The sequence below is a fragment of the Lissotriton helveticus genome, chromosome 8, assembly GCF_964261635.1.
Source record: "Lissotriton helveticus chromosome 8, aLisHel1.1, whole genome shotgun sequence".
Lineage (NCBI taxonomy): Eukaryota > Metazoa > Chordata > Amphibia > Caudata > Salamandridae > Lissotriton > Lissotriton helveticus.
In genome coordinates this window covers 252721608-253298323 of record NC_136069.1, presented here as the reverse complement: position 1 = coordinate 253298323, position 576716 = coordinate 252721608, and the positions used below count along the sequence as shown (strand labels likewise).

The 576716-nt window shown below is 45.1% G+C and overlaps 2 protein-coding genes across 2 annotated transcripts; one reads left to right on the top strand and one right to left on the bottom strand.

Moving 5' to 3' along the window:
• Positions 1–222267: 222267 nt before the first annotated feature.
• TMEM123 (transmembrane protein 123) lies at positions 222268–538742 on the top strand. The gene is made up of 6 exons (XM_078657007.1): positions 222268–222570; positions 324583–324732; positions 339027–339068; positions 465835–465924; positions 499642–499792; positions 536657–538742. The coding sequence occupies exons 1-6, from the start codon at positions 222474–222476 to the stop codon at positions 536679–536681; spliced, it is 555 nt and encodes a 184-aa protein (XP_078513133.1). The 5' UTR covers positions 222268–222473; the 3' UTR covers positions 536682–538742.
• LOC144772577 (uncharacterized) lies at positions 223628–230191 on the bottom strand. Its single transcript, XM_078657006.1, has 2 exons — positions 228377–230191; positions 223628–224850 (listed from the first exon to the last, which is right to left on the bottom strand). The coding sequence occupies exons 1-2, from the start codon at positions 229926–229928 to the stop codon at positions 224228–224230; spliced, it is 2175 nt and encodes a 724-aa protein (XP_078513132.1). The 5' UTR covers positions 229929–230191; the 3' UTR covers positions 223628–224227.
• Positions 538743–576716: the final 37974 nt, after the last annotated feature.

The window sequence follows — 576716 nt, the reverse complement described above, 5'->3', positions numbered from 1 at the left end:
CCAAAAACAAACATGTGGTCTACCTGTTATAGTAGCCTGCATGGAACAGGGGGATCAGGTTCCATTATCCACACAGCTCAACATCCTGTGATTCTGGACAAATCACATAATCTCCCTGTGTCAGAGCTATTGACACTGTAAATTGCAGTGTCTTTTACCCATGTTTTTTGGTTTGAAGTGGAGTGGATGTATCTGTTGTGGAGTGAAATTGTTTGGGTTAGATTGGAATTTTAGTTGTGGAATTGTGTGGGGTGGAATTGTGTGGTGTGGTGTTGATGTGTGTTCTTGTTTGGTTATTAACGCCTTAACGGCGGACGCGATTTTGTGGAAGTGCGGCACTACCGCAAAACGGAACGGGTTAAAATGGACGTAAATAAATCACAACAACTTTGAAGGGCAAGGCTGATACTATTCAACTAATGCCACCAAGAAAAGATAGTCAGGGACTAAGGAAGTGTGTACAACAGAAACAAGGTAATTTTGAGCAGCAATGGAATCATTTACTTACTGCAAAAAACATTTTCTCATAAACATGACAAAATTGTGCTGAAAAGACGGCACTGTGATAACTTTTTCCACATGAATATATCACATAGTCAAAGTGGACCTTTAAAATCTATATCATCTCTACTTTGGTGAATAGTTAATATTTTATGATAGAGCCATCATGACTCTTTGATGATAGGTACAAGTCTAAAATTCAAGGATAAATGTCAATAGGCCAAAAGAAAACAGAACAAGAAGTTACATTATTTCATTTACATGGAGTGGGAGAAATAGGTGAATAAATGTTTGATAAATCAATCAATCAATCAGGGGTTAGTAAGCGCGCTACTCACCCGTGAGGGTCTCAAGGCGCTGGTCTTGAGGGCTTGCTAAAGGTGTTCAGGGAGGGGGCGAGTCTGATGCCTGCCTTGAACTCGTTCCAGGTTTTGGGCGCAATGTGTGAGAAGGATCTTCTACCTGCTCTGGCCCTGCAAATGAGCAGGGTTTTGGTCAGTGCGAGGTTGGAAGATTGGAGGTTTCTTTTGGGTACGTGGAAGTTGATTCTGTCGTTGAGGTATTTGGGCTCGGTGTTGTCTAGGTATTTGTAGGCGTGGGTGAGGATTTTGAAGGTGACTCTTTTCTCCAGGGGGAGCCAGTGGAGCCTTTGAAGGTGTTGGCTGATGTGTTTGTGCCAGGGGGTGCTGAGGACGAGTCGGGCGACGGTATTTTGTATCTGTATCATCTGTAGTTTTCGGAGTAGGGACTTGTTTATGCTGGCGTATAAAGCATTTCCATAGTCCAGTCTGCTGGTGATGAGTGCGTGGGTGACTGTCTTCCTTGACTACGGGGGATCCATTCGAAGGTCTTGGGGAGGATGCAGAGTTTGTTGAAGCAGCTGGAGGTGACAGCGTTGATCTGTCGGTTCATGGTGAGGGATGAGTCGAGTACAATGCCTTGGTTTTTGGCATGGTTCGAGGGGGTCGGTGGGGTTCTGAGGGATGTCGTCCACCAGGTGTTGTCCCATGCTGAAGGGGTGGTTCCAAGGATGAGGACTTCTGATTTCTTGGCGTTGAGCTTAAGGTAGATGTTGATTATCCAGACTGTGACCTCCTGCATTCCTTTCTGGAAGTTGAGTCTGGTGGAGGTGGGGTCTTTGGTGAAGTAGAGGATGAGCTGTGTGTCGTCAGCGTAGGAGATGATGTTGAGGCGGTGTTGTTGGACCATGGCGGCGAGGGGAGCCATGTAGATGTTGAAGAGGGCCGGGCGCAGTGATTAGCCCCGTAGGACTCCGCAGGTGATATCCATGGGGTCGGAGAGTAAGGGCGGAAGTCTGAACCTTTGGCTTCTTCCAGTTAGGAATGATCAGAACCAGTCAAGGGCTGTTCCTTGTATGCCGGCGTTGTGTAGTCTGGTGACGAGTGTGCGGTGGGAGACGGTGTTGAAGGCTGCTGATCGGGTAGGATGAGGGCTGCAGAGTGTCTTTGGTCCAGGAGGGTGCCGATGTCATCTGTGGCGGCAAGTAGTGCAGTCTCTGTGATGTGGTTGTTTCGGAATCCGGATTGGGACGGGTCGAGGATGGCGTTGTCTTCGATGAATTGTGACAGCTCCCTGTAGACTGTTTTCTCTGCAGTTTTCGCCAAGAAGAGGAGGAGCGAGATGGGCCGGTAGTTCTTGAGGTCCGGGAGGTCTGCTGTCGGCTTCTTGAGGAGGGCCTGACTTCTGTGCGTTTCCAGACATCTGGGAAGGTGCCTGTTTTGTGGGTGGTGTTGATGGTGTGTTGTAGTTCAGGTGTGATGGTGTTGGCTGCTCTGTGGTAGATGTGTGGGGGGCAGGGGTTGGTGGGGGCCCCTGAGTGGATGCCTTTCATGCTTGTTGTGGTGTCTTCAGCTGTGATTGGCGTCCATGTGGAGATGGAACACTGACTGGTGCATCTGGGGGCAGGCTGTGGCGTCCGGTGGAAGGTCGACAAAGTTGTCATAGAGGTTTTTGATTTTGAGGTGGAAGCAGGTTCCAAGCTTGTCGCAGAGGTCTTGGGACGGGGTGATGTCTGTGGCTTCGGTGTGAGGGTTGGTGAATTCCTGGATGAGCATGAAGAGGTCCTTGGAGTTGGCGAGGATTTTGTTGTAGATGAAGTCCTCTTGGTGGTTCTGATTTGGTTGTGGTAGTCCGTCATGGCATCCATGTAGATGGCGTGGTTTTCGGGGGTCTTGGTGTTTCTCCAGTTCTTCTCCAGGCGTCTGCAGGTGCGTCTGGCTTCTTGGAGATCGGTGGTGAACCAGGTGGCTTTCCTGGGGCACTGTTTCTCGGGGTTGCGTAGCGGGCGAGCTTGTCTGCGCATTTGGAGATCCAGGTGTGGAGTTCTCTGGCTGCGATTTTGGCGTCGAATGCTGAAGTGTAGTTATTTCGGGTGAGAATGGAGTTGAGTTGGTCGTCGTTGACCTTGTCCCAGTTCCTTCGTGGTGGGCGTGTGGCTGGTCTGGGTGCCCTGGATTTGTCAACGGTGAAATGTACGCAGTAGTGGTCGGTCCACGGGGGTTACGTTGTGTGGCTGAAGTGAACGCTGTTACCTGCTGCGAAGATGGGGTCGAGGGTGTGTCATGCACAGTGGGTCGGTGTGGAGACAAGTTGTTTGAGTCCAATGTTGGCGAGCTTGTCACAAAGGGTGATGGTGTTGGAGTCGCTGGCGGTCTTGAGGTGAAAGTTCAGGTCTCCGATGAGTATGTAGTTCATTGTGGCGATGGCGTGGGTTGCGATGAGGTTGGCGATGGTGGAGGCGAAGGGAGCCCGGGTGTCAAGGGGTCTGTAGACGAGGGTTCCGCGGAGCGTGGAGTTGGGGCTGGTCTGGATCTGGAAGTGCAGGTGTTTGGCGGAGGGGAGGATTTCACTGGAGGTGGTAAGCCAGTGGATGTTCTTGTGGGCGATGGCGAGCCCCCCTCCCTGTTGGTTGGGGCGATCCCTCCTCTGGATCTTGTATCCGTCCCGGATGGCGGTGTTGATGTCAGTGGCGGAGAAGGCTTTGGTCCAGGTCTTTGTAAAGAAGGCAATGTCGGGCGAGAGTCGAGCAGATTCCAGATCTCCATGGCATGTTTGTGTATGGAGCGCACGTTGAGGAGGATACATCTTAGGGTTTCGCCGGTGTTGGTTTCTGTGGTGGTGAAGGTCTGGCGGCAGCGGAGGCAGGAGAATTGTCCGTGGGTAGTGTTAGGCGTGGCCTGTTGGCAGTCCCTACGGGGAAACACCGGTTGCAACGACGGTGTTTCCACGCGGTGCCATCGCAACGCGACTTTCACATCGCAGGCGGCTTTACAATGCATGCATTCATAACACATGCTACAACGGCGCAGTGAGATTTACATCGCTAGCAATTACATCGCTAGCGCTGACAACGGGGACACGGCTGCTGAAGACATGGAGGGGAGGCGAGGCAGAAAAATGCCAGTGTGCGCGGAAGGAGAAATGCTGCGATAACAATGGGGACACGGCTGCTGAAGACATGGAGGGGAGGCAGAGAAATGCCAGTGTGGGCGGAACATTTGTTTTTCATAAAAAGCGATATGACGCCTAAAGCATGGTTCAAAGTAAAAACAGTTGTTTTTCAGAAAAAGCGATATGACGCCTTATTTCAAGGACAAAAACCTCAGCACTTGAAGCATGCTTCAAAGTAAGAACAATTGTTTTTAAATGCCAGTGTGCGCGGAAGGAGAAATAGGCAGAGAAATGCCAGTGTGTGCAGAAGGAGAAATGCTGCGATGACAACGGGGACACGGCTGCTGAAGACATGGAGGGGAGGCAGAGAGATGCCAGTGTGTGCAGAATATTTGTTTTTCATAAAGTTTGGTAGTTAAATGCTCATTTTGGTAGTATAATGTATACTCCACCTAAATGGATGGGTGGATGGGGGAAATTTGTAGATGGGTGCATGATGGATGATGGGATGGATGGAGAAAAGTGTCAATGGATGGATGGATGAATGAATGGTGGAAATTGTTGATGGATGCATGATAGATGGGTGGATGGATGGATGGATGGGTGGATGGCAGCATAGATGACCAAATTTGTGGATGGATGCATGATGGGTGGATGGATGGATGGATGGATGGATGGATGGCTGGATGGCGGAAATTGTTGATGGATGCATGATGGATGGGTGGATGGATGGATGTATGGATGGATGGATGTTATTATAAAAGAGTGCTTGGTATTGCCATATGGTCAAGAATCAAGGAAGGCTGTGCGCGACATGTAAAATGTGCAGGCTGTGTATATTCCACCTAAAGCACATTTTGGTAGATGGCTGCACGGTGGGTGGATTGATGGATGGATGCATGCATGGCTACAAGTGTGGATGGGTGCATGATGAGTGGATGGATGGATGGATGGCAGGATGGTGGAAATTGTTGATGGATGCATGATGGATGGGTGGATGGATGGATGGAAGCATGGATGACCAAAATTGTGGATGGATGCATGATGGGTGCATGATGGGTGGATGGATGGATGGATGTATGGATGGATGGCTGTTATTATGGATGAATGGATGGATGAATGGATGGCTAAAAGTGTCGATGGGTGCATGATGGGTGGTTGGGTGTATGGATGAATGGGTGGGTGGGAGGCATAATTGTGGAGGATTGAAAAGTACTGAAGGGCAGCAGGTTTATAGACTTGCAAATTGTCTCTTGGCACCAGTGTGTTAGAATGTAAAGACATTGCTACAATCTAACAAGATAACAATCTTCTTGTATTCCTCTCTGAAACAGGGGTTTACATTTCCACAGTCTTATTGTGTTACATTTGGCTGATGCTTATCTTTTTTCAATTGTTCTGCTTAATGATTTGTACACATTTGAGTGAGTTTCCATACTGCATTTGATAGTGCACATAAAGAGTGTCCCTATTTAACATGTTACCTATCTCTTCAACTCTAGATAGAGTGCTCGAGGGGCCATGTATTAGAATGAATAATAGGTAGCCAGTCAAAATAGGTGTAGGAAAAGGCTAAAGATAAAGGTTGGAATAGTTAACTTCAATCGTCCTCAGGAGAGGTCCTGTCGTCAGAGATCCTCGCTGCTGTTTAGGGGGTCTCAAATTAAGTCATATCAACATAATAACAGTTTAGGTTGCTGTAGTTTTTTATTAAAATAAGCAATTCGTCTGAGCACTGAAGAAGGAAGGTTGCGAGGGTGGCATTAATTCTAGAGCTTTGGGCTCTGTTTGCTCAACGATCGCCAACGTTTTAATGGTTTGGACTTTGTTTTAGTCAGAAATCACAGCACAAAACTGTTATGCTGAAGAAATAGCATTTTTTGTTGTTCTGTAAATTAGCCCTTTGACTTCTCATAATGTAAACTTTTCATCGATAAACAGATAAACTACAATGATTACAGATAGTTTCTTCAACTAGAAAAGCAAGCAACAGTTTTCGTTTGCAAGCTTCAGTGATGCATGGAAGAGAAGCAACTGCTGCTTTAAAGATGTATTTATTTTATCAATACAGGTTCCACATGTATTACTACAATCAAAATATCTCTAATTTAAAAAAGCAGGAGACAACAGATTAACTGGGGGATTGGAATTGCGATTTATGATACCATCATGTATTATGACGTAAAAAGGAATTCCTGCCTTAAATAAAGAAATTGCAGGTCAGCCTGTAGTTCTGTCATCTTATAAAGTACATGCGTTCCTACATTTACTCACAGCAGACCTCTTTGTGACTTGTCAGATGATTAGAACGCATGGTAACCAGTTTGTCATTCCATAAATGACAAGCGAGTTCTCATGTTAGAACTACTTTTAATAAGAAACAATAAGCAAATGTCCAAAGAAAAGAAAATGGCTTCACACTGACAGACTGCTCGGAAACGGTACTGTCTTATTACAGGCAGGTTCGTTACAAAAGCACACAGCCCGGACCCATTTTGTTTCCAATTATCATGTATTTTAATTAGGCATCTCTGAATTTCAAGCCCAAATTACCCAGCCTATGGCAGAGCAGCTAACCAAAAAACGCGTTGTTAGTTTGTGTGATTTAGTGGTCTGCGAAGTGAGTTACTGCCCAATAGCAATCAACGCATTCGCGTTGCAACAACGTTGGTTGTAAAAGGTGATGATGTAAAGGACTTTGCGATGTGAAATACGCGTGGTAAACGCACACGATGGTATGGTGCGCGATGTTTTGACATACATCCGTCGCTGAGTCTTCTGGGGTTGAGTGCGTGGAGGGCGACTATGCTGCAGCAGTGGGTGGGACGAGATGCAGGCTCTCTGGTGCTGGTCGCAGTCGGGTCACGGACGGGCGCAGATGGGCTTACCTTAGTCACGCCTTCGGCGCACCAGCTACGCACCAGCTGAGCGTGTCCGCTGCACGACTGCGCAGTGGCCGCCATTGAGTAGGGAACGGGGGGAGGGACGAGAGGCTGGGAGGCAGGAGCGGTGGCTGTCTGGGGGGGAGGGGCTACAGGGGCAGCAGCGGCGGAGGCAGGCACCAAAGAAAACAGAGGGGAAAAATAAAATGAATTAAATTAAACACACAGGTGGCACAACGTTGAAATGTTACACAAATTACACAATTACACACATGAAGAGCGGATGAATAGTTACAGTGGCGGCTGATGGCAGGCTGGTTCTAGGGTGAAGCTGGCAACAGGCGCGGGCAGCAGCCTCAAACCTCCCAAGGAGGAGGTCTGGGTCATGAGGGCAGGAGACGGTGTGGCACGGCGGAGCTGCGGGGAGAGAGTGGACCTAGACCGAGGTCAGAGGTCTTGGTCCACCTAGCTTCAATAATATCCACAGAAAGGTGAAAAGGGCACAACGACATCCACTGACCAACATCCTGTCCAAAGAGGTATGTATTTGAATTGCAAACATTTTTTGTTTTTGTTTTTTAGTAAGTATTATTACAGCTCAATGTCATTTTCCTTACACTGGTTTGCCCAGAGCTCAAATATACAGCAACGCACCATATACATTAACATATATGTGCAGTAAGATAAGCACAGTTATGTATTTTACCTTCACTGCTCAAAAATCAAAAATCTGAAGTCCTTGAAAACTGAAAAGGACACGCTTCCTTCTAAATCTGGCAAGGTGAATGACAACATGCACACACATATATGCGACAAAGCAGAGACACTCTGCCACTCTGTCAAGGACATAAACTTGGATGCACTCGCATTAGCGTGATGGCTTTTAACTCCGTAGGGCCCCTTTTGATAGGTAGAAGAATGGGCTTTCTGACTAATCAGTCATTGATTGAAAAAGGGAACGTGTGCAACAACCCTCTTTTCAGCACACTGAAGAATGTTTCTGTATTGAGGGGACAAACACAGGAAGGCCGCTTGACAGGTTATTCTTAAGAATCAAATGCACGGCAATGCACCTGAGTTAAAACATGTAAATAAATATTCGATTCTATGTCAGGCCCGGAGGCTCCGATTCTTCATCTTATTTCTTTACTTAGAAATCTCAGCAGCCAATCAGATAGCAGTCAAATAAAAATAACACTACAATACCCATGAGCATACTGGGTATCACCTGACAACCATAGAGTAACCCCTATAAAAGGTCCATAAGAGAATACCATATCCTCTTTCTTTGCTGCTCCGCAGACACTTAAGTGCATTGACTTTCAATTGCCTTATTATATTGTCGATTTGCTTTGCAGTGCATTTGATGTCATTTTATTACTGTAATATGCTCTGTGTATGATTAATGCGCTTTATTGTACCTGTATCAGCGCTTTTGTAGGCGCTCTGCACGTTGCTGTGGTGCTGGTTCAACTCTTTGGCTTTGTTAAACGTTCGGTGCTCATCGCGCTTTGTGTTCTCCTTTGTCCCTGGTTTTTTGCCGCTTGATGCTGGTGGCAGGGAGCGTGTGTTCGCCTCCCCGGATTGGCCGCTTTGCGCCCGCGCTTGTATTTAGTGGATTGAGAGCACGGGGCTGAAGGACTACGCGCATCTATGTCGTGTAGTCCTTTTTCTATTGTAAACAGGCGGCCGGTACCGCGCATGCGCGGTGGCCATTATTAATGTTTATTTTCTATGCTCACATCGCATTATTCAGCGCGGGAGCACCGTTTCAAATGCTCATTGCCCACAAGCCTGTTTCGAGCCCTATTTATGCCCAACTGCAATATTTACCTGTTTGGGCTGCATAATAGTTGCATAGGCTCTGCCTAGAGTGGGTTTTTCCTGGCAAGCCTTCCCTCCACATTTAAATTGTGTATACTGGTTACTTTGTTACTATATTATTTGGATTGCCTGGGGTTTACCACTCCCCCTTTCATTTGCCTTTGGCATTACACTTGGCTACAGTGTTTCTACTTCCTCTTGTGGGCGTTATTGATGCTTTTTAGTGTCGATGTGGCTGAATACTATGATGAGGAAGGATAATTGTATGATGAAGAGGCCTCTGGCTCCATGCAGCAAGAGTTGGTTGAAGCTCTTGACGTGGGTGTTCAACACTCAGTAAATAATGTGCTGGTCTGCGCTATTAAGCCCTGGAAACGTCACCTCTCTAATTTTGCTTTGCAGCAGGGCTGGCTACCTTCGTCTTCTGGACGTTCTTCCTCAAATGCTGCCAAAGGTGCGAATCCTCACAAGTCAGACTTTGTAAAGTTAGCTAAGGCTCTCTCTAATGACCATTCCTATGGTCAGTCTTCTAAGGAGTCTCTGTCCTCTCAGTCTCGCCAGACGGACGATGGTGACACTTCTTCTACCACGTCCTCGGACCATGATGTCTCTCCTCTTCCTACTAAGAAGGCTCGTAAGGAACATTTTGTGGATGCGCCTCCACATCCCCAACTCCTTACATTTGACCCTTCCGACATTGTGCACCCTAACTCTACTTCTTGGCTTCCGTCTGCTGAAGTGGCGGAGTATGTCCAGTCACATATTTGTCAACCGTTTGACAAAGAGGTGCAGACGCGTCTTCGGTCTGAATGTCCTCGGCCCGATTTAGCTGATAAATTGGCTAACACTCTGGATGTTGATCCAACTATGGTTACATACCTTAAAAAATATGCTAAAGATCCTAAAAAAGGTATTGATAGAGCATGGCGCTCGTGTCAGGACAAATTGTTGGATTTACTGGGTCCCCTCACCAAAATTTAGGACTTAGGTTTTCGAGCTAAAGAGTCTTCCACCGCCATTGACCCGGATGAGTTAATTGGGTGGTCTCAGAGCGCCATTTGTCAATTGGGAAACAACAATTGTGCTATGTCCTGTGAGCGTAGATGCTCTATTCTTTTGAAGTTGGACCCTAAATTAGCAGAATTGTCCACTTCTGAGTCTGGCCCTTTGGCTCAGGGATTGTTGTTTGGTCAATCTTTTCTTAAAGAGTTGACTAAATTTGTTGCCACGTTCTGTGGACTAGACAAAGCTCAGCCCTCCCTTAGACAGGCTTTTCGCTCGTTTTTTGGACGGGCCGTACGATATAGGGGACGACACCCAGCATGGTTATCAGTCCCATCATGGAGGTTACCAGGACTCAGGCTATAACAATAAATCCTCCTTCTACCCCACTCGCAAGGGACGAAACCAATTCAAAAATGGACGCTATGGTGGAAATCAAGGAGACATCCCAATTCCTCAGCTTCAGGTGAGCCTAATCTCAGCTTCAGTGGTTGTGTTGGGGGGGCAGAATAAAACATTTTCTTCCCAGTTGGCAATTGATCTCAAGCGATGCATGGGTGTTGGAGACTTGCAAAGGTTACACAATAGAGTTCTTCAGTTGTTCGATTCAACCTCATCCTCCTTCGCCCCTGTTTTTTTACCTACAAGACTAAAATGTAGTTTCCGCTGGAATAGACTCTCTTCTAAGAAAAGGGGCCATAGTTCAGACCACCCGTCATCCTCAGGGTTTCTCCAGCAACGTCTTTCTGGCTCAGAAAAAAGGGGGTGGTTCCAGACTAGTTCTCAACCTCAAGAACTTCCATGGCTGGGTTGTTTACCGCCACTTCAAGATGGAGGGCATCCATCTTCTGCAGGACCTTCTTCAGGAAGGGGACTGGATGGTCCGTCTAGACCTGAAGGATGCATATTTGTCGATTCCCATTTACCGCCCTCTGCAGTTCCAATGGCGGGGAGTCTGGTTCGAATACAAAGTACTCCCTTTCGGCATCTCGTCAGCACTTTGGTGCTTCACGAAACTCCTGAGGCCTGTCGTGGAATCTCTGCGGGCCCGGGGTGTTCGTCTGATCATTTATCCAGACGATATTCTCATCATGGCCAATTGCCCTCGTCTGTTAATGACTCATTTGGAGTGGTCAATAGATCTTTTACAGTCACTCGGATATCTGGTGACTCCTCAGAAGCCAGTTTTCATTCCGTCTCAATCGATGGAATTCCTCGGTTTTCTCGTCAATTCCCTCGCCAACTCCTGTTGCCCAGTCAGAAGGTCAGATCTATCAAGAGGGAGTTGAAATTGATTTTATACAAACAGATTGCATCATTGAGGTCTGTAGCTCGGATAGTCGGTCTATTAGCTTCCTCGATCCGAGCAATATTCCCGGGTCGTCTCCATTATCGGGCACTTCAGCGAATCAAAATCCGCCATCTCCAGAAAGACCTCAAGTATTCAGATCAGATTCCTCTTTCAGAGGAGGCGAGGTAGGAGATGTTGTGGTGGTTAGAACACATGGAGTCTTGGAATGGTCGAGCCCTGTTCGGAGTGTCTCCAGAAGTGAAGTGGTGATAGAGTCCAACGCCAGTCGGTGGGGCTGGGGAGCCCGTTGCGGTCAGATAACCACGGGGAGCCGGTGGTCTCAGGACGAATTGTCTCTCCATATCAATTGTCTGGAGCTTCTGGCAGGGTCTTTTGCGATTTGTTGCTTGTCTCCATGCATGGCGAACTGTTGCATACTGCTCCGCATGGACAATGTGTCAGCGGTTCGGTATGTCAACAAATTGGGGGAACAAGGTCCAAGTTCTGTCAGAAATCGCCAAGGATTTCTGGAACTTTTTTCTTCAGGGAAACATCACAGTGATTGTGGAGTATCTTCCCGGGTGCAACAATCTGGTTGCAGACTGGAATTCTTGTCACCTCTGAGATTTAAGCGATTGAGGCTTCATCCTCGTGTATTCAGGTCCCTAACTCACTTATGGGGTCAATCAATCAATCAATCAATCAATCAATCAAGGACATTTGTAGAGCGCACTACTCACCCGGAGGGTCTCAAGGCGCTTGGGAGGGGGGGGGTGCTGCTACTGCTCGAACAGCCAGGTCTTGAGCATCTTCCTGAAGGAGAGGTGGTCTTGGGTCAGGCGCAGGTCGGTCGGGAGGGAGTTCCAGGTCTTGGCGGTCAGGTAGGAGAAGGACCTTCCTCCTGTTGTCGTTCTTCGGATGCGGGGGACGGCGGCGAGGGCGTGACTGGCTGATCGGAGGTGGCGCTTGGGAGCGTAGAAGTTGATGCGGTTGTTGAGGTAGCTCGGGCCTTGATCGTGCAGGGCTTTGTGTGCGTGGGTGAGGAGACGGAAGGTGATTCTCTTGTTGACGGGGAGCCAGTGCAGGTCTCTCAGATGTCCGGAGATGTGGCTGCGTCGGGGGATGTCGAGGATGAGTCTGGCTGAGGCGTTCTGGATCCGCTGGAGTCTCTTCTGGAGCTTGGCGGTGGTTCCAGCGTAAAGGGCGTTGCCGTAGTCCAGTCGGCTGGTGACGAGGGCCTGGGTGACCGTCTTCCTGGTTTCGGTGGGGATCCACCGGAAGATCTTCCGTAGCATGCGCAGGATGTTGAAGCACGACGAGGAGACGGCGTTGACTTGTCTGGTCATGGAGAGGGAGGAGTCCAGGATGAAGCCCAGGTTGCGTGCGTGGTCTGTCGGTGTGGGTGCGGTGCCCAGGGCGGGGGGCCACCAGGAGTCGTCCCAGGCGGAGGGCGAGGAACCCAGGATGAGGACTTCCGTCTTGTCTGAGTTCAGTTTCAGGCGGCTGGTCGTCATCCACTCGGCTACATCTTTCATCCCTTCGTGAAGGTTGGCTCTGGCAGCGGCGGGGTCGTTGGTCAGGGAGAGGATCAGCTGGGTGTCATCGGCGTAGGAGATGATGTTCAGGTTGTGTTGGCGTGCGATGCTCGCGAGGGGGCTCATGTAGACGTTGAAGAGGGTGGGGCTCAGGGAGGATCCTTGAGGGACGCCGCAGATGACTCCGGTGGCCTCTGACTTGTACGGTGGTAGACGGACTCTCTGTGTTCTTCCGTCGAGGAAGGAGACGATCCATTCCAGTGCCTTCTCCTGAATTCCGACGTTGCTGAGGCGCTGCACTAGGGTGCGGTGGCAGACAGTGTCGAAAGCCGCGGAGAGGTCTAGGAGGATGAGGGCCGCTGTTTCTCCGTTGTCCATCAGGGCTCGGATGTCATCGGTGGCAGCGATGAGGGCGGTCTCGGTGCTGTGGTTGGCACGGAAGCCAGACTGTGAGGGGTCGAGGGATCCATTCGTCTCAAGGAGGGCGGCCAGCTGTTTGTTGACGGTCTTCTCGATGACTTTAGCTGGGAACGGGAGGAGCGAGATAGGGCGGTAATTCTTGAGTTCGGTGGGGTCCGCAGTGGGTTTCTTTAGTAGAGCGCTGAGCTCGGCGTGCTTCCAGCCCTCCGGGAAGGTGGCGGTGTCGAAGGAGGTGTTGATGATGTCCCGCAGGTGGGGTGCGATGACAGCGTCGGCCTTGTTGAAGACGTGGTGAGGGCAGGGGTCGGTCGGAGATCCGGAGTGGATGGAGTTCATCATGCGGACGGTGTCATCGGTGCTGATCGGAGTCCAGGCGCGGAGGGTGGTGGTGGGCGGCGTTGCAGCGGTCGTTGTGTGCGATGGTTGAATGCTGAAGCTGTTGTGAATGTCCGTGATCTTGTTGTGGAAGTAGGAGGCGAGGGAGTTGCAGAGGTCTTGCGATGGGGTGATGTCGTTGTTTCCGGCGCTGGGGTTGGAGAGCTCTTTCACGATGTTGAAGAGTTCCTTGCAGTTGTGTGCGTTGTTGTCCACCCGGTCCTGGAATGCAGTTCTCTTGGTGGCGCGGATCAGTTGGTGGTGCTTCCGGGTGGCGAGCTTGAGGGTGGTCATGTTGTCCGGTGTTGGTTCCCTCCTCCAGACTTTCTCGAGGGCTCGGCAGTCCTTCTTGGAGCTCTTGAGTTCGTCGGTGAACCATGGGGCTTTCTTGCTGCCGGGTCTGCTGGGCGGGGTCCTCAAAGGGGCGAGTTCGTCCGCGCAGTTGCTGATCCACTTCGTGAGGTTGTCGGGTCAGTGCCAGATCGATCTGTTTGCCTCTCAGCTCAACCGGCAACTTCCAATGTTTTTCAGTTAGCACCCGGATCCGGAAGCTCTGGCCACGGATGCTTTTCTGCAGGTTTGGCCGTCTCTAATGTGTTATGCCTTTCCCCTGTTTGTAATGATCCCCCAGGTCTTAGCACGCACAAAGCGTTATCAGTCGGAATTGATTCTGATCACTCCTCTGTGGAGGGCTCAGGCTTGGTTCCCGGTTCCTCTGGAGATGATTTGTGCAGTGCCGCTCCTTCTTCCCCAGCGTTGGAATCTGTTGCTGGACCCTCTCAACAACCTGCATCCTCTGATAGACTCTGGTCTACTCCTTCTACTTGCATGGCGGGTTTCGGGGATCGCTGGAAAATCCCAGGCCTTTTGCGAGACGCTACCAGATTTATCAGCGCGGCTTGGTCTCCCAACACACACAAACGTTATGCTGCAGCTTGGAAGCGATGGTGTTGTTGGTGCGATCAACGGGAGGTGGATCCCACTTCAGCAGACATCTCTTTGATTGGGAATTTTCTTGCATCAATTGCTTCCTCCGGTCTTGCTTATAGAACGGTTAATAATTCACGATCTGCCATTTCTGCAGGCCATAAAACAATCAATGGTAAACCTGCTGGTGAGCACCCATTAGTTTGCAAGTTACTCAGGGGAATCAGGTTGGTAAAACCACCTTGTCCAAAGTATGTTGGTTTATGGGATGTTTCTACTGTTTTGCAATTCTTAGAGGCTTGGCCCTCCAATAATTCTCTATTCCGCACACAGCTTTCAGCAAAACTAACTATGTTATTATGCTTGGTTCTTGTAAACGCGTTTCTGATATCCGTGCTCTGGATCTTGCAGGTCGTAGATTTTCACCTGAAGGTGTCTCTTTTGCTATATCCAGACGCACTAAGTGTAATACTAGCTCTGTTAATTACCTGAGTTTTCCCAATAATCCAAAACTTTGTGTAGTGCAATGTATTTAGGAGTATGAGGTAAGTACAGCTCAATTTCGACAAGATTTGCATGGTCAATTGTTGATTGCTCTTCAAAAACCTTTTCGCCCTGTGCCCCCAGCTACATTAGAAAGATGGGTGAGATGGCTCATGGGTGAGGCAGGTATTGATGTTGCAACATTTGTTGCACATTCAGCTCGTGAAGCTATGGCTTCCAAAGTTTTTTCTATGGGAGTGAGTTTAATGGACATTATAAAGGCAGATGATTGGTCAACTGATTCTATTCTTAAGACTTTTTTATTATAAACCAATTGTGGATATTGCATCTTTTGTGGTGGCGCAGCTTTGTACAAGCATAATCGGAGCCTCCGGTCCTGCCATAGAATTCAAAATTTGCGAACAAACGTGGCAAGAATTTTCAATACTATTAAGGACACGGAGGCGAGGATTTTTCTGAAGATGCAAGCATCGAATCTTCTGTTCCAGCCCGTGGACTGCTGTTTTCAGTGATTGAACTTCTTTTCTCCCACGTTCTTCATGTTAGACTGTTTTCTTCACTTTAACTGTTGTATTTTACCAAAGAAAGCGGATATGGTATTCTCTTATGGACCTTTCATAGGGGTTACTGTATGGTTGTCAGGTGATACCCAGTATGCTCATGGGTATTGTAGTGTTATTTCTATTTTACTGTTATATAATTGGCTGCTGAGATTTCCAAGTAAAGAAATGAGAAGCATAATCCCCGCCTCCGTAGCCTTAATAGAATTGAAATTTTTTGTCACGTATGTTCGCAAATTTTTAATTGATCATAGATTCTATATAACTGCACATGCATTTACACCAGAATATTTGACTGAGTCTGTGGCTGAACCAGAAAACTAATGGTCAACAGCTATGGTATCGGAACAGAAAAGTGTTTACCAATATGGGAGGGAGGAGCAAAATTCCTGCCTATTGCACAGGTATTTTCTGGATACTTTGCAAGGTGTTTTTGGGAGATGTAGCGCCTGTAAATGACCACACTGTATGTGTCTGTAAGGAATGTAGAAACACCTGTAATGGAAGCTTCCACCAGGTCCAAATCTGCGATGGAAGCAGTTCTTGATGAATTCCATGAGTACAGGCTGGGTGGCTTAAGTCTCTTCAAAGCACCAAATGCTGTAAAATCACAGCAGCCAGGTTTGAGTCTTGACATCGGTTCAACATCCAGCAACTGTGAATACACTACCTAATCGCATGCAGCATAAATAATAACAAATGTGCCTCTGTGCCTAAATCAATGAATAATAAGACAATGCAGTAAACAGAAAAAAGCAGATTGGAAACCAGCTCTGTCAAATTGCACAGCCAGCCAGGTTTGAGTCTCAACATTAGCTCAACATCCTGCAATTGCTAGTAAATCACCTAATCGCATGTGTCGTAAACAAAACAAAAAATACAATGGAATGTAACAAATGTGTTTCCCTGCCTATGCCAAATGCCAATACAATTTAAAAAACATGCTGATCAGAATTAAAAGAATAATGCAGATGCAAGCACTACACAATCGTTGTTGAAACTGACATTCCGAACACATGGCTAGTCTAAAATAGCAGGGCTGGACTGGCTATCAGGCGTTTTGGTGTGCTGCCATGCTGGGGGCTAATTTCACTGCAGTGGGGGCTGATTTCGTTGATGGGGACCTGCATGTATTTAGAAATAAACAAAGCAAAACAAATATTTGTTCAGCACACGCAGGTCCCCATCAACAAAATCAGCCCCCAGCTCGGCCAAACGCCCGGTAGCCAGTCCGTCCCTGTAAAATAGCCTAAAGAAAAAACGAGTGTGCAGTAAAAAGACATAAATAAACAGAAGTGTAGGAGGACATGTAACAGGGGCAGTAGCCATGAAGTGATAAACGCACCCAAAGGTGGGAAACATAAAGCCAACTCCCCACTAAAAAGCAAGGATTTCCAAATGGTAGAAATGAGCCAATGAAAATAGTGGGTGTGTTTGAAGCCCATAGATGAAATGCAGCACGTCTCGAAGAGACAGCTAATGCGCTGCCTAGGTGAGAATGAAAATAAGTCAGTCATTGTGTAATGTAGCCAGTCCTCATGTAAAGGGCTCCAATAACTTCAGGTTAAGTTTGCTCTACATAAAACTGCCAAAAAACAAACATCCCTCGCACGGGCGCCATTAAAAAGGTACCACCTGCGACCACACGAAAAGATGGAATAATTTTGGAAGGATCATCATTTTAATGAGAATGATCAGAAGTATAAAAGTGAGTGCCAAATTTTCTAATTTTTTCAGGAACCACAAGCACTTACTGAAGACTGTTGTAGTTTTCTGTGAATAAGGTTGCAAACCTGATTGTAAGGTTAAAACGTAAGTGCATTTTATTCGTGTTCAACTTGTAGCCAGCCCCTGCTATAAGACATAACTTCAATAAAGGCATTCTCTCAAACCTCCGAGGGAATGTCCATCTGCTAAAATGAGTGCAGGTAAGAGGTCCATCAAGAGAGGCATACAGCAGATAGAGAGAGGGCAGCCCTCACATGTCCCTCTTGCAATCGAGAAAGAGGGAGAAGTGAATGAATGAATGAATTAAAGTTTATTTGTATTGCGCAAACTTAGCCCAAAGGGTATCAAGGCGCAGTCCACACATAAAAGTATATGAAAATAAAAGAAGAGAATGAGCTAGTAAGCCTGAGAGAAGAGCCAAGTCTTCAGGAGCTTCCGGAAAGTCGTCAAAGAGGGTTGGCTGGAGAGTTCGGGGGCGGGAGGTTATTCCACAGTTTAGGGGCCAGAATGAAGAAGGCTCTTCCTCCCCATTTCGCCTTTTTAAATCTGGGCACAGCAAGCAGATTTCTTGAGGATGAACGGAGGGTTCTCTTGGGAGAGTAGGAGCTAATAAGAGTCTTTATACCTTCAGGACCAGATCCAAACACAGCCCTGTGAGCCAAACAGATGAGCTTGAAGGAAATCTTGGCATGTATAGGTAGCCAGTGGAGATCCTTCCTGGCCTAGGTTGCAGATGATAACCTGGGTAGATTTAGGACCATCCTAGCTGCAGAATTTTGAACCATCTGAAGGCGATGGAGTAATTTCTCATTTATTCCCCCATACAGCGCGTTGCAGTAGTCGAGCCTGGACGATACCAGGGCAACTGTTGACTGCTTGCGGGCGTCAAATGACAGGTAGGGGGCGATCTTTTTCAGCATGCGGATGGTATTACAGCAGGTGGATACTGTTCTGTTAACCTGAAGGTCGAAGGAGAGGGCTGAATCTATGAGAACGCCTAGGTTCCTGGCCCGAGTTGGTGGGTTGGGGGCAATCTCCCAAAGAAGGGGGCCACCAGTCTTCCGACCAGATGTTATCGTTTCCTCCAAAGACTAGGACCTCTATCTTCTCCCTGTTAAGCTTTAGGTAGTTACGCACCATCCATTGCGAGACTGCTTCCATGCACGTTCGAAATTTGGAGGCAGCCTCTTTAGTCGATGAGGTGGTGGAAATGATAATTTGGGTATCGTCTGCATAGGACAGTATTTGGTACCCAAAAGATCTTATTACCTCGGCAAGTGGGGTTACATAGACGTTAAATAGCAAAGGGCTCAGGGAGGAGCCCTGAGGAACCCCCCATTGCACGGCCTGAGAGGGAGACAGAAAGCTACCGAGCTTGACCCTTTGCTGTCTTTGACAGAGGAAGGAAGATAGGAGACTCAGGGCACTTCCCCCCACCCCTATCCCCTTCAGCCGGTCTACCAGAATTGAAGGGGACAGGGTATCAAATGCTGCAGTAAGGTCAAGCAGCACCAATAAAGTGGTCTGCCCTCTGTCCACCTCAGAGCAGATGTTGTTAACTACGACAGTGAGGGCAGACTCGGTGCTGTGAGCATCACGAAACCCATGTTGGGAAATATCCAGAAGACCCATCTTTTCTAAATACGTAGTCAGATGAGAATTAAGGTGGGCCTCGAGTATCTTTGCCGGGGCTGGAAGCAGAGATATTGGCCGGAAGTTTTTTAAGACTTCAGAATTTAGGGAAGGCTTCTTTAGAAGCGGCTTAACAACTGCCGATTTCCATGGAGTTGGAAAGGACCCCTCATTGATGGCCATGTTCATAACCTGCAAGAGAGGGGGAAGGACAGTCTCTCTGCAGGACTTCAAGATTCTTAGAGGGCAGGGATCAAGAGGTGAGCATGATTTAGTTGCATCAAGAAGGCAATTTAATTCGTCCTGCGTCAGATGAGGGAAGCTGGAAAAATTGGGAGAGGAGCCCACTTCAAGGGTCTCATTGTGGGAAAAGGAGGGGGGAGGGGGCAGGAGTGCCCTGTTGTTATCCAATTCAGTATTAAGGGATTTAAGAGAAGTATAAATGTCAGAAATTTTGGAGTGGAAGAAGCTTGCGTTATCATCGCAGAGCTCCTGCGACACATTAACTGAATCGGTGACTTTAGGTGATGACAAAGTGTCGATGATTTTAAAAAGCTCTCTCGATGATTTCAATGAGGTGGTAATCTTGCTAAAGTAGTTCTTTTTTTCTTCAGCTATGGCCTTTTTGTATTCTCTCAAGGCTGACTTATGTAGATTTTTCCCCTGGGGGTCAGGACAGGCATACCAGGCTTTCTCCTTCTGTCTACATTTCTGCCGTAGTAGTCTTAGATGTTCCGAGAACCAGGGCGACGAGGGACTTTTACTGGCCGAGTAATGTTTTTTAGGGGGTGCTAGCCTGTCCAGAGCGTTAGAGAGAGTGGCCGACAGACTCAGAGCCGCTTCGTTTGCGTAATGCAGAGAAGGGGGAACAGATATCTGTCTGGAAGGGGGTGAGTGTAGTATTGGATATATTATTGTAGTTCCTCCTAATCTCCCATCCTTTCCTATTGGTTTGATCAGAACCAGAGGAAGTCATGTTGAGATAAAATGGTATTGCCCTATGATCGGACCAGGATAGGGGGGATCGGAGTTCCGATCGCCAGTCGGATGTCATTAGAAAAGATACCATCTAAGGTATGTCCGGCAGTGTGAGTAGGGCAGTCAACAAGTTGGCTAAGCCCTCAACAAGTTGGCTAAGCCCACAAGAAGTTAGACCCTCAATTAAAGATTTGGTGTTACTGTCTTCGTGTAATTCCAAATTAAAATTAAAATCACCAAGAAGGGTGAGCTTAGACCTACTGATGAAAGGTTCCAGTAGTGTAAGTAAGTTATGACAGAAATTTGTCCTTAGGCCAGGAGGCCTATAGCAAAGGATACCAGCAAAAGAAACAGAGGGATCCAACTGTATGGTAAAATACAGTGCCTCATCGTTTTCCGAGGAGGATGAGAGGGGGTCAATACGACAGGTAAAACAATCTCTGCAGACAATTCCCAATCCTCCACCCCTGCGCCCAGTTCGGTCCATTCTAGTCAGGGCATTGCCATCGGGAATAGCCTTGACTAGATCAGGGCCAGATGAAACAGAACTCCAGGTCTCTGTTATAAAGACCCAGGAAGGCTTCCTCTGTGCTACAAATTCATTAAATGCTGTCTTATTTTTAATCAAAGATCTGGCGTTTATAAGAAAGCCAGCTAGCTTTTCTGGAGGTTCAAAGGACTTAGCTTTGGCCTGGCGTTTTTTAGGTAGCCTGGGACGAGCGGTTATGGAAGGGTTGCAGCCACACTTGTTGATGAATATACCCTCCGGTGGTATAGTATGATGGCAGGGCAAAGGGGGGGTCTCAGTGAAAGTAGGGTGGTAAAAATACCTGACTCCTGCTTAGTGGAGGAGCGAGGGAGACCGCCCTGCCCGTCCTGCAGCGCGTCCTCAGCGCGGACGGGCGCAGACGGGCTGGACTCTGGCGTGACTCCGGCGATGATCCGGCACGTCCGCTTCGCGGAGGCATCACCATTTCTTTTGTGGGCTTGATGACTAGAGCGCTGCAGGAGAATCCTCCCACCCACCTAAGATGGCCGCCGCTAGTCTGAAGGTCCGTGTGCCTCAGCCCCAAATCGGCTGGGCACCAGTGATGCGGATTAGGTGACTTAGCGATATGGGAAGCTGGCTGGTCGATAGCAGGGCGGGTCAGTAGTTGGCTTTCCAGGTGCGTTTTAATGTAAGTCTTAAAAACACGACAAAGTTAAAAAAGTATTTGGCTTTTCAGTCAGGCAAATAAACATAAAAGCCAGATTGGCTTAGCACACACCACACCACCTCCCATGAGACCATTCATTGAAACAACTGCCTTATGTTAAAATTGAGAGCTTGAACTCACTTGATAAATTTGAGTTGAACAGGAGCATTTTTTGCCAGACCCAGACAAATTATTTCTCAGCATCCAATGGGATAATCACCTTTGGATACTGGATTGCTTCAGTCCTGGCAATGATGGCAGAAGCAGTGTTTGACAAGAGTGGTGGTGTTTCTTGAACCATTGTAAATTGATGCTTCCAGTGAGAAATCAAGAGAGGCCTGACTTGGCCATGGTCTTGGTAATACAGTATTAGGGGCCAGATGTAGGTCGGTCAGTAACGGCCGAAAATCGGTATTTTCGGCCGTTACCGACCGGTAAGTAAGAATTGGTATGTAGGGGCATAATTTTACAGAATCGGTAAATTTACCGATTCGGTAAATTTACCGATTCTGTAAAGTACCGAATCGGTATTTTTTACCGATTCGGTATATCCAAATGTAGGTGGCACTCCTGAGAGTGCCACAGGCCTTACAGATTCGGTATTTTACCACACAATCCAATTGTGTGGTAAAATACCGAATCCAGGTGTGCATGCACATGTGTGCATGCACACCCTAGCCAGGTGACAGACAGACATGCCCTTAGGGCATGTCTGTGTGGCACATGGCTCATATGCCCGTCTTTGGGGTGCTAGAGGGTGTCAAAGTGACACCCCCTGCACCCTTGCTAAAATCGTTATTTACCGATTCTGTAATTACAGAATCGGTATTGCCCATTGATTCCTATGGGCTTCAAGGCCCATAGGAATCAATGGGCAATACCGATTCGGTATTTACAGAATCGGTAAATACCGAATCTTAAAGATTCGGTATTTACAGATTCTGTAATACCTACATCTCCCCCTTCATATTTACCGACTCTTAAATACCGAATCGGTAAAATTCGGTATTTAAGAGACGGTAAATATGAATTACCTACATCTGGCCCTAGGTCCCTAAGCCTTCTCCTGCACCCCCCGTGTGCCAGCAGCCCCTGACCCTGCACCACTGCTTTTCCCGCCACTGACCCCCGCCGTTTTTTCCCGGCACTGACCCCCCCCGGGGCACCGCCCCCCGTGCCCATTGGCAGCCTGCCCTCTCGCATCCCAGCTGACCCCAGTTAAAGGGAGGCTGCTGCGTGACGGAGACAGCGACCCTTGACCCTCGGGTAGGTCGCTTCCCCGCCGCTACAGCGCCTCCTCAGCCTGCCAGCCTTGTCCTGCAACCCCCGTGTGCCAGCAGCCACTGACCCCGCGCCACCGCTTTTCCCGCCGCTGACCCCTGCCGTTTCTTACCACCACTGACCCCCATGCCGCCACGCCCCCTGTGCCCATTGGCAGCCTGCCCTCCCGCCTACCAACTGACCCCTCCTCCCCCTCCCACTTATGGAGACCACGCAGCGACCGCGCAGCGGGCGCCCCAATTGTGCGCCGAAGGCACGCCAAAGACAAGCCTGTCTGCGCCTGGACCGCGCCCAGCGCCAGGACCGCGCCCAGCGCCAGGAGCCCTGGCCCCCAAAGATGCCAGCCAACACAATGGATGTACGATGCCACTACCCTCAACACACTCAAACCCGACCGGAACCCCGCCTGCTACCGAGCCACACCGAAACGCACCCATGGACCCTTCACCTGCCAAGCCTGCAAGTTCACCTGCCTCCGGACCATCACCGCACCCGAAAGGCCAGGCACCAGCAACAACCACCTCAAGTGCATCCTGCTCAACACCCGCTCCGTCCACAGATACGCCGTCGAACTCTGGAACCTGCTCGGCTCAACATCTCCAGACGTCGCCTTCCTCGTGGAAACATGGATCAACGCCTCCTCAGCACCCGACATCACCATAGCCATCCCGGACGGATTCAAGATCACCCGGAAGGACCGCGTCAACCAGACCGGAGGAGGCATCACCACCGTCCACAGGAACACCATCCGCATCATGACCAACTCCGACGACACCCTCACCGCCGCCGAGCACCTCCACTTCCAGATGCACACCGACCCCAAGACCACCCTCAGAGGCACTCTCATCTACAGACCCCCGGGACCACGCACACAATTCAGCGAAGCCATCGCAGATTTCATCAGCCCGCACGCCCTCACCTCCTCTGACTACATCCTCCTAGGGGACCTCAACTTCCACCTGGAGAACAACAACGACAGCAACACCACTACCCTGGTGGACAACCTCGCCAACCTCGGACTCAAGCAACTGGTGAACACCCCCACCCACCGTTTGACCCCGTCTTCTCCTCCAGCAAGCACATCGCCTTCAGCCACTCCACCGAACTTCACTGGACCGATCACAGCTGCGTCCACTTCAGCTTCAAGAGAACCACGACCCACCACCACCTGCAACAAGTTCCCCGCAGGAGCTGGAGCAAGATCACCGCCGACCAGCTCACCACCTCCCTCAGCCAGAACCCTCCCACCAACACGACGGACCCCAACAAAGCAGGCGCATCTTCACACAGTGGCTCATCAACTGCGCCGACGACCTCGCACCACTGAAGAACCCTCCCAGCAGACACGGCAGCAAAAAAGCCTCGTGGTTCACCAACGAACTCAAAACATCCAAGAAAAACTGCTGCACCTTCAAAAAAGCCTGGCGCCACGACCAGACCACAGAAAACATGACCGCCCTCAAGAACGCCACCCGCATACACCACCAGCTGATCCGCACCACCAAAAGGACATCATTCAAAGAACGCCTGGACAACAACACCCACAACAGCAAGGAACTCTTCAGCATCGTCAAAGAGCTCTCCAACCCCAGCGCCGGAAACAACGACATCACACCTTCGCAAGACCTCTGCGACTCACTCGCCTCCTTCTTCCACCGAAAGATCGCCGACATACACAACAGCTTCGATGCACCAACCACGCACCCAACCACCGAAACAACGCCCCCCCACCACCACCCTCTGCAACTGGACCCCGGTCAGCACCGAAGACACCACCCGCACGATGAACACTATTCACTCCGAATCCCCTACCGATCGGAATCCAAGGGAAAGCACTGGAGTGGATCACCTCGTTCCTCGCCGGAAGAACCCAGAAAGTCCGCCTCCCCCCGTTCCGTTCCGCAGCCACCGAAGTCATCTGCGGCGTACCTCAAGGATCCTCGCTCAGCCCCACCCTCTTCAACGTCTACATGAGCCCCTCGCAGCCATCGCATGCCAACACGACCTTAACATCATCTCATACACCCAGCTGATCCTCTCCCTCACCAATGATCCGGCAAACGCCAGAGCCAGCATACACGAGGGAATGAAGGACGTTGCCAAATGGATGAAGAACAGCCGCCTGAAGCTGAACTCAGACAAGACGGAAGTCCTCATCCTGGGATCATCACCCTCCGCCTGGGACGACTCCTGGTGGCCCCCTGCCCTGGGCACCACCCCCAAGCCAACGGACCACGCACAAAACCTTGGCTTTATCCTGGACTCCGCCCTCGCAATGACCTGACCAGTCAACGCCGTATCGTCATCCTGCTTCAACACCCTGCGCATGCTCCGTAAGATCTTCCGATGGATCCCCACCGAAACCAGGAAGACGGTCATCCAGGCACTCGTCACCAGCCGAATGGACTACGGGAACACCCTCTACGCGGGAACCACTGCCAAACTACAGAAAAGACTTCAACGCATACAGAATGCCTCTGCACGACTCGTCCTGGACATCCCCCGCCACAACCACATCTCCGCCCATCTGAGAGACCTGCACTGGCTCCCCATTAGCAAGAGGATCACGTTCAGACTCCTCACCCACGCACACAAAGCTCTCCATGACCTGGGCCCCAAATACCTCAACAACCGCCTCACTTTCTACACGCCCACCCGCCAGCTGCGATCGCCCAGCCTCGCCCTCGCCACCGTACCACGCATCCGCAGAGCCACCGCTGGAGGAAGATCCTTCTCCTACCTGGCGGCCAAGACATGGAACTCCCTCCCCATCCACCTATGGCTGACCCAGGACCATCTCTCCTTCAGGAAGCAACTCAAGACCTGGCTTTTCGAGCAGTAACGGAACCCCCCCCCCAGCGCCTTGAGACCCTTCCGGGTGAGTAGCGCGCTTTACAAATTGTTCTGATTGATTGATTGATTGATTGAATTATGAGTTTAACTGATTTTAATACTGGAGTGCCAGAATTCCCAATTGTAATGAATATACCATCACAGAGATCTGTTGAGTATAAGTTTTCTCGCCAGATTGGGGAATAGCAAGACAAATCTGGAGTTACCTGGTCCGTAACCATATGTTTTTCCCAGATTTTTGCTCTGACGAGGCACAAGGTGTTATCAGGAGGGACAGAGAAGGACGTCAGGGGTCAGTGAAGGCTTGTGTCTGTCTGGAGGGATCATTGTCTGCTCCCCTATTGTGCTGCAGGAGTTGGGCAGGGACTGGGTTGTGCTGCTGACTACATTCATTGCCCCTGCAGGATCAAATGTTTTTCCGGGCCTGGAATGATCAAGTCTGGAATGTAACAACCATATTATCCTAGGAATAGACACTGTAGAACCCTCCCCAGCCTCCTGGTAGCAGGTAAAAGAGCTACGCCTCACAGAGCTCAGTTTACTCATCTCTATTCTTCAGAGTGTAACCGTAAAACTGTTAACTGTCACATACTGCATCATGAACATTTAATAACCACACCCAATCACTTATGTCACTAGAATATGGAGTCCATTAGGGGCCATAGGGGTCCCATGCTCTATTATACACAAGACACTACAAACACTTGAAATTGCAGGTGGCAGGATTTCACCCTACTTACCAACTCCTCTGTCTTCCTTGCTACAGTCCTTACCAGTGAGCACTCTGTGTTCAATGGACAGAATTTACCCAAAGAAGTAAAAACAAAAACGTTCGCACCCAATATGGCCTCATAGGAAGTTTCTCTTATGTGACCCATAAAGGTGAGCTGAGCCTGAAGCATACCCTGCTTTTTAGTTCTGTGTGCGTGTAATGTCACAACCATTTGAAGTAATTCGTACGTATATTTATTTTTGTTTTATTGTAATTCACTTGATAGTCTAATTGTATCTGCTTGTCATAGCAGTCGTTATTTTGCTACTTACAATAGGCTGTCTCCTCCACTAAGTGTTGGAGTCAGCCTCTGTTGACGGGATGACTGCCTCTCACACTGAGCGACTAGGAGGCAATTGTTGTTCCTGCCTGTTCTGCAGGTGCTTTGTGCTAGCTCTCACGCAGAGCAACAGAGGGGCACCCAGTCACTCGCTGATCTTGGGCTGCCTCTCACACAGATCGACTGACGGGACAGCTGGTCTCCCGCTAGTCTTGGGCTGCCTCTCACAAAGAGCAACAAAGAATTTTCCATCTTCCTTTTAAGCCTGTTTTCTAACGAAAATCTTTCACCTTGTGATAGAAAGCTGAAAGTTGGTACAGACATTTGTAATCATATAAGACCAAGATCCCAAGTGGATGTTGCCTATGACATCATATAGTCTAATCAAAATTCAAGATGGTCAAAACATATAAAAAATCATTTTAGATCTTCCGATTTGTGTCAAATTTAACACAAACATTCATGTGTACACACACGCCAGTGCATGCCATGTGCATGCCCACGTTGGATCTAGACTGTGACGTAAAACATATAAACAAAAATGGCAGTTAAAATCATGTTGAAAATTTTAAAATTCAAATCTGTTAGAAATTCAAAATAAATATTCATACTTATTGCTATTATGAACATTTATTAATATGTATTAAATATTAATATGTACCTTTCTTTTTTTTCAGCTTCAACACGTCTTCTGCAACTTCTGAAAATTAGTAGCATTTCGAAACAATAACCAGTGGTTGAGCTGTCTAGCACGATGATGTTGTTGCAGCAAATTGGCCCATCTGTGTTCTGTGTCAGGAAAGCATTTCAAAAAGACTTATCAGCCCAGCTAATGCTGCATGCAAACATTATGGGTCTGAATATAGTGTTTTAGAACAGAACCTGAAGAAATTAATTATTGGAATGCATACCTATGAATATTGAATTAGAACGGTTAAATAATATGAGGAAAAGGGCAAAAAGTTTGGGGTAACCCTGCAAAAAAGGGCCTTTCCAACAAATACTAATGCGAATCCTAAGTAGTCTTCCAAAACTAAGAGGACATCTCTTCCTTTTTTGTATGCCTCAAACCTCTTGTATTTCTGAGAATTCTCTCTTTTAGTCTTGTCGAATCATGAAATAATCATGAATGCCAAAAAAAAACGATTGTCATAATAAGCAAAGACCTAGTGTAAAAACAGCTTTTGCAAAAGATGTAAAATCTGTACTGTACACAATTGAAGAAGTTGGCAATCCGTTTATGGAGGACAACGGTGATCTATTCAATATGGACAGCAATGAATGCTTGCTACAGTTATCATGTCGGTGAAAATAGCATGAAATAGACCGCAGTACAACTCCTATTTTCAGGTGTTGCAAACCTATTCGAAGCCCATAACAGATACAATACCAAGGAACAAACTTCAATTACTCAGCACTAGCCTGCGTAAAACTTCTGAGTCCAAAGTTATAATTTCCTCATTAAAAAGTTATTGCAATCTGTTTGTTACATTATCTATTGGGTGTCAGACAAGAAATGGTCATTGGAATAATTTTTAAAGCATGAGTGTCAGACTTTTCCGACATCTATATCTGTGAATGGAAAACTCAGACAAGGACAGAAGTTGCAGCTATTGGACTGCATTACCGGAAATACCACCATACACAATACTGCTCCAGAGATGGATGTAAATATATTAGATGGTTCAGCTACTGAAAATATGTGGCCTCCAAGGTCTTGTTAAACATTTGATGATTACACTTCAACAGTTTTTATACCCTACATAGAAACTCAAGCAAGTAATGTGAAACAATTGGATCATGTGTGGCATATATATGTTCTGGAAGCGTCAACCAAAGTGCTAGAGAAAAAAATAAACACTTATGTACCCAAAGATTGGCATAGTATCCTTAGACGAGATGAAAATATGCCAGAGTTGTTTGGTTTACTGATTAGGTGTGTGCAACTTAACTTATTAACATAGAAAGGAAGCAAGTGATTGCCACCTGTCAGGATAAAGTTTCAAGTTCCACACCAATTACAAATTTTGAAATGATATTGATAGAGCGCGCGAGGCCACCCGACCAATAGTTTTCGCCGTTTCCGGCTTCAGGGCCCATATACTTTTCAAATCACCATATACATCGATCAGGTGACTTCACGAGCTCTATCAAGTTGGTGTGTGTGTGTTCCCTGCTACCAAATTTCGGTGCACCCGACTTACCATCCACCGATGCGGGTGCCTAATGACCACAATGAATCAGGGAGCTAGCTGTAAAGGAAAGGCAGCAAAATACAAACCCAACCAATAACATTCAAATACTGTTTAAAATGACCACGGACAACTGGAAGTTTTAAAATGTTTATCTAAAGTTCAATATTTTCTTGCATGAGGTACAGTAAAATAAGGCAATCAATAACCAAGATAACGTAAATCACATAAGCATGAAGAAATAATGACAGAGTAATCATCAAGGTACTAAATAAAATGTAACGAGAAAAGATACTATGCAAGTCAGTATTATCTAGACAGGGATAGACTAAGTGTGGGTGACTATAGGAGAGTTTATAATGAATAACACGCTTCACTTAAGGTGTAGGGGCCTTTGAACAATCTAGGCAACGAAGTTCTAGACCATATCAGGAAATGACACACTGCTATGCAAAATATAATTTTTAACAAATGAGAAGGCATAGGAATAAACTTTATGGAAAAATATAAATGACTTTCAATAGTTGCGGAAAGGCATGGAAAATATAACATATGCAATGTTGAACTTTATTAAAGCAAAAGTTAGAAATTCAGAAGGTGCAAGAATTTCAAGAGGTTCAGAGCAATATTTACCTAGAAAGGTGTGGAAACCAAACCCTGGCCACGGGTCAGTTAAGGACAGGAAACCCTCAAGGAAGGATACCCCTCAAAGGACAGCAGGTGCAGAATGGACACCCAGGACAGGACAGGATACCCTCGAAATAGGAATCAGGACAGGACCCTCAGGACAGGACAGCAAACCCTCAGGACAGGACCCTCTTCAGGACAGGACCGGAACCCACAGTTCGGAAGCAACGCCTGCGCTCCACCCGCTCTGCAGCTATCGATCAAGACCCCGATTGGGTCAGCGAACTCCCAGCTAAGTGCTTTGCCAGCACTTTAAGGTTCAGTAGAACCTTAGTCTATGGTCAAATTCGGACAGAGTGCTCCGCAGCGCTCTGTATCTTCAGTCACCTATTGAGTGCGTTGGGTCAGTGACAGGTCAGCTAAACCAGACAAGTCGGACGGTTCACTAGGTGAACCCAGGGTAGATATACAGTTTGGGGACAGTGTACCACCCCCCAATGTTGCAAAGTGTCAGAATCCCTCAATTTCGATTGGTCCTAAGGTAGGGTTTGGGTAACACACCAATCACAATACACGATTTGAAGCCTTCATTAACATATTTGGGTACCGCCTAGCAGGTTTGGGGTTCCCATGAGAAGTTACACGGCAAACAGTAGCGCAATATTACAATGTATCATATAAGGAGCCACATTCGCTGTTCTCGCAGGGCAGAGGTGACTTTCTCAGGAGCATCTCGCCCATCACTGCCAACTGGCTATGTTCCATCAGCCAAGGTCCCTCGTGCTGCCGAATGTCGCACAGGCGCAGAAGGGACCTCCAATATGGCTCTCCTCTCACTCAGACCCCCATTTCCCGCGGTACATGAAAAGTAAGCGAAAACAAATTAATACATAATAATGTCATTATGGAAACACATCACAGGGTTTGTACTTTTAACTCATCATCAAGAAATAAACTTATTGCATCTAAATGTTAGCTACATTGATACGGACACAAGAGCAGTGGCACGAGCAGTACCACATGATAAGCACAGCTATGAATTACGCATGCGCATAACTTTCCCTCCACTTCTGCAGACGCGTCAGGACACGTGAGTGTGGCTGACGCATGCGCAGTAACTAAAATACAAGCGGCGGCCATTTTTAGGGACACGGATTAATTCATTAGAAATACACATAGGCAAGCTTCGGGAACTTTGCTTAAACAAAATAAATGTTAGTAAAACATACATTTTTGTTACCTTATTACACATAAACGAGGTTCTTGATTTCGGCAAGCCGCAAAATATGCGAAGCTTTGCTTCATCAATCCCCTCTTTGATGATATCTACTATCATCACAAATTATAATGGAACCAGATGCCAACTTTCTTTCACACTTTATAAAGTTCTATTTCTTCCAGCAACCGTTCTAATTTTTCTCTTTCAGTTTTAGCCGGGTGAGAAGTCTTCACCTTTTTGTATATCTGATCATTCACTTCCTCTAATTCAATCTCATCCACACTTCGTTTCACCCCTCTTGCATTTACCTCGTGCTTTTTGGTGCGCTTGCGGTATTTACAGCATAAGAAAATGGAAAGTATAATAAGACCTATAATACCAATTGGCATCAGAATTTTGAATAATAAGCTTTTACCTATGCTAGCAAACCAATGACCTACATTTGAGAGACCATCTACCAGTCTCTTCCAGGCACTATCAACCTCGAGTGGTTTGAGTTCCTTTGCCAAATTAGTAATGTTTTTCACATATCTTTTGATCTGTACACTTTTATCCGGAATATAAGTGCAACAATGTTGCGCCTTCAACATCCGGCAGACTCCGCCCTCTTTCGCTAATAAGGTGTCAAGAGCAAGTCGATTTTGTAAAACCATTGATCTGATCGCCACCATTTCGGTATTGACCAGCAGAAATCCATGAGCTGTTTCAGTAGACAGCACATCTACTATAGTAGACAATTTGCAAATTCTGTGAGTGTTCAGAACCACTCCCACTCCAGGTATCAGTGCACTGAAAATACTACCCATAATTTCACCTATACTCTCTCTTTTACTACGCACTAAGCCATTAGTATCTTCATTGCTTCCAGCTTTTCCATTCACATGGTATATTTTCGGGAAAACAATGCCAAAGTAGCAGCTCCCATACCAGTGATCCGGTAATTTGAAATAAGCCTTGTCCCCACAAATATAATAAATTCCAGGAAACACAGGCTCTGACCCATTTTTGAAACCCCAACCTCCAATTACCTTGTAATTATGTTCGCATTCACTGGAACCAATGAAAACATTATTATAATAGCTAGTCTTCTCGCGGTGAAGACATAGCTTGCCTTTCTTTTCAAAATCCAGCAACAGAGCAGGACCCGCTCCACCAGATGATGTGCCTTCCATGTTTTCTGCCCACTTTGGCTTTTTCTGACTTTCGTCATTAGCCTTCTTCTGAATTTTAATTCTCCTTTTCTCTGCCATGTTCAGGAACATCTTTTCCTGCTCACGCAAAGAACAAGTCAAGTTATCTCTGTGTGCGTCTGCTATGTCAATGTTCCCTATAGTCAGAAAGTAGTCTCCCATATATCTTATGGTGTCAGTTTTGGTATGTACAGGATTCAAGTTCCCACGTATAGGAAGTTCAGAAAAGATCACGTCATTGTTAGAGTAATAATACTGTAACGGTCCCCTTTTGTAAAATAAACTAGCTAAAATGCTACAGGAAATTCCATATGTCAATGGCAGATGATGGTATGTCACGCCTTCAGCCACCGAAGTAGGTAGCTTCATGCAGACATAGCAATCTTCAATTTCCATAGTCTCTACATAGTGTATTAACAAGTTTGCGAAAACATTTAAATGTGTCCTGTTCTTCATTCCATGATAATGTAGTCCTCCCTCATCTGATGCTTCTAAGTCTCGTTTAGTTTGTCTCAATGCTCTCTCATGTCTTTCTACACTCTGTGTTGTTAGCTCCTCATTGTCAGTATTTACAACTTCAGTAGGGACAATGTTAGTATCTTTACTTACAGCAAAGGGAATGAAAATTGTTAATCCTATCCAAATAACTATCAGTACTACTACACTACATATACACACCTTGCAACACGTCTTAAAACGGCTGCAACTGGGTCTACCATTCACTGTTGAATCAGACATTTTGGCTCAGAAGGAGTGTTCTCACCCCTCTTTTTTGCTTTTTTACACAACTAGCTTACTTTGTGCAAAATCACGGTGGTTCGTCTTCCTCTTCAGCTGAGTACTCTGGGACAGGTTCTCCGTCGCTCACGTCAGTTATATCAAGATCTTCAAGTTCTTCCAAAACCAGTGTCCATTCAGGAGACTTGTACTTTTTGTTTTGTCTTTTTATTCGCTCACTCCTTCTTTTGGAAGAGTCTTCTTCTTGCTCTGCTATTCGAGCACTTCTCCTTGCTTCTGCACGTTTCTCTTCCACCGTCTTTATCCTTAGTCTCAATCTTTTTACAAACCTAGGCTCAAGGTTGTTTCTTTTCTTTAGTCTCTTAGTCGGTACTTGGACTTCACTTTCTTTTCTTATTCTCTTGTTCTCTCTATCTTGTGGTAATTCTTCTCCACGTTCTTCTCCTACTTCCCTTATCTGGCTAGTTCCAGGGCTAGCATCTAATTCTTCTGCCTGGTTGCTAATCTGGCCTTGTTCAGGAATATTTTGTTTTTGGCTTTCGATTGTCTTTATTTCTGTTTCTGTTTCCTGAACCCGTTCTTCTAACCCTTTCTGATCCTGTTCAAGCACTTCGATCTCTTGATCTTCTTCTGCTCGAACTATCACTCTGTTTCTAGTCTCTCCCTTATCTGCATCAGGTGTTCGCGGTGGTGTATCGAATACCTGCTCTGTCCCTGTCTGACCTTCTCCTTCCTCAGTTTTGATTTGAATCTCAAGCGGCTGAGGTTCTTCGCCTGTGCCTTGCTTTTCCTGACTAGTCCACTCTCTACCTTCACTAAGTCGTTCTCTTGTTCTGATAGGATCTTCGGTCAGATCAATCATCGGTATCCATTCTTCTGGCCATATGCTTGGCAGCTCGTCTTCAGCTACTCCTGGCTCAGTTTCCTGGACCTCTTCAGCAGGCTGGATTCTTGGCAGTTTGTAGTCAACTACTCCTGGGCCAACGTCTGCTGTTCCTGCAACCTGACTGGTGCTGGGCTGCTCGTTGTCAGTTGCTTCTGGTCTGGCTCCTTCAGGGTCCTCTGCCGGTTGCCCTTCTTCTTCAAATCCTTTGTCTGGCAATACCTTCTGGGTGTGTCCAGCGTGGATCCACTGAGGAACACCTGCGACCTTCACTGCAGTGGTTGTCACCAGGATTACTTGGCGTTTCTTTCCCCACCTTGGTGCCAGACAGCTTGATCGAGTGTGCTTCTTTATTTTGACCCAATCTCCTGGAACCAAGCTGTGGAGAGGAGTCGTTGGATTGAGGATGCCGTCGTCTCCAATCTGGCGAGAGATAGAACGCACTTGGTCACCCAATCTTCTGCAGTATTCAAGCACCAAATCATCAGTAATACTCAACAGTTTGCTTCCTGGCACCCATGCTTGTCTCATCACTCTTCCCATAATGATTTCATGGGGACTTAGGCCTGTCTTGCGGTCTGGAACACTTCTTAGTCCCATCAGGACCAGGGGCAGGGCCTTCACCCAGGTCATGCCAGTAGCATCTGTCAGCTTTGCTAGTCTGTTTTTGATAGTTCCATTTACTTGTTCCACTATTCCAGAAGCCTCTGGGTGGTATGCACAATGGAGTTTCTGCCTTATTCCGAAGGCCTTACAGAGTTCAGCCAGTATGTCATTCTGGAAATGTCCACCCTTATCTGATTCAATAATGCATGGTATTCCGAACCTAGGTATCAGTTCTTTTAGTAAACACTTCGCTACTGTCAGTGCGTCACTTTGAGGAGTAGGGTAAGCTTCTACCCATTTTGAAAATACGCAAACAATGACAAGGACATATCGTTTCCCTTCACAACGGGGCATGGTGATAAAATCAACCTGTATCCTTATAAAGGGACCCCCTGATCTCCCAATCTTGCTCAGTTCAACCATTGTCCTCTTGCCTGGGTTCATCTGTTGACATGACAGGCACCTCTGGCAGAGGGACTCTGCTACCTTCCTGAACTTTTTACTGTACCAAGTCTGTTGAAATACCAGAATCATGGCATCCCTACCAATGTGTGATCCTTCATGTATCAATCTTGCCATTGTGCCAAGCAAGTGTCGGGGTAACACAGGCATACCAGTTGGGCCCAAAATCACACCATCCACACGTCTCGGTCTACACCCATCCTCCTTCCATTTCTCTCTTTCTTGCCAAGGAGCCGACTCCTGCCACTCTCTCACCTCATCCCATGTAGGCACTTCCTCAAACACCTGAAGCTGGCAGCTGGTTCCTGGCCCCCCTCGTTTTGGATTTACAATATACCGATCTTTGGCACACCATTGAGCCACTCGATCAGCATAATCGTTTCCCAGTGATACTCTGTCCATGCTCCTTTGATGAGCAGTACATTTTACCACTGCCAGTTCTTTGGGCAACTGGATGGCCTCTAAAAGGTCATGAACAACCTTTGCATTCCGAATGGGAGTACCTGAGGAAGTCATGAATTCCCTCTGTAGCCATAATTGGCCAAAGTCATGCACAACGCCATAACAGTACTGACTGTCAGTATACACTGTTATGCGTAAGTCCTTCCCAATTTTGCAAGCCTTTATCATGGCTATCAATTCGGCTACTTGTGCAGACTTGATGTTATATAGGTAACCTGCTTGTTCAATTTTTGTGAAAGACACTACTGCATAAGCAGCACTCAAGCCTCCTAATTCATGTCTTAGACAGGAACCATCCACAAATAGTTCTTTATCATGCTCAGGCAATGGTACTTCTTTTATGTCTGGGCGTGGCTTAGTACTGAACTCTGTCAGGTCAATACAATCATGTTCATCATCATCCCCACCTTCTATTTCCAAGGGGTCGGGGAGTAAGGTGGCAGGGTTCAAAATACCGCACCTAACAATGCTTACATTTGCTGCACCCACAAGAATCCTCTCGTATTTAGTCAGCCGACTAGGGGTGAGATACTGTGTTTTAGTTCTGGTCAATAGAATTACCACTCCATGTGAAACATACACGGTCACAGGATGTCCCATGACAATGGACTCACTCTGTTCCAAACTTGCACAGGTAGCAGCTACTGCTTTCAGACAGCCTGGTAACCCAGCAGCTACTGGGTCCAGTGTGGCAGAGAAATAAGCCACAGGCCTTCTGGTCGTGCCATGTTCTTGAGTCAGGACAGACAATGCGCAATTATCGCGAGTGTCACAGAAAAGGGCAAACTCTTTGGAATAATCTGGCATTCCCAACGCAGGGGCTGTACACAGGCAGTTCTTCAATCTTGTGAAAGCCATTAGACTTTCATCGTCCCACTCTACAACATCTGGCATTCCTCTCGTGGTCATTTTTATCAAGGGCCTGGCTAAGGCTGCAAATCCCAGAATCCACTGCCTGCAGTACCCTAATACACCCAGGAACATTCTGACATCCTTTTGAGTACGGGGCAACTGCATTTTTTGAATTATTCTCACTCTTTCTGATGTGACTTTTCTGACACCCTTTTCTATTTGGTGTCCCAGATATTTTACAGATTTCGCACAGAACTGTAGTTTGTCTGGGGCTACTTTATGCCCTTTCTCACACAGATGATTTAGGAGGGCAATGGTGTCAACCACACAGTCCCGGTGACTTTTAGACGCCAGTAGAAGGTCGTCTATGTACTGTACTAACACAGAATTCCCAGGTAAGATCAAAGTCTCTAGACATTTTTTCAAGATCTGATTAAAGATAGAGGGGCTCTCTGTATACCCCTGAGGGACCCTGTTCCAACAATACACGTGACCCTCAAAAGCAAATGAGAAAAGAAATTTGCTGTCGGGGTGCAGGGGTATCGAAAAGAATGCATGACACAAATCAATCACAGTGAACCATTCAGCATCCCAAGGAATCTGGTATAATATCACTGCAGGGTTTGGGACAATAGGGCAGCAAGGAACTACAATTTTGTTAACCTTTCTCAGGTCCTGCACTACCCTATACTTGCCACTAGGCTTTTTGATACCCATAATTGGTGAGTTGCATGGGCTGCTCATCACTTCCTGTATGATGTTTCCTTCCAATAATTTTTGTATTTCCAGAGTGACACCTGCTTTCACTTCAGCATTCATTCGGTAGGGCCTAGTGTTAGGTTATACTGCATTGTCCTTGATGGCTATCTGTATGGGGTCCACATCTTTCATCAAACCCACATCTTTTCCAGTGAAATCCCACACTTCTGGCTTTACGGCTTCCTGGAGTTCTTGGGGCAAGTCCTGCAGGGTCAATCTTTTAATTTCTGAGTCAGGTCTAAGCAACAATAATTTATAAATGCCGTCTTCATCTGGGGTCTGTATTTCAACACCCTTTGGTGTGCAAAAGATGGTACAGTTCATTTTGCACAGCAAATCACGACCCAGTAGATTCACTGGACTGGTGTCACAGACGACAAATCTATGCATCTGTTTAAAATTTCCAATTGAAATCTCCATTGGTTCGGTAACAGGAGTACTAATCAATTTATTAGATACACCCACTACTTGGATATTTTCTCCCGAGAGGGGTAGGTTTGGAACGTCCACTGTTCTTACAGTAGAACGGGTAGCGCCAGTGTCCAACAGAAAGGTGACATCATTTCCATCAACCTTTCCTTCAATATATGGTCCAGACTGGTCTACCGGCAAGGAAGCGCCAAGTACGCACTCCCCATCCTCCCCTCTCAGGCCCCGTCAGTCCTGATCATTACAAAGGAAGGTATCATTCAGCAGATACTGCGAAGTTGCTGTATTTCTGTTCTCCCCGCTTTCCCAAACCTCTATCTCTTCATTTTCTGCCTGTCTTCCCCTGTATACCTGCTTGGGTGCTCGAGGCACCTGAACTGTTTTTACCTGGGGTTGAGTCTTTCTTGGTCTTTCTTTCTGCGTCTGTGGAGTTAAATCAGGAGTTTTCTCATTAACATCGACTAATTGGGGACACTCGTTTCGCCAGTGTCCTATTTCGCCGCACTGATGGCAGGGAAATTTTTTCATAGCCTCTTCCCTGCTAAATTTGGGCCGGGGCTTTCCTCCACCCCCTCCCCCAGGACCTTTGTTCTCAGCATTTTTAACCATGTTACTCAATTGTTTTTCCTGTTGTTCTGCGAGCTTCACCTGAGCCCACATAACCTTCTCCTTAAGGGCCTTTTTCTTTTCTGCCATCTCGTCCTCGCAGTACTTAGCGTACCGCAGGACCTCATCCATTTTCTTAGTATGCCAACAGATTTTATTATCTTTTATCCACTGACAAATTTCAGGTCTTAAACCATTTACAAACCTGTAAATAAAGTGCGTCATATCCTTCAGGTCGATGTTGTCAATACCACTGTATGTTTTAAATACCTGCAATAACCTCTCATAGAAGGAGTGCACTGTCTCGTCCCTTTCCTGTGTTGTTCTATCTATTTTTGTCCAATCAGTTTCCTTTGCGGGCACCTTTTCTTTCAAATGCTGAATTACCTGCTCATACTTTCGCATGACATCCTTTGATGGCTCTCCAGTTTCCTTGTTTCTGGGATACTCTTCACTGGGCCAATCTATGGCTATTTTACACTGGGTCCATAAATCTACCGGAACCACAATGTCGAAAAACCCATCCAGGTCTTTCCACAGACATTTCTGTACCTTCACGAACCTCTCCACCTGCCTGTACCAGTCAACTGGTTTCTCTCGTAATTTTGGAAAATCGTTCGTGAAGGACACAATATCCTGCCTAGACCAGGGGACATGCACATATTTTCCCCCTGGAACTTCGCGCATGGGGCATAACTGCTCAGGTTTTTCTACCTCTCTTAAAGCAAACTCGGGAGTCACTTGTCGGGAGCGAACCTCTTCCCTCTTTTTCGCCCACCTGCTTCTCCATTTTTCCACATCTCCCCATTTCTGCAGTACCCCCATTAATTCTTTAATCTGCAACTTCTTCCCTGCCACATTCAGGTGTTCTATATCTTTGTCTGAGAAGTCTGCTCTGTACGGTTTCTGTAAGGGCTTGGATTTTGAGATATCTACCCCCATACTAGCTGCTGTTTCGGTCAGTTTTTCATGGAGCACTCTGGTGTTCCTTGTAAAGCTTTTACATATGAACGACAATTCTTCTTCAGAGTAGGTATTCAATCGATCCAACCCCACATTTCCTGCCATTAATTCTTCTATTTCGACCCTCAGCTTGTAGAGGTCTAAAGGCTTTGTTTGCGGAGTCTGCTTCTCTAATTCACGACTCCAACTCTCAATTTCATCCGGAGTTACCAGAGAGACATTCCTAGTACCTGTTGCTGTCTCTAATTTAATTTCTTTTGTATTAAAAGGGTTATACCTCTGCTGTGTTCCCTTTCCAGTCTGTTTGTTTGGCAATTCCAAAAACGCAACTTCAGACTCGCACTCACTGGACTGATCATCTATAATGATCGGTTCCTGTCTCGGGGTTGCCATGACTGGGGTCATAACTAGAGTAATCGGATTTCCCTGACCATTTCCATATAACGGGACCACCGGTCCAATAGTTACTGGAATAGTCAATGCCTCAGGACTGGTATTTAACTGAGAAATTTTCTGAATTATTTCTGTTCTTTGTCTAGCTAGAGCCTCTTGCTCCTTTTCCACTAGTACCCTTCTTAGAGTTGTGTCATGTAATATCTGGGGGGTCAATGGAGGAGTAAAACTCGGGGCAGTAGGATGCGTTTCACTTGGTCCTCCCCCATAATTTGGTTTCGGGAATAAAGTTCCAGTATTAAAGGACCTGCGCTCTTCCCCATATGGAGGTTGAACAAAAGGCAGTCCTGAATTCGAGGGTTTCTCTTCGCTTTCATACAAGGGTCTGGGAAAAAAGGTTTTCGTACGTGAATAATTTTCTTCCTGACTTGCGGGCACTTTGGGATATATATCCCTTGTTTCCGTCAGTTCGGGTTTTTCAGGATAGGGCAATACTTGACCACCCCCTCCCAGTCCCAGGGACCTGTCTTCTTCTTTTAGGAAGTGGCGTCGGGGAACATCTCCTACACTGGAAGGTCGGGTTCCCTCATTGTAAGGTGGCGGACTTCTGGTACAGATGTCATCTATTAGTTCATCATCTGAATCCCCCAGGGCCCCCCAATGCTTACATTTTTCAGTACTTTTCTCACCCGCTCCAATGTTATGACATGCAGGCATCATGGGAAACAGACCCTCAACAATCATGCTCTGCCTCCACTGTTTCATCCTTTTATCCCTGGATTCCTGTTTCTGCCTGGGGTACCACTTGGTCAAACCCTTGTCCATTCGGGGTCTTTCTCTTTCAAAAGCCTCAATCTCCCATTCCTCTAATGCCTCATACTGCGTTAGTCTCGGTCTGGGATGCAGTTCATTCATTCGGGTTCTTAAATTAAATAAGATCCTACCATTGAAAGTACCATCTAACGGAAAAGCCAATACTCCGTCATCTTTTGTGTACTTCACCCAATTCTCCAGCCACACACAGGTATTGTACCCTCGGTCAAACATCATGAATGAGGCGGGAGTATTGGGTGCTGGGACAAGAACACCTTCTCTAGATTTAATCGGTTTGTCCGTTTTAAAATAATTTTTCACCTTACTTACAAGGGACATTTTTCTCTTGGTTCCGTACATAATATCGTATCTATTAGCCTTCCACTGATCCCTTTCAAACCCTAGATGCCTTGGATCAGGTCGAGTCTCTGTAGTCCGCGAGTGCCACATACGACTTCTGCGCTAACTTTGTTTACAAACTACCTCCAATCAGAACGCGCTTCAGAAAATTCGTGCAACCAATGGGTGCGCGACACTAAATAAGCTCCGCCAATGGGTGCGCGGCCCCTTCGTGAGACAGTTCCCACGCTCCGGCGCTCACCCCTCCTTTACAATTTCAGCTCCGCTACCCGCCCGCTGCTTCTACCAATCCCAGCGCGGCACAGAGTGACGTCAGAGACGCTTCGTGACTGACTCCCTCCCTTCACAAGGTAACGGAAACTTTCTTTCTTTTAAAGTGCTCAGTGCTTGGTTATTTTACAACAAATACACATTCGCCACAGTGCTCAAGTGTCTAGACAGAGAAAGAATTCTTTTACTGCAAGTAAACTACTTCCATTTACTTTTCACGCGCTGCGGGCAGATCTCTTCCGCCTACCCTTCACTCTAGCATCGGTGAACCTGTTATTCCCCTAAACTCATCCACTTCTTTCCGGGATATATTCCGAGTTTAAGGTTTCTCAGCGGACCCCTCTGCTTTCACGCTAGCTCCGAGGAACCTGCTACTCTTCCGATGTGACCCTTACTAGGTTACGCCACTATGGGAATTTTGCCAATGAACCCCGTTACTGTCATTTATTCACACATGTATTCAGAAAACCCTAGTTAGTGCTTCCCGGTTATCTTAACCTGCACCTAACTTTCCTCGAACCTGTGACCTCAGGACAATGGATTCTATTCACCACTTGCCCTTTCAATTCCCCGGGGAGTTCGGACAACACTTAACAATTCGATTTACAAATGCATGGATTAGTACATATAACAATATAAGAACAAGAATAATAACAATACAAAAATTCATGAGTTTCAGCAGCGTATTCACAAGAGAGTGATCAGTTCCCTCAGAACAGCCGCTCTTATAGCAGCATTAATATAATAGCAGCTTCCGACTTAACTAGTCCAACTAATCCCTGCCTTACTCTCAACTAGTCCCTAACCATCCTCTAGCTACCAGAAAACTGATAGAGCGCGCGAGGCCACCCGACCAATAGTTTTCGCCGTTTCCGGCTTCAGGGCCCATATACTTTTCAAATCACCATATACATCGATCAGGTGACTTCACGAGCTCTATCAAGTTGGTGTGTGTGTGTTCCCTGCTACCAAATTTCGGTGCACCCGACTTACCATCCACCGATGCGGGTGCCTAATGACCACAATGAATCAGGGAGCTAGCTGTAAAGGAAAGGCAGCAAAATACAAACCCAACCAATAACATTCAAATACTGTTTAAAATGACCACGGACAACTGGAAGTTTTAAAATGTTTATCTAAAGTTCAATATTTTCTTGCATGAGGTACAGTAAAATAAGGCAATCAATAACCAAGATAACGTAAATCACATAAGCATGAAGAAATAATGACAGAGTAATCATCAAGGTACTAAATAAAATGTAACGAGAAAAGATACTATGCAAGTCAGTATTATCTAGACAGGGATAGACTAAGTGTGGGTGACTATAGGAGAGTTTATAATGAATAACACGCTTCACTTAAGGTGTAGGGGCCTTTGAACAATCTAGGCAACGAAGTTCTAGACCATATCAGGAAATGACACACTGCTATGCAAAATATAATTTTTAACAAATGAGAAGGCATAGGAATAAACTTTATGGAAAAATATAAATGATTTTCAATAGTTGCGGAAAGGCATGGAAAATATAACATATGCAATGTTGAACTTTATTAAAGCAAAAGTTAGAAATTCAGAAGGTGCAAGAATTTCAAGAGGTTCAGAGCAATATTTACCTAGAAAGGTGTGGAAACCAAACCCTGGCCACGGGTCAGTTAAGGACAGGAAACCCTCAAGGAAGGATACCCCTCAAAGGACAGCAGGTGCAGAATGGACACCCAGGACAGGACAGGATACCCTCGAAATAGGAATCAGGACAGGACCCTCAGGACAGGACAGCAAACCCTCAGGACAGGACCCTCTTCAGGACAGGACCGGAACCCACAGTTCGGAAGCAACGCCTGCGCTCCACCCGCTCTGCAGCTATCGATCAAGACCCCGATTGGGTCAGCGAACTCCCAGCTAAGTGCTTTGCCAGCACTTTAAGGTTCAGTAGAACCTTAGTCTATGGTCAAATTCGGACAGAGTGCTCCGCAGCGCTCTGTATCTTCAGTCACCTATTGAGTGCGTTGGGTCAGTGACAGGTCAGCTAAACCAGACAAGTCGGACGGTTCACTAGGTGAACCCAGGGTAGATATACAGTTTGGGGACAGTGTACCACCCCCCAATGTTGCAAAGTGTCAGAATCCCTCAATTTCGATTGGTCCTAAGGTAGGGTTTGGGTAACACACCAATCACAATACACGATTTGAAGCCTTCATTAACATATTTGGGTACCGCCTAGCAGGTTTGGGGTTCCCATGAGAAGTTACACGGCAAACAGTAGCGCAATATTACAATGTATCATATAAGGAGCCACATTCGCTGTTCTCGCAGGGCAGAGGTGACTTTCTCAGGAGCATCTCGCCCATCACTGCCAACTGGCTATGTTCCATCAGCCAAGGTCCCTCGTGCTGCCGAATGTCGCACAGGCGCAGAAGGGACCTCCAATATGGCTCTCCTCTCACTCAGACCCCCATTTCCCGCGGTACATGAAAAGTAAGCGAAAACAAATTAATACATAATAATGTCATTATGGAAACACATCACAGGGTTTGTACTTTTAACTCATCATCAAGAAATAAACTTATTGCATCTAAATGTTAGCTACATTGATACGGACACAAGAGCAGTGGCACGAGCAGTACCACATGATAAGCACAGCTATGAATTACGCATGCGCATAACTTTCCCTCCACTTCTGCAGACGCGTCAGGACACGTGAGTGTGGCTGACGCATGCGCAGTAACTAAAATACAAGCGGCGGCCATTTTTAGGGACACGGATTAATTCATTAGAAATACACATAGGCAAGCTTCGGGAACTTTGCTTAAACAAAATAAATGTTAGTAAAACATACATTTTTGTTACCTTATTACACATAAACGAGGTTCTTGATTTCGGCAAGCCGCAAAATATGCGAAGCTTTGCTTCATCAATATCACCTTGGAATCATGAGGAACCAGACACACAAGTTATGCTTCATTCTTTCCATGCAGCAACTGAAGGTCATTCTATAATAATGATTTGTTCAGTCGATATCGATGTAGTCGTTCTTGCGATTAGTAATTTTAAAAACGTTGGATTCAAGAATTGTTGTTAGCATTTGTGCAGGAAAAAAGTTCTACTACATACCACATTACATTATTGCAGCAAGCTTGGGCATTTATATATGTGAATCTCTCCCCTTGTTCCAGGTTGTTACCAGTTGCGACACTACGTTGGCTTTTCATGGGAAAGGGAAGAAAGCAACTAATGGATGGCACTATCTTCTGCTACTCCAGCGTTTACATTTCTGTCAGATTGACCAAGTTCTGTTGATTCTGGTCACTTAAAAAATGTTCAGTGATTAATTGTACTAAGGTTTAGCCACACTTATCCCTGCATGAAATAAAAGTGCTCGCCAATTCATGTTTGCAAGTGGCAGCAGAACATCCCAACTACACAAGATGCTATTCTTCAACAATCTGAGTACCAAGGGGGCTATGTTTGGGGTCAGACTTTAGTGCCCATGCAAGAATTGTCAAATTTAAATCATTGGGGCTGGATGCAGATTGATGGAGTAGTGGTACCACACTAGACAACCATTCCGGAGGCATCTAAGGCATGCAAATAACTTATTTGTTGTTGGTGCAAAAAGTTGTGCCAAAATCAATGCAAATGCACAGTGGAAACTGTTATCAAGATTAAGACATTATACAAACCCGAAACAAAATTCAAATGATGCAAATTACAAGTTTACTTTCGCTAAAGTGTGTGTTACTTATTCCTGGTGTCCTTAGTGGCAGCCATTTTGGTTGTATATTTATGATGTCACCGTCTAGATTCAACGTGTGCATGCGCAAGACATGCACTGACCAGTATGCATGAATGTTTGTGCCATATTTGACACAAATCGGGAGCATTTTTAATATTTGTCAGCCGTCTTGGATTTTGATTAGACTATATGACATCAATGTCAAGATCCACTTGGGGTCTTGCTCTTCTATGGTTACTACTACAAAGGTAAATGTCTGTACCAACGTTCAGCTTTCTATCACAAAGTGAACTATTTTTTACAGACTAACAGCTATAATATTTTATTTACCGGGGTCTGCACACCATCCCAAGATGACTGTGGTATTCTAACCTAATGAAGCAGTGCTTCCCGGTTGCTAAGCAACTGGTAAAGTGGGAAATTGCTGCTTATTTTAGCCTGCTTCATGGAGGATAGGCCAGCATCTAAGAGACGATCCACGTCAAATTCAGGCTCTAAGAAGCAGTTTGCTGCATCTGCCTCAAAGCAGGCTGCTGGGATGAAATTAGAGGCCCTCCACAAATTTATAAATAAGGTGGTAGAGGCTGCCTTTTAGGCTAGGTCCCTATGCTTTTGCCTGCTTTGGACTCGGACGCTTCTGACGATGAGGAACAGAGGGGGACATTTCTTAAAGGGACTGAGTTAAAAGAGGTTTTGACACATATAAGGGACAATTTGTCATTTCCGGAGCCTGTTACCCAGACTAGGGAAGATGACTTTTTATCTCCGTTTCGGAATAAAGAGTTTGATGCTCTTCCAGTAACATAAAGAAGGCCATTGTATTGTGTCCAGCGATCAGGCAGAAGCAGAAAAATCGTGTTTTTTTTTAGATTTCTGGCTAAGAAGTATTGTCTCTTGAGCTTCCAGGAGGAATTTCCTTGTACTATTAAAGTGATGGCTTGATTGGTTTCTAGTGGTTCCATTGTTTCAGAAGATAACTCCCCCAGTAGATAGAAAGGTGGACCCTCATAAAGTTAATACACTTTGTAATACAAAGAAGCTGTCTTAAAAATATTTGTTCATCCTATCTTGACAAGCCCACTCTACCTGTGCTTATCCTATAGTCCCTGTTTCAGATCTGTATGCTCCTAGCTTTATTTATTAGAAACTAAGAACCTTGTGCTCCTGTGATGCATTACCTACATGTCTCCATCCTCCAGCAAGGGGCCCATCTTGCTGGAAAATTGTAATAGCACTGCATTTGCAGTCATGTTTTTCTCTAATTGGACCAGTGACTATTGCCCACCAGAGCCAACCTAACTTCCAGTGGATGCTACTGGTTCCTGTGCGTGTCAATAATAGAAAAACTTGATATCAACCTGTTAGAATTTGGTTTCTGTTTTTTTTAGTGTTTTATTATTAAATTAAATTTATGTGTCAGCGCAACAGCTACCCAAAAAGGGTTTCCCGGCGCCGTGAGGGAACAGCACATAGGCGGCAGAGAACTACTGGCCAAAGAGCCAGGTCTTCAGAGATTTGCGGAACAAGAGGAGGTTGGATTGTGTACGGAGATACAAAGGCAGAGCATTCCATAGGACAGGACCCAAGTATGAAAAGGAGCGCCCTCCCATGCGGGAAAGTCTGGTCTTAGGGACTTGGAATTTAGCTAGTGTGGAAGACCGGAGAGTACGCGAAGGGACGTAAAGGTGAGCTAGGCGTTATAAGTAGAGGGAAGACGTGGCATGCTTAATGCAGAACATGTAAGTGTGGCCCTTAAATACAACCCGTTTCTCCACCGAAAGCCAGTGGAGGCTCCCCAGCAGCATGGAGGCCGAAGCGGTTTTGGAAGCACGGCAGAGTAATCTGGCAGCAGAGTTTTGGACTCGCTGCAACTTACGCGTTGCATCCTTATTGACACCCAGACAAAAGGATGTTCCTGTAGTCCAGCCTAGATGTAACGAGGGCCTGGCCTACGGTACGCTGAGTATGAGCAGGTAGCATCCACACAATCTTCCTCAGCCATTTTAAGATGGTAAAACAGGTAGCAGCAACCTTGGTAACTTGCTGACACATGGATAGTGAATCGTCGATGATGAAACCAAGATTTCGTGCCTGCGTTGAGGGTTGCGGGAGCACACTCATTTCCGGGGGCCAATGTTGGGGGCCCCAGAGATCTTTATCTTTGCCCAGGACCAGGACCTCTGTTTTTTCACCATTAAGTTTTAGGAAATTGGCGTTCATCCAGGTCATGACTTTGCTTAGGCCTGTTTTGAGGATAGACGGCTTAGAGCTCTTACCTGCTGAAAGGGAGAAGATGATCTGGGTGTCATCGGCGTATGAGAATAGAGACAACCCAGAATCCTCTACCAACACTGCCAAGGGTCTAATATAAATGTTAAAGAACAGGAGGCTGAGAATTGAACCCAGTGGGACCCCGTAAGGTGAAGAGTAGGGCTTAGATTTAGCAGCAGGTGAAAAGACCTGAAAGGTACGACTGGATAGAAAAGACGAAAGCCATTTCAGGGCTGTCCCATTGACCCCAGAGGAGTGGAGGGCCTTTATTAGTACGGTATGCGAGACCGTATCAAAGGCGGCGCTGAGATCCAGCAATACCAGGACCATAGTTCCACCTGCATCCAGGTTTTGTCGGAGCATTTCAGTCACGCCTAAAAGTGTGGCCTCCGTAGAGTAACCGGTCCTAAAGCTGGATTGGGAAGGATGAAGAAGCTCATTGGTTTCGATGAACCTGGAAAGATGTTCATTTATGTGTCTCTCCAAAAGTTTTGAGAGGGCAGGGAGTAGTGAAATTGGACGGTAATTTGAAGGAAGCGCAGGGTCTGAATTAGGTTTTTTTAATAATGGGACGACCATTGCATGTTTCCAGTCTGGGGGAACCAAGGACTCCCTAACAGAGGAATCAAGAAGGTCAATGATGTAACACAGTGATGGTTGTTCAATTTGCTTTAGTACCGTAACTGGAAGTAAGTCGCAAGGGGATCCCGATTTGGTTTTATTAAGAAGCTGCGTAAGTGTCACCATGTCCAAAAGTGGCCAGACATCTAGTGTATTCTTACATATGTGGTCGGGAGCAAGGGTAGTGCAACATTCAGGTATTGGATCAGATAGGACAGGGATTACAATAGGCACAGGTGTGGAAGGGAGGGTAGATCTAGCCAATGCAGAGTATATTGGTAGTGTTTAAGCTAGGGGGTGCTGGTTAGTTGCTGAGCCCGATAATTCTTTAACCATCTTGAATAAGGTTTTAGGGCAGTTTTTAGCATGGGTGATGGTTGATGAAACAAAATTGGCTTGAGCAGACTTACAGTGGGAGTGGGAGGCCCTTCTGGAAGTGAGATAAACAGTTTTAGCTTCGGACTCATAAATCCTTCGCCACCGCCGTTCCAAATTTTTACATTTGGTCTTCTCCTTTTTTAGTTCTTCGGCGAACCAAGGTGCCTGGGGTAGATGATTATTTAGCTTCGTGACTGTAATGGGAAGGCAGGTGTTTAGTGCCGACTGAATCCAGTCATGGAAAGCCACCAGGTCTAGATTGAAATTATTTTTAAAAATAGGGGCATTAGTGGAGAGAAACCGATTAAAATTAACGATATCAAGATTTTGCCAGTTTCTGGACGGTTTAGCAACGCCATCGCGCATGATGTGGGGGAGACAAGGTGCCTCGATACTGAAGCCTACCAGGAAGTGGTCAGTCCAGCACAAAGGGGTTACCACAGGACAGTGTAGGGAAGGTAGGCTCGAGAAAACGGGGTCGAGGAGATGACCTGCTTTTTGAGTGGGTCCGCTATTGTGAAGTAGAATGTTCATAGCAGCCAGATCAGAGATAAAAGTGTTACTGGTAGTACAGGTGGGGTCCTCAAGATGAAGGTTGAGGTCTTTTGCGGGTCCCTCGCCATAGTCTCGATTGGGGGCCATATTGGGTGAGGGCTGAGCCACCGCGCGGTCTAGTCCTCGTTTAGGAGGCTGGACCAGCTTAAATTGCAGGCAAATTCAGGCGAGTGCCCCTACAGCTTAGCGCATTTCTTCGCAGCGCTCTACCATTGTGCAGCCTGTAATTTTAACTCGTCCCGTTTTGTATCTCTGTTACTACTTTTAATTTGGAGCACTTTTCCCTCGATTTTAAATATTGTTGGCCACGCTCACCTGCACGCTGCAACTCTCACCTGCATTGTAATTTGTGAAACACCGCATTTTGCGGGTCCCTCGCCATAGTCTCGATTGGGGGCCATATTGGGTGAGGGCTGAGCCACCGCGCGGTCTAGTCCTCGTTTAGGAGGCTGGACCAGCTTAAATTGCAGGCAAATTCAGGCGAGTGCCCCTACAGCTTAGCGCATTTCTTCGCAGCGCTCTACCATTGTGCAGCCTGTAATTTTAACTCGTCCCGTTTTGTATCTCTGTTACTACTTTTAATTTGGAGCACTTTTCCCTCGATTTTAAATATTGTTGGCCACGCTCACCTGCACGCTGCCACTCTCACCTGCATTGTAATTTGTGAAACACCGCATTTTGCGGGTCCCTCGCCATAGTCTCGATTGGGGGCCATATTGGGTGAGGGCTGAGCCACCGCGCGGTCTAGTCCTCGTTTAGGAGGCTGGACCAGCTTAAATTGCAGGCAAATTCAGGCGAGTGCCCCTACAGCTTAGCGCATTTCTTCGCAGCGCTCTACCATTGTGCAGCCTGTAATTTTAACTCGTCCCGTTTTGTATCTCTGTTACTACTTTTAATTTGGAGCACTTTTCCCTCGATTTTAAATATTGTTGGCCACGCTCACCTGCACGCTGCCACTCTCACCTGCATTGTAATTTGTGAAACACCGCATTTTGCGGGTCCCTCGCCATAGTCTCGATTGGGGGCCATATTGGGTGAGGGCTGAGCCACCGCGCGGTCTAGTCCTCGTTTAGGAGGCTGGACCAACATAAATTGCAGCCATGCCTACGCGCAGCGTCATCGCGCAGCGGGATCGCCGGATTCCCGCCGGAGTTACGCCTGAGTTCCATCCGTCTGCGCCCGTCCGCGCTGAGGACGGGCTGCGGGACGGGCTGGACACGGTAGGTACCCTCCGTCCATCTTACAAGGTACCCAGGCAATACTCCATGCTGGAACTCAGGGCATTTAGGCCATCACTGCAACGGTGTTCTCACCGCTTTTCACCTGAAGGAATCCTACACTCCCAGCAATGTTTTACATGTAGGACCCCCTTTCGCTGCCCTGATCCTAGCTCTACTAGTTTACATTCTCGCTCAGGGCGTTGCCCTATCCCGATTTCTAAAACTGGGTTCTTAATCAATGCGCGATCGCTGATCAAGCATAATGTCGTCTTTCACGACTTTGTGGAAGAAAGACAGCCGGACTGGGTTTTTATTACTGAGACATACATGGGCCTCGGAGTCCTCTGGACATGAGCTACTCCTGGCCATTCCTGATGGCTATTCGTTTTATAGACAGGACAGACCACTTCGTAGAGGAGGAGGAATTGCTGTCCTCTGTAAGTCATCTCTCTCCTGTACTACCAAACCGCTGTCAAGACCTGGAGATTGCTTTGAGGCACTCTATTTTAGTATATTGTGCGCTTCATCTATCTCTTTTACTGGGATATTGATCTATAGACCGCCTGGCCCGAGGGCGAACTTCTCCTTACAGTTATTGGAAATTCTAGAACCCTATTATGGAAGAACCCATTTCTCTATCTTGGGTGATTTTAATGTTCATTTGGATGACATTAGCTCCAAGGATACCCTGACATTAACTGAATCACTCAGTGCTTTTGACCTTGTTCAGCTAGTGAGTAGTTCAACTCACAAGGCTGGCCATATTCTTGATGGGATTTTTTCGAGTGATTCTAGGATAACTGCTGGCTTGCCTTTGCCTTTAGTCTGGACAGACCATTCTGCTGTGCCATTTGAATTTATTTCCTCTGCCCCCCTTCCAGCCAATTCGGCTGCCTCCTCATTTATTCTCAGAAGAAATTTTAAAAATATTACTGATGATACTATTCTTCCTCATATTCGTACACCAGAATCTATTTCCCTGAAGGGTGTGGATGAGGCAGCTCAAAAACTTACTGATTCCATCACTAGTGCTGTGGAAAAGCTTGCCCCTGCCTCCCTTCGATATGTAGCCCGGCAGAAACCTACCGCACCCTGGTTCTCTGAACGTCTGAGACTTTTAAGGCAGGGTTGCAGGAGCAGTGAGAGAAGATGGAGGAAGTCCTGGGATCCGAAAGACCAAGAGACCCTTAAGTCTGATTTACGAGACTATAAACAGAGAGTTATATTGGAGAAGCAAGAGTATTTTACCAATTTTACAGGTTCCCTAACTTCATCAAGGGAACTATTCAAAATTGCTGACTCACTATGCTCTCTTCAACTCCCTGACCCTGTGGTCAGCTCTCAGGACCTTTGTAACAACATCTCTGACTTCTTTCACAACAAAATTCTGGACATCCATATCGCCTTGGAAGTACAAAGACGTTCCTTGGACAGGGATATCCCTTCCGTCATTTCCAACCTAGACTCCGGGGGCGAAGGTCCTTCCAAACAATTGGGACAATTTCCTTTACTGTCTCTGGAAGGACTGAATCTCCTACTTGATAGGACTAAATCCTCCGCTCCAACGGATCCCTTGCCGCTAAAAACTTTGAAGGAGTGCAGGAACAGTATTCTCCCGCCTTTGTTGGAAGTCATGAATAGTGCCATCATTCAGGGTTCTTTTCCATCTGTCTGGAAAAAGGCGATTGTGAGGCCTCTTTTAAAGAAACCCTCTCTTGACCCTGGCACTCTTAAAAACTTTAGGCCCATCTCCCTGCTCCCGGCGCCTGCGAAAATACTGGAGGCACACCTTAATCTACATCTCTCCACTTTTCTGGAGACCAGTGAGTACCTGGATTGCACTCAGCACGGATTCAGGAAATGTCATAGTACTGAATCCGCTCTCACTGTTGTTGCAGATAACATCCGCCGGAAAGTGGACAGAGGCCAAACTACCATACTTGTCCTATTAGATCTCACAGCCGCGTTCGATACCCTGTCTCCCGCCATTTTAACATCTCGGCTTAGGGAGGCAGGGGTCTCTGGGCCGGCTCTGAATCTTCTTAACTCCTTTCTCACTGGTAGAGAACAGAGAGTAAAGCTTGGAGACTTCCTTTCCCCTGCTAAGTCGTTGCAATGTGGGGTGCCACAGGGGTCGGCTCTTAGCCCGACCCTGTTTAACATCTACGTGGCCCCCCTTGCTAGACTAGTAAGATCGCAGGGGATGGAGGTGGTATCCTACGCCGATGACACCCGTATCATGGTGTCTCTGGCCCATTCCTCTGATCGTCTATCTGCCATTAGCTTTAGGTCATGCATGCAGCATGTAGCTGACTGGATGATCATCAACTCCCTAAAGCTAAATGGCGATAAGACAGAGGTCTTGGTTTTTGGGAAGGACCAAGATGCTTGGTCGAGTGAGTGGTGGCCTCTGTCTCTTGGCACCTGCCCCACTCCCTCCCAATCAGCCAGAAATCTCGGTGTGGTTTTTGACATCTCACTCTCCATGAAGCTCCAAGTGAATAGGACGGTGGCCACCTGCTGGGGTGTGATTAGGATCCTGAATAGGATCCGTCACTATCTCTCTCTCCAGGCCCGCAAGCAGATTGCAGTCGCTCTTGTTGGCTCAAGGCTTGATTATTGCAATTCCTTGTATGCGGAGTCCAACAAGGGTCTCATTCATCGACTGCAAATAGTGCAGAATGCGGCAGCACGTTTTGTGTTGGCCCTTCCCTTGGCATCCTCTGCCACGACTGCCAGGAGAGACCTTCACTGGCTCCCTGTTCAGTATAGAGTCTCTTTTAAGATTTTATGTCTTACATACAGAGCGCTTAAGGCAGGTCCGGATGATTCACTCGGGTCTCTGCTCTCTTATTATATTCCAACTAGATCCTTACGATCTGCTGGTCTTTCCCAATTGGTAGTGCCGCGTATACGGCTAGCCACATGGGGAGCAAGAGCCTTTTCTGTGGTGGCCCCTAAGCTTTGGAACTCTCTCCCAACTGAGGTTAAATCACTTCCCTCAATTGAGCTGTTCAAAAAAGCCCTGAAGACGTGGTACTTCACCAAAGCTTATCAATGATGGATTGCTGGATTGATTCGCTAGCTGCACTATTTGTTTTAGACGCCTTGACGCCCATTGGGCTAAGTTTGCGCATGATAAGACCTACATCATTCATTCATTCAGGTCTCCTAACATAGTCAAATTGGCTTAGCTGAACAAGAAAGGAGTGATGGGAACGGTAAAGTTATTAGTCCATGCGCCAGCCGGCCCGGGAGGGCGATACACCAGCATCCCAGAAAGGGTGAATTGGGGGGTCAGGATACGTTTAAATACTGCTGTTTCCCAGCCGGGGACCAGTAACTCATCACATTTGCAGCTAAGGATTTTTTTTCAATAATGGCAATCCCTCCACCCAACCTATCTTCTCTATCTTTCCTGACAATGGCATAGTTGTGTGGAAGGGCTCTGGCTAAGCCATGTCCCGGTAAGGAAGATGGCGTCTGGGTGTTGGTCCACTAAGAGGTCAAAGATGTCCGCCGGGTGTTTTGGGAGGGAACGACAATTAATGTTACAGAAGGAAAAGTTATTAGAGGTGGTTGAATTGGGTTTATAGTGGCTTTGTGTATGGTGAGGGACAGTATTGGCATTACCTAGTCCTTCTAAGTTCGAATTGACTGAGAAATTGCAGCCAGTGCATGTGGCAGTGGTTCCTTCCGTATTAAGGCGAGTGCAGTTAGGCTGGGGATTCATGCGGAGCTGCAACAACTGGGTGGGGTGAAGTTTTTTTGAACGCTGTGCAAAGGGGAAGGGGTCAGGGCCCCGTGTCCCGGCCTGGCGCAGGCAGGCGCAGACAGGCTTGCCTTTGGCGTGCCTTTGTCACGCCCAGCGCCATGTTGTGTTTAAGTAGCCTGCTGTTGGTGGAGCACTAGAGCATCACCCTGCTACAATGGGGGCTCTGCAAGTGCTCCCCAGGAAGTGAGTGAGATCATGGATCCCTCCACACAAACAGCACGAGATTGCTGCGGTGGACCGGGGAGTACCGATAGAAAGCACAATGCAGGTTGGAAATGAAGAAGAATTAGCAACAGTGCAGTTTTAAAAATGTTAAAATCAATTACAATGCGGTGCTAGCACAGTATCAGCCTTCGCTTGCTGTCCTCTGCACATCGGCGCCGTACTGAATTAAGTAGCCTGCTGCTGGTGGAGCACTAGAGCGTCACCCTGCCACAATGGCCGCTCTGCAAGTGCTAGCCAGGAAGTGAGTGAGACCGTGGTTCCCTCCACACAAACAGCACGAGATTGCTGCGGTGGACCGGGAAGTACCGATAGGACGCACAGTGCAGGTAGGAAAGGAAGAAGACTTAGCAACAGTGCAGTTTTAAAAATGTTAAAATCAGTTACAATGCAGCGCTAGCGCAGTCTCAGCCTTCGCTTGCTGTCCCTGGTTGACTGGAGTGTAAGCCCAGGTCGGGCAGAAACCACAATTCTAGTCAGGGTAAGGTACCAGTAATCCTCAAATTAACCTGTGCTAAACCTCTGGTAGCTTGGCACAGAGCAGTCCAGCTTAACTTTAAGGCAATGTGTAAAATATTTGTGCAACACTTCAAACAGTAAAAACAGTGAAAAGATGACACACATTGGAACAGGAAGAAGTAAAATGTTCAGGCTGACCCGTGATGGAGCACTGGCTGGCTACAGGGACCAGGGTTAGCACGCTGAACAAAAGTACATTTATTCTGGGTGCATCAACGTTGAGGAAAGCGTGGTTCAGTCAAAGCGATACGTCGGTGTCGATCCACTCAGCAGCAGCGATGCATCAGCTCTGATGAGCCCAGGATCTGAAATGCAGAGTTATCATCGTCGCCGTTGAGGCTGCCATTGATGGAGATGCAAAGACCTTGCACCGGTTAGAGCACTGTGTGGTGGTGGTTCTGAAGGCAGAGTGTTTGGGCTGGTATGGACAGGAGCAGTGGGTCGGTTCTGACCCATGTAATGGCACCAATGCCCCGGCTCGAGAGAGGATGCATGGATGTTTGTTGTAGAAAGCACCTGAGGCCTCCCTTGCAAGGGTCCAGGACTGGAGTGGCATCATTAAGCAGGGCAGACTCACAGATGGCAGAGTCAAGGTGCAGGAGCAGGTAAGTTGGAAGCCTTTTATGTCCCTGTGACTTTAGATCAGGAGGACAGTCAGCTAGCCCTTGGAGTCACTCTGGATTCTTGGTTCAAGTGAGGCAAGTCTACTCTTCCTCACCCAGGCAAGAGGGCAGCAGGCACCCCTAAATTATGTTGTTGGAGACACATACTCCTACTGCTTGGCATCAGCACTGGATCTCAGACACCACCACTTTCGTGAAAATCTGGACATGTTGATACTTTTCCTGGAAGAAGGTCTGTTGTGCTGCTGAAAGAACTTCCATTCTGATGGATTGCTACCCTGCTGGACTCCTGCTTCTCTGTGCTGCCCTGCTGCCTACTGCCCTCTTGCCTGTGTGAAAAGGACTGGACCTGCATTACTCGAACCCAGGTCCTAATATTCTGGTAGTGCTGGGATTAAACACAGATCTTTATGACAGAGGGTGAATGCTTGCATTGTTCCTTTTGCATTTGATGCCCTAAGTGGGAAGGGTATGCCCAGACATGGGTCACTGCGCCACTGAATTCAAGCCAGCCTGGCTGAAATGGAGAGATGCCCCGAAACTGGTCCCAGTATGCTTGTTTCTGGTCCAGGGAGGACCTGGCTTGGCAGTTTGGGCTGGACTGTTCCCATGAGGATCAGGGGGAAGACTGATTTGCATATGGCTGGGTCCAAACTGGGGTGGCATGGTGAGCAAAAGAACAATGGATTAAACCCAAATCTTTGTGACTGGGAGTGAACATTTGCATTGTTCAGAATTCCGTTTGCATCAGGCAGTGCAGCTGTGGCACTGCCGAGCACATTAGGAGTTTCCTCACAGCCACAGTTTTCATGGCGGTGAGCCCACAATGAAAACTGTGGGAGTGAGGAAATAAAGTAGGCCCACAGGGCCCCCTGTTGCCTCAGTGCTAAGGGATGCTTGTGGGGGCATATGTTGTGCCCCCAAGTTTGCCTGCACTCCCTGTTCCTGTATTGCAGGGACTTCACAGTCTATGCCCTACAGGAACACGCTTTGACATTCCCATTGCGGTGCCTTTCTAAGGCTCACTAACTGGGATCACCAAACCACCACCCACCAGAAAAGGAGCCAACTCCGAATCTGGCAGAGGGCCGGCAGTGGAGTTTGGCGATGGGGTAGTGGGGCGCTGGCATGGAGGCCTGCTTCCACACCACCAAATCATAATCAGACCCTAAATATTATCCAAATCCTTGCTAAGGCAGAGCTACCACCATGGATGATATTGTTGAAAGTGGGACGCAATTCAATTGCCCACTAAGCATAACTGGAATTTGAGTTAGAAATGTCCTACAAGACTTAAGAGAAGTGAGCATAAGCTCAAAATCCTCAAGTTCCTGAAGAAGCAACTAGATAACTCCCTGTAATAGAAAACCTATAAAGACTAATACGTAGAGCAAGACAAATGACTAGAGAAACACCAAGAGCACTCAAAACATATGATGAAATACAAATACCCAAAGTATATTAACCAATATCTCTAATTGCCTGATAATGAAAATAACAACAAAGAATTGTCTATGTCTATGCAACTACAATATGTTACTAATACTAACAGGGTGCAACACATTGATGGTGGATGGCACATTTAAATAGTGCTACCAATCACTCAAATATACACTATTCAAAGGCAATACTATAACACAAACTTTAATCAAATATACATACCTCTGCTAAACACGATATTGTCTCCCTTCACACGGTTGCCCGGTGAGGACCTGATATGACACGGGGTGCAAACAATTATCTGGGAATCCAGCTAATTGTTTGTTTAAGAGGTGTGAAACTTCCTAAGGACATTGTTGGCAGCCTCAACAGCTTTGCTTTTGGTGTTGGCAGGGTGGAAAATAGGGTGAAGGGGGCCTGTATGGGGTTGTATGTTTAGAGGAAGTTCATTCAAAAGTATCTTGGCTGTGCTCAGCACTAAGCTTTCCCCCTTCAATGCCTCGCACCCTCCCCCAAAGGTGAACAAGTTTCAAAAGTTGGCATGTCTGTAAGTGTTCAAAATAGATTAAAATGAAGCATATCTTTATCAAAGAACAGCAACAAGGAATTGATGCTCTTCACAGCCTCAGGCATACTGAAAACAATGGAAACAGACTACAAAATAAAGCGCTAAAAAAAATGACAGCTAAAAAGACTATCTTACAACGCAAATCAATTGAATAAATAGAGGCAAATAATATATTTCTCAACAAAATGTACAAAATATATGACATCTATGAAATATGTTAAAATATATTAAAACTGTTAAAAAAGTAATGCATATTAAAAATACTGAAAAAGTGCAAAATAATTAATGTACATTATTTTTAGAACATATACATTAAAAAATGGAAAATGTAAATGGAAAAGCTTTCTGTTAACCCCTTGCGTGCTTGTGACGGAACCGTTCCGTCACAAGCCTCGGGTGGGCTGTGCTGGTGACGGAACGGTACCGTCACGGCCCGATCGCCGCACCCGCGCGGCGCGAATTCCGCGCCTGCGCTGAGGGTTCTATTGGGCGGGCGGGGCCGTGACGGAACCGTTCCTTCACAAGCACAGCTCACCCGAGGCTGTGACGGAGCGGTTCCGTCACGAGCACAGGAGCGCCGCGCGGCCCCCCCCCCTCTCCCCTAGCACTGCGGCGGAATAGCCCCCGCAGCTAAGGGGTTAATAAATGTTAACAACAAAATGAATATAAATGTGTATACAAAACTTTACAAAACATATATGATATGTATATATATTAATACACATTTCTAAAAAAATTACTTAAAAGAGAAACATATCTGAATTCCAACAGTCATTGCTACAAATAATTGTTATTAAATAAAACTATAAAAGTGAGAAACATGAAAATATGATAATAAAAGCTTATATCATGACAAAATGGAATAAAACTGTATTAACTTCAAATTAACAACATAACCAAATGAAACACTTAGAAATTCATTACGATGCCGGTCGGTTGGACCGCTGACCCCTATTGCAGCGGTCAGGAAATGGGCGATAAGCATGCAAGGCGATCCGAGCGATGCATTGCGATGCACCCCCCGTGTTGGTGGTCGGAAGTTCAGCGGTACGACAATGGAGGAATATTGCAGCCATGGAAAAAGGCCACAGCACCTGCTGGTGCCGTGCAGCACCTCCTGCACATCCTTCTTAAGTTAAGCCTGCCTGCTCTGTTCCAATCTACCAGAGGGTGAACACAGTTTGATTTATAGTGTGCATTTAGCTTACCCTGACTAGGATTTGTGGTCCCTACTTGGAAAGGGTGCATACCTCTGCCAGCTAGAGACCCAATTTCTAACACTGGTGTTCTGTGGTGAGGATAGGACTTGTGTATGTTCAATACCATATAGTAACTTATTGCACACTATAAATGTATTCTAAGGCCAATTCAAACCTTTTTCAATTCTCCCTAAATTGGCATCTTTAAATTTTTTACAAAAGTCTTTTGCGAAAAGTCAAATTTTTCCTGCAATGTCTGTGTCCCTACCTGGCAAAATGAAATTCGAGCTAGCCAATCTGGAAACCTACACAGTGGCCTACCCAGCTCAAGGGATTCTGCCAGAAGAGAAAGGTTTTCCATAAGGAAAGTGCCCCAAAGGCAGAGCATCAGAAAGCCTTAAGAGCATAGGCAACAGCCCTCCCAGATGGGGAAGATGATGTGAAGGATGTGTCTGAGGAGGAGGAGGAGGAGGAGGAATTGTAGCAGTACCAAGATGCCGGCCATACCATACAGCCTGCTGATGTGGAGGGGGAGGGGTAGCATCCTCCCAGGACTGGAGGTCCGCAGCAGATGAGGTAGCAGTGTGTCTTCAAGAAACCTGTCCCCATAGAAGCTGGCAGACAGGAGGAAGGAGAGGAGACTAAAATGTGATCTTGCAAAATTAGACAAAGAGGAGGCCCTTGTTGAATTGGAGAAGGAGCAGGCTCTTGATTAGAAAAGGCTGACCATAGAAGAAAGAAAAATGGCCCATGAGCAGAGCTTGAGAAAGCTGGACATCAGAGCCCTGAGAAAGAGATCCAGCAACAGTAATGGTGGCAGCATACCTGCAGTATCCACTAGTGCGTCCAGAGTCCAGATACCCAAAGACTTGGTGCTCAGCTATGTGGTGGGGGATGACATAGATAAATAGTTTGCAGCCTATGAAGGTTTGTGGAGGTATATGCCCAAGGTGAGTAGGGACACACTTTGTACACTAGAGGTAGAGGACCAGACATGTTACACTGCTATGAAGGCCATTCTAGTCCATAAGTGTTGACTGACCCATGAGAGGTACATGCTCAGATTCAGGGGTAGCCACAAGAGCTAATCACAGACATGGGTGGATTTCTTGGATTATGCCAGCAAGGCACTGAAGGGCTGGGTGAGGGGCAGCAAGGTTGATGATTATAAAGGGCTGTACAACTTAATTTTAAAGGAGCACATATATGATATTTGTTTTACAGAGCTGGGCCAAAACCTATTTGAGAGCAAGTTAACTGATCCCAGGAAACCTGCTGAGGAGGTGGACATATGGGTCGTCAGCACCAGAGTGTCCAATAAAGTATCTTGGGGAACTCCCAAAAGGGTGGTCAGTATTCTCTAAAGTCCCCCAAAACAACTCATAGGAGAAATAGTCTGGTTCTCATTCCTAACCTGGCCACCAGAAGAAAAGCAAGTCTGACAAATGTCAGAAGCCCAAAAAAGTGCCATGAGTGCTGTGGGTATGGACACTACAAAGGGGATTCAAAGTGTCACAAAAAGCCCCATCTCCCACTGGAGGAAATAATCCAGGGGTTGCTAGTGTAGGCTAGAGGAGGAGTTTGCCCAAGTTAATGGAAGAGAGTTTATTAGGGTTACCCTAGTGTCCCTGGGTGACAGCGCAATGGTTTCTGAGTTCCATGTGCCTCAAGTGCTACTAAGTGTAGGCAATGGGTCACCATAAATGGCCACGGTGTTGAGGCTCTGAGGGATACAGGTGCCAGCATGACTATGGTAAGGAGTCAGCTGGTGTCCCCAGAGCAGGTGATTCCCAATGCATTATACCAAGTTGTGGTACCTGACAATGGAGAAGGTCAATACTCAGTGGCCCGTGTTCCCTTTGAGGTGGGGGGGGTTATAGGTCTTCTAAAGGTTGCTGTGAGCCCTGTCATATCTATGGACTGTTTATTGGGCATTGACTTTGAGCACACTCTCTGGATGGAAGGGTCATGTGGAGATGTGGGGGTTACCTGATAGGATCTGTGCAATGACAAGGTCCATGGCTTACCAGGAGTCAGATGGGAGTCAACAAGTGAGGTGGATGGGGCATCTATGTGGCCACCCCAGAGCCCACTGAGGAGGGCATTGATTCCATTGGTGACCTGCATACACTTGCTGGTTGACATGTAGAATGAGGACCCACAAAGGAGGAGTTCCATAGGGTATAAAGGGAGTGTTCAATTCTTGAGGACATGAGAAAACAGGCTGACACCCAAGCAGCAGTTGATGTCACATTTTCTTGGAGGACAACCTCCTTTACAGTGAGTCTAAGGCTCCTGTGCATGGGTCAACAAGGGCCCTGGTGGTCTTCCAATACTATAGGGCCTTACTAGTGGATCTGGTTCACGAGATTCCCCTCACAGGACACCTGGGCCAAGACTTGTCCTTCACTTTTAATGGCCAAAAATCAAGAATTCCTCAGATGCATTCGCCAGGACTTATGTAACCTGCCAGGCCAGTGAGAAGACAGGGCAGAGGCCAAAAAAAACAATTAATCCCTTGCCTGTTGGTGGCCTGTTGGTGGCACACCCTTTGAGTGGGTAGGCATCAACATTCTAGGGCCTATGGATCCCCAGATTGCATCAAGCAATAGGTTTACCTGATTCTGGTGGATCATGCCACTAGGTCACCAGAGGCCATCTTTCTAAGCACCGTGACTGCATCTGCATTGACAAAGGTCCTGATATGGATATTTACCTGAGTGGGTTTTACCAAGGAAATTGTGTCTGAAAAAGGCACAAATGTTATGTCGGTAGACATGCAGTCAATGTGATAGGAATGTGGGGTAAACTACAAGTTCTACACTCCTTACCACCCCCAAACAAGTGGACTTGCTGAAAGATTCAACAAAACCCTGAAATGCATGATTAGAGGCCTACCTGAGGCCCTTAGGAATACGTGGGACATGTTCTTGCCATCCTGATGTTTACCTACCAGGAGGTACCACAGAAGGGAGTGGGCTTCAGCCCTATGAGATTCTGCATGGGCAAAACACACAAGATGATGGACGGAATGTTGCACAATGGCAAAACATTCAGCCGTCTTCAGCCAGGATAGTTTCACTCCAATGGCGTAGTGCGCACGGGACCCACGTCTGGGCATACCCTTCCCACATAGGGTGAACAGCAAAACACACAAGATGATGGACGGAATGTTGCACAATGGCAAAACATGCACCCCCAGTCATATGGCCATATGCAAATCAGACTTGACCCTGTGCCTCATGGGAACAGTCCAGCCCAAACTGCCAAACCATGTCTTCCCTGGACCGGAATCAAGCATCCTAGGACCGGTTTCTGGCTATCAGCCGTCTTCAGTCAGGATAGCTTGACTCCAGTGGCATAGTGAGCATAGGACCCACGTCTGGGCATAACCTTCCCACATAGGGTGAACAGCAAAACACACAAGATGATGGACGGAAGGTTGCACAATGGCAAAACATTCACCCCCAGTCACAGATCTGGGTTTAATCCATCATTATTTTGCTCATCAAGCCACCCTAGTTCAGACATGGCCATATGCAAATCAGTCTTGGCCCTGTGCCTCATGGGAACAGTCCAGCCCGAACTGCCAAGCCATGTCTTCCCTGGACCGGAATTAAGCATCCTTGGACCGGTTTCTGGCTATCAGCCGTCTTCAGCCAGGATAGTTTGACTCCAGTGGCGTAGTGAGCACGGGACCCACGTTTGGGCATTGTGCAACATTCCGTCCATCATCTTGTGTGTTTTGCTTCTGCATGGGCAACCAGATAGAGGACCTCTGAGTTTGGTAAAGGAGTGATGGGAGCAAGCTTGGACGATTCCCCAGGTTGTAGTACGCTAAGTAGTAAGCTACATACTGGCCTTCGGAAGTCAACTGGCTAAGATGTGGAAGAAAGCGTCTGACAACTTAGAATCCAATCAGGCTGCAATGAAAGAATGGTATGACTAAGATTCTACCACTATGAAAATTGCAGCCTGTGGCAGAAAGTGTGGTTTCTGGAACTTGTGGAACTCAGGGCCATCTAGGACCATTGGGCTGGGTCCTGTGATATGAATGAGAGGAAGGGTATGGCTACCTACCTGATGGTCTTTAAGACCTCTAGGCAGCCCCACATCACGCTTCACATCAGTCGGCTCAAACTCCACTTTGCAAGGTCTCAGCTCACCATGTTGTTGGTGACAGGTGGATAAGAAGAGGAGGACAGTGAATCTCTCACTGACCTCTTAGGCTCCATGGAGAAAGATGAGTCTGTATTTATTTATTTATTTATTATATTTCTAAAGCGCACTGTCACCTGGCAGGCATCCTGGCGCTGGCAGTTCAGAGTCACAACAAGTATTGGGCCGCGCTGCAGAGGACCGTCTAAATCTTTGGAAACAACCATGTTTTTAGTCTTCTTCTAAAAGGGAGAAGGTCACTGACTTGTTTAAGTTCCAGCAGCAGAGCATTCCAAAGCTTCGCAGCTGAGACCCCGAAGGATCTGCCACCTGCTCTCACTTTCCTAAATCTAGGTATCTTCACTAGCTTCACCCCTGAGGAGCGCAGAATTCTAGTAGGAACATACCATTCAAATTTTCTTTGGAAGGAGACAGGCTCCATCCCATGCACTGAACAAGGAGACTTGAACTGAACTCGCTGTGTCAGTGGGAGCCAATGCAATTCGACCAAGGCCAAGGCAGCAGAAGACCTTCTGGACCATCCAAGCACTAATTTGGCTGCTGTTAACTGAATCCTCTGCAGCCTATCAAGAAGGAAGTTTGGAGACTCAAGTAGCAAGGCATTGCAGTAATCTGCTAAGAATTGTACTGAGTGCTATAAGTGCGCGCGCCAAAGGGGGCAGCAGAGGGAAAACCTTCCGCAAAGATCTCATAATGGCTAAACAACAACCCACTGTTTTCGTCACCTGCGCTTCCATAGTAAGTTTACTATTAAATATAACGCCCAGATTACGAACGGTCTTTACAGGCTGAATGACAGTCGGGGTGTCGATGGGCCAAAAATTACTAGGCAGCCCGGAGGGAACCCTTTCCGTAACACAGTAGAGCACCTCCATCTTGTCAGCATTAAATTGCAGCGAATTTTCCCTCAGCCAAACCGCCGTGTCCAGCAGGCAGCTATGAAACACTTCCAATGAAGTTGACTGATCTCCCTCAAGAGAGAGGATCAGCTGCGTGTCATCAGCATAATTAACGATATTAATATTATGTTGTTTGATGACCGCAATTAGAGGTTTCATGTAAATATTAAATAGAATGGGGCTAATGGCAGAGCCCTGTGGTACACCATGCGCGATTTTAGTGAAAGCAGATTGATAAGGAGAGAGGGACACTGCTTGCTGTCGGTCCAGTAGAAAAACCTGAAACCACCTTAGAGCACAGCCCGTGACCCCCACCTCTCTCAACCTTCTCAGCAGGATTCCATGATTGACCTTTTTGAAGGCAGCAGACAGGTCAAGCAGAATAAGTACTGCTGCCTGACCCCTGTATGCCCGCATCCGAAGTTCAGCCATCCCGGTCACCAAGGCCGTCTCGGTGCCATGGGACGGCCGAAATCCAAACTGGACCTCCTTCCATAGATTTTGTTGTTCCAAATGTTTGGAAAGAGTGCTACTCACCACTCGTTCCACAATTTTAGCAGGAAAAGGCAAGAAAGAGATGGGCCTATAGTTTTTAGGACACTCCGGGTCAAGGGAAGGCTCCTTTAACAGGGGTGTCACTACAGCTTGCTTCCACTGAGATGGAACCACTCCGTTAGTAAGCGACTGATTACAGATCTGACGGAGTGTAGGAAACAAATTCTTTCCAGATTTTATAGGGCATCGGATCTAAAGGGTACCCCGAAAGAACACCACACGCCAGTCCATGAAAGTCCTCCGCCTCAAGGGGCAGAAACTCGGATAGGTGATTGGCAAGTCCACCTTCTACATTAACACCCTCTGCCTCCCCACCAGTTACCATCATGTCCTCAGTGCCCGAAGATGTGGTATCTCCCACCTCAAATTGAGGATAAACCCCACCCAAATCATTTATTTATTTATTTATTTATTTACTGACATTTATAAAGCGCGAACGAATACCCGTAGGCGTCTTGGCGCTAGACTACAGTAATGTCCCTCCCTAAAGTGAAGTTCATGCTGGCAGGTGTGCTATGTTATTGGTTGAATAGCCACGTCTTCAACTTTTTCCGAAACTGTAAAAGAGAGGGGCTAGTTTTTATGTGGTGTGGCAGAGTATTCCAGATTTTGGGAGCCGCAACTAGAAAGCGGCGATCGCCCCAGGAGACTGTTTTGCTGCGTGGGACCACTAATTGGTTGAGTGATGTGGATCGGAGCTTTCTGACCGGGTTGTAAGGTATTAATTGGTTTTTAAGAAAGCGAGGCCCTTGACCCTGCATCACTTTATAGACTGTACACAGTGATTTAAATGTTATCTTGTTTTGGATAGTCAGCCAATGGTAGGTCCTCAAGGTATCTGAAATGGGTGCAAATTTAGGCTTTTTGGATAGCAGACGTGCGGCCGCGTTTTGTACTGTCTGCAACTTTTTGGTGACTCTAGTTTGTGCATTGAGGAAGAGTCCGTTGCAATAATCTAGGGATGTTAAAACCAATGAGGTGACCAGGGTTTTGGCGGCCGTGTCTGGCAGAAAAGGAATGATTTTTCTTATCATCCTGAGTTTAAAAATGGGCCGTGGACGCCACCTTATTGGCATGTGCCATGAAGTTGAGCTTATCGTCGAAGATAACTCCCAGATTTCTAACCTTGGCGGTAGGGCAAGGTGGAGTGCCAAAGGCCGATGGCCACCAGGTTGCAGACCAGGCTGGCGAGAGAGTACCAAAGACGACCACCTCTGTTTTATCGGAATTGAGCTTCAGGCAGTTTTCCGCCATCCACTCACCAATAGCAGTCATTCCCTTTTGGAACCGTTCTGCCACCTCCTGCCCATCGTCCCTAATGGCCAACACCAATTGCGTGTCGTCTGCGTATGAGGTTAGGCTCATCCCGTGTGCTTTGATGACACTAGCAAGGTCCGACACATATATAAAGCGCCGGGACACTCTTGTTGAGTAGCCGTGCGCTATATAAATAAAAGTTTAACATAACATAACATAACATAACATATATTAAATAGTGTCGGACTTAGGGATGAGCCTTGAGGAACCCCACACGGTAGCGACAAATTGGCTGATTGAAATGGTTCTAATGTAACTGCCTGAGTTCTATTGGCCAAGAAGGAAGCCAGCAAGTCTCTCGCAGTAGACTGAATGCCCATCTTTCCGACACGGTCGACCAAAGTCTTATGGTCGACCGTGTCGAAGGCGGCCGAGAGATCCAGGAGTACCAGCAGTGCTGTTCCTCCTTGGTCACGGATGAGTCTGATATCATCCGCTGCTTTGATTAGCGCGGTTTCTGTACCATGGTTTTTATGGAAACCAAACTGAGTGTCATCAAGCTGGTTATTTCTTTCAATGTGCTCCGCTAGCTGCTGGTTCATGGCCTTTTCTATCACTTTAGCCAGAAATGGGAGACTTGCTATAGGCCTGTAGTTTTTCAATTCCTGTTTATCGAGATTTAGTTTTTTGAGCAGGGGTTTGATCATCAATGTTTTTGACCTTATCATGAAAGAACTTAGCCAAGTTTTCGCACAGTTCGTGACAGGGGAGAATCACGTTCTTAGAGCACTCTGGGTTGGTCAGGGTGGAGAAATGTTCTGCCTTGGGCTTGTTAATCGCCTTCTTATAGCCCACCATCATGCTTTTCCAGGTGAGACTGTGGAAGGAGTAATTCATTTCCCCCAGCCTAACTCTTGAACAGCAGACAGACTGCCACCAAGTGTTGGGAAAGTACTCCACTCTGTTCCCTCTTCTTCCTGGGACTACCCACCCGTTTACCCATTATGTGAACACAGGGGACTACTTCCCTGTTAAGAATAAGTCTTACAGGTTGCCGGATAAGGTGAGAACCAGCAACAGGAGGGAAGTCTCTAAAATGCTGGTGTTGGGGATGATACAATTTTCCAGTGGCCCCTGGTCCAGTCTTGTGGTTCAAAGCTGCCCCACTGTACACCACACCTGAGCTGATGTTCTGTATGGATTGTAGAGACTAACTTTTGTGACAAAAACTGATGCTCATCCCATCCCGGGGGCAAAAGAGCTGATTGACCAGTTGGGGGCTGGCCAATACTTATGTACCTTTGATATTACATCAGAGTACTGGCAGATAGCCTCAACAGACGGTGCTAAGGAGAGGTCAGCATTTTCCACTCCAGAGGGTCACTTCCAATTTTGTGTGCCACCATTTGGATTAAAAAATGCCCCTGCCACCTTCCAGAGGTTTATGAACCAGGTACTGACTGGCATGAAGGCCTTCTCAGCTACCTATCTGGATGACATAGCTGCCTTAAGTAAAAGTTGGAAGGACCCCCATTTTCACCTTCACAAAGTGTGTATGGCTCGGCAACAGGCAGGCCTGACTATCAAGGCAAAAAATGCCAGATAGGGCAGGGGTCTGTGGTGTATGTAGGACACCTGCTGGGAAGAGGTGAGGTGCAGCTTCTCCATTCCAAGATAGAGACTATTATGGCCTAAGAGCCCCCAAACCCAGACTGATGCCAATGCATTCTCGGGTCTCACTGAGTACTACAGGAAGGTTGTCAAGGGATATGGCACTATTGTTGCCCCTTGACAGAGCTGACGTCCAAGAGGAGCCCAGAAATGTGATTTGGACAGAGGAATGCCAAAGTGCGTTTGACTCCCTGAAGCAGGACATGTGCGCAGCACCTGTGCTCAGGGCCCCTGGCTAAGGAGTTTACCATTCAAACTGATGCCTCAGAACATGGCATGGGGCAGTTTTTTTCTGAGCTAAATAATGAGTGCCTGAGTCAACCTGTAGCCTTTATCTCCAGGAGGATATTCCCCAGGGAAAAGAAGTGGAGTGTTATAGAAAGAGAGGCTTTTGCTGTGGTCTTGGCACTGAAGATGTTGAGGCCTACCTGTATGGTACTCACTTCCTGATTCATACTAACCACAGGCCCCTCAGGTGGCTCATGCAAATGAGGGGTGAGAATCCCAAATTGTTGAAGTAGTCCATTTCTCTATAGGATATGGACTTTAGGGTGTAACACAGACCAGGGGTAGACCATGCAGATGGTGATTGTCTATTCAGATTTTTCTGCCTTAGTGATGAGAACTCCCTAGAGGTTGGGTAGACCTCCCCACTTTTAGCTGGGGAGGACATGTGTTAGACCTGTCATCCTTAGAGTGTCCTTCCCCCCACCTTTTTGCCTGCTTGTCTCCACTTGTTGTTGTATCTTTTGTTGGCCTTAGGACTCTGAGCACGTTACTGCTGCTAACCAAGGCTAAAGTGTATGTGCTCCTCCCCTAAAAATGTGGTGACATTGGTGTATACATGATTGCCATATTTATTCTACTTATAGATTCTTTGTAAATTGGTATACCACATACCCAGGGCCTATAATGTAAATGCACCTATTGGGCCTGGGACACTGGTTATGAGACCCACACTAGCAGCCTTTCAAACCTGTCTTAGGTCTGCAAATGCAAGGCCTGTGTGTGTAGTTTACTGCTACTTCGACTTGGCATTTAAAAACACTTGTTAAGCCTTAAACTCATCTTTTATTACACATACTTCACCTCTAAAACATGTCCTAAATAGCCCATAGGGCAAGACGCTATGTAACTGAAAGGTAGGACATGTAATTTTAAGTTTTACATGTTATGGTAGGGACAAACAGCTAAATTCATTTTTCACTACTGTGAGGCCTACTCCTCTCATAGGCGAGCATTGAGAATTCCTTAAAACACTTTTAAGCTGTAATTTCTGATTAGAAAAGAGTAGCTAAAGTATATTTAATACCTTTGGAAACATAATGATAAAACCTCTTTATGGGTAAAGTTGAATTTCACATTACAGTTTTAGAAATGCCATTTTTAGAAAGTTGACATTTCTCTGCTCATATTGCTCTGTGTGCCTTGCCGCCTGTCTCCAATACATGACTGGGATAGGTCCCAGCGACACTTTGCGCATTCCCTCTAGACAGCCACAAACACAGGTAGGGTGGTTGTGACAGAGAACTCATCTGCATGTATCTATATCCTGGGTAGGAAGAGTGAGGGGGAGCTGCCACTTATATCTGAATAGGCAGTGTCCAGTCTCCTACACAAATGGCTGATTACCTCCTACGGGTATGCTGGCAGACAGGGCTGTGATGAAAGGGGACCTGTCCACTTCAAGAGCTTACTTTTGGGTATAAGTACTGGGGCTCTGACCCTACCAAAAAAGTACACTACTGGAACTGTAAAGAATTCTGCTGAGAGTAAAGACTGCTATGCTACAAGGATTGCCACTCTGCTTGACTGACTGTTCTGAAAGAACTTCTTCTCTGCTTTGATGAGCTGCCCTGCTGCCTGCTGATCTGTGCCCTGCTGAGGACAAGGACCGGCTCCATCTCACTTGAAGCCAGAGTAACTCAAAGCTCTTGCCCCCTGTTTTTGAAGTCTCAGGGCCATCAAAGACTTCCTACAAACTCTGCTACTGCTGGACTCTGCCATTTGTGATTCCTCCCTTGCATGAGGTGGTAATCCAGTTCTAGGCCTAAAAAGTGTGTTCTGCAGATGTTTTCTTCATCAAAATCGATGTAGTGAGGACTTTGCGCCGATTGGAACTGACAAATTGCCCTTCAACGCCAACGCAGGAGCCGATCAACAACACTGCCTCTACCGACTGTGCAGCTCAACGACAACAGACAGATCAGCTCAATGACAACGCAGCTCGTTCGACATAAAGGAATTACTCGACAAGGCCTCTATCACTGATGCAGATCGGTGCTGACACTTTGCCTCCATCCACAGGATCAGCGACGGAACCGAACCTACTCGGCTTTTCACATGGAGTCTTTTACATCAACTCTTGCTCCATCCCAGGTACTTTGTCAGCAGGAGCTGTCTGAGTCCTGTAGCTGGCCAGTCCTTCATCGTGGTTCACCAGAACTTTTAATTTATCCAGGTCGAGCTCAACCCACGTAACCTTTTATCGCTATTGACTTCTAAGCACTATTTTGGTTTATTCTTTAAAAACTCATAACTCCAGTTTTACTTATTGGATTTTTGTCGTTTTTGTCTTGAGTTTCTCCTAAACTTATTCTCTATTTTAATAAACCTGTGTGGAGTCCTTTTGTGGTGTTTTCATTGTGTTACTGTTGTGTGTATTTCACAAATACTGTACACATTGTCTCTTAAGTTAAGCCTGCCTTCTCTGTGCCAAGCTACCAGAGGGCATTCACAGGTTAATTTATAGTGTGGATCTACCTTACCCTGATTAGGATTCTGGTCCCTACTTGGACAGGATGCATACCTTTGCCAACTATAGAGTATCAAGATTGCCAAGGACATTTTTCACCCTATCGCCTTTTTTCTTCCTAATTGGGACCCTCTTAAGGGGGCCTTTGTCAACTTTCACATGTTCTGACAAGTGGCAGGTGCTACAGAGGCTATTTGGAGGAGTTTGCCTTCACTCTGGCAACCAAGGCAATTCAACAGCACTTGTCAGCATTCAGTCCTTGACAATGTATGACTAAAGATAGAGGAACATCACTGTGAGGGCGACAGACAGAACTTGTAGTTATATTTGTAGGGCATCAGTACAGGGAACTACATGGTCGCCTCCGCACACCATCAGTGGAACTCACAAGGTGACCATTTGGTAGGAGCTTATAGATTCTGAAAATTCACTGGGATTTTAGTAGCAAAAGTCAATTAAACCATCCAAAACCCACACTTTCCCTATTGTGGCTCAGTTTCTAGCAGGAATTATAAATCTGACCCTTCCATAGTGCAACACTTTCCCTACTGTTGCTTATGGTGGATTGGGTATAGTAAACCTGACCACTCCAAGGTCCAACAGTTACCCTAAGATGCACTTGCTGGAGTTGAAATAGTAAATATAATTCCTATGAAGTCCAACACTTTCCCAACTGCTTGTTACCTTGGAATGAGACTCGTTAATCTGACCCCTCCAAAGTCTAAGGGGTCGATTACGATGCCGTTCGGAAAGGCTCCGAATCGGATTCGGGTCTGCCGAATCCGATTTGGAAGCCTTGCTTCCGACTGAATCTGAAACCTTTCCGAGTAACCAATTAAGATGCTCGTTCTTTCCCGAATTGGTTACGAATCTGTACCAGACACCATTCAGGAAGTCTGAGTTGTTCGGAGCCAAATTGTGTGTGTTTACGGGCCGCGTTTAAGAACAAGCGATCACGATGTCAGATTCTGACAGCCTTTCCAAATCGGTTGTTCTGTCTTGGATCGACTGTCGGAAACTGACTTTCGTGGCCCATAGCAGGCCCCCGTCACCCGGGGCCTTCTGAATAGGTCCCGTGGGGTTACCCAAGGGACCCCACTGTCCAACCATGCACAGTGTGGTAGGCACCATGGGGTGCCAGCCAAAGGGTGCACAATTTTCCCCAGCCACCCCTTTCTTCAACGGGAGCCTGTGTATTCAGTCGGAACACAGGCTCCCATTTAAGTCAATGGGACTTAAGCACACGGATGCATCGTAATCGGTCGTTCAGACTGCCCAGATCCGATTTGGTCAGAAAACATTCCACGACCATTTCAGTCGGAGTGCTTTCCTAACGGTATAATAATCGACCCCTAAGACTTTTCCTACTGTTGCTCAGGTTGGAGTGTGATTAGTAATTGTGACTTCGCCACGGTCCAACACTTTCCCTCTTTTTGCTTACCCTGGAGATAAAATAATAAATCTGACTCCTCTAAAGTCCAACACTTCCGCGACTGTTGCTTACGGAGGAACAGGAAAAGTAAATCTAACCCTTCCACGAGTCAACACTTGACATACCATTGCCTATATTGAAGTGAGAACATTAAATCTGACCCCTCCAAAGTCCAACACTTTCCCTACTGTTGCACAGGTTGGAGATGGAGTAGAGAATTTTACTTCTCCCAGTCTATTCTTTTTTATTTGTGAAGTTACTTTAATATATATTGTTTTGTTTTGTTCCCATTTAAAAAAATACTTTAATGTAGTTTTATTATTATTTGTTTGCTTTTAGTGATCTTTTATTAATTAATTTTTTATGTTGTAATTGTATCCATTTTTAAATTTTTACTGCCTTGTGTGTGTTACTAGTATTTTTATTGTTTAAATACTTATTTGTATTGAATGTATTTCTATTAATATTATGTTTACAATTATTTTAAAATATTTCTTTTTATTTTGTTTGTAAGTTATTTTTTTTATACGTTTTTATGTTATAAGTATATTTTAAACGTAACATTATCTTTAATAACAATATGTTTTAAAGTTCACATAGTATATATTAGATAACATTTAATATACTTTACCAATTTCTGACGATGTTATAGTCTTCTATATTTTTGTTTTATGAAAAATGTTTGCCCTCACATACAACAGGCCCTATTTATTAAAAAGTAACGCAGCGTAGCAAGTCACCTTGCCCCTATACGTGACAGGGAAAGGGCAGGAATGTGCCATATTTATCACAGTACGTCACACTCCTGTCCTACAGTATTTCAGCGACAGAGACTGTTCCATCTCCATCACAGACATATTCTTCCGACAGAGAAAAGGCAGTCGTGGTTTGGCAATTTGACCGGCTGTTGGATTTGAAGTTCACAGTCAAATGGCCAGTTTTTTTTAGAAGTGGTGGTAAATATAAGTAGAAACTTTTATCAGCTCCCTGCATAAAAGAGAAAAACGTCCATGGTGAGGTGGTCATTAGTTTTTTTATTTTCAAAAACAAAATCACTCTTTGGGATTTGTTCTTTAAAATAAAAAAAAACATTTTCAATACATTGACAGAAACCGCTATCTCTATGGTTTGTGCCAATTGTCAGAGATTTCTGCTGGGCTGGTAGACATCTAAAAATTATGACTATACTTACTCCATTAGGTCGACGGAGTGTCTTTCCAGTGACCTAATGGAGTGAAAGCGTATTCCCTTATTCCCTTGTTTACTACTGACCACTATGACTCTGCTGTGTAGGTTTGGTGGTGGATGCAGTGAGAGTGCATACTCCCATTGTACTCTGAGTACAAGATTTGTGCTTTCTAAAAATTTGAACAGAATTTCTTTTCCATCTATTGTCTTGCCACCAAGACTATGGAATGGCGATGTACTAGTGTACACCCTTGGGGGCCCATTAGGATCATGGGCGGATCGCCACCGCCCGCATGGCGATGGCGATCCGCACGTCATCCAACCCCGCTCGCTACCCATTTCCCCCCGCCATATTACTATGGCCGGGGGACCGCGGTGGACAGAAAGGCCGTCTGCCGCTTTTCCGCCCGGTCATCGAGTTGACCGAGCGGAAAAGGGTTTACTATGGTGGCGGTGTCTGTTAGACACCCGCAACCATATTACCATGGGTGCGGAAAGATGCCTTTCCGTGGTGGCATTGCCGCCACGGAAAGGCATGTGGGAATGGACTGCGGGGGCCCGTTGTGGGCCCTCAGGTATTCTGGGGGGTGCACATGGGGGTACCTATGGTACCCGCCAGCAGTTCGATGCACAACATGGCAGGCACCGCGCGGTGCATGCCATGTTGTGCATGGAAGTGCACAACATGCCTTCCTGGCATTGTGGCGGGCGGTGCTGAGTGCACCGCCCACCACAATGACAGGAATGCAGGATGAGCCCACCGCTGTGGTGGGCGCATCCTAATTGCCCCCACGGGACCCGTGCCCTCATGGTGGCGGTCCTCCACCCGCCATCCTAATGATCCCCTTGGTTCTTCCATAAGTACCATGATTGCCTCTGGAAAGGTCCAAAGAACAGGAAATGAAGCACAGCCTGTATTTTGAAATGTGCAGGGATTGACTGAGAGCAGATCGTAGGGAAGAGAGAGCCTTCTCTCACTCAGCAACCATGTCAAAGAGCAAATCTTGGGAGAAACAGGACCTTGCCATGATTGCTCTGCTGGACATTCCAAAGGTAGTAATCCTTTACCTGTTATTCTCTCTCTCCTCCTTAAGTAGATGTTCCTCAAAATAAAGTGCAACCTAGCAAAAATATTTGTTGGCAAGATGGAAAAATAGTTTTGGCAGTGGCTTTCAATCTTATGTGTGCTCTTAAAGTGTGTGATTGGTTGCTGGTGTGTTAGGTTTCACCTGAATATCAGTGTGGTAGGGTTGTGGCTACGTATTTCTAAAGCCTTTTGCGTTGGCAAGAGTGTTGATTTGGAATGTAGCCCCGTAGTATATGTGTAATCACACAGTTTGCAGTGATTATTTCCTGTTTTCATTAAATGTTGTGTGCTTGTGTATGCTGTGATTTTTTAAAATATATTACTATCTCTGTAGGTGTGTAAATGTAAAGAATGTGCTGAATTGGATATCAACATTTATTCATTTGTTGCTGTTTATCCGGTAATGTTATTCCCTACCTTCACTGAACTGTATATGATTCTCTTCAATAGCCTGAAAACTATACCCCGGGACAAGTCACGTATTGCACAGTGTAGGATCACATATAAAAAGGCGATTAAACGTAGGAAATATTCCCTCCAATCACAAGCCTGGGAGGATCTAAGGGACGCAGCAGACAGAAGGGATATGACTGTGTTCTGGAAAATAATAAACAACCCTTGTTTTCAGGACACTAACGCCCCAGAAATTGGTACTATCATCTTGCCTGAACCATGGTATAACCATTTCAAAAGTTTATATAATCACACTGCTGAGAATAGCCAGGATGATGGGATGGGTCCCCGGTGGGTCGCTATGACTGAATTTACACTGGAGGAAGTTGTTGCGGGCATACAGGGTTTAACACAAAATAAAGCGCCAGGACCAGGTGGTATCCCACCTGACCTCTATTTAAGCAAAGTGGAGCTGTGGGCCCCCATCCTTACAAAGGTGATAAACGTGGCGGTCGCAACTGGACTTCCGCGCTCATGGCCTTCGGCCACAATAGTCCCTATCTTTAAAAAAGGGAATAGGGATAACCCCCAGTGCTATCGCCCCATATCTTTGATTGATGTGACGGCCAAAGTGTTGGGACGAGTGGTCCTTAATCGCCTTATGGACTGGGCCGATGACCACCAAATCATCACAGATATTCAGTACGGGTTCAGGGCAGGGAGATCAACAACGGACCAGTGCCTGAACCTCTACTTATTGGTGGTAAAATACACCTTAGCCAGTAATGAGGCTGTATAATTAGGGTTTATGGATCTCACCGCAGCTTTCCATCACGTCAATAGAGAGAAGTTGTGGGCCCTGATGACCAGATTAGGGGTTGACGTGGGCCTGGTTAACATACTGAGAGCACTGCATTGGAACACCTTCGCTAAAGTACGCTATAATTTGGAAGGGGGTACTACGGCTCCTTTCCCCTGTAATAGCGGGGTTAGACAGGGATGCATTTTGGCTCTGTTTTTGTTTTCCTTATATATTAATAATTTAGATCAGGCATTAGGAAAACTAAAAGTAGATTCCCGCCCTGTCCCTGTGTTGTTGTACGCAGATGATGCGGTGCTTGTAGCCCGCACTCCTAACGGACTTCAGCGTCTGGTAGACAGGTTTGTCAGTTTTATGGACACCTTAGATTTATCGGCAAACCTGGCGAAGTCCTATGTTATGCTGACAGGATCTAAACCGTGCAAGAAGTTTACCTACAGAATAGGCACACATAAACTAGGGCAAGTGCAGACATTTCCCTACCTGGGTTTGTTATTTGATGGGCTTTTAAATTTCAAAATTTTAATCGAAGAGCAGTGTTCCAAACTAGGGGCCTCGACTGGGGCGATAATGAACTATGGACGCAGGCTGGGCCGGTGGTCGCCGGAACAAGTTATGTATTTGTACAGCTCAATTTGTTGCTCAAAGGTGGTATATGGGTCCGAAGTTTGGGGTTATGTAAGCACCCAGCAATTACAGGTTGAGGAGAATAAATTCTTGAGAAAGGTGCTCAAAACCCCGCAAAGTACTCCCACATACATTATCCATGAAGAATTAGGAAGAGTATACACCGAGGACCTCATAAAGGTCAGACCCCTCATTGCTTGGCTTAAGATTTGGACCAACACTGAGGCTGACCTGAGCAGACAAATTATCAGAAACTGTATAGAAAGGGACAAAGGAATGTCTATTCCCTGGCTAAAATACGTGAAGTCCACAGTGGAGGGAATTGGCTGTAAAGATCTTTTTACCAATCCTACGGAAATTATCCCCCAAGATAGACTCAGAGTCAAAAGAGTTTTTTTGAACTTGGTAGCTTCACGTAGAGCAGTGGCAGAAGGAAGTAAAACCTCAGTCTGTGCCTATAGAATGGTGAAAACAGAGGAAGGAATGGAACCTTACCTCGCTCTCATGTATAATGCAAAGGATCAGTTTTTATTCACTCGTTTTAGGCTTAGAGCAGAAGGGTTCCTGCGGCTGCGACAATAGGTCTCCGCAGGATACCCTTCATTTTGTATTATTATGCCCATTTTATGTTTTACCCAGGCGCAGTTTTCTAGTAGGAATTTTAAAACAGGCAAAGTTTAAACATGCTAAGGTTGCCTTATTATTCTTGCAAAGAGCTAACTATCCTTATACTCTGCTCTGTAGTATGAGTTTTACTAAGGTTGCTCTAAGGTTAAGGAATTCAAGAGGGCGGTGTTGAATGGATTTTTTGGTCAATTGTCTCCAATCACGGTGTTATGAATTGTATTTTATTGATTTAAGCTGTATAATATGTCCTTTTATGGTATTTTTTAAATACCGAATAAAGATCTATTGATTGATTGATTGATTGATTGATTGATTCTCTTCAATAGCTACGGCTTGGCATGGGAATTGTTGAGCCTGTTTGGGCTGTGGTACCACTGAATTAAGATATGGATGTAGCTTTGGTGAAAATGCAACAGATGTGTTTTTGTATTTGCATGTCTCTCCGTGTGTCCCTAGTTCATTTTCCCTTTGGCCGTCTATTTTTAGTACATAATCCATATTTCATGCTAGACCACATTCCCACTCTTACATTTGCACCACAAAGCTATACCTACGATTGCAGAGTTTTGTGCACTCATGATATGAGTGTTAGGAAAGACATGAAACAGAATTTTGTAGTTTATAAATGATCGATTAATGTAAAAATGTCATGATAAAAATATGGCTTTTTAGATCAATGCGTTATTTTCTTGTCAATTTAAGAACTGACTTGTGATACACTTTAAATCAGAGCCTATGGGGTGCCACTGGGGACACCATGAGGAGCTGTTGCAAGTTGCCATAAAATGTATTAGTAGTCTTGTTGCATTACTTCTGAAGCTCACAAGTTATTTTTAAATAGGCACATGCTCTTTTTGGATTTCATCTAAGGACTAGTTTCCAGAAAAACTTGTTTGTCGTGACTACATTATTGTCTTTGGCTGGTATGAGCATGAAAAAACAAATACTGCATTCTGCAATCGTAAACATTCTTAACTCCAGTCTCTACAACGTTTTCTGCATATAGATTGATCACTCTTACCACAGAGTCCATATAATAATTTAGAGCCTAATTACAAGTTTGGCAGTCCACAGGACCATCAAACAAACGGTGAAGGTGGGGTGGCGGTTGGGGACCGGCCCATCAGTGGTCAAAAGGCCGTATTACAACAATGGTGATTGGACCACACTAGGAAAGTCGCTTAGGGGCATATTATCTAGATGTGCGTTATATAACGCACATCACGCATTTCCATATCGCCGGATTTTTTCGCCGTGTTAGCGCGTAATTATCAATGCGCAACACGTAGGCGAAATTAAATCCGGCGATAGTCGGCGAATTGGAACATTAGCGCATGAAAACAAACGTTGTTTTCACGCGCTAATGTGTGCCTTGATAATATGGGGGGGTGGATTCAGCGTTATGATCCACACATCCATGTTATCAATGCCTTAACACCTGGTCAGAGCAGGCGTTGGGCCTGCGATAAACGAGTTTATCGCAGGTCTTCTTCTCCCAATGCCTGCCTTGGTAATAGGGTGTTCCCACCTCCAACCACATTTTACATGTGGTTGGACGTGGGAACGCCCACTTTGCATGTCATTAGCGATGTTTCTCGCTGACATGCAAAGTGGGCTTGAGGTAGGCGTTAGCATGCCCTTGTTAATAGGGCGCTGGAAGTATCGCCGCTTTCTCGGCATAATTCGCCGAAAAAGCGGCGATACTTCAGCTTGCTAATATGCCCGTTAGACTTTCCAACAAAAATATTTTTGGGGTAAATCAGAGATTAAGAGTTACTAACTCTAATGCACCACACTTAGTGCAGCTCATGAAAGGCACACTGCAAAGTTGCTGATGGCAATATTTAGCTGTTAAAATGGTACCAATGAGATGAAACCTTTGTCCAGACAGCACAAATCAGTTCTTGGACCCTTTCGACCCAAATGACCTATCTACATATGATTTGACACAGAGGTCCAGATTACGAGTGGGTCAGTGTTTTCAACCAAATTCTGTGTTGTGTGATATTTAATGCACCTGGTAATTAAAAGGGGTGCTAAATAACATACTCTTCTTTAAATTTCGGCAGGTCAATCCTGCCAGAATTTAACAGGGGAAAAGTGTACTGTATTTTCTAATATGCACTGAAATATGCTTGTTGTTCTCCAAAAAACTCAGAATAGGCACTATTTATCGCACTGGAAAAATAAAGTACCCCCAGAGTATCACTAATTTATCAGGTATGATAAATAGCTCCTACTACTTCCTTAAACTCAGAATCAGAGCCATGGAGTGCTACAATACCATGCCATTTTACAAAAGGTATGATGCTTGTCATGTTATTGTGCTATCACAGTCATACCATCGTATGTTTTGTTAAGTTATGTCAAGTCATGGTGTAACGTTTAAGAACTTGGAACTGCCAGCAATCAGCAGCGTTCTTGGAGCCAGAAGACGTCTAGAGCCGAAGAATCCAATAAACAACTGCTGAGGCTTATACGACGGAAGGAGTCTTAAACCTAGCTGCTGCTTATGGAATTTTAGATGATCCTGCAATATACCGAGGCCCACTTTAAAATTTTAGGGCTAAATCCTGATTTCCAACAAGATGCAAACAAGAGTTTACAAAGCAATCACAGTTACAATTTGTGTCATAATTATTACTCCCTAACAGTTTTCCCCTAACAAATTCTGGAAGGTCAGACCTGCCGACTTATATTGGAGAAAAAGCCCATAAAAAGGCAAAACATGAAATGAATTTGATATGTTATATACAGATTTTGCTATGTTATGTTATGTGTATTTGTATATCTCACAACTCACCCAGGAGGTTATCCTGCATGTTGTGCCACATTTTAATGTTGGAAACTCAGAATACGAGATATTTACTAAACATGGTAAATACCTTCCACTTGGGTAATGGTAAACACCTTTCCCTATTCCCTCCAACTTTTGATGACCTTAGGCTCAGGAGTAGATTATTAATCAACTTAACACCTTGAGTGCTGAATAATCGGCCACCATATGTCTTACAACGAGGATCTTCAAAAGATCTTAGAGGAAAACAGAAATAACAGTCCTTGTTCATAAAATGCTTGGTGCAAATTTTTGAAAAAGATTCTTTGAGAGTCATGGAATCAATAAATAAGTTAACATTTTAAGGATATAGAGGCAAACATTTTTTTAGATGAAGTAAGACTCTGATGGCAGTATTCCAAAGATGCTGATGCCGGCCACCAACAGTAAAGAATAGACTTGAGTAGTTACTATTACTGAAATCTTTCCTACATTGGACAAATGTGTTCACTTTACATGACTTTACATGAACAGGAAAGTAAAGGCTGCAACCTACCTAGAAAATGAAGATGTTAAAAACAGCTTTATGATACTGTCTCAATATGTGACTTGGATTTAGAGGAAGATCAACATCCACAAAGAAGGCTAAGTTTCTGATTACCTATGAAGGCCCTGGGAAAAGACCCATCAAGGTGCACCAGTTTGTTTTCCCAAACCTAAGGGGAGCTGATTATTAGGAGACCTTAATATATTGATGGACTACATTTTAGTGAATTGGCTCTCATATACCAACCACCACATGGCCTTCATGGCGACTGAGTTATTGCTGTTTGGGCTTTTTATTCATCTTTATTTTTACCAAGATTTTATAAATCACAGACAAAATATCAAAACAGGAGACAATACACGGTAAAGATATGTACAAAGGAATACACATATTTGGAAATTTAAAGCCAGTCAGTCGGTCTGAAATGTAAAGAATGTTTTCAGAAGAAGAAAGGAGAGAGTGGTTTACCTACAAAACCAAACAGTCATGAATAAACACTTTGGGGTCAAATACAATGACATTCGGAAGGGCATACAAGAGCCTTTCGGAGTCGGACCTTCCGACCGACTCATACTCAGATTCAGTTTTACCGACCAACGCATTATGATGCCCAAAACCCATTACTTACCGACTGACTTGGTCTGAGTTTTACATCCAATTCATCGTAATAGGTCAGTTAGACTCCCCGAATCCGATTTGGCCGGAAACGTTTCCGAAACCGATTCAGTCGGAATGCTTTCTGACCGACATCGTAATCGGCTCCTTTGACATATTTACTTTAAAGCATAGGGCAAAAATGGATAGTGAGAATGTCCTTGAGGTAGCAGAGAGAGATTATCTTGTGATTGTTCAAGTCAATACATATGCTTGCTTTATTCAGATACCAGTATCTTCTTGTATTGTTTGAGGGAACAGGGGAATATTGCAAGATTCAGTGTGGTAAAACTTGCCAGAGGTTCATTCCCAATGAGTCTAAATGTTGGTCTGTTATTGAAGGTAATTTGTCAGCGACATGGTATATGAGTTTTGGATGATTTCTCCATATGATTGTGTATGTGGTCTGTACCGAGTCCCTTCATGAAACCAATAGTTCTAGATATGTATTGAATAAAACTTATAGGGAATGAGGTACAAGATTAAAGCTAGAGGTGAATGTTCATATAATGCATCCTGTTTGAGAGATTAATGAAACCATTTTAGAATAATCCAGTTGAAACCTATTCTTTTTAAGGTGTTTAGGATGATATTTTGATTAACAGAGTCAAAAGCCAATGACAGGTTCACTTGTATTTCGAAATAATTTTTGCTTATTTTTAACATGCAGGGTGCGAGACCTGGCATCCTTGGTGTGGCAGCCCCCTAAACAGTTTGCCTTTACTCACCCTGTTTTCTGAATTTGTTTTTGCTGGCATTAGGACTTTCCCCCTGCTAACTAGTGCTAAAAGGGTGTTTGGACAAAATATTGGCTAAAAAATACCATGATTCAAAAATATTGTGTTAATAATACCAGGATGTCAAAATTATCGTCAATAGGAATTTCGTAAGTAAGAATATTGTTTTAAGTGTTGTTTTTAATATTGTTGTAAAAAATGTTGATTTAGAAAATATCGATGTGAGCCTTATTTTGTATGTAATGTATTGTAGTGTGCTTGATAATATGTGTCTTTTTTTTTTATATTTGTGTTTAGAAGATAATTTATTAAAACTGAAATTGTTGAAATTAGTATTTTTAGTTGTTTTTATGTCCAAAAATAGTCGATTCAAATCTCTTTATTAGCATCATGATATTGGATTTTTAGCGGATAAGGGTCGGGAAATTATTAAAAAGTGTAGCATTTAATTTTAATTATTTTAATGATATGCAAATTAGTATACTACACATTGTTATTTTTTGTTACATTAATAATTTTATTAAATAATAATTTATAATAATTCTGAACGTACAATCATTATATTAAATCAAAACATAATTACTTGTACATTTTAAAATAAGTAATAGCATTATAACACATTTATGAAACTTATTTTAAGAATGTGAAATAAATGTAAGTTGTTTTATAAAATAACATTTTTCATTTGTTGTTTTTTTTAAATATACACACTTTTATTGAATTTAAAATATTGCAATTTTTTCATGTTGAGATTTATAATGCAAATAAAATCATTTTTGGGACAATATTGATTTATATATTTACATTTATTAGATTTGTTTAAAATGTTTAATTATAATATGAAAATAATATAAATATGTATTCATTATAATTTATGCATTTATATTTGATTGTCTATTTATAAGTTACTGGTCTATTTATAAAATAAAATGTGTCAACAAATCAATAATTAGATTTTTATTATGTTTAATATGTGAATCAATTCTGTTATTTGGAATACATTTTCAAACATTATTAAAATGATTTTTGTTTAAATATTACACTTTTTAAAATGTTCATGATTGTTCATTTTAGAGTATGATATTGTTTAAACATTAAAATATTAGAATACTAATAAATGTGTTTACAATATATTAATTATTAATAGTGATAAGAATAACATATTATATGTACATTTCTAATGTTGAATATAAAAGTTTGTATTTTGAGGTTAGCTTATTTCTGAAGTCATTTTTAATTTATTTTAAAGTTTAAAAATAATGCATGAATATGGAGTATGGATTGTGAATAATAAAGTTGTAGTGTGAAGTGCATTGCATAACTTCTTTTAGATTGTAGTGCAAATAGAAAATGTCATCTCTTTAGTGTCCAACACCTTTCCCTTACTGGTATACATTGGAGTGGGACTAGTAAATCTGAGCCCATTAGTGTCCAACACCTACCCTAAATTGGTTTAGAATAGAATGGGAATAGAACATTTTACCCCTTTAGTATCAAATACTTTCTTTAAAATTGTTTATTTGGAGTGAATAGTAAATGTCACCCCTTTAGTGGCAAACAACTTCTCCAAATTGGCTTAGATTGGAGTGGGAATAATACATTCCACCCCTTTAGGCCTGGGAGGAACTATTGCAAACTTGCATGTTAGCTAATTTTGGGAGATTGTAAACAGACTCTTCTTTGCAGGATCTGTAAACAATAGGATGGACTGCACTATTGCTCCTGACAAATGGGTCACCCATTTTGGTGGGATGTACAGCGGGCGGGATGTGGAGGGCCTGAGATCATGGGTGCTAGGGAGCAACATCTCACCAGTGACCTTCTGCATAGATAAAGTATGTAAAGTCATTACTTCCATGGCCGGGGGGGGGGGGGTGGAGCACCGGTCCCAGATGGGGTTCTCTCATATCCTTATAGAGTTGACCTCCAAACCTGCCCAAAGGTGTTGACCTGTGTTTTTAATGCGACCTGTAAGCGGGGTTTCCCTCCCACTTGGTCCAGTGCCATTATATTACCTATTTTTTTTAACAGGACAATACTCTTTGCTACTGCCTTATTTCTCTTTTAGACTCAGCTGCTAAAATCAGGGGTAAAGTTGTTCTGGGGCGTTTAACCTCCTGGCTGAACAACATAAATGTAATATCTGAGCTGCAATACAGTTTTAGGCGGCAATTACGATCTTGTGACCAAATCAGTTTCGGAATCTTAACGACCGATTACAATGCATCCATATGCTTCTGGATACGTTTCGGTTCGACTCCCATTGACTTCAATGGGAATCTGTGTTTCGAACGAGAACACAGGCTCCCATTAAAAAAAGGGGTTATTGGGGAAAACCATGCACCCTGTGATGGGCACCCTATGGTGCATGGTTGGAAAGAGGGGTCGGATGGGTTCCCCCACGGGCCCCAACTGGAGACCTCAGGGTGAAGGGGGCATGCTACAGCCCCCGAAGTCAGATTCCGCAAGCCGTTTTGTGTTGGGCAAACCAAATCTGAACAGCTGTCCGAACACAGGCTCCCATTGATAAAAGGGGCTGTTGGAGAAAACCATGCACCCTCTCACGGGCACCCCATGTTGCATGGCTGGAAAGGGGGGGACCCATGGGTACCCCCACAGGCCCCAACTGGAGACCTCAGGGTGAAGGGGGCATGCTACGGGCCGCCGAAGTCAGGATCCGCCAGCAGTTTCATGTCGGGCAAACCGAATCTGAACTGCTGTCCGTATCGGTCATCGTAATCGCTCGTTTGGAAACCATGTACATAAAGCTGTACGAATTGGCTTCGAATGACTTGGTCCGTTTAAATGCATAGAATGTTTCCTTGCATCGTAATTGGTTGTCCGGAAAGGTGTCAGAAACATAGGTTCCGAATTGGATTAGCCAAATTCGAATCCCGTTAGGAGCCTTTCCGGACGTCATAGTAATCGACCCCTTAGACAGGGGAGAGGGACACTGGAACAGTGCATCAATCTGAAGTTGATTGTGGGTAAAAACACCATAGCCAAGGGCAGATGCATGCACTTGGCTTTTATGGATCTTTCCTCAGCTTTCGAACAAGTTAATACATCAAAGCTTTGGTGTGTTCTCCTGGAATCGGGAATTGAACTTGAGCTAGTGACTTTTTATACAGCTTTCATTCCAATCTATTTGCATTGGTGAGGTATGATGAAAATGGTAGTTTGTCTGCCTCCTGGGGGCTACAGAGAGGGGTAAGGCAGGGTTGCATTCTAGCACCCCTACTATTCACCGAATATATTATGAAACTGGGGGAGGTTTTGACAACTGCCTGTAGGCATACTCCTGGAGTGGGCTCTAAATTAATTCCTGCGCTGCTAGGCAGTTCTTATCGCAAGACCCGCCATGGGCCTCCAGCATCTTTTGAATGGCTTTATAGATTGTATGGATTGTATGGATTTTTTTAGACTTGTTGACTAATTACTCCAAATAACAAACAATGACAATTGGCTGTCAGAAGGCTGCTGGGTCCAAGTTTTTTGCCAATGGGGTTGAACTGACTAATGTTTCAACCATTCCTATCTCAGGGTAATCTTCGATGATAGAGGGTCCTGGTGTGCACAACAATCTCCTAAAAAGAACTCCCTAATGAGGGCTGTAGGTGCTACAATGGGTTTTGCCAAGAGTCTTAGGTCTAAACCAGTGCAAGCCGTGGTAAAGGTATAGTGAGAGAACGTTCCCTTCAGCACTCCATAATTCATGATTCATGAGAAGGTGGGTTTAGATTAGATCACTGACCTCATTGCTCTGGCACCCAACATGCAATGGTTTAGAATTTGGTCTAGTCCTGCCCTCATTCTAAACCAGCTTGTGACTGAGGATTGTAGATCTCTGGAGGGCGCACTACAAATCCCATGGCTAAGGTATGTTAAGACGATGCTGAAGAGAGTGGGATGTATAGAGTCGTTTACCAATCCCAGATAATTATGACCAAGGGAATCACAGGACTTAAAAAATGTATTTTTATCCAGGTGAGAATGTGAAAAAGAGGATAGTGAGCTTCTTAAACCTACTGTTAACCAATACATTTGTCAAAAACATGTGGGGGTACCCGTTTCTGTGGTTTGTTAATAACACCCACCATTGTATCAATAAGGTTTAGGTTTAATATAATACACTGGTCTTTAGCTTTTCCCAAAGGTTTGTATAAGTTGGGTGACCTAAAACTGTGTTCTTGTGACAACTTCTCTAAGCAAGACATTGTACACCCTGTTTTTGGTGATTTTTATCGGGTATTAAGGTCAAGATACATTCTTCCACTGGAAAGAAATAATCAATTTGTACCAGCTTTGCTGCACTTACAAATGCTTTCTACCCCCTTAGTCTGCCTTGGGGTTGCAAGCTTTCTGGCCGGCGCACTTAGAAGTAGGAAAAAGCTATTTAATGACTAGTTGTTATTTTTAATTATACCAGCTGCTTGCAGCTTTTGCCTAAAGGTCACTTTCTGACACTTTTATATTTTTAAGGATAGCGCCATGTAGGGACAGGACAGTGGATGACATTGTGTTTGCACCTCATGTGATAACTACTGTAATGATGCACCTGCACTTCATTTGAAGGTCTGATGTAGTTTACATTCGTGGCGGTATATTGCAATCTTCCTAGAGGTTTTATGGTTGAGATTTTTAATTGATGTAACTAGACTAATGTTTTTAAGGTGGTCCCAACATTGTTTGTTAAAATAGCGGACCCTTAAAAAAAGGTTTTTGTTGCCAGGTTTTCATTTGGGTGAGCTGCCCAATACTATTTATTGAAACCAAGTCTTTTTTTAATTCTTGTTTTATACGTTTTTTAACTTGCGATTTGCACACAAAAACATGGAGTTATGTATGTATGCTTATAATGAATACGTAGTTGATCCTTTGCACCTTGTTCTGTTTTAAATAGCTGCTCGTATATTTATGTTAAGGAATATTTGTTTGCACAAGTGTAACACATACCATCTTGCTTGGTTTTATATTGTGTTTTATATTTTGCTTTTATGGCCTTTTGTGGACGAATAAAGAGCTATTCACTGATTGACAAACACTTTTTCTAATTGTATTTATGTTTTCATAAGCTATTTAACATATACTTCTACTCTTTTAAACATATATATTTCAACTACAAATTAAACTTTTAAACACAAATAAACATTGTTAATACATTTTTCTTATTACATAAAAAATGTAAGTCATATTTAAATTAAATTGTATGATGTACATGTTCCACTTTTTATTACTGTTTAACAGTTTTTTTACATTTCTTAAATTATTTTACATACAGTTTCAACATCATTTTAACTTAGGTTTTTCCAAAACACTATTTTACCTTAAGTTTGTTCAGTATATATTAAATACCTGTATACATTTTATACTATTATTTAAATTATACTTGTCTATGGGGAGAAAGATCTTTTTTTTAGTTTCATTTTAGCGCTTATTTTTTTGCCGCTATCTTTTATTTTGTAGTCTATTCCTGTCTTTTTTACAGTTTATTTTTCAGGATCCAGGTTGCGATAAGGTGCTGCTGTTCATTGGAACAGGTAAGTTCTTTTAAAAGTTTTTTTAAGGGTTTTGATGGTAAGGGGTGAAGGATGGAGGTCTAGAGGTTAGTTATAGTGTCTGGGGGGTTTTCTGTACTTGTACATTAAGGGGCCGATCACAGTTGCGGTCAGACAGCAACCAAGGGACCAGACGAACCGGAGGGAAAGTCTGACATTTTCCGATGGGCTCACGGAGCCGTCGGAAACCCTTCATAGTCCCTTAATGATGACGACTCCGCATTCGGGATTATGATGTCGGAAAGCGCCATTGGGGTCCCTAGCAGGGCCCCCTTGCCACCTGGCCCTCAGCTCTGGGCTCTAGGGGCTACCTATGGTGCCCCCCTAAACATCGCTGAATTGTGTGGCAGGCACAGTGAGGTGCCTGCCACATGATGCAGGGATGGTTGAAAACATACATTTTTCAATGGAAATCCATCCAAATACTGCGGTCAGAACCACCAACCTAAGGTCGGGCAGTTCCCAATTTGCAACAATCGTCAGCCCAACATCGTAATAAGCCCTTAAAATTTATTAATAGCACTGTTTTTCACTAGTGTGTAGTTTTGAGTTTTCATAGACTGGTTTAGTAAAGTATTGTTATGTTACGTTAGACTGTGTTATGTTATTTCTTTTGTGATGATTAAGTGTAATGTATATGTATTTTAAGGAATATAATGCGTTTTGCGAGTAGGTTTTGTTGCTTACATTATATGCTTTTGTCTAAGAATATTTCCTATGGGTATTGGGAATAACCTTTTTTTAGTTTCAAAAGGAAATCATTTTTCGTTTATAATAAACTTTTATTTTTAACTTTGATTTCCTTGTTTTGGGTTTCCAGGAGTGTTTCTTTTTTTCAACACTTTTTCTGGCTTTTTATTGATTTCCCCTCAGAAAAGCACCACGAATTTCACGGAGTGGACCAAACTAATCACAGCGCTAAACTGTATCCCGAACTTTGTAGATTCAACCAAATCCTTGGGGGTTTTGCTAGACAAAAACCTGAACATGCTTGCACATATCAACAGAATGGCAAAAAAGCCCACTTCCATCTAAGCTACCTCAGAAAACTGAAAACTTTCATAAACAACGAAGACCATAAAACTACAGTCAGGCTCTAGTCCAGGATCGAGTACGGTTGCACAACACTAGCCGGTCTTCCTAAGATCCCAACAGCCCCAATAAAAGCTTGTCTCAATGCGGCTACAAGACTTATAACTGGAACCAGAAAATTCGACCACATTACCCCTCATCTGAAATACTCAACCGGCTGCCCTACAAAGCAAGAATACAGCTAAAAACGGCATGTACCACTCACAAAGCGAAACATTACAATACACCCAGGTACCTAGCTAAGAAAATCACTCTATCAGGATGTTGCCGGGTTTCCCGGAGTCATGGAGATCTATTGCTAAAACCGGCCCTCTTCTGAAAGAAAAAACTTATGATCGAGCTTTCTCTGGTGCAGCACCAAGAATTTGGAACGCTCTCTCCCCTAATATTAGAAAAATGTCATCTGTCGCTGCTTTTAAAAGCGCAGCCAAAACCTTTCTTATATGCAAATTCCTGCCATAACTCCAGCGGGCCGGTCATTATCAGAGGAGCCTCTTGTTTAATACAGACACTACCACAAGACCAATAACATCATTCCGATCTCTATTTTGTAAATTTGTATGTCATACACAAATTTCTCTATAACAATATAATGTACAACTAATTTATGACCTTGCAATATAACTGTTGCTAGTAACTTACTTATAATGATTAGTAGCAGTCCCGTCAAATTCAAAAGTTCGGAGGGATATTGGTTGAATCCCTACTGGTAACTCCTCAATAAGAGTTCCAAAGGATTGATTGCAGTTATGGCATTCTCATTCCGTTGTATGATATATAAAATGTCTTATAGGAAGTTCCATCTGGAGGTCTCACAATCAGAGATCCAGTCGAATAGTTCCAGCCCAGACTATCAGCCGGGTTCCACGAACTTCAAAGGCAGGTACGCTATGCAAGGAGCCTTGACAGGACTGTACTAATTACCAATCTTGTTCTGAAGAAGTTCTTTTGTAAAGAACTAAATGCGTTGGCTGATACCTGACTGCATGTCTTATCATACAGAATAAAAGTATTCCAAAGGACTTCCTTATTTACATTTGGACTCCTCTTTCCTGGTGCACCTTCCATTTTTTCGTTAAATTGATTCCAGTGGAGCCCAACTGTGGCAGACTCCGGAAGTGCAATGCACAGGACATTTATATTTATTGAACAGGGATTGATGTGCTGAACCTAGGGTCAGCCGCAGAGTTTGGATTTTGCTACATACAGAACAGTAAGCGCTATTTATTTATTTTTTGCATGGGGAATGTTAGATTTTATCATCTGTGTAAATATTATGCGATTGTTATTTGCACATGTATGGTTAAAGTGTTGTATTTATTTTATGTGATGGATTGCGTTTTTTACTTTGAGCTTTTTGGGTGGTGAGGTTTAGATATTTCATGTAAATACTGAATATATTATTTTATTATCTGAGTCTTATTTAACTTAGGAGTTTTATTTAATGTTTAGATTGATGTAATGAGATATTCTGTTTTTTATCAATATAAAAAATAATTTGCCATGTTCTTTATGATTATGCTATACTTTTCTGGGAGTTTTGTATGTTAGTATTTATTTTATAATATGCTTTTGGCTATTATTTCTAAGTATCTACTTTGTTGTCTATGAAGAATTTTACTTTAAATTGTAGCATGCCGTACATGCTGTTGCTTCGTTTGCTAAGTTTAGGTGCTATTTGGGTTACAGATTGCTCCATTTGTAGTTGTTGGCAGCGTTGCTTTTTTTGTAATGCTTCTATACATTTTTATAATGTAGGTTAGGTTCTGCCTATTGTGAATTAGAAGGCATTGTGCCATCCTCCCACTTCCCAATTTGTTTTGGCTTCCTGTGCCTAAGTGCTGTCATAGACATTCCACCACAGTATTTGGAATTTGGGTTGGCATCTGTGTCCAAAGCAATGTAGTCTGCCAGTCCAAATGTCTTCAAAATAACCCATTAGGGGGTTTAGTTTGTCATTGTTTTGTTGGTAGAAAGGGCTTTCTATTAGTAAATTTTAGTAGTTAACTACGTCTGTGACAGGGATGGTATAATTCTTTTATTTAAAAGGCAAATCGGCTGTTTGTAGCATACTCTAGTGCAGATTGTTGGGGGTGTCTCCATACGCTTTGATTTAATTGGTAGTTACAGCCATAAATGGCTAGGTGGGGATAAGGTTTTTAAATGGTTTGGATCATGGCTTGTTTTTTTGTGGGTAGTAGTTATTTGTTTTATGATTAATGAATTAGGAATTTGTAGTAAGAGCTTTCATGCTTTTTTCGGCAGTGGGCATATATAAAAGGGATATTTGTGTTTGATTTTCACCATGTATGGTGTATATCTGAGTTTGGGACATAATTTGAAGGCCCCATCCATCATCCAGGTTTGACAATGGCTTAGTTTTACTACGCTATCTGCTATAGAAACTATTAGGATTTGTTTATCATTGTTTACGTTGTCATATAACAGGAAAGGTTTGTCATTATGTGTCATTGTTATATGTTCAGGTATTTCTATGTCTTGGTATATTCTAGGGGCAAGAGCAGTATCACTGGAGGCATTTTTACAATTCAACGTTTTAATGTGGGTATAGGTGGTTGCTGGCCTTTGATGTGTTTGGGGTCTTTAGAGAATATATCTTGTGTTGATTGGTTGTGGGCAGCTAGTGCCTGCCTCTCTTTTATCCTGCAATACATCCCTTACTTCTATGTTGGTCACATTGTGGTTGCGCTCCCTTACATTAAATATATCATCTTTTGTTGTGGCTCTCCCATAGCAAGCATTCGAATAATATTTGGGGCATTTCCAAATCACATCTTCTGTCAATGTATTTTCTTGGTTGTAGTTGTAGCCCCTGAGAATTAGGGGCTTATTACGATGGCGGCACCGTACTGGGAAACGGGACTGCACGCCATTGTTGCGGCGGTCCCGCCAGTGGCATTAATATGCGCCCGCCAAACTGGCGGGCGCATCTCGCATATGTCACATCGCGGTGGACGGTGCTGCAAGCAGCACCAGCTGCTATGCGAGAAATGCATGTTGTGCATTTCAATGCACAATGTGACAGGCACCTCGCGCATTCAAATGAGTGCAACCCCAACACCCTGGGGACCCGCAACTGATCCCCAATGTAAAAACGCATGCCTTTCCATGGCGGACACTTCCTCCCCATCATCCTGATATGGATGGCAGTGCCTGCTACGGCAACGCCACCATATTGCTGGGCTTTTCCCTCCAGTAGGCAATTGGGCGGATTGCCTACCGGCAAAATACTGGCGGACGGTCCCCCCGCCATCGTAATGTCCGAGGGGAACAGGTAGGTGGGTGGTGACTTTTGGCGGGTGGATCGCCACCGCTAAACGTGCAATGGCAATTTGCCTGCTATAATAATAGACCCCTTAGGCCCATGCGTTTAAGGCCACTCTTTGGATCAACTTGTACCTGACTTTGAGATCTTAATCAACCTGTCAGCTAAACAGAAAGAAATTGAAGACACAACTCATCAAAGAAATCTGTTGCTGCTTGCATGAAAAAACCTAACACCATAACCTTTCTTTTAAAAGAACTGGGACCTTTCTAGAAAGCTAACAAAACCCTCAGAATACATGCCCCGCTTTATAAGCCACCCATAAAAATAATTGTGAAAACAGTGAAGGTGCAGCGCTGTGGTGAAAGTACAGTGCTGCCTGGTAGTGGTATGCGATGCTAAAGAAGCATAGTAGGGTGCTATTATGCTATCTAGAGAGGTAGAGTGGCACCGAAGGTGGTTGTGTAGCAATGTAGGGAGATAGGAAGTGATGGTAGTGCGCTGAGGAAAGCGGACCCAACTTAGTTCCATGCGCAGAGACCAGCTGATTAGTTGAATGATTGTTTTACCACTCACAATTCCCCCTTCCTGAACAGATTTTTGTATAACTCATATTCAGCAAGGCAGCAGACAGACTCTGGCAATGGTTGAATGGGTTGGCAGTGCGTGCACCCGCCCTTTTTGTGCTGTAAATCACTGTGGCATGGGTCAATGTGTGCATGATTATATTCTTGTTTCAAGCACAAACCTAACCTTGCTTACACCCAGTTTTGCCAGTCATTGTCTTTGTTAGAACAAATTCACAATTGCTTTATTAACCATTCCTGCTTTCTCACATTTACTTGAAAATGCACCATTTGGCCACTATCTTTTCAAAATCTTCTCGGGGGGGATAACCCCCCCCCCGACCGCCTCTTAGGTGGTTCGGATCTCTCGCTACTCTCGCTCGCATTACCGTGTCTCTAATGAAGATTGTCTAAAAGGTGTGCCACCAACATGAAAAGTTTGGAAGCTGTGCCTTAGAGTCTGATTACGATGTTGGGTGGCCCACCACGGACAGGCCACTGGTGGTGGTCTGCCAGACATCTATGGCAGCAGTCCGAGCAGCAGATTAAGATACCGGTGGTCGGAGCGAATCGGGTGGGGGGAAAGGAGACCGCTGGGGCAGAGGTCAGAGCCTAATCTCTACAATGGAGGCAGTGCCTATGGAGGCACCACCATAGGGATTAGGATATCAGTTTCCGATAGCCTTTTCATGCCCACCGGCATGAAAACGCTGTCGGGAAGGGACATTGGAGCCCAAGCAGGGCCCCTATTCCCCATAGACCTTCGCTATGTGGCCAGGGGGCACATGTGGTGCCCCCCAAACATCCATGCACTGTTGCCTGGCACACGGTGCATGGATGTTTACAAAATGCTTTCTACTTTTGCGGCTTGTGCAGCAGCCCTTTTCCTGGGCCGCTGCACGAGCCACAATAGTAAAAAACATTTTACGATCGCATGCACAGCGGTCGTATCATAATTGGGCTATCAGGACCGCCAGCTCCTTGTCGGGCGGTCTCAAGCCCAGAACAATGGTGTCTGGACGCTCGTCCGACCGTCATCATAATGAGGCCCTTAGTAACTCCTTTCCTTTCTGATTTGTTATATATTTAGCACTCTCTGTCATTGTATCTGAAAGTTAATAGTATAAATACATTAAAAAAAATTAAGTTTATATGTTTGCTATATACATATAAAATTATGCAACTACATCTATTATTTATATTTACATGTATGTTCTTTTTAGATTTTTCACACTGTTTGCAGCTTTTCCGTTGTGGGTGTAGTAAAAAGGAGCAAGTGCTTTCTTTTCTGTTGGAAGAAAAAAAACACCAGTTTCATTTAAATGTATATTTGTTGGTAGTTTGTAGAGGTTCAGGGTGTTAGGTTTATTTATTTTTACTCGCTTTTGGGGTGAGTTTATATTTTGTAATAATTTATGTATACTTACTTTGTTATATCATTTTCCTGGTTTGCGATAGGTGTTTTTACTCGTGATGAGGTTCACAGGTGGGCCGGGCTCACTGCTAAACAAAACAAGCCACGAAAGATCTCCGGGGGATGAGCCTCAGACGAGAAAAACGGATAAATTATCCATATGAAAATCGGAGGTGAGCAGGAAAGGGTTGCAAGAGGGAAGTCTTCCACTCGCTGATGGCAGTTTGGTAACATTAGCAAAACGAGGAGAATTGAACATTAAAAGGTTTTAAAATGAACTGTTCATCTACAAACTGTCTTCACGCATTAACATAAAAGCCGCTACAGAGCAAGGGAACGTGAATAAAGTTTTGCCATGCTGCTATTTCTGGTGAAGAGAAAAAAAGAACTCACCTGTTTGTAGTTGGACTCTGCAAAAAGGCATAAAGGAAGTGTGAAAGCAAGAAGCTAGTCAAATGCAGAAAGTCTTCCACCCGTGATCAAGCCTGCAAGAAGGAGAAACGCGTTGGGTGTTTTATGACCGTAGTATCTTCCCGCATGGAATTAAAGCTTTTATTACGAACTAACTGCATTGGGTGTCGGTGTGCCTTTCTACCAAGAAAGGAGGCTGTGTTTGTGTACATTACAGCGGGTGGCTCGGGTCCTGCAGCACTGACCCGCCCTGCAGGGTCTGAGGCTCATCCCCCGGAGCACTTTCGTGGCTTATATATATATATATATCCATTTATTAATATTTAAATTGTTGTACAAATGTTTATAGTTAATCCACTTTTTATGGTTATAATCTTATACATTTTGTCATTTGGGTGAATTGGAAATATTTTGGTGATGTTATATATTTACTTTTTTTATTTGAACATGTGTATAAAAGGTTGTATGCTTATTTTGAATGATTGTTTTCATAAAAAGTGTTTTTTATATTTATTATTGGTAATGTAACTATTTTTGCGATATTATTGAGGTAGATATTTTATGAATCAATATTTTTGACATAGTATATAGTTAATTAAAGGTAAAGTAAAAATCATTATTTTTAACAATGATGTTTCTGTTCTCGATATTCGTGGTTTTCTAGTATCTTAAGTATAAGAAGGCAATATTTTTGTTAACAATATTTATTTTCTGATATTTATGTGCTTCGATATTGTATGCATCGATATTAAGTCACTGATCCATGTGAAAGTGCTTGCGCTCTCACCTTCAAACATGGTAAATTGGACTACACCTAATTGGCATCTTTAATGTACTTGTAATTCCCTACTAAATGTTACTATTTGTACTGAGGGCCTGTAAACTAAATGCTACTAGTGGGCCTTCAACATTCATTGTGCCACCCATTAGCGTAGCCTTTTAAAACACAGGCCTGTCAGTGCATCCTGTAGCATAGTTTTAAACTGTCATTTTGAACTGGCAAAATTCACCTTTTGCCAAGCAAAAACCTTCCTTTTTAATATGTATAAGTTACTCCTTAGGTAGGCCCTAAAGGCTCACTGGGCGAAGAACATTGTGTTTAAAACATAGGACATGAGTACTTACGTTTTCCATGTCCTGGCAGTGTAAAAGTCCTAAAGTAATTTTTCACTGTTGTCTGGCCTAACTCGTCTATTGACTAAAACTGGGTTACCTTATTACTAACTTTAGAATGGGAGCAGCTTGAGGTATGCTGTTTACACTCAAATGAATAGTAATTTAAGATCATCTTCAATGGTAAAGCCGGATTGTAGGTCACAATTCAGAAAATGCCACTTCAAGAAAGTTGAATTTACTTATCCCAACCATCTGTGCCTTCTGCCAGTGTCCTGAGTCACATGACTGTAAATAGCCCTGCTGTTGGGGTTTGTGTCTTCCTTCTAGACAGTGACACTAAGGGGGCTTAGGTCCATCCTGATAGGATGACTGGAGGAGGGGCTGTACTCAGCTCCACTGACACTTTAAAGGGCTTTGTATCCCGCATACCAAGGAGTCTGACACCAGGCCTCCCCTGTCTTTTGGCACTGCCAGACAGTTTGGTGTCTTGACAGGGGAAAAGGAAGACATTTCACCAGATGTGAGGGTAGGACAAGAGGGAGTCCTCTACACAAAGGCTGGCACAAGATATAAATATTGAACCTTCAGAGTCACTGATCAGAACACTCATGCACCTTTTGAAGATTCAGATGAAGGACTGCCCTGCTGCCATGGCATTAATATGTTGCTTGAAGGACTGCCTTGCTGTCTGAAAAGGGAAATTGGACCTGCTTGCCTTCATCCCTTGCCACCCAGAGTGGCTCCAAGGGTCAGTTGGGTCACCTCCTGTGTGAGCTACAAGGATACAGCAAACTTCAGAGGCTTCCCTGCAACTTCCCAGCTGACCTGCTGCTACTGGACCTGCAACTTGACCTGCCCAAGCCCAGCTGCTGGCCTCTTTTGAAGTGAGTCCTGATCCACAAGAAAGCCCTACAAGTCCTTGATCCTTGGTTGGCCTCAGGGAGAACTCCACCCAGCCTAATTGATGGTCCATCAAATCTGACGTGATGCAAGGCCCCACAAAGCCCTGCTGCACAGCTGAAGTAGTTTTCGGGCCAACACCGAGTGATGCAAAGCTCTCCAAAGCCTTAAAGCACATCTGAAAGCTTCTACAGAACAATGCAGAGCGACATGACGCACTTCCAAACAGACCCCAAAACAAGGACATAAGGTACAACTGCCAGAGGGCTAAACTCAGTCCTGTGCCCAATGTGTGCTCCTTTGGGGTCTGCCTGAACTTGTAGCTTTGTCCCGGTCCTGAACGACCAGATACCCTCATTTTGCATTTAGCGCCTTTTTTTACCTGAAACTTTCAATGCAATATCTTGTGTTTTAATGATTGGGTTTCTGGCATTCTATTTATAAAATGTACTCTATTTTTCCAAATTGGTTCGAGATTTCTCGTGTATTGTATTTTCACCTTATTACTGTATGTGTGTTGCATAAGGGCTTTACACATTACCTTTAAATTAAGCCTGACTGCTTTGTGCCAAGCTACAGAGAGTAAGCACAGGTTACTTTAGTGACTGTGGTCACTATGACAGGAATCGTGTTTTTTGTCTGAGTGGGGCTTGCGCCACACTCAAGCCATAACCCAATTTCTTACAAAAAAGTTGTCAGCAACTAGTTTTAACAAATCTTCCTATCTCCTGTGGCCCAGTGCTTAATTTGAACCAGCGGCACCTTTGATAGTCTGCCACATGGTAACGCTGTTTGTCTACTCCCGGATATCTTCATATTTAGCCAACACAGGAATTGTGATTACTCTATACTCAAATGGAATTTTGAAACTAAGCAACAAAGCATTTAACTGCATTGAAAAACATGATAGTTTAACTACAAAGCATAGGATTAAATCTAGACTTTAGGATAATGTGAATGATAACCTGAGATGTCTGTGGAATCTTGCAATGATCTGTTACTCTTGTGGAAGTCACCGAAGCGGATTCGACCACTTGCATGATGTCCTGAATTTGCGTATCCTCCCCAATATTTACAAAATATGTTCAAATGAAACATTATGCATTAGTTGGGCATGGTATTGACTGTAAATGTTTCTCATTGTCACTTTGATTCACTTTGTACTAAATAAAATTCAGCAAAAGAACAACATTTCAAAAAATGTAAAAACAATGCATGAGGGCACAAGCATCAGACAAGCACATAACCCATACCATACACAAACACACCCACCATCGGCCACAACCACACCCATCATCATACATCAACACATTCAATATAACATACCAACGTAATCACTATCACACTTCAACATTACCAACATCATAGAACAACACACCCACTAGCTTGCAACCACAAAGGCATTAGCATATGTCCACATGAGCAGTATATCCACCAGTATACATTATACACCCAAATACCCTCCAGCATACATTCATAAAACCAATATAAGAAACTAATGATCCATCACTATACTTGAATATAACTAACATCATACACCTACACACCCACCAGAATAAACTCATGCCATCATCATCACACAGCCACTATTGAATTGAATTGAATTGAATGTATTTATTGTTTCAATTTACTAAAATTGTTACAAAAGGACTGGGCAGGATATCTCCATCAATGCACCTTCGTTGATCAGGAACAAAACATAATTATATAATTTCTTTTAACAAGTCTACAGTACAGGACATTAAGAAACAGATACAAATAGATGTATATTCCCTCATTTAAAACTGTTTTAGGACTCCAATTCTTGGCTGAGTCTTTACTTATAAGTTCTTTCAAATGGAGTGCAAATTTCGCTAGTCTGGCCAGTTCCATTGGAATCCCAAATTAAAGAGAAGTTTCATTGCATCTGTGCAGGTACGAGGTACGAGTCCCGTATTTAAAAACAGAGGTTTCAATAAAGTGCAATGTGCATGGTTCAATCGATGGCAGATGCAAACCAACTGAGCCATGGATTCCTCGTGCTGGTGACACAATCCGCAGGTGGTAACCGCCTCTAATGTTTTCCAGCTAGTATTTATATCTTTTATTGGCAGTGCCATTAGTCTGACTGACAGAATTTGCTTTAAGGTTGTTTCAAGTCTCAGTCGAGATATGGCTGTCTTAGTTTATCCCAGAAGAAATTAACAAGGAGCCTGATATTGCTACTGGAAGACTCTATTTGTCAAGGTTGGCACTCCGCGGGATCGGTGCGCCGTGATAAAGCTCCACCTCCGGACCTCCCGAACACCCCGATATGTGATCACAGGGTGTTCAGGTGATACGGTGAGGGAAAAAACCCCAAAAGGGGAAAAACCTGGGAAAGGAAAGGAAGGGGACTGCTGGGAAAGGGAAGCTGTAAAACAAAGTGCACACAGGTTAATACAATTCCTTAAACCTACTCTCATTCAATTCTCGCTAAAAAGAAAGATATGTCACCTGCCCTGTTTATGCCTTTTGAGCTTCCAGCCAACACATACTCCTCCTTCTCTCCTTCCTTAAACAACATAAATACCAACATTAGTGTCTATGGTTTATCCTAACATTAATAGGAGCATTAAACACTAGGGAAATGTACATACCCCTGGGGGATTAATCACCCGATCAAAACAACTTTCAAAGTAATCACAAGCCAGCGATATAGATTCCTTCATCCACACCGTTGGAAAGCCAAGTGCAAGAAATGTCATAAGCCACACCAAACACGGCAGGGCGTAGTTCCAACACTACCACCGCCCGCTTTGGTATTTGTAATCCAAAATGGTACTTCCAAATGTCATAAGTTCATGACGGTAATGTGGAGGAGCCCCCCCTACATTCCCCCACTGGACGGATCACCAATCCACTTCACAACAGCCGACTCGCTGTCACACCTCCTCTCACGGAGTCTTTAAGTTCAAATGCCCAAACAAAAAATGAAACCAGAAACAAGCCAAGTCACAGAGCTGAACTGCTCATTAAACAAACACAGTAGCGCCAGCCCAGTAAACGCGGACGTTACCAGAATGATGGTATCGCCAGCCCGCAATAGTTCAGGAAAGACGCTGCCTCCAGAAGTCCTATAGGGAACGCTGATAGAGCTTACGCAGGTAACTGGGTAAAAATCAAGTACACTCGCTCCCGCGCCCGGACTCACTATATCCCATCGTAGCAAAGGATCATGGGAGATGTAGTCCGAGGCTCGAGCGTCATGGGATGTGTAGTTCGGTAGGCGCGAGGTCAATTCCTGACACTATTACCTTCATGTTGTCTTCCTTAAATAATAGTCTAACTTGTTTCTTTAAGATGGATTTTAAAATTACTGGTTGGTAGATAAAATCCTGCCAGTTGGACGACTCAAGATGCAGTTTAGTGCAGGCAGTAAGAAGGCCATTGGCCCAGGAATTTTTACCTTTAGTGAAAATTTCCTTTATATCCTCGTGTTTGGTGGAGCTGCGCAGACGCCTCGATAGTACCGAACGATCGATGACCAATGTTCATAAGATGGTTTATTTAGCCCGAATTCCAGCCGGACCAAGGCGTTCCGGGCATGGGAGGGTATCTGGAAGATCTGTTTGAGTGCTCGGCAGTTGCCAATCTCCATGGTGTTAATTAATACCGCAGGAAATACTAGTTGGCCATATGTAATTGAAGGAAGTAACTTGGCTCTTATGACCTTTGGAATGGGTTCAGTTGTCGGGCTGCACAGTTTGGAGTTCAGTTTACATAGAGCAAACGTCACCGCCTTAGCTTTTGGTTCTAGGGATGTGGTGGGTGCTGTGGGTTTACCATTACTCATGATCCAAACGCCCAAATAATTATATTTAGTTGTTGTTGCTATTTTCAGACTGTGCATTCTCCATTATTGTTTTAGTTTATTGGTGTGCTTCCCAAAAATTACTACCATGGTTTTGCCTGCGTTTGCTGTTAAATCATTTTCATTGTTGTAGATGTTTAATTCATTCAGTTGTCTTTGCATACCCATCCTAGTATGATCCATTAGCACCATGTCATCTGCATACTGCAATAAAAACAGTCTCGTTGACACAATTTTAGGAGCTAGCAAGTTGACTTTTGATATTGGTTTGCCAAGGTCTGCAGTGCATAAATTAAAAGTAAGGGCGCTAATACACAGCCTTGTTTCCGCCCTCGATCCATATAGATTTTTTTGTTTATGTGCTCGAAGACAATTTCACCAATACTCAGGGTCCGGTGCAGAGGGAAATGATACCTTTCAGCAGCATAGTCAGGACCCCCCACTTTTGTAGTTTTTGCCAAAGCAGATTCCTGTTGACAAAGTCGAATGCCGCAGAGTAGTCTACAAAGCAAGCGAAAAACGGGTGCCTTTTTTTCTGAATAGACTGTTCTACAAGATATGCGAGGGCTAAGATGTTGTCCAGTGTTGACTCTCCTGCCCTAAAGCCAGATTGATAGACTGGTAGAATTTTGTTGTTGCTGGCAAAGTTTTGCAGATCTTGCAGGAGGAGGCTTGCATATCCCTTTGCCTTGATATCCAGGAGGGATATCAACCTATAGTTGGTTGGTTCTCCGGTATCACCTTTTTTGTGAATTGGTTGTAACAGGGAACATTTCCAGGCTTCAGGATCGTTGAGTGAGCCATACAGCAGAGTGAATATAGTTCCCCAGAATTCACAGTCTTCTTTGAAAAGGTGTCCCGGTAGGCCATAGGGGCCCAGAGCCCCATCCCTTCTAATGTTCTTCAGTATTAATTGGCTGAATTTTATCGTGGAGTTGAGCCAGCCCCAACACGGAAATAATACTTGATCGTGAAAAGAGGAGGTTATACCAAGTAAGTAGGATATCCTAGATATCGCCGGTATTGCCATTACCATTTACTCTTTTTCATTACTAATTGCCCACGATCATTAAATTACAGCTTGGGCCACCTTCTAGAGAGTGAATGTATACGCTTGGAGCCACTATTGTGTACTCCACTGTAAAGCAGAAGTATCCAGGTCATCACTTGTGAACTCAACAACGTGAGTGTTACCCAATTATCCTTGGGGTGTGCAATGACAATAATATATGTATACCCCACTAAATAAGATATTCCATGATATCAGGTTGGATAACCATTGCTCCTGTTCCCTGATTGATTATCGCGTAGCTCAGCCGTCTCCTGCTTAGAAGTTATGCTCAATGGGAGTAGGAAAGGTGATATCAAGTAAGTGAGCAGTCTTCTATTCTACTGGTATGGACGTGAATTAGTTCACCCCACTCCTGGTACCAATTGCCCCGATCATTATTTTTCAGCGGGGATTATCACTAATACGTGAACATACAAGTGTCGAGCCAACGCTGTGGACTCTACTAATGTCTTGAAGGATCCCAGCCATCAATTGGGACAATAACACTGTGAGTTACCTCCCATTAATCAACTTGGTGTGCACTGAAACTGATATTATTGAACATCTCTAAAATAAGGTTTTCCCTACTTCCGGATTGAATTCTATCATTCCTGTACCTCATTGTTCAACCGACATCCAGGATCTTATTCCGTTACTAGTCTGTGCTGTACTGGTAAGCTACAGTGCTCACTCTCTTCCCCTTGATTAAAGCCCTTATCCTCATAAGTCCTACCATTTATAATTACATCCCCTCTTTTTCTCAGTCCCCAGAAACACAGTCCTGATGAGACCCCGTATTTGGAGAGGGTCGAAACGCCGTCGACGCCATACAAAAGAGAGAGCCTGAATTAAATTAATTTTTTTTGTATTAAGCTTGACCTTTTGAGTTTTACCAATAACCTGTTCCCCTTTTTCACATTGTCACACAGTATTCACTATTATAGGTTATGGTCACTTCACTGGGGTTCACAATATCACTTCAAATGTGCAACGAGATGCAAACATTTCAATGACTTTTGTTCAATTGCAAAATAAAATTACCTACTTCGGCTGAAGTTAGGTATACTTTAAATCAATAAGTTATTGGGCTTTTTATGGAATCCAAATATACGAGTGTGTACAGATACTTTGATATAATTTGTACTGTGACTCGATGGAGGGTCTTGAATGAATAAAGATAATTTTGATTATGATTGAATCAGAGCAACTACTCTAGTTGCAGATTGTGTACTGTTCAATATAAATGAGTTCCTTGTGAACATTGTTTTGTACTTTTATACTTGTAAATGGGCGTTGGTGGTGTGGCAGGATATTGTTGGAAGTTCTGCAGTACAATGAGTTCACATGGTTAATCCATGTGTCACTGGCAACCCCATTGCGCCGGTCATGGTTGTGCCCAGACAGCCTATTAATATAAACTAAGAATTCCGTCTGTCTGCTTAGGGTTAACAGATTGAAAATGTGCAACCATTGGGAGTCTTTCTGTTGCCTTTTATGGTCCCATATATTTTTTCTGTGTAATTTCCTTGCTGTTAGCAGATTTTGGAGTGTTCGGTCGTCTCTCACTCATGTGGTTGTGATTGGCTTGCCTCAAGACCCGCTTGCTTAGTTCTATTCTTTTGCACCTAGGTTGAAATTGGCAATATACCCTTTCCCCGTGTACAGACTGACAGACTGATTATTAGCCTAGGAGGAGATGATACAACTCCGGAACCAATTTTGTCCAATACTCAGGTATATTACCCGCAGTGAAATCTTGGGCAAGTGTAGACCAGTTGTTTTTCCAAGCTGACATACCGGATGTGTCTATCTTATTCCACTTTAGTCTTCTCAAGAGTGTGTGTATTTCTTCCCCATTAGACAAACCCAGGGGGGTGATGTACGGAAGACTGACCGTTTGCAGAGAGATGACTATAGCCAGTGGGAGATGATCGCTGGTCTGCAGCAATGGTTTTGGGAATTCTACCAATTGATCATGCAAGCGATTGCACATAAAAATGTAACATCCACTATCATACACTATTACTCACTGTCATACATCAACACAATCAGGATCATATATCCACTCACCCAATACTTTAATACAATTAGCATCATATGTACCACACATCTACCATCATATGTCAACACAAACTACATAATGCATCCATTATTTGACCACTAAATCAACACCACACTTCAACACAACCTCCATCTTACATAGACACAAACAACATAATATGCCAACATAAAACCACTATCGCACACTAAGACATACAACCATTTGTCTACAAATGAGACATCCACCATCATACTGTAATACACCCACCATCAAACGTCCACACAAGAAACATTGTACACCAAGAGGGCCATGGTCTTACTCCAACACACCCCATCCTATATGAACATAAGCAACATCATATGTCCACCCCCCATTGTATGTCCACACAACCACCAAATGCCAACACCTCCATCATTGTATTCCAACTCACCCATGATCATAGACCTGCACACCCACTACCATACTTCAACACACCAACTATCATACACCAACACAGCCACCATCATATAACCAAATAGGTAACAATATACATAAGCACACACACCTTTCATCATATTCCATCACACCCACCATTATACACCATATTCTCATATGACATACCAAAACCCAAACCATCATACGCTAATACACCCACAAATATACTTCACCACAACCAACATCATACACCAATGCACCCACCTTAATATGATGCAACACTCACCAACATACCACCACACAACCATTATAACTAGGCTTTCATGTATTCAGTTTCTAATTGTTGTGAATTCTGGTGTGACTTTTCAGTGTTTTCCAATGTTTTCAAAAATTGTACACATCGGTGGTTATGAGTGCTTATTCTTTTTTCCTACTTACAGAATCACAGAAATTGTGCTTTTCGGAAAGACATTTGCTTACAGTTCCATCCTTCCCTCATTCATCCCGGTTGTCAGTGATTCTTACATTCTTTACTGCTCCTAACTCCCTTCTTTTTACCCTTTCATCGAAGCTGCTTTTTCAAGTTGTGTTTCATTATTTCCCTGAACTCCCTGCTTGTCTAATTTACCAGTACTCAAATCCCTCTTTCCAGCAGTCTTGTCCCACCCCAGGTCAGGATATGCATGAATGGAGATATGTTTGCATAGTATTAATATTTAATTGTAGCAACTATAAGGTTAATGGTAGGGATTTAACAGTTTTGATTGTAGAAGATAAAAGGTTAATGGTGGGTATTTAGCACACCTTTCTGTTACTATGTTCATCCGATAAATCACAAATATTTCCACCTAGGACATGCAATATATATATATATATATATTGAGATGGTCTGTGCTCAATTAATGCAACTTCATGTCACTCTGTTGTATTCTTTACCTTGACATACCAAGAAAGAACTGGGCCCTCTAAATGTATTTTCACTGTCTTATCTCAGCCTATACCCCCCTACACCGTGATAGGGAGAAACTTGCTACAAAATTAGTATATATGCATACTGTTAGCTACAGGGACTTTGGTGACAATAAAGTGTGCTGCTGCAACAAAAAGCAGCTATGGTAGTGAAGAAGCTTCACAACATGCAGGATAATTTAGGACACTTTAGATGCAGTTCACAACAGAAAGTATGTTTATTTCACATTTTTACATCCAGTCTTAGGGATTTGGGGTTCATTTGAAGATCTGTAAGTACTGATTTTAACAAGTATTGGTAGATCTTTGTTTTTATTAATGTTGTGTGGGGGGAGTTTTCCTGCCAGGTATATGTGACAGTTTCTCAAGGCACAATAATATTGTATTCTGTGTAGGGTGCACTGGTACGGCAGTTTGCATCTTGGGGAAAGAACAAGGGATGCTCAATATGTTCCCAATAGATGAAGTTTCATTCCTTTACACAGGGGATGTTGCCAAGTGTCAAGCTTTGTTTTGGCACCATATGGCTTTTTTGGACATGGAAGCAGTAGGAATCAAAGTTAAACTTGGTTATCCTGAGGCTCTATCTACATCAGTGTGCAGGTTCAGAACAGGTGAATACACCTGTCTTTCCTGAACCTGCACCATCTGCATCACATACTAAGACGTTACTAGCTGTACTATCTACAGTTTATACACTAACACACATTTTCTGAGTAAGTACGCTCTAAAAGCAGTACTGAGCAACCAAAGCCATGGCCCTATTTCCATGTGCATGGACACTGAGCATGCTTATGATAAGTCCTTAATCCTTCTATATGAAGGGATGCAGATCCTAAAGGCATGCATTTTAGACATCACATTGTACACAAACAGGAGTGTTGGGTGGACATTACATCTGGAGTCATCTATTTGTACAGTGATTTTTGTTGGCAAAATCCATTTTTCTGAACTTGCAGGAAGCAAAACTTCTCTGCAATAAGACGGTACTGAGAATGCAGCTGCAAACCTGCTGACCACTAGGCAGCAACATGCAGTGAACAGTGATCTTAAGCCATATGATGTAAACCATTCACCAAAAACAGGAATGGATGTAGGTCCAATTGGATCATGCACTTGTTAAATATCCACAAGGGCCTATTAAGTGGCTTAGCATGACCCGAGTGTCTCATAGTGTGTGCATCCATCACATGAAAGTGCTTAGTGATAATGATTGCATTTATACTTTTTGAGAGCACAGGGTACAAAGCCAGTAAAAGGACAGCAAAATTGAGTGTTTTCCAGTTTCTATGGAAAAACAAATATTCCCTTTGGTGGTGCTTTAGCCAGTTTTAACTGACAACCGGAAACCCTAATTTCATGCAAATACACCTACCATTATACACCAACTCACTGAACATCATAGGCCAGCAAACCAAATACAATACATCCACATAAGAAAGAGCATAGGACAACTTGTCCACCTCTGCACATTCAAAGAACCAACATCTTTAAAAAACACAAGCACACCCACCATCTTATGTCCACATAACCAACTTAAGTCAACATACTCAACATCATACATTCAAACAGCCACACTCCAATACACCTACATATTACGGTAACAAAACCAACATCATACTCCAGCACAACCACACTTACCGGTCTAAAATACAAACAATCAACATCATATGCCACCATACCACCCACCATAGACACCACCATATATCTACAGAACCAACAGCCTACATCATATACCAAAACATCCAACTTCATACACCAACATGGCCACCGTCATAACTCCACCTAAGTAACATCATACATAAAACACTTTGCAAATAACCCCACCACACACCATGAAGCCATTGTCATATGCAACACACCCACCATCATTCGCTAATGCACCCAATATCATACACAATTACACATACCATCCTGTACCCACATAACCAACACTATATTCCAAAATGCCCACCATAATGTGCTGACACCCCCACTAGCATGCATCCATACAACCATTATAAACCAGACACCCTCATACATAACCCCCCCTTATAATACATTCACCCAACATCCTATGGCAGCACAGCCATCATAACATGTCAACACAACCAACATATTACTGCAGCAAACTCACCATCATACACCACTACACCTACCATCATACTCCACACAGCAAATACATACTCCAACACTCCCATATCATAGGTTTCCACAACCAAAATCATATGCTAACACACTCACCACCATATGAAACACAGCCAAATCATACATCTATACAACCAACCTCATACTTCTGCTGCGTCTAACTTGAAATTCACATCTTCAAACTCTTGATCATGCACCACTTTCAGATGCCTTCTCATAGATGACAGCGTCTCCTGTGTCTCCAGCTCAACTGAAGGTCATAGTATTCGCATTTCATCTTTCTTGCATTACATTATTTTCAACTAGCGGGTGTTTAAAACTAGGCAGACAAAGCTGGTTTTCTTACCATGTGTCTCCTGAGGGAAGATAACATCATCTTTCTACTCTTCTGCTGCACCCTAAGATGGCCCAGCTCCATCATATACTTTGTAGCCTCATATTGTTTGGGATCACTTCCTTCCTTTTCCAGATTGCTTTCTCTCTGCTCTCGATATCAGCCATGCAATGTAAAAGGTTGGATTTTTCAGAAACGAAAAACTATTCTGTTCAATATCCGTCATGTTTACAATAGATTAACCTATAATTCGTAGGTCTGTTGTCCTTCAGTCGAGGTCTGCAAACTCAAACTATGTGAGATCTTAAGAGAAGCCGAAAGCAGGAGGCCTCTCTCAGTGTTCCTAGATTGAGTTTCTTTGTGAACTTGAGAAGGTGTTGGAATAGACTACCCCTAAATTATTGGGCCACACTCCTTAGCCCCAAAATGAAATTTCAACCACCAGAAAAGGAAAACTGGCACTCCTCTCCATTGAAATGTATTGTATGGGTAGGAGTGTTGGGAGTCAGATAAATCCTGCCAGTGAATCTCTTTTCTGCAGGTAGTATAGTAGAGGTCCACCCCAATCCCAAAAATCAGAACATAAACACACGTGTTGCTATTTTTTTAATCATTTATTATACACTATTTGTCTACACATAACATGAATAAGAGTAACTGTAAATAACATGAACAGCTCAGCAATATTTACACACATTATGGCAAAGGTTAGATACACCCTAATCACATGTCATCACCCATCTCTAATTATTTAGTCTAATTCCCACCTAAGTTATCACTAGTTGTCTAATTGCATGATTATATTTGTGTGTTACTATACTTAACAGTATGTAGAGTTTCCTCGTACTCGGTGATTCAGCATTTCTAAAGTCACTGGTCAGTGTTTAACTGCACCCTAAACACAATATCTTATGTACCTTTCGTATAGATGGTGCTCTATTGAGAGAAAGGAAGGGTCAGCTCTCACTTTACTTCTGCTTTGATACACAGGAAACAGTGAACAATGCTCTTGTTCAAGTATAGGAAGACCACAGAACCTAGCTCATGTTGTATCTCCGCTTTTTTCTTCAAGAGGAAATTTGCAAAGTTATTTTTCCCCATAGCCTCATTTCAGCTACTGGGTTTCATTAAAGAGTTTCTAAGACTGAAGCAACAGAAAACATGACATTCAGGCACACATTTTGTAAGGTGCACAAATTGAATGGCTCTTGATAGAAAAATAAGCAGGCCAATTTCTAGATCTCATAATTTCATTACTCATTCCAATGCATTCAAAAGGGATCATGATAACGTGCATCAAGGCTTGTGTTCTATGTGACATTACAAAACACAAAAAGAAGCAATACCTCATGTCAAGGTGTCTCAAACTAGGTCCAAAAACCTCACTCAGAGTAGCCACAGAACTTTGAACCCCCCTTTCTCTTCACCATCCCTGCGGATATGCCCTGTTTCAGGATGCTTCCAATGATGATAGCCCCAACTGTCATTTTGCAGTTGTGCAAAAACAGTCAGAGCCTTCAGGTTTGCAGACTGGTCTTGGATTTCGTGAGCCACAAATAGACAACAATAGAAAAGGCTCCCTTTTCCAATAATATTTTGCTATTTTTAAGATTTTGGTCTAATTCCACCCAATATATGTAACCCTAATTTCACATAAACTACTGATTGGATGTAGACTAAATAAAGCCACTACTCTGAGTAAAGCTCTAGTTTAAAGCAAGGTTTGTTGAAACTGCATTCACTGTTTCGCTGTAGCGGCTGATATATGAGTTAAAATGGAAGACACCCATTCTCCCATTCAACTGGTTTGCATGAAATTGGAAATGCTTAAACTTTGTAACTGACGGTATTTGATTGGAAACTTTTGCGCTGATTCATCAAACACCAACAATAAATAAGCAAACTAAAACATAGCGTTCCAATGGAAACTAAATCCTAACTATAAGTAGACAGTAGTTACAGCCACTGTGTAAGATGCGTGTGTATGCCTGTCTAAGTCTGTGCATGTCTGAGTGTGTTTGGTATATTCATGTGTGCATGTGTGTGTGTGACTATGTGGGTAATATTCTATAATATGGGTTTAAAGTTGGTTAATTCGCTGTGTTGGCCTGTAGAGTTAGTGTGCACAATGAACCACAACAAATGCGTTGCTATAAAGAGTGTTCTTAACAACAGGAAGAAAATGTTGCCCAGCCAGTTTTATATTATTTCTTCATGAGCAACCTTGTTTTATCTACTGTTTGTGTTTACTAAGGAGGAGGAATACTTAGGTTATAACATTTCGAATCTGAAAATTTAGCACACAATCAAAGTGTTAGTTCTTCAAATTGCAGGTATCCCAGCATTTAAATGGACAGCCGTTGTGAGTTTTTTAATCTGTAAAAGTCAGAGGAGAGCGGCGTGTCAGAATGATAGCCACACTTGTCACAGAAAGGCCATATGATATATATTTCCTCATCTAAGGTGTGGCTAGATGAACTTTGTGCTTCATTTAGTAGGTTGAGTGAGAAAGGGAAGGGCTCAGTGTCTAAGCACAAAGAAGCATTGCCTTAGACAATATTTCTGGCAGTAAGGTACTAACACAGAATTGATGTACTAACATATGCCAACAAAGGCATGCTCAAATGTGCACACACTATTTGTAGCGTGTGCGTTGTGCTCTACTGAACTTCCCCCTTTCTGTGCATCCAAAGTCTGTGCCCTATTTTTTATTACTTAAGTTTGCGGTACAGCATGTAACTACCTCAGCCATTTGTGTCTCCAGTTTATTATGCGAAGAGTGCATTAAGTTCAGGATTTTTAAAGGAATGACCAAGCAGTCTGGCCAATCCAATATGAGGGTTTGAGATTTCCATGTGGTGTTTCTTTATGAAAAATCAGGTCCAGTGGAAAGCCCCCGTGTGGGGGAAAATTTCTGCTGTAGTACATTGTTGCCTGATAGGAAAGACATAAGGAGGGAAGTGTGGATGTCTCTGTCTTTTTACCATTGGAGGATCACATTTTCGAGGAAATGTGCATCGCCAAAGGAGTTGAGATGATAAATGCTGTAATCAAGGATGCATTAATAAAATAGTTTGCTGCCATGCCAGATGGACGGTAGAGGAGTTTCAGCCCTCAGTAGCTTATTTGTTGTGTTTTTAATCTTCACATTGAGGAACTGGAATAAGGAAGAGTTAGTTTAGTAAATTTGTTTAGATTCATGGCACTTCTTGAATATAAAGGCAATCTGGCAGTTCTTTGTGTTCTGTGCCGATGGTTGATGTTGTGACATAATGCTACAATAGTAGTATGGAAAGTCAGGAGAACTAGTTTTCCAAGAGTGCAGGAGTGTCAATGTCAGAGTCCTGGGTAATGACGGACATGTCAATTCCACTGCAGACAGCAAAGCTACAGTTCAGGAGGTATGTCTTGATTTAATGTATAGAAAGTAAGTGACAGGGTTGAGAGAAGGAGATTCTTCTAAAGTTGTTTTGGTGGGATTGATCCTGATTGTGTTTAGGAGTTTTGGGGCCCGATGTAGGTAATCCTAGATTACCGATTCTTAAATACCGAATCATACCGATTCGGTATTGAAGAACTGGCAATCGGGATGTAGGTATTTTTACCGATTCAATTACCGAATCGGTAAAAATCGGTAATTACCGAATCGGTATTTACAGATTCGGTAATTGCCATTGATTCCTACGGGCCTTGAGGTCCATTGGAATCAATGGCAATTACCGAATCGGTAAATACGGATTCGGTAAAATTACAGAATTTACAAGGGGGACAGGGTGTCACTTTGACACCCTGTTGCACCCCAGATCCTGGCTTGGGTGCAATGTGACACACATACATGCCCTTAGGGCATGTATGTGTGCCACATGGCACCGGTGTACATGCACAGATGTGCATGTACACAGAAATTCATAATTTACCACCAAATAATATTTGGTGGTGAATTATGAATCGGTAATGGCCTGTGGCACTGTTTAAAGTGCCACCTACATCTTGATTTACCGATTCGTAACTTTATCTATTCGGTATTTTACCGAATCGGTAAATTTACCGAATCGGTACAATTCAGGCCACCTACATGTCCAATCCCAAATACCAGTCGGTAACGGCCGAAATCGGCCGTTACCGACCGGTATTTGGCGACCTACATCGGGCCCCTAGTTCTGGAGATTTTGGTAGATGCCCATAGGCAGGCTCTTCAGTGCCCCGTGTGGAGGTAGCATGTTATATTAATGCTGCAGTACAATACAAGTGTTGTGAAATCTGTGATAAACAGAGTGGATCCCAGTCATGGGACCCTAGGACCTAGCTCAGCTCAGGTATGTGATTGTTCTAAATCATAGTACCTTAAAGAAAGAAAAATTTATTTCTAGTGTCCCCTCACTCACCGGGGTTTCCCCACGGTGACATGCTTCATCATTGGGGTCCTCCGAGTTCTCTACGAAAAGGGGCGTGCTGCGACTCACGGACTACGCAGGAGCACTTCAGTGTGAAAGACTATGTGTGGTGCAAAAAAGAATAAGTGGAGTGGGTGTGTGTGAGTATTAAAAATACCATACCTAGTGGGCCTAACTGTTTTATTGAGCTCCTATGCAGGTATATTAAAAGTGGGGTTAATGTCACTGTAGGGCAACCTATAATGTGGTTGACTCAGTGATCAAATATGGTCGACATGTTTCATGCTACCCCTAGCATTTCTTCGGGACCATGCAGGGACCAGCCCTGCATATGCCACTCCTAAATCCCAATAGTGGGGACTGTGAATCTATTACAGTAAAAAAGGTGATAATATTTGCATGCATTTCTAATAAAATACATACTTTTGTTCCTCTCAATTAGTAGGTGCTGTAAAATAAAGCACATTGTTAATGTCAAACCTTCCCCTAGGGAAGGCACACATAGTACATTTGTAAGGCACTCTCATTCTGTGTTTATATAGAATGGTTTGCGCCATATTGGCGCGTGCAGGCTTTCCAAATCCTTGGTCAAAAACTGTCGTGAAATTTGTTCGTGAATTCACATAAATAAACAAGACAGGACTTATTGTGATCAAACATATAACTTACACAACATATACAAAGTACACAGAATAAGAAGAGCTTCAATAGTTACTTTTTAAAGCGAAAATTGACACTTCCTGGTCACTCTGGGGGGTCAATTTCACTTATGGGATACACTGCTGGAAGAACGATATACATATATACATAAATCGTTATGTCGGAATTGCCGCCTTCGTGAATGATCACGATGTAATTTAGAGTGGCTTTCTACATCGGAAGCAGAGATATAATACTTACATCCTGTATTGTGAAATCACGTATTTCTACCTACTCAAACACCTCCCCGGGACCGCATCTTGCCTTGTTCCTGCCGGGCTATGGTTTTTGTTTGTTCCGGTGTTGGAGCCAGATAGAGCACGCCCTCAGCTACTAGACCGGTCCCACTGTGGCGGCCATGTTGGACGTATGCCTCTCTCTGCGTGTAAACGGAAAGAGAAGAGGGCTTGTATTTCGGGATTCCAATCATTTTGTTTGTTGCCGGTTCGAGACTGGCCTTAGTTTATGTTGTATCCATATATTTTGGTGTACAATTGGCGATTTTCATTAGCATAATAGATTTTCAGAATATTATATTTCGGCAGAATTAAATTAAATAGTGACAGAATTAAATTAATCGCCTGAATGAATTTCTACATGATATGCAGAATGTGGCTCAGAAAAGACAAGAGGGGTAATATCATATGTGTTAATGATAGTACCTCTGTCTGGTGATTTTACCACATGTCAAAATAGGGGCATACGTTTTCGGTGTAGGGGCATTTGATACATTCTTATACATTTTTAGGAATTTTTTAGAAATTTTTAGGAAAGACCCATCATAATCAGAACATGGTTGGTGGCATACTGCATCATAATTCAAGATGTGATGGAGCGTGCCAGCTATAGCAAGAAAGTTTCATTTAACTATGTTCTATGGTGATATCAGACTTATTGAGAGAAGTCCCACAGATGGAGGAAAATCATAATCATAAAAAGGCACCCCAGGGAATGTCATCGTTCAACCCATTGGTGTCCGTACGCAATCTGTACACCCATCGTTGTTCACGTTCATGTAGGAACGTTTCTTGGTTTTCTTTGGTTTTTGCAGTTTCCAACACTACCCACCTCATGTCATTGGGGGTGTGATTTGATTCGATGAAATGATTTGTCATTCTCGTAGTGGTTCTTTTGCACCTAATGGTGCTGCGATGTTCCACTATCCTTGTGCTCACCTTGCGTGTGGTCATTCCAATATAATGCAGATTGCAAGTGCATGTAATCATATATACTACGCCACTAGTATTGCAATTTGACATCTGCCTTAATTCCCACTTGGTTCCATCATTGAAGGTTATATTTTTCGTGTTGGTTGTTAAATGGCAGACGCTGCAGTTGTTGCATGCATAGTGGCCAGTGGGTAGGGTCTGTTGTCTGGCTGGAGGCTGGTTGGATTTTGGACGCGTGTGGACTAAATGATCTCTAAGGCTCTTGGCTCGTTGGTGGCTAAACATTGGGACTGGTATGGTTAATTCCCCACTATTAACGATAGACCAGTGTTTTTTCACTATTTTTGTCACTTGATCTGATACCTTAGTGAACGTGGTGATACAGATCGGTCTTTGATTCTCATTAATGTTCCTCATCTTTGGTTCCAACAGTGCATCCCTGTGGTTATTGGATGCCCGTTTTTTTGCCTTTCTTACTAGCTTTTCCGGATAGTGGCGTTCATGCAATTTTACACTCAAGTCATCAGCCTGTATTTTGTAGTCATTTTTACTCGAGCAATTTCTCCTCAACCTCAGAAATTGTCCGAAGGGGAGGTTCTGTTTCAAATGCCTCGGATGGAAACTGTCATACATCAGTAAACAGTTCCTGGCTGTAGACTTGAAATGTGTTGTGGTTTTCAGATGTCCCTCTTCTGCTATGATATTAAGATCCAAGAACACTAATTGGGATCTGCTGAGGGTTATGGTGAATTTGAGGAATCTGTCCTGCTGGTTCAGCCATTCAAAAAAGGAATCTACTTCATCCTCGCTGCCATTCCATATTACCAGAACGTCGTCTATATAACGTTTCCACAGTTTAATATGGTTTCGGTATGGGTTGTTTTCATGCAGTATTTTGTTTTTTTCAAGGTGGTGAACGTATAGGCCTGCTATGCTCGGCGCAAATGTGCTGCCCATACTCGTCCCGTGTAGTTGACGGTACAGCGTGTCCTCAAACCTAAAAAAAAATTCGGTGAGTGCCAAGCGGCAACACTCAAGCACCACATGTCTGGGAGTTTTGTAATCCCACTGGCAATCAAATAGTACTTCCTCAAGAATTTTCAAGGTTTCTTTGTGGGGGAGGCTAGTATATAAGCTCTCAACATCCAGACTTATGATTGGCAGAAATTACAGGCCTCTCTTTTTCGATGTAGTAGACAGAATTATCGCCTCTATATTACCACACGCAGGGGCACCCAATAGGGAAAATAAAGATGCATCCCAGATATGGGATGAACTCACAGAACTCAAACGCAATCAGATTAAGACATTGATTCATGGGGTTATGATGGCGGAATATTTGAAAGTGAGTGCAGCCCCAAGGGGTCTCATTGTCAAGAATGAACCTTTTATCTTTCAACATGACCAACAATTTAAAAAGGATTGGTCACTTATCTCGTGGCACTGTACCAGGGACTGGTTAGTGCTAATAGTGAAGACAGCTGCCCGCCTCTCAGAAACACTACCGGAGGAAATCCATGCCTTAGAGATACGCTTAAAATCTTATCAAACTCCAAGTGAATTGAAAAAGAGACTGGATGAACTTAATAAAAACATGTCAGAATTCGAAATATCCCTGAAAGATACAAAATATGATAAACTCTCCAAAGACCATAAAGCTTTCTCACATGAGAAGGTGTACCCATACATTAGAGTGGACTACAAAGTAAACAGTAGGAATCCTAGGTACAGTACGGATAGCGATGGATCCGATACAGGTTCAAACAGTTTGGGATCTTCATCAAATTACAACTACCCTTCTAACAGGAGACCAAGGAAAGGCAGAGGTAATTCCTTCAGACAAAGAGGGCACCAACAATTCCCCCAATGGCCACCATTTCAAGGACCACAACAATATGGCCCGCAGTATGGCCCTCCACCGGGACCATTTTTTTTATGGACCCCCAATGTATCCACACCAACCACCCATGAATTGGGGCTCAAACCAGGCTAATCAGAATAACCAAGGACGTCCTCCTTTTTTAGGCAGAGGCCAAACCCCCAACAGAGGGCGAAACAAAATAGGACAACAACTGAGATGGGCGCAACCAGTAGCAACAGAGGGACCACACACACGGAGCAAGGGACCACTGGAAGCATCAACAAGCGAACCCCAGATTTAGTAGTTAATTTATCCGACACAGAATTAACACAAATCCAAACCAAGATTCTCAATAAAGGATTAGGATTTGTACCGACTGCCAACGTTGACAAATTCAAATTATGTTGTGAGTTAAAGGAGTTTGTGAGAAAATTAAAACTACAAGTGTTCTTTAAAGACCAAACAATACAGAACAAGACAGACACAGGCCTCAAGAAGAGATCCACCTTTGTCCCACCTTCTGGAAATCTACCAGTTGAAATCCTAGCTTTTGAAAAAGCTATAATGCGGGAAGTAAAGGAACTAGACCCACGAACAGTAAAACATGGATAGTCAGGAAATTCAAGCAATCCAAGAATGATCAAATCTGAGCACCATAACAATAAAACCAGCTGACAAGGGTGGAGCGATAGTGTTACAGAACACTGTGGATTACAGAGAGGAGTGTCTCCGCCTCTTGAGGGACCAAAGAAACTACACCGTCATTAAGGATGACCCGACTGAACGTTTGAGGATATCCATAGCATACCTCACCGAAGAATCCCTGGCGAATGACTTTTTACACGATCCCATAAATACATAAATGCCTAATGAAACCACCTGAAAGACCCATAGTCTCGGGCATTGGATCGATCCTGGAGCCGCTTTCCAAGTTTGCGGATGCTTTCTTGAGGCCGCTGGTACAAAAAACTGACACCTATTTAAGAGACACGAAAGATGTACTTTGCTTACTAAAAGATCTAGCTTTCGAGCCTTCTTCTAACATACTCATAAGTCTGGATGTTGAGAGCTTATATACTAGCCTCCCCCACAAAGAAACCTTGGAAATTCTTGAGGAAGTACTATTTGATTGCCAGTGGGATTACAAAACTCCCAGACATGTGGTACTTGAGTGTTGCCGCTTGGCACTCACCGAAATTTTTTTTAGGTTTGAGGACACGCTGTACCGTCAACTACACGGTACGAGTATGGGCAGCACATTTGCGCCGAGCATAGCAGGCCTATACCTTCACCACCTTGAAAAAAACAAAATACTGCATGAAAACAACCCATACCGAAACCATATTAAACTGTGGAAACGTTATATAGACGACGTTCTGGTAATATGGAATGGCAGCGAGGATGAAGTAGATTCCTTTTTTGAATGGCTGAACCAGCAGGACAGATTCCTCAAATTCACCATAACCCTCAGCAGATCCCAATTAGTGTTCTTGGATCTTAATATCATAGCAGAAGAGGGACATCTGAAAACCACAACACATTTCAAGTCTACAGCCAGGAACTGTTTACTGATGTATGACAGTTTCCATCCGAGGCATTTGAAACAGAACCTCCCCTTCGGACAATTTCTGAGGTTGAGGAGAAATTGCTCGAGTAAAAATGACTACAAAATACAGGCTGATGACTTGAGTGTAAAATTGCATGAACGCAACTATCCGGAAAAGCTAGTAAGAAAGGCAAAAAAACGGGCATCCAATAACCACAGGGATGCACTGTTGGAACCAAAGATGAGGAACATTAATGAGAATCAAAGACCGATCTGTATCACCACGTTCACTAAGGTATCAGATCAAGTGACAAAAATAGTGAAAAAACACTGGCCTATCGTTAATAGTGGGGAATTAACCATACCAGTCCCAATGTTTAGCCACCGACGAGCCAAGAGCCTTAGAGATCATTTAGTCCACACGCGTCCAAAATCCAACCAGCCTCCAGCCAGACAACAGACCCTACCCACTGGCTACTATGCATGCAACAACTGCAGCGTCTGCCATTTAACAACCAACACGAAAAATGTAACCTTCAATGATGGAACCACGTGGGAATTAAGGCAGATATCAAATTGCAATACTAGTGGCGTAGTATATATGATTACATGCACTTGCAATCTGCATTATATTGGAATGACCACACGCAAGGTGAGCACAAGGATAGTGGAACATCGCAGCACCATTAGGTGCAAAAGAACCACTACGAGAATGACAAATCATTTCATCGAATCAAACCACACCCCCAATGACATGAGGTGGGTAGTGTTGGAAACTGCAAAAACCAAAGAAAACCAAGAAAGGTTCCTACATGAACGTGAACAACGATGGGTGTACAGATTGCGTACGGACACCAATGGGTTGAACGATGACATTCCCTGGGGTGCCTTTTTATGATTATGATTTTCCTCCATCTGTGGGACTTCTCTCAATAAGTCTGATATCACCATAGAACATAGTTAAATGAAACTTTCTTGCTATAGCTGGCACGCTCCATCACATCTTGAATTATGATGCAGTATGCCACCAACCATGTTCTGATTATGATGGGTCTTTCCTAAAAATTTCTAAAAAATTCCTAAAAATTTATAAGAATTTATCAAATGCCACTACACCGAAAACGTATGCCCCTATTTTGACATGTGGTAAAAATCACCAGACAGAGGTACTATCATTAACACATATGATATTACCCCTCTTGTCTTTTCTGAGCCACATTCTGCATATCATGTAGAAATTCATTCAGGCGATTAATTTAATTCTGTCACTATTTAATTTAATTCTGCCGAAATATAATATTCTGAAAATCTATTATGCTAATGAAAATCGCCAATTGTACACCAAAATATATGGATATAACATAAACTAAGGCCAGTCTCGAACCGGCAACAAACAAAATGATTGGAATCCCGAAATACAAGCCCTCTTCTCTTTCCGTTTACACGTGGAGAGAGGCATACGTCCAACATGGCCGCCACAGTGGGACCGGTCTAGTAGCTGAGGGCATGCTCTATCTGGCTCCGACACCGGAACAAACAAAAACCATAGCCCGGCAGGAACAAGGCAAGATGCGGTCCCAGGGAGGTGTTTGAGTAGGTAGAAATACGCGATTTCACAATACAGGATGTAAGTATTATATCTCTGCTTCCGATGTAGAAAGCCACTCTAAATTACATTGTGATCATTCACGAAGGCGGCAATTCCGACATAACGATTTATGTATATATGTATATCGTTCTTCCAGCAGTGTATCCCATAAGTGAAATTGACCCCCCAGAGTGACCAGGAAGTGTCAATTTTCGCTTTAAAAAGTAACTATTGAAGCTCTTCTTATTCTGTGTACTTTGTATATGTTGTGTAAGTTATATGTTTGATCACAATAAGTCCTGTCTTGTTTATTTGTGTGAATTCACGAACAAATTTCATGACAGTTTTTGACCAAGGATTTGGAAAGCCTGCACGCGCCAATATGGGGCAAACCATTCTATATAAACACAGAATGAGAGTGGCTTACAAATGTACTATGTGTGCCTTCCCTAGGGGAAGGTTTGTCATTAACAATATGCTTTATTTTACAGCACCTACTAATTGAGAGGAACAAAAGTATGTATTTTATTAGAAATGCATGCAAATAATATCACCTTTTTTACTGTAATAGATTCACAGTCCCCACTATTGGGATTTAGGAGTGGCATATGCAGGGCTGGTCCCTGCATGGTCCCGAAGAAATGCTAGGGGTAGCATGAAACATGTCGACCATATTTGATCACTGAGTCAACCACATTATAGGTTGCCCTACAGTGACATTAACCCCACTTTTAATATACCTGCATAGGAGCTCAATAAAACAGTTAGGCCCACTAAGTATGGTATTTTTAATACTCGCACACACCCACTCCACTTATTCTTTTTTGCACCACACATAGTCTTTCACACTGAAGTGCTCCTGCGTAGTCCGTGAGTCGCAGCACGCCCCTTTTCGTAGAGAACTGGGAGGACCCCAATGATGAAGCATGTCACCGTGGGGAAACCCCGGTGAGTGAGGGGACACTAGAAAGAAATTTTTCTTTCTTTAAGGTACTATGATTTAGAACAATCACATACCTGAGCTGAGCTAGGTCCTAGGGTCCCATGACTGTGATCCACTCTGTTTCTTACTGACCCATAGGAGGACGACCTAGACTCAATTATCCTCCTCTCCCCCTGTTCTTTTGCAGTGAAATCTGTGATCCACAATTTCTGAGTATGTTATGTGTGTTAGAGTTAATGTACATGAAGGAATGTTCTAAAGCCTTCAAGTTGTTGTTCGTGTTGTGGAAATCACAGATAATTTCCTTAGCATAAGATGAAGCCATTTTTGTTGTGCATCAATTTTGTTAGCCATGTGATTTTTCCGTCTTCACTGTTGCTTGCCTATCTATTCTGCTTGAGTCATCAACTATAGTTAACTTCTTCAGTACTGAGCCAGAGCAATGTATGAGCTCAGAAAGGCCTGTAGCTGCTAGAATGCACCTGTCTTAGAATGCAACTGTCAGGCTGTAAAGTAGTTCTGTCTCCCCTCTCACTCTGCTGACAAAGTGGTTTATATCTGTCCATGTTAGTCAATTGCTATGCCTATGTATGCCTGTATCTTTTATTTGAGTCTCCATGCTTACTGTGCAACAAACTGGGAATATAAGACCCTTGGTTTCTGTATTCCATGTACTACCTCATACAGTGCCTGAGGGTGTTGTATTGATGTAGTCCCACTCATGAGTGATTAATAAACTTGTTATTTGATATTCCAGCTTATGTGCCAATCTCTATTTTGTTGGTTTAAGGACCAATGGACAGATAAGGGTGAACCTCTGCACCGGTGGGCCCCTAAAAAGGCTAATTTCTACATTGTTGGTAAATGATACCGATAATGATAGTGATAGTAAGTATATTTCTTTAAGGAATTTTTGTATCCTAGATAGAAGAGAGTAGGTAAGTTTTAATTGAGCCTAGTATGAGGCTAAAATATTTATCACTTATTAAAGTGGCCGGACTGGTGTCAGGGATTGGTGTTTGTAGTATTTGTTGGGAGATTTCATATCCTAATAGGGACAGGATCTGAGGTATTCAATCTGATTGTTTTACATTTAGTGGCTATAATAAGATCACACGAAAACAAGTGTAGGCTTTATAGCTTGAGAAACAGATTGGTTAACCTACAGCAGCAATATGTAGAGAGGAAATGTGATTGTGATTGTTAGATGGCATATTACGGATAAAAGCTGTGCATCAGTCTGACTAACATTTGGTGGATAGCTCATTGAGGTGCAAAATCTTCATCAGTATGAGTGTATCAAATGTTTATGATCCAGTGGTGATGATGCTTTTTATCCAAAGAATTTGCAAAATCACTTTTAGGTGCAAAAATCACTTTTAGGTGCAACCTCAATTTAAGAAGCAAAACCACCCTGCGTGCAAAGTACCCAAGTACCACATGGTATCACATTTAGGTGGAATTTTACCCCAGACGCAAAATCACTTTTAGGTGATAAATCACTCTTGGTGCAAAATAAGCAGGATTACTGAAACACTGGTAGGAGCAACTGATGCAATTAGGTACAGAACTACATGAAGTTGCAAAAACACTCTACGTGCAACATGAGTGCGGGAACACTATTAAAAGTACAAATACACCTCCATTGCAGTGAATCGATGCTTTAGTTCACCATACAAACAGTGAAAAAGAAAACACTCTTAAGAATGACAGACTAGGACACCTTGGAGACTATAGTGAGACCGAAATACTCCGCTGGCTGGATCCAAAATGTGAATGACATTTCCCTTTAGAAATGACTGAAAGAGACAAGCAATCTCAAAAAAGTCTCCGTCAACAATAGTGACAATAAAAGCATTTTCTTTCACCCATCAGGGCAGACTCTTACAGGTCATCTCCTAGAGGCCAGAACAAATACTTCAGTTAGTTTGAGTTTCTCTATGCTTGCTAGCGCTTCAAATATAGCGTTGTTTGTTTGCACAACAAATCTTTCTAAAGGTCATCCAAGACTTTGCCGATGGAGCTCTAGCTTTGAATGCTACTGGCTGTTGTTGATGGTTTCCAAGCTCTTTATAAGCATTTGAGGTGAGAATTGTCATAGCCCCAACAAAATAAGGCCTTAAAGTGGGAGCTTCACCTACAGGGTACCTAATTGATTCTGACAAACATCAGTCCAACCAAACTAGGTTTCTTTCTTTAAGAATCTCCTTAGATTTACAGTAGCTTTATAATTAGTGTTGAATTCTCCAGTATTTCCATTAATATTGAAGGAGACCAGCTTGTTTTTATTGGCTTCTTTATCTCTCTCTGGAACATCCATATTGGTACTTATTTGTTGCCTCTTCGTTGTCACACCTTCACCAGAACTATTATGCTCTAGGTGCTCGAAATTATCCACATCACGCTTCCACTTCAGATGCTAATCTTTTGTCAAGCAAAACGTAAACCACGCTACTAGGTCTATCATCATGGGGGGGGTTTGGCTTCCGCATAGGCCAGTAAGAAAAGAAAACACATGTCTACCTCTAAACCGATTGATCATACCTCCAAGAAATCTACTTCTGTAAACTCAAAGACGAAAGACAACGTTTTAAACTAGTGAGCCTTTCTCAAGTCATAAATCCAGGGAGACCAAAAGAGGAGCGATGCAGTTGCATCTTATAATAGAGAAATATTGTGTGGTAGAGAAAGACAAATACATGACTGTTTGGTCTATATGTAGCAAACGAAACCTAGTAACAATGAAGTTACAGTACCGTGACAAGTCCACACACCACCTGGGATTCGAGGATAGCAGAGCACTTTAGAACTGTTTATGAGTATCTGAAGTAGTATTCTTGTGGATTACTTCACGTGGTTTTGGTGAATTGGTCACAAAACATCTAACATGCAGATCAAATAAGACTTTGCGGTACTATTTAAACAGTTAGTACAAATAAAAAGGGCAATGCCCCTCTTTCCGTTTTTACTACCAAGGAGTGGGACATTTCATGGTGAATTCACAATGGCATTTACCTTTGAAAGTCGGCTCCAACAGGAGTTCCCAAGCACTATGGGCTACATGCATCAAAATGATAAATTGTGAATACCTAAATGCGAATTCCTGAGAATCGCAATTTACAAGGTATGAAACTCAAAGAGTTTCAGATAGTGATACCTAGGGGTTTGCAAATCGCTTTATCTCATTAATATTAATGAGGTAGACCGCAATTTGCAACCCCCTAGGAATCGCAGAAATCACGGTAATGGTGGCCTGCTGAGGTCAGCAGATCATCATGTCCGTGATTGCTTTTAAATAAAGCAATCTTTTTTTTGTAAAGCAGCCCTTTTTCCCTAAAGGAAAACAAGATGCTTTACAAAAAGTAAAATGAAAAGTTTACTTTTCATTTTTTAAGAGTAGGCAGTGGTCCGTGGCACCACTGCCTGCTCTTAAAAAATGCTGTTAACAAACTTTCAAAAAGGGGAAGAGGTCCCTTGGGGACCCCTTCCCATTTGTGAATGGGTTACCACCAACTTAAAGTAGGTGGTAAAATTCAAATATTTTGCAACCACATTTCGGTCACAAAACATTCCTACATACCGATACGAGACGGTATTAGGAAGGGACGCCCTAAACGCGTCCTTTCCTAATAGCGAATCGCAAACCCATTTTGCGAATCTGTAACAGGTTACCAAATCACGAAATAGGGTTTGCTGCATCTGAAAAGCATTTTTTGCGTTTGCAAAGGCAAAAATGCTTGATGCATGTCCCCCAAAGTTTCCAGTTTGCGATCCAAACTTAGAATGCTCAATTCACAAAGACTAGTGATTAAGATTACTTACTCTCAACAATTTCCTGAATGACTCCTAACTTACTCGTGAAACGAAGGAGTACTACAAGAGTAAGTCACAGCACAATCTTTGTGACTGGGGACCACTGTTTGTATTCATTACAATGACCACGATCACTGTACTGTTCTTAATATGCTATTAATAAAATAAGAATTTTAAATCTTCTAAATAGAAGGATCACTATTAGGCTATTGGAGGGAGGGATTCTGACTACTGATGCTCCTGTCAACCTTTATGACTTCCACTGTACTCTCACAGCAAACAAAGCACACATAGTATCTTATGGGATGTAACCTGACTACCTGGGCACCCACAAAAATCATAAGGCCCTAACTATACTATTCACGATCACTAGCTAAATTTATGATAAAAACAAAATATAAAAAATGCAACCCGTTGGGAACTTCTCAGTGATTTATCCACCCAGGATCTCTGCCTAGACTTCTAATTTAGGGTTAGATTTTTCACAGCACCTTCAAAGCTGGATATCTAAAAAAACATCCACAAAGGGCAGAGTTTGACAGTAATCAGGTTGGGGACGGGTCCTAACCCTCGGAAAAAAAATGCTTGGTCACTTTGGGACTCAACTTCTGTAACAAAGGTTACTTAAGGTTTTTTCAGGGCCTTTGTTCAACCCTGTGCTAGACAGATGGTAGAAGGTATCAGTGAATGGTAAGGTGGAGAATTCCAGAGCAGCAAGACAAGTAAGCATTCCCACAGAGAGGCAGTGCGCTTGCCTGGCTCACCACTCAGCCTGAAGGCAGGTGTACCAGAGATGATCGAGATAACTTTTCTACATATACATTTTGAAATGTCTTTGATCATTAATATGATGGTGAACATGTCAGTTCATTAAAAAATCTCTAAAGGTGTTCACTGGACCTAATGTTGAGGTACAATAAGAATGACCCTTGTGTGCAACTCTTGCTCCTAAAAGATATATTCTTGCGGCGACCATCTAAAACCTAGGATAAGGGGTCAGGTGGGATTGCAGGAATTATTTAATTGAAATAACTGTTTTGATAATACTACATTTTCACCCAAATCGTAAAAAGGCAAATTAGGAGAAAAACGTGTTTTGAAGTAAACAAAATGTAGAAAATATGAGAAATAAATCCACTATCACATCTGAGGTCTAGTCACAAGATGGTAACACCTATTTAAAACACAAACAACAAATTCCAATAAGTGGAAAAAAAGGAATTTTAAGTCTATGCAGATTTAAAAAAGACAAGTAAAAAAAAAGAGTAAATTGTAGTGTTTTCGTTTTCTACAGAAACCATAGGAACCTGTAGGAGCATGGCTGGTGGACTACACCAAAAGGAAAACAGGTAAGAAAAAGAGGCAGAGGGAAGAGTAAGAGGGTGGTTGGAAAGGAAGTGATGGAGAAACAAAAAATAACTCCAGGTCCAAGAAGTGGGTCCGTTTAATTAATAAAAGAGGAACGTTGTTCAAAGATAGTTGCGGAAAGGTAAACCAAAAAAATGTAGGTATTTTGGTGGGTGGAAGGGTGTTGAAGCCCAACATTAACATAACGAAAAACAAGCATAGGCTAAGTCAATGGACTCAGGTCTAAAATGCCAAGGTATTAGTAAAGCCCATGCTTTTTGCGAGTGAATGCCAATACATGTGGTATACATGGTTGGCAATTCTTGAAATGGGCTTTCTATTCAAAATAACATATTCCAAGATGGCAGCAAAGAGACACACATGCGTCATGATGTGTGCACAACCACATGCATGTGATGTTCATGCATCAGGGTGCATGGTGGCCCTTTTTAATTTCACATTCTAATATGGTAGATGCCCATGTAAGAACTTTAAATGTACAAAGTGTGAGTGATGCATGAAAAAGGTAGCAGGGGGTCGAGTAGCACTTTGCAGCTGCTGGACTCTAAAAATGAAAATAGCTAAAATAAAATATAAAAATTACACAAGGAGTGGGATATGGAGCGGGGGAGGGAGCAGTTCAAAGACAGTGCATGGCCGCGGTGAAGGGAAGAGGTGCTGGATGAAGAGGAAAAGAGGGTGCTAGTGTGTGTCCATTCCTTGTGAAAGAACAAAAAATACATACAATTTAAAAAAGAACACAAGCAGTCGGATGAGAAGTATCAGGGAGTGGGGTAGGGAGAAGTTAAAACAGACAAGACGAAAAAAGTCATTATTAATATTCATGTATACTTTCTTCTGTGGTATTGCAAACTGTTGCAAGATTGTCTGGGGTAACTATCTTCTCAGAGAAAAAATGCTAACATTACTAAAATGGGCAATTAAAAATAACTCACATTTCCAAACCTTTTAACACTTCAAAACGCTGCAAACATCCTTAGAAGTGCTGTGGCTGAAATTCATGCCAAGACCTATGGGATATTTTCGGATGTTATCCAGAAACTGGTGTTTTAGTTAAATAATTGGGATAGGTACCCAGGTTTCAACATACAGTGCACTGAGTCATCGGATAATGCACATTAGTAGCTGTTGTAGCCATGCTCTCTTTCTTTCGTTACTTATGTTTGCAGTGTCAAAGATGTGCTTCATGTGTGCCGGGCCATGAGAGGGTTATGTAGTTGGCGGAGATGGAGTAGTCTCTGACATCTACATATTAGTCCGCCCAATTCTAAATGAGGTGGGCAAACCTTCAATTTGGCGGAGAGTGTACTTTGTTGTCATTGCAACGGAGTACCCTCTCAACAAACTATAAATCAGACCCATTGTTTGTTCACCTCATGCTGAAGGCCAATTTCAGTTTCATCATGAAATTGTTTGGGGCTTGGGAGATACATTAAAGCAGGTCAACCTGCAATAATCGGTCTGTATTTGTTCAAGGAATGGTGATTCTTCCTGGGCGGGGAGGATGAAAGCCCATTAGGCTTTTGCTAGCGTGTTTATTCGGTTATATCTGTTTCTTGGGAGAGAAGCATAAGGTGTAGCACACTGCTGAAAAACAAAAGTGATTATTTGCTTTGAATCTGGGCTCTGTAATATAGATATCTCTGCTGCATGTTAATTTAAGATTGCCAAGAAAAAGCAGTGCAATTTGTTGATTAATAGATCTTTCTTTATGCACATTTTCTGTTAAATTTTCTGTGTATGATTTAAAAATAAGAAGTCTCCTCTGGTTGCGGTTTCTGAACCCACATGTGGGGGTCCCATTTCCCTTTTATACAGACTATTCGAAAATGTTTACAAATATTGGACGTTTTAAAAGAAATATAGGAAGAGGGAGTTTAAAATCAGTTCCCTAATAGCCATTGGCACATTCAAAAGGCACTGTGAAGGAAATGTTTAATCTTTGTGATTTTGTAGATAATACAGTGTCTAAGTCTTTTTCGGAGGCAGAACCAATTTCATTTAAATCTGTCTTTCATTTAAAACAGTTTGTGGCATCTGCAATACTTAATGGCGGCCGCTGAGCAGCCGTGCAGCGGACACACGCTTCGGGTGTACCGCTGGCGTGCCAATGGCAAGCCCGTCTGCACCTGTCCGCGATCCAACCTCAACCAGTGCCAAGACTGCTGGTCCTCTGACCCACCAACGCTATAGCTCCTCAGCTCTCTACACCCTCAACGTCGGCAAGAACAACAACTGCAAGCTCTCCTCACCTCTCGACACCCACGGACCTTTCACATGCCACAACTCCACCACATTCTAAACCGTGCAATTTATCCTCCTCAATGTCCGCTCCCCCACAGACACGCTGCCGAAACCAGAGACCTCCTCGACAGCACCACCCTGACGTCACCTGTCTCACCGAAACCTGGACGAACGCCGCCTCAGGACCTGACAATGCGACCGCCATCCCCGAAGACTACATGGTCACCCAGAAGGACCGCCCAACCCGCCCATGGGGAGGAATTGCCATAGCCCACAAGGCCAACCTCCGTCTGAGCACCTACACCGACGGGCCCACAGACCTGATAGAACACCTCCATTTCAAGATACAGACAAACCTGTCGACCACCTTCTGAGGTACTCTCATCTACAGACCCTGCACACCTTTCTACGACTCCATCATCAACATCATCACCCCGCAAGCCATCACCTCCACCAATTACACCCTGCTGCAATACCTCAACTTCCAACTTGACAACCATCATGACCCCAACACCACCTCCCTCCTGGACAACCTCCAAAACTTCTGACTCAATAGATCAACCAGAACCTACGCACTCAGCAGGACACACCCTCGACCCCATCTAAACAGCAGGAAACTCCATCACCTTCGCCCACACTTCCGAACTCCCATGGACAGGACACCGATGCATCCACTTCACCTTCAAAGTTAACATCTCCCACAGACACCCACACCAGCTCCAGCGCAGGAATTTGAAAATAATCTCCGACGACCAGCTTCCCGCCTCCCTCAGATGCTCCGTTCCCACCGCCTCAGATGACGACCCTACCATTGCTGCCCATACCCTACACAACTGGATCACTGACTGTGCCAACACCATTGCCCCCACAAGAAAACATCCAACCCACACTCCAAGAAAGCCATTTGGTTCTCCACTGAACTCCGAGATTCTAGACGGACTTACAGATGCCTCAAAAAGCTATGGAGGAACTCCAAAACCCTAGTGGACCCCGACAACTTCAGAGTAGCCATCACCACCCACCACAAACTCATCAGATACTTGAGGAAGACAGCTCTCCAGGACAGAATCTCCTCCCACGCACACAACAACACAGAACTTTTTGGTATCAAATAGTTCGCCCAACCCAACAGTGAGACTACCGACATTCCACCCTCCCAGGACCTCTGCAACAGACTCAGCGCCTTCTTCTATCACAAAATCAAGACAATCTATGACAACTTCAATGACAAGAACCCTCACAAGAAACTGACATCCACCGCTCCCCACATCAAGCAGCCGACACTGGACATCTGGACTGCCCTCAGCATCAACGACACCCGAAAGACATTGAAGACAACCTACTCCGGGGCCCCCATGGACCCCTGCCCCCACCATATCTACTACAGAGCCACAGACATCATTGCCCCTCAGCTTCCTTTGAGTCCGCCTCCTTCCCCGACGTCTGGAAACATGCATAGATCAACCCTCTCCCAAAAAAACCCTCGGTGGACCCCACCGACCTCAAGAACTTCAAACCTATCTCCCTACTCCCATATACGGTGAAAGTCATGGAAAAACAGTCAACAGTCAACTCGCCGCCTTCATAGAAGTAAACAACATCCTCAACCCCTCCCAATCAGGATTCAGGAAGAACCACAGCACCGAAACTGCTGTCCTGCCCACGAAAGATGACATCCGCTCCCTCCTCGACATGGGAGAGACTGTGATCCTCATCTTCCTGGACCTCTACGCTGCCTTCAACACAGTCTCACACCGCACCCTAGCCTGCAGACTTCACGATGATGGAATCCAGAACAAGGTCCTCAACTGGATCCGCTCTTTCCTCTCTGCCAGAAAACAGAGGGTCAGACTCCCTTCTTTCCTCTTAGAACCCACAATAACCACCTGCAGAGTACCCCAAGGGTCCTCCATCAGCCCCACCCTGTTCAACGTATACATGGCACCACTCGCATCCATCATCAGATCACACGGACTCAACATCAATTTGTAATTAGGCGATACCAGCTTATTCTCGCTCTTTCCAACTAACTGAACATCCACAAACACAACTTTCAAGAAGGAATGGAAGCAGTCGCCAGGTGGATGTAGAACAGCTGCCTACTACTCAACATGGACAAAACCGAGATACTCATCATTGGCCCACACCCCGACGCCTGGAACGACACCTGGTGGCCCCTCGCCCTCGGGAATCCGGCCTCCCCACGGACCACGCACGCAATCTCAGAATCATCCTGGACTCCGAACTATAATTGACCCGCAGATCAACGCTGTCACCACCTCATGCTACCACACCCTCTGCATACTCCGAAAGATCTTCAACCCGATTCCCCTTGAACACAGGAAAACTGTTGCATATGCCGTCATCAGCAGCAGACTAGACTATGACAATGCACTCTACGTGGGGATCAACAAAAACCACACCCGTAAAACACCAGAACTTCCAGAACGCTGCTGCCAGACTAGTCCTAAACCAACTGAGTCACTGCGACATCAGCCAACATCTTCGGTCACTCTACTGGCTCCCCGTCGAGAAGAGAATCACCTTCAAGCTTCTCACCCACACACACAAGGCCCTCCACAACACTGGACCCACCAACATGAATCACGGTCTTTCGTTCGACACACCCCAAGGAGCCCTGTGCTCAGCCAAGCTCTCTCTTGCCACGGTACCACACATCAAGAAGACCAGAACAGGAGGATGCTCATTCTCCCTCCTCACGGCCAAGGCATGGAACACCCTGCCTATCCACCACCCACACTCTCCAAATTCTTGAAAGACCTCAAGATCTGCCTCTTCAAAGTACCACTGTGATCACCCAGGAGCGGTACCCCCCCCCACCCCAGCACCTTGAGACCCTTTGGGTGAGTAGCTGTGCTTTACAAACTCCTGATTGATACTAAGGGGTGGTGGGCCAAGCTGTGGTCGGCCAAGTACTGGCTGAATCCCTCATTGATCCCATCTGGTGCCTTTAAAATTGGGAAAACTAGGTATTGCACTTTTTGTTTGCCTTTTGGGCAAGTGATGTTCTATCTGGAAGAGATTATGGATTATGTTAACCCCCCATCGACTAGGGCTTAATGCATTAAAACCAAATATACAGTCTCCCACTCACCTCGTTTAATAGCTTATGGGGCACCAGGAATAATGCAACCAAACTGAGCCCAATGGGGTGTCAGGCAATTGAGAGTAAGGATCATTTATTATTTTTTGTAGGCGATACCAGAAGCAAAGAGCACTCTGGATCACCCCTTTCTGTCAAGTTTTCATAATTAGAAACTACCAACCTGCTCTAAAGATATGTAGAACAATACAAATACTTGTGTAGTTGTTTCTGTATTGAAGCTTGTCCAAGCAGTTTGCCATATAAGGGCTAAAGCTAAGGGGGCAAAGCAATTATAAAAACAGTTTTTTAATCTTGTTAATCAGTTTGTGTATTTTTGTGCATAATCTATTATAGAATTAATGCAGATGTATTGTTTGCAATGAATTGCTGGGTCTTGATTTTGTTTATTAATTCATCTGTGATGTGATGAAGACTTTTTATTGTTTTAATGTGTTGATTTATATTTTTTATCCGATTGAACAAATAAAACCATGAAAGAAGTAAGGTACCTGAATCCACCTAAACCCAGGTATAGAACTAAGCGGGAATTGAACATGGGCCTAAGTTCATTCAAATCACAGGAAGATATGAACTGTCTTTTAAATTATTATCAGCTAAGTTGGTGATGTTACTCTGTCCGGTATCATTCAGAAGGGTGCCAGACCATAGGGTGCTGGATATTTCTAAAATTAGATTTTCCCCAATGGGTGTTCATTTCAATCGTACACGGCTTTACTCTAAGTGTGTGCACTAACCGTAATTTCCGCTATATTCAAAATTGTGCGTAGTAAGATGCCTTAATAATCATGTGAAAGTAACTAAGGGCTTGAGGACTGAAGCCCAATAGTTATTGATAGTGTTGCCTTAGCCTTTTCCCCTGTGTCTTCCGCTATGTTAAGCAGGTGGGTGAAACTGGCAATGCAGTAAGCAGGGGTGGATACAGTTCACTTTATTGCACATTCGGCTAGAACAGTGGTTCCCGAACTGTGTGCCGTAGCTCCCTGGGGAGCGTCAAACCTTACCAGGGGAGCAGCGCACCAAGCACTTTAATGCATTCAATGTTGAAGGGTCTGTTGACTTCAGGTAAACTAAATAGACTCAAACGCATCATGTTGCTGATATGTAAGTAACATGCCTAAAGTTGTAAAGGTTGTGCTTATTTGATGGCATGTCGAGGGAGATGACCTCGATATTTCACTGGATTCCCACAGTCCAACACTCCCAAAAGTTAGCGGAAGATGCCTGATTTATTTTGTTAGATTCGATAATAGTTTTGTTTTTTCCAAATGCATTTTACACCAATGCAAGTTTTCAGGAAAGTACAGTTATCCTGTCTATTAAACACACTAAGTATTATTAAGTATTGACATTTGTACTTGAATCATAGGTATTTCCAGTATTCATTTCTTTCAGTATACACACATTTCCAGACAGGCCTGCTCTCTCCTTCAGCACAGGGAAGTAAAACACCATATACGGCATAATGCCAACATTTGGAAGCAAGAAAGAGAGACGTTTAAAAAAAAATGAAAAATCAGAGGAATTCATTTTGCTTGCATTGATTTGGAGGCAATTTTAGGGAGGAAACAGCAAAAATAAAGCTGTATGTGGTTTAAAAATCGTGAGTCACTCTGCTGAGACAGGTGTTTTGCCACTTATGACATGGGTAGAAATGGAAGGGCATACAAATATTCTTCAAGCACAGAAACACTTTAGCAATGGGCCCTACATGCATATGGGTGCTATCTAGCACTGTAAGTGGGATAAAAAAGTTTGAGAGGGTACTCTAAAAAAGGCATGAGCAAAGAAGTGTAACTAGGAATTTTTCATTAGTTGAGCCGCCTTAGTAATACGAAACACCCTGCGTATATGATTATAATCCCATTAGTTTCAGGGAGAAAAATGCAAGTACTTCCCAGGCCAGGCTTACATCTCCCCCACTCTCCAAATAAAGTAACAGTGGGGAGCCACGGGCAATGCCCAATGGGTCATGGCAGCCACGGGTCGAAAAAGATTGGGAACCACCTGGACTGGAGGCTCAATGGCTTCTAAAGCTTTCTGAGCGGGGCCTTGGTTAGAAGATAGCCTAAAGGCTTAATATTGGTCTAGGGTGCCAAATTTTGAGACCTTTTTATTGTAAAGCAGTAGAATATGCAGTAATTACAATAGTGAATATACTTTTAACATGCATAATAAGAGCCTCTGTCTTGTAATAAAATTGCAGATTCTCAAAGTCTAGCCTACATTGTGAGCTTAATTAAGGGTGGATTTTGTACATTCCTGTTGTAAAAATGCATTATGGTACATGTAGTTCGTTGTCAAAAAACAATAAAAGAGTAAGGGTTTCTCCACAATCAGATCATAAACTTATCATTAAAAATAGCGATCGCTATGGAGAAATCAAGGAAAAGAGCTTACTCGTAAAACGAGTAGACTTTGCCTGATAGGAAAATGGGGTCAGGCTGGATTTCCAAGTCTGTCTGAATGACAAAAAAGAGACAGCGCGTATTGTAAGCACAGATGCCCATATGCGCTAAAGATAAACAATCAGCCGTAGGGAATAGAGGTAATAGCCAGCAGAACCTCAGCGCACTTACTCACTACGACCGGAATACAGAAAAGCCTGTTAACCTAACCGCTGTCCACCGGGTCCTCGAGGATAGCCCGTCGGCAAACTCCATGGAATATGAGGAGACTTCCGGGCATGGGCGTGGCCAGCGAGGTCACATGGTAGAGTGACGAGCACGCTGCGTGGTAGCTATGGAGACTGTGCGTGTGTGGGAAAAGATAGACGCCCTGGATGACGGGCGGAATACTAAACTGGTTGGCGTATTTTGCCTAAAGTATCTGCAATAAAACACTCGAACGTGGCATATCTGTAATACGCGCTATGGTGATTAAAAAGGGGGGGTATTGAAGTGTCATTGAACACTCGAAAGTGGCAGCACACCCGGATGGCAATCGGCTATCCGGGTGGGACCCCGATGATGAAGCATGTCACCAATCAGGTTGGTGAGTGAGGGGTCTTCTAAACAAGGAACATCTTCCATGTGTCTTCATCCATTCCCCCATCTCCATTAGGACCATTACCCGGTTCTTTGGTGAGGTTCTTTGGTGATACTCCTCCTTTTTATTTACATATACTTAGGTCTAAGGGACCAGGAGTACCTCCCTCCACTTTGAGGAGATGCCCTTACTCTCTTTTTGTTTTTTGACATATTTGGCAGCGCATAGCTGCGAGAGCACATAAATAGTTTTTCTGATAATTTTAAACCCATTTTCCATTAAACCTGTGAGAAAACCAAGGATTATCCTACTCTAGCGAGGAGGTAGATGCCATCATGGGAAACCTATCTCTATTTGCTAATGCAAATATCGCCCAAACCATTTCACAGACAGCTGATGGGGACAAACTTTCAGAACTAAAAAGAAACCGTATTAGGACCATCCTACATGGAACCATCATGAAGGAATACATTACCAACAATATGGCACCTAAAGGTCTGCTAGTAACGAATGCTCCATGAATTTTCCTAGATGACCCAGTCTTCAGAAAAGACTGGGCGCTCATTGCCTGGCATTGCACCCATGATTGGATACTACTGATTCTAAAAACAGCATTGCGCCTATCTGAGGCAATCATGGTAGAAATTCAAGTAACAGAGAATCATATAAAAACCACACAGACTGGTTACAAGAAGAAGTTGGAAGAACTTAACAAGGAAATAAATGAATATAGGGACAACCTAACACAACAAAAAGTACAAAAATTTCACAAAGACCTCAAAAGATTTACCTTTGTGAAAGCATATCCCTACTCTGACCCGGACTATACCCCTCAAGCTAAACCTGATGACGACACAGACGCGTCTAACAACTCCTCAACAGCGAGTAGCAACTCAAGCACAGGGAGTAACCGCCAGATACAGAGAGGAAGAAATAGGCAACAGCAGAATTGGCCTACATATAACCCACACCAGCACCCTGGATTCCAACCTCCCTTCAACCAACATCAACAATATCCTATGTACGGGTGGCAACCCCGTTTGTACCTCCCTTCCTTTTTCAACCACCTGGATTCAGGCCCCCTTTTTTAGCCCGGGGCAGAAGAGGAAGGGGAAGAAGAAAACCAACCAACCAAGTTCATTGGGAAGAGGAAGATCCGGTGGGGAGCTACACCCGGAGCAAAGCCCAGGCAGGAACGAGCAGCAGCAAACCCTAGTGACGAATCTATCAAAAAGACCACTCTCCCTGGTTGAAGAGAGAGTATTAAACAAAGGCCTCGGTTTCGTACCTACAGCACGACTTGATAAGTTCCAACTCCATTGCGAATTGGCTGCTTTTTTCAGGAAATTACGACTTAAGGCTTTTTTTGAAAAACAGGGCGACTCTCCTCTTGCTGAAAATCAGAATGAAACAGGCCTACGTGTGAAATCCACCTTCAAACCTTCACCTCATACAATTCCAGTGGAAATTCAAACCTTTAAATAAGCTGTCTTTAATGACATTGAAAACTTACCTGCTACCAAAACCTTTCATAATAATAATAATAATAATAAAGAGCTTGTAAAGCGCACAGTAATGCCATCACGGCATGTCCCCGCGCTAAGCTAGCAGTGAACCAGCAAGAGAGAGAATCCAGAGGTCTATGTTGTGTATAAGTGAGTTTTCAGCAAGGCCCTAAACCGCGCTTCACTACTCTCAAGTCTCAAGGCCAAGGGAAGTTTGTTCCATTGTTGAGCTGCATGGAGCGCAAAAGAGCGACCACCTATTCTGGCCTTCCTCGTCCTGGGGACTGTCAGCAGTCCGGTCCCCTCCGAACGAAGGGTCCTGGAGGGTTCATACCGGCTGACTAGATCCTTTAAATAAGCGGGCGACCTATCCCAGACAATCCGATGACAATGATAATATGAGCAAGGAAGAAAATGTTGCACTGGCTAATTTAAAATCATGTGAAACCATCATTATAAAGCCAGCAGACAAAGGAGTTGGTATAGTAATCCTAGATAAAGAAGCATACCAAACTGAATGCCTACGTCTGCTTTCGGATACTAGAAACTACAGACCCCTTCCCTCTGACCCCACCAATGACCTCCGTTCCGAGATCAAAAGCCTTGTCGACCACGCTGAATCTAGAGGGTACATCTCTAAACAAGAAGCGGATTACCTCTGTAAAAGTGAAGGCAAGATCCCCTATTTCTACATCTTACCCAAGATGCACAAGGGCAAGACTCCACCACCAGGGAGGCCCATCGTATCCGGGATCAATTCCCTCCTGGAACCCTTATCCAGTTTCTGTGATTTCTTTTTCAAAAGTCTGGTCCAAAAAACCTCCACATATCTCCAGGATACCAAGAGCTGTTGAGAATGCTGAAAGACCTTACTACAGATGACAATACCATTCTAGTCAGTTTTGACATTGAGAGCCTATACACAAGCATCCCACAAGATGACACCTTGAAGGTCCTCAAAAAAAACCTAGATGAGACAACATGGGAGTACAAAACACCGAAAAACTTCAACTTGGAGTGTGCCAGACTAGCACTGAAGAAAAACTAGTTTGAGTTTGAGGACACCTTGTACCTCCAGACAGGAGGAACCTCAATGGGAAGCATTTTTGCCCCTGGTGTCGCGGGTCTCTATGTGTACGATTTTTAGAGGAAGTTCATAATTTATGATAACAACCCTTTTTTCTCCAATATTGTTTTTTGGAAAAGGTACATAGACAACGTCTTTGCCATCTGGCAGGGACCACTCGTCACTCTGACTGACTTTACGAACTGGATCAACACTTGTGACCAGAACCTCAGGTTCAGAAACACTATCGACTCTGATAAAATGATTTTCTTGGACATCTGTATAACTAAGGAAAATGGCCATCTGGAAACCAACACACATCACAAACCCACTGCAAAAAACAACTTACTTAGGTTCGATAGCATCCATCCTAGACCATTGAGGGAAAATCTACCCTATGGACAGTACCTGAGACTGCGTCGGAATTGCAGTAAGATCAGCAACTATCGCACTCAGGCAGCCACCCTCACTGAAAAACTGTCATCAAGAGGCTATCCTGAGCAGATCCTGAATAAGTGCCAAAAAAGAGCACGTAATCAGCCCAGAGAAGCGCTACTCGAAGAAACCACGCGCACTGAAGATGAGATTCCCCTGACATGTGTCACAACTTATAACACGCCATCCAACCTGATGACGAAGTCAGTCAACAGACATTGGTCCATTTTGAATACAGGAAACCTGCACTGGGAGAAACCACTTCATTCCTTTAAAAGATCCCGGAGTCTAAAAGACTCACTGGTGAACACACGCCCAAAGATCACAGCCCAGGAACCCATACAAACTATCTCTATGGCCTGGGGTATGCCAAGTGTGGTTGGCCATTTCAAATGTGGGAACTGTAGCGCATGCCACCTTAAAAACAATTCAAAAACATTGGATTTAGAACCCGGCAGAATTTGGAACCAACGGTCACACACTACCTGTCGCAGTGAGAACGTTGTTTATCTCATAAAGTGCCCCTGCAATTTGTCTTATGTGGGTATGACCTGCAGAAAAGTTAAAATGAGAATCTGTTAACATCGCAGTACCATAAGATGCAAAAAAACATGACTAAACTCACAGAACATTTCCTTGAAAAGAACCAACCTACAAATGATCTCCAATGGACAGTGATTGAGCAGATAAAGTCTGGACCCAGAATTCAGCAACGGATGTTCGAAAAAGAACAGCGCTGGATATACAGACTTTCAACCAACAAAATTGGGCTGAATGATAACATTCCATGGAACCCAGTTCTTCAACGCTAAGGGTGACACACTGAACCCCCTTGTACTATCCTTAGTGTGTTCTATACCTCCACAGAATTCATGCTGACTTCCTGTATTCCATTGTGGTCTTCCTATGGTTGTCATTGCGGCACCATTTTTTCCATCAACATTTTTTAATTTTAATCCTCCCCCAGCATTATCACCATGCGCTATAGTAATTCATACCCTTGGTGGTTAATGACACTTTATTATCGCCTTCTTTTCAAACACCATAGCGCGTATTACACAGATGCCCCTTTCGAGTGTTCAATGACACTTCAATACCCCCCTTTTTAATCACCATAGCGCGTATTACAGATATGCCACTTTCGAGTGTTTTATTGCAGATACTTTAGGCACATTACGCCAACCAGTTTAGTATTCCGCCCGTCATCCAGGGCGTCTATCTTTTCCCACACGCGCACAGTCTCCATAGCTAGCAGAAGCGTGCGCGTCACTCTACCATGTGACCTCGCTGGCCACGCCCATACCCGGAAGTCTCCTCATATTCCATGGAGTTTGCCGACGGGGCTATCCTCGAGGACCCGGTGGACAGCGGTTAGATTAACCGGCTTTTCTGTATTCCGGTCGCAGTGAGTAAATGCGCTGAGGTTCTGCTGGCTATTACTTCTATTCCCTACGGCTGATTGTTTATCTTTAGCTCATATGGGCATCTTTACTTACAATACGCGCTGTCTCTTTTTTGTCATTCAGACAGACTTGGAAATCCTGCCTGTCCCCGTTTTCCTATGAGGCAAATTCTACTCGTTTTACGTGTAAGCTCTTTTCCTTGATTTCTCCATAGCGATCGCTATTTTTAATGATAAGTTTATGCTCTAATCAGATTAATTACTTTAATACAGCTCACCATTGATTTGTGAGCAGTCTCCACTGCATGTGAATGCGTGTCAGTGGTATGCTTCAAATAATTACACAGGTGCTATTGATAGTGTACATGTGGCACGTATCTTGTATATATAGCACATTTTGCTCCGAATTGCATATAAAATTGATAGCAGTGTGCACAACAAATATATACTCATATTTGCACACCATTGTTCACATAAGAATCATGCAATTTACTACAGTGATTGGATTCCCAGTTCACCAGAATCATTTCTTCTTATGGGGGCTAGCATGAAGCACCAGATACCTTGGAACCACGTTACAGGCACGTATTAGAATGTTTGTTTTTCTTGTTGTTTCCTTCCACAGGTTATTTTTTTTGCTGACTCCAGACCCTGGAAGTCTACCAGCCTGACTGTGAGCTTACAGCCAGGTTTTGAGGGCCGAGGGTTGGGTGCACCGTAGCGAGTGCATACTGCCCAGGTTCTTCTTTCTTATCACTTTTTGGTCCTGACGAAAACCTGGAAATCCCTTACACAGGTTGAAACATTTAGACCCAAGCACTTTTCATATAGATATAGTCGGTCAATTTAACCCACTTTGATATCTTGACTTTGTTTTTAATATTGTCCAGTACCTTCAGATTAAAGTTTTATTGAAGGTGCACTGCGCCACTTTTTAACATCACTTTTTGCACTACACTCAAAAATTACCCGCTCCACTGTAATTCAGGTGTCGCAGCACAGCCGGATGGCACTCGGCTATCCGGGTGGGACCCCGATGATGAAGCATGTCACCAACCAGGTTGGTGAGTGAGGGGTCTTCTAAACAAGGAACGTCTTCCTTGTGTCTTCATCCATTCCCCCATCTCCATGTAGTTCGCTAACAACAAAAGAGACTGCATATCTTTAATAAAATCTGGTCTCTCCTTAACTACTGGCTAAGAGAATGTGCAATTCTATTCTTTACAATACCAGTTACCAGTAATATTGTCATGCATGGATATCACACTTGTAATTCTGCGTGTAATTTAGATCTCATGTGAATCATTCACAGTGGTTATGCTGTGTGTAATCTAGATGTTGTGCAATTCATGTCTATATCGTTTCACGATTAATGTGGTAAAATATATTTTGGCATAACCATAAGATAATAAGCGTAGTTTCTAAATTTGTGGTTTAGATTTGTACTAAAATGGAAAGCTTGCACTCCTGAGGTTAGGCAAATAGTTCAAGTGTAGTGTCATTATTGTGTAAGGCATTAGGGGCCCGATGTAGGTGGCCATTACCGGTCGGTAACGGCCGAATTCGGCCGTTACCGACCGGTAAATGGGTCATTGAGATGTAGGGGCCAATATTTTAAACACTCGGTAAATTTACCGAATCGGTAAACTTACCGATTCTGTAAAATACCGAATCAATAATTTTACCGATTCGGTAAATTCCAGATGTAGGTAGCACTGTTTACAGTGCTACAGGCCTTCAGAATTCGGTATTTTACCACCCAATATTGGGTGGTAGAATACCGAATACAGGTGTACATGCACATCTGTGCATGTACACCTGTGCCATGTGACACACAGACATGCCCTTAGGGCATGTCTGTGTGTCACATGGCACACAAGCCTGTAATTGGGGTGCTAGAGGGTGTTAAAGTGACACCCCCTGCACCCTTGCAAGAATAGGTAATTACCGAATCGGTAAATACCGATTCGGTATTCCACATTGATTCCTATGGGCTTCAAGGCCCATAAGAATCAATGGGGGATACCGATTCGGTATTTACAGAATCGGTAAATACCGAATCTTACAGATTCGGTATTTACCGATTCAGAATTACCTACATTTCCCCCCCTCTAATTTACCACTTCTTAAATACCGAATCGGTATGATTCGGTATTTTAGAAGTGGTAAATTAGATTTACCTACATCGGGCCCTTTATGTATCATACAAGGTAAAAGTTATACAATAATAATTCACCTTTCTCACTCGGTTGTAATTAAAAAAATGATTTGAGTTAAGCAGTAGTATTCCTCGACCCAAGTAGAGATACCCATTTTGTTGTAATTTATTTGAATCTAATATAGCAGGATTGGATATATCTCAATTCCTTCAGTTATGGTTCACACTGGTGTTCAGACGTGTGGATACTTTACATCTGGGGTAAGACAGTACTCCCATATGCAAGGATCGAGTCGGAAGGAGCTTGGTGAACTGCATGTGGATTTATCAATACAATTTCAGCTGTTTTTGGAAGCTTGATGCCGTAGCCTATGCAGTGTGAAAGTTAGATTGATGGGTGCATTATGGACCCAGTATGCACTGATAATATGAGGAACATTAAGTAACACTGTTGTGTGCAGGAACCATTTGTAGCTCAGTGCAGATTGTTCCACGTGTTTCCTAGCAAATACTGAAGACCCGATTCACAAAGGGCCTCTGCACTTGGGCGGAGGTCCCCCGACACAAGCGTGGAGGACCTTTGTGAATTTGCCCCTGAGGGTGCCTGCCAATGCCGACTTCAGCGCTATTGGTGCCCACTGCAAAAATATTTTTGGGTGCCACCTCAATGACGCCTTCCTCACGGATCCTCTCACTACCACCTCCAACTGCGCCCTTCATCTCTCCATAACCATTCTCTCACATGTGTTTTATTTGTTCTTAGCGTTACTCGTACCAGTTCCAGATCACTTTACATGGCACACACATTGTACAGAGACAACAAATCATACATGAGTAAATAGGTCTATAGGAAATGTTATATAACACAATGAGGATTACAATGTGTAGGAATCACATGTCATCCAGTAGTCAATTATATTTAAAGAGGGTTTGGTCTGGAAAAGCACAAACCCAGGATTTAAAACATACCTCAGTGGTTGGGATTGATTTAGAGCATAATAATGCATTTCTACCTAAAAAAAACTATTTTTAGCAACATTAGGATAATGAAAGACTTTGGAATAAACGTAACGTTCTAACCTATACCATGTAGTTTGCATGCAGCTCTTTGGTGATAGTTAATAGGTCACTGTATTACATTAGGATTGTAACTTGTGAACCGCAAGTAACAAAATGATTTTTGTGACAAAAACATTACAGTAACCCAATGTGCTATCCACATAAAATACAGTGGTGTGCTCTCTCGATGTCACACGCTCTTTGCACCAGGCATATTAACACTCTGTATTACATTACGATGAGTCTAAACTTCGGCTAGAAAAAACTCTCCAAATAAGATCTCTCTCCAGGAGGAACATTAATAACCAGCGTTATCTTGACATTGTTATTGTTGCATGAAAACTGCGAGACATACATGGAACCCTGCAGCAGGTGCTTTTAAACCCATGCGATTTTTAGGTCAAGCCTGACCCAGTGCGCAATCGCTGCTCTGGCGATCTGCTGTAGTAGAGTATGGAAGAGAAGCCCGCCCCCTCCCCGCCCATATTTTTGATTGGCTTGTGTCTTTGTCCTTCGTAAATGCTGGCTTCTGCACCTGTAATTAGCTTGTTAGTCCCTCCTTAGTATGGCCATGTCTTCATTTGTAACGTCCCATGGCTACTAGACCCATTACTAAATATATTTTTGTCTCAGAGAACTAGAGGAAAGACTTGCAACTGGGGAACTCCAGGTGCCGGTTTGAAAACCTCGTGACAACCTTGAAAAGGACCTTTTCTACTTACTTGTCCTTTGGGATAACTGGATAAAATATAGAACATGTTTGGAGACGCAAATGTGTAAATTTAGATTTTGTTTGAGTGCTTTGTAATTTACAATACTCAATGCATGATGTTGCATTGTTTTTTTACCGGCACAGCAAGCCACATGCTCAAAGTGGCCGTCTTGTAAATACTTTTCTATTTCTTTTGTTGCAATCTCTGCACCTTCACGGGTGCCGCAACATCAGCTGGAAGGGGTGAGGAGGTGCGGTGCTGCCATGAGCCCTGGAGAATAACTATGCGAGCGCCAAAACTCTCCCCCCAATGCTTACAGTTTTTTTTTTGTTTACGGGCGCAGCAAGCCGAATGCTGAAAGTGGCCGTCCTGCCAAGTCTTTTCTATTTCTTACTTTTGTTACAATATCGGCACCTGCGTGGGTGCCGCGATTGCATCCAGGCGCCAAAGCTTTCCTCAATGCTTTCATTTATTTTTTAACCGGAGTGGCAAGCCGCATGCTGAAAGCACCCGTCCTGCCAGTCTTTGGCTGCACTGTAATCAGGACTTTACTTACTGCTTGTGTTCCACCATCCTGCAGGACTACCATGGCCGCCATATTCAAACGTGACTGTGTGTCTTCAAGTCTGCAGGGACATGATCACTTGCCACTCTCTGGAATGTGCTTATGTCAACTTTCAGAAGCCGACCATCGTTAGCGCCACACAACTGGCGTAGTATTTTAGCACAAATGTTTTGTACCTGTCCTGATGCACTGTTCCAAAACCCTTGTCCGATAAACGTGTTTACTGCAAGTGGAATGAGCTTGTGTTTTTGCAGACATGAGATACTTTTATAAATGTGATGTTGTCATGGGCGTCCACAGAAATTTTTCCAGGGGGGAGGGGCAAAATTTTAACTTCATCACTCGCCTTCCGGGGGGGGCAACATTTTAACTTCCTCACTCGCCTTCAATGCACGTTTAATGCAGACGGCGCATTGTCATTCTTTATGTGATGATCAGCAGCAGAGAGAATGACAATGGGCCTGTCCACAGTCTGCTCGAGGTCGGGGAGGGGCTGCTGCAGCCTCTAGAGTTCAAAGAGAAGTGCTAGAGGTCCCAAGTTAGAGAACATTTAAACTCCTGGGGCTTCTCGCCGGGGAACAGCCTGCTGTAATCTTGAACATTACGGACCAAAAGGAATGGGATCGGCGATCCAGGAGGGGGCAAGCGCACCCCCTAGCCCTCCCCTGCGGACGCTCATGGATGTTGTTATCTGGGCTGATCAACTCGTTGCCTCTGCTGTTTGCCTTAAGTTGCCTGTTGTACAAGTACTTAGATTAATGGGCAGTTGAGCAGTTGCTCCATGGTGAACCCACTGTGTTTGACAGTTTTGCCACATTAGTGAGTCTTGTGTAGGGTGGCTGATAATTCTTTCGCTTACAGCCCTCAATGTCAAACTAATTCCTGTTATTCTTTATGCATCACCAGCGCTGAAACCAAACTCTGTTAGCAACATCATTAAAGTATACATTCAGAGTATCCAATCTTAGTTAAAATTGCGGCCAGCAACCCACATTATTTAATAACATATACATTGATTTCAATCTACTGTCTTTACGGCACACGTGTTGTCTTTAAATGTTTTTGTGCCTATATGAGTGCTCTGATTAAGGCTTCATCTTTCCCAAACTGAAGGGAAAACAAATTTGTAACTTGGATTTAAATGCAAAAAATATTACCAGCCTCATAAAAGAACACAGCCTCCAATCTTTAGGTCTGTTGTCTTCAAGTATGCAGCCACATAAACTACTTAGAAGGAACACCTTGATAAACAATAACCATCTCAGCAACTTGCGATTCTCTTTAAAATACAAACTCACAGTTACGACTTGACACCTATACCTATAGCCGTCAAGGTTATTTAACTTCTGCTTTAAAACTACATAAAACAAACATTTTTCAAGGCAATAGGTCTTGCATTACTGAAAGTTTGACCTATTGGCGTTGCAAATAATAATGCAACGCCAATAGCTCAAACTTCCAGTAATGCGAGACCTATTGCATTGCAAATGCTTGTTAAACACAGCACTCCACCTCACTTCCTCCCCAAGGTCAGCCTTAGGTGCAAAGGTCGCACCGCCATAAAGCTGGCCCAGGTGTTGCCGTTCTGGTATGACATCTCATGCAGTGGTGTGTGCAGGACGATTGTGTGCTGCTGTTCTATAGGATCAGTTAAACATTGTGCTTGTAAGCCTGCACCAGTTGTCTGATATCCACAAAGGAGTGCATGCAGATTTGTTTACACCAAGTTGTGATGCGTGGTTTGGCTAAAATCTTAGGTGGCTAATGCCTAGTCTTCTTGCTACATGGATTTGAGACTATTGGCTCTACTTCAGGTGTAAATGCTGTTAAGTATGTATCTTTGAGTCAGGAAAACTCAGTTGTTCAACTCTTGTGCATATCCGTTCTAGTTGTGCAGCAGTGTAGAAGGAGTCTACTCAGCGACTTGGACAGCAGCAATCCTGATAGAACTTGAAGTGAAGCCAGTGCATCTGGGGGCATATCAATTAGGTAAATGTGTTCTGGTTAGGCAACTGGTTGCATCCAGCCTTTTTCTCAGAATCTGGCTATGACTCTTGGACGCTGACTGGTAGCTTTAGTAGAAAACATTTAGTTTTATGGCATAGGATTGGCTTTAGAGATTGTATAATAGTCAGATGCTGTACTTTGTACGGGTCTATAAACTTCTTTACAGTTTTATGGTATAAGACCTGTGTTTTATAGCATTGTAACTGTATTGGTGGTGATGTGGTGTTAATGTGTCAGCTTTGGCATCAGCCAATTAAACTGTACATTGCTTATTGACTTGTAATGAACTCTTTCATTGTGTGTAGAGTTGGCTGCTTATTGCAGAATGTAGTGGGTTGTGGTGTGCTTATTTGGCATGGAAATGCACAGCATATCTCACTATCACTATTCCTTTCTAAGCCACGTCTGCCAATACTAATGTAGGATACATTTTGCGGAAGTTGATTGACTTTTCAGATATCACTGAGGAGGACATACAGGCTGAATGTTTGAATGACTTTGAGGTGTGCCTGTTGGATTTCTACATGCATTTTAATTTCCATCTTTATGTGATCACTTTAAGTTAGCATTGTGTTATCAGATAGAAATCAAGTCTATAGATACTACTGTAGAGGACTACCTCATATCTCTATTCTGATTCCTCTTCTTTATTTGAGGATGCACATGATGAACACATGAATGACAAATCCACCGTACACTGATATGGTGCTGGAATAGGACACTTTACACCGCACACTTTTACTCCGCGTGTCATTACCCAGCAGTTTTTACACCGCAACATCTTTTACAATGCAGGGCTTTCCACCGCAAACTATTACAACGCATTCCCGATTACAAAGCAAATTATTATTCTAACTCCACCGTTGCGTTACTTTGGGCAATGCGTTGTAATAGTTTCTGGTGTAAAGCCCTGCATTGTAAAAGATGTTGCTGGATATAAACTGCGGGGTAATTGCACTGCGGAGTAATGCATATGGGGTAAAGGATGTTTCACATGGTGCTGAGAATAACAAATCGATACATACCTACATATACTAACATTCACCATAAAGGGGTAGTTGATATTCTGAGTCGATATGTTGGCAGGAAGATATTACTTACATTGATATTGTTGTGTACAGCCAACTGTGGCGGGTCCAGAATACCAGAATACATTATATTGGGAATGAACTGGGGCCCGGCCTATAACAGGTCAAATTTACCATGCCACTTTGCACATCTCTCAGCTATATGGTTGATACCATGTTTCTGGAAGACTGCAGAGGCTCACATGAAGCATATACAACTTTAAGAGAATTGGACATGATAGCCATGGTGATAATAACTGCTTATACTGGAGGCAAAAATGAGAAGTTTCACATGGTCTAGAAATCAGTTCTAAACTTCAAGGCAAGAGATAACAGAGATAGGATTCGTTCATTCGGCTTGAGAGCACCCCATCTGTTTATTTAAAATTTCAGCGAATAAAAGAGAGGTTGTCCATTTACGTCTGGTGTCCTGGGGCTATCCTTCTATGAGCCCTGAAAACTGAGCCACAAGTAGATTCCTTCAGCAATTGATTATCATAGTACTGGGTTGAACAGTACAAGACATACTCAAGGAGCCAGAGGGTGTTAGAGAATCTGTAACAAACAAGATAGCTCTTAATAAATGGATTATCTGCCCACTGTTTCATTTTAGATAAAAAAAGGTACTTTAGGCTTTACACAATACAGTACTAAACAAGTATGAGGAGAGCAATATAAAAATACCTTAATCAACTGTAGAAAAATAGACAGGAAATGCTTACAGTGATGGAGCCATTCGGTGTCTGTCTAGAACTTCAACAATGGGGTCAATCCATAAGCATCTTGATTAAGCGATTCTGGACTGATACTTTTTCACAGACAAGGCCCAAATTCCTTACCCAACAAGCCCCTTCATGCTGGGTGAGTGAAATACCAAACTTACCAAAATCCAATTTATATCATCGTCTCAATTTGTGGTGATGCAATCTTTATGTTGACAGGGTTTGGCAAATTAATACCTGATTATAATATACTTATAAATCAAGAATAAACACCTCTAATAAAGACAAACTCATTTGTATATTTATAATGCTTAATCTAAATATTATGAAATGCTCATCAATAGCAAATACAGTATGAATCATAGACAATCACGAGAAACAAAAATAGAGATATAACAATAGATCGCATCTCAATAACTGTGCATAAACGAGTGGAAAGGAGAAGAGACAAAAAGGTTCAGAGACAAAATACATTTGCAAATGATTACGCAAATTCAGTTTTCTGTCTATACTAACCCAATAGGAAAATAGGAAAACTACTCTCTGGCCATGAGAGCAGTAAGGTCCTCAAGAAGATTTAAAGAGGCAAAGACTAAGTCAGGAATCAGCAGACAGAGACAGCCAGCTCAAGAATAGGAGACAGCAACACAGCATCCCCTCACGCAGGTATGAATCAGGCATCTCTCTCTAAACCCTCCCACTGGGACCCTCAATTATACCCTAAAACACAAAAGACCAATCCACAATTGTGTCAGAACAGACATATTCTCATCATTCGATTGGTTAAGGAAGGGGGTGTGCTGTCACCCCACTCTCGTCATTTCACTTTAGCTCATCTTATCAACTTCCAGCCCAGGATTCACATTTGAGCCGCTGTCATAGTACTCATTTCCTTCATCCCGGGCATGTAACAACTTTAGTGCCTTGATAGTTCATTTGTGCCGCTTCTCTAAGGAAGTGTTCTTCTTCCGAAGATTATTTTGTTTCTCCATACAAACTCTTGGCAGGCACATAGGACTTGTGAACACCAATTGTCTTCCACCTTCCCCTACAGAGCAGAAAACCATAGTTCTACAGAAAACAAACAAAGTCATTACTAATCACTTATAATGCTTTGCATTACGCACCCACCCTGTGTTGCATCTACTCATGGGTAACCGGAGTTAATATTTTTTTCCTAGCAAACATTAATAAATGCATTAAAGCATCATTAGTCCTTTTACCTTACATTAGTCAACAGCATTTGTGGCCTACTCCTGTGCTTTTTAGTTTGTGCTTGCGCAGTAGCATTTTCTCTCATGTTAGACCCTTTTCGGCATAAGTTTTTCACTGCACATGGTTAATAGGTGTTACTGAGGGTTCAATTTGAGCAGGTTTCATTTCGCGCAAAACCCTGCTCCGTCTCTCTGTTGCATACTACTGTGCCTGTGGTGCACTGAAGTCAGACTGGAAGTGCCAAGCTGTGCCCAAAGTCTTTGTGATAGAACAATGAAGAAGGCAGGGCAACCCAATACACCCTTGTGAGCTTGGGTAACAGTATAAACTAAGGTAGATGACCAACAAGGGGATCAATTACAAAAACAAAGAAATACTATGAATACATATGTATGCATTTGGAAACCTATAATACACGGAACAAACATTCACACTGCAGAGTTTGGGTCGCTGATAATTTTTTGCTAAATCCTCATCTGCTCCGAACATACAGCACCACATACACCTGCAATATCCATGGACATGGGCTGCCACGAAGGACGCAGTTACCAAAAACTGAACAGATAATTCACAAATGCAAGGCCAGAAGGCCACTTGTGGTTAAAGAGCATGTTCCACAACTTATAATTCAATGCTATCAACATTATCAGTCTAGGGCAAGCTGGCTGAGCTGAGAATAATCATGCTCACTATGAAAGGTAAACATGGCACCGCCGACTGGGCCACAGAACCTCTCTTGGGATTGCAAACCATAAACTACAGTGCACCTCAGGGCACACACATGATCATCATCCACATAAAAGCAAAAATAAAGGGTTGAAAATAACAGAGAATCACCTCATGGGTAATTCATGGCATGGGCACACGCTCTAAGGTATCATCTTTGAGTTCACGCTTACAAAACGAAGCAGAGGACCTTGCCATCCCAACATAGTTGAAGAAGGAGGTCTTCGCAAGAGGACATCATGGACACTGAAAGGGAGCACTGGAACTCAGCTTGGAAAGTTGGATATATCTGGTTAGAGGTTCAAAGTTAAAAGGGTGGAGAGGGAGTTGGGAGCGATGAAGTGGGAAGGAAAAGGAACTACAAAAAAGGTTTGATTGATTGATTTTTGGTGTAATGAAGAAATACAATAAAATGTTCTTTAGAAAATACCAGTTAATAACAGAAGTGCAACATTTCTGTCAAGGAGGACCTGTGCACGAGCAAGATCGGCACTTCATGTGTTTGGGTTATTTATTTGACATGTTTTGTATTCAGTTTGATTATAAAATAAAGGCCTGTGCCATGACAATATCAAACATTAGTTTGAGAAGCAGAATGCTCTCTTTCTTGTTTCCTGAAATAGAGAAGTAATTCATAATGCACAGTAAAATAGTGAGTGTTGGAAATGTCTCTTTCTGCAGAGTAATCCCAAAACTTTTTGCCTTCCTTCTCCTACTTTTTGTTGAATTTGTTTTTGTTGGCCTTAGGACTCTGTGCACTTTACTACTCCGAACCAGTGATAAGTGCTTCTGCCCTGGTACCATTGGCTTGTACCCAATTTACATAGTTAATGTACATATAAGTCCCTCGTAAAGTACACTACCTGTGCCCAGGGCGTGTAAATTAAATGCCACTTGTGGGTCTGAACTGAATGTGCCACCCACTTAAGTAGCCCTTTAAACATGTCTCCGGCCTTCCATTGCAGAGCTTTTGTGCGGAGTTTTAACATGCCATGTCGACCTGGCAAAATAAACCTTTTGTCGGGCTCAAACCTTCCTTTTTAAAATGCATAAGTCACCCCTAGTGCAGACACCGGACAGCCCAATGGTAGGGTGCAATGTATTTAAAAATTGGACATGTGCTTTTAATTTTTACCTGTCCTAGTAGTGAAAAACTCTTACATTCGTTTTTCACTACTGCAAGGTCTATCTCTCCCATAGGATAACGCTGAAGTTACCTTATGATATTTTATTTGTGTAATTTCCAAATGGGAAGAGATAACTGGTTCATGGTTGGTGTCTTTGGAATCTTAATTTGAAATCCTACCTTATGGTGGATTCTAAATTACTGTTCTGAAAATGTCACTTTTAAAAAGTTGGCATTTTCTTCCCTCAGCCATTTGCTGCCTGCAGCCTGTCTCTGGTCACATGACAGGTTGTAGTTGCCAGTTGGGCTTTGTGTATTCCTTATAGACAGCCACACACAATGGGATGAGAGGGAGGAGCTATGCCCACCCTCACTCACACTTGAATAGGTTGTGTCCGGTCTCCACACAAAGGGCTTAACAACCAGCCATAGTCACTTCAGCCAGCTTGTAGACAGTGCAGGAGAGGCAGGGAATTTCATGCACTTCAGATGCTCTCCCATGTTCCAGAACCAGTGCACCAGTATTTAAAAGAAGTACTTAAGGCATCACCATTTAAGCATACTTCTGGACCTGTGGGTACTCTGCCAGGAAGGACTGCTGTGCTCCTGCAAGGACTGCGCCTCTGCTGGACTGTTGCTCTACAAGGAACTGCTGACGTGTTGTGCAGATGTGCTGACTGCTGCCCTCTTGCCTGAGGAAGAATAACTGGACCTGTTACTCCATCTTGAAACCAGGACCACAGAGTGACTCAAAGGGCTAGTCTGCTGGCTTCCTGATCTGAGCCTCAGGAACATAACAGGCTGCCCGACAGATCTTGGACCAGTCTTCAGCAAATCCTAACCTCCAAGAGGCACCTTTCAGGTCCCTAGGCTCCTGGTGTGGCTCTTGAGCTCTTAAATTCAAGTTTTTGGGCACTTTGCGACCGTGAATGGGCCTGTTTGCAGCAGTAACCGCGCAGCTCACTCAGAATATTGGCATGAGCCACAAGTTTGTCTCTTTCTACAGCAAGCATCGATCATCCGCATGGACCGCTCCAGCCCGCCCATCTGCGATGCCCGGCTTGCTCCTTGCACCACGCCAACCACCGCCAGCAACACTCTCCTTGCTCCCGGTGAACTTCTTCCACATGAATGGGACACTTGGCCCAAAGCTTGAGACGGTAAACCTTCAGCTGGACTAATCTGGGCCTGTATCTGACGCTTTATCGTTGTCTGCCTGAACTTTTAACTATGACCTGGTACAGCGACCAGGTATCTCCGGTTTGTGCTTTATACAAATAGGTGCTATTTTACAGTTTATTCTTTAAAAAATCATAACTCCGGTTTTACTGATTGGATTTTTGTCATTTTGGTGTTATTTTATTTATTAAATTGTGCTCTATTTCTCAAACCTGGTGTGAGATTTCTTTTAATAAGTTGTTTTAACTGATTTACTGTTTTCAGTGTTGCACAAAGACTTTACACATTACCTTTAAGTTAGGACTGACTGCTCTGTGCTAAACTACTAGGGGTTTGAGCACAGATTAATTTATGGTTTGCTTGTGCCTTGCACTGACTAGAATTATGGTTGCTGCTTTACCACGGCTCACATTAAATCAACAAACTCATTTCTAACAGTGAGTGAGTTGTCTCACTGTGCAGCTTGATAATGCAGCATTCCTGGTCGCAAGATCCATAAGTAATCGAGGGATACCAGATATTTACTATAATTTAGGCACCGGCTATCCCTTTTTTATTGTTTTTAACAGATAAATACAGACAGAAACCCATATATTTCCAGGTCTATGTTTGAGTGATTTTCAATAATCATGAATGGCAGATTAACTATGCAGATTAACAGATAGTGGGCTAGAAAGGGACAGAAGCTTTAATAGCTGCAGATTAGCAGGTTTATTCAATAATGCTGATAGAGCGCGCAGGTCACCCGACTACAATTGACCAATACTCACCTAGGCCCATAATTCAATTTTCACAGTTACTCCATCAGGTAACCCACACTCTACTACCAGTCTATTTTATTCCACTAATTCCTATTGCCACTGGTACCTATGACCACAATGGATCAGGGAGTTAGTTGTAAAGAAAGCAGTCAAATACCAAATAATTTTGCACTCATGTAATAACCACAGACTCGGGAAAGGTTTAAACTCTTTATCTAATTTTCATCAAAGGTCATAATCCAGAGGTTAAAAGCTATCAGACTATTAATAACCAACATTAGAAACAGTGTATAGCTATGCAAAAGAAATATTATGCAACCCATTTAGAATTTAAAGGGAAGGTAAGAACAAGGAACATGCTATTGAAAATTAAAACAGACTTGCACAATTTGTCTAAGGGTGGGAAAAGAAATGGGACATACTATATAACACCACTTTAAGCACTTATCAAAGGGTGGTTTAGAAAGAGGAACATATGCAAACACGAAAAATAATTCAATCATACAACTATAGGGAAGGTAAGAAGATGGAACTCACTATTAAATCAGATGACCAAACTTAAGCATTTTCAAATGGGAGGGTTGGAAAAGGGATCATGAAACATATACTATGCAATCATTAGAAAATGTCAGCATAATCTATAGGAGGGTAAGAAAGTGGAACATACTATACATAAGTGCTTTAAAATTCTTTCAGAGCTGCATGATACAACTCAGGTTAATAACCAATTGAGACTGTCAGAGTCGCAATGACTTACAACAACCTTAAAAGAATTCTAACCAGTCCAGCTTTATCCCTCCGACCTCAGTATTCCTCAGCACAATCATGTTGTGCTGCGAGTGGAATAGCAGGAATGTAGGGGCTTCATTCTCTTGGTTTCTCATGGTTACCTGAGCTCTTTTAGACCGTGATAACCTCAACAAAGGGAGACTCCTCAAAATGGTAAAACACAGATATCAACAATCATAAACAGAAATTAATATAATTTACGAACCTCCATAGAACCTAATTACCTCTAGGCACTATATAGGACAGGTGAACTATTGTCAAGTGCCCCATAGATTACAAACTCTGTGAGAAATAAAGCTACAAACAAAATAATAACAAGAGTAAATAATGCTTCCAGTGAGATTTAGAGACATTTAGTAATCAGGTATAATTTCAATTGGTATTACAATGTACCTATAACCCCCTAGTATATGGTAGGACCTGTAAGTTTAAAGGTCTAGTAGATTTAATACACTTAAGTGTGCACTGTTGTGTTGCCTGCTGTCGTTTTAAAGGCAGCCCTGCTTGGCAGGCTGTTTTTAAAATGAAATCATATGCAAATGTGGACTTCCAAAGTCTTACAATTCCTTATTTTTACATACAAGTCACCCCATGCACTCCCATAAGTGCCCTAGGGGTAGGGTGCTCTCTAGTTATAAGAAACACATTATAAAATATGTCTTATATGCCCTGGTGAAGGAAAAACTGCAATTTTCCTTGTTTCTCATGTAGTACATTAGCTCCGTAGGCTAACATGGAAAGGCTTTATTACACTTTTTTTAAGTCTAACTATTAACAAAAGTGAGCTAAAATGATACATCACAGTGTCTAAGTGATAGAACAACTCTAACAGCTTGCCAAGGATAGATTTATTGTAACAGTAAAGCTAAAGACCTTGCTTTTCTGATGTAACTAAATCCAGCTCTAGAGTAGCTTCTCCTGATTGGCCAGCTTTTGACAGGCTGAGCCACGCTGCTCTGATGAGGTGTGAATTGGCATGGAAGGAAACAAAGAGACATCTGGGGGAGGAGATCTGCAGTGGCAGACAAAAGGCAGGAAGGGGCTTGGTAAGCAAATGGTCTTCAAAAAGAGAAACTCACTTAGGACAGGACACTGGTCCACCCCACTTCCTGTCACCCCAGCCAGGTGGGAGCATCTGTAATTGAATTAGCAGAGGGGCTTGAAGGGGTGTGTTAGGGAAAGTTAGACACACCAGTAGGTTGGGTTGGTCAGACCTTAAGTTCTAGGACAGACTTTCTCCGTTTTGGATTTTGAAGAACAGTGCTTTCCGGGACAAGAATATGCCACACTTTGGAGGAAATTGTCATGCCTGAGGGTGGCACCCTGCACCCCCAGAAGCCTGGATAAATATGGGAGAGCTGCCCCAGCAACTCAGATCCTTGCCTGAATAAACAAGAAGAAGGACTGCCCTGCTGGAACCCTGGGCAACACTAATGGGGCTGCACTCTGCACTCTGAATGACTGCACCAGCTGCACACTTGGAACAGCAGCAAAAGAAGGACTTTGCCTTGCACTGAAAGTTTAAGGAGGGGACTCCCTGAAATCTATAGGTTACTAGATCTCCGCCTCCAGCAAGAAAAAACAGCTGACCATCTTCAGCTAGACTTTAAAGGACTTGGCCAGGTGAATTGTGGGAACTGTAGTCCCAACAATTTAGAGATTTTGGAACCTTGGATTGGTGCTGTGGACACTTTGGAGTCCAAAATGACCTTTTGAAGGCATCTCTAGAAGTTTGAGATAATTTGGAGCATTTTGGCCAAAAACCTCCATAAGGTGACCAACACGTCGTCAAGAGTCAAGCCGCTGTTGTTGAACCGTGTCCCAATCTGGAATTCAGGTTTGCCCTGCTGAAGCTCCAAAGCTCTTTGTCATCAACGAGACTTCAAGTAATCGACAAAGGTATCCAGCTGAAGCAAGCCTCTGCCATTGAACCCTAACCCGGCCTGCCGAGGAGACCAGCTCAACATCGAGAGAAGAAGCGGCAAATAAACGACTACGCTACAAGATAACAGAGCCCTATTGCTCAGTGAATCCGATCCACGCTCCATAGTGGTCTGTCTGAAACTTCGATTTTGTCCCTGTCAAGTGCGACTAGATGTCCCAAGATGGTGCTTTTAGCTTTTAAGCACTAGAAAGTGTTTATTCTTTAAAAATTAATATCTTCAGTTTCATACATTGGATTTTTGTCATTTTGTGTCATTTTATTCATAAATATATTTACTATTTTTATAAATTGGTGTTGGATTTTTATTGTGAGTTGTGTCTTACTTATTTCATGTATTGGTGTGTTTAAATGCTTTACACACTTGTCTCCTAAGTTAAGTCTGCCTGCACACAGCCAGCTATAAGGGTTGAGCAAGGGACACATTTATTGAGGCCGGGACTGATAGTGTGATTGTGGCCTTATTTCTAGTGGTAGGTACCTGCCTACACATATTACTAAACAACCTTCCAACAGATAGATTCAGAAAATTCAAACCCTCACCCTCCTTCCAAGGGCGCTGTCGTTATATACACCAGCAACCCTATCCATCCCACTAATGCCTTCAAATGTGACACCGAAGTGGAAATTGTAGACACCAGATATTGCTTACCTCTGCAATGGTGGCTCTTTGAAGTCAAATGGTATAAATGGTGGGCATCATGCAGAAAAGATAATTCAATCTTTAACATAGATCACTTACTTCCTAAACCTGTTCTACAACTGTCTTGAAGATATGAAAAAACAGAAACAGAAAAGTGTAAGAGTCTTATTTGGGAGACATTCAGGAGGAAGAAAAAAAGAAGAATACAAAGCTATCTATGACCCTGTTTTAAAAAGGGATTATCTTCAATTTTAAGGACTGTGACATGGTTGAGTGGCCAGGAGGTAATGATTTTTAGCAAGGTATGGTATGGTATATGCCAACTTCTTTTGGAGTATCATTTCATTTTTTTTCATTTTCCAATCTTTATTTCGACCATTTGGTCATAAAAGATACACATACAGTAAAATCACATTAATCTATCACAGTCAATCAAACATCAATGCATGATTTTAAAATTAAAAACCCAAACAATACAGGTACTATTAAGAAGTGAGCGATTCTACAGTCTACCCAGCATTTTTTAAAAGACGACTACGCGTATGCCAGACATTCGTAAAGAATTTGGAAAGTGCAAAGACAGTCGGGCCGGAAACATCACATTTTAAAATCCTGTACATCGGTGCATATTCCCTACCACCCAAATTCTTAATCAAAGGCAGCAGCCAGTACTTTCTGGCTGCCTTATATGCTGGGCAGAAAAAAATCACATGCAAATCATTTTCCTCTTTGTCAGCGCAAAGAGGACAGAACTTGGTAGAAGGGACCTGTGACCAAGTGCTGGAAAAGGACCGTAAAGGCAGTGTGCCGTATCTCCACTGGAGAAATAACTTTCTAGTGAGTATGGGATATACGGGATCAAGAGCTTTCTCAAATGTATAGAGATCCTTAGTTTGCAGAAATATGGAGGAAAGGGACCCCTCTGTCTGGGTAGCTAAAGCCCTTACCCTTTTGTGTTCGTGGTACAGATTCGCCAAGACTCTCTTAGAGATTCTTGGTGCTGTATTTGCTGGTTCAGTCCACAATTCAGGGAGCCCCAAATCTGTGCAAACTGACTGGATATTTTGGACCCAGGGAATACTGAGCGCCTTAGGGTGTTTTAGTAGTTCGACCAGTTCTGCCCTGTAATCGACGAGATCGTCGCTGCTCCATAGCCTGCGCCAGAAGGCAATGGGTCTTAGACTTATCTCGTCAGCTAGTGGCCGTAGCCCTAAGTCAAGCCTCAAGGGGAGGAGCGGGGTGCTGGGGGGAAGTGCGGTGATTTGTCTTAAAAACCTATTTTCTGTGCAAGACAAAATCCGGCATGGGGTGTGGCCCCACAATTCAGCCCCGTATAAGATCGCCCCCCTTGCCTGTGCCTTATATATCTGAATTAGGGCCCCCAATGGGCGATAGGTCGACCCGGTCATCATCCGGGAAATACCCCCGGTGATTTGTACTAGTTTGAGGTTAGCCCTGGTTAGATGGCTCTCCCAGGTCATATTTTCATTGAGTGTCATGCCTAGATATTCGAACGTGGCTACTCTTTCCAGTCGCGCTTCTCCCAGTAGGGGATTCGGGCGCTGTTTGGGGCTTGGGTTCAATACCATATATTTGGTTTTTGTGGCATTGATTTCCAGCCCTCTATCCTGACAGAAGGCCACAAAGGCATCAAGTATCCTTTGGATGCCCATAGGTGTTTTGGATACCAACAGTGTGTCGTCCGCAAACATTATTGCGGGCACACTGTTGCCATTCAGTTTGGGGGCATCTGTATAGTCGGTGGCGTTTAGATGAGCGATTACCCCGTTGACGAAGAGGCAAAACAGGGTCGGCGCCAGCACGCAACCCTGTCTTACCCCTCTGCCCACGGGGAATCTATCAGTCAGCTCCCCCGACCTCCCACACCTCACCTGGGCATAATTGTTGTGATGCAGCCTCTGCAGGGTCAATAGAATGTCTGATGGAACGCCCATCCCTGCTAAGATAACCCAGAGTTTTCCCCTGGGCACGAGGTCGAAGGCGGCTCTTAAATCCACGAAAATCGTGTACAGACTACCGCCCTCGAACCTCACTTTCCTCCAGTAGATCAAGTTCAGTCTAAAGACCTGGTCCACAGTCGATACCCCTTTCCTAAAACCTGCCTGATATGGACTGAGGGCGCCCACCTCCTCAATCCATTCCTGAAGCCTGTTCAGAAGAACCCTGCCGAACAGCTTCTGTGCTACATCTATCAGGCTAATTGGTCTGTAGTTGGCTGGGAGCAGGGGGGATCCCTTTTTGAAAATCGGGACCACCTCAGCCCCCAGCCAAGTACTGGGGATTTCCATCCCACCGAGGACACCGTTAAAGAGAGCTGCGAGGTAGGGCGCCCAGACGATGATCTCCTGTTTGTACAGGTCTCCCGGTAGCCCGTCCAGCCCAGGCGCCTTCCCCGAAGCCAGGCCTGAAATAGCAGCAGTAACCTCGCTCAATGTTATTTGGTCCGACTGCAAGCCCTGATACTCTGTATCAATTGACACAGGGAGTTCTCCGGACTCAGCGCTATATAGCGACTGGAAGTGGGCTTGCCACACTCCAGGAGCTATATTAGGCTCCACTGCCGAATGTAGACTCCCTGATCCCCCATTCACCATTCTCCAGAAGAGGCGTTGATCTAGTACTGCTAGGGCCTTTGTGAGCTCTTCCCACTGATTTTCCTCCCATTCTGTTTTGGCCTGTACAAGAAGCTTCTTATAGGCTTGTCTACATTGCTTAAGATGTTCCCCTCCTTTACCCTCCTTAATTACTCCAAGGAGTTCTGTTTTGGCCCGTCTGCAGGCTATGTTATACCATTGTGCTTTGCCTTGGGACCTCTCTCTTGGCTTTCGTGCTTTACGTGTAAAGTGGGGTGCCGCCGCTTTTATGAGTTCTTTATGGGCATCAAACAGTTTACTCCTTATGTCTGTATTGTTTGCCACACTATCCAGGTTCCCAACAATTTCCAGGATGGGGGAAATCTCTGCATAAAGCAGTGGGAGTTTGTCCTTATTTGTGACCATATGCTCCCACCTAATTCTTCTCCTGGTGTTGTCTATAAGGAGTGTGGGATAATTCCCTTCCTCATGGGTCTCTATGCCCTGGGGTGCTGGGTGTACAAGGTCTAACTCGAGGGCATTATGGTCACTATCCATCCTATCAATTACCCTAAAATCCTGTATTGTTGACCACCTCGCTAGTTGAACCAAAATATAGTCCAAGTGTGACTCCCTTCCATGGCGATTATAAGTAATTTTGCCTGGTGTATCGGAGTTGGTTCGCCCATTACACGCTCTGAGTCCGTACCTTAACGTGAGGGCAGTAATTTGCAACGCTAGTGGGGTCCAAGCTTTCGGAGATGGCACATCAACCCCTGGTACTGCCCACCTATCTTCTTCTTCTGATAGGAACCCTTCCTGTAGGCCGGGGAGCGGCTCAAAGTGAGAGTTAAAGTCTCCACCCACCACATAATATGAATCAGTCGACAGTTCAGATAAAAAATTCGAGAGTCCATTAAAAGTCGGTGATTCTTTTGCTTTTCCCATTGGCCTTGAATAGATATTGACCAGCAGGAGGTTAACTTTATTTGGCCATGTTAGTGAGACCACGAGGATGTCATCAGAGCTACATGGGAGCCGTGTTGCCACACAGCCCAGGTGAACAGCAATCCATGTCGCAAGGCCCCCCGATGGTCGACCTTTGCCTTCCCACCTAGCTGGAATAAAAAAGGATGAGTAGCCTTGATGCCCATAGTCCTCTCTGGCCCAGGTTTCCTGGAACATACATATGTCACCAGTTTCTATGTACTTTCCCCAGGCCGGCTCTTCCAATTTATTTGCTAATCCCGCGATGTTCCAGGAGATTATCCTCAGATGTTCGGAGGTGGGAGAAGTCCTAGCATAAGGGATGGAGGGGGTAAGTCCATGGTCCACTTGTGTTGCGGGGCCTGTGGCTGGGGCAGCAAAGAATGCATGTGGCTCCAGGGGTCCCGACTCCCCCTCACCCACAGGGAAGGGAGCCATAGTTATCCGCTCGACAGCAACTACTCCATCAGTGGCTAGGTGGAAGGATTCAATTCGACCGTGGTCTAGGGCAGATGAATCATTCAGTGGGCCGGAGATTGCATCGGGGGACACAGTGGGGGGATCCAGTGGGCCACAGAAGCCCGAAACCCCTGGTACAGACTTGCAGACGGTAAGTCAGTCGACCCCGTCCAACCCGTTTAGACAGTTGAAGCGATTGAAATCGCAGAAAGGTGTGTCAGGCGGTTGATAGTACGGGCGTTGAACAAAGCCTTTATGATTGCGTCTATAATCCACCCTTGTCCAGTCATCGTGTATTGGGGACTGGTGCCTGGGAGTTGGGGGAAAGAAAAAGGATACTCGGAGGGTCTGTATGGTGGAATCAAGGGATCGATTCATTCCTCCACAGATATATCGAACCGTGCCCGGGTCTTTAAAAGTTACCAAGATGCAGTCCCCCACTATGGTTTTCCTGGTCTTCCCTAGCCATGGAACCCTTCTGACCATGATGATCTCGTTATTAAATTGGGGTGGCAGGGGTCGGTTCCAGTTGAGCCATTTAATTACCTTTTTCTTAAGGGATTGATAATCCTCGTTTTCTCCTGATCTTAGATGGGGGGCACCAGCTAGGACCACCATTAATCTGTTAGCCTCAGGTGGGAGGTCTGGCCTCCGTGGTCTGGGAGTTGGGCAAACGGGCGTGTGTGGGGGAGCATTAACCTGATCTGGGTTTGTATGAGTTGGCTCTGTTTGTGAACTATGTGGGGCAGAAACCACCGGATCAATATGTCTGTTACTTTGGTTATTGAGCCGTGCTTGGAGTTGGACCGCCATGAGGGGTTGCAGAGGGACGGCAGGTGTCATGCCACTGGAGGGGGCTTTATTAGCATTAGTTGCGGATTCTAATTTAGAAGGTTCCCCAGCCGAGGAATGAGTTTCCGCTAGCTTAGTCTGCTTGCTTACTAGAGTACTCAGAGTGGTAAGAGAAGTTTCTAGTAAGGTGAGCCTAATCTCGACTTTTTTTAAACTGTCGGTAATGGGCTGCAAAAGGGAGCGGAGTAGAAATTCAATGCTTCCCTTAGCAGAAAGTGAGTGGTTTGAAATCGGCGTGATAGCCTCTGGCTCTTTAGTGGTGGCAGATGTGCTGGGGTTTGAGAGCTTAGGTGGCGGCACTCTCTCCGTAGTTTTCCCCGGTAAGGTGGTGTTAGTGTGTTTTTTGCCAAAGTCCAGATGTGATATTTTGGGTTTCCCCCGCCCCCCTGCTGTTTTCCGAACACGTTTACTGGGTGGGGGCCTGTGTATCTCTGCCAAGACGTTTAATTTAGGCTTGCTCTTAATAGCCACTAGTGTAGGTTGGGGTTACCAAATTAACCGGGGTGTGAGAAATCTCTAGGGGGACTGGCTCTGTGTTTTTGGCAGATGCTAACCCTGAAGTAGAGGGAACTTCCCTTAATAAAACAGGGAAATCCTCTAAAGTAGAATTATCTAAACTAGTGGTTAGCGCACCTACCTCTTGAGTGGTGGGGTAGGGGATGATATCTAGCGAGGGCCTAGTTTTCATAGATTCAATGGAGCGCCTACGCTCCGCCCTACGTTTTTCAAGTGAACCTTCCAAGTCCGCCTCTCCTTTGTTGGGTTTAAAGTAGTTGTCCAAAGTCCCAGAGCTGGAAGCACCATCCCTTAAGGGAGTTTCCCGTAGTGGAGGCGACGGCATAGCCTTAATTTAACGCTAAGGGGAAACAAGAAACAAGAAAGGGGGCCCGGCCCGGCCTCCTGCGGCCCCGGACGGCCACAGACGGTCCCGCCCTTGTCCCGGGCTTCTCCCGGCGCCCTCCCGCGCGCTCCCGCGCAGCAGGGCTCTCAGCTAAAGATGTAGTAGCGGTAAAATAAGGGGAGGAGCCCTGATTATGAGGCGTGTGGGGCTGGGCGGGGCGGTCAGGGAGAGCAGGCCAGCTGTAACGGCCAAGGCAACCCGGGACTCCTGGGAGACTGAGTCCGGGTTGCAGCTCGCAGCCCTGTCGCACACTCACCGCCCAGCAGTACAGCACAGACCTCGTTTGCCCCCTTCTGCGACGCGGGACCCGCGGAGCGGGTTCCGCTAGTTGTGATGGCAGGTAGTTAAGGAGGAGAGAAGTCCGTGGTCCGTAGCAAGCAGCAGGCGTCCTTCAGAGTCCCAATGCAGGTAGGGAATGCAGCCGATTATGAGGCGTGTGGGGCTGGGCGGGGCGGTCAGGGAGAGCAGGCCAGCTGTAACGGCCAAGGCAACCCGGGACTCCTGGGAGACTGAGTCCGGGTTGCAGCTCGCAGCCCTGTCGCACACTCACCGCCCAGCAGTACAGCACAGACCTCGTTTGCCCCCTTCTGCGACGCGGGACCCGCGGAGCGGGTTCCGCTAGCTGTGATGGCAGGTAGTTAAGGAGGAGAGAAGTCCGTGGTCCGTAGCAAGCAGCAGGCGTCCTTCAGAGTCCCAATGCAGGTAGGGAATGCAGCCGATTATGAGGCGTGTGGGGCTGGGCGGGGCGGTCAGGGAGAGCAGGCCAGCTGTAACGGCCAAGGCAACCCGGGACTCCTGGGAGACTGAGTCCGGGTTGCAGCTCGCAGCCCTGTCGCACACTCACCGCCCAGCAGTACAGCACAGACCTCGTTTGCCCCCTTCTGCGACGCGGGACCCGCGGAGCGGGTTCCGCTAGCTGTGATGGCAGGTAGTTAAGGAGGAGAGAAGTCCGTGGTCCGTAGCAAGCAGCAGGCGTCCTTCAGAGTCCCAATGCAGGTAGGGAATGCAGCCGATTATGAGGCGTGTGGGGCTGGGCGGGGCGGTCAGGGAGAGCAGGCCAGCTGTAACGGCCAAGGCAACCCGGGACTCCTGGGAGACTGAGTCCGGGTTGCAGCTCGCAGCCCTGTCGCACACTCACCGCCCAGCAGTACAGCACAGACCTCGTTTGCCCCCTTCTGCGACGCGGGACCCGCGGAGCGGGTTCCGCTAGCTGTGATGGCAGGTAGTTAAGGAGGAGAGAAGTCCGTGGTCCGTAGCAAGCAGCAGGCGTCCTTCAGAGTCCCAATGCAGGTAGGGAATGCAGCCGATTATGAGGCGTGTGGGGCTGGGCGGGGCGGTCAGGGAGAGCAGGCCAGCTGTAACGGCCAAGGCAACCCGGGACTCCTGGGAGACTGAGTCCGGGTTGCAGCTCGCAGCCCTGTCGCACACTCACCGCCCAGCAGTACAGCACAGACCTCGTTTGCCCCCTTCTGCGACGCGGGACCCGCGGAGCGGGTTCCGCTAGCTGTGATGGCAGGTAGTTAAGGAGGAGAGAAGTCCGTGGTCCGTAGCAAGCAGCAGGCGTCCTTCAGAGTCCCAATGCAGGTAGGGAATGCAGCCGATTATGAGGCGTGTGGGGCTGGGCGGGGCGGTCAGGGAGAGCAGGCCAGCTGTAACGGCCAAGGCAACCCGGGACTCCTGGGAGACTGAGTCCGGGTTGCAGCTCGCAGCCCTGTCGCACACTCACCGCCCAGCAGTACAGCACAGACCTCGTTTGCCCCCTTCTGCGACGCGGGACCCGCGGAGCGGGTTCCGCTAGCTGTGATGGCAGGTAGTTAAGGAGGAGAGAAGTCCGTGGTCCGTAGCAAGCAGCAGGCGTCCTTCAGAGTATCATTATTCCAATACCTGGAGACTTTCATCTATACTTTAAGTAAAATTCCAGTGTTCTATTTTCTGTTCTTTCAAAGTATTTACTGTATAGTGGGGCTGTACCAGAACTCACCAGTAACTCAAAGAACTGCAATACTTATAGTTCTTAGCGGAAAAAGTACAACTTCGACCATGTGACGTCAAACACCAATCACTTTTCTTTTTTTCTTAATATTTATGTGTACTTGTAAATAATTGATTGTTCATTTAAAGTCTTGGATTTGGTGGTTTGAGGATTTAGGTCAGCCACCCCACTTCCTCTGTTTTCTTCTCCCTAGGTTTGAGCTGTTTTTGAGTGCTGTGCGCATTTTTCAGTCCCCTCCATAAACAATCTCTTTACAGCGCGTCCACCATTTTGCGGACTTTCACACTCTTAGGACAACAAAGTTAGCTTCCCTAAAACCAGCCCCTTACTGATTTGTCCTGTCATCTGAGGTGTTGAAGCGGCAATGCTAATGTGATAAGATCTACATTCGCTGCTCTTTCCTTTAGCTCCTCCCCCCAACTCTAGTGAATCCCTGTTACTAATCCCACCTCCACTGTTCTGGGGGATCTGTCCTTTCCCTTCAGCTGTAGACCATCTCAGTGGGAGAGAAATACGTGTAAAACGTTCTAAACCCTGTATTTAACCCGTTAGTGGCACCTACTGAGCACATAGAATTGCAACAATAATTGATTGGGTTATTGGAAACTGGGGCTATGTAATCCTCATCTAAACCTTTTCCCTACCAAGCCTGTGTCACACTGGTTGAGGTCCATCCCACATATCACACCTTTAAGGTGGGCAGTAGCAAGCACCCAATATATATTGTGGGTTTTGTGATAGAGATTTAAATTCAGACTATCATATCCCTTTTAATTCAGATGTCTCACAATAATCCTAATAGCAATATTGATTTTACTCTTGACCAATCTATTCAGAATTATGTTCACAAGTCAGTGTCCCCCTACTTGGGACACTAACTCAATAGCTAACAACCTTCTTCTCACTCTTTCTTGGTGCCTGACACTCCAGCTTTTTCCACTCTTACCACCAGGACCTCTCCCTTGGGTAAAGAAGGTGACCCAAAAGCAAAGAAACAATTTAAGGTGGTTGCTTTAGGGAACCTAAAAATAACTATTTAGATTTCTAACTCAAACGGTTGAGAAGGAGGAGTCAGAGGCCATCTCTCTTTATCTGTGACACATGAGCCTGATGAGGGGGATTCAGAGGGTGACTTAAAATGCCTCTGGAATCCTCTACCGAAATTCATTACAGTAAAGGGGGACATTCTCTTACTCCACCCCCCATAATCCTCAATCTCCTGATCTTTATCTTTGACCCTGAGTACATCATCCATCCTCGCTCCTCAGACTGGCTTCATTCAGTCAAGACAGCTGCCCGTGAACAGTCTAGGCTGTAGAAACCCTTTCCAAGGTAGTAATAAACCAACTCAGAGTTAAACTCCCGACTCATCAGAGGAGGGTTAGGTCACCAGAGTTCCAAAGCTTTCCTCTTTTCAAAGACTCCAAGAAAAATATCAACAGGTCCTGGCGGGCCTTTCAAGATAAACTGCTTGACTTCCCTGGACTCCCTATAAGATCCTTTGTACCTGGCCTTCTCAGCCAAGGAAGAGGGCACTCCTATCAACCCTGACCTGTTAGCAGGTTGTACCCAATGAGCCATTTGCTTATTGGACAATGCAAACTGCGTCCTTTGCATGGAGAGGCGCAGATCAATTCTGTTGCTTATAGATCCAAAACTACGTGTTCTAGCAACCAAGTCAAGCTGCTGAAAATCTCCTTTTCGGAGAAGGGATGAAGTTTGTCATTAAATTTACTTCATTGAATAAATTAGAAGCAGCTCTGAAGGAAGTTTTTAATCAAAATGTTTTTAATAGGGTTGGCAGAAGAAGGGGGCACTTTGATGCCCAAGTTTCTTCCCAGCCCCCGTTCAGAGGTTATCGAAGGAAGCAAAGGGTCTGGGTAAACTTTCAGCAGGGAGATGTTTTATTCCCTTCCACGGCAAGGCCATTCAGAGGGTGCGCATACCATGGATATGCCAGAGGAGGTGCATTCTCTTCCACATTTACAGGTGAGCTTCACTATTTCTTCCCCAACAGAACTAGGGGACAGAATGTATCTGTTCCTTCAAAACTGTGCCCACATCACACAAGATGCTTGGATTCTTCAGACCATCTGGGGATTTCAACTAGAGTTTTATGACACTCTGTATCAGACTTCCTACCCTCAATCTTTCCATTTTACCCCGGAGAAGCAAACCTTCATAGATCAAGAGATTCAGTCTTTACTCCAAAAGAGAGCGATTTGTCGCACCTCTTGAAACCCGAATGACTTTCTCAGCAATATCTTCATTGGAGACAAAAAAGGAGGAGGCTTCATATTAGCCTACAACCTCAAAGAATTCAACACATGGACACTCTACAGAAGCTTCAGGATTGAGGGTGTCCGCATATTAAGAGATCTGTTGAGAGAGGGTGAATTCACTGTTCATTTAGTCTTGAAAGACACCTATATCTCAGGCCCTATTTTTCCTCCAAAGAGACATTTCTTATCATTTCTTTGGCAGAACTCTACTTATAAGTTCTTGGTACTTCGCTTTGGGCTCTCTTCAACCACCAAGGGGTTTCACAAATTTGATGAAACCTAAAGTTCAATTCCAGAGGCAATGTGGGGGTTTGGCAAATTATTTATCTCAACATCATTCTGATAATGGCTCAGACCCCAAACCTCTTAGTTCAACAAGCTCATCCTCCAATCTCCCTCTTACAAGAGTTAAGATATGTTATAAACAAATCATGCATGATTCTGCCGACTCGAATAGAATTCTTTCTTTTCCTAATAGGTACAAACTCTGCGACCATGTTTCTTCCAGATCACAAATTCAATGACATCAAAAAAGAAATGTATATAGCTCTTGTGAAAAATGTGATCACCCTACAATGGATCTATCTCCTGGTGGACCTACTAATGGTGTTGCAGTTCTTTAAGTTGCTATATATACATTCATGTGTGCTGGCTGTTAATTAAAGCAAGACGGAGAATGCATAATGTTGGACATGGCCTTTGCTGAAGGATTATCCCCAAACATTTTGCCTTCATCCTCCTTTTTCTGACCCTGTTTTTGATGGCCTGGAGGACTCTCTGCACTTTATCACTGCTAACCAGAGCTAAAGTGCTTGTGCTCTCACCATAAAACATGGTAGAATTGGCTTATCCCAAATTTGCATTTTTAATATACATGTAAGTCCCTCGCAAATGGACACTACCTGTTCCCAGGGCCTGTAAATAAAATTCTACTATTGGGCTCGCAGCATTGATTGTGCCCCCCACTTAAACAGCACTTAAAACATGTCTCAGGTCTGCCATTACAGTCTGTGTGTGACGTTTTGAACTGCCATTTTGATCTAGAAACTAAACCTGTTACCATGCTCAAACCTTCCCTTTTCAATGAATATATGTCTTCCCTAGGGTAGCCATGGAAATCACAGAGCTTGGACATGTACCTTTTAGTTTTACATGTTCTGATAGTGAAAAATTTTTAAATTCCTTTTTTTCATTACTTCAAGGCTTACCTCTCCCATAGTCTAACATTGGGGTCACCTTATTACATTTAATAAGTGATAATTTCCAAATGGGAACAGGCAGCCAGTTAATATTTGGCGTTTTTGGAATTGTAATGAAAAATCCTCTCTCATGGTGAAGTCAGATTTTAAATGATAATTAGCCATTTAGTACCTGCAGCCTGTCTCTGGGTCACATGACTGGTGGAGCTGACAGTTGGGCTTTGTGCATTCCTCCTTGACAGCCACACACAAAAGAGAGCCTAGGTGTGCTGGGGTGGGCCATTACTGGCAGTATGAGAGGATGGAGCTGGGCATAGCCCTATTTAGACTTTAGTAGGCTGTGTCCTGCTTCCCCACAAAGGCCTGCTTACCCCCTGTAGTTGGTCTGGAGCCAGGACAGGGACGGAAGGATGTCTGTGGACTTCAAATGGAAACCTCTAGAAGCTTCAACCACTTCGAAGGAAGGCCCAGGTATAAATATTGGACCTCAGACACCAACCTTTCAGTACACTTCTAGACCAGTGGCTATTCTGCCAGGAAATAGGACTGCTGTGCTGCTGAAAGGACAGCCACTCTGCTGGATTGCTGCTCCGAAGGCCGGCTGCCTTACTATGCAGACCTGTTGCCTGGGTGAAAAGGACTGTATCTGCATATGTTGAGCCCAGGACCCCAGAGTGATTCCAAGGGCTAGGTGACTGACTCCTGACTAGGGTAGGCAGACAAAATATCGAAATTAAAATATCGATATACAATAATATCGATGTTTTAATATCGATGGTATAGTATATCGATGTGCCATAATATCGACAGACAGAATATCGAGATTAAGGTATGTATGTTAGTAATATCGAAATTTTGATGTTTAGTGTTATGTATTTTATTATGTTGTTTATATGTTTGCTAAATATGTTTAGAAATGTATGTTTGAAAATTAGTAATTATGTTAACATTTTGCGTTTTAGTATTAGAGCGGGTTGTGGGTTTATAGGGGAATAGGGTGGGAAGTAATTTAATAATAATTAAATAATTAATATATATTTTTAAATATTTTTTAATTAATAATTAATTTGTAATTAATTGAAACTAATTAGTTAATTACATTAATTAGATTTAATGTGGTAATATATTTAATTTAGTGTTATTGTTAATTAATAATTAATTGGTAATTAATTAATATTAATTAGTTAATTCAATTAATTAGATTTAATGTGCTAAGATATATAATTTATTGTTATTGTTAATTAATAATTAATTGGTAATTAATTAATGTTAATTAGTTAATTATATTAATTAGATTTATTGTGCTAATATATTTAATTTAGTGTTATTGTTAATTAATAATTAATTTGTAATGAAATACTATTAAGTAGTAAATTAAATTAATTAGAGTTAATGTGTTAATATTTTTAATTTATTAATTTTTGATATTGTTAATTAATAATTAATTGGTAATTAATAATTATTAAGTGATTAAATGATTTCATTTATTTATGTGTAGTGGGTTGTGTGTTTATAGGGAAACAACCATTATAACGCAATTTTTACAACGCACTACCATTACAACGAAACTTTTACAACGCAAAAACTATTACAACGCATGCATTTACAACGCATGTTTTTACAACGCAGATACCTTTACAACGCATACCATTACAACGTAAGTATATAATTATATTTAAAATGTTATAGTTTTGGGTTTTTGGGTCAAGGGGTATTTTTAGGGTTCAGGGTCAGTTTTTAGTTTTGGGGTAAAGGGGTATTTTTAGGGTTCAGGGTCAGTTTTTAGTTTTTGGGTAAAGGGGTATTTTTAGGGTTCAGGGTCAGTTTTTAGTTTTTGGGTAAAGGGGTATTTTTAGGGTTCAGGGTCAGTTTTTAGTTTTTGGGTAAAGGGGTATTTTTAGGGCACAGGGTCAGTTTTTAGTTTTTGGGTAAAGGGGTATTTTTAGGGTTCAGGGTCAGTTTTTAGTTTTTGGGTAAAGGGGTATTTTTAGGGTTCAGGGTCAGTTTTTAGTTTTTGGGTAAAGGGGTATTTTTAGGGTTCAGGGTCAGTTTTTAGTTTTTGGGTAAAGGGGTATTTTTAGGGCACAGGGTCAGTTTTTAGTTTTTGGGTAAAGGGGTATTTTTAGGGTTCAGGGTCAGTTTTTGGTTTTTGGTTGAAGGGGTATTTTTAGGGTTCAGGGTCAGTTTTTAGTTTTTGGTTAAAGGGGTATTTTTAGGGGTTAGGGTCAGTTTTTAGTTTTTGGGTTAAGGGGTATTTTTAGGGTTCAGGGTTAGTTTTGGGTTTTTGGGGTACAGGGGTACAGTGTAAAAATTAAAGTAAAATTAAATTAATTAAATTAAATTAAATTAAATTATATTATATTAATTTTTATTAATTTACCTAAAAAAATTATTATATACTTACCAATACTTACGTTGTAATGGTATGCGTTGTAAAAGTATCTGCGTTGTAAAAACATGCGTTAATATTTGTAAAATTATATGTATTTTTAAATTAATTTTAAATTATTATTAATACATTTAAAGAAACAATATTTTTAATTTCGATATTTTTGTACGACGATATTATTTTTTCGATATTTTTGTACTTACCATTATGTAGATATAATTTCGATATTTTTGATTTCGATATTTTTGTGTCGATATTTTTGTATGTAGATATTCTGTCTGTCGATATTATGTCATACAACCCCTGACTAGTACTTAGCAACAGAAGGCTCCAACAATCTTGACCCCAGAACCTGGATTCGGCCATCTGTGAGTCCTACCCTGCCAACTGGTGCCACCCAAGTCCTGGACCCTTCCTAGTGGGTTTAAAAGTGTTTCACCAGCCCATCTGTAGATCCATCAGAACCAATGCATCTCCTCTGCTGCACAGTGCAACCCTGGCCAGAACTTATGCATCATCTCTGCCGCAAAGATTCTCCCAGAGCAAGGACTCTGCATCGACCTCGCAGCCCGACTTGGAACCGCAGCTGATTGACATATTCTCAACGCAAGTACTCATATCGCAGATCTCTCAATGACAGCAGCCTTGATTATGACGTAGGTTCGTGCATCATAGCCTCGCGACTCTTTTGAACCAACGCATTGCCTCGACTGGGTGATTCATCCTCGACGCCAGACTTTGCATTGTAAACGCTCATCGAAGGGATCCGCAACAGTGACGCAAGGCCTCATGTCGCAGCTCCTTTGAACCAAAACATGGCCTCAGCTGTGTGTCACGCCCTCGCAGCACTCCACAGCCAAGATTTAAGTTGGTCTTATTCATTCGACCTACTCATGTCACTGTAGCTGGCCTTCAGTCTATCGCGGTCGATCTGAACTTGTGATGTTGACCCGGTCTGGCATGACTAGATATGCACAGTTGAAGCTTTGTGCTTTTTGGTGCTATATTTAGTGAAATCTTTAAAACTGCATATTTCCAGTTCGACTGATTGGATGTTTGATGCTTTGGTCTTGTTTTATTTATTAAAATGTACTCTATTTTTGTAAATTTATATGCATTTTCACTCTCTTGCTTTTTGAAGTGCTGCATAAATATTTTACACATTGCCTCGAAGTTAAGCCTGACTGCCAAGCTACTCGAGGGTTGAGCACAGATTAATTTGGGTTTGGTTGTGCTTCCCCCTGATAAGGATTGTGGTTGCTGATTGAGTAGGGTTTCACCCCCTTCAACCAATAACCCAATTTCTCTCACATAATCCTTGCCTATGTGTCCTTAATAGAATTAAAAATTCTTGTTCATGAATGCTGGAACCTTTCCCATTCTGTATTTGGAGTCTTGACCCACTTGCTTACCTCACCAATAAGAGGATAAGGGAGAAGATGTAGTGTTATGGTCAGAGCTGGTGACTTTGGAACTGGGAAACCAGGTAAGAGTGTCGAAGTGGGCTCATCATCCTTGTGATTTTGGGCAAGTCAAGTAATTGCCATAAAAAAAGAAAAATTCATGTAACTGGTGCTCATGTAAAGTGCTCCAATACCTTTGGGTCAAGTATTCGCTATATAACACTGCAAAAAATAAACGTGAAAATTAAATACCAGCAATTGAAGCAAGTAAGGTAGTTTAGTTGGTTACTGTACTGACAACCTAGAAGTCATTGTGGGCGATTAATCCTGTCAGCCTTCTGTGGCAGGTAAAATTAAAACCAATGTGTTAGGTAATTATAGCACTCATTATTTACAGTGTGATATATTTGCAAAAATGTCCACTTGTACATGAATTATTTGCCCAAATGGATGCTTCAAAGGGCCATGACACTTTTTCAAATGGGCAGATCTTTTTTTTTTAACTCTTTTTATTAACAATGCTCATGTTATCATTCACATCAATACAATAATCACATAGCATGGGGTAAGATGACATTACCAAATACAATGAAGTGCCAACGCAGACACAGGGAGGTTTGTTCGTATACATTAGTCTGGGTCTAATCCACCCCTCAGTGCCCTGTATTTTATCCATGGTCCCCAGACCTTTTTCCATTTCTTTACACATCTCCTAGATTTGTAGATAGTTTCTTCAGCCCGCTGGCACCAGTCCAGGTCTCGCATCCACTGATCCCACTGCGGGGGTGGCTACGCCCCCCAGCTACTTGCTATGTTCCTTTTTGCCACACCTGCTGCCCTTGCTAGCCAGATCTTGTTGTATCTGGACCAGTGTGTGGCCCCTTTGATCATCAGTAGTAACCACCTAGGCTCCAGCAGGACCGGGGTACCCACCACCGCTGTCATTGTGTCCACTACTTTAGTCCAGAACGGTACAATCTCCGGACAATCCCATAAGATGTGTGATAGAACGTGCCTTCTTCCCTGCAGAGGGCCTATTGACACCTTCCCCATGCGTACGTTCGGGTGTAATAAACCCGGTGGAGAATTTTAAACTGTATCAGCCTAATCTAGCGCGAATGGCTATTTCGCGGGGACTCTGCAGCGCATCCTGAAAGTCGTCGTCCTCCAGGGCTCCTATGTCACCCTCCCATTTTTCCCGCAAGGACACTAGGGGATCAGGCATGTTGTTGATGAGTTTACGATAAATTGTGGACATGGGTTTTTCCACTATGTGGTCTAGGAGGAGCCTGTCCTTCAAGGGGGAGTAGTCCGAAAGCGATGTAACCTCCAGCATATGTGAACAAAGGGTGTGAGTAAGCCGCATGTAGTGATAGTGCTGTGTGTCGTGTAGGTCATATTCCCTTTGGAAGTAGTCAAAGGGCAAATGGGCAGATCTTAAAGACCAGTCCACTCGCAGGGGCAGGAAGGCAGGAAGGCAAGAAGGGCTGCGCCAGACGACCAGTATTTTACTGGATTGATTAGTATGGACAAGTGAAAAAAAGCTGGAACATCATTGTCATTTTCCCCGTTGAAACATAAACGTAAAGCAATGAATACCATATAAATATACATCAAAAAATGACACTGTCCATATTATGCCTAAATGATTTTAAAGGAAACAGAGGTCTAACTTCTGTGTTAAAAAAGAATACAGTCCATTTTATATAAATCGTAATTGCTTTTCCATTTTCAGCTCCTCGCCCTACCAGAACCCCAAAACACACACAAATGGCCTACATTTTTCAATTCATTGAGTGGCAAGTCTAGTTTCTGAGTAAATAGGATATCAACATTTTGTTTTTCATTGATAAACACTTTCTAGCTTGATGTAAAGTTAAGTAAGGTAAGACGGCAACTGAAGGAGACCTGCTTCTCAAAGTAAACCAAGGCTATTTTAAACTTGCATTCTTTTGGCATTCATCGCACTTCCAGGACCCCGTGATACTCTCCCCCAAACCTCAGCCACCCTTTCCTCCCTGAAATCTCCCACAATGTCTATCAATTCAGGGATGCAGAAGTCAATTTATTTAAGATTATACACCCTGTGAATCTCTCCAAAACCTCGGCTCAAAGATTCAAACATAAAATCCTGGAGGAATTCACAGACACTCTCTTTGCCAATTAATAAATGTAAAATGTAAATGTCGGAATTTGTAAAGCGCACAGCTACCTCCACCGGAGGTGTCCCGGCGCTGTCTGTATACCGCTTAAGAACCCTTCCTGGATTTCCTGGGAAATGTCCACTCCTGGGCACCCCCCAGGTGCAGCCAGGCATCCCAGCGCTTTTGGGGCCGTTGTGGAGACTAAGCAAGCTATTGCCCAGAGTTGCAGCGTGGGACCCATGATCAGAACAGGCACTGAGGCGAGAATATCCAGTCAGGGGAATTAATGAGCCAGAGACCCGCCGAAGTGGGAATCGAACCCTGGTCCCTGGCCAGAGCTCTGCATCAAGGTCTGCCTGCTCTAACCATTGAGCCACACTTCTCCACCATAGTGGCCATTATGGGAAGCCTAAAACCGATCTCTTCTTCTCTACTCTTAACACTATGTCCTGCACCAAGATTTTCCACAAGAAACTCAAAGTTATATTTTTGACAAACATTACAAATGCCTGCAAGCTTCGAACTGCACCCTCATCACTATTCATGGACGAATCACCATCTACAATAATGGTAGGATACTGATTCAGTCCACAGAAATATGCCTCTTGTTATCTGACATATTCCCAATCCTGCTCAATGCCCTTCTGACTCTCCTTCTAGCACTCTACCCGACCTGTCATGCACACTTCAAGCCACACTTAATCACTCCATACCCCATTAAAACTCTCTCACCATACCAAACATACCCCCTAATCTCTACTTCACACTTTCAAATTTACATCCTATTTCCTACTCCCTCGTTCTTCCCCAACAATGCACCCCCACTAAACTCCTCACCGCGATTAGCTGGCACTGCTATTGCCCGCTCCCAAGTACCATTTGTTTAACACACTTGAAACTGCCAGCCCTCTAACCAGTCCCCATTGGCCTAACTTCATTCTGCCAGACCACATTAGGACCAACCCACCCTACCAAACCACACCATCCAATGTGAATTCCCACCTCTTCCTATTAAAAACACCTACACACATCACCAACCTACCACGGTTTAGTCCTCTCTGCACCACTTCCACTCTCTTCCATTTCTGCTACAATCCCTCTGGTCTCTCACACCACATACCTCCTCATGTAATGCCCACTCCACCTTGCACCCTTCCCCCTCGATCAACTACACCACAACTCCACTCTCACACTGAATACTAACTTATATAATCAATCCCCCTCATCACCAAATGACACCCACACACCTGAATTATCAATCTCAGTTACCTGGTCTTGATTATGCATACATCCCCTTCATTCACTCAGACTACAATTCCTTGTCTATGGCTCATTTTAGTTTTTCTCCTCACATGATACGAACACTTAGCAACTGGTATCCACCTCCAACTCATCCAGCGACCACCACAAAGTCCATCTTTCACAATTCCACTGAGGACACACATCACTTGACTTTGCTCCTATACCTGTACCTTATACTCCCTTTCGCTTCACATACCGCACAATGTAACCTCCTTCTACACACCAACACCACACATCTTACCGCCCTCCCTCGGAACTCCACTCTTCTCATACATTCATCCCCATGGCCCATTGCCTGTAATGCAAACTAGATCTCCTCTATTCAAAATTCTCCCAGCTAGATAACACTATATCCCATCTAAGACAATCTTCTCTGTTAGACGTTCCTCTCCCTCGGTTGAAGTCACATTATCACTGGCGATCAATAAAAAATGAGTAACAGTCTATCTTGCCCCAAAACATTCTCATCCATTCTCTTCCAAGCTGTCAATGTTAACCTACTTGCAAGGTACAGCACCCCAATACTCCCAGCCTCCTACATCCCCTCAACTCTCAATCCTACCACCTCTGGAGACAACCCCCCATCCTACAGGGAAATCTGACTTTTTCATTAACTTGTCCCAAGCAACAAACCCAGCCAAAGCAGTCACCACCTAAAAGGAATCAATCATACCCAAAAACCCTAACACCTTTCACACCATACCAGTTACCTCAGCTCTATGCAGCATGCTCCACAACTACAGATCTGCAATGAAGCACAAGCTGGACCAGACACCATTATTACAACCTCAATTTCTTAATTTTTACTGAGACCTGGTTCAATAACACATCTCATAATACTTATGATCTTCTACTTCCTCCAAACTACACCATCATCAGAAAGGACTCGGGAAGCTGGGAAGGTATTGCAGCCATCTTTGGAGACTCACTGCAGTGCAAGGAGATATTTGATGTATTTTCTTCCACATTCCAGTGCCTCACTCTGGATCTCTCTACTCAACATAATTCCCCTTTCAGAATAAATGCAATCTACCACCCACAAGGTAATTGTATAGCCTTTTTAGAGGAATGTATTGACCATAGCCTGCAGCAAACCGCGTTGCCTCTATTCTCTCAACTAACAAACTGATCCAACATAACCTAAAACCAACACATACAAAATATTCCACACTTCACCTAATTAACTCCAAAGAAGATGTATTCCTAGTGGATGAACCCACACCAGTAGACTGGTCTGATCATTTCCTTATTCCCTTCACATTACCACTCTCTCATATGGTGGCAATAAGGCAACCTAATAGAACAATTACCTGATTTCGATATACCAAGAAATTGGACGTCAGTTTTCTCAACAACACTGCCCAGAAAGTGCTACCTCCCATCACCCCCATTACAGATGTCAAAAACGTCAACTACCACAGTCTTGGATGTCTCTCAGACCTGCTTGATAATGCCTTGGTTACCTACCTGTAATCTTCATTACCCGAGTCCAAGTCTTCCCTGACACAGTCCTTACCTGCAAGACTTCATCCTCTTCCTGCATAATCTGTTCCCTTGCTGATATCAAAAAACACTCCCATTATTGCTGTGACTACCCATCAGGCAGTAGAAAAGGTGAGGAACCATTACATCACATCCTCTATATGTACAAGCATAGCAAAATAAAATCTAATTTTTCTATAATCAATCCCAACCTCCAACCCCTTAAAGCAGGACTGTATTGGGGAAGACTTGGACTCGGAGTAATAAAGATTAGTGGTAAGTAATCAGGTCATTACCTCCACATCCGTCTTCCCCGTTACAGTCCTTACATGCGAGAGAATACCCAAGAAGAATGGGATTAATTAAAGAAACACCACCAATTACACCAATGTCAAAATCAATCATTTACTAATGGTGAACATTTAAATCATGAATCTGACTTAGCAGATAATACGCAATCTCCAAAAGAAGTAGAGAACTCCCTCTCCCAACTGAACTCTATAATGAGAAAGGAAAGTAGGGTGAATTTGCCACGTACCAGCACAGCAAATGTCTCTCAAAGAAGCTCCTCTAAAAGAAGACCAAGAAGTGGACATTCCTCTGCTCCATTGGTTCTTAACCTTTAGACTTATGTGGACCCCCACTTAATCATTACTGGAACACAGGCACCCCCACTGAATCATTGTTGGAATTCGGGGTCCCCCACTCAGTCATTACTGGAAGCTGGGGACATCACCTAAGCATTTTCCTTGATTTGAACCGCAAAGCAATACACAAAAAATACAGAAACAAACATTCATCAAACAAATACACAAATACTGGAAATCTTTTTTGAATTCACAAGCAAATATAAAACAAAATTGAAAGTTGGATCTTTTCTAGATTCAATTAAAGCCACTTATCATCCTTACTATATTCTGTTTGATGCACTTGGACTGCTCCCACAAATCGATCTTAGGATGCCAACTTAATTTTTAGCCTGCAACTTCAAATTCCTTCACATTTACATAATGTTATAAAATTTCCAGTTTTGCTTCTTTATTTATATACGCTGTATTTATTGGTTAATATCATTTAATTTTCTAAGCAGTCGGGGAACCCCTGAGTAAGCTTTGTGGACCTTCGGGGGCTCCGGACTACAAGTTAAGAACCACTGCTATGGTGGATCTACCCTCAAGTACAGATGGAAGAGGAGGCTGAGGGAATTCATAACACATTAAGATGGTAGATTTGATCCATCTAGATAGGGTTGATGTAGAAGGAAGGGAACATTTATTTGGCAAACCAAAAGGCAACAAATAATGCATGCACTTTAAAAAAAGTTCTAGCCAAATATATATAAAGAGATCTATGCAAATCCAAGGTATGAGGAGCCTCCTCCTCAGCTGAGGAGCGCGCTAGCAATAACATAGGAAAAACAATATCCTAGGAACAATGAAAGGAGAATGGGGCTTTCAACAAAAAAGTAGGGCTTGGACACAACACCACTTTGTCTGTGAAAAACCGGATAAAAGGGGAAACCGAAAGCAAAGCACCTATTTCCTCCACTCTTCATCCTGAGTAAACAGCCACTAAAAATATCACCTTTTTTATCAAACTTTTGAGATCTACTGACTCTAATGGTTCAAACGAATGAATAGAAAGAAGTCAAAATACCAAAGACAAGTCCCAAGGGGGATCCCCTGCAAGAGGCGAGAAGTTAAGGGGCCACTACTCCGTAACCTCACCCATGAATGACTGAATTGCTGCCCACTGAACACGAATAGTGGAGACCGCTAGACCCAACCTTAAACCATCCTGCAGGGAGTCTAAAACCCAACCTGGATCACAAACAAGCCCTGCAAGCCCTAGTATAGGCACCATTATTCAAATTTCTGCCAGTGTTAACTCTATGACTTTGTGTGGAAAGTCTAAGGACTGTTGAATAGCCTTTGCTACTTTTGAAGAACAGGCTTTTGCTAATAAGAATTCCTGTTCAACAGCCAAACCCCCAGATTCAACCGACTGAGACACATGAGAGACAACTGAGGATGGCTCGAAGGGGAAGGTTGGAGAGGAAATATCTACTGAGGAATCACAGCCATTGCCATCAACACTGGAAGCCAAGGTCTCGGCGCCCAGTTTGGAACCACCAAGAAAACCTGAACCTGATCTTCCCGAATCTTTTGTAACAGCCGTGGAATCAAAGCAATTTGTGGGAACTAATACAGAAGACCCTTCAGCTACTTCACTGCGAGAGAGCTATCACCCTTACCTCCCTGGCTTGAACAAGGAAACAGAAATGAGGGAAGAGAGCATTGTCTTTGGTTGTAAATAGGTCTAACCACGGCTGGCCGAACCGGGAACAGATCTGATGAAACACCATGTGTTAAAGACAAAGGGCTACTGTGAAGAGAACCCTCATACTGAGCTGGTCTGCAGGCCCATTCTCCCACACTGGAAGACATCCTGATTTCAGAGACTGGAGACTAAAAGCTGTCCATACAAATATCTCCCTGGAAAGATGATAGAGGGGAAGATCCATCCCCCCACTTGATTGCCTCATTGAAAGCATAATGTATGGTGCTTGATCAGGAAAGAAAGGCTAGTGGTGCTTTGTCAGCAGCCAACTTCCTCCAGCTGTATGAGGATCGAGCCTCCTGAGGTGACCACCAGCCCTGCATGGTACAGGACTCAAATACAGCCCACCACCCCAATTTGCTGGTATCTGTCGCTGTCGACAATGGGGAGGACTGACTTAACTGATGACCCATGGCTAAAGATTCTGGTTTGAGCTACCACTAGATAGCCAATGAAATCAGAGGGATAAGGCTTTGTAATTCTGAAATAGAGGGTTCCAGTGGGACAATACATGATGTACCAAGGTAGAGGTGGCTCCAGGGAACTATGGCCAAAGTTGAAGCTATCTCCCCCTAAATACGCAACCACATCTTACTGAGGCCTGAGGTCGCCGTAACAAGTCCCCTTGATGAGACACCAGTTTTTTAATTCCTTCCGGATAGAGAAATATTCCCCCCCTGTCCATATGGAAGTGGGCTCCGATTAACTGGAGTTGTAGAACTGGCTGAAGGTGGGACTTCTCAACACTGATTAAAAATCCGTAATCCTGAAGAAGACTGCACACATCATGGACATCGTTTTCCGTATTAGAAAAAGAAGAACTGATTAACCAGTCATCAAGATCCAGATATACCTGGATACCTCAAGAGTGTAAAATACCCACCAAAGGAGCCAAGATCTTTGTAAAAACACTTGGGGCAGATGTCAATCCAAATGGAAGAACCTGGAATTGAAAATGTTGAACCTTTGGTGAGATTACAAAAAAGGCAGACGGAGGTAAGCGTCTTTCAAATCAAATGGTTTGAAGGTAGATGCGTGAATTCCAGGTGATATCCCTCTGATACCAAATTGACAGCCAATTGCTCTGACACAGTCTGAGTCCAGATATCCTTGAAGAAAGACAGACGACCCCCAACTGACCTCTGGCTTTGATCGTCATTCCTTCGAGGCATTGGAAGTAACAGTGATGCCTTCATGGTTCTAGGACCGGGATATTTTGGGATTTGGGGCCCCCCAGGCCACGACCCTTGTCCCGAAAAGGCTGCAATCCTCCTTTCCCTGGAGTGACAGGAAAAGCTCTCTTGTAAGTAAACCCCCTGCCCTTAGAATAAAATTTAGCTGGCGCCATCAACGTTTTGTTTTCAACAGGTTTTTTTCACATGTCCTCTAAATGCTGACCAAAAAGAGAACACCCATCAAATGGTAGCTTCATCAGAACTGCTTCTTGAGATGAATCAGATTTCCAATTTTGCATTCACAGGTGATTATGAGCCCACACACCAGCTCCAGATGCAGCCGCAGAAGCACATAGGTTATCATATGATAAGTCAGAGACAGAATGGACCTGTTGTTCCATTATACTCAGAACGGCTCAACAATCAATACTCTCCAACATTCACTCAGCCAACTGGTGACAGTCTTTGAGGAGGGACTGGACCATATAGGTGGTATACATATCAACCCTGAGTGAAAGATTAGAGGCAGCAAATAACCATTTGATGGCCCCTGTAACTTCTTATCAACTGGAGCTGGTGGAGCTACATCTTCTGCCACAATATTACCCTGAGAAGACAGTCCTGCCATGAGGTTATAAACTTTAACAGTCGCTGGGAATTCCCCTGTGAACGTATCCACCTGAAAGCGTGAGGTGCCGGGTTTTTAAGAACCCGGTGGTGTCAGGGGATAACACCCGAAGACCTCTGAGTTCCCCCTTGTTTCGGACCACAGAAACACGGAGTCTTCTAGTCGCAGTCAGAGATCAAATTTTATTGATAGCTACCAAGTAACAGGTGTCCTAGAAGCACGACAAGCACGGGTCATGTGTTCTCAGGAGACTGTTCGTTTTTACAGAACCAGCCTTCTCCTTATATACAAAAATATTAGCTGCAAGCAAGAATTCTTGAGTTTACGATATGGCTATACACATATTTCTACAATAATACAGAAGAGCGAAGTCATGTAGGCAAGCCCGTATTTTAGATGTCCAATTCGTGATAGATTACCTAGCCAGGCCCGGAACTCCCATCAGATATCGGTGAAGCCCCAATAAAAGAAGGCACCTCCTAGTCATAAAACTGGCCATAAACAGGGAGCGTGGACAGGTGTGTATGTGTGTAGAAAACATGATCTGTATGCGGTGAATGGTTTGTGGTATGTTGTGCATTGATGCTATCGTGTTTGGCCACTGGGCGAGGAGCTGCCTAAACAGGTTTGGCTGGAGGCAAGGGAGTCAGTTGGGACAGGTCAGGGGGAAGTCAGGGAAGGTGGACGTGTCCTTTTAGATCAAGCTCGACCTTTAATTGACTTATCATGAGGGCAAGACACAGGATGGATACCGTTTACAAAATGGAGTCTGGGGGGTCGGGACGGAAACTACGATTCAGGGGTGTTAGCATGCCTCGATCATGACGCAAATGCATAGGAATGATGTCCTAATCATTATCGGTTCGCCGACACCAAATTCGTCATGGTACGTTGATGTTTCGGGACACGGGTATTGGACCTCGATACCGGGACAACGGTAGGGTCCAGAATTTCAGAACCACAGACCCTCCTTTTGCCCTCATATATGGCAATAATTCATGTTAATCCAAGTCTAAATCTGTATGAAGGAATTCGTGGAGATGCTGTTGTAGCATCATTCTGTTGCTCAGTTCGTCCCTTGACACAGGCTTCCGTACACATGAGGTAGCACAGAGGCCACATAGTGCAGGAGCGCACTGTACACACAGGCAGAACATAAACAGAAGTGCTAAGATCATCCCAATGAAGATCAGTGTTTTCCATCCCCAGGTAGCGATCAGTTCCCAGAACCACCCTAGTAAGGACCAGTCCCCTTTTTCTACGTGAAGGGAACCAGATATCTCGTGTAACTTAGAGATGGCCTGGTACACCGTCGGTGCGTTATCAGGGATGAAAATGCAACAACTGGATTGGATCACTCTACACACACCACCACGATCGGCGAGTATGATATCTAGGGCAACTCGGTTCTGAAGAGTCATAAGTCGATCCGACTGAAGTTCGGTCGTCAAATTGCCAAGAGCTCCGGCCGTTGTAATCACGGCGGATTCAACTATCCTCGATAACTGGCGAATATTCCTGCTGTTCACCATAGGCCCCCAAAATGGCAGAAAACCCTTTGCGAAGTCAGCGAATTCCTGACCCGCGGTGTCGTCTTTACTCACGACACCTCTAGCTGTCCTTGTCCGATGGTAATCTGCTCTGGCCGTGTAGGTGGGAGGCAGCAGAAATGCGATAAAGCATGTACCTGAGAAGTCAGGGGGCAACCAGGTGTAAGCTTGGTCATGGCAGACGAAATACGTGCCTTTGGCTGCTAACAGTATAGGGGAAGTTCGGGAAGCGAACACATATGTTTCCGCGCATATACTCTTTCCTAATTGTGCTTTGGGATCCCTGCCGATACCTTGTAGACATAAGTGACCTCGGTTGGGTACTATCCAAACTGGGCGGGATTTCTTTGCTGTCTGGCTCTTACTCAGGTAAACCCCATATTTAGTTACGTTCCAACGAGTGTACGGAGTGAGTTCATCTTTGGGAATCGTTAGATATGTGTCGAACTCTCTACTCATATTTCTTATCCCTGCCTTGTTACTGGAATCACTCTCAGTAGAACGGGTCGGGTATGGTTCTAGGGCGAATAGGAACATGGTCTGGAAAGCCCACAGAGAACCATGATAACTGAATGGCAGGATGAAGTATGAGATACCCTTATCAGTCGTGTGCGGCATGAGTCCGCATACCCAACAGTTCGATGTGTTCATTATGGACTGGTGTTGGTGTAGAAGTTGAATGAATGAGTTATTTACAAATTCGAGTCTTCTGGCGGACTCGTGTTCAGGTAGAGGGTGAAAGTAGTGTGGAGAGATAGTAGGAGGAGGCGGTGGCCGGGTGTCATTTGAAAAAGTAACTTGGAATACAAATAGAGTATAACCAGTCAAAAACATCGTTATGCTACACAACATTAAAATACATGTTATCAAAAACCTTCTTTTGGCCAGTACAGTGCATAGTTGTCTTTCAACGTTCGTGAGTCTGGTAGGTCTCTTTACCCTAGGAAACTCCATCCTCTAGTTGCTGCCCGCGGTGGTAGGTTGGTTCTGCCAGGGAGTGCGCTCTGTTCAGTCCGGGGTAACTCCCTTGGACCAACCAGAACCGTTGACCTAAACGTCCCCAGTTGCACTCCCCAGCCTTCAACCGCGACCCTAGCAGCAGAACCGGATGGCGGTTCGAAAATCAAAAATGAGCAAGTTTCCTGAGAGTGAGAGAGCTGAAAAATCAAAAATAGTTCTTGGGGGAAGGGAAATCACATTAGTTTGTTTTTATTAGTCTCTTCGTTTAGACCTTAAATTGTACCGTCGTTTTCCTGGTACGGTGTGGTCTTCAAACAATGTCTCAGGTTCGGTAGTGTCCAACTGCATAGACTGTGGCACAAATCCTTGTAAAATATGATCACTCTCCTTTTCGGTACCAGTTTCTTTTAAACGTGCATCACTGAAAGGGATGAAACGAGGTATGGATTCTGTCTCGGAGTCGGCAATTCCTTCGTTGACCCACCGGTCGTATGGAAGGGGCAGAGGGACCCGTTTACAATGGGTCCCGTGCACCCAGTTCTTTTTGCCTTCCACCCGAACCGCTGATCTCGTGGAAAGAAGTACCAGGTAAGGTCCGGTCCACCTCGGCTGTCCGTTGTTTGTGCGCTGGAAATTCCGCACCAAGACCCATGTGCCGGGTGCGATGGAGTGACCTGGATCGTCAGAGGCTGGCGGAGAGGAACTGTGAACCTGTTGGTGTAAAACACGCAATTTAGTTGTCAATTCGCACAAATAGTCAAGCAGTACGGGGTGCTCTATTTCGCTGAGTTTGTTTGGTCTTGGCACGCCCCAGACGTTGGCTGGGCGGCCAAACACTATCTCATGGGGGCTAAGTCCTAATCTGGAATGGACTGTCATTCTGGTTGACAAGAGTGCTAGGGGCAAGGCGTCAGGCCATTTAAGACCTGTTCAGGCTTGGATCTTGGCTAATTTAAGCTTTAAAGTGCCATTGTAGCACTCTACTAATCCAGCTGATTGGGGGTGATTCGCCGAGTGGAATTTTTGTTGTATGCCTAAACACTCACACACTCTCTTCATCACGCGTCCTACGAATTCACTTCCATTATCACTCCAGACGATTCTAGGCATGCCAAATCTCGGGAAGAACTCTTTGACAAGGGCTTTGGCAGTTGACAAGGCAGTATTGTCTTTAAGGGGGTACGCTTCCACCCACCTGGAGAAAGCGCAAACAACAACGAGCACATACTTCAGATTGTTGCATCTCTCCATGTGAATGAAATCGAGCTGCAAAACCTCGAACGGATACGTTGGAGGCGCAAAATGACCAGCTGGAGTTGGGGTTCCCCTACCGGGATTGTACTTCAAACACACCATACAGTTTCTGACCACATTCTCTGCATATTTCGGAATATTGCTGTTTTGCCATACTGGGGCCAATACTTTACAGATTCCTTTCGAACTGATGTGCGCAAATCAATGAGCATTTGTTACTACTGCAAGTACATATGCGTTAGGTAATAGCCATCGCTGGTATTCTGACAATTCGACCCAACAACCATTCGCATCTAACCTACCCTTACTTTCTCTCCATTCATTCACCTCTTTCTCAGTTGCCTCGGCTTGTATAGATTTCACGCTTTCGATGGTGTCCTCACACATTCCTACATCAGTAATCCATCTAGCGGGACCTACAACATACATTCGACTCATTGTGTTCCTTGCAGTCTCTTTTGCAACCTCGTCTGCAAATGCATTCCCGCGGCCAACATCATCCTGAATCTTTTTGTGTGCACTGCATTTTACAATGGCAACTTGTAGTGGCAAGGTCAGTGACTGGAGGAGCTCATTAACTAGCTGACCATGTTGTATCTTTGCACCATGTGACGTAAGAAACCCACGTTCACGCCACAGTCTCCCAAAACTGTGAGCCACACCAAAGGCGTATTGGCTGTCAGTGTACACATTCACTCGCTTTCCTTTCGCTAACACACAAGCTCTGGTAAGCGCAATTAGCTCTGCAGCTTGTGCAGAATTATGGGAAATGCGCGCGGTCTCTATAATGGTGTGTAATGTCGTTACGGCATATGCTGCAGTCGTATCACCATTCGGCAGCTTGAAACATGAACCATCAACCCATAAAGTATCGTTGCATTCAGGAAGGGGAGTGTCCTGTAAGTCTACTCTCCCTTTTGTCTCTTCTTCTGTCCTAAAACAGCAGTCATGGTTATCAATCTTGTCTGTTTCTGTCGGAATGGGTAATAACGTTGCGGGATTCAGTGTATCGCACCTCTTTATGTGGATGTGACTTGCTAGCAGCGTAAGTTCGTAACTGGATAGTCGAGCGCTAGTAAGGTGTTGTGTCTTCGTCCTGTTTAGTAAAATGTCTACTGCATGCGGAACCATAACGATCAGAGTATTATTCATGACTAATCCAGCGGATTGTCGGATGCAGACAGCTGCTGCGGCGGTAGCCCTCAGACAACTTGGTAGGGCTTTAGCCACAGGGTCTAGAGTTGCCGAAAAATACGCGCATGGGCGCTGTCTGTCCCCAAAATGTTGTGTTAAAACTGATAATGCACAACCTTCCTTCTCATGGGCATATAATGTAAAAGGCTTACTGTAGTTGGGGTTTCCCAACACAGGAGCCGAACACAATGCATCACGCAACTCGTGGAAACTCGTCTGGCAATCTTCAGACCAAGGCATAGGATTTGGCGTGTCTTTACAGAGTAGTGCCAGCAAGGGTTTAGCTAGTAGTGAGAAATTCGGTATCCATTGTCTACAGTACGATGTAATGCCCAAAAAGGCTCGAACCTCTCTCTGTGTTCTTGGGGCACTCAGTTCTGCAATTGCCTGTATTCTTTCTGGTGTCAGTCTCCTTCCCTCCTTCGACAAGATGTGACCTAGGTAGGTTACTTCTTGTCGGCAAAATTGTAGTTTGGAGAGAGAGACTTTGTGCTTCATGTCACATAAGTTACGTAATAATGATAACGTAGCTTTCTTGCAAATCTCTTCAGTGTCTGCAGCGATCAGCAGATCGTCTACGTACTGAATCAGAGTTGAACCATTCGGTAGAACAATCGTGTCTAGTTGTGTTTTCTGGGCCTGACTGAATATTGATGGGCTTTCGCAGTAGCCTTGAGGAGCGCACTTCAAGCGGAAAATTCGTCCTCCTAAATTAAATCCGAAAATATCTCTACTCTCCTCAGCAATCGGGATGCTGAAGAAAGCGTTCTTCAGGTCAATCACCGAGAACCAATTTGCTGAAGCTGGAACCATCGTCAATAAAGCAGTAATGTCGGGGACAACTGGAAATTGTGGGATAACTATCTTGTTCACTTCTCTGAGGTCGATCACGAACCTATACACAGGGGGCTGTGAAGGATCCGTACGCTTTAAAACCGGTAAGACTGGACTGTTACAAACATTTCCTGTCGTTTCTTCAATGACGTCCTTATCAATCAGGTCATAAACAATCGTCAATAACGCCTTTTCACATTCGCTAGATATTTTGTATTGGGGAATGCGTGGCAACCTAACGTTGGCTTTCAATGTTATGACATACGGTGCTATCTCCAAACGACCTACATCATTAGAACCGTTTGCCCAGAGTACATCAGGAAGACACGACAATTCAGTTGCAATATTTTCTTTTGACACATACATTGGAGAAATGACTTTCTTACCTAAAGTAAGTTGTACTCCCAATGGTGAACAGTACAAAGTCGCATATAACCTTTTTAGCAAATCCAAGCCTAACAAATTTTCACCGCAACCTGTTGTCAAAATGAGGGGTGCTTCTTTGTCGCCAGACAAAGGTGTGCCAGGAAGTTTCGAGTGCATGATAGAACTTTTTGTAGCACCAGTATCCAGCAAAAATGGCTCTGACACTCCTGAGGTAATTACCTTGACATAAGGTCCATTCTGATCTACTGGAACTGAAATAACTCCCTCTCTTTGTCCATGGCTGTCCTAGCAATCGTTACCCTCATTTTCGTGTTCGGGGTAATAGTCGTTAGCATAGTACTGAGCTGACCTGGACGACGCATTATTCTGTTGGTCAAAGCTGTTCATCGAATTCTGAGGCGGAAAAGAAGTTGTATGTTGTGTGAAATTTCCACGGCCCCTACCTCTAGGGGCATGTTGAACACCTCTTCCCCTTACACTTGAAGCACCGCTCAAACGTCGCGCAAGAGCCGGACAATTACCTTTAAAGTGACCCTCTTCCTTGCAATACGCACATTGATTCGGGCCATAAGCAATACGCTGATGGGAAAACTCGTTTCCTTGCGCGTTTCTCGAATACTGCTGTTGTGGTTGATAATTGGGCTGACTAGCCGTACGAGGCGGATAAGCTTGCTGGAGAAGAACTTTAGTTTTTAAATCTTTTGTCTTTTTGTCGACTTTATCTAGCTCGTCTTTGCGCCTATTTTCATAGTACTGGGCTGTAGCTAAAATTTGAGCTGACGTAGAGACAGCCCAAGCACTCTCTGAATCTTTCAGTTTATTACACAGTTCAGGGATTAAATTATGTACGAATTTGTCTACAAACAATCTTTGACCACCCTCGGTAGCCATATCCTGACCACTATGATCGGTGAAAGTCTCCTCAAATCTTGTGAAAAAGTCAGACACATTCTCATCTTTCTTCTGCTTGCACGCAGATAGCTTGTCCCAGTTTACGCGTACTTCAGGCATTATCGTTTTCATGTACGCGATAATCCTACCGGGAAGTTCAGCTATTAACGGCTCAGGTTTAGAACCACCAATTTGTCTAGCATCTATAGCGGCAATGTTCGCCCATGAGTCACCTAGTTCTTGGTCATGGTTCGTATGACGTATTTTGCTCCATAGAGGATGTGGAACAACGTTCCCAAACAGCATGTCTATATCCGCTAAATTCATTATACATGAGCTTGCAGTTTGTGATAACTCCTTATAATACCCAGTCAGGTTTTTACGAGGATCAGGCAGTGTCTGCTTGAGTGCTAAGACATCGGATCTTTTCCAAGGGACATGTACCCATACACGGTGGAAATGAGGCAGAATTGGCGGATTCGCGTTCGCATCACCTTCCCTCCAAACCGGAGGAACCTCTCTTATGGGGTACTGTTTCGCTCTTTTCCCGCATGATGCATCGTCTTCGTGACATGATCTAGAGACGTTTCCCTTACACCTATAAGAGAGCAATAACTCTATCGCTTTCTCAACATCTGCACCTATAATCATACCTTCATAGAACTTAAAGCGTGTACGCCATAGTTCGTTCATTGTGTATTTGGGATCATTTGTCTTCACATCTTCGCCCAGATATACACACATTTCTTCGAATACGTATCTCTGAGTGGGTGCATTCCATTGACGGAAAACTTCCATAACAGACTGAACATCATATCTAACAGTATCCGTAATCCATTTACGGGCTAGTTCATTCAGCACTTTTCTTTCCTCGTAATCAGGCAGTTGACTACGTAACTGTCTATGTTCTGTTTTAGGGGTCGTTTTAGGCGACCCGAAGAAAGGTGAAAGCAGACCAGTGACGGTACCTGTCACCCTTTGTCTAATAGAAGGAGAACCTTGCGGAGGAGCAAGTGCATCGGAAAAAACAGGCTGAGGCAAAGAAGAAGTAGAGGCAATAGTAGAGGAAGTAGTAGCAGACGTAGTATCATAGACAATAGCTGGAGCTGTAGGCAAAGTCGTAGAAGTAGATGGAGTATGTAGCAAAGATGGCAGCCTTTGAGAAGGCTGCGCCGGAGAAGTAGGAACCAGCTGAAGAGTAGCTGGCGTGTGTGCAAGAGCTGTGTTTCGTGCGCCGGGGCGCGGTATAGAAAAACGCTTTGGCGTTGTAGTAGCGTCTAACGCATACGGTGGAGGTGAGCTTAATAAGTGGGACATTAATGGATCTTTCTCGGATCTCTCCTCTTGACCTTGTCCCTTATTTGGTAACATCGGGTAGCATTTATCTACTGCTAGTTTCTTGCTCCAAAGTATTTGTTTGTTTTCCTGCTCTTCCTCGTTATCCCTGTATGCAACGGCAGCTTGCACCATTGACATACCTCTTTTATTCTTTTTTGCTAATTTTATTTCTTTCTGTTTGGCTTCTTTGCGCCATAAGCGGAAAGAGTCAAACATCGCCGGCCGGGCTTTTCTCTTGAATAATTTGACCTCTAAGTTATCTAATATTTCTGAGTCGAAACTACCATATTGGGGCCATTTTAAAACACCATCCTTGCGGGTGTATTTTATCCACACTTCATTATATGTGATAGGACCTACGCCGTGCTTTACATAGAGCTCGTATGTTGGAGTTCCAATCGGAGGAACCGGACAGGAATCCTCTAATCGGGAGTCCTTACTATAACCAAGACAAAACAAGTTTCCAAGTCTGCTAAAACCAGGCATCTTTGCTCACTAGTCTAGCTTCAAACTTCAAAGGATTATCTGTTACGATATTTCTCGTGAATACACAAGTCCTTCGGCTTTGGGGCTTGCAAGTACCAAATCAAAGCGTATCTCAAGGATACCAAAAACTAAGGACAAACTAAGGACTGGGAGACGCTCCACTTATACTTAACTGAAGTATTTGAAGATCGGTGACGTCGCTAGAAGACTCGTCTATCGTTTCGCTCTACCAAGGATCACTGGGTCCAAAACAAGGCGATAGTCAGGGCAGCAGTCCTTCGTAGCCGTCGGGACGCGGGGAACCTCGCAGCAAAGACCTTCGGAACCACGTCGACATACAGGGGTCGCTGAAGTGGCTGGCCGTCCTCCGGAATTTTCACACGAAGCTCCTCACGAACATCTGGCTTGGACCGTCGCCGCTTGATACCGCCCCGAGTTGGGCGCCAACTGAGGTGCCGGGTTTTTAAGAACCCGGTGGTGTCAGGGGATAACACCCGAAGACCTCTGAGTTCCCCCTTGTTTCGGACCACAGAAACACGGAGTCTTCTAGTCGCAGTCAGAGATCAAATTTTATTGATAGCTACCAAGTAACAGGTGTCCTAGAAGCACGACAAGCACGGGTCATGTGTTCTCAGGAGACTGTTCGTTTTTACAGAACCAGCCTTCTCCTTATATACAAAAATAATAGCTGCAAGCAAGAATTCTTGAGTTTACGATATGGCTATACACATATTTCTACAATAATACAGAAGAGCGAAGTCATGTAGGCAAGCCCGTATTTTAGATGTCCAATTCGTGATAGATTACCTAGCCAGGCCCGGAACTCCCATCAGATATCGGTGAAGCCCCAATAAAAGAAGGCACCTCCTAGTCATAAAACTGGCCATAAACAGGGAGCGTGGACAGGTGTGTATGTGTGTAGAAAACATGATCTGTATGCGGTGAATGGTTTGTGGTATGTTGTGCATTGATGCTATCGTGTTTGGCCACTGGGCGAGGAGCTGCCTAAACAGGTTTGGCTGGAGGCAAGGGAGTCAGTTGGGACAGGTCAGGGGGAAGTCAGGGAAGGTGGACGTGTCCTTTTAGATCAAGCTCGACCTTTAATTGACTTATCATGAGGGCAAGACACAGGATGGATACCGTTTACAAAATGGAGTCTGGGGGGTCGGGACGGAAACTACGATTCAGGGGTGTTAGCATGCCTCGATCATGACGCAAATGCATAGGAATGATGTCCTAATCATTATCGGTTCGCCGACACCAAATTCGTCATGATACGTTGATGTTTCGGGACACGGGTATTGGACCTCGATACCGGGACAACGGTAGGGTCCAGAATTTCAGAACCACAAGCGTTTAGCTAAAAACAAGGAAAGGATGACTTGTCCACATCTTTCCATTCATGACTCAAGACACTCTTGATAGCAGCATGCGTGTCAGTGACTCAGGCTCTGGCCGCATTTACTGTGATTAAAAAGTCCTCCTCTACAATTGCAGGGTTAGGCACAACAAGACCAATGTTTCTCTTAAATGTGGCAATACCTCAGAGAGCTTGGTACCCTGAACAAACTGGCTCCTCTCCCGCTATTCATCTCCATCACAATCAGAATCCATGCAGTCCTGATACAAGACGAAAATCTCTCAGCAGTTCCCGCGATGTGCCATCTTGAAATGGGCAGTAATAGCAGCATAATGCTCAAAATAACTCATAAAAACCAAACACACTCAACATTCATGGGAGAAGCCTCTGCCTTTGAAGCAGAGGACTGAGAAATACAGCCAAAACTCTGCCAGAACTGAAAAAATGGTATGGCAGACACGGTAAGGCAAAAACATAGTACACAGGTCCTGAACTCGGTCATGCCTGCAGGGGCAAGGCGCTGCTAACCCTAAAACCCTGTAAGTGCTACTAAGGCAAGCCCTCCAAAGAAAAACATTTTAAAGTTTGTAATACACAATAAGCTCACTTATCTGACATCAGCTAAGGTCTCCAGGAAGCAGAAAAAGTAGAACAGGATGTGATGTAATGGTTCCTCCCTTTTTCTACTGCCTGATGGGTAGTGGTAGCTATATTGGGAGGATTAATTGATGTCAACTAGGAAACAGATTCTGCAGGACGGAGATGAAATCTCGCAGGTAAGGACTGTATGTCGAGATATCCTTTGCAATCTGCTGGGGATCTAGCAGGGAACTAGCAGGGTGCTCAGCGGAAGGACTAGCTTGGTGAGACTGGGACAAGACTGGATACTAGATTTGTGTGTGGTCCCTGAAGAGAGTTCTAGATGGCTGGAAAGGAAGCAGGACAGAAACAGAGGACTGAAGCAGATTGGAAACAGGCTGTGACTAAGGCACTGGAAGTCTGCAGTGCAAACACAAGAACACACAAAAGGAATAAAAGCAGGGAAACAATAGACAACTATCATAAATGATAGTTTGTCTGCTCCTCTGAAATGATCTCTCTGTGAGGTAAAAAGATCTTATGCAAAAGCAAGGAGCAGATTAATCTCACAGAATTCTAGGAGACATCCAGCAGCTCCTATGGAGAAGGTTTGCTGCGTGGTTATTTGTGCCAAAGGCACACGCCTTGGAATCTAGCTGCAACCCTTGGAAGCAATGAAAATCCAGATAATAATACAAGACAGGGGAACAGAACAAAGAACACCTAACAGCAACTGGGCTCAGACAAAGCAGGACTGGAAGGCAGGGTCATGAACAGAATTGGAATTATGAGAACGAGGCTAGGAAAGTTCGGCCGCTGTTAGACCTGCCATACTTGGTGCTGTTCCCCATATCGTCATGTACTCTGGGCACTTTACCACTGCTGATCAATGCTAAAGTGGAAGTGCGCCCTGTGTATATTGTGATTAGGATTGGTTATCTATGATTGGCATATTTGATTTTCTGGTAAGCCCCTAATAATAATAATAAAACATTTATTGAGCGCATGGCTGCACAACTGTGTATCCCCGCGCTAATTGCTGAAGACTCTCTTCCAAGAATTAAGTCGAGGGGAAAAAGAGGGCCAGGGTTATTGAGGGAAAAGGTGTGTTTTCAGGTTCGCTCTGAAAAGGGTTTCAGAGGGTTCCATTCTTAAATGAATTGGAAGAGCGTTCCAGAGTTTCACTCCTAGATAACAAAAGGAGCGACCACCGATTTTTGCTTTTTGAACGCGGGGTAGTTTGAAGAGGGACATTCCTGAGGACCTCAGATGACGAGTAGGGCGATGAATGGTCATGAGGCTTCTTAGATATGTGGGGCCCTTGTTGTTGGCTATCCTGTGGACATAGCAGAGGCTCTTGAATTTTATTCTTTCCCTTATGGGGAGCCAGTGCAATTTGGACAATGCTGTCTTGGCTGAGGTTCTTTTCGGCAGGCGTAATACCAATCGGGCGGCTGCGTTTTGTACACATTGCAGCTGGTGAAGAAGTTTTTGGTTAATGCCTAGAAGAAGGGCATTCCCGTAGTCCAGGTGCGGTGTGATAAGAGCATGCACGATGGTTTTCCTGGCTGTAATAGGTATTAGGTCAATGATTTTTCTAAGAATTCTTAGTGTTCCGATACATTTGCCAATGACCTTGTGAACTTGGGATTTGCCTGAAAGATCCGAGTCGATCATGATCCCAAGGTTCTTAACTTTCTCAACAGGTTGAGGGCATGCTCCAAGCGCTGTAGGCCACCACGCTTGAGACCAAAGGGGGGTTTTGTTCCCTATCACTAGTACCTCTGTTTTGTCACTATTTAACCGGAGGCAATTACTGTCCATCCACCTGGCAACAGCAGCCATGCACTCCGAGAAGTTTGAAGCATATTTGTCGGTGTCCGGAGTAAGCTTGAACATGAGCTGCGTATCATCGGCGTAGCTAACTATGCCCACGCCGAAGTTCTCTATGATTTGAGCCAGGGGTTCCATATAGATATTAAACAAAGTAGGGCTCAAACTAGAGCCCTGTGGAACCCCATAGCTCACAGTCCGAGAAGATGATTTAAAAGGCGGGCAATGAAGCTGGAAGGTTCTATTGGTGAGGAAAGATTTAATCCACTCCAATGCATCGTCTTTTACTCCAATGTCGGAGAGCCGGGACAGCAGCGTGGCATGTAGCACCGTATCAAAAGCGGCGCTTAAGTCAAGCATGACCAGCGCTGCTGTTTCACCCTCGTCCACCATCTTGCGGATAAATTCCGTGGAATACAAGACAGCCGTTTCCGTGGAGTATTTGGGTCTAAAACCGGATTGGGTGGGATGGAGGATGTTTGCTTCCTCTAAATACGCCGTGAGTTGGGTGTTCACTATTTTTTCTATTATTTTGGCGCATTGGGGCAGTAGAGATATAGGCCGGAGATTTTGAAATACAGTGATAGGAATATTGGTTTGTTTTTTCAGGGGGATGACTTGAGCGTTTTTCCAAGCCTCCGGAACGTAACATTCTTTGAAGGAGAGGGTGATGAGATGGCTTATTTGATCCATGAAGATGTTGTCCATGATGTCTTTGCATTTGTCTAATGGACACGCATCGTTAGGGGAGCCAGAGTGGATACTGTTAATTATGCTGGACAATTTTGCTTTGTCAGGAGTGAAGAAGTGGGTAAGAGTGGTTTTATGAAGAGGTGAGGATATCATACCAGAAGTGGAGGGAGCGGAGAATGTGGCATGAATTTTATCTACTTTGTTGATAAAGAAATCCGCAATTTCTTCACATAACTCATTAGAGTACGTGTCTTGCGTGTCCAGGCTTGATGAGTCTGTGAGGTCTTTGTAAATCCGAAACAGTTCTTTAGAGGGATTTATAGCCTGTTCAATTCTGTTTTGGAAAAAAAGACTTTTTTCCTCTCTTATGAGTCTCTGATAAGCCTTTAATTCACATTTGTAGTTCTCCTTCAGTTCCGTAGAGTAGTTCTTTCTCCATTTTCTTTCAGTCACTTTGCATCGGGCTTTAGCTGCCTTTAGTTTTTCTGAAAACCACGGTTCAGATTTTGTTCGCCTAGCTGGGGGCTTGCAAGTCCAAGGGGCGATTTTATCCAGTGCCTTGCTCAACCAGAGTTCATAAGAATTCCAGGAGTCTTGAAGGGATTGACCTTGGGGGGGAGGATGCGTTTTTAATTCGTCAGTGAGGCGTTCTGGGGTATAGTTTTTCCAATTGCGACGTTTGACATATACGTGTTTATAGGCATTATTCTTAGTCCTGGTCTTAGGTATGTTGAACATGATCATATGGTGATCTGACCATATGATAGGGACCGGAGGTAGTATGTTAATGCCTTCCCAAGTCGCAAAGATAGGGTCAAGAAGGTGGCCCTGTTTATGAGTGGGTGAAGATGAGAGCAGAGTGATCCCCAGAGCGTGCAAGGCTGTCTTCAGAAGTTGAGCTTCCTTGGCATGTAGATCTTCAAAATGAAGATTGAGATCGCCTAGTATCATGAAGTTGTTATATTTGATAGCTAGTTGCGTCGCCGTTTCAATTAATTGATTACAGAAGGGAGTGGCATTGCCAGGGGGTCGATAAATGAGAAGCCCAGATATGGTCATGTGGGGGGTCACTTTGATGGTGAAAGTGCCGCATTCGCTATTAGTGATGCCTTTATGAGTGAGGGTGCACTCCAATTCTTTTTTAAAGATCATTGCAAGACCACCACCACGCTGTATCGGCCTGTCAATTCTCAGTAAGCTGTAGCTCAGAGGGACAGCCTCGAGTATTTCTGGTGAAGAAGATTCCTCTAGCCAGGTTTCTGTTAAAAATAGTATGTCGAAATCATAATGTAGTAATAGGTCGCGAAGTTCCATTTTGTGTTTGACCATGGATCTACAATTCAGTAGCATCAGTTTAAGACAGGTTACAGGATTATTAGAATTGGGGACATCAGAAAGGCGAAAGTTACAAAAATTGCATTGAGAGGACAGTGCGTTAGGGTCTATGAAGTGATGACATGGAGTAGTGAGGGTCTTACCGATTTCAAGTAGCATCTCGCGAGTATAGCGGATTGGCTTATGGGAGAGCCCTCTCTTGGGTGCCTGCATGTTGACATTGTGGCCAGAGTATCCTGCCCCGCGTCCCGTCTGGTCGCGGACGGGCGCAGACGGGCAGGACTCTGGCTTGACTCCGGCGCGCGATCGGCGCGCCCGCAATGCGCGTCCGCTGCGCGGAGCCATAGATGAGAGGTTTTAAGCGCTCGAAGCGCGACGTGCAGCGCGAGCCCTCACCAAGATGGCCGCTGCCTGACTTCCTTGCCCCTCTGTAGTCCCACCTGGAGCCGGTCTAACAGTCGACCGCTTCCCAGGACAGGCAGAAGTGTAAATACTAAAGACTTTGTCCTAGCTTAGTAAGGGGAGCGGTGCTAAAGTAGCTGAGATAGAGGTTCCGATTTTAAATTTTAAAAGCAGTGCGAGGGGGGGAGCGGACACAAAGGAAGAAAAAGAAGGTACAGCACACAATATTAAAAATCAACCTCCCGGCTCAAGCCTCAGGAGGACAATAACAGCAATCACTGTTTCTGCACTAATTTCCTGCTTTTGAGTGCGCTATGTGTGCCCAGGCCTGTAAATCAAATGCTAGAAATGGGCCTGTGGCACTTGTTGTGCCACCCACATGAGTAGCCCTATAAACATGTCTTGGGCCTGCCATTGCAGTGTCTGTGGGTGCAGTTTTCAACTGGTGTGTCGTGATGGCAAGTGCACCCACTTGGTAGGCCCCAACTTTCCCTTTTATTACATGTAAGGCACCTAAGGTTGGCCCAAGGTACCCCACAGGCAGGGTGTAGTGTATGTGAAAAGTAGGACATGTACTGATGTGCTTTACATGTCCCGATAGTGAAATACTGCCCATTTGGTTTTTTACTATTGCAAGGACTAGCTCACCCATAAGCTATCATTGGACTTGCCTTGTAACAGTTACAAGTTGTTGCAATTGTAAGTTATTACAAATGTAACTTTCAATTGAGAACAGCTAGAGATTTGGAGTTTGGACTCTCTGAGCTCAGACTTTAAAAACACATCTTTTAGGAAATGTGGTTTTTAAATTTTGTGTTTGAAAATGCCACTTTTAGAATGTGCTAAATCAACAAACAAATGCCAATACTAAAGTACATTCATCCAACCACTCACATAGCGAGATCACACACCTTAATTGATATGATCACTTGAATTTATTCAAACTCATTTTTTTTATAGAAAAAAAAATGTGTAGAATTTATTTTTCACAAAAAATATTTTTGAAGATAGAAGGAACTAACAATTTTTAAAATGACCTCAAATCCTAAACATAACAATAGACAGGGGCATACTAATTACAAAATACACAACATGGAATATATCACTCAGACAATTTATACATCACATATAGTTTCGTTATACAGAGAAATATTTCTTCGCTCATGATCTGTAAATATACGATAATACGATAATTCAAACAAGCCCATGATAACCACCTTCCAAAGGACATTTAACTTGTTTGTTAACAAGAGCAATCGCCAAACAGTGACCCTACTGAGCTCATAAACAACCTTTGAAAAATTCTAACTTAATTACACATGAGCAACAGCAGTATTACATATTAAGAACACTTGTTTAGCTGGAAGAAAAACTGTCAACACGTTTCGAACTCTGGCAAGTTTCCTTTAGGCTTCTCCTCAGGACGCAAAACACAAAAGAGCTGGACATTAACAAAAACACACTCATGTTAACAAGAATGCTAATCCAGACATTTTCACCACACTTACATTCATCCCATTCTCACAACGCCCCAATGTATCTCTTTTTCTTATCCAAAGCTGGATGAATGTACATCAGTATTGGCATTTCTTTGTTGATTTAGTATATAATGGCCTAGCCTTACTGATTTTAGAAAGTGGTCATTTTCTTGTTTAACCATCCTGTGCCTCTGCCTGACTTTGGAATCAACGTCTGGTTTACCCTGACAGGGGCCTGTTGTGCATTCACTCTAGACAGTAACACCAAGGGAGTTGAGGTGGGCCTTTCTGATCTAGAGTGGTGGGAGCTTTCACCGGCACCTGAATAGGGTTATGCTTGGCCTCTCACAATGCTGTCTCCAAGCCCCTGCTGTCTGTCTGGAGCCAAGACCAGGCAGGACAAGAACTGGTGCACTACAAAGACAGACAATCCTTTAAAGAATACCTATTTCAAGGCTAAAAGGGGTATAAGTATTGGATCTAAAACCCCAGACTTTTAGAACACTTCTGGAACTGAGAACTCTGCCAAGAAGAAGAGCCTGTTGGTCCGTGGAAAGCTCTATGAACCTCGTCTCACTTCGACCCAGCCAAACTTTTTTCTCTCTAAATTACTATCCCAATATCTACGGACAAAAGGATTTCTGCTGATTACCGACCCAGGTTGCCCCTTTAGTGCCCAACCCTTGTCAACATGGTTGGTCCTGGCCTGACTGCTACTGGGGTAAACTCATACACCCTGGTTTACCCCCACCCTCTACAAAACCGCCGCGAAAAATCTCAAGCACCTCACCATGAAAAATCACCCTGAGATTCTGATATCTGACCTACGCTTCAGTGCAGACAACGGCATAGTCCTCAACGACCTTGTTTTCTACTCCAGAAGAACCCCAGCTTGGCGCAATACCTTTGAGCAACTCCTCAATGTACGCTCAACCAGGAATATTCCCTAGGGCACTAAACTCACAATAGCGCCCTCCGCAACCCTGCGAGCCGACCTTACCATCACCCTCTACAAAAGCGGCATTGTATTGGTCCAAGCCTCAACCAAAAAACCTCAATAAATTTGCTGACCTTTTTACCCTCCTCAGAAACCATGTGCATGACACTAGCAGGGCGACCAACACCCGCCTCGATAACCTTCCGACCTGCCCGCCCCGTATATCTAACCTCCCACAAACCACCTCTCTAAGGTTCTCCAACACTACTCCTCCCAACCCCTCCAGTCCGTTTACCGGCCCTGCCAACACTTCCACCCCGAGAGTAGACCCCTGGTCCCTTCCCCTCCTTCTCCCCTTACGGTATCGGAGGTCTCTAACACAGAGCACCCTAACCCCCTCAGCTCATCTACCGGCCCTGCTAATGCAATCGAACCGAAACACCTGTTCTTCTCCCGTCTAGCTCCCCACTCAGACTCTGAGACCGGTAAACCTCCAATGACCTATGATGCAGGTAAAACTAACCCTGCTAGCCCACAAATCACCCCCCTACTGCTCCCAATACAGCCCATCCTAACTCTCCTAGCACCCCTATCGCGGCTGCTCCCATCACAGCCGATCCTAACCCTCATAACACCCCTACCGCGCCCCCCGTATATGGATATCGATACTCTGCACTCCAGAGCCACCAAAATAATCCAGAGCATCCATTTCTCCATCCTGGATCTAACAAACCTCCTCCACCTCGCTGAACTCTCCTTCGCCAGCCGCAATCCCCGGTTGAACTACACTTCCCCACCTATTACAGAGCTCCCTAAACACCCTCTACCTCCATCCCTGAGGCACCTTCGCTCTCGCAAGCACCTTTGCCACCTATCGGAGGAAGAAACCCTAGCTCTCGCCCTCTCCTATAACACTCCCCTTGCCTCACCAAATCCGCTAGACCTCACTGAAAAATAAATCCTCGCTATTCTACAGGACCACAATGCAGCCCCAGTCATTCCTTGTCCCTCAGATGTGAATGAAGAACATCCCATCTGCACGGTCGCTATCAACCCCTGCAGATCTGCTACCCTCTGCAACAGAAATGTGACTAGAAGCAATCTAACGCCTGTACTCCTGTCTGCCCCGACATCCGAACCCCCCCCCCCAGACCCCTACCGCGCCCCCCGTATATGGATATCGATACTCTGCACTCCAGAGCCACCAAAATAATCCAGAGCATCCATTTCTCCATCCTGGATCTAACAAACCTCCTCCACCTCGCTGAACTCTCCTTCGCCAGCCGCAATCCCCGGTTGAACTACACTTCCCCACCTATTACAGAGCTCCCCAAACACCCTCTACCTCCATCCCTGAGGCACCTTCGCTCTCGCAAGCACCCTTGCCACCTATCGGAGGAAGAAACCCTAGCTCTCGCCCTCTCCTATAACACTCCCCTTGCCTCACCAAATCCGCTAGACCTCACTGAAAAAGAAATCCTCGCCATTCTACAGGACCACAATGCAGCCCCAGTCATTCCTTGTCCCTCAGATGTGAATGAAGAACATCCCATCTGCACGGTCGCTATCAACCCCTGCAGATCTGCTACCCTCTGCAACAGAAGTGTGACTAGAAGCAATCTAACGCCTGTACTCCTGTCTGCCCCGACATCCGAACCCCCCCCCCCGACGGCTACCTGACTGGTCTCTTAATCAACTGCCGATTGGCAGTAAAGCATGCCGCTGATGTTGATGCTCTCATCATGAACAGTAAGGTCGACTTAGCAATCCTAACTGAATAATGGCTAAACGATTCCTCATCCCCATGCCTGGACCTCTTAGTCCCTCCTAACTATAACATTGCGAGGCTGGACAGACAACATAGCAAGAAAGGAGGAGGCATCACCTGCATCTATCGCTCTAACCTTCATGTCACGGAAAGTTTGGCGGATACCACTGACTCCTGTGAATACCTTGCCCTCTCAATTTGCAATAACTCCACCAAACTATGCAACCTCCACATCTTTTACCACCCCCCAGGCATGAACGACTCCTTCACTGACCTCCTCATTAAAATCCTCACAGCAAAGAGTTCCTCCAGCGCTAAAGACATCTTCCTCTGTGACTTCAACTTACACTGGGACGACCTCAAGGATCCTCATGTCAACACCATTAGAGACCTCCTGACCGACCAAGCTCTGACACAATCTTGTTTACTCCCAACCCACTCGAAAGGAGCCACTCTTGACTGGATCATCGCTAAGGAAACAACCGTCAAGCTTTTCTCATTAGACCCATGTGACTGGTCCGACCACCAAGCCTTTGCCTTCCTACTACCTGGCTCCCTCAAGACAAGGGCCCCACAGCCGGTGCTTCCTAAACGATGGGTCAGAGACACTAAGAACCTAGACCACAAGGAACTCGAGGCTCGGTGCAAATCTGACCTCCCCCCTCCCCCGCATATCACAACGGTTAGTGACCTCAACGGCCACTAATCTGCTACTATGTCCAACATTCTGGATGACCTGGACCCACTAAAACTAAAAAGAACTCAAATTAAAGATAGAAACCCCTGCTTCACTGGATCCCTCAACATTGAGATGAGATCCCTCCGACAAGCCGAAAGAATCTGGAGACAGCACCCCTCTGCCGCTCACTTAAAACTTCTCCGCCAGGCCAGAAATACATACAAGAACATTCTCAATTCAAAAAAAGAATTCTTCAGATCGGAACTGGGGAACGCTCAGAACAGGCCCAGCAAACTCTTGAAACTGGTCAAACACCAATCCAACAAGTTGGCCAAAACACCAAAAGAAACCCCCAAGTCTCTAATTTCATCCGAGGAATTCTGCTCGTTTTTTGCGGACAAAATTAAAACCTTAAGTAACAAACTAAGTTCCGCCCCATTCTCTCTACCCTCCCTTGACCTGCCTCCTCCACCCACGCCGCCCCAACAGGCTTCACCCAAGAACCAAGCACACTGGACCAATTTCACACTCTATGACAAAGCCTCTGTCTCCAAAATCCTATCTACCTTAAAGCCGAACAACCACTTCAACGACCCGCTCCCCTCTAAATGCCTAGCTACCGTCGCCCAATCCATTATTCCTAGCTGGACTACGATAATTAATGCATCCCTCCGGCAGGGATCAATTCCTGACTCCCTGAAAGTGGGCCAAGTCCTTCCCAATCTGAAAAAGCCGTCTCTGGATCCAGCCTCACCTGACAATTTCAGACATATTTCCAACATCCCTCTCTTAGCTAAATTGCCGGATAAATGTGTGCAACTGCAGCTTAGTCGTCACATCAACAACTTCCACCTACTCAATGACTTCCAATCTGGATTCAGGCTGGGACACAGCACTGAAACCACCATGACCCACATCGTCAATGATGCCCTCCAAGCCCTTGACCAAGGCAAAACCTGTCTCCTAATTCTCCTAGATCTATCCTCGGCCTTCGACACGGTCAACCATGGGAAACTTCTTGAACGTCTAAAACTTAGGATGGAACTAGATGGCACTGTCCTTGAATGGTTTAGATCCTTCCTCCAAAACCGATCTCAGAGATTCCTAATCAACAGCATCCTGTCCGCTCCCTCTTCGGTCACAGTTGGAGTCGCTCAAGGCTCAACGCTGTCCCCACCCTCTTCAACCTTTATCTAGAACCACTTGCCGAAGTCCTCCGCACTGCAAATGTCTCCTACCATATTTATGCTGATGACACTCAGATCTACATCAAAATCTCATCTCTCCAGGAGGTTCTCTCCCTGAATGAGTCCCTGAAGCAGACCGTCCAATGGCTCGCTTCCAATCAACTCACGCTCAACGCAAAGAAAATGGGATTTCTTCTCATTTCCCCTCCTAAAACCGACCCCGAAACTCAGACCTGGATTAAGGCCATCACAGCCTTAAACTGTCCACCGACCATTGTGAACTCGGCCAAATCGCTGGGAATAACCTTGGACTACAACTTGAACATGCAAGACCACATCAGCTCGATGGCCAAATCTGCCAGATTCCACCCGAGCAACCTATGGAAACTGAAACCCTTCCTGGACGCTCCCGACCTAAAAATGGCAGTCCAAGCACTAGTCATTTCTAGACTGGAATATGGCTGCTCCACCCTCTCTGGCTTACCCAAGATCTCTGTAGCACCCTTAAAAGCCTGCCTCAATGCGGCCGCCAGACTACTCACCGGCACAAGGAAATTTGATCACATTTCTCCACACCTGAAAATGCTGAACTGGCTTCCTCTCAAGGCCAGAATACAGCTTAAGCTGGCTTGCATCACGCACAAGGCCTTATACTCGAACTCCCCTGCATATATGGCACAGAAACTTGTGTTATCTGGAGGAATCAGAAACTCACGGGCTGCCTCCTACTCCAGCCCACACGATTTCGAAAAAAAATAAAATTATAATCGGGCATTCGCTGGGGCTGCGCCAAGAATATGGAACTCCCTTCCACCCGCCATCAACATAATCCCCTCTGTTGCACGTTTCAAAAAGGAGGGCAAAACCTTCCTCATGAGTAAATTCCTCGTCTAAACCCTGTCCCATAACCCCAACAGAGACTATTGCCTCCTTCCGTCGACCTGTCGCCCCACCAAGAAACCCGGGACCAGCAACTATAATGTTAAATATACTTTGTATCCTTCCTTCCCTCCCGTGTCCTCTGCTACTGTAATGCTAACTGTACCTTGTGGTCCTTGCATCCCCTTGTACTCCCGTGATTCCATGCCTTTTGTACAACTCCTTGAATATGTAAAGCGCTCTGATACCCTAACGGGTCATGTTCGCGCTCTATAAAACACAAAAAATAAAATAAATAAATAGGTGAAGAGCTGTCAGCTGTATGTTGCTTTGTTGGGTTGGCTTCCAGTTGCTTCTTCTGTCTGTAGGCAATGAAAGGATTAGACTTTTCTTTGTGTCCTGCTTTTCCAAGTTTCTCCAAGATCTTGTGTGTGCTTGCCACCTGCTGGAACATCATAAACTTCATCTACAGCATCCCCAAAGTCACTGCTGGGAGTTCTGACCTGTCTTGTGGTGACAAAATCAGTTCTGGGCCCTTAGAGGATGCTCCTGATGCAAAGACCTGCTTGAAACAATTAAAATAGACGCATTGGCCTTCCAGTACCTGTTTTTCCGACGCAGCACCGCCAGGCATGAGAACTTTCCACGCACTACCGCAGTGCGGCTGAAAAAACTGACGCATCACCTGTTAGCGGCCGAACAAACCGCCGCAGTCCGAGTTCAGCGCATTCCGTCTCTGAAATTGTAGCACTTTCACAATGTTACTGTATGTGTTATGCACAAATACTTTACACATTGCCTCTGAGATAGTCCTGGCTGCTCGTGCCAAGCTACCAAGTGTGTGAGCAGGGGTTATCTTGGGTGAGTAATCCCCTTATCCTAACTAGAAGGATAGGTCCCTACTTGGACAGGGTGTATGCTACTACCAACTAAAGACCCCCATATCTAACACACTCAAACAAGGCAATACGGAAATATGCAGTCAAACAGAAACCAGAATTCAAGGCAGGGAGTCTGCATAGATATAACAGGGCAGATCTTGAGGAGAGCAGGCAGGAGACTATGAACTATGGATAACACAGGAAAAGTGATGCAGGAAAACTAAAGACAGAAACAGATACCACATGTAGCCGAAACACAGGAAAATAGGTACAGGGAAAAGGGAGAAAGAATCAAAGGTACAGACTGTAGTAACAGCAGCAGGAACACAGAGCACAAGGAGATGCAACAGGAGTCAGTTAGAAAGCTGGCATATGCAGCGCACACAGGGCTGAAATATCTGGAGGCTCATGGGAGGACCACAGGTGCAAGGAATTAACCAGGTGCAGGGAATCAAGGAATCTCCAATAAAGGGAAGGCTGAACTAAGGCGTGTAGGAAGGAAGACCAAGGAAACCATGCCGTGAACCAATACTTTAGCCAACGTGTACATATTTTGTTCCCGCACGCAAAACCAAGGCACTTTTACAATTCAGGCTTGTAACTTTAACTGTCCTGATGATGATTCTACTATTGTTTTAAAAGGATCGAAACGTCGTCAATCAGTGTAAACAGTAAGCACATTAATCCAATGTGATAAAAGTAGTGCATTTACTGTTTGTTCTAAGCTTGCCACAATTATGCTCAATATTCCACAGGCTACCTTTATCTTGCCTGAAATGTTTTTGTCTTAACTGTACTTGTCATGTGTTCGTGTAGGATGCAAGACTGTGTCCCACTATATTGATGTGCTCTTAATTGTGTTTTTGACGTTATTGATTTATTAAATTGAATGTCCGGCTAGACACTCGCAATATAGCACGGATTCTAGTCTATATGTATCCTTCACCATTGTTCTGTTTAAAGGCCACTGAAAAAATATTTAGAGATAAAGGCAGGAGTCCAGAGGGCTTTCGGGAGTGCCGCCTAGTGGCAGGATGGCAGAATCCTGACAGTATCCCCTCCCAAAGGACTGGCCATGGGTGGCCAATTGCAATGAAGAGTCCCAACAAGAAAAATAGTTGACTGTTTAAGGTGGGTACTGCTGCTGTATTTTGGAAAAAGAACGTGGAAGATGTTGATTAACCAGAACTCTCTTCTTTTCAGAATGCCAGAAATCAGTAGTGTCCATGATGACTTGTAGAGACTTTCCATCAGGGTTTCTACTCTCATTGATCAGATTCTTAATGCTCTATCTGTCCTGTAAAAATATCACAGGAGTCAGAATAAGCATTATCTTGGTATTCAGGCTGTTCTCTGGAGATGTCACAAGAGTAAGGACTTTCTTAGAGAGAGGGCTGTGTTTAATAATGGTGATATGCTCATGAATGGGTACGCTCTGGATACACAGCTTCACATTGGATAAATTCGTTTGCGAAATAACGAGCGACTCCTTCAGAACACACAGGTCTGAATGAATAGCAATGTCAGAGCTTCTTCTGTGATGGAAACAATGCTCTCTTGAAGTACAGAGGGCCCAATGTTGGACCTGATACTCGTCAAATAGTGGTTCCTAGAACTTTTTTGCTTTTTTCACCTGGATTTTGCTGATTCTCTTATGTGGCCTCCGGGCTTTGAGCCCTTTCCCACCGCAACTATGGTGTGAATGCACGTGTGCCTTTCCTATACGTGTTGGGAAACGGCGCTGATTCCATGTTCTGAAACACGGGCCGATCTGCCATTGTAGACTGGTGGCTGTGCACTGGTATCTATTGTGTAACTATCATGAGCAGCATGCTAGTGTAGGCCGCTGTGAGTGCTCAACCGCATCTATGGGGCCCGTGATTGCGTGTGCAGCCTGCCAAGGCAGGTTAGTGCGTGTGCACGCACACACGTACTAGTTAAATCCCTGTCCAGTCTAATGCAATGTCATTCAAATAATCAGCTGAGAAGACTTCCATGCCAGCAAGGACCTGGTTCATCAACCTCCTGAAGATGAATGGGGCATTTTTGAGTCCAGTCGGTATTACCCTGAATTGGTAATGCCCTTTCAGAGTAGAGAAGGCAGTTTTCTCCCTGGCTCCCTTGGTGAGGCAGATCTGCCTGTACCCAGAGGTGAGGTTGAAGGTACTTAAATACTGGGCCGCACCCAACCTGTCGATCAACTCATCTGCCTGCAGCGCTGGATCGGTGTCCGTCCGGGTCACCGAGTTCAGCCCCCGTTAGTCCACACAGAGCCTTACTTCAGTTATGGTGTCCGCCGGGGAGGCTTGTGGCCCCAGTACCACTGGATCAGGGGCTGCTGGAGGGTTCTATGATCCCCCAATTCCAGCAACTTAGACACTTACGCCTTGATGCTAGCTCTCACCTTATCCGAAAACCAGTAAGATTTGCTCTTGACAGGGAGGTTGTAGCCCGTGTCCATGTAATGGGTGCACAGGTAGGTCGTCCCAGGGATAAGGGAGAACAGCAAGGGAAACTGTTCTAATATTCTGTGACAATCCCGCTGCTAGTCAGGAGTTAGGACAGGGGATAGGATTATTCCTTCCACCGATCTGTCCATCTCCTGAGAGTGCAGGAGGTTGGGGAGAGGCTCGCACTCATCTTCCTTCTCCCCGTCCGTTACCATTAGCATGGTAACATTGGACCTTGGACCTCTCAAAGTGTGGTTTGAGGGTGACTGATGTGCAGTACCCGAAGGGGCTGTCTTGGGGTCTTGCGATCCACCAGGTAGGTGTCCTCCCCTTCCTCTCGATCACCTTGTAAGGCCTGAACCAACTGTCCTTAAGGGCTCTCGGCTCCACAGCCGCCATCACCCACACTTTCTGACCTGGTATCAATTCCACTGGAGTCGTACCATTTCTTCATGACATCTTGGCTGACTTCTAGATTGTGGGAGGCTTGCTTCCACAACCGGACCAATTGGCTCTGGAAGGCTAGCATGTAGCTTACTATATCCCGGCGAGTTCTCTGGGGAGAATGCTCTCAGTCTTCCTTAACCAAATTTAGGGGTTCCCTGACCGGGTGCCCAAAAAGGAGTTCAAAGGGGCGAAACCATATTCCCTTCTATAGAACCTCCCATCAGGCCACTTTTTCCTCAGAGCCTCTGGCAGGCCTTGGATCATGCCTTTTAGGGTCTTGTTGAACCTTTTCAAAAGCCCATTGGTTTAGGGGTGGTACAGGGTGGAGAACTTATAGGTCACCCCACAATCCCTCCACATAGTCTGCATGTATGCAGACATGAAGTTTGTGCCTCGGTCGGACACAACCTCCTTGGGAGTTCCCACTCAGGTAAAAATCCCCATCAGGGCCTATGCCACCACCAGTGCAGTCGTGGTTGTCAGAAGGATTGCCTCTAGGTCCCATGAGGCATAGTCCCTCAGCATCAGGATGTACCATTGGCATGCAGATGTTGGTGGGTCCATAGGTCCCTTATGTCAATACCCATGTTCATGGGAGTTTTAAGCATCCATCCTGTCTTTGCTCTGGCCTGTCAGGTAACACAGGTTCTACAGTACGCATCTGATTACAACCTGAGTCTAGTCCAATAAAAGTGAGGAGCAAGATGAGCAAAGACCTTGTCCTGTCCCAAATGTCCTGCCAAGGGGATGTCACAAGCCAATTCCAGTAGGACTGACCGATAACACTAGAGGGCCACCAGAGCCCTTTGGACCCCTTGGCCATGAGCCTTAGACTTGTTGTACAGAAGGTCATCACTGGCTGCTTTCGTCCATCAACTGTTGTTTTTGCATGGGACTCAGCTTGTCACTGTAGGCCTTCGAGGGTGGGCCACTCTCTCTGTGCCCCACAGGACTCCTCCCTGGTGGTGTCCCCTTCCAATTGCCAACCGGCAATCTTGGGTAGGACACCAAAGCCAGTAATTCCCTCCTCGATGGATTCTGGGCAGCCTTGGCTGATTCCCCATTCATCTCACCGGAGGTACATTCCAAGGTGGGCCTTCCACGTCCTCAACCTCTCTCCTTCTTAGCAGCAGGGCTGGGTCATTGTCCCAGACTCCAGCCCCCTCTGTCTCCCACCTTGGGTAGCCATGGACCATGTGGTAGCACAGATTAAGTCAGGTAACCCCAGCATCTCCATATGAACCTTGGGCTCCACTTTCTTCCTGATAGTGTACTCCATTCATTACTCAACAGACAAGCCACTGGCATGGCGGAGCTTATCGTGATCTTCAATAGGCCCACATTCCTCCCCATCCAAATGGTACCTGGGTCAACAGGAAACGACCCTCTCTGTTGTTGGCCACCCCCACTTGGTGGGTTGCCTGGGGAATGATCTGCTCCAGGAAGACCAGTTGTCTCCTTACCATAGTCATGCTGGCCCCTGTAGTCCTCAGAGCCTCTACACCCTGCCCATTGATGGTGACCCATTGCCTAGACTTTAGACTTTGCTGTGTTCTCAGGCACTTGGATCGAAGGAAGCAACGCCTTGTCACCAAGGGACACTAGGGTAATACCACCTTCATTGCCTGGTGCTACCTCCTCCCCCAAGGCTATGCTGTCCACCGCTGGAGCCTTTCCTCCAGCAAGCAGGGCCACGTGTTTTGGACACTTGGGGTCTTCCTTTTAGTGCCCAGGCCCATAGCACTAAGAGCACCTAGGGAGCTTTGGTTGCGAACTCTAGTCCAGAGAAGTTTTCTTCGGTGGAATGGACTGGAAACTAGGGTTTGACCCTTTTTCCAAGGACGAGTTCTGGGGGTGATCAGAAGATTCCTTCTTGTAACCAATCAATCAATCAATTTGTAAAGCGTGCTACTCACCCGTGAGGGTCTCAAGGCACTGAGGGAGGGGGGTGAGGGGTGCCGCTACTGCTCGAATAGCCAGGTCTTGAGGTGTTTCCTGAAGGTGAGATGGTCCTGGGTCAGTCATAGGTGTGCGGGGAGGGAGTTCCAAGTCTTGGCTGCCAGGTAGGAGAATGATCTTCCTCCGGTGGTGGTTCTGCGAATCCGAGGGACGGTGGCCAGGGCGAGGCTGGTGGAGCGGAGCTGGCAGGTAGGACTGTAGAACGAGACGTGGTTGTTGAGGTATTCGGGGCCCATGTTGTGGAGCGCTTTGTGTGTGTGGGTGAGCAGCCTGAACGTGATCCTCTTGCTGACGGGGAGCCAGTGCAGGTCTCTCAGGTGGGTAGATATGTGGCTGTGGCGAGGGATGTCGAGGATGAGTCTCACGAAGGCGTTCTGTATGCGTTGGAGGTGTTTCTGAAGTTTGGCTGTGGTTCCAGCGTACAGGGCGTTTCCGTAGTCCAGTCGACTGGTGACGAGGGCCTGGGTGACTGTCTTCCTGGTTTTGTTGGGGATCCACCGGAAGATCTTTCGGAGCATGCGCAGGGTGTTGAAGCATGTGGACGAGACTGCGTTGACTTGCTTGGTCATTGTGAGGGAGGAGTCCAGGATGAGACCCAGGTTGCGTGCGTGGTCCGTGGGTATCGGTGTGGTGCCCAGCGTCGTGGGCCACCAGGAGTCGTCCCAGGTGAATGGGGATTGTCCGAGGATGAGGATCTCCGTCTTGTCCGAGTTGAGTTTCAGACGGCTGAGCTTCCTCCATTCTGCGACATCTTTCATTCCGTCCTGGAGGTTGGTTCTGGAGGTGAGGGGGTCCTTGGTGAGGGAGAGTATCAGCTGGATGTCGTCGGCGTAAGATATGATGTTGATGTTGTGTTTGGGTGCGATGGCGGCGAGGGGGCTCATGTAGATGTTGAAGAGGGTAAGGCTGAGTGAGGAGCCCTGGGGTACGCCACAGATGATCTTGGTCGCCTCGGAGCGGAAGGGTGGGAGGCGGACTCTCTGGGTTCTGTCGCAGAGGAACGATGTGATCCAGTCCAGGGCCTTTCCTTGGATCCAAGTGTTGTAGAGGCGGGTTATTAGGGTGCGGTGGCAGACGGTGTCGAAGGCTGCCGACAGGTCAAGGAGGATGAGTGCGGCTGCCTCTCCATTGTCCATTAGGATCCTGATGTCATCGGTGGCTGCGATGAGGGCGGTCTCGGTCCTGTGGTTGGCTCGGAATCCGGACTGGGATGGGTCGAGCGAGTTGTTTTCTTCGAGGAATGCAGTCAGCTGTTTGTTGACGGTCTTCTCGATGACTTTGAGCCCAGGAGAGACTAGCTAAAGTGTCTCACTTGCTCTCCTACTCACTCACAGAGAAACAAATGATTAGACACCCCAGAACACAACACTCCTGGATCTCTCAGGAATCATGGTAACAAGACATACCCTTTTGCTCGCACTCTTGTACTTGTCCACAATAAGATCTGACAGAGACACAAAACTGTTTAAAATATTCATTTTAACTAACGTGCCCTAACATGCAGTATACGTGCCACAACAAGCAGAATAATGCATAAAACAAATATAGTCAGCATAGCAGCTAGTCCATACATCATGAAGGGAGATATCATCATAGAAAGACAATGGAGAAAAGACTATAGTGCCTAACCTCCCTCCCCTTGCTAAGAAGAAATATTATTATATGATAGAAGATCTCTGGGCTATGTCAGCACACCCCATATCTTAGCCTATAGATGGTAGATCTACATCATAGGTGCTGTCTCGCTCTTCTCCCTGCAAAGGTCCCTCTCCAAGTGTGTGCTACCTATTCATGTATTCTAATAAAACCAAAGTATTGTTGTCCAAACAACAGCTGCATCGGTATGTATTGTCTAAGGGCTAAGGCCTGGCTGGAAAAAAATAACAAGGGGCATTGTTGTTCAACCTTGCACATAATGTTCAGTCAAAATCCCAGGAACATATAGAGAATGAACACAGCGATGAGTTCTCATGTGAAAACAGCCATAGAAATTATTGAAAAAAAATACGTTTTCTCAGTATACAAAAATACTTTCTCTTTTAGTTGTACAAACAGAGATATTTCCTTCTTTTTTGAATTTCTCCTACATGCCAAACATATTCCAATATGATTTTTTTATATAAACAAGTACATCACTTGGTAGTTCCTGTCCCAAAGTGTGCACTGGTACACCCCCACTTACTAGGGTCCCACCCTGTGAATCGGAAGAGCATGCAGTGAGCATGCAGTAGGCGTGTCGCATGAGAGAAATGCAGCACGATCAACGGAACACCCACGCGGGGTCCCGCAACCAGTGAATCCGCTCACCACCACTAGACGCTTATGAGTGTAGCGGGCCCTGCAGTATGGGAACCACACGCCTCAGATGCGGGCAAGATTTTTAAGGCTCCGCATTAGGGTGCTGAGTGCATGTGTGTGTTTAAGAACGTGCTGTGCGGACTGGCTGATACCTGTCGCACCGTGTAGCAGTGAGGAGTGAGTGTGAGTGTGTGTGAGTGTGAGTGATAGTGTGGGGACCGCCGGTGATTCACGACACTGGTCGGCAGTGCCGCATTATAAGTTGATTGGTGCCAAGCGCACAATACCTTTTAACATTGAGTTTCTCCCATGTGGCTTCAGTCTGCAGTGCTGCTAAAATGTGTTCTATTTTTTGTGTATGTACATAATTGTTGGTATCGTGCATGGCATAAGGGATCTCTCCCTCAATTGCGGGGGGGGGGGGCAGGGTAGATTCGAAATTTTCCACAGTGTGCATACTAGTCATATCATAACCATACGAGTGGGCCTAGTACTGTTAGTAATATTTCTGATTGTTTTTTATGCCCATAAGTATATGATGGTCATGTTATAATGATCGAATATGTGTTAGATATAAACACTTTTACATATGTCCTGTGCGAAGCCTCTTTTGTGATGCTCAGTGCATTTATCGCAAGTGGCTACTGTGCCTTTGCTTTACACGTTGCCTCTGTAGTGAGCCTCACTGCTCAGTGCCAAGCTACCCAAGGGTGAGCACAGGTTATACAACAAGTATGATCATGTGCCGTTGACCGGAGCGGTAGTTCTGCCTGGCTGGGGCCTCCCTTCAGCCAACCAGACACTGCTGCTTCCAACACAAGGGTAATTCAAAGTTTTGAATAGCCATTTAGTCAGGTTTAAATGTTCCATGAACATCTGTCATTGGGAAGAGAGGCTATTTCATGGCTGAAGAGGTTATTAGGTCAGCACTGACAGACTGGTATTTTCAGTTCTTCCATGCCAGGACAAATGTCTGGAGTCTTACGAACTTGTGGTTAACTTGTCCTTGTCATCATTGCTTGGCTTAATCAGGTGAGGGTCAGGGTTACAAATAGAATGAAAATCTAACATAGAAGGATCAGCCAACCAGAGGGAATATGTAGCATGTAAAAGTCTATTTTGTTCTATAATCGAGCTCTTGAGTCACAGAACTTTCTAATAGGCTGTAAAGAACTGCACTGCCTTGGGAATAGATGTCTGACAACATACAGAGACTTTCTGGATCTGATGCTAAACATCGTGGCAAGAACTGAATGAGTGGGCTTTGCAATCTGTTGTGGTGTAGCTGGGAACTAGCAAGGTGATCGGTCAGAGGACTAGCTGGGTGAGACTGGATAATGAATGGATACTAGGATTGTATGTGGTCTCTGAAAGGAATACACACAAGAGAGTTCTAGAAAGCTGGAAAGGAAGCAGGACAGAAGCAGAGGACTGTAACAGGTTGGAAACAGGTTGTGACTACAGCACTGGAAGTCTGCAGGGCAAACACAAGAACAAACAATAGGAATATAAGCAGGGAAACAATAGACAACTATCATAAATTATAGTTTGTCTGCTCCTCTGAAATTATCTCTCTGTAAGGTGAAAAGAGCGTATACGAAAGCAAGGAACAGAGTTATAGAAGATGCCCAGCAGCTCCTATTGAGAAGGTATGCTGGTTGGTACTCTATGCCAAAGGCACATGTTTTGGAATCTAAATGGCACCCTTGGAAGCAATGAAAATCCAAATAACAATACAAGACAGAACAACAGGGAACAGAACAAGGAACACCAAACAGAAACTGGGCTCATACAGAGCAGGACTGAAAATCAAGGTCAGGAACAGGACTGGAATTCTGAGACCAAGGCTATGAAAGCTCTGCACTCAAACAAAGGCTAGGAAAGTTCTGCACTCAAACAAGGCAAGATGGAAATATGCAGACAAACAGGAACACATAATGCAAGTGAGTGAGTCAGAATATAACAGGGCAGATCAAGAAGAGTGCAGGAAGTGCAGGCAGAGGACTATGAACTATGGATAACACTGGAACATAGATGCAAGGAAACTAGGGACAGGAACAGGAGAGTATGCCTAACACAAGAACAGAAATGCAGGAAAACTAGAAACAGAAATAGATACTACACAGAGCACAAGGAGATGCAACAGGAGACCGTTGCAAAACCAGCTACTCTGAGCTCACAGGCTGACATTGATGGAGGCTCATTTGAGGACCATATGTGCACTGAGAGAGACAGTTGCAAAACATAACCAGGTGCAGGGAATCAGGGAACCACCAATAAAGTGAGGGATGTACAGAGGCTTGTAGGAAGGAATACCAAGGAACCCAGGAGACACAAGACAGGGAATAGGACAACCTGTAACAAAATGTTGATTGGAGCAAACATAGGGAGAGGCGAGAATACAGAGATAAAGGATTAAAAATAACTGTAGAATTCGGGAACAAATTTAGAAAACAAGAAACCACCACCAGAACATGATCTAGGGAGGGTCTGAAGATAGAGGGAACTACAAGGACCATGGTGATTCAGGACAATGGAGTTGAAGCCTGGACTGGAATACAAAGTATATATAGCAAGAAAGAAGCAGAAGTGTATACTTCATATGTAGAGATAAATGCAGGAGACCAGAGGGCCTTCAGGAGCAATGCCTATTGCAGGATAGCAGAAACCTTAGACTGTAGCAAGGAAGATGGATGAGGAGTTTATGTTGCTCCACTTCAAAGCACGTCCTAAACCATCAGCCACAACAAGGCTTTATATGAGGAAAGGAAAGCCTTAAGTATTCTAGAAAACAAATAGAGACAATCACCTTCTAACAATAACCTTGAATATCTCCATAAAGCAAGGTTCCTGGACAACAGACGTATTTTTTTGCGAGAAATCCAATCACTTTAGAACCCTCCAGGACTCAGCCAAAAACCGACCGAACCAACTCTATGATCTGGTCAAAGCTGCCAACAGCCCATGTACTTCCAGATCCATTAGACTTGCTGAACCGCCAATGGATCAGAAAAGGGGGTGGTGATGAACAGAGTGCCTGAATTAAGCAAACCACTCTTACCCAGTCCAAAGATCAGGGCTTGATCCATCACCGTTTTTTAGCTCACTGCACCATCCCAGCTCAGAACTTGGCTATATGCAAATTAGTCTGTTCCTGTCCCAGTGCATGATGGGAACAGGGCAAACCAAACTACCAAGCCAATTCTTATACTGGGAAGGAAACAAGCTTCCGCGGACCGGTTTCTGCCATTTCAGGCGTCGTCGGCCCGGCTTGCTTGAATCCTGATGGTGCAATGAGCAAGGGACTCACATCTGAGTATACCCTTCCACGCTTATGGTGGACAAAATGATTCAGAAAAGGGGGTGGTGATGAACAGAGTGCCTGAATTAAGCAGGCCACTCTTACCCAGTCCAAAGATCAGGGCTTGATCCATCACCGTTTTTTAGCTCACTGCACCATCCCAGCTCAGAACTTGGCTATATGCAAATTAGTCTGTTCCTGTCCCAGTGCATGATGGGAACAGGGCAAACCAAACTACCAAGCCAATTCTTATACTGGGAAGGAAACAAGCTTCCGGGGACCGGTTTCTGCCATTTCAGGCGTCGTCGGCCCGGCTTGCTTGAATCCTGATGGTGCAATGAGCAAGGGACTCACATCTGAGTATACCCTTCCACGCTTATGGTGGACAAAATGATTCAGAAAAGGGGGTGGTGATGAACAGAGTGCCTGAATTAAGCAGACCACTCTTACCCAGTCCAAAGATCAGGGCTTGATCCATCCCCGTTTTTTAGCTCACTGCACCATCCCAGCTCAGAACTTGGCTATATGCAAATTAGTCTGTTCCTGTCCCAGTGCATGATGGGAACAGGGCAAACCAAACTACCAAGCCAATTCTTATACTGGGAAGGAAACAAGCTTCCGGGGACCGGTTTCTGCCATTTCAGGCGTCGTCGGCCCGGCTTGCTTGAATCCTGATGGTGCAATGAGCAAGCGACTCACATCTGAGTATACCCTTCCACGCTTATGGTGGACAAAATGATTCAGAAAAGGGGGTGGTGATGAACAGAGTGTCTGAATTAAGCAGACCACTCTTACCCAGTCCAAAGATCAGGGCTTGATCATCACCGTTTTTTAGCTCACTGCACCATCCCAGCTCAGAACTTGGCTATATGCAAATTAGTCTGTTCCTGTCCCAGTGCATGATGGGAACAGGGCAAACCAAACTACCAAGCCAATTCTTATACTGGGAAGGAAACAAGCTTCCGGGGAACGGTTTCTGCCATTTCAGGCGTCGTCGGCCCGGCTTGCTTGAATCCTGATGGTGCAATGAGCAAGGGACTCACATCTGAGTATACCCTTCCACGCTTATGGTGGACAAAATGATTCAGAAAAGGGGGTGGTGATGAACAGAGTGCCTGAATTAAGCAGACCACTCTTACCCAGTCCAAAGATCAGGGCTTGATCCATCACCGTTTTTTAGCTCACTGCACCATCCCAGCTCAGAACTTGGCTATATGCAAATTAGTCTGTTCCTGTCCCAGTGCATGATGGGAACAGGGCAAACCAAACTACCAAGCCAATTCTTATACTGGGAAGGAAACAAGCTTCCGGGGACCGGTTTCTGCCATTTCAGGCGTCGTCGGCCCGGCTTGCTTGAATCCTGATGGTGCAATGAGCAAGGGACTCACATCTGAGTATACCCTTCCACGCTTATGGTGGACAAAATGATTCAGAAAAGGGGGTGGTGATGAACAGAGTGCCTGAATTAAGCAGACCACTCTTACCCAGTCCAAAGATCAGGGCTTGATCCATCACCGTTTTTTAGCTCACTGCACCATCCCAGCTCAGAACTTGGCTATATGCAAATTAGTCTGTTCCTGTCCCAGTGCATGATGGGAACAGGGCAAACCAAACTACCAAGCCAATTCTTATACTGGGAAGGAAACAAGCTTCCGGGGACCGGTTTCTGCCATTTCAGGCGTCGTCGGCCCGGCTTGCTTGAATCCTGATGGTGCAATGAGCAAGGGACTCACATCTGAGTATACCCTTCCACGCTTATGGTGGACAAAATGATTCAGAAAAGGGGGTGGTGATGAACAGAGTGCCTGAATTAAGCAGACCACTCTTACCCAGTCCAAAGATCCAAAGGTCCCCGGTAGCTTGTTTCCTTTCCAGTGTAAGAATTGGCTTTGTAGTTTGGTTTGCCCTGTTCCCATCATGCACTGGGACAGGAACAGACTAATTTGCATACAGCCAGGTTCTGAAACTGGGATGATGCAGTGAGCTAAAAAACGGTGTTGGATCTAGCCCTGATCTCTTGACTGGGTGAGAGTTTTCTGCTTAATTCAGAGACTCTGTCCATCACCACCCCTTGTTGTAAATTATTTTGTCCACCCTAAGCGTGGAAGGGTATGCTCAGACATGAGTCCCTTGCTCACTGCACCATCAGGATTCAAGCAAGCCGGGCCGAAGAGGCTGAAATGCCAGAAACCGGTCCCCGGTAGCTTGTTTCCTTTCCAGTGTAAGAATTGGCTTTGTAGTTTGGTTTGCCCTGTTCCCATCATGCACTGGGACAGGAACAGACTAATTTGCATACAGCCAGGTTCTGAAACTGGGATGATGCAGTGAGCTAAAAAACGGTGTTGGATCTAGCCCTGATCTCTTGACTGGGTGAGAGTTTTCTGCTTAATTCAGAGACTCTGTCCATCACCACCCCTTGTTGTAAATTATTTTGTCCACCCTAAGCGTGGAAGGGTATGCTCAGACATGAGTCCCTTGCTCACTGCACCATCAGGATTCAAGCAAGCCGGGCCGAAGAGGCTGAAATGCCAGAAACCGGTCCCCGGTAGCTTGTTTCCTTTCCAGTGTAAGAATTGGCTTTGTAGTTTGGTTTGCCCTGTTCCCATCATGCACTGGGACAGGAACAGACTAATTTGCATACAGCCAGGTTCTGAAACTGGGATGATGCAGTGAGCTAAAAAACGGTGTTGGATCTAGCCCTGATCTCTTGACTGGGTGAGAGTTTTCTGCTTAATTCAGAGACTCTGTCCATCACCACCCCTTGTTGTAAATTATTTTGTCCACCCTAAGCGCGGAAGGGTATGCTCAGACATGAGTCCCTTGCTCACTGCACCATCAGGATTCAAGCAAGCCGGGCCGAAGAGGCTGAAATGCCAGAAACCGGTCCCCGGTAGCTTGTTTCCTTTCCAGTGTAAGAATTGGCTTTGTAGTTTGGTTTGCCCTGTCCCCATCATGCACTGGGACAGGAACAGACTAATTTGCATACAGCCAGGTTCTGAAACTGGGATGATGCAGTGAGCTAAAAAACGGTGTTGGATCTAGCCCTGATCTCTTGACTGGGTGAGAGTTTTCTGCTTAATTCAGAGACTCTGTCCATCACCACCCCTTGTTGTAAATTATTTTGTCCACCCTAAGCGTGGAAGGGTATGCTCAGACATGAGTCCCTTGCTCACTGCACCATCAGGATTCAAGCAAGCCGGGCCGAAGAGGCTGAAATGCCAGAAACCGGTCCCCGGTAGCTTGTTTCCTTTCCAGTGTAAGAATTGGCTTTGTAGTTTGGTTTGCCCTGTTCCCATCATGCACTGGGACAGGAACAGACTAATTTGCATACAGCCAGGTTCTGAAACTGGGATGATGCAGTGAGCTAAAAAACGGTGTTGGATCTAGCCCTGATCTCTTGACTGGGTGAGAGTTTTCTGCTTTATTCAGAGACTCTGTCCATCACCACCCCTTGTTGTAAATTATTTTGTCCACCCTAAACGTGGAAGGGTATGCTCAGACATGAGTCCCGTGCTCACTGCACCATCAGGATTCAAGCAAGCCGGGCCGAAGAGGCTGAAATGCCAGAAACCGGTCCCCGGTAGCTTGTTTCCTTTCCAGTGTAAGAATTGGCTTTGTAGTTTGGTTTGCCCTGTTCCCATCATGCACTGGGACAGGAACAGACTAATTTGCATACAGCCAGGTTCTGAAACTGGGATGATGCAGTGAGCTAAAAACGGTGTTGGATCTAGCCCTGATCTCTTGACTGGGTGAGAGTTTTCTGCTTAATTCAGAGACTCTGTCCATCACCACCCCTTGTTGTAAATTATTTTGTCCACCCTAAGCGTGGAAGGGTATGCTCAGACATGAGTCCCTTGCTCACTGCACCATCAGGATTCAAGCAAGCCGGGCCGAAGAGGCTGAAATGCCAGAAACCGGTCCCCGGTAGCTTGTTTCCTTTCCAGTGTAAGAATTGGCTTTGTAGTTTGGTTTGCCCTGTTCCCATCATGCACTGGGACAGGAACAGACTAATTTGCATACAGCCAGGTTCTGAAACTGGGATTATGCAGTGAGCTAAAAAACGGTGTTGGATCTAGCCCTGATCACTTGACTGGGTGAGAGTTTTCTGCTTAATTCAGAGACTCTGTCCATCACCACCCCTTGTTGTAAATTATTTTGTCCACCCTAAGCGTGGAAGGGTATGCTCAGACATGAGTCCCTTGCTCACTGCACCATCAGGATTCAAGCAAGCCGGGCCGAAGCGGCTGAAATGCCAGAAACCGGTCCCCGGTAGCTTGTTTCCTTTCCAGTGTAAGAATTGGCTTTGTAGTTTGGTTTGCCCTGTTCCCATCATGCACTGGGACAGGAACAGACTAATTTGCATACAGCCAGGTTCTGAAACTGGGATGATGCAGTGAGCTAAAAAACGGTGTTGGATCTAGCCCTGATCTCTTGACTGGGTAAGAGTTTTCTGCTTAATTCAGAGACTCTGTCCATCACCACCCCTTGTTGTAAATTATTTTGTCCACCCTAAGCGTGGAAGGGTATGCTCAGACATGAGTCCCTTGCTCACTGCACCATCAGGATTCAAGCAAGCCGGGCCGAAGAGGCTGAAATGCCAGAAACCGGTCCCCGGTAGCTTGTTTCCTTTCCAGTGTAAGAATTGGCTTTGTAGTTTGGTTTGCCCTGTTCCCATCATGCACTGGGACAGGAACAGACTAATTTGCATACAGCCAGGTTCTGAAACTGGGATGATGCAGTGAGCTAAAAAACGGTGTTGGATCTAGCCCTGATCTCTTGACTGGGTGAGAGTTTTCTGCTTAATTCAGAGACTCTGTCCATCACCACCCCTTGTTGTAAATTATTTTGTCCACCCTAAGCGTGGAAGGGTATGCTCAGACATGAGTCCCTTGCTCACTGCACCATCAGGATTCAAGCAAGCCGGGCCGAAGAGGCTGAAATGCCAGAAACCGGTCCCCGGTAGCTTGTTTCCTTTCCAGTGTAAGAATTGGCTTTGTAGTTTGGTTTGCCCTGTTCCCATCATGCACTGGGACAGGAACAGACTAATTTGCATACAGCCAGGTTCTGAAACTGGGATGATGCAGTGAGCTAAAAAACGGTGTTGGATCTAGCCCTGATCTCTTGACTGGGTGAGAGTTTTCTGCTTAATTCAGAGACTCTGTCCATCACCACCCCTTGTTGTAAATTATTTTGTCCACCCTAAGCGTGGAAGGGTATGCTCAGACATGAGTCCCTTGCTCACTGCACCATCAGGATTCAAGCAAGCCGGGCCGAAGAGGCTGAAATGCCAGAAACCGGTCCCCGGTAGCTTGTTTCCTTTCCAGTGTAAGAATTGGCTTTGTAGTTTGGTTTGCCCTGTTCCCATCATGCACTGGGACAGGAACAGACTAATTTGCATACAGCCAGGTTCTGAAACTGGGATGATGCAGTGAGCTAAAAAACGGTGTTGGATCTAGCCCTGATCTCTTGACTGGGTGAGAGTTTTCTGCTTAATTCAGAGACTCTGTCCATCACCACCCCTTGTTGTAAATTATTTTGTCCACCCTAAGCGTGGAAGGGTATGCTCAGACATGAGTCCCTTGCTCACTGCACCATCAGGATTCAAGCAAGCCGGGCCGAAGAGGCTGAAATGCCAGAAACCGGTCCCCGGTAGCTTGTTTCCTTTCCAGTGTAAGAATTGGCTTTGTAGTTTGGTTTGCCCTGTTCCCATCATGCACTGGGACAGGAACAGACTAATTTGCATACAGCCAGGTTCTGAAACTGGGATGATGCAGTGAGCTAAAAAACGGTGTTGGATCTAGCCCTGATCTCTTGACTGGGTGAGAGTTTTCTGCTTAATTCAGAGACTCTGTCCATCACCACCCCTTGTTGTAAATTATTTTGTCCACCCTAAGCGTGGAAGGGTATGCTCAGACATGAGTCCCTTGCTCACTGCACCATCAGGATTCAAGCAAGCCGGGCCGAAGAGGCTGAAATGCCAGAAACCGGTCCCCGGTAGCTTGTTTCCTTTCCAGTGTAAGAATTGGCTTTGTAGTTTGGTTTGCCCTGTTCCCATCATGCACTGGGACAGGAACAGACTAATTTGCATACAGCCAGGTTCTGAAACTGGGATGATGCAGTGAGCTAAAAAACGGTGTTGGATCTAGCCCTGATCTCTTGACTGGGTGAGAGTTTTCTGCTTAATTCAGAGACTCTGTCCATCACCACCCCTTGTTGTAAATTATTTTGTCCACCCTAAGCGTGGAAGTGTATGCTCAGACATGAGTCCCTTGCTCACTGCACCATCAGGATTCAAGCAAGCCGGGCCGAAGAGGCTGAAATGCCAGAAACCGGTCCCCGGTAGCTTGTTTCCTTTCCAGTGTAAGAATTGGCTTTGTAGTTTGGTTTGCCCTGTTCCCATCATGCACTGGGACAGGAACAGACTAATTTGCATACAGCCAGGTTCTGAAACTGGGATGATGCAGTGAGCTAAAAAACGGTGTTGGATCTAGCCCTGATCTCTTGACTGGGTGAGAGTTTTCTGCTTAATTCAGAGACTCTGTCCATCACCACCCCTTGTTGTAAATTATGAACCGCCAATGGAAGCAGAAGGATTTCTATAGTTCTTCAGCTCCAAAGTAAAATTGCTTCTACGCCAAGACATCCCTCTACTGAGATGCAAATCCAAAGAAACTTGGCAAATATTTAACACCATTATAGAGGAAGATTTACTGTAAATCATCATGAAAACGAATCCCTCAAACAACTTTGTTGGCCCAATCCTGGGTAACATTGCCAAGAACTTTATACTCACATGCTCCCCAATGGACCAAATTGGTGAATCTCTACCTCAGTCAAGGGAAATTTCCTGACTGCCTGAAAACTGGACAAGTCACCCCTCTCTTCAAAAAACCCTCCACAAATACCAATGACCTCAAGAACTATCACCCGATCTCCAACCTACCTTACCTCACAAAAATTATTGAAATGTGCGAAGGGGAGCAGCTCACCCAACACATCAAAGAGAAAAACATCCTTGATGAATACCAATCTGGCTTCAATTAGAGCTACAGCAGAGAAACAACTTTACTACAGGTGGTTGATGATGCACACCGAACCCTAGACTTAAGCATCTCCTGCCTCCTGATTCTTCTTGACCTATCATCAGTCTTCAACACAGTCAACCACCACACGCTCATAGACGCCAAAAAAAAAAGGAATGGGCATTGATGGCGTGGGTTTAATGGTTTGAATCATTCCCCATGGGCAGATCACAGAGAATAAAATTTTATAACTGTATTTCAGTGCCGATGGCAGCTGAGCAAGGGGTTCCCCAATGATCTTTCTTTGCCTAACCCTCTTCAACCTATTAAAGGAGCCACTTGGAGTCCTCCTTAAGAAAGCAGGGGTTTTCTATAATCAATATGCAGATGACACACAACTATATCTAAAGGACTACTTATCAACCCACATCTCACACTTTGCCATCACCCTAAACTCTGTTCAAAACTGGGTGGCTTCTCATCATCTAAAACTTAACCCTTCCAAAACCAAATTTTTCTCATCTCCTCTTCAAAATTAACACTTCCATTTCAATCCTGGATGGACACTCAACATTCTCAACAGTAAACCCACAATAGCTGACAATGCCAACTTCCTAGGCCTACTCTTAGACAAGAAGCTCAGCATACAGTCTCAAATCTGGACCGTGGTCAGAAACGCATGCTATCAACTGTGTCTTCTCTGAGGAATCTGCTGCTAAATTCTAGAGTAAGATTTGAAATCTCTTGCTCATACATTGGAGCTCAAACGAGTTGATTATTGTAACTCCCTCCTAACTTTTCTCTCCAAAACCCATCTCATCTCCTTAAATTGATTCTACGCTCAGCAGCACGTTTCATCTATAGGGCTAAAAGGAGTGACCACATCACACGTATGCTGGTCTCTTTCTGTTGGTTGCCTGTTGAAACCAGGTCCATATACAAGACTGCTTACATCATACATAAGGCCCTACATACATCCACTTACCTGGCAGACAAACTGAAGCTTTAAAGAGGTTATAGGAACGGGAAGGCATTCACATTTTGCGAATTTCAAATTGCGATTCGCTAAATGTGAATGCAATTTCAAGGGTGCAGGGGGGGTCCAAAGAACCCCTCCCTGCACCCCTGAAATGTAACTTTAAATGCAATTTACACACACACATGCCCCAAGGGCATGTGTGTGTGTAAATTAAAACTTTCAAAAATGCAATTTGAGCATATTTGAAAGTTTTCGGTAAATTAGCATGAAGTTCAACTTCATGCTAATTTACCACTTCCAAATTGTGAATTCGCAATTAAAAAATGATCATGCATTGCATTTAAGAAATCTGAAATTGCGATTTCTTAAATGCAATCGCAATTTTAGAAATCGCAACATGGTTGCGATTCCTAAAATTGCGAAATGCATGATGCATTCCAAATTAGTCAATTGCATTCGCAAACGGACGAAAATTACGATTCGCACCGTTTGCGAATGCAAATGACTTTGATGCATGTGGGCAAATATATCTACTACTCAAATTACTTCATATTTATACTATACTAATTTTCAACACTAATTCTTTATGGGTTCGGAGTGGCGTGCTACTCACCAGAAAAGCACTTCAACACCCATCAGGGGTAACAAGTGCTATATGAATGCAAATCTTTCTTCCCCATTTATCCATCCGCTATCCTTCTCACTCCAAGTAACAGACTAATATCCACCACTGAAATTACCTCATATTTCACCATATTAATTCACCACTAATCCTTTATAGGCTTCCTGAATAGCATGCGTCAACAAGCGAGCGATAAATACAAACCTTTGTCCTTCTCTATCCTTCTGCTATCATTCCAAATCCAAATAACTGACAAACCTATCCACCACTTAAAATGTACTTGCATGTTTCACTATAGTAATTCAACACTTCCTCTATGGGTCCCGGAGTAGCGTGCTTTGACGCCTCGTCAGGGGTAGTAAGCGCTATATAAATGCAATTACAATACAATACAATACAATGTTAGGTGTAAGGATGTGTTGTAATAACCACAGCTGTCAACTTTGGAAAAGGGGAACAAGGTTCGAGTCTCAGCGTGGCTCAACATCCTGTGATTCTGGGCTACCAAAAATGAATGTGTCCTTGCGTAATGTAACTGCTGCTCATGTCACGCAATTGCTCATATACCTTCGGCTTGAGTTTGCGCTTCATAAAACTGCAAAAAATGAATAAATAACCTGATACTTTAGATAAGTTGCTGCAGCCAACTCCTCAACATTTAGAAAATGTTCACTCATCTCTTGACACAGAACTGCACTACCTCTACTTCATCAGGTACTTACAAATGTTTCATTGCCTATAAACAAATCAATCAATCAATCATGGCATTTGTATCGCGCGCTACTCACCCGGAAGGGTCTCAAGGCGCTGGGGGGAGGGGGTTGCTACTGCTCGAACAGCCAGGTCTTGAGTTGTTTCCTGAAGGCGAGGTGGTCCTGTGTCAGCTGGAGGTGGATGGGGAGGGAGTTCCATGTCTTGGCTGCCAGGTAGGAGAAGGATCTTCCTCCGGCGGTGGCTCTACGGATGCGTGGTACGGCGGTGAGGGCGAGGTTTGTAGAGCATAGCTGGCGGGTGGATGTGTAGAAGGTCAGGCGGTCGTTGAGGTATTCGGGGCCCAGGTCGTGGAGAGACTTGTGTGCATGGGTGAGCAGCCTGAACGTGATCCTTTTGCTGACGGGGAGCCAGTGCAGGTCCCTCAGGTGTCCGGAGATGTGGCTGCGTCGGGGGATGTCCAAGATGAGTCGGGCGGAGGCGTTCTGTATGCGCTGGAGTTTTTTCTGTAGTTTGGCTGTGGTTCCCGCGTAGAGGGTGTTCCCGTAGTCAAGTCGGCTGGTGACGAGTGCCTGGGTGACGGTCTTCCTGGTCTCGGTGGGAATCCATCGGAAGATCTTACGGAGCATACGCAGGGTGTTGAAGCACGATGAGGAGACGGCGTTGACTTGTCTGGTCATCGAGAGGGAGGAGTCCAGGATGAAGCCCAGGTTGCGTGCGTGGTCTGTTGGCTTGGGAGCGGTGCCCAGGGCGGGAGGCCACCAGGAGTCGTCCCAGGCGGAGGGCGATGGTCCCAGGATGAGGACTTCCGTCTTGTCTGAGTTCAGTTTCAGGCGGCTGTTCTTCATCCATTCGGCGACGTCTTTCATCCCTTCGTGTAGGCTCGTTCTGGCGGTGTCGGGGTCTCGGGTGAGAGAGAGGATCAGCTGTGTGTCGTCGGCGTAGGAGATGATGTTGAGGTTGTGTTGGCGTGCGATGGTTGCAAAAGGTCTCATGTAGACGTTGAAGAGGGTTGGGCTGAGCGAAAATCCTTGGGGTACGCCGCAGATGACTTCGGTGGCCTTGGATCGGAACGGGGGGAGGCGGACTCTTTGTGTTCTTCCGGCGAGGAATGAGATGATCCACTCCAGTGCCTTTTCCTGGATCCAGATGTTGCTGAGGCGTTGCACTAGGGTGCGGTGGCAGACGGTGTCGAACGCTGCAGAGAGGTCCAGGAGGATGAGGGCCGCTGTTTCCCCGTTGTCGAGCAGGGCTCGGATGTCGTCGGTGGCTGCGATGAGGGCGGTCTCAGGGCTGTGGTTGGCTCGGAACCCGGACTGCGAGGGGTCGAAGGATCCGTTCGTCTCGAGGAAGGCTGCAAGCTGTCTGTTGACGGTCTTCTCGATGACTTTGGCAGGAAAGGGGAGGAGCGAGATGGGGCGGAAGTTCTTGAGGTCGGTGGGGTCCGCTGTTGGTTTCTTCAGTAGGGCGCTGAGCTCGGCATGCTTCCAGCTCTCCGGGAAGGTGGCGGTGTTGAAGGATGAGTTGATGACGTCCCGGAGTTGGGGTGCGATGATGGAGTCGGCCTTGTTGAAGACGTGGTGGGGGCAGGGGTCGGTTGGGGATCCGGAGTGGATGGTGTTCATCGTGCGGGCTGTGTCTTCGGTGGTCACCGTGGTCCAGGTGCGGAGGGTGGCGGTGGGGGGCGTTGATTCGATGATTGGGTGCGTGGAAGGTGCGCCGAAGCTGTTGTGGATGTCGGCGATCTTGGGTGGAAGTACGAGGCGAGAGAGTCGCAGAGATCTTGTGAAGGAGTGATGTCGTTGTTGCTGGTGCTGGGATTGGAGAACTCCTTGACGATGTTGAAGAGTTCCTTGCTGTCGTGGGCGTTGTTGTCCAGTCGTTCCTTCAGTGATTTCTTCTTGGTGGTGCGGATGAGTTGGTGGTGCTTGCGGGTGGCGTCTTTGAGGGCGGTCCTGTTGTCTGTGGTCTGGTCGCGGAGCCAGGCTTTCTCGAGGGTGCGGCAGTTCTTCTTGGAATTCTTGAGTTCGTCGGTGAACCAGGAGGCTTTCTTGCTTCTGGGTCTGCTGGGCGGGTTCTTAAGTGGCGCGAGGTAGTCGGCGCAGGCGGTCAGCCATTGTGTGAGGTTGCGGGCTGCTTCGTTGGGATCCGTTGTGCTGGCGGGTGGGTTCTGGCTGAGGGAGGTGGTGAGCTGCTCGGCGGTGATCTTGTTCCAGCTCCTGCGAGGGACCTGTTGCGGGTGGTGGGTCGTGGTTCTTCTGAAGCTGAAGTGGACGCAGCTGTGGTCGGTCCAGTGAAGTCCGGTGGAGTGACTGAAGGTGATGTGCTTGCTGGCTGAGAAGACGGGATCAAGCGTGTGGCCGGCGTAGTGGGTGGGAGTGTTGACAAGTTGCTTGAGTCCGAGGTTGGCGAGGTTGTCCAGCAGGGCGGTGGTGTTGCGGTCCTTGTTGTTCTCCAGGTGGAAGTTGAGGTCCCCTAGGAGGATGTAGTCAGCGGAGCGGAGGGCGTGCGGGCTGATGAAGTCCGTTATGTCTTCGCTGAATTGTGTACGTGGTCCCGGGGTCTGTAGACGAGGGTGCCTCTGAGGGTCGTCTTTGGGTCGGTGTGTATCTGGAAGTGGAGATACTCGGCGGTGGTGAAGAAGGTGTCGTTGGAGTCGGTCGTGATGCGAATGGTGTTCTTGTGTACGATGGCGATGCCTCCTCCAGTCTGGTTGGCGCGGTCTCTTCGGATGATCTTGTATCCGTCTGGGATGGCGATGGCGATGGCGGGTGCTGAGGAGGCGTTCATCCAGGTTTCCGTGAGAAAGGCGACGTCTGGTGAGGTTGTGTCGAGCAGGTTCCAAAGTTCGATGGCGTGTCTGTGGACGGAGCGGGTGTTGAGCAGGATGCACTTGAGGAGGTTGCTGCTGGTGCTTGGCTTGGCGGGTGCGGTGCAGGTCCGGAGGCAGGTGAACTTGCAGGCCTGACAGGTGAAGGGTCCGTGGGTGCGTCTCGGGGTGGCTCGGTGGCAGGCTCTCGGTCGGTTGGGTTTGAGTGCGATGAGGGTGGTGGCGTCGTAGGTCCGTCGAGGGCCAGGGGTCCTGGCATTGTGCACGGTTCAGGCGCGGACGGGCGCAGACGGGCTTGCCTTTGGCGCGCCTTTGGCGCACAAACGGCGCGCCCGCTGCGCGTCAACGCTGCGCGTGCGTGGAGGCGACATAAGAAGGGAGCCGGGAGGGAGGGTCCGCTGGGTGGCGGGAGCGGGGGGGCCAATCGGCTGGCGGGGGGCGGGGCCGCAGGGAGGCAGCGGCGGGAAAAGGCGAGTGGCGAGTGGCGGCAAAAACGTCAACAGGAAACAGCAACAGGAACCAGCAAAAACAGGAGCAGGAGGAGCGTGGGGGCGATCTGGCCTGGCAAGGCACAGTGGTCGCTCCCGAGGTCAGGACGAAGTCCCCTTAAGAAGGGAGCCGGGAGGGAGGGTCCGCTGGGTGGTGGGAGCGGAGGGGCCAATCGGCTGGCGGGGCCGCAGGGAGGCAGCGGCGGGAAAAGGCGAGTGGCGAGTGGCGGCAAAAACGGCAACAGGAAACAGCAACAGGAAACCAGCAAAAACAGGAGCAGGAGGAGCGTGGGGGCGACCTGGCCTGGCAAGGCACAGTGGTCGCTCCCGAGGTCAGGACGAAGTCCCCTTAAGAAGGGAGCCGGGAGGGAGGGTCTGCTGGGTGGCGGGAGCGGGGGGGGGGGGGCAATCGGCTGGCGGGGGGCGGGGCCGCAGGGAGGCAGCGGCGGGAAAAGGCGAGTGGCGAGTGGCGGCAAAAACGGCAACAGGAAACAGCAACAGGAAACCAGCAAAAACAGGAGCAGGAGGAGCGTGGGGGCGACCTGGCCTGGCAAACCGTCTCACTGATGTATAAACCTACTGTACATACCTACAGCATAACGTGCTTCCTTTTGTAATTCTATAATAACTATATTTAGCAACATTAATTGGTCATTCTTGAACTCTCTGTAACTATCCATGTATTAACGATATATCTACTGTAAAGCGCTGGCACCTGCGGGTAATGTGCGCGCTGTATAAAAATGAAAAAAACAAATAAATACATGAGAACTCTTGGGGTTTTTATTTTTGATACGTAGGCATTTCTGGTTTTATACGTACGATAAACATAACAACTTTAAATCTTTTTTGCGGATCATCCTAAAGCATTAGCTCCAACGGAAGTCACACCTCAATTTCTCAAACGGAAGCGGTCGGAATGTATAGAAGGTATAGAATGGGCGGTTATGTGTATGATTCTTACGGGCGTGAACAAATCAGAGAAGCGGCCATGTAAGAATCAGGCAAAACATTTCAGAGTAGTTATTACCTTCGCATGCAAATTTACCCCGTACTGTGCAAGCAACTTTCCTAAAAAAAAAAAAAAAAAACATGTTCGCCTGATCCTAATATGGCCACCGCTGTGCATACGCACTTGCTGTCAGGGCAGTGCTGCAGTCTGTGCCCGTTAGGGCCTTCGCGTGGCGCTGCCACGTGACCAGTGACAGCTCTGGGCTGTTCGCGGAACCGGAGGGAGAGACGCTTCCTGAGTTCAGAGTCAGACACATTTGCGCGTTCGGATTAGCTCTACAGGAAACATGAGGTTGCGCGATCACCCCTGGGGGCTATGGCTACTGTGTGCACTTTTGTCTGCAGCCTGCACTTTCTGCACCGCAACAGGGAATGAGACTGTAGGTAAGTGTCAGCCGCCCGGGAAGCTGTAACACATCTCTTGCCACGCGTGATCATGTGCCCTTAGTTTGTGTCAAACCGTTATTATTTTGTGAGCTACCCTGGCACAGGCCGAGCTACCCTGGCACAGGTCACCCGTTTACTACCTTTGACAGCGTGTGCATGCCTGTGACTGACCCTGAGCGCCATATGGAACTTGAGCTTTGTGTTTCTGTTAGGGTTACTACTAAAATGCTAGATGGTGGTACCTGTCACCACAGAGTACATATTAAAATATTGCTCTTTCATTTGATAAATATTGTTTTCAAGTATCTCAGTTGCATCATAGTGACCCAAAGACTAAACTCCCGGAGTGCGTTACAGTATTCAGAATTGGAACATGCCGCCCCCGGTGAAGTGAAGTATCTGGGACCAAGGGAGCACGTACGACCACGTGTGCCAGTTACCCAGTGTACCCATGTGAAGGGCTGCCTCCAGGCTTTTGGGTCAGTGAGGGCTAGGAAGAAGCATGCGTAGATCCTGAAGCTGCAGGAGCGAGAAACATTTAAGTCAGTTTCCGAGGATGTGCCGTTTTAGATACATATCTGTCCAATTTTGAGTATCCGTAAACAGCAAAATGCACGTGCCTGTGGTAGCTTTGCCCATGAATTCAGACCACTCGCTTTGTTATAGCAGAAAAGGCCACTTTATTCAGGATATAAATAATCATAAAATTTCCCAACAGATCATCAATCATGTAACTTTGGCATTTGAACGCAAACAATTTATTTATTTATTTATTTATTTATCTCATTTCCTTCAAAATTTGGACTTTATACCGAAACCATCAACTAATCATCAATAACTTCCCCAACATTTTCCTTCCATTTTTTCCCCTCCATTGTTGTGTCTAATTCCCCCTATCTAACTACTAACTAGAGGAGCCCGCTCTAGGCTTCTCTTCCCTGGGGATTTTATGCCGCAGCCATCTGTTTGGGAAACGCATCCTGAAGTGGCAACTAAGATTAGAAATCTTAACTCATGAATGTACCAGCCTTTCAACAAGTACATCATGCGTTTTTTTTTTTTTTTTTTTTTTTTTTTTTTTTTGTGAAAGGGGTGGGCGGGTGGGATTCTGTTTTTTACTGAAAAACGCCCTCTCTATCTACCTACGCCTGCTCTCCTCACTAAAAAACGCCGTCTAAACTGCCCTAACGCTCTCCCTGCCTCACGCTCCTGGACCCTACCATCTGTGCAAAAATCCGCAGGGGGAGACGTCTCGCGCCGCTCGCCCCTGCGGAGCCATTGCCCATGAATTCAGACCACTCGCTTTGTTATAGCAGAAAAGGCCACTTTATTCAGGATATAAATAATCATAAAATTTCCCAACAGATCATCAATCATGTAACTTTGGCATTTGAACGCAAACAATTTATTTATTTATTTATTTATCTCATTTCCTTCAAAATTTGGACTTTATACCGAAACCATCAACTAATCATCAATAACTTCCCCAACATTTTCCTTCCATTTTTTCCCCTCCATTGTTGTGTCTAATTCCCCCTATCTAACTACTAACTAGAGGAGCCCGCTCTAGGCTTCTCTTCCCTGGGGATTTTATGCCACCCAGGAAAACCAACGAGTTTTCCTGTCCCCACCTAAAATAGTACAAACATCTTGTTCATAACTTGGAAGTGCACCAAACGTTGACCTGTAGTTCTTGTGCAAGCACGTCTCTTATTTCCACTAAATAGTAGGCCATGCCTATCTGGGACAAATGGACCCCGTCATCCCGGAAAAGGTGGCTCTCGCTACCCGAGATGCTCTCATGTCGCAAAACCCCAATCTTCATAACCTTACAAAAAACTTCCATGGCTTTATTTAGTTTTCTCCTGGCCTTTTCGACTGCTCCATGGGACCTGGCCTGCCGCCACGATTGTCTGTAAACAAACTCAGTCCAAAACACACGAGTGGTCGGCCAATTTATCCTCAAAACTGTCAAGTCAAGTTGCATTTGCTTGATGAGCGTGAGTCCTGACCTTTTAACCAAGTCATTCTCACCCAGATGTATTACCAGTTGATCCGGGCATCCTCGTACGTGGAACATTTGCGATAGAGTAGGAAACAAATCAACCCACCTCATTCCTCCTTTACCCTTCCATACTACCTCGTGCGTCGCGCTAGGGATACCCAATGACCGTCCATAAACCTGCTTCTCCGCAAACAGGGCTGCCCACTTTATGAACGAATGTCCCACCATCCAGGTCTGTTTCTTAAACTTCGAATTTGCACCCCGCACTGTACCTGGAATGAAATGAAAATTAGACCACACAACCTATCATTTTTGTAAAACAACAGCAAAATCATTTTCTAACATAACGTTTGTAGCTGCTAGATTTCCATCTGCCTATGCGTTTTAGCACATCCACACCTAAACCCAACCTGCCAGCCTCTGTAGCCGCCCCTATCCGAAAAGAGTGTGTGGCAAAAAACTGCGGGTTTTCCCCCATAAAGGTCAGCGCTTTTCTTAACACCGCTAAGAATTGAGAACTTGTAATCTTCCTCCCAGATTCATGTATGAAAATCGGTCCCCTCTGAAACTTGTCCCCAGAAACAAAATGAACCCACTCTTGCACCGGGCAACAATCTGCTACCCCACTCTTGCTCAGAAAGACCCACGTCCCTCGGCCTAGCTGATCTGTTTTCGACCTCCTCACCCAAATTCCCAATCTGTGTTCTCTCACCGAAATCTCAGCACTGGATAAACCTGTGTCCTCTCCCACCCCCAAAACTTCCGACACCCTGAAAGCCCCAAAAAACATCCAAATCATAGCTAACCGAAAACGCCCCACCTCCCAAAGATCATAACAAATTAAACCCAACTGATCTAACAACTTCTGCAATAAGTCAAACGTGATGGGAGCTCGCGGCTGCTGAACAACACTTGACCCCCTCTGTACCCCTTTCAACATTCTTCTAACTAATTGGTCCTCAACCGGGTCAAAACCCCAGAACAACTGACCGTAAAATGATAAACCTGACAGTTTTCCTGCTATGGTTGTATGTGACAAACCTTTATCGATGAGAGTCAAAACAAAATCACAGATACTACCTTTGACCTTCCCCACTGACTCAGCTCTGCCCAAACACTGTGTGTACTGTACAAACTCTTGCCACGCCTGCACATAGCTTCTTCTAGTCGAAGGGGCAATGGACTGCTCGACTATCTGACGTATCCTCACTCCCCTAGGGCCCAGATGTTGTGCGGCACTGATGTTTTGTGGAAATCTGCCCCTGGCGCCAGCTCGCGGAACTTCTGCCACTGAAATCGGGAAAGAGCATCAGCGATGGAGTTATTAACCCCTGGGACGTGTTTAGCCTTAAACATCATGTTGAAACTCAGACTTAAAAGCATAAACATCCTCAGTAGTTGCAACACTCTAACATCCTTAGCCTTTTGGTTATTTATCAAGTTCACCACTGCCATGTTGTCAACATGAAATAACACTGACCTGTTCTGAAATTCTTTGCCCCACACTAGCAATGCTACAATCAGTGGAAAGAGCTCCAAAAAAGCTATGCTCCTGCCTCGACTCCTCCAATGTATAGGCCAACCCTCTGCACACCACCTGCCTTCCCAGAAGATACCAAAACCATTAGATCCCGCTGCATCTGAGTATATTTGAACTTGCCAAATGAAGTTGTCATCCACAAACTGTAAAGGTACACCATTAAAATTGTCCAGGAAGCACAGCCACACTCGCAAATCTTCCTTGATGTGTTTCGTCACTCGCACTCTGTGGTGTGGGAGATACGCTCCCGATAAAGCCATGCCTAGACGTCGACAAAACGTCCTCCCTGCCCTCACCACCCGGCAAGCAAAGTTCAGATAACCCAACAAACGCTGCACCTGCCTCACTTCAATCTTATTGGTATCCATAATCGTGAGGAGAAAAGCCTTAATTTCACAAATTTTACTCCGTGGTAGGCGCGCATACATCTGTGTGGTATCCAACTCTATGCCCAAAAAGGTTATGACTGTATGTGGTCCCTCGGTCTTGTCTGGTGCTAACGGGACCCCCAAAACTTCAGCCCATCTCTGAAAATGCATCAATGCCTGTTTACATTGCCCAGTGTTTGCTTTTCCTATGAACAGAAAGTCATCTAAGTAGTGACAACTGACACTCTCAGGACACGTCTGGGAAAAAATCCATTGTATGAATGTGCTGAACATTTCAAAAATCGCACAAGAGGCCGCACAGCCCATTGGCAATACCTTGTCCACAAAATAATGTCCTTCAAAGAACATTCCTAATAGTTCAAAGTCAGTAGGGTGAATTGGCATTAAACGAAAGGCCGATTGAATATCACATTTGGCCATTTCAGCTCCCTTGCCCACTTTCGTCACAAGCTCCATTGCCTCATCTACTGTTGTGTAGGATACTGATGTGTCGACTTCCGATATAAAATCATTGACAGATCCCCCCTCTGGCCAGGATAAATGCTGTATCATCCTATATTCCCCAGCAGCTTTCTTGGGAATAACTCCAATAGGGGAGACCATCAGATTCGGCAAAGGGCAGTGCCGGAAAGGGCCCGCTATTCTACCAACTTCGATTTCAGTTGCAAGCTTCTTACGGACCACCTCCGGCAATTCCTTCGCCGAACGTAAATTGTCAGCCCACCTCTGGTGCCTGGGTCCCTGGTATCCCAATTTAAAACCTTCTTGAAACCCCCAGAACAATCGAGCTGCTGAATCAGTATCAGGATATCTATTCAACCAGGGAACTAAGTTGTTCAATTTAATTGGAGTAGGCGCCTTTCGGGAAAGTATGGAAAGGGGCACCTCTGCCTCTTGTTGCCCAGCCCCCCTGCTCTGGGAACCGCTGCTGGTCACCGCCTCTGTACCCACTGAAATTCCCTGCTGGTGCATTACATTGCGTAAGCGGATGCCGTCCCCCACAATGGGAACAGTCGTGTTTGAAACGGCATAATGGCCTGTTGCACATGCCCCTGTTGTAATTCCAGCAGGCTCCTGTACCTGAAGAGAAACCTCTTCCCCCTGTACCCGCTCCGAATTGAGCGGGACGCCATAGAAAGGGCCGGTATGGGACTGGCAAGCCACTCGCTGTATGCGTCGTAGCTGATGGATGAGACGTGGACATCCATTGAAGCCACAACTCTGAATCCACATCACCCCAAGGCTTTTCTACACAGATGCTAATACGAGCTCTAAATTCCTCGTCATAATTCAGCCAAGAGTATCCACCAAAATGTGAATGTGCCTTCCTAACTATGTCCATATATTTGTACAAGGCCACAGATCTTTCAGGATACCTTTCACAGTATATGCTCGCATAAATCAAGAAAGCTGAGGTCCAGTTCTCAATCGTGCGAGGCACCCTGGGACGTCGCGCCAACTCCCATTCTTCCTCTTTTGACCCCTCTTTTGCCTGTAGATCTCGGTGAAGCAACTTGAATATGTCCACACACTCGTGATTCCAAATTCGCTGTTTAGTTTTTTCTGATAAGTGGGAACCCAAAGGCATCGCCAGACCCATATAGGGAAGCTTCTGCCTAACATTAACAGTTACTCTTTGATCGGACGCCGCCTCCTTCGTATTCCCTCCCACCACGACCGGTAACTCCTGGGGTAAATCTAGCGTGCCTGTTGCTGCACTGGACGGCAGCTTACCTGGAACTGCCGCGGCACGCGGTACCACAATCTTTCTGCCCTCTCCTCCCCCCACAAACTCCACCACAGGTAGTTCCCTGAAATTCACTCTGTCGCTCCTTCCCTCATCCCACACTGCCCACCATTGATGCTTACCGCATGGTAGCTGTCCTGTCCGCCGCTGTAATTCCATCGGAGCCATCCGCTCTTGATAGTCCCGTGGTGTCACATTTTGAACCGAAGAGTCCGCACTTGACCTCTGGAACAACAAAGAAGAATTCGTTGCCCCCTCCCCAATCCTGACCTCTTTCCCCACATTGCCCCCAACACTCTGTTTTGAATTTACACTCTTTTTGCTTTTCTTGAAATTCCTAGTCTGACTCCTGGATGCCTGACTAAACTCACCACTCCCTTGAAAACCAGCACTAGTCCCTGGGCAAGCCCCGTCTCCCACCCCCCCATCAAACTGTGACCAAATCAGACTTGAACTCCGCTCTTGAGGCCTATCTGATCGCACAAAATCCGCTCTGGATTCGCAAGAGTAAACTTGATCAAGCTCCCCAGTATACTTTGACACTATAGGGGCAGCCGCATTAACAAATGGCCCATTCAAAGAATTCACCATTTGCGCTTCAACCATGTCGCGCTGTGCTCTCGAGTTAGCCACCTCTCTGGAAACATGGCGCACATCTTGTTTGTCAGTGAACATTGGGCGCTCCACCCAAAGCAACTGACCGTCTCCGCTCTCGCCCTGCGTGCTCTTCCTGTGTGGAATACCATATGGTGAAGGGCGTGCACATGGAAAAACATATTGAGTGTCCCATTGCCCGGCGTCTTGATCCCTAGACAAAAGTCCATGTCCTTGGTCCTGCTCGCACTCTACTTCTGAGTCAGTCTCTTCATAATAGTCTTCTTCTACCTCAGAATCACTCACATCCTGAGCCCCTTGACCTGAGCCATCTCGCTGACCTGTCTGATGCCCCGCCGCCGCATCCAATGGAGGCTTCCTCGCTCCAGTCGCCACCACTCTTGTCAACCTGGCACTATTCTGAGGTATAGGGATAGGAATCAGCTGAATGAGGGGGGCACTGGTGGGTTGCGTGTCATAAACTATTTCTTCTTCGCTGTCGCTTGAATACGCCACTAAAGAACCCAACCCACCTCTCATGATGAAGTTCTGACTGGCAGAACTCTGCATATAGTCCTTGCCCGTCGCATCCCGCACGGGAAGACAGCTAAAGGGGTGGGAAGGTAATGCTAACCCCTGTTCACCCATTCTGTCTTGCGTAAGGGCCACCTTCTTAATCGCTTTTTCTTTCCCTTTCCTCTTCAGTGCTACCTGTGTACCCTTTGTAGCCGCTCCTGAAGGTACCCCCGCCACTGGCACATTTACCTCAGCTCCAAAGTCACTTGCTGCCTTCTGCCGTGTGAGGGAAGACGCTCTTCGCTCCTCTGTACCCCTTTCTGTCTCCACAGTTCTTAAGGCTGCTTCCGCACTCGCGCTCAAGGACCGAGCTCTCACCTTCTTCTTCTTGACAGAAGCCGGTTGACAGGCTTCAATGGCAATTTGAACCCCTTTTGCCGCTTGTCTCCGTGGTGGGCGCTTCGGGGGGAGCATTTCCTCAAGTGCTGCTTGTGTCAGCATGTCCTCCCTGCCTTCCTGCTGTATTACCCTTAAGGCAGCTATTAAATTTTCACTCATATCCATTTCTCCCCTTCAACAAAAACCTCCCTTTCTCTCACTAAATACACTATTTTCTACCGTAATATAAATATAAACACTATCTATGCTCACTATTCTGTTTTTTACTGAAAAACGCCCTCTCTATCTACCTACGCCTGCTCTCCTCACTAAAAAACGCCGTCTAAACTGCCCTAACGCTCTCCCTGCCTCACGCTCCTGGACCCTACCATCTGTGCAAAAATCCGCAGGGGGAGACGTCTCGCGCCGCTCGCCCCTGCGGAGCCATTAATTTTAATGTGCAACCTGTTTCCTCAGAATTCAGCTTAATGGAAAAAAGTTACTGCGCAAGGGCCAAAGAGAATCTAGGGAGAGGATGTGGCGTAAAGGCCAAGAGCTGGCGACTTTGTAGCTGGGCTGTCTATTTTGGCAGCAGAACCGGGTTCGAGTCTCGCTGTCAGCTCAACATCTTATAATTCTGGGCAAAACATTTAATCACCCCCGGCCTAAAAAAAATGAACGTATCCTTGTGGTAACTGGTGCTCATGTAAAGCGCTCCATCTGCGAATACGGTGCTGAGGACAGGGCATACATATATGTAATGTTCGGTGCCTACTAGCTTCAACCATGGCCAACTTTTTTCGCAGGCAGTGGTTACAGATTGTGTTTGAAATGCGGGAGCTTGGAGATATGGTGCTGTGACCATAGCTAACATAAATAACGAAATACGTTAATTTTAGCTTTTGCATCATAAAAACCCTGCCTTATAATTTCATAAAAGTGAATTGTTTATTTTCACTTGCTAAATTTTACTGTTTTACAACACATTGTGCAGTTTCCAAAAATGTTTAACCATAAAAAATGCTAAAATATAATCACATAATAACAGCATGATAGACGAGTTCTGGTGACAGTTTCAAGCCACGCTGCGTAATGGTTGATTACACACCCCCTTGAGATTGTATGATTTTACATATTAAGGAATATCTAATCTGGCTTATTAAGTCATAACAATAGATAAACCTGACTTCATTTGATAAATAACTTTCACATTTTACTTAATCATATATATATATCTACCATTAACATAGTCCAGATCACGAACGGCGCTCTTAACAGCTGGTGCCTGCGGCAAGGCTGGACTTCACCTTGAAATATGTTTGTCACCAATTTCGAAATATAACGCAGCACTCTCCTTGGGGTTTAACTTTTCTTTATTTATCAAACCGTGTACTCCTTCACCTACGCGTTTCAACCACATAGGTCTTGGTCACGGTGTCTAGCGCTAGTCCATCCATGCTTTCACCTATTTATAGCAACTTCTCTTTTTGCCAATTATGAGGCGTTGTGGGATTGGTAGTTTTGTAAAATGAAACAAAAACAAAACATAATTAAAGACAACATTTTGCAAATTTTCAAGTAGAATTATCGTTGCACAATTTATTAGCGTTGCATATAGTATGACCAATTTCTAGTATGGATGAGAATACTGCTCATTAATTGCCACAACTGTTTCAGTTAGCAAAGCAATGTGTCTTAGTGACATGTGGGATCGTCCACACACTTGTCTCTGCATAACTTCATTGAATCATAGCATTCCTCTGACTTAGTGTCTGTCTCACATTTGTTAATTCCGCAGCTGAGTGCCCTAGTCGCAGTCCATGTTTTATATGATGCTATATTATCCATTATGTAACTTGGGGCCCATTAGGATGGCAGACGGATCGCCCCTGCCAGGCCGGCGGTAGCCACCTCTGGCCTGGCGGGGGCGATCCGCCCGCCATCCGTGCCGGAATGACCCCCGCCATATTAGTATGGCTGGGGGGACCGCGGCGGACGGAAAGACCGTCTGCCGCTTTTCCACCCCAGTCGCCTTGCGACCCAGGAGGAAAAGGGATCATATGGTGGCGGTGTCTATCAGACACCGCCAGCCATATTACAAAGGGCTTTGACAGATGCCGTTCTGTGGCGGCAATGCCACCACGGAAGGGCATGCAGAGTCTGCTTTGGGGGCCCGATGCGTGCCCCCATGGACTCCAGGGGGGGGTGGGGGTGCACATCGGGGGTACCTATGGTACCCCCCCCAGCAGTTCCATGCACAACATGGCAGGCACCGCGCAGTGCCTGCCATGTTGTGCATGGTAGTGCACAACATGCCTCTCTGCCATTGTGGCGGGCGGTGCTGAGTGCACCGCCTGCCACAATGGTAGGAATGCTGGATGCGCCCGCCACTGTGGCGGGGGCATCCTAATGCTGGCCACGGGACCCCCGCCCTTATGGCGGGCGGTCCCTTTCACCGGTAGGATGACGGGCGCACAAATCCGCCCGTCATCTTAATGGGCCCCTTAGTGTTTTATTCATGATTGTTTGACAGTTCAGTGCCCTTCTTGTGTTGGTACTTCTTTGTGGCACTAGCTTATCCATACTCCGGGTCATTCTGTGTTTCCTCCGATTTTTCCTATGCGCCTCACATTTAACATTATTGTAACCAGTCAATTCCTCGGATAATCCCTTAGTTAGACACTAGTTCAAATGTTACTTGCATGGCGTTTTATTTGAGAGCGATGACGCAGATATTCTTCTGCACTCAGTTACAAATGTATATACATTTCTTCGTCCCCATTCAATCCTGTGGGGATCTTTGTTTTTAACCTGATGATGAGTCATGGCTCCAAGCATCTTAATTTCAATGTCCACTCATGTACTGGCACTGTTGTGAGAACTGAGTATGTCATGTCCAACTACGTTTTTCCTTCATGAGTCTTCGTGTATTTAGCCACTGCGTATGTTGTGATCTTATTTTAAGTTGCCCCAATGTGTTCCAGCATCCGTTTTTTCAAGGGGCATATTGTGCTGCCTATGTATCGTTTTCCACATGTGCACTTAATAAGATGTACTACATACGTTGTTTCACAGCTGATTGTTTCATTGATGTTAAATGCCTTTCCCTGTAGATCAGTAATGGTCTTCCTGTTCTTGCCAATTTTACAGGCTTTGCAACTAATGCACTTACTGAATCCATTTTGTAATCCTTGTAATCCTTGAGGCCAGGATTCTGGTTTCCTCAATACGAAGTGACTATTTACCAATTTGTCTGATAAGAGATGGTGCTTTTCTGAATGTTATTTGTGGTTGTTTCCCCAGTTGTTTTCCGATATCCGGGTCTTTGGTTAGAACATTCTAATATTTATTCAATATTCTACGAATTTTGAAACTTTTCTTGCTCTAGGTTAGAACTATTCTTAAAGTATCATCTTTTAGTTTTTTCTCACTTTTCTCTTTTTTTGTTCACCAATGTTTGAGCGAGTGTAAGGCATCTTGCTTTTTACTCTGCACAGTGAATGTTGTATTTATACCCTCTTTGCAGGAATCTTTGTTTAGTTTCTTTGAATTTGGATTACATCTCTTTGGCCTCAGAACATCTTTTCATTCTGATGAATTATCCGTAGGGTATGTTCTTTTTCAATGTATCCAGATGGAAGCTTTATGTCCCACTATGGCATTTCAACAGGATTTAGGGCCAGACTCTGACTTGGTCAATCCAAATCCTGACTCTTTTCTTTTTCATCTAATCAGTTTTATATATACAGGTGTGTTTTTGGATTATCATCTTGCTGCATTATCCACTTTAAGTACATTTTACCTGTTGGACATATGGTGTCATGTTTTTCTCTAGAAAGAGCTCATATAGAAGAACATTTATGATGGAATCAGTGATTGTGAGGCACTCAGGTCACTGAATGCAAAGAAGGCCTAAATCACCACCTGTACTCCAACATTCTTGACAGTTGGTATGTACTTCATGTGGTGACATTTAGTGGTCGTTTATCTACAAAACTGTAGATGTGCATTACAGCCAAACAACTCCACTTTTTTTTGTCTTGTCTGCCCAGGAGGCACTGTTCCAGAGGTCATCATCCAGGTGCTGATTTGCAAACCTAGGTTATGCTGTAATGTTCTTTTCACAGAGCCAGTTTTTATCCTTTCTACCCTTCTGCAAAGTCCATACTTGTTTGGTCTTTCCTAATAGTAGAATTCTGAACTCTTAAGGCCAAATTACCAGAATTGAGTGGAGCGGTGTCGCCACCGCTCTGCCAAAGCTTGCGCTGCCCGCCCGCCAGATTACAATTTACTCGTAGTCTGGCAGGCAGGCAGCATAGCAGTTCCCATTGGGGTGCCCTTTAAAAAGGTGGCGGTGCCTTTTTAAAAAAGCACCGCAATGGTAATGACTCACAAGGTTCCTGCTGGGCATGGGCTCGCATGTCCATGCTGTGCTGGAACCTATGTGCATGCACACAGGGTCGCACATGGTATGCCCCTCTATGTGCATCCATGTTCCCCCCCTGTGTGCATCCACATATGTCTGAGGCACGGGGTCCCTATAGAACCCCCTTTTTTCCTCTCTGCCAAGCTTTTCATGGCGGTAGAACCGCCATGAAAAGCCTGGCAGAGATGAAACTTTTAATATGCTTGGCAGGACCATGGCTGTCCCGCCCAGCATATTGCGGCCTCTGACTGCTGCTCCTATGCCAGGGAGCGGCGGTTCCCTGGCGGAGCCTGCGGTCTTTGTGTGCTCCGACTGCCTGAGTCGTAATCTGGCGGTCATACCGTGGGTGCAGTGGTAGCTGTATCTGCCACCGCCACGCCATTGTAGTGAAAGAGACATGTATTCCTCCTGAGTTTTGGGGTTCTTTGCGATCTCTTTGAGCATCATACGGTCTTACAGTGAAATTGGTGGACGCCTGCTTCTGGGAAGATTGTCAGCCGTATGAACTTTCTCCATTTATAACTCTTTCTCTCTGTTTGCAATTTATCCCTGACAGATAAGCAACACGACTCTTTTTCTGAGACTGTCATAGATATCTTTTGACCTTGGTGTCATGTTTCACAACAAACCTGAATGTTGCAGACCAAACTGAAATTATTTCTGCCTATGTCTACGGTAGCTCATCCTAAGGCTAAAATAGTCATATTGTTTTGTTTTACAGCTCTTGATTGTAATTACTTTCTTAGCTGACGTGGAAGCAGTACGGATGCAGTTACTTTTTCACACAGGCATTAGCTAAGCCAATAGGCTTGATGCTTGCATTTGAATGCTGACAAAAGCAATAAAAAATTACTAAACCAGTTTACCACAATTCAAAAAGCATTGCTTTATATACACAATGCATTGATTAGAGAAGTAATTAAGTGTGCTATTTACTCGTTGTACTTTTCTACTGTAAAATTGTCTCTAATGCTTTCCAGTGGAGGCGAAAGAGCACACCCAAACAGTCAACAGAAAAATGGTAATCGACCTGCAGGCTGAGGCAAGTTGTGATTGTCATCTATTCAGCCAATAAGTTCAGGCTCATGCGCAGAAAAGGCCTGTTGCTTAAGGCAGCTGACCAAAAGACCTTAAAGTAATAATACATTACAGTATGTTGTCAGGAATGGCATAAGTGCCATTATTCGTCAAACCTAACAAGGCTCCAGTCAGTCTGTCCGGAACTGTTAAAAAAATCTAAGCATTATAATTTGAATCGATGTATATTGTTAGTGGCACCGTGAAGAGAAGAGCTACAACAGTTGTTTCAGACAGAATGGTTTTTGGCAATGCAAAGGATTTTCCCCCTTAAATTCTACATGCCCAAATACATATTTAAATATTGCTCTCTTCTTTTTACTTGAGGCAATCAGTATTTTGCTATCCGTCTTCAATAAACATTTCCTGTTTGAAAAACACCTTTTTCATGATAAACATTTAATATAAAAAATGCATACGGAGATACATGCAATATGCTATTTATTACTATTTTTAGAGTAGCTTCAGCCCTAACTCAAAAGGGGCGTAGCATCTAGAAGGTCATGATAGCCATCCCGCCTGATAGCAAAAGTTTATTCTTCACACCCTCTGTGGCAGCAGTCTGACTGTAGTCTGACCACCGTGGCAGCCAAACCGCATCTAATCCCTTACCACTCACTTGCAGCACCATAGGACATCCACCCCTTTAATTATAGAGACACATCTCTTGCTGCTGCCTAGTCAAATAGTTTTTTTATTTCAAAGTATTTTATTAATAATTTTTCCACATACATACATACATCGCTTTTACTTCACGGGGTGACATCCTCAGCTGGTCATACCTGCATGAGGTATTCAATATGTTTCTCAAGAATGGAGCGTATTTAACGCTCCTAGACGGACGCACAGCGGATTCCATTTAAACAAACGATAACTCTGTTTAATTCCAAATAAATCTGTGTGTTTATTTGTCTTCATTCATCCAATGTTCAAAATACTTCAAGTGTGAGTGAACAATCACATATGTGACACTCAAATGCTTATTTCGCTTTACATATGCTGCAGTTTGCCAATGGCCTTTTCTTCCTGCAGCACGGCGGACACATTTAAAAAAACATCCTTAATCCAATGCATTTCGGGCGCATTCTCCGCCCTTCGTCAGGGATTTAACTGCAAGTATTAAAAATAACATCATTACCTCGTGAAACACAATATTGTAATTCTCAGTGCATTAAAAAACGTTACCCATGTCTATAAAACGCGAGTCCTTATTGAACGGTTTCCCTCTATTTGTACATAGCATTGAATTGACCACAGTGTTTCTCGTCCACACTCAGAAGTTACTCCATCTATAACTACCACCCAAATCGTTCCCCTCATTCTATGTTCTAACAAGACCCCTTCATCTGTTCTTCCTACGTACTCACTTCGTTTGTATTTTCAACGCATCCCGCCATATTCCTTTTCCTCCTTGCTTCCACAGTCATCTAAGACTTCTAACTTCCCTTTCTCGCTTTTTATGACCATCATTGCGTGTTCCACCCAGCATATCCTCCAATCATTAAACCCCGTCTTCTCACCAAACTACAATTCCCATCATGCCCCCCCACTATTGAAAAATCTCTGTTAGTCACAATGCATTCAATCGTACTGCTGATGTTCAAAAGTTGACAAGTCTTATTCCCCGCCCTCCCTCAAGTTTGTGATACACGTTCAATCCGAATTTCAGCGCATGACTAGATCAAAGCATAACGTTCAAATGATAACAACTATCGTGATGTTAATCTAACGGATCATTCACGGGTATTTCATGTCCTTTAAAACAATTGCTGATTTTCAACCAGATGTCCATATGTCTCCTATGTGATTGTCCTTAATTCTTGCTGATCCATGAGTGGGTGCAACATGCCAGGTAGGCAAAACTGAATCAATTCCACAAAACAATGACGAAATGCACACCAACATTTATCCTCTTTGATGCTTGTACTTATGTCCATTCGTTGGATTATTCATACTTTTGCGTGCGGCCCGAATGCTGTGGTTGTGCCTTGCAACCAGGGTTAATTCATCTCTCAAAAATGGAGCGTATTTAACGCTCCTAGACGGACGCACAGCGGATTCCATTTAAACAAACGATAACTCTGTTTAATTCCAAATAAATCTGTGTGTTTATTTGTCTTCATTCATCCAATGTTCAAAATACTTCAAGTGTGAGTGAACAATCACATATAAGCGCAATAAGCATTTGAGTGTCACATATACGCTCCATTCTTGAGAGATGAATTAACCCTGGTTGCAAGGCACAACCACAGCATTCGGGCCGCACGCAAAAGTATGAATAATCCAACGAATGGACATAAGTACAAGCATCAAAGAGGATAAATGTTGGTGTGCATTTCGTCATTGTTTTGTGGAATGTATTCAATATGTTTACATGATCAGATGTCCCCCCCTTGTTATTTCAAATTTTTTGCCCATTGAAGTTCACTTTTTAATATTTAATTGTGGCTTGCTATTGTATTATCCAAAGATAGTGGTAGTATATTCCAATACGACTAAAACTGTTATGACACTAAATTACACCAAGATATTAACTGTAATTCTAACCTGTCAGCTTGTATCTTTTCTTAGTTGGGTAACGTCAATAAAGGTTTCAAACATTGGTTCTCCAGATACTGTTACGAGCTAGATTTACTATTTCTGCTCCATGCATTGCTTGTGAAAGAAACTTTGGGGCCCATTATGATGACGGGCGGACTTAGTCCGCCCGCGATCCCATCGTGTGAAGGGGCCGCCCGCCATGAGGGCGAGGGTCCAGTGGGGGGTATTAGGATGTGCCCGCCACAGTGGCGGGCGCATCCCGTATTCTTAGCATTGTGGAGGGTGGTTCTGACAGCACCGCCCCCCACAATGCTAAGAATACATCTTGTGCATTTCAAAACACAACGTGATAGGAACCGCGCAGTGCCTGCCACGTTGTTCCTTAAAATGCAGGGGGATACCATAGGTACCCCCCATGTGCACCCACCACACCTCCGGAGTCCCTGGGGGCCCGCAACGGGCCCCCGTAGGGAGACTCCGCATGCCTTTCCGTGGCAGAATTGCCGCCACGGAAAGGCATTGTTGAATGCCCATTGTAATATGGCTGGCGGTGTCTACACCGCCACCATATACAACCCTTTTCTGCCCCAGTCGCAAGGCGACCGGGGCGGAAAAGCGGCGGACGGTCTTTCCGTCCGCCACGGACCCCCCAGCCATGTTAATATGGCGGTGGGTCTTTGCAGCAAGGATGGCGGGCGGATCGCCCCCGCCAGGCCGGCGGTGGTTACTGCCAGCCTGGCGGGGGTGATCCGCTCGCCATCCTAATGGGCCCCTTAGCCTTATATAAATTTAAAAGAGGAAGATTGTGCATCCCACCATACTCTTTATTAAATTAATGTATTTCCTGCTGTTAAAAACAAGGCTCTTACTTCCCATTGTTTTAGGTCTGTTCATCGTTTTTCTTAAATCGTATCCTGAAATATGTATATGCTGATACTTCCTTGATTTGAATTTTTTCTATATTATGTACCATGTAAATTTACTATCGGTACATCCAAAAATCAGTTTTTTTATCCAAATTTATAATTAAACAATTTTGTATACAATACTTGTGAAACCATTTAGTTTTCTTTGCAACCAATCTGGATACTACACATTATAACCAGGTTGTCCGCATTCAATAGGCACAGCACGAGTCCCTCCGATTCTCCGTGGGCATGAGTTATTTGTACTAGCACATTTGAGAGATATGCTAAAAATAATGATAAATAAAGTTACTGCCAATATGCACCCTTGGCGCAGCCCATATAATTATTGGAATTTAATGAGATGGGCAACCCTCGTAATTAATTTTCATTCAGGTCCAGTTTTGGAAATAGATTTTTTTTCAAAATTGCAAGTAAACAATAGGGATTGCAAAATAAGTACATTTTTCCATAATAAATCTCGATTTACCAAACTGAAAGCGGCTCGATAATCGAGAGAGCAACAAGAAGTTATCTTGCTGCTCTATAGACTCTCTTGCCATTACTCAGGGACTGAAGTGGTGATAAATGGCTGAATGACCATCTCTAAAACACCCCTGTTCTGAAGGGATTATGTTCTTTTCTTCAGTCCATTGTCTTATTGCTTGAATAATTATTTTTGCAAAAATGTGGGCCTCTACATCTTTGAGGTTGATCAGAAGGTAATTTTTGGTAGCATAGGATTATCCAGTTATTTTCAAGTCCTCTGTAAAGGCACTTGATGACAAGTTAGATAGGAAATGTACCCCAAAACAGCAGTCTCTGAAGTTATTACGCGAGAGATTGATACAGGAGCCCACGCTAGGTTACAGAGTTTTATGAAGTTGAAACATTAGCAATCTTATTCTTTGACCAGCCCTGTACATATCTATTCTTGTCCAGACCTCTGCTATGTGGGGAATAAAAACCACCAGAAAGCCTTTTGTGGTGACAGAGCTGTCATGATTAAGATTTAAGTGGTCGGTTATTTGTTGCTCATCCAAATGAACAAAATAATTTTGATTAGGCTAGCACCATAATTTATTTGCAAGCGTTTTGGGTTAGGCTTCCTCCACTGTGAAATGTTATCGCACCATCCCTGGCGCCCGTAACACGTATCCTTGCTGTGCATGCTGCTTTAGAACATGGCTATTTTAGGGTGTTATGCTAAACTTTGCTGCCCATGCTCTGCCTCTTAACCTCTTCCATGCTCATGACGGCTCCCGGCCGTCATGAGTCACGGTGGGCGTGTGCTGATGACGGCCGGGAGCCGTCATGACCACGCCCGCGATCGGAATGTTCAGCACTGAGGTGGAATTCGCGCTGCAGTGATGAGGTTAAGATCTAATGCTTTGAAGTCATGATTCTTAAACACAATACACGTGAAGCGATATTCAGTTCAAAGGCATATAACTACGTATAAGGAAGGGAATATATGCTGTATTTATAAAACTGAAATCATGATCTGTTAAGTTATCTATGAGTTAATTGATGTATATTTAAATATCAGGTGTTATCTCTTTTGGTTTTTTTATAAAAAAAATTGCATTTTATAATATTAAAAAAAATGTGTGGTTGAAATATAAAAATGAAATGAAAATATGTTACACACTTTTTTGTATTGAGGAAAAAAAAGAAAAAAAAAGAAAAAAATTACGAATAAAAAGAAAAAAGAAATTCTCAAATTAAGTTAGTTGGTGGAAATTAATCTATTGAAAAACAACGTCTTGCTTACTTGAGAGTTAATGTGCACGTAACCCGGTGTGTACGGTTCAGTTTTCAAATAATATAACTACGTATAACAAGGACTAGTTCCATGTCTTTCAAATTTTGTCCCCCCTGTTGCCAAATCGTAGTCATGTCCCTTTAAATCCGTTGCATCATAGTTGGGAAGCAGCTATACTCTTCCACTGAGTAGTATCGTGCAATCCAAATGAAAGCATAGTGGACTATTTTTCCACTCTTTCGAATATAGCTGAGATGAATGAGTTGGCCACTGCTTATAAAGGTTTATAATGTTGTAAATGTATAATATTTTCAATAAACTTAAATTGTTTCAACATAAAAAGTACATGAGCCCTTCAGAAGAATTCTGGCGCTGTCTGATCAAATGTAGAGCAGACCTCGTCATAAACGCTGGCACACACATTGTCATAGTAGCTGCAATGCTCAGTAGCACCAATGTTCATTTAAAGTATAGCAGAATTACTCAGAATTTCCGGGACTTTCATATTAAAAATCATTTTTTTAGCCCATTCTACAAGCATTAACAAATTATTGCAACTTACAAAATGGCCAAATGCTGTTCAAGTGTGGAGAGACATTGCTTGTGGAAGAGCAGTGCCACAGCTAAAATTGGTGGCAGGACCCCAAACAGCTACCTGAAATTATGAAGGTGGGAGAATGCCGGGAGACCCCATCCACGACACATCACAGGACTTGATTCCGCTCCCTCTGAGAAGCCTGTGAGTATTGACTGATCAGGAACTAGGAGCAACACTTTTTACCACTTCATCTGTACGTACAAGAAGTTTCAGTATACAGCTAGGATATATGGGATTACCTCCAACTCTTTTATTGAAGCATATCATCACTCTGTTAGTTTCGCCTCGAAATACCACTACTTACACACAAATTTCCCCACATTAAAGTAACGTACTTATACACTATCACTTGAACCTGACCTCAGTACAACACCCTTGACATAATGCTCACTCTAACAGTAATAATAATGAGAACCCTTTTTATAATCACAGCCTTAAAACGAATTCTAAATTAAATAAGAAATAACTAGCCCTACCACAACCCTAATCCTAATTTAATTTTCTTTTTGTAATATAAGTATTTATATTAAGTATATGGCAGTTCTATGGATGTTGCTTTAGAATGACTACCCCTATATTAAATTGATTCCAATCAAAGGAAGCAAAAAAGTTAAAATATCCTACCTAATACCAACAGTAACGTTTAATTATATTGAAACTGGTTGTTAAAACAAACGTTATCCTAAATATTGAAGTTAACCCTCACTCTCAGTTACATTATTTAAAATAGACATCTTATTTTCATGCAATCCATAATCCTAAATATAGTTACTTATTCTGTACATAGCATGCAAAAAGGGTGCTGTTAGTGAGGATACTGTCCTATTCATTTTTCTGGATGCGTTTGATGTGGTGAAATATCACGAGTATGTGTAAAATTATAGTGGGAGGATGTTCTATTTGTATATTGACTATTAAAGCACAGTTTTGAGACTCAAACACAGTGCGATCTGAATCAAGTGTGTGTCCTTTGTCAATTTGTCAACCATAAACAAGTATGACCTGGATAAAACATTACACACATTTACAATTACTTGTATTATCTTATTTTCCATTAATGATGAATTTCCATTTTGAGTACATTATTTGCCACTTTAAAAGTACTTGGTGCCATCTCAAGCCACTTCCTGGCAAGCTCATGCATGTTCGTTAACTGATTGAGGTGTTCTACTATTGCTTTTTTCTTTAAACATTTATTGGCCCCGAATTCTGTTAATTTCCAAACATTTTGAATAGAATGTAATTTGCTGATTTTCTGTTTAAAATGTTACCTGGTGGTTTGCATAGTAGCTTTCAAATGCTACATCGATCAAACAGCATGCAATGTAAATAAAATACTCTAAGAGCTGCTACCTCCTTCAGATATTATTGAGTAAAATAAATGCAGCACATTATAGTCATAGATTTAGAGGCAATAAAAATACAAATTACAAGTTAACTGCATCAGTCAAAGGCAGTAAAATGTGGATAGAGCAAATGCATGGAAACTTGTTTTCTCTCGAAATTTCAATATCAAGCCTAAACGAAACCATGTTTAGACATTTAGATATGCCTGAAAAGCCTCTGAGCACTGACAATTAATGAACCATTGAAGAGAGTTGTGCTGGTTTAAATCCAGTATGTGACCTCCCATAGAGCCAGGGTTTCAATCTAGGAATGGTGTTTTCACAAAGAAAATGCTTTCCGTCATACCAAGGGAAACCAGCATTGGCATAGCCAATTAGCTCACTATTTGCCTGTCAAAGGGAGCTCCATTGGTTTTGCCAATGTTTGTCAGTATTCCCTTGCTACAATCCCCGAACAGGAACATGAACCGTCCTGCCCCATCGATACGTTTTATTAAATGGGACCTATTAATCAGCCTGCTTCCAAATGTCAGTACAAAAACAAGATGACAATGCAAACGTTTGCTAGCCCCACAGACATGCATTTTTTTGGCCAAATACATTTCTTACTTTGAAAAGTGCAAAAAATAGTCATTATCATTATTTAATCAAATAATGTTTATTATTCGCACATCCACTCCTCGTGCATGTTTTTATGGGAAGTGTAGCAAAATAGGCTATGTCTCTGCAACACCTTCGCTCGTTCTTCCTTTTAACTCAAAGATTATTGGACTTTGAGGCTTGAAGTTATATTTTTACCATTGCAAATATGAGTTTAAAAATGCCAGCACCTAAAATATTTTTGCCTAAAACCCCGGACTGACTAAAAGGGTCAAACATGTTCCTACATGTGCGTTCTTCTGTGTTGTGTGTCTGTATGCACCTTTCACTGAATTATTCGTACAGATCTTTCAGTTTATTTCCCTGACTGGGGTACATTGCATGTGTTGTTAGTGTGCAGGGGTACATAAACATGTAATGCGAATACAAAACGCATTTTATGCATTTATTCTGTAGATAATATTAAAGCTACAAAGACGACAGTTGAGTTGATCTGGGTGCTTTATTCTTGCTAGTCAGCATCGAGTTTTGCTTTTATGCTTGGACAGCCAACACTCTTTCGCCCAATTTGTTGGCGCGAAGGCCTAAGGCTTTTTCAACTCATTGAGGTAGTGTCAGTACTTGTAGTAGGCGGTCGGTCCCATGTAGGATGAATATGGAGTTGGTAGGAAAAAGCGTCAAAGAGGAGAGGTTTTTGTATACGTTTGATTGTGGTCTTGTGAGCTGTTTTATCCCGACCGAGGTCATATATGTTGTTGTCCTTGTGGTCTAAATGTCCGATGTTACCCGTGGGGGTTCACGCGCAGTTGTCAGGGTGCATGGGGGTGTGCACAAGTGCATGTTTATTTATTATCTGTGAGCATAGCTTCCTGCATAAGTTATTGACGCCTGCTTTGCTCCCTGCACCTGCTTACTTATATCTTTGCTACGTCCTGTGCATTACCTACTGCCTGTGAACCTGCTTAAGGGACAAGCTCGGGTGAACCGGAGGAGCGACAGAATCCATTTACGGTTTATAGGGATGACACTCCCTCTACCCCTTTACCAGTCCGTGACTGAGGGAACATAGGCCCGAGTCGTAGCTTTACCGGTGACCTGTCTCCAAGACTGTTGACAAGTGAATTCACTCTATACTCTGCTGCAATACACTAGTGTTGTTTTAACTCTTCTTAATCTCCTTAGAAGAACACAGCAAGGAAGTGTCCCTTGAGCTCAGAGAGAACTTCCCACAATGCACATGTTAGTTGTCAAGGAGTTGCAAATGTCTCTTGTGGGTTTTACGAGACGCTTTTGTGTAACGGCTAATTAAAAGCACCATCAGGACTCTATTGCATTTGTGTCAAAACCTTTACCTCTCAAAGTCAAATGCATGCAGCCCATTTCGTTTATTCAATGAACACATATCTACTATCGTTTCTATGAAGTCAGTTTCATGCAACGTTTCGATAGTATAAAAATGTCTGACTGAATGCTAAGCTCAGTTGTCCCTTTATATGTGAGAAATATACAAGCGATGTATAATGAATCTAAACATTTTTTTCTTATTTGTGTTTTGTGAATATTTTATTTGAATTTATATCTAATTTTCATGCAGTCAGGTAGACGAGTACTTAAAGAGGTGTATTTTAATGTATACACTCTACTGCAAAAGTGTACTAGCTCAGTCAAAAGCATAACATGATCACAAACTTCATGTACGATATCGCTTTTTAATTTCTCACCAGTAATTAGTGTCCTCATATGTCACCCCCAACCAGAGTTTGAAATATTAAAGACCCTAGGTGAAGAGTGTATTTCTTAGTTTCATCATACCCTCATTGCATGGCAGAACGTGTAATGTTTGTATACGTATATCATATACGTTAAAAACGGAATAAAAGTTTGGGCTTAAACGTGCAAAAACACATAACAGTATTTAGCATGGGGGGAGGATGGCTTGAGTTATGGCATGCGTTGTTAACCGTTACTGGCAAATTTGAATTTCTCACGATGGTTTCTGTAATGAATTTTTGAGGTTTACATTTAAAAAAACGTTATTACCAGCATCAGCCACACAGTGCCTAATATGTAAAAATTGAAGTGCCAGGACCCTTCTCGGAAGGCCACTGCAGCCTGCTGCCAATGACAGTACCAACATAACACCTAACCATCACACTCCTATCAGTGGGACAATTCAAACAATTTCAGGCCACAGAAAGCTGTAATAATGTTGTGAGAGGCTGGTATTATTCATTTTCAGTGCCATTTCGCTTAATAAACACAGCTGTTCTCATCTCAGACAGTGCCACCATGTGGTGGACTGTCACAGGAGCCTGTGCCGACAATTAAGTGCTGGTGCCGAGCATCGTAAACCACTGCCTCAAACTAAGCATTGCTGCTGCACATGGCCTTTGTAAGGTTTTCCCGTAGGGCCTGGCCTTATTATAGTATTAGCGATTTTCGGACTCGCAGTTTATTGATCCAATCGTAGAATGCCTGATAAGAGTCGCTTGTTTCCGTCCAAAAGATAAGGATGTCGTCGATGAACCTCCTCCACAATCGGATGTTACTGTGGTAGGGGTTCATCTGTTGGTGTATGTGCTTCCCCTCGAAGTCTGCCATGTACAGACAGGTTACCGAAGGGGCAAAAGTACTGCCCATACTGGTGCCCTGTGTCTGGTGAGAAAACTTCCCCATGAACTCAAAATAATTCTCTGTCAGAGCCATAGTTGCGCATTCCATGATGAATGCCGGTGGTGTATTGGACTCCCATAATTCGCTATTGAGAATTTCTTCTATCACCCCTAGTGTGGCCCTCTGTGGGATGTTAGTGTAGAGGGCCTCGACATCCAGGGTGATTAGGAAGAGCATGTCTCCTTGTATGCACCTGGTCACTGTTACTATGTCACTTATGCTCATAATCAGCCTCTTTTGTTCCCCACTGTAGGCAAGGAACAGCACTATTGAGGTAAAATCTCCCTATATATTGATAATGAGCAATACAGTTTGATATAGACACAAGAACAATTTGTTTTGTAGACTATACCATATAGGTCCTGACGAATCGCAAGTCATTGTTACATAGCGAAAAAACATGTCGACCATTTTTATACTTCCTAGCCTAGTCTAGAACAAGGAAACATTATTTTCTAAAAAGCCTAGTCTAGCTTCACCTTTTAATTGTAACGAGGGACCACCCGAATAAAGTAGTCTCGGGTACCCCACGCTACATTTTAAATCACATCTAAGTCTACAACCCCTCTGGCCCCATACCCACACTTCTCCCATAGGCAGTTGGATTCAAAAGATCTCCGCCAAAGAGCCCCTCTTTGAGGTGAGCCCGTTGGGGATTGCACCGCCTACCCAACGAGGAGCAACGCCTATGATGAAGCATGACACCTGCAAGGGTGTGTGAGACAAACATATCCAACACAATGGATACCCAGTGGGAGGCTAATACCCCTTAACCACCATTCCTTCCTTTGACCAGGGCATCACACTATCCTTTCTTCCCGAGGAACAGCCTTGTCCAACTTCTTGTTAATAATACCACTAGGGTAGTCTCTGGACAGGCGAGAGGGCAGAAAGCAGTGAATTTAAAAAGCTGGACATGTATGTTTAAGTTGTACATGTCCTGGTAGTGAAAAACGCTTAAAATTAGTTTTTGACTACTGCAAGGCCTACATCTCCCTTAGACTAACATTGGAGTTACCGTATTACGTTTTATAAGCTATAATTTCAAAATGGGAGCAGGTTCATAGTTCATGTTTGGTGTCCTTAAAAAGGAATGGAAAATCCTAACTATGGTGGAATTGGATTTTTAATTACAGTTTTGAAAATGCCACTTTTAGAACAGAAAGTTAAAAAACAACAATAGGGGGTTGGGCCAGCAGCATATCGCCATTTGCAAATCCAACTGAAGCTGGAGTGAAGGAAAACTGAGGTCTTGTTCACTCGTTTTTCAACGAAAAGTCAAAGGTCTATATTCTTCAAAAGATTTCTTAACGAAGGAATGAAACCCAGTCACCCTGTAGGACTGCATTTCGCTGCCACTGAGTACCATATCTAGATAGAAAACATGGACATAAGCGAAAGAGGCTCCTCCTCTTACATCATATTTGAACATCCAAGAAATCATCCAGCCCTGGTCCTGAGGAGAACCTATAATACATATGGTTCAAAACGCATAGACTATTAATTTGGGGTTTTCATGTTCAAACTACACTATTATGGAGGTCGACTAAGGACCTTCTATGAAAAGCAATTATTTGTCTTCCATTTTCCATATTTGTTGATTTTGGAACCCATTATTGACACCAAGAGCATTAAAAGGGGTCCCTCTAGTTTATAACTTTGGACTGGTTGAACCCTGATTGGTGCTATTTTTGTTTTGTGTCGTCTTGTTTATTGATGTGTGATTTATTTTGGGATATGGAAAATCTGTATAGGTTTGCAATTCTTTTTGTTATCACTCTCTTCTTAAATATTGAGCAATGTTATGTCAGGATGATAAAATGTTATATTTGATTTACAGGTCATGTTTATTAAATAGAATGATCTTGTGTGAAAAGTAAAAAACCAGAAAGAAACACAACCACCATCTGTTTTGGTTTTTGACTTTTAGAAAGCTGTTTTTTTCCTGCATTAGTGCCTGTACCTGAGTCACATGATTGGGGGTAACTGACAGCAGAGCTTTGTGTATTCCTTCTAGACAAACCTACATAGTAGGAAGCTTAGGTGTGCCTGAATGGGCCATCACTGAGGATGAGAGGGTCCCACTTACACTTGAATAGGCCGTGCCCTGGCCCGACGCAAAAGGCTGCATACCCCATGTAGTTAGTCTGGAGCTAATACAGGGGAGGCATGACGCTGTAAGGCCGCCTGCACACTGCTCCCAGGGATCCCCACAGGAACTCCTGCAACTCATACAGGGGGCTCTTCAGAGTGCCCCCTGCAAATGCAATAGGGTCTGCGTCTCGCAGCTCCTCCTGTAGACGGGTCACATCATTCCTTGCAAAAGCCCTCCTCGAGCTGGCCACATCTGCCCTGCGTGACGTTAGCGGGGCACCTCCAGAGCGCCAGCCAAAATCGGCTCTCTTTCCACACTGCTGCCCTTCCTCCAAACAGCTCCGATCTGCCCTTGCTGATTGCAGGCAGCTTCTGGGGTGCGGGGTCTCCTCACAAACCCCTCTGTGAATACTTCACAGGCCGCCTGCACACTGCTCCCAGGGATCCCCACAGGAACTCCTGCAACTCATACAGGGGGCTCTTCAGAGTGCCCCCTGCAAATGCAATAGGGTCTGCGTCTCGCAGCTCCTCCTGTAGACGGGTCACATCATTCCTTGCAAAAGCCCTCCTCGAGCTGGCCACAGCTGCCCTGCGTGACGTTAGCGGGGCACCTCCAGAGCGCCAGCCAAAATCGTCTCTCTTTCCACACTGCTGCCCTTCCTCCGAACAGCTCCGATCTGCCCTTGCTGTTTGCAGGCAGCTTCTGGGGTGCGGGGTCTCCTCACAAACCCCTCTGTGAACACTTCACAGACCCTACAGCAGACCATGCTTGGAGCTTCCAGAGCTGCACGCTACTCGTCTGGCCCTCGTCAGTCACTTTCCTCTTTCGTTAAGTCGTCGTGGCGGTAGCTCAGCCTCCGCCGGGATGTCCCATGTTTGCCAGTAAAGGGAAGCCCACCATGGGACGACCATGCCAACGTACAGGTGTCGTTGCATTTCGCAAGCTCATTTTCTGCGTGGGGTTATGGCGTAGGTCAAACCTCTGCCCCGAATTAATAAACTCAAAGCAAATTTTCCATATCCGCATCAGAAGTTTACACATTGGCACTTCAGAGTCAGGCCGGCTCGCTTTTCCACGAGCCAAAAGATGACACAGAAAGAAGTTTGACTTGCTGGTGTTTATCCCTAGATCAGCAACATGCTAAAATGTAAATATAGTACAAGTGGCATGTTCAGACATGTCTGCAGACTGCTTGTGATTTGTATACATGGCTACCATGGAAGACTAGTTAGAGCGGGAGAAGGCATGAACAACGGGAGGGGGGAGGATGGAAAACACGGACAACGGGAGGTGCGGGAACAAAGGCATAGGGGAAAACAGAACAGGAAACTAACACCAGAGCAGCGCTTGTGCGCTAGCTCGACCCAAAAATAGTACACGTACCGTGTAATAGCAAAGTAAAGGGGTCAGTAGCCATGGGAGGATACCAATGATGTCATGCCGTACTAAGACGGGAATAACAAGCTAATTATGGAATTACACGCCAGCATTTACGAAGGACGATGAACAGCCATTACTTCGTGGCTGTTAGTGCGCATACCGTTACTACGCAAGCGTTACAATGCATGCGTTGTAACAACGCATAGCCATTACTACGCGCGTTGTTACAACGCATGCGTTGTACGTATCGCACTAACTGCCGTGAAGTACTTTCCTACCTGTGTTTCCACTGTTATCACGTGACATCCCAGGCAGGGGGAGTGGTGACAAGGAGCGCCGGATTAAGGATTGTGAGAGCGGGACCAGCCGTCATGGAGGGAGTGTTCAACACCTACGAGGAGGCCGTCAGGAGAGGTAAGCCGGTATTGTAGTGTATTGTAGTGTATTTGTGTTTACAGTAGTGTAGGCAGTCGTGAAGGGTAGTGTTTTGTGTAGTGTAGGGACATGGGCTGGGGGTAGGGGCAGTGTCGTGCTGGGGGTACAGTTTTAGGGTTTAGGGTAGTGTGGAGTTTGAGTAGGGTAGTGTTTTAGGGTTTAGGGTAGTGTTGGGATGTCGTGTAGGGTAGTGTTTGGGAGTAGGGACTGCGGCTAGGGGTAGTGTCGTGCTGGGGGTACTGCTTTAGGGTAGTGTTATTTATTTATTTATTTATTTTATGGAGTTTGTAGAGCGCGCAGCTACCCCCGAGGGGGTGTCCCGGCGCTAAAATCCAGGGGTACCCAAGTGAAAAAAAGGGAAGAGAAAAAGAAGGAAATGAAGGGGAAACTAGAGTCCGGAGAAAAGCCAGGTTTTAAGTTTGGCTCGGAAGATGGTTTCAGAGGGACAAAACCTCAGTTCAAGCGGAAGGGAATTCCAGAGTCTGGCAGCAATGACACCAAAACCTCTGCCACCGGTTCTGGACAGTCTGAAACGGGGCGAGATTAGGAGGCGGAGGTCATTGGATCTCAGGGATCTGGTGGAGCGGGATATCGAGACCCGATTTTGCAGGTAAGTAGGACCGAGGTTGTTGACGGCTCGATAGGTAAGAGTGAGGACCTTAAACTGGATGCGGCTAGCCACAGGGAGCCAGTGGAGTTTCCTCCGGTATGCAGAGACAGATTGACGGTACGGGATATTACCGATCAGTCTGGCTGCAGCATTCTGGACGATCTGCAGCCGACCAATCAGGTACTGGGGGGCCCCTGCATAAAGGCTATTGGCATAGTCCAGGTGGGACGTAATAAGGGCCTGGGTAACTGTGCGGCGGGAATCCATGGGGAGGTACGGGAGGATCTTCTTTATCATGCGAAGTTTCATGAAGCATGCGGAAGTAACTTTGTTGATCTGAATTTTACAAGACAAAGAGTCATCAAATTGGAAGCCAAGGTTCCGAGCCGAGTGAACCGGGGATGGTGCAGGATCAAGAGCCGTAGGCCACCACCAAAAAGAGGGGATAGAGGTTTTCTGATTAAAGAACAGAACCTCTGTTTTGTCTGCGTTCAATCTAAGGTGGTTCGTAGTCATCCAGCCACTGATGTTAAGAAGGCATTGGCGGAAGTTGAGAAATGCGGAGTCAGAGTGGTCCCGAAAGGAAAACACCAGCTGTGTGTCGTCAGCGTAAGAGACCACCCTGACTCCGTAAGATTCCACCACGTCCGCCAAGGGGGCCAGATAGACGTTGAAGAACAGGGGGCTTAGGGCGGAGCCCTGCGGCACCCCACAAGACAGAGGTTTTTTCTCTGACTTAAAAGGGCGTAGCAGTACCCTTTGACTTCTGGATGAGAGGAAGGACTCGATCCAGCCGAGGGCAGTGCCACTGATGCCTATCTGCTTGAGACGATCCAGGAGGATAGGGTGCGAAACCGTGTCAAATGCCGCGGACAGGTCGAGGAGAACCAACATGGCCTCCTCGCCCCTGTCCACGCACTCCCGGATGGTCTCAGACACCTCCAGCAGGGCTGTCTCGGTACTGAATCCTGCTCTGAAACCGGATTGGGATCCATGAAGCAGAGAGTGGTCTTCTAGATAGTCCGTAAGTTGGAGCTGTACGGCTTTCTCCAGGACCTTGGCGGGTTTGGGAAGAAGGGAAATGGGGCGGTAGTTGGAGAAGACAGCGGGGTCTGCGTCTGCCTTTTTTAAAATGGGAATCACCAATGCCTCCTTCCAGGTAGTTGGGAAGAAGCCATGGTGAAGGGAGGCATTCCAGACGGAGAGGAAAGGGCAAGCCAGTGAGGGCGCCAATTCTCCCATGATTTTAGCGGGGATCGGATCGGAGGGGGCACCAGATTTACAGCCGATGAGTAGTCTGATAGCCTCGTCCTGGTTGAGTTTATTGAATGCAAGGAAGGATGGAGACTCAGGGGGACTGATAGGGGAAGATGGAGTGACAGACTCTGTGGGAAAGGAAACACAGAGTTTGTTAATTTTATCCAGAAAGAAATCTGAGAGTCCCTCGCAAAGAACCTGACAGGCGGTATTCTGGGGGGCCCTAGCCGGAGGGTTAATAAAGTCTTTGACGATGTTAAAGAGCGTTTTAGATGAATTTTTGGCTTTATTAATTTGAGCGGCAAAGTGGTCTTTCATCGCGCATTTTTTAAGTTTAAGAAATTGTTTTAGGGCCGTTCTGTAAAGGTGTTTGGCTTCAGGGTCGTAATTAAGTCTCCACTTGCGTTCTAGAGCCTTACATCTGCTTTTCTCCTCCCGAAGGGGGGTGGAGAACCAGGGAGCCGAGGGTCGCGACCTGGTGGAGGAAATGGTTATCTGGGGGGCAATAGAATCAATTGCTTTGATGAGAGTAGAGTTCAACCTGGAGACATTTTCATCAATGTCCGGGGAGAGGTGCTCCGACTGATAGTGGAATAGTGGATCCAGGGTAGCGCAGGTGACCTTATGCCACCTAATTTGGGAGTCTCCTGAGGCGGAAAGCCGGGAGTGAATTATGCTCTTTTAAAAATCTTTCTGTGTGATACTTTGACTTTTAACTTCACTTACCTCTGCACCTAAACAGCGCTCCTAGCGCTGCAACGAACGCTACCTGCCGCCATCACTGAGGGCGAGGCGCCACGGCGGACACTGCCACCTCAGCTGGCCACGCCCCCTCCCTGACACTATAAAGTGCGCGCGATTGGAAGCGCGTTACTCTAATTTGGGAGTCTCCTGAGGCGGAAAGCCGGGAGTGAATTATGCTCTTTTAAAAATCTTTCTGTGTGATACTTTGACTTTTAACTTCACTTACCTCTGCACCTAAACAGCGCTCCTAGCGCTGCAACGAACGCTACCTGCCGCCATCACTGAGGGCGAGGCGCCACGGCGGACACGCCCACCTCAGCTGGCCACGCCCCCTCCCTGACACTATAAAGTGCGCGCGATTGGAAGCGCGTTACTCTAATTTGGGAGTCTCCTGAGGCGGAAAGCCGGGAGTGAATTATGCTCTTTTAAAAATCTTTCTGTGTGATACTTTGACTTTTAACTTCACTTACCTCTGCACCTAAACAGCGCTCCTAGCGCTGCAACGAACGCTACCTGCCGCCATCACTGAGGGCGAGGCGCCACGGCGGACACGCCCACCTCAGCTGGCCACGCCCCCTCCCTGACACTATAAAGTGCGCGCGATTGGAAGCGCGTTACTCTAATTTGGGAGTCTCCTGAGGCGGAAAGCCGGGAGTGAATTATGCTCTTTTAAAAATCTTTCTGTGTGATACTTTGACTTTTAACTTCACTTACCTCTGCACCTAAACAGCGCTCCTAGCGCTGCAACGAACGCTACCTGCCGCCATCACTGAGGGCGAGGCGCCACGGCGGACACGCCCACCTCAGCTGGCCACGCCCCCTCCCTGACACTATAAAGTGCGCGCGATTGGAAGCGCGTTACTCTAATTTGGGAGTCTCCTGAGGCGGAAAGCCGGGAGTGAATTATGCTCTTTTAAAAATCTTTCTGTGTGATACTTTGACTTTTAACTTCACTTACCTCTGCACCTAAACAGCGCTCCTAGCGCTGCAACGAACGCTACCTGCCGCCATCACTGAGGGCGAGGCGCCACGGCGGACACGCCCACCTCAGCTGGCCACGCCCCCTCCCTGACACTATAAAGTGCGCGCGATTGGAAGCGCGTTACTCTAATTTGGGAGTCTCCTGAGGCGGAAAGCCGGGAGTGAATTATGCTCTTTTAAAAATCTTTCTGTGTGATACTTTGACTTTTAACTTCACTTACCTCTGCACCTAAACAGCGCTCCTAGCGCTGCAACGAACGCTACCTGCCGCCATCACTGAGGGCGAGGCGCCACGGCGGACACGCCCACCTCAGCTGGCCACGCCCCCTCCCTGACACTATAAAGTGCGCGCGATTGGAAGCGCGTTACTCTAATTTGGGAGTCTCCTGAGGCGGAAAGCCGGGAGTGAATTATGCTCTTTTAAAAATCTTTCTGTGTGATACTTTGACTTTTAACTTCACTTACCTCTGCACCTAAACAGCGCTCCTAGCGCTGCAACGAACGCTACCTGCCGCCATCACTGAGGGCGAGGCGCCACGGCGGACACGCCCACCTCAGCTGGCCACACCCCCATGCTCCTTCTCTCACGGACATAAAAGATGTGCCTTGCCAGGAAGCGCAGCGGACGGGCGCAGCGGGCGCGCCGTCAGCGCGCCGAGGGCGCGCCAAAGGCAAGCCCGTCTGGGCCCGTCCGGGCCTGGACCGGGCCCAGGGCCTGTCCCCCTGCCTCTTCCTCTAAGTCCACCCGCATTTGCTGGACTACTACCCAACTACACCTACTTAATACGCGCCCATGCCCGACCTGCCCTCGCTGCATCCCCAATCACCTGGAAACTGCTCATTATCTTTGCCCACTTTGCAACTTTACACTCCCGCCCTGCCAACCTCGTCTCTCCCCGTGCCCACCTTCACAGCCATCACCCTCTAATCAGTATACCTTACGAGCAGGTCTGATCAATTGCCGATCCCTTCCCTGTCACGCCAATGACATCTGGATGTCCATCTCGTCTGATGAATGGGATATTCTTTTCCTAACTGAGTCCTGGATCACAGACTCTTCCTCGCCGGATATTTATCTGGCTACCCCCCCAGGTTATGACATCAAATGCCTAAATCGGGCCGGAGGTAAGTCTGGTGGTGGTCTAGCTGTCATATTCAAATCCTCTTTCCAGCTGACTTTCACTAAACTTACTGAAATAGGTACAATCGAAGCTATGTACTTCTCAATCTCCGACTCCGCGTCAGCAATCCTTGCTGGCACTCTAGTTTACTGCCCCCCCCCCGTCACCGCCCCCTCCCTCACTGCCCTGGTCCACTTATTGGCCGATCTATCTATTAAACATCAAAATTTCATTGTCCTGGGCGATTTTAACCTCCACATTGACAACCCGCTCTGCGGCAAGGCTACCAACCTGGTGGACACCATGGATAGCCTCAATCTTAAACAACTGGTTGTAGGTCCCACTCATGTGGCTGGTCACACCCTGGACCTCATATTCGCCAACTTTCCGCTCATCACTGTCCTTCAGCCTCTCCCTCTGACCTGGACCGATCACTACCTCGTCCCATTTTCTTTCACTATAGGACGTAAATCTGCCCCAATGGCCCATAGGAAGGAACTGGGAAGAAAGTGGCATAAGGTGGTGTTAGTGTAGTTTAGTGTTTAAGTGTTAAGCATAGTTTCGGGGGGGTTGTGCAGGGTAGTGTTTGGGAGTAGGGACAGGACTGGGGCTAGGGGCAGTGTCGTGCAGGGGGTAGTGTTTTAGGGTTTAGGGTAGTGTTAGTGTACGGTAGGAGACTGTTGTAGGGTTTAAGGTAATGTCGGGGGTCCTGCAGGGTAATGTTTGAGAGTAGGGACAGGACTGGGGCTAGGGGCAGTGTCGTGCAGGGGGTAGTGTTTTAGGGTTTAGGGTAGTGTTGTAGTGTTAGTGTACGGTAGGAGACTGTTGTAGGGTTTAAGGTAATGTCGGGGGTCCTCCAGGGTAATGTTTGAGAGTAGGGACAGGACTGGGGCTAGGGGCAGGGTCGTGCAGGGGGTAGTGTTTTAGGGTTTAGGGTAGTGTTGTGATGTTAGTGTGGGTTACTGTTTTAGTGTTTAGTGTAGTGTCGGGGGGGGTTGTGATGGGTAGTGAATGGGTGTAGGGACTAGAGTGGAGGAATGCGTATGTTCGTGCAAGGGGGTAGTGATTTCAGGTTTAGGGTAGTGTAGTGGTGTTTCAGTAGTGTAGGGTAGTGTAGTGTTTGAGTGTTTTGGTAGTGTTTTCCATTTTTAGATGTGTAGGGTAGTGTATTTCTATTTATTTATTGTAGTGTTGTGTTTTAAACATTTTTAAAAAAGGGGTTAAATGTCTTTTTTAATATGACACGTTAATCCGCATACCATTTTTATTACTACATAACATATACATTAACACTTTCAATATAATGGTATGCGAACTAAAAACTTGCGTTGTAACGGTTATTGCTAAGTAATAACCGCGTAGTAATGGCATGCGAAGTAATGGCATGCAAAATAACGTGCCATATTCAGGAAGAACAAAGACAGAAGTCAATGAAAAATATGGGCGGAGAGTGATGGCAGCTGGTCTCCCATACTCTACTACAGCAGTCTTGCAGAGCGAGCAGCGCATGCACGCTGCCGCTAAAGCTAGACCTAAAAAGTCAGTCCTTGAAACCAGGAGCATGTTAAAATACAATACATGGAAACAGTGTGTGGGCCTACTGGGCTGTGTTTAGAGTGTACACATAATGGAACGCAAAGATCGGTGTTCTGTTACGGCTTGTCTAGTTGCATTCTTCTAATATCTTACGTCTTACTCTACTTGAAGGGCGTGTGGGAAGGGGGAGGTGGGCCCATGTCTGGGCGGCAGCTACTGTTAGCTGTACAGAGGAAGTGAACATTCTTTACCATACTTAGATGCATGTTCTGTAAGTTTGCACTTTAAGCAACTTGACAGGCATCCCGCACTATCAGACCTATATAGAATATTAGGCAGATTTGTTACACATCAGGAAGTTGTGTCTTCGTATATTTTAAATTCGCAAGTGTGCGTGATCTGCCATCCTTTCCTGATGTGACCTAGAGATGTTTTTTTGTATATATAGTTTCCGGTCGTTGATTTGAAAGCGCATCCGTTCTTGTTCAAAATGGGAAACATCATTTACCACGAAGGCATTACCACTACTAACGTTTACCACGTGACACTTACCACGCAGGGTGCCTTCCACGCAGGGTGCCTTCCACGACGTCTTTACCACGGGCTGGGGGGGAGACGTGGTATTCCTTCAAGTCGTTCTGCGTGGGCTTGGGGGGCAAAGGGGGGGGGCTCGGAGGGGGGCTGGGGGGGGTCTCCCCCCCCAAAAATAACAAGCAGTTTACTTTAAAAAAAAAACGAACATAAATTTAAAAGAAAAAGGAAAGAGCCTCCCCCAAAGACGTGCCGTGTACGTCAAAAAAGCAGTCCTTTTTTTATTTTGGTATACGTGTTTTGACGCTTGTTTCAATGGAGGATGGAAGTAAGGGCTCGTAGAGAAAGACGTGCAGGTAAGACGTTTCTAGGCGTAGTAAAATCCTACGTTGTAAATACCAGCGTGGTAAAGCCACTTGCGATGTAAAATTCGCGTGGTAAAGCCATGCGTGGTAATTGAAATCGTGGTATAATCATATATTCGTTCAAAATAGTCACACATTTCAAAAGCCGGTTCTTCCACTATGTGCAAGGCTTTCCAGCTCATACTGTCGCTCGTTGTGTGATATAGGCTCCTCATTTGGAGACCGCGTGAGCAGAGTAAATATCGTTTGACCTACATTGGCTCGCTTTGTTGGCAGGTCTTTGCACGTGGTGCTTATTACGAAGTACAGTAGGGGCTCAGAGTTAATCTCTGTCACAAACTCAACTGCATCAAGCCTGCTGTTTTTTCGGCCTTACTATTATTATTATTTGACGATTTGTAGAGCGCCTGGTGACCCGAAGGCATCCCCGCGCTGTAATGGTTGTGATATCCAGACTATTTGTGTTATTAAATGATGTGCCTATACTAAAGGTGACTCTCTCTACGGATTTTGGTCGATGGAATGCATTCTCTGCTGAATAAAATACCAATACTGGAATTGCTAATTGAGAAATGTCTCTACCTGAACTGATGGCATAAACTCATGTCTGGACCGTTAGGGCTACTGTGTGATAAAGACCTGTTTCACGGTTACCTGTGATCATAACCATACTGTCAGTGGTGCAGTTACCAGCACTGTCCTACGAGACGTGTGTTATGTTTCCCGATCTGTAATAGACTTTCTCTGTCCTCTCATTCATCCAGCCTTGTGCTAAATCCTCCCACTTTCTTTGACATGTCTAGATCCACAGCTTTTCATTTTGACTTAGTTTTGGGATGCTGTCATTCTTACCCAGAGAGAGCTTTAGCAATGTCACCAGCTTCATCTAATTAAAATTAATAAATGACAAATACTTGCCATATAGGGTCTTAGGATAAAACTTCTTAATCCATTGGTTTATTAAACAGTTTTTCACACTTTGCTCCCACCCATTATGGCATACACCTAGTGGTAATGAGTTCACCCACTTCAGCCTTTAGTTCACTCGGACTCTAAGTGATGGCATTTTTACCTGGTCATTTGCACATCCACTTAAAAACAGAAGTCCACTCCACTGCCATGCTGCTTGGCCAGTAATTTGCTTTACGAATGTTTGTCTCTTTATTTTAATTTATTTTTTTACTTTTTACATTTCACCTGAAGCCCAGGACCTACAGTTTGGGGTCAAGGACAACTAGGCTAGCCTGCTTTGTCCACATAACGGGTACACTTAAACACCTGCAGCGTACACCCTTGAGCTTCGAGTTTTACAGGGGCGCCATACAGCAGAGGGCCAAGAAGACTGGGTAATGTATATGTATGTATATGATGTTTAAAATGGTATATATGATTCATTAACACAAGTCCCTTACTGTTGTGGTGAGCACTGTAAGGAAGTACAGTAAGCTGTAAGCTTGGATTATATTAATGATAGTAGTTCAGTACCAAAATGTGTACATATTTGAACCGTTTAAAAATGTGCTGCTATTTATAATGCTCAGAGAATGATCACCTATTATATGCATATACATGCATCGAATGGCATTTAAAAAAAATATTTTGAAACTAAACAACGTGTCCAATATTTGCAGCTTGAAAAAACTCAAGGCTATAGACTGTTTAGCAAAGTTGTCGTACATTTTGCTTTAAAGACATGAGTACCTCAAAAATATTTCCCTCAAAAAGGGCAAAGGTTACAGACAGTTTTGCTAAACGAGAGTCCTACATAAGGACAACTTTAAATATCATTAATCTAAATCCTCATTTAATTAAACATGTTTGATGCATGTCAATATTAAAAAAAAAATCATAACGGAGGAGAATCAGTGTGAAGTCATTATGGGCATAGTAGAGCAAATATGGGACCTTTTCTGAAACAAAGTCACAAAAGAGCACCCGCAAATCTATGAACATGTTCTGATGCAGATTTAAAACCTTTAGGAATTTTCAAGAATTTACAGAAGTAGGCCTGGAAAGCCGTGACAGTCGCGGGATTCTAGACATATTCCTAGCAAACTTCTGTGAATTCTGTTTACGCCTGAGCAAAGATACATGCCTATTTTACTAAGCAAGTACAGATTCATTGTAAAAACGTTTATTTCTTTTTTTATTCTCCGGGGGGAAAATATTTTCCTCTGTTGAGAAAATCCCTTCCTACCCCGGAAAAGGTTTCACTCATGCCAGGGAGGAGGGGGGGCCACTGGTAATAATGGGTGAACGGCTCTTTTCCCTACAAGTTGTGGGGATGGAGGCGGTCAAGAGTAGCGCAAGTGGCATATCTGGCAGTCGCTGAACAGAGGACTTGGTCAGGATGAAAAAGAGTCAGGTTTGTTTGGAAGGAGGGAGGCAACTGCGCATGTACAAGGTGAAATGGTGATTTGTCCTCCAGGGATAAGCTAAGACAGTTATGTCAGAGTGGTGGGCATGGCTGTTTACAGCTTAGCTCGATATGTTAGCCATGGGAGCTGAATTATGTGACCCATGAAAAAGTCAGCAGAGCCAACTCTGTAGGGTTATGGGGAGGGCAGGCCGGTTGATCAATGTGGGATTGGGAGGCATACGCAGAAGTGTGTGGGTTCCCCTCACCTTATGTTTCAGATGCTGTGGGGGACATTGGGGAGGAGTCCAGCAGCTTCTTCCTCGCCCTTCCTACTGTCTCCTCTCTCTCTTCTGTGACTTGTGCCCTCACCTTCCCTCCTCTCTTCACTGTGACTCTTTCCTCTGTCACTGCTTCTCTCTCCAGAATGACTGTCAACTTATCACTCCAGTGATCCTAACTCCAGGAGGAAACTTAGGATCTGGTGTCCTGTGAAAAGCCTGGGACTCACTAAAGGGCACCTGCCAAATTGTTCAAATGTTTCTGGAGATGTGTTATTACGAACCCTGCATTGAAGGGAAATTTCCACGAATTGAGCAGGTTTGCCGAGTCCCAGGTTGTCTGGTTCAGCAATACCGAGTTAGCCAACTCCTGAACAATTTTAAACAGTTCTTTAGAGGATCCACTGTTTTTCTTAATCATCCTGACAAAATAGTGTTTCTTGGCTTCTTTAAGTTGCTTAAGGTAGGCTTTAAGTGCCTCCTTAAAAATGGCCCAGTCTTTATGGGGTTTGGTGGACTGCCAGCAGCGTTCAAACGGCTTGCACTTCTTTTGCCCTCTCTCAACGCTGCCAAAAACCACTTTGCCGAAATTAATCTTCTTGAGGAATTGATCTCCTTTAGTGGGGCACAGACATCACTGGCCTTGGCCAAAGCGCCTGAGAATTCTGATACTGCTGTCACAACTGAACTACTCTCTGTAACCCCAGGAGGACTGAAATTACTACTAAAATTAGTGGTGTTTTCTTTCTTCTGTGATCTCTGCATTACAAGAGCCGGCCTGCAAGTGAACGAGTGATCACATGGCAGGGAGATAGATAATTTCATCATGGAGTGATCCAACCAGGTGATAGGGTCTTCTGATTGTATTAGCATGGTGTTTTATAGCCCGCAGTATTGATGGGAACTTTGACCTTTTGAGCAAGCTTTAAAATCTGCCCCCATTCTCCAAATTTCTGCTGAAAGAATCCAGCTGATCGTCATAGTGAAGATTAAAGTCTCCAATAAGAAGAAAGTGGTCAAACGTTTTATTGATTTATAAACCCAAGACATTTCCTCTATACTTGTCGATCCAAAGCAAGACAGACTCTAATAAAACAACAACTATAGAGGGAGTACAGAAGAAGAGAAGATGGGAGAAAAGAACACAGCAGTGATCTTTGCATTTCATTCTATAAAAATTACTGCTATAAACGACTTCATAAACACATCCATAAATATCACATATTCAGTAACATATACGATATTACTCAGCATGTACTACAGCATTTTCTACAAAAAGAAAACATTCTAAAAATAAAACCCTCCTAAAAACGAGTAGGATCTAATAGAAGTATAGACATAGTCCCGTAGTGCGGACCTAATCACAAAGCCATGCAAACTTAAAGTGCCACGTGCAATTTTTCACCCTTTACATAGAGCCTCTGCTACCCGTGTCCTACCATTATAATTAAGATACACTTATATTTGTTTGTAGGAGCAGTTATTATTCCAACTTATAATTTCAAACGTTGATCCAGTTGGACATTTTACCCCAAGTTGTTTCCCCTAATCGTCACTTCCTGTGGCTCATCACACTATGCTATACTTTACTAGAGTCCCGAAAATCTAGCTCTCCACATTTCATATGTTGGAGGATCTTATTTCAACCAATCTGAGGCGATACATAATCGAGCTACTGCTGTTGCCACAAAATTCAAATACCCTTCTTTCCTTTAAGTCCTATTCATCTGTGTATGGCGGACCAACCCAAGCAGCATCATTAGAGGTGTATGAATGACCGGTGTACGAATAATATCACTCAGGAATTCCACCATTCCGCGTAATAGAAGTTTTATTTGAGTCATGTAAAAAACATAGTAGGAGTATTTCAGCTTGTTTCCGCACCACATCGCCTACATTTGCCACCCGACTCCCTCCCCATTTATATAGTTTCACTGGGGTATAATAAAGCGTGAAAATTGTCTTAAAATGTTGTGTCTTCAAGTTTGATGATCTTAAAATCTTTTCACCAATTTCAATTGACGCCTGAACAGTACCCCTCTCTTTCTCGAGTCATGAACTTCATTTACGTTTCTGGGCCTCCAAATCATCCGTCTGAGTCTATCATCACATCGTATAAGGTACCTATACTATATGTCCGCCTAAGTGCCTCACTAAGGGGGATCTTAGTCATCATTCTAAGGTAATTTGTCCTTTTAATCATGAAATTCCGAGTCTGTCAAAACTTAATGAAATCTCCCCTTGGCAGCCCATAAGATTCCTGCAGTTGTGGAAAGGAGCTAGTTTGGGATTCTATGTACAAAATCTCCCAAGTATTCTAATACCCTTTTGTCTCTATCTTTCCATAACTCGATCCTGAAAATAAAAGGTAGTAATCGTGACCCGGTCAAACGTCTTCTCTGCATCAATCCAAGAGGCGCTTGTACTTCTGCAAGATCAACTAAATTGATGACCCTCTTAGTATGGCCGACCGTGCCTCGTCTGAAAATATAGCTATGTTGCCTATGAAAAACTAAAGGGGCAATTACCCTCGCAAGTCTGTTTGGTAAGATATTAGCATAGACAATTCAGTAGTGATATAGGCCTGTGCGATACTAGCCGCAGGGGGGACTTACTTTTTTCTTTAAAATGACTATATTAGCTGATGTCCAGGAGAGAGGGATCTGTCCTTGCTGAGCCTGTTGAAATACTAACACCATATGATGTCGTAGTTCTAAAAAAAAAAAGTATTAAACATTTCCAAAGGGAACATATCCGGGCCAGCGGCTTTCCCTGTGGATGAAGAGCTTTTAGCTTCTGGGAGTTTCTCTGGAGTAATAAGGGCATCAAGAGCAGCTTGATAATCTTCTCTTATTTTACTTCTGTCTACATACAGAGGATTTAGAAGCTCCGATTGCGGGTTACGATGGGTTATTCCTTCTGAAAAGATGGATTATTATTATCCCCATCCCCACCCACTCACCTCGTGCTCCCCCCACCTTCCCCTGGCCCTCCCCTCTCTCTTCTCGACCCTCTCCCCACCCTCTCCCTCCCGCACCCACGGGGGCAATAGGACCGACTAGGTCCATTGTGATGGATTGCGGATCTCCAACCCAAAGACCCTTATCTTTAAATTAACAAATCATTTAGCCCCAAAAAAGTAAAAATGAACCAAGAACAAGTAATCCTACTCCTTCCTTCGTCCTAGCATGGCTTTATTACCTAACCTACAGTATCCAGAGCTAACAAAAAATTTTGATAGATACATCTGCCGTGTGGATTCCTCACCTTGTGAATATCCCCTTGCATCAGCAACATTCGGAAATTCTTTTTGTAGCTTCGCGCCGACGTGGACTTGGACGTCATAGAGACACGGCATCGCACGCGACTCCGCTGACGTCACCGACGCCTACAATAGGCCCACGCCGGCGTGATGACATCAGTTCCCTTTTTTCCGCGTCATCGACGCTAACGGTTTCGGGATACTCAGTAGCTTTTGGTAACTCTGTTATTTTTTTCTTCGTTTTCTTTGTTCTCTTGCCTCTTTGTCTCCCTAGAATGTCCACAAAGAAGACTGGATTTAGGCCCTGCAGGGAGTGCGAGAAAATGATGTCCGTTACGGACCCACACCAGGACTGTATTTGGTGTTTAAGCTCCGACCACGACGTGGATGGATGTTCGTCGTGCCAAAAAATTAACCCAAAGGCCCTGCGAGAGAGGGAGACCAAACTTCTTGTGGCAAAGCTGAAAGCCGATAAAGGAAGGAAGACTTCAAGATCCGGCTCGAGCAAGTCGAGATCGAGGTCAAAATCAAGATCAAGATCTCGAGAGGCATCAGCTTCGAAGTCCTCGTCGGATCATGCTTCGAGGTCGCATAAGAAGCACAAGAAAAGGAGGCATGAGTTTCGACGTCATTCGGGTGAGAAGTCGGGCTCGAAGTCGAGGTCGCCCTAGAAGGTTAGATCGAAGGTGATCCCACCGCAAGAGGTTTCGGATCGGGAAGGCGAAGCCTCGCCTTCGGAGTCACAAGTTCAATCTCCGACTCCGATTTCCAATCCGACGCCGTCTCCGGCTCAAGAAGAGGTGGAGGAAGTTCCTAATGAGGAAGAAGAATCGGCGCCTGTTGAAGAGCCGAATTCGAATCTGCCTCGAGATCAGCCTGAGGGTGATCATCCACCTTTTCCTGCACCAGGTCAGGATCCATCAGCGTTCCTGAACGCTATGTATGGGGTATTCTCGATCATGGTACCCCTCTGGTGCACCTTCGGGTCCCATGGGTCCAATGGCATTTAATTTGGGTGTTCCACACTCTTATGCCCCGGCACCTTTCATGCCGTATATGCCAGCCCCGACTCCGCTGTGGCAGTACCCGGCTCCGCCGAGGTCGATGCCTAGATCGATGACTCCGGTACCGGCGTCGCCCGCTCCAAGCAGATCTTTGGAGCATCCATCTAAGCCTTCGGATTCTGTACCGACGTCGGCTCCGGCTCCATCAGAGTCGGTGGTGGATCCGACTGCGATCCGTGTAAAGGAGAGGTCCAGGAGGGAAGCTCAACGCCTCCTGGAGGAACGGAGGTATTACGAGTCTCACCGAGACTTGGAGGAAGGTGAACTGGATGAGGATTGTTTCAAAGAACTGGCTGATGCTAGTGGCCTTGATTTTTCCCCAGAGTGGGAGTTGCCATCAGGTCCGGATACGCCTTCAAAGGATGTCCAGCCATATCACGTGGTAATGGGGAAGGCAGCAGGACTTTTAGGTTTGACATTACCAACTGTTGAGTTTAAGTCAAATCTGCTTACAGAAGTACTCCATTCACCAAGCTCAGCTGTGGAACCGTTACTCCCATTTAATGAGGCATTAACTGAACCTATTATGGAGGTGTGGAAAAAGCCTCTTTCTGCTCCTGCTGTCTCAAAAAGTGTGGCGAGGAGATATTGGGTGGCTCCCGAAGACCCTGCCTTTTTATCATCTCACCCTTCTCCTGAAAGCTTAGTGATTCAGGCTGCGTGCTCTAAAAAGTCGGTTGGTGCTTTTCCCCAAGTGCCTGGTGACAAGGAGGCCAAGAAACAAGATCGAGTGGTCAAGAAAACTTTCTCCTCCGCAAGTATGGCGTTAAAGTCAACGAATGCCACTTGTCTCATGGGGAGGTATGTGCACGCACTTATGGACTCAATGCGTTTGTTGATTCCTAAGGTTCCAGAGGACTGCAGGGGTGACTTTGAAGAGATGTTATCTGATACTCAAGCGGCAGCTCGTCAAGTTATCCAGAGCGGTCTAGATGCTGCAGATTCTGTGGCACGGATCATGGGCACTGAGGTTGCCACAAGAAGCTCAGCTTGGCTGAAATCCTCGGATTTTTCTGCGGATGTGCAGTCTGCACTATTAGATTTACCTTTCGATGGAGTTGGACTCTTTGGCAAGAAGGCAGATACAGCCTTTGAGAGGTTTAAAGACAGCAGAGCAACTGCTAGATCTCTTGGTCTTCAAGTAAGAGGTTCAACGACCAGAAAGTTCAGAGGTTTTGGACGCTCTTCTTTTCGTACCTATAGACAAGGTCAGCAGCAGCAACAACCGCAGCAGCAGCAAAATACCTTGTATAGGTCATACAGGGGAAAGCAAAGGGCACGTCCTCGAGGGCGTCAAGCCTCTTCCTCCTCCACCTCCTCCAACCCCCCAGCCACAGAAAAGCAGCCCTAGATCCGCCATTCAGGATCATGCGGGTCCGGTGGGGGGTCGGCTTACCCACTTTCTACGGGATGGGAATCGGTTACATCAGATCTTTGGGTTCTCAATCTCGTAGAAAATGGGTATGCCCTTCCCTTTCGGGAATTCCCTCCCAATTACCCTCCTTGCCAGGGGTATTGCTCATAGGAACATCTGTTGCTCCTTCAGGAGGAAGTTCAGACTCTATTAAGAAAGGGAGCGATAGAGGTGGTCCCAGAGCAGGAAAGGGTTCAGGGATGCTACTCCCGGTATTTCCTGATTCCCAAGAAGGATGGCAGACTTTGTCCAATCCTGGGTCTCAGGATCTTGAATCTCTATCTGAAACAAGAGAAATTCAAGATGCTCATCCTTGCTCAGGTTCTTCAGGCACTGCTGGAAGAAGACTGGATGGTGTCGCTCGACTTGCAGGATGTGTACTTTCAGATCCCTATCCTGAAGTCGCACAGGAAGTATCTCCGTTTTACAGTGGGATCGCAGCACTATCAGTTTGTAGTCCTTCCGTTTGGGCTTACCACTGCGCCTCGAGTCTTCACCAAGGTGATGGCCGTGGTGGCGGCCCATCTCAGAAGGTCAGGGATTCCTGTATTCCCTTATTTGGACGACTGGCTGATCAAAGCAGAGTCGTCAGAGAGAGTGCTCCATCATCTGCGAGAGACAACCCAGTTGTTGTACAGGTTAGGTTTTTCGATAAATGTACCCAAGTCTCACATGGTGCCCTCCCAGCGCAACCTGTTCATAGGTGCTGTACTGGACACAACTGTATGTCGTGCATTCTCTCCTCCTCAAAGGATTCGCAACATACTGAAAATGATTCCTTTATTTTACAATGGAGCGGTCGTTCCAGTCCTGAAGGTCCTTCGCCTGCTCGGTCTGATGGCTTCATGCATTCTGTTGGTCAACCATGCACGCTGGCACATGAGGGCGCTCCAGTGGTGCCTCCGCAGGCAGTGGTATCAGCACAACGGAGATCTCAGGGAGTCAGTGAGGATCTCCAGAGAAGCTGCGGCGGATCTGTCTTGGTGGGGCGTGGAAGGCAACCTGTCTCGGGGGAAGCCTTTTCAGTTGCCTCCTCCGGTGGCCACAGTGATAACGGATGCATCCACTCTAGGATGGGGTGCTCATCTGGGGGATCTGGAGGTCAAGGGTCTTTGGTCTCCAGAGGAAAGGTTGCTTCACATTAACCTTCTGGAATTGCGGGCGATACGTTTGGCGCTCAAGGCCTTCCTCCCTTCCCTTCGCGGTCGTTCGGTCCAGGTCCTGACGGACAACACGACCGCGATGTGGTACATCAACAAACAGGGAGGAGTGGGGTCACAGTGTCTCTGCAGAGAGGCTCTGCGTCTCTGGTCCTGGGTTCAGGACCATCATATTTGTCTGATGGCAAATCATCTGGCCGGAGTTCTGAACGTTATTGCGGACAGTCTCAGTCGGCAGTTCTCTGCCGACCACGAGTGGAAGCTTCACCCGAAGGTGGTTCACGACATCTTTCAGATGTGGGGGACTCCTCGGGTGGACCTGTTCGCCACTCGCGAGAATGCTCAATGCCTGTCATTCTGCAGTCTCCAGTATCCGATGCAAGGAGCCTTGGGGGACGCGTTTCAGTTGAGTTGGGGAAATCAACTCCTTTACGCGTTTCCTCCCATACCTTTGATTCCTCGGGTTCTGAGGAAGATTCGCCATGACCGGGCCCAAGTCATATTGGTCTCCCCGGACTGGCCAAGAAGGGTGTGGTATACAGATCTTCTCCACCTCTCCTCTCACCCGCCGCTCCGTCTCCCTCTCAGGGCAGACCTCCTCTCTCAGATGGAGGGGCAGGTTCTACACCCCCACCTCCAGACATTACACCTTCATGCCTGGAAATTAAACGGGGCAACCTGAATTCCTTTTCTCTCCCGGCTGACGTGGTGGATGTCATCTTGTCGGCCAGGCGTGACTCCACTAAGTCCATCTATTCATATAGATGGTCAAAATTTGTCACTTAGTGTGGAGGAAAATCTATTGACCCTTTGAGAGCCCATTTGTCTGATGTTCTCCAATTTGCCCTTTCTCTGGCGCAGCAAGGGATTGCTGTTGCTACTGTTAAGGGCTATCTTTCTGCGCTGTCGGCATTTCTCTGCTTGCCTGACCAGCCATCTCTTTTTAAATCTCCTGTAGTTTTAAGGTTTTTGAAGGGTCTCACAAATAAGTTCCCTCCTACTCCTTTTATTGTGCCTCAGTGGGACTTAAATCTTGTCTTGACCTTTTTGATGGGTGCTCCTTTTGAGCCTCTTCACAAATGTCCTTTGAGGCTTTTGACTCTTAAGACAGTCTTCCTCGTTGCAATTACCTCTGCAAGGAGGGTAAGTGAGCTTCAAGCTCTTCGTTCCAAGCCCCCTTTCTTGACCATTCATGCTGATCGAATGGTTTTTAGGACCAGGGCTGCTTTTCTTTTAAAGGTGGTTACTCCTTTCCACCTTGGTCAATCCATTACCCTCCCTACCTTTTATCCTCCCCCCACACCCTTCCAAGGAGGAGGAGAGGTTGCACCGTCTGGACCCCAAAAGGGCGGTGTCCTTTTACTTGGACAGATCTAAAGACTATCGTTTGGATGACCAGCTCTTCATTGGGTTTGCTGGCTGCAAAAGAGGAAGAGTGGTCCTTAAAAGAACTTTGTCAAGATGGATCGTCCTCTGTATAAAGATCTGCTACTCTTTGGCCGGTAAGGAACCACCAGAGGGTATAAGGGCTCATTCTACAAGAGCTAAGTCTTCAACCTCTGCATTGCCTAGAGGTGTTCCTGTAGAGGATATTTGTAGGGCGGCAACTTGGTCTTCTCTCCACACTTTCGCGAAGCATTACTGCTTGGATACCGAAGTGAGGGGGGACGGCCACTTTGCGCGCTCTGTCCTCCAGGATTTCCTGGTTTAGAAGAGTGGACGCCCTCCTCCGGGAGTGGGGACTGCTGTGGGACGCTATTCACAAGGTGAGGAATTCACACGGCAGATGTATCTATCAGAAGAACAAGTTACTTACCTTCGGTAACGCTTTTTCTGGTAGATACAATATCTGCCTGTGGATTCCTCACTGACCCACCCGCCTCCCCGTTGTCCACTCTTCTACAACAGAGTTTCTGTAATGTATTTATTTTATTGTCAAGGAGTTGTTTATTTCAAATGTTTTATTGCATTTGCTTCACACTGTGTGTGTTACCTTGATATTTGTATTGCGTATACTGTGTATATGTCTACTGTCATTGGTCCGTCCGTGTGCCTCGAAGGCACGGAAAAAAGGGCGGAACTGATGTCATCACGCCGGCGTGGGCCTATTGTAGGCGTCGGTGACGTCAGCGGAGTCGCGTGCGATGCCGTGTCTCTATGACGTCCAAGTCCACGTCGGCGCAAAGATACAAAAAGAATTTCCGAATGTTGCTGACGCAAGGGGATATTCACAAGGTGAGGAATCCACAGGCAGATATTGTGTCTACCAGAAAAAGCGTTACCGAAGGTAAGTAACTTGTTCTTCTTCGCCTGTATTCCAGAAAGAAAGAAGTGGGCTTTATCTTTAACAATAACTTTAAGCTTTGGAGGATTTAGTAATCAAACCGGAGTCTCCTTGCTCTGAAACAATGGAATTAGTTATCTAAATTGCCACCTCTTCTCAACGGTAATCTGACAATAATCTGGCCTGATATAGAACTCATAGCCTTTTCCTGTCTGGATGTAAGCGCTGCGAGGCCTCCGGGTAGTCACGCGCTATACAAGTGCAATTTTTCATTTCATTTCATTTCATGTGCCAAATTGCACATGGCTTGATGTATCAAGATGTTCTTCAATCATATTCAAACTGCCCTAGGTTTTACACCCTCCTGGCCAGCCCGTAGGTTCAATTTAAAGGGGAAACAATGCTCCCTCTATACTTCAAGTTCCCAACACCATTGCGATAGTGCGCGAAAAGCATCCTTAAAAAATTCCACAATGAACTTGCGAGCGTCTGCCCCTTCAACCCCTTCTGGGAAACCCCAGTTCTCTGATGTCATTTTGACGGGGTCTTCTCTAAATGGACCAGTTCTACTGGGTATCGTCTTTGTGGGCTCTCAACATATCAATTGCTTCTTCTGTGCTAATAATTCATCTTCCAGTGTTGAAATTCTGTTCTAAGCCTCCCCAATCCTTTCTGAAAATTCTGAGCATGATTTGGCAACCTGACGGCTAGCATTCTGCATTTTACGACAGGCTGTTTGCGTTCTTTGGCTCTCTGTTCTTGTCTCTTCCCGATGTTCCATAATACTTTGATAAATGCTCATCAGTGATATCTCATCCTGTTGGACCTGGCCTTTTTGGCAGGTTCACCCCGAGACTTTTTGCTTTTTCCTAGCCTGTTTCTAGAACCTGGTGTTGGTGATTTTAGGCCTCTGCGCACTTTTTTCACTGTGGTACATTGTAAAGTGCGTGAGCTCTCTGTGTATGTGTGGTGAGTGACCTGCCCTCCCATAGGAATGAATGGGGAATATGTATGCCCATGGTAGTTCCTGATGTGTGGGGAGTGCAGGGTCGAGTTTGATATGTGCGAACTCGTGAGATTGAATGCTGCGTAATGGTGTATGCGGCATGGTTGTGTCTAGTCTAGAAGTGCCACTTTGAGAAGTTGGCATATTTGTGTAGTTTGTGCCTGGCGTGTGATTGGCTGGTGAGCCTGGCCCAGAGTGCCTGGGCCTGCTTGTGGATTGACTGTCTGGTTTGAGGGTGACAGAGACTGCAGAGCCCCAGGAGGTTGTCTGAGTCAGCCCGTGGATGAAAGGCAGCATCTGCTGCCAAGGAAGTGGGTGGAGATAGCACCTAAGAGTGAATGAGGCTGTGCCTGCCTGCCACAATGCTGGCTCCACTTCCCAGCTGGGCGACTGTCACCTCTGTCCCTGATACTGAAAGGACTTCCCTATAACCAGTTCCAGCTGGTTCTCACACTGCCTGCACAAAGACTTCAAAGACTTTTCTGTGTATAAGAAGGAGCTGTGTCCCCTTCCAAAATGTTCTTGTTTCTGACTTGAATCTACCAGGGGCGGGCGCTGCCCAGCCCCTGGATGCCTGGAGGACTTCTGGGGGACCCCTCTGCCTTGCCTGGGCTGAGGGGGGGGGGGGACTTGGCTTTGCCCTGGGCCGTGCCCAGCCCCTGGACACCTGATGGACTTTCATTTTGTTTGGAGCTGCTTTCTCCATCTTTTTGAGACCCAGGACTTAGTGGGTCCCCCCTGCCCTCTTCACCTATGAGGGCTGTGCTTCTGGGACCCTTCTGGTGGTAGGAGTCCTCCCTGTGGGCTTTTCTATGCCCCCAGCGCCTTGAGGGCGCTTTAGCTCTCATTTCGGGGCAGAGCGCTGTCGGTTTCCCGAGGAGGGAAGCGCTCCTGCCCTTTGCGTGCCCATCGCAGGTGCCCACTTTGCGTTTGCAGTAATTGCTTCGTTTTTTTTATATAATGGGTGCCACCCCGTTTATTTGCCCCTTAGTGAGTGTTCACCTCACTACTACGCTTATTGTGGATTTCGAGGGTGCCCACCCCTCGTTAATGCCCCCGAGAGTCACCGCCGCAAGCCGCGGGTAAAAATGAAGTCAGGCACCATAGTGCCTGACGCTGGGCGGGACTTCCGCAAGATGGAGAGTGAGTCGCTAAGAGGGACCAAGATGGCACAGAGGTGCCCGGCCAGTCACAGCTGCGCAGCACTTAGTGCCAGCTGCAGCGTTTAGGCCCTTGTGAATGTTCCCAGGTGCCCAGCAAGTAGTGGGCACCTGCACCGTTTAGGCCCCTGACATTGAGACACAGGGCGTCCTAGCCCCAACAAGGCCAGTTGGCCTAGGGACTGCCACAGGTGGTGGCTTATGTAGGTTTTGCACAATTGTGTGATTATTCCTGCACCTCTGAATGTTTTTAGGCATCATGTGATTTTTGCGCTATTGTATTGTTCTGGCACCTCTGAATGTTTTTAGGCATCATGTGTCTTCCTTTTCCCTGCGCTGCACCTCTGAATGTTTTAGGCATCATGTGTCTTCTTGCGCTGCACCTCTGAATGTGTTTTATTGCATCATGTGCTTTGATCTGAACACCGCTGAATGTGTAGGTTTATGCATCATGTGTTTCCTTTCCTTACACCTCTGAATGTTTTATGCATCATGTGTTTACCTTTTTCTCTACACCGCTGAATGTGTTTTTGATGCATCATGTGTAATGTGTTCTTGCTTCTACCCCTAAATGTATTTTATTCTTAGGTGGTTGTGTTTTGCCTAGTATAGTTTATACTAGAGAGGTTATGTGTCCATGCGTGATCTAGGCCTATGGTTATTAGTATTGCGTAGTGTGTACCTACCTTTACCAGTAGTTACTGGTTGTGATTTATAACTGTTATTTTGTGTTACAGTGATTTTATATCTTATTTTCTATGATCTACAAAGTGTTGATTCTGACAGTGGCCCATGTGGCCCTGTCTTGTAAATAATCCCTTGTGAATATTGCCCGTGCCAGTTGGCACAATGTACATGTATGATTTCTATCTGATGTGGTTTTGACAATACAGAAGTTATTTTTATATAACCTTGTGTGGAGTTCCTTTTGTGGTGTGCCTAGGATGTTGTTGCTGTTGTGCGCTGGCGCAAATGCTTTACACATTGCCTCCACGTTTAGCCTCACTGCTCGTGCCAAGCTACCAAGGGGGTGAGCAGGAGTTATCTTGGCGTGTGACTCCCTCGCCCTGACTAGAATGGTGGTTTCTGCCTGGCTTTGGCGTCAGCCTTAGCCTACCAGAAATAGCCAGTTCTAACACATCATATATATGATGTACCGAGGAGTCCATCGGAGCCACAGCAGACCCCTCCGGGGGCCTCTTTCCAAACTCTCAGCGTGTTGGAGTAAAAGAGTAGTCCCATGATAGCCCGTCAGTCCCCTGTATTTAATTTATCTCGTTTACCAGGCCCTTCCTTCTTCTTTACAGTACCTGCAGCCATTGCACAGGCTGATACACCAACAGGGTTTTTCCCCCTACAAGTAGACTTCTTGAATTACTCCACCCACTACCCAATGACTCCCTTCTTGAGTCTTGCCTAGCTAGGGCAGAGTCCTCTTTGCTAGACCAGTCAGAATGGCCAGAAAGGGAGGAAAACGTGTCCCCGGAGTCTACCTCTGTACCACCACGCCTCGTAGGATCTTGCCGTTCCTGTAGCAGATCCAGGTGGCAGTCTTCCTCCGATGTCCCCTTTAACGTCTTATTTTGTTCATAGACTCACCCTTTATGGCTGGGTTTGTCCCCTCTCCCTTCGATACCTCTAAGGATTTCTGAGGGGTCAGAGAGGGGGCGTGTAGAGATCCTGTTGGATCTGGTACTGGTGTAACCTCCTCCCGCTCCCCCCTCCCAAAATGATCGCTCACTTGTTGTGGGCTCTCTGCCTCCGCCCGCTTGCTAGCAGCAGTTCGTATTGGGCTTCGTTCTGATTCCAAGACTGGAAACGTCTTAGTCACAAATTTCGCCATGATGAGAGCGGCTGCCGCCAGTTTGTTTCCTAACATCAGATTTCTTTATTTGTATTGCTTCTGAATGCAGAGTCCCCCATCTCAGCTTTTGCCATGCACTGTGGGATTCGGGGAGCCACAAGTTTTCAAACCTCTTGCGGCATTCTAGTGTACCAGTAGCACGTATGGCAGCCAAGCCTTGCCGAAGAACCAACAGGGAATACGGGAGACCCGCCAACCAGTAGCCAGTCAAGAGGTAGGAAACTGCAGAAGACGCCATTCAGCAGAAATTAGGCTATAAACATTCCAAAACATCGTCATATAGGCAAATTGCACTGTTAAACTATGCAGCACTCGGAAGGGAAAACAGCGGGGTCTGGTTGGAAGGAACGCGTTGCACAGCCGACTACACGGCCACCATCTTGCCCCTTATGACGAAAATGGTCAAACTTTAATGTGGTCGGTGACCACAATGCAGATAAGTCCACTGCCAGATGGGAGTTATAACCAGGGGGCCTGTAAATTAGTACTCCTCCTAATTTGGAAGTGGTATTGAGCGATAGTTGGAAAATCATAATTCAGAAGACTCCAGCAGGGAGTCACTCAGCCTGATACACCCCACCCATCCCTATAAATAATGGCACTTCCTCACCTCTCCTACCAATATGATCGCACTTTACCACATTGTAGCCTGGCGATTTGCTCCACTGATGAGCAAGAAGCTCTGCTCTTAGCAAAGACCTGAGAGTTCTGCAATCAATATTGTGCTCGGTCATGAACAAAAAAGTCAATGTACCTAGAAGGTATGGTGGAAGGCATATGTTGAATACACGTCTGTACAGAGCAAGAAGCTTTCTTGCTCAAGACTGTTGCACAAGAAGGCTGGTGGTGATTATGGAGCTCCGTACTAAGCTGAGAAGATATGCCCTTGAAATGGGTGAGGAGAGATTTCTCAGAAATGAACTATTCCCTGAATTATAACAAAACAGAAACGGATGGAGAGGAGTTGGCCTAACCTCTAGGGCTGACAAACTCGAATCTGGGTAACTGGGTTTGAGTCTCTGCAATGACGCTGAACATCCTGTGATTCTGGGCAAATCACTTAATCTCCCCGTGACTAACAAAAAAATTAATGTGTCCCCATGTAATGCAACTGGTGCTATGTAAAGCTCTCTGATACCCGATTCGGGTCAAGTTCGTGCTATATAAAACTCTGGAAGAAAAAAAAAGATGCTTACAGTATTTGATACGCTATATTTTTAAAAAGAAAAAAGAAGTAAACCACATATACATTTTCCAATGATTGTGACAGTTGATTTTTTTTTTGATGATGGATAGCTCATTTTTTCACATTGCCTACTTAATTTTTATTAAACATACAAAGGCAAGTTGAGCTGCTTGTAGTTTTCAGGGGTGTGCCAATAAGAATATCGAGGAATTTAGCATTTTCTAGTTATTGTGAAGGAAAGTTTCAATTCTGTTAGGATGCGGAGGCGAGGATTGTGTATGCTTTTTGTAATTTATTTTCTCAGCAGCTAACCATTATAGCAGTGTAATAGGACTACATATACATGATTAATGGAAGAAACTTAACACAGTAACAGTACACATAGTCCACCAATCAGCTTGACATCCTTCCACGTAAAGCAGTCTCCAAGGAACGGTCCTTCCTCTTTCTACTTGCGGAAAACACCCAGCATCCTGTAAAGCCATCATTAATCTTGTTTTTGGCCGGTTCCTGTAAGAGGGAGAAAAAAATTATGAAAACATGTAACACCCTTAATTTTATATTTCAACACCAAAATAGCAAATGCTTTTTATGAAGTGAAGAGCTTACAAATCACTTAAACTTATCAACTACCGAAGTAAGATACCAAATGAGGCTCCCGTGCTCCCATCCGGGTTGGGTTACAACCTGTAGCATACCATGCTGGGTGGATTAATCCTCTCCTTCAGCTCCTTAATAGAACTGAAACTTTCCTTCAAGATAGCTAGGAAATTTTATTTTCTATGTTAGGACCAGAGGCTGAAATTATGTAATGATGCCAGTCACAACACTGGCTTGAAGTAAAATGTTTTACATGTGGAATCTTACAATCAAATGGCTGCCTGAAGAATGTCTTTCAACTGACTTTCCAAAGTGAACGCTTTGGATGCAATAACACGCCTAGCAGAGAAATTTCCAAAGGCTGAGACATTGTTGCACGCTTCAGACAAGATCCACTTTATCCATCTAGCAATTGTGGGACAGGAATCGGGTTTATATGGTTTCTAAATTGCTGTAAAAATGTGTCTGGTGCTCAAAGGTTTTAATTCTTCAGTTACTGCTTCATACTTCCTGATACATAATACCACACATTGCTTTGGATTATCTGGGAAAAGTGACTAATGGACCATCCTGGTATGCAATTTAGATACAGTGAATGTGACCCCTTCAGGGGTAAGATCCTGGATGAAATATCCAAGGCTCCCTCATCCGAGACCCACTTGAATGAAATCAAGCACAGAAGCATAGCCAACTTACCTCACAATTGCTTCCTAGATAAGAATGCATTATCAGGCCAACATTCACGTCCCAGAGATGCGGATATCTTGGTTTTGAACGGAAGGACAGACTACTTTTCATAAGTCATGCATACTACGGGATGCTTTCCTACCTGAAACACTTATAAAAGGTAGGTGGCCTGCCGAAATAGCTGACCTAAATGTGTTGACGGTACCGTAAACCATGCCCCATTTTGTCAACTTCGATAGAAAATTGAGAATGTAGGCTGTAATCCGTCTCCATGGGATCCAGATTCTGTCCCAGACACCAACTGGTCCATCCTATGGCAAGTTGAACCATATTGTTTCGATGTGGAGTCTGCCGATGCCTTCCTAATAAGCGAAAAACCGTATTCTAAAAGTCCTGTGATATTCCAGTGACTCCTGTAATCCACTGCGCCATCAAGTCGAGTGTTCCCTCCATGGCCAGAGGATGTGATCTGCCATACGCATACGGAAAAATACGAGGACTCTGGGGAAGTAGCATCGGAATATCCCAAGAAAGTTCTAGAAGAGCTGGAAACTATGCTTGCAACCTCCATAGCGTGGTGTCACCACGACCACTGTTGACCTTTGCCTCCTGACCTGAACTGTTAGTTTGGTTATCATTGGGAACAGAGGAAACACACCTATATCCAGCTCCAATCCTGGAGAAACGTCCATAGCTTCTACCATCGGGTCCAACATCCACCACTAACTCCTGCTTCATCCGGAATAGATTTCTGACCTTTTTCAGAGTGAGAAGGTATTGGAGGAGAGTTGGTTAATACCCTTAAAATGTAATTTTGGGGTAAAAAAACACACACAACATTCCAGCCATGGAACAACAACTTCCCACCTGCCCACACGAACATCTTCTCTGTGTAAAAGTTATATGTGTAGATAGCCCAGAACATTTTGATTTTGACAAGACTTGACCAAGTTTCTCTAGTTGTAAAATGTAAATGTCAAGTAATTGATATATCACATGGTATGTGCTCAATAGAGTGAGCTGAAGTGAGCTGACCAAGAATTGAATAATGTGAATCTGAGAATGCCAGACTGCAACAATCACTTTGTGAAATTGTGGGAATGCCTAAGGGTAAAGTTGCTGAGCAACACACAAGACTCTTCCTCAGAAACTAAAGAAACAAAGAGAACACTGATATATTGTGAACTCTGCTATAGTCAGAACTCCAGCATGATGAACATGCTGGCATGTTCAGCGAGCACATTTGTAGTGTAGTTCCTATATCCCTGATAGGCTCTGCGCTTTGGAATAATATACACTATAGATTTGACATAGGTCTGAGGTCTGTGTGTCTCTGTTGAGTACATTAAACTTAATTACTTGTGTGTGCCAGCTAACTCAGAGGTGACTAGAAACCTCTCGAACGAATAAGAAGGGATTAGTTTCTGACAACCGCATAAACATGACAACTTTGTTTCCCTTAGAGTCGGAACAATCTCAGAATCGTGGAAACTATAGATAACAGTTTTACTCAGTCAATGATGCATGCTTTGTTTCTACAAAGTTACACAGAAATAGAGAGACTGGCGTTTCAATAAAAAGGGGTTTATTGAACAGTCTTATTTCTCATGCAAGAGATATGAACTGCTACAATCGACAGACAGAATGCGAAGTATAATACGTACAGTGTTAGCAGTAAGATAAAATAATACTGCAATAGCATGGTCTGTAGCTATGACTTATATAAAAAGACATAAATAAATAACACAGGCTAAAATACTCAACTGGTGCTTCTAAAACAATCCTACCCCAGTGTACCTAACCTAAGTATAGTACGAGGGAAGAAGTAGGTGCTGTTTAGCTATAGTCTAGTTTTACTTAAAGTTTAGTTTTAGTTTTAGTTTCGCCAAAAATTGCCAAAAGTTTCTCTAAGTTCTAGTCTGCTCCATACCTTAGAATGTGAGAGGTTGGTATCTCTTTCCAGGGCTCCATCTCTAAAACCCCGCAAGGGGAGTCAGAAACACTGGAGCTGGATTCTCGGCGAGGAGGATGACCGCGTCTGGTCAGTTGTGGACTTGAAGGTATATTTATACCTTGAAGGTGTTTAGGAATGCCGGTATTGACGTGCAAGTCTTGCATATGAACGTCATGAATGAACCCCTAAGGAATAGATGTTCATGCATAATAAATGAGTTCTTGGAGAAATCAATATCCAGGCAAGGGGAAGTCCTAAAGGGTTAAGAGTCTGGTTTTCCAAGAACTCGTGGTGACGAAGAGGAACGGATGTAGTTGACTATGGCTGTATTTGGTTAGTATGAGCAATGCCTAAATAAGGGATGGATTTCTATGCATAGATAAGGGCAATGTGAATTGTACCTATATGAGGGCATGAATCAGGAAATCTATATACAGTATCTAAATCAACACACAACATGTTCAGTGCTCTACTGTGATCAGAAAGTCGGCCTATACAGAGCCTCTGCATATGCAGAGCCTTTGACTCTTAAAAGATGTGAGATGACCATAGAACAGTAACCCCTTCATGGTATTTGTATCTACCTTGGTAAAGCCTTTGCTAAACTCAATTCTAATTGCCTCAGCCCCGTTGTCTCTCAAACAACCCAAAGTTCAGTTTGCAAATTAGTAACCCCTTCTCCGAGCCCTTTAGCTCCTAAACGATTAAACCTTCAGTGCTCACGCTTTATGTTCTATTATGCATGGCTCCCCTTTTCAGACACACTTTAAATCGCCCATTGTACTACTGTTGCAAACAGAAAACCTGCCAGCCTTCCCCTTCATCACCCTACATCTCTTCTCCATTTCTTTTCCAAAGAACTTGAACATCATGTGTCTCACCCATTATCTTTTTAAGCTAGACCTACTAAACCCTCTCCAATATACTTCTGAGCATTTTATTCTACAGAAACTGCTATTACAAATGTGGCGAAATGTATTACCACCCAATACTGTTGACGTCAGTCCTTTCTATTCTATCCTATTTTTCTGGTAATTTTCAATTTTCTGGGACATCTTGGTTTCCAGGCAACTCTACTCACTGTTGTATTCAAGGCTCAGTCCACGTCTGTTTTTTCCTCACATTGCGTTCCTTGGTGACATCATTGTTTTTCATATCACACTCTCGTCGATAATACCCCAATATTTTTCATTTGCAGAATTCCCCTTACACTCCCAGTTGTGTATCTGTTCTCTGATCTATCATGCTGAACTCTTCCAAAACTGAAATTGCATATTTCCATGCTTACAGCACACCATGCCCTATACATAACCCCATATTATTCCTGTCTGACCGCTTATCCCCGCCCCATCTACCAGGAATCTTTGCCTGCTTATTAACTCAATCAGCGTCCACCAGTCTTGCAGTGGTATTCTTCTCTCCCTTCCCACAAAGGCAAACTTATAGTCTGTGCACTAGCTACAAGAAACAAGCATTTGCAATGCAATAGGTCTCTCATTTGGAAGAGTTAGAGCTATTGTCATTGTAAATGATAATGTATTTTATATTTTTATGTGTTTGCCTTTGGAACCTTATAAGTGTTTTAGATATGCAGCACATTATCCATAGCTTCTACACACATCCACAAATGCGGAGGTGCACTGTAGAGGGAGTGTTCCTTCACATACTGGAGCAGGCGATGTCTGCTCAGTGTACAAAGTTGTCTCTTTAAAGAGGCTGCAATGGCACCAATCCACAGATAGATGTCCCTTATGAAAGCGCCCTAAAAGGCGTGCTGCAGCAAACATGGTTGTGTATGTTATAAAGAGGCTGCAATGGCACCAGTCCACCGATAGATGTCCCTTCTGAAAGCTCCCTAAAAGGCGTGCTGCAGCAGTGTTATCCTTTTTCTTCAGAGGTGCGGGGGCTTAAGGAGGGGGTTCTATCAATGTTCAGGTGTTTCTTTCTGCGGATAGAGAAATGCTGGTGCAGTCCCATTAAGAGCATAGCAGCGCCGCAGAGAAGCGATTGGACTCGCCCATTAAAAGTAAAACAGCATGTGGTATCTTCCACTCTCTTCTCCCCCGGCAACTCTGCAGAGAATGGAGCGGCTCACGGTGACATCATTCAGAATGTCACCGCGACCTGCGTTCCAAGCCGAGCGCCTGGAGAGTGCGAAGTGTCACCTGCCGGAGTCGTTGCTGTGGATGAGGTCGTTTATGTTATCTGTTCACGAGAATCCTATTAAACGTCAACCTGACTCCCAGCTGTGTGCTTGGTCATCTTTACGCGGAGTCTACACTCGCGACGAGGGTCATCCATACTAAGCGACCTCAACACGCTACTGAAGTGCGAGATTCTGGAGTAAGAGGAATGTAGTATGCGGTGAATGCAGACTGAAGGGCTGTGGACGCATAAGAAGGAAAGGCGACACCGGCGGCGGAAACTGACTCACTAGCAAGCAGCCTTGAAGAAAGAAAAACGTATTGTGAGTAGTGAAATGTGCGTGCGGGCGGACTGTGCTGTGGGCAGTGTCAGCATTAGTGGCGGACATCACGTGTGATAGTGGCACTAATTTTGGAAGGTAACGGAGGTTCCTCGTCACTTGAAGAAGGAGCGCCTGTGAACAAGCGGGCGGATTGTCGCCTGAGGTGTCTGCCGGTGCCTTGGGACGTTGGCTCAGAGACTGGTGGTGGTGCTGGCAGCGCTGGCGTGAAGCGAACAAGTGCACACGTCGGGGCAGTAACACCTCCCCCCCTCGAGACTGTGTGACCCCACCCCGACAGCGCATAGCGGAGTTGGCCCTGCACGGAGCTTTATGAAGAAAAACCCTCGCTCCTCGTGTGGCGCATAACCTCACCTGTTCCCTCCTTCACCCTTCGCCATCTGCAACTAAGGGAGTAGAACTTGTTTTTGTTGTACCTCCGATGTGGTAAGAAGGAGATCGGGGCTGTAGCCTCCTCAGTACATCCTGTTGTAAGCAACAACTGGGAGAGTTTTAAGATCGCATTCACCTCAAGCAGAATAGACTTGCATGCTACAGTGCCACCCGGTGGTCGATTTTGGAACTGTTTGAATTGCCTGTTGAATGCAGTGAATGTGTATTGCTCAGAGAAACTATCTTATAATGTGCATGTACAGCGTTGGCTTAGGGTAACCAGTCATTTTTATTTCTCTGTGTATCCTCACCGCTCATTGCATTGTATTGTGTACGGTAGCAAGGGAAAGGGAAAAGTTCTCCAGTACAACTGTAAGCATGCAAAGTGTGACGCCCCCACCCTTCTTCCTGACCAACCCAGGAGATCCTGCAATTCAATGGAAAAAATGGAAATAGGTGTTTTTAAATTATGCTACTGTGTGTGGCCCTAATCTTGGGTTAGAGAGGAAGGTTGCACTGTTAGCGTATTACCTGGGAGCAGAGGGGGAAGAGGTTCTTGATCACCTCCCAGACCTAGGTGTGCAAGAAGCGAGAGGTCTAAATGAATTAGAAATAAGTTTGAAAAAACTAGATTTGCACTACCTCCCGAAGACTAGTACCATAATGGAGCGATATCATTTTGGGAAGAGAGTACAGAAGGAAGGGGAATCTATAGAAGATTTTGTCTCTGACCTTAGGAAACTAGCTGCAACATGCAAATTTGGTGGGGCAAGCGAGGAAAGGATCAGGGACCAGTTCGTGTTAGCATGCAGGATGGAGCGGGTACGGAAGGAGTTGTGGCTTAAAGACGACCCACCCCTAAGAGAGGTCCTAATAATAGCCAAGCAGGTGGAACATATGCTAAAGTGCGTGAGTGAGATAAAACAGGACAGTGGGGAGAAGAGGGGCGAAGACAAACCCAAAGTGAGCGAGGTAGTGACTGAGTTGGAGGCTGTGTCTGTGATCAAGGGCCAGAAGACAATGATGAAGGAACAAAAAGAAGACAAACCGGGATGGTCATTTAAGGGTGCCTGTTACAGGTGCGGGAAGCAAGGGCACATGGCCAATGATAAGGAGTGCCCTGCCCTCAAGTTCACATGCAACAAATGCGGGAAGAGGGGCCATTTCAGGCAGTATTGCAAAAGCGGACAGGGATTCAATAGACAGGGTAAGGACAGGACTAACACAGTCTGCGATGAAATAGTTGTGCAAGTAGAGGAAGGCCTGGTCTGCAGCCCTAAAGACACCATAAAAGTAAAAGGCACCGAGTTGGAAGCACTGTTCGATTCCTGTTCAAGGATAACTATTATCAGTGCTAAAGAGTTTTCACGTGTATCCAAAGGGAAGATAATCTTAAAGAAAATGGATGTGAGGCCCGGGGGATATGTGGGTCACCCAATCGCAATGAAAGGATACTTTTGGAACACTATCGAATACAGAGACAGGACAACAACGTCCAAGGTTTACGTGTCCACTGTCGGTGACAACATCTTGGGTTGGCAAGCACAGAAGGAGTTGGGAGTATACCTGAATCCCAACAGCAATCCCCAAATTTTGATACAAGAGCCGGAAGAGGGTTTAGTGACTGAGTTCAAGGAAGTATTCAGAGAAGAGCTGGGTTGCTTGAAGAACTACTGCCACAAGATCACATTGAAGGAAAATGCGAAGCCAGTGGTGGCCAAGGTCAGGAAGCTACCCATTGCCATCCAAGAAGCGGTGAGAGCTGAACTTGAGAAATTGTACAAGGCAGGGGTCATTGAACCGGTTGAAGCTACAGAATGGTTGGCGCCCATCGTGGCCGCACAGAAGAAGGATGGGTCTGTTCGGCTGTGCATCGACCTTAGGGCTTTGAACAAGGAATTGTGGTCGACCGCTTCCCGCTGCCCAATATCACCCAGATGATGAGCATGCTAGAGGGCGCAAGAGTATTCTCCACACTTGACCTCACCTCAGCCTACTTTCAAATCAAACTTCATGAAGAGTCACAAGAACTCACAGCGTTCGTGACACCCATGGGCGCGTACAAGTTCAAAAGGATGCCGTTCGGGTTAGTCTCTGCGGCAGCCGTGTTCCAGAGGCTCATGGGAAACATCTTGAAGGAGATTCCTGGGGTTGTGTGCTACCAAGACGACGTGCTAGTGTTCGCCAGGGATCATGAAGAGCATGATAAGAGACTGAGACAAGTGTTAGCCAGGTTTAGGTCACAAGGACTAAGGAGAGAAAAGTGCGTGTTTAGGTGTGCTGAACTGGACTTCTTGGGACACAAAGTGACGGCGGAAGGAATCCGTCCCAAGACAGAGCTCCAGAACACCATTGTAATTCTGGCGCCCCCGAAGAGCAAGGAAGAGATCAGATCTTTCATGGGTATGCTAGAGTTCTATGGCAAGTTTATACGGAACCTCGCAGGGAGAACGCATGCCATCAGACTGTTGCTGAAAAGGGAGACTGTGTTCATTTGGAGTCAAGAGTGTCAGAGTGAGTTCGAGGACGTGAAGAATGCTCTTGCACAAGCACCCAGTTTGAAGTCGTACATACCCAATCGGACGACAATAGTCACCACGGACGCAAGTGCCAAAGGGCTGGGTGCAGTGCTCACACAAGCAAGCAAGGACGGAGAAGAAACTATAGCCTTCGCCTCAAGATCCCTACAAAAGTCGGAAGACAACTACTCCGTGATCGAAAAAGAAGCCTTGGCAGTATTCTGGGCATTGAGCAAATTTAGGGATTTCCTGTGGGGCACAACGTTCGTCCTTCGTACTGACCACAAGCCATTGGTGGAGGTATTCAGTAAGAAAGGGTTGGATGCGATCTCCAGTAGGATCAGGCGTTGGGTTGTTGGCCTTCAGGAATACACTTTCAATGTGGAGTACGTCCCTGGAACCCGTAATCTGGCGGCCGACTGTTTGTCAAGGCTTGTGAAACAAAGTGATGGGAACGACGTGCATGACAAGATGGAAGAAGAGCTGGAAGATCGCCAAATGGAAAATGTCTGTGCCATCCAGAGAGCGATAGGTGAAGAAACTTGGAAGTGTGCTCTAAAGGATGACGGAGTCCTGGATGAGGTGTGCAGAAGAGTAAAAGACAGGTGGAAACACGAAGATAAACGAGTGGAGGCCCTTCGGCCATTCTGGATGGTAAAGGATGAATTGTCAGTGATCGACGAATGTCTGTTCAGGGGAACTAGGTTAGTACCTCCCGTGACGGTGAGAGAGAATCTCATTGACATGGCTCACAATGGCCACCTGGGCATCACCAAGACCAAGCAAAGGCTGAGAGAAGATTATTGGTGGCCGAGCATGGACCTTGCCATTGAAAGGAAGGTGAGAGACTGCATTCCGTGTGGCATCAGCGACAAGGTACTACAGCAACTGACACCTCCAATGGTGTGCAGACCAACACCAGCCGGACCCTGGGAAGAGTTGGCGTTGGACATTGTTGGTCCGTTGACAGGAGAGGTGTGCACGCCATACATTCTGGTGCTCATGGATCTGTACTGCAGGTGGCCGGAAGTGAAGTTGGTGAGCGAAATCACAACCAAGACCGTCATCGAGTTCCTTCGAGGGCTGTTTGAAAGGGAAGGATTACCCAGCAGCCTACTCACAGACAATGGGGTACAGCTGTGTTCTAAAGAGATGGATGATTTCCTTGAGGAGAGGGGAATCGCACACAAGCGTTGTGCCCCGTATCACCCGGAGACAAATGGCATGGTGGAGCGTTTTAATAAGACCCTCAAGGAGAGTATCCAGTTGGCCAAGGCCAGCAACATGAATTGGAAAGAAGAAGTATGGAAGCGCTTAGAAGCATAAAGGTTCACCCCGCACCAGACGACGGGAGTCACCCCGTTTGAAATGCTCCGAAGAAGGATACCCAACATCAGACTGTCACCAGGGTGGATGGGGTGGAATAAGGGTTGGTCAGACCACTCCAAAGAGGCGAGAGGGTTAGTGAGGCAGAAAGAAGCCATGGGTGAAAGGAAGGAAAGATTCGACAGGCTCCACTCTACACGGGAGGCCGGTTTCAAAGTAGGTGATGACATTAAGATCAGGACACCCACTGGCAGGGCAAGTTGGTCAGAATACAGTAGGCCAACCAAGATCACTAAATTGTTCAGGAATGCTGTAAAGACCCAGGAAGGGCAGATTTGGAACCTGGGGAGAGTAGTGAAGTTTTGCCCATCCGGTCAAAGTTCTGGTAGTGGCGGGGAGGGTGAGGGCGACCCCGAGGGGAACAGTGGTCTCCCTCCCAAGAAACGGTGGCCTGTCTCCCACCCAGGTGGTAGGACCAGCCGGAGAATGATCAGGCCACCCAGGCATTTTGAACAGTATGTGATGATGTAATCTGCCTGTAATATTTTTGTTGCTATGTTCAATGCTTTTATGTCTTTCCGCAGGGGAGGGGGATGTGTGGTATCTTCCACTCTCTTCTCCCCCGGCAACTCTGCAGAGAATGGAGCGGCTCACGCTGACATCATTCAGAATGTCACCGCGACCTGCGTTCCAAGCCGAGCGCCTGGAGAGTGCGAAGTGTCACCCGCCGGAGCCGTTGCTGTGGCTGAGGTAGTTTATCTGTTCACGAGAATCCTATTAAACGTCAACCTGACTCCCAGCTGTGTGCTTGGTCATCTTTACGCGGAGTCTATACAGCAATATAGGACAGTGCTGCAACTGCCCCATTAAATGCTATGCCAGGAAGCGCTACTACTGGTTAATTAGGAGCCTTGGCACATGGTGAGAACTGGTATTGCTGTCCTGACCTGCTGAAAGTGTTGAGACCTTCTTTACCAAGCGCAGATATCTGTACACCAGTCCGGTGTTGTAGCATATGGCTACACAGTAGTCCTGTCCACTTCAGGAGAGTGCAAAGCTCTCTGCTCCACAAGGCAATACATTAATAAAGAACGCAGATTACACGCTGCACGTGGTTCCTGTACCAGAGGTGTCTGCGTGTTGAAGGGAGGCGCGGATCTTATGAAGTCCTAAAGATGGACCACCAGAAGGAACCCTGAGGAGGTGGGGTCATCTCGCGCTGTGCCAGGAGCTGAACAAGTTGACCTAAAGATAATGCAAGAGCACAAAGACAACCTGGAAAAAAACATTGTTACATGTTAAACAATTAGCCAACATGCTCCGTTTATTATATAAAGAAACACTCCCTTCGGCGCCAGCCATAAACAATAAAAACAAGCAGCCAGGCCTGCACAGCGCTTTCTGCCTGTTCAGAAAAGTGCATGCTGTGGGCTCGTGTTTGGTTGTTGTACGTATTTATTGTACTTTGATAATTCCACTGTTGATTGTGTGGGGAATGTTGGGAGAGTTGAGCTGGGATGGGCTGCTGGATGGCAGGAGCAGCTCGACTCTTATCTGAGAAAAGACGCAGGCTGGGAAGGAGGGGGACGAAGGAGATAAACAGAACAAGTGCGAGCGAACGCACATTACAAATCTCATTTCTATACAGAGATCCTATGAAAATTGTTATTAAAAAGAACCCTTCATTGCCTCACGCAGTGCATTTGAAACAAGGCTCTTACATTTCCTTGGTCAGAGCTCCATTCCCTTGGCTAGAGTTGATTACCAAACTATATTAGAGGGACTTCGGCAAATACTTTTGTTTTCGCCATAAAGCAAGATCTAGCTACTGCAGTTTTTTACATTCTATGTAAATCTATGTAGCTTCACTTAAAATAAAGGAGAAAGGTTTGTCGCTGTGCAAAGGATTGTGGGTATGCAGATTGCACGGTAATGTTTCCTGCTTGTTTCCCGACAAGCAGCCAGGCCTGCGCAGCGCTTTCTGCATGTTCAGAAAAGTGCATGCTGTGGGCTTGTGTTTGGTTGTTGTACGTATGTATTGTACTTTGATAATTCCACAGTTGATTGTGTGGGGAACGTTGCGAATGTTGGGAGAGTTGAGCTGGGATGGGCTGCTGGATGGCAGGAGCAGCTTGACTCTTATCTGAGAAAAGAGGCGGGCGGGGAAGGAGTTCTTTAAAAGCTAAACAATAGCTTCAATAAATTAAAATTAAATTAAATATTTGGTCATCGAGACAATGCAGATGTCGGACGAGAACCCCCGCTTACCGTAAAGCCGCACACAAGCAAAGACCATCTATTTTACTTATCACAGAAAAACGACTACCCGTTATCAAACATATATCAGATTGAGAATTATAAAAACGGACGTTAGCGGCTTACAGGTTAAATAAAGAATATCGACATAGACGAGCGAGTCTTCTGCATTTAAAACAAGGCACCGTTAAAGGGTAACAAACATCTTTTAAAATCAGAAGTGCTTTTGCTGAAATTTTCCGAAAAAATATTGCCTAGTGCGCAGACATCCACTAGCTGCAGTGACGTGAAAGTTAATTTTAAAGTAAAAACCAAGTGCTTTCTTGAAGAATAACAATAACGGGGAATACTAAATAGAAGCACCGTTATATACTATACGTATTTGTGTTGCACATTGTCATGTTTATAATCTGCGAATGACGGTCAGCTGACGAAGGCTACTGGCCGAAACGCGCGTAGTTCTATTCCACGGCATTGCCTCCTTTAAATTTTCCAACGACCGAATATGTTGTATAGCACTGTTTTTTCTTTTGTCTTATGTGTTATGTGATTGTATGCGATATATGTAGTTGTATGTAATTTGTTAAATTAATTGCTACTAATGTTGAAAAGATATTTAAAAATGACATAAAATATTTATAACAAATAGAGAAAAATATAAATAAAATGGTTTCTGAATTTAGATATACATCTTTGAAGTTTTTATGAATTGTATAAGGTCGCAAATAATTTGATTATATGTATCAGGGTCTTACAACAATATTGGTTTGCTATTTAGCCTTTTTTCCTACTTGAGGGTGTGGAGGCAGCCATTTTCTCAGCTTGGCAGACTGTGTGCCACTCATGAGGTGGCACACAGTGTGCCCCCGAGGACACCTCTTGGGAGGATGAGCAGAGGTCCCAGGACAAACTGCCTCTGGTTTGGGACGGGAATGCCTCCTGGATGACACACAGTTATGTTCCCCCTGCCCTGAGTGCCGACTGCATCTTTCTTTTATCCTATTGTTTTAATTATGGCCTAGCCTCATGTTAATGTAATGTCTGTGTAGAAGCCTATGCCCGTCACTTGAACTGAGTGAGGTCCTGAGTCTTTCATGTGACCTAGAGGGGTGCACTAAATATGCCTTCATTGAACAGAAAGTGGACTTTTGTAGCGGTCACACATGTAGCACACAGAGCGGTGGTAGCAGCGTAAGATGTTTGTGTATCAATAGCTGTGACCAGACCTCTTTATCTATGTCACTGGAGTGAAGGACTACACACCTGTTTTATAACGTTCTGTTTCTTGTGCTTACCCATATCCTAGCTTTAATATTCTAAGTGTAAGTTGTGCATGTTTGTAAGCTGCGTGGTACATAATAATGAGTCGGAGTAATGAAGGCCTGTGGGATAGATTTTTGACTTCCCCACCCTGGTCTTTGCTCAAGATGTGGGCGAGTTTGATTTTGCAGACAGTGAGAGATTATTGCTGACGTTCCAGAATCTGGAAGGAGGTGAACTGGGCCATAAAATGAAGTAAGAGAAGACAAGGCTTCTTTAGATAGTCCATAAGGCCTTTTGCTGAGCTAGGATCTGTTCATCCTTTTCCCTGTAGCACTGCCTTTAGTAGCAAGTGGGGTGGGAGGTGGGGAGGGAAGGGGGGGTTGAAGGTGGGACTTCAGGCACTGTTGTGCAAGATGAAGTAGACCATTAAGGTGAGGCCCTGCGTTTTGTCTTTCCAAGATGACTCATACAGATGGCTGATGAAAGCTATTTACAGAACCAACAACCTCTGTGTGCTCTGCTGTTGGTGCTCAAGATTGGAGACAACTGTGCTGAGATAAGCATTCCTCTGCACAAGGGCTATGTCTGTGGACCAGCCTGGAAAGGACATTTGAATGTAGAACCACCCCAAACAGGGTCTGATAGTGCAAACAATGGATTCATATATCCTGCCTGCGTTTACTGTATAGCAGTGGGACCCACTGACCCACTTGTTGTTCCAGTTCCACCTTCCCTGTGAACAAGGAAAGGAGTGCTACGTAGAGTGCTCAGAGGACGTCTGTGAAACCGGAGCTGCTGGCTGCTAGCTTCCCAGAGGTATGGGAACATCACCTGAGTCTACCCATTGTTGGAGCAGCGAGTGATACCTTTGAGGGATTTCACTCCCACCTGCGATCGGCTGTGCATGCCTAAATCCCCAGAACGACCTGTATGTGGTTGCAATGACAGTACCTGATTGGCCCAAGTGGGGCAACGCCGATCCAGCGCACCTGCCCACCTGCTCCGTGTGTGAGGATTTATTTTTTTAAAGTAAAGTACTCGGTTGAACCGTCATTTTATTACACTATTATGTGATTGTTGAGTGCTCACCTTGAATATCCACACACTGTCCCTGAGAAGCCTGTGACTGATCACCATCTCTACCACTGAGAACCAAGTGCTGAAGGGGTTGCAATAGGCACTGTTTTTCAGGATGAACCCGGGAACACATATAACATACAGACACAGAAAAGGGCTTTGAACAGCCCCTTTCAACTGTTGGCTACTAAGATTCCTCTGGTATTAGGCATTGGTTGATGGGGTTGTCCATGGATGTTTTAGGATGTAGACTACTTTAAGAAGTGGACCATACTCACTTTGTAATTAATACCCTGCTTTTTACATTTTTCCTTGATTGGTAGGGTTCCCATCCCGTGCTCTCTTTGGGTACTTCAATCCTACTTCCTCCACCCGCTTGTCTGTTTATTTCAAATTGTAAACCTGCTCTAATTATTTTTTGGGGGTGGGCCCGGCAACTGCAGAGTGCTAATGGTTCTCTTGTTTCACTTTCAGGTGCTTGGCATACTTTATTTATAGTTAGCAGTTTGTCCATCACAAAAATGGCTGCCAGTGTTGCTCACACATGTCGTGATGCAGTAGTGACCATTTTGGCTTTGTTCCCTTTGCCATTGCAGCATGGCCCAGAGCCAAGCTTTGGAAGTGAACTTCCAAACGTGAGACTTAATGGCTTTGTCAGTGTTTGTTTTTTAATGTTGCGCACCTTTGAAGGCGATGGGCACCTTTGAAGGTTTGCTAGATCTCATGTCTTCAGTTCTTTGAAAAAAAGTACCCTAGGAAACACTGAGGGAAAGTTGGTTTGGGTCCTTCGCCATCAGCAATTGCCTATCGTGTTTTTCATGTTTGCCATTGTTTAAATGGGATCACAATTAGGGCCATGACATTTTGTGAATGGTTACATTCTCTCTTTCGTGTTTTTGTTGGGTTTTGTTGATTTGGCATGAAGTAGTCCTTTTTGTTAGACAAAAGCCAGTATGTGCTCATTGATATATTAACTTTGCTGCCTCCACGACATTTTAATTGTTGTTTTCTTGCCATTTAGTTCAGGCTTTGCAATGGAGCTGTCTGCAATACTTACTGCTACCATTTTGTTTATTTAGACATACGGTTTGGTTCGACCAGAGGAGTATTGCTCGACAGCTAGGCTCCATCGGAGGAGTATTGCTCCCCAATCTCACGCTTTTGGCTGTTTGGTGTGCCATTACAGAAGGTGCTTCCTATGGAATGCATGAGTGACTATTTTACTTTTGAAAAATACACTGTCATCACGCCGTTGATCATGTTCAATTATTCATCTGCATTGTGCATTCTATACAGAAAGCAATCGTTTGTGTTACTTTTTCCTCAGCATTAGCAAAGTCATTATTCCAGGCTTTAATGTGATAAAAGTTGTCCATTCAACGCTAGTAAAAAGCATTTGTAAATATTTACAGTATTTCCCACATTAATGTCGTACCTGTTGGATTTGTCAGTGTTTGTTTAGGAAGTACTGCTGTTTTGAAGCCTTAGCCTGTCATAAAGATGTAATGCTACTCTCTAATTGCCCTTGTGCCTTCATATGTTTTACTTTGCTGTCATGATAACATTAGATTTACAGCTTTATGTGTTGACAAAGTAAACGCATGCGGCCTTCCTGAAACATGCAGTGGAAGTTCTGGCCCCTTGTCAAAAGTTTCTGACAAACTGTTTTGTGCTGTGTGCCTCTATTTTCACTTACAACTTCACCTTCTGACTCCTTTTCATAACATCAAATTCATGGATGGTAGCTGTTCCTAAGGAAAAGGTAATATTAAATAAAAAATTCTGGTTGGATATATGTTTCCAGATAGTATATAGGTTGGTTCAGTGAAGATTGGGGGAATTCACACACCCTTGCGGGTGACTTGCTTCATCATCAGGCTATGCTCCTCATGGGGGTGGCGCTGCAGTCCCCCACGTGCCCCGCAAGAGGGCTCCTTCTCGGAGATCTTTTTAGGAGGTGCCGCAGTTGTGCATGCGGGTGTGTTGGCTTGGTGAAAGTAAGTGTGTGTGTGTGTGTGTGTGTGTGTGATCTTTAAAGTTATCATAGGCAATGCTCCTCGTTGGGTAGGCAGTGCAATACCCAACGGGCACACCTCAAAGAGGTACTCTTTATCGGAGATCTTTTATCCAACTGCCTATGGGTGAAGTGTGGGTGAGGGGCCAGAACTGCAGAAAGGGCTCGGCTTTGTTCCGACCCCTAAGGTTGACCACTTCCAACAGACTTGTGAAATTCAAAAACTGTTCCGCAAAATCAGGCTTAGGGCCTTCTTTGACGGAAGACCACAAGAGACTCCCGATGACTCAGGTCTCCACAACCCCTCCAACTTTACTTCACATAGTGGGATGGTTCCCAATGAGATACTAACATATGAGCAGGTTGTGCTTAAGGACATTAGGGCCATGAGACCAAGCAAGAAACATCTTAATATCTCCAATGTAGAGATGCAGATGCTAGACTCCTTCGCTAAGGACCAATCCATAACGATTAAACAGGCTGACAAGGGCGGGGCTACTGTCATCATGAATACCACTGATTATGACACTGAATGTCTCAGGCAGCTAGGGGACAGGCGATACTACACCCCCATCCCTTCCAACCCTACTGAGCGCCTAAAAAGAACTATCACTGGTATAGTTGAATCTGCCGAATGCCAGGAGTGGATTAGTAAAAAGGAGGCGGAATTCCAGATCAAAAAAGAACCCAGGGTTCCCTACTTTTATATCCTCCCGAAAATCCATAAGGAGACTACCCCTGTACCAGGACGCCCCATAGTATCGGGCATTGATTCTGTACTGGAGCCTCTGTCACAGTTTTGTGATCACTTCTTACAGCCATTGGTCAAACGGATTCCTTCCTATGTCCAGGACACCACCGATGTCCTACGTCTCTTGGACAATCTACAGGATGATATCCAGGTGGATTTCCTCATCACCCTCGATGTGGAGGCCCTCTACACTAACACCCCCCAGAGGGCCACACTAGGGGTGATAGAGAGGATCCTCCGTGCTGAGGAATGGACCTCCCCCACACCACCTTCTTTCATTATGGAGTGCGCCACTCAAGCCCTTACAGAAAATTATTTTGAATTTAAAGGGCAACACTATCATCAGACCCAGGGCACCTCCATGAGCAGCACATTTGCTCCTTCGGTGGCTTGTTTGTACATGGCTGACTTTGAAGAAAGATACATCAATGGTCTAGTGAATCCCTACCACCTTAACATCAAATTGTGGAAGAGATTCATTGATGATATCCTGGTCCTCTGGGCAGGGACCTCAGACTCATATAAAGAGTTCTTTGATTGGCTCAACACGCTGAATGATTATCTCAACTTCACCATGACGGCCTCCGTCACGAACATCGCCTTTTTGGACTTAACCATTAGGCTAGTAGGGGGTAAAATTGATACCACCGTGTACCGGAAACCCACTGACCGGAATAGCCTTCTCCATTTCACGAGCCACCACCCAAAGGCGCTGAGGCTGAATCTGCCTTTTGGGCAATTCTTGAGGGTCAGGCGTAACTGCACCAACCTGACAGACTACAAAACAGAATCTACCATACTATCCAGAAATCTGACGGATAGGGGTTACCCTACCAAGGAGATCTAAAAAGCACGTAAACGTGCCCAGAACAACCGTAGGGGGGCCCTCCTGGAATACAACACTCCAACCACACAGGGCACAGACCTAATAACCTGTGCAACTACCTTTTCGCCAGCTTCCAATGAAATTAAGAAGATTATCAAACGACACTGGCCGATCCTTAACACAGGTACTCTGAATCTTGAAATACCCAGATTTGCCTCCAAGAGGTCAAGGAATATTAAAGACATCTTGGTTCATACTAGACCTATCAAAGTGGATGCAACCAAACAAACCACCTTGTGGCAATTACCGCCTGTACGGGGACACTACCCATGTGGCTCCTGCAGTGCGTGCCCTTTCACGTCTATATATAAGACGATCCCTTTGACCAATACCTTTACATGGGAACTACGGGGGCACACTAATTGCAATACTTCATATTGTATATATGTGCTGAGATGCCCTTGTGAACTGCAATATGTGGGCATGACCCCCCGCCCCATAAAAACCTGCATCTCTGAACATAGGAGCAACTTCCGTTGCAAGAAAACAAATACCAAAATGTGCAGACACTATGTGGAACAGACCCACACAGCCGACTCAATCTCTTGGCTGGTTCTAGAAGCTACCTCAGACAAATCCAAACACAATTTATTCCTGAAGGAACAGAGGTCGATACACCGATTAGCCACAGACAGCCGCGGGCTGAACGAAGATATTCCATGGAGTGCACTGTAAACACACAACATTGGTCTAGCTTCCATCCTGTTAGCCACTCTCTCAATATTGCTAAACCAGTACCGAAGGGGGCCCAAGGGTGATAATATGGCTATTTTAGGAATCAGGAAAACCCACATGGTACTCACCGTCCCCTGTGACAGACAGCTTTATGTTACTACACTCTGTACCAGTTCATTAGACAGTGTAGGTTGTTTCTCCCTTTCCTCTCCCCCCTCCCCCTCTCTATACCACATACCTACGGTAATAGAAGGCAGACATGAGGATTATTTGTTTTGTCATGACCATTAACTCTCTTTTCCTCATGGTATGGTATTTGAGATCTAACATGGAAGATTCCTCCACCTCTGAACATCCAGCGCCATTCGAAACTAGGGATATTAACTCCACTTAGTTATGGCAGCTTTACTTCAGAAACAATGGCTATTGCCTTACCTAGAACGCTTACTTCCGATAAGTGAGTAGGACAGTACCCGCCCCGTTTTCTCAAACCAACTATACCCTCCCCCCCCCCCCCTTAGTCGTACATGCAATCCCACCCCTGGTGTGTTACGAACCGGGATGTTGTTATTTACCACGCCTTTTGACCAAACAACACTATTTGTCCCCTTTCAATGGCACGTTAACACGTAAATATTGCAGGCCCAGGGCATGTACATATCGCTATGCCTTAAACAATAATACGCCTCTTTCATTATGATTTAGCCCTTGCAATCGAATATGGGCGACACATTCGTGTCTTGATACTAGTTCTCAAGTATTCTTCATGGAAACTCATTCCACTTAGTCATGGCCGCCACATTTGCACTGGTAGTCACATGACCTACCATCAACAGGCGTTTCCGGTTTATGAGTCCAGCGACGCCCCTTCCGCTATTTCTACACGGACGCCGCCTCGGTTCCTCACTATCCGGACCCGGCAGCGAGGGGTAGGCGTGTAATACACTGACACAAGCAGTATGAAGTAAGTGAAACGCAAAGGTAACTTGATTCTAAGACTGTCTCCCTCAACCACGGGGCTTACGGGTTTGTCTACCGGATCCTGATGCTTAATGTAGTGCGGGCTGGACATCAACTTTATAGGACTTTACGGTCCACTTCAGGCCACAGGCATACTCCTGGGGTACGATCCTGATGCTTAATGTAGCGCGGGTTGGACACTAACTCTAAAGGACTTTAACGGTCCGCTTCAGGCCACAGGCATACTCCCCGGTGATCGGTCGAGTGGGCACTACAGTTAAACAGACCTTTGGTTCTCTGTCTTCACCTCATAGCACTTACACAACAACGGGCACCTAATCGACCTGTTTTTTCCAGTCCTATTCAGCTGGCTGGTCCTGCCGCTAGGTAGACTTTTAGTATTACTCTGAATTCACCTGACATTTTGTAGATAGCAACTGGCACAATGTCGAGTCTGGTCCAATCTAATGCAGTCTCTGGATATTTCCATTAGCCTTTACATCCTCTAGCTACGTTACAGATAGTGGTTACTCGGTTGAGATCAGTCAGACTGTCACAAACATACACAGTGGTGACCATTTAATCGTTCACTCCAGACTTGAGTACAATATAGGCTTTCCCATAGACCGTGCACATTGCCCCTATGACCGGCAGCCTATCTGTCCGCTCTGTTATTCACCAAGAATGCCATACATATATCCTAGCTTTTGGCGGAACCTTGAGGCTCTTTAATAGCTCTATACCTCTCCTCAGCCTTATTTACAATGGCTTCTCCCCTGATGTCAGACCTGCCGGGTACTGTTGACACCTATTAACTCTAACTACTAGGTGAGTAAATTGCTCCTACTCGTTTAGTTACCCTGCTAGGTATGAATACTGCTGCTATCAATTGGTTTTATTACTTTTAAGATATCCAACTTTGGATTTGCCACTTTGGTTTTTAGCCACATACTAGTCACACCTTTCACTAGTATGTCACTATTTCACTTTGTGCTCACGGTCACTACAGGGAATGCATTTTGCCACTTACCTGTGGTAATGGTCTCTTTTGTCTCCCAATTTAGGCAAGAGCAGGTGTTAAACAGGTAGTACAACTTGTGTGCTTTTTGTAAACTGACACTTTTGTAGGTCATGTTTCTGTAGATAGTAGTTTTGATATATATTAGGTCCTGAAGAATCGCATGTCAATGAACCTTTAGCGAGAAACATGTTGACCACACCTTTCACCCCTTAGTACTGTCCTGCTCTTGGAAACTTAAGTTCCAGCGAGTACAGACTAATTCTCATTTTAATTGCGGCAGAGGACCACCAGAATAAAATTGTTTTCCGGTACCTTGTGCCTCATTTTACTCTCACCCACACCGTCTACTCTGTTCTGGCCCCTCATCCACACTTCACCCATAGGCAGTTGGATAAAAGATCTCCGATAAAGAGCCCCTCTTTGAGGAGTGCCCGTTGGGTATTGCACCGCCTACCGAACGAGAAGCATTGCCTATGATGAAGCATGACACTCGCAAGGGTGTGTGAGGCCATTATATCCAACAAAATGGATATGTGTGTGAGGCCATTATATCCAACAAAATGGATATCCAGGGTTAGCTCTCCAACGAGCACTATCCCTTGCACCTTAGTGACCGTCCCTTCCTCTTTTTAGGAACAGCCCAGCCTCTTTTTTGTTGACCGCTATTCTCAGGGCTGCGACTGTGGCTGGACCTTCCACTCGCCCTCCTCGAGTGGTAATCTCAGCCCTTTTGGATCATAACCGATCCTTTCTCTCCCCTCCTTTTGTTACATCTTTAAAATTATCTCACCAGATCCCCAAAGTAAGTTTATTCCAGGGTCTGGAGGATAAATTAAAACATTAAGAACTGGAGTGAATCCTACACAGCAGATAAGTAAGGGGGGGGGGGGGGGGGTTGAGTATGCTCCCGCTGTTCTCAGTCTGTGAAAGTGAAGTGCACGTGATGTGGGGTAAACATGTTTTGTGCAAGTGGTGGATCCCTAGTGGATCCTCTATGCACTTCGTCAGGACTGTGAATAAGGTGATGTAAAATGATACGACTGTGGTAGTCAGGAAAAAACACCCTGTACTACCACCAAACGTATATTAAGGTAGTTATGCATATCAGCGCTAAGGAATACGTTTTATTCGTATTAATGTTATCCCAACCTGCCTTCTTGACAGGGAATGCCGTGGCAGCGAGTACTGCGCGCTTGCTGAGCACAAGATGGCGGAGTGCTCCTCGATGCTCTGACTGCGTCCCCCCTCCGACCCCACTAAATGGAACTCTGCTCTCATGAGCACAAGATGGCGGAATGCTCCTCGGTGCTCTAACTGCATCCCCCCCTCTGACCCCACTTAATGGAACTCTGCTCTCCTGGTTCTTGGGTCCTGACCTGGGTGCTTCCTGCCATTTTGAGATGGTTTTCATCGATGCCCACGACCCGGGTCCGCCATTTTGTGCATTCTTGTCCTTTCCTTTGGTCCATTGGATTCCATCCTGCCGACCTTCAGTCATTTCTCTTTTGCTGGACTGCCTTATCTCTTTCTCCTCCTCAGATCCCCCTCTCTCCTCTCACCAATCTCAGCCTCCGACTCTTCTCCCCCACCTACCGCTCTCTACCCCTTTTTATTTTTTTTTATTTCCCTGTTAACTCTGTAAATATGTGATATATACTTGTCCAGCCTAATCGCTAGTAAAATATAATCCTGAGCAAATCTACTATTTGTATATATATGTATATAGAGATAACTCTAACCACTAGTATATGTAGTAGACCCTTGTACTCACTACCATTCCTATGTGATTCTTGGAGTTTATCCATTTGTATCTCTTACTTGAGTGACTTACAACTTGTATATTTACAATTTTCTCTGTATCTCTTCCTTGTGTGACTTTACAACTTGTACATTTGCATTTTTTTCTGTTTGTATCTTTAATGTAGCTCATGTAATCCTAAGTCCTTATGTATCGCAACTGGTTCTTTTGTAAAGCGCTCTGACACCTTCTTGTAATGTTCGCGCTATATTAAATCGCATTAAATAAAATAAATAAATAAAAGAGGGGACCAAAATGTGTCCCTCGTTAGGGATCGCGTCTCAACCTGCCCTTTCCGATCAGGATTGTCAGATATACTATCTGGAAACATATATCCAACCAGAATTGGTTGTTTAATATTACCTTTTCCTTAGGAACAGCTACCATCCATGTATTTGATACTTAACCTTGGGAGCATTGGTACTGGACCTTTGTTTTCTTTATAATTCTCTCCCTGTTCCCCCTCTTTTGATATTTTGGTCCTTTTCATAACACTTCGAGGGTACAGCTTAAATATGCTGATGCAGTCTTTTCAGGAAAAAGGCTCTGTTCATACCTTCCGAAGTGTTGTAGCCAAAAATGTTTAATCATTATGGGACTTACTTTCTAGAGTAGCTAAGATAATCACTCACAGTCGCCCAACTATTACAAACCCTTCTAGGACTCCTGTTTTCCCAATAATTGTTTTATGTTTGTTATTGTATTATCTACATAGGTAATAGATTCATGTTTTGTGTTATGCACCTTAACGGTACTTAAGTTGAAACGTTGAGAGTGGATGGTGTATACTGAATGCGTGAAGGTTACCACATAAGCCGTTGGTTACAAAAAGTCTAGTAGAAATGCAGTGTCACAAAGAGTAAATCCTAGCTGGTGTTTACTGTTAAGTAAAGAGATGGGCAATATCTCCAGGGGCCCGTGAATTGGTAAATCTGGTAATGCAACTCTATTTCGAAAATAAACAAAAAAGTGACCCTCGGCACTTCTTGCTTAAGACAACTGGAATAACACTATTTTTCTTTGACGAGCAAATGTAAAATCTATATCTCCACGTATAAATCGTTTTGAATGTCAAGTTAAACACGGGCCTTTATTGTGTTGTAGCTTGAGTTTGATCGCATTATTTTGTAGATGTGCAAAGAAAATTACAAACTTCACGTGATGTTTAGAACAACGATTTATCTCATTCACTTCACGTACGCTACACTCAATTGCGCTCTCTCGTTTTTAATTCTTTAAAAAGTTTTTATATTGAAGTGATGTATTTTTTGCGGGTGTCTACTCGGCCGCCGCGATATACAGTTAACCCAAATCGGAGCATAAACTATACTAAAGGTGTCCAACTTTCACAACTAGCAGTAAAACGCGCCTTCTCAGCAGTCCTGTTGTACGATAAAACACACACGGGTGTTCAGTCAATCAACTTCTGCGACACCCGTGACCCTTTAATAACAACTTTGTTACATTTCAGTGTTGCACATCAACTCTCAGCACAGCTTTTCCTATTGTGGACGGCCTCAATTCTCCACCAATCCGTTGTCTGTCAGACGAGTTTTTTTTCCTCCACGTGACTGCCTGGCAAATAGTTCCCTAGGGCACAGCTTTCCAAACTTTTCATGTTGGTGACACACTTTTTGGAGATGCATAATTTTGGGACACAGTAAGGCAGTGTAGTGAGCGATCGAGCGAGCGAGCCCGAACCACCTAAGGGGGGTTCAGGGAGGTTCTCACTCACTCTGTCTGTCTCCCTCTCTCTCTCTCTCTAACTGTCTCCCTCTCTCTGTCTCCCTTCCTCTCTCTCTCTCTGGCTGTCTCCCTCTGTCTACCTCCCTCTGTCTCGCTCTGTCTGTCTCGCTCTCTCTGTCGCACTCCTCCCTCTGTCTGTCTCCCTCTGTCTCCCACTCTCCATCTCCCTCGCTCTGTCTCCCTCTGTTTCCGTCCCTCTATCTCCCACCCTCTGTCACCCTCCATCTGTCACCCTCTCTCCCTCTCCCTCCCTCTCCCTCTGTCTCCCTCTCCCTCTGTCTCCCTCTCCCTCTGTCTCCCTCTCCCTCTGTCTCCCTCTCCCTCTGTCTCCCTCTCCCTCTGTCTCCCTCTCCCTCTGTCTCCGTCTCCCTCTCCCTCTGTCTCCCTCTCTCTCTGCCTCCCTCTCCCTCTGCCTCCCTCTCCCTCTGCCTCCCTCTGCCTCCCTCTGCCTCCCTCTGTCTCCCTCTCTCTCTCCCTCTGTCTCCCTCTCTCCCTGTCTCTCTCTGTCTCCCTCCCTCTCTCTCCCTCCCTCTCCCTCCCTCTCCCTCCCCCTCCCTCTCTCTCCATTCCTCTCCCTCTCCCTCCCTCTCCCTCTCTGTCTCCCTCCCTCTGTCTCCCTCCCTCTGTCTCCCTCCCTCTGTCTCCCTCCCTCTGTCTCCCTCCCTCTGTCTCCTCCCTCTGTCTCCTCCCTCTGTCTCCTCCCTCTGTCTCCTCCCTCTGTCTCCTCCCTCTGTCTCCTCCCTCTGTCCATCTCCCTCTGTCTCCCTCCCTCTGTCTCCCTCCCTCTGTCTCCCTCCCTCTCTCTCCCTCCCTCTGTCTCCCTCCCTCTGTCTCCCTCCCTCTGTCTCCCTCCCCCTGTCTCCCTCCCCCTGTCTCCCTCCCCCTGTCTCCCTCTCCCTCTGTCTCCCTCTCCCTCTGTCTCCCTCTCCCTCTGTCTCCCTCTCCCTCTGTCTCCGTCTCCCTCTCCCTCTGTCTCCCTCTCCCTCTGTATCTCTCCCTCTGTCTCCCTCCCTTCCTCTATCTGTCTCCCTTCCTCTATCTGTCTCCCTTCCTCTATCTGTCTCCCTCCCTCTATCTGTCTCCCTCCCTCTATCGGTCTCCCTCCCTCTATCGGTCTCCCTCCCTCTATCGGTCTCCCTCCCTCTATCGGTCTCGCTTCCTCTATCTGTCTCCCTTCCTCTATCTGTCTCCCTTCCTCTATCTGTCTCCCTTCCTCTATCTGTCTCCCTCCCTCTATCTGTCTCCCTCCCTCTATCTGTCTCCCTCCCTCTATCTGCCTCCCTCCCTCTATCTGCCTCCCTCCCTCTATCTGCCTCCCTCCCTCTATCTGCCTCCCTCCCTCTATCTGTCTCCCTCCCTCTATCTGTCTCCCTCCCTGTCTCCCTCCCTCTGTCTCCCTCCCTCTGTCTCCCTCCCTCTGTCCCCCTCCCTCTGTCTCCCGCCCTCTGTCTCCCGCCCTCTGTCTCCCGCCCTCTGTCTCCCGCCCTCTGTCTCCCGCCCTCTGTCTCCCGCCCTCTGTCTCCCGCCCTCTGTCTCCCGCCCTCTGTCTCCCGCCCTCTGTCTCCCGCCCTCTGTCTCCCGCCCTCTGTCTCCCGCCCTCCCTGTCTCCCGCCCTCCCTGTCTCCCGCCCTCTGTCTCCCGCCCTCTGTCTCCCGCCCTCCCTGTCTCCCGCCCTCTGTCTCCCGCCCTCTGTCTCCCGCCCTCTGTCTCCCGCCCTCCCTCTGCAATCTGTCTCCCTCCCTCTGCAATCTGTCTCCCTCCCTCTGCAATCTGTCTCCCTCCCTCTATCTGTCTCCCTCCCTCTATCTGCCTCCCTCCCTCTATCTGCCTCCCTCCCTCTATCTGCCTCCCTCCCTCTATCTGTCTCCCTTCCTTTATCGGTCTCCCTCCCTCTATCTGTCGCCCTCCTACCTCTGTCGCCCTCCTACCTCTGTCGCCCTCCTACCTCTGTCGCCCTCCTACCTCTGTCGCCCTCCTACCTCTGTCGCCCTCCTACCTCTGTCGCCCTCCTACCTCTGTCGCCCTCCTACCTCTGTCGCCCTCCTACCTCTGTCGCCCTCCTACCTCTGTCGCCCTCCTACCTCTGTCGCCCTCCTACCTCTGTCGCCCTCCTACCTCTGTCGCCCTCCTACCTCTGTCGCCCTCCTACCTCTGTCGCCCTCCTACCTCTGTCGCCCTCCTACCTCTGTCGCCCTCCTACCTCTGTCGCCCTCCTACCTCTGTCGCCCTCCTACCTCTGTCGCCCTCCTACCTCTGTCGCCCTCCTACCTCTGTCGCCCTCCTACCTCTGTCGCCCTCCTACCTCTGTCGCCCTCCTACCTCTGTCGCCCTCCTACCTCTGTCGCCCTCCTACCTCTGTCGCCCTCCTACCTCTGTCGCCCTCCTACCTCTGTCATTCTCCCTCCCTCTGTCTCCCTCTCTCTGTCTCCCTCCCTCTGTCTCCCTCTCCCTCTTTCTCCCTCTCCCTCTTTCTCCCTCCCTCCCTCCCTCTCTCGCTCTCCTTGTCTCCCTCCCGCTGTCTCCCTCTCTCGCTCTCCTTGTCTCCCTCCCGCTGTCTCCCTCTCTCTGTCTCCCTCTCCATCCCTCTGTCTACCCCGGACTCCCTCCCTCTGTCTCCCAAGGTTTCCCTCTCTCCCTCTGTCTTCCTCCCTCTGTCTGTCTCCCTCTATCTGTCTCCTTCCATCCATCGGTCTGTCTGTCTCCCTCCCCCTGTCTCCCTCCCCCCGTCTCCCTCCCCCTGTCTCCCTCCCCCTGTCTCCCTCCCCCTGCCTCCCTCCCCCTGCCTCCCTCCCCCTGCCTCCCTCCCCCACTCTCCCTCCCTCTGTCTCCCTCCCTCTGTCACTCCCTCCCTCTGTCACTCCCTCCCTCTGTCACTCCCTCCCTCTGTCTCTCCCTCCCTCTGTCTCTCCCTCCATCTGTCTCTCCCTCCATCTGTCTCTCCCTCTATCTCCTTCCCTCTATCTCCTTCCCTCTATCTCCTTCCCTCTATCTCCTTCCCTCTGCCCCCTTCCCTCGCTCTCTCTCCCTCGCTCTCTCTCCCTCTCTGTCTCCCTCTCTGTCTCCCTCCCTCTCTGTTCCCCTCGGTCTCCGTCCCTCTGTCTCCCTCGCTGTCTCCCTCCCTCTCTGTCTCCCTCCCTCTCTCCCTCCCTCTGTCTGACTCCCTCTGTCTCCCTCTGTCTACCCTGGACTCCCTCCCTCTGTCTCCCTCTCTCTCTGTCTCCCACGGTTTCCGTCTCTCTGTCTCCCTCTCTCTCTTTCTGTCGCCCTCTGTCTCCCTCTGTCTCCTTCCCTCTGTCTCCCTCCCTCTCTCCCCCTCTCTGTCTCCCTCCCTCTCTGTCTCCCTCTATCTCTCCCGCGCTCTGTCTTCCTCCCTCTCTCCCTCTGTCTGTCAACCTGTCACCTCACCCCCCCCCCGTGTGGCAGCCTGAGCAGAGACCGCTTCCTGGACACACACACAGCTGCACCAGTTACTTGTTAATGAGGCATTGTTGTGAATCTCCTGGCCCCTATAGAGCAGTGTGTCTCAGAGTCTGTGGTGCTGCGGTGGTGTTTGCTGACACTCTTTCAAAGGAATGCCTCTTAATTAGCAGCAGTTATGTGCTAAGTGGCCATTAATACCGGTGTCCTCCCACGACACACCCACCATTTGCAGGCGACACAGTACTGTGTCGGGACACACAGTTTGGAAAGCTCTGCCCTAGGGTGTACCCTTTGGTTCGGCCAAAGAAGCCCACATAGCCTTTGTCCTTCCCATCTGTATTCCCTGGGTACAGAAAGGTGCCATACTTCAGTGCCTGGTCAGGGCTACTAAGCGCTGTATACACGTAATTTCACTTTCAGTAGTGTACGAGAGCCCTGCCCACCAGATAATCAGCAGATAATCACCACGTATATTGAGTATTCAGAATGGATCCTTCCATTCCTGATTTATGTAAGCTAGGAAGAGCATGGTCAAATAAAGTGAAAGCCCATTGTTTAAAAATTAAGCACATCCTTTCCTTTCACTGACACGTTTCCCTATGGACCTAACTCCGGCAGTGCGATATTCAGTGAGCAGTAAAAGGAGGAAACAAGGGCGTACCCTGCATATTAGAACCTATAACTACCCTCTTTTCTTGAAGCCGCGGTCGAAAAGATAAAACAGTCACATGTCTTGGAGGTTTGAGGTGAACCTGGTTTCTGATTTGCCCCTTTTAGGAGCAGACGTTGCCTATAATAGGAGTGGGGATTAGGGTGGTTTGCATTGACTGTTTATGTATTACAAATTATAACTTAGGAATGTTGGGATCTCCATTGATTACAGTGGAGTGGCTCTCAAGTGATAAAGGCTGGCAAAGGCCTTCTGCTCCTACATTCTAATGTTAGTTCCTACGTTTCTCGCTTTTTAATTCAGTGTTGTACCCTCGGTGGGTGGGAAGTTCTAATAACCTTATAGCCCTTGTGCCTCAAGCTACACTGGTTGTTAAACTCCCGCCCCATCTGTATAAGCCGTCTCCTGCAGCTCAGGCCTAAAACTCTATGTCGATGCCTTTAACCCCTTCCACGCTCATGACGAGCTGGGCTCGTCATGCAGTAGCCTCCTGCTACACTGATGACGAGCCCAGCTCGTCATGAAGAGTGATGTTCTGGATTTTCCAGCACAGGGGAAAAATCCCCATAGCGTTCAAGTGGTTAACAACCAGTATAGCCTTTGGCAGCAGGCTATAAGGACAAAATGTCATTTGTTCCGTATACATTCTCAGCTTGCTGGCTGTAGACTATACGTTCTGCGTAATAACGGAGTTAACTCCTTATTTGAAGGATTTAATTAAGTGAATTAGTTATCCCTGCCTAACCACTTACCCAGCATAATTGTTTTTTGTCAGTTTGTTATTAAGCCGCTCCTTTGAGCAGAATGCTTACTGTATCTAGAAAACGGCCACGAGTGAAACGTCAATGGTGTTTCTGAAGTGCAGTCCGAGGGACTGCTCAAAGAACAGGGCATACAGAAGGGCCTTACCCTAAGCATCAAGCCACCATTTTGCCCTACAAGCAATATGAGCTGCACCATTTGCAAATCCATCCTCACAACATTCATTAATGAAGAAAGTAACTTTGTTACAATGAGCTGAGAGGATCTTACACAGAGTGTCTGTAGATTTCTATCTTTGAGGTTGTGACATAAATGTCTGTGCCCCTGCTATCGACCACCAGTCCCCTGTAGCTTGGTGACTGGTGCAGGAGCTACTCTCCACTATGGGTAGTTTACATGTAACCACAGTCGAGCAGTCTGATGTTTTGCTGATGAGGAACACAGAAATACTAGGGGCACCCCCAATGAGCTCAAAGTTTTTTTTTTTTTATTGTCCTCATTTTGCCTGGTATCTTGATGGGTTTATACTCTCGTCTGTCTATGTCTTCTTTAGTGGGAGCTGGGACCGGGCCAAAGACCATAGAGCTAGACCATTGCACTATCTCCCACAAGTATACTATTGCTTCCAATTCCATCTCCAAACTCACTATGCCAGCCCTGGAAAATAAGGAGATAATTTGATGAATGGAGTAGATGGCATAATCATCGGACTCCTGTTTCTTTTTCTCTCCACTTTATCAACGGAGCCCACACTCTTTCTTTACTTTTTTGATCGCACGCCATGTCTGATTGACTAATGTAAACAACACTCCTCAAATATTCAGGAAAAGTCGGCGGATTCTGAGCTTTCCATAGTTTACATATTTCCCGCCTTGCTAGGAGAACCACGTAAAATAAAAATTGGTATTCTATTGCAGAGATTTGCGTTTCTTGATCCAAAACAGATTCAAAAAAGATTAAGCAAATTGTTATGTTTAATTGTATTACTATTATTTCATCTAAGGAAACCTTGATCGCGTTCCAAAAAGAAGTAATTTTTGGACACAACATAAATACTTGTATGTCGTTCGCCTCCGTCCGGGCACATCTGGGACATGTATATTCTTTACCAGTAACCTTCAATAGTTTTTCCGGGGACCAATATATCCGATGAGTACTGAGCAGATGATTTTGTTTTTAATATTGCGGGTTTTACTACTTTACGCAGTGCAGCATATGAATTGCCCCATATTTACATCAGGTCTTGATTGGCCAGCTCTTTGCCCCATAACTTATAAACGTCAGTTTCAATATTTCCGTCCGACTCAACAAAAACCCAATACCAAAATGAAGTTTCCTTATGCCACTGTCCGAATCTTACTACTTGATCGGAACTATCATCTTCCCTTTCTGACCAATCCTGCCTTGCCCACCAGGCACTGAGTTGATAATATTTAAACCTGGTCAGCAAGCCATTAGTACAATCCCTCAACGCGTCCCAGCTCATCAAGTTATTTCCAACCTTGAGGTCTCCCCAGTGAGAGATACCACATCTTTTCAGTGGTTGACTCAATTGATCCCTCAAACACTCCGGTGTCCCAGGAGAGTCCCGGATTGGTGCCCATGTTGAAAAATAAGGAATTCTCAATTGTTTTCGGATGTACATCCATGTCTTTAGGGCAGCCTTTAAAATCTTAAGCCGCACTTATTTATAACAATTTGGGTCTCCGTACTTGAAAAGAAAACCAACTTGACTGTCCGATACATCAGTCAAATAAGGCCTCAAAAAGCATGCCTATTGGTGAGTTGTCTTCTTTGTTGGCCAACATACGCACATTCTTTAAATTGGAAGGCATAGCAGTAAGCAAAAATGTCTGTAATGCCAGACCTCCATTATCTAAACTCTTGCGCAATTTTTTCTCCTTGGACCTTTAGATGCCCAGATAAAACTCCCTATCCTCTCCTGTAGGTTTGCTTTATGCTTCTTTTGGAATGGCAATGGAATTGTATTTTTTTTTAAAAGTCACTTTTGGCAGAATAGTCATTTTTATGAGATTAAGCCTACCATAGATGTTGAGAGGTAGGTTTACCCACTTTGAAAGTAGACCTCACCACTGATCTTCTTCCAATTTACTTTTGTTATATCTTCGATCTTCTGAGTTATTTGTATTCCAAGATATCTTCTTTGGTTCTTAGCACCATGGCTTACCACCTCCTGATTCCTGTTCATAATTTCTGTTTGCCCCGAATTCACTTTGTATTGAGAAATATAGCCAAAATCTTCCGCCTTCCCCATCAAATTAGGTATTGCTTCATGAGGGTTGCTTGTATAAAGCAATAGGTCATCGGCATAGAGCCCTAACTTAGCTTCAAAAGTGCCTGATTTAAAAGGAATAATAGCCAGGTCAGACCTAATCAAATTAGCTAGGGGTTCAATATATACGTTAAAGAGAAGCGGGGAAAGGGGCAGCCCTGCCATGTACCTCTTGAGATTTCAAACCATTCTGACAGCCTCCCATTTATTAAAACTCTAGCTCTAGGACAATGGTACAGAGTCTGAATTGCCGATACCATATTTTTTGGAAAACCAAATCTTCGCAGGGCCTCCCAGAGGTAGGGCCAATGTACCTGGTGAAAGGCCTTTGCTGCGTCTACTGCCAATATCGTTAGTGGTAGTTTCCGAGCCTCTGCCAAGTCGATAACTCCTAATAGCTGGAAGGTAAGTTCATTCAGTTGTCACCCGGGTATAAAACCTCTTTGGTTAGGGTGGATAACCTCCCGTATTGCTTTAGACAGCCGAGCTGCAATAACCCCAGAAAAGATCCTATAATCTGTGTTTAGTAGCGAAATCGGCCTTTAGAATCTATCTTTCGTGGATCTTTGTGAGGCTTCTGAATCATAGTAACTGTAGCTTCTAGCCAAGATTGAGGAACCCTGTTTCCGCCCAAGTAAACCTTATTCAATAAAACATGAATAGCAGGGGTTACAATGTCTAAAATACAAAGATAGTCTTCTACGGGGAGACCATCCGGCCCAGCTGCCTTTCCCTTAACCATTCTTTTACACTCAATGAGCTCAAAGTTGATGAATAACAAAGTCATCTAGAGAGTCAAAGGAATGTGAAGGCTGATACAATCCACTGTTTATTGTGAGGACTGTAGCCCTCTGCCCCATCTGACTTCTGTCCTGTTGTCTGGGGTGACTCTCTCAGATTCAGCTGCTATGTCTTAGTTGCTTGAGATGTGGCGGCTGCATCAGATTAGAGAGAGTTTCCTCAATTCAGTAAAAGTGTTTACCTGTTGAACCTGGTGTGGAACTCTCTAGCTGATTTTAAAGCCAGAGTCATGACCAGTCGCCATTTTCTGAATGAAGGGGTGGGGAGACAGCACAATCCTCCATAGAAGTAGAGACTTCTTTTAAGTCGTAGTAGCCATGTTGAAGGAATGCAGCATCATTTTGTAACTGACAACCTGTTTTAAGCTATAATGCTAAATCTGTCCATTAAGTCAAAGGGTAGTAGACTAGGCCGATCAGTACAGAGAATGTAAGGTAGAGACTTGCATTTATTGCATAAAAGCATCTTCCAAACTGCATTTAATATTTGGTTATTTGCCGTTTAATATAGCGCACACTAGACCCGTGGCTGTCAAAGAGGTTTATAGGAGGAAAGGAAAATGTCCTTGAAAATAAATCAATGGAAATAAAGGAATATCATTATTAGACAGAAAAACTCCTTTTCCCAAAAATACACCATTTGCTTATATCGGTAAATTTCTATTTACAGTGGACCGGACATAAAATTAATACTTCAAGCCAGCAGTAGAAATTGTACAAATATATAGAAGGAGGTAATCTGATTGCCTCTCTGTAGGCAGGTGGTAAAATATACTCTATCAGGCACGAAGTTCTCATTATAAATGCCTTTAGAACAATAGATATTTTCTTTTCTTTTTACATTTCTAAAAATAGGGCTTTGCATATTGCAGAGGGGCATAGAGTATCAAATCTTTGAACATAGTTGGGATATGGGACTTCATTCCATTTACCAGGGCAGGTCCAGTAGCGTGCATTCAGAAGTTCATGGAGAGCAGGTGCTTGCTTTTTTGTGTCCATTATTTCAGGATGCCAAGATGCATGGCTTTGTGTGTACTGCAGGCTATTCATTCTTCAATAAGAAGTCATTTGAGGATATTGAGTACTGGGGTGTTGTGATTCAAGTCTTTTTCTCCTGAGACCTTACTTGCTGCAGCGTGTGGGTCTGTCTTTAGAGGAGCCAGATGAAACTCGAATATATCTGTGAGAAAAGCATTCCCTTAGGCTGGTGTTCAGGTCTGGAAAAAGTTGAAGTTGGTGTTATGTTATGTTATGTTACTGTTTGTTTTATAGAGCGCTCAGCTGCTCCGGAGATCGTCCCGGCGCTACGAGCGTTGAGAGTACTTTGCTGTGGTGCTTGTGTGCATGTAGGTTTAGCTTTTTACATAGGATGAGACCCAGTTGTGTTTTTGCATTCAGTAATGTGAGGTTTGCAGTACAGCATATTTAGTGAGTGCAACCATGATTGGACTCTGAACAAGCTCTGAGTTGGGGACTTGTTTAGGAATTCGGCCTTAAGTGGGTTTAATGTTAAGTGTTTAGTACCAAGACACCTCAGGGTGGTATACGTGCACTCAATACATTCAAATAACATAACATCAAAGGACATGAATGAATGTCTTGTAGAATCTACCCTGGAAGGAGCATGTCTTCTAGTGAGGCGCCTTTAACCCCTTGCATGCTCGGGACGGCCCCTGGCCGTCATGCGTCACAGTGGGTGTGTGCGGAGGACATCCGGGGGCCGTCCAAATCCCACCCACTATTCAAATTGCCTGCACAGCGTGAAAATTCACGCCGCATGCAAGGGGTTAAGGCATAACTGGGCATCATCATCATGGAAATTATACATAATGTTCGCTTTTTTGAGAAGCACAGTCAGAAGAATGAATTATAAAAGTTGAGTAAAAGAACGGAGCACGGAGATTTTTATGACCAAGAGAGAAAGTCCAAGAGATTATTGTTCAATTTACATTTTTGGAATCCATTTTTCATGCACGAGTACAGTCCTTTTAGTACTGTGGCTTTTATGTGTATTTGTAGCTTGAGAGCATTAAGCAGGGTGTTGTGGTTCAAGTTGAATAAAGACACCCATGTGTTGTACACTCTGCCCTAGAATGACTATATCCCTTGCAGAGAAGACTTTATATGGTATAAAGGTGTATTATCGTCACAGACATGATATATGATGAATTCATGTTTGAGCAGCAAGGTCAGAGGTACAGGTTAGAAAAGGGTGAGCGATACAATGAAGTCTTTCCGCTCTATCTGGGCAGAAAGGAAAGGGACAGTGAGGTTATGGCTCATTTTTTTTCTTTTTTTTTTGTGGGACTCAGTTTACGAGACAATATTATACCTGTCATTTATACCCATTCATTAATTGAGTGTGTTTAGTAGGGTGTTGTGATTCACTGTATCAAACTTTGACGAGAGCGTGAAGAGGAGGAGTGTGCAAATGTGATCCTTGTCCAGAAAGAGTAGGTCATCATTGTTAGACCTGGCATCTTTGGCGTGGTTTCCCCTATCTTTTTGCCTCTACCTCCTGTATTTTTGATGCTGTGCTGGATTTCGTTTTTGCTGGTTTAGATGCTTTGGACACTCTGCCACTGATGACCAGAGCCAAGAGTGTAAGTGCTCCCTGTGTAAATTGTTATTCTGATTGAATATACATGTTTGGCATATTTGTATCACCATGAAGTCCCTAGTAAAGTGCACTGGGTGTGCCAGGGCTGGTGATGACAAATGCTACTAGTGGGCCTGCAGCACTGATTGTGCCACCTACATGAGTAGCTCTAAAATGGTGTCTCAGGCCTGCCACTGCAGTGCCTATGGGCAGTTTAGAACTGCCATGTCCTCCTGGTCAGTGTCCCCACTGACCAGGCCTAACCCTTCCCTTTTTGTGCACATCAGTCACCCCTATGGAAGGCCCAAGGTACCCCCCTGGGCAGGGTGCAGTGTATGTAAAAGGTAGAGCATGTACTGGTGCAGGTAACATGTTCTGGTAGTGAATTACAGCCATTTTCGTTTTTCACTATTGTAAGGCTATCTTGCTCCATAGATTAACATGGGGGATGCTGGCTACAGTGGTTAACAGCCTTTCTTCCCATAGGAACAAGATAGGACATAAGTATCTAGTATCCCTGAACTCAGAATTTAATAACACATCTTTTAGGAAAGGTTGTTTTTAAATCCTGTGTTTGAGAACAGCACTTTTAGAAAGTTGCTGTTCTCTTGTCTGAACCTTCTGTGTGCCTGGGCCTGTTTGTGTATTGACTGTCTGGTTTGTGAGTGACAGGGGCTGGGGAACTCCCCGGCAGGATGGATGAGTCAGCACTAGGCTGAATGACTTGAGTGGTGGGAGGAGTTAGCACCTGGGCTGAATAGGGCTGTGCCTGCCTTCCACAATGCTGGCTCCACCCCCCTGCTGGGCGGCTGAGGACCCTGCCCCTCACTCTGAAAGGAAAGATGCAGCCACCAAAACAAAGTGCTCAGGATCCACCCAGAACTGGTTCAGACCGGGCACAGGGCCCACATGCACCAAGAGAACAAAGACTTTAGGGGTATAAGTACAGGACCCCTGACAACAGAAAATTAGATCATCCTGGAAATCAAGAAGGAACCTCTGCCAAGGAGAAAGCTGACTCTGAAGAAGGAAGATTGTCTTGCTGTTGCTCTGCTGGACTGACCTGCTGTTGCTTTGCTGCCAAGGAGAGGGGAAGGACTTTGCTGTGAGCTGTGTCCCCTGTCTTGAAAGGAATCTCCAAGGGCCTGAGAAGAGCTGGCTCCCTGTTTTGAAGTCCCAGGAACAAAAGGACTTCACCCCCAGCTTCCCTGAACTCTGCTGAGTGAGTTCTGTCCCTCCTAGAGTGCTTGATCCAGTTGTGGGGCCTCTGGAGGTTGGACCTGTGCTGGGAAGCTTGAGACTAAAGCTTGAGAGACTTTTGAAATTGAAAAGTGTCGCATCGCTCGCTTGCGGAGCGCATCCCCGACAGTGCGAGAAGTTTCCCGCCGCTACGGAGGTCGAGATCGTCGCAGCGCCTGACGCCGCTGCCAGAGACGTCGCATCCTCCGTTTGCGGGACGCACCAGACCGGTGCGGGAGAATCGAACATCGCTGCGAGTATCGTCGCAGAGCCTGTCGTCGCTGGGTGAGAACGCCGCACCGCTTGCTTGCGGACCGCATCACGTCGCTGCGAGTGTCGTCGCAGAATCATCGCATCGAGGAGCTGCGAGAGAAAGGATCACCGCTGGACCGCGCATCGTCGCCCCGGAGATTGTCGCAGCACCTACGAGATCGTCGCATCGTGCCTTTGCGAGAACAGACTTCCTACGGAACCTACGCACCGGAATCCATACAAGTGGCCTTCCTCCCCATACAGACCGGATTCGTCGCAACACGCCCGCTGCTGCAGCGGGGCTGTCGCATCGCCTCCCCAGGGTCTCAGGAGCAACGCATCGCTTGTTTTCCACCGCACCAGCTTCTGCTTTTGGAACTTTGTTGCAACTAAAGGTACTGTGAGTAAACGTGACGCAACTGTGAACTTTTCACGCAACTGTGGTTTATTTTTACTGCAACTTGAATAACTTTAACGCAACCTTAAGAACTCTTTGAAACCATATTCTTGAACCGTGTATGTTGGATTTTTATCGTTTTGGTCTTGTGTAGTTTTAGAATAAATACCTTTATTTTTCTAAACTGTTGTGGAATCAGTTTGTGGTGTTTTCACTGTGTTACTGTGAGTGTTGGTACAAATACTTTACGCATTGCCTCTGATTAGCCTAGACTGCTCAGGCCAAGCTACCTAGAGGGCGAGCAGGGGTTATCTCAGAGAGTTATCTCCTTGTCCTGACTAGAAGCAAGGGTCCCTATTTGGACAGTGGTACCTACCTCTGCCAACTAGAGACCCCCAGATCTAACGTTGGTGGTCAGGCGGTGGGATTTGAACTTGTATTTGTACTTGACCCACAGTAATTGGTGTACATCATTAGTGAGTGCAGACCACTACGCCACCGCATACTACTGGTTTTTGGTTTTGATTTTTCTATTTTTGAGTAACTCTTCAACACATCATGTCTGTGCATGGGAAGGCACCCAGTAAAGAGGCAGAAGTAGAGATGGAGTTTGCCATTGGAGATTTGTATTCATACAAAGTTGAGCAACTTAGGAAATTCTGCCTTGAGTTTGAGTGCCCCATAAAAAGCGCCTACAGAAAGGAGGAGCTGCAGAAAATCTTGATGGCCCATTGGGAGGCACAAGAGGGAGAAGATGATGTGGATGTAGAAAATGGTTTTCAAATCAAAGATCTGCCAGTGGGCAGAGTAGGCTCAGGAGCTGGCAGCAACCACTCCGGTAGGGGCCTCACCCCAGAAGAGTTACAAGAAAATCAGAGAGTAAGAGAATATGAATTGGAAGTCATGAAAATGAGAATGCAAATGAAGCAATTTGAAATGGATAAAGAGAGAGAAAAGGCGGCGGAGGAGAGCAAAAGTGCCCGCGCCTTAGAAGAGAAGAAATTGCTTTTGGCTCATGAGTTGAGCATGAGAGAACTGGATCTTAAAGCCAAGGAGGTGGATGCCAGTTCTAATGGTGGCAGCGCGCAGCCAGTGCATGGGGGTAAAGTATATATTCCCAAGGACCTGGTACAGAATTACCATAGGGGTGAGGATATTTATGCCTGGTTCACTTCGTATGAAATTGCATTGAAGATGAATGGTGTGCCTGATCAGCATTGGGGGGCGGGCCTGTGGAAACATTTTGAGGCATCTGGGAGGAGTGCTCTAGAGCCCTTAGAATTAGCAGGTGCCATGACCTACCCCAATATGAAGGAGGCCTTATGTCTCAGGTATGGCCTTACCCCAGAGCAGTACAGACTGCAGTTTAGGAACTCCAAGAAGAAAGAGTCTGAGACTTGGATGGAGTGTGTGAATTTGTACTCGCGTGCACTGGAAGGTTGGATGAAGGGCAGTAAAGTAACTGATTTTAAGGGGTTGTTGCATTTAATCAGTTGGGAGCACTTGAGTAGTCTTTGTGTTCCAGAGCTGCGCCAGCATCTTTTAGACAGCAAGCTGACAGACCCCATTGAGCTTGCTAAGGAGGCGGACCGCTGGACCAGTACCAGGGTCCACAGAGGAATTGTGGGTACCACAGCCAAAGGTGGGCAGGGTCCCCAGCAGAAGAGTGGGGGGGACAAGGGTAACCAAAAGGAGTTCTCAGAAGGGCCCCAAAATAGTTCCCAGGGAAAGGAATCCCAAACCCCCAAACCTAAGCAGCCATGGCCCTCTAAGGGCAGGCGGGACAATAAAGACAACAGGGGCCCACCTACCTGCTATCACTGCAATGAGGTGGGCCACATAGCTCCAAAATGTCCCAAGAAGAAGCAAGCACCCACTGGTGCCCCCACCCCAGCGTTAGCTAGTGTAGCTTTGGGAGGGGATTTGGTTTCTAGTGATTGGGGGGAGTTAGCGGTTATGACCCTTGTCTCTCTAGGAGACCAAGAGATGGTCCAGGAAACCTTACTGCCCTCTAACACTAAGAAATATGGGCAGAAGGTGACCATCAATGGGAGGGAGGTTGAGGCTTTGAGAGACACAGGAGCCAGCGTGACATCCGTGAGGCGTCAGTGGGTGTCTGAAGAGCAAATCATCCCTGGTGTACTCCGCCCTGTAGTGGCAGCTGACAGTTCAGTGCGCCTCTGCAAGCTGGCGAAAGTTCCCTTTGCATGGGGAGGAGTCTCTGGTCTTTTGGAGGTAGTTGTCAGTGATGCCTTGCCTGTAGACTGTCTGTTAGGTAACGACCTGGAGAGTTCTCCATGGAAGGATGTAGAACACAGAACTCACTTGGAGATGTTGGGTCTGCCTGCGTGGATCTGTGTGACCACGCGTGCTATGGCAGCCAGTAAGGGTGATTCAGCAGAACTGGAGCCTGAAACAGTGGCCCAGAGACCTGCCAGGAGAGGAAGAGGCCGAGGGCGCGGGAAACCAGCCCCAGCCGTTCCCACGGTCCAGGAAGGAGCAGAACCTGAGGGGGATGCCCTGGAACCTACAGGGGAACAGGTAGCCGAACTGGGAGAATTGCCTGAGCTGACCCATTGGCAGCAAGAAGGTGGTCCCTCCAGGGAGGAATTCTGCCAGGCGCAGAAAGAATGCCCTTCCCTCGAGGGTCTGCGGCAACAGGCTGTAGACCAGGCAGCAGGTGGAGCAGCCAGAGATCACTTTATCTACTGGGAAGATGACTTGTTGTATAGTGAGCCTAAGTTTGCTGAGCCCGGTGCAGCCCGTGTGCTGGTGGTACCCGAGCGCTTCAGAAACTTCCTAATGGGTCTGGCTCATGACGTGCCTCTTGCAGGACATCTGGGGCAAGACAAGACCCTAAACCGGCTTGTCACCCACTTTCACTGGCCCCAGATGAGAAAGCACGTTGGTTCCTTTTGCAGATCTTGCCAAACCTGTCAAGCCAGTGGCAAGACTGGAATGAAGCTGAAGGCCCCCCTTCAGCCCTTCCCAGTGGTGAGCACCCCTTTCGAGCGGGTGGGCATAGACATCGTAGGGCCCCTGGATCCCAAGACAGCCTTAGGCAACAGGTTCATCCTGGTCTTGGTGGACCATGCCACTCGGTACCCGGAAGCAGTCCCTCTCCGGACAATCACAGCACCCGTGGTGGGCCGTGCATTGATGGGGATCTTTTCCCGTGTGGGGTTCCCCAGAGAGGTGGTCTCCGACCGGGGTACCAACTTCATCTCTAGGTATATGAAGTCTCTGTGGGAGGAGTGTGGGGTAACTTATAAGTTCACCACTCCTTACCACCCGCAAGGAAATGGGTTGGTTGAAAGGTTCAACCGGACCCTGAAAGGTATGATTATGGGCCTAGCGGAGCCCATGAGACGTAAGTGGGACGTCTTGTTACCATGCCTGTTGTTTGCCTACAGGGAGGTGCCTCAGAAGTCCTTAGGGTTCAGTCCCTTCGAACTCCTGTATGGCCACCCTGTTAGAGGACCTCTCTCACTGGTGAAGGAGGGTTGGGAAAAGTCCCGTGGGAAAACCCCCCAGGATGTGTTCAGCTATGTGCTGGCCATCCGCAACCAGACACAACGCTTCAGGAAGCTCGCTCAGGCGAACCTGGAAGCAAGCCAGGAAGAAATGAAGAGATGGTATGACCAGAATACCACTCTGGTCGAATTTCAACCTGGGCAGGAAGTGTGGGTGATGGCACCAGTGGAGCCTTGTGCGCTCCAAGACAAGTGGACTGGGCCATATGAGGTGGTGGAAAGGAAGAGCGAGGTAACCTACCTGGTTGACATGAAGACTCCCAGGCAGCCCCTGAGAGTCTTGCACGTGAACCGCCTCAAACCCCACTTTAAGAGGTCTGAAGTAACCATGCTCCTGGCTACAGATGCAGGAATGGAAGAGGATAGTGATCCTCTCCCGGACCTCCTGGCAGTTAAGGAGCAAGATGGGTCAGTGGATGGTGTGGTCCTCTCGCCCACCCTGACCCCAGAACAGCAGAGTGACTGTCGCCAAGTGTTGGGTCAGTTCTCCTCCCTGTTCTCCCTGACCCCAGGAGTCACCAACTGGTGCGTCCATGATGTGGACACTGGAGATAGTCTGCCTGTGAAACAGAAATTTTACAGGGTAGCTGACAAGGTCAGGGCCAGCATCAAGGAAGAGGTTTCCAAGATGTTGGCGCTAGGGGTGATTGAGCCCTCCAGCAGCCCCTGGGCTAGCCCAGTGGTCTTGGTCCCCAAGAAAGCTGCTACCCCCGGTGGCCCCACAGAACTCCGGTTTTGCGTGGACTACCGTGGGCTCAATGCGGTCACGAAGACTGACGCACACCCCATCCCCAGAGCTGATGAGCTCGTGGATCGGTTAGGAGCTGCCCGCTACCTCAGTACATTTGATTTGACTTCGGGGTACTGGCAGATTGCCTTAACTGATGGGGCCAAAGAGAGGTCTGCATTTTCAACGCCAGAGGGGCACTTCCAGTTCCGTGTCATGCCCTTTGGGTTGAAGAATGCCCCTGCCACATTCCAGAGGCTGGTTAACCAGGTACTGACCGGGCTGGAGGAATTCAGCGCCGCATACCTGGATGACATTGCTGTGTTCAGCTCCACGTGGGAGGAACATCTGCAACACCTCTGCGAAGTGTTGAAGGCTCTGCAAAGGGCAGGCCTCACTATCAAGGCCAGCAAGTGCCAGATAGGGCAGGGATCTGTGGTGTATTTGGGACACCAGGTGGGGAGCGGCCAGGTGGCGCCCCTACAGGCCAAGATTGATACCATTCTGGCTTGGGAGCCCCCCAAGACCCAGACAGAGGTGAGAGCCTTTTTAGGACTCACCGGGTATTACAGGCGTTTTGTCAAGGGCTACGGCACCATTGTCGCCCCTTTGACAGAACTCACTTCCAAGAAGTTGCCCAAAAGAGTTGACTGGACTGACGCCTGCCAAACTGCTTTTGAAACCCTGAAAACTGCTATGTGCACAGCGCCGGTGCTCAAGGCACCTGACTTTTCTCGTGAGTTCATAGTTCAGACAGACGCTTCAGAGCATGGTGTGGGAGCAGTACTCTCACAGATCACTGAGGAGGGAGGAGACCAGCCGGTAGCCTTCATTAGCAGGAGACTACTCCCCAGGGAACAGAGGTGGAGTGCGATTGAGAGAGAAGCATTTGCTGTGGTCTGGGCTCTGAAAAAGTTGAGGCCCTACCTGTTTGGGACTCACTTCCGTGTTCAGACCGACCACAGGCCCCTCAGATGGTTAATGCATATGAGGGGTGAGAACCCAAAGCTGTTGAGGTGGTCCATCTCCCTACAGGGAATGGACTTTACGGTGGAACACCGCCCTGGTACGGAACACGCCAACGCTGATGGTCTGTCCAGGTTTTTCCGCCTTAGTGAAGAGAACTCCCAAGAGGGTGGGTAGTTCTCCCCATTTTCAGCTGGAGGGGACACGTGTTAGACCTGGCATCTTTGGCGTGGTTTCCCCTATCTTTTTGCCTCTACCTCCTGTATTTTTGATGCTGTGCTGGATTTCGTTTTTGCTGGTTTAGATGCTTTGGACACTCTGCCACTGATGACCAGTGCCAGAGTGTAAGTGCTCCCTGTGTAAATTGTTATTCTGATTGAATATACATGTTTGGCATATTTGTATCACCATGAAGTCCCTAGTAAAGTGCACTGGGTGTGCCAGGGCTGGTGATGACAAATGCTACTAGTGGGCCTGCAGCACTGATTGTGCCACCTACATGAGTAGCTCTAAAATGGTGTCTCAGGCCTGCCACTGCAGTGCCTATGGGCAGTTTAGAACTGCCATGTCCTCCTGGTCAGTGTCCCCACTGACCAGGCCTAACCCTTCCCTTTTTGTGCACATCAGTCACCCCTATGGAAGGCCCAAGGTACCCCCCTGGGCAGGGTGCAGTGTATGTAAAAGGTAGAGCATGTACTGGTGCAGGTAACATGTTCTGGTAGTGAATTACAGCCATTTTCGTTTTTCACTATTGTAAGGCTATCTTGCTCCATAGATTAACATGGGGGATGCTGGCTACAGTGGTTATCAGCCTTTCTTCCCATAGGAACAAGATAGGACATAAGTATCTAGTATCCCTGAACTCAGAATTTAATAACACATCTTTTAGGAAAGGTTGTTTTTAAATCCTGTGTTTGAGAACAGCACTTTTAGAAAGTTGCTGTTCTCTTGTCTGAACCTTCTGTGTGCCTGGGCCTGTTTGTGTATTGACTGTCTGGTTTGTGAGTGACAGGGGCTGGGGAACTCCCCGGCAGGATGGATGAGTCAGCACTAGGCTGAATGACTTGAGTGGTGGGAGGAGTTAGCACCTGGGCTGAATAGGGCTGTGCCTGCCTTCCACAATGCTGGCTCCACCCCCCTGCTGGGCGGCTGAGGACCCTGCCCCTCACTCTGAAAGGAAAGATGCAGCCACCAAAACAAAGTGCTCAGGATCCACCCAGAACTGGTTCAGACCGGGCACAGGGCCCACATGCACCAAGAGAACAAAGACTTTAGGGGTATAAGTACAGGACCCCTGACAACAGAAAATTAGATCATCCTGGAAATCAAGAAGGAACCTCTGCCAAGGAGAAAGCTGACTCTGAAGAAGGAAGATTGTCTTGCTGTTGCTCTGCTGGACTGACCTGCTGTTGCTTTGCTGCCAAGGAGAGGGGAAGGACTTTGCTGTGAGCTGTGTCCCCTGTCTTGAAAGGAATCTCCAAGGGCCTGAGAAGAGCTGGCTCCCTGTTTTGAAGTCCCAGGAACAAAAGGACTTCACCCCCAGCTTCCCTGAACTCTGCTGAGTGAGTTCTGTCCCTCCTAGAGTGCTTGATCCAGTTGTGGGGCCTCTGGAGGTTGGACCTGTGCTGGGAAGCTTGAGACTAAAGCTTGAGAGACTTTTGAAATTGAAAAGTGTCGCATCGCTCGCTTGCGGAGCGCATCCCCGACAGTGCGAGAAGTTTCCCGCCGCTACGGAGGTCGAGATCGTCGCAGCGCCTGACGCCGCTGCCAGAGACGTCGCATCCTCCGTTTGCGGGACGCACCAGACCGGTGCGGGAGAATCGAACATCGCTGCGAGTATCATCGCAGAGCCTGTCGTCGCTGGGTGAGAACGCCGCACCGCTTGCTTGCGGACCGCATCACGTCGCTGCGAGTGTCGTCGCAGAATCATCGCATCGAGGAGCTGCGAGAGAAAGGATCACCGCTGGACCGCGCATCGTCGCCCCGGAGATTGTCGCAGCACCTACGAGATCGTCGCATCGTGCCTTTGCGAGAACAGACTTCCTACGGAACCTACGCACCGGAATCCATACAAGTGGCCTTCCTCCCCATACAGACCGGATTCGTCGCAACACGCCCGCTGCTGCAGCGGGGCTGTCGCATCGCCTCCCCAGGGTCTCAGGAGCAACGCATCGCTTGTTTTCCACCGCACCAGCTTCTGCTTTTGGAACTTTGTTGCAACTAAAGGTACTGTGAGTAAACGTGACGCAACTGTGAACTTTTCACGCAACTGTGGTTTATTTTTACTGCAACTTGAATAACTTTAACGCAACCTTAAGAACTCTTTGAAACCATATTCTTGAACCGTGTATGTTGGATTTTTATCGTTTTGGTCTTGTGTAGTTTTAGAATAAATACCTTTATTTTTCTAAACTGTTGTGGAATCAGTTTGTGGTGTTTTCACTGTGTTACTGTGAGTGTTGGTACAAATACTTTACGCATTGCCTCTGATTAGCCTAGACTGCTCAGGCCAAGCTACCTAGAGGGCGAGCAGGGGTTATCTCAGAGAGTTATCTCCTTGTCCTGACTAGAAGCAAGGGTCCCTATTTGGACAGTGGTACCTACCTCTGCCAACTAGAGACCCCCAGATCTAACAATCATTAACAATTTTAAGGGTAAATAGCTATTTCCAGTTCACATCTGGGTCCAAATCCAAAATGTAGTTGATGAAACACGTCATAGTGTTAAATGAATTGTTTGGGACACTACACAGCGTTCTACCATTTTCGCTAAACATAGAAGATTTGTTATTGTTACAGGATGGAAATGATATAGAACTATGAGATAAGCTCCTGATTTATTTTTATTTATTTGTGACCAATCTCCTTTTAAGACCGTCTGGGACCTCTCATACAGTCACTGGAATTTGATCGATCTCATTATAATCTTTCATGAGTTCTTTTTGAGTAAATGTTCTGATGCGGTTCTAGATGCAGTGTCAATTTGTGCCGGGCGTTTGCCAGAGCTCAGCGCTGGCACTTATTTCGTAACACAAGCATTTATTTCTGACAATCACCAACATGGTGACACTGTCTGTCTGTTTTTCAGCTGTGCACTTTAGCAGCAGTGTGTAACAATGTAATGTATTAGAAAACATACAACTACCAGGTCACCCAGGCCATTCTCACAGCTTTGGGTTACACAGAATCATCCAATTTGTCACATCTGTTAGAGTGTGATGTTTGATAGGTATATATGGCACTGGCGTTTAGCAGCAGTGTTTGTGGCTGTGAATGTGCAAGCTGCAGTCACTTTCTACGAAATACCTAGGAACTGTACTTTATTTTGTATTGTCTTGTTTTTACAAAGTAAGCACTGTGACAAGACCTTAGTGTTTTTAGGAATTGGAGTGAGGAGTGGTTTGTCAACTGATTGTATGAGTAGAAAGAGTGCTGTCTTTAAAATCTTTTCATCAAAGAATTGCTCAGCCCATCTTCCAACTGTCAACACTCACACCAGGCACACAAGCCTTCCACTCATGTCCATCACACCAACGTTCCATACAGAACACTCACACTGGCTGAGCAGCTAGCAACCAGGTAACAGGAAACATTGTAAACACAACAGGAAGCTACTACACCTTTCTTTTCTATTTTTAGCATCAGGTTTGTATGTTGTTTCACAGTGTCAAAATGTATCTTGGGATGGTTAATGACGTGGACCAGTTAAGGTCTGAAGAAAGAGGCCCTCTCCGCAAAGAAGTTGTTTTTATACTACTTACTCTCTGTTCGCATTCTCAGAGAAGCAGATGGTTCTTGCTGCTGTATAGTTATGCTATGTTGACGATTCTTGTTATATCGCAGAAAATCATCCCCGGAGGCATATCTCAGCACTTAGCTGAATACAGAAAAGTAAAACTAACTAAATCTGAAATAACCTGCTAAGACAACCAAGTTTTTAGAAGTTTTTGTAAACTTTCCAAAATCCTTAAATAAATGGAGCTTCAGAGGTAGTTTGTTCTAGTGGATGGGGGCAAGATAGGAGAAAGGCCTCCTGCCAATTCCAGCAGTACGAATACACAAAATTAGCAAAAAAGCCTTGTGTTTAGATTTTAACAGTCTGGTCGGGCAATAGAGTCTTAAGCCTATTTAGCAAATAGGATGGAGCATTGTCATTTAGTGACTTGTGGATCAGGCAGCATAACTTGAAGATGAGCCTTCTCCTAATGAGTAGCCAGTGCAGAGAGTTCAAAATCGGAGCAGAGGAGGAACCCAGATTGAAAATTCCAAAGTAGTCTGGCTGCCGTATTCTGCTCTACCTGCATTTTAGATTGCAAAATCTCAGTTACCGCTACCAATAGAGCTTTGCCATAGTCTAGGTGACTTATGATTAGGGCTTGAACTAGAGTTTTTCTCAAATTGGAGGGAGCCAAGGAAATGCTTTGTTCAGTATTCTCATGTTGGCAAAGCAAAATCCGCAAATCGAGGATACATGTTCTTTCATTGACAAAATGAGGTATAACTTTACGCCTAGATTTTGACTACTTGCTTAGGGGACGGGGCTGACCCCAATTCGGGAGGCCACCAGTCCGACTTACACAGCTCCTGAGCCTTACAAAATAGAATTATCTGAGTTTTGTCTCCTTTTAACTGAAGACATTTACTGGACATCTAGAGAGCTATTTCCTTCATATAGTCAGAGAAGCAGGATTTCACCCCTTCTAAATCATGGCCAAAAGAGATAATCAATTGTGTCATTGTCATATGAAAGAGTCTCAAACTCGCATGCCTTGAAGATCTGTGCCAAGGGGCAACATAGATATTGAATAAAGTGGGGCTTAGCGTGGAACCCTGCAGTACCCATGTGTCAACAGGCATGGTACGAGATTTAAAGGGATTCAGAGAGTTGATTTGAGTACGATCTTCAGGAAGTCAATAAACATTTGAGCACTTTGCCATAGACCTCTATGGCATGCAATCTGCGAATAGGAATACCATGGGAGACTGTGTCGAAGGCCGCTGTCAGGTCTAGAAGCACTAGCATCGCTGGTGGACCTGCATCTAGGGATGATCTAATGATGTCTGTGACTGCAACTAATGCCGGCCCTGTGCTGTGGAATAATGTGAAACCCGATTGAGAGAGGTCAAGGAGCCTGTGCTCTTCCAAGAATGCATAAAGCAGCTTGTTTGACGTTCTCTAGAAGTTTGCTAAAGAGAGGGAGTAGTGAAATGGCCCGGTACCTGGAGGGAATGCCAGGGTTACCATTGTACTTCTTTCAAATGGGGGAGTCTAAGGCTGTTTTCCGAGCAGTGGGGACTGAAGCTAAGTCCATAGAAAGGTTCAATAGAGACATGATAGGGGGGTGAATAAGCTGGAAATACTCTCCATAATACTCGGTGGGCATAGGTCTCGTGGATATACTGATTTAGCTGATTCTAGCAGCCTCAGGGTTTGTTCTAAGGTGCAAAGCTCTCCAGCTGAAAAGAACAAAATTCATCAATTTATGATCCAGTTCAAGTCATGCCGATTGTCTGATTGAAATGGCAGTTGCTGCCACAGCCTTCAGACAACCAGGGAGTGCCCTGGTCACATATACATTTTGCATTTAAAGTTTAACCCTTCTCTCATCACTTTCTACACTCTCTTCTTGTGCTTTTAATTGGAAATCTTTCATTTTCTGTACAATAGGCTGTTCTTCAAATTTCTTCCTATCCCTTTCTTCTTTAATCTATTTTTGTTTAATTTATTTTCTCCATAACCCTACGACATCAAATATACTCTGCCTACTTTTTCTCTTAAAGAGCTGCTCTTCTACATATTGCAGTTTATTTAAATCAAAGGTACCATTTTAGTGGCCACTGTAAACTGGCATCTGCCTTTTTATATTTGTTCCTCAATGTGCTAAACAATATGGAAGAAATAATGTATTTAATGTGCATTTCATAATTCAGAGTGCCTTCTAGAGGCGCTGGCTGTCTTTCCTCCAAAATTCTATTTTTGTTGCAACAACAACATAATGCACAAAGTGTACTCAAAACAGGCATGTTTACCAAATTTTTACTCAACAATGTGGTCATGAAACTCTTATACCAAAACTGAGAAAAAATTTCCCACATTGCCTTACAAAAACATTTGCAAATGTTCTTTTTGAAAAACAAAAGCCAAAAAGGTAACCAATTCGATCCTATCTGATCGCAATTTTCCAATTCTCACCTGCTGATCCTCAGATCAATAGATCACCTCCAAAATGCCAACCGAAGAGCCCCAGTTGAGACACACAGCGCCACGAAGGTCAGGTCGATTAGCTGAAAGTCACCTCGGCCGCAAGAACCAAGTCTCCTCTGCGGGGCGTCCCTTGGTGTTTCTGTCTTGAGAAGTGACCTCCTTCTGGTCAAGGTGTAGCCCTTTTCCTGTTTCCAAACTACTAGCTCATTCCTTGCACTAGAGGATCATTGTGGGAGAGATCTTTGCACTCCATATATGTCAGCATGCTTTACTGTCAGGATAGTAAGGGATCCTGTAGTTCAGATTGAATTCCTTAATAGCCCCATGATGACAGAGGAGTGTTTTCAAGTCATCCGCCTCACAGGTTGCTTCACGTATGTTGTTTCTGTATGAGGAATTGATTTAACATGGTATTCTTTAACTGTCCTCAAAGTGTTTGGATCCATGGGAGCAGCGCAGACCCCACAATATGAGTTTAGTCTTCACAGACCTATTGTTTGCTTCTCAATTTGAATAGTGTGCTGAAGACATGCCCTAGGGATATGTAGCTGGAATACGGTAGATTGGGGTTGAACCTGCAATGTTGGGCGTAATAAAGGAGGCTGAGATGTCATAACTGTTAACACCAGTGTTTATTCATCAGTAGTCACTTTTAAGCCAAAACTGACTTGCTACAAAAGTGGAGATTGTGACAACATGATGAGTTCTGAAGGCAATAGAAGAGCTAAACTGGCTGTACCTCACAGTATAGTTTGGTGTTATCTTGAAGGATGTAAACACATAGGTGGGAATTGCAACTGGCATAACCTGATACTGAGCGCTATGGTATGTTTTATAAATCTACTTCTATGTAACTCAGAATAATTAGTTCCAGTGATTTTTTTTTTTGTCCATGGCTTCCCATTGGAACCTATGACTGGAATCCAAGAATCAGTCCCTGAAAGTTTTTGGAAATCTGGAGCACTAGAACAGAAGATTCAGAAGATTTTCTGCAAATTCTGAATGTTTCAACTTTTATTTTCAACTCCGCTTACATGTAGATGAAAATATGTTTTATAGAACACCATTTTTCCAAGATCTGTTCTTTACAAAACTAATGGGATGCAGTTTTCTATGAGGACAACATATCATGTGTCCAGTTATGAAGTATAACCTTGGTTGCCTGACAGAAACATGTTTTCATTTTTAGATGATAGATGACTGTGTGAGAGCTGAGTCACAGATCATATCTGGAGTGAATCCGCTCTCTCTCATAATCAAAAAATCCAGTTTCCTACATTCTAGGAGATCCCTAGTGTCACTGAGGTAAACGGTGCCCACTAGCGGAACCACTCCTCATTAATCTTCAAATCAAGTTGATAACATCGGCAGCACTGTTTTGCACTTTTCTTGCATCCGCGCTTTATTTTACCATACATACATTTTAGGCCCACAACCAAGACCAAGTATTGGCACAGTCAGTGCGGTGTGGTACCCCACCAGTGGAGCCATCCATCTACACTCAAATCTCTTTACAAAATAACATTGGTCGCACCCTCTTGGCACTTGCACTTTATTACAAACACACCACCATTCATAGCATGGACAAAGTGTTGATCAGAACAATTTACCTTTGAAGGCATAGATAGAACAGGCGAGGACTAATGATCTTAAAGTGTTTATTCTTGCGCATGTGTGTTTTATACTCGTGATATTACACTCACTTTTACTGTGTATTTATGTAATATGTATCTTGTATTTTAAAATTTGGTGTTTTACCGCAATGGTTTTAAGTCACCATGCAATTTACTAATAAACTAAAACTAACGTCATAATGCATTTTGCTAGTTTGCAGGCTATTCGTGCTATTTTGTTTCAGCTGAGTGCAAAACATGAATTTATCAATTAATTTACAAAGTAATCACATCTATTCAATTTATTACAGATCAAAAAATAATCTGTGATCCAAATAAAACTGGAAAGTGCAAATGGTGGTGGTATGGTGAAGCAAGAATGTGTTTATGAAAGAGGGAAACCTACCTTTAAACACCTGCTGAAGGGGTGAATTTTAAGAAAGTTCAAAAAATGTAGGGAACAAATACTGAGAGGAATTACAGAGCTATGAAAGAAAAGGATTTCTGCCTAGAGAAGTGCATGGCGGCGAAGGCTGCACCAATCATTTTCGAGAGGTGGGAAACAAGGGACAGGCAGGAATATATAAAAGGAAGAGAAGAAAAAAGGGGACGTATCAGGGACAGTACCTTTAAATACTACAAGTGCACAGATTCCTAATGTCCCTGTGTTTTTTCATTTGATAAGATGGTTGCTGCCCTGAGGTGGACTCCTGTATGCTGCTCTTCTTTATTTACTTGATTATGCTTTCTGTGTGTTCCTTTCTCCATGCTTTGCCTTTTGGTTAGGTGCCATTACTATGTACTGCTTCTTTGTTCATCCTACATGCTGCTGTGCTGTGTTCACTCTAGCATGCTATCCGCCTTTGCTAGTAGGAATTATACAATGTACTGTTTTTGTATTGGGATGGAAAGAGATAAGAAAGGCGTTAGTATTTACTGCCTTTTTTTTTAGTCTTAACTACAGGTCATCCAACTATCAGTATAAATACTACAACAAATGCCACGGTTGCTCCTGAAGTGACGACTCATGATAATAAAACTGCAGTCACTAATGAAACCACTCCAACTCAGGTTAATGCCACAACACCAAGCACACCAAGCAGTAAGTAATGCTTCTGTATTCCAAAAATATCACTTCTGTTGTAACTTTATCTTTATAAAATGTACTAAATTACCATTTTCTAAATGGAAAGGTTTAAAATTCAGTATAACACAGACATGTTTTCGCTTTCCTCACTTGTTTGTGTACGTTATAAGAATGTACATTTACATTCAATATTGCATGGACTGATGGATTAATAACATATGAAACATGCATAGTGCTTTTATCCCCAGTGTTCAAACAAAGAACCACGCAGTGCCCAAACTTAAGGATTGTCACAATGCAAATTCATTAGGGCAGCAAGACAGAGTCTGAATGACTTTTTTGTTAACGGAGGAAAACAGAGGTAAACGGATAAGCATGTGATCCTTTATGAACACTTGTCAGAATTGTTGAACCGCGGATCCCTTCAGGCAAATCTTAATCGGGTTTTGTAGAAAACGTTCAAGCGTGACAGAATAAGTATCTAAGTCACGTTTGACAACAGTAAAATGTTGCAAAGGTGTAATATTTTGTTTTTTTAAGTTATGCAACTTAATGCTGCTAATAAAAGCGACAGAAAAGATGTGCTTGTGAAATGGGAGAGCTGAAGTTAATGCCTATGTAATGAGCACCTGTGGCAAGAATGTCAGAAGATGGATACGTGAAAATATAGGAAGGAAGGAGGACGTGGAGAAAATGCAAGAAAGAAGAGCATTTTAGTCTTTGAAGGGTTAAGGCATGGAGAGTCAGTCCCAGACTACAACTCAAAGAATGCACTACATCCTATATGTCCATTTATTTCCTTGTAATTACTGATGTTTTTTCTGATGTCTTGTTCAAGCTATATTACAGTAAAGTGAAAGGCTTATCCACACAATACATCTTTTTTCTGAAACAATTCATTGCCTTGCCGTGATGTGGCAACCTAACTGTCCGGAAGAAGCCTGTTGTGTCGTGTCCCTCAGTACAGCCTGGAAAGGTAACCAGGTTTTCCCCAACGGTATCCTTGGCACACCTTTAGTAACACGACATGAGTTTAAAAGTAATACTGTTAAGGAAAGGTACTTGGGGCATTTAGACGGAGACCTATTGAATAATTATTTGGGAGTCAAAACAAAGTTAAATTAGAGGAGAGAGTTGCAATCAGAAAAAGTGGTCATAAATTGAAATAAAAGGGCGAGGCTAATCAAGTATTTAAATGCCGGAATAGGTTAGTGGATACAAAAATAACAAAAAGAGTCACTTTGTATGATTGTAAAACCCCCTTTGAATTGGTAGAAAAACTGGTGATCTTTGGTTCATGTGCTGGAGTATCAAATCTGCAGTGAGGAACAACATGTGCAGCTGATGTAAGGTGCTATGTTGAGTCATTGGCAGAAGGATCGCTTTGAGATGTAAAGAGGCCTGGGAAGTAGAATAGGTGTGGGCGGGTCAAACCTGCATTTGTTTGTATGTGTTGAGCAATACTAGTGTGGGGTGAGATTTGTAAAATGTATCTGAAAGAAACAGGTTAGTATTAGATTCCTTACCTTAGAATATCCCCAAGCGTCAGTCTGGATCCGGAAACTTTTGCGTAGCAGTACCCCTGCGCGTCGGTAGGCGTCGTCTGCAGGCGTCCCCTGCGGCTCCACGTCCGTCGTCGGCGTCGTGCGCCGTGATGACGTCGCTGGAGTATATAGACGCCGCCTCCGAGCACTGACGTCAGTTCTTCTTTTTTCCGCGCCAGTTAGCGCAGATCCGAAGAGCAGTACTCCGGTCTTTTGACCAAAGTTTTTTGATTCTTTCTAACTCTAAGGTGCCGATAGGATGCCCGGGTTTAAGAATTGTGACGGGTGTGACCACACGATGTCGGTCACGGACCACCACCGACTCTGCCTCCGGTGCCTGGGCGCGGACCACGACGTGGAGTCCTGCGTCGACTGCCGGGCCTTGACGAGTAAGGCTAGACGGGAGCGGTCCCGCAAGCTACTCGAGCTCCGGGTGTCGGCCCCGCGTCAGGAGCGGTCCTGGTCCGGCCGGAGGTCGAGGGAGCGGTCGAGGGAGCGGTCGCGGAGCCACCACGAGCGCTCCGGAAGTCGTCACCATTCCTCTGGTTCCTCAGGTAAGAGGCACAAGAAGTCGGGGCGTCGTCATCGTACCCCCGACTCCCCCCGACGCTCGCGCGATGCGGCCGGGGGTTCGGGTGGCCCCACCCCCGCGGCTCCGCGTGGGTCGCCGGCGCTGCCTGCTCCATACCCGACGGTCCCTGGGCAAGGCGCGTCGCGCGAGGAGATAGAGGAGTTCCTCATGGCCATGAGGGCGCTGTCTCCTCCGCCGGGGCCTACGGCGCCTGCGGGCCCGGTGGTCCCGTCCGGGGGCCCGAGCGGTTCGGGTGCTCCTGCCCCGACGCCGTCGGGTGCTCCGGCCCCGACGCCGCCGGCGGCTCCGGCCCCGGCGCCGCTGGGCCCTTCAGGGTCGACGCCAGCTGGTCCACCGGCCTCTCTGGCGCCGATTCCATCGGGGCAACCCATGGTGCCGCCTCCGCGCGGTGCCGGGACTCCGACGCCGGCTCCGGCCGGCGTCGGGGCTCCGGCGCCGGCTCCGGGCGGCGCCACCCCCATTCCCTCTCCTACTCCGGACGCGGAGTCCGGCGCCGATGGGGCCCATTGACCCCGAGGAGCCGGTCTACATCATTGACTCAGAATATGGTGAGGATGCAGATTATGGAGAGGGTTGGGAGGGGTCTGAGGACCCTCTGTCACGCGAGTGTCAGTACGACGTGGACTGGACAGGTGACTTGGGTGATGCCAGTGGTCTGGACGATTCTCCTAACCCTGGTTTTGTCTCGCCTCCTACTGTGGCCTCGGAGGCTGGGGCTGCTTATTCAGTGGTGTTGATGAGGGCTGCCAAGGCCTTGCGCCTTGAGCTCCCCGTCGCGGTCGTGAGGCCTAACATCCTCACTGAGGTCTTCAAACCGCAGTCATGCCCACAGGAGCCTCTGCTGCCGTTCAACGAAGCCTTGACAGACGTTCTTTTGGGCACGTGATCCAGGCCCGCTTCAGGTTCGCCTGTTGATAGGAACGTGGCCAGACGCCACCGTCCGTGTCCGGATGACCCCAAGTTCCTGTCCACCCATCCCACCCCTGAGAGTCTGGTGATCCAGGCCTCAACTTCCCAAACCGTATTCCCGTCGGCCCCGCCCGACCGGGAATCTAAGAGGTACGACCAGTATGGGAAGAAGGTCTTCTCGTCCCTGAGTCTGGGACTGCGGTCTTGCAACACCGCATGCCTCTTGGGCCGCTACACCCACTCTCTGTGGGATACGGTCGCGGAGTGTCTGCCACAATGCCCGCAGGAGGTACGGGCAAAGCTCGGTCAGGCTATGATTGAAGGCCGAGACGCAGCACGATATTCCATCAGGTGTGGTCTCGATACGACCGACTCGCTAGGCAGAGCGATGTCCACGACGGTGGCGATTCGTCGCCACGCCTGGCTGAGATACGCCAACTTTTCGCCGGATGTGCAAAATACTTTGATGGACATGCCGTTCGATGGCAGTCGCCTGTTTGGCGACAAAGCGGACCACGCGCTGGAGCGCTTCAAGGACTCCAGGGTCACGGCCAAGTCCTTGGGTCTCTCGACCCAGCGCCAGCAAACGGGTTCGTTTCGCTCCTTTCGTGGCCACGGAAGGGGCGGTCCCACACGTGCTGCCAGCCACGCACCGCAGAACACTTCTCAACGCGGTGGCGGCCGTGGATTCCGCCGTGGAGGCGGTCGGGGACAGCGGCGAGGTCAGGCCACACCTCCCCCCGCAGCATCAGCCTCCAAATCCTCCTAGTCCGAGCTTTCAGGCCCATGTGACGCCAGTGGGTGGCAGGGTTCGCCATCACCACTCCCGCTGGCGCACCGTCACATCGGACAGGTGGGTGCTGCAGCTCGTCCGAAGGGGCTACTCCCTCCCCTTCGAGAGCACTCCTCCAGCCATGCCACCGCAGAACCACCGTGTGTCGGGGGACCACTTGACACTTCTGCAGGAGGAAGTTACGGCCCTCTTGGCCAAGGGGGCCATCGAGCGCGTTCCTGGGCCAGAAGTAGTGTGTGGTTGCTATTCCCACTACTTTCTGGTACCCAAGAAGGACAAGGGGGGCCTACGTCCTATCTTGGACCTACGGAACGTCAACGGCTTCCTCCGGAAGGAGAAGTTCAAGATGTTGACTTTGGCTCAGGTCTTGGCTGCTCTGGACCCACAAGACTGGATGGTGGCGTTGGACTTGCAGGATGCGTATTTTCACATCCCCGTCCTGCCGGCCCACCGACGTTACCTGCGGTTCACGGTAGGCCACGAGCACTTTCAGTATATCGTGCTCCCATTCGGCCTTACCAGCGCCCCACGGGTGTTCACGAAAGTGATGGCGGTGGTCGCAGCTCATCTGCGCCGGTTAGGGGTTTCAGTCTTCCCCTACCTCGACGACTGGTTGTTGAAGGCGGGCTCGCCCCAGACAGTCGTCCACCACCTTCAGATGACGGCAGACCTCCTGCACGAGCTGGGGTTTTCCATCAATGTGCCGAAATCACACCTGTGTCCCTCTCAAAAGCTCCTTTTCATCGGAGCGGTTCTCGACTCGGCGCAGTTTCGGGTTTATCCTCCGGAACGGCGGGTCCGGGATATTCAGGCTCTGATTCCAATCTTTCAGCCGTTATCCCGGGTTTCGGTCAGGTTGACGCTGCGGCTGCTGGGGCTGATGGCTTCCTGCATCCTTCTGGTGCATCACGCCCGGTGGCGGATGCGGGCTCTGCAGTGGGACCTGAAGTTTCAGTGGGCCCAGCATCAAGGCAACCTATCCGACCATGTCCTGATCTCGGAGGGCACTGCGAGACAGTTGCAGTGGTGGCTTACGGACCGCGATTGGGTCAGAGGCAGATCCCTCTCCCTTCCCCAACCGGAGCACGTAGTTGTGACGGACGCGTCCCTCCAGGGCTGGGGAGGCCACTTGGGAGAGGCGGAGATCAGAGGCATCTGGTCTCCGGCGGAGTCCCGGCTCCATATCAACATGTTGGAGCTGCGGGCGATTCGCCTAGCACTGAAGGCATTCCTCCCCTTTGTCAACGGGAGTGTAGTGCAGGTGTTCACGGACAACACCACCGCCATGTGGTACTGCAACAAGCAGGGCGGAGTGGGGTCGTGGACCCTTTGCCAGGAGGCTCTGCGTCTCTGGCAATGGCTGGAACGTCAGGGTGTGACTCTGACGGTTCAACACCTGGCAGGTTCTCTGAACGCCAGGGCGGACGAACTCAGCCGTCGGTGCTCGGTGGATCACTAATGGCGTCTGAACTCGGCCGTGGCGAAAGGCCTCTTTCTGCAATGGGGAGAGCCTTGGTTAGATCTATTCGCCACAGAAGAGAACGCGCAATGTCATCAGTTCTGCGCGTTGGAGTTTCCAAGACGGCACTCGCTCGGCGACGCCTTTCGGCGCGAGTGGAGTTGCGGTCTATTGTACGCCTTTCCGCCTATACCACTTCTGCCCAGAGTGCTGAAGAAGATCAGGCGCGACCGGGCCCAAGTTATCCTTGTGGCTCCGGACTGGGCTCGAAGGTACTGGTATCCCGAGCTACTCAGCATGTCAGTCGGTCCCTCGATCCGCCTGCCCCTTCAGGAGGACCTTCTGTCGCAGCAGCAGGGGACGGTCCTCCACCCGAACCTGTCCAGTCTCCACCTCCATGCGTGGAGATTGAGCGGCGACAGTTGAGGCCATTTGACTTGCCTCCTGAGGTTTGTGATGTGATTCTGGCAGCCAGGCGTCCCTCCACAAAGTCGGTATACGCCTGCCGGTGGAACAGATTTGTGGCATGGTGCACAGCAAAGGCTGTGGACCCTCTTTCTGCCCCTCTTTCCGAGGTTCTCCTCTTTCTTCTCTGCTCTGGGCACTATCAAGGGCTACCTTTCTGCCCTTTCGGCCTTTCTACGGCTGCCTGATCAACCTTCTTTGTTCAGGTCCCCTATTGTAACAAGATTCTTGAAGGGCATCACGCACATGTATCCACCTGTTCCGTTCGTGATGCCTCAGTGGGATTTGAACCTGGTTCTGACTTTCTTGATGTGCGCTCCCTTTGAGCCGCTTCATTCCTGTCCTCTCCGTCTCCTGACTTTAAAGACGGCCTTCCTGGTTGCCATCACCTCTGCCAGGAGGGTGAGTGAGCTCCAGGCTCTTTCTGTCAAACCTCCTTTCCTGTCAATTCATCCAGACAAGGTGGTTCTGAGAACTAGACCTTCTTTCCTGCCCAAAGTAGTCTCTGCTTTTCACATCGGGCAGTCCATCACCTTACCCTCCTTCTTCCCGCCTCCGCATCCTTCAAAGGATGAAGAGCGGCTCCATCGTCTGGACCCAAAACGTGCGCTTTCATTTTATATGGATCGCACACGCCAGTTCCGGGTGGATGACCAACTGTTTGTTGGCTACGTGGGTGCGAAGAAGGGAAGGGCGGTACATAAACGGACCATCTCTCGGTGGGTCGTTCTGTGCATCAAAGCGTGCTACTCTTTGGCTCGGAAGGAGCCTCCGGTTGGGCTGAGGGCCCATTCCACTCGGGCCACGGCGGCTACTACTGCCCTGGGCCGGGGAGTCCCTTTGGAGGACATTTGCCAGGCGGCTACGTGGGCCTCGCTGCACACCTTTGCGAGGCACTACTGCCTGGACAGTCAAGTCCGGAGGGATGGCTTCTTTGGCCGTTCGGTCCTCCAGGACTTTCTGGTGTAGGATTGTATTGGTTCGCAGACCCACCACCGGGGTTGGTATTGCTGGGGTATCTATTCTAAGGTAAGGAATCTAATACTAACCTGTTTCTTTCAGATGAACAAGTTACTTACCTTCGGTAACGATATATCTGTAAGAAACAGTAGTTAGTATTAGATTCCTTACCGCCCCACCCATCCTCCCCGTTCTGCGAACTGATACCTAGGGTTAAGGACATCCCTTTCAGGGCCCTAGTTTCAAATGGCACCAGTGTTAGTTCTCACATGGCTCTGCGTGTTCTGGCGCGGAAAAGCTGTGTACAAAGAACTGACGTCAGCGCGCGGAGGCGGCGTCTATATACTCCAGCGACGTCATCACGGCGCACGACGGACGCGGAGCCGCAGGGGACGCCTGCAGACGACGCCTACCGACGCGCAGGGGTACTGCTACGCAAAAGTTTCCGGATCCAGACTGACGCCTGGGGATATTCTAAGGTAAGGATTCTAATACTAACTACTGTTTCTTACAGATATATCGTTACCGAAGGTAAGTAACTTGTTCTTCAAGAATGTTTTATGTTGTTTCATATTCCCAGGCCAGTTTCACAGGCACTGACCCCTTGATGGTTAGTTTCAGGAGCCTTCACAACAAAACACTGCCTGACACACTCTATTCCCTACCATCAGACCACCATAAAGGCATTACATGAGGATCAGTTCTTTTCAAAAGCCATACATTGTTCTTGTGGGCTGTTAGAGCTGGTACCATTGGCGTGAGTTTCCCTTCCATTTTTTTTGGCTGTTGTCTCCTCTGTTTTATACATGTTTTTGCTGGTTCAACGCTTTGGGCACTGTGCCACTGCTATTCCGTGCCACAGTGCAAGTGCTCCCTATGTTAAATTGATGTAATGGATTAGTAACTCCATGATTGGCTTATTTGATTTACTTGTCAGACCCTAGTACAGTGCACCATGTGTGCCCTGGGCCTGTAGATCAAATGTTGCTAGTGGGGTTGCAGCACTGATTGTGCCACCCCCAGAAGCAGCTTGTAAAGTTTGTCTCAAGCCTGCCATTGCAGAGCCTGTGTGCAGTCTAGTACTGCCATGTCGACTTGGTAAGTGCACCCACTTACCAGTCCCTAAACCTCCCCTTTTCTACATATTAGAGATCCCTAAGGTAGGCCCTCGGGCAGGGTGCATTGTATGTGAAAGTTAGGACATGCCCTGATGTGCGTAGCATGTCCTGATAGTGAATTACAGCCCATTTCGTTTTTTACTATTGCAAGGCTAGTTGTCCCCATAGGCCAGAATGGGCAGTTTGATTATAACACCTTATAATCCTAACTGACTCAGGGAACATGGTAGGAATTAGAGTTTAGTATGACTGAACTCAGAATGGAAAAATGCATCTTTTAGTGAAGTTGGTTTTAACATTCTGTGTTTGAAAATACCACTTTTAGAAAGTAGGTATTTTCTTGCCTAACCATCCAAGCCTGCCTGCTAGGTTGTGTATTGCATGTCTGGTTTGTGAGTGACAGGGACTGGGGAGGCTCCAGGAGACAGGGTGAGTCAGCACAAGGCTGAATAGACCTATCTGCATGTAGAGTGCTGGAAGGAGTAGCACCTGGGCCTGAATAGGACTGTGCCTGCCTTCCACAATGCTTGCTCCACCTCCTGTGGTGTGTCTGAGGACCCTGGCCCACACTGACAAAGGAAGAAGGTGTACACTGGCAGAATGAACCCTGAACTGGTTTGGACTAGTACAGGACCCTCTGCCTTCAGAGAACAAAGGATTTACTGGTATACATATTGGGGCCCAGACTCCAGGACTTTAGATCACTTCTGGGAAAACAAGACAAACCTTTGCCAAGGAGAAGAACCAAGGAAGCTGCAGGAGTTTGGACTGCCCCTCTGCCAGTGTGCTGTTTGCTGGGTTGGCCTGCAGCGGTTACTTTATTGCCAAGGAAAGGAGAAGAAACTTTCATCATCTTGCAGAATACTTCTCCAAGGGCTTGAATTTGAGCTTGCCTCCTGTCTGAAGTCTCAGGGATACAAAATACTTCTCCCCTTCTGTTTGCCTGCATCTGGAACTTGCTGTTCTAGCTGCTACTGAAGGAAATTGCAACACCGACGCCAGAGCTCTGCTCCGACTTGCGACGTAGGCCCTACGCCTGCTGCTGTGCCGCATCGACTCCGAAGCCAACACCATCGCGGAGCCGATCCTCGACATGGGTGGTCAAGAATCCATTAAGATCATGACATCGTACGGAACCGTGGTTTCGGCGCCATCGTGACATCACCTCCTCTCCGGTAAGGAACCGCGCCTCCCCTGCTTTTCACAAGCATCGATAACCCTACACATTGCCCCCCAAAGTAAGGAACCGACGCCGGACAGCGCCAACGACACCGCATCTCCCCGACGCCGTGAGCTGTCTTTGTTTTCGCTTTTCCAAGGTACTGTTTTGTGTGGATCTGTTTTGACTCTGGGCCGACACAACGCACCTCGCGGACGGCGCCGTACTTTGGGATTTCTTTTGACCTTGACTTCGTGATAACTCCCGTTTGGGGTATCTGTTGGTAAAAACTGCTTTTAAGTGAATAACCTATTTTTGAACTACCTCTACCATCTTGAAGTATTATTTTCGATTGCAGAATTGTGGATTTTTGCCGTTTGTGGTCTTGTGTTAAGTCTATATAAAGAATGCTTATTTTTATAAAACCTGTGTGGTGTCCATCTGTAGTGTTTTCATTGTACTGCTGTATGTGTTCACAACTGCTTTACACACTGCCTCTGAGATCACTGTCTGCTCCAGTGCGAGGACCTCAAAAGAGTCCAAGCTACCAAGGGGTTGAGCAGGGGTTATCCAGGAGTGTAATCCCCTTTCCCTGACTAGAAGCAAGGGTCCCTATTTGGTTAAAGGTGTAAGCCATTGCCAACTATAGACCCCCAGTTCCAACATGGGCATTAACTACCTTTATCAGCTTTCAGCATACTTGCAAACTGATATGCCCATTTGGCATGCCCCTGTTGTCCAATGGAATCCAGTTGAACTATGCATGATTACAATCCAGAAAGTCATATCTTGTGGTATAGCTTCTTGTTGCTTCCAAGTTCTAAATGTCGTTTTAAGGAATAGGATCCTGGTCACTTCAGTTTGAAGGGTACACATTTGTACTATGCTGGGAAACTCCTATCCAATCACTCGAATATTCTTACTTCAGATCAGTCTGTCTTTAACCTTAGAAGGATGTTTTTATGCTACTAGAGTGTCTTGGTTCTTGGTGTCTGAAAAACTCCAACATTGCTTTGTTTTACATGATAGGTGAAAGCCTCCCCAGATCAGAGCTTCTTCCTTGGTCTCAAGGTCTTTCTTTTTCATTGTGCACCCTAATTTTTGGGCATTTCCAGAACATACACAGTCAAAATTGGTAATAATTCAGTAAATGAGACCGTTCAGTCCTCCAAAGGAGCTCATGTTTCGTGCTCAATGGATCAATGCCATAGTACACTCTGAGAGACAAAATGAAACGACACTGGGGGCGGGGCCAACCATCATGGACGACCAGACGTAATCCCTTTCGGCTCTGCTCCAGGCCCGGCCACTTTAGTTCACTTTCCCGTGCTTGGCACCCAAGAAGCGGGCTGCCCGAACCCCCTGAACATCCAGAGATGATGAGACCCCCCCAGCGGCAGCTTCCAGGGCTGCTAATGGTGTGAGAGGTGAGGTGGAAACCCGGAGGCGGGGGCCGCGAAGTTCGAGACAAGATGGCGGCTGGTGGCGGGACGCGATGCTGGCAGCCAGCTTGTCAGTCCCGGGCGGGACTAACGGGCCGAGGAGGTGACCCGTTGCTGCGGAGGTTCGGCAGTTCCCTCAGTGGATCACGTGAAGCCCTGAGTACCGAGCCCACTGCTGTAGGGACATAGCAGCGATCCTGGGAAAGAGATGAGTACAGCGCAAACGGACTGCCAGGTGAAAGACGGGGGATCCGTGAGTGGCGGAGGCTGGCCACGGGGGAATCAGCTCATGGGAGATGTCCTGAAGAGCGCTGGGGGCCCCCTCCACCATTGCAGTAACCTTGGCAGAGCCCCGGGAATGCAGTGGCTGACCTTAACATCGTGCCAGTCAGGCTCTTGCTTCCATGACTAGCAGCCTTGTGCCTGGGCCTCCAGTTGAGGACGTTGCAACACCACGCAGCGCTCTGCTTTGGCGTCCTGTTTTCCTCACCTGTAAAGGCCCCAGCAGCGTCAGTACCCAGGCGTTAAGGGCATTGTACATGTCTTGCGGGAGGCAGTGGGGGCCTCCGACGAATGATCCTGGGACTGACCTGAGACGTCCCTGAGGAGATCTTTCACAGTGCCCCTGGCCATTCCTGGTGCTAGGGAGTCACCCACGGAAACGCAACGCTCCAGGTTGGGCCCTGAGAATATATTGCCTGTTCTTCGAATGGCACCGGCCGGGCACCTAAGCCCTTGACGAGCAGCTCTGTCCTGAGGCCCCAGGTTGGAGATCCCGTAATCCTCCGGAGTACCTGTTTCAGGCATCCTGCCTCCTTGCTGGTGGGGGCTCTCGATCCAGTGGAATTCAGGCACTAGGGGATTGACGCATCCTCTGCGATGTGTGGTGGATGCCTTTGGCAGAAGACTCCGGGCTCGGTCCTGAGGTGTCCTTGCAGATCCCATGTGGCATCCGGTCATTCCTGAAGCAGGGGGGCCCCGGGATGTTGTTGCACCCTAGCCCTTATGCCACCAAAAAGGCCCAACCCACAAAGGTCTCCAGCTTCTTCACCCCGGCGACCAAGGGGGGGACGGTGAAGGGACGGCCCAGTCCGACAGAGGCATGGCGCTCACAAGGGAGGACCTGATGATCTTGCTGAGAGAATTTAGGAAGGAGCTTCGAGATGATATAAAAGCTGATATGGGGCCCTCGTTCGATGCATTCAAAGCTGAAATGGGGGGCAGTCTGGTGGCCCTGCAGGCGGATGTCGACGCGATTGGAGCCCGCACCCTGGACCACGAGGTGCAATGCCAAGATCCAGCGTCCTGGATACGACCGCTTGAAACCCACTCTGGCGACCTGCAAAACCAATTGAAAGCCTTGATGCTCCGGTGTGAGGACCTCAAAATAGTTCCCGCCGAGATAATATCCTGGTGAGAGGCCTAGAGGAGGGATGTGAGGGCCCAGACCGCGAAGCATTCATGGTGGGACTCTTTTCGACGGTGGTGTGTGAAAAGGGACCTGAGGTCCAGCTGGAGAGTGTGCACAGAGTGGGACCACAATCACCCGGAGATTCCAGAAAGCCCAGGGATGTGCTGGCGAAATTCAGTTCCTTCAGGACCAGGAATTGATACTCCAGAAAGTATGGGCCCTTGATAGGGTGTCGTTTCAGAAAGTTTCTTGCTCACGGTTTCAGGCTGTGGCCAAGGCCACATTTGCTCGACGCCAGCAGTTCAGGCCCGTTACAGTAGTCTTGAGAGAGCGCAAGTTAAAATATCGCTGGACCTATCCCTTTTGTCTGGCCTTTTCCTTGGACAATATGAACCTTCATTTCACAGAGTTGAAGGACGCTGCATCTGCCTTAGGAATTGAACTACCAGCACCAAAGCAGCCGGACACCGGTGAAGGAGGATCCGACTTGCGGCTGAGGAAGCGGGGTGGAGGTCTGTGGATGCAGCAGAAAAGGAGCAGCAGGGGCCCTTTGGACTGACTTGTGCAATCGTGACGCTGGGTTACAAATATGTTCTGTCCACGTCTCCCCAGATGGGGAGACCTGGACTCTGCATTTTGTAGCACACATGAAATGCCTCAGAGGATTGCTTTTGTGCAGGAAGAGGAACTATGGTGCAAGGGTGCCTGCGTTGGTGCTAGGAAAAGGCCGGAATGTGCTGTGTGATGTTAAATATGGCGCATTCCTGCACCTTCGCGCAGCAGAGTGGCTTTCTGCATTGCGTTGCATGCGTTGATAAATGCGCCCACCCTTCTTCGTGGGAAACATCATTTACCACGAAGGCATTACCACTACTAACTTTTACCACGTGACACTTACCACGCAGGGTGCCTTCCACGCAGGGTGCCTTCCACGATGTCTTTACCACGGGCTGGGGGGGGAGACGTGGTATTCCTTCATGTTGTTCTGCGTGGGCTTGGGGGGCAGAGGGGGGGGGGCTCGGAGGGGGGCTGGGGGGGGTCTCCCCCCCAAAAATAACAAGCAGGTTACTTTAAAAAAAAAACGAACATAAATTTAAAAGAAAAAGGAAAGAGCCTCCCCCAAAGACGTGCCGTGTACGTCAAAAAAGCAGTCCTTTTTTTATTTTGGTATACGTGTTTTGACGCTTGTTTCAATGGAGGATGGAAGTAAGGGCTCGTAGAGAAAGACGTGCAGGTAAGACGTTTCTAGGCGTAGTAAAATCCTACGTTGTAAATACCAGCGTGGTAAAGCCACTTGCGATGTAAAATTCGCGTGGTAAAGCCATGCGTGGTATTTGAAATCGTGGTATAATCATATATTCCTTCTTCGTAAGCCAGGTTTAGCAAGCAGCAGTTAGACTGGTTCTTCCTATGCGGCAATACTTTAGGACAGATAAGGTGAAATCCCGCCCGAAATCAACCTTTTCTTGTAGGATTTCTCAGAAGTTAGACCGGTGATAGTCACGCTATCGGAAAGCCCCACGCTGCTGGTAATAGCTGTAAACGGTGATTAAAAATGCCAGAGCAATTTTTGCTGCCCGTACAGTTAACCATCTGCCATTATCACGGGTTTGTCATTTCCACAAGAGCAAGTCACAAGCCACTCTGGAAGGATGTAACCTTTTATTGCCAGGAAAATAGGATTTGTAAAGTGGATTACAAATATTATGCAGAAATGTATGCTTGACACCAGAACCACAGATTTGAAACCCCGCGAAACACCTTTTGCTTTTGTAAAGGATTATTAGTAGTAGTTTCCTGACTTACTGGCATCCTCTGCTAATGACTGCAGCAGCGAGAGATTGTCACCAGGTTACGATAACCTATAGGTTCTTCGTGGTACTCTGCACCAAGTGTATTAAACCCACTTAGTACTGCATGGCGAACAGGGTAACATTTTGCCCATCTCTCTGGGGTCTGAAATTCTTGTGTACCCTTGGCAAAGGGAGTAATCTACTCCAGGTTACCAAGAGGTGGCGGAACCACAAAATGCACGTTTCACAGTTGGTTCACCAAGTGTTTTTTCCTTTTGTATTTTGGTAATATGCTCCTATTTTTCAGCAGCTAAACAGTGTATTACATTCCTCATCATTGCAATGTATTTTGTACTTTTGTCTTCAAATACATAGAATTTTTCTTTGTCCTATGTGAACCAATAGATGTGTACTGCTGTTGTCAGACCGACTTATTTCCTCACGTAGACAAAAAATATTTCCATGTCTAGTATGCAGATGAACGTGAGTTCCTTGGTATTCTATTGCACTCATTTAGCCTCACACCAGGCTTGTTGGAGAAGAGGTAGACAAATGTGTGAAATGACTTTGCAGAGAGGCTTAATGGAGCAGTAAGCACAAGTACCAAATGTAGTAGTCGTTATTGTGGTTATTTATATAGTTTTTTGTTTTCTTGTATTTTCAGGTAATGCTACGACTGCAAGCAAGGAGACGGCTACAACAAAAGGTATTGTGTGAAATGAAGGACACTGAAAGAGTGCACTTCCTGTGCTGTTTATCGCCTGTAGTCTATGAACAATCAAGAGTATTGTGTAGCGGATATGCCTATATTACTAGCATGTTGACTTGTATTATTGCATTAGATTTCCTGCCTTGTTTTTGCTGTAGCAAATGAGATGTGGGCCATCTCATCCCACTGTTGTATCTTGGATAGTTTGATCTCATCCTTGGAAGAGTCACCAGATACGACTTTAACGGTTCATATCCATAGTAACAGGCACAATTGTTGGATGCAGGTCCATCTTCTGTGGCTTTTGTTTTGTTTACACTGCAGGTTTTTTATTCTAGAGAAGTTTATGTTTTTAGGATATTTTCATGTGTCTTGCTCTTTCAAGTATTTGTTTTGCTTTTTGTTTGTTTTCTCCTTTTTTCTGTTTTCCACTTTTGCTAGGCAACTCCCAAAACTGAAAAGTCAAAGGTCCGGCTGTGTAATTCTAATTTAATGGCTTTGCTAATGCTTTTTCTATGGGCAATTACATATGAGATCATGTATCACGATGCATGCACATGCTTGATGGGCAATTTTGCAATTGGTTTTCTTTAAAGAAAACCAATTCCAAGATAGCTGCTGATGTCTACGTATGTGTCCTGATGTATGTACGGGTCGTGACAGATGTGCACAGGCATAGTGACGCACGGCAGCCATTTTTTGTGTGCTGTTCTAACATGGCGGACGGTTGTGTCAGAGAGTTACATTTAAAGGATAAAAAAAAAAAGTTCATACGAATGTAGGTAAACTACGTCAACAGCCTGGCAGCACTTTGGAGCTGCTGGCCCATTGTTAAAAAATAAATAAATTACATTAAATGTAAAATGCAAAGGGAATGAGGAAAGCATCCGAGAAAGGTAATTGCGAGTAAAAAGCGAGCACCTTGGGATGCGCAGAACCAAGTAGGGGAAAGAGCGAAGAAATACATGCAACTCAAGGAGTGCTACATGCAACAACAAAAAAACAATTCCATCAAGCCAGCAGTGGAAGGATACTACTCATCCAGTCAGAACACTAAAGGACTGAAATTCTCCTAGGCAGGACAAATGTATGCATATGTAAGAAAGCCATTGAATCAAAAGAAGTCACAGTGACGTGAGATAGATTTCGAAGCCTCCAATCATAATCAAGGGCTGGCTCTGAGCCTACTTTATATGTATGAGAACAAATATATCTTGCCCACAGATAAAGCTGTTCATAGCTGAGACCTAGAGCAGGCTATTTTATGGATTCTGTCTTGTTAGAGGTTCATAAATTGTCATGTTAATAAAACTTGTCTTAAGGTGGTGACCAGAATTCTAGAAAATAGGCACGCAACTTTCCTTAAACAATACAAAAGGGGGAATTTATTCAGGAATAATTTAATTCTAAAATGGTAAAACGGTTTTCATTTGCCCTGTGCTTTCTGATGGGAAAGGCCTCTATGTCTGCCTATTGAATAATGTCAAAAGAACATTAACAAGACACCTTGGGCCAGATGTAGGTCGCCCAATACCGGTCGGTAACGGCCGAAATTACTGAATTTTGACCGTTACTGACCGGTATTTGGCATTTGGAATGTAAGGTGGCATGATTGTAGGATTCAGTATTTTACAGAATCGGTAACTTAAGGAATCAGTAAATTACCGAATTCTTAACATACCGATTCGGTAAATTACCGAATCCTTAATGTAGGAAGCACTCAAGTGAGTGCTTTTCACATTTAAGGATTCGTTATTTACCACCAACAACAAGTTGGTGGTAAATAACGAAAACCGTTAAAAAAGCAATTTTGTACTTTTTTAACAGCGCCATGTGGCAGACATACATGCCCTTAGGGCATGTATGTGTGCCACATGTGCACCCATGCACTATTCAGGGGTGCAACAGGGTGTCAATGTGATATCCTGCCACCCTTGTAAGTCTACCCCCTCTTACCGATTCGGTATTTACCGAATCGGTAATTCTAATTCATTTGCTGCTGGTTGGGCAGATGCTACGTGCTCGGAGGTGGCGGACTATTGGAGTGCTGCTGCATCTTGCAAGGCGTCTATTACTCAACTATAACCTGATCCTAAATTTAAAGAACAGTTCCTGTTTTATATTTACTGAGACTACACCTGATTTACCCTCGAGGACAATGACAAAGACATTCACACTAAGGGACAAGCTGTTTACCTGTTTAGAAACTGTGGATTAGTGTCTTTTATATTTCACCATTCCCAGTTCATGTAGTCTCCTATTAAACGTATTGTTGGCGATCTGCAGAATACTGGTGGTGTTGAACCTTCTTAATCAAGGTTTTGGCTAGGTGTGACAAGCTCCTAGTGTGTGTAAGGTAACCAGGTCTGTGGAAGGTAATGCTAATGTTCTTCCGCTTACTGTGGCAAAAGAAGATGCTGTAGTAATCCACACTGGAGATGCAGGATGTTAGACCTGGCATCCTTGGCGTGGTTTCCCCCTATCTTTATGCCTCTACCTCCTGTATTTTTGATGCTGTGCTGGATTTCGTTTTTGCTGGTTTAGATGCTTTGGACACTCTGCCACTGCTGATCAGTGTCAGAGTGTAAGTGCTCCCTGTGTAAATTGTTATTGTGATTGGATATATATGATTGGCATATTTGCATCACCAAGAAGTCCCTAGTAAAGTGCACTGGGTGTGCCAGGGCTGGTGATGACAAATGCTACTAGTGGGCCTGCAGCACTGATTGTGCCACCCACATGAGTAGCCCTAAAATGGTGTCTCAGGCCTGCCACTGCAGTGCCTGTGTGGAGTCAGCAGCGGTGTGGAATTCAATAAAATATCTACTTGTCCATGGGGCAGGTTGCTTCATAAATCTACTTGTCTTGTAACAAAATCCACTTGCCCACTTGGTGCCAAATTATGGCCGCAATCTCATTATATAAGAGTTCTGATATAGCCTCCTTGATTATGCCAGGGCTCATACCATAGTAGTGTTTGAATACTTGCAATCCCCTTATGTTGCCACGTTTCCGCAAATCTACATCGGTGCAAACCTACTAACTTGCTTGTTTTAAGGGGATCAAAAACTCTTTTCTAATATATTCCCATACAGAGAAATGTTGGAAATTTACTCCTGGCAATGGTAGATGTAAACCTTCTTCCAGGGTTGGGAAAAAAGTGGTTGAAGGGAAAGTGAACTTGCAAACACTCAGATTTTCGCATGAGCAAATCTACACATGCATATTTGCCCATACAACAAGCATTGGCATAGCCAATAGGTCTCGCATTTGGGACCTTATAAGTGTTTAGCCATGCAACAGTTGGTGTTGTTGCACCAAGGATATTCTGCTGCATAACTAAATACTTATAGGGTCCAAAAAGCGAGACCTATTGGCTATGCCAATGCTTGTTTTTTTAGTGTGACTAAATCTAATGAATGAGTTGCCAACTCCTGAATACTAAGAATAAGACGTTGATTCCTACGAAGACTACTACTTTTTTGTCTTGTATGAGTTTGCTACAAGTAATGTGGCAACAGTGTTTTCGGTCCAAAGTATCAGCCAAACATAAACCAGAAAATGCTGGTTGTGCAAAAGTTGGCTGACTGGGTAGCCCCGCTGAGAAGCGTGAAGGGATGACGCCGCCTGCAAAAAATAAACTGAAGGGGGCGCGGTCTAGTGTTGAACTGCTAAGAGGGAAGCAGGCAGTCAGTCAAGACGGAGATCTTAGGACGCGAGTGGTGCGCGCGTGACGATAAAAGTGAAGGCGAAACCTAAACTATGAACCTGGAACAAACGGAGAAGTTAGGCGAAATTAAAACACGCAAAAGATAGGGCATGAGGGAGTGCGCGAGAGCGACTGTAAGGCATGAACAACGAGAGAGCGGGGTGGTGAGGGGACGAAAGGAACAAGCATTGGCTGCGAAAGTAAAAGTGATTGCGATCAAGCGCGGTGGCCGCTAGAAGCGATCTGTGGTGGGGGAGGGGGAGAAGAGGGAGTTGCGTGAGGAGGAAAGACAGCGCAAGCAACAAGAGCGGCCGGGAAACTGAAAGTACGACCGGCCAGCCATGAATAATTAGGGGAGGAGAAGCCGCAGAGCACACGCTGGGAGAAGCCCTTTGATGTGGTGGCGGCCGTGAACAAAATGCAATTAGGAGGGAGGGAGGGAGGCTGATGCGCGTGCTTGTTTGGTCACGTGATTCATGTGAACTCAAAGAAAACCGCACCAAAAAGCCCTTGGTTTCACGAGTATTTTGAGCACTTGAATTCTCTCCATTTCCCATTCCTTCGGAAAAGGCGAGACCTAAAAATGCAGTTCACAAATATTTTCTAGGAGTACTATTTATTGTCCTACTTCTGTACATTTTTGGGAATTCACAAAAGCCGCATAAGTACCCTTAATGCAAGGACATGTATCTTTTTTTTTTTTTTTTTTAAACTTTATTTTGAAGTTTTTGTGGACATACAGAACTACATCAGAAATTGCAGTAAAAGGACATGTATCTTGGGTGCACTTTTGAGACTCTATTTAATAATTGGCCCCTAATATGGTCTGGCGTTGACCGTGACCTTTTGTGTTTCTTAAAGTTCTGTTTCGGCTGGCATCACTGTGAGTTGACAGCATTCTGTTCTTTCACAAGGAGCATATCGGCACACAAAGTATTTTTGTACATTGCCAGTAACTACTGTGGCAGTGTGTGCTTTTTGGGACCAAAAAACTATTTTTGCTTTTGCCAATGTTTGTTATAATGGTGAGGGCCTAGCAGCTCGCACCCAAATAAGGTTTTACAAAAACCATGCATAAACAAATCACACATTGACATAACTAAAAAGCTGACCACTAATTTCAAACCCACGGGCTTTGCCAATGCTTGTTTATCTGTGTTTCCCATAATCATATTGAAACTGGTTACACTGATTTTCAGTTATGAATATTTTTGGGAAACACTAGCATGCATCAACACATGTTACTAAATGATGATGCAAATAAAGGGTACCTGAAACTTTACAGTAGTTTAGCTAAATGTTTTTTTTTCCTGCTTTCATTTTTTTATGAACATTTTCTTTTGAAAGCAAAGAATCATCAATCTTGATTTCAGGCTTTTGCAAATATTTGCATCAAATCAAAGAGCATTCGGGAGCATTATACATAGCTTCATTTTGGTAAACTTTGAAGACGTGTGCAAACAGTTTTGTACTGGAACCACTGTCAGCAGTGTAGTTGGCGCTTACAATATTTAATTAGAGCGCTCACCCTAATAATAAAGGCTTTCAATTAATGAACCATAAATACAAGTTTGAACAGCAGTAACATATGGGCAAAAATATTACCTTAACTGCAGATAGTCTCCTTCCCTGATCCATAATGTGGTACTGCAAGCTGGCAGCCAAAGGGTTTGTGCTGCAGGGGGTTGGGCCTACTTGTCTCAAGGACAAAATAAACATAAAAACTTGTTGCCCTTGACCCCAAACATGTCCTGGGCGTCGGGCTATAGGAATTCCACATCCCTGAGTCAGTGAACTGCCATGTCCTCCTGGTCAGTGTCCCCACTGACCAGGCCTAACCCTTCCCGTGCACATTGGTCAACCCTATGGAAGGCCCAAGGTACCCCCTTGGGCAGGGTGCAGTGCCTGTTAAAGGTAGAGCATGTACTTGTGCAGGTGACATGCTCTGGTAGTGAATTACAGCCATGTTAGTTTTTCACTGCTGCAAGGCTATCATGGGGGATGCTGCCTACAGTGGCTACCAGCATATCTTCTCATAGGAACAAGATAGGACATAAACGTCTGGTATCCCTTAACTCAGAATTGAATAACACATCTTTTAGGAAAGGTTGTTTTTAAATCCTGTGTTTGAGAACAGCACTTTTAGAAAGTAGCGATTCTCTTGTCTGACCTTTCTGTGTGCCTTGGCCTGTTTGTGAATTGACTGTCTGGTTTGAGAGTGACAGGGGCTGGGGAGCCCCCAGGAGGCTGGCTGGGTCAGTCCTGGCTGAATGACTGCATTTGCAACTTGAGTGATGGGAGGAGATAGCACCTGGGCCTGAATAGGGCTGTGCCTGCCTTCCACAATGCTGGCCCCACCTCTTGCTGGGCGGCTGACGACCCTGCCCCTCACTCTGAAAGGAAAGGAGAAGCCAGAAAAACAAAGCGCTCAAGGAACACCCAGAACTGGTTCAGACCGGGCTCAGGGCCCCCTTACACAAAGAGAACAAATACTTTTAGGGGTATAAGTACAGGACCCCTGACAACAGAAAATGAGATCCTCCTGGAATCAAGAAAGAACCTCTGCCAAGGAGAAAGCTGAAACTAAACAAGGAAGACTGTCCTGCAGTTCCTCTGCTGGACTAACCTGCTGTTGCTTTCCTGCCAAGGAGAAGGGAAGGACTTTGCTTTGTGCTGTGTCCCCTTGCTTGAAGGAATCTCCAAGGGCCTGAGAAGAGCTGGCTCCCTGTTTTGAAGTCCCAGGAACAAGAGGGCTTCACCCCCAGCTTCCCTGAGCTCTTCTGAGAGAGTTCTGACCTTCCTGGAGTGCTTGGCCCATGTGTGGTGCCTCTTGAAGTTGTACCTGTGTTGGGGAACTGGGGATCAACTTTTTAAGACTTTGCTACAGAAAATCTATTGCAATCCCGGCCGAGCGAGAAAATTCCCGCCGCTACGAAGACCGAGATCGTCGCAGCACCTGTCGCCGCAGCCTGAAGACGGCGCACCCTTCGTTAGCGGGAAGATTTCTGCTGCTGCGAACATCGTCGCAGAGCCTGTCATCGCTGGGTGAAATCATCGCATCACGTCGCTGTGAGAATCGTCCCAGAGCCATCGCATCGAGGAGCTGCGAGAGAAAGATCGCCGCTGGACCGCGCATAGTCGCCCCGGAGATCGTCTCAACACCCGAGAATCATCACATCGTGCCTTTGCGGGAGAAATCCATACAAGTGGCCTTCCTCCCCATACAGACCGGATTCATCGCAACACGCCCGCTGCTGCAGCGGGGCTGTCGCTAACGCCTCCCCAGGGTCTCAGGAGCAACACATCGCTTGTCTTTCACCGCTACAGCTTCTGTGCTTGGAACTTTTTATCTCTAACAAAGGTACTGTGGCTAAAACGTGACGCAACTGTGGATAATTTTATCACTAACCTAAAGAACGTTAAGAACTCTTTTGCAACCATATTCTTGAACTGTGTATGTTGGCTTTTTGTCGTTTTGGTCTTGTATAGTTAGATTAAATACCTTTATTTTTCTAAACTGGAGTTAGTTTGCGGTGTTTTCACTGAGTTACTGTGAGTGTTGGTACAAATACTTTACACATTGGTTTTGGATAAGCCTGCCTGCTTGTGCAAAGCTACCAAGGGGTGAGCAGAGGTTATCTAAAGAGTGTTTCCCCCTTACCCTGACTAGAAGTAAGGGTCCCTATTTGGACAGTGGTACCTACCTCTGCCAACTAGAGACCCCCAGTTCTAACGCAGGACGTCCCCGGTGTGGTTTACTACAGGCCTGTGTGTAGAAGTCTCCATCTGCTATCTGCTTTTTTCACTGTGACTGGATACCTATAATATCTGCTTTGGGCGTTGCAAAGACCTCTTCACAAGCAAGCAAAGTGCTTTGGAGTTTACTGAAGGGAAAAAGGTGTTCATTTTGGGTTGAGTGTATCATCAAATCTGGGTTACACCTAAAGCTATAGTTCAGTGGGCACTATTCCAGATGCTTACATTCATGCTGCTGTGCATCTCACAATAGCTCTTGTTTTCAATGTGGTTGAGAATCATAAGTATGGGCGGATGCCTCAGAGTTTTGGAAAGCACTCAGCCCTACTGAATGCATAATCATATGTTTTGGCTTCTTGTGTTTGCATCGTAGTGACTGTTGTATCACCCCACATTACATGGTAGATAAGTGCTGGTTCCACACAAATGCTAACTTCTCTTATTCTAGTTTGACTGTGTTCCAAACCTTTCTTTAGGCTACTTATCATACTTTGTTCTTTATGGTAGCTTCATTTTTTCTGGGTGCTGAAAGCAACTACAAGTTGAACTCTGTTTAGTAGTATACATTTACTCTTCCTAGCACTACTGGTAGCCATGCTGAGCAAGCATTTGTAAGTGCTGTTTGGGTCAACTTCCTGGTGCATTGAATGGACAATCAAGTGTGACTTTAATTCTTAGGCAGGTTGAATAGTGAGGTGTGTTGTGTGTTTCCATATGATTTTCTGTGTTCGTTCTGGATTTTGCTCATGGAGTCTCCATTTTATTGTCTAACTGTGGTGTATATGAACTAGAAGTGGAAAGACGGTACCCTTAGTACATTCCAAGTACTCAATACTTAGTGCACTATATTGCACCTAATTTTCCTTTGGCATCACCTGCAGGGGGTTTGCCGAGGTACAAGTTTATGCCTTAAGTGTGTGGTTGTGTTAGCTGCCTTTGAAAGGAGCTAATGTGTTTAAAAACTGTGAGTACGTGCATTTCAGGAAGTGCTTACGTTTTGTAATTTTACTGCTCTTGTGAAGGAAAGCCTCCTTTTCTGCGTGGTCACCCCAGATTGTTTGGCAGACTCTTAGGTTTTGCTGTCTTTAAAATTCCAGGCCCTTTACCCTGCTAATCAGTATCAAAATGACTGCCTGTGCTTCCCCTTCAATCATAGTTGAATTGCCATTCCTGGTTGGCATATTTTATTTCTCTCTAGTATGTGCTACAAAATAAAGTAGCTAGGACCTCACAGTCACCCACCCCTAATATTAATCCATTTTCTTACAACTGGCTTTGTGACGCACTATGTTAGTGTCTTTGAGGCCCACTGGAGGCATGCCTACTTCTTCTGCATGATGTTTAGTGTGCTGTTTCCAGTCTTCCTCAAGTAGGAGAGAGTCATACCCTTAATTTGTAAATAAGAGGGCACAGTATAAGTGCCCCATCCTTTCGATAGAGGGGTGATTACCTTTACCACTATACTGTGAGGCATGCTTATTTTTCGTGAATGATGTGAAGTGTGTTAATCGGGTAACTCCAGTCGTCCTTAGTTGGTGAGATGATGGGATGATAATACCAATCGTGCATTTTGGGTGCGTCCATTAGTCCTCAAAGTGAAGGGATGCATATCTTAACTGTGTCAAAAAGAGTGTACACGCCTACAAATGCCTCCAAAACACCGGACCCCAAAACCTCAATGAAAGGATCTCCTTCCACGTACCGAAGAAAAACTTCCAATCCGTCGTCCTCCCCCTTGCCGAAACCCTGTGCATCCGCAAAGCTAGGACAGGTGGAAGAGCCTTCTCCTACACAGCTGCCAAGATCTGGAACGAGCTACCGATCGACATCAGATGCGCCCCCTCCCTGAACATCTTCAGGAAGACACACAAGACCTGGCTCTTCGACTGAACGGAGCTGATAAACCCCACCCCAGTGGCTTGAGGCCCTCACGGGTGAGTAGCGCGCTTCACAATTCCCCTGATTGATTGATGGATTGATTGACAGGTTTGGGTGGAGGAACGTCCCCCTGCTGCAGCGACAGAAGATCCTCCCGAAGTGGCAGTCTGATCGGAAGATCGATGGCCAGGTTTAGGAGCTCAGGGTACGAGATTCTTTGTGCTTCATGTTCCACCCATGTCCAAAGCAAAGAGCCCACCCCGCCTTGTTTGTTGCAGTACCACATGGCGGTGGTGTGGTCTGTGAACATCTGCACTACCTTCCCCTTGACGGAGGGAAGGAATGCCTTCAATGCCAGGTAGACCACCCAAAGCTCAAACAGGTTGATTTGGAGCCCAGACTCCGCTGATCTCTGCCTCTCCCAGATAGCCGCCGCATTCCAGGTGTGATGCATTAGTCACCACCGTGAGTTCTGGTTGAGGTGGGGGAGAGGGATCTGCCTCTGACCCAATCCTGGTTCGTTAATCACAACAGCAGTTGCTGTGCAGTTCTGTCCGAGATCTGGACGTAGTCGGAAAGATTCCCTTGATGCTGCCCCCACTGGAACTTCAGATCCCACTGCAGAGGCCGCATATGCCCGCATATGCCATCTGGCATGGTCTACCAGCAGGATGCAGGAGGCCAAAAGGCCCAGCAGCCTCAGGGTAATTCTCACCAAAATCTGGGTTAGAGGCTGAAATATCGGTATCATAGCCCGAATATCCCGGACTCGCTGCTCGGGAGGAAGGCCCGAAACTGCACTGTGTCCAGAAAAGCCCCGATGAAAGGGAGCATCTGAGAGGGAGTCAGGTGTGACTTTGGCAAGTTTATAGTGAACCTCAGCGAGTGCAGGGGGTCCGCCGTAGTCTGTTACGTCATCTTGGCAGCCAGGCGTCCCTCCAATAAAACGGTATATGCCTGTAGATGGAATATGTTTGTGGCATGGTGCACAGCAAAGGCTGTGGATCCCCTCTCTGCCCCTCTTTTTGTTCATCCTTTCTTTGGCCCAGCACTCTAAAAAGCTATCTTGAAGCTATCTCTGCTTTCCTTCGGCTGCCAGATCAGCCCTCTTCATTCAAGTCCCCTATCGCGAACAGATTCCTTAAAGGCATTATTCATATCTTTCCTCCATTTCCTTTCATAATGCCCCAGTTGGACTTGAATCTTGTTTTAACTTATCTTATGTGTGCTCCCTTTGAGCCTCTTCACAACTGTCCTCTCAGGCTCCTTACCCTGAAAACTGCTTTTCGTGTTGCCATCATCTCTGCTCGCAGGGTGAGTGAGCTTCAGGTTCTTTCTTCTAAGCCCCCTTTCTTCTCTGTGCATCCGGACAAAGTGGTGCTCAGTTCCTTCCTAAAGTGGTGACACCATTTCACAAAGGACAAACTATTACTTTGCACACCATTTTCCTGCCTCCGCACCCTTCCAAGGAGTAGGAGAGACTCTACAGTCTGGACCCAAAACATGCGCTGTCCTTCTACCTTGACTGTACAAAAGATTTCAGGGGGGATGATCAACTCTTCGTTGGCTATGTGGGTGCCAAGAAATGTTGGGCTGTCCAAAAGCATACCATCTCCCGATGGGTTGTCCTTTGTATTAAAATCTGTTCCGCTTAAGCGAAAAAGGAGCCTCGAGTGGGGCTGCGTGCTCATTCCACTAGGGCTACTGCAGCAACTACTGCATTCGTTCGTGGAGTCCCCATCTTCAACATCTGCCAGGGGGCAAAGTGGGCATCCATGCACACGTTCACAGTACATTACTGCCTGGACAGCCAAGTCCGGAGAGATGGCTATTTTGCCAGTTCTGTCATCCAGGACTTTCTGGTGTGAACTTGGTTCGCAAACCCTCCTCTGGGGTTGGTATTGCTGGGGTATAAGGTATCTATAACTAACTGTCTCATTCAGATGAACAAGTTACTTACCTTCAGTAACGATATATCTGTAAGAGACATATGTTAGTCATAGATTCCTTACCGCCCTACCCATCCTCCCCGCTCTGCGAACTGATTCCTAGGGATAGGAACTCCATTTCAGGGCCTTAGTTGTGGTGCACCCGTGGTCAGTGTCTTTCATGGTTCTGTGCGTCTGGCGTGGAAAGTCATGTCAGAACTGACGTCAGGGCGCAGGATCGGCGTCTAAGTAGGCACTGTGACGTCATCCTGGCGACCCAAACGATGGACGCGGAGTCAACCGATGCCACCTACCGACACACATGGGTACTGTTAAGAAATTTTTTCCGGACGCCTGTGGGTAATTCTAAGGTAAGGAATCTACAACTAACCTATGTCTCTTACAGATACATCGTTACCGAAGGTAAGTAACTTTTAAGTTGTTTTGCAACCTGATTTTTAACACGCTCCAAATAGTAATTTGGTATCGGTTCCCAAACCCAAATAGCGTTTCGGTAAGATTCTGTAACATCTTACCAAATCTCGGTTTGAGTTTTTAGTATAGAAAAATGCAATTTTGCGATCGGAACAGCACTGATTTTCTGAATCGGAACCTTAATGATTGCAAAAAAGCTTAGCACGAGTGCCTCAGCAAGCAAAAAAATGGTGCATGAGAAATATTTAACAGTGCTAAATCTTTCTTGAAACCTAAATCCTGCCTTCCAATTATTCTGCCTTCGATTGAGCTTTGTGAAAACCTCTTTTCATTTTTTAGAAGAAAAAATTAAAAAATGCAGGCAGGCTTTATACTGCGGTCTGTAAGTAAGGAACTACATTATAACTATCTTAGTCATAACGGTAGCTCTATTCAAACTCCACATTTCATGAAATGGCTATCATGCACCATACTTACACTTACCTACTTCGCCAGGGATTTTTCTAATCAGTGCTTATTCGTGTGTGAATTATTCTTCTGATGCATATGTGCGTTAACGTTGAATTCATTACGTTTCATACTTCATGCAGGGACATGGTTCTCTGCAGAATATTGACAAACGTGTGCCTCTTTTTGTGATTCTAAAACAAACATGAATATTAAAATCAATGCGACTATTTTCTTTGATCATTTCACTTGGAGAGCATTTTATTTCCATATGTTTCTTGCTTGGGGTGAATGTGAATATAAAACATTTTATGGAGCCAACACTACTGTTATTGCCTTTTGCGTATCATTCCTCTTGAGCTCATCTCTCCTAGGTTTAAACTAGTTTAAAGTGATGCAGAAGTTATCATATGATACATCCCAGGAATGAAATGACCTTTTAAATATTGTGGTCCTATGTTGATATCAAGTAATCATTAAAACCATTGAAATTATTAAACACTTTTTCTATGTGTCATTTCTTCTGGAATCCACATTAACCCTTCATACATGTGTTTATACTCCATCTGCTCTAATTACCGCTCCAAGATCCATATGAGTCGACTGTCCCTTTACACAAGTGCAATGTGGTGTGCCTGCTGACAGCTAATGAGGAATTCGCAAAAGGCCTTCTTTCTAATTTTTCCACTTGCTCATAAAGAAATATGTCTGCACATTGGACTCAAGCATTGATACAACTCGTTAAATCTTTTATCACAAAGTTTGTGATGGTTTACATGAACTGAAACAGGTCGTTTCAATCTACATTATGTTCATCAGTACATCTCACTGTTGCACAGCCGGCCAGTAACTTGAAGGAGAGATAATTCATTACTCTCCTGGCAGTCGCTGGCAGTAGAGAAGAGTTTTTGTTTCTTCAAAATCAAGGGCGTGAAAGATCCTTGTTGTTGCAGAGTCTGCCCCTGACCTTCATTATTATTGTTTTCCATTTTCTGAAGTCCTTGGTGGTTGTCAGAGCACTGTTCTGGATTATCCTGTTGTCAATTTACTATGAGGTCGTGTGTGCATATGAATTTCTGCGGCATGTCTTGTGCCATTATATTTGCTTTGGTATGCTCATTGTATATCTTTTGGAGGTGTAGATGGATGGAGAAGCATGTCTTTCACACCCACTGTTTGGGTTTTCTGGTGATGTTTGTCCAAAGATAATGTGCTGGTCTCGTGAAGTGGAGGAGAGGTAGAAACTACTCATGTACTTTAAAACAATGTTATACTGGGAGATGAAGGATAGTTTGTTAAATATGATGTCAAGTGTGTTGGCCTTTAAGGGTGGGTTTATTGCCCTGTGTCTAAACTAAGTTTTTGCTGGTCTGGTTTTAGTTCTGTAGAGGCATAGTCAGTTTTCTCTTTTGCAGGGCTGAATATGTTCAAAATATTATGAGTTGTTAACGTGGTCCCCTAAGATAGGCTTACACAGCTAAATTATAAGTGGTTGAGCTCTCCTGTATCTCTCCTTGAGCAGATGTTAATGGTGTATCTACATATTTATTTTTAATTGCATTTCAATTAAACGCACTTAACAAACTAATGTGGGCATCTACACATTGAACTGCCGCCATGATAGTGCACCCCCCTGTGGAAGCACATGAAGCTTCAGTTTGAAGGATTAGGTTTGGTAGTCAGGAGCCTTTGAAGACACTTCTGTTGACCTCTGTTCCTTTTAATATGTCCACCAGAAGAATCTGTTGGAACCTCTTTTTCGAGGCAGCTGAAAATAAGAGGATTAGCACAGTTGGCTGATACTCATTAAAAACATGAAAATGTATTCAAAGATATCCATCTTTTCAGACTGGACCCCTCATTTGGCCCTACAACTGTCACTTTAGGAGTTTGAAGTCCACCTTCACGAACTCCTGTAAAGCTGAGATATTTTAGTGTACCCTCACAAAACTTGGATTTCATGTTCCACAGTTATGAGGCACCAAGTTCAAAAGAATAATAATAATTTAATTTACTCATACCAAGGCACTGTGCTGTGTATAATTCAAACGAGAAGGCAGTAAAATTAGTCAAGTAACAGACAGCATCTTGTGTAATCCTAGGGCTTCAGATTTATTTTAGTCCCATGCCTCCCTATGTGTATTATAATGAAACATTTCCTTATTTTCAAGTATACATGAAGGAAAGTTTCAGTTCTATTAAGCACACTGAATCGAGGATTATGCTGTACTGTCTTTATTTCCATTTCCAGCAGTCTTCAACAATACAAAAAACGTACTCTCCCAGGATGCACAGGACAGGTCATCCAGGGTCACAAAAATTGAATCTCAATCCTCTTTTACGCTTGCCACATCATCATACTTACCTGGCAACTGGCCCCATATTGTGGTGCTACTTCCTGCAGGGCCAAAAAGAACAGTTGATGGGCAGAATGCAGAACAATGTCATACATTCACCCCAGTACAGAGATCTGGGCCTAAATCCATAGGTTTTTTGCTCACCATGCCATTCCAGTTTGGACCCAGCGATATGCAAATCAGTTTTGACCATGTGCCCAATGGGAACAGGCCAGCCCGAACTGCCAGGCCAGGTCCTCCCTGGACTGGAAACAAGCATCCTAGGACCGGTTTCAGCCCTCATCAGCCAGGATAGCTTGACTCCAGAGGCATGGAGAGCACGGAACCCACGTCTGGGCATATCCGCCCCACTCCGGGTGACAAATGCAAAAAGAACAGTTGATGGACAGAATGCATAACAATGCCATACATTCACCCCAGTACAGAGATCTGGGCCTAAATCCATAGTTTTTTTGCTCACCATGCCATTCCAGTTTAGACCCAGCCATATGCAAATCAGTCTTGGCCCTGTGCCCAATGCGAACAGTCCAGCCCATACTGCCAGGCCAGGTCCTCCCTGGACTGGAAACAAGCATCCTAGGACTGGTTTCGGGCATTCAGCCCTCATCAGCCAGAATAGCTTGACTCCAGAGGCATGGAGAGCACGGGACTCACTTTTGGGCATACCCGCCCACTCGGTCGCCACTTTTTAGCCAAAGGCATCCTGCATGCTGGGACTTTTAGACCTGCATCACACCGTTAAATGTGAAACTGCAAGTCCCAAAATGCAATGCATTGTTTAAAATATTAGGACTGGTGGGAAACGTTTCACAAGAAATTGGGCCAGTTGGCACCAATGAGAACATTATCCAATGAGAACTTTAGTTCTGTTTGGTTATCTCTTTTAAACGCGCTGGCCAAAAAATTATTGCCAACTTGCTAATGGCAGACCTCCTGTATTAGAAATGAGGGTGAGACATTTAGTGTTTTTGGGAGGTTCCTCTTCGTTGGTGACTCCCAGCCAGGACATACCTGACAAAAATCATTGTTGTTCCCCAATACAAAGTGGCTCCCATCCACTTAGTTTTCGTTCACTAAAATTGCATCACTTTTTGATTGTCTTTGTCCCCTAGGCCCCTCCTGGCCAGAGTCTTCCGCCCCTCCTGACATCAGGTAACGCTGTCCCAGGAGGGCACACCCCACAGTTTAAAGACCTTTGGTAAAGGTTGACACTGGAGAGAAGTAGGAGAACTGAATACAAACTTGTGCAGTTTGACTGAAGTCAAACTGCATACCCAAATATCCACGCTAAGGGCTTAATCTGAGATGGCAGTTCAATGAACCGGTCTCTTCCTTCTCTGCTTTAGCCTTTGGTCTTCCTGGAGCGTGAGATGGGTTTCTTGTAGAAGCGCCACATGCACCTACGCTGCTTAAGATGTGTGTGTATGGTATGTCTCTCGGTCGAATATCCCAGACCCCGTATGTTTATGTTCAAGGTTATGAAGGTATAACTGGTTGTGATTTGTCTCATATGAGTCATATTGTATTCTGCACCCTAGGCTCAGATTTTGAAAGTCCCTCCTTAGAAGTGCTGCTACACTAGCAACCATGTCGTCCATTTAGTGATTCGCATTGTAGAAAAGGTTGTGAAGTAGCATCTACAAGTGTACCTTAAATGATGGTTAGGTGAATGGACCTTATACCCCATCAAATCTCGATTCAAACACCCCTCCCAGGACTGGACGTCGAACTGCTTTGTGCCAAAAATTGTCAACATAAACCGTTTGCCCTGCATCATGGAAGGCCTTGCAGCATCCATCTTGCAAATAAATAACAGGCATTAATACATTGTAAAAGAAAATAGTTTGTAGCACCAGCAAGGGAATTTATTTATCAAGATGTTTTTCAGATTTAGATTTGTGTTGTTAATACTAACAAAATCTAATCGATTTAATCACCATCTGTTTCAGTTTAAGTCAGATTATTATTTTCTGGCAGTCAATATGGCAACAAGACTAATCAAATGATATAGTCACAATAGAGATGAGAAACAACACGGAATAGCCTTTTTTTTAGAAAAACATTTCTTATTTATATCATTATTTGATTCATAGGGTACATATCAACAATTCACGTTGATTTACAATGCATTACAAATGAACAAAGAATTTCATGATTCTTCCTATATTTCATCTGAAAAGTAGTCCAATCCTGGATAAAACAAAAGGTGACATTTTAGCTTTCTTAAATAAAAAATCACCTATATAAATTTTTAAAGGCATAAAAATGAACAGAGTGAGAGATGGGCAGACCTTAACTTACACATGGGAGTGTGCCTGAATATCAGGATGTTCATGAAAGTGGGGCTGATGCCATGCAGAGATTTAAAAATGAGGCACCCAGTTTTAAAAGCACAGCGCTGGGAAATGGGGAGGCAATGCAGTTTCCTCAGCAGAGGGGTTGCTGGTTGCCATCTAGGTTGTCGAAAGACCCGTCGGGGAGCATGGTTCTGGGCCATCAGCAGTCGTTTGAGCAGGTAATGTGGCATGCCTAAATACATGGAGTTTGTATAATCCAGGTGCGATAGAACAGTGGCTATTATGACCTGGATCAGTGCATCCTGAGTGAGAAGGCAATGTATTTTCCTAATCTTGCGCATTTGAAAGAAACACTTGGAAACAACCGCACCAACCTGCGTTTTCAGTGAGAGGTCACTGTCGAGGGAAACTCCTAATGTTTTAGCCAAAGTGGAGGGGGAGGGAGGAGATTCTAGCTCAGATGGCCAATAGTGTGGGCCCCAGAACTTATGGCTGTCCCCAGTGAGAAGAATCTCTGTCGTACCAGGATTTAATTTAAGATGGTTGTGATCCATCCAACATTGGATATGCAACATGGTGGTTTGGAAATCGGTGACAGAGCTATGCAGGTTGTCAATCTTAAAGACTAGTTGGAGGTCATCTGCATAGGTGAAAACCGACACCTTCCTGTCTTTAAGAGACTAAATCAGGGGGGCAATATAGAGATTGAATAGGTGGGTCGAGAGAGCAGAGTCCTGTGGAACACCATAGGTAGTTTTGGGTGGGGAGGCAAGAAGTGTCCTTGACGAACAACCTGTGAGCGGTTCTCCAGAAAGGAAGTGAGCCAACGCGCCGCCAACCCTTGAATACCGGCCTGTTTGACACGGTCGGCCAAGATGGTATGGTCGACCGTGTCAAAGGCGGCGGAGAGGCCCAGTAGAACCAGTGCATGAGGGGAGCTTTTATCAGCATTGTCCCGGAGAGCATCCAGGATAGTGAGGATCACGGTTTCGGTGGAATGGACTGGCCGGAAACTGGCCTGATGGGAATCTAGGTATTTAGACTCTTCTAGGAAGTTGGAGAGGCATTTAACTACGTGGCCCTCTAGAACCTTTGCCAAAAATTAGAAGCAAGGAAATCGGACCATAGTTAGATAGGAGCTTGGGATCAGTTCCGGGATTTTTCAGGAGGGGTACCACTACGGCTTTCTTAAAAGCCAAAGGGACTATGCCGAATGAAAGTGACTCATTCAGGAGGGCAAGTGCGGGGCCTGGATGGATTGCAAGGCAGTCGTTAAGAATATGAGGAGGGCAGTAGTCGGAAGGGGCACCTGATTTAACATTCATTAGTAGGTCCTGAAAAGTTTCATTGCTGATAGTGGGGAAGCAGCTGAGAATGCGGTTGTTTCTGTGCAAAACAGAAGGATCAGGGGTGACCGGGTGATTGAAGATGCTGGCCTTAATGGTAATGATTTTATCAATGAAATAATCATTTAGTAAATTGCACAGTGCTTGGGAGGGCGTGGCTTTCAGAAGGATTTGCTCAGGGTTGGATAGTTCATTAATTATGGTGAAAAATTCTTTAGAGCTTTTATTGGAGTTGAGAATGCGTGTGGAAAAGTGGGCAGCTTTGGCAGTGAGAATGCTCTTCTTGTAGTCTTTCCGGGCATTGATATATAGTAGTTTTTTTCAGGAGAGTACTTCAGATGCCACTGGCTCTCTGTTAGAAATGGGGCTCTCTAGTTGGCAGGGGTAGGTACCACTTTCCAAATAGGGACCCTTGCTTCTAGTCAGGGTAAGGAGGAAACCCTCTGAGATAACCCCTGCTCACCCTCTAGGTAGCTTGGCACGAGCAGTCTAGGCTAACCAGAGGCAATGTGTAAAGTATTTGTACCAACACCCACAGTAACACAGTGAAAACACCACAAACTGACTCCACAACAGTTTAGAAAAATAAAGGTATTTAATCTAAACTACACAAGACCAAAACAACAAAAATCCATCATACACAGTTCAAGAATATGATTTCAAAAGAGTTCTTAAGGTTGCGATAAAATTCTTTAGGTTGCGATAAAATAATCCAGAGTTACGTGAAAAGTTCACAGTTGCATCACGTTTAGCTCACAGTACCTTTAGTTGCAACAAAGTTGCAGAAGCTGGTGCGGTGGAAAACAAGCGATGCGTTGCTCCTGAGACCCTGGGAAGGCGTTTGCGACAGCCCCGCTGCAGCAGCGGGCGTGTTGCGACGAATCCGGTCTCTATGGTGGATTCCGGTGCGTAGGTTCCGTAGTAAGTGTGCTCTCGCAAAGGCACAATGCGATGATCTTTTTGGAGTTGCGATGATCTCCGGGGCGACGATGCGTGGACCAGCGGTGATCTTCTCTCTCGCAGCTCCTCGATGCAATGGCTTCGGCGATGACTCTCGCAGCGACGTGATGCGGTCCGCAAGCAGGCGGTGCGGCGATCTCACCCAGCGACGACAGTCTCTGCGACGACACTCGCAGCAATGTTATGCTTCCCGCACCGATCGGGTGCTTCCCGCAAGCGAAGGATGCGACGGCTCTGACAGCGGCAAAAGGCACTGCGACGATCTCGACCTTCGTAGCGGCGGGAATTTCCTCGCACTGTTGGGGATGCGCTCCGCAGCGAGCGATGCAATCACTTTTCTGTAGCAAAGTCTCTCAAGCTTAGTTTTCAGCTCCCCAACACAGGTACAACTTCCAGAGGCACCACACAGGGGCCACGCACTCCAGGAAGGACAGAACTCTCTCAGTAGAGCTCAGGGGAAGCTGGGGGTGAAGTCCTTTTGTTCCTGGGACTTCAGAACAGGGAGCCAGCTCTTCTCAGGCCCTTGGAGATTCCTTCAAGCAAGGGGACACAGCAAAAAGCAAAGTCTTTCCCCTCTCCTTGGCAGCAAAGCAACAGCAGGGCAATCCAGCAGAGCAACAGATGGACAATCTTCCTTCTTCAGTTTCAGCTTTCTCCTTGGCAGAGGTTCCTTCTTGATTCCAGGATGATCTAATTTTCTGTTGTCAGGGGTCCTGTACTTATACCCCTAAAAGTCTTTGTTCTCTTTGTGCAAGTGGGTCCTGAGCCCGGTCTGAACCAGTTCTGGGTGTTTCTTGAGCACTTTGTTTTCCTAGCTTCTCCTTTCCTTTCAGAGTGAGGGGCAGGGTCCTCAGCCACCCAGCAGGAGGTGGAGCCAGCATTGCGGAAGGCAGGCACAGCCCTATTCAGGCCCAGGTGCTATCTCCTCCCACCACTCAAGTTACAAATGCAGTCATTCAGCCTAGGGCTGACTCAGCCAGCCTCCCGGGGAGTCCCCAGCCCCTGTCACTCTCAATCCAGACAGTCAATACACAAATAGGACAAGGCACACAGGAAGGTCAGACAAGAGAGCAGCAACTTTCTAAAAGTGCTGTTCTCAAACACAGGATTCAAAAACAACCTTTCCTAAAAGATGTGTTATTAAATTCTGAGTTCAGGGATACTAGACTCTTATGTCCTATCTTGTTCCTATGGGAAGAAATGCTGGTAGCCACTGTAGCTAGCATCCCCCGTGTTAACCTATGGAGCAAGATAGCCTTACAATAGTGAAAAACGAAAATGGCTGTAATTCACTACCAGAGCATGTCACCTGCACCAGTACCTGCTCTACCTTTCACATACATTGCACCCTGCCCAGGGGGGTACCTTGGGCCTTCCATAGGGGTGACCAATGTGCACAAAAAGGGAAGGGTTAGGCCTGGTCAGTGGGGACACTGACCAGGAGGACATGGCAGTTCACTGACTCAGGGATGTGGAATTCCTATAGCCCGACGCCCAGGACATGTTGTTTGGGGTCAAGGGCAACAAGTTTTTATGTTTATTTTGTCCTTGAGACAAGTAGGCCCAACCCCCTGCAGCACAAACCCTTTGGCTGCCAGCTTGCATTACCACATTATGGACCAAGAGGACATGGCAGTTCACAGACTGCACACAGGCACTGCGGTGGCAGGCCGGAGACACCATTTTAGGGCTACTCATGTGGGTGGCACAATCAGTGCTGCAGGCCCACTAGTAGCATTTGTCATCACCAGCCCTGGCACACCCAGTGCACTTTACTGGGGACTTCTTGGTGATACAAATATGCCAATCATGTATATCCAATGATAATAACAATTTACACAGAGAGCATATGCACTTTAGCACTGATCAGCAGTGGTAAAGTGTGCAGAGTCCTATTGCCAACAGCCACGGGTCAGGAAAAATAAGGGAGGAAGAAGCAAAAAGTTTGGGGATGACCCTGCAAGAAGGGCCAGTTCCAACACTCTCCAAATGGCGCAAGTCCAGTTTCTGGTTCTTGAGTTCATTGGAGAACCATCTCTACTGTGATTTCGTATAGCCATGTAAATCGAGAGGTATATATAATTTTTGATCCTCTTCAATTGTTTAGGAAAGAGGAAGAGCTCTCCTTTTCTGGTAGTAGCTTTGCTGATACTTTTCATTGATCGTACCAAGGAACTTTGCAGCATAGCTTCGAAGGCTGCTTGTTGAAAACGTACCTAAGCATTTTTTTTATCATATGTAAACTTTGCAGATGAAGCTAAATGCTTCTATTCTTCATTAGATTTTGTCCTGTATCCCAATGGATATGAGTTTGAGTAGTCTACCCACCCTGAAAAGGTCAACATCCCCAGAGCACATGCAGCTTCCGCTGTGTCCTAGAAACAAGTCATTCCTTGGTCATTAATGGTAGCCAGGCAGATCACTCCCATTCACGTTGTAATCACTCCTGTATAAACTACGACTGCAATGCAGGTATACAGTTCATCTGTTCACCAATGGCTAATCTTCCTTAACGTTTCATTTCTTTACTGGTAGTATGTTATGTTATGTTAAATTCGTTTTATACAGCGCACAGCTACCCAACAAGAGTTTCCCAGCACTATATTTATTTTCCAGCAAATTGAGAATAAATAGGAGATGGCCATGAAAGTAATTCAAGCTTACTGGACTCTTGCAAGGTACCTTACATTACATTTAGTCCTCAGATCCTACTCTGTCACTAGATGTCACCAAGTAAATGTTGCTTCTTAATGGTTTATATAGAGATAATTTAGGTTGACGTTTTGGTTTACAAAACTTAGGGGTGACGTCCTCAACATACAGGAAAGGAGGTTATGATGGTACAGTCCTCCTAATAGTGTGAGTCTACTAACTAGCAGTCTACTAACCAATAGATATTCACTTTTAGATAAATCATTTGAATGGGCAACTAATCAGAATTAACAATTGTGTCCTATAAGTGCTTTACAACTTTTCCAAGCCTACTTTAGTCTTAGCAGCAGCATTTGTTTGTCCATAATACAATGGAAGTGGATGGTGGCAATGCCCTTATTCTACATAATGCGTAAGTGGCCATCAACACTTTCCACTTTCTACACTGCTTACAGCTCTTTGTTGGAATGTCCGACAGTGCACTCACTTTGACTGTGCCACCCGTGCGGCTCTTACAGACTACTCCATTTGTGCTTATTTTGGCTTGCCCCTGAAATTTCCAGTTTTTCTCAAGGAAGAGCAGAATCTGCAGACTGAGATGTCTCGAAGCTCTCGTCACGACCATATTATACCAGTACCATCCTCTCTTCATTGGTTGTCAGTTCCTGTTCACGCTGATATTTAAGTTTAGATCTACATCGAGGTGCTCTCCCTTTCCTCCTAAACAGGATTTGTCAACTAAGTGATATTACTTTTTTTTCCTTCTAAACATGTACTCCTCCATTTAGGAAAAAGGCTGGGGTGAACGACCATTCTCCGTGCAGGAAACCGTGTTAGGTGACTTGCTCTAGGAGCTGAATGCTCTCTGCTGACAAACGTCGTGTTGTTCAGGGGTGTTGAGCTAGTGCCTTGGAAAGGCAGGCTCCGTCTTCCATCCGTTTGAGGAAGGTAACTTGGGTAACATTTATCGAGTAGCAGCATTTGTTGTTTACAGCTCTCGGAATTGCCCAAAAGTTATTATGTTGTAGAACCGTGAGAAATACCGTCCGTGGTTTTGGAAAGTAGCTAAAACCTGCATATTTAGTCAAGTATTTGGAAGTTATGTGATCATCTCCTGGTTCAGTATGGCTCCACAAATGTTGAAGGAAAAGTAACTCTGGGGCAGCAGTTACTGATTGCTGAAACCTGGTAGAAATTGCAGTAAATAATTCAAATAACACCTCGTGCAATTTTTTGTGAAGCATTATGTGGCCATCCATATGTTTAATAGTTGTGTCTTCTTAACTTTTGTTAGCTGTTAGAAGTACTTTTCTCCTATTTACCTTTGAAGTGGATGATTCACACTTGGCACACAGTGTGGGATAGACAGCGGTTGCACCTCAGAATTGTGCACTGCCTACTCATTTATGTTACCAACAGAGAAACTAAACATTTCTTTCCACAGTCCTGTGGTTAAAACGTCATTGTGGGCAAGCCCCCTTGGCACCTTGTTAACTTTGCTCCAGGTAACGCAATAAGAACAAGTGTATTGCATTAACAGCAGCATAACCTTTGTTCCCTGGTGTTAGGCAATGTTTGTGTTGGGAGGCAGACTGCAGCAACGTTGCTTTTAATACGCTGCTGGGCTGTTATCTAGGCAATGGAATGTTTGACAACAAACACAGCAGTTAGGTTGATCTGGAGAAGGATCTGTAACTCTGTTTGAGGCACAAAACATGTCGAGACTGGCCCTATCAACGAGTGAACTGATTGTTCTGAATGATGCGCCCAGAAGGCCATTAAATGACAATAAGATGTGCATACTATTCCTCATCTATAAACTAGGTAATGGAAATCATCACCTGCTCCTGGTTGCTTTTACATTACGTTCTTGACCTGTGACATCGTGGCACACAGTGGCTTAAACCGTTTCTGTTCTCAGCTAGTTCTGATGATGATTCAGGCTCTCTGCTATTCCTTCTTCTCGCTCCTAGACCTCTAAATAGTTCCCTCCCAGCAATACATTGCACCCCTCTCTTATATTCTATCTCATTGGGCTCTTACTTTCAACTCTTCCGAAAATTACCTTTAACCTTCTTGATGTGCCACTGAGCGTACTTTCTGGACCTGGTAAGGAGAACGTTCTTTATCTTACAAGACGAGAGGTGGGTTTGTTCGATTTGTATGAAAAACTCCAGTCAAGACTGTCTGCTCTGGCTAGCCCACTGGTCTTGGCAATGAGAAAAAGACTCGTTCTTTTCTTGTCTGCATTGTCAGATTCTGTTATGTTGCAGTGCCCATTAGATAACAGTTTGCGCCCAACGTCTTTCAAAGTGGAAGTTTCAGTTTTAGAGCTATAACAATAGCCAATCTTAGGCACTGATTTCACATCTCAAATTTGCTTCATATTGGCCTAATTTCTCACTTCGGTTGTCTTTGGTTTAGATACACCACTGGCTTACTACTTTACTTATGTACTTCTGTATCAGTTGTATGTTTTTGAGGTTCCTCTGATGTCCCTCAGCTTTACACTTTTTTCAATTCACGTTCCCTCCATCCTCACTCACTTTACTATAGCTCCAAATGTGCGATCCTGCAGTTGGAAATGTATGTACTCATTGCCCACCTCGTGCCCCCATATCACCCCTATATTGCTCTCCCTTGTGCCATTGTGGAGCATTAAGGAAGGATTGTTACTTCCCTCAACCCCTCCAGATTGCTCATGTGTCCTGTTTGTTCTATTAAAAAACAACAATAAAAAGTATTCTACTCATCAGTAATGTTGCCACATCTTCGCCTTTGGCAAATACAAACCACCTCTCTCGCTGATTAGCAAAAGCATTCTTTTTAATTCTCAAGGAGATGGGATTAAAAACTTGTCATCTGAGTGACGTACATGGTTTGCTAGAATCCAGGTGTCTGCTGACCACGTAGATATCACGTCCCTGTTAATGAACTGCCCTCAATAGTAAAAGTACATCCCAATGAAATACTGATACAAGTTTTTATTTTTTTGATTTGGAGCAGGACAAAGGCTTGCATATAAAAATTCATATTGTAACTGTCTAGTAAATAAGGAAATACATAGCAATAGAATTTCCCTAATCTATCTATAAAAAATAATCTTTTTCTATAGTCCCTCTGAGTAAAGGTCAGTGTGAAAATTTGGCAATTACTAAGCTACACATAGTTTCATGAAAGCTTATTGTTTAAAGTTCGCCAGAGTCTGCCACGTTTCTGAGTACGTTGTAGTTGATACATTCACTTCTCAAAGAGGTCAATATCAATGATTTCTCGCATCAGTAAGTAGGGATCATGGCAGCGATGGGCAGTTTGGAGTTATGTTATGGGTCCTGCTATAAAGACAAACTTATTGCGAATGGTGTGGGTAATTCCCTGCATTATCAGTAGCCTATCAGGAAAAATATGTGTGGTTGCCAGGCGATTCTGGTGACGATCTGGTGCCAATAGGGCAGAATAATAGGACAGTGAGACTAAAATGTGGATGTGATCTCAATTTTTGATTCAACTCTTTAGATCGACATCTCTTTCTCGTGGTGACCGCATCATGAAAAAGCATTGCAGTGTAACCATATAATCAGCCCATAGAGAGTATAACCAAATAAACAATGTATTACAGTTTTTAAGGGCCTTCCAAGCCTTTTATAATCATATCATACACAAAATCTCTTCGAGGGAAAACAACTCCCAGCCTTAAACGAAAACCTCCAGCCATGGGAGAGCCTGAAATAGTTTTCAACAGTGGGAAAAGTGATGATTTTGGGGTGCACCCCAACTTAGGGTGAGGACCCAGAAGATAATCCGAGGAGCAAGAGCACGTTGTGTTGAGCAATTCAAGGGTGGTCCCATCGGCCTAGAACCACCACGGCGTTGATCTGGGAAAAATGCTTTTCAAATAAAAGACACCGCAAAGCATTATAGGGCGAGTCCTCATAGTGCAGTGAGTATTATAACAGCAGCTCTCCTGCTGTGCTGGGGAGAGCCACCATGAGGTTTTCCTTTGTAAGCAGTGGCCTCGCGCTTTCCCCTTTTTGTTTTTGACGGGGGGATCCTGGTCCCACTGGGCACTCCAGAGTTGGCTGACAGAAAACAGCATGGGGAGCCAACCTCCTTTTTTGTGTCTGCCCGGGCAGATGTGTGCAGGGGTGGCTGCCTCCTGCTGCATACAGGGGCCCAGGGAAGGAGTCCTGGGCCCCTCCTACCCAGATGGGACAATCGAGCCAGCGCTTCCCCACACTCTCCATAGCTTAGGGCCCAGGGATGGGGTCCTGGCCCCTTCGGTTTTGGACGGGAAAGCGCAGCAGCACTTCCCCACATTCTTGTGCTGGGTGTCTGGAATGGATTCCCGACCCATTTTTCATAAGTAAGCCCGGGTAATGGGGTCCCCCGCACGCCCTCTCCCCCGCATGATAAATGCAGATTTCTTGCGCCGTCCTCTGATCTTTTTTGGTGACTCTGGGAGAAATTTATCAAATGGCAGCAGAGTCCCGCACGCTTCGAGGAAGGAAGTTGGGTCAAAGGTTGCCAACCTTTAGAATGCCATAATTTGGGCCAATATGGATGATTCTGGGCTCATCTTACTTGTGAGCTCTATCTCCCAGGGGCAGTTGCAGCAACCTCCTCACTTCCAAAGATATGCAGTCCTCCAAAAGCTGGTCCTCCTAGCCCACTGCTCCAGTTCTCCTTTGTAACTTTGTTGGTGGGTGCAGAAAAGTCCAGGTCTTCCCCCAACTGGTCCTTAGGGGAAGTAAGGGGAGCAGCGCCACTGGCTCTTGTGGAGACCCATGAGTCCTGGGGTCAACTGGACAGAGTAGGGGCCAAGGGGTTCCTCCTCCTCAGTTCTCCATGGCAATCCCAGGATCCAGCAGCGTAGTAGTTAGAAAATCTCCAGGCAAGAATGGAGATCCTCCCCTTGTGCAAGGGTTTATAAATAGAAAAGTAAACTTCCAAAAGATGGGCCCCCGTAGCCAATCCTGGGGTGCCACATCACCTCTCCACCCCTGTCCCAAACGTCCTGCAGAGTATGTTGGGACAATCCAAAATGGCGTTATCCAGGAGGGACTGGTCACATCATCTCCTTGGGTCTCAGCTCCACCACTCGTAGACAAAATTGCCAAGGACTTGCACACTAGAATTTCAAAGGAAGCACCCTTGTGGATTGGCTCAGTTGTCTGGGCACTCTCCCTTGTTCAGTGGGCTTGGGCAGGCCCATCCCCAGTACGGTGTGACAGCTGAGTGGTTGATGGAGATCATTCCCCCACCCCTTACCTCCTCACGAGCTGGGAGAAGTACTGCTAATTGCTCCTTTTGGGTAAACATCACTTACAACGAAACTTTTACAACGCACTACCATTACAACGCGGTCATTACAACGCAAACTATTACAACGCATTGCGCTGGGGGGCGCTCTAGGATAGGGAATAGGTTAATTTACTATCCAATAACCTTCCCTAGTGTCCACGGGGACTGGAGTTGGAATAGTAAATTAAACTATTCACTATCCAACACCCAAAAGCGCTATGCGTTGTAATGGTATGCGATGTAAAAACCGCGTTGTAAAGGCAGGCGTTGTAATAGCCTGCGTTGTAACGTCATACATCCCTCCTTTTGTGTTGGGTAGTATTTGTTTCTGCTGCTGGTGGAGAGAAATGTAATTAACTGGACACAGCAGGGTGACAAAAGACCTGGGCTCTGATCCTTAGCTGTTCCAAGAAAATATGGCAATTCTGAACGACCCATAAGATGTACAGTTCTCATTTTTAAGTTTTACATATCAGTTTTTTTCGCACAGGTTACACTCTAACTCAAGACGTCAATAGTCTCTGTAGGCCAAGGGGAAGTGATACTTCATTCTAAGGCAGTACCATCCCTATGTGTATAATGGAGCGTCACTATAGTTGAAAAAGTAAAGCACACTGACTTTCCCCAATAGTGTACACTACCCTCATGTGGCCTATCCCAGGTGAATACCTAACCCTGCAGAGTTCCCATTGTGCCAGGCTAACTGTGCGTTGCTACCAGGCTGGTTCGTCTGGGCATCTCCCTGGTTGTACAGTACCTGGCAGGATCTTTAAATTCCAGAGCAGACCACAAATGGCAGCTACATTAGGAGGTGGCACAGGGTGTCTTCCAGCAATGGGGAGAACCCTGCTGCAATCTTTTTGCCATCATGGAGAATGGGCAGTGTTCAAGCTTCCATATGTTAGTTCCTAAGGAAGCTCTCACTCGCAAATGCCTTTCGCTTGGATTGGAGCTTGAGATTCCTGTACAACTTACACGTTTCTACCTCTCCTGCTCCGTTTTCTGAATGTCAGGAAAGACTTGGCCCAAGTCGTCTTAGTGATTCCAGACTGGACAATGAGGGTGTGGTTTCTGGATCTTCTGACCTTGAGCATCTGTCTTCCGATCCAGCCACACATTCAGGATGACCTGAGGCATCAACAGGGTAGGGTCCTGCACCCGAGCCTGTATTACTTACACATCAAAATGTGAACATTGTTTGGTGACAGTTGATTTCATTTGAACTTCCTCCCAATGTAGTAGATATCTCTTCCCTAAAACTACAGAAACATCCAGCCTCTACAGGCGTAGTTGATATATTGTTCGTCTTTCTTTAGCTTAGCAAGGCCTCAATGTAGCAAAGGCTAAAGGTTCTCTTTTGGCCCTTTTGGCCTTCCTGTACTTACCTGATCAGCCATCTTTATCTAAATCACCTGTTGTATTGGGTTTCTTACAAGAGCTGATGCATATGTTCTCCTCAACGCTGCTTGTGATACCTCAGTGAGACATTATTTGGTTCTCATTTTCTTATCTGTGTTACATTTGAAACCATGCATATCTCCTCTTCGAGCCTGCTTACACTGAAGATGACATTCCTAATTACAATCACATCATCTCATCGCATGAGTGAATTACAAGCACTCTCTAACCAGTAGCCATACACCACTTTCTTTGTGGACAAGCTAGTCCTGAGAATAAAACCAGCATTTCACTTGAAGGTTGTCATGCCTTTCCATATAGTGCAGTCTATCACCAAGCCAGGTTTATTCTCCCTGCCTCATCCATCTAAAGAGAAAGAAAGACTTCATCGCCTAGATCCACGAGAGCCATTAACTTTTACAGTGACTGCAACAAACAACATTGGGTCGATGACCTTCAATTTTAGGGTTGATTGGGAGGAAAAAATAGGAAAGCTGTACTAAAAAGAGCAATTTCCAGATAGGTTGTCTTGTGTATCAAGATCTGTTATGGACTGGCCGAGAAACAGCCTCCAGAAGGCCTATGTGCTCTTTCCACCAGAGCAACGACTTTTACTACCGCACTGGTTCTTTGTGCCAGTTTTGAATATCTGCTAGGCAGCTACGTTGGCATCACGCCACAAGTGCAAGAAGCACTACTGTCTGGATAGCCAGCTCTAGTGAGATGGCCATTTTGCCCGTTCCATCTTAAAGAATTTCCTCATCTGAACCATTCCACAGACCCACCACATGGGGAGGTACTGCTTTGGTATCTGTTCACAAGTTGGATTATCTGCAGTTTGAAGTATCCATCAGAAGGACAAGTTGCACTCTTTCTGGGGCATATTCTATCCAGCTGCAGATTCTTCGCTAATCCACTCTCCTCCCTGTTCTATGGAATAGACTCCTTCAGTTCAGATTAACACGTTAATTGCTTCGAACGTTCTGCGCCAGTGCGGAACGTTTGAAGAAACGGGTGGGGCTGCGACGGCCAACGGTCGTTCGCAGCACCAGGCAGGTAGTGCAACGGCTGACAGGAGCACAGAACGGGTTAATAAGATTCCACTCGAGAACTGAACGCTGCCACATTCTGATTTCTAAAGGCTCCATGTCTAACTACATGGACAGAGATCAGAAAGAAACTGATGTTCGCGCTCGAGGTGGCAGCTATGTAGTGGCCCCAATGTCACTTTTGGTGCTGGACAAATTGATGTGAACCCGCATGACCCCACCTACTGACGTACAAAGGAATTACTGGGAAGATTCTCTAGTACCAGTCTGACCCCTGTGGTTTGTTCAGAAGGTGAGGAATCTGTGGTTAATAATTATTAGAGTAATCCCCTGAAAGAGCAACTGTTCCTCTTTTTTATGAAATAATTAACTATAACATATGTAATGTCTATAACAATAATATAGGCCACATGGAGCGGGCAGATAACTGTCAAGTCTCTTGGTCCATTGATTTCATTGTTGTCATGATGAAGGGTTCTTCACTGTTTCTGAAACTGCCACTTCTAATAAATGTCACTCAGGGATCTCTGAAACACTGTTGGGCTTATGGAGGTCCTCCAGCATCATCTAGATGTATATGCAATAGACAGAAGACCGTAGTGGTCTCCTGTGCTGGCGAACCGTCCACTGTTGCCGTCCTGACAGCGGGGTCCCTCTGAGCATATCGGGATGTTCCTCTTGGCCTGTTTTACCTGCTAATGCATACTCTGTTTTTGTCTGCGCATACCAGCTGTTCAATTAAGAGCACCGGGACATTGCAGGAGCTGACCCTGGAGGGTGGCGGTCCCCAGGGCCATCGAGGACTCCAAGAGAGGGGCCGCGCGGCCCCCCTCCCTTTATTTGCATAGCCCCAGGGAGGTGGTGGCCCCCGGGGCCGTAACGGACCCCCTGCATTTGAATATTTAGTGAATGCCCAGAACAGTGCTGCTCTTCGTCCTTGCTCGTGCTCACTGGCTGCAGTGTAAACCACCATAAATATAAGTGCACATAACAAAATGTTCTGTTGACACACTAGCGCTATGATCAACTGTTGGCACAAGTTAATCAAACAATGAGTACAAGTTATTGTGCTAAGTCACCAAAGAGAAACGTTTTAGTACCATTTGGCTTTATATGGTAAAAACAATCTTGTATATATCCAAATAACACTATGGCATTTTTAACCACAAATAAATGAATCAATACATAACTAAGCCAGAGTGAGCAGCAAAGTAAATAAGAAAATGGCAGTATGCGATCATGATTCTTCATTGTAAATTGCATGGACAAAGGAGAAAATGGAAACCACATATCCTCTTTTACTTGCGATATGAGCATGCTTTTGTGTCCTGAACAGGTGATGAATTCTTTTTCATTGACCAAGATCTTACACTACTGATGATGTCACATATTTCATCATCCATGACCTGGTCAGTGACATCACTGATGACATCTGAAATAACATCATGGCCAACTACCCCTCCTATTATCACCAGTAAGTCCCACACAGGAGGATTGCTGAGTTGTGATAGCAGGCCAAGCTCCCTCCATTACTCTGCAAACGTGCCTCCTGGCGTGCTCTTGGTTGGGGGATGAAGTCCTCTTCACTGATGGGGATCCCTAGGGGTCAACTAGCCTACCTCTTACCTCCAGTAAACCCCACACAGTGGGATTGCTGAGAGGTGGTCACAGGCCCGCCCCTTTTCTCCACCACTCTGCAAACGGCCTCCTGGCACGCTCTTGGTTGGGGGATGAAGTCCCCTTGCCTCTTGAGGGGCCCTGGGGGTCAACTATTACCTGTAGTAAGCCCTGCACAGCTGAATTGCTGAGAGGTGGTCAGAGGCCACGCCCTATTTCTCCACCACTCTATAAACGCGCCTCCTGGTGCACTACAGCTTGGGGGATGAATTGTACTTTACTCCTGAGGCCCTCAGGAGGCAAGGGAACTTCATCACCCCACCAGCAGTGTGCCGAGAGGTGCGTTTTTAGAGTTGTGGAAAAAGGGGCATGGCCTCCGATCACCTCTCACCAAGCCAACTTTGTGGGGCTTACTGGAGGTAACAAGTGGGCTAGTTGGCCCGTAAGGACCCTCAGGAGTGAAGGGGACACCATCTCCCAACCAAGAGCGCGCCAGGAGGCATGTTTGCAGAGTAGTGGAGAAAGGGGACGGGGCCTCCGGCAAGTTGCCGGCTTGGGGTTTTTTGGGGGTTATTTTAGGAAGGGGGCTGTGTGGCCCCCTTCCCTTAAACCCTTTTGGGCCCTGGGCACCCCATCCCCCTGGGCCTCATCTTTAACAAAAATAAAACGGGATGGGAGCCACACAGCCCTCCCTCCCGAGGCCGATGTATGCCCCGGGAACCCCGTAACCCAGGGCTGGGCCTTTGTCTGTATTTTTTAAAGGGGAGGGGAGCCCCCCCTCCTAAAGGGCGATTTCGGCCCCGTGCAACCCATCCCCCTGGCACAGGCATTTTTTAATTGTAAATGGAGGGGGCCCAAGCAGCTCCCCCCAATGGGCCATTTTCGGCCCGGCGGACCCCATCCCCGGGGCCAGGCCATTACGTGTATTTAATTTTTGTAATTGTTTCAGGGAGTGGACGTCCATCACCACCCCCTTTTGTACCGCTTTGTTCGCCATAAGTTGGCAGGGTATGCTCAGACGTGAGTCCCTTGCTCACTTTGCCACTGGATTCAAGCAAGCCTGGCTGAAGACTGCTGTAATGCCAGAAACTGGTCCTAGGAAGCTTGTTTCCGGTCCAGGGAAGGCATGGCTTGGCAGTTCGGGCTGGACTGCTCCCATGAGGCACAGGGTCAGACTGATTTGCATATGGCCATGTCTGTACTGGGGTGGCAGAGTTTGATAAAGAACGGTGATGGATTAAACCCAGATCTGTTGACTGGGTGTGAGTGTTTGATTGGTTCAGATGCTCCGTCCATCACCACCCCCTTTTGTACCGCTTTGTTCGCCATACGTTGGCAGGGTATGCTCAGACGTGAGTCCCTTGCTCTTTGCCACTGGATTCAAGCAAGCCTGGCTGAAGACGGCTGTAATGCCAGAAACCGCTCCTAGGAAACTTGTTTCCGGTCCAGGGAAGGCATGGCTTGGCAGTTCGGGCTGGACTGTTCCTATGAGGCACAGGGTCAGACTGATTTGCATATGGCCATGTATGAAATGGGGTGGCAGAGTGGGCTAAAGAACGGTGATGGATTAAACCCAGATCTGTTGACTGGGTGTGAGTGTTTGATTGGTTCAGATGCTCCGTCCATCACCACCTCCTTTTGTACCGCCATGGTCCAGTAGACGGTGGAGACACAGAAAGGTGTAGACTGTCCATACTTCTTGTTTTAGCACTATGGTATGCTGAATAAACACTTTAAAAAAGAAAATACCTGCTTATTGCGCTCTTTATGGTGCTGTGAAATTTTCGCCGTGTGGAGGTGCAAATATCTTTGGAAATATATATATATATATATATATATATATATATATATATATATATATACATACACACATATATACATACACACATACAAAATAAAACATTGTGAATTTTTCAGTAGCCTTGCAATGCAGCAAGATACTTATGGTTGAAAAAATCTATGCAATGGCATATATCGAACATTGAGGGTCAGCATCGGAATAGGTTCCAGGCCCACAGCCTAATCCAGCATCACATCAAAGCAGAAGCTGGTTGGAATTTTTTTTTCTAATATGTAGCACATAAGTTTAACTCGAAGTACATAACAAAACAAATTGCAATCACAAATTAGTTTTAATTGGAAGTACAGAAAGGAAATGAGAAACAGAAAAGGAGACAGAGAAGTAAAGAAAAGTGTCTACTAACCTGATGCCAATGTACTTCTTTAAATTATTAATTCATGTCTAGCCCTCCTCTGAGGAGTTCTATTGTCTCATGGTGGAGTTTTCAAACTGCTTGGCTTTCTTTTTTGGTGTTTTGTTTCATCCATTCTGATCCTCCTTTTTTAAACTTGATTAATAGTGGTTACAGACAACACACAACAGCATTTTTGGCAAAGCAGGTCGTGATTAGTGCATACATTTCAGTCAATGACACAGTTAGTTTGTATAACTGTGGAAGCCATTGCGATCCTTTTTGAGAAAGGTGCACCGAAACAAATCGGTATTTTTGCCAATCTTATCCTACGAGATGTAGGACTTGTTATGGGTTATCATTGTCTACATTTTTAGATATTAATTTTGACTTATTAGGGACCTTATTTGATGGATTTTGGATGCTATTTTTAAGTTTGCATCTGGAAACCATCAGATACAATTCAGTTGTAATTGCATTTCCTAAATGCCCATTTCGCGATTAGGAAATGCTATGTACATGTGGTTAACAAATCGCAAATAGGAAATCCTTATTTGCGATTTCCAATTTTGCAATTCCCAAAATGCAATTTCTACTAGGTAGAAATTGCATTTTACGATGCCGAATATGCCTTTAGTACATACCAAATGACAGTTTTGCATTTCTTAAAGGCCCGAAATAGCGATTTGGACCTTTAAGAAATGCTAAATTGGTTCTTACATATGTGCCAAAATAATCATTATAGTCCCCAAAAATATAATTAAGGAAAATGTGTTAAAGAATATGCACGATACTGTACCCATACGTACGAAACCAGCAGAATTTGCCTAAATGGATTGATAGTTCCTCGTCTGAATTCTGACCAAAATGAACTTTGGTATGCAGGCCAATAATCAAACCTTTTTCCCTTCTAAGTTTGAGGACTCTATCCCCCCAACGGGGATCCAACTCATTTCTCTCTACACCAAAGAATTTTAGAAGGTTGTGATCACAGAAAAGGAATTGTTCAAAATGTCTGGCCACAGTGTAGCGTTGATCGCACTTCTCGATTGCCCTGATGTGTTCCAACAGTCTCTCACGTAATGGATGGATGGATGGATGGTACTACCCACATTCCTAAGGCCATAAGGGTATAAACCACATAATTGGTACCACAGGTAATGAATATGGATATTTCTCTGGGCTTGTCAGAAAAAGGTACTCCAAAGCACTTTATACTCTTGGTGTTCGACCATGCCTTGCATGTGCCGGTCGTGTAAAAGCCTTTGAGGGCAGAATTCAAATAAGTGTTCCTAGTTGTGACATCACCGTGTACCAAAGCATCTCCAAGTGACCTACTCCTGCGATGCATAATAAGACATTTCCGCAAGTTCTAGTTCTTTTTCAAAACCTCACTAGACTGGAATTTCTATTGTATGTATTGATCAATCTCAATGACCCTTCTTCTTCAGCCGAACTCTGCATCTTACTAGGACCAAATAAGATCTGATTCTTTGACTTCGTACTAACCCTTCTGATAGCTTTGTTGAGTACCCACTCAGGGTACCCACATTTCCTAGGATGAGTTTGCTTTCATCATTGCAGTTATGTTTGGCTCTTATCAATTTGCCATATGGAATGTTCCATTTAAGGGAACATGGATGGCTACTCGGGGGATGAACTAAGCTGTAGGCTGTCTGTATAATGTCGGCATGAGCCTTTTATCGGACAGTAACACAATCGCATCCAAGAACAGCCGGGTGCCACGCTTGGTGAAAGGTGACAATCCTCGTAGGGCATGAGAGTTAAAGCAGAACGGAGGACCAACAATATATATATCTATCAATATCTAAATTAAAAATATATATATATATATACTGATATTGTTTGATTTTCTATCTCCTTAATTGTCTACCCTCTGAGTGGGCGTCATAGACCCCAGCATAGGAATTGCTGTTTCTAAGGGGTACACTGCACAACAGATTCTGCCTTCTTTACCAGCAAATGTGCTCTCTTCAGTTTCTAGATCAGTAATACCCAAATGTATCTGTTGATGGCTCTTTTTTTTCTTTTTATACTCCCCCATTTTTGCAAGTTTGTATTTATTTTTAAAAGAGCAGTCCAAATCTATGGTCAGGTTGCAGAAATGAAGTTTTTCTATCACTTTTTCCAGCGAGAACAAGTCCTATGTTGAGAATAACATTTGTACGGATCTACATGAATGTTTTGCCGCAAAGGTTCAAGTGGGCACATGTAAATGAAGCCTTAGCTAATATTAATGTTATCCACAGGTACAACATTTTTTTTTTTTTTCAAAAACCTTTATTTGCAATAGACAAATAGAGACAAAGATGTGCCTACAACCCTCTGGGCCGGCCGTTGCAACATCTCAAAACAACGTTAAGGTACACAGCTCATCAGCCGACAACCAGGGGTCCGGCAGCCATGGTGCATAATATCGATCAATCACAAAACGACAGGATATAAAGAGGTTTCATCTTTTGAAAACAACTAAAGAAACGAAAAAGAAAAAGACAAGGCTATGCCCAGATTGTAACGTCTGTTTCATGAGATGCGGGGCGAGTCAGACCTAGAACAATAGGGAGAGACAGGAGAATCTTCAGAGGATAAAAGAATAAGGGAGGGGGGGAAAGGGGGGGACCCAGCGCCAGTGGTCTAACAAAAATACAGTATGGGAAAGAGCCGAAACACACAGCTAAGGGGAACAAGGAGTATCAGGGGGATCAGTGAAAGGGGGGTCGCAGACATCCCCACGGAACGAGTTCCATTGGCCCCATATCCTACCCCATCACAGGTACAAAATTAAATAAGAAAATAGAAGTATGATGTACTACGAAGTATACTAAAAAGATTTTTCATGGTGTTTCATACATTTTTGTACCAATAATCAAGAGCATAGCCCCCCTCGCCCCCCCCCAAACATGCATAAAGACGTGTGGTTGCTTACATTGGTATATGGGGAGGATCACTGACTTTTTGTCTTCAAAAAGCCTGTAGGTCTTCATCCCCCTAGGTTCAACCCTGTGAACTTATTTTTTCTTTAAAAGCCTAAATAGGGCGGCCACGAAGGCCCATGTATCGTCTCCAAATTAAAGGGGAGAGGGGTTGGCCTAACGGCTAAGGCGCTCGACCTCGGACCTGGGGATCTGGGTTCGAGTCTCGGTAACGACGCCAAAAACCTCCTGTGATTCTGAGCAAATCACTTAATCTCCCCGTGCCGAAAGTGTGTCCTCATGTAACGTAACTGGTGCTATGTAAAGCGCTCTGATACCTGATTCGGTTCGGGTCTAGTTCGCGCATAAAACTCTGCAAAAAAACAAAACAAAAAAAAGCCTTAAATTATTCAGACTCAAAAGTCAACCCCATTAACTTTGTGGGCTCTAGAAAACGGTTCTTACAGTATTGTACTTTAGTATTTAGAGTCAGACCCTGGGATTGGCCCATTATCCCTGGCAAGGACCCCGAGTTATTTGTCTCTACCTATTGATAAAAAATGTAGATAGGTTTCATATGTGCTGAGTTAGTCTTTAAATATCTCTATGTTCCAAATTGTTACAAACATGTCTCATACCCACTTCTAATGGCACGGCCTGTTTTAGAGATGTCAATGGAATGCGTATTTGACTCTCACCGGAAATTACAAGTCTGGAGTGTGGCTATGTTCATGTGCTCTGAAAGACATTGGTCTTCCTCAAATTTATATTCATATTATTATTTCAACGCATATTATGCTTTTATTTTATTAGAATCGCTTTGCTCCCTCCTTGTATCTCATTTATTGAGGATTTCTTTTGTTTTTGCAGTTTTTGAAGTGCACACTGCTTTTAAAATTCTCGTTTTAAGAGAGCAACATGTTTGCTTTAGAATCAAAAATTCGAAGTCCCTCCTCAAAAGGCTGGTTTTTTTTAACAGGAGCTGTATATGAATCTATGTCTTCAACAGGAGCAAGTACAGAAATGTAAAACTATATTCCTTTGATTTTGTGTGATTGTTTTTTGATGTTTCCTTGTTGCTCTTCATTGCTTAGATCAGTCTTCCTACATAACGGTAGTAGCTATCTTGCCACTGCTTCAGCATATGCTTGCTAATGGAGGAACAGCCTCGCTAAAATAAAGTTCAGTGTTTATTGACGCTAGGCATTTGGTACATAGTAATGTTTATGGCCGTTCTGATGCATGCATTTTTAAACCTAAAGAAATGTATTTTAATAAGTTTATTTTATACATGCTTCGGTAAGGAGCTACACTCGGCAAGAGTTTTAAGGTAAGCGTTCTTAATCATTTTTGTGTTTGGTCCAGGACTTAAGAGTGGAAACAATCCTAAATCCCTCTTGTACTTACATATCGATTATCATCTAATGATACTCTTATCCTGAAATGCTGGTGTGCTCACCTGAATAAAATTTCATTTCAATTTACATTTCCCATGAAGACCGTTTTCCACATTTCTTTTAGCATCAGTTTGAAGTACTCGATTATTTTGCTGATCATAGCAATGCATTTATCCACCGCTTTATTTTCTTTATACTGGGGGCCCAATTGTTTTCTTTGGAGGATACATGCCACTGCAAGGGCAACCCACGTTCACCATTGGTGCCACCCTATGACCACCACCTGCAGTCTTCAGTGTAGCGCTCACCACAGCCTGCAAGTGGGTCAGTTATAGGGTAGGGTAAGGGGTGTCATAGAAGGGGTGCTAGAAATCCTTTATACATTTGCCCATCACAGTCGGTTTGCCTCTTTTAGTTTGATGTTTATGCCTTCCTTACTGACGCATTCAGATGCAGTAATAGTGCATTCAGAAAATGAAACGGGTAAACTAGTCATCGTTGTGTTTCTTTTACTATCCCATACATTTTAGGGGAGAAAGGGGGGCCTCGTGACTTTCTTTCACTAGCTACTGCTCTAGTAGTGAATGTTGTACTCAGAAGGTGAGAATGGTGGAATACTATTAATGGGTTCTTATGAAGTACGTCTTCCTGCCATGTCTATGCATTGCAAATAACAGGTGTTACTATAACCGAATTTATTGGTACTCTAGTAATAATTACAATCTATATTAATTACATTAATGATGACCAGGGGCGGGTTACCTAAGATTTGGGAGCGCTAAACAATACTAGCTCTATGCCCCATCCCACGCAATGCTACTGTCCTTCAGCGTCTCTGATTGGAAACCCCTCCAAGGGTATCAGTATTTGGGGTCTCAGTGGCCTCTGAGAATCCACCTTCCACTGCTCAGATCCTTACCACCAGCTCCGTCACACTATCAGCAGTTAGGAGTTTAGGGCATGCAGCTAGGCTCCAGATGGACAAAGTACTTATTTATATCCATAAAATGGGACTTGTAAAAGGCTATGGTTAAAAAATTGCCAAAATGCGTCTCCACATCTAGTTCTCATTCAAAATGTATTTTCTTTGTGTTGATGCTTATGTCTTGATGAGTGAATTCTGCCTGGAGTCCGCAAATGACATGTATGGTACTTAAGGATTCACACCCTGACTCCACGAGTGCAAAACAGTCAAAAACTATCGTGGGGTGCACAAAACCCATAAGGCAACATTATCTACTGTATGAGTACGTACACAGGTATCTCAAACTTGCTTTCTCGTAATCTGCTTTGAAGCAATACATTACTTTTAATAAAACATACATTATAAGGTAACCAAGAAGACAATCATAGATGTCTTCTAATAATAGTAATGCTTTGTAACACAGGGAGTACCCGCGATTACTAGAAATGTCACCATTCAATCTAGTTGCTGAAATATTCACAGACCGATTCCTTTTCAGATGCAATTGGCTCACTAGTTTTCTTGGATTAAAAACAGTATGAACTGCATGTACAAAGAGACTAACCTAGCAATGGCCCCATAAGCAATAAGCATATGTAGTAGAAAATAGAAAATATGCTTGGACCCATTCTTGACACATATACAAGGCATGACGTAGGCGATCGAGCACAGATTCACACCCGTTCGGCCTGGATCACAGCTCATTAATAGATTTATATTCATCAATCAATCAATCAATCAGGTCATTTATAGAGCGCACTACTCACCCGTAGGGTCTCAAGGCGCTGGGTTGGGGGGGGGGGGGTGCCGTTACTGCTCGAACAGCCAGGTCTTGAGCTTCTTCCTGAAGGAGAGGTGGTCTTGGGTCAGGCGCAGGTCGGTTGGGAGTGAGTTCCAGGTCTTGGCGGCCAGGTAGGAGAAGGACCTTCCTCCTGTTGTCGCTCTTCGGATGCGGGGGACGGCGGCGAGGGCGTGGCTGGTTGATCTGAGGAGGCGCTTGGGAGTGTAGAAGTTGACAATACCGGACAATACCGGTCTGTTGACACTCTGGCACACCGATCAGTCATCCCCTATGATGCCACCTGCTGTGCTAGGCATAGCTGGAAAGAGCTAGAGCTGCTATTTGAGCTTGTATGCAGAAGGTGGGGTCAGCCGGCATCCATACGGTTTGTAAATGTAATACAGGCTCCGGCATAGGCTTGACAGGTGGACATGTGCCCGCTGCGTGTATTACCCTTAGCTAAGTACGCCAGACCCACTGATCTGCACAACTCAAACTGACCATTGAAAGCCACTGGTGAGGGTCTGGGCTGCCAACCGCAGCAGTAGGCAGCAGGGGGGGGGGTCTCACTCCTTCTTTAGCCCCACTAAGTGCTGATGTTGGATTCTTGATGAGTAGTCGCTTGGTGACTTGTGTGTTGTTAGCCTGGGGAAGTTGTTTTGCTTGTGCTTCATATGTCACTGACAAATCAGAACACCAAATTACTGCAATATATATGAGAAATGACTTACAGAAGCAATTAGTGAATCTCCCCAGAAAAGCCTCAGTCTATTTATATATAGTTAAAGGTCATACAAGCAGTCTAAAACACTTGAATTAAATGTTTAATACTGTTCACGTTTGTATGGTAAAGACAAAAGTGCTCAAGTAATAAAACAGTTCAGAAATTAACCAGACGTTTGTGAGGAAAGTGTGTATTTACAGATCCGGACATCGGACCATTCATGAAAATATCGGTGCAGGGCGAGCCATTTGTATCACAGATCAGTCAGATATCACCAGATGATTAAATTAGCAGTCCAGTTGTCAGGTCCGTGAACATTTTAACTCTTATTGTATTAAAGTGTCATCCTCAGAACTATGAAATTTGAGCATAAGCAAAAATCTGCGAATAATACACTGTTTTCAGGATTAATCTCATTAAACATAGGAATTGTATAGGAATTTTGTAGTACGACCATTGTTGAAATGATTACTTAAAATTAGCAAGGGCCAAAACGACCCCTAGCTGCTGAAAAAATTATAAAGGATATTAATTAATAAAAGTCAAAAAGTGCAATGGATTTGAGTGGTGCAAAATGTGAGACTGAATTTTTTTTTACAAATGATGCAGATGTAAAGACAAGTTGAAGGCTGTTCAAATAAATTTGGTAGCTGAAAATAATAAACACGTTACAGTATTTTATAGACATGAGGCACATCTACATGTATGTATTCTGCTATATTTAACAGTAGTGTGACTGTGGTTTATTTAACATGTATTTGACAACAGAAGTTTAATTGTGTTAAAGTATTTTAGCGAAATGAGACACATCAAAATTTATCATCATAATTCCCATAAATTTATTTATGGACAGGAAACCAGAATTGCATTAAAAAATACTTTATTTTATGGCGATTATGACATAGTGACCTTATTACCCTAGCAGGCTACCATCCCTGTGATGGCCACCATTCTGATTGAGTTGCACTTTGTGGCCTATCTCATTAATACTAATGAGGTAGTTCGACTTTTAACCGACTCCGAATTGGAATTTCACAAACCACCTATAAGTACAAAGGTCAATTCATAAAATTATTTATTTGCCCGATAAATTCTGGTTGCAAGTTGTGACCAGTTTTTAGTCGATTGGTTCCAGGCTTTATTAAAAATATAAAGTTGTTCCTACCACTAGCCTATTTTAAGGTATTTGTTTCAACTCAGTATACCCATCCAACTTCTAGATCCTCTGACTCCTTTATGGTTGAACCTTACACAAACTGCAGAGAGCTGGCATAAGCGCTTACGAGCAGGACAGGGTTGCCTCCCCCAGTACTTGGGTGTGATTCTCCATAGCTACTTAATAAGTTAGTCACTCCTCCAACTTAGCCTGTCCTAAACGAATCTGCACACTGTAATCACACCTATCCTGATACTTACTCTCCACATCTCTATTTCTGGCTGAATCTAGAATTCATGTGTTGAACGTCATACACAGAGCTACGTTAGTCAATGTCTCACTTATGCCTCCTTTGCAATGCAACGTTATGCTGTTACTTTTATGATAAGCGCTCTGTTACCTTCGGGCGTAGCTAGCGCTATATGCAAATACATAAATACATAGACTCCAGGAAAAGAAAGGAACAGCTATGCTGCACAGCTCTCCAACCACCTGTTTCAAAGCCCCCTCTGCCACTGTCAGCGTCCTTTGGACAGCTGCGGCAAGCCTCCTCCTTTTAATATGTTAGATCCTAGCATGCTCGGGAAGGGTGTCGAAATAATACACCACATATTTACTTGTAAAGACTAATTATGGATAACACTTGTATCTTGGGTCTTTAGAGTTTCTACCCCTGCAGATCTTCAAGAGGCCGATTTTGGCTCAGATTTTAGAAGTACTCCAAAACATTACTGGCTCTATTCAATGGACTTAAGGGAAGCTTGCTTTCATAACATGCATATTTGAGTAAGTAGTGGTTTGTTCTGATGGGAAATTGACCTGCACTGAGAACATGTTTTTCTGTAGTCTTTTTTTTAATGTCAAAACAACAATAGAGGGAGTGTAGAGGTTGTGATAGAATCACCCTCCTAGCTAGTATTAAAAAACAAAAGGATTCTATCAATGTGTGCTGGTGGATTTTTTTATTTTTGTTTTTATCTTAGTGAAAAAACTAATGCGTGAATGGCGAACTAGGCTCTCTCTTGAAGTGACAAGACGAGGGCACTATGTGCTTTTAAAATACCCCTCACACACTAAGAATCCCTTAGTGTCATGCTTCATCATTGGGGTCTTCCCGTCTCTCTACGAGGCGGGGCGTGCTACGACCTACGGACTACGCGGGAGCACTGTTGTTTGTGACAAAGACTATGTGAAAGTGCAATGTTGGTGTGATCAGTGAAGTGTAGGGACCTAACTCAGTGAGTGCAAGATAAAAAAGTTAAAAATTCTCTGGCAAGTAGAAAAAAAAATATTTTATTGGCTTCTCTGGCTGGGAACATTAAAAAGGGGTTTGTGAGGTAGGGCTATTAGCTCACTACCTGGTCGACATGTTTCATAAGCAGTCCCCTACTGCTTATTCATCAGGACCTCTAGTGGTCCCTACAATATAGTACTCAGTTCTAAGGAGATATGCCTATCGTCCTACAAAAAGGTAGCAAAAATCGGCCACCTCTTTGAGCTTCTGGGCATGAGTTGGCCCTCAATGAAGCGTTAAAAAATGTTGACCTAGTATGGTCTCTGTAAAGGAATGAGGGAGAGAAAAAACAACATATATTGGCAAAAATAGTTTTGTGACCAAGTTCATTATTACATTGTTATCCTCATTCAGTCAGGGTTCAAAGCGCTATTCGATGACCTCATTGGTATAGAGTATTACAGTCACACTCATTGCAGAGGGGGGAACAATGTTGTGCTCCTATTTACTCGTTGGCAGATTAAATTGTCTGGCGAGTATCATTGGCCACACTTCTATGTGTGCACATTTAGACTCACAAAACACACAAACACGCGACTCAATGCACTAGAAAGACACCATTACAAATAGGGACTTTGGGGACAATGTACACAAGATGTCAATCTGAGCGACCGTTGGGTTTGTAAATGAGATTGGCAGATATCGTTCTTATTGTCATTAAGGCGAGAGGGAGATATGTATACATACTGATTTGGCAAAAGGTAGCTGCCCCATGAGCCGACAGGCGAAGGGTATTCCACGCGGTGCGCTGTAAAGAGAATCGCACCTCTTTCTTAGTTATACAGTTCTTAGTTATACAGTTCGCGTGTAAATACTGCTGCCTCTTGTAGTGAAAGTAACCGAGTTTAGAGACTCGTGGTGTGAGTCTTTGTACTTACATTCACCGATTTTCGTGCAATGCCTTATTCCTACCCTTGTGCCGCTCTGAAGAGTTGGGAGCGTTTAGTTTCCTCCTTAGTTAAATTTCAAGTACGGGCGGTGCCGGTGTCACATGATTACGGATAGCGCTGAAAAATAGTGTGCTAACCCAAAATGGCCGCCAATCGCGGGACAATGGGAGGGTAGTTTCAAGGAGTATTTCATCTATTTCTATGCTCTCAATGGACTACGACTTGAATCAAAAACACCCTCTCTAGGGGTGCCCCTAATATGTTACATTGTTGACAGAAAGAGAAATGTCAAAATCATTGTAATATGAGTTATTCACAGTATTCTTTTGGCGACATCTACAGATTACTGGATAAGCCGTCAGTGATCGCGTATTTTCCGCATTAATCGAAGCGTACATTACAGTGGTCAAAAGATACTTATTCTTTGCAGGTATCACGTATGGACTAGATGGCACATAGTACTGTTTTACTTTCCCTATGTGCGGGTTCATGATTGAAAGGCAAGCATGGTTAGGTCGCTCATGTGGGTAACATACAGAGGGCTCAAAAAATACTTATTCTTTGCAGGTATCACGTACGGGCTAGATGGCACATTGTACTGTTCTACTTTGCATTTGTTCGGATACTTAAATGAAAGGCAAGCATGGTTAGGTCACTCATGTGAGTCATACACAGAGGGCTCAGTTATGTATTCATCACTGATCATAGGTGGGTTAGACAAACGGTCACAGTTGGCCCCAGGGAATTTCATCGTTGAGGCCATTTTTGTTCGAGTTAATGCGGAAAACCCACCTCTGTTCTTTTTCTAAGAGGTGTTCCTCACGGTCAACCAATTCAATTATTGTCCATGTGATGTCCTCAGGTTTATGGCCTCTCTCCAAAAAATGGTTGGTCAGTTTGGTACTTGATTTTCTGCATTTTATCGTACTTTTGTGCTCCCCTATTCGCAGTTTGATGGCCCTGCTTGTCATCCCGACATATTCCAGGTGACATGGGCAGGTGATGAGATACACCACATTGAGGCTGTTGCAATTACTGAAGCATCTCTGCTCCCAAGTTGTACCATTGCGAAAGTTCAGTTTTTTGCTTTTTTTAGTCAAGCAACACACTTTGCAATTACCACACGGATAGTGTCCTTGTACAAAGTTGGGATTTTTCTGAGAGTTATTTCTTTCGATTGCTGGTCTCGTGTGTACCAGTATGTCCCTTATGCTTCGCGCCTTTCTGTGGGAAAAGATGGGTTTCGGTATCTGTAACGCTCCACTGTTGAGGATTCTCCAGTTCTTGTTGACAATTTTTGTCACCTGGTTGGAGCTTGTGTTATATGTCGTTACACAGATGGGTCTTTTCTCTTCTTCCTTTTGTGCCTTTTCTTGCAGTAGGCTCTCTCTACAATTGTTTTTTGCCCTTTTGTATGCCTGGTTAATGATCTTTTCAGGATATCGGCGAGTTTCTAACTTTTTCCGTAGGTCTGATGACTGAAGTTTAAAGTTCTCAATTTCTGTGCAGTTTCTGCGTAAACGCAGAAACTGACCATACGGTAAATTATCCCGTAGGTGTTTCGGATGGAATCTCTGGTACATTACCAGGCAATTCTTCGAGGTGCTCTTGAAATGGGTGGTGGTCATCAACCTGCCGTTCTTGGGGAAGATGTTCAAATCTAAAAAGACAAGATTACTGTTTGAGGTGGTGCTGGTGAACCTGAGGAAATCATCTTGGAGATTCAACCAGGTCAGGAATTGTTGGGAGGTCCTCTCATCTCCATCCCAGATGATAAGGATATCATCGATGTATCTCTTCCAGGTCTTGATGTGGTCCCTGAACGGATTGATGGGGTTCAGTATACTGGTTTCCTCCAGATGGTGGACATAGAGACTAGCTATGCTAGGAGCAAATGTGCTCCCCATGCTGGTCCCATGCTTTTGGAGATATATGGTGCCATTGTACTCAAAGAAGTTTTCTTTCAGTGCCAAAGAGACTCCATAATCACGTTGTGGGGGGTCTGATATTCCCAGTCATCTTCAAAGAGGACATCCTCGATGATCGCAAGAGTTTCATTGTGCGGCAGACTTGTATAGAGACTCTCCACATCACAACTGATTAGGAGTTGTGTGTTAGGGTCAAATCTTGAGTCCTCTAACAAGTTCAGCACATCTTTCGTATCCCTTAGATAAGTTGATGTACGTTGGACCATTGGTCAGAGAAAGGCATCAGCAAATTTTGAAACCGGCTCCAAGACTGAACCAATCCCCGAGACGATTGGGCGGCCCGGGAGATTGTCCAGGTTCTTGTGGATTTTGGGCAAAGTGTACAGATATGGGATCTTGGGATTCTTTTGACTCAGGAATTCTCCTTCTTTTTTGGTGATCCAATTGTGAGCCAATGCCTCTTCCACCATTATGTTGATTTTGATTTTAATTCTTTCGGTGGGGTCATCTCGAAGGACTGCATAGTTCCGTTGATCTTGTAGAAGTCGCATGCATTCATTGTGATATTTTGTCATACTTTGTATTACAGTAGCACCCCCCCCTTATCCGCCGGTTTTATTATTATTTCCTTGTTGTTACTCAATTCTTGTAATGCTTTCCTCTCTTCAGTGGAGATGTTCTGGAATACTCGTGTGTTTGATGGATTGAGATCCTCAAGATCCTTCATAACGGCCTTCTCAAATGTTAGAAGTTCAATTGGTAGTGTGTTGTTCATCGGAGTGAATCTGGATTTTGGTTTTAGACCGGTGTCTCCCTTCTCAGTGGTAATCTCTTTGTCTTTAAAAAAGACTTGAAGCTTCAACCGTCTTATGAATTCCTGCATTTCTTTGCAGAGATTAAATTTGTCCATGATGGCGGTGGGAACATACCCTAAACCTTTCTCCAGTACTCTTTCCTGGGATTCGGTTAGTTCGATGTCTGTCAGGTTCACAACGAGGCTCACTTCTGGTTCTTTGATGCCCCTGTCATGCTCCTCGTGGACACCCTCGGTGTTTCTTCTTCTCCGGTGTTCCAATGTACATTCGTTCCTCTTCTGTTTCTCCCTTTGTTGCGTCCCTGGCGTGAGCCTAAAAAAGGCGTTTGGTCACAGTAGCCATAGTCTTGTTGTGGGAATCCCCATGGGGGGAAAAGCCCTTGTGGATGTTGAAAGGGTGGTGGGCCGAATGGCTGTTGGGGATACATCATATGTGGTGGATAGTTGTTCCATCCTCTTGCACCTCGGTAATTTGAGCGTCTATAGTTTGGTCTCGATCCTTGGTATCTAGGGTTTTTCCCTTTGCTTGAGTTTGAACTGTTGGATCCTGCATCCGATGATTTATCATCAGTCACATTGTCGCGTGACGATCTATAGTCATCTTTTATATAAGGATAGATTCTTTCCTTGGTCCACCTGCTGGTATCCTTCTTCAGTTTTTCATATTTACTTTGTTTGAGTGATGACTCAAATTCATTTAGTGTTTTATTTAGTTCGTCAAGGTATTTTTTGAGATTCGCGGGGGTTTCATAGTTTTTCAGCCGTACCTCGATGGTTTGTATTTCAACCTTGAGTTCAGAGGCTAACCTGCTTGCGGTTTTTATTATCAGCACAATCCAATCTCGTGTACATCGCCATGAGATTTGTGACCAGTCAATTTTAAAGGTCTTGTCGTCAAGGAAGATAAATGGTTCGTTGCGAACTACGAGGCCTGATGGAGCGGTATTCACTTTGAGATATTCGGCCATTAACAATCCGTGGATTGCGATCTTAATTTGGGTTCTTCTCAACTCTTCCAATTCATCCCAATCGTTATTTTTTGTGGAAGAGCCCGTAGTACTGAGTCCGTCAAAAGTACCCAGAGATGACATCAGGTTGGAGATCTCAATGTGTGTGCACACAGCTTGTGTGCACATCCCAGTATGTGGGCACTCCCTCTGGTTCTACAAACGTAGGTAGACTCCTCTTGATTTCAAAGTTTTTTTTATTATTTGATTATAGTTTTAAGCCTTTAGTGAATGTAGATTCATTTCATCAACTTCAATTGGCTTTTTCCATGTTTTAAATCAAATCAATATGGCTCCAATGCATTTCGGGCCAGGTGCCCTTTCTCAAGGAGCTCTGAAAGCAAGAACGAGCATCATTGTATTAAAGACATCAAAATATGACAATTTGCATAGTCAAATCATAGAAGGTGGTCCATAACAACGAGATCCAAATACTGGTGAATATATAAATACAAGTGGTACACATGTGGTATAAAGGGAGAATAACGGAAGCATGAAAGAAGAAAAGTAACCAGGTGTAGTAACAGCCAGAAGAAAGTGAAATCGCCAGATGTTTTAAAAAAAGGGAACACCCCGAGTGAAAAAGCAAGCAGTTACGGTTATGCCGAATGTCAAAAAACCAAAAGAGGAGCTCACGTGTGTTCACAGCGTTCATTAGAGCTGTAAAAGTAAAAGGGGAATGTCAGAGAACACGGACCGTTTAAGCCAATGCGTGACGCATTTACATAAAGCGGGTCGAGGGAATCTCAAACGAGCTTACCGGGAAATAATTCAAAATCGGGACTATGAAGGTCTCCGTATATGTGGCTGGACGCGACCGGCCGAGCTGATGTGAACACCAATGCAACCTGTGATTCGTCTAACTTAATATACCTACTCAAGTGCCCTTGTGGGAAAATTTATGTGGGAAAAACCGAGAGAAAGATCAAAGTACGGTTAAATGAACACAAATCAAACATCAGAACCAAACAGGCCAAATCCAGTGTGGCCATGCACTTTATGGAACATAACCACAACGTGGCACAGCTAAAATTCATGGTCCTTGAAACCATAGAAAAAAAAGAAGGAAGAGACAACAACAAACTTCTTTTACAAAAAGAAACAGCCTGGATTTATCGCCTTCAGTCTTGTAAACCATTTGGTCTTAATGACCGTATCGAACTAAGTTGCTTTTTATAAATACCTATATGGTACATAAGGACACATATCTCAATGTGCGATGTCATTACAATGTTCATTCATGTTTCATTTATACACATCCCATATGTGACTCTATAACTATGTCATCCATGGTCCCGGGTTATATTCTTTCTAGAGTACGCCACCACTTGACTCTATGATACACTTCGTGTTTATCTTCATGTTTTCACCCTCTTTTCACCCTCTTTCTCACTTTCATCTATACCCGTCTAAGATGGCCGACCCCCTTTTCTTTATTTGTTGTCTTTCGCCCAGTCCTATGTTTATGTCGACACAACGCCAACGCGCCAGAAAACCACTCACATCAGCTCGGCCGGTCGCGTCCAGCCACATATACGGAGACCTTCATAGTCCCGATTTTGAATTATTTCCCGGTAAGCTCGTTTGAGATTCCCTCGACCCGCTTTATGTAAATGCGTCACGCATTGGCTTAAACGGTCCGTGTTCTCTGACATTCCCCTTTTACTTTTACAGCTCTAATGAACACTGTGAACACACGTGAGCTCCTCTTTTGGTTTTTTGACATTCGGCATAACCGTAACTGCTTGTTTTTTCACTCGGGGTGTTCCCTTTTTTTAAAACATCTGGCGATTTCACTTTCTTCTGGCTGTTACTACACCTGGTTACTTTTCTTCTTTCATGCTTCCGCTATTCTCCCTTTATACCACATGTGTACCACTTGTATTTATATATTCACCAGTATTTGGATCTTGTTGTTATGGACCACCTTCTATGATTTGACTATGCAAATTGTCATATTTTGATGTCTTTAATACAATGATGCTCGTTCTTGCTTTCAGAGCTCCTTGAGAAAGGGCACCTGGCCCGAAATGCATTGGAGCCATATTGATTTGATTTAAAACATGGAAAAAGCCAATTGAAGTTGATGAAATGAATCTACATTCACTAAAGGCTTAAAACTATAATCAAATAATAAAAAAAACTTTGAAATCAAGAGGAGTCTACCTACGTTTGTAGAACCAGAGGGAGTGCCCACATACTGGGATGTGCACACAAGCTGTGTGCACACACATTGAGATTCATATACTCGGCGCAAACGGACGGTTACGCCACCAGTAGGAGCACCTCTAATAAATTAACCATAAAATACATTCTCACTAAACTCCGCTCACCAAAAAAAGCTGTGCATTGCCCGCACCATTTGTTTCTAAATCAGGTTGGAGATCTCATCTTCAGTGAATGCTAGACCTAGATTAGCCATTTTCCGAAAAAGACTCTCTTGTCAGTCCCACCTGTTGGGTGTCGTCGAGTGCAGAATCACGTAGTGTGTTGGTGGCACAATTTCTATTAAGCTCCCGCAGCTGCACGCTGCCTATAACTTCAAAACAACAATAGAGTGAGTGTAGAGGTTGTGATAGAATCACCCTCCTAGCTAGTATTCAAAAACAAAAGGATTCTATCAATGTGTGCTGGTGGATTTTTTTATTTTTATTTTTATCTTAGTGAAAAAACTAATGCGTGAATGGCGAAACTAGGCTCTCTCTTGAAGTGACAAGACGAGGGCACTATGTGCTTTTAAAATACCCCTCACACACTAAGAATCCCTTAGTGTCATGCTTCATAATTGGGGTCTTCCCGTCTCTCTACGAGGCGGGGCGTGCTACGACCTACGGACTACGCGGGAGCACTGTTGTTTGTGACAAAGACTATGTGAAAGTGCAATGTTGGTGTGATCAGTGAAGTGTAGGGACCTAACTTGAGTGCAAGATAAAAAAGTTAAAAATTCCCTGGCAAGTAGAAATAAATATATTTTATTGGCTTCTCTGGCTGGGAACATTAAAAAGGGGTTTGTGAGGTAGGGCTATTACCTCACTACCTGGTCGACATGTTTCATAAGCAGTCCCCTACTGCTTATTCATCAGGACCTCTAGTGGTCCCTACAATATAGTACTCAGTTCTAAGGAGATATGCCTATCGTCCTACAAAAAGGTAGCAAAAATCGGCCACCTCTTTGAGCTTCTGGGCATGAGTTGGCCCTCAATGAAGCGTCCGTGTTGTGATTGCAAAGTGTGTTGCTTGACTAAAAAAAGCAAAAAACTGAACTTTCGCAATGGTACAACTTGGGAGCAGTAATTGCAACAGCCTCAATGTGGTGTATCTCATCACCTGCCCATGTCACCTGAAATATGTCGGGATGACAAGCAGGGCCATCAAACTGCGAATAGGGGAGCACAAAAGTACGATAAAAAGCAGAAAATCAAGTACCAAACTGACCAACCATTTTTTGGAGAGAGGCCATAAACCTGAGGACATCACATGGACAATAATTGAATTGGTTGACCGTGAGGAACACCTCTTTGAAAAAGAACAGGGGTGGGTTTTCCGCATTAACTCGAACAAAAATGGCCTCAACGATGAAATTCCCTGGGGCCAACTGTGACCGTTTGTCTAACCCACCTATGATCAGTGATGAATACATAACTGAGCCCTCTGTATATGACTCACATGAGTGACCTAACCATGCTTGCCTTTCATTTAAGTATCCGAACAAATGCAAAGTAGAACAGTACAATGTGCCATCTAGCCCGTACGTGATACCTGCAAAGAATAAGTATTTTTTGAGCCCTCTGTATGTTACCCACATGAGCAACCTAACCATGCTTGCCTTTCAATCATGAACCCACACATAGGGAAAGTAAAACAGTACTATGTGCCATCTAGTCCATACGTTATACCTGCAAAGAATAAGTATCTTTTGACCACTGTAATGTACGCTTCGATTAATGCGGAAAATACGCGATCACTGACGGCTTATCCAGTAATCTGTAGATGTCGCCAAAAGAATACTGTGAATAACTCATATTACAATGATTTTGACATTTCTCTTTCTGTCAACAATGTAACATATTAGGGGCACCCCTAGAGAGGGTGTTTTTGATTCAAGTCGTAGTCCATTGAGAGCATAGAAATAGATGAAATACTCCTTGAAACTACCCTCCCTTTGTCCCGCGATTGGTGGCCATTTTGGGTTAGCACACTATTTTTCAGCGCTACCCATAATCATGTGACACCGGCACCGCCCGTACTTGAAATTTAACTAAGGAGGAAACGAAACGCTCCCAACTCTTCAGAGCGGCACAAGGGTAGGAATAAGGCATTGCACGAAAATCGGTGAATGTAAGTACAAAGACTCACACCACGAGTCTCTAAACTCGGTTACTTTCACTACAAGAGGCAGCAGTATTTACACGCGAACTGTATAACTAAGAACTGTATAACTAAGAAAGAGGTGCGATTCTCTTTACAGCACACCGCGTGGAATACCCTTCGCCTGTCGGCTCATGGGGCAGCTACCTTTTGCCAAATCAGTATGTATACATATCTCCCTCTCACCTTAATGACAATAAGAACGATATCTGCCAATCTCATTTACAAACCCAACGGTCACTCAGATTGACATCTTGTGTACATTGTCCCCTAAGTCCCTATTTGTAATGGTGTCTTTCCAGTGCATTGAGTCGCGTGTTTGCGTGTTTTGTGAGTCTAAATGTGCACACATAGAAGTGTGGCCAACGATACTCGCCAGACAATTTAATCTGCCAATGAGTAAATAGGAGCACAACATTGTTCCCCCCTCTGCAATGAGTGTGACTTTAATACTCTAGACCAATGAGGTCATCGAATAGCGCTTTGAACCCTGACTGAATGAGGATAACAATGTAATAATGAACTTGGTCACAAAACTATTTTTGCCAATATATGTTGTCTTTTCTCTCCCTCATTCCTTTACAGAGACCATACTAGGTCAACATTTTTTAACGCTTCATTGAGGGCCAACTCATGCCCAGAAGCTCAAAGAGGTGGCCGATTTTTGCTACCTTTTTGTAGGACGATAGGCATATCTCCTTAGAACTGAGTACTATATTGTAGGGACCACTAGAGGTCCTGATGAATAAGCAGTAGGGGACTGCTTATGAAACATGTCGACCAGGTAGTGAGCTAATAGCCCTACCTCACAAACTCCTTTTTAATGTTCCCAGCCAGAGAAGCCAATAAAATATATTTTTTTCTACCTGCCAGGGAATTTTTAACTTTTTTATCTTGCACTCACTGAGTTAGGTCCCTACACTTCACTGATCACACCAACATTGCACTTTCACATAGTCTTTGTCACAAACAACAGTGCTCCCGCGTAGTCCGTAGGTCGTAGCACGGCCCGCCTCGTAGAGAGACGGGAAGACCCCAATGATGAAGCATGACACTAAGGGATTCTTAGGGTGTGAGGGGTATTTTAAAAGCACATAGTGCCCTCGTCTTGTCACTTCAAGAGAGAGCCTAGTTCGCCATTCTCGCATTAGTTTTTTCGTCTTTTTTTAATGCCTTGAATTTGGTATAAAGCATTGATGGTTTTTTAGAATCCCCAAGTTTTCTCTGGATTCTGAATTTGTTGTTAGTTAATTGGCAGGGATTAATTAACCCTGGGTTCTTTAGACTTGGTGCTTAGAGCTTTTACCTTGTCTGGTGTGACAATGTCAACGGTGTCATCAGCGATGTGACTATATGGTTCAATGGTGCTGTTGATATTTAAAGAACAATTGAGTTGGCTGAGGCCAGATGCGAATAGGTCTTTAAGTGCAGTTGAAGTTATGTTTTTTTCGTAGGAATACACAGCTTCTCTCAGGGGTGGGGGGGGGGTGTTCATGAGAAATCAAATATGACAGGGCCTCTGAATTTAAATCGGGACTGTAAAATGATCAGACTAGTCAATTTCTACCAATGGTGGGCATATGTTTGTTGTTGGGGTAGAGATTAAACATTTTCCCTTTGTTATGTGCGTGTAAGATGGAGAGCTGATGTAAATTGAGAGCTGGAACTATATTGCTCATGGTGACAAATAATTTGCATTTTGCATGGTCCTAGTCAGCAAAATTGTCTTCCAGACTGATGTTCGTGAGCATGTAGTTCATTATAAGGTATTCTGTAGTTTGGCCAGTGAAATTGATCGGTGGGTGATAAATGTCCAGAATAAATATACGTGACTTAGATTGATAAAAAAACATTAGCACCATTACTTTGGTGTTATCTAAACCAGTATACCCCAATACTGCTCAAGGTTCTTCAGTGGCCCTGGTCACGATGCAAGCATATTGGCCCATTGGAGTTAGACTTTGTGCTGGATAGTACCAAGAAACTATAAAAGGAGAAGAAAAGGTTATTTTAAATGTATAGCCTGGTTACCACTACTTGGCTAGTGGGACACAGGAGTACCTTCTCCTGCACTTTCAAACCTGAAAAACAAATCGTTTGACTGGTTTGTTAACCTTCTTTTACAAAATCACATGGGGTTTGGTGCGTGGACGAACTGAACTCTAAAAATAAAACCCAAGCCACCTGTCCTCAGAGTCTCTTTGGTAGGGCAAATTATGTTGATTCTACTATGAGATCCTCCAAGCTTAGACCTCTTTCTCTCCCTTGGATAGATGATCAAACGCACCTTCATTTCAGGCTTTCATTGAGCATGCCCAAAAACATATTGCTGACCAGAACACCAATGTCTTACCAACTCTAGATTTTATACCCACTTCTGCATCCTTCATGTTTTACCCCATCATGATCAAGCATTTTAAGGTGTTCTTTAAAGAAACGTTTTGGAGCCATACTGCATTCTGGTTCTAAAATGGCATAATGCTGTTTGCATGAAAGAGAAAATTATTCTCAGAGATATTATTCACTAGTAAGGTAGAACTGGTACATGGCCAAAGCCATACTTTGTATGAATTTTACACACATATATTTATTCAGAATTGATTACGCATCAATACAGTGAATAGTTAAAGTATTAAAAATTCAAGCAAATGATGACTTTTTAGTAACAGTTAAATGCTGTGATGGACTAATATGATGAGACACAAATCAGAAAATTAATAAGATTAGTCTTTCAAACATCTGAACAACAACCTAATAGCAATCTCTCAGGTCATGTCACTGGTCTTAAGTGTAATTTGTGTGAGCCAAACCCTCCCTTTACGTGTACCATTCAGTTGGTAATTGTCTGGTTCTGGCATGCTTGTTCACCATGTCATTTGATTAATGTACTGTCTCTTAATCGCTGTGAATTGTATATTGTTTCCCAGTACAATCTGTCATAGGATGGTCAATTTAAGAAGCCTTAATTTTGCCTACAGTTGGTTATAGTATTTATTCCATCTTGATATTGTGTTTTAGGTTTTAGCACCAATAATGTGCTTGTCGGAGCGTGTTCCTTTTACAGTTAATGACTATAGCAAATGTGGGTGCCTGAAAAATGCCAAAGCATTTTCTCCTGCTTTATCTGGCATTATCATGAATAAGCGTTCTGCTGCTTTTTGGGTAGCTTTGCGCTGTAGAAATACCACATACAAGTATCAGCCCAGGATAATCTTATTGTTGGAAGCAGGTATAGAATATCTCAAAATGTCCTAACTAGCAATCATATCTTCTTTGTGGGAAGAAGGTTTGGGGTATCTGTGCTATATTTTTATCATCCTCACCCATATTCATATCCCCTTTAGCAGTTGTCAGATAATCCAATTAGGAGGAAAGGTATCAATTATGATTTTTTTTTAACAAGTCTTTTGTCATGCTTGAAGCATTTTGTTCTTTTGTCAGTATTCTACCACAGCTTGGTCTTTATTTATTTTGGTTCCCCTGTACATTTTCCAAGGGATTGTTAAAGCGTATGAGCCGTGTGCAGGGGACTCACTTATGGTAACTAGGTATAGCAAGGTTATAAAATCCTTCGCGAGTGGAGAAAACAAGATCTGATTTGAAGTTTTCTGTCCTTCTTATTGCTCCCAATTCCACTTTACATTGTTCTCATGTCTTTATTTTTTTCTCATTGGCCTTTTTTCTACCTTATTAATTCTTAAACATTTTATTTTTATTGGAAATGTGAGATGCATATCAACAGCACAATATTCATTTTAGGTGCCATATCAACCAGCCAGCCAGTTAGAAACGTTTTCTATAGGTCCATGCTTGCAATATAGTACCCCAGAATAAATATCAAATATTGTAAAACTGGGCTACAGAGCCTCCAACCCTGGGCAAAAACATGAATACTCACACATAACTCCTATCTCTTTTTCTACAAACTACATCCCTCACTTTCTTCCATGCAGGTTCGTGAGACATATGGTTACCCCTTTCTTTCAGCAGTTTCTACTCGTGGTTTCCAGATAATGTTAGACTGTCACTCAGATAGCGATAGCGCCCTTAAATGAGAATGATAGACCCTCAAGTGGCCTAGTTCCAATAAATGACAAGAGCCTCAATTTTTTGTGCCTGCTCTGTTGGTGTAAATCATAGGCAAGCTTTTCGTGAGCCCTGGTCTATCACAAGTACTGAACCCATTACCCCTGGCTTAGAAGATGCCTCAGTTCTTTTCCAGTGTACGATGATTAGTCTCTTAGCTGACACTCCATGTTTGCCATTAACATTTCCCTTGTCTTGCTGTAATGCTCGTTATGGGGATCTTGCACACTCCATAGGATGATAGCAGGATCACCCTCAATGGTACAACCCATAAATTCCCAATGTGACTGACAATTTATTTCTTGAATGTTTGTATATAAATGCTTTACCTTATCTCCCACACTGCTCATTCGCATCCGGGTAAGGGTGTATAAGGCAACGAGGCATGGTATACTAGTGCAGTATCAACTTAGAATGTTCCTTTATGCACAACACTTCTGAGACATTTGAGTATACCTGTCCAGATGTCTGCTCAATTTCCCTCAGATATTTTCCTTCCCAGGTATCTCCCCCCTCATATTTCCACTGTAGCTGGCACCGCTTCCCATGATATCAGACCCTTGGCGCTCTCTATTGACTAGCCATACACTTTCAAGGTAGGTAAGTAGTCACTCTGCCGCTTCTTTATCCATTAGTTGAAGACCCCAGTGTCAAGGTGTGCAAATATTGCAATCTGTCTTCTCTGGTGGTCAATTTAAAATCTTTTTTGTATGTGTTAAATATCTTGTAAACTGTGACATTCATCGCAGTCCACCTGGTGAAGCTGTCTCCTAACATCATTGCTAGAGAAAACGGAGGATTTATATAGATACGTTTAATTTGGTGAACCTTTCAGTAGGTGCCAAGCAATCACACATTTTGAGGCTTTTTTGATAACCTGCCACAAGTAAAAAATTTTGGTGCATAGGCATCTCCACAGACCTGGCATGCTCGATGTGATGTGAAGCTACCTTTTCTCGGTTTCTGTGACTGATAATTCATCTATAAGGAATTGCCTTTAGGCCTGATAAGACTTAAGGAGGTGCAGACAAGTTGTCCGTTTAACAGAGCACTGTGCCATAAGTCTGTGTTTGCTTATCCTAGTCTTTGCCCACATAACCTTAAGAATACATTTTTGTAGTATTACAATTTCTGCAATAGGGATAGATGTAGTTAAGTAATTAAATAAGTAAAGCAAGCATAGGAGGGCACTCGACCAAAGGCTGGATAGTTACAGCCTTTGGAAATTTCAGGACTCCTTTAGGGCAATTAGCACTTTGAAGGAATACAATTGTCTGTCACAGACACTTTGGTCTCCTTTTCCAAAATAGGATATATCCCACCTGAGCTTAAAATTCTTACTGCAGCCCGTATGGGACAAATATTTTTTGAGACATCTTTGAGCTTCATAGATTGCCAAAGGAAAATATAACTTACTGTTGCCATCAAAATATATTTGGCCACATCTTTGTAACAAACTAAGAATTCACAGAGTTCTAACTTCAGAATTATATTTGCAAACTGATAGACAAACAGATAGAACAGAATAAGTAATTGAAGGAGTATTTTCATTGTTTCACTAATGCAGCTCAGAGCAATGGTTTATCCGTTTTCGAATTCACCTGCAACAATGCTGAACATTCTCTGTTGGCTACACTTATCTTTCTGCTTCCTGTAGTTTTCATCCTAGCAACTGTGCCATCTGCAGAATACTCTATTCAAGCTGGAATTTTGGCATATGAACCACAAGAGACAGAAGAACATCTACTTGCTGATCTTAAGCTCAGTTAAAATTGACAGGCACAGTAGTTCAAGAGATGTCGGCTCTTCCTATCATTGTGAAGCAGAATTCACCAAGCGTTGGATTGTTCACCCACTAATAGGCAACGTGATCTGGGTTTAGACCGTGGTGAGACGGGTTAGTTTTACCCTACTGATGATGTGTTGTTGCAATAGTAATCCTGCCCCTTCTTACATGGTTGAGAATAAAATATTGCTGTCTTCCAGCCAATTAACATCTAGCATTCATTGTTGTATATTTAGCCCATGATATTATGGATCTTTTACCATAATCTGAATATTAAATCCTGCAACCGTTCATTCAAAGTTACCTACTTCATGGCGTCGTCATTCTTCCTTTCATGTATCTGTTCTGAATCATGCTAGCTCACCATTTTGTAGTAAAAAGATGAAATCATCATCTAAGCTTATTTCTGTTGATGAGAATGAAGAGTAAATAGTCAAGGAAATGTGTGATTTCCAAATACCAAAAAGGGCACTACAGTACCTTGAAAATTCTGAAGGCTATTCATCTTGTATTTGGTCTTCGGAACATGCTTCAGCCATTCGTGCTCAAATTATTTAGCTTCTGTACCTACGCAGTTCTGAGAAGCCCAAAGAGAGGGCATATTGTAAAAAGATACTTTGGGGTGTGGAATTTAATAAAAATATCTACTTGTCCACAGTGCAGGATGCTTCATAAATCTACTTACCTCGTAAAAAGAAAATCCAGTTGTTTCTTTTGTTCTATGCTGTCAGGTGACAAATTATGGCAGCATCTATTTATATAAGACCTCTGATAATAGCCTCTCTGATTATGGCAGACAAACAGACAAAACCTTTATTGTTTTTGTCCTATTTTTGGGTCGACAACACTTTGTTAAAAAATACTTCTCTCTCCACAGACATTGGTGATCTTCTTTAAGCTTATAACAGTTTTTGTCTCTGGTTAATAACAGTTTCCAGTCCATTACCCTTGCTTCCTACATTATTCCATAAATTACAGAAACAATCACAGAATATATGGATATTATACATCTAATTAATACTTCTCATGAGCAACCGGAAAAACAATGGATCACAAATCAATCAGAAATCAATAGAACTTTGAGACACTGCAAAAAAATTATTTTAAAACAAGAAGACATCTAATTGTTTAGATTATATAAAAGTGCACATGCTTTATCTACAGATAAAATACTATTACGAATAAATAATGGTTTTAAAATCTTATACTAGAATTACACAATACAGGACATACAAAACAACATGATCAAAAGCTTGAACTCCATTCAAACATGAATTACAAATTCACTAGTTTCCCTAATTTACTCCCAAGCTCCTGTGATACAGCTCAATTGTACCATTTGCAAACTAGATAAAATAATTAAACACCGTACATTATGAGCTTTGCTCAAACTCCGATGTGATTGCATTGTCTTAGGACTGCAGGAAGAACTTGCTATTGTGCATGTAGGATTTGAAAGACAGTGGGCCATAGCTAATTCCATACTCTGAGCAGGACCACTGTTTCTGAGAAATACTTTAAGGTCCAGAACAGACATAGGGCATTATTTAGATCTAGACTGATGGAATACTCCCTCACAAACGTGACAGCTATCCCATCCGCCGTATTACGATCTCCATAGGATATAATGGGATGGTAATACGGCTGGCAGGAAATCTGTCACGTTTGTTACTGAGTATTCCCTCCACCAAGATCTAAATCAGGCCCATGGATTCCAGTGTCCCTTGATTTACTTTAAAGTAAGCAAAGGCAGCATGGACATTTCTCCTATAGGTGCTATCTTGCCTCTGCTAAATGAAAACCTCTCTCCACAGCAACCTCCTTAAGGAGTTGGTCTTAGATTGAATCATCCAGAAGCCCCTCCATATAATTGCTTCTAACCCCAAAATAAATGTGTTTACCAGACCCATTTCCAAATGAGGGGCCTCTGTGGGAGCTAATGTATTCATATTACCTAATCTACAGAGAATGTTGCCTTCAATGGTGTCCAAAAAATACCATCTATCAATCTGTACAATCTCCAGAGTATGAAGTCAATTAGGGAAATATTAACCTATACAACTAAAGTAAAGAAAATAAAATGTCTGCGGCTATGTGCATTATAGAATAATCTCGGCCAGTTGGAGTGGCCCATTGCCAATAAGTACCAAATGTACCAATAAGCTTTTAGCAAAGATTTTTCCCACTGCATCCAGTAGCGCTATTTCACTGTAGCTACTAGGGGAAGCTATACCTCCCTTTTTGAACAGGGAAGGGATATTGCTACCTTTCCAAGAAGTGGCAACCCCACCCTTCTCGTAAAAAATAATTGGGGAGAGAAACTGAGACCAAAGCGAGGGCTCCTTTTTGTAGTGGCCGAAATTTAGATCTCATCTGGTCCAATGGCACTCGAGCAACATGATTTTGAGATTTAAAAACATTTATCTGGGCTGCCAAAGGATGGCCATAGTCACAAGAAACATTCATCATAGCAACCTCTGCTGAGCTGCACTAGCATCTTCAACTAAGTCCCTAAACTTCCTTGAGATCATAGTTACTACTGCTTCTCTAAGGGCAATCCATTTTTAGATAACCTTTTTTTTTTGTTTTTGTTCTGGATCTTTTCCATTTTCTTCAGATTCTTAACTATTTTACCTTTTATCATTTTTGATTCTCCCATTACAAATTAAACAATCATACTTCCCCACAAATTGTAAAAGCCTACGCCCTCACTTATCTAGTCTATTCGAAACCGCAAAGGCAGGGCTTGGGATATTCAGAGTTTTGATTTTATCTATATTTTTGCACTCTTCAGCTTCAGAGTTAGCAACCTTGGCGTTCAGTTCCCCAACTATGAGCACCAATGCTTCTTCCTCCCATGCAATCATCTGGTACATATAAAAAACACATTTTTAACTAGCAATGTATTTTTTGCGCTAGGTGGAAGATAGATGTTCATCAGTAACAATTTTGAGGCTTTAGATGAGTGAGGCAAAAACCTCTGATCATGCCAGGGTTCATATTATAACAGAGTTTGGATACTGTTACAGTGGTGGCCGGCATGACTCGCAGGTGGTGGGGTGGGAGTGGGGGTCAATGAGTGGAGGCAAGTGGTTGCGCAATGCAAAAAAACAAAAAAAATACACTTACCTGGCCGTCGTGTCCCGCATCTCTGCTCCTGCTCTCCTCGTGGCTGTGGGACTTGGGGAACAGGAATCCAGGAAGAACAGCCAGGCTCCCTGACCAATCACAACGCTGCAATTCAACTTTGTGGTTGGTAAGCACCCAGGCTCCCCTGACCAATCACAGTGCTGAAATGCAGCGTTGTAAAGTCCTAGTTTGACGCTCAACCAGGGAATGGGGGGCTGGGCATGTTCTCTATGCAGAAAAGGGAAAGAGTGCATGACTGTTTTGGGTGGCCCGAGAGGGCGGACCAAACAGTCATTGCGCACTAAGGAATGGGCAAACCACTCCTCCCCTGCCCTGGTCCGAGAGCAGGGCAGCCCGCCCGCCCGCAAAGGAAATATAAAATTATAATAACTCACAGATATTATCATTTTATATTTCCTTCACTTTGCACTGACAAAAAGCAGTGCGGCGACGCTCGGAGCCACCACTGTACTGTTAGTTCCCTGATTCTGTGAGTAACTAAAACCGTTAGTGTATATGTAACAAGGACCCCCTGTATTCAAAAAGAATAAGATTCCTAGACCAGGGATAAAACTAAAACCGTACCCACTAGAGAATATTCATTTTGAGCACAACTATACTGACTAGCCATGTTAGAGTGAGGTTGTTCCATCTAGTTGAGTCTACTATGGTACTATCCATTAATTTTTATTTTGGCTTTCATTTTTGTACAAATTGAAATATTTGTATTGATAAATATTTAATAGATCTGTTGGTCCTTTCAAACTGGGATCTCTCTTTCAAAACCTTTAACTCTAAAGTGGAAGGTTGAGTTTTAGTATTTCTGACTTGGACAAATGTATTTTAAAACCTGTATACTTTTCATAGTCATGGAGTTACCACAACAAGGATGGCTATGATGTGGATGCATATTTCAGAAAAGGCAACAGATTGTAGGGCAGAAGGTTTATGTTGTGCTACCAAATCCAGTAACAGTATATGTATTGTGGTTGTGAGCTCTGTTGGCAAGAGGAAATATGAAGAAAAAGTCCTCTATAGCTAGATTCTCACTTGGTCAAATGTTTTTACTGAACCTAAGTGTAGTATCCTGCATTTGTAATGAAATGTATTTTACACCTCTGCTCAGCAAGTGCCTCTGCTCTGTGCCCAATTGAATATTGGAGTCATGATGTGCCTCAGAATGTTGGGACACAAACAGAGAGGTGAAGTGCGGGAGTTGAGCATGGGCTGAGCAGCTGATAGGCTGACCCTGGTGGGGCTCTCCTTCACAATTTAACTACTTGTTGTCTAGAACTATACTATTTGTTATTTTACATGCATAAAGGATCTTTAATTACAACCTACCTGCGTGGGCCTCCTCACTACACTAAGTTTGCCAGAATTAACTACATGATTTCCTTCTAGCAATCCATTTTAAATATAGATACATCTTCACATTACCATAGGTCTCGACACACCTAAAAAAACATGATTGGTTAAGTTCCACCAGTAGTAGTAGTAGCAATTGTTCAGCTTATTGGTTGTCCTTTAGAGAATATTTAGTGCTGAGTTCTGTAACAACTTTTGGTCAATGTAAAGCACATTCAGTTGGTCTTGAAATCGGTTCAAGAAGACAGATAGATCTTCATCTTCTATGGATGTTATTTTTCTTCGGAAAGGATTTGAGCAGAACTGTTAATGGTAGTTGCTTAAAAGATATTATTGAAGACTTTTGTAAAGTTATCAGACGCTGACATCTTATTAGCTTAAAAGATTCTGGATGGCCAGTCTGACATTGTGATTTCTGCATGGGAAGCTCCGGGGAGTCAACATAACTCATCTGGTAGGTTGGGTCAGAGATCTTTACTGTACGAAACGTTTAATCTAAGCCCTTAGAAGAGCTGTTTGTCTTGAAGCATTTTCCTCGTATTCCGACCTGGCCTTTAACCACTTTACTTATATGTTATGATATTTTCTCTAATTACAGGTAATTATTTTTAAGGCTGCATTTATGTTTTTGTTATGTATGTTTGTTTTGTTTATATAATGCAAATCTAAAGGAACTGCAAATAAATGATGTACAGCGTCAAAGGACAAGAAAGTCTACATGTGATTGGAGGGGCTGCTGATGGACTGTTGCTCCATTGTTCATGTGTGAGCCTTTAACTTTTTCCTACTTTTGAGCAGAATTGGACAGTTCCGAAGGGCACAGGGATGTCGTTTTAGATCCTAAGTGTAAACATGGAGTATGACTGTTGACTTTTTTGTCTTCAGGCTGTGGGTGTGCTGAGAGCCATCGCATATGGTGAGCTTGGCAGCAAGAGAATTAGGGGTGCCAGTTGCGATGACAATGTATGTGATGCAGCTGGAGCTGGTTTTGAAGATGTTATCTGCTGGCAAATAGAGCCATCGGAGTTTCATCAGGGTTGGGCTGAAATGTTTATATTTCTTCAGGCCTTTGATGATTTGATTTACAGACTTATAGAGCGCAAGGTATGCCCAAGGGCGCCTTGGCGCTAGGAATGACGGGAAAGCTGAAATTCTGAGGATTCAATTGTACTTCTAACCTTTCAGTTCTTGAACAACCATGTTTTCAGCAGACTTCTAAATGACATCAGCGACTTGCTGTTTTTTATCAACGTAGGAAGAGAGTTCCAAACCTTCGCAGTTCCTAAAAATAAACTCCTTCCCCCCCCCCCCCTGCGAACCTGCTTGTACCTACGGACTAACAATAGTTGTGCCTGAGCCGACCTTAAATTTCTAGATGGCATGTATTTCCTGAGGTGTGTTCTCAGATACAGTGGCCCTTTCCCCTGTAAAGCCTTATATGCCAGACATTGTGACTTAAAATATAATCTTCTTTCCCACTGGCAACCAGTGGAGGTCCCTCAGTCGATGAGATACTGATTCGTGTTTAGGAATCTCCAGAATCATTCTTGCCGCTGCATTCTGCGCGCGTTGAAGTCTGAGTAGGAGCTGTGACTGAAGTCCCACATATAAGGCATTTCCATAGTCCAGTCGTGATAGGGCCAATGCAGTGACCACCGTTTTTAAAGTATCCAAGGGGATAAAAGGACGGATCTTCCTTATTTTCAAAATGCCCCAAAAGTTAGAGGCAAGCTTGTTGATTTGACCTTCAAATGTCAATCTTTGGTCAAATTCTACCCCTAGGTTCCTAACCTTTGTGACAGGAGTTCGGCATTCGCCCAAATCAGCTGGCCACCAACATGGGGACCAGAAGGAGGTGTTTGACCCTAGTATCAAAACCTCTGTCTTATCGCCATTTAATTTAAGGCAATTATTCTGCATCCAAGTATTGATCTGTAACATGCAGATGTTAAAATGATCGTCTGTCTCCTCAATATTATTTGATACCGATACCACCACCTGCGTGTCATCGGCATAGGAGACAATCGAAAAACTGCATTGCCTAATAATTGCTGCCAGAGGGGCCACATAAACATTAAAAAGTGTGGGGCTCAGGGATGAACCCAGAGGCACCCCACATGGCAGTTTGAATGATTTAGAAACCGTTCCATCCACTTCTACTACAAACGTTCTGTTAGTTAGATATGAGGACAGTAGAGTAACGGCGGTGTCTAGAAATCCCAATTCCTCTGGTCTACCAATTAAAATTTCATGGTTGACCGTGTCGAAGGCCGCCGATAGATCTAACAAAATTAAGGCAGTCTTCTTTCCTTCATCCAATGTTCTTCTTAGTTCTTCTACTACCATCACCAGAGCGGTCTCTGTTCCGTGGCCTTCTCTAAACCTGTATTGTGAATGATCTAGAAGATCTCCATCGGAAATAAAAGATGTAATCTGCCTATTAAGTAGTTTCTCCAACACCTTAGAGTAAAAGGGGATCCTAGAGATCGGTCGATAACTACTAGGTTCCGTAGGATCAAGATTGTTTTTTTTTAGTAGAGGCCGAACTGAGGCTATTTCCCAAGACTCTGGGAACAGTCCTGACTGTATTATTTCCGAGAATACTGTTCTGAGTTGCACACTAATCATTTCTGGAAACAGGTGAAAAACTTTAGGAGGGCAAGGGTCAGATGGAGCTCCTTGACTCGTTGTCTTCACTACCTGGGCGATCTGATCCTCAGTAGGTGGGAGAAAGGAAAAACGTGTGCTAGAAGCTGGTGTTTGTAACCCTGGCATAGTTCTCTCAGAAGATATGTTATTACTATCTCTTTAGGTTTTGTATACTGTCTCCACTTTGTTGGTGAAGAATTCCCCTAGAGTATTACAAAATTCTGGGTTATCAATCTTCTGAAAATTTCCTGGAAGGTTAGCTAGTTGTTTCTCTGTGTTAAACAACTCTCTGCTGGAGTTCTTGGCTTCCAAAATTTTTCGAGTAAAATATTAACTTTTTCCCTCAATAATCATTTTTTTATAGTCTGACAATGTGTGTGCATATTCTACTTTCCTCGTCTCCACATAGTCGGCTCTCCACTTTCTTTCGAATCTTCTGCATACTTTTTTCTGTTCTCTAAGTTTCTCTGTAAACCAAGGTTCGGATGTTTTTTTCCTTTTAGATAGTGAGTTCTTTTTGGGGGCTACTATGTCTACTACTGTTTTAACCCAGGAGTTTACTCTGTTAACCATGGCAGAGTCTAACTCCAATTTAGGTTTTGATGCAAGTAGTCGGGCCTGAAAACTTGAGATATTAATTTTTATTCCCGTCCTGATATACAACTACGGCCTGGGTGTTAATTGGTATTGTTTGTTGCCAGTTATCCCGTACGGTAAATATAATGGATTGGTGATCTGACCATGGGACCGGGATAACTTCCGACACTTATACCCTGGGATTAGACGTAAAGATTCCCTCCAGGGTATGCTCTGCAATATGTGTCTCTTGCATGACAATCTGCCTCCGAGAGAAACTTGCCATTGCGTCAATAAGTGCTGTGGTATTGTTATCTTCCCTTTCTAGATGATAATTGAAATCTCCTAAAACTGTATAGTCTGAACAGTTTATACTGGATTCCAAAAAGGGGCTAATGTTTTCCATCAGCGAAGTTTGCGCTATTGGCGGGCAATACATAAGAAGTCCTTTAAACGTATAGTTGTTATTGATCATTATCTGGGAGGGTAATGTTTCACAGTCCGGTGAGCTGCTGCCCACACCTCCCACCGCTCTCAATCCTTCCCTGGAGATGATAGCAAGCCCCCCGCTTGTTCTTTCTATCAGCTCTAGTCATATAGTAATTTGTGGGAAGCGCTACATCTGCCCAAGCCTCAGTTATAAAAGCCATATCTAACTTGTGACTTTCAATCAGCTCCGCTAACTCTATGTTATGCTTTACTAGTGAGCATGCATTAATTAGTACTGCTTTAGTCACATTGTTATTGACCATCTCTGTTGATTGTTCCTGAATGCTTAAATTCCCACTGTCTCATAGCTAAAGTGTAAGTTACAATCTTCACACCTCTTTGGCTCTTTTTTTAAATCAAGTGCCGTACTAAAAGAAGTTTTACTCTTTTGATTCAGCATTATCAATTTGTCACGAGAATATGTTATCAGATACTGTGCTGTGGAAAAATGCACAAGGATTATGGAGCTGATGGGCAGAGACGGGCTTGCCTTCGGCGCCTATGGCACGCCCGCTGCGCACGTCCGTTGCACGTTCGTGCCATCCTCACTTTTATCGCCGCCAGGACGTAAAGACTAGCCCGCTAAACAAACTCCTCCCAAAATGGCGGTCCCACAACTAGGGGCGGACCCCGGGAGTGAGAACCCATGCTAAAGTGCAAGTGCCAGCACTATCATAAAGTATGTGCAATTGTTAAAAAACAGCTACAATTTAAACATTTCAAAACAGCGGATTTCAGCAGTTTATCAGTCCGTTGGTCTCTCCCGGCTCAAGCCTCAGGAGGACTACAGGAAGCCTGCTCGTACCAGCCTCACTTTTATCTCCCCTGGGCCGTAAAGACTAACCCACGCTAAAGTGCAAGTGCCAGCAATATCATAAAGTATGTGCAATTTTTAAAGAACAGCTACCATTTAAACATTTAAAAACGGCAGATGTTAAAAACAGAATGCTGTTGCACGTGGGATGCTTTGGGGGGTGGGGGTGGCGTGGAGTCTGGAAGGACTTAAAGCAGGGCCTTGCCACCATGCAGATCCAAAAGTACAATGCTTGAACTCAAGTTCTGAAGTCGCTTTACTGGAAGAGTAGTTGCACTTTCTGTTATATTAATATAGCACTGTATGACCTCCAGGCACTGTCTGGTGTAGATGCTTTCATGCAAGTGAGCTTCTCATAACTACTAGATTGTAGATACGGAAACGCCACTTTACGGAGCACGTATATTTGAGGCTGTTTTAAGAGTAGTGCCTGATTTGAGCCGGACATGTGCTAGCTTCGAATTTACCACAGCAAGTTCCCTTCAGTGGACAGGGCCAGATCGGCCATTCATTCCATCAGTCTTTTCCCAGGGGCTGGAGCCACTGGAGGCTGGAAGTGAAAGCCCCAGACATTGCTGGTGCCTCTGTCACTTTCCACAGCTCCCTGAGGTTAATTGCAACAGGCACAGCATAGGGCTTCGGAAAAGAGGAAGAGAGCAAGAGAAATAAACAGATGGAGAAGAGAAGAAGAGTGGGTGAGAAACAGAAGATGGATGGAAAGAGAGAAAGACAGAGCAACTGAGGGAGTGAGTTTATTTGAGCATTTTTTGCCATGGCTACTTTTGCCACTCTGTCAGTCCCTGTGGGTACTGTGGCAGTAAATTGTGCAAAATCAGCTCAAAATCTGTTAGCATAAGTTATTGCCCATTAAACATTGAAAGTTCCATTGTAGACAGTGAGGTGACTTAGGGCCAATAATGGCTGGCATAGGTCTCCTGCTCCAACTTTCCAATATTTGTCTTTCTGTTGCTCTCATATTAATTTAGAACACTGTATCCTCAGTGGCTCGGATGTTCCAATGGCCCTCAGCCTCGGGCTATACCTCCTTATAAGTTGAGTTCAGGTCTTTAACAACCGGTATACCCCTTAACAGGGGACTTTACTGCTATATTAACTAACTAATCTGGGATGATACGCACACATTACTCAGTGTGACTGCTGTTTGTGCCAGTGTGTTTATACATTCTTTATTACTCCATTAATTTAAATGTCCCTGTTAGGGTGTACCAGAAACATGAAAGTTGATCTCTTTCATACATGGGCTACGAGCTCATGCTTGGCCAGCTTTGTCTGTTTATTCCATTCCATTCCATTATAATTAGAACACGTGTCTTCTTGCTAACATAAAGTGTAGTTATTTTTGTAGTTTCCTGGTGATCATTCTTTTCTTCCAACTCTAAACATCTTCAGCTATCCAACAAATATTCACGGATGACCCCTTAAGTAAACCATATGTAACTCTGTAACCTCTGTTCTGTAAATAGCAATCCATTCTCCTCCCATTACTCCCCTGAGCACATCTTTAGTGCTGCCTTTCTCATGCCAAGTGAAGGTTCACACATACTTGTTTTTTCTGCCCTGAAGGGTGAATTTCTTCATGGTTTTAGGGGCTGCTCCCTTTTATGTTTCTCTCACCTCATGAGATAGGCATCCTGTGCCACTTACAGTTTTACAAAAAACTTCCTTTAATCCTTTTCCCTACTTACCCCTGAACAGACCAGGACATAAAGGACTCTCCTTGACCCAGCACATCCCGTTTTGCTTCTCTCTAATGGATAGGTGGCTTGAGTTGAATGAGGGTTATGTTGCCAGAAGCAATAGCATATTTGAAGGAAGTAACCCATTTAGGGTCACCCGGGTCACTAATGACCACCTCTCAGCCTTCTGTACCAAATGAAGACTCGGTCAGACAGTAGAGAATCAAACCAATAACTGTTTATTTATGTGCACTCAGAGTGGAACCCCATCTGTACAGTCGCTAGGAGTGCTACAGGAAGGACTGAAGTCAGCAAGAATAAAGATACATTATATACGTTTCATAGCCAGGCAAGAACAAGCCCAACAGTGGAATTTTCCAGGCAGCTGCAACTAAACCGTGAAATACAGAAAAACGGTTTCAGTACTCGTATCTTATAAAAAGAAACATAGTCCAGGGTCACTTCATACGGAGCCTGCCACCAGACAATGGGTAGAGAGCCTCTATTTAGTGAGAAAGAAATGCGCTAATAAGAACAGTGTATATATTACTGAAACAGAACAGAAATGAAAAAACTAAACTCTAAGAGGAGCAGTTCTCAGAATTAGACAAGATCAGTTTTGAGCAGCCTAAAATGGCACCTGCAAAGAAAATGGTGCAGCAAATGCTAACTTACATAGGGCAATGCGTAAGCATAAACATTTCTATTTTAGCAGACCCTCCTTTTAGCATGAGCTAAAACATTTTCTAACAGCAACACGGGAAAAGGAAACTAGAAACAGTTATGAGAAATCGTAATAAACTGTTATGAGCAATCCATACTATCAGCATCAGGGAGGGAAACCGTAAGGAGGGATGAATTCTCAAATATCCCTTCATCATTGTTCATCAAATCCGCAATATCATTTTGAATCATTATAGCGGCATTTGTATCATGAAATGATATCTTCTTTTTGGGTGTGAGAATTGTGGTACAATAAGAACAGCAAAAAAGAAGATACTGACCAAGCACCAATACCACAACAAGGTAAATTACTTTTTGGAGAATTCAGCCCTAGCTGCCAAATAGAGACCAACTCCATTCCTTTGACATTTTCAAGGCTATCTAGAATGTGTTTGGTAATATTCTTTTCCATATTTTTGATCTCGACCGCACACTGGTCGTCCACTACCGCGCATACACCATTACTCTTGGCTAGAATAAAATCAACTGCATATCTGGTCTGTTTCGAATATATTTGCATACTCTCCAATTCAGTAGTGATGTCACGCAAAGCTGCTACTGTGGCATTAGATAAAATTTGCAGCTTACATTCAAAGTATTCTGTAGCTTTCTCACCCCTGGCCATGGAAGTGCCACCCAATGTCAAAATAGAAGAAAGGATGTAACCAAAGGTGATCCTATTACTAAAATTATGGACATCTGTATTGGTCACCCCTTCATAGAATTCTTTTGTCAGTCTTTGTAACCCATCTTATGTTAGGCTTAGCGTATTTACAAGGTACACCCAAGGGCAGTACCATTCCAAGAGCTGCATCATCTGTACCATTGTGAACATTAGAATATGTTCCATTAGGCAAAAAGAAAAACGCTGGGTGTACATAAATCGGTCCCTTATAATCCTCTGTTGCATACCTTGAGTTCATTCTGAAAGTACTTGGGTCCTCAGCATTTACCAAGGGAATCGTATTTTATTTTTGTACATCACTATTCCTCAGAAATTTATATACAGCGAAGTGTCAGTACTATTCACAATGGGGCAACAAGCAGGACAATAACCAGCGGCTCGGGTAACTATCAGTTCCTTGTAATGCCAACACACCAATGTGACATTCTGTTTTTCCATATAGAAATTTTCGCAATATGTATTGTTATCACAACCCGGAAAACCCATTCCAAGTGGTTTTCTATAATATCAAGTCAAGTCAAGTCAAAAAGGCTTTATTTCGATAAAAGTTATCATAAAAGCTTCATAATAAAAATACATGAATTCATTTGTTTAAAATGGGGGAAAGAAAATACAGCAATTTAGTTCAAGACAATACTAAAAAGTTTCAATTTCATTTAAGAGAAGCATTTCATAAATACAATTAAAAAGAAGATTAAACAATTTCATTTAGCCTTTTGCTTCTGATGGACCATGCCCATGATAAAAATTTGGAAAGAGTGCAAACGTACAAGGTGCGACAGTCTGACATTAATATGCGTAGTGCCTCCTCATGGCGCCTGGTCCCCAGCAGGCGGCACAGGTGCTTGAGCCATTTTTTCCTTGGTAGGGCATACTCCCGGCATTCAAACAGAAAATGCGCCACTGTCTCCGGTCTAGATGTGCACGCATGGCAGTACTCTGTGGTTTGAACTGGCGATTTCCACCGGGATGTAAGAGCATGCAATGGAAGAGTTCCTGTTCTAAATTTGAAATAAAGGGCCCTATCAAATGGTTTCTCGATAGTGTCTAAATAGAGTTCCCGAAGTGGTAGGTCCTTAAATTTCAAAAAGTCCTCCGTGAGTATGCCCGAAGAACAATTTTTGCTCTGTTGGGATAGAATCCAGTTCCAATAGAGCTTCTTGAGCATTGCCTTTGGGGGAGAAGATCTATTTGTCCAGGCTTCACTTAGACCCAAGTTGAACAAGAGAGATTTCATGTCTCTTAACCATTTGATTCTATGCCATCCTGGTGACGCCATTATTTCTAAAAGCCCCTGCGCATATTTGGCAAGCTCCGGAACTCGCCACAGGCGGGCCCAAAGCAAAAGAGCCCGGAACCTAGCTAGCTCTTCAATGGGACGACATCCTAGATCAAGCGTTAGTGGAACCATGGGAGTGCCTTGGGGAAGTGACATGATGGCCCTCCAGAACTTCCTCTCAGATTTTGGCAGTTCGTTGGTAATACATGAGCCCCATAGTTCTGCCCCATAAAGAGCCGAGCTAACCCCCTTTGCTGTGTAAATTTCAATGACAGGGGCTATAGGTCTGGAAGCACAGGAGCGTTGTTCTTTCAAAAGAGCTCCTGTTACCCTCTTGTGGGCTAACAGCATTTTATCTTGGTGAGGGGCCCACTGCATATTATGCGACAAGCGGATGCCTAGATAATCAAATACTTCTACCCTCCCCAACGGTATAGCATTCAATTTCGGGGGACATACAGATTTTTGGGGGGAATTCATAACTAGGTATTTCGTTTTGTCAGTATTGATTACTAGTCCCCGTTCTGTGCCAAAAGACTGAAAGTTATTGAGAAGTTTTTGTAGGCCCATGGGGGTTTTGGATATCAAAAGCGTATCATCGGCAAAGAGGAGGGTGGGAATACGCTCCCCCGCCAGGGATGGTTCATCTGAAGGGTTTTTCCGAAGGTGCTCAACCACTCCGTTGATATATAAAGAGAAAAGAGTGGGAGCTAGGACACATCCCTGGCGGACCCCTCTCTCGACCGGGATACTACTAGTTTTTTGGCCTTCTGTGCCCCATCTAATCTGGGCGAAGCTATTTTCGTGGAGCCTTATAAGTAACGAAAGAATGTAGTGCGGCATCCCCATTTTAGCAAGAACTTTCCATAGGGTTTCCCTGGGTACTAGGTCAAAGGCAGTCTTTAAATCGATGAAAGCGAGATAAAGACTGCCTTTGCCTATGACCACCACCTTCCAATACACCAGCATCAATCTAAAAGCTTGCTCGATTGTGCCAGTGCCTGTTCTAAATCCTGCCTGGTAATCAGAGAGGATATTGTTGTCGTTAATCCACTCCAATATTCTAACCAGTAGGACCTTGCCAACTACTTTTTGGGTGATGTCCAGGAGGCTTATGGGTCTGTAATTGGACGGGTCATCCCTAGCACCTTTTTTAAAGATAGGGACGACCTCTGCCCCTTTCCAGGATGTGGGAATCGAAGCATCCCTGCAGATGGCGCTAAGCAGGTGACGGATGAATTTCCCCCATTTTGGAATGTCTGACCGCAGCAGGTCTCCAGGGATACCATCCGGGCCTGCAGCCTTTTGGGGCATGATGGTATTTATAGCATACTCCACTTCTTTTATAGTGAAGTCAGACTCCACTAAATGAGTCGCCCAATTCATTTGGATCATAGTTGAGGCCGACTTCCCTCCTTGAACGTTATTTGGTTCATCTGTGATGTTAAAGCCTGGTTGGCGAATATAGAGTTTTGAAAAGTGATCAACCCACGCTTGGCTGGAAATGCTGCAGGTAATTAGATCACTATCCGGTCTGTTCCTGGCTCTAATTGTGTCCCAAAAGCACTTTGGATCTTTTTTTAGGCTCACCTCTTTTAGAGTGCGCCAGTACTCTTCTTCCCACTCTTTTTTTGCACATGCCAATGTTCGCTTGTGCTCTTTCCTGGCTATCTGTATCAACGTTTGGGATTTACCTCTAATAGCCTTGATTAGGAGCGACTTTGCCTTTCTGCATGTGGATGTGTACCAATCGTGCTTGCCCCTGAGAGTCCGAGGTACCACGTTCCTCTCTGTACTGCCCTTTTTCAGGAATACATCCCCTATGGCCCTGAGTGTTGCCTCAAAAATGGGTGTTGCTGTTTCAATTAACGAAGCCGGATTGCTAGTATCCAGTTCTGTTTGTGAGGCCATGAGTAATTTGTTAATAGTAGCAAGTTTGGTTTCGTCAGAGATTTTATTCCACTTCAGGCGTCTTCCACAGGAGGAGACAGAGATTTTATGAGTTTGTTTAAGAGGTACTGCCGGTGTAGTATTGGACCAGGGGTCTATTAGTGATAGAGAGAGCGAATTATGATTGCTTTCTACTGTGGGTAACACTACCATATCCTGCACTAATCCCCATAATTTGAGGTCCAACAGAATATAATCAATCCTTGAAGTATGATTGACTCTGTTAAAAGTAGCAGCTCCTAAATGATCTGAAATTGTGCGGCCATTTGTGGCTCTTAAGCCAAACTCCAATGTCAGAGCATTTAACTGAATTGCACTATGGGTCCATCTTTTAATCGGGGGGGATGGTTAAAGCTGGGATGCCCCATCTTACATCATCCTCACCTAGGTCCATGTTGTCGTCCATGGGGAGTGGCTCATAAGTACAATTAAAATCCCCCGCAACCAAAATGTGAGCACCCTCAACATTATCTCTGAGGTCTGCTTCAAGAGTGGTTACTGTAGGGGACAAAGACCCATGATTGGTACCTCTAATATAAACATTATACAAAACAAGGATTATCCCCCTACAAGGACCTCTCAAGGAAATACCTAGGATGTCAAGGCTATTAACCTGCTTAGGTAATATACGGCAGTTAAGGGAAATGCTTACCCAAATGAGCAGGCCCCCCGAGGGGCGGCCCTTGCCGTTTTTGGCTTTTACTGCAGGCACAAAGTATGTTACGTAACCAACTCGGTGTAGTGGTTCTAGGCTCCAGGTCTCCTGGTACAGGCAGATTTTGTGTGCCTCCACTAGGTCATTCCACTCTGGCGAAGCCAGTTTCCTATTAATCCCTGCTAGATTCCAGCTAAGAATCTTCAATGAGCCATTAGGATCGTCACCATTATAGCTATCGTTATTTTGGGGGCCCAAACAGTGTGCTAGCGGTGTGGGAGCAATTAAAGGTGGTGGCTGCATTTTTCTGGACTCTACTACAGGGGCAGGATAGGGGCACAAGATTGGAGTTTCCTTCAACATGTGCCCCTCCTCCCCCTGTCTCGCGCCCAGCGGTGAGATGGTAATTTCCTCAGATATGAGTCAATCCACCTCATCCAAGGCACAGAACCTATTCCAGTGAGCAAACTGGGATGTAAAGGGATCAGGCTCAAGGGAAGCCTGCCAGGGTAATTGCCAATGCTGGAAGCTCCATTGGGGTACTTGTTGGTAAGCCCTGCTTATGGGTATTCTAAATCTCGGAGTTTGTCTCTGGGGTATAGATGGATAGAAGTACGAGAGATGGACAGGGTGGATTTGTGTGTTAATTCCACTGGGGAGTGCGTTGCATATGTAATTTACTGCCGCTGTATCTCTAAAGTTGATGGTAATGATATCCCCTGCTATTGTTTTTATGTTTCTGCCTATCCATTCCCCTCTTCTAACCGCAAGAATTTCCCCGGATATGTTAGGAGGTAGGGGTCTATTTAGCTGTGGCCATTGAGCACATTTGTTTCTTAGCTCAGTTTGGGTTTCCCTTCTTCCCTCCTTCATGGGTGGCACTCCTGTTAGTACGACCACAAAGGGCGAGGCTTCAGGCGGCAGGTTGATTGTCTTAAAACGTGCCGGTCTTATCTTAGCCTCTTGGTTTTTTAATAGGGGAGTAGCAATGCTTGTGCTTTTTTTTGTACTTTGGCCATCTTTATCTACAGAATTTGGGAGGTTACCGTTTCCTGGATTGTGGATAGCCTGCAGAGTGGTACTGTCAGTATTAACATTCAAGGCTGCAGCAACTTTCTTCCCTATTTGGGCCGGATGTTGCGTAGCTTTACCAGTTGGGGGCAAGTTGGAGTGTGCTGGAGTATCTTTGAGTAGATTACTAGTGGTCCCCCTTTTGAGCCCCCCTTCAGCCCGCCTTTAGGTATTGTGCCCCCTCTTTAGTTAGTGTGCCCTCGTTACCCACTTGCTTATTGGAACCCAACCCTTGGTGTTTATTAAGGATGTCAGTCTGTCAATTTTTGACATGAGTGGCTTAATGTGGGCACTAATCGTATCCTCAAGGTCTGCTTTGAGGTCAGCCACCATATTTGCTACCCAGCAGGGTATACCTGGTGAGGAATTAGTAATTGGGGTCACTAAGTTGTGATTTCGCGTATTATGTTTGGCCCTTTTCTTCTTCTTGTGTGCACTTTTTTCAGAGACTGTGTTACTTGAGTTCACCGTTCTGCAAACCCGTGCGGGACTTAAATCTGGCTGGATGTCTTCTAGATCCCCTGTTACCTCAGTGTGAGGCTGAGCACACGGGAGCTCGGCAAAGGAGGCAGTAACCCCGAGACTAAGATCTGTCTCATCGTTGTCGTCTAGTGTTGTTGCCAAAGCATCATCTACTACATCCTGCGAGTCGTGCACGAGTGTTATGGGGGGTTAAGGACATCCTCCTTTCTGTGTTGGCTATAGCAGTAGATACAGCCCCTATAGTCTGTTGCAGCATGATGTCAATTGCTGTAAGAGTGGGGACAGGTTGAGGGGTAGCCTCCTTGTGTTTGTTGCTCGATCGAAGGGTAGGCATCCTAGCAATTTCTGGACCCCTCCTCATGGTACCTCGAGGCAGGATGGTATAGAAAGCACTAGGAAAATAATCTATATATATTTAGTTCTTGCAGAAGCCCACTCGCTTGAGATTGAAGTAAAGCAGTACAGCAATGGAAGTTTACCTGCTCAATTGTGTCTGTGTCGTAAGGGGGGTGGCCCAGCCCAGCCTCTTCTGGCCTCTGAGGGCCGTAGAGGGCCCGCCCTTTGCCCGGGCTTCGCCCGGCGCTCCCACGACGCGGGTGTGGAGGCTTGTTTTTAAACTCCGCCTGGCGCGCTGGTTCACAGGCAGGTCCGGAGTCAAAAAGAAGGTTCTGCGGGGCAATAGAGCAATTCGGTGAGTCAATAGAAGGATGTGGGCAGAATGCGTCCCTCGCTCCACCGGTGTGGAGGCTTGTTTTTAAACTCCGCCTGGCGCGCTGGTTCACAGGCACCCTTCCGGTCCCGGTGCAAGGGCAGCTGGGAGGTGTAGTTCCGCGCCCTCTCGCTCTCCCTCACTGGGCGGCTGCTGGTGGACTGCAGCGGCGGAGGGGGAGCGGAAAGCACACACGGGTCCGGAGTCAAAAAGCAGGTTCTGCGGGGCAATAGTGCAATTCGGTGAGTCAATAGAAGGATGTGGGCAGAATGCGTCCCTCGCTCCACCGGTGTGGAGGCTTGTTTTTAAACGCCGCCTGGCGCGCTGGTTCACAGGCACCCTTCCGGTCCCGGTGCAAGGGCAGCTGGGAGGTGTAGTTCCGCGCCCTCTCGCTCTCCCTCACTCGGCGGCTGCTGGTGGACTGCAGCGGCGGAGGGGGAGCGGAAAGCACACACGGGTCCGGAGTCAAAAAGCAGGTTCTGCGGGGCAATAGAGCAATTCGGTGAGTCAATAGAAGGATGTGGGCAGAATGCGTCCCTCGCTCCACCGGTGTGGAGGCTTGTTTTTAAACGCCGCCTGGCGCGCTGGTTCACAGGCACCCTTCCGGTCCCGGTGCAAGGGCAGCTGGGAGGTGTAGTTCCGCGCCCTCTCGCTCTCCCTCACTCGGCGGCTGCTGGTGGACTGCAGCGGCGGAGGGGGAGCGGAAAGCACACACGGGTCCGGAGTCAAAAAGCAGGTTCTGCGGGGCAATAGAGCAATTCGGTGAGTCAATAGAAGGATGTGGGCAGAATGCGTCCCTCGCTCCACCGGTGTGGAGGCTTGTTTTACTCCGCCTGGCGCGCTGGTTCACAGGCACCCTTCCGGTCCCGGTGCAAGGGCAGCTGGGAGGTGTAGTTCCGCGCCCTCTCGCTCTCCCTCACTCGGCGGCTGCTGGTGGACTGCAGCGGCGGAGGGGGAGCGGAAAGCACACACGGGTCCGGAGTCAAAAAGCAGGTTCTGCGGGGCAATAGAGCAATTCGGTGAGTCAATAGAAGGATGTGGGCAGAATGCGTCCCTCGCTCCACCGGTGTGGAGGCTTGTTTTACTCCGCCTGGCGCGCTGGTTCACAGGCACCCTTCCGGTCCCGGTGCAAGGGCAGCTGGGAGGTGTAGTTCCGCGCCCTCTCGCTCTCCCTCACTGGGCGGCTGCTGGTGGACTGCAGCGGCGGAGGGGGAGCGGAAAGCACACACGGGTCCGGAGTCAAAAAGCAGGTTCTGCGGGGCAATAGAGCAATTCGGTGAGTCAATAGAAGGATGTGGGCAGAATGCGTCCCTCGCTCCACCGGTGTGGAGGCTTGTTTTTAAACGCCGCCTGGCGCGCTGGTTCACAGGCACCCTTCCGGTCCCGGTGCAAGGGCAGCTGGGAGGTGTAGTTCCGCGCCCTCTCGCTCTCCCTCACTCGGCGGCTGCTGGTGGACTGCAGCGGCGGAGGGGGAGCGGAAAGCACACACGGGTCCGGAGTCAAAAAGCAGGTTCTGCGGGGCAATAGAGCAATTCGGTGAGTCAATAGAAGGATGTGGGCAGAATGCGTCCCTCGCTCCACCGGTGTGGAGGCTTGTTTTACTCCGCCTGGCGCGCTGGTTCACAGGCACCCTTCCGGTCCCGGTGCAAGGGCAGCTGGGAGGTGTAGTTCCGCGCCCTCTCGCTCTCCCTCACTCGGCGGCTGCTGGTGGACTGCAGCGGCGGAGGGGGAGCGGAAAGCACACACGGTCCGGAGTAAAAAAGCAGGTTCTGCGGGGCAATAGAGCAATTCGGTGAGTCAATAGAAGGATGTGGGCAGAATGCGTCCCTCGCTCCACCGGTGTGGAGGCTTGTTTTTAAACTCCGCCTGGCGCGCTGGTTCACAGGCACCCTTCCGGTCCCGCTGCAAGGGCAGCTGGGAGGTGTAGTTCCGCGCCCTCTCGCTCTCCCTCACTCGGCGGCTGCTGGTGGACTGCAGCGGCAGAGGGGGAGCGGAAAGCACACACGGGTCCGGAGTCAAAAAGCAGGTTCTGTGGGGCAATAGAGCAATTCGGTGAGTCAATAGAAGGATGTGGGCAGAATATAGACATGGCCCTGGATAACCAAAACCAAATACTCCTTTCACTTCTGTGAAGTGGGGTGGCCGAGTGCAAGTATAGTTTACAAGTGACAGTGGGTATGCAGTCCACAAACTTTGGACAGATTCAGTGGGATAACAAGCAGTCCCTTCTCCGAAGAAACTCTTATGTGTCTCCAAAAATACATTGTTCAGGCTGTTCTTTTGCTTCTTTTCAGGGGAGAGTCAAGTCAAGTCAAGAGTTTTTTATTCGATGTTTAAAAATCACCATAAAAGCACATATATATACAAATAATTAAAAATCTCATTAAATCATTATCAGAACCCAACTTGTTATACAATCTGATTTCAAAAATAGGGTGAAAAACAATATAATTCATTATAAATCTTATCAATCAATCCCCCCTCTAGTTGCCCTCAATCTAACCGCCACTCTAATAAAATTCATAATACAGCATAATGTAAGAGGGTCAGTCGCTTGTTGTAAATAAATTATAGCAGCTCTAGCAGATTTCAGATTAGCATGTTTTAAGATATCTACCAAGAATCTACGCCTAGGCATTAAATAAAAAGAACACAATAATACAAAATGAAGGGAATCCTGCGGAGACCTATTGTCGCAGCCGCAGGATCCCTTCTGCTCAGTTGTACTTAAAAACCCAAACGGGGATGCTAATAAATAGGGTAATAAATTGAGCCTAAAACAACACATTAAAAACCTATCCTGGGCATTGGGCATAAGGTATAAGTATGGCTCCATTCCCTCAGTGATTTTGACCAGACTATGGGCACTGACAGTTTTTATAGACCCTTCAACCTCTGCTCTTTGTTTTATTTTCTGGGCTAAAAAGGCTGTCTTTACGATCACTTTATCCTGAGGTACAATTGTAGCTGGATCGACAAAGAGATTCTTATGGCCCAGATTTTCTATGGTGACCTTTACATAATTGAACCATGGGATGCTCATACATTTATCTCTTCCTAGGCAGTCTACTTAGGGACGCCTCAGGATTTGTCCAAATCTTCAGCCAAGCCAAGATGGGTCTGAGCTTCACCAAATCTTCAAGGTATGGCCTCCCTAATTCCCTATGTGCTATAACAGCGGGGATACTTTGTGGGATTTTTAAAATGGATCGTAAATATTTATTTTCTTACCGCTGAAGTTGCGTAATCTTAGCAAAGCCCCATACCTCTGCCCCATAAATAACTCTGGCGCAGCACATAGAGCCATAAAGGTTCATCACCTGTTAGGGGCACTGTTGGACCCGTCTGCTTCTGAGAGTCCCCTCACCACTATAATTTCTTTTGTTCCCCTGTACCTCCCAAAATTTGTTGCTTTTCATTTGTCTACCAGGACCTTTTTGTGTGTTGTTTCATGGGGCTAGGTGTTCCTTGACACCCAGTTGCTCACAAGGTTTCTGGCACCTATGTACAAGGCGCCTGGAGAAACCTGTGGCCATTAAAACTGAGGTTGGCAACCTGTGTGTGTTTAACCTTAAAATGGTGGACACATATTTTCACTCAAAAAAGGGTGGCGGTGGTCCCTAAAGTGATGGGGAGCACACAGTGTTGTTTTAAATGCCCCTCACACACCAACAGGCCCCTTGGTGTCATGCTTCATCATCGGGGCCTTCGCACCCCTCTACGGGATGCGGCGTGCTACGACTCACGAATACGCAGGAGCACTTGATAGTGAACTATGTGAGGGAGTGTGTTGACTAAGGGAAAATGTGAGTGAAGTGAGGTGAAAGTGAGTTACTAAAAAATACCTGGCACGTAGGAAAAAATGATTTATTATGTCCTCGGCTGGTATTATTAAAAGGGTGCAAAAGTGGGTTGTTTAAATACGAATTAGGGTATTTACAACCAGAGTGTCAACATGTTTCGGAGCGCAGGGGCTCCTTCTTCAGGACAAGGATATGCACTATATCCTCACCTTACTCACATGAAAGTGTCAAAGTGTATAAAAACCTTTTTTAATAAAAAGAAATGTGTAATGTACCTAACAATGTTAAATGTTAAGGTGAGTTCAGTTGCGCCCAATTGGCGTTGCAGAGAACCTGTGAAAAGAAGACACAATAAACAAAATAGTCTACTGTCCAAAAACTCAGGAAAAAATGGTTCCTATGAGTAAAAGGGTAAGTAGTAGAACCCAAATGAGGTTCAAAAAAACCCTGTAAAACATAAAAATGACAAAAAACACATACACAAAAACACATACAACTGTAATTGTTCTCCCTGTTAAGGTGGTAAGGAGGGAGAGGAAAAATAGTTCAAGGCTTACTTAATGTTCTCAGTCTGATCACCTCATGAGCCTATGCGTAGTATTGGGGGATCCTTCCTGCTCAGTAAAGCAACCTAGGGAATATTCAATAATGGGCTTAAGTTGTAGAAAGGACAATGTGCCAAGAGTACCAACGTGGTCCCAGTTACCAACTTTACTCACGGTCACTGCATAGCAAATCGCCTGCCTTCCCCTCAGCGCTGCTCCGAAGAAGTGAGGCTGGGATGTGGCGGTTTTCTATTTATACTCCTCGTAGCAGACCAATTAGTGTGGACAATTGGATGATTAAAAACGGAAAGGTATGCCCAAATACGGAGTAAATCCGCCTTTCTATTCCGGTACTGCGCGCCCGGGCAGGTGTAGTGCCGGTAGGAGACGCGCATGCGTGTATTCAATTGCGGTGACTGCGCATGCGCGACCTGCGATACAGGCGCGCATGCGCAGAAAACTGACACTGCTCGCGAGTCCACTGCAGAGCGCTGAATGGGATAAGCGCATAATAAAGGCTAGAGTTGCTTTGTCAAACAAATTAATGCGCAGATTTTATACTAGAACTGTGCTGTGAGCTCAAACATTGAGTTTAAATATTACTGAAGGGGTTTGTTAGAAGATTGCTGCACGAGTCCACTACAGAGCACTAAATGGAATAGGCATATAATAAAGGCTAGAGGTGTTTGTCAATCAGATTACTGCACAGACTTTTTGAGCAGGTATATGAGGTTCAATCATTGAGTTAATATTACTGAAGGGGTTATTAATAGATTGCTGCAATTGTTGTAGGATGTGGACACATGACTAATGTTAGGTCCAAGGCTTTGCCCTCAAATTGAAGACTGTAAACGCTGGATGTTATATGAACAGGTACTCATCGCAAAAGGTTCCAGGGAATGGAATCGTTGAGGCCGATGGTATCGGTCCCCAAACGGAACACCCACCGTTGCTCTTTTTCCAAGAGTCCAACCTCTGAAGGTAACTGTTCGATCACTGTCCGTTGCAGTTCGTTAACACAGTGTTGATGATCCACAAAGTGGGTTGACATTTTGGTAGTAGCCTTTTTACAGTGGATGTTGCTTTTGTGTTCGTTAATCCTTATTCTTACCGACCTCGTGGTCATTCCCACATATTCCTTACTACACGGGCATGTGATCAAGTACACAACATTCTTGCTATTGCGATTAGTGAATGTACGCTGTTCCCAGCTAGTGCCATTGGAAAAGGTCAAGGTTTGGCTTTTTTTGGTAAGATGACAGTTGTTGCAATTACCACAAGGGTGATGGCCCTGTATTCCTTGTAGCCTAGTCTGTTTCTCTCTGATGGGCGTGGGTCTAGTATGGACAAGCATGTCTCTAAGATTCCTGCCTCGTCTATGTGCAAACAAAGGTTTGTCCAGTGATAGAGTGGCACTTGAAAGAATGCGCCAATGTTTGTTAACCAATTTGGTAACCTGGTTGGTTACAGGGCTGTATGTGGTAACACAGACTGTTCTGTTTACCTGATCGTCTTTACGTGGGTTGTCTTCTAAAAGGGCCTCTCGGTGATTATTCCTGGCTCTCTTCATAGCTTTCTGGATCACTGGGTCAGGGTATTTTCTTTGTCTCAGTTTTTGACTCAGGTCCTTCGCCTGACTTTTATATTTTACTATATCACTGCAGTTCCGACGTAGGCGGAGGAACTGCCCATATGGTAAATTCTCCCTCAGGTGACGTGGATGAAAACTGTCAAACCTGAGGAGACAGTTCCTGGCCGTAGGTTTGAAGTGGGTCTCCGTTTTCAAAAAACCTGCCTCATGATATATTTTCAAATCCAGAAAGACCATGGTTGTTTTAGACATTTGGTGGGTGAATTTGAGGAACATGTTCTGGTCGTTGAGCCAGTGCATGAACTCAGAGATCGAATTCTCATCTCCTTCCCAGATCACCAAGATGTCGTCGATATATCTTCGCCACATCTGGATTCTCCCTCTGAAAGGGTTGTTGGGATGGAGGATTTTGGTAGCTTCCAAATGATGGACATAAAGTCCCGCCAGGCTAGGGGCAAAAGTGCTTCCCATGCTGGTCCCGTGGCTTTGCCAGAACAAGGTGCCTTCATACTCAAAAAAATTCTTTGTGAGCGCTAATGAGATACATTCCATCACTACATTGCGGGGAGTGTGGTATTTCCAATTGGTGGAATGAAGTACTTCTTCGATGATCTGTAGTGTCTCATCATGTGGTAGACTCGTGTAGAGGCTCTCCACGTCAAGGCTAAGTAGCATTTGGGAATGTGGATCAAAGGTCTGATTCTGTAATAGTTGTAGTACTGCTTTTGTATCTTTCAGGTACGTATCAGTGGCCTGTACCAGGGGTCTTAAAAAAGCATCAGCGAATTTGGACAGTGGTTCCAAAATTGACGAGATGCCGGACACAATTGGGCGTCCTGGTGGACTCTCAAGGTTTTTATGCACTTTTGGTATAGTGTAGAAATATGGAACACGGGGATTTTTCTGAACCAAAAACTCTGATTCTTTTTTAGTGAGCCAATCATGTGCGAGTGCCTCCTCAATCATCCCTTCTATTTGTATTCGCAAAGACTCAGTGGGATCTTGAACCAAAACCTGATAGTTCCTATTGTCCGCAAGGAGTCTTCTGCACTCAATGTCGTAGTCTGTGGTAGTTTGAATAACCACCGCTCCACCCTTGTCTGCAGGTTTTATGGTTAGGTTTTTGTTACGTCTCAGTTCATTTATAGCTTCATTCTCAAGTCTGCTAGTATTCTGGAACACCTTGTGTTTGGTGTCCATATTCTTGAGTTCTTGCATGATAGCTTTCTCAAAGGCTAGTACCTCCACTGGAAGTTGGTTATCCAGTGGTGTGAAAGTCGACCTAGGTTTCAACCCTGTGTCTGATTCTTTCAAAGAAGGTTCTTTATCTTTGAAGAAGGCCCTTAATTTGATAGTTCTTATAAAGTCCTGCATTTCTTTATGTAGTAGGAATAGGTCAGGTTTGTTGGTAGGGACGTATCCTAAGCCTTTGTTCAGTACCCTTTGTTGTAAATCGGTGAGGGGCCATGGAGTAATGTTAATTACTAGGTTCCCCTCTTGCTCGTCGACGCTTGGTTCGCCGTCATGCTCCTCGTCAGGACCCTCGGATCTATTTCCTCTGTGGGTTGCCAGTTGACATTGTTGCCCCTCTTGTTCCTCCCTCTGCGGGGTCCTTGGCCCCAGGATAAAAAAGGCTGAGCATTTTGGGGTACATCAGTTTGTCCCGGAACCTATTGGGGGTACATCTGTCCCATTTGTGGAGGGACAAATTGGTACTGTGGGAATTGGAAAGGATTCTGATAGGGATTGAATTGGGGTCCTTGGAAGCCTCGCCATCCTCTCTGGCGGGGAAACTGGGATCTCTGTTGTCGAAACCCTCCTCTCTGTTTCTTTTGGAAACCACCTGCATTGGTGCTGGAAGTGCTACTATCAGAGCTTACACTGTCTTTGTCACTTCCATTATCTTTCATCACATAGTCTGCTCGTGTATATGGATAAGCTCTTTCAGGGGTGAAGCGATCTTTATCCTTCTTAAATTTATTAAACTTACTTTGTTTCAAGGTGGCCTCAAAATCTTTCATTTGTTGGTTTAATTCCTCTAGTCCCTTCTTTAAGTCTGCTGGTGAGATGAAAGTTTTTAACTGGACTTCCAGTTTTTGGATCTCTACTTTGAGTTCCAAAGATTTTCTTGCGGCAGTTTGAATTATCAGGACCAGCCAGTCCCTGGTACAGTGCCATGAAATAAGTGACCATGCTTTCTTAAAAACCAAATCATCTTGGAAAATGAAAGGTTCTGTTTTCACCAAAAGACCCTGCGGGGCTATTTTGTTCCTTAAATATTCCCTCATCACAAGACCATGTAGGGCTGATCTTATTTGAGTTTTTCTGACGTTCATTAACTCATCCCAATCTGCAACTGCTGGGCCCGGGTCACTGTTGCTAAGGCCTTCAAAGGGATTGACATCTGCGAGAATTCGGTCGATGTCATCCTCACTGAAGGTTAGTCCATGTTCATCCTCCATGTTGGTATAAGGAGGGCTGGAAGGTACAGATCACCACTAGTAGTGTGTTGTAAAAGTGTATGTGTATGTCAAAAAACATATATGGGAAAGGGGCTCCCACAGCTGTGCGCTGTCTAGAACTTGTATATAACCAGGAGGGGGAGAGAGAGAGTCAGTGGATTCGATCTCCCTAATTAATATGATCAACCAAAATGGAATCCACTCAAAAAAGGGTGGCGGTGGTCCCTAAAGTGATGGGGAGCACACAGTGTTGTTTTAAATGCCCCTCACACACCAACAGGCCCCTTGGTGTCATGCTTCATCATCGGGGCCTTCGCACCCCTCTACGGGATGCGGCGTGCTACGACTCACGAATACGCAGGAGCACTTGATAGTGAACTATGTGAGGGAGTGTGTTGACTAAGGGAAAATGTGAGTGAAGTGAGGTGAAAGTGAGTTACTAAAAAATACCTGGCACGTAGGAAAAAATGATTTATTATGTCCTCGGCTGGTATTATTAAAAGGGTGCAAAAGTGGGTTGTTTAAATACGAATTAGGGTATTTACAACCAGAGTGTCAACATGTTTCGGAGCGCAGGGGCTCCTTCTTCAGGACAAGGATATGCACTATATCCTCACCTTACTCACATGAAAGTGTAAAAGTGTATAAAAACCTTTTTTAATAAAAAGAAATGTGTAATGTACCTAACAATGTTAAATGTTAAGGTGAATTCAGTTACGCCCAATTGGCGTTGCAGAGAACCTGTGAAAAGAAGACACAATAAACAAAATAGTCTACTGTACAAAAACTCAGGAAAAATGGTTCCTATGAGTAAAAGGGTAAGTAGTAGAACCCAAATGAGGTTCAAAAAAACCCTGTAAAACATAAAAATGACAAAAAACAAATACACAAAAACACATACAACTGTAATTGTTCTCCCTGTTAAGGTGGTAAGGAGGGAGAGGAAAAATAGTTCAAGGCTTACTTAATGTTCTCAGTCTGATCACCTCATGAGCCTATGCGTAGTATTGGGGGGATCCTTCCTGCTCAGTAAAGCAACCTAGGGAATATTCAATAATGGGCTTAAGTTGTAGAAAGGACAATGTGCCAAGAGTACCAACGTGGTCCCAGTTACCAACTTTACTCACGGTCACTGCATAGCAAATCGCCTGCCTTCCCCTCAACGCTGCTCCGAAGAAGTGAGGCTGGGATGTGGCGGTTTTCTATTTATACTCCTCGTAGCAGACCAATTAGTGTGGACAATTGGATGATTAAAAAGGAAAGGTATGCCCAAATACGGAGTAAATCCGCCTTTCTATTCCGGTACTGCGCGCCCGGGCAGGTGTAGTGCCGGTAGGAGACGCGCATGCGTGTATTCAATTGCGGTGACTGCGCATGCGCGACCTGCGATACAGGCGCGCATGCGCAGAAAACTGACACTGCTCGCGAGTCCACTGCAGAGCGCTGAATGGGATAAGCGCATAATAAAGGCTAGAGTTGCTTTGTCAAACAAATTAATGCGCAGATTTTATACTAGAACTGTGCTGTGAGCTCAAACATTGAGTTTAAATATTACTGAAGGGGTTTGTTAGAAGATTGCTGCACGAGTCCACTACAGAGCACTAAATGGAATAGGCATATAATAAAGGCTAGAGGTGTTTGTCAATCAGATTACTGCACAGACTTTTTGAGCAGGTATATGAGGTTCAATCATTGAGTTAATATTACTGAAGGGGTTATTAATAGATTGCTGCAATTGTTGTAGGATGTGGACACATGACTAATGTTAGGTCCAAGGCTTTGCCCTCAAATTGAAGACTGTAAACGCTGGATGTTATATGAACAGGTACTCATCGCAAAAGGTTCCAGGGAATGGAATCGTTGAGGCCGATGGTATCGGTCCCCAAACGGAACACCCACCGTTGCTCTTTTTCCAAGAGTCCAACCTCTGAAGGTAACTGTTCGATCACTGTCCATTGCAGTTCGTTAACACAGTGTTGATGATCCACAAAGTGGGTTGACATTTTGGTAGTAGCCTTTTTACAGCGGATGTTGCTTTTGTGTTCGTTAATCCTTGTTCTTACCGACCTCGTGGTCATTCCCACATATTCCTTACTACACGGGCATGTGATCAAGTACACAACATTCTTGCTATTGCAATTAGTGAATGTACGCTGTTCCCAGCTAGTGCCATTGGAAAAGGTCAAGGTTTGGCTTTTTTTGGTAAGATGACAGTTGTTGCAATTACCACAAGGGTGATGGCCCTGTATTCCTTGTAGCCTAGTCTGTTTCTCTCTGATGGGCGTGGGTCTAGTATGGACAAGCATGTCTCTCAGATTCCTGCCTCGTCTATGTGCAAACAAAGGTTTGTCCAGTGATAGAGTGCCACTTGAAAGAATGCGCCAATGTTTGTTAGCCAATTTGGTAACCTGGTTGGTTCCAGGGCTGTATGTGGTAACACAGACTGTTCTGTTTACCTGATCGTCTTTACGTGGGTTGTCTTCCAAAAGGGCCTCTCGGTGATTATTCCTGGCTCTCTTCATAGCTTTCTGGATCACTGGGTCAGGGTATTTTCTTTGTCTCAGTTTTTGACTCAGGTCCTTCGCCTGACTTTTGTATTTTACTATATCACTGCAGTTCCGACGTAGGCGGAGGAACTGCCCATATGGTAAATTCTCCCTCAGGTGACGTGGATGAAAACTGTCAAACCTGAGGAGACAGTTCCTGGCCGTAGGTTTGAAGTGGGTCTCCGTTTTCAAAAAACCTGCCTCATGATATATTTTCAAATCCAGAAAGACCATGGTTGTTTTAGACATTTGGTGGGTGAATTTGAGGAACATGTTCTGGTCGTTGAGCCAGTGCATGAACTCAGAGATCGAATTCTCATCTCCTTCCCAGATCACCAAGATGTCGTCGATATATCTTCGCCACATCTGGATTCTCCCTCTGAAAGGGTTGTTGGGATGGAGGATTTTGGTAGCTTCCAAATGATGGACATAAAGTCCCGCCAGGCTAGGGGCAAAAGTGCTTCCCATGCTGGTCCCGTGGCTTTGCCAGAACAAGGTGCCTTCATACTCAAAAAAATTCTTTGTGAGCGCTAATGAGATACATTCCATCACTACATTGCGGGGAGTGTGGTATTTCCAATTGGTGGAATGAAGTACTTCTTCGATGATCTGTAGTGTCTCATCATGTGGGAGACTCGTGTAGAGGCTCTCCACGTCAAGGCTAAGTAGCATTTGGGAATTTGGATCAAAGGTCTGATTCTGTAATAGTTATAGTACTGTACCAGGGGTCTTAAAAAAGCATCAGCGAATTTGGACAGTGGTTCCAAAATTGACGAGATGCCGGACACAATTGGGCGTCCTGGTGGACTCTCAAGGTTTTTATGCACTTTTGGTATAGTGTAGAAATATGGAACACGGGGATTTTTCTGAACCAAAAACTCTGATTCTTTTTTAGTGAGCCAATCATGTGCGAGTGCCTCCTCAATCATCCCTTCTATTTGTATTCACAAAGACTCAGTGGGATCTTGAACCAAAACCTGATAGTTCCTATTGTCCGCAAGGAGTCTTCTGCACTCAATGTCGTAGGCTGTGGTAGTTTGAATAACCACCGCTCCACCCTTGTCTGCAGGTTTTATGGTTAGGTTTTTGTTACGTCTCAGTTCATTCATAGCTTCATTCTCAAGTCTGCTAGTATTCTGGAACACCTTGTGTTTGGTGTCCATATTCTTGAGTTCTTGCATGATAGCTTTCTCAAAGGCTAGTACCTCCACTGGAAGTTGGTTATCCAGTGGTGTGAAAGTCGACCTAGGTTTCAACCCTGTGTCTGATTCTTTCAAAGAAGGTTCTTTATCTTTGAAGAAGGCCCTTAATTTGATAGTTCTTATAAAGTCCTGCATTTCTTTATGTAGTAGGAATAGGTCAGGTTTGTTGGTAGGGACGTATCCTAAGCCTTTGTTCAGTACCCTTTGTTGTAAATCGGTGAGGGGCCATGGAGTAATGTTAATTACTAGGTTCCCCTCTTGCTCGTCGACGCTTGGTTCGCCGTCATGCTCCTCGTCAGGACCCTCGGATCTGTTTCCTCTGTGGGTTGCCAGTTGACATTGTTGCCCCTCTTGTTCCTCCCTCTGCGGGGTCCTTGGCCCCAGGATAAAAAAGGCTGAGCATTTTGGGGTACATCAGTTTGTTCTGGAACCCATTGGGGGTATATCTGTCCCATTTGTGGAGGGACAAATTGGTACTGTGGGAATTGGAAAGGATTCTGATAGGGATTGAATTGGGGTCCTTGGAAGCCTCGCAATCCTCTCTGGCGGGGAAACTGGGATCTCTGTTGTCGAAACCCTCCTCTCTGTTTCTTTTGGAAACCACCTGCATTGGTGTGTTTTTGTGTATGTGTTTTTTGTCATTTTTATGTTTTACAGGGTTTTTTTGAACCTCATTTGGGTTCTACTACTTACCCTTTTACTCATAGGAACCATTTTTTCCTGAGTTTTTGTACAGTAGACTATTTTGTTTATTGTGTCTTCTTTTCACAGGTTCTCTGCAACGCCAATTGGGCGCAACTGAACTCACCTTAACATTTAACATTGTTAGGTACATTACACATTTCTTTTTATTAAAAAATGTTTTTATACACTTTTACACTTTCATGTGAGTAAGGTGAGGATATAGTGCATATCCTTGTCCTGAAGAAGGAGCCCCTGCGCTCCGAAACATGTTGACACTCTGGTTGTAAATACCCTAATTCGTATTTAAACAACCCACTTTTGCACCCTTTTAATAATACCAGCCGAGGACATAATAAATAATTTTTTCCTACGTGCCAGGTATTTTTTAGTAACTCACTTTCACCTCACTTCACTCACATTTTCCCTTAGTCAACACACTCCCTCACATAGTTCACTATCAAGTGCTCCTGCGTATTCGTGAGTCGTAGCACGCCGCATCCCGTAGAGGGGTGCGAAGGCCCCGATGATGAAGCATGACACCAAGGGGCCTGTTGGTGTGTGAGGGGCATTTAAAACAACACTGTGTGCTCCCCATCACTTTAGGGACCACCGCCACCCTTTTTTGAGTGGATTCCATTTTGTTTGATCATATTAATTAGGGAGATCGAATCCACTGACTCTCTCTCTCCCCCTCCTGGTTATATACAAGGACACATATTTTCCTCATGAGAGTGACTCCCATTGGAGCCTCCTTGAACCCTGACCTTCTGGGGTTTTGGCGCCCTTTGTGGTTGGCGCGCTTTCCTGACAGGAATTCTTAAGATTTCTTCAGGTACACAAAATGGCCGCTCCAGAGCCCCAGTACGGTGGCTGTGAGTGACCATAAGACACCTCAGAATGTGTCAACCCATTGACACAGCCAGGGAAGGTTCTAGAACCTTCTGGCTGGTGCCAGTACCTCAGGGCTCTGGCTATATAAAGCCCAGACCCTGGCGGACATTTTATTGAAGATAGAGGGGAGTTGATTAGACTACTACACCTAGATGCTGATAGCTGCTGAAGAGGTGTGACCCCTATTCCTGACTTGACACCAGAGAAGACACCTGCCCTGCTTACCCTTGAGGTGGCTGAGAGAACAGGCAGTAGTGTGGCAAGGGTTAATATTGTGGATACTGACTGGCATTCCAGTCAGGCGTAATTTTGAACCCTTGCGCCTACAGCGCCTGCCCAGCTAGCACCTCTGTGCCCCAGAAGACTGTGGCCGAGTTTGTGTGCCTCCCCCCCCCCCCCCCCCCGGTGACGTCAGACTGAGGAAGAAGTCGGGTCGCGAGGCGTGTGCCCGATCGCCGTGACCGTGACCTCATCCTGTGCCCCCTTCACGTGTAGCGCCAAGCGCGGGGGACTCGGACGTCTCCGAGCCCCACCGGCGTTGCGCGCTTCCTGGTTGGTGGCCAAAGTGAGAAGGTGAGGTGGTGCGCCGGGGCGGGGAGAGGCCAGCCTTTACTGGGCGGGATCTGCGTCCCTGCCCTTTCCGAGACCCGGGAAACTGTTGCCGTGGGCGGGACCAGCCCCGTGTGAGGAAGTTGGAGGGAGGTCCCGGGAGTCCGTGAATTCCCTGATGCTGGCGTAGGAGAATACTGTACCCGACTGAATCGCTAATTGATCCAGCCGTTGTGAGGAAATCTGATTGCCCTGTTGGTGCGCCGCGGTAAAGTGGAACTGTGCCCGACATTGAGTTAAGTGAGCGCTGAAGGCAAGAACCCCTGTGTGCGGCCGTTCGTCCGTCCAGCGACTTCGAACTGAGCCGCCTAGGAGCCCGCAGTAGCACTGCAGGCTCGAGTCAACCCCCACCGGCAGCGGACATCCTTCCCCGGTGGCCGCGTAGGGCCGAATGAAGGACTTACTGGGTTTCCTTGTTTTTCCAGTCATACGTGCATAGTTCCCGAGTGAACTAAAAGGAGTCCCCGCTCACCGTGTGACCGCAGGCAGTCCTCAGAACTCCACAAGTACTGTAAACAACCATTTACTAAAAGTGTGTTACTTACCAGAGTCAACTGCATGACTTTCTCTAATTGGTGGCAGCGTTATTAAAATGGAAATGTGGCTTTGAAGACTAAATGAACTAGAAAGTAATGCGCTATGTACAAGTGGTCACGTAATGGTGACAATTGAGCCTGCTATTTAATCTATTTATTAAACAGAGCTATTCTCAATATTTATGCAATACCAGTATTCCTGAATTCCTATGTATTGTATTTATTCCCTGTATTTATTCTTAACCTGAATCCCAGAGTTTTGTGAAAAGTGAAATGTAACTGTGCTTTCCAATTGATCCCTATTCACAAGCAGAGAACTTTTACATAAATGAATCGTATTTTTCTATCTACAGCAGTGGTGTGGTGTCCTTCTTTTTAGTGTGACTGTGCAGGGGGTTATTATTGGGTCAGAGCCAGCTTAGCACTACAGCCTTCACTGCCTTGACACATGAGCCAAGTTACCCCCCTTTGTGCTGGGCTTGCCCATCGCAGGTCCAACATGCACCATCTGCCTACCCTCCGCCCATAGCTTGCAATAGCGCCATTAGTGGCAATCATTTTACAGCAACGCTCCTCCACCAGGAAATTAAATTGTAAAGACCCATCAAATATTAAGCCTAGGTAAGAGAATGTTTTAACCTTTTCAATTTTGTGACTTCCTATCATGAAGGAGGATTTGGTGCAAGGTTTATTGCCTGCCAGGAGCACGTAAGACTTGCCTAGGTTGACGGACAGTTCTAAGGATTCTATAAATTTAACAAATCCGTCAATTGAAATGTGTAGGCTCTTTGGCGTGTGCGCGAGCAGGACCGCGTCATCCGCGTAAAGTAACACAGGGATGTATCGAGACCCTACTCTTGGACAGTCTGTCTTCAAATTTAACAAGAACTGCTCTAGGCCATTTATGTAGAGAGAAAATAAAAAAGGGGCGAGAATACAGCCTTGCCGTACCCCGTTCCTGCATGGAAATGATTCTGTTAGTCCACCCTCCTTGTTGTACCGTACTTTTGCAGAAGTGTCACTATGAAGTTCCCTTAAGATGTTAATCAGGCCAACATCAATCCCCATGAGAGTCATCATGGCCCAGAGCTTGTCCCTATTCACGTGGTCGAATGCAGCTGCCAAATCCATGAACCCCATATAGATAACTTCATTGCTGGCCTTGGTATATTTGGCAATCAGCATATAGAGGTTCAGGCATTGGTCGCTCGTAGACCTCCCTATCCTAAAGCCGTACTGGGTGCCCGAGATGATGTTGTTTTCCTCGGTCCACTCAGCTAGGCGATTAAGGATTCCTCGACCCAAGAGTTTCACAGACTCATCAATCAGTGAAATCGGGCGATAGCACTGGGGATTGTCCCTATTGCCCTCTTTAAAAATAGGGACGATTATGGCCGTTTACCATGAAGACGGCAATCCACAGTTAATGGCTGCATTTATAATTCTAGTCATTATGGGGGCCCACAACTCCACACAGCTCAGAAACAAATCGGGCGGGATCCCATCTGGGCCGGGGGTGTTGTTTTTAGACAGACCCTCAATTCCGGCAATAATTTCCTTAATGGAAAAAACTACAGGCTGTCCCTGTTGTCCCAGCTGCACCATCCCTGCCTTCTCTTCTATCATTCCTGCTTCATGATTGTACAACCCCTTAAAATGTGTGACCCACTGTTCCGGTAAAATATTTGTCCCTATTTCGGGGGCATTGTCATCCTGGAAGCTTGGTCTATTGATAATTCTCCAGAATTCAGACAAATCCCTTTTTTCTCCTGCCTCTTTTAGATCAGCCCATGCTTCCCCCTGTAGGGCTAGTTTCCTCCTCTTGAACTCGCGCTTGTATTTTAATCTACACAAAGCTACTTGTTGGGTGTTCCTGGGCCTAGTTTTAAGGCTACTTTTAAGCTCCTTTAGCGCGTGTGAACAATCACTGTCAAGCCATCTGGGTTGACAGTTGTTCCTCATCGGCCCCCTTGTTTTGAGCAACCCATCTATTAAGCTAGCGATCTGACCAAATGCTGAGAGTAACGCCAACCCTTCTACTGACATATCTAAACAGTCCTCAACAGCTGATTTCCCAGTATCCATCAAGGATTTGTAAAAGGTTTCCCCGTCTATTTTGGACCACCTCAGCCGTCTGCCCTGGTCCGTTACCTTCTCAATGATCGTACCCGACTATCTTCGCCTGGGCCAAGCCAAATAGGATAACTCCAATACTAAAGGATTATGATCACTAAAAGGGCTCCATTTTATCGCTACATTTAAAATTCTGTTTATTAAGGCTCTCGAAGCTAGGATGTAGTCAATATAAGAAGAACACCCTCTGCCCTTAAATGTTGGAGGTAGACTACCAGCTCTCTCAACAACCATCATATTAATGGTGTGCTCTATGTCGTGATTATGTAGGAGTCTACTAAAGGCGAGACCTTCTGGTGTATGGTCAAAATGCGGCCCGTCCTCCACTGGGCAGTGTGACCATTCCGCGTCTATAGGAACTAAAGCCGGACATAAGTGGCAGTTAAAATCTCCCATAATGAGTATCGACGGGGCATAAGCCCCTTCCCTGACTGTGGTTTCTTGTCTCAGTCTATCATCCAGTTCCCTTATAAATGTATTATGATCTCTACTAGCCCCATCATTATAAACATTAAACATGGTCAGCCTTAGTCCTTTCCCCCTAAACCATACTGCCTGTAGGGCATACGAGCACCAGTCCGTATTGGACCATGTGCCCTGGATGTTCAGGTCTACATAAATAGAGAGTCCTCCCCTCGCTCTACCTGATCGTGAATTCAGTGCCTGGATAAAAAAACATTTGTACCCCTGGATATGAAAGGGGCTGTTGTCAACCACCCATGTCTCCTGAAGGCTGATTATCTGGTACCTGGTGATATATTGTCGCCACTCATGATTGTTAAATTTAGATGCCAGGCCGGCTATATTCCAAGAGATAACTCTTACTACTTCCACTGCTTCCCCTGTTACACTCATAGTCCGTTTTCCGTCAGAGGTTCCTGCATACCCTGGGAGCGACCCTCTGTCCCCCATCGGTGGTTCAGTGATTCTATTCCTTATCTCTATTATTTCTGGATCCCCGTTCCCAGTGGTGGTTATTAGTTGTCCTGGTGAAATTTGCAACCCTGTTTCCACTGGGGAACACACTCTAGCTACATCAACTGGACTCACCCTTCTCTGAGCCTTAATGTTATCCTCCTTGAGTCAGTCATTGGTATCCAGTGAGCTTAATACCTCATATCTGTTACTTAGTGTGACTGGGTCAATATAGGGAGCTACTTGAGAACTGGGCTGTCCTTTACCAATAATCCCAATATTATGGGGGGGGGGGGGGGGGTAAAAAAACCTCAATGGGACTACATTTACATAATCATGATGAATTCTAGATGATCCTGCCTGCCTCAAGATATCATCCACCAATCTGGGGGAGCCAAAACTCACCACGACACAGTCAACTTCCATGCTTTTATTTGACTTGCCCACCATGGTACCCTTTTCACCATTTTAAAGTTGTTGTGCAAGTGGTCACCCAACACAGTTTTGTTAGCCAAGAAACGAAGGGCTTTATTCTTTAATGTAGTCCAATGTTCTTCACGACCGTCCTGAGTTTTTGAGACATTTGCCAAAATTACTGAGTATGGGCATGCCACCGGGGGGAGATGCAATGAAAACTCTTTTTTGGGAGGCTTTATCAGTGGACTTAATCTCCCCACAGGGCCGCAAGGACCGTGTTTTTACTCCCTCCCTAGCTCCTGAAGCAGGAGATAACGTAGTGGATACTACTGCTTGAGTTGTAACTTGAGGCAGGGGGATCATAGAGTCCACCAAGTCATTTACTCTAGTTGTAATTATATTCAAAGGATGAGCTACAGGTGGACCATTCCCAGGTGATGGATTTTTTAGAGCTCGGAAATGTTTTTCAATGACACTTAATATTCCGTCTATTAGCTCAAGTTTGGCAATAAGCAGGGAAATAAAAGACCTAAGCCGTTCATCCATAAGCCTAATAAACTCATACATACCACTTTCGGGGGAGAGAACCCTACCCTTGCTGCATAAAGGTATACTTTGATCATTTTCCAAAACCCATGACACTCCACACAATACTACTATCAGCAGAATCAAAAGAACGACACGAATGATTTTGTTTTTTTGTGACCACATCACATTATGCTGTGCAACAAGAACCATTAGCTGGTCTTTGTCAGCAACCTTTCTGCCAAAGGCTTGCAAAATAAATTGCAAAGGAAAGGCAAGAATCCAAAGGAAATACACAAGTTCCCAGAGTCCGTCAGAGCCTCACTGGTACAGGCTCCTATTGTCCATCAATAAGTTGGCGCTCTTGAGCACCGGCAGTGGAGCTTGCTCAGTCCTAAGCTTTTTCAGCATATCCCACGTCTATTCAGATGGTATACCTTCAAGGTATACTTCTGTTCTGCCTAGCTAATTGTTCAGACAACAGTATTCTTCACTGATTTCTGTTAATCCTGTTGGTACTGTAACTCAATACTAGCTATCTTGCACAGTCCATCCCTAATCTTTCTTCTCCTTGGGCTCAGTATCCCTCAGCCCATGGCACAAATTTTACCTGGTAGCCCCAGGCACCACCGTGTGATCAACAAACCGAGGCTCTTGGATAGCTCGTATTGCTGGGGGAACAGCATCATTCAAAACATCCTCGTTCTCCTTATCCGTCTGCGTCCATTTCAACTGGGCGTCACTGAAGGAAACAAACCTGGGCACCTGTTCACACTCTGTGTCGCTCGCGCCCTCCTTAACCCACTGGTCGTATGGCAACGGCAAAGGAATCCTCTGACATTGGGTGGCATGCACCCAGTTCTTTCGACCAGCATCCTTTACAGCTGTTCGTGTCGCTAACAAAACCTGTTCAGGAACCTTCTAGCGCGGCACCAAACTTTTCTTCCGCTGGAAATTCCTGATAAGCACAAAATCCCCAGGCTGAAAATCATGGCCTGGTTCCTCCAGTGTAGAAGGTAGGGACTCTCGCACCTGTTGGTGAATAGAACGTAAACTGTCTGTTAACTGGCCATGGTAATCAAGCAACACAGGATATTCAATATCTGAATACCTATGAGGACGTGGGACACCCCAGACATTCGCAGGGCATCCGAACACGACCTCATAAGGTTACAATCCTGTTCTAGAATGAGCTGTGGTTCTTCTTGACAGAAGAGCGATGGGTAGAGCATCTGGACATTTCAACCCCGTTGTTTCCTGAATGTTTGCCAATTTCAATTTGAGAGTATCATTGTACTTCTCAACCAAACCCGCTGACGGTGGATGATTGGCAGCATGAAATTACTGTTTTACATGTAAACCATCACAAATCAATTTAGTATTAAATCTTTTTATTGCAAGAAAATATCACAACAGAAACAACGGCTCATGCCGAAAGTGACACGGATCTCCCAAGATAATACAAGCAGGTGAAAGGCCCACGATGCGCCCAGTTCATGTAATGTAATACACAGCAAGCCGCCTACAACCCAACTGGGCCAGCCGCGTAGTCAGAGAGCGGGAGCCGTCTTCGAGTGCAGTAAGCTGTGAAGTAGAACAATCCCAACTAGTCCCTCCCCAAACCCACCCTTCCCACCCCCCTCCTTGTCCAACAAGTTAAGCTACAGGAGAGTGATGCCATGTTAAAGCGGTTCCTGGGAGGGCGCGTGCTTTCGGGCTCTCGGCCTGCAAGAGTGTAAAGTAGGGTCTGTGAGCGGGGTATCGGCCAAGCGCAGCAGTCACAGGTACCGGGGGCAGCTCAGCTCCCTGAACTCCCCGGTAAGCAGGGTCAGGAACAGTCGCCAAAGTTCTGCAAAGTCATCCCCCCTGCCAGCCTTTGCCAGCGACAGCTTCTCCATCCCTAATATCGCCCAAAGCCTATGCAACCACCCAAGCTGCTGAGGAGGCTGAACGTCTCTCCATTGCGCCACAATGTTCTGTATTGCTGCTCCCAATGCGATCGCTATGAGTCTCCCCCTCAAGGATTTCAACGGGTACATCAAGGCATTAGGGAGGCCGAGCAGCACATATGAGGGGAACCTGGGGAGTTGGGTGTCTAGGTGCATATCTATTAAGTCGAGGATTGCAGTCCAGTAAGGCTGCAGGCGGTCGCAGCTCCAAAGCAGATGTTCTAGTGTACCCAGCCCCCCGCAGCCCCTCCAGCAGCGATCAGTGACTCGGGAGTCCCAACGGTGTAGGCGTTCTGGTGTGTGATACCAATATGTGGCCACTTTAGTCAGCGTCTCAGTGAGGCCCATGTGATAGGCCGAATGGCGGGCTCTATGATATATGCCCTCCCATTCCTTGTGAGTAAGTGTCCTCCCTAGGTCCTTCTCCCACCTGGCCCTCCCCGCATTATAGGAGTGAGTGTTAGTGAGTAGCAGGTGTTGGTTAAAATCTGAGAGCAGCTTCTTATCGGAGGAACGTGTCAACAGCCATTTTTCGTATGTCGTGAGGTGTCGCTGCACGCCGGGCTGAATGGACGGACGAAGGACCCAGTGACGGACCTGCAGATACGGCAGGCGGTCGGATTCCGGTATGCCGTAGTCCTCCTTCACCTTCGGGAAGGGAAGGATACCATTAAGATCGAACATGTGACTCACAGCTCTGCAGGGCGTCGTCCTCCAGGTCGTAAACGCCTGTGGGTCAAGGCCCGGAGAGAAGTCCGGGTTGCTAAAAATCGGCGTCCTCGGGGAGGGGAAGGAAGTGAAGCCCCGCCGCACCGCCACCGTGTCCCAGACGCGCAGGACCGTGCTTGTGATTTGTGACGCGTAGAGGTTAGGGGGTCTATGGCGGCGCGGTAAAAAGGGTACCCCCTGTAGGGGCCGGCCCGCCACCGCCTGGTCTTGGAAGAGCCAGTGTTTACTGGATTCTAGTTGATGCCATTCCACCAGAGTGCGCAGCTGGGCGGCCTGGAAGTACAGGGTAAGGTCCGGTATCCCCACGCCACCATGAGCCGGGGGAAGTGTAGCAATCAAATGCTTAAATCGCGGCCGCCGACCATTCCAGATGTACCGCGCTAGGTCTGATTGCGTCTTGTAAAGCCACCCCACCGGCGGGTACAGGGAGAGGGTTTGAAAAACGTACAGAATCTGAGGCAGCAAAGTCATTTTGACGGCCGCAATGCGACCCAGCCAGGAAAGTGTGAGGTGTTTCCACCGGCAGAGCTCTCCGCGAAGGCGCGTGCTGAGCCTCGAGTAATTGGCCTCAGCCGTACCTCTCACCGTTGGTGCCAACAGCACTCCGAGATAGGAAATAGGGGAGGTGGGCCACTGTAGGTCGTACTCAGCCTTGACCTCTGCCAGCACGTCAGGTGGCAACGAGATGTTTAGGGCGTCCGATTTCTCCACATTGACCTTGAAGCCCGAGGCCAAGGCAAAGGTGTGGAGTTCCACGAAAAGCGCCTGAAGAGACTGCATCGGAGACATCAGGGAAAAGCAAAATGTCATCGGCGTATAAACTGACCTTATGCGTGTCCCCTCCGAACGGGATACCTTCAATGAGGCCGTTTTGTCGTATACGTTGTGCTAATGGCTCCATATAGAGAGCGAATAGCAGGGGGGACAATGGACAGCCCTGCCTGGTCCCACGGCCGATCGGAAAGCGTGGAGACGTGTGGCCGTTGACTCTGACTGTCGCGGCCGGCCGACGATAACAATTAAAAATCCGGTTGCGGAAAGTCTCCCCTATGCCAAACTTCTGGAGCGCCAGGTACAGGTATGGCCAGTGCACTCGGTCGAACGTCTTCTCGGCGTTGATGGTAAGGAGCATGCAGCCCGGTCTCGTTCTAGACCCGGCCTCTATCAGATGGAGGACTCGCCTGGTGTTGTCGCTGGTTTGCCGCTGCGGGATGAACCCTGCTTGGTCGGGGTCCACTAGTTGCTGCATATAAGGGGCGAGCCTGCTCGCTATGATCCCCGTGTATAATTTGAGATCTATGTTCAACAGGGATATCGGCCGGTATGAGCCGCATCGAGTGGGGTCACGGCCAGGCTTAGGTATAACCGATATCGCAGCCTCTAGGAGATCCGGGGGCACAGCACCAGGCTGATCAAAGGTGTTAAAGAGGTCACGTAATAAAGGGGCTATTTGGGGGCAAAACGTCTTATAAAAGGCTGCCGAGAAGCCATCCGGTCCTGGCGATTTACCCAATTTCAGGCGGGATATCGCCGAGATCACCTCCTCCAGTCCTATGGGACGATCGAGGAATTCCGCCTGCGCCTCATTCAAAGACGGAAGGGTTGCTCCCTGGAGATAGTCCCGGCCGGACTGCAGGTCTAAGTGATCCGCTTCATAGAGGTCGGCGTAAAAGTTCCCGAAGGCAGCGGCAATCTCTCCACTAACGGGTCATCAGCCCCAACCTGGATGGTTCGAATGAGTCGCCTCTGCTGCTGTTCCCTCAGTCTGCTTGCCAGGAGTCTCCCACATCGATCCCCTCCAGTATAGTAAGCGTGGCGCAGCCGAAGGGCGGCATACTCAGCCACATCCTGATCTAAGGCCGCAAGCATCTTCCTTTCCGTGCACAATTGGCGCTAAGCACGGGCAGTCCCCGTACGTTGGTGCATTTGTTCCAACTTCGCCACACGTTGGGTGATCTCGGCCCTCTTCCGCGCACGCTCCCTATTGTTCGCTGCGGCGAGGGAGATGAACTCCCCCCGTAGGACCGCCTTGAGTGCTGCCCATTGGGTGGCTTTGGTGGTGTCGCCATTTGCGTTGTGAGCTATGAATTGGCTCACAGCAGTCTTGATACGGTCCAGCACGACCGGGCTGTGCAATAAGTTATCGCGTAACCGCCAGTGCCGCTGGGGTCTTGGGGTAGACGGCATCAGGAAGGACGCCACTACCGGGGAATGGTCCGACAGGGAGGCCGGGTGGATCTCAACGTCCCGGGTGCAGGACGCCAACGGGGAAGAGCACAAGAAATAGTCGAGACGCGCATACGTCTTGTGGGCCGCCGAGTAGTACGTGTACGCCATGGTCCGCGGGTGTACCTGTCTCCACAAGTCAAGCAGGCCCAGATCGGCGAGGCGGGTCCGGCCCGCGGCCGAGAGCACCCCCACCTGACCAGAGCGTTGACCGGACCGGTCGTCAGTGTTGTGAAACACCAAATTGAGGTCCCCCCCAGTAGTAAATGTGTGTGCGTGTTGGCCGTGACCGCCTCCAGTGCCCTGTGTAAGAAAGCCTCCTGACCTTCGTTGGGTGCATAGATGGAGCCTATGAGTAATGTCTGCCCAGCGATGAAGAAGCGATGTGCTAGCAACCTGCCCTTGATTTCAACTTCCTTATGTAGGACCCGTCCCTCAAATGTTTTGGCCACCAGTATTGCCACCCCGGCCACTTTCTTATTTGCAGAGGAAAAGAATTGCTATGGGAAGGAGCGTGATTTGAGCCTATGATGGTCTTTGGGGAGCAAGTGTGTTTCCTGCAGGAGGCAGATGTCTGCTCCGGAGTGCACCAGGAGTGAGAGGATCGCTCTGCGTTTGATAGGGTTGTTGAGTCCTCGCACGTTGAGAGTGAGGATAGTCAGTGGGTGAGTCATGGTGGATCTACAAGTGGAGAAGATGTGCTGCGTGCGTTGGTCCCAGAGGCACACCCAGAGAAGCTGCCCTGTGTGGAACCCGCGGACAAGGAGGACCCTCCCTCCCTCCTCCCCCCCCTCCCTTCCCCCCCACGCCCCCTCCCCTCCAAATCCCCCCATCAACACCCCCGCCTCCACCCGGATCCCCCCCTAACCCCAACAAGAAACTACGAAAGAGCATCCCCATAACAGCCCCCAAACACATTATTGTCCAAGTCCGGCCCCACTAGGGGACAAGTCAATGGAAGTTACCTGCGTGGACGTCCAGCCACCAGGCTCCTCGCCCTCGCCCCCCCCTCCCCGGAGCCCAATACCTGCAAGATGATCAATGCTGAAGTGTCCTCCCCCTGAGTAAGCCTCAGGCAGTCGGTGCAGTGTCGCGGGCCACCTCTCTCACTGCGTTAGCCATCTCTGCCCTGATAGACTGTGGATCGGGGCGCACACTGGACCCCGATGAACGACGGCTCGAAACTCTCTGCCAGCCATCTCTCGTGAAGCGCCGCCGCCGCGGGGTGGACGTGTCCTCCTCGGTCGCTGTGATGCCTAGCACCCCGCAGGTGTCCTGGAGGGAGCGGAGTTGAGCGGAGTTGATGCAGGGTGCCATTCCACCTGAAGATGATGCGGAAGGGGTGACCCCAGGCGTACGGCGTCTCGTGTTCTCTGAGAAAGTCTGTAGCAATCTTGAAGAATTTACGCTTTTGGAGCGTGATCGCGGAGAGATCCTGATAGAGGGCCACCGGGTGGCCTCGGAACTGCAGGGGCTGCTTCTTTCTGGCATCCCCAAGGATACGCTCCTTGAGTGGGTAGTCCGGGAGAAAGGCGAGGATGTCCGGCGGTGGAGCTGAGGTCCGTCTTGCTAGCCCCACTCGATGGGCCCTATCTATCCTAATGGGGAAGTCAGCAGCCTCGCCCCGGACTCGGATGTTGTTCCGGCGGGACCTGTTTTCAAGGTCCACGGCGTGGGCCTGGAGATCCAATTGCTGGTCCTTCCGACGGATCACCTCCTGCTGCAGCTGCACGATCTCTTCATCTCTGGCGGTGTCTGCGCCCTCTATGGCGGCCACTCTCTCCCGGACCTCACCCGCCACCTCCTGCTTCAGGGTAAGGAAGTCCTCCCTGAGGGAATCGAAGAGGGATTCCAGAAAGGAGCGAGTTATAGGTGGTTCGCTCGCATATGTGTCCTGCTGGGCTTTCGACTGGCCCGGTGAAGAATGTCCCCTGTCCGTTTTTGCTTGGGATTTAGACAGCATCTCAGGCAGCGTCCATTCGCCCTTCTTCCCTCCTCTCTGGGCGGCCATCTCGAAGGCGACTGCCCCTGCTTCGCTCCTGTGCCCGATGTGTGTGGCAGATGCTCGGGCCTCCTGCCCTCAGAAATCAGGTGGTACCCCAGGCGGTCTGCGGCGCTCGGCACGCAGCGGCACGCACGTGGCGGTGATGGTGGGCGATGGGCCCCGTAGGCGAGCGCACCAGTGGGGGGCCTGTTCTATGGCCGAGGGTGCCAGCCATGCCAGGGCCTATCTGATTGCGTCTTGTCTGTCCCCACAGCGGGCGGGCCCCCTCAGCGTTAAGGCACCCAGTCTACGCAGGGCGTTGGTTTCGGCAGGGTCGCTACGGCGCACCAGCCACCTCCAGGCCTGGGCGCGTCGAGGCAAAATGGCAGCGGAAGGCCTCCGCGGTGTCTGCTCCCCGGGGCCCCTCCCGGCAAAATGGGTGCTCCCCTGTTGCCGCTGCCGCGGGAAATCTGGACCGGGCCTCGAGTGGTGGGCCGGGCACCCGGGGCAGTTGCGATAGACCCACCAGGCGTCCCTGCAGCTAGCGGGAGGGTTATACCTGTGTAGGCCGCAGCAGCGGCCTCGATTAAATGTCTGGGCGGCTGTCACCGCCTCCCTCATTCGCCACGCTCCGGGGCCTCCAGAGCTACCGGGCCGTGCCACTCCGCGGGGTCAGGCGGTGTTCCGCAGGTGTGTCTCGGCTTCACAGCGTGGGATCGCGGCCAGGCCCGATGTCGTCGGCCCCGGGGCCGGCGTCCCAACTGTCGCCTCTGGCTCCGATCACCGAGGCGGGCCGCCCCGCCGCCTGTACTCGCCCTCCGTCTCAGCTGCGCCGGAGCCCGGGTGTGCTGCGGGGTCGTCGGGGCAGTCATGAACGCTCCCGCCGCCTCTGCCGTGTCAAGGCAGGGGGAGAGCGCTAGAAGTCAGGATCGGGCCCAGTCGGATCGGAGGAGCTCCGGAGAGAAGCGTCCGTTCACTCCGCCATCTTGGCCACGCCCCTCACAAATCAATTTAATCAATTTCTTATTAAAATGACTTCCGCTGTCACTCCGGATAATTTGAGGCAAGCCAAAACGAGGAAAGAACTCCTTAAGGAGTACATTTGCAGTCGTAATGGCAGTATTATCTTTAGTGGGGTAAGCCTCAACCCATTTACTGAATGCACTTACAACCACCAAAACTTACTTACGATTATTGCATCTCTCTAATTCGATGTAGTACATTTGAAGGACTTCAAAAGCTAATTTACCAGGTGGTGCAGGGGTACCCTTCCCTGGATTATGCATCATACATACAGTGCAATATTTTATCAAATGTGCAGCTGTCCTAGAAATGTTGTCATTATGCCATACAGGGGCTTACAATTTACAGATGCCTTTCGCACTGAAATGAGCTGGACCATGTGCCATAGTAACCACTGGAAGGACATATGCATCGGACAATATCCAGTTCTGCTCTCCAGATTTATCAATCCAACATTCTTCCTCATTCAGCTGCGCTGTACTCTCCTGCCATTTTGCCAATTCCTCTATCTCCTTTACACTCTCTAGGGTATTCTCAATCATGACAACCTCGGGAACCCACCTAGCTGGACCTGCAACAAACATCAGTTTCATCTTACTTCAGGCCGTTTCCTTAGCTGTCTGACCTGCAAAGGCATTTCATCTACCCACATCATCAGTAACCTTTTTATTGGTGCTACACTTAATTATTGCCAATTTCTTGGGAAGCATTGAAGCAGACAAAAGCCGCAATATAAGGTGCCCGGGCTGAATCTTGGTACCAGAGGAGGTAAGAAACCCTCTCTCAGCCCAGAGTTGCCCACAATTATGCGTGACCCCAAATGCGTCCTGGCTGTTAGTATAAATATTGACAACCAACTCTTCACTTAACTCACGAGCTCGAATAAGGACAGCAAGCTCAGCAGCTTGAGCTGACTGATGAGGGACCCGTGATGTCTCTACCACCGTACGCAATGTAGTGATAGCAGAGGCTTCAGTGGTTGTGCCATCTGGTAATTTGAAACAAGAGCCGTCGACCTATAGTTCCCCTTGAGGGTCAGAGAAGGGAACATCAGTCAGGTCTATCGTCCTTTAGTCTCTTCTTGCATCCGGAAGATACAATCATGTTTGTCAAGTGCATCATTCTCATAAGGGAGGGGTAGTAACGTGGCTGGGTTCAGAGTGGCACATCTTTTAATCGTAATGTGTTTAGTAAACCATGTCAATTCATAGCCGGTAAGACGTGCACTGGTGAGGTGCATTGTCTTCGTTTTATTCAAAAGTGTATCCACAGCATAAGGTACCATAACTGTGAGGTTATAATCAAGTATGAGTCCAGCCGACTGTCTGATTGATGTGGCCACAGTCGAGACTGTTCTCAGACAGCTCAGCAGACAAATAAGCCCCAGGCCTCTGTTTATCCCCAAATTTCTGTGTTAGATCAGAAAGCGCGCAACCAACCATTTCATGAACATAGAGCACGACTGGTTTGTTATAGTTCGGTGTGGCAAGCACGGCAGACAAACAAAGCGCAGTTTACCATTGCTCAAAAGACTGCTGACATTCCGGTGTCTAAGGCAAAGGCTCATGCACTGCTTTCGTTATTAATGCAAGTAAAGGTTTAATTAGTAGCGGGTAGTTTGGGATCTACTGGCGACAGTAGGAAGTAATACCTATAAAAGCACGTACATATTTTGAGTTTGTGGAATGGGCATTTTAACAATAGTACTGATACACTCAGTGTTCAACCTTCTACCCTCCTGTCAACCTTCTACCCTCCTTTGACAGTAGGTGACCTAAATAGGTGACCTCCTATCGACAATACTGAAATTTGGAAAGATTTCATGATTAGCCAGATGCAACAACAATTTTACTGTACTGTCTTTACAACCCTGTTCTGTATCAGAAGTTATCAGTAGATCATCGACATACTGCATTAATACATTACCTGAAGGAAGCGCTAATGAATCCAACTGACTCTTTAATGCTTTACTATAAATACTAGGACCCTCTGTATAGCCTTGACGAGTGCAACAGAACCGAAAGCTTCTGCTGGTCAGGGTAAAAAACAAATACCTACTGTCTAGAAGGATAGGAATACTAAAAAATGCATTTTTCAGATCAATGACAGAGAACTTAGCAGTAGAAGGAATCATTGTTAAAAGCATCGTAATATCAGGAAACTGCGGAACTACAATTTTATTAACCTCCCACAAATCAATCGCAAAACGATAAGCATCGAGTGTCTCAGAGGAACCAGAAGAATAGGACTGTTACAAATGTTGGCAGACATTTCTTCTACTACTCCCTTTCGTATCAAATCCTGAATAATCTGAAGAAGAGCCCATTCTCCTGCCTCTGGTATCTTATACTGAGGAATGTGGGGTAGAATAGCATTTTCTTTAACTTGAATAGAAACTGGTGGTATGTGCAACAAACCTACATCTGTATCTCCTGTGGCCCACAGTGTGGGTGGTACCTCAGCAAATTCAGCTGGGTGGGGCACATCCTGAGACAAACACTGTTTAGTACTCACACCCGGACCCATAGTAATATACACACCTGCAGGGTAACAATGGATAGCACCATGCAGGTTTTTCATCAGAACCAAACTCATCAAATTTTCACCACAATTAGATGTTAACGAGAATGGAGATTACACAGTGAAAGGACCAACAGTCAATGCAAGGGGTCGTGAAAAAGGGCTTACAACCGGTGCACCTGAATAACCTACCAAAACATTATTGTGTCCAGACAGAACTGCCCCACGGACCATATGTCGAGAAACAGAACTCTTTGTTGCACCTCTATCCACCAAAAATTATTTTGTTGAACCTTGCAAATCTACACTGATCTACGGGTATCTAAACTGGTCCCTCACCCTGTCCCTGGCTGTCCTAGCTATGAGATATACCTGTCACATCATCCATGTCATAATCATCATGATAATACTTTCCATCTCTAGGGTCAACAAAAGAACTATCATCCGACAGGCCCTGAGAATCTGCAGCATTCTGATTTCTATCTGTCCCACGGCCTCTACCACCAGATCCTCGTCCTCCAGGGGATGCAACATTCTGTAGAAGCACAGGGCACTGGCTACGCCAATGTCCTTCCTCCTTACAATACGCACACTGATTCTGCCCCAAAGGTGTCGTTGAAGGCTGCCTAGTACGTAGAAGTTGTCTAGAAGGACCACCTCGTCCCCTATTGTTTCCCCTAAACGCTTGCTGCAATAACATCTTCGTCTTTAAATTCTTATGTTTCTTATCGGTTTTAACCTTTTCCTCCTGATCTCGGTGTTCATAATAGTGGGTCATATTCAAAATAACAAAGGGGCGGACGTAGACCAGGTACTCTCAGATGCCTGCAAATGAGTCATTATCTCAGGAAGAAGATTAGTAACAAATCTGTCAACAAACAAACTGATTCCTCCCTCAGTGGACATATCCTGTCCACTATAATCCAAAAATGTATCTTCAAACCGAGTAAAAGAATCAGACACACTCTCATCCTTCTTTTGTTGACAAGCCGTCAATCTGTCCCAGCTGAACTTCTTAGCTGGAATAAGTGTGTGCATGTATGTAATGATATGACCAGGTAAAGCAAGTCTCAGCACAGGGTGGGGGAGCTAGGTGGCCCACACGCATAATGGCCGCACCGAGGTGAGGCTCTTACAGCCCTGCGTATATATCCTAAAATGATCCTGCTTACGAGCTAAAGTGACAGTCTAAACTACCGTCCAGCTACAGCTCTATCATTGGGGAAGACTCAGTGAAGATTATGGGCGGATTGCTGCAGTTTTACCCCAGCCGTGGCGCGAGAAGGGCTCACCGACGCGACAGAGACGATGCGGAGCTGCGGACCCGACTCCTGTTCTTACGCAAGCCTGCTGCTGGCCACGAAGCGCCCAGGCCTTGAGTTACGGGAGGCGCGGCTGGCAGAGGGCCACACAGAAGACGGTGCCTGCTAGCTGTAGTGCGCGGTGACACGAGCAACGATCGCACTAACCTGGTACCGGCGGCAGCTCCTGGCAATGCACTGACGCGGTCGGAGGTGTGCGGTGAACCCGGTGTCAGACTGCTGCATTGTGAGGGCCGGCCGCCTGCCTCTGCCGCTGACAAGCTCCAGCCGGCAACGTTGATCCGAGCGCAAGGTAAAGCACCGGCTGGATTGCGAGTGGGAGTTCCGGCATCGCTCCGCACCCCCACCCCCCTGGCTGGGGGAAGCGTCTCGGCAGTTTAGTTGGAGCTAGGGCAGCTCTTGCTCACATCGGGGGGGGGACAACAACTGCGCTTAATTACGGGACCTGGGGAGCGGAGCTACGAGCCCACACAGGCAACTCCCCCAACAGGAGTTTGAAAAGCATCTTTGCGGGCGGAGACCGGGGCTGCATTTACTGGGCCCACTAGATGCACGTGGCAATTCTCTCCCCCTCTGGCTCCGAAATAAAGGGAGGAACGATCAGGCGGCTGCCACCTCCCCTCCCTGTTCTGACTGTTCGCGACTGAGGGGCTGAACAGACCCTAATCCTTAGAGACCTGGGATACCCCTTTTGGATGCCCTGAAATCTGCACATTGAAATTTTTATTGGAGTGTTCCTGTCGCGTATTGCAGATGTGACTCATGTAGGCTGAGTTCCACTTGATATACTACTGGCACGGCAAGGAGAATTGCGTTGTTGGCCAATTTTTATTCCTTTGAGCCCTGGTACGTAGACGCTGGGTGTTTCACTGCCTTGGCGATCAGTCTACGGACATTATACCACAGACAGCATGGGGAAACCGGATGCCTGGCAACCCAAACTGAATTTTGAGACCGCGAAACGTAGCAATCTTAATCCTCAGGAGGACCACGTCTTGGATGGTGGAGAGGGTCGCTGAGTTGCTTGGCTGCGCTGAGCTCGGATGTACAAAGCATCCTGCAGGAAGTGCGACAGGGATTTGCGACTATAGTTGATAAGGTGGACAGGATGTCTTCGCGCATGGAGGCCATTGCGCATCAATTGGAAGGGCATGAGGACCGCATAGCGGAAACAGAGAGACGCATATCAGAGACTGAAGATGCAACAGCGTGGATTACTACGCAAGCTGCCTGCATGGACAGATTGCTGCAAATGGTGACTGCGAAGAGTGACTTAGAAGCGCGGAGTGGCCGCAATAACATCCGCATCCTAGGTATTCCAGAGACGACAAACACAGGGCGGATGGAGGAATACGTGGAGAAACTACTGTTGTCCTCTGTGGGAGAAGGCGCCTTCTCCCCCAGTTTATTGTGGAGCGCGCACATCGCACGTTGGGCCCGCGCCCAGCCCCTGGAACCACGCCTAGACCAATAATAGCGAGGCTATTAAACTATAGAGATCGCAATGTCGCGCTCCGTGTGGCTCGAAGTAAGCAGCAACTGTCCTATGACGGAAATACTTTCTCCATCTACCCAGATTTCACACATGTAGTCCAAGAAGAACGACGCAAGTTTACTGATGGCTGCTCAAATAGACTAAGCGCTGTGGCTTGGCTGCGTATTATGCATCAAGGTAAACAGCGGTTCTTCACTAAGCCACAGCAGGTGGTGGAATTCCTGAAGCATCTGAAACGCAGCAATCGGAATACCGGCTCTTCAGCATCGTCGCAACAACCGTCTCCCATGGATGTCATAGAAGATGAAGCACAATAAGAGACCCGCTGGCATATGTTGACATTCCCTACACCTAGACACAAAATGTACTGTACACAAGAGACGCTGAGGCTGAAAACATGTATCCTTTCAATTAAGAAACTGTCACGGAGCTCTAAGCTGTCTCTGGTACGCGCAGGGCACCCTCCATTCCTACGAGCCCGACCCCCCTCCAGCCATGGTGGGCCCTGGAACGAGGTACTCCTGTGCAGCCACCTAGGAACGCTCCCAATGGGTGTTGAGCATTAAGTATATGACTGAACTTTCTCCTTTTTCTTTGTTTCTAGGTATTGGATGAAAGGGGAGGGAGGGGTGGTTGTCTAATTCTGGCAAGTTGGCGTTGCTTCAGTGGGTGGGGGTGGGAACAGGGAGGGTAGGTTCACAGTTATTCATGTTCATCATGACACAGCCTGTTTTTCATTTTGATTTAGCATTCACGAGAGATAGCATAGACATTGACCTGCGCACACAGTGTACGCAATCACGCTATGCCCTGCATTTGAGGTTGATCTGCCTCAGCTTCGGGAAGGTCGTTCAACTGCTCCATATGCGCACCTGTGACTGACTCCAGGCCTGAAAAACTTAACATCCTTACATGGAATGTCACGGGGTTAGGGGATCCGCGCCAAAAGCATCACATATTGTCCTATTTGGACAGGCATCAGATTCATATTGCAATGCTACAAGAGACACATATTGGCTCTCATGGGAACCAACACTTTTGCCAGCAGATGGGCTGCACAGAGGATTTTTTCCTCTTATTCAACATATGCAAAAGGTACTGCTATCCTAGTTAAAAAGAACATGCTCTTTCATTTAGCTGGGGACACATGGGACACACAGGGCAGATATTGTTTGGCATTGGGCCGGCTGGGCTCGGACTCCGTTACGCTGGCTTGCTGTTATGGCCGCTGGCTTGCTGTTATGGCCCTAATGTGGATGATCTGATTTGCTTCAATGACTTGTGGGCAAGAATTTTTGACATAGGCTCAACCCATTTCATATGGGGGGGATTTCAATGTGGCGTGTAGCCCTGGTGTTGATAGATCTAACCCCGCACCTCATCACTATACAAAGGCTAGAGCAGCTCTGCAGAACACAGTTGAGGCCTACAGAGTAGTTGATGCGTGGAGGTTTGCGCACCCCCACAAACTGGAAGGAACACACTACACCGCACAGGTGGCGTCATGGGCACGTCTAGACTATTTCTTTGTGTCCCGAGGGCTTGGCCCCGCCATTGCCCAAGCGCAGCATCTGGCCCGCACGTACTCAGACCACGCACCGGTCCGGCTCACACTGACCTCGGCAGATTATGGTCCACCGAGATCAAGTTGGCGGCTGCATCCCCCTATCCTGCTCGATACAGTGTTTCAAGAAGAACTTAGGGAAGAAGTGAGAGGCTTCTTTGAGCAGAACAAAGACTCAGTGGACAAGGTCGAAACGATTTGGGAGGCCTTCCAGGTCACACTTAGCAAGGGGGCGGGGGTGCTGAAGGATATAATTAACACATTGCACAAACTGGAAGTGGATCTCACAGCACTAGAGGCACGACTGGCTACTCATCCGGATGGTCCCACATGACTCAAGATTAGGGAAACGCTTACTGAATAAACATATTCTGCACATAGGGAAGCGCGCTTTAGAGGATGGTATTGGATGGCCAGGCGCCATGGAGAGGGAGAGAGGCCAGGTAGGGCGCTAGCAGACACGATCCGGAAACCATGTTACTCCAATCATGTGTTAGAACTAGAAGATGCGGGGTGGTGTATAGAGACACTGCACGCATACTTATTGCGTTTACTGCACACTACGCTCAACTGTACACCACACAAAGGACAGGCGTGATAGACCTAGACCAGTACCTAGGGGACGTATCGCTGGGATGGTTAAGTAAAGTGCAGAGGAAATTTTTGTGTGCACCGTTCGAACTGGAGGAGGTCAGAGATGCAATCATGCATATGCAATCGGGGAAAGCCACTGGTACGGATGGCATCCCTATAGAGTTTTATAAAACTTATATCGACCAAATGGCGCCTATTCTGCAGAAAGTGTATGAAGATGCTTTAGAAACAGGGTGCCTCCCCCCATCCATGAGGGAAGCCCTCATAGTCTCGCTGTTCATACCCAGGATACTGCCCCAGCAATGTGAGTCCTACAGACCATTATCCCTTCTCAACTGTGATGTTAAGATTCTAGCCAAGCTCTTAGCCACCAGGCTTAGCCTGCTGATGGAAAACGTAATCCTTCCTGATCAGTCGGGCTTTGTGTCCGGGAGAGCCACGTCTTACGAACTCTCTTCACTATACTAAATAATGTCTCCCCAGATTTGCCTTTGGTGGTGATTTTCTTGGACGCCACGAAGGCTTTTGATACACTCGAATGGGATTATCTATTTGGAGTGATGCTACGGATGGGCTTTCCGATGCTCTTCCTCTCCTGGAACAGCTATTATACCATTCCCCAGTAGCCAAGGCAATTATCAACGGGAGAGCGGCTGATGCTTTTCCACTTACGAGAGGCACCCGACCGGGGTGCCCACTCTCCCATTTACTTTTTGCGCTAGCAATTGAGCTGCTGGCGGCGAATTTGCGACAGCACCACAAGGACAAGGCGTTGAGATGTTAAATGAGACCGATACTAATATTCTTATACGCGGACTATATCACGTTATATATTCGAGATCCTCAGGACAATCTCAACCCCATTCTGAGGGAGTTTGTGGTGTTTGGGAGGCTCTCTGTTAAATTAATTGGAGCAAATCCTGTTTTTTCCCTCTTACAGCAGCAGTAACCCGCTTTCCGCTAGACTTTCCTCTGGAATGGTGTGCAGACTAATTGAAATATTTGGCCATCCGAATTACCAGGGACCGAGATGAATGAATGCGCATAAATTATGGCACGGCAATAACGTGCATTTCCGATAGCATCACCCGATGGATCTTCCTCCCACTCTCGATGGCGGGCCGTGCATCACTCATTAAAATGGTGATACTTCCACAGTTGCTTTATTTATTCTTGAACATACCTTTTTACCCAGGAACTTTTTTCTTTCAAACGCTTAAGTCTGCATTGATACGCTTAGTATGGGGGGGCAAGCAACCGAGGTTACAATGGAGTGTGCTCACCAGGCCGTACTGGCAATGGGGCTTTGGGATACCAAATTTTGAATTGTATTATTTAAGCGCCAAAGCTCATTATGCTTATTTTTAGGTGCACCAACCGAGATATATGCCACAGGTAGCAGCGGAGCATTGGCTTGCACATCCAGTACCGATTGAAGGTGCGCTGTATGACAAGCCTATAGGGAGGAAAAAAGACATATCTACCACTGTTACGTGCACGGCTATGGCTTGGACTCGGATAGGGCAGCTGTTAAACGCTCCTCTAATATATTCACCACTGTTACCACTTACATACCATCCCCGCATGCCCCTTCTACAGGATACAGCAAGCCGTTACGTGCGGTGTACCGCAGATTAGTCGCCCTCGCACTACTGATGGCAAAGAGAAGGGTGGCATGTCGATGGGGCAGGGGCAGGGCACCCAAGTTCAACATTTGGTTAAATGATTTGGTATATTGCCAAGAGAAGCTATCCACATATGCTGAACTGTTGCCCGTGATGTTGAGGCCCAAGGACATTTGGGCCCCCCTGCAGGGGTATTTACTAACACACCCACAAGCAGCTACTACAGTAGCATAGGTGAAGTGTCCACATTGTGAAACACTTCATGCACGAAGGGCACACAAGCTGGTTGAAGTCATGGAAGGTGGCAGGAATGGTAGAGTAACTGTGGATTGCACCGTTAACTGATTAAAGACCAGCTGTTGAAATGATGCGCTTCATAATGCATTCTGCTGCTGCCCTGGTGTATCGCTGTGAAATTGTGTGAGCATTACCTCTCTGTGCCAATGTAAGATACAACTGGTGTTATACTGCATGTCATGAAGAAGCATTTCTTTCGCCTTACCGTGGAAAATATGTTGTTTGCTGATTTGAACTGTGTATTACTGTATCATAGCCAGAGTCATTGGTGAACATGTATGGTTTTTCCTTGTTTGAAAAAACAATAAACAGACGTTTAAAAAAAAAAAGTATCTCAGCACAGGGTTTATCACCTGGCTTCCTTTCCTGATCCCATCCATTAACCGCATCACATGTACCGCACAACTCCGCAACATGACTTGGGTATGCACCTGTCTCCAAATATCGACTGGAACAAGATTAAAAAACATTTCAAGGGGGCGTGGCCAAGACGGCGAGCATGGCGGACGTAGCCTGAGCGAGCTCCGTCCTGCCGCTTCATTATCCTGAACGAAATCCTGCGTTGCCCCGACCGGACTACGCCCTAACTCGAGTGGCTGCATGCAGACCCGGAGGGGACACCCCAACAGCAATTTTGGTGTCCCGGCGGCCTGGGGTTAGCGTATTTCAGCCGCGAAGCGCCCGGACAGCGGCGAGGCCTTCGCCGTCCACGGAAGCTGGGACTTTCATTACCGGGCAGCCCGCCCGGAAGTGCAGTGGAGCCGGGGCGCGATAGCGGAAGGTGCCGCCCCTACTGCGGGGCATTGCGGAGCGGCAGCGGGAGCCAAGCTGACCTTGCCCTGCGACTGGACGCCCGGAGCAGCGGCGAGAACGACGGCTGGAGGGTGATGACGTCGGCGCCCAGATGGCGATTGAGGTGGGGTAAGGAGTGGCGGTGAGGCGTGCGGCCTAGTGGGGGAGGGGACGCTCCCGAGATTGCGCCTGGCCCCAGTCGGCGGTGGGACCGAGCCGCGGGGCACAGTGGTGCTGGAGCATTGGGGAGACGGCTGCCATACCGGCTCTCTTAGTCGTCGTCGTCGTTCCCCCCCCCCCCCTCCCTCATTCAATTGGTGACCTTGCTGAGATTTCTCTGTGGCCGGGGCGCCGGACGATCAGTGCACTTTTGCTCGGCGGGCACACCGGACCGCGGTGAGGGGTGTGGACTGGGAGGAGGTCCCCGCAGGCGCCTGCATGTTTTCTGGCTGACCGACGGACCCCCAGGACTTGGGTCGCCTCCAGTGGATCCTGGGGCGGGGAGGGTGACCTCTATTGACGCGAGGGCCCAGCCACATTGGTCCAGCACCTTCATCTGACCTCTGGGCGTGTGGTGGTCTGCTGCTGCTCCACCGGAGAGTGAGTCGCATCTGAGAGTGCGCAGGGCCGCAGACCGTACAGGCGGACGGGGGGACACTTATCATTTGTGACCACGTCCACAGTGAGGAATACTCCTGGGCCGCCGGTTCCCCTACAATCGATATTCGTACCCTGCGCACGGTATGACGAGAGGGGGCAACAGCGGAGGCACTTCGAAGCAGGGCCCGATGGATAAATTTGCGGGGTGCTAGGGCTTCTGGAGGTCATCAGGGCTCTGGACCAGATAATGCAGCGCTGATGGCGGCAATAACGCAATCGAGGGACATGCTAGACGCGAAAATCGGAGCGGTCGGAGCTGATGTGACCCTGCTCCGGCAGGATCTTCGCAATGCGGTCGCCCGCATCACCGAAACAGAAACCAGGATCACGGAGGTTGAAGACGACGTGGTGATTCTAAAAAAGAAAGTTGCCGCCATGGAAGGGATCCAAAAGGAACTTGCGCTGCGGGTGGAAGAGGCGGAAGGGCGGGCCAGACGAAACAACCTGCGTTTTGTGGGCTTTCCGGAGGACTGCGAGAAGGGAAACATGGAGGCCTTCCTGACCCAGTGGCTGGAGGGATGGCTCCCCCCGGACTCCCTATCGTGCTGCTTTGTTGTGGAGCGGGCGCATCGTGCACTTCTTCCCAAGCCACCCACAGGGGCTCGTCCCCGCTCGGTGATTGCCAAGCTGCTCAATTATCATGACAGGGACGTTATCCTGCGACAAGCTCGCGCCAAGGACCCCCTAATGTTTGAAAACCACAAAATCCTCGTATTCCCGGACTACACCAAACTGGTCCAGCAGCAGAGACAGTCGTTCACTGCGGCAAAAGCACGCCTGCGAGAGCTTAAAATTCCGTATGCTCTGCTATTCCCGGCCCGCCTGCGGGTGGTCTTTCAATCTCGCACCCAGTTTTTCAATTCTCCGGAGTAAGTATTTGAGTGGACGGACGAAACGGTGCGAGTCAAGGTGAATACCCCCCCGAGGAGGAGCTCGGACTCGTCGTCCACGTCGGGCCCCCAAAGGCGCCTAGAAGATCACGTAGCAGAAGCAACTGGAGGTCGCGCTCCCAGAAGCGCCCGCCTCCCCGAGACGAGACGGCCGAAGAAGCGGAGGAGACAGACTATTCCCCCTTGAAATCTTGAGACCCTCTCTCGCATTGACAATGGTTCTGGTAGTAGGCTTGAAGGGTCGTTGAAGCGCCTTGACGGCTGGAGAAGAGCTGGCGCTGTTCCTGGACATGCCACTTGCTAATTGACTGCATGAATACCTGTTAATGGGTGGATCATGGGTCGGGAGACGCTCGCATGAGAGCGGGCCTACTCCCGGAGTTCGTCCCCACGTGTTGGGTGGGGGGTTGTTTGATACCTGGTGGGTAGTTGGGTGGGATCCATTGGCGTAGTGGGTCTTGGGCCTCCCGTTGGAGGGTTGAGATCGCCTGCACCGCGACAGGTACTTCAATGTTGCTGAGGTATGGGGTGGGGGGTTGGAGGGGGGGTCGTTGGTATAGTTTGGGGCAGGGGGGGGTAAGCAGGGAGGGGCGGGGGTTTGGGGGATCGGGGGAATGTTGGGGTGGGGAGTTGGGACTAGCTCACGCACGGTGTTTGCAGGAACCTGGAGGCTGATTTGTATGCGTGTGTGGCCTCTGAGGCCCGACAATTTGAGATTCTGGTCAATTGATGGCGGCTGATGGACAGGGGGCAGACCTCACGCGAGCCTCTTTACGCATTTTGAGCTGGAATGTGAGAGGGATGCTCGACAAACTTAAACGAGGTGGGGTTTTACGACTGGGGAAGAATGGAAAAGCGGATGTTTTACTACTACAAGAGACGCACCTTATGGGCACTAAAGTCCTTAGCCTACGTAGATACGGGTATGAACAGGTGTTCCATGCTGGGTTTGCGAGGGGGTCCAGAGGAGTTGCAATTTTGATACATCGTAGGGTCCCATATACACACGACACACAATGGCTAGATGTGCATGGGAGGTTCGCCTTTATCAAGGGGAGGCCGGGGAATGAGCCCATAGTTTTTGGCAGTGTGTATGCTCCACCCCCGCTGCAAGAAGCTCTGATAGAACGACTGTTTGATGTATGGGCTGAAGTCCCACATGTGTTGACGATAGTAGGTGGTGATTGGAACGACGTGATGGATGGGAGACTGGACCGTTGTAGGCCTGGGGGGGTCAGCTGTCTGATGCCACTACAAAATTGAGCAGAATGGTGCGGGGGATGGGATGGATTGACACCTGGCGATACCAACATGCATGTAGTCGCGAATTTACATTTGTCTCTGCAGTCCATAAATCCTTCTCTCGCCTAGATTACCTGTTCGTCCCGCAGCCCTGGATAGGGAGGGTCGACTCTACCTACATACTTCCTAGGGGTCTGTCAGACCATTCCCCGATTAAGTTGACGCTAAGCCTCAGTGCGAGGCGACAACCGTTTCGCTGGCGTCTTTCCACATGGCACTTGCAGCGCGACGATTATCAGTCACACATGAGGGAGGCCATAGCGCATTACTGGACGGAGAATGAGGGCCCGGATGTGGATGCCATGACCCTGTGGGAGGCCCTGAAACCAGTGCTTCGGGGCGTGGACATCGCGTGGTGCGCTGCGAATCGAAAGGCCCGTATGCTGGCTATAACGGAAGCGGCAGACCAGGTGCAAAGCCAAGAGGCGGAATGCACGTCGGGGGGGAGTGGAAACGCAGTAGAGAAGTTGCTATACCTTCAGCGGTCTTACACCTCCTTATTGCTGGACGAGGCTCGACAGGTCTGGCTCGCTACACAGAGCAGAATTTATCAATGGGGGGACAAATCTAGCACAATGCTTTATAGGTTATGTCAGGGTACTTATCAGGCCCAGTCCCTGCCGGGACTCCGAGATGCTACGGGTGACCCTATCATAGCCCCCGAGGCCCTGGCCCAGACATTTGCTCAATATTATGCAACACAATACGCCCCCCAGGAATCCCTCCCGGCGGAAGAGATCGACAAATTCCTAGCGGACCTTCCGCCCCGGGCGCTCCCGGATGACGCTCGAGACCGCCTGGATCTCCCGCTGTCAGCTGAGGAACTGGGAGACGCTCTGGGTGAACTGAATGCAGGCAAGGCCCCTGGGCCCAACGGTTTCCCCTGTGAATTTATGAAGGTGTTCCATCTCCAATTGGGGATGCGCTATAGGAAGGCCCTGGAGGCGGCTAGGGACCGTGGAGGACTGCCGGCGGACTGGCGGCACGCTGAGATCGTGGTTTTTTGCAAGCCAGGAAGGCCCCAGGATCGCTCGGAGTCCTATCGTCCGATTTCGTTGCTGAATTTTGAGGCGAAAATACTGGCAAAGGCCTTGGCGAACCGTCTTCTCCCTTATATTACGGACCTAGTCCATCCAGACCAGGCAGGCTTCATGCCCCACAGGGCAACGAGACATAACGTACGGCGCGCGCACCTGGTAGTGGAGGCAGTGCGGGCGGCGGGCATCCCCGCAGCCCTCCTGCTAGCGGATATAGATAGAGCATTCGATTCCCTGAGTTGGCCGTACCTTCGAGCGCTCCTTCTTCGGCTCAATCTGGGCCCGCGCTTTTTGTCCTACATTCACTTACTATATACGGACCTGACAGAGGCGGTGAGGGTAGCGGGGGCGGTCTCCGGCTCGTTCCGTATAGGTCGAGGCACCCGGCAGGGATGCCCTCTTTCACCTTACCTGTTTGCCTTGGCAATGGAGCCGCTGGCGGCTTGGGTGAGGATAGACGCCCAACTGCGAGGAGTGGAATGAGTGGGGGGCCCGTCCGACAGAATCGCGCTTTATGCCGACGACGTGCTTTTCTTTCTTACGGACCTCAATAAATTGGGGCCAAGGGTCCTTGATATAATGCGCATCTTTGGTGAGATATCCGGCCTCACGCTCAATGTGCAGAAATCGAAATTGTGGGTCCTGGGCGATGGGGGAGCCTTGGGTCCATGGGCCTCGGCCCCTCAGGAAGCGGCGGGAGGCCTTAAATATTTAGGTGTATTTGTAACAGATGTGCCGGGAGTCTCGTGGTCCCGCAATATAGTACCGGTTTGGGACAGGATACGGTCGGATATGCAGATGTGGTCCAGGATGCCGTTGAATGTTTATGGCCGATCGGCGATTTTTAAGATGGTAGCTCTGCCCGGTATTTTGTACCAATTACAGAATCACCCATACCCTGTTCCGGCGCAGTGGTTTCGGCAGGTGAACTCTGCCTTGGGTCAGTTCCTGTGGACTGGGGGAGCAGTGAGAGTGGCGCTCCGCACCTGCTTCCTCTCGACCTATTGTGGGGGGCTGGCTACATCTGATGTCCAGTCCTATTATCAAGTGTCACACCTGCTAGTTCTCAACGAATGGTGGTACGGGGACCGAGGCGACCCGGCCTATGCCCTAGAGAGGTATATGATGGACCCGGACACGCTCCATACTATTTTGTACTCTGCAAGTATCCGGAAAAGACTCCCGATGGTCACTCAGGTAGTCTTCAAAGTGTGGCGTGACGCTCTCCGCCGCATGGGATGGTGGAACAGGCTGACGGGGGAAACCCCGCTGTGGCACAACGGGAGGTTACCGGATTTAGCATCCCTACGGGGCTTCGAAGGCTGGGACGCTATTGGCATCTCGGCGCTGGGCTACGTTATGAAAGGCTCGGTCCTCAAGTCCTTTCAGGTATTGCGGGATGAATACGACATGCCCCAATCCCAATTCTTCAGGTATTTACAGCTCCGACGCGCCCTAACCCCCGCAATAGCGGACTTAACGTCCTTGCCGGAATTCAGCCCCCTGGAGGCTAAGATATTTATGGGGGAATTGGAAACGAAGAACATTTCAACCATATATCAAACATTGGTTACCCACTGTTCCCCTTCTCTTGATAAACTGCGGGCGGTCTGGGAGGGAGAACTGGGGGATTTGGAAGAAGAGGACTGGAGAGAAGCTCTGGAGGCCCCTAGGGAAGCAGCGATAGCGGTGCGCTTGTGCTTCATCCAATTTAAATACCTGCATAGGGCGTATTACACGAGGGAACGACTGTGGAAGGCGGGGCTGATAGCCTCCCCAGATTGCCTGAGGTGTGGAGGTGCGATAGGCTCCTTCTTACATACAGTATGGGGTTGTGTGGGGCTACAGAGATTCTGGACCGGATTGTGGGACTGTCTGGAGGAAGTGTTGGCTTGGGAACTCCCTCGCACACCGAAGCTGGGCCTCCTTCACGTTATGGAACAAGTGGGGGGAAATATACACAAACGCCATTTGCTTCTCCTGGGCCTCACAGTGGCCAAAAGGGATGTAGCCCAAGCCTGGAAGGCCCCCAAAGCTCCATTGGTGGGGGTGTGGAAAAGGGGCATGGATTTTAACATGGGACTAGAACGCCCGGTATTTGAGGCCAGGGGCTGCCCCAGAAAACATTACCGGATCTGGAAGAGATGGGCGGACTACAGGGGCCTTTTACTGGACCCTCCAGCGCCGCGAGCCGCCGATATGGACCACATTCATACTGCCCCTGGGTGAACAGAAGCACACGCTGTTATTATGATGGTTAGGCTCCTGTATCTGGACAATGTTGACACCGTGCAGGGTGGGGGGTGGGAACTGGGTTGGAACGTGGGGGGGTGAAAATAGGGGAATGTTGATTGAATATCTTAAACCTTATCACTTTTGTCTGCACACTGTCTTCCTGCTACTATGGGAGCAGTGTTCCCTTTTGTTTTCTGTCAACTGCCAAAATCCAAAAAAAATTTGTTCTGAAAAAATAAAAACATTTCAATATCAGCAAGAGCCATTACAGTAGAAGAAGCACCCTCTGTTAATTCCTTATAATAAACTGTAGGGTTTTTCCTAGGGTTGGGCAGAGTAGTCTTAAGGGCTAGAACCTCACTCCTTTTCCACGGAGTATAGACCCATTGTTCCTGAAAATGAGTGATATTACCGCGCTGATCCGTTAACTCTGATATTTCTGGATGATATATTGGATGAACCTCGCGCATAAGGAACTGAATAATTGTAGTGGGTCTCTTACTCATACAATCGAACTCTGTAAGAAAAGAGTAGTAGCAATATTTGCAAGCACCTGACCTGGAGCTAAATCAGCGACACAAACACGATCCTTAATATCTAATAACACTTGTGGGGCCTCCATCTTAATGTGTGCGTGCCAAAGGCCAATCAATGTATTGGACATGTGTCGATGAACCTGCTGATGTAGGAAAGTCTCAAACTCACGCACAGCCTGCCAAATATCCTAATTATCAGAAACCGGATTACTAGCCCACTTCATAGCCTGCCTTGCTAATACATTTCTATCATCCTCACCTGCTCCAGAATGCACCAACTGACCCATTTGTTCCCTAAATTTCGCCCAATCCCAGTCCTCAAACCCTCGTACTGGCGTGTCCGCATCCAAAAATGTTAGAGGGTGAGTAACTATAGAAGGAGAAGCGGCAGAGGTAGTAGGTACAACTGTAGTTAACGCCTGTACCGTAGGGTAGAGAGCAGGGAATACAGGAATTGAAACAGTAGATGTACTAGAAGTCACAGTCATCAAAGATGGCAAAGACAAAGAAAGAGCAGGGGGTGCTGTAGCCAAAGCTGGGGAAACAGCAGCTGTAGACACTGGAACAACCAAAGCAGATGATACAGGCTTCTGTGACTGCAAAGGAACAGTTGGGTATATCCTCTGAGGGGCATAGGGTGGCGGGGGTCAAGTATCTAACAACTCCTCTAAAAAAGTATAATTTTCCTCTCTGGCCAAATAAGACTTATCAATGTGCAACTGAAACCTCCTATTTTCGCATTCAACTCCGGTCTCATGTTTTTCGCTATCATATGCTACAGCTTTCTGTGTCAATCTTTGCATTCTCCCTTTCCGTGCATCTCTTTCCATCTTTAACCGCCTCTGCCTAGCCTCCTTTTGCCAAGGTGGGAGAGAATCAAACATCGACTGCCTACTTCGTCTCTTAAACAGCTGTTCCTGTAAGAACCCAATCTTTTGTTCATCAAAAGTTCCCGTCCCTGCAACTCAGCATTGTCCCTCGTATATTTGAGCCATAATGTACTAAACATATTAGGGCCAAGGCCATGTTTCACCAACATATCAAAATTAGGGCTGCCCTCAATAGGTGCCGGCTGAGCTTCCTCTAACCAGGCATCTTCAGAACAACAACGGCAACACAAATTCCAAAGTTTGCTTAGGCCAGACAAATAACAAAATTGTTAGTTTTACCTGGCAAAGTATTTGCACATACTTTTCAACAAGACAGTCCTTAGACCGTACCAAACTCAAACCACAATGGTACCATATTCACAAAGAACCAAAACAAGCTCACCTGCTATCAGTGGTGCAAACAAACCAGTTCTCTACTGCCAACTCTTCAGACCAAACAGTCAGATCCAAGGGTTTCGCCGTTCAGGACTCCAGTCAGGATGACCACTGAGCGAGGCACTGTCCGGCAGGACAGAAGCAGTAGCTGCGAGTAACAAAATCTCTTCTTGCAGGGATCCCTTAGCCGTCAGTCCAACCCGACGATGTCCTCGGCCTCCCCTCCGTCTACGGAAAGGGGATGGATCAAGCACCCGAAAGAGTCCCTGTTCGGGCACCAACTGAAGGAAGTAACTCGTTTAGGGTCACCCTAGTCACTAATGACAACCTCTCAGTCGGTCAGACAGTAGAGAATACAAACCAGTAACTGTTTATTTATGTGCACTCGGAGTGGAGCCCCATCTGTACAGTCGCAAGGAGTGCTACAGAGTGGACTGAAGTCAACAAGCTTAAAGATACATTATGTACGTTTCATAGCCAGGCAAGAACACGCCCACAGTGGAATTTTACAGGCAGCTGCAGCTAAACAGCGAAATACAGAAAAAACGGTTTCAGCATTCATATCTTAAAAAAAGAAACATGCCACTAGACATGGGGAAGAGAGCCTCTATCTAGTGAGAAAGGTATGCGCTAATAAGAACAGTGTATTCATTACTGAAATAAATCAGGAATGAAAAAACGAAACTCTACGGGAAGTGTTTCTCGGAATCAGACCAAATCAGTTTTGAGCAGTCTAAAATGGCGCCTGCAAAGAAAATGGCGCAGCGAATACTATCTTACATAGGGCAATGCTTAAGCATAAACATATTTGTTTTAACATATTGGATCCTGGTAAGTATTTTATTCCCAATGAGTTGGTAGTAACTGAGCTCTGTACATCAGGTTCTCCATTGGTCTGTTGGTTATGAGCCAAAGTGACAATGCTGCGTTGCCAAAAGTTTTTATGGACCTGCAGTGCAAGGTGCTAATGGAAATCTTGGTGGCCGCCCTTGATACAGGAGACTGGAGTAACTCTTCCTCCTCTCATTCTTAGGCCCGTCCTCAAAGTAGCCATCTTTGGGCCTTCTTGGTCATTTCAGGCTTCCTCCATGGGTAGAGGACTATGTCAGGTAAGAAAATGATAGCGTACTGAATCGGAAATTACTCTGTAGGAGAGTTCCTTTTGCACGAGTATTGCAAATTTAAAAAAGGATAGGTAACCTGCCAAATGACTGTCAGTGCTTTAATGAAGCTAAAGAATAGATGACGATCTAATTTGAGTGCAGTGTCTCAGGGATATTGGTGAAAGCAAGGAGCTATAAGGTGCTTGCAAATAGGCACTCTGCTATCCCCGTTTCAATAAACCTAAAGTAAATAAGACACTTACTACAGTTTGTTCCCCTCCTTCTGAAGAGGTCCAAAGAATGCAGGTTTTTTGAGTCACCAGATCAGATGGACTAGGTTCAAGGTTGGAGGCTTTCAGGCCTAGTTGTTCTTTGGTTGTGTCTGTACTTCTGGTTGGGTGCAACATTTTCATTTCAGCTCACAGCTTTTCTGCTGGTATTCTGGTGATGTTGGCTTTATTAGGGACGACACAACCAGGGACTACTCTACCTCTATTTTCACAGGAAGGAAGAAAATGGGCAGTTTAATGTTAACCGTCTGAGCAGTATCTGGTATACGAGACATCAGGGGGTCAGATTAGTTGTTGTGTTCTCTTGGTTGTCGGTAGCAGTATCCTCCTAATTATTGCTTTAACAGGTCCCCAAGTGTAAGGTGCAAATTAATGTCAACCTGTGTACATGAAACCAGTTAAGACGTGATGATCATGAGTGAGGAGGTATAGGTCAATTCACTTCCTCCTTTGAAGTCATCTACTTCACCATTATCTACATTCTTCATGTCATGACTGTAGAGCTCTCCTTTGTCTAGCAGTAAAGAAAACCTGCTTCCCATTGTCCATGTTTGGAAACCCCTTCATTAACTCTCCCACAATAGTGGTAACATTTAGTGGTGTGAGGGGTGGCCAGGCAGAACATATTTTAAAAACCTGATAGATAAAACTGTCCAGCAGATGAGTGGCTGGCTTTTGTGCACTGATGGGTGTTTCAAGTTGGCCATTGTGTTTTACTATAAATAGTTTCTCAGGGTTCTAGCGCTTAATCAGAGACATTTTGGAAGTGTTGGGCAAGGTTTGAATGCCTTGTGTGGCACTAAAATGCCAGCTGTAGTCTTTGTGCATGACTAGCTGTGGAAATCAATGGACTGTTGGGAGGATTTACCACAGGACTGGAGACCATATACGTACAAGTCAGAATAATTCAGGAGTCTAAAAATACATATTTTTATTAATTGATTCATTGACATTTATTCTGCACTTCAGCACCTGAAATAGTATTAGTGGAATTTCCTTTTACCTTTCGCCAAAAGTGACCTTCGGCTAAATCTTCTGGTACATGTCCTCTTACAGAATGAACGCAGGTAGAATACTTGTTCAGTCTTTATCTGGAAAATAATTTAGACTAGATCCCTCCTGTGAGATTCTGTTCTTTCATTTGAAAAGAAATGCACTGGGATCAGATTCAGAAATAAAAATACTTTGTCTTTTTCCGTCTTGTATACTTCTTCCCGTGATTGGAGTTGCTGCTAATGCTGTTGTATCACACAAATCGATTTCCATTGATATTGTTCAGTTTTGCTGGGTCCTGCATCCATGAAGGTGGACTATGACCCAGAAACGAAAATAGGATTGACTGTGTGACTTGTCTCCATGGCATGCTCCCTCTCTATTTCCCCGTGTATCTTAAGTTCAAGCATGTCTTTTCACTCTCCTGCAGGAACAATGCTGCGGAAAAGTGCAGTCAGTGAACTAACCCGCTGTAAAAATGGAGTGGTTTAATATCTGCATACCTAGGCAGCCTTATGTCTCTAAGCTGACTGCACTATTCTTCTGGGACTCTAGTTTTCTGTCTATCTAACTTTTAATAAATCAATATCTTGTCCCCCTTTCTCTCTCCTCTCTTTGTCTTTTTGTTACCACCTTCATCCATAACCTTATCTCAGATATTACATATCTCCCTTCTTTACTCGGTGCTTCTTCCTACTTGTATTGCCCCTTGAACCTCAATACTTTACCCTTTGCCTCATCCATCTATTCTTTCCATGGCCCACGTGACGATCTATTTCTATCTTTCCGTTATTAGTTAGTTAAAAGTACAGCCTAACAGTTATTAATGTCCTTGCTATAGGACCTCTTATTTTTTCTGCCTGGCATTACAATGTAAAATGCTTTGAGTAAAACATTATAGGGCTGAACTGGAATAAATGTGTGACTCCTCACTATCCAAGATGATTTTCTGGAAATATTAGCGGCTTTCTTAACAGTCATACTTTAATGTCATTTCCTAATGCATTCCACGAACAGCTCTGATTACGAATTCTTCTAATTAGGAGTGGCAACAGTGAGAATTATACACCAGTGTTCTACTTTTCAAAATGAAATCCTTGCTCAACCTCAGTGCTTGTAATTTAGAGCACGTGCTGCCTCGTCAACATTTCTGCTGCCATTCCAAGGCAAATTTGTTTTGACATTGATAACACCACTGACAACAAGGTGTACTTGTTTATCAGTCAGTGCAGTCAGGCCACTGTCCTGCAGTCCTGGGCTGTGAGTCCCATTACTTAATTTTTAGTACCCACCTAGCATCAAATGCGTATGCTACATCTTATAACAAACGAATCAGCTCTGCTACCACACGCATGAAATAGAAACTATTTAACACAACAGTGGTCCCTAAAAGAGGATGAGCAGAGAGCAATAAATACAGACCCAATCAGTGCTGTATTAGTCCAACTTGTCCAGCCGGACAGAGGTTCAATGTTTAATTAGTCAATAATTCTATAGGTAATATGCGGACAAGGATACTGAAAGTGGGACAAAAAGCCTGTGTCCTACTACAGAAACATAGACACATACAGTTGGGGAAACATTAAGGGGGTGCTCAGGCAATGCTCACGATTTGTTTCCAAGACAAAGCATCAATAGACAAACAAATCGCAAGGGACATCTATACATAGGAAATGATATCACAGTGTATGTATGAGAAGTTTGAGGTGTCAACGGCGTTTCGATCCTAGAGAACAATACAAGTATCATCTTCAGGACATTAAATAAGCATGCCTGTTAATGCATGCTTGGAGGAATAATCTTCTTGGAGTAAGGAATATCCGTGATGGAAGTATGGCCAGCACGCGAAAGGTGACCCGCAAAGGTAATTGACAGTCCGTGGAGCACCGGGGGTCAGCGTCCGTGAATGCGGGTATTATAGCCTCATTCACAGACGCTGACCCCCCGGTTTGTTACGCTGCATCGCCCGGCTTCAGGCCACCATGCTGCTATTAAGCAAATGACTGTGGTCCACAATTGGGACGCTTATCATACGCCCTTGCTGCCCCACTTCACGAGGCGACCGATAATCTAACCCGCAACCGGCAGCCACGCCACAAACATCTTGGAACTCTCACCTGTGCTACACGGACTGTCAATTACCTTTGCGGGTCACCTTTTGCGCGCTGGCCATACTTCCATCACGGATTCCTTACTCTAAGAAGATCATTCCTCCAAGCACGTATTAACAGGCATGCTTATTTAATGTCCTGAAGATGATCCTTGCATTGTTCTCTAGGATCAAAACGCCTTTGACGCCTCAAACTTCTCATACATACACTATGATGTTATTATTTCCTATGTAGAGATGTCCCTTGCGATTTGTTTGTCTATTTATGATTTGTCTTGGAAACAAACCGTGAGCATTGCCTGAGCCCCCCCCCCTTAATGTTTGTTTCCCCAACTGTATGTCTATATGTTTCTGTAGCAGGATGCAGGCTTGTGTCCCACTTTCAGTATCCTTGTCCGCATATTACCTAAAGAATTATTGACTAATTAAACATTGAACCTCTGTCCGGCTGGACAAGTTGGACTAATACAGCACTGATTGGGTCTGCATTCATTGCTCTCTGATCATCCTCTTTCAGGGACAACTGTTGTGTTCAATATTTGTTTCCCAGGGTCCCTAGCTGACTTTAATGAAGTCACCCTTGTTGTTCAAAAGAAGAAATAGAAACTAAGCACAAGAGAACCTTAACTAAAGACCGGTTTTCCACATGCAAAAACTCCATGCCAACTGCATCATTACTGGAAGGGTAATAGTTCTTTGGGCGATAAGGACAGTAGCTTCCTTCTATTAATGTCTTCTATTCTGTTAACCTGTTAACAAGACTGCTGCTTCGATCAGAATTTCAAGGCAGATCTTTCTGCAGTGAGTGCATGTCCAGGTAGATTGCACACGTTTTTCGTTTGTATAGCAACTGGTCAAAGAACCTGTCCCTGAACGGCTGTAGACTCAATATTTAGCAATTCAGGCCCTGATAACGAGTCCGCAGGATGTAAGTGCCGGGATAACTGGAACCCAGAATGTCTCAATCCGGTCATATTCCCACACCTTCATGCTGTTGTTACAAATTGTGCTACTTGGAATGGGGAATAACTAGTTGGATCGAGGAATACCAGTGAAAATCTGCCTGTTTTCCCAAATGACGGTGCCAATTAGTCTGATATTTATCAGCTGTTCTTAGCAGGTGGTACTTTTCAGCAGTTCGGGGTAGGGGTGGAATACAGGTTAGTGGGGTGTCCGATGCTATGCTATGCAAGCTGGGGGAGCGTTTTCTGCTGACCTTTTCCGCGGGGTGGGGTGGGGGTGGGGATGGGAAGGGGGTGTTAGGTTGGCCCGGTTTGTGTCTGGGCTGTATTCCCTAACCATACTATGCTGTTTTACCAGGTACTGATCTGCGTCTAATAAAATCAGGGCTTGTATTTTTGGACATGGCAGTGCCAGAAGCATAGAACAGCTCGTAGTTCGCAGTGAGCTAACTCCAGTGCAAGTTTACCATACACAACAGTTTGTTTTAGACATTTATGGGAAGGATATCAGAATTCATTACCTGGTTCTGTTTTTTTCGAGTTTAGGTGCTCACAGGTATTTTTTAGAAAATGAGCATTTAAAAAATATATATACAGTTGTTAATGCTGCATTTACGTGGTTTAATGAAGAAAGAATGGATAGGTGCTAACGCAGTTGTGTTTACCTCCTTCAGCTTCCTCAACTCCGAGTGCAAAACCACCGCAAACAACGAAACCAGCTGCCACTACCGGCTCCATTCCTTTGGCTTCAACAACTGTGCCAAGTAGGTCATCTTGTGAGGTGAAGGTATTTAATGGATCTGCTATAACATACCAGAGATTTAAGGATTGTTTGTCCGTCATTTCACAAAATACCATGTTAGTATGACCAAAATGTACATAGGAGCACAATACAAAAACGTAGGGTTTTGCAATACTGAAACCTATATTAGTCTTGCCCAGGGTTCTCCAAAATCGGTCCTGGAGGGCCCGATCAGTGCCAGATTTTGAGCATTTCCCATTTAGATAAATGTAGTTATCTTAAAAATCTGGCATGGATCCGGCCCGACTTTGGAGAACCCTGGTCTATCCCATATTTTTGGTTGCTGGCTTTGATGTCCACATTGGGCCCCTGTCACAGTAAGGGACGTATGTGATGCTGAATACTAGGAACTTGAAAAATTGTCGGTTAACTTCCGTCCCTTCTGTGAACAGTTGTGATAACTGCCTGAGGAACAGTGTTAAGCGGTCACTTTTGTGCTTAAGACTGTTTCCATTTATATGCATTGGCGCAATTGAAATACGTCTGTTATTCTGTTTGTTTTCTGTTTCTATTTGCAAGGATTGTAGGATGTATGCAAATAAACACACATTTTAGTAGCCAAGAAGTATGAAACATTAACTAATCTTAACGTTTTCAATGCATGTTCAGCATTATACATGCACAACTTTGAGAAAGTCAAACCAACAGTCCCAATGTACATCAGATGTATTTGTTTTTTATGTAGGCTTTCCCTTTTCAGGAAATTACATGAGAAATAAAAACTCCGTTTGCGCATGAGTATCATTTGTTTTTCTTGTCTAAATAGCACTCTTCTGCCTATATTTGTCAGTCTGAATTGGATTCTACAAGACCAATACGTATCAGTTTGTTTTTAGGTCTGGTAGAGACAGATTTTTCTGTCAAATCTTTAACAATCAATCCTAATGCACAGAAAGAAAGGATCGTCCCTGCTCAGCCAATGTTTGTTGCAACCATCTTTCATATTTTGGATCAGTCCGCAATACAACGATTGGGAGATTTAACTGTCAGTCTTTTTGTTTGGAGCTTCTCCACCCTGTGGCAGTTCTGGTAATGCTATAGGTGTTCAAGTCTGCATAGGAAGGGTGGGCACCACTGGGCAGGAGAATCCGTGTAAAACCACAGCCCTTCTAGTGCCTAATGCAGGGGTGCTAAGGAAGAGGTGTAATGGCAGTGCAGCACATGTAGCTGCCTGGTGTGTGCCTGCCACTAGTCGCGCCCTGTTGTGGACCGGGGCAGGCACTCACCAAGTAGTTGTTGGTGCTTTTTGCTGGCGTGTTCTTCATGTTCCTCAAAAGCTTTAGTCCAGGCACCGACTTGATCTTGTTCTTCAGCTGCACATGCTACATATGTTCTCAATAGCTCTGGGGGATGGGGTTCCTCCTCCTCAACCCCACCACTGTCCTGGTCAGGCTTTGTACTGTGTGGTACATTGATTCGGTGGCTGCCCAAGGGACACTTATCGCAGGGCGGCATCATTAAAGACTAACTGAGGTACATGGTCCAGGTTTGACTTCCCCTGGGTCACTAGTAAGACAATGTCATTGTTGCTTGCAGTGGAGTATGATTATGATGTGAATATGCGGGAGCCTTACCGATCTCACAGGAGAGCTGGCTCTTTCACTACAGCTGAACATTTAACACCGATTTCCAGTTTTATATGTTTCACCTAGGCCTGCTGCAGAGTATTGTCTTCTGAGCAGTGACATGAGTTTCTAAGGGCAAGGCGAAGTGGGATACATTAATATATATTTTCTTGTCCGTATGCCTAAACAAACATACATCACGTACCGCTCTTATACGCGTTCCTTCATTTTTAATTATGCCTAGGGACTGCTTTTGCTGTCCACAAAATCTTATCAATACTCATAAAGACAGGATCAATGGATTAACCAGCCTCAGCCGTTGCATCTCATTTTTGACCAACCTGCATTGCAGACATTGGGAATTGTAAGTGTTCGTCATTATATATGGATTTTTGTTTTCAGTTTGCACTATACGTCTCCAAATGTTGGGCATGGGTTAAGGATATAGCAAGGTGATGCATTCAGAGCAGCAGCAGCACGCTGGGCCTTATTCCCCTCATGCCGCTCACCTCTAAGCAGATGGTACAGTGCCAAGGCCCAGCCAGTAGCCTCCGAGTAATGGCCAGGATTTTCCACCCTCTCCCAGCTCAGCATTCTCCTCCAGCAGAGTAGTCATTGGGCATTAAAATACAAGCTACCCTATATCACAGATACACATGGCTCCTTGCCATGCTCCATGAAGACACTCTACAGATGAACATGACAAACATGGAACGAGGACATCGTTCCATGCTCTGTGTTATACCTAGCTCTCTCTGCATTCGTACTTAAACACTACCATTTCTGCTCATGCAGTGAATATGTGTGCGTTCGCAAAGACACTTTCTTGTTCAGTGAGCGACTTTGACTTATTTTGCAGAGGAACTTCCTATCTGGGCATGCTCTGCTAGATATTCATGGTTTGGTCATGTTCATTGACTTGGATAGAGCTTCTGTGCCATCATTTGCTGAGGCAGGATAAGAATCAGTATCACTTTGCTCCTGATGGCCGCCTTCTTGTCCACCCATCTCTCTCCAGAGAGCCTGGTAATTAGGTATCCTGCTCCTCAGGTGAGGTCTTGGGTACTTTACTATTCACTCCATCAGGCAAGGAATCTAAATGTATGGCTGCTTGGGGAAAGAAACTTTTTCATCTGTCAGCATCTCTTTGAAATCTGTATACATTTTAGCCAGATGTACTAATGCCGTGTGGGACAAGGCCCAGTTAGTTGTCGCGCATGTAACGTACAACCTTTAAACTCTCTTAGAGATCATTCGGGTTGGACAGGATGCCTCCGGATATCTCATCAAGTCTGGCATCGATACTGCACACTCAGTGGCACACACTAAGGGGTCTGCTGTAAATCTCTGTTGCATGATTGGCTTTATATGCCTGTTTATTCTACGGCCACCCTCATAGACATTCAGTTTTATGGTACTCATGAGACAGCCCTAGGAAGATTCAAGGGCAGTAAGGATACAAGGTCTCCAAGCCTGCAACTGCGGCCTCAGAGGGATTACAGGCAGTTTCAGGGCATTTCCAAAGGCTTTAGCTTTTGCCAGCGGCAGTGTACTCAGTCTCAGCTGCAGCATCCTCAGAATCTCTTCGCCAGGCAATACAGGGGAAGATGGACAGTCTAGGGCTGAGGATCTCAACATACTGCCATCTCCTCCTCCTCCTCTCCAGCACCACTAGAAAAGCTGATCTAGTTTGCCCATACCAGAGCACCAGGAGTCTCCTTTCTGTGGTCCTGGAAGGCCATCACTACGGACTAGGGGGCCGTACTGATAGTAGAAAAGGGGTATGCCCTAAATTTCCTACAGGCTGCCCCTCCTCCTCCCAACCCCCGTCCCTCCCCAAACAACTTCCCTGTCCGAGGGTTATCCCTCCACTCTACAGCAGGAGGTGGCAACAATGCTTTTCAAGGGAGCAGCTGAGTAAGTGATAAAGCAGAATATTTGGCAGGGATGCTGTTAGTAACACTTCTGTGTTCCCAAGAAGGATTGGTGTCTGTATCCATTCCTCGACCTCGGGAACCTGAACTTTTTGTTCAGGAAAGGCGCTTCAGGAAGGTGCTGCTGGCATTGGAAATGGGAGACTGGATGGTGTTACTCTATCAGAAGGGCAAGTTTTATGTTCTGATCCTGAGGTCGCATCGAAAGTGTGGCTTCCTGGTGGTGTCAGAGCACAGTGGGGAAGGAATGGGTTTAGGCTATTTGTCCGCTACAATGTGTACTGAGGGGAGAGATTATACCCCAATGCTGGAAAGTGACAGTACAGGGTTTGACTAATGTCTAAATGACCAGGAGAAACTGTAGATGCCTCGTTTCACTCCCAGCAGAGGGAAGTAGGTCCTTGACAGCACCAGTGCAGTGGCACTGGACCCTTCCCATATTGAGTCCTAATCAGCTCAACTGACTGCAGTAGGTGAGCAGATTTATTTGACCAGATGCAAAGAATGCAACAGCTCTGTTGTTTGCACAGAGGTGCTTGGTGTCCTAAATGCATCTGACATAGAAATATAGTAGTTCTTACTGCAGTTTGGGTTTTTCAGAGGGAAAGTGGTATCATGGTTGGGAATAGTGGTGAGTGGTCAAAGGTTTAGAGTTCCTAGATTAAGGTTTCCGGAGCCGCAGTCACCTAGTGAGATTTTTCTAAAGGGCAGAACCCATTCCCGGTTGTAGCTAAGTGGAATGGAAAAACATCCCTTTCTGTATCTCAGTTTTGTCCCTTTGCCATGGTTGGGAGGCTTGTGTAAGGATTTTGGAAGTATCTGGGAACAGCCTCCAAGTTTTACTTTTCTACCAGTGGTTTTTGGACCCTTATTTTGGCGTGCTACACCTAATGGGGCCTCACCCACTGCAATGCTCTGTTAAAATGGCTTTGAACTGCAACCTCCAGTGCCCACTTTTTAAAATAAGGTGGTAAATGACTTTGAGCAGGTTGCATGTGAGCTGTGTCGCACATGCACACATGAAGGTTGATTGAGGAAGACTGTTTGACATCAGCCTGGCATTTGCGCACAGGTAGCTTTATGGTAAATTGGAACCTGTGTAAATTGTCATCATTCAGTTGGGATCTGAAAGGAGCTGTGCCAAGGACCACTCCACTTGAACAAAAAATGTAGGATAGTATGAAACTGTAATTTCGGATTAGAGTCCGTCATTTCCTAGGCCCGGAAAGCAGAGCTAAAGTTATTTTGACCATAACTAGATTCCCTAATGTAATTAAGTCAGAGCATTTTCTCCTAGCCAACCATCAATGAAACTTGCCTTTAGACTTCTTGACTGAGTGAGTAATTGTACTGTTCTCTGCCACGTGGCTGGTCGAAGGCCCCAAAGAACAATAGGTTCATTCTTTGATGATTAGGAACTAGAGCCTATTTTAAGCTAAGGAGGGTGGAGTTGGTATTGCCACAGCTAGAGGTCAGTCACTACTGCTTAATTAAGGCAGGGGGAATACTAATTCCAACAGTGAGGAAGGGAAGATTTCTGTCCCTGCCGTTGAGTGGTTGACTCCTTTGAAATAGTTGTAGAGAAGAGGCAGAGACCAGTTCAGAGAATGATATGCACTATTTTGGGGAAGGAATACCATTTTGAATTATTCCTAGAATGGCGCACCAGGGTGGGAAAAGTAGAAGGCTTGTTCCTTGAGTGTTAGAAGTGAAGAGATAATGTGGCACCTCTAGATGCCTTGCCAGTTCTAGAAATCTCAACTTACTTTCCTAAGCCCCTCTGCAGACTAGACGAGCTTAGGAGCCTGGAAATGGCAGTGGACAGAAAGAGACACTATGACCCCTGTCAGGTGCCTTGAAGGGGTGGGTGCAACCACTCATGACTTGAACACCCGGAGCTTTAGACTTTCCCGAGGACTTGTGGCGCCGACTCCTTTACTCTCTCTTAGGCTAGTGGAGAGTGTATCCTGAATTAAAGGCCCCCCATGGACTTCAGTTGGACTAGTGCTGCTGTTGTGACTTGAGTGGGCACTGAACTCCTGCTGTTACACACACAGTCACCCTGCATGAGCCTTACTCTCTGTGAAGTACAGACAAGAAGAGGGGTCAATCACGGAGTACCCATTGGGTGGTACTGAGGAAGAGCGCAATATCAATATATCTCTGGAGCATTGCAAGATGGTAAGCCCAGAGCCTTTATAAATCAAACTAGCAACTTTATTATTATTTTTTTATGCAGATTTATATAGCGTGAACTCGACCCAAAGGTATTGGAACGCTTTACATGGGCACTGGTTACGTTACACAAGGACACATTCAGGCACAGGGAGATTAAGTGATTTGCCCAGAATCACATGATGTGGACGCAACTCCGAGGCCCGAACCTTGGTTTCCAGCACCAAAGTCAGCAATCTAGCCGTCAGACCACATCCGCTCCATTAAACGATGATGACCCAGTGGTGGCAGAAATTGTAACTGGCTGAAGGAAATCCTCACCAAGCTCTTGTGCCAAGAGGCCCTTGGCCTCCTGGACTGGTTGTTCATGATAGGCTCCAGGAGAGCAGAACTCTTCCAACCTCCATTAAAAGCTGTTGAGCACGGTCTGAAATGGTCATGTTAGTGTTCAGCCTTTGTGCGCAGGTCTGTCTAACGCGCTGCCTTCAGTAAGAGCTCACTACAATCAGTTGCTTCAGAGATTGGCGTCTTTGCCCTCTGTGTGCACGTGGTGCAAAGAAAATTGAATCGCGTTTAACAATTTTCAGAATTCCTCCTTGGCTTTGAGAGGCTGGTTGCTGGAATAAAAATTGTTGACCTCATAAGGGAAGCTCCAGACCTCACCAGAACGGCCCTGCGTGGAGAGGTCCCGCCAATACACTGAGAGCTGTAACTCCACTACATATTTGCACCCAATCAATTACCACAACACAGAGAAGCAACCATCCTGTGTGCCAGAACCACAGGAAAGGAAGGCACTCAAGTACGCTGGTAGGAGAAAAGAAATAATCCCATTCCCTCAACTTAAGAATATTAGACCACATAGATGTGCAGGACCTGCCAAGTGATCTTGCCCACACGTGCCCCAGACAAAAGGTAGTGAGTGGTACACAAGAAAAAAGTTGAAAGTCTGCCCAGGCATCAGTATTGAAGTAAATACAGAGCACCGCCACATGAATAGCAATAGCACACAGAAACGAAAGTAAGTCTTGCTAAAGTGTTGGCCCTCTCTTTAGGGAAAATCATAAGTTAATGTTAAAAGTATTTTCTTTAAGTATAGCCAAAGATAAGCCTGTCTCCTAATCAGAGACTTTGTGCCTGATTTAGAATTTGGCAAAAGGGTAACTCCGTCACAGCCAGTCTGATATCCCATCCACCATTTTACAAGTTTGTTGTATATTATGCAGCAGTGGCCCTTGCAGGTAAGAGTGGTGGGGGTGTATTTCGACAGACGATGACTGGGGAAAATAAACTATTTAATTCCTGTCCCCCCCCTCCCCCCAGGCTCCTCCGCTCTTACCTGCATGGGCCGCGGCTGATTCTATGGCACTTGTAGTAAAGCAGACGGGATATCTGCTACGGTTGTGACAGAGTAACTTGTCCACTAAACTCTTAATCTGGCCCTCACTGTTTTCATTTGATGCGAGAGATGCGTGAGGCATCTGACTACATCTTTTCTATCAATTGCCTTGATAGGGCGAGCTATCTTATCGTGTGTGCCTAGGCATTCCCGAGTGGATATGGTCCCCACCCCACGGGAACAGTTTTAAGTGAAAGATGCATGGGTTTGGGGATGCCTGCACTAGTTACTTATGTTGGCACCATGCCTTGGTTGAGGACAGGTCAGTAACGAACAAGCAATAAAATATGTTAATCAATACAATCTTAGAGACAGATTGTTGATAGAAATTCCTTTATTCGTGTTCCTTTAGGTTTAGAGAGCCACAGTCAACCTGTTCAGCTCCCTCCTGGCCTGGGGCTTTTTCAAGGCTGTAAGACATTGAGTTCCTACTCCTGAATAAATAAGCAATAAAGAGAATTTCAGGGAATTCCAGGGAATCGTGTTTAACAAACTGTTGTGTTGTCTTAATCATCCTGCTAACAGCTTTGTGTACATCAAATTGTGATACACTGCAACCATGGTTAAACGAAAAGATCTGGCAAATAATTATTAATCTATGATGAGAGAAATCCCTCAATGCGGACAGTGTAAGGTTGGTAGATGTAGAAGTGAAAGTCGCCCCTAATAGTGTTTGAAAAGAAGTAAGGTATAGCACGATAAATGAGAGCGGGTTTCAAGGATTATAGGTTGCCCCTGTTTGGCCATAAAAATACATCTCTTCCTTGGGTAGAAGTTTGCCATTTATATAGAAATTAGTCAGGCCTAGTGTTTAAGTAATCCCAAGAGGCTGGGGGTGGGGAGGGGAGGGGGAATACATTGTCATGACTATTCATAAGGAAGATGTTTTTCTATCAGCTGAGTGGTATGTTGTTCTGTATTTGTGAGATACGTGTGTTATGATATATAGCCCACCACATATATTTGGTCTCCTCAAGTATTGCTCAGCTTTTATGGAGATTGTCATGTTCGTAATCCAGGCCTATATGCTTATTTTCTAATTGTGACGTGTCTTGACGAAGAAGGTAGGCCTTTAATTTGTTCTGGACACGTCACAAATTCTGTAGAGCTCTCTTTTGAACTGTGAAGAGCCAAAAGTTACTGTAATCACCTTTTTAAGGAGGTACTGCCATTTTTCGCTGTTAAGCCCAATAGTAGCAAAAATTGCTTTGATACGTCACATTTAACTGGATCAGACAAGTTTTATGAGATTAGTGGCCCCCGTGATAAATCTTTGTGGTAGGTGATTTGCATCCTGATTATTCTGCAATGACCCTATGGAGGAGTTCCAATTTGTCACTACACATGTACTCGGTAGCGAAGTAAGAGGTCTACTTGGGGGCCCAGCGACTTCTGACTGACTTGGGACCAATTGATTTTTTTTTCACATATGGGAAATTATATAAACTCGCAGTCTCAAAATACTCCCAAGTGTGAGCTATTATTATTTTCTTTACTAAACTATCGTAAACAGCCTTAAAAAAGCTTACAGTGCATCATGTGTCAGTTGATTGTGAAATGCAACAATATGCAAAACAATGGTTCTGTTGTAGGGGATCTCTGTGTATAGTCATAATCTAGTGAATAGTCCCGCTCATGTGCGTGGACCCAGGCAATCAACAATAATCTCTTAAATTGTCAGAAAATTGCAGAACTGCAAAGACACTTAAGAGAGAATTTAAAGACAAATAATGCAGCCTATATTCACAGGCTACACTGTCCAGTACTTCAACTAGAAATTCCACCAAAAAAAACCACAAATAGCACAGCCTGCCCAGTTTCTCCCATAGAGAAACTTGCCTCTACCAGTAAAAGCCTCTGGAATGATAGAGAGGAAGGCATGGACAGACAAGCCCCATAGGCTGCCATTATGTGGCTTAATTAGGATACTGTGCCTTTAAGAGAACTTTCCAGAACTTCTCCCAGTATCCCAGAATGCACAGCAGGTCCCTCTTACTTTCAGTTCTTTTTTCCGGCTCCTGCTAACAGGACCCTGGTGCATTGAGCTCTCCCTTTTTCAAGGGTTTATTGGAATTGTGTGCACTTTTGGCTTTAAAAGTGTTTTCAGTGTGTACTTGGTGTTTCCCTTCACTTCTGTGTATTTGTTCAGGCTTTTCAGGGCTCTAAAATGCCTGCTCTCTTCGACAAGTGCCCAGCATGTGGAAGGAAGAAGGCCAAGACTGATCCACACGACGTCTGCATACTATGTCTCCCTGAAGCACATGTCCCTGAAGATTGTGACATCTGCCAGACCTTTTCTACAAGGACCCTGAGGGACAGGCTGAAGATTAGGCTTCAAGGCCTGGAGGAGAGGCGACTGCAGGCTGCAGGTGGGTCTGGGCAGGCTGGGAAGGCTCCCTCTGCCCCTGCTGAGGCCTCTGGGGGGCACCCCAGAGGCAGGAAACCCAGCAAAAGGTCCCGGTCTCCGTCAAGAGGGATGACGACGGTGTGTTCCCCGGGGCTCCGGGTCGAGACAGCGTGGACGGTCGACGTCGAGAGGCCTGGGTAGGCCGCCGTTGAAATCACCGCCGACGACATCTTCGTCGACGTCAGCGTCGAGCCATCGACGCCGAAGAAGGACCGCAGGCACCGGCGCTCGCCGTCGAAGCGACACCGCCGGTCGCCGTCGAGGGGATCCTCAACGTCGAGGACCGCGAGAAAACGGTCGACGCGGAGGAAGGATTGACGCTTGTCGTCGAGGACTGACCGTTCGTCGTCGAGATGGCGACGGTCGACGTCGAGGAAGAAGCGCTCGACGCCGGAGTTGCGGGGTCGACGTTCGACGCCTGAAAAACGCTCGACGTCAAGCAGAAAGAGATCAGCGTCTCCAAGGCATTCCGCCTCCCCTAAGCGGCGCAGAAGGAGTTCTGGCGCAAAAAGTCACGCTGGGTCTGGTGAAGGACGCCAGAGGCGTCGCTCACGTTCTGGAGGGTCTGGGTCGCATTCTCCTCCCCCGAAGAAGTCACCGGGCTCGGTGTACTCGGTGGTTTATACACCACCTCGGCCTAAAACTCCTCCTCCTCTCCCTAAGGAGGATCCTCCCGCCAACCCGCCGCTTCCTCCACTACCTCCACTTCCTCCTGCGGGACAACCTCCGCCGCCGGTCCCACATCATGGGCCCGCTCCTCGGCCAGAGATGCCACCTGTCCTACCACCGAGATCGGTGTCACTGCCTCCGCTCCCTACACCGCCTAAGGGGACTCCAAAGCCAAAACCCCAGGATAGGCCACAGAAGACGCCTCCACGGAAACCGGTGGAGCGCCCACGTGCGGGGAGATCGCGCTCCCGTTCCAGGAGGAGGGAACGATCGTGCAACAGGTCGTCCACACGGTCGAGACGGCGCCACAGGAGGCACAGGTCTCGTTCCCGGACAAGGTCTTCAGGGACCAGGGACTATTCTCCGACCTTGTCGGATTCACCGGAAACAAGGGTTTCACCAATTGATGATCTGGTGTCTTTCCAGGACTTACTTTTACGAGGTGCAGCGAAGCTGGGCATTTCATTGACGGTGCCCAGGCCCAAGACATCGGTGATCTTCGAGACGCTGCACCAGAAACATCTGTCTCGGCCGTTACTCCCACTGGTAGTACATTGACTGCCTACAGGAAATGCCCTTCACAGACTTCCTTCTTCCAAATCCCTGTGATCAAAGATTTTCTGGAAGGCTTGAAGAAAGTGTTCCCTCCTGTCAGGCTTCCTTCGCCTTCATGGTAATTGAATGTGGTGCTGTCCAGATTGATGAAGGAGCCTTTTGAACCTATTCATAAGGCTTCGTTGCAGCACCTGTCCTGGAAGGCGGCGTTCCTCGTGGCCATTACATCGGCCCGCAGGGTGAGTGAAATTCAGGCGTTGTGTTGCCAAGAACCTTATACTGTATTTCATGCTGCTAAGGTTGTTATGCATACTCATCCTAAATTTCTTCCCAAGGTTATTTCTGATTTTCATGTCAACCAGACCATAACTTTGCCTACGTTTTTTCAGGATCCTTCATCTCCAGCGGAAAGGTCGTTACATTCCCTGGGTGTTGAAATTTTATCTGGATAAAACCAAGGATATTTGTAGGTCAGACCAATTGTTTATCAATTATGGATCAGTCAGGACGGGTCTTGCGACCTCCAAGCATTCTATCTCTAGATGGATTAAGTCCTGCATACAGTTGTGTTACCAAAAAGCTAATAAGACCTTAGGGGGTAAACCTAAAGCTCATTCCACCAGGGGCAAAGCTGCAACGACAGCTTTGCTCGTAATGTTCCAATTGCAGAAATCTGCAAGGCGGCCACTTGGAAGTTGGTCCATACCTTTGCTAAGCATTACTGCCTGGACACTGATGCCAGGGCAGACGCTCAGGTTGGGCAGGCTTCGCTGCGAAATCTGTTCGCACAGTAGTGGTGTTATTTCTCTTTTCTCCACTGCCGCTTTGGTGTGGGGATGGGCTTGCCATTCTATTCACTAGATTATGACTATTCACAGAGATCCCCTACTACAGAAGGAGTAGTTTCTGTCCTGTAACTCCAGTTCTGTAGTAGGGGTATCTCTGTTATAGTCATAAGCGCCCTCCCGCCTCCCCGGTGGAGAGAGATGTTCATGTAAGGAATGCTACAGGTCTGGCGTGTTTCGCTTTCAAAAAGAACTGAAAGTAAGAGGGACCTGCTGTGCATTCTGGGATACTGGGAGAAGTTCTGGAAAGTTCTCTTAAAGGCACAGTATCCTATTTAAGCCACATAATGGCAGCCTATGGGGCTTGTCTGTCCATGCCTTCCTCGCTATCATTCCAGAGGCTTTTACTGGTAGAGGCAAGTTTCTCTAATGGAGAAACTAGGCAGGCTGTGCTATTTATGTTTTTTTTGGTGGAATTTCTAGTTGAAGTACTGGACAGTGTAGCCTGTGAATATAGGCTGCATTATTTGTCTTTAAATTCTCTCTTAAGTGTCTTTGCAGTTCTGCAATTTTCTGACAACTTAAGAGATTATTTTTGATTGCCAGGGTCCACGCACATGAGCGGGACTATTCACTAGATTATGACTATAACAGAGATACCCCTACTACAGAACTGGAGTTACAGGACAGAAACTACTCCATCTGTTGTGGCAACAAATCAAGTAGACGCCTTGTAAGTGATTTGAAGCGATGTTTATTTTCAAGAACAAGAAATCAGTCTGGCCTTAGGCCATGCACAACAAGTTAACTGATTCCTGTGTTGAAAGTAAACACTCAAACATGGACCACGTAACTCCGGAGTTCTAAGAGTGAACGGTCATATAACCATGATGCTAGTCCTGGTTAATGATAAATGTAACAAATCTCCTTCCTCACACAAACAGAGCAAAATGCACACAGCACACACTGATTAACTGATATTTTACAAACTGACACAATGCAACATAAAGACTACAAATGAGCCACACATGGACCTGATAAACTTTAAAAATGCAATACTTAGTACTAAGTTTGTTCAACCACTGACATAGTCAACCATCCAACATGGCGACTTCAATGCCTATTGTGTGGTGCTCTGATGACTTAGGACATGCCAGCTTCATTTGAGATATTCAAGTCACCACTGGCGCTCTTGGTGATCCAGCATTGTCTGACACTTGTTTAACTGCTGAACCTCCGAACATCTCCGAATTAAACAACAAAGACCACCCCTCCATTTGTCTTTCTCTTCTACACAATCATGTCAATCACCCAAAGTATTTTCAGAGCCATTGTTTTTTTAATAAAAGGACGCTCTTCTTCAGTTCCAAGGTTGCACGTTCTCCAATTCTTCACTCGCTAGGCCGTTATTTTTGGACAGACCTGCACACACTGCTCTCAATTTCACCTTCACCCAGTTACTTATTTGAACTCTTCTCCCAATGTCTTGAGGGACAAGCTCACATCTCCGTATAGTGGTGCACCACTGCAACCACGTTGGGTTCAGTTTAGATCCAGATGACCTGCCCATTATTAAGTCAAATAGACTTTTACTAGAGGGACTGGTGACTGTACTCCTGTAAGCACACAACAGGGCTTTCAAAGACCTTTCCAGATTTAGTGCAGAGTTCAGTGCCATTATCAATCTGTTGATCCTATCCACCTGTCCTTTTTCAAGTGGATTATTAAATGTAGTGCAAATTTTTCTGATAGATATTTCTAACTGCAAATTCCTTGCCTTTGAATAGCCGCAGGCGCCAGACTGGATCCAGAGAATTTTTAATAGCTATTCCCTTTGACGTCTGGTGGTGGTGTTGTTAAGCTCTGTGGCGATCCTTCCCACTTCAGATGTGACGTTGGGGCCACTTTATGTGGGCTACCGACATAAGCTGACGTAAGTTCCTTCCTTTGCACGTGAATCTAGAGCTCTCTTGAATCCTGTGAGCTTGACAGAACTTGTTCTTCCCTCAAAATGTTACCAGTGCACGGGACATGTCCTCGCCTAAAACAATATGGTTCAAAGTGTGCAAAGACTGCCAGATGACAGTTACTGAGATCCACGATGTCTGTCTCTAGTGATATGCCGGGTTTGGTGGATTAGTGGGTTAATGTGTTCACTGTAGTAGCCTGTGTTTGACGTCATGGTCACGGGTTCAAATCCCGGTGGGTCCACTCAGCCTTTCATCCTTTTGAGGTCGATCAAATGAGTACCATTGAGTTAGGTAACAATAAACATATCTTACTAGGCTCCAAGACACCCTTGGGTGAACGTGCTCTTTACAAATTCACGTTATAGTATGCTATATTATGCCACTAGTGGCTGGGCTCCAAGCACGATTCTGTGTCATGCAACAAATGCACAAAGATAAATTGGAAGGCCATCATCCAACCGTGAAGCCAAACTGTACAACGCAGAAATCAGGAATAAGTTAGAAAAAAGCCAGTTTGAAGGCGTTGATGCACTCCTGCTCTTGAGACACATCCCGCGACTGATTATCATCAAAATCGAGGTCTTTAGGTAGGTCCAAAAAGTTAAAAAAACACAAGAAATCAAATCATGGCTCTTGTGACATCCCGGGTACCTGCCGGCTGCAGAATTGTTCCCCGGCTTCTCAGGACATTGACTGTTCTCTGAATCCTACCACAGAGGAATCGGCCTCCTTTGCCTTGAGTAATTACGATAGCAGCAGAAATCTTGGAACTCACTCTACCAATGATAGCGGTCCAAACTAATGTTCTAATTGATGTCCTACATCAAGGACAGACAAGGTAAGAACCTCTCTTCCCATTTAATGAGGCTCTCTCAGATGTACTGTTGGGCACCTGGACAATGCCAGGATCCCGCCCCCCAGTCAGCAGGCGGATAGGAAGGTAGCATATGCCTGCCCCTGGAGATCCCAATTTCCTCCTGCAAAATCCTACTCCGAAAAACTTGTAGTGCAGGCATCTACAAGTTGACTCAATCCTAATGCGTTTCCAACCATCCTGTCAGACAAAGAGTTGAAGCACATGGAAACATTTGCAAATGGAATATTTTCATAAGCCAGTCTTGCACAGTGGTTAGTAAACACCTGCTGTCTCATGGGGAGATACTTGCATGCTTTTTGGGACAGTGTGACGGACTTCTTGCCAGCAGAATCAGATGGCATTCGGGCTAACTTGCAACATCTCATCCAAGATGGCCAGGACACAGCAAAGTACCCCATACGTTCAGGCCTGGACAGTACCAACTATTTGAGTAAAGCAGTTGGGACCAGTATGGTGCTTTGGTGGCCTGTTTGGATTCCCACCACTGGCTTCTCGAATTATGTCCAACAGTCTCTGACGGACATGCCCATTGATGACTGTAGGCTTTTAGAAGCAAAGACAGATTCCACCCTGAAACAATTTAAAGAGAGTGAGGTAGCATCATGCTGTATGGGCCTAGCTCTTACCGTTCAAAAGATCCCCTAACAATTCTGCCCCTTTCCAGGCTTTGGGAGGAGATTACAACAGAGGCAATGTCAGCACATTCCACAATAACACTCAGAGATGCCTTCCGCCTGGATTGGGCCTTAGGACTCCTATACAGCTTCCTGCCTCTTCCACTCCTGCCCAGAATGCTGAACAAGATCTGGAAAGACTGGACCCAAGTCATCCTAGGGGGTCCAGACTGAGCAGGTAGAATGAGGTACCTGAAACATCTTGCCATGAGCATATGTCCTCTGATCCAGTTGCTCTTTTGGAAGAAACTTCCAAGCCTGCACAACCTAGAGCTCCATGTGTGGAGTTGATGCCTTTCGATCTTCGTTCAGAAGGGGTTGGCGTCATCCTGTCAGCCAGGTGTGCATCCGCAAAAACTGCATATGCAGGTCGCTGGGAGAAGTTTGTTGTCTAGTGTTCCTCCCATGAAATTCAGTATTTAAATGCAAAGTTGTCTGACATTCTATTCTTTTGTCTATACTTAGCTCAGCAAGGCATTGCTGGCACAACAGTGAAGGGTTATCGTTCAGCCTTTTTACATTTTGCCAGATCAGCTGGCCATTTTCAAATCTTCTGTTGGGATGCGTTTCGCAAATGAACACATCCAGATATTCCTGCCAGCACCTTTTGTGGTGCCTCAGTTGGACAATAATTTGGTTCTCACCTACCTGATGCACACTCCGATGTACAGCTGCCATCTGTCTTTTGACCATAAAAACAGTGTCCGTCGTAACCATTAGGTCTGCCCAGAGAGCATCCTTTATTCCTGTCAAGCTGGACCTCTAGACAAAAGAGCCATTCCTACTGAAGGTAGTGACACCCGTCCACATAGGGCAATCCATCACCTTAAGAGCTTTCTAAGCACTGCGTCACTGATCTAAATATGAAGAATATCTACATTGTCTTGACCCTAAAAGGGCCTCAGTTTCTACATTGATCGGACCAGAAACCATTGATTAGACGATCAACTTTTTGCAGGCTATTCTAGAGCACAAAGGGAAAAACACTGCAAAAAAGAAAAGAACAGCCCTTCAACTAACCGCAAATTCCTCAACGATCCACCACCCTTCCCGTTCTGTGGAATGGACTCCTACAGTTCAATAATAAGTTTCCAATCTAGATATCTGCACACGGACATATTCTGATTTCTTTGAACTCCGCGTCCAATAGGCAGACCGAGAACAGAAGGAAACTGACATCAGTCCTGCTGGCCAGTCCTGTAGTCTAGGTAAGCTTTTAGCTAACATACTCGTTTTCCAGATGGAACGAGATTTGAACTTTCAACCAATGAATACATTTAATCCCGTTTAAACTTTCAGGACTTAACAGGAAGTCTCACCATTTGGTTTTGCATAGATTGCTAGACAGACTTCCTTTTGGGGGTTTCCAGGGTTTATTGTCTGTGCTTGGACCTCCTGCGTTGTATTTGCACCTCACTACAAAATTAGTGCACTTTGTATACACTTATTTCAGCATATGCATTACCTATCAACGTATTAAAAGACACAGTGAGTGCCCCTTTTTTCTGTGAGTAAGCTCGCAGACTCAGCCGGCAGTCCACTGGCAGAGGCAGGACTGGCCGAAGCAGGACTTTCAGTTAGAGAGTTCTGCTTCGGCCAGAGATGTCTTCAAGGTGTAAATTCCTGTTTTAGGCACACAAACGTAATGGATGAGCCACCATACGTTTATTTTTTGTGTATAAGTATTGTAGTTGCCAATATGAGCTGTGCATTATCAAATCATTTATTTTAAGGAACAAATAATGCTTTTTTGCCTTGAAAAAGACCCCTTTTTCAGGTAAAGCCAACAGACTCATTCTTGATGTTCACAGACTCCAAAACAAGAAGTTCCATCTATGCTGAAGGGGATGTGGGCTGGACGTGGGGTTTGAGTTTATCTGTTAAGGGTATGTGGGTGCCAAACATTAGTTGCAACCGGAGTTTACTGGAATAGCTCATTCTCGACCCAAGCGTCTAAGCACTCACTTTAAGTTTCTGTACCAAAATTCTGTTTATCTCAGTTTGAAGACGGGGCTCTTCTGGATCGGAGCCTATCGGCCAGGAAAACCAGAAGCCCTGCTGCCATCAACTAGTGGGTCCATGTTCAGTCTGGGTACTGTCAAGCTTTCAAGAAATGATTTTATTGGTTTATCCATGTGTATTTATTGTATGGGCGGGTGTGGTTGCACACTGGATGGTAAGCATGTCACAGTCATCTTCAGAGGTTGTTTAAATATTCAGATGCAGCCATGGTGTAAACCTGATGAAGCAAGGTGAAGAACAAAATTTTGTTCAAACTTGCGAAGTTAATCTCCCATAATGAGTAATTGAATTAATAAGCATGTGGTGAAATTATTAATCAACTTAGTTTAAAAATGCAAACATTTATACACGTGGGATACACTAATGTGCTTTATGTTGCAAACGCAAAAGAAAAATAATAAACTTACCATGTCTATTGTCTATGTCAGTATTAAATGCGGTTGTTTAACTAATGGCATGTGCTTATTTTGTGTGCTTATGTTATGTCTTCTTTGTGATAAAAGCTCTTGGAGATCGAGCAGTTCAAAGAAGAAAAGTAATTATGATGCTGCTTGCATGTGCTTCCGCTAGGCAACGGAATTAACAGGATTAATTAGTAGAGGGGGTGGGTAACAGAATGGGTTAAAATTCTCTAATTAATTGATGTCTTGTGTTTGTTTAATAATAGTTTCCAAAGTGAGGCCTAGAAAAAGGGTTGACAGAACTGCAGATACAAAGCCTTGTCCAGAGTGAAGCCTTCGCACATGCGTAGCTGTGGAGATTTTTGCCGCACAGTCATCATTAATTGAAAAAGCAGTTCTATGGTTGAATAGAACGTACTCTCGGAGAAAAAGGCTCAAGGACAGGAACTTAAAGTGTCTGCGAAGGCTAGGAAGTCAAAGTTTGAAACTCGAGGGAAAAGTATCTTTTTTGAGAAAGCCGAAAGACGTGGAGGTGAAAGACAATAGGGCTTAAGGTTAAGAATCGGACATGACCTAATATTTTATCATGGACTGACACTGGACAGCAATGAAAAGCTTGGATTCTCTCGAAAGAATGTAAAATGTAGAAAGTTTAGCTAGAAAGAAAGGTATAAAACCTGACATTTGGAACAGGGTAAAACCCCTTGCTTTTCGATTCCTGAATGACGTGACATGCTGTTGGACTTTTGGCTCACGTAAGGACAGCAGACTTTAAATGATTTATTTTTCCTTTCTAGGTGATGCAAGAAATTAGACAGGGAAATAGATTTAGGGAATGGAAACTGTTTTTCTGCTAATGATTCATGTTTCTGAGCTTGCTTTAAAAATGTCAGTTTATTAAATCACTTCCTTATTAAAATGCTGCTTTCTTATTTGCATATAAATATAAAATAAAGATTCTAAAACGTAAATGCTTTAATTCTTTGAAAAATAAAGTTTATAAAATAAGATTTGAAGTGACAAGCTGGTCTTGTTTATTCATGGTCTTGTTTCCATTAGCTGATCCAATCGCCTTTAGTGGCTTGTTTATAAATGATAAATGTTTTAAACCATGGTGAAAACAGTTAAACTGCAGTTGTATAAAAAAGTGTAAATAGTATAAGTGTAGTCTTAATTAATCAGGCCACGTGATTCAGTCGCTCAAAAATTGTCTCATTGGTGTTATGGGCCTTATTTGTGTTTCATGATTAATGGTGAGTATTGAGGTGATAGGTAGCGTTATTGAGACAGTTTTTCGGTCAAAGCGCTGGATCAATTTCTTGGTAGCAGAGTTCGGTTGCTATGGTAACTAGCATGTTACATGGTAAATACATAGGATTGATGTCTAAAACATGTTAAGTTTGTTCAGTTGTTATATGTAGTCGAAAGGTATTTCCCAGCAGTGTGAAAATTCCTGGTTTGCCGGCAAGAAAAGTGTGACAGGTGAAGTTACACGGTGCATTTGTTCTGTTTCAAAATAGTGGTATCGCCGTATATCACAAGTGTTGTGGACGTACAGCACAAGTTTAGGGATTTTAGGTGTGTAAGGTAGAATGCATAGTGAGGATTGTCTATGAAATTGTAGCTTTTGAGTATAGGGACCTCTGTCCTGTTTTAAAACTCACTGTGAAAAGAGTAGTAGAATATTTCCAAGCTTGAGTGAAGGGTAAGGAAGCGTCGTCTATCTTACAGGCGAGTGAGGATTTCTATTAGTGGGTTAAAGTCCTACTAAAAGATTTATATATGCATGGTTAGGGTTTTCTCTGTATGGATGTGCGTAAATGAATTTGTAATGTACAATCGAGTTAAACTCTGAATTGTCTCTAAGGAGGTATAAAATATCTCTGTATGTGCATTTAGAGAGAAACGAGTTTGTTATTACCTGCTAGAAGGGTAAAGTAGCCTTACTTTATCAACAAATCAAAATATTCTGTGAAAATTCGCGTCGCCTATTTCACGCGAAAAGAATACTTGAATGTTTGGGAAAGCTATCACTTTATTTTAGCGAAACAGACAAATGGTTTGTTTTTGTGGAGTTACTAACTTAATTCAATTGAAGGATTTGTAAATATGGCGTTGTGAAAAATATTTTGTAAAGGAGTTGTGAGTTTAAGGAGCGGAGTGAGGGACAGAGAAGCTGCAGCGGCAGCATACGTCACAGGTGTCGCGCTGTGATTGGCTAACATACGTCACAGTGTTCGCGCACTGATTGGCTCACATGACTAAGGCAAGCTTACAGCTGATTGGCTCATCCTGAAAAGCAGTAATTCTATTGGTTGAGCAGGATAGTGACGTAGACAAACCTGATTGGTTGGTTAGTGAGTTTCACGCACGGATTGGTTGGAGTTGCAGAATAACAAGAAAGTTGTTACGATCTTTTCCGAAGTAAGGGAAATTATTTAAAATAATGGATTATTATTATATAAAGGAGAAAAAGAAGCTTTCATGGTTTCAGAAATTGAAAAACAAAATGAAACCTGACAATAAAATTGCAACGCGAGGTGGAAGATTACTTCATAAGTACAAAACACCTGCAGCTTATATGTTGGGTGAATATGGTTATCATACTTGTCTTTGGATTGAGAATTGGATGAAATATACCGAAAATGATGGTGTATTAGCTTGGCCGGAAGATAGATCATTTAATATAGGAGTTTTGAAAAAGTTAAGAGAAAAGATGACGAATCTTGTACCAAAGCCTAGACCTACTCAATTTGAGGCTTTAGCTGAATGGGAGGATGAAATGTTTGAACTAGAACGAGAGAGTAGAGGTATACCAAGAGGTACTGGATTAGGTCTTGATAGAGAAACACATGAGGATAGAATGCGTCGATGGAGACGTGCAGACATGTATGATAGTTTGTACCCAGTGAGACAAGTTAATGAGGCAACTGGACAAAAGAGTACCCAAAAGAGAAATAATAAAAATAGTGAAGAAAGTGATCAAGAGGATGCAGTATTAGAAGAAATTTATACTAGAAAACCGCCACCTTATCAACCAGTTTGTTCATGGTCTTCTCCAAGTGCCCCTCCAAGAGACGTTATTGTCCCTCCAAGAGAAATTATTGATGAGACACCTCCTAGATCAAATCTGAATAATAGGAAAACGCCTGAAAGAGTAGAAACAAGATGTAATTCTAGTATATCAGGAGAAAATAGAAATTATGCTGAAACCCCAGTTCAAAGAAAAGTAACCCCAAGAAATGGAATGAGAACAGAAAGGTGTGAGGAATTACCAAATACCTCAGAATATTTTCGTTCAAAGGATGAATTAATACAGTAGCTAACTAAAAACATGAAAGCAGTAACAGTACCAGTAACGATTGGACCTGTTCTTCCAGTGTTTGATCAAAAAGAAGTTAGACATTCAGCTTTAACTGTTCCATTAAATGCAGAAATACAGAAAGTGACTGAAACATTTTATTCATATTTGTCTGAAATTCATTGAGAAAAAATTATGATGCCTGATTTAACTTTTAATCCAGAATCGTTGTTTAAAACTCCATCTGGTGCAGAATCTGACTCTGGAACACCGGAAAAGAACCTGAGTAAAATAGATTTAACACAAACCCCACAAACCCCAGAATCTAAATTACTTGATGTTGCAAAATTGAAAGCAGATTTAGAGGAATTAATAATTGGAACGATTGGAACTGACAGTTTGAAGCTATATCAGGATGATGAATTATTATTTCTTTGCAAAAGCATAACATGGAAAACGAAAAACAAATATGATCAATTGGAGGAAGTGGCTACTGAATTAGAAGTGGATTTAAGTAGACAGAAGAATTTGCAGAAACATTATAGGGTGGATTTCTCTGAAAAAGACATTGAAAATATGAATACCACAGGAAGAATTATTCATATAAAAGATTAAATTGTGGTTTTGAGAAAATTGGGTGGATTAAGTAAATGGAGAGTGAAATGGACAAAGAAAAGAGATGAAGACAGAACAAGTTTAGCATTTCCGAAGGAAGTAGTAAATGAGTTTCCAATTAGAGAAATACCGGGAGGAGGGTATGTGCATGTTCCTTGGACAAGACAGGACATTTTACTGTTTACAAATGATTTTCCTCGATTGAGAGAAAAACCTGTAGAATGGTATCGACCGGTAGACAGATTTGTGAAAGTTTCAAAAGTTTTGTGGGTTGATCTTCATGGATTCTTTGACATAGTTCTCCCATCAGATCTAAGGACAGAATGTAAAATTTCTATAGATTGGCCAAAAGAAGAACCTCCGCACCATAAAGTACCAGGTGCTCCTTCATCAGATGTAATGAAAATGTACGAAAAAGTGATTGTGTTTTTGAAAAACAAAATTCCCCCAAAAGAAATATATTGGGTTAAAATAGATAGAACAACCCAAGAGCCAAAATAATCAGTACATTCATTTTATGATCGATTACTGCTGGTATTTAAACAATACAGTGGTTATTAAGTGAAAAAGATATGAACCATTTTATATACAGATTTGTTTATGGCTTGAGACCTGAAATTGGTGAAATGATTAGATCTGGAATAGTTGGTTGGCAATCACTCACAGTAGATGAAATTTTGAGAAAAGCAAAATACTGTAGTGATGAATTAGATGCAAAACAAAAGAAGCTGAAAGAAAAGGCTATGTGGGCACAGGTAAAAGTAGCTGAGCAACAAATAGCAACTTTAGGAAATAAAAATGTTGAACAGAATCAAGGAAAATGTAAAGGTAATTATAATAAGCAAAAATTGATGGGAAATATTGAAGAGTTAAAACAGAAACTCCCATGTTTTAATTGCGGCGAAATTGGACACTGGAAGCGCGAATGTAAGAATCCGCCCAGAAAATTTAAAAATGCATCATTAAATCCACAGATGCAGTATGAGATAAATCAGCAGCAACAGCTACAGCGACAGGTAGTGTTTCAGCAAAGTCAGATACCACAACCGCCACTTCCAAACTGTGTAAATGTGCAGAGATACAGTGCAGGAACAGGATTCAGCGGAGGTGAACAGGTAAACAGATCGCCAAGAGTGAATGTGTCAAATGTATCTCAACAATTTGGGTTGAAAGAGGATGGAGGGAGTGAATCTGAGGATTACTTCTGACGGTGCCTGAGAGAGGAGGAAGAGTGTGTGCTTGGAGCCACTCTTGAGGTAGATCAATCTGGTCCATTTGTAAATGGTAAAGTGAATGATGTAGAAATTACTTTTCTAGTGGATACAGGTGCTACCCGTTCTACTGTTAGATCAGTGGAAATAGAAAACCTTCCTCTCTCTGGTGAAAAGATCCAAGTAGTAGGTGTAGCTAATCAGCAAATAAAAACAGATTTAACTGAACCAGTTGAAGTTGAAATTGGTAAATTTAAAGATATGCACTGATTTGTAGTTTGTGACAGCAGTCCTGTAAATCTATTAGGAAGGGATATCCTCTGTAAGATGAATTGCGCAATATATTATTCACCGGATGGTATTGAGCTTCAGACACCAGAAGAAGACTGGCTTTACAAATTAACAATGTTAATGGTGGAGGCAGAAGAAAGTAAATTATGTCCTGTATTTGATAAGAATAATCTACCTGAAGAATTAAAAGACACAGTGAATGTGAAAATTTGGGATTTCACTGGAGATGAGATGGGTTTGATGAAAAATGTAGACCCAGTAAAAACATCAGTAAAACAAGGAGCAGATTATCCAAACATTCCGCAGTACAAAATGAAAGCAGAAGTGATTGAAGGAGTTATTCCTGTAATAGACAAATTCATAAAACAAGGAGTTCTAAAAGAAATTGAGAGTAGCCCATGTAATTCACCGATAATGGGAATTAAAAAGCCAAATGGAACTTTCAGAATTGTTCAAGACCTGATAAAGGTTAATAAAATTGTAGTTCCATGTTGCCCAGTAGTACCAAACCCAGCGGTCATTTTTTATATCAGATTCCGCATGATGCAGAATGGTATACAGTTATTGATTTGTGTAACGCATTCTTTACTGTTCCATTGCATCCAGAAAGCCAGCAAATTTTTGCGTTACGTTTCAAAGAGCGCATATTAGCATGGTGTCGAATCCCTCAAGGGTACACCGAAAGTCCATCTATTTTTAATCAGTTGCTAAAGAAATCGTTAGAAAATCTAGATTTACCTGGAAAATTTACGTTAGTGCAGTATATTGATGATCTCCTTGTGGCTGCAAAAACGAGAGATAATTGTGTAACAGATACCATTACTCTTTTAAATCATCTGGCAGATGAGGGACATAAAGTATCTCCTGCAAAATTACAGTTTTGAAAACAGGAAGTGAAATATCTTGGTCACAGAATTGCAAAGGGAGTTAGACAAGTGACAACAGAAAGAATAAAAATGATTCAAGCAATGCAACCTCCAAAAACACAGAGACAGGTAAGAATGTTTCTAGGAATGGTAGGTTATTGTCGTCAATGGATTAGTGGATTTTCAGTAATTGCAAAGCCACTGCAGAGACTGACAAAAGCAGACATAAAAGACCCGATCAGCCTAACAGATACTGAATTAGAGGCTTTTGATCAGTTAAAGAAAAGTTTGTGTGAAGCTCCAGCATTGGGTATGCCTGATTATGAAAAAGAATTTGAGCTGTATTGCAGTGAAAGAGAAGGATGTGCATTATCAGTTCTGATTCAAAGACATGGAAGACTGAGAAAGCCAATAGCACATTTCTCAGCTGTTCTTTACCCTGTTGCAAAAGCATTACCAGGTTGCTCAAAAGCAGTAGCTGCAACAAGTGTAAGTTTGGAACAAAGTGAAGGAATAATAATGGGATTTCCTGTAAAAGTTTATGTACCACACTCCGTTGAAATTCTTCTCACTAGAAGCAAAACACAGCATTTGACAAATAATAGGCTAACAAAATATGAAAAGGTTATTCTTGGCTCAGACAAAGTCTCAATTGCGAGACGTGTGAATTTAAATCCTTCCACATTATTACCGGATGGAACTGAAACAGAAGTCAGAGATGAGATTGATCATGAATGCCTGGATGTATTAGAATATTGCACTAAACCTAGGCAGGACATAAAAGATGTCCCATTAGCTGAATCAGATTATGTTTTATTTGTTGATGGTTCATGCCTAAGAACGGATGAAGGTGTCTGAATGCAGCATATTCAGTATGCACAGTTGCAGATGTGATTGAAGCCTCCTGTCTCAAAGGAATTCGTTCAGCTCAAGTAGCAGAATTGATTGCTTTGATTCGTGTATGTGAATTGGGAAAAGAGCAAAGGATTACCATAGTGACTGATAGTCAGTATGGTTATGGCGTAGTCCATGACTATGGTCAGCACTGGTCTCAAAGAGGTTATTCAGCGGAATCACCAATCAGAAATGCACAGTTGATAAAAAGATTAATTGACGGGATTCAGTTACCAGAAAAAATTGCAGTGGTAAAGTGCACAGCACATAAAAAAGGTGAAGATTACATAACAAAAGGAAATTCATATGCTGACACAATAGCAAAATTCTGTGCACAAGAAAATGTGGCAATTAATCGGGAAAAAGAAAATGAACATGTTTTGAACTCACTTATGCTAACATCTGTAGTTGAAACTTGGCAGGGAGTAAAACAGTTGCAAGATGAGGCAAATGATGATGAGAAAGACACATGGTTAAAAGTAGGATGCAGACAAAGAGAAGAAGATGAGATTTGGGTTTACAAAGATGACAGACCAGTAATGCCAGACAGTATGATTTCAGATATGGCACGCATGTATCATGGTCCAGGACATATTGGGAGAAATTCAATGATTAGGTTATTTAGACAAACATGGTACAATCCAAAATTCAGAATAATTGCAGAATCTTTTTGTCAGAGGTGCTTGATCTGTCAGCAGATCAATCCAAACAGAAAACGGTTGTGAGCATGGGAACCATAGGACGGGAGGGTGGTCCATTTACTAGAATACAGCTTGACTTCATTGACATGCCACCTCACAACAAACCCAGATATGTCTTGGTGATAATCTGTCTGTTTTCAAGATGGGTTGAAGTGTTCCCAACGCGTCACAATGATTCAGTAACTGTGGCAAAATTGCTTTTAAGAGAAATCATACCAAGGTATGGATTTCCAGTGACGGCCGAGACAGATCGTGGAACACATTTTGAAAACAGATTGCTAAAATTGATTTGTGAAGCACTGGATATAAAGCAAAAATTACACTGTGCTTACAGACCAGAAGCATCAGGTGTTGTTGAGCAAGTGAACGGTACAATAAAAAACAGAATAGCAAAGATGTGTTTAGCGACAGGAATGAAGTGGACTGGCGCACTTCCACTTGTTTTGATGTCTTTGAGAAGCATTCCAGATAGAAAAACAGGTTTGAGCCCTCATGAGATCCTAATGGGCAGGGTCATGAGGCAAGCATTTGTTCCAGTTGATAAACTGTTGAGCATTAATGATAGCGTCATTATGGATTATTGCAAAAATCTATCTGATGTGGTGACTTCTGTGTTCCATCAGGTGGGAACTGAAGTAATTACAAAAGGGAAAGAACAAGCTCATGACCTGTTACCAGGTGACTGGGTGAGGACAAAAGTTCACCGGAGAAGAAATTGCCTAGTATCAAAGTGGCAGAAGGCAAGACAGGTGATATTAGTCACAACAAATGCAGTAAAGTGTAGAGGATTGAAGAGATGGATTCATGCTAGCCATACTATTCGTGTGCCAGCACCTGAGAATCCTGACGAAGGTGAAACAACAGCTGATTCAGATTCAGAAGAAGAACCTGAAAGAAATCCAGATTCTGAAGATCGACAAGGAAGTCGACATCTGGAAAATTCAAATGCGAATGAGGCATTGAATGAAGAAAATGAAGAGATTGTAATACAAGATTCTGAAAATGATGAAGATCTGCTAGATCGAGTAGCAGAAAAAAAATCTGAACAAAAGGTGATTCAAGATCAGGAGAGTATTGAAAAGCAGATTGGAAGCGCTGGAAGAAGGAACGAACATTCTGAAACTGGTGAATTGGAAGTAATTGAAGAAGAAGAAGAAGTTCCAAGTACCAGCTATAAGGATGATGTTCCTAACAGGGTGAAACTGCCGAGTAAAGAAGTACCTGAATCTAAAGCTGATAACACAGAAAGTGAAACAGATGAAAGTGGAGACGTATCAAGAGTGAAAAGATCAAGAAAAAGAGCTTGTAGAGTGGAGTATAATCTTGCTGAACCGAAAAAGAAATTATCAAGAATAGGAGATAACTGGCCAAATGAAAATGAAGGCCTAAAATTTAAATTAGTAAATAAAACAAAAGAGCAAATCAATGAGATTTCAAGTCAAAAGGAAGAAGACTCAAATAAGAAAAAACAAGAAGGAAAGAAAATTGAAGTGATAAACAGCAGGGCAAAAAGAGTGATAAAGCCAAATCAGAAGTACAAGTCGCCTGAATGGACCTACATAATAATTCCACCTGTAGTAGAAGTAAATAGTAGTCAAATAAATTTAGATGATGCAAGTGACAATGATTAATTTTTGTTCATTAAATTGACACAAGGTTGAAGAAATTGTGTTAGGTGACACAAGGTCGAAGAAATTGTGTTAGCTGGAAAACATATTGATGTATTACATAAGGTCGAAGAAAAGCTGTTAGAAAATAAGATTATCTATTAAAAAGAAAAAAGAGGGGAGTATATTTAGTAATTTTTAATTTAGTAATTTTTAATTTTTTTTTTTTTTTCAAAGGCTCTTGTTTGTAAGTAAAAAATGCCTTCTTTTAACAATAATTCGAGATGCTCAATTTTCAAAAGATGTTGCAAACTGTCTTAAATATGTGTAATCTTGATAATTTTAATCTGGTTAATTTTAGCTGTCATTTTTCCTTTTGGAATAGATAAAGAGATGTAAAAAACTAACATGACTAGTAAAGTTGTGGTTAATCATGATAAAGTTGAAAAATCTTATAAAATCAATGTACATAAGCCAGAAATTCATCAAGATAGGTGATTTCTCTAGTAATACCTTTTCAAGACTTTCATCTGAATATGTTATGGTGATGGATGCAAAAGATTGCTATATTTGTGTGAAGTTACCTACTTCTGTATCTGAAGGTGTAACGTATAATATGCTTCCTCTTACTTATGGCGTAACTTGTAGTGTAATAGCTAGCTTGTTTAATCAAACGGGTCATTTAGAGTATTTTTATTCAGATTTTGATGAGATTTTTGCGAATTTAAAAGTTGAAAATAGCTTGAATAAAGTGAAACATGCTAAACAGATGAGGGAATTTTTCCTAGTAACTAATGAACTCACTTATGAGTAAGCTTTTAGAAATAATTTAACATGTAAATTGAGAACAGAAGAGAAAACATTCTTAAATCTGGTGGAAGAGAGAAGGGGCAATTTACAAGCGAAAGGAAATGCTGAAACAAACTAAGTCAAAATTTTGGCAGATGGAAGAGGAAAAGCTCAATGGTAGAAATGAAAATGTTGCAATTCACATAGATAAACCTGTTAGTGGAAAATTGTGTATAAGAAGAGATAATATTTTTTTTGATAATTACTTTGTAGGTGCAAGTCAATGTGAAGACACTTATCGTATTATAGGGGGTTGGGGATTTAAAGGAGGCAAAAATCCAATTTTTCCTGGAATTTATTTTGTGTGTGGGAATAAAGCCTATTACAATCTCCCAGACCACTGGTATGGGACATGTTATGTGGGTTTAGTTTTTCCAAAAATCTTTCATGTAGATAGAAATGCAAAAGGATCATTTGAAATTGGCAATCACCTGAAAAGATTTAAAAGGGAAAGCTTTTCAGAAATAATGGGAGACATTTTTGGTGCATTAATACCTATGGTAGGAATAACTATGAAAGCAAACAAAATTAGAAGAATGTCTACAATTGTTGATAGATTGTCAACAGATACTGCTACTGGATTTCAATCAGTGAATACAGAGCTTATTGCATGAGAACCATGGTAATGCAAAATCGTCTTGCTTTAGACATTTTGCTGGCAAAAGAGGGATGAGTCTGGAATTTTGCATATTCAACATTGCTGTACATATATTCCTGACAAAAGTAAGGATATAGAAATGCATATTAAAAATATAACTGAGTTACATGATGAAGTAGAACCTTTAGAAGACGAATGTTTTTCAGAACGTTTAAGTAAAAGATTTGCAGCAATAAAACACTGGTTTCTGGAGATTGGTAGTTCAATCATAGGTAAAATAGTTTTTCCTTTAATAGTCATAGCTATAGTGATACTTTTGTTAAAAATTAGTTGCATGTTACACAAGAGAAGAAAACATGTAATGGAAAAGAAAAGAATTTACAAACTGAGAAAGGAGAAAGAAAAAGAAATCGAATTAGAAGAGTTTCGGAGAACTCGATATGCAAGTTGCAGAAAAGTAAATGAAACCAAACTTTAGAGATACTAATATTAAGAAAGTCCAAAACATGTTCAAGGGTTGAAAATTTATAAAGTTTTGGGTATTATTTCGTGATTTAGAAATCACCAGATGAGGGAGTTGATGAAGCAAGGTGAAGAACAAAATTTTGTTCAAACTTGCGAAGTTAAGCTACCATAATGAGTAATTGAATTAATAAGCATGTGGTGAAATTATTAATCAACTTAGTTTAAAAATGCAAACATTTATACACGTGCGATAAACTAATGTGCTTTATGTTGCAAACGCAAAAGAAAAATAATAAACTAACCATGTCTATTGTCTTTCAGTATTAAATGCGGCTGTTTAACTAATGGCATGTGCTTATTTTGTGTGCTTATGTTATGTCTTCTTTGTGATAAAAGCTCTTGGAGATCGTGCAGTTCAAAGAAGAAAAGTAATTATGATGCTGCTTGTATGTGCTTCTGCTAGGTAACATAATTAACGGGATTAATTAGTAAAGGGGGTGGGTAACAGAATGGGTTTCAATTCTCTAATTAATTGATGTCTTGTGTTTGTTTAATAATAGTTTCCAAAGTGAGGCCTAGAAAAATGGTTGACAGACCTGCAGATGCAAAGCCTTGTCCAGAGTGAAGCCTTCGCCCATGCGTAGCTGTGGAGATTTTTGCCGCACAGTCATCATTAATTGAAAAAGCAGTTCTATGGTTGAATAGAACGTGCTCTCGGAAAAAAAGGCTCAAGGGCAGGAACTTAAAGTGTCTGCCAAGGCTAGGAAGTCAAAGTTTGAAACTCGAGGGAAAAGTATCTTTTTTGAGGAAGCCGAAAGACGTGGAGGTGAAAGACAATAGGGCTTATGTGAAGCCTGGATTTGGTCAAGAATCGGACATGACCTAATATTTTATCATGGACTGACACTGGACAGCCAATGAAAAGCTTGGATTCTCTCGAAAGAATGTAAAATGTAGAAAGTTTAGCTAGAAAGAAAGGTATAAAACCTGACATTTGGAACAGGGAAAAACCCCTTGCTTTTCGATTCCTGAATGACGTGACATGCTGTTGGACTTTTGGCGCACGTAAGGACAGCAGACTTTAAATGATTGTTTTTTCCTTTCTAGGTGATGAAAGAAATTAGACAGGGAAATAGATTTAGGGAATGGAAACAGTTTTTCTGCTAATGATTCATGTTTCTGAGCTTGCTTTAAAAATGTCAGTTTATTAAATCACTTCCTTATTAAAATGCTGCTTTCTTATTTGCCTATAAAATAAAGATTCTAAAACGTAAATGCTTTAATTCTTTGAAAAATAAAGTTGATACAATTAGATTTGAAGTGACAAGCTGGTCTTGTTTATTTATGGTCTAGTTTCCATTAGCTGATCCAATCGCCTTTAGTGGCTTGTTTATAAATGAAAAATGTTTTAAACCATGGTGAAAACAGTTAAACTGCAGTTGTATAAAAAAGTGTAAATAGTATAAGTGTAGTCTTAATTAATCAGGCCACATGATTCAGTCGCTCAAAAATTGTCTCATTGGTGTTATGGGCCTTATTTGTGTATCATGATTAATGGTGAGTATTGAGGTGATAGGTAGCGTTATTGAGACAGTTTTTCAGTCAGAGCGCTGGATCTCAGTTTTACCCTGTGTAGTTGTGTTAAAATCATGGGTTTGGTGTTCGCTTCTGATTGCTGATTTCATTTTGCTATGGATGTAAGACTGGTGGTGTGCTGCTTATAGTGAAGCAGAGATACATGTTGCTTGAAGTGGTTTTACATTCTTTACAGTTGGTATCAGTTTATTTGGTTGCAGGCCCTATTATGTCACTGGGTCATTATTGTGATGACTATAAGCTCTTGAGTGATTCATTGGCAGTGCTTTGGAGCAGGAAGATGGATGGGTATGACGGACTGATCACGAAAATGTCTATGGTCTTTTATGGTGTGCTTTGGCAGTGTTGTGGCTGGCTGTGTCTGAGTTTGAGTAAGGATTCAGTTTACTGAAAGTGGTGAATATATTCCTACTCGAGATTATTACTTTTGTTGGTTTCATTTCTGGATGATAGTTGTACTGTATTTTCTCAGATTGAGATGTGAGGCTGCTATGCATTTTTGGGTACTTTACGTTGCAGTATGTCTTTGGGTGTTGTGTATGATAGGTGGATGTGGCTGCTTACTTAGAAGGTGGTTGCAGGTGGGCAGTGCACTAATAGAAAAAAGGTGCATGCTGTTTTGGGTGGCTGATGTTGGTAGATGTGGTAAAATGAAGAGGGAGATTGCGGTTTCCCAACCAGCAACATTAATTTTGTTTTAGGCATTCTGATTCCAGTGAGCTACTTTGATGTATTTTTTAAAGATCTTTCATGGAACCTGTTGGACTTGGCCCTTTTTGCAGGGTCATCCCTACTTTTTGCCTTTCTCGTAGCCTTTTTTCTGGCATGGTGTTGGTGGTTTTAGGACTCTGGGCACTTTAGCACTGCTGTCCAGTGTAAAGTGTGTGTGCTCTCTGTGTTAAATATGGTAAGATTGGTCTAAACCTGTTTGGCCTATTTAATTTTCCTGTCAGTCCCTTGTAACGTGGTATCTTATATACCTAGGGCTGGTAAATTAAATTCTACTGGTGGGCTTGCAGCTCTGATTGCGCCACCCACCAAAGTAGCCTTTCATACCTTTCCCAGGCCTCTGCCATTGCAGGGCCTGTGCGCGCAGTGTCACTGCCGCTTTGACGTGGCACCTAAAGTGTGTGCCATGTCCATGACCCCCCACACACTTTTACTGCATGTCAGTCACCCTTAAGGTAGGCCCAGCTAGCCCTATGGGCAGGGTGCATTGTAGGTAAAAGATATGACATGTACCTTAAGTGTGTGACATGTCCTGGTAGTGACGAACAGCCACTTTGGTTTCACACTACTGTGGGGCTGCCCTCCCATAGGAACGCACTGGGGATTCCCTGATAAGTGTTTCAGTGGTAATTCCTAATATGAGAGGAGCAGCGTGGTCAAGTTTAGTATATTTGGAATTGTCATAATAAATGCTGCGCAATGGGGTGCGCAGATTTCTTATAACTATTTTAGAAAAGCCACTTTTAGAAGTTAGCATTTCTGTGTGCTATGTGTCTGCCTGCCTGATGTGAATTGCTTGTCTGGCTTTTGAGTGACAGGGACTGGGATGTGTTTGTGGCTCCTGGAGGGGCAGGGTGAGTCAGCACTAGGCTGAATGGGACATCTGCATTTGGTGTAGTGGGAGGAGTAATCCCCTGACCGGGAGAAGTGACGCCACCACGCAGAGGAGACCGGGAGAAGAGGCCCGGAGAGCAGGGCCGATCCCAGCACACTGCCGGTGCCAGTCCCAGCCCAAGCGGACTCCCAAGAGAGGAGACTTCCCCCCCTCCCCCCAGCAGAGGGAGTGAGTGGGGATGGCGGGGGGAGCGATATCGAGGCACAGTGCTGGTGCCTATTTCCCAAGTGGCCCCGCCAGATAGAGGGCCGCTCCTACATTGGGGGCACTTCTGTCTTCACTCTCAAACCAAGGGGTGTGTCGGGGCACATTGTCGGTGCCCTCTCCATGTGGTTGCTTCGCCTGAGCGGGGCCCCAGCGTGCCAGGGCAGCCTGATTCATTTGTGACAGCTTCCCTGCCTGATCGGGGCAGCTGCAACAATGGGGGCATTTTGTGATGAGACCTAGTGGGGCTGGAGAGGCACAGTGGTGCCAGGCCCTTTGCTCATTCACAGCTGCGCCGCACCAGCACGGGCAGATGAAACGTTTTGCACATTTGTTTTAGAGAATCCCAGTGGGGACCCACCCAGAGGGCACAGTGAGTGCCCAAGCTTACAGTTCATCACAGCTGCCCAGCAATTAGTGGCACCTGCAACGTTTAGGCCTGCGCACTTTGGGATTCTGCTGCATTGGATCCCAGCCCTGACCTTTTGAACATAGGGCATTTCAGCCCTCTGAGAAGGCCAGTTGGCCAGGAGGACTGTGTTAGGTTGATAGGGTGCCAGGCCCATATGAAATTTATGTGGTGCTCAGGAAATGTGATTTATGCACCCTGATTTATGACCCTAATGTGGTTTATGCTATGAGGTTATTGCATAATGTGTTTATGCTGGTGAGGATATTATTGTCTAATGTGTTTAGGCTTAGGAGGTTGGCGCATAATGTATTTTACACCTAATGTGATGCTGATTGCATACTATGATTTATGTTACAGGGTGTAATACTGAGTACAGTATTTTGCCAGTCATTACTGGTTGTGTTCTACAGTTATTATTTGTGCTTTTGATGGTTCTGACAGTGACCCGATTGGCCTTGTCATGTGTATATAATCCCCTGTAAATATTGCCTAGTTCCAGTTGGCACAGTGTATATTATGTGATTACTATTCTAATGTGTTTATGATAATACAAAGGCTATTTTTATATATAACGTTGTGTGGAGTTCCTTTTGTGGTGTGCCTAGTGTGTTGCTGCTGTTTGTGTGTTGCGCAAGCGCTTTACACATTGCCTCTGGGATAAGCCTGACTGCTCGTGCCAAGCTACCCAGGGGGTGAGCAGGGGTTACCTTCTGCGTGTAACTCCCTTGTCCTGACTAGTGGTTTCTACCTGGCCTAGACGCAAGCCCTAGCCAACCAGAAATCCTATTTCTAACAGAACCTTTAAAAATATGGTCTAAAATGTATGTATGTTGATTTTCGGAAACGTACCATTCTTAGAAACCAACTCTAGAAAGAGTATGTTGCTCATTTGGACACTTGTAGGTCTTTCAGGCATTTGAAGCAGATTTGTAAATGTTCGCACGTACTAAACACAGTTGAACCACATAAATGATACAAGCCACGTTTAAATTGCTTTCCCCTTTTCTTCTAGATAACCCTGGCTCTTCTGACCAAAGCAAGAGCTCCAAATTTGATGCAGGCAGTTTTGTAGGTGGCATTGTGCTGACACTGGGAATTCTGATCGTGCTCTATCTCGGATGTAAATTTTATGCTTCTAAAAGAGGAGTTCAGTACAGGACTATGTAAGTTTTTCCTTTTTACACATAGATTTGTTGAAAATTGTGATTGTTTCTGGTTGGCCAACATAAACAATGCATTCTCTTTTCAGTGTTTACTTTGGGGCAGTTTAAAGTATCATTGTGAATACATATTGTAATATTTTAAGAGATATTTTATTAGTTTCCACAATACAAACCGGTACCAACTGGTATCCAACCAATGCCAATATTCTGCCACGTCACAGATAAGGTTTATGTCATACAGTAGAATCATACCTTTTGAAGGATCTGTCCTTACCTCCCCCTCCATATCCTTCCACTCACTCATAACAACAATCCAGGTTTATGCATCTTCAGTAACTTGCGACCCTTCATCCTCCAATGAGGAGGATTATCTTGACCCCCGACCCCCGTAAATCTATCCAACAGTCTCACCCGTACCCCAATATCCTCCTGCGCCCTAACTTCATGCCTGCTCCTCTCCAGACGGAACTCCTCGGCTACGGCCCAATCAACCACATCCACCGCCCATCTACCATCACTTGGTCCACACCGGCTTCTCTACGTAATCGCCACCTTTGTCTTGGCCAACAATAACATCAAGTGCAGTAATTTAAAGGCCATTTTTCAGCGTACGGATATCGCCCATCAGGCAGACAGTAGATTCCATATCCACAGCAACCTGCATCACAGACCTTACTCGAGTCAACACTTTCCCCCAATATTGATATACCTCAGGGCACTCCCATGCCAAGTGCATAAAAGAGGCCTCCGGAGCGCCTGTGGCAAGAATCCGTCTTACCAGGATCTAGTCTATGTAATAACACTGGTGTGAAATTTGTACGATGAAGGATGTGAAAGTGTAGAAGTTGAAACTTGCATTACTCTACACATTCTTCACCAGGCACACATCCGCTTCCATTGGGCATCCTCAAGCGGTGCCCCCAGGTCTCCCTCCCAGGCCTACTACACCGGAAACGGATCTCCCCAATGATACACTGTCATGGCCTTATACAGGTGGGAAACCAAGTGTCGGCTCCAACCAAGCTCCAAGGGACCTCTAAAAGTGAGTGATGTAGCCGGGACCATTGGCGAATGTGGGCCATGTATGACGCACAATAGCTGCAATACTATCATGCTGCAAAAAAGTGCCTGGCCCTATATGGAAGCCTTCCTGTGCAGTCTCGAACACTATAAATTCCTCATTAGGAATCATCCGCCAGCAGTTGGCAGCCTCCCGCCCTCCAAGCAGACAGACAGGTCCACCGAGTCCCTCTGTGTTATAAAGGCCGGCAACATATTATTATTTTAGGTACTAACTACGTTTTATACAATTACTCCATTCTATGTTTCTTGACTGTTGGGTAACTGCTTAAAATGTGCAATATGTAAGTAAAGAGCAAACTACATTCACAGTTCAGTCTTCGTTGGATTAAACTTAAACTTTCACGATCTCTTCCAGACGGCAGCACTGTACATAGTCATTCTCTTTTGAAGGGCAAAGTATATTTATATGTGCATGAAATTCTACTTAAGATTGCGAGTTCAGTCATGCCAGTGCTTCGTGATCATATACCAAAAAATGTCTGTGGAATTTTAAGTTTATATTTTCATAGCTTTAAGTGTCCAAGAAAATTGCGACCTTATTAATGACATATAGGCTCAGATTGTTTGCAAATCTCTATTATTCTGCCTCCAACAGCAACAAGATTAATTAGTAATATTGTGAAAGGCTAAGAACTAAAACCTCTCTAACTTTCTAATCTCCTTGGAATAATCTTGTATTATGGAACGGTAGCAATGCTCAATTTATAAGACCACAATATATCAACTCCTTACGACAAACACATTCTTAAGAACAGAACTTCCATTGATACCCTATTTGAGAAATGTCTGGCTTTTCTAATTCAAATTTTGTCATAACAATTAACCTTTTAAGAAAAAAACACGATTAGAAAGAAACATATTTAAGACAGACACTGTAGGAACATTATTACAATATGCTGTACTGTCTGCAAATTACATACATTGAAAACCTCCCAGGAAAAGAGTCATATGAATACTCTGAGACAGCCATCAGAAGGAGGGAAATACGAGGAATAAACCGAGGCTCTGTATCTTTAATAAAACCACGATTACCTTGTACAGTTAAAGCTATGCAAATTGCAACTTTATGTCGACAGAGGAAATTGGACACTGGATGCTAGTCCAAAGCCCATACACAAAACTTCTAGAAGCATGAGCAATTGAAATAAAATAGAATATTGTAAAGCTTAACAGGTGGACCCTATCAGCATATTGGAGAATGTTTTAAGCTAGAGCACCCTTCACAGAATATGGTACAAACTTTGCCACATCAGCACAAGCTTCTCTCATAGGACATGTGACCCGTCTTCCAATTGTAGGAACTGCAAATGGCCTATTCAGTTTAACATAATACATTAAAAGATTTATTTTCTCCTTGAGACCATATGTCTCTTGTATTAACCTCATAGTCCTTCACAGACCTCATCACACTTAACCAGACTTTCAAATTCACACGGTACCATCATGTCTCACATACTATCAGCTTTCTTCAAATGGTCATCTGGTGAAGAGCCAATTTTCCATGGTGGCAGCAAAGGCGAGATGGAAACCACAGCACTCAGTGGTTTCCCACTTGTTTTTGTAGGCTATAAGAAGTCGATATCTACCAACGGGTTTGAAATCACTCCCGGACATCAGCGGCAGTCTCAACATCCTTTTTTTTTTTTTTTTTTTTTTTGGAAGGGGTGGGTTTGGTGGGACCATGGAGCAGAAATGTTTCTCAAGCAGTTCTCAGAATGAAGCCCCTCCCCCTACAAGGTTCTGCCCCCTCTTCACATGGATATATATATATATATATATGTGTATATATATGTATTATTTTGCTGACTGCCGCAGTCAGCAAAATAATACAGTCCCCCTGTTAGGGTGAGAAACTTGCCTCCCTCGCTGAAATTCGTGCCCATATGTACCGATGATTGAGGCCTCTCTTGTTCCCTGTACTGGCCATGAGCAACTGCCCCCCTGCTGTGAGGATTGCTACCGATGGTGATTTGTGCAGTAACTCTCTCGAGTGTGGCAACTTCTTGGAGGGCAACCTTGTGTTTGAATTTAATGCGGCTGGTCCGGCCGCGAAGGAGCCCCACCGGCGAGTGGACGGGTCCCAGTGCTGTGGAATCAGGGGCAGTACAGGGAACGAGAGAGGCCTCAATCATCGGTACATATTGGCACGAATTTCAGCGAGGGAGGCAAGTTTCTCACCCTAACAGGGGGACTGTATTATTTTGCTGACTGCGGCAGTGTTTACATATTTATGAACGTTGAGTCATCGGCATTAATTTTGCGAACTATAAGATCCAGAATGCCGCGTGTGTGACGCCCATGTGGGCGGGACTCTTAATTGTAATAAAATAGCACTTACATACGTTCAACCTGCCTGCTGTCAGTGCTTGCCAGTGATCAAGGGCAACACGGTGCTCGAAACGCGTTTGGCCATGAGCAACTGCCCCCATGCTGTGAGGATTGCTACCGATGGTGTTTGGTGTAGTAACTCTCTCGAGTGTGGCAACTTCTTAGAGGGCAACCTTGTGTTTGAATTTAATGCGGCTGGTCCGGCCACGAAGGAGCCCCACCGGCGAGTGGACAGGTCCCAGTGCTGTGGAATCAGGGGCAGTACAGGGAACGAGAGAGGCCTCATGCTGTGAGGATTGCTACCGATGGTGTTTTGTGCACAACTCTCTCGAGTGTGGCAACTTCTTGGAGGGCAACCTTGTGTTTGAATATATATATATATATATATTACCTACTGGCGGTCGCCAGTAGGTATATATAGTTAGGATTTTTTCTCTATGGGATTTATGAAAATTCTATGTCTAATAACTTTGGCGTTTGTGGACGGAATTGGCTGAAATTTTCAGGAAAATGGAACATTTTGTTTCTGAGCAGCCCCTGAAAATTTGGGGGGATTTCGTCAAGGGGGGGCCGAGAAAAAAGGGGGGTCCCAAAACGCGTTTTTCCCATGTTAATTTCCATAGGGCGGTTGGCCTCACTTTTAGCCCGAACGGCTGAATGGATTTGCACGAAACTTGGCAAAATTGTAGGGACTGTTAGCCCGATGTGCCTTTGCTAGGTCTCAATATATGTGCTCCAGTGGATTTTGATAAATTAACGTTCAAAAAAATATATATATCTGTAACAGCGCTCCGGGTGGCGCTCCGGTTCGCGTACTTGACGCGTAATGGAACTTCGCGAAGCGAAGCTGATTGGCTCTCCGGTGTCTGTCAGCATTCTAAACAGTCCGGAGCGGCCGCCATCTTGTCTCTCGGTAGGATCGAGAGACAAGAGGAGGCCAAAACAAAGGGGGAAATGACCATAAGGGGGCATAGTAGATCCTCCCTGACCCCCTAGGTTTGATGTGGAGGCTTTAAAAGGGCCCCGCGGGGCAAAAAAAAAAATGTTAAAAAAAAATATCGTTTTTTTTGCGTGGGGAGCGCCCGGTACGCTTTTGTGCAATGGGCGGTGGTAATCTAAATGATGGGGGGGTGGGGGGGCAGCGTTCAAAGCACATCAGCGTGCATAAACACGAAAATGTTTTTATCTACCACGTACTTGGCTTATCTCTCTGAGATGCATTCCCTTGTGTTTCGGCAATGGTAGTCTGTTCATTACATAGATCGCCCGAGGGCGATAGTACAGACCGCGCGTAGGAAAGGGTCAAAAGCCAGGGGTATAGGAGTATGTAACAAGCGAGCCATTTAATTGAAAAAACTAAACGTGACAAACGGTTGCAGGATCAGTGAAGGTTGATTTTATAATTGAAAGTATAACAGGATCAGTTACAATAAAATCGTCCATACGCACACCATGGGCGAGTATCATGGGTAAGATTACTTCGAAGCTTTATTAATACAATAATCAATAATGAAAAATCGACATCAATAGGGTTGTCCATATTCCCAGTCAGTACCCTTCCCCGCCCGCCATGTGCACAAAGACCGCATACATCCCCCATAACGTCAAGGCTAAGTAACTAGAACGTCATAAGGAGTTGCAAGTCGCTCCCATACTGGCGCCATTTTGGACGAGGCCAGGCAGGTCCAGAGTATAGTTCAATGTCCGGACACTCCTTAGCACACATTACAATATTCAGCACAAGTTTGCATGTTTGTATTCCACTCATACATAAGTTACGCAAATTAAACAAAAAAAGCTTTTGAGGTCCTTGTAATTCAGATTGTTCTGCAGGTGTTGTTTATTATTTTGATCGATGTCACAGCCAACACGTGTTTCGTCAGTAGGGAATGTAACCCTTGACTTTTTCAAGGCTGTTAGGTGAGAAAAGGTAATATATTTGTAACATATTCGGTTCCATTTGAACAGATTGTTGTTATACATCATTTTTATGTTACTCTAGCAGGCGGTGGTGGGTTTTATTGGCAATGCTCATATACATTTGTGCATGTTAATTTACGGGAAGTTGTATTTAAAAAGCAACCACAGTTGTACATGATTTGCTCTCCAAACTTGAGAGGTTTCTCTAGTGCACCCATTGAGATATGGAGAAATTAATGATTCGTTTTGTCATGCTCTCAAATTTTGAGTTTTAAAAAAAAAGGATTTTATTTAAGTTGTGCGTTGTGAAACTAATTACCGGGGTGAAGATTTCAGTTTGTGAGTCTAATATTATGCTATAGTGGCATGCGTGAAGTAAATGTGAGGTAAGTGCCCTGAGTACCTATTTTCCTCGAGTGTTCTTTTTTCTGTGTGAAGAGAAGAGGATCATAATAGGGTTATAAATATGATCTCAACTCCTACACATATAATAACTCTGTTGTGATGTCTCCAATATCGTTATGGTCTGTCACTCACCTTCCTTGAGGTGATAATTCCAACCCTCGAAGGGGTATCTGTTAGGGGACCTCGGTTCGTTTGTAGATTGATCTTCCGTTATATGCCACAGTATCGGTTTGTTAAGAGGTAGCTGTAAGTCAATATGACGTCTTATTAAGATTTTGTTCGTTAACAAATCCTTTTGGCAATTTTAAATAATTCAATTCAGAGTTCGCCATTAGATATTCAGGTTGGTGAGTTTAGCCTTTATATGGCTGCTTGGAAAGTGTCAGATGGTCCATGACACGTGCACTTATGAATATGATTACGTGTAGTTCTCACCATTATTAGATTAGCTGTTCTTTACAGTCGCTATATATACTAAAATGTTGTAGATAATGTTACAAGTGCCATTACACAGTGAGCTCAAATACTGGCCATCCGTGCAAGTTAATTTTCTAATATCTATACTTCCACCAAGTACGTCGTGCCCCTCACAGTTGTGAGAGAGACCTGACAGCATGGTTAGGCTGCAGGTTCCCCCAACGCGCCCTCTACACCTCGTTATTCAAGTCTCCCTTGTTAGCTTACCTTTCGCTTTTCTTATTAACGCGTCCTCGAGTGTCCCCGCTGCTCCGTATTTTCGGGTGCAGTAATCTGTCTCCTGTGTTTCGCGCTAATGTTTTCCAACCGGGAACGCCCTGAGTCACGTGGTTCGTGACCGTTTCCGGTTAGGTTTCAACAGTGCTCATGTTGTTTAGGATGTATCCTTGCTAACGCGGCGGCCATCTTACCCTATCTGCTATCATAGGGTGGCATAGACCTAGGAATCTTTAGTTAAACTGGTTGCCACTATATTATCCCGATAGGTAGTTATCTCGGATTTTGCAATTAGGTTCTCATCTCTCCCTCGATCTCACACTTATTTGTGATTTGTATCCATGTATATTACACGGGGGAGAAAAGTTTAGGAAAAGTGATCCTATGTGCTCTTATGTGCTCGGTTTCGTGAGTGCATTTTCATTGTGCCAATATTTTATTTATTGATTCTATTGATTACAGATTTACAGTGTCTAAGTTCTTGTGACTGTTGATCAGGAATTGTGTTAGCTCGTTTATGACGCGCAGTGCTTTCTTTTCGTGGAGTGTGGGTACTATAGTGGTATGGTTCCTATTCTCCATAAAAGAAGGGTACAGTACAAAACTTTTGCCACATGGTGGTCTTATCAACGTTATATTATCAATAATCAAAAAACAAAAAAGTAAAATATCATACATTTTGTTATTATGGTGCACACATATTATAAAGTCATGTCATTTTTACAAAGGGTGGTCATCATTGCACCTGTTAGTATATTCAATCCTCAGGTGTCTCTTAACATTTTTAAAAAAATAGAAATAAAATGAATGGGAGATGGTATACATTTGTTTGTTAAGTGTTCAATACATATATGTAGATAGCAGTCCACAGTCATTCTGTTCATGTCTGGTTATGATGTTCGTCTACTGTGTACCCAGAAAAAAATGATACTCTGGGTCAATATTAAGACCGTGTTCCACACTTCTCAGAGTCATGATCCAAGTTGCCTCTCTCCTGCGTAGTGACAGTTCCCTATTGCCACCTCTTGGGTTACAGGGGGTGTGTTCAAATCCAAAATATTTGAAAGAGCGATTAGTAGTTTGTTCGGGGCATAAGGACATATGTGCAGCTACGGGGTATCGCATGTCTCCCTGTTTTACTGCCCTGATGTGTTCATTGATCCTGTCCCTTAATGGCCTCTTGGTGCTGCCTACATATCTTTTGCCGCATTTGCAGTCTAAAGCGTAGACTACATATTTGGTTAGACAGTTAATGGTACTGAGGATGCGGTATTTCTTGGTGTTATTTGGCCCCTGGAAATCTTTTTTCTTTTTGTAAGCCCATTTACAGGCTGCACAGCTCCCACAGCTGTAGAACCCTGGTTCTGATAGCCATGTGTTCTTTTTATGTGCTTGGGGATAGCTTGGGCTTAGTATGTTTTTCAGTGTTCTCCCTCTTCTAAAGGTTATTGTTGGTCTCTCTGTTATGTGTTCCCTTAGCATAGTGTCTGCCCTTAGTAGGTGCCAGTGTTTGTTTAGACTCTTTCTTAAGATTGTTGCCCAGTTATTGTAACCAGTTACGAGTCTGATTTTGTCATTCTTTCTTTTCTGCCTCTGCTCCTTGTCCCTTAGTGTGTCTGTTCTGCTTACTGTGTCTATTCTTTCAGCTGCTTTGAGCAGATGGTTCCTTTTGTACCCTCTATTCTCAAATCTTTTGATTACCCCTTTCTTTTGAGTTTGGAATTCAACTTCATTGCTGCAATTGCGGCGAGTCCTGATTAGTTCTCCATAAGGGATTGCTCTCTTTTGATGTTCTGGATGTGCACTTGTTGCATGTAATAGGGAATTGCACGCTGTGCTTTTCCTGAATAGTCTGCTTTGAATTGTTTCTTTTTCTATATAGAATTCTACATCAAGAAACGCAAGTTTCTTATTGCTAAATTCCATTGTGAATTGTATATTTTGGTCATTGTGGTTCAGGTACTCATGGAATTGATTTAGTTTCTCAGTTGTGCCTGTCCAAATCATGATGCAGTCATCAATGTATCTGCCCCAGAACAGTATATCATTGTTCCATTCTGATGCCGGTGCGCCCCAGATTCTAGTTTCTTCGAATCTCCCCATCACTAGATTAGCGTATGAAGGCGAAAATCTAGAGCCCATGGCCACCCCTTGTTTTTGTCGATACCATTGATCTTTATATAAGAAAACGTTGTTATCCAAGATGGTTTCTACCATTTCTAAGATCATCTCTGTGTGTGACCATGCACTTGCTGGTCTCTTGTTCAGCATTCTCCTTACTGCTGTGAGCCCCGTTTCCCTCTTTATGCATGTATATAGGGAGACGACGTCTAGTGTGACCAATAGCATATTCTCTTCCCATGGTAAGTCTGCCATGATGCCCAGTATATGCTTTGTGTCCCTGATGTATGAGGGGAGATTTAGCACTAAAGGTTTTAGGAACATGTCCACAAATTCTGATAGTCTCTCTGTTGGTCCTCCTATGCCTGATATTATTGGCCTTCCTGGTGGAGAGGTTAGGTGTTTGTGTACTTTTGGCACTGTATAAATGCATGGGTATTTAGGCCTGTCCACTTTCAAATAGGTTAGTTCATGGTCATCTATGAGACCCGACCCATGCCATTTTTTCAGTAGTTTGTTAATGTAGTCTGTGAGTTTCCATATGGGGTTGTCGGCCAGTTTTTCATAACATTCATTGTTGTTTAGTTGGGTGAGAATTTCACTGTCATAGTCTGTACTTCGCATTATCACCATATTCCCCCCCTTGTCAGCTTCCCTGATCATGAGTTCTCTGTTCTGGCTTAGTTCTAAGAGGGCTCTTCTTTCTCCCTGCGATAAGTTGTCCCTGTGTAGATGTTTAACAGTGTTCTTAGAGTTGTGTTTCTCAAGGTCACATGTAACGGCTTTAAAGAATAAGTCTATATTGTTACCAGATGTGAGTGTTGGTGTCCATGTTGATTTCTCCCTAAGACTACTGGTGATGTTGTAATCAGTGTTTATGTCAAGATCCCTCATAATTCGATCCGTTAGTAACACCTCATCTTCACAATCAGTTAGTGATAATAGTAGTCGGGCATCTACAATGTCTTGTATACAGTAATCACCAGTCGTCATCATACCCAAATTTGGCTGCAATTCTTTATTCATTGTTTTGTTCATTTCGAAATGTTTTTTCAATTTTAAACGTCTTGTGAACTTGAACAAATCAATTTTGGTTTTACAAAAATCACCAACATCATTTGGACAAAAGCTCATGCCTTTTTCTAGCACAGAAATCATATCATTTGTAAGCACAGAGTCACTCAGATTCATTACAGTTACATTCCTTATTTCTTCTGGTTCTGGTTCCAGGACCTGGTTCTCACCCCTTGTCTGTCTTGACCTGTTTCCACCCCTTTTGCCTCTCCTTGTCTTCCTTGTTGCCCTGTATTCCTGTTCTCTCTGTTCCCCTTTTTTATTCTGTTGATTTCCAATAAAAAACTATTGTTAGGGTCAGTTGTGCCTCTAGCTCCTTCATTTTCACTTCCGGTAGAATTAATGGTATCTATGGATGTTGAGCTTGATCCTACCGAAGCGGTCTCGCTCTGGTTTTGGATATTTATTTTGGGGACCAGGTGATCATATTTTTTAGCGAAGGTGAAAACCCTCCCGCTTAGATAGTCACGTTCGTCTCTCTTTAGTTTCCTGCTCTTCCTTTGTTTTATGTCTATGACATGTCGTTGTATTATATCGTTCAGTATCGTATAATTTTTGTTGGTCACATCAGGCTGGTTAAGTTCTTTTATTTCTTGTTCCAATTTATCAATATCTGCTTGTAGCTTGGCCACCTTTCTTTCACAGTTTTCAATAAGGATGTTCATTAAATTATTAGAGTTACTGATAAGTTCTTTCTCCCAAGCTATTAGGAGATCCGGTTCCAGGTCCTCATAGGTTGGAATTATTTGTGATCTGAGGCCTCTTGGAACTCTTTTGACCTTCACATATTGTTTCAAAGTTGCCGCGTCCCACCACCTAGATGTTTCATTAATTTTCAGCTTTTCCAGTCTTACAAATTTCTCTCTAAGACCTTCATTTCTGGGGGGTTGCAGGCCTTGTCCTGCTGAGGTACTGGCTGTTTGGTTTCCCAAATTGTTGAATAGGTCTTCGGCCTCTCTGTCTCTATTAGTTCTATCACTATTTGTTGAAGTCATGGTGGTCCTTAGAGCTGCCCCTAGTTTTGACTTAGATTTATGGTTTAGGTTGGTGGTATTGTACTAGGATACGGCGCCTCAGGGGACTGTACACCTTACTGTGTTTGTATTCTATCTCGGGAATGGTGCTATAAGGAGAAGAGAACCACACTTCCTCTTCTAAATTAGGCCAGGCCTAAACAGTATTCGGACACTCCTTAGCACACATTACAATATTCAGCACAAGTTTGCATGTTTGTATTCCACTCATACATAAGTTACGCAAATTAAACAAAAAAAGCTTTTGAGGTCCTTGTAATTCAGATTGTTCTGCAGGTGTTGTTTATTATTTTGATCGATGTCACAGCCAACACGTGTTTCGTCAGTAGGGAATGTAACCCTTGACTTTTTCAAGGCTGTTAGGTGAGAAAAGGTAATATATTTGTAACATATTCGGTTCCATTTGAACAGATTGTTGTTATACATCATTTTTATGTTACTCTAGCAGGCGGTGGTGGGTTTTATTGGCAATGCTCATATACATTTGTGCATGTTAATTTACGGGAAGTTGTATTTAAAAAGCAACCACAGTTGTACATGATTTGCTCTCCAAACTTGAGAGGTTTCTCTAGTGCACCCATTGAGATATGGAGAAATTAATGATTCGTTTTGTCATGCTCTCAAATTTTGAGTTTTAAAAAAAAAGGATTTTATTTAAGTTGTGCGTTGTGAAACTAATTACCGGGGTGAAGATTTCAGTTTGTGAGTCTAATATTATGCTATAGTGGCATGCGTGAAGTAAATGTGAGGTAAGTGCCCTGAGTACCTATTTTCCTCGAGTGTTCTTTTTTCTGTGTGAAGAGAAGAGGATCATAATAGGGTTATAAATATGATCTCAACTCCTACACATATAATAACTCTGTTGTGATGTCTCCAATATCGTTATGGTCTGTCACTCACCTTCCTTGAGGTGATAATTCCAACCCTCGAAGGGGTATCTGTTAGGGGACCTCGGTTCGTTTGTAGATTGATCTTCCGTTATATGCCACAGTATCGGTTTGTTAAGAGGTAGCTGTAAGTCAATATGACGTCTTATTAAGATTTTGTTCGTTAACAAATCCTTTTGGCAATTTTAAATAATTCAATTCAGAGTTCGCCATTAGATATTCAGGTTGGTGAGTTTAGCCTTTATATGGCTGCTTGGAAAGTGTCAGATGGTCCATGACACGTGCACTTATGAATATGATTACGTGTAGTTCTCACCATTATTAGATTAGCTGTTCTTTACAGTCGCTATATATACTAAAATGTTGTAGATAATGTTACAAGTGCCATTACACAGTGAGCTCAAATACTGGCCATCCGTGCAAGTTAATTTTCTAATATCTATACTTCCACCAAGTACGTCGTGCCCCTCACAGTTGTGAGAGAGACCTGACAGCATGGTTAGGCTGCAGGTTCCCCCAACGCGCCCTCTACACCTCGTTATTCAAGTCTCCCTTGTTAGCTTACCTTTCGCTTTTCTTATTAACGCGTCCTCGAGTGTCCCCGCTGCTCCGTATTTTCGGGTGCAGTAATCTGTCTCCTGTGTTTCGCGCTAATGTTTTCCAACCGGGAACGCCCTGAGTCACGTGGTTCGTGACCGTTTCCGGTTAGGTTTCAACAGTGCTCATGTTGTTTAGGATGTATCCTTGCTAACGCGGCGGCCATCTTACCCTATCTGCTATCATAGGGTGGCATAGACCTAGGAATCTTTAGTTAAACTGGTTGCCACTATATTATCCCGATAGGTAGTTATCTCGGATTTTGCAATTAGGTTCTCATCTCTCCCTCGATCTCACACTTATTTGTGATTTGTATCCATGTATATTACACGGGGGAGAAAAGTTTAGGAAAAGTGATCCTATGTGCTCTTATGTGCTCGGTTTCGTGAGTGCATTTTCATTGTGCCAATATTTTATTTATTGATTCTATTGATTACAGATTTACAGTGTCTAAGTTCTTGTGACTGTTGATCAGGAATTGTGTTAGCTCGTTTATGACGCGCAGTGCTTTCTTTTCGTGGAGTGTGGGTACTATAGTGGTATGGTTCCTATTCTCCATAAAAGAAGGGTACAGTACAAAACTTTTGCCACATGGTGGTCTTATCAACGTTATATTATCAATAATCAAAAAACAAAAAAGTAAAATATCATACATTTTGTTATTATGGTGCACACATATTATAAAGTCATGTCATTTTTACAAAGGGTGGTCATCATTGCACCTGTTAGTATATTCAATCCTCAGGTGTCTCTTAACATTTTTAAAAAAATAGAAATAAAATGAATGGGAGATGGTATACATTTGTTTGTTAAGTGTTCAATACATATATGTAGATAGCAGTCCACAGTCATTCTGTTCATGTCTGGTTATGATGTTCGTCTACTGTGTACCCAGAAAAAAATGATACTCTGGGTCAATATTAAGACCGTGTTCCACACTTCTCAGAGTCATGATCCAAGTTGCCTCTCTCCTGCGTAGTGACAGTTCCCTATTGCCACCTCTTGGGTTACAGGGGGTGTGTTCAAATCCAAAATATTTGAAAGAGCGATTAGTAGTTTGTTCGGGGCATAAGGACATATGTGCAGCTACGGGGTATCGCATGTCTCCCTGTTTTACTGCCCTGATGTGTTCATTGATCCTGTCCCTTAATGGCCTCTTGGTGCTGCCTACATATCTTTTGCCGCATTTGCAGTCTAAAGCGTAGACTACATATTTGGTTAGACAGTTAATGGTACTGAGGATGCGGTATTTCTTGGTGTTATTTGGCCCCTGGAAATCTTTTTTCTTTTTGTAAGCCCATTTACAGGCTGCACAGCTCCCACAGCTGTAGAACCCTGGTTCTGATAGCCATGTGTTCTTTTTATGTGCTTGGGGATAGCTTGGGCTTAGTATGTTTTTCAGTGTTCTCCCTCTTCTAAAGGTTATTGTTGGTCTCTCTGTTATGTGTTCCCTTAGCATAGTGTCTGCCCTTAGTAGGTGCCAGTGTTTGTTTAGACTCTTTCTTAAGATTGTTGCCCAGTTATTGTAACCAGTTACGAGTCTGATTTTGTCATTCTTTCTTTTCTGCCTCTGCTCCTTGTCCCTTAGTGTGTCTGTTCTGCTTACTGTGTCTATTCTTTCAGCTGCTTTGAGCAGATGGTTCCTTTTGTACCCTCTATTCTCAAATCTTTTGATTACCCCTTTCTTTTGAGTTTGGAATTCAACTTCATTGCTGCAATTGCGGCGAGTCCTGATTAGTTCTCCATAAGGGATTGCTCTCTTTTGATGTTCTGGATGTGCACTTGTTGCATGTAATAGGGAATTGCACGCTGTGCTTTTCCTGAATAGTCTGCTTTGAATTGTTTCTTTTTCTATATAGAATTCTACATCAAGAAACGCAAGTTTCTTATTGCTAAATTCCATTGTGAATTGTATATTTTGGTCATTGTGGTTCAGGTACTCATGGAATTGATTTAGTTTCTCAGTTGTGCCTGTCCAAATCATGATGCAGTCATCAATGTATCTGCCCCAGAACAGTATATCATTGTTCCATTCTGATGCCGGTGCGCCCCAGATTCTAGTTTCTTCGAATCTCCCCATCACTAGATTAGCGTATGAAGGCGAAAATCTAGAGCCCATGGCCACCCCTTGTTTTTGTCGATACCATTGATCTTTATATAAGAAAACGTTGTTATCCAAGATGGTTTCTACCATTTCTAAGATCATCTCTGTGTGTGACCATGCACTTGCTGGTCTCTTGTTCAGCATTCTCCTTACTGCTGTGAGCCCCGTTTCCCTCTTTATGCATGTATATAGGGAGACGACGTCTAGTGTGACCAATAGCATATTCTCTTCCCATGGTAAGTCTGCCATGATGCCCAGTATATGCTTTGTGTCCCTGATGTATGAGGGGAGATTTAGCACTAAAGGTTTTAGGAACATGTCCACAAATTCTGATAGTCTCTCTGTTGGTCCTCCTATGCCTGATATTATTGGCCTTCCTGGTGGAGAGGTTAGGTGTTTGTGTACTTTTGGCACTGTATAAATGCATGGGTATTTAGGCCTGTCCACTTTCAAATAGGTTAGTTCATGGTCATCTATGAGACCCGACCCATGCCATTTTTTCAGTAGTTTGTTAATGTAGTCTGTGAGTTTCCATATGGGGTTGTCGGCCAGTTTTTCATAACATTCATTGTTGTTTAGTTGGGTGAGAATTTCACTGTCATAGTCTGTACTTCGCATTATCACCATATTCCCCCCCTTGTCAGCTTCCCTGATCATGAGTTCTCTGTTCTGGCTTAGTTCTAAGAGGGCTCTTCTTTCTCCCTGCGATAAGTTGTCCCTGTGTAGATGTTTAACAGTGTTCTTAGAGTTGTGTTTCTCAAGGTCACATGTAACGGCTTTAAAGAATAAGTCTATATTGTTACCAGATGTGAGTGTTGGTGTCCATGTTGATTTCTCCCTAAGACTACTGGTGATGTTGTAATCAGTGTTTATGTCAAGATCCCTCATAATTCGATCCGTTAGTAACACCTCATCTTCACAATCAGTTAGTGATAATAGTAGTCGGGCATCTACAATGTCTTGTATACAGTAATCACCAGTCGTCATCATACCCAAATTTGGCTGCAATTCTTTATTCATTGTTTTGTTCATTTCGAAATGTTTTTTCAATTTTAAACGTCTTGTGAACTTGAACAAATCAATTTTGGTTTTACAAAAATCACCAACATCATTTGGACAAAAGCTCATGCCTTTTTCTAGCACAGAAATCATATCATTTGTAAGCACAGAGTCACTCAGATTCATTACAGTTACATTCCTTATTACTTCTGGTTCTGGTTCCAGGACCTGGTTCTCACCCCTTGTCTGTCTTGACCTGTTTCCACCCCTTTTGCCTCTCCTTGTCTTCCTTGTTGCCCTGTATTCCTGTTCTCTCTGTTCCCCTTTTTTATTCTGTTGATTTCCAATAAAAAACTATTGTTAGGGTCAGTTGTGCCTCTAGCTCCTTCATTTTCACTTCCGGTAGAATTAATGGTATCTATGGATGTTGAGCTTGATCCTACCGAAGCGGTCTCGCTCTGGTTTTGGATATTTATTTTGGGGACCAGGTGATCATATTTTTTAGCGAAGGTGAAAACCCTCCCGCTTAGATAGTCACGTTCGTCTCTCTTTAGTTTCCTGCTCTTCCTTTGTTTTATGTCTATGACATGTCGTTGTATTATATCGTTCAGTATCGTATAATTTTTGTTGGTCACATCAGGCTGGTTAAGTTCTTTTATTTCTTGTTCCAATTTATCAATATCTGCTTGTAGCTTGGCCACCTTTCTTTCACAGTTTTCAATAAGGATGTTCATTAAATTATTAGAGTTACTGATAAGTTCTTTCTCCCAAGCTATTAGGAGATCCGGTTCCAGGTCCTCATAGGTTGGAATTATTTGTGATCTGAGGCCTCTTGGAACTCTTTTGACCTTCACATATTGTTTCAAAGTTGCCGCGTCCCACCACCTAGATGTTTCATTAATTTTCAGCTTTTCCAGTCTTACAAATTTCTCTCTAAGACCTTCATTTCTGGGGGGTTGCAGGCCTTGTCCTGCTGAGGTACTGGCTGTTTGGTTTCCCAAATTGTTGAATAGGTCTTCGGCCTCTCTGTCTCTATTAGTTCTATCACTATTTGTTGAAGTCATGGTGGTCCTTAGAGCTGCCCCTAGTTTTGACTTAGATTTATGGTTTAGGTTGGTGGTATTGTACTAGGATACGGCGCCTCAGGGGACTGTACACCTTACTGTGTTTGTATTCTATCTCGGGAATGGTGCTATAAGGAGAAGAGAACCACACTTCCTCTTCTAAATTAGGCCAGGCCTAAACAGTATTCGGACACTCCTTAGCACACATTACAATATTCAGCACAAGTTTGCATGTTTGTATTCCACTCATACATAAGTTACGCAAATTAAACAAAAAAAGCTTTTGAGGTCCTTGTAATTCAGATTGTTCTGCAGGTGTTGTTTATTATTTTGATCGATGTCACAGCCAACACGTGTTTCGTCAGTAGGGAATGTAACCCTTGACTTTTTCAAGGCTGTTAGGTGAGAAAAGGTAATATATTTGTAACATATTCGGTTCCATTTGAACAGATTGTTGTTATACATCATTTTTATGTTACTCTAGCAGGCGGTGGTGGGTTTTATTGGCAATGCTCATATACATTTGTGCATGTTAATTTACGGGAAGTTGTATTTAAAAAGCAACCACAGTTGTACATGATTTGCTCTCCAAACTTGAGAGGTTTCTCTAGTGCACCCATTGAGATATGGAGAAATTAATGATTCGTTTTGTCATGCTCTCAAATTTTGAGTTTTAAAAAAAAAGGATTTTATTTAAGTTGTGCGTTGTGAAACTAATTACCGGGGTGAAGATTTCAGTTTGTGAGTCTAATATTATGCTATAGTGGCATGCGTGAAGAAAATGTGAGGTAAGTGCCCTGAGTACCTATTTTCCTCGAGTGTTCTTTTTTCTGTGTGAAGAGAAGAGGATCATAATAGGGTTATAAATATGATCTCAACTCCTACACATATAATAACTCTGTTGTGATGTCTCCAATATCGTTATGGTCTGTCACTCACCTTCCTTGAGGTCAATGTCTCTAATAAGTAGCGGCAGGACCAGAATCCCTTTCGGCAGTTCTGGCTTCGTCATTACGAGCACTAGAAAACAAGACATTCTGTGCAATACCACCCTTGACGCAGCCCTTTATGCTACAAGATGGTGTCTTCCATTCAGAAAATATTGTTGGCAGCATTTTGAAAGGAAAGATAAACGGCCGTTCTCCTAGTGAGTCTCACATTGTTACATTTATGAAGAATGTTGAAGAGTAGTATGTTGAAAATCTGAAGCCATCGTTCTACAAACTCTCTACCAGCCTTGGATGGAAAAATCCTGAAGAATGTACAAACTGAAAACCAGTTTTTGTCTGCATAGCATCAGCAGCAACACTTGAGTCAGCTTTGTGTGAAGCCGCCATCTTGATCCAATCAATACCGTCCCCCCGCACACATTCAGGGACCAGGCCGCATTGCGAGGGCACCGCAGGACGTGTCTTCAGGTCAAACGGATTGTGGGACAAGGTCCAGAATGGAAGAGTCACCAAAAGGCAAAAAGTTCCGCCGGACCCCGGGAGCCGGCCGCCTATGTCGGGGGCGATCACAGGCCACACCAGGGCAACAAGACTTGGGGAGGGGGCAGGAGCCAAGCGCCCCCTCCGAGTCCGCGCCACCACACCGCCCCTCGGGGGCCTCCGTCAAGCGGCTCAGGGAGGCACCGCAGGCAGCGGTTCTTCAGATCAGTGGCTCTCACCGGCAAGGCTCCCCTCCGTCAGCAGCGATCGTTGGCGCTGTGGTTGCGGCCGGAGGCCCCGCCTAGTCAACGCCCCGGCCTCCATGTCGTAGGCCGCAAGAGTGGGTGCAATTCAGCCGGATGGCGGGTGAGACGCTGGAGCCGCAAGAGCAGGCGAAACTCAACCGGCCCAGTGAGGCACTGTGCCGCAAGAGCGGGCGCAACTCAGCTGGCCGAGTGAAGCGCTGGGGTGCAGCTGAGGAACCTCCACCTGGGGAGGTGGGGGAGGCTCGTTCGCGCCGCCTCTCCCTCCCAGTGCACCCCACGCCGTCTCCTGGCGCAGGTATATGTGATGGTCAGACCAGGGCACCGCAGGACGTGTCTTCAGGTCAAACGGATTGTGGGACAAGGTCCAGAATGGAAGAGTCACCAAAAGGCAAAAAGTTCCGCCGGACCCTGGGAGCCAGCCGCCTATGTCGGGGGCGATCTCAGGCCACACCAGGGCAACAAGACTTCGGGAGGGGGCAGGAGCCAAGCGCCCCCTCCGAGTCCGCGCCACCACACCGCCCCTCGGGGGCCTCCGTCAAGCGGCTCAGGGAGGCACCGCAGGCAGCGGTTCTTCAGATCAGTGGCTCTCACCGGCAAGGCTCCCCTCCGTCAGCAGCGATCGTTGGCGCTGTGGTTGCGGCCGGAGGCCCCGCCTAGTCAACGCCCCGGCCTCTCCATGTCGTAGGCCGCAAGAGTTATTCTACTCTGTATTTAACACTGGGTGTAACAGAGGTTATATTAAAGTGTGAGGAGATGCATTGTATTGTCACATGAATGATATCATCAGTGATGTGGTCATTGATGTCAAATGAGATGTCATCAGTGATGTCATCAGTGATGTCATTTGAGATGTCATCAGTGATGTCATCAGTGATGTCACTGACCATGTCATGAATGATGTAATATGTGACATCATCAGCAGTGGATTGCGGGTGCACGATATATAGTTAGTGCAACTAACTATATATGGAATTTCAATGGTTTTGTGTGAGTAAAATAAGGTTTTGTAAATGCTAATTCCTAACTATATATGGTCTATAACCTATGGTTTTTTCAGTGAATATAAATATATATATATATATATATATATATATATATATATATATATATATATATATATCCATGTCATGTCCCTCTGGTTCTTTCCGTTTGGAGTGAATCTCGCCTCGGATACTTTTTCACGCAAGCCCGGTGCATGATTGGGGGACCCGTCTCGTCATGTGGCCTGGGTTCAAGGGCATCTGCTCCGCAGTCTTCTCTTTTCCGCCAAGGTATTGGCAAACCCAGACCCCCGCCAAACCAAAGGACAGCAGCAGCGTTGTTGCATCTGCAACCAGTGACTTCACGGGAGGGGCTAGCTTACTTAAGTTAGTCTTCAACCGCTGTGGGACTTTGGATACAAGCGGTGAGACGTTAAGGGGGCCCGGGAGAAACCTCTGTGCAGCAGGGACACTGTGTGATGATAACTGCACCTACACACACTTTTGTCAAGATAGTTTCCAAGAGCCGGCAGCATAACACTTACCTGGCATCCAAGATGGTGCATGCTGGGAAACGCAGTCTGTGGCATGAGGCGGCGTCAAGGTGTTCAGGAAACCAATCGGCTCTGCTGGGCTGCTAACCAATGGCAGCGAGATGGATCATTCAAAAGTTACAGGAAGCAGTTTTCAGTGTAAGGGCATTTGATAAAGGGACTTATCCCGAAACGCGTCATGCCGCCTGTGCTGGAATAAAGGTTTTCTCCTTGGATCCCCGCTTAAAAGGGGGGTCCCAAAACGTGTTTTCCCCATGTTAATTTCCATAGGGCGGTTGGACTCACTTTTAGCCCGAACGGCTGAATGGTTTTCCACCAAACTTGGCAAAATTGTAGGGACTGGTAGCCCGATGTGCCTTTGCTATGTCTCAAGATATGTGCTCCAGTGGTTTTTACGAAAATTAACTTTGAAAAAATATATATTGGGCTACATTGGGCTATATATATGTTAGAGCCCAAATGTAGCCCAATGTAGCCCAAAGATGGCCACCAGAGACAAAAAAAACAAATGTAGCCCAAATATCAGCCAGATGTAGCCCAACTATAGCCCAATGGCAGAATGTCCCAGAGTGTTCTAAAGAACAACTAGAGCGCTAACAGTCTTACTTATGACAAAGTATGGCACACCTGAAGTCATATTGATTGGAATAAAGTGTTAACACTTAAAACATTTAATTTGCAAAGGAACAAAATGAGGGGGTTCATTTTGCCATAGAAATTATGATTAGTGCTGAAGAAAGAAAAATTAGGGCACATTTTGAGTGACTTCTCAAATCCTCTTATATTTCATTAAAAAAATTCTGATATGCAGTCTCCCAAGATGGCCACCAGAGACAAAAGAGCCTGTGCTTAAAAACTCTGTTAGCAAAGCAGGCATTTGAGATTTAAAAAACGTTTTAATATATAAAAACGTTATCTGCTAATAGAATTAGTATTTAAAAAACCTTGCGAATTCAATGAACAAACCATAGGTTTCAGGCCTTATATAGTTAGGAATTAGCATTTAAAAAACCTTGCGAATTCACTGAAAAAACCATAGGTTTCAGGCCTTATATAGTTAGGAATTAGCATTTAAAAAACCTTTGAAATTCACTGAAAAAACCATAGGTTTCAGGCCTTATATAGTTAGGAATTAGCATTTAAAAAACCTTGCAAATTCACTGAAAAAAACCATAGGTTTCAGGCCTTATATAGTTAGGAATTAGCATTTAAAAAACCTTTGAAATTCACTGAAAAAACCATAGGTTTCAGGCCTTATATAGTTAGGAATTAGCATTTAAAAAACCTTGCAAATTCACTGAAAAAACCATAGGTTTCAGGCCTTATATAGTTAGGAATTAGCATTTAAAAAACCTTTGAAATTCACAGAAAAAAACCATAGGTTTCAGGAGTTATATAGTTAGGAATTAGCTTTTAAAAAACCTTTGAAATTCACTCAAAAAACTATAAGTTTTAGTGGTGTTATAGTTAGCTGGACATTTTACTCCTACAAAACCATTGAAATTGCTCCTATATAGTTAGTTGTACTAACTATAATTCGCGCACCCGCAATCCACTGCTGATGATGTCACATATTAGATCATTCATGACATGGTCAGTGACATCACTGATGACATCTCAAATGACATCACTGATGACATCATCCACGTGACAATCACATACACCTTTTCATACACTATTACAATTTTTCATCACTCTTTGTAAAATACAGAGTATCATATTTAAATCCATTGTCACAGCAATACAAGTATCTAAAAATCCACTCAATGATTCATAGATGTATACACACATCTAATCACTTACCTATGGATTCACTCATACATGCTGTCAATGAACAATAGAACACTATCAAAAATACTTATACATCTATATCGACATTAAACAACAGCACGCATCCTATTCACATATGAAGTCATCCTACTCACTTATGCAAACAATGGATCATACTTACATATTTACTTAGCAAAACACTTATACAAACACCACTTCTTCTATTCATTTAGACAGTAAGTCATACTTAGTGAATTATAAAATCATTATTACAAGTATACAGTTATCCATACAGTCCCTCACACAATCATTGTGTCTTATGTATACTTATTTATATACAACAACTGACACATACACTGCCTTTTATTTTTCTAGTTTGTTGGACCTGTACCATTGAGAAATATATTTGCTCATCACCACGCCCATAAAGATATTCACTCACCCAAACAATTGTTAGAACATGTAGTTTTAACTTCATATATCTACTGAATCAACTATTCACACATCTTTGGACAGTCACACCCCCCCCACCGAACCACACACACTTTCACACTCCCATACAAATACTCAGTTAACTAATCAATAACTAATATAGACTTTCACATAGCTAGTAACCAACTGTAGAATCAGTTTACACAACAACTGACAAAGTGATACAGATATTCACACAGTTTAGTCACTATCCACTATATTTAGTGAGACATTATAAATTGGTCAAGTAAACAGTCAATTACACTGCTACTAAATCCTCCACCAAAATATTTATTTATATATATCCACTTATTCTTCAATGCAAATTGCTATATATATAATGCATATTTAAATAACGAAGCAAACCACATTCACTGGATGATGTCATCAGTGATGTCATTTGAGATGTCATCAGTGATGTCACTGACCATGTCATGAATGATCAGATATGTGACATCATCAGCAGTGGATTGCGGGTGCGCGAAACATAGTTAGTACAACTAACTATATAGGAGCAATTTCAATGGTTTTGTATAAGTAAAATGTCCAGCTAACTATAACACCACTAAAACTTATAGTTTTTTGAGTGAATTTCAAAGGTTTTTTAAAAGCTAATTCCTAACTATATAACTCCTGAAACCTATGGTTTTTTCAGTGAATTTCAAAGGTTTTTTAAATGCTAATTCCTAACTATATAAGGCCTGAAACCTATGGTTTTTTCAGTATATATATATATATATATCTCTATATCCCGTCCCGACGTTGTCAGGGTATGAATTGCTGCCGGCCAGTAGTATATAGTTTTGTAGAATTTCGTTTTGATAGCATTTCTTATCTGTGACAGGCCTGTGAAACGCTCCGATTCACGGTGCACTGCTGATGCACTTAAGAGTGCGCGTTCAGTAGTGTGTGAACTCGTGTTTCCCTACTTTATTTTTCCTTGCAATATTATATAGCGCGAACTGGACAACATGGCATGAGCACAATTTACATTACAGAAGAACACATTCATTAGTGGTAGGCACGGGGAGACAAAGCGATTTGCCTGGAATCACAGGATGTTGAGCTGATGCCGAGATTCGAACGTAGCTCCCCAGCTCTAAAGTTCGCAATTCTAGAACTTGTGGCGGAAGGTGTGTCTAAAAGTGTATGTCGGTGCTGGCCATCAATGAGAGAGACCTGTGCATTTTTCAAATCGGTGGTGAAAAAATATCAGTATGTTGCTGAAGATGTGGGCCGCCGTGCCACCAATGTACTTACCGGGGGAGGGTAAACACCCATTATTCCACAACTTTCTTTCTGCATACCATCACTCCGCATACTTTCATTACGAAAGTACTATGACTCCGCAATGCAATTATAACGCATGGCATTACATTTTATATGCTTTTACCACGCATACATTTACAACGAAATTCGTTGTAAATGCATGAATGGTAAAAGCATGTTTTTTTTGTAGTGTTTGGATAAGGTAAGTATGGGTATAGGGGTATATGTTTTGGGGTACTGATGTATATGTTTTGGGGTGTTTGGATATTTTAAGGGTTCAGATATAGTTTTGGGTTATGGGGTACAGGGGTAGTTTTAGGGTTTAGGGATAGGTATGGGTTTTGGGGTACAGGGGTATTTTTAGGGTTCAGGGCTAGGCTTGGGTTTTGGGGTACAGGGGTATTTTTAGAGTACAGGGGTATGGTTGGGTTTTGGGGTACAGGGGTATTTTTAGGGTTCAGGGCTAGGTTTGGGTTTTGGGGTACAGGGGTACAGCGGTATTTTTAGGGTACAGGGGTAGGTTTGGGGGTACAGGGGTATTTTAGGGTTCAGGGGTAGATGTGCGTTTTTGGGGTACAGGGTTATTTCTATGGTTCAGGGCTAGGTTTGGGTTTTGGGGTACAGGGGTATTTTTAGGGTTCATGGGGTAAGTTTGGGTTTTGGGTGTTGGGGTATTTTAAGGAGTAAGGGTGGGTTATGATTATGGGGTGCAGGGGTATTTAAAGGGAGCAGAGTGAACACCCGGAGCTGGAATGTACAGAACCTGGGAAGAAAAAACAATGAAATATTGGGCACAAAGCTCGCTTTTTTTTCCGTAATCCCGCGCCCCGCACACACCCACAACACACGATATGAGACATGGCATGAAGGGCGGAACGTACGACATGCCCCCAGCGTTTATCACGCCCCACAGCACACGCTCACAGCACAACGCAGACACGCCCACAAGGGACTACTTTGCTGCCACAGTTCTTTTACCTTTTAAATGTACATGGTGGGCGTCTGCATAGCCTATGTCCGTCTGCTGTAACTGCCCTTTCCAACGCTGTATTGGGTGTTGTGATTGGTGCCTTGGTTCCTGAGATTACCCGCCTCAAAGGTTTGGGCTCTCTCTTTATTATATTAACTAGCAGCCCGCCCCGGCCTTGCCCGGGGCAGAAAGGGGCTGGGGGCAGCATCGCAGCAGGAGAGGCGCAGCAGAGCGGCCTTTTTGTTGGTTCTGGCCGCTTCTGCCCACGCTTTTTTTCCCCCGACGTCCCGACTTTGTGTAAAATGCTTTTTTATCGCTCTCGGTTCATGGCCCCCGCCCGTCCCTCGCTGCGCACACTTTATCACTCACTGTTCATGGCCCCCGCCCGTCCCTTGCTGCGCACCCGCGGCTGCTTGACTTACCTCATCCGCCGCTCCTCCCCGCCCTGTTGTGTTTACCGCTCCACTGCTCCTCCACTTCTCGCCGCTCCTGACCGACTCCAAATGGACATTAACTCAACACATCCCAACAGGATAGAAGGAGAAGGCAGAAGTTATTCACACTGTAGATCGCACTCCCTTGATATCAGGTCTAAAACCATCAGATAAGAATATGTTTTAATTGAATTGCCTTCCCTAAACATTCTGCCATCTTGGATCATCCTTGGCTGTGTCAGCTTAATCTGTATCTAAATTGGGTAGCTTGTGTCATGAGCACTCATGTTTCTGTCTGTGCCCGAACAGCTGAGTAACAACCAGGATTTGAGATTCAGGATTGTATTGTATTTTAATTAGTAATAAGACGTGGGGTGTCTGCACATTTATGTTTTTGATTAAAGATACCCCCAGAGAAAGTATCAGTGTTACAACTTTTCTATGTTCAACAAGAGGCAAGCAAAACTTGCTTGCATATTCCACGTGACTGAGAACCATGTGCACATTTCATGTATAAACTGTCAAACACGTGAAAGCACGGGCAATAAGACTGATGAGAGCGACGGCAGGTATTTAAACCGCTCGCATCGGGACACACACGCTTGGTCTCATCGAAAGCAGAGGCAGCGCCAGCACATACCTGTTTCTCCCGATTGAGGCGGCAACCCAGGTTTCCCGAAATCTTCCACTTGGCCGCATTTGGACAACAGGCCTTCAACGCTTCCCTGCATTTCCCGTTTGGCCGCATTTAAGTCTCCAGCCTCAGAAATCCTTTTGCCCAGCGTATCTTCTTCGCCTTGTCCCGGCAGCTTCCCTTTCCGCCGCTCCTCCCCGCGCTCCCGATGTCATCACGCAGACGTCGCGGCCGGCGCTACTTTTTAGGGACTACTTTCTTTATATTCGTAAATGTTTTAAATAACGTATATTTTTTATTTTTATATCGCCTATGTCCTTCTGCTTGCCCTGAGGTTTTCATAGATGTCTTGGGTGTTTAGATTGCTGGTGTACTTTTCGAGTTTACCTGGCTCAAAGGACAGACTTCTCTCTTTATAATAGTAGTATAGATATATATATATATATAATTTAAAGTTGGCAGGTTTGCATAACATTGGTTATTCATGGAACACAGGATATTCAGCTACTGTAGAATAGTTAGTCCTTAAAGTAATTAAAAAATCTACAGTCAAAAGAGTAGAAATTTGTTATTCACATCCAACGCACACACCAACCCCAACCAATGCAGTCTGTGAATTGACTCTGTGTGCAGAGACCATGCATGCCTTGAGTTGCAACTTCGGTTTTAGAACCAACTTGTACAAATTGCTTTCCGGATCACTCACCAAACTTGGAAAGGCAGGCATCGTCAGTGGACTTGTGAATTTATCTCTGTGGGTGGAGACCATGCTTGAGTCGAGTACCAGCGAGCAATTATAATTAGACAGCCCTTGTCACTCTTTAGTAGTTACAACAATCAATCCAAAACCTAAAAGCTCCCACCTTTGGCCACACCAAGAAATTGATCCACTGCTTTTGCCTCTGTATCTGCCTCTCATTGAAGAACCTCTGAAGCTACCTGGATAAAAGGGATACAAACAGATCCATTACAAAAGCTTCCCATCTTTTCTTCAGTACATTGAACACTTCGCTATCGAAGATCCATTCGCTGAAATCTCAAATACATTGCTGTCCAATCTGTACCTCATTAAACAGTCGTGGAACATTTTCTGATTTAACCATAACCTGTCAACTTAGCTAATATTGCCAACAACCAATTGCCAACTCTGCTAATTCTTTGACGTTCTGACTCCCAAGATTATTGATACATCGAAGCAATAGGAAACTGCCTATCCTCAACAAAATCAATATGTTCCTCCCTTTCACTAAACTCTTTATTGCAAACGTGCCTGCTTACAACTTCAAATAACTGATATGCAACTCCCTTCCCTTAGACATCCATTTCCCAAGAGTTGGGTCCAAACCCATCTTTGCTCACTACAAGATAGACTAGTATCGGGCTCAACCACCATCTCCACCTATTCTCCACAATCAGTCTGCCATTCTATGCCTCCATACTTTGTAAAAAAAAATTATAAAAATAAAAAAGTAATGGATGGAATGCTTGGATTAATCTCAGCCACTGATAATTACATAAGCCACATCTCAATGTATCCTTATTTTACACACCATGCCACCTCAGTTAAAACCCAGTGATATGCAAATCAGTCTTGACCCTGTGCTAGTGGGAACAGTTCAGCCCAAAATGCCAGGCCAGGACCTCCCTGAACAAGGCCTTAAGCAACCTAGAACCATTTTCGCCACAGTAAAGGCTCATCAGCCAGATATAGCTTGGTTCTAGTGACACTGTGTGCACATAACCCACATCTGGGCATACCCATCCCACTTAAGGGGACATACTAGTATTAAAAAAGTGAAACATGTATTATGGTCTCTTTTTAATATTTTAATATACTTTTTTGTTTAAACACACCAATAACTGCTCTTTAGGTACTCTCCTTTTAGTCTCTGCAATGTCCTGTAATATAAGAGCTGTGGAAAAAATGGCTGAATTGCCAATGACAACAACTTATCACCTGAGATAATTCTATCAAAGGAAACCACTCCCCTTTCAACACCCGTTGTAATTCCTTGTACACTAAGCTCATTTTCTCTGCTAGTAAACTCATGAATGATCTCTTGGAATTCACCAACAAGCATAACAGTTATGGTCTTAGCCAGCAACTGCACTGTCATTTGTAACTAATGAAACAGATTTTGATGATCTGAGCCGTTAGAAACATACTGTCTAAGTAGATCAGGAGCCAAACTCCTTTCAGTTGCAAAACCAAATACAGACTTAATAATTTGGTTGAACATTAAGGTGCGCAAGATGAACTAAATGAAGGCAAGTGAACCGCCAAAACATGATCTCCAAAAGAAACTATAGAAACCTCCAATACTACCTTTTAATTGAAATTATAAAATAAGCACCTTTTAGAACGAGCCAAACCATCCAGTTCTGGCCTCTTTGAATGTCTTTTAACAAATTGACTACCCTCCAGTTTTAAATGTTGGTACTCTACCCACCTGTTTTAGCTTCCAGAATGTATCAGTGGCCCTAATCCTGTACACCTTTCAACTTTTTCACCGGAGAAAATTGATGACAAACGTTACTTCTCCCAAAGACACATCTTCAATGGCTTTTGTTACCACATCCCTCACTAATTTTGACACTAACTTTTCTTTTGAAAGTCTGATTTTCCCGGGGTATTGGCATCTATAAGGGTGTGCGTCAAACTCTGTCACATACCATGCACAGTCTTTTACACCCAAAGATATGACAAGATCTTTATCCATTCTTGAACACACAAACTCAACTGAATTCCTACTTTGGAGATGATAGCACTCAAAGGGAAGGTGCAACCTGCCCGCTTTTGATTCTGTTGTTTGCCACTGAACATGATTACTCTACCTCGTCCTCTCCTTTTCGGAAGTAAAAATCATGTTGCAACTGGCCGCTTCATATCATATCTGCCTACGTTTTTTAACTGGGATAGAGGTTGAAATAGCTGTGAATGGGAAACTGATGTATAACACAGAAAACACAGAGGGTCTATCAGCTTAATTATATAGCTGGTCTGTCCGAGTCACCAGGATCTCGGGGTGTATAAATCACATGAAGACAGCATAATTCAATATACGGTGAACACCATGTGTATAGGAAAAGCCAACACAGCGCAGATCATTCATACATGGCTGACAAATCCAGAACAATTAGTGAAGGGTTTCCATCAAATAGACTCAGTGATCAGTCCAATCATTTGGCCAAACCCAAGTGCATGTCAGTCTGGTCCCCTGATCATTGGGACAGCAAACACCGCACCATCTATTGCTGGTTAAGGATTTGGTCCACCAACATACGCGAACCGTCAGTGATGGCTGATCCTTGATGGTCAAGTGAATAGCAGTGCAACAAAGAAATAGTGACTTCAAAATAGGATGGAGTGTCCTCCTACTAATAACTTTATTCTGCGGTCGAACCACACCTCCTAGTTAAAAACCAAGAACAGTGCAAGAGAGACAGTCAAACAAATATCTGTCAGATAACAGATATTTGTTTGACTGTCTCTCTTGTTTTTTAATAACCCCAGGCTTCACAAGCTTCCTTTGTATTCCAAAGAAATGAGGCTTATATTCAAGTTGCTGATACGTGAAGTTCATTAGATACATTCCTTTCTAGATACCTAATATTATATCAAGTCTGGAGCAGTGTGATTCTTGTCAGCCATTGTGAATGTTCACCTTTGACTGGGACAGATGTCAACTTTTTAGGTTTCGACTTGGCGAGGGGCGAAGCCCCTCCCAGCTCGAAATCTTTTGTTTTCAGTAGTGATGTTAGAACAGCCTCTGCCTCTCATTGGCTAGCTCCATAAATGGAGGCTAGCCATTGGGAGGCAGAGGCTGTCAATCGCGCTTTCACTCGAAAACGCGATTCGGGGGCGTTTCTGGTGCTTTTTTTAAGCCCCGCCCCTTTGTCCCGGGCCGCGCTGCGATTGGCTGCCGGCCCGGGACACCCCCGTGACGTCATTCCCGGGCCGCGCTGTGATTGGCTGCCGCCCGGGACACCCCCGTGACGTCAGCCAATCACAGCGCGGCCCGGGACCTGACTTGTTGTAGGCAGTCTGCACATCTGACACCTCCGTTTGGGGACAGCTAAAAAATAATCTCCAGTTTTTGAAGCGACGGTTAAAAAGCGGTCATTTTGCACTGACCGAAGTGTTTTACTGAAGGCGCCGCGCATCTCACGGCAACAACATATGAATACCTGTGAACTCTTCGTCCCACCGACTATCACTTTATATCTTTGCATTATATTCATATGCATTGGGACACCTTACTCTCTAAAGCTTTTTACCCAAAATAATGCTTCATACCTGCCGCAGCATCTCTTTCAGTGTGCTCCATTGACGTCTTCCAGTTAAGTAATGCACAGTGGAGCAGATTCGGATCCTGCACTTGCGCGCTGGATCGGCACATCCAGACTTACTGAGAACCACGGAAATGCACAATTAGGTCGCCATCTTGGAATGGACCCAGGGTATTCACGGTAGTACGGTCAGAATTCTTTACGGTGACCTTAATCCTTTATCTTAGTATTACAGCAAGCTTCATTTCAACCAAATATTCACAATACAATATATGTATGCAGTATGTGTTACTAATATTAATTCAGACCTATTCGTAATTTATGTTTTGATCATATTTGTCACTTATAAAACACTTTCTATGTAGACGGATGCGTTCGCTAGCACATGGATTCAATCTTTCAAGTATGGTGCTACTTTAACTTTCGGAGTAATGTTGCCTGGGGTTTTCCATATACATTGGAGAAGGTGATTCGTGGATGACTTTGGTAGCCTAATTCAAGTGTTTGAAGCCGCGCCCCTGCTGGATTCCTGATTGGGCAAAAATACAACTCTGGCCTGTACTACATGTGTGATGTGTCCGCTTTACCCAGCTGGGCTTGTTGGGTCGGTGGCACCTCGTTGGCTAGAAGCAGGAGGCTTTCATGCTACTACCTCTGCTGGACATGACACACCCCTTTCTTGTCCTTGCGCTCCAGCCCCGGGAGCAACCGTACCCACCCGCCCCGTGACAGAGCACACTCCTACTCCTGCCCCCCCCCACACAACGAACCCTCCGCGCCGTTCATTATTTCCTTCCCCTTATTGTCGAGGGCCACTGTCTGCGCAAGGGGCAGAGGCCCGCGTTCTCCAGAGCTGAAAACATGATCCGTGTGCAGGGACTCTAAACACACGCATGCCTGGCCCGGCGCACAGCTGGAAAGTTGATCCCAGGACCTAAGTGGGCTCGAGGACTCGCCTTCCTGCTTGGTCTTGTGAGTCAGAGGAATAAATCCATCCGTGACCCACAGGGCGCGCAGCGGTCACTGGGAGAGGCTGGGGCTCTGTGGAAGGGGTGTCTCCGCAGTCTGCAAAGACAGACTGTTTTTGTCGGGTGCTTACTGCTTAATAACCAGCCAGGGTTTCAATGTGTGACGGAGAGGAGCTGTTAAGCTGCCCACAGGCCCCCGCCCGCCCCCCACCGAACACCCAACTCCCCTGCCCGGCCAAGCCACCTCCTGCTCCCAACGCTTACATGCAGGCGCTCCTCCCGCGCGCCCCTCACTGGCACCGGTCCCGAGGGCTCGCCTATTCCACGGCTCACGCCTACCCACATGTGCTCGGCCTCACCCCCTCTGCTGTCCTTGTCCTAGTTGGCTTTCCCAGAAATATTCCCATCCGTGTGAGAAAACCTTCTGACATGATTGATATGTTAACGAAGCGTAAATGTTCACGAGCAGTCTGCTGGTGATTCTACAGCATTCTACCATCGCTTCACACCGACAGAGTGCTAAAGTACAACTAGAGTACTGACCTTCTGTTTCATGGCAAGCGTGGGACCTGTCTGCATGCCTCGTTGCTAGGATACCAACTTTTAATTTTAATGTACATCCTTTGAAGTGAAGTGTATGACTATAAGATTTATTGTTAATACCAGTGATTCATTTGAGCTGGTTGTCCAGTGCTCGGCACCGGCACTTAATTGTCAGCACCAGCACTTAATTGTTAACACCTGCACTTATGACAGCTGCCATATGATGGCGCTGTTTGTGTAATGTAGTGGCGACAATACAGCAGTTGTTTATTCATTAAAGCAAGTAATACATGCTGTCAAGCTATTCATATAGCCTTGGGGACCTCAAACATCTTTATTGTCATGCTTGTAAGTATGTGATGGTCAGTAGTTGTGTTGTTATTGTCATTGGCTGCAGGAGTGGGTGGTGTAAGCTGCAGTGGCCTCCTGACAGGGCCCTGGCACTTATTTATGTTTTTTAACAAAGTAAGTTAGCACTGGAATGCAGAGTTGTAACCAAATGTTAAAGAAATTACAGAACAAAGCGATTTTAGTGATATTTGGCACACGTTTTAAGACACTAAAATTGTTTCCATTATTTTCTTTATTTCGTTTTCATACCACATATGAATTACAAGTGAGGCTTTATATAGGTATATTAATACCAAACCAGACTGCAACGTATAAAACGCTTGATACAAAAAAGGGTGTTCAAGAATAGCCAGAAACAACAAGTGATGCACATAGGCTGTCAGCTCTCCTCTCTAGCGGGATCACTCAAGAAAGCTGAACTTCAGTGATGGTTTGGGCATGTCTAGTTCCTAAAACTGAGAGAAGGGAATCTGCTTGACCCAGAACAGATACATCAGCTAGGGCACACTGTCACAGTGAAAAGCTTAAGAATGGCTTAGGCCAAACTTTCAAAAGAGAAAAGTTGGAAAAATATAAACATAGGAATAGAAGCATAATGCAAATGGTAAATCTATCATTCAAACAGGTGGCCATGCTACAAACCAACCATGGTAAGCTAGCTTTAAACTAGCATTAAACATGGCTAGCTAACCACCGTATACCCAGTTACTTTTTATCTTATTTGCACGCTTGGCTGGCTCTGTGTGTGTGTGTGCGGCTGGCTGTGTGTGTGTGTGCGGCTGGCTGTGTGTGTGTGTGCGGCTGGCTCTGTGTGTGTGTGTGTGTGCGTCTGGCTCTGTGTGTGCGTCTGGCTCTGTGTGTGCGGGTGGCTCTGTGTGTTGTGTGCGGCTGGCTCTGTGTGTGTGTGCGTGTGTGTGTGTGCGTGTGCGTGTGTGTGTGTGTGTGTGTGTGTGCGGCTGGCTGTGTGTGTGTGCGTGTGCGGCTGGCTGTGTGTGTGGTGTGTGCGGCTGGCTGTGTGTGTGTGTGTGCCTTTGTGTGTGTGTATGTGGCTCTGTGTGTATGTGTGGGTGCAAATGCAATAGGTCTCACATTTGCGAGAGATTAAGCTAATGGCAATGTAAATGACAATGCCATTTATTTATCTGTTTTCAAAACCAACACATAAATACAAATGTTGTCATTTACAATGCCAATAGCTCTAATTTTTCCAAAGGCGAAACCATTGCATTGTAAATGCTTGTTGAGCAAGCCTCCCCCCCCCTTTACTAACTCCTATTAGGTTGCTTTCAACTACTCCATACTTACGCTATGCTCAAAGTATAGTACGCGTACCTCTCTAAGGGAGGTTGCCAAGTCATCTTGACAGTAGGTAGCAGCGCGCTGGAAGGCTAAAGCTGCCAGTTATTCTCCAGCTGATTCGCCGTACATCTGATGTTTTTTTGGAAACTTTAAAAAAAGTTAAAGATGTTGCTTGTAGATATCGAATTTTAGAATCAGATTATTGTTGGGGGTGTATGACATTTTGAAGCACAGTTGCACTTTAATTCCTTACTCTGTCCCCGTTCCGTCACGGCTCTGTTGTGCCTGAAAGGAGGGACGTGACTCCTCCCCATAATCCCTCACTTCCAGTGATCAGCCCCACCATTTAGCTGATACGGGTGTCCAGACATGCGCAGCGGGTGTGCCAAAGGCGCGCCAAATTCAAGCCCGTCCGTGGCCGGACTGCGGCCAGCGCCAGCCATGCTGCCCGGTTGCCCAACAGCATGGCTATCCATTGGTCTAGGGATGATTTGCTGACTAGCAGAGGTAAGGCATGCCCTAGGGCTCACAATATAAACTTGGCTACTGAAGATCTTCCTTGTACATGCACTGGCTTCTCCTTGGAGCTCTGGAACACAACAGGGTACTTAGGGAATAGTGATATGGAAGGCTCTATTCATGGGCTGAGCAGGCACGCTGACAGGATTAAGGCAAGCCTAGTCAATTGTAGATCTCTGTCCAAGCATGCTGAGGATATATGGCTTGTCTTAGCAGATAATGCGTGGGAAGTCATGTTCATGACAGAAACTTGGCTGAATGTGGATACTGTCTCTACAGTTGCCTTAGCCATTCCGCCTGGTTTCAAAATGTATTATGCTAACAGGGAGAGTGGAAAAGGAGGTGGGGGTAGAGGGGATAGAAGGTCTTAACTTTTGTTTTAAAATTAATCCTTCAACCGCCTTTCTGGCATTCTTATTTATAGACCACCGGATTGTGCGCCTAATATTAGTCCTGATCTCTGTATTTACATTGCCCATAAATCGTTATTGTACTTAAATTTTACTGTATTAGTGGATTTTAATTTACACGTGAATGATCCTAGCTGCATGCAGGCAGCTCAGCTTGTGCCATCCCTTACTGGGGTCAATCTAACTCAACACGTTACCTACCCCACTCATAAGGCAGGGCACACTCTTGATCTTGTGTTTTCCAACATTGTGCCCCTGCTCACAGAAGCCCCTAGCCAATTGATCTCGTCTGATCATTGCCTAATCTCATTTTTCTTTAGTTTGGATAAACCCTGTCAGAGTAGGGGTAACCAATTTTTTATTAAAAGAAGTTGGAAAAACTTGACTGCAGCGTCCCTAGGTCCTATATTACAGGCCAGCCAACCACCACTCTCTACAGAGCCTAATGTTGATACCCTTGCTTTAAATCAGTGGATCTCTGCAGCTGTGGAATCCACTGCCCCGACCAGACTTGCAGGGTCAATGAGGCATTCACCCTACGCCCCTTGGTTTTCAGAGATGCTCAGGTCATTTAGGAGCAGGTGGAGGGCGAACTATTGTGAGATGGCTGAAATTACTTATAAAAAAGCGCTGAAAGAGCTGCACAAATTGATAAAAGTAGCAAGGAGGGATCATACAGCTAGTTGCATTTACAAGGCCGATAATTCTTGCAAAGATGTATTGAAGGTGGTTAACTCCTTTCTCAAACCTAGAGAATTAGAGATTGATGTGCAACCCTCCCTCTTTCTGTGTGAAAGTATTTCTGACTTTTTTGGTAGTAAAATTCAGAAGCTTTACAATTCCTTCTCAGCAGCACTAGAGAAAGAGAAAACAGATAGGAGTGGGGGTTGCGTGCCTCAGCCTTCCCTTATGAAATTTCTCCCCATCTCTCAGCAGGAAGCTCTGGCAGTGTCCAAGCGATGTAATTCAGGGGCACTGGATGAAACCTGCCCCCTTAAACTATCGAAAGTAATGACTCATTCGCTTAACCATGTGTTGTCTCACATATGGAGTTCATCCCTTGAATCTGGGATTTTCCCAGACATATGGTACCATGCCACATTTCTCCCCCTGAGGAAAAAAAAAACGGGGATCCTGGGGATTTTTTGATAACTACAGGCCAATCTCTCTGTTGCCTGTGCCAGCAGAAATGTTGGAAAAACTGGTGCAGCAACAATTGACCAATTTCATTGAGAGTAAGGGCATTTTGCATGATACCCAATCCGGATTTCGGTCGGGTTTTAATACTGAGTCAGCTCTCTTGGAGGTGGCCGAGTCAGTAAGATTGTCGGTCGATTCAGGGGCATCGGCAATGCTGGTGCTCCTGCATCTCTATGCTGCGTTTGACACAGTTGACCACACCTTGCTGGCTCAGAGACTGCAGAATATGGGCATTGGGGCCATGGCTCTGGCCTGGCTGAAGTCTTACCTTAATAATCGTTCACAGAAGGTCGCTTTGCAACCCTGTCTGTCTGAACCGAAACATCTTTGGTGCGGAGTCCCTCAGGGGTCAGCGTTGAGCCCACTTCTGTTTAATCTCTATTTGGCTCCGTTGTTCTCTCTGATAGCTAACCGAGGGGTGAAGGCGATTTCATACGCCGATAACACCCAGCTGTTTTTTTCCTTTAAAGAGCAGACTGAGGACTCCTTCAAGAGTTTCAAGGGCTGCCTGAGAGACATTGCGCTGTGGATGTACAAATAATAAACTCAAACTCAACGCTGGAAAAATGGAGGTGATATTTTTCGGGAAGGAGTTGCTTCCAGCGCCGGATCTCAGGTGGCAGATGGAAATGGGATCACCCCCTGCCCCGCAACTATTATAAAAAATGTAGGCGTGAAGTGGGAGGTTGATCTTACATTCTCGGCTCAAAAATGGCAGGTGACAGCAAATTAAGAAATATTCGGATATTTCTGCATCTGCTGCCAGAGGATTGCCACAAAATAATTGTCCACGCCATGGTGACATCTAGGCTGGACTATGCAAATGGCCTTTATTTGGGCCTGCCAAAGTACTTAATTAGACAACTGCACATGGTACAAAATGCGGCTGCAGGACTGATTAGACTTGTTCCATTCCGTCATCATGTCTCCCAACAAAAGAGCTCCACTGGCTACCAGTGGAAAAAATTATTGAGTTCAAGGCTTTGACTTTGGCATTTCGAGCTATGCATGGTAACTGCCCCAGCTACCTGAAACAAAGGTTATGCTGCTATAAGCAGACATGCTCATTGAGGTCCAATTCACTAAAGCTGCTCTGTACCCCTCGCTTTAGGAAGGCTCGCCTAGGCGGCAGATCTTTCACGGTCGGGGCTGCCAAATTGTAGAACTCCTTGCCAAGCAACTTTTGCCACATTGATTCAGAGTCTCTTTTTAGGAAAGTGGTTAAGACTTGGCTCTTTAGGTCAGAGTAGTGGTTTGTGGTCTTTGCTATGAGCTTTTCGTCTGCATACTGCCTATTGCTAGAGCGCCAGGACACCTCTGTTTGAGGTAGCTGTTTGCTCTTTACAAGTGTCGGTATTATTTTAGCCACTATAAGCTGTGGTGCCAGATTCCACGGGGGTCCCGCTGTGACAGCGGAGCTGTATTTCTATGAAAGAATGGTCTGAAAGGCCACTGAGTAGGATCTGTTGTGCCTGCGTCCCGACCTGTTCCACAGCAAGGATGAAGAGATAGTACAGGAGATAAAGTGGTGTGTAGCAGAATATTATACTGCTGTTTCACTTGGTGCCATTATCGCCATATGTCATTCGGAATATAGTGCATGAAATAGAATATAGTCCTTGTTCCTGTGTACAACACAAACATACATAATAAAAAAAAAAGATTCGCAAATGTTACCATATCTCCCCATTCTTCTTAATTCATTTTAAATATGCCTTAGAGGCTAGAATTTGTTTAGCATTTCCTGTAGAATTTGCACCGCAAGTAGCTTACCAATCCCCAGACTGTAGATGATATAATTTTAGCTTCAGAATGCTTCTCTGGATGTCACTGCATTGTTAGTGAACACATTGCTTTCATGCTATTCTTCCAAAATGACAGTTCAGGAAGAAACTTGAAAGCGCACCTCTTTGTTCTCTTTTTAAATAGAAGATTTTGTTTGTATTTTATTTATTTTTCTATTATTATAGTAGCGTTTGTTTTGCTTTGCCATTAGTTTTGGATTTTTTTTAACGTTTTCTTTATTTACCTCTTTAAAACATTATCTATGTGCATTCATTCTGTACAGCTCTCGGATCCAAGTTAAATGAATACATATCTTTAATCAATGAAAAATAAATGTATATGTATAAAATCTTAGTTAATATCTTCTATGTTTGCAAGCTGATATTTGGTAACAAGTTCTCTTCTATTTCAGAGATGAACACGAGGCAATCATTTAATCGACGTTCTCACAAGAATTTGAACCTCCGTTGTGGACCAAACCGCACCATTGTTTATTTGATGTCTTTATAACAGGATCTCAGAGTACATGAAATAAATGTGATTTCTTGCAGCACGGGCGAAATCTTGGATGAGAGGAGTTTTACTTAATTTGCATCACCTATGCTATAACTACTGAATTACCCAAACAGTTGCTTGCTATTTGTCCACCACAAAAGCTTCATGTAATTTCATCTTTTTTGTTGATGTTCATATACATTTGTAAATCAAACCTTGGGCCAAAGGTATGGTAGAAGACTCATTTATTTGAATCTCCTCTCTCTGTCCACCGTATCAAAATGTTGAAAACTAATGCCCTAGAGGACTGCATTTTGGAAAATGTTTAATGCATAAAAAGCAGCAGTGTTCCTGATTTTCTTCTTCGAATTCTATAGTTCAGTCTTAAGAATTGCAGCATCAAGGGTTTGTCTGTGAACATTTGTAAGCTAGATTAAATAGGATCTGATATATGTTCAGCCCTTCTGCTGAAGCGCTGTACTTCTAGTTAAAGGTAATGTTGATCTCTTCGACCTTGTCTTATTGCTTAAAAAGACCTCTTAGGGCTTCAAAGGTAGGCTATTTTCTACCTGTGTTGAGCCGGAGAATTGCAAAGGTGCGTCGCTTGTAACAGAAAAGTAAAAAACACAATAGATTCATTTTGAGCAATGCCACAATCCTAGTTTGCAACCATCCCGAGACCGTATTAGGTAGTGCACTAAACTGCATCTGCATTGATCCACTTTGATTCTTTTTTTAATGAAATTGACATCATTGCTCAAGTTCATCCATCACTGAGTGTGATCTTGCTGGTTATTGTGGCTAGGGATAAATTAGCCAAGGTAGCATTACCCAGAGCTAGTGAGCATGGGTAACAACACACAATTAGCTTACCCTGTGCAGTAGTAGTCATCAGGCTTAATTTTTGTTGCCTGCAGTAATAGTCTTCAGGCGTAATCTTGGTTGCTAGTTTGTTTGGTTGACATGCCAACTCATTTTCTTACGCAGTTGTTATCAACCATTTACAGATTTTCTATATTAAAATGTAAACTGATTTATTGCACCTTTACTTGCCACTGAAGTACAATAAGAACCTCTCTCATAGCCTAACCGTCTGATGGGTGCATGGAAGTGTTTGAAATCTTTTTCAGTGTATTAGCCTTAACATTATGATTGTTTTTTCACTAACACATGTTTATAAAATTGTTTAATATTATCATCGCAGCCACGGATTATCGTGTTTATATTTTTTCAGCACCAAGAACTATTTCCTTGTGATTTGGATTGCAAACTCATTATTTAGCACCATGTATAAATATGAGCAAATTCTGATTTTCAACTCAATATCATTTACAAATCATTTGTTGATACATTTTTTGCTAGCTCACTATCCATTTAGGTGTACAATGTTACTCAGCTACTTAAGTAAATTTTTCCTTTTTTTCCTTTAAATGTTCTTGCATTTGAGAACTTTTTGTGTTCTTTATACTTGGGTTTGTCCTTAAGGTTACATTGCATTTTTCCCTTTGAGTACCACCGTATTTTTGGCAGAGTTTACTTACTTTAGAGGCTGTAATGGAGTTCCATCCCAGTCTTCTGTTACAAAGAGTAGGGCAATCAGCAAAGAAAAACTCTTACTGTAAATGGATTTGTTTTCATTTTGCTGCATAGCACACATGTGAATGTTTCATTATACGGTTAATGATTTTAACTTGATTTGAAGAGCTGCTTGTTAGGCTTTAATAAGGTGATGTAACTTATGTTTTGATCACTTTGGAAAATGAATCAAATAAGGATATTTTAACCTTTTTTTGCGATGAGTCTAAACTGGGTACACCAAGAAATGTAAATATAAACTTGGCTTAATGTTACCGCAAAATGGATTCTAATGCAAGCGCCTGATATTTAAAGATGTTTGTTCTAAAAGCCAAAGTGTTTGTTCTAGCAGCATAGTTAATGCACACCATTCAAATTCTGAATGACATTATCTTTGTATGTAAAACAAATAAAACGTCAGATTTGCACTCTTGACTAACAACGTGTCTCTTGTATAGTTACGTTATGTGGATTTGTAAAGTACAGTAAGGGTATCCAGGTGCTGAGTAGGGCAGGAAAGGGGGAAGAGGAGAGCATGCTTGTCTCATCTGGAAGAGCCATGTTCTGAGGTTCCTTCGGAAGTCCATGAGGGAGGGAGAGGTTCAAAGGTGTTTCTGTTAGTCGTTCCAGGCATTAACTGCGAGGTATGATAGACTTCCGCTTCTAGTCTTCTTGATATGAATGAGGTGTGCTGTTGCGTGGGACACACATCGAAGATGTCTGGTGGGTTGATAGAAGTTGAGGTGGTGGTTGAGGTAAGCTGGACCAATGTTGTGGAGCGCATTGTAGGCGTAGGTGAGTAGCTTGAACTTACATCTTTCCTGCTGAGAGCCAGTGGAGATTGTTGATGTGTGGAGAGATGTGAATATTTTGTGGGATGTAGCATTATGTAAGCCTCTAGGCAAGGTGGCTCCAACCTTTACTGTAATAGGAGCTACTTATGCTCAGTGAAAAACACCTCAAGTTACTAATATTATTAGTGGTGTAGTAGTAATAGTAACACTCACAACTACAGATCCATAATTAGGGAAACCCCACAACATAATGCAATCTAACCTGAAGAAAAAAATGTCTCCTCCAAAATCTCCAAACCATGGATCAATGAGAATCTAAACTCGGACCGGCGCAAGTTAAGACTAGCTGAGCAAGCATGGAAATCTGCACCCTCCACTGATCACCTATACCAACTTAGGGCACTGAGAAAAACCTACAACAGAAAAATCTTAAAAGCTAAAGCAGACTTCTTCAAAACACAGTTGAACCAAGCCATTAACCGTCCCAAAAAACTATTCAAAATCGCGTAACTTTCCAAACGTAGTGGATCTAAGCAACCCAGCTACCCCTAACTGCGACGAGCTTGCCAAATTCTTCCTAGAAAAGACTAAAACCATTGAAAATGACATTCAATCCAAGAAAGCACCCCAACATACTACTGACCAAGAGTCTACTCTTTACTCACAGATCAAGGACCTGTTTAGCTTTCTGATAAAAGTTCCAAAAAACAATGCTAACTGGCACTCCTTCTTACCCATCCCTGAACACGAAATCTATAGCACCATGCTAGCGATCGGCCCTGCCAATCATTTCTTTGATCCGCTACCCCATCTGTATTCAAAATGATAAAGACCTCTATTCTACCACTATGGGCAAAAATTGTTAACGCCTCTCTGAGGCAAGGTTCCATATCGGACTGCCTTAAAATAGGGCAGTATTGAATTAACGTCACAGTACACAAACCTAGTGTAATAAATCACCAGGTTGGACAACCATTTGTGTTGAGTGACTTATTATTTTTTATATAAAATATTTTGTGCAAGAATTTCTTTGGCATCAAAAGATACAACACAACATTCATAACACAATACAAAAACCAAATTCAGTGAACTAAGAAACAATTATCAAAATAATGTGAAAACAATGAAATTGTCATACATAAATAACATGGACAACTATGGAAAGGCCTCAAATTAATCACTTTACAGAGGCTCCAATCCTGGATATAGAATAAACAAGGGGACTGTTAAGTTTGAAAAAAACCTCCTTGTTACAACCATCACAAGATACACAGTAGATACCACATCAGGTGCTTAGGCTAGGAACAACATGGGAACAGTTGGACAATTCCAAAATGTGTTTTAGTTGAATCCTAGCGTGCCCTAGCAATTTGGTATCTTGGAGGTAAGAACGTCGACGCGTTTCGAACCCAATACCATTCAGCGGGTTCTCCTCAGGACAGGGACTGGGGGGTTGTTGTCACTGTGAAACAATTAAGACACGGTGTAAGTGAGGGGTCGTTTTAATAAGCTCATCGCATGGACTCACCCACTTTAAAATTAAAAAGGTACCTTATTTGTGAGATGGAGGGGTCACTCCCTACGGGAAAAAAATGAAATGCGAGATTTACATTAGATACAGTCTGCCTATGTTGTAAATGTGCCGCAGATAGGTTGCTGCATAAAATCAAAGCGTACCTTGACAGAGGGCGAGGTTGCCGCTGAACAAGGACAGTTCCTTAGGGTGAGAAGGAATTGTTCAAGAACTGAAGATTTTAATATCCATGGCGAAGCCCTCATGAACAAATTAAGAGAGAGGGGATATCCGGGGAAGCTTGTAAAACACTCCATGAAGAGGGCGAGATGGACACCCCGAGAACATCTACTTCAGAAAAGGGTCAAGTTACAAACAGATCGGATGGTGTGTGTGTCTACATTCGGACCCCATACAAATCCGGTACAAAAAATCATCCGGAACAATTGGCACCTCGTGGAGGAAATCATCCCTGAGATTGGCAAGCCCCTGTTCGCATTGAAAAAAAACCGAAGTATAGGACAGCAATCTCATCCACCAGGGGTGCCATCAGAAAGGAGACACAAAGTACCCTTTTCAACATGGGCCCAGTGAAAGGCCACCACAAATGTGGAACTTGTTCAGTCTGCGGTTTGACGATTGAAGGCACTCACTTCACCGATGGAACAAAACACTGGCGTCATGAGGACTTTACAAACTGCAAAACCAAATACGCAGTGTACGCCATAACTTGTCCTTGTGGCAAAATCTATATAGGGAAGACGACACAAGAAGTGCGCCAGCGGATAATTCAACATAAATCCCGAATCAACAACAAAGTGCTCACTGCGCCTCTGGTATCGCACTTTCTGAAAAAAGATCATGCCGCAAACGATCTGAAGTGGACCATCTTGGCGAGCATAAAAAATGTCCTGGGCGCCGGAGGAGACCCTGATGTAAGACTGGCACAGAAAGAGGCATACCTCATCCTGAAATTCAACACTGCAGTGTCAGGATTGAACGATTTGAATGAACTCAGCAATCTATAAATGAACGGTCTGTTCGCTTCGCTAGTCTGCTTATGCCGTTGCTACTCTCGTGAATGCGCCGTACCAAAACCTCGGGCATAAGAGATTCACTAATCTACAATTTTCATGTAGACGATCTACCGGTCGTGTGCCGCGCACTCCTTGCTACTGTTAAAAAACTTCAAATCCCACAATACACTGGGACCACTGGGCGTTTAAATACAGGGAGACACGCCCCTTTTTGCAACAAGCTGTGTCTCAGAAGTCACTGGGTGCCGGACCGTTGCAGCTCGCTTTCTCTGCCGAGAAGTAAGTCATCTGTTTGGGACATGTATCCCCTGTTTGAACTTATATTTAATCACGGTCATATGAATGTCAATCTAAATGCGTGCCCCTCTTTCTTTAACAGCACGCCAGCCCGTGTGGCGGCCGCCGCCTCCCGCGCGCTTAATTTAAATAAACAACTGCGTCAAACAAGGTAGGATTTCCCTCATTTACTCTGCGTTGTACCGGTGCATCTTCTTGGTAACAAGAGCTATACTGAGTCCCAACCCTCTCTCCAGACTTTAGATCTATACACCGAACAACTGATCACGGCCGGCACCGCGTCCTTGTTCAGCGGCAACCTCGCCCTCTGTCAAGGTACGCTTTGATTTTATGCAGCAACCTATCTGCGGCACATTTACAACATAGGCAGACTGTATCTAATGTAAATCTCGCATTTCATTTTTTTCCCGTAGGGAGTGACCCCTCCATCTCACAAATAAGGTACCTTTTTAATTTTAAAGTGGGTGAGTCCATGCGATGAGCTTATTAAAACGACCCCTCACTTACACCGTGTCTTAATTGTTTCACAGTGACAACAACCCCCCAGTCCCTGTCCTGAGGAGAACCCGCTGAATGGTATTGGGTTCGAAACGCGTCGACGTTCTTACCTCCAAGATACCAAATTGCTAGGGCACGCTAGGATTCAACTAAAACACATTTTGGAATTGTCCAACTGTTCCCATGTTGTTCCTAGCCTAAGCACCTGATGTGGTATCTACTGTGTATCTTGTGATGGTTGTAACAAGGAGGTTTTTTTCAAACTTAACAGTCCCCTTGTTTATTCTATATCCAGGATTGGAGCCTCTGTAAAGTGATTAATTTGAGGCCTTTCCATAGTTGTCCATGTTATTTATGTATGACAATTTCATTGTTTTCACATTATTTTGATAATTGTTTCTTAGTTCACTGAATTTGGTTTTTGTATTGTGTTGTATCTTTTGATGCCAAAGAAATTCTTGCACAAAATATTTTATATAAAAAATAATAAGTCAATCAACACAAATGGTTGTCCAACCTGGTGATTTATTACACTAGGTTTGTGTACTGTGACGTTAATTCAATACTGCCCGGCCATTGCTTTGTTTTTCCATGTAGTAGTGGTCCAAGCCGGTCAGTGACAGGACCCAAGCCTTCCACAGTTTCCCCCTTACAATAGGGCAGGTCACACCTATACTAAAGAAAACCAACTCCCTCTCCACAGACCTCAACAACTATCGCCCTATATCCATCATCCCCACTCTGGCAAAGTTATTGGAAAAATGTGCACAAAAACAACTTTGCAACCACATCGAGACCTTCAACCTCCTAGTTAAACACCAATCTGGCTTCCGTCAAGGTCACAGTACTGAGTCAGCACTCACCCATATAATAGATGACATTTTAAAAATGTTAGATCATAACGAATCGTGCCTATTGATACTTCTTGACCTATCTTCCGCTTTCAACACGGTTAAACACGACAATCTACTAACCCTACTTGAACGAAGGATGGGCCTAACCGGTCCAGTGTTACAATGGTTCACCACCTTCCTAAGCAACAGAACTCAAAGAATCAAGATGAAGCAATAATTCTCTCAACCTTCCATGGTCACACTAGGAGTCCATAGGGATCAGCACTATCACCAATCCTTTTTAATATACTCATGGAACCCCTTGCTAATGCACTGAATTCTGCAAACATTCTATATCACCTATATGCGGATGACACTCAACCGTGTATGAAAATCTCCTCACCAGATGACTTCATCTCCCTCAACACCATTCTTCATAGTACCCAAAGTTGGCTCAATGGCAACCACCTCATGCTCAATACCAAGACAACTGAGTTCCTCCTCATCTCCCCTCCAAATCCCACACCCAAGATAGACTTATGGCTGAAGCATCTAACTTCCTTTGATTGTGCCCCACACATCATTGACTTCGTAAAATCCCTAGGAGTCACCCTGGACAAACATTTAAATATGCAGGCACAAATCTGCAATGCCACCAAGGGAGCCAATTTTCAGCTGAGTATCGTAAGGAAACTTAAACCCTTCTTCCCACAGAGTGATCTAAAAATGGCGGTTCAAGCTCTAGTACTACCAAGACTGGACTATGGAAGCACCACTCTGTGGTCTTCCAAAATACAAGCTAGCACCGATAAGGGCATCGCTTAACTCTGCGGCCAGGCTGGTTTCTGGAATAAAAAGATATAACCACATCACCCCGGCCCTGAAGGCTTTGAACAGGCTATCCTACGAGTCGAGAATACAACTAAAGATTGCCTGCATGACACATAAAGCCCTACATAGCAACACACCCTGCTATTTAGCACAAGCAACACACCCAGCTATTCAGCACAAATGCTAGAGCGGTCGGATGATTGCAGACATTCGCGAAACGCGAGCTCACTACTACTAAAAACCTCAATCCTTCCACAAAAAGAGAATTGGGTGCAGAGCTTTCTCAGGTATCGCACCGAGGATTTGGAACAACCTTCCCCAGACGTACGCAGAATCTCCTCTTTTACCGCCTTCAAAACAGAAGCGAAAATGTTTCTAATTAACAAATTAACATCCTAAATCCTTAACTCTCTGATGCCTATTTGCCACCGACTATATCTAAACACCAATGTCTACCTCTTCTGTATTATATGCGATTTCCTATTATATTTAGAATATGTGATAATTATATACTGTAAAGCGCTCTGATACCCCTGTGGGTCATTTTCGCGCTATATAAAACTTTATAAATAAAAGAAATAAATAAAATAATAGTGACCACATCAGACTACATTACATTGGTGGCCACTCTAAGCAAGATTTCTAGTGATCACATGAGTGTGTCAGCCAGGGTTGCCGGCTGTAATATAACAGGCATTGGCAAAGTCAATCGATCTCAGCTATCAGAGAGCTATTGGCCATGTCAATGTCTTTTAGCCATGTCGAATAGCAATATTGCTGCTATTCAGCACGGCTGAAAATCTTGGAAATAAAGCGCTAAGACGCAGCCAGCTCTGGCCGCCTCATAGCGCCACTCTCTAACTTGAGAGTACATGTCTCGAAGAGACCGCTCATGCGCTATCTAGTCGACACCTAAAGAAATAGGTAAGTGGATACGGGAGAGCTGACCAGCAAGGGGGAGCAGCATTTGGGAGTGGCTTTGAAGCCATTCAGTGGTAAGTAATGGGTGGCCTCCAAGCACACTAACGGTAAACGTGACTTGGAGAAACAGCGCATGCACTGTGTAGCGGGGACTTTAAAATGGTACCCAGCTTTCCTGTATAGACTATGGATCTGCTTTATTTGATAAGCGCACGGTTACCAACGGTAGGCTTTCAGACACAGAGTATGTTTTAATTGAGGGATCAGAGCAGCGGCTGAAGTGCATTAGAAACAAGTATGAGAACAGTGATGCTGCATGCAGTAGGGGCAGTGAGCATGAAGCCGGATTTAAGGTGTAGCTAAAGAAACAAAGTATTCAGTACGTTTTTTTTGTTTTTCTCTGTCCGGTAACTACATATAAAATAACACACTGCTTAAATGAAAAATAAATGTAAAAGTTGTCAATCAGTGGGAAATGCATTATAGTACAATATGAAACCTCCATTAGTTAATGCACTGAAGAGGTCTGTGTGTAACCAGAGAGCCACAGAAGGAAATCTTAGTTGGTGCAGTGGAGAATAGTGACTTGTGTATTTTTAGTGCTACTAGGTCACAGCCTGTGACAGAAAGCACTGTGAATATGTAAGTCATTATTTTAAACTTGTATTGCACACAGTAGAAGATAAACTGCTACTAAATACGCAAAAAGGGTTAAGATAAAATGGCGCTTCCAAAATTTAGATTTTAGTAATACCCAGCCTGCATGTAATGCAATTTTTTAGATAGTTGTCCTTCAACACATCCAGAGGTAGTAAGCACTATATAAATACAATTAAAAGCACACATGTCACAGCTTATTTGCTAACTCTTTGCACTACTACTCAAAAAAATAAATCTTTGTTATCACAAAGCTTCAAGTGATTTGATCAATTAAAGCCAGTCCCGGGCTCCCAAGCATCCTATACATTTGCAGATTACCCTTAACATTTGCAGAATAACTTGGTGCACACGTTTGCATTTCTCTCAGGCAAGCAGGCACCCTGGAAGGAAGGCTTGTTTAGCTGTCTGCCCAGCTTCAGTGTCACAGCACTGGAGACTCACTGAATGATACTCAGCTGAAGCATTCAAACTATCGTAATTACCCAATCCCTCGCACTTCGACCTCTGAATCAGAGAAAGATTAGAATATTACCCCTGCGGTGACACTGTGTCAGTAAGCAGTAATTGGAACTGCTGAAAGCTGACTGGCCCTCACAATCGCCTCGCTTGAAGTCAGAAAATTCGCCGGGAAATGGAGCTATCTAAATTTTACAGTGCTGCAGATGTCTCGGAACAGAAAGGGACAAGCGTGAGCTTCAAATCCTGCCAAATGGTAAAGAAGAAACATGAAGAAATTGACTGCAAGTAACTAGGGGCAACAGGGGGGCATATGTAGGCAGAAAACATATGCAACAAACGGTCACATGCAGTATAGTATTAGATGTTACTAGAAGATACTTGGAGCAAGCAGGGATTTGCCAAAAGCAGACTAAACAACAAGTAAAGAAATGCAAACCGATACGACAAGTGAGCACATGCAACTAGTGAAAAGTTAATGTGTCTAGTGGTTGCATGGTAGACACATTTCATAAAATGTGCGGAGACTTGAATCCCTGAACCACGTTCACACCAGCACGCTTAGTTCACTCTTGTTCAGAGTGCTGGTACGTGGACCACAGAGGTAGTATTGCATTCCAACTGAGATCGTTCAATAGATCCTGTTGGACTTGGCCCTTTTTGCAGGGTCATCCCTGAACTTTTTGCCTTCCTCCTGTATTTTTGTCTGACTTGATTTTGTTGGTTTTATGACTCTGGGCACTTTACCACTGCCGACCAGTGCTAAAGTGCATATGTTCTCCCTATTGTCAATTGATGTATGGATTAGTGATTCCATGATTGGCTGGTTTGGTTTTCCTGTCAGACCCTAGTACCGTGCACCAAGAGTGCCCAGGGCTGGTAATCCAAATGCTGCTGGTAGGCTTGCAGCACTGGTTGTGCTACCCACAGAAGCAGCCTGTAAAAGTGTGTCTAAGGCCTGCCACTGCAGAGCCTGTGTGCAGTCTGGTACTGCCATGCTGCCTGGGCAAGTGCACCCACTTGCCAGTCCCTAAACCTTCCCTTTTCTTCATATCAGACACCCCTATGGTAGGCCCAAGGGCAGGATACATTGTAAATATAAGGTAGGACATGCCCTGGTGTGTGTTGCATGTCCTAATTGTGAATTACAGCCATTTTCATTTTTCTCTATTGCAAGGCTAACTGTTCTCCATAGGCCAGAATGGGTAGTTAGATTATTACATCTTATAATCCTAACTGACTCAGGGAACATGGTAGAAATTAGAGTTTAGTATACCTGAACTCCGAATGATAAAACACATCTTTTAGTGAAGTTGGTTTTAACATTCTGTGTTTGAAAATACCACTTTTAGGAAGTAGGTATGTTCTTGTCTAACTATCCAGGCCTGACTCTACTAGGTTGTGTATTCCTTTTCTGGAGTTTGAGTGACAGGGCTCGGGGATTCCAGGAGACAGGGTGAGTCCGCCCAGTGGTGAATAGAGAGATCTGCATCTAGATGGGAGGGAGGAGATGCACCTGGGACCTGAATAGGACTGTGCCTGCCCCCCACAGTGCTGGCTCCACCCCCTGTGGTGCGTCTGATGTCCCCGCCCTGCATTGTGAAAGGCGGGAAGGAATCATGTCAACAAAGTGCTCCAGGGGTGTGCTTTCCCTCCACAATGCTGGCTCCACCGCCTGTGGGGCTTCTGATGTTTCTGCTCTGCACTGTGAAAGGAAAGAAGGAGTCATGTAAACAGAGTGCTCCAGAACTGGTTTGGACTAGGCAAAGGCCCATCTGCCCTCAGAGGACAAAGGAGTTTGGGGGTATAATAATTGGGACCCTGATCCCAAGAAATAAGATCACTTTTGGACTACAAGAAAAAACCTTTGCTGAGGAGAGGAACCAGAAGAAACTGAGGAGAGACTATCCCTAAGCTGAAGTGCTGCTTGAGGGATTGGCCTGCAGAGGTTGCCTGACTGCCAAAGAAAGGAGAAAAAAGTTTGTGTGCTTTATTTTCAACTTGTGAAGGACCTCCAAGGCTTGGAAAAGAACTTGCCTCCTGCTGAAGTCTCAGGGACAACAGACTTCAACCCCCATCTCCCCAGAGTATTTTGGAAGTGCCTCCTGCTGTTTTTGTGCCTTCTGAGGGACTGCGTGTCGCAAGGAGCTGGAAGCGCGACTCGACGAGGAAGAAGCGTGTCGCTGCTGCTGCGGTCGTAAAAGAGTTGAAAGCTCAACATAATAACAATCCTACTCCAATTTATAAATATAGAGATAATTTAATTAACAAAATAATGCTAAAACGTCACAAATCGAATAAGGGGAACCAGTAACATGAATTTGTAAAGTTTTAAACAAACATTTTGCGGCAAACTGCCAACCGCAGGCAAATGGTCAAGCTAGACTGGAACAAGGTTTAAGGCCTACTGCGATGGATTGCGGGTTGGATACACAGGACGGTTTGGTATCGGTCAGAAGATCATCTTCACACCTAAAATTGTTTAAAGAAGCTAGAGCCCTTAGTAGGGCAAGCCTGCAGGTTGGATCCAAAGACGGGCTCTTCGCTGGAAGGTTTAGGGGGGACGAGGTCTCTGAACCAGTCGATGAAGGCAGGAAAAGTCCAGAGTTCGACATCGATCAGATGCTGCTCTTCTTCAAGCCAGTGAAGCTTTCTAGCTAAGGACTCAGGGCCAGATGTAGGTAATCCATTTTTACCGATTCTAAAATACAGAATTTTACCGATTCTGTATTTTAGAATCAGGAAATGGGATGTAGATAATAATTCTGTAAATGTTACCGAATCCGTAACATTCGTTATCATTGATTCAGTATTTACAGATTCTGTATTTATTGAATCGGTATTTACCGATTTGGAAATTCCCATTCATTCCTATGGGCCAGGAGACCCATAGAAATGAATGGGAATTACCGAATCGGTAAATACCAAATCGGTAAATACCGAATCGGAGATTCAAAATACAAGCAATTGAGGATTCAACCAATCATGTGCATCCACCCTACCCCACAACCAAGCAACTGAGGAACCAACCAATCCTGTGCATCCACCCCACCCCACAACCAGGAAGTGGCCACACCCATGCAGATGCAGACTATCAGAACATTCTGGAGAGCTGTGAGCAACTGAGCCACTGGCTGTACTGAGCTGAGCAGAACTGCAGGATGGCATCCCAGGAATCACAGAGGGAAATAGCTGACAGAAAAAGAAAATTGAAGTTCAGCACAAGTGAGCTTCAGGTGCTCGTGGAGGAGGTGGTCAAACACCACACCCAGCTTTTTGGGAAACATTCCCTGCAGGTAGCAGAGGCTGTGAAAAGGAAGACCTGGCTGTAAATCCTGGCGAAGGTGAATGCCATAGGGGTGAGCCCATGCGAGATAGATGACTTGAAAAAACGCTGGTATGATCTCAGGATAATTACCAAAAAGAAGCTGGCTGCACAGAAGAAAGAGGCCAGTGTCACAGGGGGAGGAAGGAGCAGGGCACCTGCCCTCACTGACCTGGAGCAGCTGGTGGAGTCAACCCTGGAGCCAGAGAGTGTGTTTGGGATCGAGGACGCAGACAGCTCAGCCAGAGCTGCCACAAAACAAGGTAAGGAGCATGCCCAGCAATCCTCCCCACCCCTTCCCTGTCCACCTTCCCCAATGTGGCTGTGTGACTCACACTCCAGTACAGGTTTTGGGATACACCAGCAGTGCATCATGGGAAAGGTAGTCATAGAAACACCCATCATGACAGTCATCACACAAAACAAGGCATGCCACACACATCATGCAGAAGCGGTTGAGGACATTGAAATAGTGTGACAGGATTGTAATTTAATACTGAAATACAGGGTTGCAGCACCACTGAGCCAATGTCCATATCTGTCCACAGGAGAGTCATCGTGCAGGACAGCGCTGTAGAAGGAGGGAAGGGCACCCCGTAAGGGAAGGACTCAGGATGCCAGCAGGAGTGCAGGCCACAGCACTGAACCACCACCCGCACCAACACCACAGGCAGCTTCACCACCACAGCCAGCCACAACAGCACAGCCAGCATCGCCACTGCTGTATGATTCAAAACAGCAGGACTCATAAGCACATTCAGCCTCACCAGCTTCAAATTTATCGGAAGTAGTAAGGCCCAGGAGGCATGCTGTACCCACTCTCCATGTTATGAAGACGTCTTCTGACAACGAAGGGGAGGGTGACACGTCCACTGCTCCACTGGAGGCAACCAATGCTGGGCTGCAGTCCACCTCCGAGGGTGTGCACACAGGTGCAAGACGCCGTAGAGTCCGGGAGAGTAGCACAACTCGTCAGGGTGAGGGGGTCTTCGGCGGGCTGGAGGCCACCATGGTTAAAGTGCAGAGCGTGCAGGGGAAGGCCATACAATCAGTTCAAAGACAAATGCAACACTTAAATAAAAAAATGGGCAATATAGACCAGGGCATCAGCTCCATGGCGGAGAGCATGAGGGAAATGGCAGAGGGAATCGGGACATGTCCCAGTCCATGATGGCACTCTGCGACAAACCTGATGAGGACAGGTCAAGAAGGCGTAGGGAGAGGCAGTACATGCAGCAGCACACCAAGGCGGTGAACCATCTGGCAACTGCCACTTCCCTGCTATGCAGGCGCTCTGTGGCAATGCAGGAGGGGCTTATGCACTGCTGCACTGATGTCCCCAGGGGGATGGGGAAGGTGACATCCGCAATGAAACTGCTGCTGACCACCCAGTCAGCCAACGCTGGTGTACAAGTGAAACCCAAAGGAGCAATAGGTGAGGGACCTTGGGTGCATATATTGTTTCAAGGAACAGTGGTCCCTAACAAGTGATTAATGATTTTAAATAAATATAGATTCGAAATCAAAGTCTATTTAAACTGTCCAGCCGGACAGGGTTTAATAACACAATTGTTGAATTTGTAAGTCAATTAAATACAATATCAAAAGTGGGACACAGCCTGTGCCCTACTACTGTATTACAGACAATTGTGACACGTATAGACATGAATGAGGCAAGAACAGGCAGTCTGCTTGTATTCCATATCTTTGCAGACAAATATTTGCACAAAATCCACTGTTGTGATTTAACTAGTAATCAAATCAAATCATCCAGTGTGAGGTGTCGACGGCGTTTCCTCTGATACCATTACGTATGAAAAGGCATGTAATTTGAAAGTCCTGATGATGATCCCGCTATACCCTATGAGGATCGAAACGCTGTCGACACCTCACACTGGATGATTTGATTTGATTACTAGTTAACGCTCGTATTTGCCTTCCTCCTACCTGGGACGAGTCTGCGTGGAGGACACGCTGTTTCTGCTGCCTGGTGCCGTTCTCCCCCGCCGCAAGCGCCGTAGTCCATCAGGCGCAGCCACAGAGCGGGGGGAACGTGCCACTACATCTCCCAGGTGCCCTAAGCTGGCCACGCCCACAAACGCGCCCGGAGGCGCTTGAAAAGGGCGTCGCCTGTTCTGGCAGGCGGGTTGCCGTATTTGTGAAACTGACGGAGGCTGCACACTTTCCCTGACCTACGGAACGCTCGTATTTGCCTTCCTCCTACCTGGGACGAGTCTGCGTGGAGGACACGCTGTTTCTGCTGCCTGGTGACGTTCTCCCCCGCCGCAAGCGCCGTAGTCCATCAGGCGCAGCCACAGGGCGGGGGGAACGTGCCACTACATCTCCCAGGTGCCCTCAGCTGGCCACGCCCACAAACGCGCCCGGAGGCACTTGAAAAGGGCGTTGCCTGTACCGTCACGCGGGACGCGCGCGGGCGGTCACCGGGCTGAGCCCGGGCAGAGGGCGGGCCGTCTTAGGCCGGAGGAGGCCGGGCTGGGCCGAAAACTCTGCACTTTATTATTATTATTTTTTTTTCCTTTCTGCTGCATCCTGGTCCGGTACGACTCACTTACGATTTAGTTCCCCTTGTCTTCCATGATATATTTGAGCCTGGCTATAAGACAACGATTCCTGATATAGTACACTCAGTGCTATGCCTAGTGAAACTAGAAGTAAGGCTGCAGCTGGGGGGACAAAGCTGATTGGGACCCTCGATGATTTCATCATACGTACAAATACATTGATAGATCAGGGAATCGTGCTCATGGAGAGGAGGGTGTCCCAGGATCTAGCATTCGCAAAGAGGTCATCTATGGGCCACATTGCTGAGGCCCGTAGTCCTGAAAATATTGTAAGCCAGACTACCTCTGTGCAGACACTTGTAGAGGTACATAATAACATGACTACCCAGCCGGAACTCCGGGACCATACTTCTTCTGACTCACAGTATCTGGCACCATCGGGGAACATCTTGATTACTACGCAAATAGATCCCCCGGTGGAAAGTAGTAATATTGAGCTACAAGGGAAAAGGGAGGGAGCAATCCCAAAGAATAGGCACACTAAAAATATTCTTAAGAAAAAATTGACACCTATATACAAATTGGGACCCGCAAACAGTAAAGAACAAACGAGGGTAGCACCCAGAGAGGACACTAGGAAAGAAGTCGCTGGCCCTTTGACGATGCCCCTGACCATTGATGACTCTACCCTAGATGATACTCTGGCTGATATCTTTAATAACAGCTCCACACCCAATAGTATAGCCAATAGTATAGACAGGGAAGATCCTTTCATATCGACATTAAAAACCCTTATTAAATCTTTGTTGTGTCCCTTGGAAAATAAGCTTCTAGCAATAGAAACTCAACTAAATACTTTGCATAAGGATATAGAAGCCCTGCGTCCGATTCAGACTAAAAAACAAGCTCATCCAACCCTCCCTGTAAATAAACCACAAATAATAAATAAACCCCTAGTTGAAGTCACAAAACAAGCCCCTAAAACACCACTGCTAAATCCTTGCCCATCTGTGACAAGTAAAAATCCAGCTAAATCTACTCCAACGATTGAGGCTAATAAAAACAAACCAGATACCTTAAATACCCCCATTCACACTACTGAGATACCTCCACTAAACAAGATTGAAAAACGTAGAGGGATCAATTTACCACCAGATGCCTGCCCATACGTGGTAATTTTAACTGGGGTTCCAGAATTAGCTGCCCAGGTCACAGAATCATTTTGGGCACTTAAAAATAAAGTGTTCCACTGGTTAAATTCTAACCACCCCCTCCCACCGAACATAACCAGTAACATTTCAATGGTGCAGAGGGTTCCTTGGGTGGGGAAAATGAAAAAGAGAACACAAGGAGATTGTGTGGTGATAACTTTTGATGACCCCAGATCGGTGGATCATATTTGTCTGAGGGCTAAGAGAAATAATGGAGCAACAATTGTGGCAAGACCGCTCTCTTTTTTTCTATATGCCAGTACAGACCACGGATAATAGATGGAGCTGGATGAGGGGTTCAAATCATCCTCAGGGAGGGTGGGGTCATGAAATGAGTGGGGATCCAGCCCACAACACATGGGGAGAAGAGGTAAATGATGGCTGGACTACAATTCAGCGAAGGGGGGGGGGGGAGAACACATCATGCGGATCAATATGGGCATGTAGAATGGAGGGATCCACAATATGTTCCGTTTTCCATCCCCTGCTTCAATCGGTTCAACGACTTGGAGGCTGTAGATTGACAGTCGGACAATGAGGCATCACAACTCTCCTTATCTATACCCACCGTTAGTAAGCCATTGGATAGTGCTGGAAATGAATCACTGCCTGACCTGAGCCTAAGGCAGGAAAAAGGAAAAAAGTCACTAAACATAAATGATTCTTCAAATGTGATTAATGATTCGGAGAGGGGGAATAAAAAATCTAATGGAGCAGATACCAGGAATAATGGTGGCATAGACTTAAATAAAGACATATGTACCGTGATGTTTTGGAACGTGGCAGGTTTGAAAACAAAAATTACTAATCCTTCCTGGGAGACTGTTACAAATGATTTTGACATCATGGCCTTTCAAGAAACCTGGGCTATAGATCCGATACACTTAAATGGTTATAAAACATTTTGTACTCCAGCAGTAGGTGGTATATATGGAAGACCTAAAGGTGGTCTAATTATGTACCTCTCGAACGGGTTAGGGTATGAGAGGGTACGCTTTTATCCTAAATGTGATTTTTACCATAAATTAGCAATAGATACTAAAATTGGATTGTGCCTTGTAATTATAAACTTTTATAACAATATTCCAGGCAATATGTCACGAAACATTTTGAAAATGTTAGCTAATGACTTACAATGTGAATTAGACAGCAAGGAAAAGGAAGTAATGATGTTATGGGGGGGTGATTTTAATTGTCCATTATGCACAAAAGGATGTAAAGGTATCTGTGGCTTAATGTTGGAGCAGGACATTAATCTCTCACATTTTAAACATACACAGACCGGGGACTTATTGAATGAATTATTGTTCGATTATGATTTGGGCTTTGCAAACGAAATGATCCAGTTACCAGCACCTTTTGTACCAACCTTCATTGGGAGGGGGGCATCCACTACCATTGACTTTAGCCTCTGCTCAAATGGCTATGGTCACAAGATAGGTAGTTTTAAAATCTTGGATGCACCAATGAGTGACCATTTACCACAAATACTTGAGGTTGAGAACCTTTTTCTGGCTCGTCGCATTGATCCTGTACAGGTTGCCCCAGATGTCATGCTAGGGAGGCAGAACGGGTATACTCTCAAGTGGAGTAAGGTGGTACCGGAAGACTTTCTTAAAAAGTTGGTAAACACTTGTGCCGATAATTCTCGTGTATGTTAAATTGTCAGGCAAATGCTGTAAAATATGTCAGTCCTGATGATGATCCCAAACAATTGAGCATAGGGGATCGAAACGTCGACTTTGTAAAGCACCTTCACAACCAAACTACTATGTTAAACTCTGTTGTGTCTGGTGCCTTCTTTGGCACTACTTTAATTGAACACTGATTTAAAAGTGGCCAATTTTGCTCATTTTCCTTCTTTTGCCTGCTTTAAACTTTCGAACACCTTGTATGTTCTCTGAATTGCTTGGGTACAGGATTGTGCCTGTTGAACTATCTCTGAACTACAAGTCGTATTCTTTTGAAAATAAATATCCTGTCCGGCTGGACAGTGACACATATAGTTGCCTATTATGGTCTATATTTTATCTTTTTCCTTGTAAAATATGTAAGCTAAGGACCCTTGTCTTTGATAACGATAATTTTAAAATCTGCTTAGACGAAGATTCCGATAGTGAAAGTATAATAGCGCATTTTAACATCATTGCATCCACTATCAAAGAGAATCTGAAATTAGTGCCAAAAAATGGACTCAAGAAAGGCACAAGATGGTTTGACAGGACTTGCACCAAGGCCCTTACAGAGCTTAAGCATGCAATTCATAAGGATCCACGAGACATAATTCAGATAAGAAACTTAAGGAAAGGTTATAATCAGGCCCTAAAAGATAGAAAAAATGTTATTAAAAAGGGAGTATGGGAAGAACTCTGTACAGCCTCACAAACAAAAGATATATCTGCCTTCTGGAAGGTGGTAAATGGCCCTCTTCCATATGAAACCACTAAAGCTTGGTTGGAAATTGCGATTAATGAGGAGGATTGAGTCGCACATTTTTCCACTCTGTACATGCCCATAGATGAGGTGGGAAATACAGGCCTAAATCTGGAAGGCGATTTAGTAGAGGAGGAACACAAACTGAAGGTAACATTACCTGAGATCCTAACAAGTCTGGAAGCCACAAAGGGCAGTAAGGCGGCTGGCCCAGACGGAATCCCGGCAGACTTGTTCAAGGCGAATAGTGAATTCTGGGGCCCAATACGTGTACAACTTTTTAATGCAGCTCTAGTGAGGGGACTGAGTCCTTCCTGGTTCACATCAATAATCGTACCCATTTATAAGAAGGGAAACAGACAAGACTGTGCCTGTTATAGGCCAATATCACTCCTTGACTCATCAATAAAGATTCTTTAGCCAAATTGAAAAACTGGGCAGAGGAGTTCGGGGCAATCGGTGACTTACAATCTGGATTCCAAAAGGGTATAGGAACAACAGAGCAGGGTCTAAATTTATTTTTGATCCAGCAGAAATACACTATGATAAAAAGGGAGCGATTGTATTTTATATTTGTTGACCTTACATCGGCTTTCGATTGCGTGTCTCACTCTAAATTATGGGATCTGATGACACGGCTGGGCGTGGATAAGTCGATAATTCAGTTTTTAAGGGAGTTATACTCAGGAGCCACTGCTGTTGTACGTTATGGCAAAGGGGGGGAATGTAGTAGGTCTTTTGGAATAGGGCGCGGAGTGCGCCAGGGGTGCGACCTGGCGCCCTTTTTATTCCTTATCTATATAAATGGCCTAGAGAATCGTCTGGTGCAAGAGTGTGGGGATATGCCTAAGATCGGAAAGAGATTCATCCCTGCACTCTTGTATGCAGACGATGCCGTTCTAATGGCTCGTACCCCTATGGCCCTGCAAAAAGTGATAACATCTTTTAACCAGTTTATGCTCAGCCTTGATTTAAAAATAAATTGTAGTAAGACCTTTTCTATGAACTGTGGCACACGTATCAAAAAAGAAATGAAATCGATGTATATAAATAACGCCCCATTAGAAAGAACATCTACCTTCCCCTATCTTGGAATCTTGTTCCACGAGACCGGCTCTTGGACAAGTGCGGTGAAGGCAAGAACGCTCTTGTTTTCTAAGACAATTATGGCACTGAAGAGCTTTACAAGAAAACTGAGAACGAAACCGATCAGGGAAATTTTAACTATTTATAATGCAACGTGTGTATCTGTGGCAATGTATGGAGCTGGGCTCTGGGGTTATTCTAACATAAAAGCACTCCAAATAGTTGAAAACAAATTTCTACGGCACATCTTATCATTACCAGAAAGTACAGCAACTTTTATTTGCCATGCTGAGCTGGGGTTGCCGTATATTTCAGATAAAATTAGAGTACAACCCATTCTCCTATGGCACAGAGTCTGGACTGTGAATGAACGTGTACTAAATCGTGCCATAATACATGATGTTTTAAAACTTGGTAGAGTAAACAGAGTCGAATGGTTAAACTATATCAGAACATTCCTGAAGGAAATTGACCGTTCACAATACTATGATGATCCGTCTACTATGGTACACATCCCCAGAAAAGCACTGAACTGTGTATGGACTTTCTCAGAGAAAAAAGACTGTTTGAAGAAACTAAGAAAAACTCTGTTACTTCACATCAGTTAATCCTAACCAGAGACAAACTACAGCCATACTTAAGCCTACATATGCCCAATTACGACAGATTCCTTTTAACACGTTTCAGATCTAATATTGTTTTTAGATTATTTACCTTCCCTGAAATGAACTCGTGGTCCAATGAATTACCTGTATGCCCCTGTGATGAAAAATCTGCACAATCTAACATGCATGTTTTATTTTTCTGTAAATTTTATACATTGCCCCGTAGAAAACTGATCGTCCCTATTCTAAAGGAGATGGATTTGTACAGATGTCGCCCAGCGTTTTTAGAATTGCAGAAAATGGACAATGTTTTTACTGTTGCCTCGTTATCTGAGTATTTTAAACAGGTTTTTAAATATCGGAAATCAATTTGTTTAAACAAATTGTAACAGTGTAAATACTATTTACTATATTAACATCTTCCTTGTAAACTGCTGCACTATTCAAAATTGTAAATGAATTGTAAACGAATTGTGACTTTCTGTTTCTTTTATGGTTATTGCTTTTTTAACCGAATAAAGTATCTTTTGATCTTTGATCTTTGAGTGTGTGGATTTTCTGTTCCTGTAGATGTATTCTGTGGCTGCAGGAGGGCAGATTGGAATGTGTGTCCCATCAATACAGCCTATGACGTGCGGGAAATGTGCCATCCGGTAAAAGTCTGTCTTGGTTGTCTGCAGTTCCGCTTGTGTGTTTGGGAAGCTGATGTAGTGGTGCATTCTCGGCATCATGGCATACAGGAACTTTCTGATGAACCAGGACAGGCAACTCTGAGACACCCCGCCTACCGCAGCTATCACCTCCTGGTAACTGCCAGATGCAAGGAGATGTAGGCTACAGAGCACCTGCACATGTGGGGGTATGGTGTGCGCCCTTGGTGTTGGGTGCTCCAGGTGTGGGTGCAGGTCCCTTATCAAGTCCAGGATGGTGTGGGGTTGTAGCCTGTACCTTTGCAAGATTTCTGCCTCAGTTAGTTGGAAGAGTGTGATCCGCTGTCTGTAGACTTACTCCTCCCGTCTCCAGATCCTCTCTCCTGCTGCCTGTAGCCGTAGCTGCCTTGCTATGACGTAGAAAGCTGCCATGGTGATCACACTGTTACATTTTGGGATTGCTTATATACCATTTGGATGATTTCCACCTGCTTCCAGTTGGTGTTAATTACCGACTCTTAAATACCGAATTTCATGAAATTCGGTATTTCAGATTTTACCTACATATCTTCTCTCGTTTTACCGTTTCTTATTTACCGATTGGTAAATACCGATTTGGTAAATATGAATTCGGTAATGATGAATCACTATTTACCAATTCATATTTACAGAATTCTTGCTTTTTGCCCTCCTACATCTAGATGGCCTAAATACCGGTCGGTAATGGCTAATTTACCGAATTTCAGCCGTTACCAACTGGTATTGGGCTACCTACATCTCGCCCCTAGACTCTTTCCTGGAAGTCAGAGGTCCACATCGGGGCTGTAGCTGGCGAAGGTTAGATGTTGTAGGTTGCCAGTCGGCTTAGGGCCCACTGATATGAATTTGCTGCTGTGAATAATATCGTATATTAGAAAAAAGGAGGAGCAGGAACAAAAGTCTACCATACATTAATTTAGCCAAATAAAATTGCATTTGTTTGTAAATCACAACCATTTGTGTCAGACTTAGTTAAATTAACTCACAATAACCATATGTCCTTGTATCCAAACTTTGGTGCATTTTATTTTCCTTGTAATGCAATTGATGGTATTTCAGTAGTAAAAATGTTTATAAAAATACATATACACATTCAAAAACAAACATAGTGAATATGCTTACAAACAAATTCACATATAATCTCAAACAAAAATACTAAACAAATGTTGTGGTCATTCTTTGCCTATCCCTTCTACAGCTTTGAAACAATATATAAATACTGTTTATGATTGTCCTTCAAAGAATCCATAATCTACCTATGTAGTAGTTGAGGAAATATACCAATAGATTCTTTTTGCAAAATTAAGAGATTCCTCGACAAGGATAATTAGGAAAATCCATCCTTGAAGACGACTTCACAATGTGGTAAATCACAATGGAGTGAAGAGGTAAAGAGTCCAGAGAGACAGTTGACGAAGCCGAACAAAGCTTTTGAAAAGAAAAGATAATAAAGCGTAATAAAGGTTAATTAACAAGTCGACCGCTGCTGGTCCATTTATCAACTCCATTAAATGCGCAGATATTTATGCGGAGATAGATCAGTGGAAACCCATACGAATGAAGTAATTTGTCCAGTAGTTCTATGTCCTGCTTTACACATTGCCTCTCAGTTAGTGTGTGACTCCCTTACCCTGACTGTAGAGTGAGGGTCCTTCTTGGATAGGGTGCAAACCACTGCCAACTAGAGACACCATTTCTGACAAGCAGGAAGACTTTTACACCAGCAAAGGGTTCCTCAGGAACAGCACTTTGGGATCAGTACTTACTCCACAAAAGCCAGTTGAAACTAGTCCGCTAGCTGGGCTCTTCTGGGAAAGAGGGCTTCTTGCAGTTTTTGTGTTCCTGTAGCTTAACAGGAAGTTAGTCAACTGACCCTTGGAGTCCAGTCTTTGTCCCGGGTACAAGTAGGAGCAGGTCCAGCACTTAGGGTTTTCCTCACAGGTCTCAACAGCATTGCAGTCCTTCTACCTTCCACATGTCCAGTAGTGTTCTGAAGAGGATGCCCTGGGATTGTCACTTTTATATTAGATACTAGCCTCTGAGTGACTCCTGGACCCTCGCTAACTAACAGGGAAAAAGTTCCCAGGAGTAACCACACATTTGCAGCGGTTCCTGTGTGCCCTGCTGCAAACAATCACACAGTGCCCCTCTCTGCTTAAAACCAAGATGGCAGACCCGTTCTTTTACGTATATTAATATTTTATTTTAATAAGTTTTATTGTTTACTGCCAATATCAACAGAAAAAAGGAAATGAAGCAACAGTGAGCATCAGAAACCTAGTCACAGAGAGGTACAGTGCTAAATCCACAATACGATCTGTGAGGGTGCAATTATACCGCTGGTATTTGCCAACCTCAGTGTTGGACTTGGCCCTTTTTTTTGCAGGGTCTTCCCTCAACTTTTTGCCTTCCTCCTCTATTTCTTCTGACCTGTTGTTGGCTGTTTTATGACTCGAGGCACTTTACCACTGCTGATCAGTGCTAAAGTGCATATGCTCTCCCTATTGGAAATTGGTATATGGATTAGTGACTCCATGATTGGCTGATTTGGTTTACTTGTCAGACCCTAGTTCAGTGCACTGAGTACTGCTAGTGGGCTTGCAGCACTGATTGTGCCACCCACAGAAGCAGCCTGTAAAAGTGTGTCTCAGGTCTGCCATTGCAGATCCTGTGTGCAGTCTGGTAATGCCATGTTGACTGGGCACGTGCACCCACTTGCCAGTCCCCAAACCTTCCCTTTTCTTCATATCAGACACCCCTATGGTAGGCACAAGGGCAGGGTGCATTGTAAGTTTAAGGTAGGACGAGCCCTGATGCGTGTGGCATGTCCTAATAGTGAATTACAGCCATTTTCATTTTTCACTATTGCAAGGCTACCTATTCCCCATAGGCCAGAATGGGCAGTTAGATTATTACACTTTATATTCCTAACTGACTCGGGTAACTTTGTAGAAATTCGAGTTTAGAATGCCTGAACTCAGAATGATAAAGTACATCTTTTAGTAAAGTTGGTTTTAACATTCGGTGTTTGAAAATACCACTTTTAGAAAGTAGGTATTTTCTTGTCTAACTAATCAAGCCTGCCTCTGCTAGGTTGTGTATTCCTTGTCTGGAGTTTGAGTGACAGGGGCTGGGGGATTCCAGGAGACAGGGTGAGTCAGCCCAGTAGTGAATAGAGAGATCTGCATCTAGATGGGGGGGAGGAGTCGTACCTGGGACCTGAATAGGACTGTGCCTGCCCTCCACAATGCTGGCTCCACCTCCTGTGGTGCGTCTGATGTCTCTGCCCTGCCCTGTGAAAGGAAAGAAGGAGTCATGTCAACAGTGTGCTCCAGTACTGAGAAGAACTGGTTTGGACTAAGCAAAGGCCTCTCTGCCTTCAGAGAATAAAGAGAAAAGTAGTATAAATATTGGGACCGAATCCCAGCAACTTTAGATCACTTTGGGAAACAAGAAGAAGCGTGTCGCCGTCTCATCACGGAGATGTCGCCACTGTAGCTGTCGCATTGTACCGTATCACAAGAAACGTCTCGCAACATCGAAGAAGCGCGTCGCAGCTGCTGCCGTCGCATCACTGAGCAAGGGTGTCGCCGCTGTAGCTGTCGCATTGACCGTATCACAAGAAACGTCTCGCAACATCGAAGAAGCGCGTCGCAGCTGCTGCCGTCGCATCACTGAACAAGGGTGTCGCCACTGCGAAAGCATCTTGCATCGTCGGAGAAGAGTGTCGCTGCCAAAGCAGCTGTCGTTGCATCACGGAACAAGGGTGTTGCCGCTGCACCTGTCGCATCGAGTCGAGACATCTCACAACATCGGAGGAGCGTGCCGCATCAAGAAGAAGATGTAATCTTTGTTTCTTTGCACCGGATCTTCAACGCATCACCGTCTTTGCGTGTAAGGAACGACCGCATGACCATCCCTGCAATAATTTCGTTGTAGAAGCGTTACGCATCTTAAGGTACATTGACTCAAAGTGCCGCATTTTAAGATCTAACGAGAACTAAGCTAATCCTACCATTTTAAGTACAGTATTATGGATTTTTGTCATTTATGGTCTTGTGTTAAATCTATATAAAAGATACTTATTTTTAATATACAACTTGTCTGTTGTCCATCTGTAGTGTTGTCACTTGATTACTGTTTGTGTTCACAAATACTTTACACACTGCCTCTGAGATAAGCCTGTCTGCACGTGCTATGCTACCAAGGGGGTGAGCAGGGGTTATTTTAGGAGTGTACAAGAGGCAAGGGTCCCTATTTGTCACAAGTACCTACCTGTGCCAACTAGAGACCCCCAAATCTAACACTCAAGCACCTACATGCAAGTAGTACAGGGTATGGTGGCAACATGGCATCACAGGGGATACACAAGTCTACACAGTAGTTGACACAGAGGAATTGTCACTCATTTACTGAAGCCTGCCATGAACCCAAAAGCTCCAGAAAAGCAGCCAGCAGTCTATCCCAGACATCCAGGTCTTCACTCAGTTTGTCATCATGTCTGTACTTTTCAATTTTTTTAAAACTTGTGTTTATTTCTGGACATGTGTAACAGCACATACACTACAATCACTTGAAGGAACACATGGCGCATAGTAGCTGGCAAATCAAGTTGTGGGGTAAAAATCCTGACATAGAATGCAACCAAAAAATGCAATAGACGCTGCAAATTCCCGATAACTGTAAAAAACAGAACGTGATTGGCAGGGATCAATCTCAAACTCTTTCAGGATAAAGGGACTCTAAATTCCCATCCTTTGAAAACACAATTCTCAGCCTTAATTTTTAACTTTTTACACAATGATCACATGCCTAGTCATCATCACGATCACTAATTTTATTTATAGCAATTTGTACTTCAAAGTAGTGTTTTCTTTTTTATATGTAATGTTATTAATCATACAAAGTACACATATATACACACATCACTATTTCGCAATCAAATACAAGTAAGGAATAATAAAAGTAAACAATATTCTAATACAAAAAATAATGAGTTTTGTTTTCCTGAAGTCCTGTATTCACACAATCAGTTCTAATAAATTCTGAACCTAAGTTCAAAGATTGTGTACAACCAAACAATTAAATAAGGTACAAAATATCACAAAGACTCCTCTTGTCTGAAATAGCATGTCGACGCGGACGCGTTTCGGCCTCCAGGAATCTTGGCCTCCTCAGGACAAGGGTGAATAAAGAACCTATGTAAATACACAAAAAAGGAACCCACAAGGTATTACACCTATCCATCACAATTTCGTCCATCTCCACGTCACCCCAGCGCAACGTGGTTGCCACCATCACCGTGAGTCATACCTCAAAGAAAAACCCTTTGCCAAAGGTGTCAGTCATCCAAAGTAAAGCGAAGTCAAAGTGAAAATAATGTGCACAAGGAATAAATCAAAAGAGTACTCAGTTATCATGGAATCCCCGGTAAGGCAACAATGATATACAAAATCAAGTAAAGCATAACTGTGAAGAACTAGGCAGCAATTGACAAAGCAGTGCATTAAATATATATCCACAGGCAAAATAGATTGACTTAATTCTAACTCTATGTCCATCCCCGTCCCTCCCGCGGTTGGAGCTATAATGTATTCAGTAACAGGTGGACAGGGACATGTGCTAAGGCTCCTCTCGCACAGAGGAGCTAGACGGGACCTAGATGTGAAAGGTATCGTTGCTGCTAGCAGATTGTTGAGGCCAGTCAGGCATCTCCACCCCCTAAACCCACCCGTTCGGACCGGCAGATGGAGCCCGTCAGCTCCCCCAGCCTGTGAGTCAGGGGTCCTTGTCTGTGGGAGACGGTCCATATCGCCACCTGTCGGCTCAATAGCCTGCAGTTTCTCCAGTAGTATCCCCCATGTCTCCAGATCTTGGGACGCATTCTCTTCTGTGCAAACTATGCGTAGGTATCTCTCTTCCATTACCCGCATTCCAGCATGTCTTCCATCCATCTGGGGAACCGAGGGGGTGAAGGATGGGTCCAATGGATTGCAACACGGCGCCTAGCCAACACCAGTCCCAAGCTCGCAAATGTATACAGCATCTTGGTCCCAGCCTGGGGGGCTGGTAAAACCCCAAGGAGACCATGTTGCCTCAATCTGGAAACCCGTGGCCTCCCGAAGCGTCTCCACCACTCCCGAGCAGTAAGACTGGAGACGAAGGAGCCCCATGTCGTGTGTGAACGTCACCAGCTCGACTCCGCAACGGGGGTACCCCGGCAAACATATTACTCCGAATCGTGCCGGTATTTTGGGGGCTATGTATGTGCGAAGTTGGGAATTAAATTGTATAAGCTTAAAGCGTGCATTATTGGCAACCTCCCGAACCTGACCAAACGCGTGCTTCCATTCCACCTCCATGAGAGGCTCCGACAGGTCAGCCGACCACGGATTTCGAACATGGGAAACGTTCCCCCATAAAGGAGAAATCAATCCCCTAAAAGAGCCTGGGTCAAAGATCACCAAACAACAAAGTGTGAGACTCCACCGGCTTCTCAGGGAAAGATGTCCAGAGTTTGCGTGCCTTGCGCACAACTTTTGCATATTGCCAAAAGTGTCCAGCCGAGACTCGGAAGCATTCCTGTGCATCGGCGCAGGAAATAAAAGTTCCATTGAGGTATAGGTCACCTGCTGTGATGCATCGCCCCCCACAAACCACTCCGTCTGGTTCATCGCGGACTGATTTTGTTGGAAGCTATGTAGCTATTGTAATGGCAGCGTTCGTGTGTATGGAGCTTTCTGCAGCACCGGGGCGACCGCTCGTGCCTATGCAACCTGGCTAAATACAAAGGGTTAATTCAGAGGAGTCCTGGATGCCATCATGAGACATTCTATTTTTTTTTATTTTTTTTTACAGCACATTTTTTAATAACCCCCACCCCCGCCCACCCCCCAACCCCCATGAGGACAGGTACCTTTATTGTTACATACATAGGTATTACAATACACGAGCATTAATTTCTTAATGAGGGAATAAAGGAGAAAAAAAAGAAAACACCAAAATATCGAAAGCATCAAAACTCAATGCACTCTTAATCATACAATTCCTCCTATAGCGATTTACTAAGGCTCAATTAAATATTAACAAAAGTTGGATTGCCTTATTTAATAATTTAACAATTTAGCATTTAACAAAGGCTTTTCCAATTCCTGCATTCAGTGCTCCTGAATCCAGTCTAGCAGAGGTGCCCATATTTCCATGCCCCTCTTCCGGATATTACGCCCCTTTTGTTTATAGATGGCGACTTCAAGACTGCATGTCGCAAGTAATCTAGCCTTCCATTGAGAAAAGGATGGTGGAGTAGAATCTAACCAGGCTGATGCGACGCATAGTCGGAAGATAGCCATTGCCACGAAAATCAGCCTTTGAACCGGTCTAGGACGTTCATTACTAGTAATACCCAGCATAATCTCTTCAGTTGTGATATTAACCCTAGCATGGGTAATGTCCGAAAGAAACCCAGAAATTTCATTTATTACATTTGTTAGGATATTACATGAGGCAAACATATGGATACTATCTGCCGCAGGGAACGCATATCGTGGGCATGTAGTGCCTTTACCAGTCCCCCATTTAGCAATTTTATACAGTGTGTAATATAATGAAAAAAATGTTTTGTAAAACTGCGCCTGTAGTTTTATGGACATTAAGTAGGTGAGTGACAAATCATATGCGATGAGGGGAATACTGGATGGGACTTCAAGTTTAACTTGCCATGCCGCCCCATGTTTGTCCATATCATCTGGGAGTAAGGCGTTAAGGTTTTCATAGAACTCACCAATTCTTGGGGGCGTATTGTTGCGTATATTTTCTATAATTTGGCATATTTGAAATTTGATACGACCACCCCCCTTTTTTAGTAAGAAATCTCTCACCTGAAGATATTTAAAAAAGTCCCTATTGGGAATGTTATAATCTTTTTTTAATTCATCAAATGATTTAATTCCCTGAGTAGTAAAAAAGCAACCGAGTTGCCCTATCCCTAATGCACACCATCTCCGTACACAGGAATCATGAAATATTTCTGGGAGATCCGTATTCTGTAACACCGGTGTGTAATGTGAAAATCGGCCTAGACCAAGTAGTTTTTTAACCTTTCCCCAAACTTTAACGACACTAGAGATGGTTTTGAATTTCACTTTTTTAAGGTGATCATCGTTAACGTGTAGCCAGAGACAGCCTGTACTCCCGTTCCCCAGGATAAGTTCTTGAGGTGTGGGAATACTCAGATCATCTGGGTTAGAGTTTAATAGTCTTATACTATATTTCATTACCGAGGCCCAGTAATAAAGCATGAAGTTAGGTAGTGCCCACCCCCCACGCTCTCTAGGTAATGTAATCCATTTGAGCGCTCTCTGTGGCTTACTATAACCCCATATAAACCGGGAAAACATTGTATCTATATTCTTAAATACATGTGGTGAGAATTCTAAACATATCGCCCTAAAAAGGTACAAAAACTTAGGAAAAAAAAACATCTTCACTAAATTAGTTCTACCTCCAATAGATAGGTGCAAGCTGTCTAAGCGTAACAATTCTAGCTTAGTGTGTGACAGGAGTGGCTCCAGATTATCATTAACAATGTTCCCAACATCAACACTTATGCTGACACCCAGGTATGTCGCCTTATCAGCTATTCTCGGATCTCTCATCACAATTTTAGTGTTAAGCACGATCTGTGTCGTACTGGAGTTTAGCTTGTACCCCGAGACTCTACCGAAATCCTGTGCTTCGTTTTCAATCCAATTCATAGCATTTATAGGATCCCCTGTGACAATGGCTATATCGTCAGCGTACGCTAAGCATTTTGTTTCTAAACCACGCATGCATATAGGGGGAATTAACACATTCTTTTCGAGCCTGTGTATAAACCCGTCAATATAAATGGCAAAAAGGAGGGGCGAGCAGGGGCACCCCTGCCGTGTCCCCCTGTTGATGTTAAAATTGTCCGATAACTCCCCATTGATCAATACCCTGGCACTGGGATTAACGTAGAGCTGTTGGATTGCTGTAATATATTTCTTTCCTATGCCGCAGTTTAGCATGGCGGCCCACAGGAACTTTCAGGAGACCCTATCAAACGCCTTCCCTGCGTCAAGCAGTATAAGCGCCATAGGGTCTCCTGTCGTCCCCGTGTAGTCAAAAAGGGATATAGCTCTTTGAACATGGTATTATTTTGGCAAGTGACCAGGATTTCGGTGGATTCCCGCCCTGAAAGATGTATTGAAAAAGTTCTGTCATGATGGACCTGAGCTGGGGTGCTGGGTTGATGTAAAACTCAGTTGGAATCCCATCCAGGCCTGCAGCTTTCCCAGTGGCTAAGGAGTTCATAGATAGTAGAATTTCCTCCCAACAAGGTGCGCTATCTAAGATCTCCCGGTCTTCTATTCCCAATCCCTCTGTAATTGATGGATCTATATAGCTCATGGGATCCTCACATTCATTCTCATCCTCATGATACAACTTCTGATAAAATATTTGGAAGGCTTTTCTAATATCTGCCGGATCCGACTTCAAGCCAAACGCCGGATCCTTAATTGCTTTAATTAGAGTACTGGATGTCTCTTCCCGGGTTCTAACCGCCAACTGATGACCCACTTTCTCGCTCAATTCGTATATAGTTTCCCTGCGGGTAGTTGCTCTGACAACTGCTTTCTCAATTAAAATTTCCGAAATGTAGTTTTTAGCAATTGCCACCTTGTTCACCTCCCTATCTGTCACCTCGCTATCCTGTACTGCCTTGATCAGATCTTCTTCTGCTCTCCGCAGATTTTGTTCTACGGACATCATTTTTTGTCTTTCTATATTGTTGTGTCGGAGTGAAAATCGCAAAGTTTCGCCCCTGGCACAGGCCTTCATAGTGTCCCAAACGGTTTCTATTGTGGTGGACCCCAAATTATCCTCCAGAAAAGCCGGGATCCAGTTCTTCATATACAAACAATATTCTTCGTTATTCAGTAACGCTCTTTCAAACGTGCAATTAACAGCTGTGGGTCTATCAGTCCCCACTGTGATGGTAAGTTCGAGTGGGTTGTGATCCGAGAGGATTCTCAGGAGTTTATTTATTTGGCAGATTGATTTTAGAGCACAGGACATGAGCATGTAATCCAGTCTTAGATGCCTAGAGTGAGGATGCGAATAATATGTATATCCGGGATCCCCCGGGTATATCTCTGACCACCCATCTACTAATCCATGGAGCACACACAAGTCTTTCAGAGAGTGATATACCTTTCGTTTCCTACCATGATATCCAAAGCCTGGGTCGGATAGCCAATCGCCAGGTAAGTGAATGTTAAGATCTCCACAGACAATAACGGGGAAGGGCCAATGTACCAATTCATTGGAGATTTTGTACAACACTTCCGGCTCATCACTAACACTGCCATACACAGTGCATAGAGTTAATTTGTTTTTCCCTTTATTATAACAACACTCAGTTATCACATAACGCCCTAATTTATCCGCCGTTGAGCGCGAGAACTGGATCCCCCCCTCCTTTTGCCAAAATGGCTACCCCCTTTGTACGTGACCCCTGAGATGTAGCGGATATAAGTCTATATCCAAGTGTTTTCAATAGGTATTGTTGTGACCCCTCAATGTGAGTCTCCTGGAGACATATAATATTTGCAGCAGATAGTTTAAAACCTTCTGTCACTTTCTGCCTTTTCTTTATATCATTCAGGCCGCATATATTCAATGAAAGTATTTTTAATTTAGCCATCCCAATCTTTCAAAATTTCCAGATAGATCAAATGCGAGCCCTGAACACAACCTTTCCTCCTATTATTATTTATTTATTTGTGTATTTTATAAAGCGCGCAGCGACCCCAACGGGGCATCCCGGCGCTAACAAAAGGCTCTGACATCAGGAGGAATCAGTAAGGGAACCAAACTAAGAAGAAAAGAGAAGAGTTTTCAGGGATTTACGAAATGCGGGTTCTGTTTGGGAAGAGCGAAGAGCTAGGGGGAGTTGGTTCCAGTGCTGAGAGGCGCAAACCGCAAAGGTTTTGCCACCTGCACGGGAACGTTTAAAGCGGGGAGTTTCCAACAGTGAAAGGGCATTGGAGCGTAGTAGCCTGGATTTAGCGTAAGGGCGCAGGGTGGTCTTCAGATGGGCTGACCCAGTGCCTTTAGATGCACGGAAGGCCAGCGTCATTGCCTTGAAGACACACCTTTTCGCAATGGGTAGCCAGTGAAGTTTACGGAGATGTGGAGAGATGTGGTGTCTGGCGGGGATTCTCTCCACCAGCCGAGCAGCGGCATTTTGGACCGTCTGTAGTTTGTGACACAGGCCGGCTGTGATACCAAGGTAAAGGGCATTGGCATAATCAAGATGGGAAATGATTAGTGCCTGGATCACAGTCTTACGGCAGTCCTCCGGCAGATAGTTAATAAGCCGTTTGATTATTCTAATTTTAGCAAAGCAAGAGGCAGCTACGGTCTGTACCTGGGTGTTAAAGCTGAGATTATTATCCCAGCGTACTCCTAGATTTCTCACAGAGTCTTTAGGAGTGGGGGCTTGACACAGGTCTAAGGGCCACCACAGACTGGAGTCAAGGGGAGAAGGAGATTTGAAGAACAAGATCTCCGTTTTGCCTGCGTTGAGACGGAGGGAATTAGCGTCCATCCAGTTGGAAATGTCTCTAAGGCAGGATTTCAATGGCTCGAAGGCAGAGGCAGAAGGGGTGTCAAACGTAAAAAGTAGCTGAATGTCATCAGCATAGGATATGGACTTAATTCCAGTCTGGGCGATCAGTTTAGCCAAGGGGGTAAAATAAACGTTAAACAAAAGCGGGCTAAGGGAAGAACCCTGTGGGACTCCCCATCTGAGCGGTCTGGCAGTGGAAGTAAAGGGAAGGGTGAAAACTTGCTGTGTACGGTCAGACAAATAGGAAGACAACCACTTCAGAACAGTGCCCCCCAGTCCCAAGTCCTCCAACCTTCTCAGCAGGATCTTATGGGAGACGGTGTCAAATGCTGCTGAAAGATCCAGCAGCACTAACACCGCCCCCATTCCCTTCTCCCCCTGTATACACCTTGTGTCACTTGTGAAAATTCCGGTCCCTGTCCCCCTCCAACCTTCCCCCCCTCCCTCCCACCCCCAACCCCCACCTTTATTGAAGCTGCCAGGCTCCGCAGGAGCCTGTGTGATGACGTCTGACTAACCTCCCCCACACCACCACCCTCTCCTATGGTCTATTCTGCACCCTACCTTACCTCAAAAATCAATGACATTCCTATATTATAAGTCCAATTTAACAACGTTTGAAGCTAGTAATACCACATGTTGGTTCTTTCTTTCTTCAAGACGCAGGTAAAATAATATGTACAAATGCAAGGTAATACAGAGTAGTGCAACATGAGAAAAAAGAAAAAAAAGGAGGGGGGAAGGAGAGAATAAGACGGAGAGATTCTTTTTAGATATCAGCATAGCCACACTGTATCTGCACCGTTAGTCAAAAAGAAAGTTCATAGTTATTATCTCCCCCCTGTCGCACTCTTCTTCTCCAGGGTAATATCTTTGAGGGCCTGCTCCGCCTGAATCTCTGAAGTAAGAAACATAGTCTTGCCCTGTGAAATTACCTTTAGCTCAGCAGGGTTTTGTAAGAAGGCTAATGCCCCAACCTTTTGAAAGGGTGTTATCATCTGTCATAAGCGCCAACGCCTCTCTACAGTCGCATGAGCGAAATCAGGCTTAGCAAAAACAGAAAAGCTCCCCCAGTTTCGTTTCTTGTTGGGCCTTGCCAGATCATAAACCGCCTGTCTAAGCAAAAAGTTGCCAAAAAAAACTAGGATAACTCGGGGAAACGCCGGTTCGCCTCTCATGTGTTTGGGCAGTGAGAAAGGGAATCTATGCACCCGCTGAATCTCCTTGTCCCAGTCCCAGTGTATAAGCTCGGGAAACGCATTCTTAAAGAGATCGATTGTGAATGCCCTGATGTCATTCCCCTCGCTTTTTTTCCGGAATACCAAGGATCCTAAGATTGTTTCTCCGTTGGCGATTCTCTGCCTCTTCCATTTTCCACATTATATCCTTGACGGTACTATCCTGCGAAATCATCTGGGTTTTGATATTTTCTACTGTACTCTCAAGAATTTCAGTGCGGGTTTCCACCATACATAGTCTCTCAGCTATGTCCGTGCACGTTTTTCCAACCTTACGCACTGCACCTTGGATTTTTTTTACCAGCGGCTCTGGCAACCAGGCTTTCCGCTTTAACTTCTTTTTGGAACGAGCTCAGGGATTGAAATATCATTGCCAGCGTTGGTTCCGAGATACCGTCATCTGTTCTGCCTTGATCCTGATTTGTTAGCGATTTTGCGCTCACTGTGTTTGTATCTTTCCCCTCTGCTATGTGGAGCGGCAACGTATCTGAGTAATCCCATCTGAGGTCCTGTTCTTCCTCTGTATCTTCATGTGGGTTTGATCTGTGCCCTCCCGACACCTTTTTAGATGTTTTTATTTTCTTTTGGCTGTCTTGTTGTATTTCACTACTTGTTGAGGACTCTTCGCCCCCCTCTCTGCTACTAGCATTAGAGATGTGAGTATCTTCAGACTCTCCAGATTCCTCATTCACAGAGTAAAAGTTCTCAGCCGGGTCCGGGATACATAGCCTGTTTCTGTCTCAGTCTCAGTGTCAGCTTCCGATATTTCGACATTACTAGCACTGCCACCAAAGTTGGCGTTGATCTCCTTAATCATTGTTTTTGTTGTTATTGAGTTATTTGCCCCGTCCACTGCCTCCAATGGGGTGTCCAACACCTTACCCCCCGTGTTAGTCACAATACCTGATCCATTATTCTCCGAGTTTGACCCCCAGGATTTTTGCACAGAGCTACTGGTCGCAATACTCGCGTCTATGGAATCAGTAGTGTTTTTATTGGGGTAGTTATCTTTGACTGGCTTCAGCTCATCCAGCCCCCCCTCTGTTTCAGTAGTCATAGTCATAGGCTGGTCAGGCACAGGGTCACCCTTATCAGCCAAAATATTACCAACAGTTTTATTTGTTTTACCAGAAAAAAGATTGGTAATGACAGCTTGTTTTTTAACCTTCAATGGGGCAGGGTTGCTAGATGCAAGCTTACTGTTTTTATCCCACGGCTTCTTCTTACCGGTTTCAATAGCGGGTTCACGTAGTCCTTTCCTTGTCTTGCCATCTTGCTGAGGGGTCGCCGCTGTAATCTCCGGGACCCGGTACTGTAGAGCGCGTCTTACTCCGTGCACCGCCTCGGGCTGCCATTGCCCTCCACGAGGGCTCTTCCGCGTTCCAGGCGGGCCTCTCGTTCCTCGTTGCCGTGGTTCCCCGATGCTTGTGACTGTTGCCCAGCAACCGGCAATGCGCTTCACTCTTTCCCCAGCCGGGGACGACGAGCCGTATCAGCCGAGTCAGTGCCTCCCAGCGTCGGCTGCAAACTATGAGATGATGCCGCTTGCTCCTCGCTGCTCGGTTACTCTTCGCGGTCGTGGTGCTCGCGCTCAGCCCCCTTCGCTCATGCCAACAACTGGAGCGGATTCCACCCATGCGAGGCCAGGACCGGGGCGCTGTTTAACCGAACGTCGGGACGATCTAGGTGAGGTGGTGTGGAGGTGAGTTGTGGGAGATCTCACTCAGCCGCCATCTTGCTTCGAGCACCAGTATGTCATGAGACATTCTAGGAGACTATTCTCCTGTCCACAATCTACCAGGATATCCTTCTCTATATTGGGGCCCTCCACACACCAAGACGTAGGTCCGGGATGCCCAGCCCCCCCAGTTCCGCATCCAATTTAAGAATCTCCAGTTTTACTCTGCCAGGCTTCCCGGCCCACCCTAGAGAAACAAGGAGACTATTAAGGGTCTCAAAGGCAGACCTGTGAATAGCGCAGAAGAAGTTCTGAAAGACATGCTGGCAATGTGGCAGCAGCACCATTCGGGCAAATGGTGCCATTTGACTGATAATAGAGAGGAAAAGGTGATTCCAGAAGCTGATAGGGGACTGTAAACCCGCTAGGACTACTCCCTTATTCAATGCGTATTGCACATTGGTTGAATATGCCACTTTGATTCCTAGGTACCGTAAATGATCGCATTTCATCAATACTCCATTGGTAGGAGGTCTGCTACCTCCTTACCAGTCAAGGCAGCGAGCAGAAACATAACCGTTTTTTGATTATTAACCTTCCGTCCCGACACCGCACCAAATCCCTTTAGGACATCCAGAAGAACAGGCAATGCCTCCTCTGGGTGGGTTATATAAAGATGGGCATCATCTGCGTATAGGGATACAACATGAACCCGACCACTCACCACGACTCTTTTATGCCCAACTAGGTGATCGCCACACACCTTTTGGCAAGAAATTAATGTATAAATTTAAAGTCCATTTTCTGACCATTTTTGCAAAGATAGTTCCCGCAAAATGCAAGTGACAGGAGATCGTCACCACCGCCATTGTTGCAGGGATTCGCTATGAAAATAGAACTATGCCTTGAATCACAGAACGTCAGTATGTAGGGGCTTAGTTACCGTACCACATCAGTACCTATGGGCCAAAATCCTGACAATCTCACAGAGCCTTACCTGCCCTCCTAACCTTTCTAGAGTAACAGGTAAGTTGGCAACCCAGAACACAACACTCTAGGCCCTCAGGTGAACCATGCTAACAGGTCATCACCTACCTTTTGTTCTTTCACTCATGCATGTCCACAATAAACAAAAGAAAGACACGAAGAAAGTTTACAATATTTACTGAAACTATCGTGCTCTATCATGAACCAACTGTGCTGCAATTAGAAAACACATGCAACTGAGCAGATTAATTAGCATTCTTAATAAACTGTGTACAATGTAAAGCCCTATCATGGTGAATGATATCTTTGCCAAAGCCTACTCTCACTACGTAAGCACAGTGATATATCAGAGATCTCTGGGATTAGAACCGGCCCCCATACCTGGCATTTGCTGGTAGCTCATCTGCATCTCAGATTTGCGCAGAACTGGAGAGTTTGTTCCAGGATTTTTCCTCCCCATGAAATCCTCCTCTCTGTTTTCATAATTACAAATCTTGGCTAATATGATAAGGAATGGCTGGTTCTCTGTTATGTCTAAGTGTTAGAATATGTTAGTGACGGACCACATAGATAAACAGGGCACACTGTTTTTTGACCTTGTACGAAATGTCCAGACTGAGTCCCAGAAAGAAGTGCTAAATGACAAAAACACAAGCAGCCTATTTCTAAACAATAGTGTGGCACAAAAACAAACGTGTGCAACACAAAAGCAGCCTAAAACTTACAGGTAGGCTAACCTAGGACAGAACTACAGTGGCCCCCACAGGGAACTCACGACACCCCCTCCTTGATCAGGACAGTAATGCAACGACTAACTAAATAATAAAATTTGAAGACATTAGCTAAGCGATTTCAAGGCTTTGCTAATAAGCATGTTATAAAAGCTAACTATAATCATAATAAAAAACATAGCATGTAAATTTGAAAAGGTAGCCAAATTAAATTGTATCAGAGGTATCCATGATGTCTTTTGCAAGTTCAAAAGCCAGTGAATCCAAAACGGATTCCGTCTCCGCAGACGACAATTGTTCGACAGCCCAGTTCACAAGCTCTAGAGAACATACCTGATCCGCGGTATAAGCCAACGCTGAAAAAGTAACCTGGTAGCACACATCCGTGTTATCAGAGTCAGCATTTAGTGATCCATGTCCTGAAGCATGTGTCTCCGCTGAAAGGAGTGACTAATAGCTGGCATTTTGAAGAAGCCATAGACTCAAGAGACAACTCCGAAAATGGGTCACTAATAGATTCATCAACAGGTCAATGTCAACTGGAGCTGATGTCCGCAAAGCCAGGCAAATATCTAGTGCCCTTTCGAAGGGGCACCAGAGGGAGTGAAACATGATTTGTATGCAGGTAAAGCAGGCAGGTCGGACTGACAATGACCAATCAAGGTCCAGTTCCTGGAGCAAGAGGATTCAAAAGATTCGAAGCATGTATCATGAATCAACTGTGCTGCAATTAGAAAACATTTGCAACTGAGCAGATTAATTAACATTACTAATAAGCTGTATACAATGAAAAGCCCTATCATGGCAGATTATATCTTTGCCTAAACCTAATCTCACTACGTGAGTACATTGATATATCCGAGATCTCTGGGATTAGAACCGGCCCCCATAACAGGCGTTTGCTGTTAGCTGGTCTGCATCTCAGATTTGTGCAGCGCTGGCGCGCTCGTTCCTGGACCTTTCATCTTCTAGAAATCCTCGGCTCTGTTTTTAAAACAAGTCTCGGTTTATGTGATAAGAAGTACTATACTAGAAAACAGCAGCTGGGTCTCTCTGTTATGTGTATGTTAAAATGTATTTGTGACCGGCTAAAGAGAAAAACAGGGCACAATGTTGTTCGATCTTGCACGAAATGTCCAGACTGAGTCCCATGAAGTGCTAAATAACTAAAGCATATTCAGCCTATTTTTAAAATAAGTATGGCACAAAAACAAATGTGCTAAATCCGAACATGTGCAACGCAAAATCGGCCTACAACCTACTGTTAGGCTAACCTAGGGGAGAACCTCAGTAAACTCACAACACCGTCACCTCTCAAGCTACCCTCATCCAGAAGGCGTGAATTGTTGGGCAATTCCAAGCGAGGTGTAAAAAAGATACTGTCTAGTGAAACATCAGGTGTCGTGTTGGGGTTTTGAAGTGTCTATTATGTGTAGCATGAATGCTGTTGGCAGATCCTTTCTTACCCTGTGCAGTGCTGCTGTGCCTACCCTAGAGGTGTGGTCAGGAAAATGAGCAGGCCATCCCTGTGGCCACTCAAAACCAGTTCTGAAGGCAGCTTTTCTCCCACTGGAATGGATGCCTGACTGTCTAAGGGTTCTAAGGGAAAGGGCAGGCCTAGGTGTTAACTACAACTGGCTGTGACATGGTAGGCCTCTTTGAAGATAATTCAGTTCCTGAAGACTGCTTAGACGGTCATCCTGTCAGAGGAACTGTTAGAATTGGGGGTCTCTAGTTGGCAGAGGTAGGTACCTTTGACCAAATAGGGACCCTTACTTCTAGTCAGGGTAAAGGGGTACAAACTGTTGATAACCCCTGCTCAACCCCTTGGTAGCTTGGCACAGGCAGACAGGCTTATCCCCGAGGCAATGTGTAAAGTGGTTGCACCAACACCCACAATAACACTGTGAAACACCACAAAGGGACACCACACAGGTAATAATCAGAAATATATTCTTTATATAGAAATTAGGCAAGACCAAATTTTAAAAGCAAGGCCAACATATACACTGATCTCTGGTAGCAAACACGATGTCATGTAGTGTTCTCTTGACTTATATTTCAATTATCATCCAAAGCGCAATCCCAACAAGGGTGGAACTCAATTAAAAGAATTCAGGCAGTCTGGGTGTCCCGGTAATGCAGCGAGTATCCGGTAATGCTGCTTGTGGTGGAAAACGGGACTCCCAGCTAACTTAAGCCCCCGCTGCCCCCTCACGCTTCAAATCACCTGCTACTGCTGCCAACCTCAGCCAGACAACCAGCGCCCCATACAACCCACTGGCAGTGCCCTCCGTGAGCTCTGTGGTAGGCACTAACTCTCGCAAGGGACCAGAGCCAGTTACCTGCGAGGCGAACGCTGGGCAGTCCGGGAGTTCAGCGAGGCAGGCTCCTTCTTCTTACG

Bases quoted from the DNA above. Each gene is read 5' to 3' on its own strand.
- TMEM123 (XM_078657007.1), top strand. From the start codon at position 222,474: ATGAGGTTGCGCGATCACCCCTGGGGGCTATGGCTACTGTGTGCACTT. The intron at 324,733-339,026 runs GTAAGTAATGCT...TTGTATTTTCAG, and splicing joins AACACCAAGCACACCAAGCA to GTAATGCTACGACTGCAAGC. The intron at 339,069-465,834 runs GTATTGTGTGAA...TACCTCCTTCAG, and splicing joins GGAGACGGCTACAACAAAAG to CTTCCTCAACTCCGAGTGCA.
- LOC144772577 (XM_078657006.1), bottom strand. From the start codon at position 229,928: ATGGATATGAGTGAAAATTTAATAGCTGCCTTAAGGGTAATACAGCAG. The intron at 224,851-228,376 runs GTAAGCATCAAT...ATTTCATTCCAG, and splicing joins GACAGGACAGCTACCATGCG to GTACAGTGCGGGGTGCAAAT.